This window comes from Prionailurus bengalensis, chromosome B3, assembly GCF_016509475.1.
Source record: "Prionailurus bengalensis isolate Pbe53 chromosome B3, Fcat_Pben_1.1_paternal_pri, whole genome shotgun sequence".
Taxonomy (NCBI): Eukaryota; Metazoa; Chordata; class Mammalia; order Carnivora; family Felidae; genus Prionailurus; species Prionailurus bengalensis.
The window spans coordinates 39,057,004-39,612,161 of NC_057355.1; the positions used below are offsets into that span (position 1 = coordinate 39,057,004).

Here is a 555,158-nt window from a genome sequence, read left to right on the forward strand (position 1 = left end):
TGGGTGGCGCAGTCGGTAAAGCGTCCGACTTCAGCCAGGTCACGATCTCGTAGTCCTGAGTTCGAGCCCTGCGTCAGGCTCTAGGCTGATGGCTCGGAGCCTGGAGCCTGTTTCCGATTCTGTGTCTCCCTCTCTCTCTGCCCCTCCCCCGTTCATGCTCTGTCCCTCTCTGTCCCAAAAATAAATTAAAAACGTTGAAAAAAAAATTAAAAAAAAATTTATATATATAAAGTGACATATTTTTGACATTTTTGTGCCTACATGACTCTAACACTCTATCACCTCTTTTCTCAGCTCATTATTCAATAAACAGTAAAACTCAGTGTTCAAGCAATTGTTACTAACTCTGAACAATCAGAAGTTTTTCATTAAATTCTTTTGCCTCTATTTTTTTCTACTCCATCCACAAGCCAGTTTTCTAGAAAACTGAGGCCTTTCTCCAAAGTCTAAAGTGCTTAGAGCATAACACAATGAGCTTTAGGCAAATAAATTTCATTTCCCGTGAGGAATTAAGGAGGGGCGGAAGCGGTGGAAGGGCGGGACCCAGGAAAGGCGGGGACGGCCATGGGTGGGCGGGGCCTGGAGGAGGTGGATCCCTTAGGCTCCGCCCGAACCCTGCGCAGATTTGGCGCCAAACGCCAAGGCCTCTTCTCGCGGGGGATCTTTAGAGTCTCGCGATCAACGCGGTTTGGCAGCTGCGCCAAGCACCGCGCCGTGGCCACAGCCGTGCGTTTGAGGTGAGAGCGGGCTTAAATGCGTGGGAAGGGCCTGGGGGAAGCGCGGCCTGGCGAGGCAGGTGGAGGAGCTGGGGTGCTTGGGGGGTCGCGGGGAGGGAGTGTGGAGGCTGTGATACGGACCTGGGCTGAGCGGGACTGAGAGCCCACGACCTGGTGGTGAGGAGGGCGGGCGCATTTACTTGTTTCCGTTTCGGGTCGGCTTGTGGTCAAACCCCGTTTTCTGGCGGGAGGGAACGTGCATCAGATCGATCTTTACGCCGCCAGCTACTTGTTGTCCAGGGGTTTCTAAACGTAGGATGCGTCCTGTGAAATGTGGAATGAATGCACAATGAATGCATGAATGGAACTGAAGTGAGACTAGCAGAGCGGGGATGGGAAGGATGGAGAAGAGGGGTGGGATGGAAAGTTTAGTGTTTTTAGGGTGGTTAGCAAAGGAGGACATTGAGTCGGTCTGGTGGGACTCCCTTTCGTCACGTTCTGCTGTTTTGATAACTTGGATGAAGTTAGACCATTGGAGCTCTAGGGGCCTGGGAACGAATTGTAGTTTGGATATTAATGAACAAGCAATTAACATTGCTTCTTGCTACACTTAGTATAGTTTGTGCCCTGCCATCAAACTCAGAGTTCCCTGTTGATCTCAAAGGTGTGAACCCCATTTCTTCCTAGAGAAAATTAACTAGAATTGAACTTGAATAGATTTATTGTAGGTAGGAAGCTACTTTAGATTACATGACCTCTAACTGCCTTTCCAGTTTTGAAAATCTGTGGTTATTGAACCTTATACGTTTTGTTTTTATGTGTTTGTGGTCATTGAAATTTAGAATTGGAGAGACTTTAGGGATCCTGTAGCTCCGCTGGTTTTACGGTTTGAGGGAAGCTTTGGAAACTTTATTCCTTCATTCAGTAAATATGGAGCACCTGCTGTATACCAGCTTTGGGGATACAATGGTGCAGCACGTGGCATGTGACATTTTGAGTGCTTATTATAGGAGGATTTAATTCCGGGAAATTGGGGTAGATTTATCTGAGGAGGTGATAATTGAGATCTGAAAGAGATAAGGAGTCTGGGAAGAGCCTTCTAGATAGGAAGCAGCCTTAGCAAAGGACTTGTGACCTGAGGGATATGGCTCTTTCAAGGGACTGAAAGAAAAGAGCATGCAGAGCAGTAAGAAGTGAGGCCGGAGAAGTAGGAAGGTGCCAACCCAGGGGCTTGGAGTTTTCTCATTAGCTTCAGCGCAGCAGGAAGCTATTTAAGTATTTAAGCCAAGCGATCATGTGACTGGCTTTACGTTTTTCAGAGCTTCAACCTAGGTGTATTAGGGAGAATGGTTTGAAAAAGGCCAAAGCGGTTATGAGTAATCGAATAACCCAAGCAAGAAATGTGGGAAGCAGTTGTGGAGGTAGGGAGAAATGGGAAGACTGAACGGATGTTTAGGAAGAAAAATGGACAGGATATGTAGGATGGGGGAAGGAAGTATCAAAGGTGACTTATAAGTTTCTTATTTGCATACCTGAATAGATGTCATTCCCTGAACTGGGAAGATTTAGAAGTTTGGTTTGTACATGGTAAGTTGTAGGCGCTTTTGAGAAATTTAAGAGCTGTAAAATGAGAAGTGGGGATCTGGAGCTCAGATTTGACGCCTCGGGTAGAGAGATAAGAAATTAGCCATCTAGGGGCGCCTGGGTGGCGCAGTTGGTTAAGCGTCCGACTTCAGCCAGGTCACGATCTCGCGGTCCGTGAGTTCCAGCCCTGCGTCAGGCTCTGGGCTGATGGCTCAGAGCCTGGAGCCTGTTGCCGATTCTGTGTCTCCCTCTCTCTCTCTGCCCCTCCCCCGTTCATGCTCTGTCTCTCTCTGTCCCAAAAATAAATAAACGTTGGAAAAAAAAATTAAAAAAAAAAAAAAAAGAAATTAGCCATCTAGGGCCCCTGGGTGGCTCAGTTGGTTAAGCGTCGGACTTCAGCTCAGGTCATGATCTCTCAGCCCTTGAGTTCAAGCCCTGCGTCAGGCTCTGTGCTGACAGCTCAGAGCCTGGAGCCTGCTTCAGATTCTGTGTCTCCCTCTCTCCCCGCCCTCCCCCCCCCCACTCGTGCTCGCTCATGCTCTCTCAAAAATAAATAAATGTTAAAAAAAATTAAAGAAAAATTAGCCATCTACAAATGATTATTAAAGCAATGTGCATAAATGAGTGAAGAGGCTTGGATGGAGCCTTGAATGCTTACTGACCAGGTTAGGGGAAGATGAATCTGCACAGAAGATCCAGGAGGACTGTCCAGAGAGGGAGGAAAACCAGGTGAGTACTGTGTTTCAGAAGTCAATGAAAACACTTTTCCAGAAAAAGGAACTGATCAAAAGTGTGAGATGTTGCTGAGGGGTCAAGTTAGATGGTACTGAAAAACATTCTTTCAAGTTATCAACCTGAGGATTATTTATTTCTCTTCTTTCAAAGGAAACCTTACCTAGAAGACCAGTATGCAAACAGGTTTTTTAAAAAGCTGCTCTGGTTGAAGTGGGGGCGAGGTATCTGAACCCTGCTGATTTCATATCCATTTGGACCACAGTTTGAAACCCTCTGAAAAGTCAAAATCATCTTTTTATGATAAGGGAGACTCAACAGTTGAGGTAAAATGATTTGCTGGAAACCATGCAGTTATTGAGCGGCAGGGTCTACATTAAAACTCAGTTTTGGGGCTCCTGGGTGCCTCAGTTGGTTAAGTGTCCGACTTTGGCTCAGGTCATGATCTCGCAGTTCGTGAGTTTGAGCCCCGCATCAGGCTTGCACTCTCTTTCAAAAATAAATGTTAAAAAAAAAATTTTTTTTTTTAGTTTTTATTTATTTATTTATTTATTAATGTTTATTCATTTTTGAGAGACAGAGATGGAGTGGGGGAGGGGCACAGAGAGAGGGAGACAGAATCTGAAGCAGGCTCTAGGCTCTGAGCCCTCAGCACAGAGCCCGACGCGGCGCTTGAACTCATGAACCATGAGATCCATGACCTGAGTGGAAGTCAGACATTTAACCGACTGAGCCACCCAGTGCCCCGGTTTTGATTTCTAACCCAGTTCTATTTTTCCTATAACCACTTTCTACTCTTTTCATGATACGAGTTTGAAATGTGATTTAACTGACTGAAACACGTGCATTTTGCTGCAGGTAGAACTTAACTGTATAATAGATTACTTGGATGAATAAACATGTTTATTTTTTCTTGTAGAAGAAAAGATGCTGGAACCACAGAATGGCTTGATTGACCTACCAGATTATGAGCATGTGGAAGATGAAACTTTTCCTCCTTTCCCACCTCCAGCGTCTCCACAGAGAGAAGATGGTGAGGGAGCTGAACCTGATGAAGGTCTGTATGGAGTTCCAAAAGAGTGCCCACGTTCTGTTCTCCATCTATCAGCATAGAAATGAGACATTTTGTAATTGAGACTTAAATTATTTAAGTAATATTAAATCTTAATATATTTCACCAGAGTTAGGGAGAGGAGCACCTGTTCCTGTACCTCCAAAGAGAACAGTTAAACGGAATATACCCAGGCTGGATGCTCAGAGGTACATTGACTATTTCCTTAAACATTTATACTTTTTCTTTACATTTTTTTTTCCCCTTATATTAAAAAGTTTTCGGGGGCACCTGGGTGGCTCAGTCAGTTGACTGTCTGACTTCGGCTCAGGTCGTGATCTCACAGTTTATGGGTTCAAGCCCTACATCAGGCTTGCTGCTGTCAGCCCAGAGCCTGCTTCTGATCCTCTGTCCCCCTCTCTCTCTGCCCCTCCCTGGCTCGCACTCTCCCTCAAAAACAAATAAACATTTGGAAAAAAGCACCAACTTTTAGTTGGGCTGATTGATTATTTCTAAAGACATATTTTTTCAGTTCAGCAGATAATATTTTTTCTTCTTACGGTTTTGCTTTCTCCTTGATGGCTCTAGCAAACTGGAAATTCAAAACCTATTTCTCTCTACAGATTAATTTCAGAGAGAGGGCTTCCGGCATTACGGCATGTGTTTGATAAGGCAAAATTCAAAGGTAAAGGCTATGAGGTAAGAAATGTCTGATTTTTGTTTTAGACCTTTGTTTTTTCAAATATTGGTAAAACTGTGGGCCCATTACCATGTTCTGAGGAGTCTTAGAATGTGCCACAGATACTATCATTCATTGTATCTCTTGGGAAACTGAGATGTAGTGGAAAGGGCACTGCTTGAAGAATCAGAAACCTGTCTTACAGTCTAATTTGTGCCCTTGTATGGCTTTAGGAAAATCATCTCTAAGTCTGTAAGCGCTAATTTTATACTGTATAATTTCTAGGAATATAATTTACTTAGTCTACATTAAAGAGCACTTTTAGGTTTCAGGAGAGCAAGGACTTTACCTGTGTCAATCACTTATGTGTCCTTAAGATATACTTATCTTGTCATGTGTCTGATTCATAGTAGGCATCAGTTAAGTTGTTGAAAAATGAAGACATTTAAGAACTGTCGATCACTGTCCAAACGTACGTTTAAAAAGTCTCCTGGGGTGCCTGGGTGGCTTGGTTGGTTAAGGGTCCGACTTTAGCTCAAGTCATGATCTCATGGTTTGTGGATTCAAGCCCCACACTGGGCTCTGTGCTGACAGATCAGAGCCTGGGGCCTGCTTCAGATTCTGTGTCTGCGCCCCCTCCCCCCCCCCCTTACGCTCACGCGCACTCTCTCTCAAATAAAATATTAAAAAATTAGAAAAAAGTCTCTTATTTTTTTTTTTAAGTATTTATTTTGAGAGAATCCCAAGCAGGCTCTGCACTGCCAGCACAGAGCCCAGTGTGGGGGTTGAATCCACAAACCATGAGATCATGACCTGAGCCAAAGTCGGATGCTTAACTGACTGAGCCACCCAGGTGCCCCAAAAGTCTTTTCTCTCTGAATCATGTACAGTATAGATAACGATTTTTTTGCAGATATCTTTGTAAAGCTTTGTAGTTTCTGAAGTATTTTCAAATATATTCTTTAATTCTCAACCTGTTGGGGTAGGTATTGGTTCTATTATCTAGTTATTAAGGAAATGGAGTTTTATTAGAGTTTTAAGTGTCCATTGTCAATAGTTAAAGGCAGAGCTTAGACTTCCCCTTTCATAGCCCAGCTACAGTAATGTTAATACAGCAGTGAGCACCGTCTTGGTGTGGTATGCAGGATAATCGGAAAGAGGAAGAGGCTGGAAGGAGGCAGCTGTTGCACTACCAAGTTGATGATGAATAAGGTAAAGATAGCCTGATAGGGCAGTAGTAGAGAGAGAAACAACATATGGTACTTAGACAATTGGATAGAAGGAGTTAAAAAAAAAAAAAAGGGAGTCAAAAATAGTCTCAGGGTGCCTGGGTGGCTCAGTTGGTTGAATAAGTGACTTCAGCTCAGGCCATGATCTCGTGGTCCATGAGTTCGAGGCCCTCATCGGGCTCTGTGCTGACAGCTCAGAGCGTGAAGACTGCTTCGGATTCTGTGTCTCCCTCTCTCTCTGCCCCTCCCCCCGCCCCAAAGTAAATAAACATTTAAAAAAACTTAAAATCCCAAGAAGGGTGTCTGACTGGTTCAGTCTGTAGAGAGTGTGACTCTTGATCTTGGGGTCATGAGTTCAAATTCCACCTTGAGCATAGAGCTCACTTTGAAAAATTAAATTCAGTTAAAAACAGGGCACCTGGGTGTCTCAATCAGTCAAGTATCCGACTCTTGATTTCCGCTTGGGTCATGATCTCTCATGTTCATGAGATCAAGCCCCACTTCTGGCTCTGCGCTGACAGCATGGAACGTGCTTGGGAGTCTCTCTCCCCCTCTCCTGCTCTTGTACTCTCTTGCTCTCTCTCTCAAAATAAATAAACAATGAAAAATAAATTCAATTAAAAATTAAAAATCCCAAGATTTCAAACCTGGGAGGCTGAAAAATTGTACCTTTGCTCAGCTTCAGTGGATAGGAAGAGAGAGTAGAAGTCTGTGTCCTATTTTGGCACAAAACTAAATGTAAATCAGGATATTTTATCTTTTTTAAATGTTTATTTCTGAGAGAGGGAGTGCCAGTGATGGAGGGGCAGAGAGAGAGGGAGACAGGATCCAGAGCTGGCTCTGCACCGACAGCAGAGAATCCAGTGTGGGGCTCTAACTCACAAGATGCACGGTCATGTTGTGAGCCCAAGACACACGCTTAACTGACTGAGCCACCCAGGCCCCCCTAAATCAGGATATTTTAAAACATACCCATCTCAAAGGATGGGGGTGCCTGGGTGTCTCAGTTGGTTAAGCTTCCAGTTCTTGATTTCGGCTCAGGTCATAATCTCATGGTTGGGGTATTGAGCCCTGCATAGGGCTCTGTGCTGGGCTTGGGGCCTGCTTAGGATTCTGTCTCTCTCTCACACCCTCTCCCTCCGTCCCTCTCCCACTCTGCCCCTCCCTCACCCTCATGAATGTGCGTGCAAACACTCTCAAAAAAAAAATGATAATAATAAAACCATACCCATCTCAAAAAAAAAAAAAAAAAAAAGAGAGAAGGACACCTGGCTGGCTGAGTCAGTGAAGCATGGGACGCGATCTTGGGGTTGTGAGTTAAAGTCTCACGTTTACTTAAAAAAAAAAAAGAAACCAAAAAAAATCCCACCAAAACCTTAAAACCATACCTATCATTGCCCTTGTTGAAATTTTTGGGTTGTAAGGATGAATTGGTGCTTTGAATTTAATGAAGTCTTCATCATTTTCATAATAAGTACTTTTTTAGCGTAAATGAGTATATGAAGGATAAAAATTTTGTGTTTTTTCACTGAGTGAGGGTAGGCTCTGAGAGTTCATGCTATTTAGTCTTCCGTACTTTGCCGTTGGAAATTCTTATTTTCTCACAAAGTTGAGTTCTTACTGCTTTTTTCTCCGTGTGAGACTTAGGACACCCTACTGTATTTGGGTGTTTCTCTTCTTGTGACCCTTCCGGCTAACATGACATTGTGAGGTGACTGACCAGCTACACCCAACAATTGGAAAATAATCTTAGGTGATTGGATTAAAAGAAACCTTTTATATTTATTATCAGAATGAGAAGGATAACACATGCTGTTAGTATTACATGTTTAGTGACTGGTAGGCTTGACCACTGGCTTCTTGGACAAGATCACATAACAACAATAATAGCCAGTATCTGAGTGCACACTTTATGTCAGGCACTTGACTTGTATCACTTATTCCTCATAACCCTACAAAGTGTATAATATTATTCTTATTTTATACATGAAGAAGAAGGCATAGAGGTAAAGTGATTTGTTTAAAGTCACACAGGTATTAGGTGGTAGAATTGAGATTTGAATCTATGCAGTCTGACCCGGAGCCTGTGCTTTTGACTACTCTTTGTTTTTTTTTTTATTAAAAAATTTTTTTGTGGGGGGCGCCTGGGTGGCTCAGTCGGTTAAGCAACCGACTTCAGCTTGGGTCATGATCTCACGGTTTGTGAGTTCAAGCCCAGAGCCTGGAGCCTGCTTCAGATCCTGTGTCTTCCCTCTCTCTCTGCTGCTTTCCCCGTTCACGCTCTGTCTCTCTCTTCTCTCAAAAATAAATATAAATAAATTATTTACAACAATTATTAATATAATTATAAATAAACGAATTATAATAAATATTAATAATGTTAAGATATATATAGTCTATACTGTAAATATATAATACAATTGTATATAATAATGTATAATATATAATGTAATTATATAAATGTATACATAATAATAATAAATTAGACATAATGAATAATAAAAATAAATAAACATTAAAAAAAAGCCCGATGCGGGGCTCAAACCCAGGAACTGTGAGATCATGACCCGAGCTGAAGTCAGACGCCTAACCGACGGAGCCACCCGGGCACCCCTGACTACTCTATTTTAAAATACTGTTGGATGGGGCATCTGGGTTTGTGAGTTTGAGCCCCGCATCGGGCTCTGTGCTGACAGCTCGGAGCCTGGAGCCTACTTCAGATTCTTTGTCTCTCCATCTCTCGGCCCCTTCCCTGCTCATGCTCTGTGTCTCTCTGTCTCTCAATAATAAATAAATGTTAAAAAAAATTAAAAAAAATATACTATCGGGGCACCTGGGTGGCTCAGTCGGTTAAGCATCTGACTCCAGCTTGGGTCATGGTTTTGTGAGTTCGAGCCCCGTGTTGGGCTGTGTGCTGACAGCTCAGAGCCTGGAGCCTGCTTCGGATTCTGTCTGTCTGTCTCTCTCTCAAAAATAAATAAATGTTAAAAAAAAAAAAATACGTTAAGAGAAGAAGTAAATATTTTATAGTAAAACCAGGAATTTAGAATTTTGTCATTCATTAGTTCAGCTTATTAAACTTTGTTTTTCATTTTCATTTAAAATTTTTAATGTTAAATTGAAATTTCATATATAGGTAGTGTGCTCTGAGAACATTTAAACTGTTGTTGCTAGTCTTTGTACTTTGCCCTTGGGATTCCTGAATATATTTTCACAGTGCTGAATTCTCAATACTTTGTTTTCTATATATGATTTAGGGACCTGTCATTTTGTTTAGTTATTCCTAAAAGATACCTTGACATATTTTATTAAAGCTTATTTTCATATGTTACTTTACAGTTCTGAAAAGACACATGATTATCTTTTAACTTTTAAGTTTTCGTACTGTTTTTTTTTTTTTAAAACATGTATCTAGTGCTCTTTCAGACTGCAGTTCTCTAAGCTCAATAAATATTTCTCTTAAAGTTTCTTCAAAAGTTTCTTAACCATATAAATATAAAATGACACCAGTGACTTTGGCATTACTATTCAATTCTAAAATCTGCTGACAAGGTCAGTTGTGAGAATGGATCTTCTATTTAGCATTTTTATTTTTATGTGCCAGGCTGAAGACTTGAAAACTCTAATCAGACACATGGAGCATTGGGCACATAGGCTATTCCCTAAACTGCAATTTGAGGATTTTATTGACAGAGTTGAATACCTGGGAAGTAAAAAGGAAGTTCAGGTAGGTGTTGAGATGATTATGAATATCATTCACAATGCTAAATCCTGCCAAGTATGGATTCAGTTGAGGCTAAGTAGCTGTTTGCATTTTCGTTTGCAAATCTCTCTTGGTGGAGAGAAAGGAAATTAATAGTACTTATTTGAAGAACACCCTTTTTGAAACTAAGAATTGAGTAAATTATCATTTTCCCCCAAATGTTACTGGTGAAAGTATAAAAATATCTTTTATTTTCAGACTTGTTTAAAACGAATTCGACTTGACCTTCCTATTTTACATGAAGATTTTATTAATAATAATGGTAAGAATATAGGTTTATTAATATATTGCTTTAGAAATAGATTTAGTTGGGGTATGGGTAAATTAAGCACTGAGTTCTTCGTCTATATTGTGTATATAATTACAGTAAATAGGAATGAATTAAGATGCCTTGGTATGTGTTGTTTAATACTTGTTTCTTAAAGACATGACTGCAGTGCCATTAAGAGATGTTGTAAAAATATATTTCGTCTCAGAACTTGAGCTTTTGAGAAGTCAGGTGGTGACCCGTCAGTCCTTTGTGGTGCTTGTTAATGAGAATAAATGACAAAATAGAGTGTTCATATACATATACACAACTAAGAAGGGGCTTTGGGGAATTAGAATAATTTGATGGTGAAATAGTTTACTTTTCTCTTAAGAGTACGGATCCTGTACATAGATGGTCCTTAACAATGGTTTGATTGAAATGATTTTTCAGCTGTATGATGGTACAGAAGTGATAGGCATTCAGTAGAAGCCGTACTTAGAATTTCAGATTTTGATTTTTTTCCTGGGCTAGTGGTGTGTGCTAGGACACTCTCTCGTGATGCTGAGCAACGGTGGCCGCACTGCCCGGTCAGTCACGTGATCATGAGGGTAAACAACCGATACACTGACAGGCATTCTGTTTTCTACTTTAGTACAGTATTCAATAAATTACATGATATATTCAGCACTTTATTATAAAATAGACTTTGTGTTACATGATTTTGCCTAACTGTAAGCTGGTGTGCATGTTCTGAGCATGTTTAAAGTAGGGTAGGTATATTGAATCTGTTTTGACTTTAAATATTGTCAACTTACAGTGGGCCCATCAGGATGTAATCCCATTGTAAGTTAAGGAGGATGTCTGTAGGATTTTAGTAAGACCTATGTGACTGTTCCTGGTATCGATTGCATTTGTTAGTTGTCCAATGCAATCATAGGCAGTCACACACATCAAAACATATGGTTCCTGCCGACAGGGTCTGTATAGTTATCAGATTTTCTGTGCGATGGCTCCATACATGTTTGTTTATTTTTGTCTTTTAAACTTTTTAATAGATGTAGAAAATACAGGCTGCATTTAGAATCCCGCAAAGTTATTTATAAACTGCCTTTAAAAATGTGAAGGACTGTGATTTAAATAATCCAAGATTTAAATATTTTGGTAAAACGGGGCACCTGGGTGGCTCAGTCGGTTAAGCGTCCAATTTCGGCTCAGGTCATGATCTCACAGTTGGTGAGTTCGAGCTCCACACCGGGCTCCGTGCTGACAGCTTAGAGCCTGGAGCCTGCTTCAAATTCTATGTCTCCCTCTCTCTGCTCCTCCCCCGCTCATGCTCTGTCTCTCTCTCCTTCAAAAATAAATAAAAACTATTAAAAAAATTTTTGGGGCGCCTGGGTGGCGCAGTCGGTTAAGCGTCCGACTTCAGCCAGGTCACGATCTCGCGGTCCGTGAGTTCGAGCCCCGCGTCGGGCTCTGGGCTGATGGCTCAGAGCCTGGAGCCTGTTTCCGATTCTGTGTCTCCCTCTCTCTCTGCCCCTCCCCCGTTCATGCTCTGTCTCTCTCTGTCCCAAAAATAAATAAACGTTAAAAAAAAAAAACATTTAAAAAAAAAAAAAAATTTTTTTTGTAAATATTTTGGTAACATATGGTATGTGTCACTGGCATGGGATTTGGTAAATAAAAAGGAATTAGTAACGACAGTATATTCCACAGCACATACCACTGGGGTAAATTGTTCAGCACTTTTTTGAGTTGCGTAGTGTGTGCTAAAGTTTCAGGGATAAAGATGAGTAAGTTCAGACCCCTTGGCTCATGGGCTGACAGACTAGTGAACGAGTGAGATATAACACTACCTCTGTTCTGATAGGTGCTAGAATTAGAAATATGAATAGGGCACAGGGTAGGGTGCGGAGGAGAGCATAGTTGATTTTACCTAGGGGAGGGGAAAGATTCACAGAGGACGTATCACAAGTCCTTTGAATGATACGGAGTAGAGTCCAGGCAAAGGTGATTTTGGAGAGAGGGACTCATGCAGAGGCATAAATTAACACAGGACTAGTCATGGAATTACAGGCAGGCTGAAATCCTGGGTACATAGAAGAGGCCTATGTCACACAGCCTTGTTGTATCTGTTTTCTTTGTATCCTAAGAGGATAGATTCCAAATCTTTTGGATAAGGGACTGTAACAGTACATGTTTTGAGCATTTTATTTGTTTTTATAATACATGTTAAATGGATATGGTAAATAGTGCACATTTTTATTTTCACCAAAACATCATTATGAGGTTTTAAAGTGAGAACAATATGATTGAGTATTCTGATTTTTTTTTTTTCTCCAAAAATCTTGGGCTGATACTTGATCGATGCTTTGAAGGTGAGGTGTAGATACAGTATTTTCCCACCCAATCTTGGTTTTACCTTATTAAGATGCATCCAAACGGAAATAGAGTATCACACACCGCACTTCACAACTCTCGGTATCCCTTTTCCAGTCCCATTTGCTAATGCAAGGATTTTTGGTCGAAGTTTACAAGTAAATTGTCATCTACCTTTTTTCAATCATTTTTCTTAAAAATTAACCAGGGGTTGGGGCGCCTATGTGGCTTAGTCGGTTGGGTGACCGACTTCGGCCCAGGTCATGATCTCACATTTAGTGAGGTTGGGCTCTGCTGACAGCTCAGAGCCTGGAGCCTGCTTCGGATTCTGTGTCTCCACCTCTCTCTGCCCCTCCCATGCTCATGCTCTGTCTCTCAATAATAAATAAAAAGTTAAAAAAAACTTTTTTTTAATCGGGTTATATTTTTATATTTTTGACAGACATATAGTCCTATCACTCCTGCTCAAAGCCCTATAGTGGCTCCTTATTTCATCCAAAGCAAAAGCCAAAATCCTTATAATGTCCTACTTGGCCCTACAGTATCTATTCCTTACCCTGCCTCGTTTGCCTCTCTGTATCATTTACAGTTCCCCACTCACACCGCTTCCACAACACTTGCCTCCTAGCTGTTCCTCCAACCTGCCAGGCACATTTTTGTCCTAAGGCTTTTGCACTCTTAGACTCTGCCTTGAACACGTCCTCTGTCTTTCCCGCCCCCCAGTCTGCATGGCGCTCTTACCTCCTTCAGACTGTGCTCAGATGTCAACTCAGTGAGGTCTCTGCAGCCACATTATTAAAGTCGTACTCCCACCCCCAGTCCTGATTCCTCTATCCTTTTTTTCCCATAGCACTACTTCCCTTTGATAATTATTGCATATTTGCTTATCTGGTAGTTGATGCGTACCGAAATGATGGCATCCTGTAGCACATTGAATATTTGTCTTTAGCTTCTTTGCCACAGTGGCTTGCCTATGAATGTTGCAGTGAGTGAATTTCATGTGTGGTTGTAATTTTTTTACTCCCATTTTTATCAGCTGAAGCTCCATCAGTGATCATGTTCCCGTTGTTTTTCCACATAACATTGTATTAAAGAGGCCATTTACTGTTGAAGAGATCTTTCCTTTCATGACCCACAAAACAGTAGTTTGATATGTATTTCATTATCATTAATTTGGAATCCTGTAAGCCCTGGATGGTGAAGCATATTAGATATCCCAAAATTGCATAGTTGGTTCTAATATTTGTTTCTTAACTTCTCTAGCAATGTTTTCTGTCTGTCTTCCATCAATATTTCCTGACAAAGGAATGGATTTTGGTTTCTGGCCACATTTTTTTTTCCATGTCTGGAAGGTCAAGTGTGCATTGCTTTTTGTCTTTCACTGTCAAGGAAGAAACCTCAAAAGGGATTTGGATTGTAAAATTAAATATCATATGATTTTAAACCACTGGAATAATTGTAAAGGTTTATCTTTGTCCTAAAATGTTTTGCTCGTTGTGATGGTTTTTACTACATTAGCTAATACCTCAAGGTACAATGTATGTAAATTCATATTTCAAATGGTCTTCTTGATAGAAATTTTTTTTGCCTACTTGTCAGATCAGAGGACGTTATTTTTTTTTTAACCCTGTGATGTGAATGATGTAGGGAGAAGGTGAAATGTCAGCTTTGCCGTTTTCTTAGTTTTTGCTTGTATCTCTATTATCTTCTGTCTACCTTCTCTTCTACATATTATTTTGCAGAAATATTTTTAAGCTATCACTTATGCATTTTGTATTAAATAAAACTAGACAGTTTACTTAACTGGGCAATCAGAATCAGCTGTATGTCACAATATGCTGAAATTCAAGACATGAGCAAGGGCCCAGCTCTCCTACCCTTCTACAGGTGGAACTAACTGCTTGTCATATGGATAAATGATAATTTGTCACTGCCTGTCTTTAATTCAGTACAATTTTTCTTAATTCTTAAATGAAATATAAATGGAAGATACAATATTTACTTTCCACCCCACTGTGGATCATTTCAGGGCCATCCTACTTTGAGGATTATTGGTGTACAGGGCTTTAAAGCTTTATTAAGACTAGGGGCACCTGGGTGGCTCAGTTGGTTAAGTGTCCAACTCATGATTTCAGCTCAGGTCATGATCTCATAGTTTGTGAGTTCGAGCCCCACATCAGACTTTGCACTGACAGCTTGGAGCCTGCTTGGGATTCTCTCCCTCTCTCTCTCTATCCCTCCCTCTCTTTCTTTCTCTGCCCCTCTCCCTTCCTCCTTCCCCCTTTCCAAAAAAATAGGTAAACTTAAAAAAAAAAAAAAAAAAGAGGGGCGCCTGGGTGGCGCAGTCGGTTAAGCGTCCGACTTCAGCCAGGTCACGATCTCGCGGCCCGTGAGTTCGAGCCCCGCGTCAAGCTCTGGGCTGATGGCTCAGAGCCTGGAGCCTGTTTCCGATTCTGTGTCTCCCTCTCTCTCTGCCCCTCCCCCGTTCATGCTCTGTCTCTCTCTGGCCCCCAAAAAATAAATAAACGTTGAAAAAAAAAAAAAAAGAATTTATTGAGACTAATACAGAGAGCACTGAATTATTAGTCGGGTGCTTAACAGACTGAGCCACCCAGGCACCCCTGAGTTATTTTTTAAATTCACGTGGAAATATGTTCATAGATCTCTAAATTTCTATTCCTTTTCATTTTTTTAAAAAAAGATTTTATTTTTTTTTCAAAGTTTATTTATTTTGAGAGAGAGAAAGCAAACAAGTACAAGTAGGGGAGGGGCAGAGAGAGAGGGAGAAAGAGAGAATCCCAAGCAGATTCCACATTCCATGCTGAGCCCAGTGTGGGGCTCAGTCCCACAATCATGAGATCATGACCTGAGCTGAAATCAAGAGTCAGACACTTAACTGACTGAGTCACCTAGGCACCCTTGGAAGATTTTATTTTATTAAAAAAAATTTTTTTTTAATATTTATTTATTTTAGGGAGAGAGAGGGACAGAGTACAAGCAGGGGAGAGGCAGAGAGAGCGGGGGAGACACAGAATCCGAAGCAGGCTCCAGGCTCTGAGCTGTCAGCACAGAGCCCTACATGGGGCTTGAACCCATGAGCTGTGAGATCATGACCTGAGCCAGAGTCAGATGCCCAACTGAGTGAGCCACCCAGGTGCCCCTGAAAGATTTTATTTTTAAGTAATCTCTACACCCGGTGTGGGTCTCAAACTCACAACCCTGAGATCAAGAGTTACACACTCCACTTACTAAGCCAGCCAGGCACCCCTCCCTTTTTACTTTGTGTCTGAGTTGTATTTACCCTATTAAAAATTAGCTTAGGGGCACCTGGGTGGCTCAGTTGGTTAAGTGCCTGGCTCTTGACTTCTATTCAGATCATGATTTCATGGTTTGTGGGATCCAGTCCCAGTTTGGGCTCTGCATGGACAGTGAGGAGCCTACTTGGGATTCTCTCTCTCCCTCTATCTGCCCCTCCCTCACACGCATGCTCTCTCTCTCTCACTCTCAAAATAAATAAATATTTTTAAAAAATTAGCCAACATAAAATTACTGTGTATCGTACAGGCATTATAGTAAGCTATTAAATTGTTTTTGTCGGATGTAAAACAAGAATATCCTTTGGATTCTTTTAAGTTCTTTTATTAGCCCAAGCAGAAAATCTTTTCTCATCATAACTAAGAACTTTTGCTTTGTCTTCTTGCATATTTTTAAACTAGTATTACCATTTGATTTAAAAGGTCTCTTTTTTAAAAATTTATTGTTCTTTTGTTGTAAAGATTTGTATCTCTTTTTTTTTTTTTTTTTTAAGTTTATTTATTTATATTGAGAGAGGGAGAGTGAGCACGAGCAGGGGAGGGGCAGTGAGAGAGAAAATCCCAAGCAGGCTCCTCACTGTCAGTGCAGAGTCCAATGCGGGGCTCAAACCCATGAATCGTGAGATCAGGACCTGAGCCACCCAGGTGCTCCCTCCTCTTACAGATTTTTTGTGGTTCAGTACTGTACATGTATTTTCTCTTGTTTATGCTTTCCTTTAATAACATTGTCTTTTCTCTAGCTTACTTTAAAAATTGAGTAATACATATAACATAGACAAGATGTGTTAATTGTTTATGTTATTGGTATTCAACAGTAGGCTATTAGCAGATAAGTTTTGGGGGAGGCAAAAGTTATATGTGGATTTTTGACTGTGCTGTCTATTGGCGCCCCTAACTATGTTGTTCAAGGGTAGTCTGTATTTGTAACATTCTCACACCTCAGAACCATTTGAAGAAAAAAATTTGTTTCTTCAGATCTGGCATCTTGTTACTTTAAACTGGTTTTCAACTAATAGCTGCATGAGCTCTTTTTCTAACTATGGATGTACTAACTTTGATTTCTACTCTAGATGAAGTAAGAGAAAATAATGTACATGATGTAACTGCTACCGAATCAGATCCCTTTTTGACAAGCTCATTGGAAAGTGAGAAGTTTGCTTCTGAGTCAAGTAGAAGCCTCACAGAAGAAGAACAACAGAGAATTGAGAGAAATAAACAACTGGCCTTGGAAAGGAGGCAGGCAAAGCTGCTGAGTAATAGTCAGTCCCTCGGAAATGGTAAATTTTATGCTGGGTTTTATGTGCTACCATTAATATATCAGGGACATGTTAGAAATTTTAACTTCTCTACTACCTCCAAAATAAAATACCTCTAGGAATAGAAAAATCTGATACAGTATATTAAGTTTATGTATATCTGAGAGAGAGGCAATGCGTGTGTGTATGTATGTGAGAGCTATTTGGAATCTTCAAAGAATAAATGGAGTCCAGGATGGTTTTCTGGATAGCTGAGTACCTCTTGAACAATTATTTTAATCACTTAAACTTGATTCTGAATCTTTCAAAAATATATTCTTCCCTGACTCCTTAAGGCATGTGACACATATTTTATCTGTAGGGTCATAATTACGAACGTTAATTATTATGGTACCTTCCTAAACATACAAAATGCCTTCTGTACCCTTTGAGGATTCAGAGCCATTTGCTCTGACGTAAATAGGTCCTTAATTGCTTTTTATTGCATTTTGTCACTTAGCTGTCGGTTTGCTTATCAGATGCATTCCCTTTTTTAAAACTGTCTTAAATTTTGCTGTTTTTAGTTTTTATTTTTATTTAATTTATTTTTTTAAGTTTATTCATTTTGCAGGGTGTCTGGGTGGCTCAATTGGTTAAGCGTCTGACTTTGGCTCAGGTCATGATCTTGCGGTTTGTGGGTTCAAGCCCCGCGTCCGGCTCTGTGCAGACAGCTCAGAGCCTGGAGCCTGCGTGGGATTCTGTGTCTCCCCCTCTCTCTGCCCATCCCATACTCTTGCTCTGTCTCTCTCTGCCTCTCAATGATAAATAAGTGTTTAAAAAAAAAAAAGTTTATTTTGAGAGAGACAGAGTGAGTGGGGGAGGGGCAGAGAGGGAGAGAAAGAATCCCAAGCAGGCTCCACACTGTCAGTGTGGACCCCGATGCGGGGCTTGAACTCACGAAATGTGAGATCATGACCTGAGCCAAAACCAAGAGTTGGACGCTTATTGACTGAGCCACCCAAACGCCCCAAAATTTGCTGTTTTTAAAATATACTGTGGATTTGGAAACTTAGACAACCAAGTTTGTCAAAACTATATTTAAAAATAATGAAAATTGGTTTTGAATGCACGAAGGAGGATCACATATATCTGTTTCAGTTTCCAATGTAGTTTTCCTTTTGAAATGGGAAAATAAGAATTACAGTTAAGTATTGAAGGCATTATGTTATAAAACAAGTTTCACCTAAGATAATAAAACTCTCAAGTGAAAATTTGTGTCACTACATTATCATTCTTTCCAATTAAAATGAATTTAATCTTCGGCTTTACAAATGGATATTTTATTCCTACCAGGCGAAAAATTACATGAAGATACAACTATCACTGATGGCAGTTCCTTGCTGTCATTATCAAAGATACCTGGCAATAAGCATTTTAAGGTTTATCTTCTATTTATAATATATGACTTTAAAATTTGGCCAAATAGATACAAGGATCCTAAATTTTCTTTGCTAGAGGTCACTTTGACATTTAGCTGTTTAGAGCATTCGGTTTTTATTTTTATTTATTTTTAATAGATTTTATTTTTAATGTCTACACCCAGCCTGAGGCTTGAACTCAACCCCAAGATCAAGAGTTGCAAGGAGCATTTGAATTTTTTTTTTTTTTTTTCAACGTTTATTTATTTTTTTTTTGGGACAGAGAGAGACAGAGCATGAACGGGGGAGGGGCAGAGAGAGAGGGAGACACAGAATCGGAAACAGGCTCCAGGCTCTGAGCCATCAGCCCAGAGCCCGACGCGGGGCTCGAACTCACGGACCGCGAGATCGTGACCTGGCTGAAGTCGGACGCTTAACCGACTACGCCACCCAGGCGCCCCTGAATTTTAAAAACGATTGTCTAGTAGTTATGATTTTTGAATGAAAATAGTTGCATTTGGCTGTGATGCAAGGTTTGAGTTCAAGACTTGCATTTTTGAGTGGACTTTGTACATGTATAAAAATGTCTGTTTTTAGGAAAATGATCATAGATTTCATTTCCACTGATGTAAGTTTGTGGAGAGATCTGTATTTATCAGGTAAGATTGGATCAGGTGCTTAGAGGGAGTAATTTCTCTTTCAGACTCATTAGCGAGCATACCCGGGGCAGAGACCATTGAAGAGGTTAATACAGGGGAAGATCAAGAGGAGGAGTCATCAAACAGATTTGACAAAGACATTCTCGACAGTCCACACAATGATGCTGCTGCCAATGCTGTAAATGAAGAGGAGGAATTAAAAATAGAGAAAACACAACTGGACCAATCCTTTTAAAATGTATAGTGGTAACTTTATGCTTTATCTGGGAATGTCACTGAGGTTGGACAGCCCTCAACTAAGAGAAAAGCTGTTAACTTGCTATCCTCTAAGTTTTAGATTACTATGTATTTTGTCTACTTGGTGTGAAAATCTTCATGTAGTAAGACTTTCACAGATTCCTGTTTAAAATCTGGTATTATAATTATACTCGTTTCTTATTTGAGTTGATTTATTCCCTTTAGTGTTTATATAGATATGACATGAAAACGATTAGGAGTTAATAAGCACCTTCTGCTGCTAGTGTGCCATTGAATGTTTCCTTTTCACACAATTGGGTGTTTTTAAGATGTAAATATATAATGAATATTAATGTCTTTTTTAAAAAGAAATACAAATCTTACAAATTGCCTCTAAAGGCTTTATGAAAGTTTCTCATTGCTGTTTAGTTCTGCAATGTACACTTCTGGTAAAATGTTTAAAGTTTTATATGTGCTTATGTATATTTTGAGGAGTCATTTTAATACTTAAAGCATCACATGAAAGGCTGACATATTGTCTGGCCTGCGTGGGTGCTAGGGAAGTTCCAGTGCTCCTTGGTACCTTAACAACTGGTGGGAGAGAAACTTGCCAAGTATCATGGGGAACACATAGCACCTAGGGAGGACTCACAGGACACCTTTGAGTTGGTGGATGAGAGTCCAAGGATTGAGAAGAACATGTCCAATAATGATACAGAAATGAAAATCTAGAAAATAAGGACGACTGAGGTATGGCAAATATGAGGCTACAAGTGTTAGGACCAGATGGTAGGTAGACCCAATTGGAGTTTTTCCTGCCTGAGTTTATCAGCTTGATAGAGGGGTAAGTTACAGATAAGGTACCATGTTAATAACCAAGTTTATGATTATTTTTAAGTTTATTTATTTTGAGAGAGCATGAGCTGGGGAGGGGCACAGAGAGGTGTGGGAGAGAATCCCAAGTAGGCCCCATGCTGTAAGGGCAGAGCCCCATGCAGGGCTCCTCCGTATAACAAACAGATCATGACCTGAGCTGAAATCAAGAGTCGGCCACTTAACTAACTGAGCCACCCAGGTACCCCTAAAAAAATTTTTTTTAATGTTTATTTTTGAGTTTGAGAGAGTTCAAGTGGGGAAGGGGCAGAGAGAAAGGGAGACATAGAATTCAAAGCAGGCTCCAGGCTCTGAGCTGTCAGCACAGAGCCCGGTACGCGGCTCCTGAACTGAGATCATGACCCAAACTGAAGTCAGACGCTTAACCGACTGAGCCACCCAGGCGCCCTTATGTATTTATATTTTTAAATGTTTTTTTTTTTAAACATTAATTTAAACTAGGTCTTATCTGAAGGCAACCGGAAAGTTAACCTGACAGATGTCAGAGGGGTCTATGACCCAAATGGCCCAGTGTGGCAGTTACTAGGAAAATGAACTTATTTTGAAAGAATGGATTTGAGACAAGCTAATCAAAAATCAATGCTGGGTTTATTAAAAAGAGACTGGCAATTGGACTTACAGAGCCACCATTCACGATGTGTTCATTTCTGAAAAATCCGTTTCCACAGGGACCTAATTGCACTTTAACGAAGCTGTAATTAATAATGATGAGAAAACGTTTTGTGCATTTGTGATCTACCCATTTCCAGTCGACTAGTACATTAGGTGACACAGAACATTGGATGTTAATGTTAAAAAGAAGGTAAAACATTCACAAAACAGCTCTTTTGATGAAGAAGAATATCTCACATTCCATAACTGTTTGAAACATCCAGAAGAGCTAGGTCCCTTATCTCTTCTAGAAGCATGTACAGGCTTCTTCCCTTTGTTTGGCAGTATTTTTGATAATCTTCCTGGATGACGTTTACTTTGACTTCTTGGGCAAGCTGAGCTTCCTCCACAGATCTGGTTACTTCTTTCACTAAATCACTCTTTAGCAAGAGGGAGCTCTGATGAAATAGTTCTGTATCTGGTGACATGTACGGTTTGTTGCTTATTATTTCGAGCCTGATTGTATCAGAATGGCAGCGGGAGGCCTGTACAGATATTCTCACCTATCACAGAGGAGAAAGATGCTTATCACCAGATCACATTCTTTATACTTTACATTCAAAGCAAGGCTTAATGTAGATACGGACTTACTGTTACGTGGTCAAACAAATGGAACGTAACAGATTCCCCTCCTGTCGTGGTAGAGGTGATTTTGTTTTGAAATCGCTGCAGGGATCCTGGTTTCCATTCAGAACGGCCATCTGGGCCGCAGGAGATCACCAAACCATCTTTATTTTTTAGGTAAGCAGCACCTTTAATCCCAAACCTGAATGAATCATGGCCAGAGTAAAAATCCAGAGATAATGTATTCTTAGTATACAAATCTTATATACTTAATCTAGAATGTTAGTTTCTCTTCTAGATTAAAAACAACTTTTCCTCTCATTTACCTCCAAATATTTCACTGAGCAGGTGGAGAAGTATTTTGCTCAATAAGAAAGTAAAATCCTATCTGCACACTGATAACAGATGTACTAGATTCTAATCTTTATACTTATGTAGTGCATTATTCTATTACATCATGTACATCTATTATATCATGTACCTATAAATAGTTCATATAGCTATTTTAATCATAACTAATGGACTGTTTGCGTTCTACATGATTTCTTAACAACTATTGTGTTAGATGTAACATACCTTGGTATAAATAGAAGCACGCCATTTGTTCTAATTGAATATATGACCCCATCAGATATGCAACGCTCCTCATTTTCTGGGTCTTTGTCTTTAAAATACATGCACTGGAAGAGCTCAGTGGACTGTTTCTGAGAATGCTGTGCTGCCTGGAAGAAGAAGCATAACCCAAAGCATGTTGACATTCCCGGGTGAAACATGGAATTTATACTCCCACAGCAAAGATGTCTCTAAAAAGGCTATATTCTAGAAAATTATTAATACAAATATTTTTCAGATATTTGGGGAAAATAACCTATCCTTAAATCTCCTAAACATACATTGTTATTTCAGAGCGTTCGTTTGTAAATGTATTGAGAGCTATGTAAGAAACTTTACAATTTTTCATGTTATTTCATTGGTTAGAATAATGCTAGCATTTAACTTGCTAGAATATATGGTACTTCATTCCACTACAAAATGAAGCTGATATTCCCTTAGTGAAAGAGATGATGGGTAAGAGAACTTAAAATCCTCTTACTCGGTTTCTGTTGTTGATATGTCTGCATAATTCCTCAAGATCTTTGTTGCTGAACAAATTGTCCTTAATTTCCATTTTCTTATCTTTTGCGATGGCCGCCATTAACAATCGGTGTACTACGATATCTGAGTATCTTCTTATTGGAGAAGTAAAGTGAGTATATTTATCCAATGCAAGGCCTTCAAAAGGAAACCAAAAGATGGAAATCAACAAAAAGACATACTTTTAAATGACTCGCTCAAGGTTATGGCCACACAAAAGAAAATGCTATCATTCACCATAATGATGGAACTCTTCCTCTGCACACGACCCAGTGGAGAAATACAGTGCATTAGACATCGCCTGCGTGGCCATCGATCGCAGCAACCTGTTTACAATGGGATCGTTGGGGTCATTTGCGTTATCCAGAGAATCAGCCAGTGTTTTATTGGACCTGACAAAAAAACGGAAAAACTTTTGTTTAGTCTCAAGTGATAATTTACAAGTCAATACTCTGTGGGACATCCTTCACTTGTCACGCAGAAGAAACTAAGTTTATTTTGGATACGTTTTAGAAGCAACTCTTTTCAATTATAGAAATCTAGTTTGCTTTTAAGGTTTAAACACAGCAAGTATATCAATTTAAATACACTTTTTAAGAGTAATGTACTGATACCTATGTGGTTAAGTTAATGCCCAGCACATTGGAGGTGATCAAATACTTCTTGAAATGAATTCCTAAGACCCTTAACCTTAAACATCCCTTACAGATCAAAGGGTGGACTTTTTGAAAATCAAGAATTATGGAGCCAGAGGGAGTTAGAAAACAAAACTAAACTAAACCTGAGGTGTACAAGTAAAAGAAACCTAAATTATTTTCCTTTTTTTAGAAAGAGAAAAAGAGACAGGAAGTACTCTATTTACCCAAATAATTTTTAAAACCCAGGAAATAAAGAATTATATTAAAAAATGCAATTCACAATGTAGCACATAATTCACTTCTGTAGGGTAGCCCACCAAGTACTGGAGGGAAGAAAGGCGGAAAATGGTAAACAGGAGCATCAAGAGAGTACAGGCTAGTGAGAGCCTTCAAGTAGGACAGATGTGGATTCAAAGCCAGATTCTTCCTTAAGTCACTGGTGATCTACAGGTAAGTCACTTACCCTCAGCAACGTAATTCCCTATCGGTAAACTACAAATGACACAAGATGTCCGAAAGCACTTACACCGAGTATGCCTGGCCCCCACACACAGCTCACCCATCCACCAAACAAACCAACAAAAGATACTATCACAGACATAGGTGCAAAAAAAAAAAAAAAATCATTTTGATAAATAAATGCTATTATAATTTTTTTTTTCAACGTTTATTTATTTTTTGGGACAGAGAGAGACAGAGCATGAACGGGGGAGGGGCAGAGAGAGAGGGAGACACAGAATCGGAAACAGGCTCCAGGCTCGGAGCCATCAGCCCAGAGCCTGACGCGGGGCTCAAACTCACGGACCGGGAGATGGTGACCTGGCTGAAGTCGGACGCTTAACCGACTGCGCCACCCAGGCGCCCCAATAAATGCTATTTTAATTAGCACTAATCTATTACTTGAAACAAAATATTGAAAAAAAAATCCTCTATACATCTTACATTTTTTTTTTTTTAATGTAGCGGTTAGCTATATTTGTTTTGAAGTAAACCCAGCATCGGGCTTAAACTCGTGACCTTGAGATCGAGAGTTGCATGCTCTACCGATTGGGCCCGGCAGGCGCCCCAATACATCATTTTCAAAAGGGAAAATCTTTTATCCTGGAGGGGGGCAGTAAAAATGTCTCATTCTATGAAGTGATGATATAAATTTACCATTGGTATGGTGTTTTAGGATATTGCCTCAAAGATCTGGTGCATTTTTAAAGTACCGAAATACATGGGATTGCTTCTTAGTATTTGCCTAAGGGGCAGATGAAATTAAACCAGGCTCCTTACTTCTGCATTATGAATTGTAGTGGGTCAACATTATGCCTAAATAAACTTGTTTTAATTTTAATCTCTATACCTACATTGTATAGTAAATGAAAAAAAGCTAACAAGTTTTCTATTTTGGGGCAAAGATCTGGCTGTCACATTTTAAGAACTACAGTAAAATCGGTGCACGGTACTCCCTTCCCTCTGCCCCCTCAAAAGAGGAATTACCGTGTATCTATGAAGAAGCCTTTTGCTTTAGCACATTCTCGCAGTTCAGAAAAAAACTCCTGGTGCGGAGGAGGGTGTTGGCGTAACAAGGCCTGATGCGGGAAGCTCTCCCAGATCTTCTTGGCTACCCAGTGGTTGGCCAGGATCATGCATTCAGCCACCGTCTCATGGACCTCCAGGGGCTGCTTGGGGATGAGGTCATGAATGTTCTTTTTCTCATCCAGCTGAACACGAACCTCTACCCCTTCCAGTTCCAGGGCGCCACAACCGTCTCGTTTAGCTCGGACGTGGCGTGCAATGTCAGTCAACTTTCCAATGGCCCACGCTAGCTCCTCTAGCTTGGCTTGTCTGGTCTTCTCATCCAGGTCTCTAAATTCTGGAATATCATCGACAATGTTGAAGTTTCCGTCCAGCAGTTCCTGGGCTGCTTCATAGAACAGTTTGTATGCTGATCGAATAATGGTTCTGCCATACCACACTTTCTTAATTTCATAGGAGGTTTTATCCAATTCCCATATGACACTTACAGCATACCTACAAAACCAGTAATGCTGACATCATTATTCAATTCTTCCATTTTTTTATAATAAAAAAATTTAATGTTTATTTTTTGAGAGACAGAGCGTGAACAGGGGAGGGGCAGAGAGAGGGAGACACGTAATCTGAAGCAGGCTCCAGGCTCCGATCTGTCAGCACAGAGCCAGACGCGGGGCTGGAACCCATGAACTGTGAGATCATGATCTGAGTAGAAGTCAGAGGCTTAACCGACGGAGCCACCCAGGTACCCTCAATTCTTCCATTTTTGGGGTAAGTAAAACTAGACTCTAAATGTATCTTGACAGGTTTAGTAAAGAACCGCTTTGCCACCAAATCACTCTACTTAAAAACCTATGCAATAGGGGCACCTGGGTGGCTCAATCAGTTAAGTGTCCGACTCTTGGTTTCCACTTAGGTCATAACCTCATGGTTTCTTGAGTTCAAGCCCCACTTGGGGCTCTGTGCTGACAGTGTGGAGCCTGCTTGGGATTCTTGGTCTTTCTCTCTTTGCCCCTCCCCCACTCACGCTGTCTCTCTCAAAATAAACTTAAAAAAAAAATCATGCAACATATAAAAAACAAAAGGCTAAATTTCCTAATATTTAAAGAATTCTTTTTAATTTTTTTTGATGTTTATTTTTGAGACAGAGTGTGAGGGGGGCAGGGGTAGAGAAAGAGGGAGACACAGAATCTGAAGCAGGTTCTGAGCTGTCAGCATAGAGCCCGACGTGGGGCTTGAACTCACGAACTGTGAGATCATAACCTGAGCTGAAGTCGGACACTTAACCGACTGAGCCACCCGGGGGCCCCTGTGAAGAATTCTTAGGGGCGCCTGGGTGGCGCAGTCGGTTAGGCGTCCGACTTCAGCCAGGTCATGATCTCGCGGTCCGGGAGTTCGAGCCCCGCGTCAGGCTCTGGGCTGATGGCTCAGAGCCTGGAGCCTGTTTCCGATTCTGTGTCTCCCTCTGTCTCTGCCCCTCCCCCATTCGTGCTCTGTCTCTCTCTGTCCCAAAAATAAATAAACGTTGAAAAAAAAATTAAAAAAAAAAAAAAAAGAATTCTTATAAATCAATTACTAATAGATAACTCAAAAAAAAATGGGAAAGGAACATTAAGTAGTTCATAGAAAAAAATACATAAATGACTTAAACATACACAAATATGTTTAACTGTACTCATAGGAAAAATGCAAGTTAAAACCACATATCATTTTCTTTCTTTTTCTTAAAAGTGTATTTACCTATTTTGAGAGAAAGAACCAGCAGTGGAGGGGCAGAGAGAAAGGGACAGAGGATCCAAAGTGGGCCCAGAGAGTCCAATGAGGGGCTCAAACTCACAAACCATGAGGTCATGACCTGAAGTCAGATGCTTAACCAACTGAGCCACCATGCACCCCTAAGATACCATTTTCATCTATTAAGATTGGCAAAGATAAAAAGATACAACATATTGTGTTGGCAAGGCTTTAGGGAAACAAGCATTCTCACACGGTCATGGTGGGAATATAATTGGTTTAACCTTTAAGGAGGGCAATTTGATTACATCTCTCTAAACACACATGCATATACCCTTTGACACAGAAATTCCACTTGTAGAAATTTATCTTCCTGATACTGTAATTTTAAAAATGTGAAATGACTTATGTTTCATGTAATTCAGTACAGTTTGTAATAGCAAGACTGAAAACAATCCAAATGTCCATAGATAAGCAATTGTTATTAATATGGAATGATCTATCTCCAAGATACATTTTTAAGAGAAAAAAAAGCAAGGTGCTGAACAGTGTATATATATCACACATACACACACACGATGTCACCCTTTGTGCATAGAAGAGAGACCACACGTCCACATTTGCATGTATGTGCATTATATCTAGAAAACCACAGAAGAAATTGGTAGCTGGGGGAAAATGGTAGAAGGGAGCCTTTCGTTAAATATCTTTTGGAACCTACGGATTTTGGTTTTATTACATATTCAAAGACATTATATTAACTATAAACATTAACTATAACAGATAAACAACTCCCTACAGTTCATGATCGTCATGCAAAATAGCCTCAACCAGGGAATATGTATGCACAAAGTCGTATGCGTTTCTTTTTTTTTTAACATTTATTTTTTGAGAGACAGAGCATGAGCGGGGAGGGGACAGAGAGAGAGGGAGTCACAGATTCCAAAGCAGGCTCCAGGCTCTGAGCTGTCAGCACAGAGCCCGACACGGGGCTCAAACTCACAAACTGCGAGATCATGACCTGAGCCGAAGTTGGACTCTTAACCGACTGAGCCATCCAGGTGCCCCAGTCGTATGCGTTTCTTCCCAGACTTTAGCTGAGTTTAAAAAGCCAACAACAGAAGTAGAAGCCGCCTCACAGCTAGATAAACGGAAAAGATGAGAGGAAGGGAAGGGAAGGCTAGAGAATAAATCTGCCTAAAACTAAGCAGGTGCGGGAGGGTACAGGGGGACAACAGGGGTGGGGAGCAGGGGGTAGAAAGAAGAGAAAGGCCAGAAGCAAGAGCACCGGGCATCACAGAAGAGCCAGGACAAACTCTGGAGATTAAAAAAACAAAAAAACCACAACAAACTATGAACAAACTCACCTATCAACGCCTCCCAGAAGAGAGCACAAATCGGCGCTGAGCGCGGAGGGCAGCATGTCATAGCGCCGGTCTGCTAAATAATAAGTGGTGGCCCTGTGAACGACACACGTGCGGGTGCGTGACCTTCAGCAGCGAGAGGCAGAAGTGCTGACTGCAGGGGCCGCGGGGAGGGAAATGGCCAAATCCTCAGTGCAAATCCCCCAAGGCTGTTGCTTTTTCATAAAGTGCAGCCGACTGGGTAATAAAGCTATTCCCATGCCCCCACTTTTCTAAGGGGTACTGCCTTGGGCTGAATGTTCTTCCACTGATAGGAAAAGGAAAAAGTGGCATGAATCTTACTTATCTAAGAAGAATTGGAGTGTAATGATCCAGTATTCATATAAAAGGGTATTCCTACCTGAAACATTTAGCTCATTGCAATTTAGGAGGAAAGTGTGTGAAAGGTTCTGTTGAAAAAAAGGAAAGGTAAATGGATCAAGGTACTATTTCTCTAAAGGGAAAGGGGAGCGGACCTCAATTTTTCTCCCCCTGCGAGGGATCTGCAGAATTGCACAGAATTGTGAAATGTTCGTTTTGAAAATCTGGGAGTGGAGAGGTACGAATATGTTACAGCCACACACAGTCATAGTGTTCATTTCAAACAGCATTACCTTGTTCTGGCTTCGATGTCAATATACGAATTTGGTGCCACAAAGTGTGTCACATCTGCAATGTGGACCCCAAGTTCCAAGTGGCCATTATCTAAGGTTCTGACGGAGAGTGTGTCATCCACATCTTCACAGCCTTTCGGGTCGATGCTGAATACAAGATGGGTTTTCCTCAAGTCTTGACGTTCTCGTTCCTCTTCAGGACTCACCTTCCAGGGATTTCCTGGTGTGTTTACTGGCATCTCACACATCTGTCCAACAAGAGTCAGATATTCGGCAGTTCACACACCCCGAGTTTCCTAGGAGATTCTGGGCTCTCGAAGAGTCTCACTGCCACCTCCTAGAAGTCCCATTCATTCCCCATTACCTTTTGCAATTAACCTGCATTCACTTCTTTGGATCAAGAATTATTTATCAGGTGCCTGATGTGTTGTCAGGAACTGTGCGAGGCTCTGGAAAGGGCAGGAGCCAAGAAGAAAGACACAGTCTCCTGCCCCTGCGGACCCTTAACAGTCTGTCAGGAAATGTGCCTGTTTCTGGCAGCTTCTTTAGTTATGGAGGTCAGATCGAGGATAAACAGAGGCTTATCAAGAGCACAACCTCTACCCATTTTCAGATGATTCATTTGTTTAAATGCAGTTGAGCTTTTAATTCAATTCAAGCCCTGAAAAAAAAGAATCAACGTGTCCCAAATACTAAAAGCCTATTCCTTAAAGATAATTTAAGCAGGACCAATCTAGGGCATTGTCTCTCCATTATTACTTGTTTAGGCCATCAATTTGCAGTTAAGTAGGCTAAATGAGAAGAGAAAATTCTAGTCCTATGAAGTCTAACCCGTGCTTTATTTTATTCTAACATTTTCACTAAGAGCTGTCAAAGCAAGTCAACAAATAATTTCAAGAAACTAATGTTAAACATAAAAATTTAATAATGTAAAATATTCCAAGATATTTTACTATTATAGCTACTGTTCTGTCAAAAACTGTAATGAAAATAAGAACACCCATCCACTCTTGATGGCAATGCAAACTGGTCCAATTTTTCTCGAGAACGATCTACTGATACATAAGAAAAGCCACTTAAATTTTTAATGCCCTTTGACTTGATAATCTTACTTTAAGGATTACATCTCAAGAAAAATGATGAAAAAGAAAAAAAAAAAAGCAATGTTTGTAAAATTGTTTGAAGTAGATTTTTTTTTATACTACTGAAAAATTAAACAGCCCAAGGCCCAGCAATTGAGGAAGACTTAAACAAACCAGAGTACATCAATACACAATCAAGTGCCATAACCTTTACTAAGAAGTAGCTATGGCAATACACAGAAATAATTTTAAGTGAAAGACACAGAACAGAAAATAGCATGGATGCACTATGAATATAGTTATGCAAAAATAATAAACAAGATTTATGAGGATTTTATGAGATCATAAAGTGATGGAAATAGCTAATGTTTAATGTTTATTGAATTTGTGTTTTCTGCCAAGGTTACAGAAACTGTTTCAGGAGCATGCTTTTTTGACCCACGGGTCAGAAATGTATAGAACACAAGAAGCCGCCTCCCGCAGCTCTGTGCAGGTCTCTGGTTGAATGATTAGGACAGGCAGTGGAGCCCAGTAGGATCTGTAACTGGGGACCCTCGTGACTGCTGGGGATAGATATGTACTGACAATATGATACTGACATACCATTTTTAAGCACAGTTGGAAAATGTAAAACTTTGAGAGCTGTGAGGCCCTAGGAAATGAACTATGCGCTTGAAACTGACTTCAGTCTGGTCCAAACACAGAATACAGAAGAGTGAGATTATTATCTGTGGCTTTCGTGAGTGGTTACCCAGTACAGCGATTTTTCTTCTTAATGACCAAACAACGAACAAATGCAAAAAGAAACTGTACGGAATGTCTTTCACCAGACCAAAGGACTCGGGGAAACCTGACCTGAGCTTCGGAGAAAGGGACCACCGAAATACTGTTTTCCACCAAGATGGTTGCAATTTCCCCTTCCAGATCCCCGATTCTTCCTAATACACGCACAAAATGTCCATTTGGATACACGGATGTTGACTCCCAGGAGTCGATGCGCACAACTACCCTGAAGTCCTGCACGAAAAAGAGAAAAAAAATCCACTAGCCCAGCACCGGGAATTAAGTGGGTCAATGAGAAGCACCAAACAAACAAGAGATAAACAGCACCCAGCTCCAAAAAGAGTGGCCGATTTAACAGTGGGTTTTGTGTTTTGTTTTCATTCTTGCTGTTTTACTAAATTGCCAGATGGTTATGTAAAGGCCTGGCCCCGATGCTTTGGAGGGAGGCAATACCTGTCTCCATCAAATAAGTAAGCTGGAAATTTTATTCTGTTAAAGAAAGCCAATTGTGGGGTGCCTGGGTGGCTCAGACACGAGTCTGACTCTTGGTTTTGGCTTAGGTCATGATCTCACAGTTCGTCGGATCGAGCCCCACGTTGGGCTCTGCACTGGCAGTGAGGAGCCTTCTTGGGATTCTCTCTCTCTGCCCCTCCCCTGCTCTCATGCAGGCTCTCTAAAAATATAATAAATAAACTTAAAAAAAAAAAAAAAAAGAAAGCCAATTGTAACACATTCTAGTCAACGTTCACAACACAGAGGAAAACCTCAGTATGCATAGTGCAAATTCAATTTCAAAACAAAATCTCAATTGTGGGAGCATGGGAGATACATCCTACTTTCTTTGAAGTTACTCTCTAATGTTTAAAGACATCTGTTAGTGGGGAAGGAGGTATCAGCGTGAACTGAACCCCACAAGCTCTCAAATTTCAGCAAACCCACGGGTCTGGAAAGCAGTGCTTACGCTTGATCTCAGAGAGCCCGTGGAAGGCTTCAAGAGATGCAAAAGGTACACAACGACCCAGTTACTGGCTGGGGACGTCCTGCTTCGGTGTCTCATTTACAAACTGCACATATCAAATTGCAGATATCAAATTGGACGATGCCTATACGCTTCGCCACAGTACAGGCTAATTTCTAACTTTCTCGTGTATGTCTTCTCCCCAGTGCTGTATTCCTTTATGGATAATCGATTCGGTGAAGTATCACTATATCATCCCTCCAGGGCAGAGTGATCGTATTTCTATATCACTGGCTGGAAGAAAGCTTGTTAGTGTTGGCAAAGCATATCTATTGAAAGTTTCTGTGTTGGACAGCTGGATAATGTATGCACTCTGTAGCTGTCCTCCACAGCTCTTTCTAGGGCAGTTTCTCTCTGGCCTTCATTTATTAACCAAGGACTATTTAATAGATGGTTCTATATATTTAGAATTAAAAAAAAAACACCAGGATCTCGAAATGCTAGATGCCACCAATAATTTATCCCTTCTTATGCAAAGGAATTGACAGGGTTTCCTGGGATAGCTCAAAAGCTGGCAAACACAAAAGCTGGGGAACAGAAGTACAATGTCAGCTACCTGGAGGGTTTCTGCTTGCTGAGTGCTAATTCGGATCTTGGGGATTCTGTAATCCCAAGGCGTAACTAGGATTTTCTGAGCATTTTTGCCCTGAGATTGGACCTCTTCTTTGGATGGAAATGTCACCACGTAATCCCGCCAGTTCTTCTGAAGGATGCCCACCACTCTGCCTTTGGGAAAACAAAACAAAAGAAGGCCTTAACTGGTGAGATGTCACCTATCTAGGCGCTGACTAGCTCGGCAGTGAGGAAGAAAACAGAAAACACCATGACCCGTTCGTATCAAGCACATACCCACACAAGTCGAGAAATGCTTAAACGTTTGCCTTAAGATGCCTGCTAATTTTTTTGAAAGATCACTTTTTTTTTTTTTATAACACTGTCAGGATGCCCTCCCTACTGTGGGGTCCAATGTGACATTTAGAATCCATCAGTCCCACTTTCTCCTTTGCCCTTCCCTTATCAACCTCAGGTTTAGGTATGTTGGGAAAAGCCAGTAATCTTCACTTTTTTCAACTCACGCCCTCTCCTGTGCGTTTTCCCTTTCTTGCATTTTCCCACCAGCCAACATCATTTGGGCCAACCTTATATACAGAAAACTATTCTAATCATAAGCCTGATTGATATACAGCACTTTCAATCATCATGGACTACGGTCAAGAAAAAAACAAATTTTAATAGTCAAAAGTGCTATCTTTCCACAAATATTTATTGAGCCCCTACCAGGTATGAGGCCCTGTTCTAGGTGTAGGGAATGTAGCAGCATCAGAACAGACAAAGTCCTTGATTTTCTGCAGTGGACACTCTAGTCTGGGTGTCTGTGGGGGTGGGAAACAGACAAGAAGAAGTAAATACAGGGAAGGGAATGATGTTTGCTCAGAAAGATATCAAGTAGGGTAAGGTGACCAACAGTAATACAGGGTCAGCAGTGACCGCTATTTTAAATAAAGTGACATCTGAGCAGAGACTTGAAGTGAGGGAGGTTGGCCTGAGGAGGTTTGGAGAAAGTTCATTTCCAGTGGTACAAAGCTGGAACAGAGTGATGACAAGGACAGTGACACAAGGCAGCCCAAGCTGGCAGGACCCTGTAGGCCATTGTATGGCCTTTGGATTTCATTTTGAGAGAAACAGGAAACGGCCACTGGAGAGCTTTGAGCAGAGACACAACAGGCCCCAAAGACTTTTAAAAGGATCTTTGTGGGGGTGCCTGGGTGGCTCAGTTGTTTAAGCATCCGACTTCAGCTCATGATCTCAGGGTTCATGGGTTCAAGCTCCGCGTCGGGCTCTGTGCTGACAGCTCAGAGCCTGGAGCCTGCTTCGGATTCTGTGTCTCCCTCTCTCTCTGCCCCTCCCCCACTCATGCTCTGTCTCTGTCTCTCTCTCTAAAAAATAAACATTAAAAAAAAAAATAATAATAATAAATAATTATTTAAGTAAAAGGATCCCCTGTGGCTGGCTCCCGTGTGGAGAAAAGGCCATTTGAGCGCCAGGGTGGGGGCAGGGAGACCAGTGAGGAGGCAGCTGGGAAAATCGCGTCAAGCGGTTCCAGTGGCCCAGTTAGGGGAGAAGAGGTGGAGTCTGGGAGTAGAGCTGCCAGGACTTGCTGACGTGTGAAAGAAAAACTCGAGGGTAATCCCAGGACCTCTGGGTTGACCAAGTGTAGAATGAAACTGCCGTTTGCGGAGACAGGAACACTCGGGGAGGAGCAGGTTTGGGGGCAGAAGTCAGGAGTCTGTTACTAGGCGCGTTACATGTGAGATGCCCATCGGACACCAGGGGAAGATGCCAAACAGACAACACTGGAGGCTGAGAAGGGGGTCTGGTCTCTAGGCTGGAAAAATAAAGCCAGAGGAGTGAAGGAGATCCCCAGGGAGAGGGGGCGGATGGAGATTCAGCGAGGAGCCCAGAGGTCGTAAGACGGAAAAGCTCCAGCAAAAGGACCAAGGAGGAGTGGCCAGCAGGAGAGGAGAAGAACCTAGAAGCCAAGGATGAGGCAGTGATCTGTTGGCCAAATGCTGCTGACGGTTACGGGTGCCGAGGGCTGTTGGCAATGAGGTCACTGGTGTCCTTGACCAGAGGTCAAGGTTTTTTGGGGGGTGGGGGCCCCTGAATGTAGTGGCTTCAGGAGAGAATGGGTGAAGAGGAAGCAGAGAGAACGCAGGACTAAGGGTTTCACTGAGTCTTGCCATAAACTGAAGCAGAGAAAAGGGCGGTAGCTGGAGGGGATCCGGACTTGAGAGGATTTTTGGTTTTGTTCTGTTCTAAGAGATAGTACAGCATATTTGGATGCCGAAGAGAATAAAATAAATCTGCAAAGAGGGGAAACTGGTACTGGGGGGGGAAAGAAACTATATTGTACCATAGTAACTGCACTATCTCTGGAACGATAAATGTTCGGCAGAAAGAATGGATAACTGGGAGACCAGCTGGTGGGCTCACCTGTGGGCATGGGCTCGCTCGGGGGGTCTCCCGAGGCCTTGTCATCACTGTCATTCTCACACAGGGCCGTGGTTCTTCCTTTCCATTCATTTTTAGGGAGCAGTTCTACGACTACCATGTCTCCATGAATTGAGCGGTTTCGAGCCTTCATGCCGTGGATTAGGATGTCACTGGCCAAACCTGTGATTGGGCGGGGACACAGAAACCCCATGAAGCCACAGGGGAGGCCACACCCGTGACGCCTTCCAAGCAAGGAAGCGTTCCTGCAAATCCAAGCTTTCTCCTCTCAAAGGTGCAGTCAAACCTTGCTCCACAAGTTAGGAATGAAGAAACACTGCCACTGTGCCATTTTATGTCACATGCTTTTCTAAGGTCTGACCATCTTTTCAGGTGGGTGACGGTGCCCTGCATGAGACTACATAAGCCTGGTCTGGAACTCTGTCACACAGCCGCAGGGGTCAGGCGAGGGGTCAGGCGGGTCAGGCGAGGGGTCAGGCTGTCACACAGCCACAGGGGTCAGGCCAGGGAGGGGTCAGGCGGCCGAGGAACCACGGCTACTGTCAAACTCTCGAGCATAAGCCAGAGAAAGGCACCGCTTCTCTTTCTCCTTCAACCCAGCCCCGCTCCCTTGACTACCGGGGTGCTTTCTACCCTGTCCCTGAAGACCTAGGAACTATACTCTGTTACGATACAACTTATTTACACGCCTTCTTCATTTTCATCACTTTTAAAAAATTACTCCAGGGGCGCCTGGGTGGCTCAGTCGGTTGAGCATCCGACTCTTAACTTCAGCTCAGGCCATGATGTCACAGTTCGTGAGTTCAAGCCCGCCTGGGACTCTGCGCTGACCATGCAGAGCCTGCTTGAGATTCCCTCTCCCTCTCTCTCTGCCCCTCCCCCGCTCATTCTGTTTCTCTCAAGATAAATAATTTTAAAATCAAACAATTCTAATAAGGCAGCACAGGACAGTGTCTTAACATCCCAGGCAAACTGCCTCAGCAGCAGACTCAGCCCCATCACTTCCTGGGTGTGTGATCTTGGGCAAGTTACTTTGCTTCTCTGTATTACAGGTTCCTCACTTGCAGCTTTGTGCATCCTGGCCAATAACAGGTGTCTCCGTTAAGTGCTTAGAACAGTACCTGATGTAGACTGAGCACTCAATAAAACTCAGCTATTCTCATTTTTTAAAACCGACTACAATAAAATCAGAAACTATAGATAAAACACGAGAGGACAGGTAAAACACACCCAGAGCAGGAATATCTAACATGGCAGGTAGGGTACGACAGTTTCAACCTTACTTTCTTTGTTGTGCAATATCAGAATAGAGACAGAGTGCGGAAGTTTATGTAAGGCGTGTACTGAACCTGAATCTTTGCAGCTGGCTCCTTGAAGTCGAACGAAAGCTTCTATCTGGGCCCTGTGTTTGTTGACATTCAGGATTCCCTAAAATCACAATAAAAATCAACTGAAAAATTTCTTTTCTGCTCGCTTTACCCCCTAAGGTACAGTTTTCAAAAAGTATATGAAAATATCCCCAAAATATGGGGCGGTTCAGTCAGTTAGTTAAGTGTCCGACTCTTGGCTTCGGCTCAGGTCATGGTCTCACGTTTTGTGAGTTCAAGCCCGCACACTGGGCTCCATGCTGACAGTGCGGAGCCTGCTTGGGATTCTCTCTCCCTCTCTCTCTCTCTGCCTCCCCCGCTCGCTCGGTCTCTCTCAAAATGAATAAATAAATTTAAAGAAAATCCCCAAAATATTCTTTTAAGGTCTGTGATCCCTTCCTTTAGGAAAAAATATTCATCACCAAGGTTTCTTTTCTCCAGGGAACATACCATCATTCTGAACTATTCTTGGCCGTACCAAGTGTTCGAAGTACCATGATCTATTTTACCTAAGTGATGAGTGGGTCTTTGAAAAATCTTCTTCCTCAAAACATCCTCCCTGGAATGCCATAAACTTTACTATCAAGTTGGAAGCATTAGCCACTCTAGTTATACTCATTTAAAATACTAGGGGCGCCTGGGTGGCCACTTGGTTAAGCGTCCAACTCTTGATTTTGGCTCAGGTCCTGATCTCAGGGTCCTGAGACTGAAGCCCATGTAGGGCTCTGGGCTGGGTGTGGAGCCTGCTTAGGATTCTCTCTCTCTCCTCTCTCTCTCTCTCTCTCTCTCTCTCTCTCTCCTCTCCTCCTCTCTCTCTCTCTCTCTCTCTCTCTCTCTCTTTCTCTCTCTTTCTCCTTTTTCTCTCTCCACAGCCCCCCCACCCCCACCCCTTCCCTGCTCAAGCACACACACTCTCTCAAAAGGAAAAAAAAAAAAAAAAAAAGAAACCCACAACTTTAGGGCGGGACTTCAGCATGGCATTCTCAAACTTCGGCCTGCATAAAAACTGAGCTGCTTGTTAAAAATGTAAAATTCATGATGGAACAATTTTGTATCTGGATAGTGGTGGCAGATACACAAATTGACCAATGTCATAACACCGCACACACACACACACACACACACACACACACACACACACACACGTAAAACTGTTGAAATCTGAATAATAATTTTATCTGATTCCTTCTCAAGACAGCTTAACAGCTTCTGGGGTCTGGGTCCTGGGGGACCACAAAAGGGCCCTTGAAAGAGGCAGGAATATTGCAAAGGGGCGAAGAAGCCAAATTTCACCAATTTCACCATTTTGCCCAATTTCCAGACCTTGATTGCAAAATATATGCTCTTTCCCAGAGACTGGAGGCACTTATAAGGCTACTTGTGTGATGCTCAATACGTAACCCAATTAAGAAGATTACAGAGTAGCACCAAACCAGACGGCAAGGTGTCCCCAGGAAGAACGACTCCGAAACCATCTTAAACAATGACAGCCCTGGCTTACTCATGCCCATTTTATTTACAGCCTTTGAAATTAAAGGCCTGTGGCAGGCCAGTAAAGGCGAGAAGAAAACAGACTGGCCCGTCCAGACGCCAACGTCGCATGACCACCCTCACCTGGATGTAGCGTCCCGATTTAATGCCGGCTTCCAAAACTTCCAGGGGAAGATGTTCTGCGTACTCCTTCCCGTGGCTCTCCTGACTCTCATTCTCTCTTTCCCGTCGAGACTGAAGGATGGAGTCACAAAGCTCGCGGGCGGCCTTTAAATCAGGCCAGAAATTGTCCAGGTAATTCTGTGTTCAATAAAGGCAAAAGAGAAACATGGTCAGAAGGTAACGGTTCTCCCTTCCGGTAGTATTACAAGCAGTCCCGGGCGGGAACCGCTGGCGTGTGGTTTTGAAGAGGTGGTGAATGAACATTACCTTCCCGAGTCTCACGTTACGGGCTAGTTTTCTACCATCTCACTAATCCCTGAAGCCTCGCCAAACGAACCCTAGGGAGGCCCTTCCTACCACGGAATGCTTGCTTTGCACTTTCGAATCTCCTCCTCTCTCTCTGCGCGTGTACACACACACACACACACACACACACACGCAAACACACACACACACGTGGCCTTCTGCCTATCTTTACGCATATCTCATTGCCACAGACAATGGCCTGCAGTAAATGCAGAGAAAAAACTCTCATGTGTGCATTCTTTTTTCTTTTCCCCATTCTGAAACATTTGAAACTTATAAGAAACTTAAACAAGCATGTAAATATGGGAAGGCGTAAAGTGCATACGGAAACGTCCCCTTTTCCCCCAACCCACTGGGTACGCCAAGTGAGCAGAGGGGGCAAAGCCGAGACGTTTCTATTCTTCTGGGGCTTCCCCGTCATGAGCTCCCAGACGATGGAGTCTTCCTTGGTGACCATCCAGAGATGCTGTAACGCTTCACAGAGACGTTGCTATTAGTGTGATGACTCAGTACGAGACTTCACTTTGACACAAGTGGTCAGGGTCCCTCCCCCCCATGTAGACTGTTACCGCACCTCTTGGTGTAAGTCTATCAGAGAGGACACCACCTGCAAGAGGACGGTGTGTTGATGCTGGCTGTGCTACGTCGAAAGCACACTCCCTTGAATGGCTGGCTCTCACTAAATAAAACCAAATTTACATGTTTTTAACTCAACTTTAAGTCTAAGGTAGAGTCTAGCACATTCGCTTTTCTCACATAAAAAAGAAAATGCAGGGGCGCCTGGGTGGCTCAGTCGGGTGAGTGTCTGACTTTGCCTCAGGTCATACCTCACGGTCTGTGAGTTCAAGCCCCACACTGGGCTCTGTGCTGACGGCTTGGAGCCTGGAGCCTGCTTCAGAGTCTGTCTGTCTCCCTCTCTCTCTTTCTCTCTCTCTGCCCCTCCCCCACTTGTGCTCTGTCTCTGTCTCTCTCAAAAATAAACATTTAAAAATCAAAAAAAAAAAAAAAGAAAATACATTATATTTATTGTCAAGGCTAATATTTCTCCCATGGACCTCAGGGTCCTGTTTGAATCGCCTCCTTTCTTTCCCCAGTCCTTCGAGAAGTTCTGTCTGTGCTAACGTCAGTACCCTAATTCTATGGTCACTTATTGCTTCTCACCACCCAGTTCCTGCCACTATGAACCGCCTCTTCATGAGGATTTACTGTCTTCGCTCCTCCCAGCTAACTTCACGTCCCCACAGAAACTTCTGGCCTTCTCGTCTGAACTCCACGGTATCTCTTTTTTTTCCTGCTATCTATCATTCGCCTCTATGAAGCCCTCGGTCACACAGTTTGCTTAGGAGACACTATACACAATAAACGGTACCACAGCACCGGACTGTGAAGAAAAGTAATTTGAACAAAAAGTAGAAAAATGTAATTTTAGGCAACTGTCCTCTGCGAGAACAAGACATGATGTATTGCAACAGAAAAAACAAGTGACACCGCCATTAATATCCAGCGCCCCCGGAACTCTCTGGCACGCCGGCACACTTTTTTATAGCAGGGCCAAGAAAATTCTATTGGCAAATCTTTAGCAATACGTGCACCTGGGAACTCTTATAGAATCTACAATTCAAAATCCAACTTGACTTTCCGTAAACTGACAGGGGCAACGGAGGGCCTCATTTGAGGTTCTGAATCAAAACCTGGTATTAACCGCTGGCACTTGATTGGCCAGCTGGGCAGACAGAAGAGCCCAGTAATCTGTTGAGAGATCAACAGCCATCCCACTTTCCCCAAGGGGTACCCCAGAAATAGAACTGGGTTGCCAACACAGCCCCCCAAAACGGCCACCAATAATGCTGCTCCCACCTGTGGTCTGTACACTCAGCCGATGGGACAGCCTTCACATAAATGATATCGCAGCTCGCCCCTTCCTGTATCCCTGCTAACCCCCATGTACATTCACAAGTGGGGAAGAGTGAGGAACAGTGCCAAAACAAGACTGGCCCTTAAAACTGCGCAGTGTGCGTAGGGGCGCCTGGGTGGCTCAGTTGGTTAAGTGTCTGACTCGGTTTTGGCTCAGGTCACGATCTCGCGGTTCGTGGGTTCGAGCCCTGTAACGGGCTCTGTGCTGACAGCATGGAGCCTGCTCGGGATTCTCTCTCTTGCTGTCTCTCTCTGGCCCTCCCCGACGTGTACTCTCTCTCTCAAAATAAATAAGTAAACTTAAAAACCAAAAAAAATTAAAACTGTGTTGTGTGTGCACGCAGAAAAATAACGTGGGGGGCAGCCGAGCACGGTGGTTAAGAGCTTTGGAGTCAGAGTGCCGGGGGTTCCTCCACTTTCTACCTGTGTGACCTTGGGTAAGTTACTTAGTCTTTCTGGGCTTTAGTTTCCTCACCCGCAAAACATGGACAATGGCACCTACCTCATGGGGGTAAGAATTCAATGAAACAATCCACTTAGAATACTGCCTGACATAGATAAATGTTGGCTATTACTATTAGGTGGGACCATATAAAACTGCCATTTTGGAGGCCAAAAATAATAGTATTGGCAATTTTATAACATCCAATCTATTCTTGCCATCATCATCACCACTATTGTTATTGCTGTAACTGTGCAATGGGTTTACTGTCAACAGGGGCTTCCTGGGCTGAACTCTCAGATGCTACGGGTCTTACAGTCACAGGGGGGTTGCCCAAATTTGCCAAAGCCAAGATTCCACGGTTGGGGAGAGACACAGACATGGAACTCGTTGGCTGGAGTCTTCCTTCAATCTGTTTTTCCTCTTCTGCCTCGCCACATGGATCGAGAGCATTGTGGGCGCCACTGAAGAAATGAACACACACAGACACACTTACGGACACACCAGATGCAGGTACCTTGAAAGAAATCACAAACACTCCTTCGGTTTCGCTTCCATACTGCTGAATAGCCTCTTCGTCTTCTGTCACCATAACGATTGGCATCCTATCCTGGCAGTGGTGATAATACCAAACGGCTGCATTGTATATGCTCCTAGAAAAGCAAGGGCACGTGAGCCCTCCCAAGGCAGACAAACACAAGCTACGGTCCAAAGCTTCACACCGGCCTTTTGATCTGCTATCCTTCGGTTTATGAGGACGACCACCCATTCATTCAACAAGTTATTTCCCGAACACTGGTCATAAACATGCCCTGGGTTGGGCAGTCTGGGGGATACAACACGAATCAGAGAGCACCCGACAAGCCTCTTCTTCCCTAAGACATCCAACCACCACGGCAACCTCTTTCATTTCTTGATATGGCCTAGAAACCACAAGGCTCTGCCGTCTTTTAATACCTTTTGGCTGGAAAGCCATTACCATAGCACCACACGGATGACAAGCGAGGCTACGTGAGGTTTCAGAGCTGGAGAGACAAGTCTGGCTAAGAGAAAAACTAGGCTGCGTCCAGCTCAAGGTCACAATCCAATAAGGTCTGCGATGGAGTCAACACAAAATGTCTGGAAATCTTCCTGAAAAGAATCGGAATTGGAAAACACAGCCTGGGGCTGGAGACATGTGTTCAAGGCTGGACTGTGTTTCCAATGAAGTGTGTAGACTTGGGACAGTTGGTTTCGTAGGCATCTGTTTCCCTTTCTGGAAATCACAACGCTACCTAAGGTTCCTTTAGTTTTAGATTAAAAAAAAAATTCAGCGGACAGATACTGAGTCTCTCCTATGTGCAAGCCTGTGTGGTTAGTAAGTAAGATCCTTCTAACTGCTCACATGTGACCTGGTCTAGAGAAAGATTGGCTTTCCTTTCTGGTACTGAGCCCTGTGGGAACTTAGGACTATAATTAAGGACTCAGTATGTATCAGTGTTTATTTTACTTTAGAGAATTTAAATATTTAGTGGCTACACAGATAAAGAATTACAAGGAAAAAGATGATTGAAATGTTTTGTATGGATAAGACAAACAAGGTCCCCGGCCCTCTGCAGAAGAGCAGAGCAGGGGCTGTGGGTGCCCAGCGCCTGTGCAAAAGGCCCACGGCTGACTCAGCTGCAGGTGGGTGGCCGTTCCGCCCCCACCCCAGGCCCACTGGGTTGAGTTAACACCGCTGCAGAATGACCCTCAGCTAAAGGCGGAAGTCTCCTTTATACGACACCCTGGCCTCTGCTCTTCCAGATGACTTCTGAGGCAAATACTACACGGCTTCTCAGAGGCTCCCAGTAGGACTGAGCCTCAGTTTCCCACAGCAGTAACGCATCCTTAACTGCTCTCCCTCCTTCCCTTCTGTCTCACTCCCCGCACTTCCTCACTGTTGTTTCAGGAAACTGCCTCCCGCATCAACCACCCACACCCAACCCCTTGCTTCAGGCTCTGCTTTTAGGTGGATCTAAACGGCTAAAACAGCCTGACCAGAGTTAACCTACCAGTTCCAGTTTAATAAGACCGGTTGGAATAGGAGAGCAACTTCTACCAGGAAAATTGGATAATCTTAGCTTAAAAGTAGATCCCTCCCCTCCCACACCCCCACATTCAAGTTATGACTTCTGGATCCCTGGAAGATTCCTACCAGCTGCTGAGATCTGGGGCAAACACACTCTGAGTATCTACAGCTCCCTAATGACAATTTCTAAAATATGTATGTATTCAAACGACATATCTACAACAGTGGCAAGTTAAGCATTTCAGTATTAATCACAGTTCCAGAATAACTACTGGTTTATTCTAGCACGCTATTTAGGTCAACTCCCAGATAAAGAAATTAAAGACAGTCCTGACCATTCACAGCCATTGGGGGGTGCCATACCTGGTCTGCCACTTTTCCATGGATTCTCCTCTCTCCCGAGGGAGGTAGCAGAACTGTTGGAATTCGTTAGCAAAGAGAATGCAATCATGACGGGCATCCCTCAGGAGGTTTCGCAATTTGTTATACTGTCTGGGACACAGAAGAGAAAGAGAAATCTGACACAGCAGGTACTCATCGACTGCCAGCTCTTGCTAAGGATCAAAGAAGATGAGGCATTTCAGGACAAAAGATTGATTATTTCGAACCCAAGAGACATTTCTATTGGCCTCGGCGTGGGTAGTACTATGGGGCTGTTGTTTCTCAATTTTGCCTGCCGGAATGTGCTCAATCACATTAATTAGCCTGTGGATCAATCACTCTGCCCTTTCCCCTTCTAGACGTGTGGCCATTTATTCAGTGATTACATGACCCTGCCCCGCACGGCCCCCTCTTCAGAGGCTCGCGGAGGATAGCAGGCAAAGCAGAGTTTGGCACTTTACTCTTGTACCTCGCTTTGTTCTAGAAAACGGCAGTAGGCACTGGTACATTTTACTTTGTGCTGGCAACCCCAGAAAAGTTCAGGTGGCGGAAAGAAGTCTGGGGATTTATCTGTGAATTTTATTTACGCAGCCACCTCATTTACATGAATGACGGCTAGCTGCCATCTGTCAGACAACTAACAAAGTTTTCAGGTTTCTTCCAAACGGAGATCCTTCCGATAGTGCTAGCTAAAGTCTCTCATCAAATCTGCACCTCATACGGGTCAGGATCTAAGATGGTGTTTTTCTCTTTTCTTTTTCAGAAGGTGCTTTTCAATAGTCGAGGTGATATGAAATACAGAAAATGTTCACAGTTATCTTAAAGGAAGCCAATTGTTTACTTAAAAATGGATTGATATTAAACTAGATGTTAAATTAACATATAAATCACCCAAGGGAGATGATTGGCATTTAACATGTGTTCTTTGTTAAATGTTTATTTATTTTCGGGAGGGACAGAGTGCAAGTGGGGGAGGCGCAGAGAGAGAGGGAGACACAGGATCCATAGCAGGCTCCAGGTTCTGAGCTGTCAGCATGGGGCTCATATTCACAAGGTATGAGATCATAACCTGAAGACGAAGTCGGACGCTTAACCGACTGAGCCACCCAGGCCCCCCAAGATGTGTTTTAACATAATAAAATTTATGCTTTCCCATTCCTACCCGCAGCCTGCTGCCATGTTTTTTTAAAAAAAATGAGTCTTTGGGCGCCTGGGTGGCTCAGTCGGTGGCTCAGTGGCATCCAACTTCGGCTCAGGTCATGATTTCGTGGTTCGTGGGTTCGAGCCCCATGTCAGGCTCTGTGCTGACAGCTCAGAGCCTGGAGCCTGCTTCGGATTCTGTGTCTCCCTCTCTCTCTGCCCCTCCCCCCCCCCCCCCTCACACTCTGTCTCTCTCCCTCTCTCAAAAATAAATAATAAACATTAAATTTTTTTTAAATGAGTCTTTATATTTAAGCAAAAGCAGAACTCTCCAACTTCTCTTCTTTAAGTAAATGCTAATCACCAATAGCTGTATCGTCTTAACACTTAATTAGAAAACAAGACACAGTGATTTTATTTTCTTAGTAATTCTAATTTTGAGCTATTTTAAAAAGAATCATCAAGTAATAGCACTTACACAATTTCTTAATCAACAAAAGGATTCGGTGTCGTTGCTGTGAATGGCAGCTGTCCTTGACAGGATCCCACTTGTGCAAAGAAAAGCTGCCCCCCACCCCATCTCAGAAATGCCTGGAACGTAACTAACTGGTAGTCTTCCCACCTTCACAAAGATATATTTGAAGTCATTTTTAAAACCTCTTAGGATATGCACAGAGGAGTCTACACCACCCTGTTCCCAGTGCCCGTCCCTGCACAGTAGTAAGGTGAAAACTTTTACCTTCTGCTGGACCCATTTCTGTAATGCACGAATTCTTCTAAAGGAGCGCTTATTTCTTACGCAATTAAGGATTTTAGAGGAGACTTCACAAACAACTGTAATTTATTATTTCAGAGACGACACTGAAAAAATATCGCCTATTTTTCCTGATCTTATCGTCCACAGTATTGGCGCCCTTTATCTATACCCCTAATAAAGCACCTGGACTTAGTGCACTTTTTTGTTTACCAATTACCTTCTATATTGAAGGTCCTTCATTTAGCAAATATTGGCTGCATTCCTTCCCTTTTGCTCCACTGAGCGCCCTCAGGGGACACCATCTAAGCATCTCCTTTCTGTCCTTTGCTTGCGGTGGCCATGGCAAAATTACCATTCCTCGAGAAAATTAAACCAAGAACTACCCTATGACCCAGCAACTGCACTTCTGGGTGTATGCCCCAAAGGACTGAAGACAGGGTGTCAAGGACACATCCCTGTATCAATGTTCGTGGCAGTATCATTCACAATAGCCAAAAGGAACCAAGGAAGCAACCCAAGTGTCCAACGACAGACGGATGCATAAACAAAATGCGGCATGTACACGCACGGGAATATTTTCCAGTCTTAAGAAAGGAAGTTCTGACGCAGGCTACAACATGGATGAACCGTGAAGACGTGATGCTAAGCGAAATAAGCCGGTCGCAAAAGGACGGACACTGTGTATGATTCCACTTGTATGAGGTAAGGTAGTCTCGTTTACAGATTCAGGACGTAGAATGGTTGTTGCCAGGGGGCTAGGGGGAGAGGGAGGTAGGGAGTTAGTATTTAATGGGTGTAGAGTTTCAGTTTAGGGAGATGGAAAAAAGTTCTGGAGAGGACGGTGGTGATAGCTGCACGAAATGTGAATGTATTCAAGGCCACTGACCTATACACTGAAAAGCGGTGGGCGACTGGATGGCTCAGTTGGCTAAGCATCTGACTCTTGACTGTGGCTCAGGTCATGATCTCAGAGTTTGTGGGTTCAAGTCCCACATTGGGCTTCACGCTGACAATGCGGAGATGCTTGGGGTTTTCTCTCTCTCTCTCAAAATAAATAAACTTTAAAAAAGTGTTTAAAATGGGAAATCTTATGCCAAATACATCTGCCACAATTTAAAAAAAACAGCTAGGCTAACTGGCAAAACAAAATAAAAACAAAAATCAGAACCACCCATTTCAGTGGGAGAAGTGCCATGACGGGGAGAGGTGCAGAGTGTGACAAGAACATGGGAGGGACGGGGGAGATGACATCTGAGATGAGAAAGGTGAGTGAGAGTTAGCCAGACAAAGGGCCAAGGGAGGAGAGAGGAGACAGAAAGTTCAGGATAGCAGACAGTGGTTCACATGCCCAAGAAATGTTTTCCAAATGCATAAATGAACTCTCATCTCTTTGTGACAACAGTGGTCCAAATACAAGACAATAATGTGTCAGAACAAACCCTGACATTTTCAGAACTCAGTTACAGTTTTGCTAGGCTCTGCACACATCCCCTGATTTGCTATCACACTTTATACATATATATATATATTTTTAAATGTTTATTTATTTTGAGAAAGAGAGTACGTGTGCAGGGGAGGGAGAGGGAGAGAGGACGGGGGGAGACAGAGAGAGCGAGAGCGAGAGCGAGAGCGAGAGAGAGAGAGAGAGAGAGAATCCCAAGCAGACTCTGTGCTGACAGCACCCCCGACATGGGTCTTGGGTCTTGAACTCACGAACCGTGAGATGGTGACCTGGGCGGAGATCAAGAGTTGGACGCTTAACTGACTGAGCCACCCAGGCGCCCCTGACACGTGCACTTAGGCCCGGGGATTCTCCAACCCTGTCCTCCTCAAAAACTGGTGTTCCACAAGCCAGACCCAGGTCGTTTACCAACAAATTAGAGGAATGACAATCCTTCCCCATATTTAGCAAAATATGTAACTTCGCAAAAAAGAATTTTCTCAATTTAAAGTTTCACTCCCATATATTTTCCTTAGACTTGTAGGGCACGCTTCCATTTGTCAGCTACCTATCAGCAGGGTAAGACAAATGAACAAATGGCCCAAGAGTATTAATGGGGAAAGCAGGAAATAGTGAATCACTCTGAGTGTGACAGTCAAGTTTTCTTACAGGCATGTGGGCTTATGGTTGTAATTTAATAGTGCATACACACAATATAGTCATATTTTTTTGCTAGTCAGGGCTGGTGGTGCATACGATAGGATTAGATATATGAGGATCCTGCACGGAGCCAGCAGATCACAGCGCCTTGAACAAGTTTAGCCTGAATGACAGGAGAACAGCAGTTTCAGAGAGTCAAGTACAGTAAAATGATCTGAAGTTTTAAAAATTCCAGTCTCACAGAAGAACCCTAGTTTCCCTAGACTGGCTTAAACACTTCCCCAAATCTCTATTATTTAAACATTTCCAACAATTTCTTAGGGATATGGCTACACTTGCCTTCTTAAGTTGGATTTTTGTACAGATGCAACGTCCCCTCCCCCAGACTATATTCTCAGGGGGTTAGGAGTGGGCATCCCACAACCAGTCCAGGGATGTACAATGTTGTGTTTCCTCAACCAGTTTTTGCAGAATCCTGCTAGGGTCTCAGAGGCTTACTTTCAGAGGTCCTTGAGTTTTTTTAAGTTTTATTTATTTAAGTAAACTCTACACCCAACGTGGGGCTCAAACTCACAACCCCAAGATAGAGAGAGAGAGAGAGAGAGAGAGAGAGAGGGAGAGAGAGATCAATGCTCTTCTGATTGAGTCAGCCAGGCGCCCCAGAGTTTTTACAAGTAAGCTCTATGCCCAATGTGGGGCTTGAACTCACAACCCCGAGATCAAGAGTCACATGTTCCACGGACTGAGCCAGTCAGATGCCCCTAGGTGGTAGTATTAAAACATTTTCAACGGAGTATATTTTGGACCATCTGATGTCCTCTAAACCGCACTGCCATTTGGAAGCCTCAAAGACAACCTCAAAGGAATGATACCCAGTCACACCCCTTTGGACCTCCCCCAGCACTCCCTCTTTCTATCTAGTTATGTAAACAGAAACTCGGTGTCCGCCTTAACACCATCTTCTCTCTGACCTCACATACCCAACTCCACTAATAAGTTTTGTAGGTTTTCTTCAGCTTTCCTGAGATACAATTCATATACCATAAAATTAACCCTTTTCTTTTTTCTTTTTTTTTTAATGTTTATTTATTTTTGAGAGAGACAGAGACAGAACGCGAGTGGGTTAGGGGCAGAGAGAGAGGGAGACACAGAATCCGAAGCAGGCTCCAGGCTCCGAGCTGCCAGCACAGAGCCCGATGCGGGGCTCGAACTCACGAGCTGTGAGATCATGACCTGAGCCGAAGTCAGACGCTCAACCGACTGAGCCACCCAGGTGCCCCTAAAATTAACCCTTTTAAAACATACAATTCAATTTAGTACAGTCACCGAGTTAGGCAACCATCACCACGAGGTCCAGACATTTTATTGCCCCAAAAAGAAACTGAGAGCCATTAAGCAATCATTCCCCATTCCCCTGCCCCTGGCAACCACTAGTCTATTTTCTGTCTCTTGGATTTACCGATTCCAGGCATTTCACATAAATGGAATCATAGAAAAATGAACTTTCATGTGGCTGGCTTCTTTTACTTAGTACAATATTTTCAAGGTTCATCCATGCTTGTAGCCTGTGTTGGTCCTTCATTCCTTTTATGGCTGAACAGTATTCCCTCGTATGGATAAACCATGCTTTGTGTAACCATTATCAGTTGATGGACATTTGAGCTGTTTCCACTTTTGGGGCTGTTATGAACACAGTTGCTATGAACATTTGTGCACAAATTTTGTGTGGAGAGAGTTTCGGTTCTCTTGGTTACATACTTAGAGACTTCTACAGACTTTTACCTACTAAGATGCTGTTGGATATTTCTATTTCTTTCCATCTCTAAGCTACCAGCACCTCTCATGTGAACTAAAGTAATAGCTTCTCCACTGGCCCAGTCATCGTTTCTTTCCCTTTTTTTAAGTTTAAAAAAAAATGATCTTTGAAAGAGAGAGAGACATACACAGAGAGAGAGAGAGAGAGAGAGAGAGAGAGAGAGAGAGAGAGCGAGCGCCCATGAGCAGGTCGGGGGCAGAGAGAGAGAGGGTGAGAGGGAGGGAATCCCTGCTGTCAGAGCAGGCCCCCCACGTGGGGCCTAAACCCGTGAAACTAGTGACCTGAGCCAAAATCAAGAGTCGGATGCTGAGACACCCAGGCACCCCCAGTCACTTTTTCAAAGTAGGAATCTGATCATATATATCGTCCCACCCTGCTTACAACCCTTCACCAACATCCCGGAGACTCATCCAAGCCAGGGCCTTTTTCAGTTCCTTGAGGGGGCCAAACCCCCCCCTCCCCACACCCTGCACAGCAGCCCCCTCACCTGGAAAGCTTTTCTCTTTTCTCTCTCTGGTTCACTCCTACCCATCCCCTAGAGCCCAGGGTAGGCATCTCCCTCAGGAGCCTTTCCTCTCCTCCCTAACTTAGGCTCTCCTGGGACCACGCACCTGTCTCTCGGGGCATCTGTCACAGCTGTAGTCCCCCATCTGCATGATTATCTGAGTAGCACCTGTCTCCCCCTCAAGGCTGTGTCTGCTTTTGTTCATCACTGCATCCTCAGCGCCAGCACAAGTTTCTGGCACACACGATCTCTCAGTATTTGTTGAATAAACGGATGGATGAATGCTGTGGACAAGACAGCCTCACAGAGTCATCACATGATCCCTCACTGGGACGCCTGGGTGGTTCAGTCTGTTAAACAACCAACTCTTGATTTTGGCTCGGGTCATGATCTCATGGTTCGTGGGTTCGAGCCCCACGGCGGGCTCCGGGCTCATGGTGCCTAGCCAGGTTGGGATTCTCTCTCCCCCTCCCTCTCTCTCTGCCCCTCCTGCGTGCGCGCGCACACACACACACACACACACTCTCTCTCTCTCTCTCTCTCTCAAAATAAATAAATAAGCTTAAAAAAAAGAGAAATCCATCACTGAATAAGCATTTGAGGATTGCTGGATGGCAGAACATGTGATTATCCTCAACAATCAAAAACTCAACACTTTTTGATAATGCTTTATGTATTATGCTTCTGAGAATGGCCACTTTCTGCACTGATATTACTGAAATCAAAATACAAGATCATATTAAATACAGAACCAGGTAAGACGCTATGTCTTTTTATGGTTAAACTCAACTCTGGTGATTTCATCTCAGTAAAACAATGTCTGTCATCTGCTGCATTAAATTAAAGTTCATTTGCAATCTTTCTATTTTGTAAATTTGTTTATTTAATATGAAGGTCTGGTTTGGGTTTAGGGCTGTAGCAAGTACTTAAGCGTGAGGACTTTACATCTAGATTTATGTTTAAACACGTTTAAGTAATAATACAATCGAATAAATTAACACTGGGTGTCCATGAGAAAAAAGCCTATAAAAAGCCTTTTAGAAACAAAGTCAATAACATTACTCATGTTGAGTAATACTTATATTGAATGGTGAATTAGATCATTTGACCTCTTAGATCTTTTCCAATTATAATATTCTATAATTTCAGTATTTGAAAATTTTTAAAGTTTATTTTTTTAATGTTTAATTATTTATTTATGTTGAGATTGTGTGAGCAGGGGAGGAGCCGAGAGAGAGAGAGAATTACAAGCAGGTTCTACTCTGTAAGCACAGAGCCCGATGTGAGGCTTGATCTCACAAACTGTGAGATCATGACCTGAGCTGAAATCAAGAGTTGAACGTTTAACTGACTGAACCACCCAGGCGCCCCTAAGTTTATTTTTTGAGAGAGAGAGAGAGAGAGAGACAGGCAGGGAGAGAATGCATGAGGGTACACAGGAGGTAGGGGCAGAGAGAGGAGGAGAGAGAGAGAATCCCTAGCAGGTTCAGGGCTGACAGCACAGAGCCCGATGTGGGGCTTGAACTCACAGAACTGTGAGATCACCACCTGAGCCGAAACCAACTGAGCCACCCAGGCACCCCTGTAATTCCAGTCTTATGTCATATACTGAGAAACTGTTGAGACTCTGAAGCTATAATGAAGGAATTCAGGAAGGGGCCCAAAAGAGAGAAAGCAAGGCATCCTTACACCAGACACTAGACCAACCAGGTATTTTTAATTGACAAAGCTTTTCTAAGCAATAATGTTGCTACAAGCATATCAAATAGAATGAATTATTTACTAGCATCTCAAAAACCTCCAAGGAAGAACTGAAAAACAGAACAAAACATTTTCCAACATTAAATGAAGCAAAACACCAGAGAGCCTCTGCTAGGCCACTTGCGATTAAATATAAAAAGTCCAAGGACAGGGCACCTGGGTGGCTCAGTCGTTTAAGCATCCGACTTCGGCTCAGGTCATGAAATCGTGGTCTGTGAGTTCAAGCCCCACGTCGGGCTCTGTGCTGACAGCTCGGAGCCTGGACCCTGCTTTGGATTCTGTGTCTCCCTCTCTCTCTGCTCCTCCTCCCCCACTCAAGCTCTCTCTCTCTATCTCAAAAATGAATAAACATTAAAAAAAACTTTTTTTAATATAAAAAATAAAAAGTCCAATTACTTCTACCTAACGCTTTTGAAATCTAAATTAATAAAGCAGATTCCCTGGCTCTTCCATATTCAATGGTTGGGATCAATTATAAAGTTAGCTTTCAATATATGACACTCTCTAGGGCTCAGGTAATTTTGGTCATTTAGCGGTTTCAACCTGAATACAAAGTGCCGGTTGCTTACCAGGGACACAAAGCACCAAGACCCAAACCTGCTGATTCCTTGTCCTGCCTCCTCTTTCTCTTCATCAGTTACGTCCAGCACCCTTGCTTTAGGACCAAGGTCAAACCTATTTCCTTCGGAGAGCTTTCGGGCTGAACCCTCACACCCTGTATTTACCTCTGCACTTTGTACAGTCTACATTAAAGACTGTACACTGGGTCTAAGGTGTATCACCATTACCTTCTTGCACCTAACCCAACAACCCTCCTCAACCCTCTCCCTGTTGAGAGAGGGACTAATACAGTTGACCTTTGAACAACCTGGGTTTGAACTGTGTGGGTCCACTTCTATGTGAGGTTTTGTTTTTTTTTTTTTTCAGTAAATATGGTACAGCACTGTTAAGGTATTTATTCTGAGAAAGAGAGCAAGCAGGAGCAGGGGAGGGGCAGGGGGAGAGAGAGAATCCCAAGCAGGCTCCATGCTGTCAGTGCAGAGCCCGATGCAGGGCTTGAACTCACGAACCATGAGATCATGACCTGAGCCGACATCAAGAGTTGGAGGCTTAACTGCCTGAGCCACCCAGGCACCCCGTCCTTACAGTTTTCTTAATGTTTTCTTTTCTCTAGCTTACTTTATTGCAAGAATACCGTATACAGGGGCGCCTGGGTGGCTCAGTCGGTTAAGTGTCCAACTTCGGCTCAGGTCATGATCTCACGGTCCGTGGGTTCGAGCCCCGCGTCGGGCTCTGTGCTGACAGCTCGGAGCCTGGAGCCCATTTCAGATTCTGTGTCTCCCTCTCTCTCTGCCCCTCCCCTGTTCATGTTCTGTCTCTGTCTCAAAAATAAACATTAAAAAAAAATTAAAAAAAAAAAAAAAAAGAATACCGTATACAATACAGAACATACCAAACATATGTTAATCGGCTGTTTATGTTACCAGGAAGGATTCTGGTCCACAGTAGGCTATTAGTTAAGTTTTGAGGGAATCAGAAATTATATATATATATGGATTTTTGCCTGTGTAGGGGTCCATGCCTCTAATCCCCATGTTGTTCAAGAGTCAACCGTACTTCTTTTTGTATTCTATAAGGCCTGGAACCATGAGCTCAAAATGTGCTTACCAAATGGGAAAACCAAGATGTTATCGTATCGGCCTATTTCACCACTCCTCATCCTTTGTTTTCGCATTTAGTATATTTAGAGACATGGTGGAAAAACAATAGTTTTTCATCAATTTAACGACTTTTGAAATGTCCAGGAGAAAAGACATTTAAATTCCAATTCTTTGCGTTTGCGTGTCCCAGGAATTGGTTTTTAAAACAACCCTTAATATTAAAAATACTTTTGAAAACAGAAGCTGAAAAGCCTCAGCAGAGTGCACGCAATCTGAATGATAGCCACAAATTGATTTTAGTAGCAGAAATTGAAATACGACACCTGGAGCAGCGTTCAAACCTGGATGTGTATAAACGTCTCTAGCTGTGTGTCTGAACAAAATCAAGTTCAGACTCATTTAAAAATATTCAACCTGAAAAATCTGCCATCTAGTTAATGCGCTTTTTTTTGAACAGAGCATATAATGACAACTCATCATTTTCATATACAAATAAACACACTTTATCTCTTACCATCAACGTCTGAAGAAGCCACAACACTTAAAAAAGGATAAACACACAGTTTCTGCTTTCTAAATAACGAGGGGTGTTAAGAGGTTGGATGCATAATTCTAATATGGTGGTTCTAAGCAGTCTTCACGTTGAAATCATAAATCCTTTCCCCATGTTAAATGAAGCAAAACCATTTTTCAGATAATTGTTTAAAAGGTGAACAAACAAGTCGTCTTCATTTAGGTACAAGGCAAGCCTTTTGGACTGATTTCAATCAGAGATCCTTTGTGTAGCAAATACAATTAGTATGGTTCGTAGTTTTACTAGTAATGTAAATATAAACCAAGTTACTTCTGGTTTCATTAAGTAAATCACTACAAGTGCAATTTGTATCACAATAAACAGTTTAAAATTTAAAAATACAGCAGTACTCTTTCCCCTTCCCCCCAAAGTGTTGGCTTCTGAAAAACAATGTATTGAGCAACTAAATGCAAACCAAAAGCCAAGAATCTTAAATACCCATATGCTGGGGACACTGCAGTTTATTGATCTACAGTCAGAGCTCCTGGCCAGGTGTTGAAGCCGAAATATAAAATAATGTTCCTGCCTTCCTCACCAGCAAAGAGAATACCAAACTAGTTCAAAAAGTCCCTTCAGACAAAATAATGAATTCCTCCAGCAAGGGACCTTTTCTAAAGGGGAAAAGAAAAATATGCCATATAAAAATGAATAAATAAATAAATAAATAAATAAATAATGTGAAATAGATACCTCCGGCCCCTTTGATGCTGCACAGTTTGACAAGCCGTTTGCATGAAAATAATTCCCTTCAACTCCGGAAACTCAAGGATCTCGAGGTAATCTTGGACAACTTTCCAATCTGGGATCATGTAATGAGTCACATCACTAGACAGGAGTTTCCCATCTAAAAACATAATTCAAAACGTAAGCGATTAGACGTTTGCAAGCCTGGCTTATTACTATTTCAAGGTCACGGTGCTCCGGTTTGCAAGATGACTTCCAGTCTTAACTACACCCTAAAGTTTTTGAAGGACATGACAAATCTACTTTGGTAGAGGCCCCAAGTTCAGGTAAATTCAGCATCTTCATTTTTCTGAAGCTGCGATGAGACTCAGCGTGCTGTGTGGTGTTGCCAGGGGTGCAGAAGATGACTAATTTTTTAAAAACCAGCAAATCCTCAGCACAACCTAAATATTTATTTATGTTAACTCACGGACATACTCGAATGGCATTCAAGTGGGGTCCTTCCAAATATACAAGTAAACCACTTGTTTACGCCTGGCAATTTCAAGCGGGTTCTGAATCAAGCTTGTGAACATCCTCGGAAGCCTCCAGGGGCCACAAAGCCAGAATCGACTGGCAAAGATGCTCAGTGCCAGCAAGGGCAGTGGTTAGGCTCTCCACCTGGCCCGCATCTCAGGGACCTGGTTCGCCAAGGTGGAAACGAAATGTTCACCTTAACCATAAACTGAGGATTCCAAATACTCGCTGGGAAGGACCCTCACGCCCCCCTCCCGCCAGAGGGAAGAGAACCAGTAATCTCCCTCGTTAAATCGGCCACCCTTGCAGCTGAGAAAACAAGTGGGGGAAGGTGTAGCGCACGGCAGCTCCAAATCCAGCTTTCCCGTGACCTTCCTGTACAACGAGGGCCCAGACAATTCGCAAACCCTAGTGCAGAGGACTCTCCACTGGCTGAAAGTCTGAGGCATCTGGGCTGGCAGGTCAGAAAATTTGTGGGGAGTAAAAAGTGTCAAATGAGCGGCAGCAGGAGCTCTGGGCGCCCGCGCCGCGGGATGGCGCCCCACCTCGCGCCGCGGGCCCCGCAGCTCAGCACCCTCGCCCCATTTCACGATCTCGCGATCCTGGGGGCGCAGAAGAGGCCGGTTCCGGCGCCCACGGGGCCCTCGGAAAGCGCCGATCGCCGGGCCGCTGGGCTCTGGGGCCGGAAGTGGAGAGCCCCAGAAGCAGCGCGCCGCGGCCGTCGGGGCGGCTCCGGGGCCGCCGGGCCTCTCGCTCCGCACCCGCAGCCCCGCCGCCCGCCGGGCCCGAGTGCTGCTGTCTGGGCGGGCGGAGACCCGGCGGCCTCGCGCTCCGCCTCCTGCCGCGGCCCGGCGCCTCCCGGCGGACGGACGGCCCCGCCACCCTCGCTCCCGCCGCCCGGGGCTCTCCGCGCCGAGGCCCGGCCGGGACTCTGACCGTTGCGGCAGGTGGCGGGCTGCGGGCAGAGCGGGCTGTTGCAGGGCACGCTGGGCCGCAGGTAGTGCTCTCGCACGATCCGCAGCGTCCGGCCCTGGAAGGTCCTCAGGAGCAGCACCTTCTCCCGCTTCTGCAGCATGCCGGCGGCGCTCGGCGGGGGCACGGCTCCGGGCCCTGCGAGGCCGCCCCGAGCGAGCGGCCGGGAGGCGGCAGGCGAGGCGCGGCGCGGGCGGAAGCGAGGCCGCGGCTCGGGGCCCGCCCCCTCGGCCGGGCGGCCTGGTCTACGCGGGCTCCCGGGCACCCCTAGATAGCCGCCGGAGCGCCCCGAGGGGCGCAGGAACCGCCCTAACGGCCGCGTCCGGGGCAGAGAGCTGGAGGAGCCCCGCGGCAGGCGTGCTCCAGCCCCGGCAGGCTACAGCAGCCCCGCCTCAGTTTCTCCCCTGCCTACCGTTGCCTGGGGGCTGGGAAAGGTGGAAACCGCCCAAAACACTTAGATATAAGATCTGTGGAATATCTGCAAGCTACTTTAGAGCCTGGTGAAGAAAGATTTGGTGCAACTCTGAAGGGTTATTAGACCCCCGGGGCCATACAGGAATGGGAGCTGCGGAGGGGGTAATTATTAGTGTTTTCTCTTGGTTGGTCTTGCTTTCCAAAAAGAGCTAAAAGATTGAGCGAATAAGCCAGCAACCCTGCCAGCCCAGCATTTTTTCCCCCTTAAAAAGTCGTATTTATTTTTAATTTCATGTATTTTTAATCCCCATAAAAATTCAAATAATGCAGATAAAATGAAAACCAATCCGTTTCCTTGAGGTAAACACTTATCTATTCAATCCCAGCTTTAGGGCATTTGCAGCCTCTGGCAAAGGAATTCTTTAAACTTGGAGATTCACAGTTTGTTCTGGGATCGCACACTCTTCGTTGGGTAGAAGCCACTGTTCTTCCACGCACTCAGCGAAGACTTATGAACTGTAACAAAAGCATGACATACAAGCGTCCCATGTAATTTCCACAAGTCAATGGAGTCAGGCATTATTACTCCCATTTTACAGATGATGAGACGGGAGTAGGAAGCTTAAGTGGCCAAAGTTACCCAGTTATTAAGTGGTAGAATCAATACTCAAGCCAAGAACTGGCTGAATCCAAAGCAGGCTCTTAACTCATTACTGTGTTATTCACAGATGAATAAAATATAGCTCTTGTATCTAAGGGCTTTACAGTCTCCTTGAGCTCTAGTTAAGGCAGTTTAACCAGCCGGCTGGGAACATTAGCGCTTCCTATTGTTAAAAAAAAAATTCAAGTAAATGTAAAGATCAAATTGGCTGTATTTAAGGATTTATGAATCACACAGCATCCCATCTAGCAAACAGAAAAGGAGCTCTGAGGAGCTGTACAAAATGGAAGGGTTTTTAGGAGGAAGGGAAGTGGAAAAGGAAGTTCTGAACAAAGAGTGGATTGTTTCCGGCAAGGTTACCTTCCCTTGGAGGAAGAGTTGGGGGGATCAATCATGCGGAACACCTCACTAGAGTGGATCAAATAATTCCAGAAAGACTGGCTAAGGGCACATTCCTGGGAGAGGCAGAGACCAATGAAGTCTTGGTTTGCTCTCCTGGGGGCAGTTTGGGGCCTATTGTTCCTTTCTTTTTTTTCCCCCTGTCCCCTCTCAAGTGAAACATGTGATCAAAATTGAAGCCATTAGCGCACGCTCTGTACTTCTCACAGCTTTTGCTGATCCTCTGTGTGATTTTCACAGGTTGGGATGTTTTTTTTTGCTGGATCTCCGTGGTAGTCACAGGTCATGACTCCAGGTTCACAGTTTTCTAGATGGTCGTTTCCTTCACTCCTTTTCTGGCATTCAGGTCTTAGGGAGATCATTTGCTTGGTGGTTAGTCGCTGTTACACCTGCATTTAAAGCTTTGGAGGGAACATAGTGTACTAGGGAGACCACTGTGATTATGAGCAGAATAATTCCCAGTGTTTGGAGTGCACTTTGGAGCCATGGTCCCCAAGACCCAACCCAGTCAAAATCAAGTAAGTCAAAGAAAAACCGATCGCATTGAAGCAGGCACCTTTTAAAGCCAAATGGCATGTATAGTGATCTTTAAAAAAATAATAATAATAATGTTTTATTTATTTTTGAAAGAGAGAGAGACAGAGTATGAGCAGGGGCAGGGGGTGGGCAGAGAGAGAGGGAGACACAGAATTCGAAGCAGCCTCCAGGCTCTGAGCTGTCAACACAGAGCCCAATGTGGGGCTTGAACTCATGAACCCTGAGATCATGACCTGAGCTGCAAGTCAGAGGCTTAACTGAGCCTCCCAGGTGCCCCAATTTATGTAACTGTTACTTATGTAACTGTTTCAACTTCTCCTCAAGCGTTAATCCAGTACAGCAGGTGGTCCTGGTGGCCACAGCACGGATTACTTCTTGCTCAGCTGAAAGAGTACTGAGGTCTATCTTATTATCAAAAACAACCTTGGCCACAGAGTCTAGGGATTTTTGTTGGGCAGCTTTTGTCTTAGCACATGCTGCAATATTTTCAAGAGTTAAGGAGAAGTCCCTGATCATACTCTTATTCACATTTATTCCTAGTCAAGGAAGTAGGACCCTGTGAAAGGAAGCAAATCCTGAATCTTGAAAGTTTCTTAGAAGGTCCTTTCTAGGGGCGCCTGGGTGGCTCAGTCGGTTAAGCGGCCGACTTCGGCTCAGGTCATGATCTCATGGTCCGTGAGTTCGAGCCCCGCGTCGGGCTCTGTGCTGACAGCTCAGAGCCTGGAGCCTGTTTCAGATTCTGTGTCTCCCTCTCTCTGACCCTTCCCTGTTCATGCTCTGTCTCTCTCTGTCTCAAAAATAAATAAACGTTGAAAAAAAAAAAAAAGGTCCTTTCTAAGTTGACAATGTAAATTCAGGGGAGTGAGGTGACTTAGTTTGAATGTAAATGGTTAGGGGCACAGTTAGGTACCCTAAGAGCTATTACCCAACTCTGTGTCAGCCATCTAGGAATTCATAGCCCCAAGGAGGGTGAGAACCACCACAGACAAAGATAAACCATGTTGGGGCACAAAGCATTCTTGTTAAGGTGATACCATCAATGGATTCACCCACAGGGATTGTTGCATTTGCCTGTTCAAGCCAGGACTCAGTTGGGTTTTCAGTGTATTTGGGAAGTAAATCTCCTAGCACAAAGCAGTTGTTCTAAATACCTCGTAAAGATGGGTGCTGCCGGTGAGGTCTTTTTGTGATTGGGGACAGATCTGAGTTAGGTAATCATGCGAGTGTGGGTGTGCAAATGTATTGAGATTTACATAGGTACTTGTGTCTACTTGGGTAAAACAGTTATCATTGGTGAAAAGTAAAAACAAGGCACTAGATTTCTGGCCATTTGAGTGGAACTTGATAAGAGACTTCTAAGGCGGGGGGTGGGGGGGGTGGCGTCTATCGTTGTAGTGACATTGGGAATAGAAGAGAAATTGGTCATAGGAATGACCATGGGGGTTTCTAGCATCATGGACAGATTGGAGTTTTTGATGAGAAATTCAACAGTTTGAAAGGTTACCCTCCTTAGGAATGGTCTGGGAGATACAGATGATGGCACAGGCAATGCCAGAGTAATGGAAATAAAAAGAAAGGAGTTCATGTTTATTTAAAATACGAAGTCTTTATCTGGCATCTTGGGTGAAAGCAGTCTACTCAATGGAAGCTACTTGTCTTTCTCACCAGTTTGATTTGGAAGTTTCCAGTATCTGCCTAGGATCAGATGTCACATGGAGCCTTCTTTACCTGTGAGATGTACACCCAACCCTCAGTGCCTTCTGGTTTCACATCAGTGTCAGGAGCACTTGGTAAGGTCCCTTCTTCTTTTTTTTTTTTTTAAGTTTATTTATTTATTTTTGAGAGAGAGAGAGTGCACACGGGGCAGACAGAGAGGGGGAGAGAGAATCCCAAGCAGTTTCTGTACTGCCAGTGTGGAACCTGATGCAGGGCTTGATGTGGGGCTCGATGTGGGGTTCAACGGGCTTGAACTCACCAACCGCGAGATCGTGACCTGAGCCGAAACCAAGTGTTGGATGCTTGATTGACTGAGCCACCCAGGCACCCCGGTAAGGTCCCTTCTCAGAATTCAAGAACTGTCTTCTAATTTCCAGAATACCTAGACAGCAAGCTCCAGACTGTGACGAGCAGGACCCTTTGAACTGGGAATGGGAAAGCTTCTTTAACCTGTTGATGACAGGCTTTAGCCTAAGACTTGAAAGATTTACAGTAACTGGTCATACTAGCGTGAGATAAGGGATCAGCAGAAAGTTGTATACCAATAAACGTTGGTTGACCGGTGACTGTCTTATGTGGGGTGAGTTTATGTTTCCCAAAGGCGGTCTGCAAGTACTCAGCAAGACCAGAGGCAATACTGAGGCCGACAGAATCCAGGAGTTTCAGCAAGTTTAGAGATTTTTTTTTTAATTTTTTTTTTTAATATTTATTTATTTTTGAGACAGAGAGAGACAGAGCATGAATGGGGGAGGGTCAGAGAAAGAGGGAGACACGGAATCTGAAACAGGCTCCAGGCTCCGAGCCATCAGCACAGAGCCCGACGCGGGGCTCGAACCCATGGACCGCGAGATCATGACCTGAGCTGAAGTCGGCCGCTTAACCGACTGAGCCACCCAGGCGCCCCAAGTTTAGAGATTTTTAAATTTGAAGATCCCATTCATTCTCTCGACCTTGCCTGATGATTGAGCGTGATAGGAACCGTGATACCCCAAGTGGGAAACATGTTTTCTAATTTCTTTGCCACTGTGAGGGGATCCGCCGTGCGGCAGGGTAGGGCTTCAACCCACCCGGAAAACGCACAGACAATAGCAATGACGCATTGATAACCTACACTAGGTGGCAGTTGAATGAAGTCCAGCTGTGGATGCTTAAAGGGTCTCAACAAAGGAGTTTTGAGGCCTCTGGGAATGAAAATAGTTTTTCCAGGATCAGGCTTTGGTGGTGAACCATTTTTGCAATTCTGTAGAAGTCTCGCCACACATGTTTGCTTGTAATATACATCCCTTTAGTTGCTCCTTGGTGGGTGAAGGAGTTCAAAAACCGAAAAACGGGATTTGCCAGGGAGCAAGGAAGAACCAAGTGGCTGTCTTGGGTGCCCCGTAGCCCCAACGGTGCATTTAATCTACAACCATTGTTTACCCATTCTGGTCTCTGATTCAGGAGCAGACGGTAGCCACGTTGTAGTTAAGACATCGAGATGGCAGAAGTCTGGCAATGGGGGGTCGGGAGCAGAATGGATCTTACACACACATGCCACAACCTCTATAGAGTCTGTTGCTACTGCCCTCGCGTGGAAATCAGCCAGGGCATTTCCGGATGCCCAGGGTCCGTCTTTTCATGCCTCAGTTTTGATGGCAGCAATTTCGGAGGATGAGAGACTAGCAGTCAGAAGTCATTTACTTGTTGCACACTTTTTGAAAAACAATGTTTATTTATTTCGTTTGGGAGAAAGCGTGTGCGGGGGGGGGGGGGGGGGAGGAGAAGAGAAAGGGAGAGAGAGAATCCCAAGCAGGCTGTGCGCTGTCAGTGCAGAACCTGACCTGAGACTTGATCCCGTGACCTGTGAGATCATGACCTGAGCCGAAACCAAGAGTCGGACACTTAACCTACTGAGCCACCCAGGCACCCCTCCTCCTTGTACATTTTTGGCTGGGGCCCCCCCGGAAGATGTAGGAAAACCCCTTTGTTTCCATAACATCTCCAAATCATGGATGACCCCCAAAGGCATACCGGCTATCAGTGTAAATGTTAACAATTCGTCCTTTTGATAACTGGCTTGCTCCGGTAAGGGCCTGGAGCCCTGCTGGATGCATTTAGCTTGTGGCAAATTCTCTCTTTCAAGGAGCTCACATTGGATAGTAACAGCACATCCAGCTTGGAAAATCCCTTTCTCATTTCGATAGTATGACTCAGCAGCAAACGAAATGAGATCAGGATTAGTCAAAGTGGTGTCTTCCGAAGCAGGAAGCGGTGTCACGGGATGGGATGTCCCTACCTCACAGTCACGGGGCTCACCTTCATCAGGCAGAGAGGTTGTAGATTAAGGACCTTGCAACATTTAAGATGTAAATTAGGTCGCGAAAGCGGAAGGATCGCGTAGGAGGAGTCCGCTTGGACAGCAAAGTTCAGTCAATCCAGAGCTAAGAAGATTTAGGGCAGCCTGTCAAGTATGTAAATAAATGTCATGTCCTAAGGCTTCTGTGAACTTTGTAGCTGAGGCTATAGCCTTAAGGCAGTCGGGATAGGTGGAGAGCCATGGAGTCCAGCTGTCTGCTACCCCAGGAAACGGGTCTGTTTATTGCCATGTTCTCGCATAAGCATTTCCAGGGCTTGCTTTTCTCTTTCATGCACAAAATAAGGTGAAGGGTTTTGAATAGACACGTAGATCGAAGACACATGGTTCTCGTAGTGCTTGTTTTGGTCCTATCAAGGCCTGCTCGTGTTTATCCTCCCAAGGCAGGGGTTCAGGGACTGACACTCCAGTAAGTTCCCAGTGTGGGGAAGCCAAGAGAGGGAAATTAGGCACCCATACTCTACCATAGCCAGCCAGGCCTGAGATCCAAGAACTGTAAACAGTAGGAGTAGGAGCCAATAGATATTGGCTCTTAGGGTCTGCAGGGCTGAACAAAAGTCTCCAGCAGAGAACCACCCTGAGGCAGCTGGAACTCGCGACAAAAGGGTGTTTGGGTTTGGAAACACTGGGAAACAGGGAATAACTGTCTTGTTTGTTTGTTTTAAAGATTCTATTTTTGGGGGCGCCTGGGTGGCGCAGTCCGTTAAGCGTCCGACTTCAGCCAGGTCACGATCTCGCGGTCCGGGAGTTCGAGCCCCGCGTCGGGCTCTGGGCTGATGATGGCTCAGAGCCTGGAGCCTGTTTCCGATTCTGTGTCTCCCTCTCTCTCTGCCCCTCCCCCGTTCATGCTCTGTCTCTCTCTGTCCCAAAAATAAATAAACGTTGAAAAAAAAAATTTAAAAGATTCTATTTTTTGAGTGATCTCTACGCCCACCGTGGTACTCAAACTCACGACCTTGAGATCAAGAGTCGCGTGCTCCACGGATTGAGCCAGCCAGGTGCCCTGAATAACTACCTTGTTAATACTTCTCAAGTCCCGGACAAATTGCCATCTTCCCTCTCAGGTTTCTGGACTGACAGGATTGGCACATTACAGGGGTTGGTCCAAGAAGTGAGTGTGAGGCCTTGGATGGCCTCAAATTTTAGTGGATATTGAGGCAATTTGGGCAGAGGTTTAGTTATATCTGAATTTTTATAGGCTCTGAACTTTTTATTCTCCTAATGTCAGTATTAGAAGTAGCCCGCAGATTTTGGGGCACCTTGATTCCATCAGGGGACTTTGTTGAAATTCTTCCTCATCAGTGTCAAGGACCTTGTAGGGAACATAAAAGATCAGGTTCAAGTTGGTCAGGAAATGCTAAGGTGAGGTCTCCAATGGAGGCACAATGTCTTATCCCTTTTAATTTAGAAAGGAGATCTCTACCTAATAGATTAACTGGGCCTGAATCACATAGAAAAAAGGGATGTTTTCAGTGAAAGGTCACAGAGTCATTTGTACTGCTTGAGATAGAAACTCTCTCTGAATTTTATTAGATACCCTTACTATGGAAACCTTCTTTTCACTCTGAGGGATTTATTGTCCTAGGAGAGTGGGGTTTAAAATAGAAAGTGTAGCACCAATAGCTACCAGAATTTGGCAAGACTTCCCATCAGTTTTAATTTTAGTTTCCCATAGGCTGCTTAAAGGGATTACTGGGAGCAGTTTATCGGAGGGGACCTTGGAGTCCCATCAACTCTGGGAAGGGACCATATGGGGGCCTTCTTTGGGGGCAGATATGGGGGCATTTGAGCTGATGTGGAAGAATTTGTATCAGGCCTTGGAGTCCCAGTTGGTTACAGTTGAGACATTGATTTCCGGCCCCGTGTTTTGCTAATGGAGGGTGTAATGCTGGAGGCCCGTGTTTTAGGTCTCTGCCCTTGGAGCTGTTGCGGCTGTAAGGCCCATGGTTTGGTGAACTTTTGTTTATGGTCTCACTTCAAAGTCCTTTTAAAGTGCTCAGCTGTGGTCATGACTGTCAGTCAAACTGCTGGCTCCCCATCCTGTTTCCTGTGTTTTTATCAATCTACCGATCTCAAGAGATAATCCATTTGTAAATAGGGCAGCAAGAGCGGGTTGTGTGACCTAGTTTATTGTTGGGAAGCTGGAAGCTGTAGGAAGAGAGCTGCCACATGGGCTTTAATGTCTGCCATAGGTGGGGTGCCTGGGTGGCTCGGTCGGTTAAGCATCCGACTTCCGCTCAGGTCACGATCTCGCGGTCTGATCTCGCGGTCTGTGGGTTCGAGCCCCGCATCAGGCTCTGCGCGGACAGCTCAGAGCCTGGAGCCTGCTTCGGATTCCGTGCCTCCCTCTCTCTCTGCCACTCCCCCATTTGCACTCTCTCTCTCAAAAATAAATAAATAAAATGAAAAAGTCTGCCATAGGTTCATCTTTCTTTTGTTTGCCTGTTTGAATGACAAACCAGTCAGTGGCCCGAGATGACGCGAGGAATGGCTTTTTGGGTTTTTTTCAGATTTTTTAATACTTTTAAGTAATCTCTATATCCAACGTGGGTCTCAAACTTACAACTCTGAGATCAGGAGTCGCGCGCTCCACCCACCGAACCAGTCGTGTGCCCCAAGGAATGGCTTTAAAGGGTCAGTTGCTACATTGCAGAAGCACTGCAAGCCTTTACTGGTCCTTGCTTCCTGCATCTATCTTTGGGCCTTCACCAGGTCCTGCCAACATGTGTAGAAGCTCACAAAGATCTGGCAGCCCGGATCATAGGCCCCAGCGATGACTCCAGATTTTCCAAAAGCCTTTTGGGGATCCTCCCTGCGGTTAGGAAATTTCTTTAACTACGGCCCTTAGTTTGGCGTTTGACCAAGGAGTGAGAGATACCTAAGGAGGACTGCTGCCATCTTGAGTGGCTTTGTCGTAAAAGGGAACTGTGTGATCTTTTTTTTATTATGTTTACTTATTTTGAGAGAGAGACAGAGCGTGAGTGGGGGAGGGGCAGAGAGAGAGGGAGACCCAGAATCAGAAGCAGGCTCCAGGCTCTGACCTGTCAGCACAGAGCCCGATGTGGGGCTCAAACTCATGACCCGGGAGCTCATGACCTGAGCGGAAGTGGGACGCCCAACCAACTGAGCCACCCAGGCGCCCTTTAAAAGGGAACTGTTTAATACCGTCTTCAGAATGGACAGGCAATTCAGATAGAAAATCAGTAGAACATTAGTACTCAGGTAAAGGAGAATGGAAGGGGACAGTAGGAGGCATGTCAATCTTATTGTCTTTTGTTTAAGGTACCTCTGTGTCTTTAATTTTTCATTATCCTTTTGCGATGAATTTTTTAATGAAGCGCTTTTGAAATCTTGAAGCCTTTGGAGGCTTCAAGATTTTAATTAATTAATTAATTTTAATTTACATCCAAGTTAGTTAGCATATAGTGCAATAATGATTTCAGGAGTAGAATCCAGGGATTCAACCCCTGTATATAACACCCAGTGCTCATCCCAACAAGGGCCCTCCTTAATGCCCCTTGCCCATTTAGCCATCTCCTCACCCACCACCCCTCCAGCAGCCATGTTTGTTCTCTGTATTTAAGAGCCTCTTATGGTTTGAACCCCTCCCTGTGTTTATATTATTTTTGCTTCCCTTCTGCTCATCTGTTGTGTATCTTAATACCACATATGAGTGGGGCGCCTGGGTGGCGCAGTCGGTTAAGCGTCCGACTTCAGCCAGGTCACGATCTCGCGGTCCGTGAGTTCGAGCCCCGCGTCGGGCTCTGGGCTGATGGCTCAGAGCCTGGAGCCTGTTTCCGATTCTGTGTCTCCCTCTCTCTCTGCCCCTCCCCCGTTCATGCTCTGTCTCTCTCTGTCTCAAAAATAAATAAACGTTGGAAAAAAAAAATTAAAAAAAAAATACCACATATGAGTGAAGTCATGTGATATTTGTGTTTCTCTGACTAATTTCGCTGATCAGAATACCCTCTAGTTCCATCCACGTAGCTGCAAATGTCAAGATTTCATTCTTTTTGATGACTGAGTAATATTCCATTATATATATATGCCACATCTTTATCCATTCATCCATCGATGGGCATTTGGGCTCTTTCCACACTTTAGCTATTGCCGATAGTGCTGCTATAAACCCCTTATGCTATAAACGTAAAGGGGTGTGTGTGCCCCTTCAAAACAGCACAACTGTATCCTTTGGATAAATTCCTAGTAGTGCAGTTGCTGGGTTGTAGGGTAGTTCTATTTTTAATTTTTTGAGGAACCTCCATACTGTTTTCCAGAGTGGCTGCACCAGCTTGCATTCCCACCAGCAACGCAAAAGAGATCCTCTCTCTCCGCATCCTCCCCAACATCTCTTGTTGCCTGAGTTGTTAATGTTAGCCATTGTGACAGGTTTGAGGTGGTATCTCATTGTGGTTTTGATTTGTATTTCCCTGATGATGAGTGATATTGAGGATTTTTTCATGTGTCGGTTGGCCATCTGGATATTTTCTTTGGAAAAGTGGCTATTCATGTCTTTGGCCCATTTCTTCACTGGATGATTTGTTTTTTGGGTGTTGAGTTTGAGAAGTTCTTTATAGATTTTGGATATTAACCCTTTATCTGATATGTCATTTGCAAATATCTGCTCCCATTCTGTCGGTTGCCTTTTAATTTTGCTGATTGTTTCCTTCCGTGCAGAAGGTTTTTATCTTGATGAGGTCCCAATAGTTGATTTTTGCTTTTGTTTCCCTTGCCTCCGGAGACATGTTGAGTGAGAAGCTGCTGCGGCTGAGGTCAAAGAGAGGTTTTTGCCTACCTTCTGCTCTAGGATTTTGATGGATTCCTGTCTTACGTTTAGGTGTTTCATCCATTTTGAGTTTATTTTCGTGTATGGTGTAATGGAAACTTCAAGATTTAAAATGGGTATCCTATTCATTATTTAATTCAGGGATCCTTGTTTTCAAGTGCACTTCTTAAATGAGCAGTCTTGTCTAATTGGAACATTCCTCATAATGGCTAGGTAATTCTAGTTTGTTTTTAGTAAGATTTTTTTGCCATTTTTGTAGATATCCACAGCTTCTGGAACTGTAGTTCTCAGACATAAAATCAACAGGTGTGCCGGAAGGTGGTGCGTTCAACTTTTTAGAATTTAAAGTTCTCCTTCTCCTTTTCCTCCTCCTCCTCCCCTCCCTTCCCCCTCCCTTCCCCACCCTTGCCCCCTCCTCCTTCTTCTTGCTAAGTTTTTGGGTCTCTCAGAACCAAGCCAGTATCTAAGAGGGATATGCCACTGGTTTGGAGATTGTGTGGTGTTTTACAATGTATTTTCACTGCACAGAGATTTTCTTGAGGTTGGCTGGTAACCTAGTGTCAATCTAACTCATTCCATGACCAATTTATCTTTTAATTAATTATTATTATTATTATTATTATTATTAACGACCAACTTAGCATAGAGTCTTTGGGTTAGCCGGCAAGTGCTTCAATAGCTTTTCAGTGCTCAGCCCGCCGTCTAGTCCCTGCTTGGACCTCTACTGCTCACCTCTTTTTATATCCTTACGCTCTTCCCCAGTAGCTAATGAGCCAAGCACCCACCCCCACGTCTTCTTTAATCATTATCACAACCCCTCAAAGGAAATATGTGATATAAAAAAATTTTTTTTTCTTTTTTTTTCTTTTCTTTTCTTTATTTATTTATTTTTTTTTTTTAATTTTTTTTTTCAACGTTTTTTATTTATTTTTGGGACAGAGAGAGACAGAGCATGAACGGGGGAGGGGCAGAGAGAGAGGGAGACACAGAATCGGAAACAGGCTCCAGGCTCTGAGCCATCAGCCCAGAGCCTGACGCGGGGCTCGAACTCCCGGACGGCGAGATCGTGACCTGGCTGAAGTCGGACGCTCAACCGACTGCGCCACCCAGGCGCCCCTAAAAAAATTTTTTTTAAATGTTTATATATTTTTTGAGACAGCGAGAGAGACAGAGTGTGAGTGGGGGAGGGGCAGAGAGGGAGACACAGAATTTGAAGTAGGCCCCAGACTTCACTCTGTCAGCACAGAGCCTGACACGGGACTCAAACTCACGAACTGCGAGATCATGACATGAGCCGAGGTCGGACCCTTAACCGACTGAACCTAAATATGTGATTTTTTTTTTAACTTTTTTTTTTTTTTAATGCTTATTTATTTTTGAGGGAGAGGGCGAGAGAGAGGCAGAGAGAACGGGGGGCAGAGGATGCAAAGTGGGCTCTGTGCTGAAAGCAGAGAGCCTGATGTGGGGCTCGAACTCACAACCCATGAGATCATGATCTGGGCAGAAGGCGGACCCTTAACCCACTGAGCCACCCACATGCCCCAAAATAAGTGATTTCTTAGCTAGACACTGGCTCTCTGTTCACCGAATCCATGTACTCTTTTCCTCTAGGCACACACATGAGCCACATTTCCCAACCTCCTTTGCACATAGATAGCTGTGGCCACAGAATGTAATGACACCATTTTCCAGGCCTAGTCCGGGAAAACCTTCCATGAACACACCTCCTTCCTGTTCCATCAGCTGGATGCCGAAGCCCAGGGGATCTTGGAAGCCATCGTTGAGGACAGAAGACCCTCTCCCTCCCCCATCAACTTGGGTCCTATAAGGGCTATACAGAGCAGAGTCCTGCTTCTCCAATCCAGGAGCATCCACAGGGGACTCTTGTAAGGGAGCAACAAACTTTTGTTATAGCAGCTAGCGTTACCCTAATACCCTCCAGCTTTACAAAGGATATTAAGAAATTTGCTGAAGAGTTGCCTATTTGTTACAGCACCTCTCACTGGACATGGAACGTCCTGGTGAAGCTGCTCAAGAATTCCACAGCAGTTCTGAATTGCACACTCCTCTAGGAGGTGCATGAGCCGCAGTGGTCTTCGGGGCTGTGGTTGGGTGTGGGCTATGGTGATGCCAAGCAGTGCCACACTGGGAAGGATGCTTGGCGGCTTGCTTCTCTTTTCCGTTTTCCCTTTCCTTGTCAGGCCAAGTGCTGATGGACAGCCTGGTGCCCAGATAGCAGAACGCTGTGACAGCTTTCAGCACCGGGTCGCTGATGGAAATCTCGGCTTATGGCTCGGTTTCCCTGGCGCATGACTGCGGTCTTCGTCGAGCTGAGCCCAGGGTGCTTGCACTGCAGAAGCTTTGCAGTATCGGCAAGCCTCTTTGCAGATGCAGTCCGGGAGTGCAGACATCAGCAACCACTGGATTATAATCAAAAGGTCTCATCAAAAGGTTAGCCTGGAGAGGATGGGGCATCTTTACAAGGGGCCAAGGGAATAGGGAGGTTAAATGTAAAAAAAAAAAAAGTCTGGAAGGTGAACTCCAAGGGCTCAGTGGGTCCGTGAAGCAGGCTTTGAAATATTCTGTCTTGATTTATTTGAAATGACAGTAGTACAACACGTTTGTTGCAACATCGTCAGTCCAACAATACTAAAGCACGCCAAGTCTACTCCTCCCAAGTAATTGCCATTGGTGGTAGCTGGTACGCATCTTAGAAGTCTGTCTGTCTGTCTATCTGTCTATATTTATTGATTTAAAGATTTTATTTTTGGGGTGCCTGGTGGCTCCGTCGGTTGGGCGTCCAACTCCGGCTTGGGTCATGATCTCGCAGTTCGTGAGTTCGAGCCCTGCGTAGGACTCTGTGCTGACAGCTCAGAGCCTGGAGCCGGCTTTGGGTTCTGTGTCTCCCCCTCTGTCTCTGCCCTTCCCCTACTCACGCATGTGTGCTCTCTCACTCTTTCTGTCTTAAAAATAAACACTAAAAAAAAAAAAAAAAAAAAAAAAAAAAAAGGATTTTATTTTTAATCTCTACACCCAAGGTGGGGCTCAAACTTAGAATCCTGAGATCAAGAATTGCACGCTCCACCGATGGAGCCAGCCAGGAAGCCCTTGAAGTCTTTAAATTTTACCCTAAGTCTGCAACTTCTTGAAGAGCTTGTCAATCTATGCAGTATCAGCTAATTACAGCTAATGTTTCTCAAGGTTTTACTAGGTGCCAGGCACCGCTCAAACCACTTTTCCTGTCTTCTCATTTAATCCCCCCCAAAAAATAAAAAAGAAAAGGCCTTGACTGTGATACTGTTACCAACTACATTTTATAAGCAAGGAAACTGAGGTACAGACGCGGTGAGTAATGCCCCAGGCTACACACTGGGTGAATGGTAAACCAGATTTGGAACCCACGCAGTAATGGCTCAGCCACGCCACCTTTCAGCTAGTAAGTGGGGAGAGTTACAGAATGGGGTACATTCTACATAATGGAGCATGGGTGAACCCAATTATTTTAGGTTTAGGAAATTGGAAACAAGGACATTCAAATATTGACCCTGCTGCTTTCCTGTCTTCCCTGGGCCTTAGTGATTTCAGCTATAAAATGTGGCTAGCAGGACAGATGTTTCTGGGTATTGGTATCAATGAGTCGACGATTCTAAAGGGTCAGGTAGGTGTCTAAAATTATCCCATTTACGGGGCGCCTGGGTGGCGCAGTCGGTTAAGCGTCCGACTTCAGCCAGGTCACGATCTCGCGGTCCGTGAGTTCGAGCCCCGCATCAGGCTCTGGGCTGATGGCTCAGAGCCTGGAGCCTGTTTCTGATTCTGTGTCTCCCTCTCTCTCTGCCCCTCCCCCGTTCATGCTCTGTCTCTCTCTGTCCCAAAAATAAATAAACGTTGAAAAATAAAATAAAATAAAATTATCCCATTTATCTGAAGAATCAGCTTACTTTCATTTGTGTTCCATCTCAGTGGAAGAGTCGTTGGAGGACAAACGGCTGGTGGGATAACTTTCCTGCTTGTATTCGGGATAATTTAATTCCCTGTATGTTAAAGGCTGTTAATCTTTGATTTTCACTTTTCCCAGCAGATACAATGGCTCCCTTTTGGCTTTCAAAACACCCTATGACTCCCCATAATCCACTTTGCAATGATTGCTCCCTGTTTAACTCTAATTTTTTTAACTCTAATTTTTAAAGAGAAAATTATTTTGTACTTGGCAATTTATATTGCAGTAAGATTTTTACTGTACTGTTAACCTACTGACAATTTAGTCCTACCACTAAGGGGCGCTGTTTCATTGATTTTTTTTTTTTTTTTTTTTTTTTGAGGGGGGCGGGGGTGGAGAGGGCATCAGCTGAAGTCCCTTCTGTGCTGGTATCTGAGTAATTGAAATTTGGCCTTTTACATACAACCACTAAAATGCATCCTATTATTTGAGACAGAAAAACACATAAACAAGAAGCCTGAGTATTAACATCTTTATCCAAGGAGCTCAAAAGTCTGGATGCTACAAAATTAATTACAAACTAAGCTTCATTGATTAATACAGAAAAGAAAAAGAAAATCCATTATGTCTTGAAGCAGACTAGAAAAAAAATTCAGTTATATGAATAGCCATTTATAATTCAAAAATAGAAACATTACTATTTGTCATTTATTTTTGTTTTGTATTGATGTTACTTGATGAAATTAAATTTTCCTCCATCTTGTAAGATTATTATTACTAGTGGAATACCAGTCATGGTATATAGTTATTTCACTGGATGAATGTATTACAAGGATTTTTACTATTTATTTTACTATTTTGTTACTGCATATATTTGAGTTTGGCAAAGTGAACTCCATTTTCTGTCTTACAAGGATGGACTATGAATTCTAGAGCCCTTTTTTTTCCTTTTAATTTTTAAGTTTATTTATTTATTTTGAGAGAAGGAGGGAGGGAGAGAATCCCAAGTGGGCACCGCACCGTCATTATGGAGCCTGCTGCAGGGCTCGAACTCACCAACTGTGAGGTCATGGCCTGAGCCAAAAATCAAGGGTCAGTCGCTTAACTGAACCACCCAGGTACCCCTCTAAAGCCTTCTCATTTCAATAGAAACATGGTGAAAACATGGAGAAGAGAATAAGACATTGTGAAAACATGGAGAAGACAATAAGAAGTACTTAGCAATGACCCTAACCTCTAGGAAACCTTTCAGGTTGGGGATAAATATAAATCAAGTGTTAAGTATTTCAATTTAACCATTATTACTTAATAAAAAAGCTACATGTTCACATCTGGTTCTAAAGGAAGAAGAACGAGGGCTAAAATTTTAAGTTCCATTTATTATGCTTAATTTCCTTTACGTTTTAGGTCAGAGCCAGCTCTCTCTGTCTGCTCGTAATCGATTTCTATTGCCACCTAACAAATTACCACAAACTCGGCAACTGAAAAAAAAACACTCATTTCTTGTCTCACAGTTTCTGCAGGTCAGAAGTCTGGGCACAGCTGAGTTAGGTTCTCCGCTCAGGGTCTCACCAGACTGACAAGAAGGTGCCAGCCGGGCTGATTCCTTTCTGGAGCCGGGGTCTTCTTTCCAGCTCACAGAGTTGTTGGCAGAATTCAGTTGCTTGCCGTTGGAGGGCTGAGGCCCTGCTCTTTTCTGGCTGTTAGGCGGAGACTGCTGTCAGCATCCGGAGGCCCACGCAGCTCCTTGCCACGTGGTCTCTCCACATGCCCTCTCAGACTTTGAACCTTCTCACCAAAAGAACCCAGTTCCTTTTAGGGCTCACCTGATTCTGTCAGGTCCAACCTGAGGATAGGCTTTTATGTTCAGGTCAGTTGATTCAGGAACTTAATGGCCTCTGCAAAACCCCTTAATAGCAGCATCTAGATTAGTATTTGAATAACCTGGAGAAGGTGTGAGTACATCAGGGCACGGGAATCATGGGAGCCATCATGGAATCCTGCCTGCTCGTCTTAGTCCATTTAGGCTGTTATATAGCAAAATACTACAGACTGAATGGCTTATAAGCAATAGGAATTTATTTCTCCCGGTTCTGGAGGCTGGAAGTCCGAGATCAGGGAGCCAGCATGGTCCCGTGAGGCCCCTCTTCTGGATTGCAGACTTCTCCTTGTATCCTCATAGGGCAGAAGGGGCTAGGGAACTCTCTGGAGTCTCTTTTATAAGGCATTAATCCCATTCATGAAGGGTCCACCCTCATGGTTGAAGCATCTCCCAAAGGCCTCACCTACGAGTATCATCACCCTTGGGGATCAGGATTTCAGCGTATGCCTTTTGGAAGGACACAAACATTCAGACCCTAGCTTTATCGTAACGATTTATAATAAACACTTGAGCTCAACAAATTATATTTAAAACTGTGGTATTAAGTATCTGAGAGCAGCATAGATGATGTTCTTATTTATTTATTTTTTTTAATTTTTTTTAACATTTATTTATTTTTGAGACAGAGAGAGACAGAGCATGAACAGGGGAGGGGCAGAGAGAGAGGGAGACACAGAATCTGAAACAGGCTCCAGGCTCTGGGCTGTCAGCACAGAGGCCGACGCGGGGCTCGAACTCACGGACGGCGAGATCGTGATTTGAGCCGAAGTCGGCCGCTTAACCGACTGAGCCACCCAGGCGCCCCAGATGATGTTCTTAAAAAAGAAATATGAGAACCAAGATGGTAATCCAGAGGCTATACAGAAGTTAATGAATGATATGGATAATGTAATGCCACCTTGGTTAATGCAGTATGAGGAGGAGAAAACTCCACCAGTACAAACCCACATTCTATTAATCTTAAGTAGCACCTATTTACAATGGGCCCAGAATCCCCTCAGGAATCACTGCATGGAGTCCAGCCCCTTCTGCTAACACAGGGCCAGTTTGCAGAGGGTGGTGTGTCTGGGGTGGGGGTGGGGGGGTCATGTGGGTAAGAACCATCTTCTTTTATTTCCCCCTTGGTTCCTATCTAAGAGAAGTGATGCTGTCTCCCCCAGATTAGGATCCTCTCTTAAAACCCCACTGTGACAGGTGATAGGAGGCTCTGGCATTTTTTGAAGATTTGGATTTTAAATGTAATATGTCGTCATCATGGGTGCCCTCCGCTGCCATCATCAAACCTGGGAGACGGGCTGCCGGTATTTGCTGTCTCGTCCTCACAGAATTGTGATGGGGTCAGACCCATGATTAAGGAAGCTTCTCTGATTGCAGTGTTTGGGTGGGGGAAAGCAAGAGGGTTTTCTTTCTTTCTTTTCTGTTAAATCTGATGTTTTAAGAGATATCATTAAAAAATATTCTTCTGCCCAGGAGAGAAAAGGCTTGGATCTTCAATATCTTTCATTGAAACTATAAGGCTCTTGTTATGTTTACCATTTCAGCCTTCAAGGCCTTATCTTTTCTGGCTTGGAGAACTGAAGGCGTTTTGATCCTCTTCCAGTTCTACAAACAATGTTCTTTAATCAGCTTGAGGCATCACTGTTGATCAGAGAAAAGCACTTCCTCCCTCCCTGAAGCCAGGCAGCACCTGCCAATCCCCCTTTCCAGAGGCAAGAGAGAAGGGCTGTTCTTTGAGCCCACAGAGCACTGTTATTTCAAATGTCCATGAAACCATAGAAAATAACCTGAAGCCCATTGCCTCCTAAGTAGACGCAGGGCATAGTGACATTTATAGCCCTAAAAGCAAGGCCACGGACCCACATATCCACCAAACAGATTTGTTAATTTATGGCTGGTGCGATATTCATGATATTGAAAACATGATGTTTCACTTCCACTGGCATTAAATTCATCATCTTCGTGAAAATAGAAAAAGGATAAATAACTAAACAGGAAGTAGAAGCATATTGTTAGTCAATATTGTTGGTTGCTACTGAGCAGGCTGTAATAAACCACACTCTCTTTCAAGCTACTGGTTTTAAGTTTTCTTCAATTTTAGCATAGGATATATATATACAAATATGTAGGATAAATACATCCCACATACGATGTGTATATCACATCTATGTATAATCAGTTACGATGATCTGGGTTCTGCTGCAGTGACAAATAGCCCTCACATCTCGGTGGTTTGAACGACAGAGGTTTATTTTTTGTTCACACCAGTATGACCCTCTGCTCTGTGTTGTCCTCACCAGGAGACCCAGGCTGAAGGAGGCTGCCTGTAGTGCTTCGGCAAGAGCTTGGCGCTTAAAGCTTCCAGTTGAAAACGATTCAAGTGACTTCTGCTAACACATCACTAGCCAAAGCAAGCCACTTGGTTGCTTGGTCAATTCCAATGGCAAGAGATATAGAGCCAGAATGGAGCTCATGACAGACAGACAGACAGACAGACAGATGCATTTTAAGGGAGGTCGTAAGTTGGGGAGGGGCTGGCGGATAACTTCTATGGTAGCCAAGTGAAGAGAGTCAGCTTTGATTCATCATTGTAATATAGTTACCTCAGTAAGTTTAGAATCAGTGAGAACAATGACATAGGCTATGATCAGAGAATATATTGCAGTCAGTGAGAAGGATAAGTCAGATCTTTCTGTACAGACATGCAAATATCCTTAAGAAATACCGAATTTACAAAACAGCAAGAAGCTGAATACTATGATCTCATTTATTTTAAAAGACACAAAATACATAAGTGTTTGTGTGTGTGTGTGTGTGTGTGTGTGTGTGTGTGTGTGTTAAGTGCATAGAAAAAAGCCTAGAAGGGTTGTTACTAAACAGTTACTATTCACAGGGAATACAGAGGGATTTGTGTGGCGTGTAGGGGGCTATCGCCCTTTTGGCTTTACATAATCCTGCATTGTCTGCATTAATTACATCCATTTATTCATGTATTACTTGTTGTATTAGTTTCCTAGGGCTGTCTTAACAAATTACCACACACTTGGCAAAACAGAAACGTACTCTTGGAGGCCAGCAGTCCGAAATCTGTCAAAACCATACTCCCTCTGAAGGCTGTCAGGAGAATCCGTCCAGCTGCTGATGGCTATTGGCCTTCCTTGACCGGTGGTCACCGTCGCTCTGGTCTTTGCCTCCACGGTCTCATTGCTTCCTCCTCCTCTGTGTGTCTCCTCTGTGTGTCTCTCATAAGGATGTTTGTCATTAGATTGAGAGGCCACCTGCCCCGAATGATCTCATCTCAAGATCGTGTTTGCAAACAGGGTCACATTCACTGGTTCCAGAGATTAGGACGTAGACATATTATTTTGGAGGGGAGGGTAGAGAGCATCATTCAATCCACTGTGCTTCTATAATGTGAAAAAAAATGAAAGGGAAAAGATTGAAAAAAAAAAAAAAGAAATCATTATTCGCAGTGATTACTTCTAGAAGGAAACACTTCCAAGTTTTCTAGAGTGAACTTCTATAACCTGTAGAGTCAGAAAAAAAGAAAAACAGTCAAAATGATAGAGCAATACTAGTAGCCACCATTGCAACAAAAGCAAAACGTGGTCCTAACTTGTACAGACCCTGTTGACAAATGACCCTGATAACATCAGAGAGGAGTAGAAAGGTCATATCCTTCAACTCAGTGATGGAGCCCACTGGGGGGCTTAGATTGAGGGCCAGGGGTCCTACATCAGCCACGGGTTCTTAGATCCCCAGACACATTAGCCTTCTCTCATGCAGGGTAGAGACTTAACCTGGGAATGCTGTCCACGAGGAGCCACCACCCACCTCGCCAGAAGAGGGGAACTACTTTCCCGGTGTTGGCTTGTACAAATAAAAAAAATATATATTTTTTCCCAAAGAAGCAAGGTTATTGAGTGGAGGTCATATGGGCCGGTTTCAGCTCACTGATACGTCTTTTTTTTTTTTTTTTTAAATATATAACTTCTATTTGAGAGAGGGAGAGAGAGAGAGAGAGAGAGAGAGAGAGAGCACATGAGTGGGGGAGAGGGGCAGAGGGAAAGAGAGAGGGAATCTTAAGCAGACTCCACACCCCGCACAGAGTACAATGCGGGGCTCGATCCCACCCCGGGATCGTGACCCGAGCAGGAATCAAGAGTCAGATGTATAACCGATTGAGCCACCCAGGCGCCCCCACACTAATGTCTTGTTTCATGTGCCCTGTGTCTACAATTTTTTCAAGTTAGTGGCCAACTATGTTCACATAAACTTTTGGGTTTTGGCTTCTCCTTATCTGCTGTGTGGATTAAGTACTCCTCCATGGCAGGCACCCCCTCTGGAGCCGGGGAGTGGCCGGTCCCTTTAGGTGGGACGTGCACCACCCAGTCTCTATCATTCTATATTTTCCTGACTCTCTTCGTCTCCGTGGTCCACTACAGGCATGTGAGTTTGCAAACCCCTGACGGATGGAATAAAAACTGTTTTGTAGTTCAGTACATCATGGGTTAAGTGGGCTGGTACACCCTCTTGCTTCTAGGGAAAAACGTGTTCTAAGTTCCAAATAGCCAACAAATGAAGTTGAAGCACACAACCTGTTCATAAATTGGCGACTCCTCTACTGTGATGTTTTATAGTCTGCCTAAACAAGTAATGGAAAATGCATATCCATATATGCGCTCAGATATCAGAAATTCAATTCCACGGGCTATTTGGGAACGAAGTTTCAAAATTCTGCAGAGAAGGATTATGTCTTCTGAGTCCGCATACAGGGGTGTACGTGTGTGCATCCGTGGGAGCTTGGACGTGCTTTCCCTGCACTTGGCCAGAGCCTGTCCCAACCCCAACTGTGGGGGTTACTAAGTCACGAGCCCAAACTAGCCTCGTTATTTTTGGGTTAGAACCCGGGACCTCTACAGAATCTCCTTGCTGGGATCTGCGTTGACTTGTGGCAGGTGTTTCCAGTGAAGCCTCTGAATTTTTCTTTTATTTATGTGTTTAACGTTTATTTATTTATTTTGAGAGTGAGAGCGGGGGAGGGGCAGAGAGACTAGAAGAGAGAGAATCCCAAGCAGGCTCCACACTGTCAATACACAGCCCAACCCAGGGCTTGAACTCACAGACCACGTGAGCTGAAACCAAGAGTCGGTCACTCAACTGGCTGAGCCGCCCAAGTGTCCCAAAGCTTCTGAATTAAAACAAAAAAATTAATCTTTATTTACTTTTGAGAGAGAGAGAGAGAGAGACAGAGTGAGAGTGGGGCAGGAACGGAGAGGGAGACATAGACTCAGAAGCAGGCTTTGGGCTCTGAGTTGTCAGCGTAGAGCCCGACGCAGGGCTCGAACTCATAACTGTGAGATCATGACCTGAGCTGAAGTTGCACTTAACCTACTGAGCCACCCAGGCACCCCTTCGAAGATTCTGAATTTTTAATTTGAATTGAGCCATTGAGGTGAGAGGAAGTGGGTCAGAGGGAGTGTTGCCTCATCTAGGGCTGGAGTCTTTTGGGGAAGTGGTCCTTTTTTGTGTGTGTTTATTTAGTTTATTTATTTATTTTGAGAGAGAGAGAGAGAGAGTGTGTGTGTGTGTGTGTGTGTGTGATCAGGGGAGGGGCAGAGAGAGAGAGAGAGAGAGAAAGAAAATTCCAAGTAGGCTCTGGGCCGTCAGCACAAAGCGCGACTCGGGGCTCGATCTCATGAACAGTGAGATCATGACCTGAGCCGAAATCAAGAGACGCGTGCTTAACTGACTGAACCACCCAGGTGCCCGGGAAGCAGTCCTTTTCTGTATTTTCCAGAACAGATTGCTAACTTTCCAGACCTCCACGGAGAGAATGTTCTTAAGGCTTTCCCCCCTTAAATTGGTGAGTAATCGGTGAGCACCTCCTCTGTCCGGAACACTAGATTAGGACAGCGAGAAAGTTGAGACCTGAACGGAGCATGCAGACCACAGAGCTTTCACCCTGGTCAGGAAGTGGAGACACAAAGAAGGGATGAAACATCAAATTAAAGCTCAGTGTCATGTGAAACAGATGAGATGCCACAGGTAACGAACCATAAATAGCCATGTGGATGGTGGAGACCCTGAGTGTATTGTATGTACCTTCAGAGAAGGGAAATATTGTTTTGGGCCAGGTGGTGGCCAAGCAGTGGAGCTGGTGACTGAACTGAGTCTAAGCAGGGCAGAAAGTGGAAACACCAAGCAGACGTGTGGCAGTGGGAACATGGAAGGTGGCTTGGGCCGTGGAGAGCTAGGCGAGAAAGGTTAAGACAGCGGGACTGTGGAGGGACTTGAATGACAGGATACTCAATCTTGGGCTTTGTTGCCTGGACAGTGGGGACCCTGGAAAGTTTTTGAGCAGAGGAATGGTGTGATCCAACGAGTACATCAGAGGATGAATCTGGAGGTGATACCAGGATGGTTTGGAGGTAGAAGGAAATGAGAGCAGGAGGGAGGCCAGGGGGGAAGCTCCTACAGAGGAGAAATGGCTTAACCTTGGCTAGGCCAGAGGGGCTTGAAGAGAAGGGATAGATGGGGAGAGTCTTAGAGGGCTTGGTGGCAGCCAGGTTGCAGTGAACGGGGAAGAGGAGAAGCAGCAACATCATGGTGGAGGGATGACCATAGGTTTGGAGCCAGAAACCAGGATGGGTGGGGTACCGTGGCCTAAAAGAGCCACGTGGGGTGGGAAGTCCCCTGGGAAGTGGCAAGAGGAGCAGACTGATGGGAGTCCTGCTCTGAGGCCCTGATGGGGCCCCCGGATGCGATGACCCAGCTCCGGTGCCACATTCTCGGCTGCTCGTTGGTGGTTTCCACTCGCATGCATTTCATCTCTTTACTCACGCTGGACGGGCTCACCAGCAATGGTCACAGAGGACCTGTTGTGGACCCTGAAACCCTTGGCAGACCTCCAAGCCCCTCATGCCTTCTCCAGCGGGTGGCCATCAGTCTCTGATCCAGCAGACCACCTATCACGTAGCCCTGCCTGGTTGAGTAGGTGTTTCGTATCTGAACGATCTGAAAGACGTGGAGTGGTTATTCCGGCCCACGTCTCCACCTCTGAAATTCGCCAAGCTCTTTTGACTGTTTCCAGGGTTCACCACTCCCCACTGTCAAAAAGTCTTATTTATTTATTTATTTATTTATTTATTTATTGGGCAGGCGAGGGGCAGAGAGAGGAGACACAGAATCCCAAAGCTGACAGTGCAGGGTCTGACACAGGGCTCGAACTCATGAACCGTGAGATCCTGACCTGAGCTGAGATCAAGACTCAGATGCTTAACCAACTGAGCCACCCAGGCACCCCCCAGAAAGTCATTTTTTTTTCTTAAAAAAATTTTTTTTAACATTTTTTCATTTTTGAGAGAGACAAACAGATAGAGTGTGAGTGGGAAGGGGCAGAGAGAGAGGGAGACACAGAATCCGAAGCAGGCTCCAGACTCTGAGCTGTCAGCACAGAGCCCGATGTGGGGCTCAAACTCACGAACCATGAGATCATGACCCAAGCTGGAGTCAGGCGCCCAACTGGCTGAGCCACCCAGGCGCCCCCAGAAAGTCCTTTCTTATGCTTACTTTCCATTGCTCACATGAAGCTTTGACCTTCACGATGGAGTTCCAGTGTGCCCCTCCTTTCGACTAGGCCTCCTTGAAGTCTATGAGTTCATGTGTTTATGGGGGAGGGGCGGAAAAGTCAATTAAAGGAAATACCAGCAGTGACATTATTATGTTTCTGCTGCATACTCACTGCAATGCCTTCCCCAGAATGTCGGAAAGCAAAGAAATGGCAGTTTGGGATTGTTGCTAAATGCAAAGACACCATCATCGAGCCACGCCTCTACTTTGGTACAATTGAGGATGTATTCAGAGTCGGCCAGTCCCCATTCCTTTTTATTCTTCTATTCCTTTGTCGTCTTCGCTATTCCCCTGTCGGGCATCAGGTCCCTTTTCTCTGCCCTTTGTGTCCTCTCCGCTTCGATCCACGTCTCCCCGCTTTGCCCCACAACCAGTCTGTACTGATATTCATTCCAGAAGAATTACCCAGCCCATTTTGTGGTGGAAGGACAAGACGGGTGACTGGTGCAGCTGTTGGAATATATAAACATGGCTCTTTCTCAGGTAGCCTCTGAGATGCCAGTCTTAGCAGCCTCATTTTAAAAACTATTTATATTCACAAAAGTCTATAATAGCATTTTTATTGTGTACGCCTGTGATTTGGGCGCATTTTTTTTCCCCATGCCAGTTTCTTATTATCGTTCAATACTGACTACAGCCTTAAATGATAATGAAAACAGAAACACTCTTTTTAAAAGGCGATGACTGCTTTCCATGTCCTTTAGTATGTATGTGCTCTCCTGCCTGAAGGGGCCGGTTTGGTGCTTAAACTGTCTGCACCTGACTCCCTCAGAGCCCGGGTTCGTATACTTGCAGCACAGACCCGTTCTTTTATGCTTCTGCGGAGAATAAATTGAATACCGGGCTATTTAGTGTGTGGGTGTCTTTCAGAGGAGACCTTAAAACCCAAAGGCGGCCTGTGGCCGCTGGGGATATTGGAATACATGTCTTCCCGTCTTTGCCTTGGGTTCCAGAACCCGGCGTGGCCCCGGATGTCACACACTCACCTTTGAAGAGAGATGTTTATTTGGGCCTTTCTTCCCTTGGTTCTCGTTTCTTTGCTTCCGTGATGTGACCTGCTGCTTCCACCCTTTAATTTTCCAGGGTATTACAAAAAAAAAAAAAAAGTAACAAAACAGTTGCCCTGAGAGTTGAAGTGCGACAAATATAAGCTTATTATCTGTATTCCATTATTATGAATAACTCACCAACTCTCATGCCATGTGTATGATTGACTTGCAATTATGGGTTACATTTTACAGCATTTCTGAATGGTATTCTCCCCTGGCTGTTCCTTAAGCCAAGTCTGGAACCCCCCTGGGTCCCATGAGAAAGGGTGGATTTTACCGACTCCACCCTGTCGTCATTGGTTTGTTTTTTTTTTCCCCCCAAGCCTAGATATTGGATCTGTAATTATGCCTTCCATTTGCCATTTTATGCCTTTTCAAAAAGGCTTTACATGTTTTTGTGCTGATTCTCATAAAAATGCCTTTGGCACAGGCAATGCAGATACTATGGCCTGATTTTACAAGGAAGCAGGCAAAGCGAGGTTCCATGACCTGCCCAGGTTCCGACAGCCAGGCAAAGATGGACCTGGGGCTGGAACTAGACTTCCTGATTTCAGGCTGTGTGGTCTTTCCGCGGCCACTGTATTTGTAACAAACCCAAGGCGGATTGGTCTCACATACAAGGGTGAGCAGGTTTTATGATCCTCATCTTTCGGATCAGAAAGTAGAAACTCAGAGCAGGGGGAGGGGGGATGGTGATAAATAAAAGAGGCAGGGGGCACCTGGGTGGTTTTATTTTTGAGAGAGAGTGCGAGCAGGGGGAGGGGCAGAGAGAGAGAGGGGGACAGGGGATCCGCAGCAGGCTCTGTGTTGACAGCACTGAACTCGAGGTGGGGCTCAAACTCATGAAGTCAAGATCATGACTTGAACTGATGTAGGACGCTTAACCGACGGAGCCACCCAGGCGCCCCAACGTATCTTTGAGCCCATATCTGAGCCATGAGCAAATCTTACTGATTCTACCTTCAAAACATATCCGAAATCAACCATTTCTCACCACCTCCGCTGCTGTCTTCCGGGGCTAAGCCTCTGTTTTCTCCCACCTGAATTGCTGCAACCACTTAGTGAGGCTACACGGATGGTCTCCAGGGAACCAGGCCTCCTGGGAGTCATGCCTGTCTGCATCTATAACATTGAATGCTGGCTGGCTCGTGACTCATTTTAATTAATGGAACATGGGACATGTGATTCGCTGCGTTTTTTTGGCCTGGGCGTCAAGAAGGCGTTTGTACTTATGAGAGCCCAGAGCCGCCTGGGAGGAGTCCAGTTACTCTGCTGGACAGACTCAGTGACGAGGCCCCGTGGAGAGGTCATATGAAAGGGAGAGGCCTGAGACTGTACCGAGTAAGAGAAAGGTCCAGCAGTCAGTGTCCCAGCTGAGCCCAGCCTTTTCACTGCCCACCCCCCCCAACAAAGGTGCCAGAAATATGAGTGAATATCATGGACATTTCAGCCAGTTGTGCCCTCATAGGACAGCAGCCTGATCCATTTCACCGGGAGCAGAAGATCCAGCCAGCTGAGCCTCAGTGACCCATGGAACCAAGAGAGACGATAACTTGGTGATTGTTCTATGGCAGCAAGTTTTGGCTTGGTTTGTTACAAGGCCGCAGTTAACTGGACATCTCAGGGGCCTCCCCACTTCCACTTTTTCTTGCCACCAGGTCTATTTGCCACACAGAAGATTTAAAAAAAATTTTTTTAACGTTTATTCATTTATTTCTTTGAGAGAGAGAGAGACAGAGCATGAGCTGGAGACGGGCAGAGAGAGAGGGAGACATAGAATCTGAAGCAGGCTCCAGGCTCCGAGCTGTCAGCACAGAGCCCGACGTGGGGCTCGAACTCACGAACCGTGAGATCATGACCTGAGCCAAAGTCGGATGCTTCACCAACTGAGCCACCCAGGTGCCCCATAGAAGATTTTTTTTTTTAATTTCAGTAAAATACACATACATAAAATTCATCCTCCTAACCACTTTTAAGTACACATAAAATTCATTGTTGTAACCATTTTTAGGTATACATTTCAGTAGTTAGGTACATTCACATTGTTGTGCAACCACCTCCAAACTGTTTTCATCTTGCAAAACTGAAACTCTGTATCCCTTAAACAATAATTCTATTCCCCCTTCCCTTGAGCCCTTGGTGCGTCCACCTTCCTACTTTCTGTTTCTACAAATCTGACTCTTCCAGATACCTCATGTGAGTGGAATCGTACAGGATTTTTTTGTTCTTGTGACTGGCTTGTTTCACTTAATGTGATGTTCTCAATGTTGCAACGTGTTGTCTGCATTTCCTTCCTTTGGTTGTCTCCACCGTTTAGCTATTGTGAATAGTGTTGCTATGAACACGGGCATACAAATGTCTCTTCAAGACCCTGCATTCAATTCTTTTCAACACATACCCACAAGTGGAACTGATGGATCATATGGTATTTCTGGTTTGAATTTGTTTTCAAGTGTATTTATTTATTTTGAGAGAAACAGCACACAAGCAGGGGAGGGGCAGAGAGAGAGGGAGGGAGAGAATCCCAAGCAGGCTCTGCACTGTCAACACAGAGCCCCGTGTGGGGCTTGAGCTCATGAACCGTGAGATCATGACCTGAGCCAAAGCCAAGAGCCGGCTGCTTAGCTGACTGAGCCACCCAGGGGCCCCAATTCTGTTTTGAATTTTTTGAGGCACCACCATACACAGAAGATTTTAAAATATAAATTTTGTCACGCCCTTGCTCAACACCTTCTGTTCACTTCTTGTTACTCTTAGAATAATATCAAAGACCCTACTATGGCCCACAGGGCCTGATAAAACCAGCCCGCGGCCGCCTCACCAGCCTCACATCCTGCCACTCGTCTCCCTCCCTCTGCTGTGGACAATTCCAGTGTCTCGCTGCTCCTTGTCACCCCAGCCATGGCCCCACGGCAGGGATTTAGCTCTTGTCATTCTCTGCCTCCGGTGCCCTTACCTGGTGACTGACATGGCTCATGCCCTTGCCTCATTCAGGTCTCAGTTCAGATGTCCCCTCCTTCTGACCCCCCAACTTCAAATAGCACCCCCCATCATCTCTATATCCTTATTTTTAATGTGCCATTTCATCTCTATCTGGCAAGCAGGCAATTTATATTACTGGCACTCACGTATGATACTAACGACTCGCCTCGTACTGTTCCAAACACTTTACGTAGACGGACACGACTGACCTTAACGGCAGCCTTACGAATTAGGTATTTTTCTTCTTCTTCTTCTCATCATCATCATCATCATCAGTATCTGCATTTTACAGATGAGAAAACTGAGACACCACAGGTTAAATAACTTCCCTAAGGTTCTACAGCTAGTAATTGACAGAGATGGGCTCAAACCAAGGCAGCTGGGGTCCAGAATCCACTCTACTGTACTGGGGAAACTATGTACGCGTCATGCATGTGTTTATTCATTGTCTGTCTTCTCCCATCAGTGTAACCTCCACCGGGATAGGCACCTTGTTTAGTTCACTGTTCTCCAAGGGCTTAGAAGAACATCTGGCACGTTTTCAAAAAAAATGCATTGAATGAAAGAGTGAGCGGGTTCTTTGTGTTAGGCAGACACTGACCCTTGTCGGTGCTTTCCTGATCCGAAGACTTGTGTGGGTGGAATTTTATGACGGTGTGGGTCTGATTTTTAAAGTATATACAAGGACGCAAGCCCTCCGTTGTTTCTTCCCACTGATTTGGTTATGGCTGAAAAGTCCAGCTAGGCAAACAGAGCAGGTAGAGACACTAGACGCCCAATAATCCTTTATTCAGTGAATGAGTTGTGAGCTTTTTGCGGATAGAGACTAGTGTCTGTTTGATCCCTCTATCCGTCGCAGCCCTCGGCCCGCTGCTGGGCTGCCCTACCTCTGTTGCTGTTCTGGAAGAGAAGACTGCCGAGCGGACCTAGACTACTCTGTGTGGCAGTGTTTGGCGCACTTGTTTGCCCAGAAGTAGCTCCAAGGAGACGAGTGCGCAAGTTCCCGGCCAAAGACGATGCGGAGGGGATGCGAGTTGCAGCGTCTTCTCTTTTCTTTTGATCCTCCACATTAAACACATCCCTCTTCATAGGATTTAGTGTCAGCTTGTTTGGGACGCAGAAACGAGTTTCTAAAACAGGGCTTTAGAAAATTCCCATGATTTCCTTCGTCCTTCACCTGAAGAGCTTCCATCGTGTAAAGCCTACCCCCCTCTCCTTGGCTTTTGGAAGAGCCAGGACTTCCGAGGTCTGCCTGGTGTTTTGCACAGAGAAACTGCTCTGTAAACAGATGCTGAATGAATGAATGAATGAATGAATGAATGAATTGTTCTCCTTAGAAGTAGCTACGAGGAACCCAGGTCCACAACTGGCTGGCTTTTGACGGGGATCCACACTTGTGCTTCGACTTAGTTTTTCTCTCTAGTTTCACAGACACTTAGGAGAGTCCTTCCAGTACCTTTTTCCATCAGATCGTCATCGAAATGTAGGTCAGAAGTAAAGAACACGAGCGTCTATTGAAGAGTGGCATCAATGCATTAAAAGGTACCCTGGTGGCCTTAAAGATTTAATGCAGCTTTTTAAAATGGCTAATTTATACACTGGGCTGGTCCGGCTCACCCTGGCACACTAGATCACATTATACAGAAAAGTAGATGGAACACACATATAATAGGCGGTAGCTGGGCTCAGTTATGACCTTATTTTCACTGATAAAGACAAATCTCATAATTCACTGGTAGCAGTCAGTCTTTTTTCTTTCCCTGGACTCATGAGGATACAAGTCACATCCACTGAGCCTGCTCTGTGTATGACAAGGAAACTCTGGCAGCCAATCATCACAAAGGTGATTCATTCATTTGCATTCAGATATCCTGTTGGTTAAAAAGCAATAAAAATGTTTGGGGCTTTTTTTTTCCCCCCCACACTATAAAAAGTGGCTTACTGGTAAAATATACGCCTTCACTCATCTTGCAGAGCTGCTATAAAAAATAACATTTGGCAGTGGGAAGTGGGACTTTGCTTGAGGAACTAATGTGTACAGATAATATTTATACATTTCTTAGATGGCCATGGACACTTGTCAAGGCTTTCGTGTTCCAAAGACGCATATGGATAAAATTTGCTGTGGTGTGGGTCTTGATTGTTAAAGAGTACACGTGGATTTCTAAAGTGCAAGGTTGCAGAATGAAGTGGTAAGAGAAACGAGGGGCCTGGAGCAGCGGGGGTGGCGGGTGACGTTAGGCAAAGTACTGAATCTGACTCTCACGCCAGTCGTGAGAAACGCCATGCTTTCTTGGCTTCACGCTTTCCCTGCCTGCGTTCGTTCCCTCTCAGATCGGCTTGCCCACGCCAGCTTCCACTTTCAGCCCTGTTCTGGGAGCCCTGACTTTGGCCAGAGAGGCCAGTTGAGGGCCAAGCAACCCGGTTGGGGCCTCAGAACGCTAGGCTGTTTCCAGGAGACGCGAAATGGCTCAAGGAAAACCAAGAGGCAGCGTCAGGGGAGTGGAGGATGGAGTGATCCAGAATTGCTGAAGCCTGGGTGCCCTGCTGGGGCAGAAATCCAGTAGGGAGCCTGGATGTTTATTTCCAAAGCCGGGGCTGCATCCTGCGTTATGCTCTGCGCTGTGCTGAGTACAATGTTGGATAAATGTTAACAACAGCAGCCGTAACGATGATGGCAATGGCAGCCGTGGTCGCTCCACCTCCTGCCTGCCAAGGGAATTTGAGAGATTTCACCATTTCTTGTGAGGGGCATCGGTGTACCCAGGATCCCGGCCCCCTGGTATTTTCCTGTTCTCCCATCTGTTTGGAAAGACCCTGGGGAGGTAGGAAAGAGGGCCCAGAGACTAGTGCTTTCTGCACATCCATCTTCAGAACAGTCACTCCGAGAATGAGCAAATGCCCTTCATGTGTCTTGTCTGCCAATTAGACCCCTCTGTCCGCCGAGACCCTTTCAAAAAACAATAATGAAACCTTCATTTTAATTATTCTCTTTCTTGGTCCCACTTCAGGACTATGCCTTTTAAATAAGTTACACCAGAGTTTCTTCCTTCTCATCTCGCTCCTAATTAAGGACGGTGGGGGGTATCCTTTGGTCTTATTTTCTTATAATTTTAATTACACCGATCTAGGCTTAAAACAGGACCCATTTAAGTGCTGAGAAGATATGTATTTTCTGGTTCAGTGAGTTTTTTCCTCCCACGCCTCTTCGAAGAGGACATAGTCGAGAAACGGAGCTTCTCCGAGCACCAAATCTCGCTAAGCCTGCCTTGCCCTGGACGAAGGACCGGGAGCCCTGGAGGGGACCCCAGCTGCTGCAGGAGGGCCTCGTATCTTCAGGAGGACTGACATCTTACCGTAAGGAGCAGCCAACGTGATGAAAAGTCAGAGTGCGGATGACAGCCCCAGGAAATACCCCAAGGGAGCTCAGGGGTGTCTCTCGCTAAACGGCTGAATGGTCTGCGAGTTTCTCTTCCCTGCCCTCCACAGCACTTGGCCTGGTCATGCTTAGAAGGGCGGTCATCATGCTGTTTCTCTTCCTCCTCTTCCTTCCAGATCCTGGTCTCGAGCATGGCCTTGACTTCCATGAGGAGTACTGCCACTCTGCTTCGTAGAGTCCACATGATTCAGTGGTAAGAGACTATGAGATCTAGGAGATCAAGGCCAAGGTTTGAATCCCAGACTGGCTGATACTTGTCATACAGTCGTTTTTAAAAATTTGTTTAATGTCTATTTATTTTTGAGAGAGAAAGAGAGAGAGAGAGAGAAAGAGAAAGAGAGAGAGAGAGAGAGAGAGAGAGAGAGAGCGAGAGCACAGGTAGGGGAGGGGCAGAGAGAGAGGGAGACACAGAGTCTGAAGCAGGCTCCAGGCTCCGAGCTGTCAGCACAGAGCCTGGCACGGGGCTCGAACTCATGAACCGTGAGATCATGACCTGAGCCGAAGTTGGATGCTTAACCATCTGAACCACCCAGGCACCCCAGATACTTGTCAGATAGTCTTGGGCAAATGATTTCCCTGTTGAGCTTTGAGGTCCTCTTCCAAAAAAAAGGGGGGGCTCATGATATCTACTTGGCAGGGTGGTTGGGCAGGACGCATATGACAATGAATGTTAAGGGAAATATGCCTCCCGGCACGAGGTAGGTGCCCCCTAAACCTTGTTGCCCCTTTCCTTTGTCAGATAAGTATGGGCAAGTACCTGGGAGGGTGGGCAGATATCTGAAGGACTTATAACTTATAACTGAAGGAATTATAAAGATAGTAACACACATAAACAATAAAGATTATAAAGATATAATGAAATAAAGGTAATAAAGATAACACACAATGAAGATAAACAAAGATAGTAACACACACACACACACACACACACACACACACACACACACACAATGTGTGTCTTGTCCTCTCTGCTTGGCCCATCCTTTTCTCTAGTTCCTTTTTCCTGCCTCCTCCTTCATAAGGTTTACTCTGATGGCTTCCACAGTCCACATCAATCTTGCCCAACCCTTTTGTACCTATTGCCTCAATCACACGGCTTAACATTACATCAGGTTTCACGAGGGTTTGTATGTTAAAACCTTCTCTCTCTCATCAGGTGAGCTCCTTGGGAAGGGACTAAGCGGGATTCTTTTTCCCGAGTTTTTGCAGTGCCCAGCGCTGGACCAGGCATGCAGTAAGTGTTTAATAATTGATTATTAAGTGAAGTGCCATTATTAGTCCCGCCTGAGGGTGGAGACTGTGTTTCATTTTATTATTATTATTTTTTAAATGTTTATTTTTTGGAGGAGAGAGAGAGCACACGAGCAGGGGAGGGGCAGAGAGAGGGGGACAGAGGATCCGAAGCAGGCTCTGTGCTGACAGCAGAGAGCCCGGTGTGGGGCTTGAACTCACGAACTACGAGATCATGACCGGAGATGAAGTCGAACGCTCAGCCGGCTGAGCCACCCAGACGCCCCTAGAGACTTTATTTCATATGTTTTTTTGTATCTCCATAGCAGTTGAGGCGCGAAGCAGCTAGACATTCAGGTACTCAGTTAAACACTTGTCAGGCTAAAATTACCTTTTGTTTGACAGAAGACTTTGAAGGGTGGTTAGCCGTTGATGGGAGAAGGGCAGCAAGAGATGGAGGAGGAAAAGCCGAATCTATAAATGGCTCTGAAATGCCTGGGATTTGGGACGGTTTGTAAATCGTGCTCGGGCAGGGCCGAAAGCGCATCATAAAGGGAGTTTGTGGAGACCTGGCTTCCGGTCTCAGCTGGGACAGACAATTGATCTGATATGGCTCCTCATAGGCCAGATCTGGAACCAGGTGGCCCTCTGGCTTTTGGTCAAAAGGCAAGTTTCTTCTGGACACAGGAGCCCTTTGGAAACTTGTCACCTCTCACTCACCCTATTGACGGCTCCTAGTTTCTTCTGATAGTTTGATCTTGGCCCATAATCCTTAAATAGACAAAACTTCCAAGGAAGCTGATTTGCATTGGATTGAAAGTCAATTGGGCTGCTGCAGGAACATGAGATTAGGCCTCAGGGGAAGGAAAGGCAGTTATTTTTCAGCTTTCTGCAGGTCAGAGGCAGCAGTGGGGCTGCTCCTCTTGGAATGGTCCTGAGAAGGTGACCCTCTGTGTTCCCTAAGTGTGACCAGGAAACTCAGCTGGCCCCTTATTCAGGCTGCTTTCCGCTTCTCCCCTGGCCTGTCACGAGGCTCACTGTCCTTCGACCTGTGTGCACCGCCCTGACTCCATCCTCTTCTGGGGCCCTGGCTGAAGGACCCCTGCAGCTGGTGGCCAATGTGGTCCCTGACCTTGGGAGCTCAGTTCTGTAAGCCTTTGTGCCTCCAGGTGTCCGCTCAACACAGCGGATGATACAGGAACTGTGGGATGCGGCCCCGTAGGCTACAAACGCCAGCAACAACAGAGCCCCGCAAAAAACCCAGGCCCCCAGTTTTGACCTTGAGCTGGTTGTCATGCTGTTCTGGCCACAACACGCCCGGGTGGCCTTAAATGCACAGAACCAGGGGGCAGGGTAAGTTTAGCTTTGTCACTGTCTCACACCGCCTTGTTTCTCTTTCACCCAGCCTGATTTCTTTCTCTCTTTTTGCACTACCCCAGATTACGAGGGGCAGGAATCTTTCCCAGCCGAGCTGGATGAGTGGTCCAGGGCGGCAACGGAGCCGTCCTGGAGGGGGCTCTCCAAGTGCACAGGCTGCTCGCTTCTATTAATTCACAAAGCGCTTTCCGTGAGGGAGCCAGACAAGCAGCATTATTATTATCATCAATCACGCCGCGCTGAAGAAACTGAGGCAGCCGAGGGAGTGGAGGGCCGCTAAGCTGGCTCCTTCAATGGGAGGAGGAGGAGGAGGCGGTGAAGGTGCGAGCAGCCTTCTCCCGCCAGCTGCCAGCTCGGAGGTGAAGAGGCAGAGGGATGACCAGCCTGTGGGAGCCGCATTTCAGACCAGGCGCCCCGCCCCGGCCAGCCGTTTTCTTTTTCGGGTCCCTAAATCGAATACATTTTGATTCAATTTGGATGTTCTGGATTAGTGGAAGGGAACGGGGTTTAAAAGAGGTCAGCTCCATTACTCAGCATTATTAATGATGTTGTCGACTGTTAAAATCTCAAAAAACTAGGAAACTAATAAATTTTACATATTGACAAATCACAGATGGGTCAGGCAAATGGATAAATTCTGAAAAGTATTTAATATCTGTTAAGAGGACAGAATGATAAATTCAATATTGAAAACCAATATCAGATTCACAATTACAGGCCATTTATCATAACCAACTGCATGGACAGCATCTTTTTGCAGGGAGCATGGTGTGATTCATAAGCAGAGACCCGGAACAAGTCCATATGAAACGAGAAATAAATCTGCTTTACATATTGGAAACTTATTTCCACTTCCTATCTTTATTGCCAACAATAATGTTAGCTTTCAAGAACAAATTGTTACACATTAAACCCATGCATAATGAGCCCAATTGAGTAAAAAACTTCCCTAAAAAGAGCTTTAAATTATTCCAAATTGGGTTATTAGCTTTAGCTCTAATTCCACGGAGAGGGCCCACCAGTCTCATAGTAAAGTTTCAGCGCTTAACCCGACAGTTGGTTTCCCAGATTGGGCCCCGAAGTTCTGGCTTTGTTCTTTCTTCTCCGACCCCAGCCCCCGAAAATTGAACACGGTCACGGTCACGCTAAGGAACAAACAGGGAGTGTTCGTGAAACAAATTGTAAGAACATTGCAATTTACATTTTTGATTTTAAGATGCATGATTCTGCATCCTTTGAATATTTGAGGACCTGTAAGCAAATGGAATGATTTGAATTCAGACCCTTGCTTGTCCTGGCCAGGACACCAGCTCTGTCAATGTTTTGATCTAACGACATCCGAGGATCAAGTGGCAGGGAGGTGACTTGGCTGTAGACATCTGTCATTTCTCTGGCTGCCCAGGCTGATCCAGCTGGCATGTCTTTAAAAAAGACAGAGGATGGTGTTAAAATTTTTTTTCCTTTATCTCAAGAATGAGGTGCTCAAGGGGTGCCTGGCTGGCTCAGTCAGTAGAGCCTTTGACTCTCGATCTCGGGGTTGCAAGTTCAAATTCCACATTGGGTGTAGAGATTACATAAAAGTAAAACCTTAAAAAAAAAAGAGAGAGAGAGAATGAGGTGCTCACATGTAGAAAATTTGGAATGTGTAGGACGAAAAAAGCTTCGTCCCCTCACGGAGGTCACCAATTACATTTGACATGTGTCTTTTGTGTCTTTGCTCTCTTTTTTTGCTGTGCGTTTTCTTTACATAGTTGAGGTTATGTATTTACAATTTTCTATCCCATGCAATCATAATTTTGATGCTTATGTAATAGTCCATCATTTCATAATGAACCCTTTCCCTACTACTGAGCACTTAGAGTGCCTCACAGCTTCTCTCTGTTATAAATGACATTGCAATGACCACCTTTGTGCACTCATCTTTGGGTGAATTTCTGATTATTAAGATTTATTCCCAGAAATCTCATTGTTGGGTTAAAAAGTGTGAACATTAAAAAAACCTGTGATATATACGAAGGCAGAAAAGAGAATTTTATGTAAACCCCTCATTCATGAGTTTCTTAATTGTTTGGGCAAGCTGCTGCCATGGTCCAGAGGTGATTGGAGTCAGATCCACCTAAGTTCAAGTGCTACAGACTAGCTGGGAGACTAGCAGGGAGACTTAACCACTTGGAACCTCCATGGTTACATCTGTAAAATGGGCCTCACGATACCTTCATCTCAGGGTTGATGTGACGATAACATGTGACAGTACCTATCAGGTGCTTCACACAGCGCCTCCTGACACACAGTAAACACTCCATAAAAGGCCAATAGTATTGGTCTTCATGCATTTTTCTGTGGCAGAATATTTTAACTATGTCCTTATAATATGCATAATACGTATAGTATAATACATGCATATATAGTATAATATAAAATATAATAGAGTATACTACAATAAATACTAATATACTAAAAACATATTATTAGTATATATTATGGTATATTAATATATATACCATATTAATATAAGTATATTACATAAGTATAATATACGTATATTAATTCTATACTTAATATAATATTTAATATTATTAATTTAAAATTATTAATATATTAATATTAATATAATAATTGATATAAGTATATTAATATATGTAGTGTATTAGCATATATAGTATAATAATATATAATATAATGCATATATAATACATATAACACATATACATAAAGGCATCATATCATCTTAAAACCTTTAAGCTTTGATGATATTCTCCATTACCTCCAGGATGAAATTCTAACCTATCAGTCAGTACCCTTCACCATCAGAGCCCGTTCGCCTTTCCAACCTTCTTCTCTTCACTGCATTTGCTCCAGCTGCAAATGTACCATTCTTGAATGTGTCGTATATCTCCCATCACTGTGCGCATGTCCCTTCTTTCTCCAGCGCTTCCTTTCCCTTCTTTTCACTGGTTGCCACACCAGACTTACGGATTCAGGTGTGGCTCAGGCATCACCATTTCCACCAAGCCTTCCCGATACCTCCCCAGGCAGGAGGAACATGTTTGTCCTCTGTGCTCCCACAGTGCCTGTGTATACCTGGGTTGCAGCTTTGCGAGGTCTCGTGTTATAGCGGGTAAGGTGCATTTCCGTCTCTCCCACTAAACTGGGGGCACTATAAAGGTTAAGATCATGTCCTATCAATCTTGGTTTTCCTTCATGCCTACTACAGTGCCTGACACCATAGAAGGACTCAATCAAAGCTTGTTAAATGTAACATAGGTAGCGGGTATGATCAAAGAAATCCATAAATGACACTTAAAGGCAAATTGAATTGCAACCGAATTGAAAGCTGATTGCACTTTAATTTTTTATTTATCATGGGATTTAAATTGTACTTTGGGCCATTGTGAAGTGTTTTCTAAGCCTTGGAATACTTAATGCTATTTGTAAAGTGTTTCTAGGCAAATTATTGAGATTTAAAAATGTGCAAGGAATTTCAGAGGACCCTGTGTAAACATATATCAACATATCTCTTGGGGCGCCTGGGTGGCGCAGTCAGTTAAGCGTCCGACTTCAGCCAGGTCACGATCTCGCGGTCCGTGAGTTCGAGCCCCGCGTCAGGCTCTGGGCTGATGGTTCGGAGCCTGGAGCCTGTTTCCGATTCTGTGTCTCCCTCTCTCTCTGCCCCTCCCCCTTTCATGCTCTGTCTCTCTCTGTCCCAAAAATAAATAAACGTTGGAAAAAAAAAAAACCATATGTCATGGGAAATTATAACATGTATTGGTTATATAGATGCAGATACTGGAACCCAAGAAAGAGAGACTGTGGAGTTATTGGGACCCTGAATTTCTTGCCTTACTTATATCATACTACGGTGAAAGCTGAAGTTCAAAACAGTTTCCATATTGACTCCATATACCATTTAACTACCCTGCTAAAATATCTGGGTCATGTCTAATTGACAAGTATTGCCATTATCGTTATTTTTGTGTGTTTGGCTCAGTGCTGGATCTCCAATACCTAGAACAGTCAGAGGCACTCAATCAATATTTGCCAAATGACCAAACGAATCGGCCATCACATTTGGTAGGGCCCAATCTGCATCCATTTGGGGTTGTTTAGTTCAACTTGACAAATCATTATAGAGTGCTTTCTGTGTTCCAGATGCCTTGCCAAGGAGGTGAGGGTATGAAGATGAATGGTATATGGTTCCTGTCTTCATGATCTCGACATCTGGTGTGGGAAGCAGACGTTGTAACAGAGAAGTGCAGCGCGCGGTGGTGAGTGAAAGAGAGGCCTGGGTACAGGGTTCCAGGAAACCCAGAGGAAGGGGGTTCAGTCCAGCCCGGGGGGCTTCAAGGAAGATTTCTGATAGGACAACATGCCCAAGCTGTCTTGCTGGGTGAGTAAGAAGAAAGCTGGAAGGGTGCTCCAAACAGAGGAGATATCACTAGTAAAGACAGGGGTATGACATCTCATTCGCTGATGCTTCTCAGAAACATTCTTGGTGGCCTACTGTGTGCCAGATATGTGGCAGCAAACCGAACGGAAGCCCCTTCCCTCGCTCGCGTTCCAGTAGACACAGGGCCTGCAAACCTGCAGCATCGCTGGAGAACCAAGAGCAGAGCGGGGAGCGGTGGCAGAAGGGACTGAACAGCAGGCTGGCGCTTCGTTTTATGTGAGAATTGAGTTGGTACCCTACCTACTTCCGCCGAGGACTTGAGGCATTTATAAAGAGCTAAGGGTTTGCCAAACGGAGCTGCCACCGGCCAGGAGTCTCAGACCCCCTCCTGAGGTGGGCGATTCTTCTGCTTCCTCCAAAGTCTCTCGGTCACTGCAGGGAACTGACTGCTAACAGGGCTGGAGAAGTGATGCTGCCCCCCGGGACCCTGGGCACTCCTCGAAATCCCCTGGGGTTGACTCAGTAATTTGGGTTGTGGCGCACGGCAGGGAGAGCCTGGCACACACGGTGAGAACATTGTAAATGCCCGTTGGATGAAAACATGAGGGATTGGACGTTATCTGTAAAACGAAGGGGTGGCCAATCCCTTGGAGCTTTGACTGGAGTCTAAGAATGAGTAACGGTAGGAGCTTCCCGGAAAGTAGGGATGGCCTCCTCAACCAACACTTCACTCCACTCAAGTCAGAGGATAAATAGCCAAGAAGAAAAGCTGTGTGCCATCCATCCATCCAACATTAGGCCGGGCGCTGTCTGAAACATTGGCGCCATTGAAATGCCTTTATGAAAGTCACCGTCCGACGGCGGCAGGTAGACCGGTGAAGAGATAATCAGATGGCAGTGAGAAAGTACTAACCAAGGCAGGTAGACAGGTAGGGTGAAGGGGCCAAGAAAGGCCTTGTCAATGAGCAGGGTTTTAAAGGACAAGACTGGAATTTACCAAGCTGGAGAGAGGAATGGGAAGGACATTCAGGCTCTGAGAACGGCAGAAATAAAGTCGGGGGCGGGGTGGGGCGGGCAGAATACTATGTCGAATTCAGGACGTGCAGATAGACTGGGGTGGCTCTCAGGTGTCAGGTAGGATGTAAAGGTCGGCACACGGATGCAGGTGAGGAGGAGGGAAGTACTTAGTGGTGTATTTTCCCCGATCATCTGTTGCAAATACAACGAGAATAGTTTCCAAGAAGCATGACCACACAGACTTGGTCAGAGGCTTACTATCCACCTAATGGTTTTTATTATCATTACTATTCCTTTTTTATAAATGTTTTATTTATTTTTGAGGGGGGGGAGGGGCAGAGAGAGAGGGAGACAGAATCTTTTTTTTTTTTTTAATTTTTTTTTCAACGTTTATTTATTTTTGGGACAGAGAGAGACAGAGCATGAACGGGGGAGGGGCAGAGAGAGAGGGAGACACAGAATCGGAAACAGGCTCCAGGCTCTGAGCCATCAGCCCAGAGCCCGACGCGGGGCTCGAACTCACGGACCGCGAGATCGTGACCTGGCTGAAGTCAGACGCTTAACCGACTGCGCCACCCAGGCGCCCCATGCGCCACCCAGGCGCCCCGAGAGGGAGACAGAATCTTAAGCAGGCTCCAGGCTCTGAGCCCTCAGCCCAGGGCCGGATGCGGGGCTCGAACCCACGAGCTGCGAGATCATGACCTGAGCCGAAGTCGGAGGCTTACCCAACTGAGCCACCCAGGTGCCCCTATCATTACTCTTCTTTGGACAGCATTCACTTACATTTGCTGCGGACCCCAAATCAAAGCAAATCAGAATATGACAAATGTGTGTCAGTGAGATGAGGTATTTGATGGGGAAGGCATTATCTCTCTGTGGTGAGTAAGCAGTTGACCCTGCTGGGCTGCAGCCTGCTATGGCACAAGGACCATTGCCAGCGATTTAACTCTGGCCCCTGACAAACCACATTTTGTAATTACTTTTTACCCATACGCCATCATCATTATTATAACCGTAACTTACGTAAAACCTGCATACGTGGGTATGCTAAGTTTGCTCATTGACTTCCAGAATCCCACATCCTCCAAGGACTTTCAGGAATCTCCATGATGCCTCTGAAAGCTGCACTTTGCATCTGATTCTCTCATTTCGGTAAAAAGAAGCTTCAGAAATTCATGTCGCTCGCCCGCAGTCTGCAGAGTTCCCTCGCTTGGACAAGTTGGTCTTGGACAATGTATACCACAGAAATCACTCCCAGATCATCTTGTGCCTGTGGGAGGACTAAGGGCTTAAGACGAGAGCATTTCACAGCATCATATTCGGTGCCTTTTCCTGGCAGACATGGAGGAGAGGGAACAAGAGACCCAATCCAAGTTTGCCCGGATGCAGGGAAATTCGGTGTCTAAATGCCACATTCCCTGGGACTGTGTAATAAATAATCTGTTATAATAGTGGAGCATCATAGCAAATAATAGTGTAATAATGTCATGATGATAACCTATAATTTAAGTAAATCTATGAAAAGCGTAGAATGGAGAGATTTTCAGCGCTGGCTTCTGGGAATGAGTCACAAACTCAATTCCTAGTTCAAAGCAATTGGCACTTCTGACGTTTAAATGTAAATGGGACTCTACCAAACTCATTAAATATTCAATCCATATTCAAAGTTATTAAATATTGAACACGATCTAATAAATACAACCAAGTTAATCAAGACTTCGATTGGTGGCTGCAGGTTCATAAAGAGCTTGTGAAAAAAGTTTCGCCACTCGGATTTTATTCAGATATCCCCCACCTCCCTCCCCTGTTTTTTAGGTGAGTGCAGGAATTGTATTATATGCACGTGCAGACGTTTTGCGTTGTGCTGGTGTTTACGTAGGTGTGCTGGGTTATCTTCCCTTGGTCATTTGCGTGCTGGGCAGGACGGCTGAGTGTGGGTATGTTGGAGGATGTGTCTGTGTGTGTTATGTGAGCGGGGGTAATAACACTGGTGAGTTACCTTGGATGCTGGCTGCTGTGTGGTTTCTCCTCGGGACCACGTCAAGGGCTAGGACACAGGGAGCCCACAGTCCCCTCTAATTCTTTGGAGGGTATGCGAAGGTTGCTTCTTCTCGGGGTTGTGTAAGTAAGAGTTGGTGCCTGAGAGCGAGTGCCTCCTTGAATTTTGGCCCCAGGGCCCTTGCTTGTGCCAGCCCTACGGTGCAAGAGCGGGTGAGCAGGCTTGAGTTCAACTGTGGGTTCTGTCACTTTTTTCTGGGACCCTTGGTTTCCCCTTCTGTGAAAGGGGATGTTAATGCCTGCTGGAGAGTATTGCTGGGCCAGTTAAATGAGACCACATGTATACCTTAGTAATAAATTGTAGATATTTTGCTTATTCTCTTACCAAGGCAGAGCCCTATGCAAGGGTTTGTGATAGACATGGAGGTAAGGAAGCCCCCAGATGCTTTTGGGTGTGGTGGGAAAACAGACATTTTCCTAACCCTGCTAATAAGGCAGGTTTCTCACCAGAGGAGCTGTAAGATCCTATGAGTTCTGAAATTTTTCTGTCATTCAACAAATTCCAGTCATCCCTGATGCATTTTCTGTGGATGTTCCTCCCCGGGGCTTTGAGCCAGGGCTCTGCAGAAAGCGGGAGGGGAAAAGGTGACCCCTCAGCAAAGAGAAGAGGGAGAGGGAAGGAGAACAAAGGGAATCCCCTGTACATCTACGCAGAGGGGAGGTGGGGAGCGTGCCGGTCTGAGTCCTGGACATTGTGTCTTGTGTCCTAGCCTTGTGATAATTTCTTTCTCTTTTAAAAATTGTAATGGCTTAAAAATTTTTTTTTTAATGTTTATTTATTTTTGAGACAGAGAGAGACAGAGCATGAACGGGGGAGGGGCAGAGAGAGAGGGAGACACAGAATTGGAAGCAGGCTCCAGGCTCTGCGCCATCAGCCCAGAGCCCGACGTGGGGCTCGAACTCGCGGACCGCGAGATCGTGACCTGAGCTGAAGTCGGACGCTTAACCGACTGAGCCACCCAGGCGCCCCCCAAATTTTTTAATGTTTATTCATTTTTGAGAGATGGAGAGAGACAGAGCATGAGTGGGGGGGGGGGGAGGGGCAGAGAGAAAGGGAGACACAGAATCCCAAGCAGGCTCCAGGCTCCGAGCTGTCAGCACAGAGCCCAACGTGGGGCTCGAAACCACAGACCGCGAGATCATGACCTGAGCCGAAGTCGGATGCTTAACTGACTGAGCCACCCAGGTGCCCCTGTTTTATTTTTTTAATTAACTAATTAATTTATTGTTTAATTTACATCCAAGTTAGTTAGCATATAGTGCAACAATGATTTCAGGAGTAGATTCCTTCATGCCCTCTACCCATTTAGCCCATCCCCCGTCCCACAACCCCTGCAGTAACCCTCTGTTTGTTCTCTATATAAAGAGCCTCTTCTGTTTTGTCCCCCTCCCTGTTTGTATATTATTTTGAGTGCAAGTTTTTTGACTTACAGGGTTGATAATTCAGAAGAGTGGACTTTCGTCTCAGATCATGCATTTAGAGGAGTACCCGCTCTTAAATGTTATCACATTTTCCAAATAAACCTGTCGCGGGGTTGAACATCTACACAGCAGTGGGATGTGCAGGGCAGGGCTCCCGTGAGCAGGCTCTCAGGGACTGGCAAACGAATGATGGATCATGGGTGCTAACCTGACCCCGAGCCGACCCTCAGAGATGCTTGCTAAAAGTGTTCCTGGCTCTGTTGGGACCTGTGTCCTTGGAGGCCTGCCATCTGGGCGGAGAAGGTGCGGCTTTATAGATCTGTGTGGCTTTTTAGAGTATGGCAGAAAACCAGGCAATCCCCAGCCCAGCGCAGAGGGGGCCAGTAACCCTCAGCTGCGAGATTCACGTCTGGCAGTGTGGCCGCGTGGGGGAGAGAGAGAGAGAGAAAGAGAGAGAGAGAGAGAGAGGTGGGGGAGCCGGCTGCTTCCTGTGCATTTGCTTGTTGAGATGGGGTGAAGGGTTATCCAGGGAGACCTGCCCACCTCCCAAACCTGGTCGAACCAGGGTTTGGGAATTATAAATGGGTGCCCACCACGTAGGTGTGAGGGTGAGAGGCATGGCGGGAGGTGGAACATATAATCCAAAAGGGAAGAGGAAGGAAAACTGTGCACATACCTACCTTGTATACTATAACTGCTAACAGTTATCAAGGGCGACAATGTGCATCATTTGGTTTAATCCTCAGGGCTCACGGCATCGTAGTCCTTCCCACCTTTACTGACGGGACAACCGAGGTTAGAGAAGCGACCGGCTGCCCGGTATCCCAGTTAGCAAGTGGTGGCGCAGGAGAGCAAACCCAGAAAGTTCGGCCCCCTTCTCTTAGCCTTTGGCAGCCCACAAAGTACAGCATCTCGGAGCTGGAGAAACCCTTGGAGAACCTGTCTTTCTGCTTCTTCATGGTCAGGTGGGGACACTGAAAGGCAGAGCGGCCTAGTGATGGACCAAGGTGACACGGCTGGTTAGGGACAGCCCTAAGATTTGACCAGGATTAGGGGGAAGCAGGAACCAGGCTGCAGAATTTTAGGAGGTGCTGCCTCTGCCCACGCACGGCCCTGAACGTGAGTGCCTCTTTAAATGCTGTGCCCTAGGGGCCTGACCTGCTTCACCCTAGTCCCAGCCCTGACCAGATGCTTCTGTTTTGGGGGGGGGGGGGGGGCGGTGAACTGCAGAGGCCCGGCATGGGTTTATTTATTGGATTTGATGTCCCAAGGCAGGAAACTTGATGGGATATTTGTGTGGGGTTTTGGGGTTTTGCCAATATCCCAAGGCTGGTCTCTACCCAGGGCTGGATGGAGGGTCTGCTTCCTGTTGGTACCATGTACTGAAGGGGTTAAACTCTGGCCCCAGCGACACTAGGAGAATCACGATCCCATCTTGACGAAGCAGGGCTGCACGATGGGATCCGTGGGAATCAGGGCCCTGCGGCTCTCCTCTGGGTCCCACTGGGCTGAAATGTGGGAATGCCAGGTAAGGCCTCTGTAGGTGGGACTTGCCCCATCAGACCCAGAATGACGACTCTCAGCGGTTGAGCTGAGAAGGCAAGGCGACCAGACACAGTTACAGACACACATTCCTCAAAGCTTTAGACAACCTGTGTGCTTCATTTGTGACAAATTCCCGGGGAGAGCTGTGTATAGCACCTTTGCCCCAGTCTGGGCCTTCCTGCTCTTGTCCGAGTTTGAGGAGAACAGACAAATCGCACAAGCAAAGCACCCGCTGCTACTCATCCCTGAGAAGCAGAAGTGTGCTGGTAAGTCCGGCATTGCTTAGAGAGGAGTGGGGTTGGGGAGGAGGGTTCCCTTCTCCACACCTGGGCCAAGTGTTCCTAGGGGCTCACTTCTCCCCCAGGAGTGCTGTGTGGGGCAGCCAGGTGGCCCAAGGTGGAGAAGGCTTCCTCCTACCGGCCCTGGGGGCCTGGGGCTTGGGATAGGCAGAGAGACTGGAGGCAGTGCATTGGCTTGGGGCACCCTCTCATTTCCCCATCATCAAAGGAGCAATGGTGCTCTAGGCCCTGCCTCTGGAGTAGACCTCTGTGAAGAGGCAAGTCCTTGCTCTATTCTTCGTGGGCCTCAGTTTCCTCATCTTACCAGGCTTGGCTCAACCTGGCCTGCTCAGGGGTTTGACATTATAGGAGCGCCCTCCGCCCAGAAATTTCTCAAGCCGGTGTCTGGAGTTCCAGTTTCCAGCTCTGGCCCATTCCTCTCTCTCCTCAGCCTGTTACCACCAAGCCTGGGGGCTCCCCGGCTTCCCTCCACATCCTAGGGGAGATCTCCCATCCGGAGGCAGCACGCAGGGCGGGCGTTACTGACCCACCAGGAGGGAGGGGGGAGTAGGGAGGGGAAAGGACAGTAGAGACGAAGTGGGGGGAGGGGGGGGAGGTTAAAAGGAAGAGAAAATACGAAGAGACACAGAAAAGGGTTAGAGAGAGAAAAGAGAGATGGGAGAGGAATGAGCAAAAGGGAGAAAAGGCGGGGTGGGGGCAGGGTGATGAGAAGGGATGTTGGAAAACCCAGAGCCAGAGAAAAAGAAACCCAGAGGAAAGCTGGAGAGGGACTGGGCGATCGGAAAAAGCGAGAGAGCGAGCAAGCGAAAGCAGGGTCTGAAAGGACCCAAGCGGGAGAAAGAAGGGGGGAGGGAGGGAGCCACGAGCAGGGAGGAGGGAGCTGAGAGGGGAGGGAGGGACCGAGGGACGCGGGGGGTGGGGGCTGGCTCGGCAGCAGCAGCCGCGGCTCCAGCCGCCCGCCGGCTCGCTCACTCGCTCGCTCGCTCGCCGAGCCCGCAGCTCCGGCTCCTGGCCCGGCGCTCCGGCGCGGCTCCGGCTCCGGAGGACAGGACCGCGCGACTGGCCGGCCGAGCCCGGGGCGGCCGCGAAAGCAGGTAGGTGGCGTAGCCGGGACTGCGAGGACGCGGAGCCTGGAAGCGTGGGGGGCACGGGGAGACGGGGGTGGGGTGGGGGGTTGGGGTCTGTGGTCCGGGGAGGGGGCTCTGCAGCCCCGCCACTAACTTTCCACCGGCTCCGCGGATCCCCGCTGCCCCGCTCGGCGCGGGCTGCGGGAGCCGAGTTTGGCGCGGGGAGGAGGAGAACGCCGGGGGGCCGGGGCAGGACGTGGGGCGCCCGGCGTGGGCAGGCGCGGGCCCTCCGGCCGCAGTCCGGGCGCGGCGCCCGCGGCGGGGAAGCCCCGAGCGCAGCGGCGCGGCGCGGTGGTCCGGGGAGGGCGCCAGCTCGTCCGCCGGCGTCTGGGGACTCCACCCCCGAGCCGCCCCGAGCCGCTCCGGGCGCGCCAACTGCGCGCAGGGCCTCGGGCGCCCTTCCGGCCGGGGGACGCGGCGCGGAGCCTGCGGGGCGCGGCCGGGCGCCTCTCTGCCGCCGAGCCCCAGCCCGAGCCTTGCGCGCCTTCGCGTTTTGGAGGTACGAAACGGACTGCATACTCCTTTCGTTTCTTTTTCATCCCGCCGCCCCGGTTCTCTTCGGGGTGGTCTGGGACACCGGACAGCCCCGCGGGTCGACTTCCCGGACGTCCCTCCAGCTCTCGGCGGCGACCCCCAACTCCCGAAGTTAAAAGAGAAGCGAGACACTCCCAGTGCGCGCCTGGAGCGCGGTCCCGAAGTTCCCAACTTCTCGCCCAGCCTTGGGTGGTTGTGTTGGAGGTGGGGAAATGGTGGTGGTTTGGGGCCCCTTGGAGTCACAGAGCGCAGCCCCCTTCCTCCCAGACTTGGTTTATTTTTCCTAATTTGTTAGGGAAAAAACCCCAACGATTTAAAAAGATGCAACATTGTTCCCCGCGGGCGTCAAGGTCCGTGAGTGGGATGGAGCCCTGACCCGTCGGGAACCTGGGAACGCAGAACCTGGGCCGAACAATTTCCGGAGTCCCGGAACCCCGGGCTGCTTTCTCCCGGACCTGGGCTCCCGAGCTGCATCCTCGGGTAGTCGGTCTCGGGATCCTTTCCCCTTAGCCCGCGCTGCGATGTTGGTCGGCCTCCTTCCCGCGTGGTCGTGTCCTCTAGAAAAATATTTCAAAGTGGCTCCGCTTCGGGATCTCCCACTTCGTCCGCCCGGGAGCGGATAAAGCCGGGTCTCTGGCAGGTTGGAGGAGGCCTTTGGGTGGTTTGGGATCCCGGCCGTCTCGATTCGCTCTGGCCAGGGTGTTCGTGCCCGGGAAATCAGTGCGCCCCACCATCCCCCGCGCCCTGCCAGGGAAGCAGGGGTTAATTCCCGGGCCAGGTGGCACCGGGCGGAGGTTGGCCGGGGCTATCGGAGCACGCGGGGGGCGTGGGTCCGCTGGCTTCCGGAGTCCGGGAGACCGGATTCGCCGCCTGTGCGGCTTCCTCGGAGCTAGCTGCCCCGGCTTCCCCCCTTTCTTTGTTGGAGCGCTGTTGGAGAGGTTGTCTTGAAAGGTTTCGAGCAGGTTAAGTGGGACCGAGAGCTGGGGGCTTTGCGGACAGGGTTCCTCCAGGCTGGCTGTCATTGCGTGTAGGTTGGGCGGAGTCCCCGGGGGTCGGTGAACCGACCACCCGGGAGTACTCAGTCCTCAGCTCCTTTGGCGGGTTTTCCCCGGTGCACACCGCCCACCACCTCAGTCGGTTGCGCACACGTTGTTGAAGCCTCTAGAAATTCAAGGACCTTGCAGTCTCCACCTCTTCCTCCCATCTCACAGACCTGCAAACGGACGCCCAGAGAAGTGAAAGGACTTGGTTAGAGCTGGTTAAGGGGTGCAAGGGAATGTAAGCCAGATCTTCTGACTCCTAGTTCAGGGTTTTTTTTTTTTTTTTTTTTCCTTTCTAGTACTCTGTGCCGTGGTCATCTCTTTCTTAGCACCCGGCAGGTGTGTCCAGTCAGACCACAGCGTGCCCTTGGCTGGTGTTGAGAACTGGATGTGTGTGAGGTTAGAGGCAGAGGACTGGTCTCTGGATTCTCTCGTTGGCTTCTGTGCTGTGATCACCTCCCAGGATAAATCACTGAGGTGACCGTTTGTTGCACACCTATCCTGTGCCTGCACCGAAGTCTGCAGGTAAAGGGAGCCCTGAGACCTGGCCCAGCCCCATAAAGTACCACCCAAAAGGAGGGCATTCGCTGTCTTTTATCCAAGGAATCCACTCTAGACGTTCTCAAGGGAAATCACTTTTGGAGGGGGCAGAATTACGGATAGTCCCTGGAGAAGGGAGGATTTGGAATTGAGCCTTGGGTAGATTTCTGGTTGGGGGCGGCAGGGAGGGGGGGAGGAGTGTGGGGCACAAGGCTTGAGCATAAGGAGAGTGGTAGGAGAGCTCAGGGCTTGTTCAGAGGCTGATGGAAGGACGGCAGAGTCAGGGCGGATGAGAATTTGGCTTTTAAGAGAGAAGCAGTAGGACAGCTGGGTGAGCCAGCTGCTCAGAACACAAACTCAGAACGTGTCCCCAGAGTCTTCTAGCGCTAGATCTAGGGTGAGCAATTGGATGGGAAGTCAGCACCCCATGACTTTTGCTTTCAGGGTTATATTCAGCCTTTTGCTTTTCCCTTTACCCTTTTCTCCTTGTTCCCTGGGCTTTCATATACAGTAGTTTCTTTGCCTCTTTCCATCCATGACTTAGAATTTAGATACTTGAGGGTTTGGGACCTACTGTTGTACCTCCTATGGGGAGGGCATTTACTGTGCTAGGAATATTTAGTCAACAGACCATTCTCAAGACCATACTTTTTGCCAAGCACTGGTCGAAGGCTTGGGGATATCCCAACGAATCAGACAGGCAGAGCCCCATACCTCATGATGCTGACATGCTAGGCTCCCGTTCTCCGTGACGTAAAGTCTAGATGTAGAGTGGAGGCAAATACACAAAAGATGTCTGAAGAAATGGGACAATATAACAGAGATTCCTGAGCCTCCCCACTCGTGGTTCAAGGCTCTGAGGACAAAGGCTTGAAGCTGTTGGCTGTGAGACTTGGGGATTCTGTGGTCTTCCATGACCCCAGCTTCTGGTTGCCAAGGGTAACCCAGAGGCAGCTGCATTGAAGACCTTAGATATGGCATTGGAGAACTGCTCCGTCAGAGTACGGGTGGGGGGAGAGAGCTGGTGAGTGTTGGCAACTGTGATCTTGCTACGTATCCATAGAGACTGGTGCCAGGAAACCATATGCCTCTTAAATTCCAGCATCCACAGCTCCTTTGTGAACTCTGTAGCCCCATTGTACAGATGGGTAAATGGAGCCCTGACTCTGCAGACTGGGACGGCTTTGCAGAAAGGAGCCCAGCACTATAGAGTCCAGGTATTCCTGATCTCCGATTCAATTTAAAATGATGCTCTTGCCTTCTTGTTTTGTAGACCAGTGGTTCTCAGACTTCAATATGGAAGGCTCCTGTAAACACAGATTGCTAGGCTCCACCCCCAAGGTTTCTGATTCAGTGGGCCCAGAATGGGCCGGTGATTTCGGTCTGTAATGAGTTCCCAGGTGGTGCTGATGCTCGTGGTCCGGGACCACACTTTGAGAACCACTGTGGTAAAACAAGGGAAAGTGAGAGATTTTTCTTGAGCTTATGCAGTAGAGGAACCTGGGACAAAGGCTGTGATTTAGCTGTAGGAACTCCCAGAATTTGCCTCTGTGTAATCCCCTCCCGCCCCCCCCCCCACCCCCCCACCCAGGAGGCCATAGAATTAAAAGAATATTTTATCTTCATCAGCACACACACAGAGGATATATTGCAATATAATTAGGGAATAAATAGGTATCATGTGTTGGATGTAGACTCCATGCCCCGTGGCTCTGTGGGGGTTTATTATAGCAGCGGTTATAATTGAAAAGGTGTCGTCTGCTTTGAGAACCCTTCATGAAACTTTCATGGCCTGGGTGGTCAGTGTCCAAAAAGGCACGTATTCTTTATTTAAAAGAAAGAAAGTCCGAGAGATTGCTTCTTCTGCTAATGGGACTGTCTGTGTTTCCTATGACGGTAACTATGCAATGTGTTCTTAGAGGAGAGAGAGAAAAAAAAATTGAATAGCCAGCGTGAGCAGGGAGGGGCTGGAGGAAGTCCACATCACAGGTTTACAGATCTGTTTGTTGAACATTTCAGAATGTTTTGAAACTGTTTCACCTATATTTCTGATGTGCAGCTATATCTCAGCGGGAGGAAAGGAGGGTTTATGTTTCAACTTAGCTTGGTTGGGTAAATGTAATAGCACATTTTATCCCCAATGTGTTAATTAGACTCCAAAGAAAAGAACCATAAAAGGGTTGTTTTCCTAAATGCTGGCATTTTTCATCTGGATCCTATTTATTGATTATTTTACAGTTGAGAAGGAGCAAAAAAAAAAAATCTATGTTTTTATAGCAAATAAAGCTGGCTGCAGTAATTATGCAGGCTCAACATGTCTGTTCTGGAGCAGGAAGTTGGAATTCAGCCTGACTCTCAAACATTTGGGTGAGATCTAATTGAGAAAGACATTTCAAAGAACAAATATTTAGGAATGCGGAGTTTCGCTGATGGTCTCTCTGGGCCAAGCGCAAGTACCTTGCTTTTAGCTTGATCATCAGAGGTGGGGGGACACTACAGGGAAGGACCTGGTCAGTGATGTTGAGACCGGAGTCAAATCATGAGGCTGAAACCTGCAGAGAATCAGTGGGGTTTGATAAAGGGAAGAAAGATGCTTTCAGGGAATATAGTCCCTGGCACTGGGGAGCAAAGGGAGAATTAATCAAATATAGATCGAACACTTATTGATTGTCCAATCTTGGGACAAGCACAATGAGGAGAGGGACCAGGACTGTTACTTGTTATATATCTCCCATAATGCTTGGCTCGGGTATCTGTAGGGACAAGAGCCCTCGATTAGCCTGGGTGTCACTCTGGGTTGTGAATAGCAGAAAACTTGAGCCCAACTGGCTGGAACAGTAAGGAACTTAGTATCTCCCATTATAAGAGGTATGGGCTCTGTTTGCCTGGAGCTTGTTTCTCTCCGTGCTTCAGCAGCAGCATCAAGGTCTAGATTCTTTTCATCTTTCCTTGTTTACGATGTCACAAGATGGTTGCAACAGCTCCAGATATTACACCCTTACAATAAGGAGCAGAGGCAGAAAAGGCAGGAGGGGAACCTTTCCCAAAAGCCCCTCCGAGACTTTCCGTCTCGTCTCATGTCTCATTGGCCGGAATTGCGAATCACATGACCATGTACACCAACCATAGGCAGGAGAAGAAGACCACCATAACCGGCCTAGAACAATCTTGATTTGTGTGTTGGGCCTCAGAGAGGGATGCTTTTGGAAAAAAGAAAGCAATCAACAGTGCCTGTTAGAGAGTTTAAGACCTGGGTTGAATTGTCTGTCTGCTTTTTAGCCTTGTGACCTTAGGCAAGGCCTTTGAGTTCTTTGTGCCTCAGTTTACTCCTCTGTGCAGTGGGGACTTATTGGGAATATAAATCTGAATCAACTCCATATTACGGTTAATTGGTATACAAGAAGTAGGTTATCTGAAGAGTTGAGCTCTGACATCAAAAGAATTGTAATCTAGTGCAGGAGACACGAGAGGACAAGGCTGTCAAATAATCAGAGAACAGACCAGAGAGTAGATAAATCACTATGACTTGCAGACCAACCATGGTAGGAGGAGCATGACATCAATGGGAGCCACAGTAGTTAGGGAAGGCTTCCTGGAGGCGGTGGTTCAGAATGCATACTGGAACTCTAACATTTAAGTATGGATGGGTTATAAGCTCCCTCTGCCTAACTTGCTCCCTCTTGCTTTTCTTTTTTTCAGTGGTAAAATGGGACCGTTTGGCCAACATGAGATCTTATCCCTACAATCATAGTGTCTTTGATCATCCAAATATGGTCGTGGTTATAGAACAGTTGTGGTTCTAGGAGGCAGGGCAGAGTGGCTTCCTCGCCAATCTTGGATTCCTGGTTTCCGATCCAGGATGACCCATCAGTCTCCACGTCTCCTACTACGTTTCAGGTGCCGATTAGACATTGTTGTCATTATTATTATTGGGTATCTGGCTGCCATTGTAAAATTTATATGCCCAAAATGAAATCCGATGTCCTCTCATGTCTCAAGCCATCTGCGCTTCTGGATTCTTCATTTATGCTGTTGGCACCACCACCTTCCCAGATGATGCTTGGGCTCAAAACCTCAGCAGCACTTTAGATGCCCACTCCCTTCCTCTATTTCCAATATTCACGCACCAACTTTCTTTCTTACGGTTCTTGGGTAGAAGTCCTCCTTTCTGACGTGAGACATCCCCTCTGTTCAAGGTCTTTCCATCTCACGCTGGGCAGCGGCCCTGGTCTCCTGCTCCGGCCTGCCATCCTCCGGGCATAGCGCATGGGAGGGCACAGGGACGTAGGTCTCAAGGAGCAGTCTGTGGACCTCTGCAAATAGTAGAGCTTACAATTCTAAGGCAGAGGTGGCAATGAGTCTGGAATCCAGGGCTGCAGACACACCAGTGTTCCTTGGGGGGTGCCATCTCTCAGCCTCCCTCCCTAAAACGTCCTAAAGTCATCCCGAAACACTGTTTACATTCCACACGTTACCTTCTATTTTTTTCTGTACTATTCACTGGATGCAGCCCAAAGTCCTCAAATAGACATTTGAAAGCTTCCACAAGCCGCTGCATCCTGTCTCGCCATCCTTACCTTCTAGGATTCACCAACTCCGGTGGACTCTGCTTCGAGTTCTGCCCATCTCTGTGTGCCAGCCGAGTCACCCTTTCCTTCAAGGCCGGTGTTAGAGCTGCTTCCTCATTAGACCTCCCCTGACCAACCGAAGCCCACAGTGATCTCGAAGCATTGGTCTTTCGTTTTCCTGAAACTGCGTGGCAATTATTGCCTATGGCGCAAATTCCGTCCTTAATATGCTGCTGGTGTCGATGTTCTCCACTTGCTTGGAACGTTCCTCACCTTCCCAATGGATGTAAGAGCATCGAGGTCTGAGATGGGGGGTGGGGGATGGACCCTGCTTTGCACCCAGCATTCTGGCCAGCGAGCATAGCGCACTTCCGTGACTATTTATTGAATTAGTAAATCACAGGAATGGGGGAAATAAGATGATTTACCCCAAAAGGCAGTTCATCTTTACTCTTTTTTCCTTAACTTCATTTTAGGGAAGAGGCTAAAGTTGATGAATGTCTGCTCTATGTTGGGTCCTACTTTAGGCGATTTTTTTTTTAAGGAACTGTTTTGAGTCAGCCTTGTAACCAACTCCCCCCCTGACCCCGCCGGGGTGTTGGGATTATTGTTGTCATTTTACTGATGAGAAAATGGAGGCTGGGAGAGGTGAAGTGTCTTGCCAAGCTTACTCAGCCAGCGGGAGGCAGAGAAAAGGTCAGGATCAAGCTCTTTCCTCTGTGCTCTATCTCATATATCTCCGTGAGGTTCTCCCGACCTTGCCGTGTGCTCTGTCCTCCCAGACTCTCTTCCCTCTTCGCTCTGTCCACCTGCCTCCTTCTGTCTCCTGTCTCTGATGAGACTCAGACCGTCTTTTGTCCCGAGCGTGTGTCTGGGGGCTTTTAAAACTCTGACGTCTCCTGTGACTCTTTTCCCGAGGACCTGCCCCTCCTGTTAGGTTGTGTTAGATTGATCGCACACCTTTTCCCCTTTAGTGTCTTTCCTGCCGCCTTCAAGCTTGGACTAGAGATTCCTTTAGAGCATAAAACATTCTGCTAGTGGGATCCAGCCGGGCCTGAGCCAGGTTTTGCTAACTCCTCTGCCCTTCCTTTCCCCCATCCGACCCTTTGGATCCATCCACCCTCACCTGCCACCACGCCCGCTGTGTGTCTCAGGTGTTACCTGTGGAAGGAAGACGCTGCCGATTTATCAGCAGCGGCGCGGTCTGCTGGAGGAGTGTGCCAGCCCCGGGAGTTAAGACGGGCATTCTTCCATCCTCTGTGCTCCCGTCCGTTCGTTCGTTCATTCATTCATTCATTCATTCATTCATTCATTCATTCATTCATTCTACAAATACCGAACGTTGACCACGTGCTCACCATAGCGGGGAGCAAAACAAAGTCTTTGTCTTCATGGTGCTTGTATGGAACTGAGGGGAGACAGATGGTTAAAAAAAGACAAACACGTTATATAATATACTTCGTGATGGTTATAATGGAGACAGATAGCAAAGTAAAGGGGTATGTCTGGCGATGAGACGCTGCTATTCTATGCAGTGTGGTCAGGGGAGACCCCTCCGATGGGGACATTGGAGCAGAGCCTGCGGGGAAGGATGCCATGTGGATATCGGGGGCAGAGGGCACGGGGCAGAACAGTGAGGACAAAGGCCCTGGGCGAGAACTCGGCTGGGACGTCTGAGGATCCGCAAGAAGGTGGCAGTGGAGACATGGAGGGGAGCTTGGGAGGAGGTGAGACTCCTCATCTTCAGCCTCTCCACTGCCTTAGAAACACTGTCGTCCTTCTCACGGCCGGTGCCACTGCTGAAATCACTGCTCAGTCAGGTCCCACCCAGCTGGCACAGTTCAGCTGTGGCCCCCCACCCTGTAGGGGGCTGCCGTCTCGGCCATCGCTCGTCCATCTGCCTCTGCTCTGGTTTCTTGCAACTCTCTTGTCTTCACTACATAACTGAGCCCTTGACTGCACGCTGGCCAGTTCCCTTCCCCTGGGCGGCTCTTGGGTCAGTCACACCTCCCTAATGAGCCAGCCCCTCGAAACTGGTTTATTTTGGAGCTGGGCTGGGCTCCGCGTCTCTACCCTTTGGTGATGCTGGCGTCTGAGGTGGCAAAGAGGTGGGTTCTGGAGAGATCTGTGGGTGGCAGCTTCTTTGCGCTAAGCCCAGTGTCCCTACATAATAGACAGGACATTTTTTATTCCACGCATTCTTGGAGCACTTTGAGCTGGGAGCCGCTGGTGCTGCTGGGAGCTGGGAGAAGGGACCTACCTTTCCCGTGACTTGGATGCAACTTTGGCCCTGAGTGGGGAGAGAGCGGAGCTGGGGTGCGGAGGAAGCCTGCTTCTCTATCAGCCTTTATGGCTTGTCCAGTGAAAAATAAGCTGTTTCAGGAGCAAACGAGTAAGGAGTTCATTCACGCAGGGTTCCGGAGACCTTCCTGCCATCCAGCGCAGGAATTCTGTGTGCCGTGGTTGACTTGTGAATGACCTTGAGCCAGTCTCTTAACCTTCACCTGTTCTGTTGCAGTTTCTTCTCAGCCAAGCTGCCCCTCTCCCCATCCATCATAGAAGGAAATGACCAATACACTTTATTTTTTTTTTATTTTTTTTTTCAACGTTTATTTTATTTTTGGGACAGAGAGAGACAGAGCATGAATGGGGGAGGGGCAGAGAGAGAGGGAGACACAGAATCGGAAACAGGCTCCAGGCTCTGAGCCGTCAGCCCAGAGCCTGACGCGGGGCTCGAACTCACGGACCGCGAGATCGTGACCTGGCTGAAGTCGGACGCTTAACCGACTGCGCCACCCAGGCGCCCCCAATACACTTTATTTTTTAAAAGATTATTTATTTTAGTTGGAGAGAGGCGGGGGTGTGGCAGGGACAGAGAGAATCCCAAGCAGGCTCTGCACTGTCAGCACAGAACCCAGCACAGGGCTCAATCCCACGAACCGTGAGATCATGACTTGAGCAGAAATCAAGAGTCAGACATCAACTGACTGAGCCACCCAGGCGCCTCCAATAAGTCTGATTTTTTAAAGACCTTAACTATTCCCCACGTTTGTTTCTGCATTAATTTTTAGGCCAGTGGTTTTAAAACCTGAGAAATGACAGATGGTTCCACTTTAAATGGGGAGAAGGCTTCCTACAGACCTCTAATATTGTCTTAAATTATTAATATAATAATATTTAAATATATATAAATATAAAACTAGGCATACATAACTTATGCTTATGACTTTATACAATATTAAACTCCAAACAAGTTTATAAATTAAAATGCAAACTACAAAGCCAATAACATTCAGATTAACAATATTAATTTGATGTGATAGATGCTGTTTTTCCATTAAGGTTAAATCACCCCTTGCTACAGATTGTGGTTTTGGCTGCATGGGGCATTTTGGCTGCTTCCTCCGCCATGTGCCCTGTGGTGACTCACCTGTCCCATTACATTTCTCAGCTGGAATGACAGTGAGACCTTTGTCCCTACAACCTGCCGAGGGGTCATTTGGCTGGCACTTGGCACAAAAGCATTTGTGTGTTAGGATGCTGCTTTTTTTCTCATTAAGGCTAATGGCACACTTAAAGGAGCTCTATTTAATTCTAGTGCAACAGCAGACCCTGGTGCAAAGCTGGGCGTAGAGACTGAGTGTCTCTGCTTGGTCTTTGAAGTGAAAACACAACACTGATTCTTACGATGCCTACGGAACCCCTGCTTGAGAACTGTTGAGCACTCTGCATAGCGCCCCCAGTGGTCTGAAAGAGTTCATGCGAGAGTTGTGGCTAGTTGGTCAGCAATCAACGTACTACAAACCATGTTCTGAACCTTTGTTATGTGCTGTTATTTCAAGAGGTTCGTAGAATAGAAGTAGGTATTATCCCCATCGTACAGGTGAGAAGGTTGAGGCTCAGAGAGACTGACCGGTCAGGGTCCCACCAGGCTGCACTGCCTCCCCACCTACAGACACCGTCCAGGTGGCAGGGTGCTTTGAGCGATTAGAGTACAAGGACTTTGGAGTAAGCGGGAGCCTCTGGATTCTCACAGTGGACTCGGAGCTTTCTGGTAGCAGTTAAGACATGTTATTTGTGCAAAAAAGAGGGGCGGAGCCAGTAAAGAGCAGGATAGAACTTAATAATGGCCCTCAGATCCTCAGGAGGCTTTAGATGGCAGTGCCAGGGGATAGAACCTTCCCTGAAGGCGCCTGGGAGGTGCATGCTTGTTACTGCAGGTGAGATACCTTAACCATTACCTTTTTTAGCATTTCACACTTGAGCAAGTAGGTTTTGGGTGCATTTATTTTCAACTTTCTGTTTTTTTTTTTTTTTTTAAATCATTTTTATTGCGGTAAGTGCACGTAACATAAAATTTACCATCTTGGGGCGCCTGGGTGGCTCAACTGGTTAAGTGGTAAGCGGCCGACTTCGGCTCAGGTCATGGTCTCGCAGTTTGTGAGTTCGAGCCCCGCGTTGGGCTCTGTGCTGACAGCTGGGAGCCTGGAACCTGCTTCGGATTCTGTGTCTCCTCTCTTTCTGCCCCTCCCCCGCTCGCACTCTGTCTCTGTCTCTTAAAAATAAACAAGCATTAAAAATATTTTTAAAAATTTACCATCTTAACCATCTTTAAGTGTAGAGTTCCGTGGAATTAAGTACATTCATGATAGTGCATGACCATTGCTACCACCCGTCTCCACAATTGTCTACTTTGTGTTTTACGACAACTTTGCAAAGCAAATTATTGTTGTCAGAAACCGGGGCTCAGAGACTTTGAGTGACTTGCCCAAAGTCATACCCTAAACCTGGTGTCTGCCTTGCAACAGTGACTTTGAGTGCTGGTGGCAGGCTTGGTATCCCCAGGGGCTTGTGTGGGTATGTGTGAGATGGTCAGGCTTCCTGAGGTAGGGGCTTAATGGGATGACCCCAGAGTGCTGTTCTGGGATTGATTCTGTGGGTCGGGGTAAGGGCGACTTACTCCTGTATATCTAGGTCCCACCTTTACTCGGAGCAAAAAGTAAAACCCACTTCTGCCCTTGGGACATGCCCTTCCCCTGCCTGACCTGCCTGGTTTAATCATCCAAGCTGAGAATAAGTACAATAATTAAAAACAACCCAAAACTTTTTATCCTGCTGTAGATGAGCAACAATCTACATATGCAAATAAATGGCATGCCAGTCTCCATGAATATTAATTTGGAAAGAGAGGCTGAGACCCTAAATACACTCAAAACCAACAATTTGGAATTTTGGCTCGCTCCGATAATCACGGCTTTATTGTATTTTAAGATTCCCTTGCTCCCAGCTGACCTTCCTTCTGAGACTCTCGAGGTTACCAGGGGGATGTAGAATGTCTCCGGTTGGGAGGCCAGAGGCCTGGGGATGGTGGGTAAATCCTGACCCTCGAGCTGTGTCTGATCCTTCCCTGGTGGAGGTCCAGGTCCTAGAGGCTCTTGGATCCCGGCATCAGCAGTGAGTCTCAAAGGCCGGTGGGGGACGGTTCTGGGGAACACTGAGGGACAACTGTCAGCTCCATACTCTTGTGCTATCAGGGAGATGGAAGGGGACTTGGGAATCAGCTTGTCCTATGTCTCCTAGGCAAGTTAGGACACTGGGACCGTGGGATGGGGGAGGGGGATGACTCGCCCAAGGGGGCACAGTGACTTAACGGCAGGAAGCGAGAAATCTTAGAAATCTTACTCATCCTGGCCCTGAAAAGCACATTTCTTTTTGAGTGTGTGTTTGTAGGAAGGGGTGGGCAGGGTGGCATTTAAAGTTTGTATACTTTGCAGGAGAGCATCATTCTTCTCGTGTGAGCGTTCTCTCAGACAGGCAGCTGCTGAAAACCCAGTCTTCTCTCTCATTTGGGTTGAAAGGAACGATTTCCTTGCACCCTCTGGTAGATTTCCAGAATCTGTTAGTTTTCCAGAATGAATGTGGGTTGTAGCGTGGGGCACACCCTAGCTGAAGTGAGGGAAGGGTGGGAGTGTCTCTGAGGGAGCTGGCTGGGTTAAGGCCGGGTTGGGGAGGACCAAGGGTGGGGGGTAGACTTCACAGCAACTTCTGTGTCCTATCCAGGGGAGGCTCCGCTGGGCGGGGAGGGGAGAATGTTGCAGCCTTGTGGGACTACAGGAGGTTGGGTCCCTCGGCTTCCTGGGGCTGCCGGTTCGCCTACGGGCTCTTTCTTCCTTGTCAGTAAGCACTGGGATAATCACCCCCCCCCCCCCGTTTCCTAATATTGCTTTGTGAAGATTAAATAAGGAATCACGTTCCCGCATCACGTCCGGCGCGAGAGCAGGCGCTCCGTACATCGAGGTCTCTTTCCTTTCCAGAAGGATTTGTCTGACTGGCTGCCCTGGGTCAGGCTGGATCTGTGTGTGTCTGTGCTTGCGTGTGGGTCTCTGCGTCTGTGTTGGTGCGTTTTCTGTGTGTGTTTGTAGGCGTCCGCGTTTCCACTCGGGTGTTTGAGTGTGTGGCACAGTGGGCAAGTACGTGAGGGAGTCCGTGTGCCTTTGTGTTTGCGAATGTCTGTGAGTCCGTGTGTCAGTGTTTCCGTGACCGTGTGCGTATCCGTGAGCGTGCGTGTTGTGCTCTAATGTGTGTGTCTGTGGTGACAGTGGTTGTGTGCGTGAGCGGGTGCGCGGGTGGGTATGTCGTGCCCGGCTGGTGGGACCGGAAGAGCTCTGTTGGGGTTGGGAAGGTTCACAGAGGACCTGGGGCTCTCTTTAAGATGCTCGCCCCCCAAAAACGCTCCCCCAGCCCCTGACTTCAGGCCCCTGGCCCCTTCCTAATTGCTCTCCCTGGGCTCCCTCTACTTCCCTCTAGAGGCTCCCTGGGTGCCCCCCTCCGGCCTGCTCTCGGGTCATTTGCATCCACGTTTGCATATTACATGCATATCATTTGCATTGGCTGCACAGACTGCTTTCGGTTCTGCGGTTTTCAAGGTAAAATGTAGTTGCTCTTCTTGAAGGTCATTATGTTAAGAATTGCGGCTTTTTTCTTTTATTCTTTCTGGTCCAGAACTCTCTCGCAGAATCGGGGACCGGGGGAGGACGGAAGCTGTTTTCCCCTCCGTTTGGAAGGGGGGCCGGTTCCATGGGGACAAGGCCCTGGGACCCTGGGAAGCGCAGCCTCGGGAAGAAGAAGACTTTCTTACTCCGTGGGTAATTGCTTCCCGCTCCCGGTCAACTGTGGCATCTCATACGAGGGACAGATAACAGTCCAGCTTGTGCCGTGTTGCCTGCCTCTCGGGCTCCCCCTGCTGTGCCCCTGGGGGCATGAAAAGGAAGGGCCAGCTTGGATGTTTCAGCACCTCTATACTCATCCTTGACTGGGGTTGGACCGGGAGGCCAGGGCTGGATGGACAACCAAGGAGCAAAGATGTCTCTTCTTTTCAAACACCTAATGCATAATTAATGGTATTTCTGATGTTGCACAGACTACCAACCCAAAAAGCTTCTCCACCGGGAAGCTGTGCCCCTCAAGCATCTTCTGTTGTGGGCCATCACCATACTTGACATTCCCTCTTTTAGATATGAGTTGGAGTCCTGGCTGCATGGTTTTGGGCAAGTTACCTACAAGTTCTAGGTTGTCTGAGAGCCCTTTTTCTTATCTGTGTAAAACTAACAATAGTACAAGGGGTTGCTGGGAAGATTAAATGACCAGCACAGGTAAAGGGCTTAGCTCGGTGCCTAGAACATAATAAAGACCCCGTGAATGTTAGCATCTCCAGTCCCCATGGGCTCCATTAGAAAACAGAGGTTCTTGGGTATGTCTTTTTTTTTTTAAATTTTTTTTTTAACGTTTATTTATTTTTGAGACAGAGAGAGACAGAGCATGAACGGGGGAGGGTCAGAGAGAGAGGGAGACACAGAATCTGAAACAGGCTCCAGGCTCTGAGCAGTCAGCACAGAGCCTGACGCGGGGCTCGAACTCACATACTGCGAGATCGTGACCTGAGCCGAAGTCGGCCGCTTAACCGACTGAGCCACCCAGGCGCCCCTCTTGGGTATGTCTTTTACACTCTAGTATAAATTGTTGGTCAGACGCTCTTTAGACCAGGAACAGGCAATAGGCAGCAGCCTTGAATCCCTTTAGCGTTTTTTAGGAGGTCAAGTCCCCAGGACACTTGGGTGGAAACATTTGCAGGGGCAGCACGGCAACAGGAGTATTCCTTGTCTGTGCCTCCAGGGATCCAGGTCCCTTCTTTCTCCTGATCAAAGGGTCAGCAGTATCTGGTTTCCTTCTCAAAGTCAAGTAATTCATCTTCTCTTGTATGTCTGTAAGCAGGGCCCCACTGGGCATCAAGGGACATCCGTGGCTGAGCAGCTCTGGGGTTCCAGAAAACAGAGTTTGAGGCAAAAATTGGTGCTAGTGCTTTCCAGGGCGGGGGGTGGGGTGGGGGGGCAGTGTCAGCGTGAGGTGAGCGAGAGGAAAAGGAAAGTGAGGCAAGGAAGGAGGAAGAGCGAATGTCAGCCGGCCACAGCTTCATGAGGCAAGAATGCCGGTTGCTTAGACATGAGGGTTGTCTGTGGCCAGGCTGAGTGGAGCCACTGACTCACCGTGGAGAAGGCTGGCGCTCCAGGAAGCAGGTGGGACCGAGCAGATCTGGGAAGGTGCCCAGACAGGGCCTGGCCCAGCTGCCGTTAGTCAATCGATTAGTCCACTATTGGGACCAGGTGCTGGAGCCTGGACAGTACCCTGCAGGGAGTGGGCAGCCACCAGCATTCTCGAGCAGGTGCGAGATCCACGCAGCTAGGACAGGCTGTATGAGTCTGCTTGGGCTGCCATAACAAAAGACCGTAGCTTGGCTGGCTTAAATGACAGAAATTCATTTTCTCTCCGCTCTGGAGGCTGGAGGTCCAAGATCAAGATTCTGGCTGCTTTGGTTTCTGGAGCTCTCTTCCTGGCTGCCTTCTCACGGTGTGCTCACTTTTCCTGGGTATATGCTTCCTGTCAGGGAGGGAGGGGGAAGGAGACCGGAAGAGACAGAAGGGGCAGGGGAGAGTGGGATGGGGAAGGAAAGTGACCAAAAGAGAGACAGAGAGAAAGGCTCACAAGCTTGTGCTGGCGTTTTTTCTTATAAGGACACTAATCCTACCAGGTTAGAGCCTCACCCTATGACCTTAGCTTCTTTCTTACTCCAAATATAGCCACACTGGGGGTTAGGGCTTTAACACGTGAAATTTGGGGGAACACAAACACTCAGTCCCTAACACAGATTATTTGGAGGGTGTCCGTTTTCAGGCCTACTTGTCATTAGGAACAAAGAGTCAGACGTGAGCTGTGCCCAGAGGCCCTGGAATTCCCAACTCAGAGCAGGGGAACAGAAAAGGCTCAGAGATCACTACTGCCCATGGCGTTTCATTCAGTGGTAGGGAGGCTGGGTCCCCCCAGGACAGCCATACATGTCTTAACCAGAAAGGAGAATGTTCTTCCTGGGTGAGGCATGGTGACTCAGAGCACTGGATCGGGACCGGAGTGCCTGGGATTTGAACCCCAGCTCTGCCATTTAAAATCTGGGTGAGCTTGGACAAGTGATGAAATGTTTACTGAACACATGATAGGTGCCTGGTTTGTTTTAGCTATTGAGGATGTAGCAGTAAGCGATACAAGACGAGCAGACCAAAATCTGCCCCTTGAGGGGCTTGCATTCTAGTGGAGGGAGCCAGACTAAAACCAAAATAAGGTAGCAGGCCGTGGAGCATGTTTGAAGGTGACAAGGGATGTGGAGAAAAGCGGGAAGGGGGAGGTGATGGGGTGGGTCGGGTGGCAGTTTATACTTTTTTTTCTTACATTTATTCATTTTTGAGAGACAGAGGGAGACAGAGCATGAGCAGGGGAAGGGCCGAGAGAGAGGGAGACACAGAATCTGAAGGAGGCTCCAGGCTCCAAGCTGTCAGCACAGAGCCCGACGCGGGGCTCAAACTCACAAACTGCGAGATCATGACCTGAGCCGAAGTCGGACGTCCCACCAACTGAGCCACCTAGGCGCCCCGGGGTGGCAGTTTAAAATAGAGTGGTTAGGGAGGTGACGTTTATATAATAGCCTGAAGGAGGTGCAGGAGTGAGCAATGCTCTCTGTGCCTCAGTTTACTCATCTGTACAATGGGTTATGATAGCACCTATTGCACAGAGCTGCTTTGGGGCATACGTGAGTTAATCCGTGCCGTGGGCTTAGACCTGGCCTGGCACAGCATAAGCTCTCATTACTGTTGCCTGTTACAGTCGTCACCGCGGCTCAGGTAGGAGCCTGTCCCTGCTGCCTCTGGGAGGCACACCTGCGCACCAGGCTACAGGGATTTTGGTGGCCTTCACCTCTCCAGGGGTGGGAGCGGCTCTCCTCCCACCCCCTCCCTATCTCCTCGTTAAAAGGGGACACACACAGCCTGCAGGTTGAGAAGCAACACTTGCATTTTCTTTCTACTCGAGCATCTAACTCCCAGAGGGAATTGCGGAAGAACCTTTAGCAAAACCCGGGTTTGGGAAGCAGCTTCGAGGCTTTCTCTGGAGTATGCGCAGACCGAGGTGGGCAGGTGTTTCTAGCCGAGCCTCGCTGGGGGGGAGGGGTCGCCCACCTGGATAACCGGACCCACAGCAGTTGGGACCCGGACCCTGCCCTGCTCCCCTTCTCCTTGCCGCGTGGCTGTGCGGCTCTCATCAGCAGGCAGGGAGAATCCCACCAGCAGTTGGGACGCCATTATTTACTATCGCAGAGATTTTTGTGGCTGTAATTTACCACCACCGCGAAGCCCCGGGACCTAAATCCCAGTAGCCCTCAGTATAGATATTGCATCTAATCAATCCTCTGTTACCATGCAAATACATCCTATAGGCTACTGATGTCGTTTCCTTTCAAACACTTAATACATAATTAATGATCCATCTAATGCCACGGAAGACACCTACCCCAAAAGCTTCCTGCTGTAATTTATACCCACCCGGACAAAAAGATTGGATCATTGGTTCTCTTAATCATTCAGGAGTGTGCCTCTCCCTGCTCCTGCTGTCCCCGGGAAGGGGCCATAGAGTGGCTGGAGGCAGGAAGCACTGGGCAGGCAGCCTGCCCTCCAGACAGCATTGAGCCATGCAGGGTGATGGCTGTGCGTGGCAGTGTGCTCTGTGCTGGCTTCTTTAAGGATCGTCTCGCTCAGTTCTCTACCCACCCAGTGAGGGAGGTCCTCCTGTTATCCCACTATCCAGATGAGGAAACTGAGGCCAGAGAGGTGACGTAACCCGGGGTCGCACTTGGGTCTCTCTGCACGCCGGTGCACTTTGCACGGGAGCTTGGGGTTCCAGACCCGGACTGTGAGTGGTGGAACTGGGCGAGTGGGTTAGCTGCTCTGGGGCCCAGTTTCTTAACCTATAAAATGTGAGCAACAGTTGCTACTCCGCAGGATTACCTGAGAATTGGAGATAGTGGCACATGTGAGGCACTGAAAACACACTTGCGAGTTTCCTTTTCCGGAGCTGCGGTGGAGAGAACATCACTCTTCAGAGTCTCGTTTGGGCAGCCAGGCGGTCTTCTCTGGCAGCGGGCGGGGGGTCGTGATTTGGAAGGAGACAAGGCTTCAGGCCCCCTGTTGTCAGGAGCGCACCTTCTCTGGGCAGACTGGGCACCACACTCGGGGAGTTTCCCCCACCAGGCTTTGAGGGGCACTAGGCAAGAACGAGGGAAACACGGTCCCTGTCCGCGAGGCACCGCGTCTGATGGGAACGAATGGACTCAATAACCAGTGTGATGAGAGGAATGGAGGTCAGCACACAGGTGCCAGGCCCCCCACAGCTGGGGGCACCCAGATAGTGTTGTCAGTGGGCAAAGGAAGTGGGAAGGGCCCCCATGGGGCCCCCAGGCTGCCTCCTGTCTACGTTGTCCTATCCAAACCCATCCGTGCTACTAAGGGCGACATAGCTTGTGCCCCAGACCGAAGAGCTGTTCCTCGCTCAGGAGCCCTCTGCCTTGCCTCGGACCATCTCCATCTTCTGCCTGTGACGGCCTGCCTCCCTCCTCCCTGTGGTCCCTCCCTGGTCCATACTCCACAAAGAGGGATCTTTCTAAAGTGCAAACTGGATCACGTACCTGTCCTATTGGAAACCCTTTAATGGTTCCCCACTGCCCTTGGGATAAAGTCAAAACTCGTCAGCCCAGCAGTCAAGGCCCTGCTGCCTCTCCGGATCTGCTCTCCATAATCCACCCTGTACTTTATGCTTTGGTAGTACCGATCTGCTTCTAGTCCTCCCCATCCCCAGAACACACAATGCTGCTCAACACCTCCATGCCTTGGCTCTTGCTGTTTTCTGATGCAGCCCCCTTCCCTATTTCCTTAGTCTGGCTGACTCTTACTCACCCTTCCAATTCAGCCCGGACACTGCCTCCTCCAGGAAGCCTTCCCTGAATCCCCCTCCCTCCTTTGGGCTAAGTGACCTGCGTTTGTTTCTGCTCCCCTGACACCCTGCTGATTATAGTCTTCTAACTTTAAAACCATGGCGAGAGCCTCAGGAGAAGGGACTTGGTCAGACAGGGACCCAGGACCCACTGGTGTCCCTGGCTTATCGTCTGGCTAGAGATATGTTGGTATACTGAGCTGGAATCGTCCTTGCCCTTGATAGGAGATCCTGACGACTGCTTGTGGTTGTCTCTGACCTCTAGGGAAGAGGTGGGATTTGGCAGACAATGTTGTTGGGGGGAGGGGGATACTATGAGATGTGGGAGTCTCAGCAGGCTTGAGACCCTTCCCAGGTTTTGTTACGAGGCTCAGGCTCTGATGGATTTTAGAGACCATCAGTGTTCTGAGCACCTGGATGGGTAAAGTCATTTAACACAAAGGGTCCACTTTCCCTCCGGGTGCTATCTCTGGATTTGTTACAGATTTTGGCACTTGAATTGTCTTAATCAGCTCCTACTTTTTGCCCCAGATCAATTCCCCACCCCCCTCACCCTCCCCCCCCACCACCCTGCATATATAGCAAAAGGGATTTAAGGAGAGGAAAACCCTCAAAAAGCAGGAGACTCTGAGATGGGTTTTTCAGGGAGACCGTGGTGCCTCCTGTCCTGCTTTGTGCCGGGTTGGGGCGGAGAGGTGTGTGAGTACAGAGCAGAGCCCCTTATGTCTTGGCTGGGTGGGAGGACAATGCAATGACATCACCACATCCTGAGCTCTGAAGGCGGGAAGGGCAGAGAGGGCCTGGTTCGGGGCCAGGAATTGCTCTGGGGCTCCCCAGCGGAGGCTCTGTGTCCTTCTGGGTAATTTCCACCTTTAATATCTCAGAGTTTTATGAACAGGGAGTAAATCAGGTTCCGGCACCAACTGCTTCATGTAAAGGATTAATAAACTGGAGATTTATGGGGCAGCGGCAGAGGAAGGCGGTAGGAGTGGAAAATGAAACGAGACTTGGTTCCCAAGGGGCAGGGGCTGGCTCCAGGATCTTTCCCCCATTATGAGGTGTCTGCTGAGCGCCCTTCCTGGGGTCCTCGTTCTTCACGGCTTGGAGTTTCGGTTGGGTGGCCAGGCTGGCCCTGGGCCCTGGCTTGTGTCTTCTACCTAGGACTGAACCAGGCAGGCCCAAGGTCAAGGGGGTGGAACCATCCTGGGTCTGTCTAGGTTGACGGCCTGATATTCAATCTTTAGAGCAGCTTACAGATACAAGCTCTGGGCTTAGACTCTATCTGGTTTTGAGTTTAGAGCCAGAGAGATGGACGTTCACATTCCCTTTGGCTGTGTCAGTTAGGGGGCAAGTAACAGAAAAGTGTAACATCAAGGGCTTAAACAAGAAGAAGCCAGGTCCTTTCTACCTCTCTGGCCGCTCTCCTAGGCGTGTCGACTCATTGTCGTGCTAGCGCCTCATGGTGGTGAGATGGCTGCCATAGTTCCAGTCATCACATTCAGAAATGACGACATCCAGTGGGAAAAGGGGTTGCCCATCTCTTACGGGGCATCTCCTTTTAAGAGCAAGGAAACTTTCCCCAGAAGCCCTCCAACAGGCTTTCCTCATGTCTGATTGGCAGAACTGGGTCACATGCTCCTTCCTAAACCAGTCACTGGCATGATGGCAGGGATTACCATGATTGGCGCAACTAATGCAAATTCACGTGGGTTATGCTTCCCTGAGTCATAAGGGGAGAGGGAGGGCACCTGGACAAAAGGGGGGCACCCTGGGAATGAAGAAGGGGGCATGGCTGCTGGGCAGGCATTTACCGCAGTGACTTTGGGGAGCTGGTTTTAGCTCAGTAAGCCTTAGTTTCCCCATCCGTAAAGAGAGTAGTCCTGATGGTACTTCTCTTACAGTGCGGTGAGGATTAAATACGATCATGCATGCTAAGTGCCTAGCAAGGTGCCTGGCACATCGAATGTCCTGAGCTGGTGTAAGTAACGGCTGGGTGAACTTGAGCGCGCGGTCTACCCCGTTGGGGCGTGAGTTCTGTGTGAAGTGGAGGTGGTGTTATCTCCTCCAGGGTCACACCTGCCTCTGCTGACCGCAAAGGTGGCATATTATGGTATCCTCTGGGAGCTTTCGAGCCAGGTTAGGGTCTTCAACTTGCCTGTCGTGCAGCGTTAGTGAAGCTACCGAACCATCCTGAGCCTCAGTTTCCTCATCTGTAAAATGGTGACACTGTTGCTTACCTCATAAGGTGGTTGGGTGGTTAAGTAAATAAGGCAGGAAGTGTGGCACGTGGCTGGCATAGGGGCTCGCAGACAACTGCCGTAAGTAAACTTCCTGTCCTTCCTTTCCCATCGCGGGTGCTCATTTCTTTTGGAGCAAGACCCTCACCGGAGACTGGAAGCGGAAAGGTCAGAATCCATTCCCTTGGGGGCAGTAAGGTGAAGTGGGCTTTAGTGGTCAGAGTTCAGACCATTACGGGACTGGGGTACCGGTCAGGTAGCCAGGCTTGAAACCTAGTATTTTATTTTATTATTTTTTATTATTTTTATATTTGTAATTTTTTAAATGCTTATTAACTTTTTGAAAGAGAGACAGATAGAGTATGAGTGGGGGAGGGGCAGGGAAAGGGGCAGACACAGAATCTGAAGCAGGTTCCGGGCTCTGGGCTGTCAGCACAGAGCCCGACACAGGGCTCGAACTCACGGACTATGAGATCATGACCTGAACTGAAGCTGGACGCTTAACCAACTGAGCCACCCAGGCGCCCCTGAAACCCAGTATTTTAGAGGGGGCCAACAGGCTGGGGTGAAGGGAAGGCCAGAGCTCGGATGGCACGAGGTTACCCAGGGCTCCCTGGGGACTTTATTTTTATTGTTATATTTTTACTTTTATCTGTGTGTGTATGTATGTGTGTGTGTGTGTGTGTGTGTATTAAAGTGTATTTATTTATTTTAAGAGCAAGAGAGAGAGTGAGCCTGAGCAGGGAAGGAGCTGAGAGGGAGGGAGAGACAATCCCAAGCAGACTCTGCCCTGTCAGCGCAGAGCCTGATGTGGGACTCGAACCCATAAACCGCGAGATCATGACCTGAGCTGAAATCAAGAGTCGGATGCTTAACCGATGAGCGAGCCCCCCAGGTGCCCCTCCCTGGGGACTTGAGATGCTAAGTCTGACAGCACAACTAATTCTAGCTCCCACGGCCTTGACCAGGCTGCTGCTGCTGCACACAGGTCAAGACCTCTTAATGGCAGGTGGCCAGGACGGGGCGTGGAGGGGTGGGCACAAAGGCACATGGATAGTCAGTGGCTCTGGGACATTGCTGGGGTTGCTAGAGATGGTCTCTACAGTCTAGGGGTCTTGGTGCTTCTGGGCCGGCTGCCCCCGGGCCATTCTTGCCTCTCAAGACCTGCCCCTCGGGGAGTTCCAGCTCTGCAGGCTCCTGACCCGGGACGCCTGTCACGGGGTGGGGGCAGCTTAGTGTAATGGTTCTGAGCAGGGTCTCTAGACTCGCCCTGCCTGGGTTCAAAGCTCGGTATCACTCCTCATTTAGGTGGTATGGGCCAAATCCCTTCCCCTGTGGGTGCCTCAGTTTGCCCGTCTGCAAAATGGGATGTAAAACAGGCCCTACCTCTTAGCGTTGCTGTGGAGTTTGTATGTGGGTGATTATCCAGCCCAGGGCCTGGCATACAGTAAGTGCTCAATGAGAAGTAGTTGCTATTTGAGGATAATAAACAGATGCATTTCCAGCTTTCACAAAGCAGGTCCTATTTTCTCTTACTTGCTCTTCTCTGGCCCAAAGCCTCACTACCGGGTGGGAGAAGGGTGGAGAGGGAGATGGAAAAAAACCTGTGCTTCATTAGTGATTAAGCATCAGTATAGACGCCCAAAGGGCCTGTGAAACTGCCAAAGAAGCACTAAAGGGTCCAGGGGTAGAGGACTGGCAAGGGAGGGAGAGAGAGAGAGAGCTTGAATCAGCAGCCCAGTTCATGGCTCGGGAGAGGGTTGGAGCATCTGTTCAGGCCCAGGGGCAGCCGGTGCAGGAAACACAAGCCCTCTCCCTCCTCCAAAGTGAAGTTTCACGGGACTCTGACATAATTTGGGAGCCTGGAGGGCCAGGACTGGGGAAGGCCTCGTATGTGTCTCTTGTCATTGGTGACCACTCATGATCTGGCCCAGTCATTGTCTGGCGGCCTTATAACCCCCATAGTTGTCCCCAGCTCCCTTGGCAGATTATGTTTGATCTCCTTCTGTCACCCAGCACCTTGCATATATTCGGTAGGGCTCATCTGCAGCACATCCTTTCACGTGGGCTACACTTGGCCAGGGTTCTGATCTCTGGAAAGCCCTGCTCTGGGGGCCAGAGGGGGGTTGGGGTGCATAATAGGGCTCCTCTGTACCTGTGGGCCTAACGCTCCTTGATGTTTCCCAAGCAGTGTTCTAGGGAATACTAGTTCTACAGAATGCCCTATAAAGGCTCTGACAAGTCCTGCAGGAAATGGACTCGCATGCTTTGTTTAACCCTTTGTTAAACTTATTTAACCATCTTTTCTTAGTCTCTGTAGAACTGTTAACATTCTGAGGAAACGGTGTTTGTTGGACCCACTTTGGGCAACAGTGAGGTAGGAAAGAGAGCACTTGACGGGGTGGAAATGTTACTTCTCTAACCTAGAACATGTGGGTCCACACAAACTGAGTGACTGAGCTTCAGTTTCTTTAGGTTAAAAAACAAACCTGGTGCTGATAATGCCTCTTACTTTGCTGACATACTAGAGTGTTTTTTTGAAAAACTGTTTTTTCTTAAAAATTTTTTCTTAACATTTATTTATTTTTGAGAGAGAGAGAGAGAGAGAGAGAGAGGAGAGAGAGACAGAGTGTGAGTGGGAGAGGGGCAGAGATACAAGGAGACACAGAATCCGAAGCAGGCTCCAGGCTCTGAGCTGTCAACACAGAGCCTGACGTGGGGCTCGAACCCACAAGCTGTGAGATCATGACCTGAGCCGAAGTTGGATGCTTAATGGGCTGAGCCACCCAGGGGCCCCTAAAAAACTGTAACAGAAAATTTCAAACAGATCCCCAAGTAGAGAGAGCAGCATAGTGTGCCCCCATGTCCATATTATCCTGCTTCACTGGTGATTTGCATTTCACCTGTCTTGTTTCATCTACTCCCCCCCCCCCAACTTTTTATAAGGAGGATTTTGAAGATGATATGAAATTTAGTCTGTGAAAGTGCTTTGCACACTTCAAAGTGCTATACAAATGTAAGACATCTATCATTACTATTGTTATGTTTATTATTTCTTCTTCCTAAAGTTCAAAGCGCGGCATAAATGTAAGGCATCTGTCATCATTAGTATTATAATTTCTTATTACTATCCAGTCTCGTCACCAAAAATGCCCAATCGTGTGGATATTAATGGAACTCCATTGGTAAGCTAGACCAAGCCCTGGCTGGGGCGGGGGGGCGGGGGGCGGGAAGTTTTTATTTTTGTTGCGGTAAGTGCACATAACATAAAATTTACCATCTTGGGGTGCCTGGGTGGCTCAGTCGGTTAAGCGTCCAACTTCGGCTCAGGTCATGGTCTCACAGCTCGTGGGTTCGTGCCCCGCCTCGGGCTCTGTGCTGACAGCTCAGAGCCTGGAGCCTGCTTCAGATTCTGTGTCTCCCTTTCTCTCTACCCCTCCTCCGCTCATGCTGTGTCTCTCTCTGTCTCAAATAAACATTAAAATAATAATAAAAAAAGAAAGCTGAGGAAGGTCTCACTGGAGGCTCTTCCTTACCGGAGAGGTTTTCTTCTCCTAAGCAAATTTGGGAGCTTGGCTGGTCCTGGAGGCAGCCGGAGGGATAAGACGCCCTTTCTGAGATACAGCCACCTGAGCACCCAGCGACTGGATGGCCCTGAAGGAGGACAGACACTGGGCCTTTGTGAGGACACCAATTTCCCCCTCTCCCAGGAGCTGCCGCCAGCTCCCTCGCCAGGATGGGGAGTATGGACCACTGCCACTTCCCCACGAACTTAGTGCGACCTCAAGACAGACAGAGCTTGGTAACTAACTAGTGGACAAATGAACCCACAAACCCCAAATAACCCGAAACTGTTAGAGGCCAGCTCATTGTCCCCGACCTGGGGCCGTGGACCTCACTGTCACCTGCTGCCTGCCTCTCCCCGTGGCCTGGGCTCTGCCAGGGGCCCTCTTCCCCAGAGGATCTTGTCGGCCCTCTTCCTTCCCCAGGGCAGAGACTCAGAGATTGGGAGTGTGCAGCCTTGCAGGGCCACCAAAGCTGTCGTCCCTCTGAACTGTCTTCCTAGAAGATAGGATTTCAGTCTTACAGCCTAACCAGTAGGGGGAACAAATAACTCTCTGTTGGCCGTAGATGTGTTTGGCTGACATTTTACTTTTAAAACATATGAACCAGGAGAAGATGTCACATAAAAGCATGTTATTTCCGATTTCCTTAGAATACTTAGAAGATTGGTAACTCCAGACCCGCGTTCCTGCCTGGCAACCTTGGTGGGAGCTGAATGGCAGCCTCCTGTTCTACTGGGTCACGTGCTGCCTGGGTTGCCATGGCCCCTGGGAATCTTGGGCTCATTCACGTTCCTGGCTGGGTCCCGCAGGGGCATTTGGGTTGGGGACTTCACCACAGAGGGCTCCACAGTACTGAGAAGCCACAAGGCCAGGCACCCCCAAAGCTGTTTCTGCCCGACTTTGTTGTTCCTGGTCGTGACAATTCTGTCATCGTGATTGGGCCAAGAACATTCTCCTTCCGTGATGTATTGGGGTCCTGGCAGGAAGCGGGGGGCACATTCAAGCTGGGTAATTGATTTGATGCGTGTTTAACAAAGGGACTGTTTACAAAGGTATGGGCAGAGTTTAGGAAAGCTGACAAAGGATAGGGCAGCACCCTGAGGCTAGCAACCGTGGGGAGCAGTTAGCATCCCTGGGCCACGTGCACTAGGGGAGGGTACTGCATAGAGAGGGCTGCCTGATAGGAATGTGGCTTTCCAGAAGAGATTCGGCCAAATCGCGGTGACCCTGCTCACTCTCCTCCTGCCCTGCTTTTACTTCTGGGCTGCCCTGTTGGCCAGACCCAACTGGAAGCCAGAGATCATGGGAACTTCTGCAGCAATCTATTTCAGGAGGGGCCCAGACAGAGCGGAGAAGTGTGGAAGAAAAATCTGCAAGAACATTGTATGAGGTTGATAAACCCTGATCCCTCAGCCGGCTGCGGTAGGAGATGGTTCAGTCTGTGGGGGGCGGCTGGCCTGATCACGGGGAGCGGTCCCCGCTTTGGTGTGGGGAGCTCGTATTTCTGGGGGCAGGCCTGCCTGGCCTGGTTCCCTGTCCTGTTGGGTCTGGCTCCTCTCTAGTGTGTATCTGTATGTGGGTGTCAGTGGGTGGGCTCTCCCACCACCGGGCTGCCCCTTTCTCTGGAGCTCCATAGTCTCCCCCAAGCAGCTCTAAAAGGATACCTAGGCTAGCAGGAGGAGCGGGTCTGTCTGTCTGTGAGGGCTCCTGTGGGGACAGCCTTGCAATGAGCCCGAGGGAAGGGCAGCATCTCTTTATTGACTTGTATTACTTGAACACCCTCTGCGTACAGCATCTTCTCAAGAGCCTTCCTGCTGTGATACGATTTCAGAGGCTCCTTCGTCCCAGATTATCTTCCCCACTAGCCTGCCTTGGATTTTGAGATCTTATGCAGCTTCCCAGCCTCAGAGGATGTCATAGCTTGAAGGACCTTTCTGGCCCCTCATTGGCCAGAGAGCAAACCGAGGCCCAGAGATAGGAAGTGACTGACCCCAAGGTCTCAGGGTGATCTGGGGCTAGAGCAGGAACAGGAACTTGTACGAGCCCCTGGGCTTGGGGTCTTGTGGCCTCCACCGCACCTCCCCTGGCAGGCGTTTTGGGGATAGAGTCTGACAGGGAGGAAGGGGCAATCCCGGAGGCTGGGTGGCTGGTCCACGTGGTCTTAAGAGAGGGGGATCTGGAGCATAAAAGGATTTGCTGTCTAACTGGGCCAGGGTTAGCTCTTCCTTGGGGGCTTTAGGGGATGGGGATGGGGATAAAGAAATAGAAAAGCCGCTTCCGAGCACATCCCGGACAGTAGGACACAGACCACGACCGTGGGATGAACTGGGAAGGAGGACGCCGTGGGGCCAGGCTGGGAGAAGCAGGTCCCAGGTGAGCGGTCGGCATGGAGCAGTGGCAGGTGCTCCGTAGAGGTGGAAGGCCTGAGTCCGGTTTTGCCACGCGGAGAAGCGATCTCGGGCATAAATCATCTTCTGTTTCCATTTGTACAGAGAGAAGACAGTAACACCTCACAGGATTGCTGTAGGATTTATTGATACTAATATCCAATATTAATAATACCGAGGATAAAAGCTATCACTTACTGAGGCTTACTATGTGGCAGGCGCTGGGCCCAGCAATTTCCATGCATTATCTCCTTGAGTCTTCACGGCAACTCCACGAGGAAACTGAGGCTCGCGATGCCTCGGCGGGTTAGTGGTAACAGCAGGGCTCGATGAGACGGTGCAGGAAGACATTCTCCATAAACCGCGAACCCCTTGTATGTTTTCTGACGACCTAAGAAAATGTTGCCTCCCCACCGCTGTCCATGTTTATTCCCCGCGGGCTGCGGACATCCTTGGAACCTTCTTCCAGCATGGCGGTTTTCAGAGCTCTCTCTGGACCCGGGTGTTTTCCACTCTTCGCGCCACCGCCCTGGGAATCCTGCCCAGGTACTAATTTTCTGAAGGGGGACAAGAGCCTGGCAAGTGGGAGAACAATCTTGTGACTGACCCGTTGGCCCCCTGTGCTGTCAGCAGAGCCCGGAGCCCTGGAGGGCCGAGGGGCTGCCTCCGGGTATGTGTGTGAGTGCACGTGTGTGCGAGTGTGAACAGTGTGTAAGTGTGTGTGTGAGCAGTGGTGTGCATGTGTGAGTGTGAGTATATGCCCGAGTGTTTATGTAAGCGTGAGGATGGGCGTCAGTGTGATGTGCGCATACCAGATGTGACCGGACGGGTCAAGCCCACTGGGCCTCTGCTTCCAAAGAGCAGTCATTAAGGAAGCATTTTAATGATCCAAACCTGGGGGGGGTGGGGGGGGGGGGGGCTGGCGCCTGGGTGGCTCAGTCGGCTAAGCGTCCGACGTCGGCTCAGGTCATGATCTTGCGGCTTGTGGGTTCGAGCCCCGCGTCGGGCTCTGTGCTGACAGCTCGGAGCCTGGAGCCTGCTTCGGATGCTGTGTCTCCCTCTCTCTCTGCCCCTCCCCCGCTCCTGCTCTGTCTGTCTGTCTGTCTCTCAAAAATAAGCATTACACAAAGTAATGATTACCCAAACCCGGTGGGGAGCCTGGTGGCGTGGAGGGCGATGTCACCCATCCAGCACTCGTCTCTCAGCTCCTCGCTGGGGCTTATCCAAGCCATGTTGCCTCCTGAACAGGCGCCTCGGCCACCACTTTCCTGGGGAGAGAGCTGGTTTTTATCGCCACTCTTAAACAGAATGGGAGTATGTCCATTGGGCCAGGGCCCTGCCAGGGCCAGAGGCCAGAGGCCTCTCCTTTGGGCAGGGCCGCTCCCCTCTCCCCTGTGACAGGAAATGGCTCCTGCGGGCTGGGCCTTCGAGCTGCTCCCTAACGGGCGCTTGGGAGAGGCTGGGCTGTGAGCAAGTGTGAATCCATGCCAGGCCACTCACTGCGACTGGGGGAGCAGATGGCAGGGCCGGGCCCTTCTGGCCGGCTGCTCCGCCATCCGGGGCCTCTCCCTGCTGCACACCTGCCTCCCTGTCCCAGGGTCCCCAGGACAGTCAGAGCACGCTGCCATGTTCTTCCTGGTGACCATGCCCTCTGGCACTGGAGGGAGCAAAGACCCTTTTCCGTGGGGAGCAGAGGGGCTGACATGTTCTGGCTAAAGGGAGAGAGGGCTGGGGAAAAATCACATAATTCCAGGAGAAATGGGTGTTTGGAGCTGTTGACTGAACTTTGTTAAGACCTGCCCATCGCTCACCCCATTCGTGAGAGTCACTCCCCGCTCTCGGGAAATAGTCTCGCCGACCCTTGTATAGAACTTGCACGATGTCAGGCACTTCATACGTATTGAGTCGTTGAATCTACCCAACAGCCTGAAGAGGTAGGTAGTGTTGGCGTCCCTTCATTTTACAGGTGACGAAACCGAGGCTCAGAGAGGTGAGGTAACTTGTCCAAGGTCACCCAGCTGGTAACAGGCAGAGCTGGGATTTGATACCAAGAGGTCTTGTTCTAGAGACTGCTTTTAACTGCTGTGTATACTAGGTAAAAGTGGTCCTGTTGTTGATTAAATTTACTCCGTGCTGACTGATTCAAGGAAGGAGGTCGTGGTCAGTGTTTTGTGGGCCAAGCAGGGAGCTGACATCTTGAGGGAGGTTGCGATAGTGGCAGGAAGGTGCTCCATGGTAAGCGAGCCTCAGTAGAGGGCTGCCCCGGGGCTCAGGCTACTGGGGTCAGCCGTTCTTATGCTGCTCCCTTCCCCACACAGTAAGTGCCCAGCAAGTGATTTTTAAAATGAAAATAATTTTGGTGATGGCTTTATTGAAATATAATACACATGCCATACAATTCACTATTTAAGCGTACAATTCAGTGGTTTTTAGTATCTTATTATAATCCAGTGGGATTTAGTATACTCACAGGGCTGTGCCACCATCACCACGATCGTCCCAGATAAGGAACGCCTTACCCCTGCAAAGTCACCCTTATTCTGTCTCCCCCAGCCCCTGGTGACCACGACTCTACCTTCTGTCTCGATGGATTTGCCTGTTCTGGACATTTCACATGCATGGGTTCATATCATATATGGGGGTTTTTTTTGGTGACTGGTTTCTTTCATTTAGCACAACATTTTCAAGGTCATGGCATGAACTAGTCCTTCGTTCCTTTTTGTTGCTGGGTAATACTCCACTGTATGGGTTTTTAAAAATCCGTTCATCAAGACGATGGGTGCTGGGGCTACTTCGGCCTTTTGACTCCAGGAATAATACAGCCTTGAAGTTTTTGCGCAAGTTTTTGCATGGAAATGTATTTTTATTTACGTGGAGTGCGTACTTAGGAGTAGAACTGCCGGGTCATACGGTAACTCTGTGGTTAACGTCGGAGGAACTGCCGGACTGTTTTCCAAAGCGGCTGCACCGTTTTCCATCGCTATCAGCCGTGTATGCAGGCTCTAATTTCTCCCCATCCTCAGCAACGCTTGTTTTTTTTTCTGTTTTTTCAGCAGCAGCCATCTTGATGGCTCAAGGTGGTATCTCATTGTGGTTTTGATTGATGTTTCCCCGATGATTAGCGATGCTGGGCCTCTTTTCATGTGCCTTTTAGCTATTTGTTTATCGTCCCTGGAGAAGCCTGTTCAGATCCTTTGCCCATTTTTAATTGGGTTCCAACAAGAAGAGCAAAGGAGTGAGTGGGTGAGCCGGCCTACCAGGTGTCAGACACTGGGGAAGAGGATGAAGAGGACCAGTCCTTGCCCTCAGAGAGCTCAAGGCCCAGAGCCGGGGACAAACACACGTGAGGAATCGGACAGATGCATGTGCTTGAGCAGCAGCAGGCGCAAGAGGCTGGGTCAAGTAAGGAAGGCTTCCTGGAGGTGGAGGCGTTTGAGTTGGATCTTTACGGAAGATGGGGAAGCGCAGGGCTGAGGAAAGGCCATTCAGGGGGAGAACTTGCTCTGGGGTGGGAAGGTACCGGCAGAGCTGGGGAGCCACCAGGAACTAAAGGGCAGGGGGAATGCGAGGCAGGGCGGCATCTAGAGGCTGTTTTTTTTTTTTAATTTTTTTTTTCAATGTTTATTTATTTGTGGGACAGAGAGAGACAGAGCATGAACGGGGGAGGGTCAGAGAGAGAGGGAGACACAGAATCAGAAACAGGCTCCAGGCTCCGAGCCATCAGCCCAGAGCCTGACGCGGGGCTCGAACTCACGGACCGCGAGATCGTGACCTGGCTGAAGTCGGACGCTTAACCGACTGCGCCACCCAGGCGCCCCTAGAGGCTGTTTTAAAAAATATGTATAAATACACACTTTTAAATGTATTTGTTTTGAGGTGGGGAGGGGCAGAGAGAGAGGGAGAGAGAGAGAATCCCAAGAGAGTCCCAGGACAGAGCCTGACACGGGGCGCGAACTCACGAGCCGTGAGATTATGACCTGAGCCGAAATCAAGAGTCAGACCCTTAACGGCTCACTCTTGGATCCAAGGAGAAAGTACCAGGAGAGGTGCCTGCACGGCTGAGAGGTATGGAGTGACGGCAGCCCCACCTGGCTTTAAATTTGCCATCCAGACTCTGCTTGTCCTCGAGCCCTCCTAACAGAACTGCTGAAGCTGCTGCTGTGGTACCGGGTGGGTCCTTTTATGTTGCAGTAATTATCCTGTCACCCACCAAAAATAATTTCATCCCGGGAAGAAGGAAGGTTCGGGGGTATTGAAAACTGCTGCCGCGTAAGTGCGAGTGGCCTAATTGGGATTCATAAATCCACTTTTTAACAAGCACAATTAGGAATACTTACTGCAGGCCAGCTTGAGGAAGTCGGGAAAGCGCTGTTAGCTGGTGCATCTTTTATGTGGCTTTATTTAATGGGATGGAACACTTAGTTTGATCCCGGCGTCTCAATTAGTCACGGGGGGAGGCAGTCTCAACTTCAAGGTGGGATTTTACCCTCAAGTTTAATCCTGCGTAGTTTATTAGGCAGTGTTACAGTGGGAAGAGAGGTCTTCTAGATTGTTCTTTGGGGGAGAGTGCCAACTCCCCCCAGGTTTGGGAAAAGATAGGAGAGATCCCCCCCAGATTGGACTGGTAGTCTGATAGTATGGACAAATACTCAAATAAAGAGGGTTCTATCTCCTCCCCGCTTTTTTTGTTTTATAGTCTCTCAGCTATGCCAACTGCTGTGAGGAGGGTGGTGGCCTGACCAGGAAGGTTGAACTCAGGCTCGGGATGGCTGTGAAATCATGTGAGATCCAGAGGCGTCAGGGGGAACGTGGTGGACACAGCCATGGTCCATGGAAGGAGAGTCTAGAATGGGTTAGAATGATCTGGGGAGCTTTCAAGGGAGAAGCAGGGTTGAGGTGGGGCTGAGGATGGGCAGGATTTAGGAATGTGGAAGGGAAGAGAGAGCGCTGGAACCGCCGTGGGCCCCCGACCCAGGCAGCCTTCTCCCCAGGAGGATGGCAGGCACGGCCATCAGCAGTGACGGAGCTCGGCTGTGCTGGGACCCACGCAGAGACGGCTGGACACGAGCTGGGAGGCCTGGGGGCTAGTCTTGCCCCTGCCTCCGTCTCACTGTGGGACTCGAGGCAGGTGTCTTCCCCTCTGTGGATCCCAGTGTCCTCTTGACTGCTCTCTAAGGATCCTTCCAGGCTTGACCCTGCACAATAGGGACAAGGGATGTTGGTGTTACTGCCTAAAGTAGGCAAAGGGTGGTCTAGGAAATTCCCAGCGTAGAAACACATGACACAGTATGAAAAGATTGAGCCTTTTGGGGATGTAAGGAGGGGCATCTGAAGATCTTCACAATGTGGGGCCAGAGCACTCATGGGTCTGGTCCGGTCTTCACGAGGCCCCCATAGATTTCCAATTGCTTCTTGTTAAAATGAATAAAGGATGGATGGAGGGGTGGATGGATGGATGGATGGATGGATGGGAGGAAGGATGAGAGCATGATGGGCTTTGTGCCTGGTGTGAAGGAAGGATCCCTGGTTTAGAGTCAGGAAGGCTTGGGTCTGATCCCCATTCTGCCGTTATTGGCCGTGTGTCACTGGATATGTTGCTTACCTTTCTGAACTGAGGAAGAGGAGGTTATTTTCATCTGAAAAAATGGAGATTTAATGCTACCTATGTCATAATCTTGTTGTAAGCATTAAATGAAAGGAGATGAAGTGCTTGGCACACAGTAGGTTGGTTTTCCCTTTCTCCTTCTTACTCCTCACCCACCTCCCTGATTGGAAAGTTGGGGTTTTACCTGCTCCGCCTCCAGCTAGGGTCTTGTTGGGGTGCTAGAGAGATATATAACATGTGCGAAAGGTACTTTGTACAATGTACTTTGCAATCATAAAGGTTGCAAGGCCATTTGGAATAGTACCTGGGCTAATGATGGGGGAGAAGACAGGGAGGGACAGTAAATGGGTCTCAGAGCAGGGGAGAGTTTGTGCTGTTCCCTATCATCACTGAGGGCTTAACGGCGGGGGAGCTTTGCAGACTTGGTTGGGGCTCCCAGAGGGGGTGTTTGTTTTCAAGGAGGGCTGAGTTTCCGGGGCAGCCCAGCCCGTATGTGGGCCCAGGTAGGGAGATCTGGAAGAACTGTATTCTAGAGGCACTTGGGTTCCCAGGAGAACACCGTTTGACCTTGAAGGGTCATTTGACCTCGAATCAAATGCAGTGGCGGGTCCAGAAAACAGATGGGAGGAGTCGCACTGGTTGGGATAAGATCAGAACTAAGGTTTACTCAGCACCATCCATGTTCTAGTGATGGCTTCAGTTGCTTTTACACACATCATCTCCATGGAATATAAAGGCAGCGTGCCATTATTCCGGTATGAGAATGTGCACACGAGGAGGCTGAGGCTCAGAGAAGTGAAGTAACTTGCCCAAAGCAGCAGAGTGAGTAAACGACAGGCCTGAATTGCAACCCGGGTTTGTCTGCCTCCAGAACTTGTGGAAGTCAACCTCAAAGAGTAACATCTTTTTTATTTTAATTTTTTTATACTTGTAAAACATAACGGAATCTCCCCAACGCTCCTTTCTAAAAAACCTTTTATTTTGAAATAATTGTCGGCAAAAATAGTAAAGAGTGCTCGGGTACCCTTCCCCTGGCTTCCCCCCGCCCCCATGCTAAATAGCATCTCAGGTAAACATAGCATAAATACAAAAACTGGGAATTGATGTTGACACCATACTGTTAACTATAGATCGTGTTTGGGATTTCACCAGTGTTTCCATGAACTCGCTTTGTGTGTGTATCTCTGTGAATTTTATCATATGTTCAGATTCGTGGAACCCTTACTGCAATCAGGGTACAGAGCTGTTCAGTCACTACCCCCCCCCCCCAAAAAAAACTCCCTTGTGCTACCCCTTTATAGTCCAGCCTTCTTTCCCCACTCCCCTGGTGACCACTGATCTGGTTTCCATCACTCTAATTTTGTCATTTTGAGAATGTCATATAAATGGAATCACAGAGTATGTAACCTTTTGAGGTTGGCTTTTTTCATTCTGCCTAATTCTCCGGAGGTTTGTCCAGGTTGTTGCATATCAATTTGTTCCTTTTTATTACCGAGTAGTTTCCCGTGGTGTATTAGCCTCCGAGGGCTGCTGTAACGAAGTACCCCAAGCCGGCTGGTTTAAAACAACAGAAATTTATTCTCTTGAGGTTCTTGAGGCCAGAAGTCTGAAATCAACGTGTCAGCAGGGTGGTGCTTCCTTGAAAGGCTCTGGGGAGGAATCTTCCCTTGCTTCTTCCTAGCCAGCGACCGTGGCTATTCCTGGCTTGCAGGGGCATTGCTCTAATCTCTGCCTCTGTTGCCACGTGACCTTCTCAGAAGGACACCAGTCACTGGATTGAGGGCTCACCTTAATCCACTATGGCCTCATCTTAGCTCGTTGTATCTGCAAAGACCCTGTTTCCAATTAAGCTCATATTTGGAGGTTCTGGGTGGACGTGAATTTCGGGGGACACTATTCAGCCTAGCATGGGCGTACTGTGTGTGTATAACCATTTGCCCACGGAGGATATTCTGGTTGTCTCCAGGTTTTGGCTGTTACAAATAAAGCTACGATAAACATTGTAGTGTAGGTTTTTGTGTGGACATAAGTTTTTATTTCTCTGGGTTAAGTGCCCAAGAGTGCAATTGCTGGGTCATATGGTAATTGCATGTGTAGTTTAAGGAAAAAAAAAATGCTGCCAAACTATTTTCCAGAGTAGCTGTATCATTTTAAATTCTTGGGGCGCCTGGGTGGCACAGTCGGTTAAGCGTCCGACTTCAGCCAGGTCACGATCTTGCGGTCCGTGAGTTCGAGTCCCGCGTCGGGCTCTGGGCTGATGGCTTGGAGCCTGGAGCCTGCTTCCGATTCTGTGTCTCCCTCTCTCTCTTCCCCTGCCCCGTTCATGCTCTGTCTCTCTCTGTCTCAAAAATTAAAAAAAAAAAAATGTTAAAAAAAATAAATTCCTGCGGTAATACAGGAGTGACCCAGTATCTCCACATCCTTGCCAAAATTGGGTGTTATCGTTAATTTTTATTTTAGCTCTTCTGAATGACATGACACTGTGGTTTTAACTTTCCTTCCCCTAATACCTAATGTACTTCTTTGCCATCTGTATATCCTCTTTGGTGAAGCATTTCAAGTTCAAGTATGTACCTATTTTTAACTTTTTTTTTTGCCAGTGGATATCACATTGTTCTGAAACTCTATGTTGAAGAGGCTGTCCTTTCTGTGCCAATACTTGTGGGCTTCCTTGTGGTGGAATAAACAGGCACTTAAGGCTGATTTTGCTGCTAAGGAAGCCGCAACCGAGGGAGGATTAAGGACTGGTTTGAAGTTTCGCGGCGTGTTCTCAACAGAGAGGGAGCTGACGTCCAGGTTTCCATGGTCCACGGACGCCCCATTTTAAGGATGAGAAAACTGAGGCAAGGTAGTGGCAAAACAGGCCCTGGCTTCCCACCAGGGGCCCATCTTTTATAAAGCAAGCAGATGGGCAAGCCAACAGGATAAAAAACAAGGGGTTCCATGCTTTAGAGCTAGAACCCGTGTTCCCTGTCTATACCCCAGCCCCGGTTGAGTCTCAGCCAGCCAGAGAAGGGTGATTGACTGTCAGCAGGGATCTGCGAAGTTGGTCCTAAATGGGAAAGGCAGGTTCAGGTGCAGATTCCGGGGATTCCCTCCCTGTTGGCTCTGAGAGCATCCTGACTCTTGCTGAGGAGCCCCGACTCCGATCTGACAGGCTGGCAGTGTTTGGGAACGACTGCTGTGGCCCCGAGAGCAGGCTTTTAGCTTAATTGAACCAAGTGTCTTAAAATGGCAACTCATCAGTCAGCTTTCATTTTGTTCCTGTCGTTTAATTGTATTCTCCTCTAGGGATTAGCCAAATCAATGTAAATGCTGGGTGATTCTGGGTTTTTTTTCCCTCCATTTAAAAATTGGGGGGGGGACACATAGGTAATTGTCAACTGTAATAACCCAGCTGAGACCGATGAAAGTACCTTTCCTTAGTTGAGCGAGGCTCTCAATAAACCTTGTAAACGGCAGCACTCAAACCCCATTCTGAGAAGGATGCCAGTTAGATGAGCCAAGAGATACTGAGCACCCACGGAGCATGTTTTGGGAGTGAGGGCCCCCAAAATGGCACAGTGGAAACCTGGGCCAGTGGGGACCGGGAAATGGTCTTTCTCAATCACTCATCTAAGGCCTTGCCTTTCGGGAGCGTTCCTGGGGAAGAGTGGAGTCAGGAGGCCTGAGTTCTAGGGGCACCTCTGCCAGGACCGGCCGCATACACAGGGGCAAGCCTCTTCCCCTCTCTGGGTCCCCTTGGCCCTGCCATGACGGACTACGCTAGACAAGGGATCTCATGTCACCTCAACTTCTGTGGCACGTGCCCTGGCATCAACACCTGTGGAAAGAGAGGGCGGTGAAGTGGGGTGGAGTGTGGAGCTGGACAGTGATGGGGTCACACTGGAGCCTCCCCTCCGTGGGGAGGGGTGGCCCGCAGAGCCGTCTCGCCACGAGGGAAGGGCCCGAGCCTTGGGAGCCACCCTCCCTTTGGCCAACTAACCAGTCATCGGATGCAGCTGCCCCTAGAGTTGGGGTGTGACCTTGACCCAAGTGGCTTTCTCTGGCCAAGGGTAATTCCCAGAGAGACTTGGAAATGAATGGCTCAGTCCTAAAGGGGGGATCTGAGTGGGCCGCCATAGCCTTCAACACATCCCCCCTCTGGCCTCCCTCTCCAGGTGCCCTGGCCTGAGACACATCAGTCTTTGGGGTGGAAAACCTCAATTTCCGCACTCCTGACGGTCAGCTGCCTCTGGCCTGGACCAGGGTCTGAGCAGAATAGAGTTCTAGGTACCTGTCCACCGCCTCCCCTCGTGGCTCATGTGGGACCTGGGCTGTGCCAGTGGAGAGGACAAGGTGGGGGTGAGTTGGCTCAGCAGGGCCCAGGAAGATGGCAGCATCTTGTCTGGTCTTCCGTAAACGTTGCTGAACACCGGCAAGGTGCCAGGCACTGGGCACCATGTTAGTGTGGCACACGCGAGGGTCTGAGTGTGACCCGGCTTTGCCGTGCCTCGGTGTCTCCTTCTTGGGGTGATGGGGTGTATTTTAGAGCCAAAACCATCCTCCTGGATATGGATCCCCTTACACGGGGCGGTGGGTAATTTTTAAGGGGAATCTAGAGTCCTTCCCCAAACACCCCAGCAGGCCAATGGCCGCCACCGAGCTATCACTCTTGCCTTAGCATCAGTGGAAGTTCCAATTTACAGACCGTGGTTTTGGAGAGACTTGGTGACAGAAGCCATCCATCTCTGCATTTCAAATTTATTTTATTTTATTTTTCCAGCCCGGGTGCCTGTTCTGCTGTGAACTCTATCTGTCTAATCAGCTTGCAGGCAGTTGAAGGAGAGTGGGCGTCCCCTTGATCTGGGGGGTTTATGTGCATAATTCCCTTTAATTCATCTCAGACAGGGCTTTGAGAGCCAGGTTTGAGAGTGGTTTTCAAAGTCTTTTGCTGGAGTTCAAAGATGCATCTCTCCAGCCGGGCCAGTAAATTATCGGAGCAATTCGCCATGAGTTTCCAATGTGGAGCAAATTCCTAGGACTTCTCGGGGGCGGTAGCCCTCTGCCGTTGTTCCCTTCCCTGGCACAGGTGGGGACCGTGGTTTAGTCTGTCTGGACGGCACTCTTCCCCACGCTGCCTGGACCCCATGCACCCCAACCCACCAGCCTCTGCTGGCTCCTGATCCCATAGACCCTCCTGCTCCCTGTTACAATCTTATTTTGGATCTGTGCTGTTGCCCCATTTTTTGCGGGGGGATGGGGCGGATCCCAGGTCAATTGTGCACTCCGGTGCCGACGAAACCTTTATTCTGAGTGTACGTCTTCACACTTTATTTGCCTGTATGATAAATGCAATTTCCACATCAAGACTATCAGTCATTTTCTGATGTGATCTGTACAGCTCTGCCCGGATTGAATCAGCTCCTGGATTATTGTGACAGTTTATTTGGTGAAAAAAATGAAAGAAGATGTGTAAATTAAAGTGGAGGTGTGCTCGGCGTAATATGGAGGTTCCAGGGGCGCAGGGGCCCCTGCCGGCTGGTTTCCGTCCTCCCTTACTCCCTGCATTGGGCTCCCAGCTCCACTGTCCTCTAAGCTCAGGACAGAGACCAAGGCAAGGGCACAAAGTGATGGTTGGGGGCGGTAATGATGCTGGGATATGTCAAGAGACAAGCAGACAAAGAGTCAAGATGCACAGAGACTGGAACTCAGGCTTAGCATTCTAGTGTTAATGCAAAGGGCTGGAGGTGGGGAGGGGGTGTGGAGAGGAACGCGCGTGCGCGCGCGCGCGCGCGCGCGCGCGCGAGCATTATAACTCCGAACTAGAGGTTAGTGGCAAACGGGACATCAGGACCCTCTCCCTGGATTCCCTGTGAGTCAGCCCTTTGCTGACTCAGGGGAGCAATCCCTTTCTCTTTCCTTCTCTTCCCCTCCCCTGCCCTCTCCATCGAGCTTCCAGGCACACTCACAGCGCCCCAGCTCCGCGCTGGGCCTTGGGAGGGAAAGGCAGCCTCTGCATGTGCCGAACGTGCAGGAAGGATGCCCACGGTGCCGTGAGCTCCTTTGAGGAGATGCCAGGCTTGGGGGTGATATGCCAAGGAAGCAGACCCAGCAGTGCGGCGAGGAGGAGGGTGTGTGGACGCCTGGAGGAGAAAGGAGGTCACTCTGCCCGAGGAGTCCTTGGCGGCAATGGGTTCTACCTGGCCGGCCTCACATGTAAGTCATCTCAATTAACCAAGCGGCCACTTCTCCCCTCCCTGAGGCCCGTCCCTTTCCCTTCTGCTGTCTCATTTCCAGCTGCTGTTGGCCAGGCCGAAGCCAACCTAGCAAAGCAAAGGCCTGCTCCCTGCACAAGACCCCCAGAATACATTTTGAGCATGCTTGCCCCCTGCAGTGTGAGGACCAGAACGGGGAGGGATCAGGCCACCCTGGTTTGGTGGGAGAACTTGCCTGAAGCAAGGACGGAGACAAAGTTTTGCTCTGGAAGTAGCCAACTCACGCTTAGTCTCTTGCCCCCTGGGTCTACCCAACCGCTCCGGAATCTCAGGAAGAGGGGTGGGTCAGGGTTCATTTTCTCCATCCCGGACGGTGACGGGGATGGTTCCCCCAGTCGGGGAACTTCCTTGGGGCCTCTGACTTCCATGGGATGGTCCCTGGTGGTGTTCCCCTGGGGGGAGGAGCTGGTCTGCTTAGCCACCGGCAGCACGGAGACAGAACGTGCGGAACTGAGCTCTCTACAACGGCATTGTCCAATACTGTAGCTATTTGCCACATGTGGTTATTTAAATGAATTAATTAAAAACAAATAAAATTAAAAATTCAGTTCCTGGTTGGAAAAAGATACACCGTGCAAGCATCGATCAGCAGAAAAAGCATGAGTGGTTTTATTAATATCAGGCAAAGTCCACTTCAGAGCAAAGAAAATTCCCAGGGAAGGGGAGGGACATTACATAATGACAAAACAGTCCATCCTTCACGAACACGGAGCAATCCTAAAATGCATGCAGCAAAGATTTTGTTCTCTGACCACACCAGCTACGTGGCCACTGTACTGGAGAGCAAGATGTGGAGCATTTCATCACGGCAGAAAGTTCTATGGGGCAGCATCGGTCTACATTTGCTAACCGCACGTCTGTTTTGTTCGCTGCTATAGCCCAGCGTCCAGAAGAGTCAGTCCCCAGCGCGTGATAGGCTCTTAACATTTTGGAGACCTCAGGAGCTCCTGCCCTGGTGCGGCCACCATCTTGCTGTGTGACCTTGGACATGTTGCTTCACCTCTCTGGGTCTCTTCATCCATCAGTCAAAGGATAGGCGTCATCTCTGAGATCCCTTTCAGCTTTAATAAGCTATGATCTGAAGTATCTAGTTGGCTTATTTCATTTATTTTATTCACAGGGAGGGATCAAAGAGAGCAGGAGAGGACAAAGGGACAAGTTTGATTTTTTAATTTCAGTCCTGAGTTATCTGTAGCTCACAGCACACCCCCCGCCCCCCAGCCCCGGCCAGTGTAGGGATTTATAAGCTCCTATGACTTGTCCTTCCTGCTCTCCCTTGTGCTATAATTTCCTGATCCCACCAAAGAGCTTCTTGGCTCTCCCCAGCTCTGCCTTAAACCCCAGGAAGGTCTGCAAAGCTGGGAAGCCAGCAAGGGCATAGAAAGGCTCACCCCACTCCGAGAACTTGACCCTCCCCCCAGCTGTCCAGAGCCTGTAGCTCTTTCTCCCTCTGGACACCCGCATTCCGTGGTTTGAGGTAGCCTGCCCGGCCTCCGTGGAGTCCCGACTGCTGGTGCTCCCCATGTGGGCTGAGGGAGTCCCCGGCAGTGGGGATTCTGTGCTGGCGGCTGCCTCAGTCCATCTGCCAGCAAGCCTCTGGGGGCCCGGGCTCCGCGGTGGGGATGCCGCTGCTTGTGCAGGTGGAGACCAGGCTAAGAGCTGGCAGTGGGGGTGGGGGGGAGGGCATCCCTGTGTTCCCGGGGGGCAATATGCCAAGCGGAGGAAAAGAAATGTAATTACCTTCAGTACTGGGCTCTTGGCAGAGTGAGAGGCCAGCCCAGCCTGGCTCTAGGACCCCGTGGCTGAGGGTTTGGCAGTGTTAGGAGGAGAAACCCTCCTTTGTCCTCTCCCTTTTCTGGGGACCTAAGGCAGAGGCGGGGCTGGGGGGGGGGCAGGGAAGGCACCCAGGCTTCCCCTTTGCAGGCAGTCCCCTCAGGACACGCCAAGCCAGTGCCGATGGGAGAGGCCGAGGACAGCTGCGAGACGGTGGGTGGGTGCCGAGTCCGGCAGCTGTGTGCCAGGCCTTGGTGCTTAAGGGACCATGTGTGATAGGTGTCCCCCATCGCTCTGGGCCTACGATGGTCTCTCTGTGCCCCTCGGGTTGCCGCTTGGGCCCCCACAGCCGTCTCTGCCATCACTGCCATGGAGGAGTTCACTTCTGCTTGGGCCCGTGCTTTCTGCCTCCTGGTTGGGTTTGGTCAATGGGGGGCACACGTGGGAGACTGGAGGGCAGGAGGAGAGAGGGGTTGGGGGGTTTCCTCCCTACTCCCTCCCTGTGCGGGGCTCTGGCAGGGGCTGCCCCCCGCCCCCACTATGGCGCCCCTCTTTCTCAGCTTCAGCTCTCGTCAAGCCCCTGCCACCACCACTCTTCACTGGGCCTGTTCAGGACTTCCCACCGTTGCAAATTCCAGAACGTCTTAACATTCTCTGCGGATTCCCTTAATCCTGTGCACGCCTCTGCAAATAGTCCCCTTTAGTAAACTCTGCTCCGTCCAGTGCCTTTGTGTGGAATTCTGATGGTCTCTGAGTCTATATATGTCTTAGGACGTCTGATTTTGTTTCATTAGGTCTATGCGGTTGGGTCCGTGTTAGTGATTTGGATCTTTAGGACAACAAATCAGTGTATTTTTCTCTGACTTCTCTGGCAGGAGGGGTTATGTAGGGAAGGGAACATACCCTGGCATTTTGAATATACCCAGAGGGGAGCAAGGAGCTGCTTCTAAGAGGCTCCCCCATGCACGGTGTCTTAGCCAACGTCATAGCCAAAATATTTGACAATTGGTACATTATAGAACCCGCCCATCAGAATGGGGGCATTGAGCGGTGGAAATGGGCTCCTGGCAGAGTCTAGAACAGATGCTGACCTTGACACAACTGTTGCGGCTGGATCAGTGTGAACTGGTGAGGACCAGTCCTGGAACGTGTCTCAGCTTTGCTTTCTTTCCTGTAAGATGGGGCTGAGTGGCACCCTTGGCAAGATGCTGCTTATATGGGTCTGGTTAGAAAGGCCCCAGGGCAGGGCATACCTGAGAGGATACACAGGGACAGAAGAAGGCACAGAAAGTTATCCCATCATCTCCACAGCCGCCCTGGGATCTAGAGCCCCCAGGATTTGGACACACAGAGAGAGGGTCCAAGGTTGCTCAGTGTGCCTCAAAGGATGATGGCTAAAGCAACCTTTCTTTTTCCTCTGTTTAATGTTTATTTTTGAGGGGGGGGGATGGGATTGGAGGAGGAGGGGCAGAGAGAAAGGGGGACTCAGAATCCGAAGCAGGCTCCAGGCTCTGAGCTGTCAGCACAGAGCCCGACACAGGGCTCGAACCCACGAACTGTGCCATCATGACCTGAGCCGAAGTCGGATGCTTAACCGGCTGAGCCACCCAGGCACCCTTCTTTTCTCTGTTTAGCTAGCATTTCTAATCCCCACCCTTCCCACCACCCCCCTCCCTACCCCCCCCCCCCCCCCCCCCCGCCACCCAAGAGGGTATCTTAATCTGGTCTCTAGAAAACAGAACCTGAGGCCAAAACGTGTTGATGCGTTATGGAGGAGTGTGGTCCGGGGGAAGCAGGAGTGAGGAAGAAAGACGTGGGACCAGGAACACTATGCTCCAGAGTCATCCTGGACTGCTACTTCTTTCTCACCACCTGTGACCTGTCTCTTTCCCCTGTCCTGCGGGTCCAAGTCCCGTTCTTCCTGGAGCTAGGGCCCTGGAGGTGCTTGTTGTCGGGACTTATCTGGAAGACAGAGATGTTGCCATATTCGTCTTTTGTTCTAATGTGCTTCCTGCTCACAGGAGGAAGATGTGGTGTTGCGGGGACGATCCCAGGCAGGAATCTATCTGTGTGGCTTTGGGAGAGTGATGTTTTCTTCTGGGCTTCGGTTTCTCCTTATATGAAGCTGGATGACCTTGAAAGTCCCTCCCTTAAAAATTTTTTAAAAAATGTTTATTTATTTTTGAGACAGAGAGAGACAGCATGAATGGGGGAGGGTCAGAAAGAGAGGGAGCCACAGAATCTGAAACAGGTTCCAGGCTCTGAGTTGTCAGCACAGAGCCCGACGCGGGGCTCGAACTCACGGACCGCGAGATCATGACCTGAGCCGAAGTCAGACGCTTAACCGACTGAGCCACCCAGGCGCCCCAAAAGTCCCTCCCCTTAAAATTCTATCTCTGCAGAATGCACTTGATTCCTCTCGAGTACAGCAGATCCTCCCACTCATGCCTCCTTGCCCGTCGTCCCCCATAGAGCCACGGTTCCACGTTGCGGGATAGTTGGACTGGGGTGTTTGGGACGTGGGTGGTATGGAACATCATGATGATTCCTGGCCCTTTAGGGGCCAAACTTTGGTCCTCTGGTTCTAGAATTCTCCACGTGGATCCGAGAAGGCATCCTTCCCAGGCAGGGCTGGGACCAGAGTGAGACAAGTGAGGTCCCTAAGGTAAACACGGACGGATACGCTCGCTCTCAGGTGTTAACCCTGCATTTGCATGACTCTGAGATCGAGTGCCTCCTTAATTTTTTGTGAATTAAATTCCTATCTTGAGATACATGTAGATGCACGTACAGTTGTCAGAAACAATATCTTTTATTCACTTACCTCCAGTGGTAATGTCTTGCAAAACCGCAGTACAGTATTACAACCAGGATACTGACGTTGGTAAAGTCAAGGTACAGAACATTCCATCGCCACAAGGATGTTGCTCTTTTATTCAGCCCTCATTAACCCCAGGCAATGACTAATCTGTTCTCCATTTCCATCATTTTCTCATTTCATAGAATCCTACAGTATGCAACATTTTGTGGTTGTTCCCCCCCCCCCCCCCCCCCCCCCCCCCCCCCCCCCCCCCCCCCCCCCCCCCCCCCCCCCACTTAGCATCATTCTCTGGAGATTATTCATTCAGGTTGTTGCATTCCATAGTTCGTTTCCTTGTGATTGCTTAGTAATACCCCACGGAATGGATGTACCAAAGTTTGTTTAACTCTTCACCCACTGAAGGACATCTGGGTTGTTTTCCAGTTACGGGCTATTACAAATAAAGCTGCTACTCTTGGGTGGATTTTGTGTGAACATTTCTTCATTTCTCTGCATGTTTAGTTCTTAAGGAAAATGCCAAACTATTTTCCAGAGTGACTGTACCCTTTTATTTTACCACAAGCAATACATTAGTGCTAGTTTCTTTACATCCTTGTCAGCATTTGGTGTTGTCACAGTTTTTTATTTTAGCCACTCTAGTGGGGGCATGTTTTTGTTTTTTTTCTTCTATTTTTTTATTTGAGAGAGAGAGGGAGAGAGAGCTCACTCAGGGGAGGGGGGGAAAGGGAGAGAGAGAGAGAGAGAGAGAGAGAGAGAATGAGAGAGACAGAGACAGAGACAGAGAATCTCAAGCAAGCACCACACTCAGCATGGTGCCCGACATGGGGCTTGATTCCATGACGCTGGGACCATGACCTGAGCTGAAATCAAGAGTTGGACACTCAACCAACTGAGCCACCCAGGCATGGGGCATATTTTTAAAACAATTTTGCCAATCTCAATCTCCCTGCCACCCTTTTTTTTTTCAATCTCTTTTTTAATTAGTGTATTTTGGCCATTTACATTCAACATAATTATTGATTTCTTAGGTCTTAAGCACCATTTTATTTTTGTTATTTGTTTGTTTCTGTTTCTCATTTCTCTGTTTTCTTTTTCCTGCCTTCTGGGGGGTTACTTAAGCATTTTTTTACAAACTGACTTTGATTTCCCTGTAGTATTTTTGTGTGTATATCTTTTTTTTTAATTTTTAATTTTTTTAATGTTTCTTTATTTTTGACTGAGAGAGAGAGACAGAGAGAGAGCATGAACAGGGGAGGGGCAGAGAGAGAGAGAGAGAGACACAGAATCGGAAGTAGGCTCCAGGCTCCGAGCTGTCAGCACAGAGCCCCATGTGGGGCTCAAACTCACAAACTGTGAGTTCATGCCCTGAGCCAAAGTCGGACGCTCAACCGACTGAGCCACCCAGGCACCCCTGTATAGCTTTTTTTTAGGAGTTGCTCAAGGTATTTCATTATGTATACATAACTTATGACAGTTTTATGGTGTCATTTTATCAGTTTGAGTACAGAAACCTTGCATTCTTTACATCTCTAAACCTTCTTATTTAAAATACAATATTTAATATCAAATTTATTTCAGTGGTATACAAAACTTTACTTTTTTTAAATTTTTTAATGTTCATTTATCTTTGAGGGAGAGAGAGACAGAGTGCTAGCAGGGGAGGGACAGAGAGAGGGAGACACAGAATCCGAAGCAGGATCCAGACTCTGAGCTGTCAGCGCAGAGCCTGTCCCAGGGCTTGAATCCACAAACCCTGAGATCATGACCTAAGTCCAAGTCGGATGCTTAACTGACTGACTAAGCCACCCAGGCACCCCCAAAACTTGACTTCTTTTAATTTTTTTTTTAATGTTTACATATTTTTGAGAGAGTGAGAGAGACAGAAAGACAGAGCATGAGAGGGGGAGGGGCAGAGAGAGAGGGAGACACAGAATCTGAAGCAGGCTCTGGGCTCTGAGCTCTCAGCACAGAGCCCGACGTGGGGCTCGAACTCATGAACCGTGAGATCATGACCTGAGCCGAAGTCGGATGCCTAACCGACTGAGGCACCCGGGCGCCCCCCCAAACTTTACTTCTATGTAAGTTCATTCCCTCTCTCTCTTTTGTGCTGTTACTTGTCATACGAATTACATTTTTATACATCGTGTGCCCATCAACACAGATTTATAATTATTGCCTCATGCAGAAGTTGCAAACAAAAATAGATTTAAATTGCCATTGAAAAACCCAGGGAACTCACCATCTGTGAGGACTTGAGGTTCCTAGTTGGCCTGCTTCTTCCTTCCACCTTCCTTCTTATAATTGTTTTACATAGAGCGTCCAGAGTTTTTCGTTGTACTTCGCAGCAGATACAGGGGACAGTGCATTTTCGTTATCTCCCGGGAAGTGGAAATCCTTAAATTTTGCATCTTGTCGCCTCACACTAGCCCGACCCTCTTACCAAGTAGGGGAGATGCAGAGAGAAGACAAGAATGAACGTTTATCGAGGACCCGCTGGACGTTTTTTTTGTGAAGAGTCTGCTTCAGATTCTGTGTGCGTGTGTGTGTGTGTGTGTATGTCTGCCCCTCCCCCTCTCATGCTCTTTCTGTCTCTCTCTGTCTTTCTCTCTCAAAAATAAGTAAACGTTAAAAAAAAATTTAAAAGTTAGCCACTTCCACGTGTAAAAATTCGTCAAGTTCTCACAACGTGGTGAGGATAGTTTTATTATTTCTGTGTTACAGATAAGGAAAACCTGAGGCTCAGAGAAGATTCATTCATGCAGGGAGGAGGGGGTGTGCCAGCCTTGAACCCAGGCTCCCCGACCCCAGAGCCCGTGCCCTTTCTACTAGAACTCGCTCAGCAGCTCAAATCTGGGTTTGCCCTTCACGCTGCAAGGCTGGGAAACATTCTTTGCCACTCTTTCTTCCTTTTCTAAAAAAAAAAAAGTGTTTGTTTTTTGATTTGTTTTGTTTTAGCTTTTTATTACGAAAATCCGCCAAGGCGTAGAAAAGTGGAAAGAATGGTGCAATTAAAGATCCATAGACCATGATCAACATTCTACAATCATTGACGTTTTTCTATATGTACTTCGTCCGTTATATTTTTGCGGAATCATTCTAAAGTAAATTACAACATCGTGATAGTCACTCCTAACCAGGTCAGCACGTCAGCGTGCGTCCATCTCCAAAAAATAAGCACATTTTCGTACGTGATCACAAGAACCTTATCCCAACTGGCAAAATCAATAATTTCCTAACATCTTTTTTTTTTTAAGTTTATTTACTTTAAGTGAGAGAGAGAGAAAGCTGGCAGAGGCAGAGAGAGAGAGAGAGAGAGAGAGAGAGAGATAATCCCAAGCAGGCTCCACACTGCCAGCGTGGCTTTGGATGTGGGGCTCAAACTCATGAACCACGAGATCATGACCTGAGCCGAAATCTAGAGTTGGATGCTTAACCGACTGAGCCACCCAGTCACCCCAGTTTTCCAACATCTCTTAATGCCCAATCCTTATTAAAATTTTCTCTGCTGTCCCCCAAAGGCCTCGTGTAGCTGTTTTTTCCCCAACCAAGCTCTAGTTCAGAATCACACATCACTGCATTGCTTGTTTGCTCTCCGTGTCCTGTTTGATTAGGGAGGTTGTTTCTCACCTCTGTAGAGTGTCATTTAGGTGAATTTGGGTGGGGCAAGGAGGAACTTGCAGAGGTGCTTGGGTCACAGCTGGGACTGCCTGACTCCATTTCCCTCTGAGGTCAGAGTTCTTGGGAACACATCCTTCTTATGAGCAGGCAGGCTGTGACCCAGGAGGGGTTCTGAAAGGTCACCCTGCCTGTACTCACAGTCTACATTGAAGACTACGTTGAAGACAACTTGGGTCCCCTGGGACCCCAGAGTCTGGCCTGGATGCCCTGCTTCCTACCCCGTTTATCGGTTCGATTGACAGAGCAAAAGTTGACGCGTGCAGCCTCTTGAGCGACCTGACAGCGGTAGGTCCAGTTCACAGTGCCTTCCGCCCTCTGCTGCGGAGGATTGATCATGTCGCAGAAATATGGTGCAGTGGCCTGCAGGAGAGGCAGACCCTTGGAACCAATGGATCGGTGCTCGGACCTCTGATCTCCGCCAAGGTCTCCGCTTCTGCCCCACCGGAGAGTTGGCGGAGTGCATAGGCTCGCGCTGGTGGGAGCTTTGCAGAAGGCAAAGGGGAAAAGTCGAAGTGCTTTGGGGTTGCTGGTGTGGGCGGAGAGGCTCCAGGAGCCCTTCTCCCTGAGGTGTGAACTGAGGACAGGGCTTTCTCCAGCCAAGAGAGGTGCTGGCTGGGTGGGGGTGGAGGCACAGGGTGGTTTCACATGGTCAAATGCCTCTGGTTAGTTCTTTCGAGCCCTGGAGGGTAGAAAGGCCAGGTTGGCAAGGCTGAAAGAGAGGGATGTGTTTCCGGTTACCATTCATATGCGTTCTTCTTATGTCTGCTTTGGTGCCGGTGGGGCCTGGCTGTCTCCCTCCGACGGGACACTCCCCTCCCGTTGGGGACCAGAGCGCCAGGAGCCGGGGGCACAGTCCCGCCAGGCAGTCAGCCCCAAAGGAAACCCAATCACAGGCCCAAAAGGAAGCTTCCAGAAAGGAAAGGACTCCCTCAATTCTGCGTTGGGTTGCCAGTCGGAGACTGAGGTGTTGCTGGTCAGGGACACAGAGAGAAGAGAGAGGGTGGGGTGGGCAGGATGTGGGGGAGCCAGAGGCAGGTGCAGTGGGGCTGGGACTGTCCTTGAGGGGGCCGGGCAGTGGGGGAGCAGTGTGCATGGCCGGCTGCAGGAGGAGGAGCCCTCCCCCACCCCGCCTCACTCTGGCTGAGTGGCTGTTCCCCGAGCAGATGGAACTTGACCTTAGCGAAGAGTACTGTAGTGCCCACTCACTTCGGACATGATCGCTCTTCATTGCTAATAAACGTTTCATTGTAAAAACAGCGGTCCAAATGGGCCGCCGCGTCGGCACTGGGTGTTGATTGCTCTAATGGCTGATGGCCGTATGGAGGGCCTGTGTGTGTGGGGGGGGGGTGCATGCACGTGTATGTGTACATCTGTGGTGTGTGCACGTGTGCATGCTTATGTGGTGTGGGTCTGTGATGCGTGAGGGTGCGCACGTGAGCGTGCACGTACGTTAGGGTCTCTGCACTTACAGTGGCCTTGGCCCCTATCTGTCATGCCTCTTTCTGGACAGTGGGGAAAGCCACCCCTCTCCCCTCACTGGGATAATGGCAAGGTCTGGATGCAGGTTTTTAGCCATAGGAAACATTTTAGGGCGTTAAAGACACCTTCTGGAAACCCAGCGTTTAGGCGGGAGCGTTCGCATACGTCGCAGGGTAACATTACTTCTTCTGTAGAACTTCCGCACCCCTTGTCTGTCTGTCCGTGGCTTTCCCAGCTGCCACGGCACCCTCACAGCCTGTGAATTGCCCTGCACACCTGTGTGCCTTCCCCTGCCCTTTTTCTGCTGTTTCCTGTTCTCAGTGGCTGTGGGCAGGGGCGCCCTCCTCAGTCTCCCCAGCCCCACATGCAGCCTGGAGGCAGAGAAGGGAGTAGGGGAGGTGGAATGGAGGAAGGGGACTGTGTTACTGAGGCTAAGGCCTGGAGAAAGAAGGGGTGAAGCGGTTTGGATGGACTGGGGTTGGGGTGGCTGAGTGAGGAGTGTGGACCTCACTGGGGTCCCAGGAGTTAGGAGTGCAGCTTCCCCAAGGTGTGAGGGCTTCTGTTCCAGCACTGTCATTGGGCATCAAGTGCTGCCCCTTCAGAGACCCTTCTGAGCCCGAGTGGCCTGGAGGCCATTTGGTCCTGACGAAAGCCCCCTCCCAGATGAGGTGTGCAGGGTCAGGTCCTCCAGCTGGCCTTGGGTTTGTGTCTAAACACTTCTGTTTGACAGTGGGGAAGTTGAGGGATGCTTTGGATCTCAGTGGCAGTAATCCCTAGGGAGCAGACCCCACCCAGGACTCTGAAGAGGCACACTGGGGTCTTAGGGCTGTAAGGAGGCCGTAAGGAGGCCTGCTGTTACCCTGCCCTTCCCTGGCTTCCCTGGAGAAAGAGTCTCACCACTCTGTGGTTGAACCACCATGCCAGAAGGAAAGTTCTGCCTTATGCCTAACTTCACTCCTTCCTGTTGGAGTTATAATGCCTTTCTATGTCTGGATGCAATTGGAGATGGGGGTTGGCTGCTGTGTCCCAGCCCCTTTGCTGGCTAACTCGGGCTCAGTCACTAATGTTCTGGATGGAACTAAGGGTGGGTGGGGGTAACCGATGATAAGAAGTAAGATCCCTGAATTCCCAGAGAGAGCAACCACCCAGGAAAAGTACCATTATTTCTCTAGAAGAAATAATACCAATTATCCCCTAGAGGTTTTTACAAGGAGTAAAACATGTAAGCAAGCAGGAATGAGTACATACAATTCAGATTTTCAAAACAGTCTTTAGATTCATGGTATATGCTTTCATAGAAAAACACTGTTTGATTGTGTTTTATTTTTTGTAAAAGTAAAACTCGCTCTTTAAAGAAAACTAGAAAAACCCAGAAATGTGTAAAGTAGAAAACCAAAATCCGGGGTGTCTGGGTGGCTCAGTCAGTTAAGCATCCAACTTCGGCTCAGGTCCTGATCTCACGGCTTGTGAGTTCAAGCCCTGCGTCGGGCTCTGTGCGGACAGCTCGGAGCCTGGAGCCTGTTTCAGATTGTGTGTCTCCCTCTCTCTCTGCCCCTCCCTGTCTCGTGCTCTCTCTCTCAAAAATAAATAAACATTAAAAAAAAAAAAAGAAAGAAAGAAAACCAAAACCAGCCATGATTCCATAAACGAGGACCCAGTTCAAGGCCAGAATACATAAGCAACATCAGTGAATACTTAACTGAATTGTGAATGAAGGCAGAGAAAGCTTCTAGCAATAGTATTTCCTGCCAGGCTTTTTTCCTTATGTATGTTTATATATTTATAGTTGAGATTATACTTACGTGATGTAAAATACGATGTGTCTGTTAGAACCTGACCCGCAGCAGGTACTTCTCTTTACAGAATTTATACTTTTCAATTCAGTGAGCAGAGGAGCAAATTTACATTCTGGAAAATCATGATTTTTGGGGTTTTTTTTGGCCATTGACTATATACCTGGAGATTAAGATTGTTTTGAAAAACTCAGTCTGCTAACCAGAGTTGGCATGTTCCTTATAGCCTAGCTGAAGAATGCCTTCTGATCTGGTTTTCTTCTATTTTTCAATCAGATATGATTGACACGTAGCACTCTATTGGTTTTAGGTATACAACATAATGATCTGATATATGTATACATGGCAAAATGATCACCACAATAAGTTTAGTTTAACGTCCATCACCTCTCATACTTACACTTGTTTTCTTGTGCTGAGTGCTTTTATGATCTACTCTCTTAGCGGCTTTCAAATATATAACACAGCGTGGTTAACTTGCAAACACACGATACCGCATTGTTAACTAGAGTCACTGTGCTCTGCGTGCATCTTCAGAACGCATCTTATAACTGTAAATTTGTGCCTTTTGACCACTTCACTCATTTTGCCCACCCCCATCCCCTGCTTCTGTCAACTACAAACCTGTTCTCTGTATCTATGATTTTTTTTTAAGATTCTACACATATGAGATGTCATATAATATTTGTCTTTCTCTGTCTGACTCCTTTCACTTAGCATAATGCCCCCAAGGTCCATCCACATTGTCACAAATGACAAGATTTGCTTTTTATTTTATGGCTGAATAATATTCCAGTGTGTGTGTGTGTGTGTGTGTGTGTGTGTGTGTGTGTGTATCTTTATCACATCTTTATTCATTCATCCATAGATGGATAATTAGATTGTTTCCATGCCGTGGCTATTGTAAATAATGCTGCAGTGAACATGGGGGTGCAGGTGTCTTTTTGAGTTAGTGTTGTCATTTCCTTTGGATAAATACCCGGAAGTGGGGAAATTGCTAGATCATATGGTGGTTCTTATTTTAAAATTTTTGAGGAAGCTCCCTATTGTTTTCCGTAGTGGCTGCACCAATTTCTATTTCCACTAAGTTCACAAGGGCTCCTTCTTCTCCGCGTCCTTGCCAACATTTGCTATTTCTTGTCTTTTTGATACTAGCCATTCTAACAGGTATGAGTTGGTATTTCATTGTGGTTCTGATTTGCATTTCCCTCACGGCTACTGATGGTGAGCACCTTTTCATGTACCTGTTGGCGATGTGTATGTTTTCTTTGCAGACATTTCACTTTGTAGAGATTCTGAGGACTGCTTTTGTAGTTGATTCTGTAGCTTGAGGCTTTCCCCATGTTATTAGAAATTTCTAGACAACATATTTTTTAATGGCTATGTAACAGGCCATTTTGCAGATAAACCGCAATTTTTTTCTTCAAAATCCTACTGGTAGGTATTTAGACTGTTTCTAGTTTGGACTACATGATGTAACATTTCAAGCGACATTTTTATATTGTTGGTTTGTTCTGACTCCACAAGTACCCATGTTAAGTAGAGACCCGGGGCTTTGAGCTGGGCTGTGGGCTCAGGAACTGGGTCTGGGTGTGGGGGCCTCTGGGGCTCGCCTGGGGAGCAGGATGTGGGCCCCGCTGAAGGCCAGTGAATATGCAAGGAGCTCTGAAACATTAAGTGCAGGAGACTGGGTGGAGAGCAAGCCAGAGGTCTGGAGCAGAGAGTAACAGAGTGGAGATTTGAGGGAGGTGACAGCTGGAAAAATACCCAGGGCCATAGGACTGGGGATAGAAAAATAGGAGGGATGGGGAAGGGGGTATGAAATGGAGACAATATGTTCAGCAATGACATCTACATTTTTTGGATTGTCCGCTGCTCTTCATAAAAAAAGGTTTGAGCTTCATTCCAGTATGCATAAATTTGTTAATAAACTATATACACGGACTGCTTACCAATAATGCACACTAAGTATTGAATAAACATTTTTCTCCTTTTCAATGAAGTAATAAAAATAGGAGATTTAATTTTTTCTCCTTGCATACCATGGATCTGTTTGTTCATTCGTCTCTGGCGAACAGCCACTCTAGACGGGTGGGAAGCTGAGCCGGGGTCCACGCAGAGGGTTGCTGAGGCCCAAAGCTATTAGGACATCCAGGGGGAGAGAAAGGGGCCCATGGGTGGGTCCTGAGATGGTTATTTACATTTTTACATGGGATTTGAAAATCGATATTCATGGTGAGCTTCAGGCTTGCTGCTGACATTAAAGATCACGCGGGTGGGGGAATACTAAAGGTGGAAGCAAGTAAACTGGCAAAAATCCAAGAGCTTTATGAACGGCCAGAGAAATGGCAGATGATGAACAAAGTGAATGAGAATAAAGGAGTATATATAGCGGTGGTTTCCAACCTGAGGTCCCTTTAAAAAGTATTTCCAGGGGCAGGGGCGCCTGGGTGGCTCATTCGGTTAAGTGACTGACTTCGGCTCAGGTCATGATCTCGCAGTTTGTAAGTTTGAGCCCCGCGTCGGGCTCTGTGCTGACAGCTCAGAGCCTGGAGCCTACTTCACATTCTGTGTCTCCCCCTTTCTCTACCCCTCCCCTGCTCATGCTCTGTGTCTCTCTGTCTCTCAAAAGTAAATAAACGTTAAAAAAAATTCTTTTTTTTTTAAAAAGTATTTCCAGGGGTGCCTGGGTGGCTCAGTCGGTTAAGCATCCGACTTCAGCTCAGGTCATGATCTTGAGGTCCGTGGGTTCAAGCCCCGTGTTGGTCTCTGTGCTGACAGCTCGGCGCCTGGAGCCTGCTTCGGAATCTATGTGTCTTCTCTCTCTCTGCTGCTCCCCTGCTTGCACTCTCTCTCTCAAAAATAAATAAAAATTAAAAAAAAAAGTATTTCCAAAATTTCAAAAGGAATCCCCCTCCCTCCTCCCATTCAACATTTATCCATGTTGAGACCACTTTCCTCTGCTTTCATCTGAAATGCTCTCAAGTTCACATGATAGGTAGCTTCACGCTGGTCAGAAGCTCTTGACTTGTCGTTACGAATGTGTTTGATTAATTTAAAGTTGGAAAAACTATTTTAATTATTTCTCGGTAAACGTAACTCATTCCATGGATAAGATTTCTTGAGACCTGGAAGCCTTGTGGAGGGGAGGGGCCCAGGGAGAATTAACAAAAGGCGTTCCTACCAGTGGAACCGTTGAACTCCTGCTGGGCTGTTAGGATGTGGGTCTCTGGGCTACCCACTAGGACGAGGTCAAGGACAAAGGAATTTTGGAGACTTTATAGATGTGGTTGGAACCTAAAAACATAAGCGCTGTGAGAGACAGTGGTCTGAAAGGCAGAGAACATGTGCATTTAGTGAACCTGGAGATGACACTGTATATATGGCCCCTACTGAGGTGACACAAAACATTGAATCGTCAAATCAGACTCTTAGGACTCAGCGACCTTACCCAGCATCAAGGTTTACAAAGGATGTCAAGAATACAGCAGGTACGGGGCGCCTGGGTGGCGCAGTCGGTTGAGCGTCTGACTTCAGCCAGGACACGATCTCGCGGTCCGGGAGTTCGAGCCCCGCGTCGGGCTCTGGGCTGATGGCTCGGAGCCTGGAGCCTGTTTCTGATTCTGTGTCTCCCTCTCTCTCTGCCCCTCCCCCGTTCATGCTCTGTCTCTCTCTGTCCCAAAAATAAATAAAAACGTTGAAAAAAAAAAAAAAAAAAAAAAAAAAAAAGAATACAGCAGGTACGAATGGAGCAGGGGGGAGGGGGGTGGTCCGGGACCACCGAGGCAGCCCATCAGTCCTTTCTCGCCACATGAGGATTACTCTGCCCAGATTTACGCATGAGGATTCCAAGAACTGTCTGTAACTACCTTGTTTCCACAGAAAGGAGCTGCTTTGGTTTTGAAACATCTCCATTGTATACTCAGATAGCGACATAGCTTACGTGACTTAAAGGGCTCCCTGTTCCATAAATTCATAGGTTTCCTTATTTATTTACTGTAAGGCAATTCTAGGCTCCCAGGTAAGCCTGGTACATCTGCTAAGAGCCTTCCATAGATGAAGACTGGCTGTTAGCAAACACCACCGCTGGTCGCCAGAGATCTCTCAGTAGCATGTGTGCTAGGAGATCTGACCAGTCCTCTTTCTTTCTCGGGGAGGTAACTCACCTCCCTCCTCCCGCTTAACCATTTCCTTCCCAGGAAACCGTTGCAAACCATGATACGTCTGCAGTGGCTGCAGGCAATAGTTTAGTAGTTTCTGGTCTTTGTCACCTTAATTCCTGATTGAAAGTAGGTGGGATACATGATGCTGCCCTTCAGGAAAGTTGCAAAATAGCTTCTTTCCACCCCACAGCTGTCTCTACCAAGTAGGTAAACTTTTAAACACAACCTTCTTTTTTCTAAAAAAAAAAATTTATTTATTTACTTGGAGAGAGAGAGAGAGAGAGAGCATGCGAGCGTGCATGTGTGGGGGAGGGGCACAGAGAGGGAAAGAGAGAGAGAATCCCAAGCAGGCTCCGTGCTGCCAGCACACAGCACTACCGTGAGATCATGACCTGAGCTGATATCACGAGTCAGATGCTTCACTGACTGAGCCACCCAGGTGCCCCAGGACTTTCCTGACACGGAGGTGAGAGACTCCAAGCGGAACCTATATAACCAATGTAGGATTGCAGGAGAAGTAACACCAGCATGGCTGTCTCTAGCCAACGCAGACAGTATTTCCCCATTGGGGATGGATAAATATTTCCCTGTTTCATTTCCTGGGCAGACACATCTGAGATGCTCCTTAGGAGCCCCAGCAGAATGAGCCCAGCTGCCTATAGTGTTGGCCAACTAGACAGTGAATCCTTGTGTCCCTTGTCTCTCCTCTAACTCCTCTTGTCCCTTTCTCCTGCCCTCTGGGATCACCTCTCGATTAGACTACCTGCACGCATGTCTTTGTCTCAGGCTCTGCCTTTGGGGAAACTCAGGGGACACCTACTTTGGAACTAATGTACCTCTTGTGCTTTATACAGTGTCATAGTAGGGGCTTAGCAGATTTTTTTTTTAAGTTTATTCATTTATTTTGAGAGAGAGAGTGCAAGAGAGTGTGAGCAAGGGAGGGGCAGAGATGGGGGGAGGGAGTGAAAATCCCAAGCAGGACTCGATCTCATAAACCTTGAGATCATGACCCGAGCCGAAATCAAGAGTCAGACACTTAACCGACTGGGCCACCCAGGCGCCCCCGTGCTTGACAGATTTTTGTTGCATAAATAAACGAATGAATGAATGGGAAACTTTTGAAAGGACTAAGGGAGTCATTGGATACAGAATAGGGGCAGCCATGTTAACACAAATATTTTAGTCTGGGACCGTAAACAGCTGAGGCTTGCAACATGTAGAATCAAATGGCTTTGGAGTGAAAGAACAGACTTTTTACTATAACCGAAAGTACCTAAGGGTCTTCATGAAATATTAAAATGGTATATATTTAACATGCCTGCCACCATTGTCTACTGACAAAATGTTAACATATGATACAAATCTGAAAATAGAAATGCATTTAAAGTCTTCTATTGATCTGGGGATTGATTGGTATGTTCTGGTGATCCAGGAGAAGTTGGAGTGTTTGGAGATGTCCTCACTATCGTTTTGGTACTGACCCATGGACCCAGTGACTCTGGCTGCAGGGTAATTAATAGGCCCTTGGTGGGGGGGATGGGTTTTGTGGATGGATTTCTATCCCTTGTCTTTCTTTGAGGACAGCGCTGTTCCAAAGACTGTAAGGACCACCACACCACAGTCTTGCTGACAGGGCTTTTTAGCAGGCCACAAACTACTTTGACTTATGTGATTTTATTGGACTCAATATCACTCCCATTTTAAAGATGAGGAGACTGAGGCTTGGAGAGGTTAAGTAACTTGCCTCACATCACATAGCTAGCAGGTTAAGGAGGTAGGGGTTGAAGCCAGGTCTTCGGACTTCACATTTTATTTCCTTGGTGTCTTAGGGCAGGTTCCATAGACGCAGAGCTGGAGGCTTGGATCCGTGTGCAGGTGATTCGCTGAGCGTGCTGTCAGGTGAAGGGGGCGAGCGGCGGTTTCACATGGAGTCTAATTCAGTCTGATCACGAGGGGAGCTGTGCGACGGGAATTGCACTGCAGTTTCCGCCTTGAAGCAAGGGGGCTGGGCTTTTGTGCCAGGGTCCTTGACAGTTGCTGGCCCACCGTGATCGGGTGGGGTAGGCTTCCAAGAGCCTCTGCTAACAAGAGCTCCCATCACCCGAGGTGGGGGGGATGGGCATATTAAACAGTAAAAGGGACTCTAGGGTCTGGGAAGAAAATACTTGTGATTTTAAAGGAGCTGGGGTAGGGGGGCACCTGGGTGGCTCAGTTGGTTGAGTGTCTGACTTCGGCTCAGGCCATGATCTTGCAGTTCATGAGTTCGAGCCCCACGTCAGGCTCTGTGCTGACAGCTTGGAGCCTGGAGCCTGCTTCAGAGTCTGTGTCTCCCTCTCTCTGCCCCTTCCCCACTCATGCTCTGTCTCTCTCTCTCTCTCTCTCAAAAGATGAATAAACTTAAAAAAGATTTTTTTAATGTTTATTCATCTTTTGAGAGAGAGAGAGAGAGAGAGAGAGAGAGAGAGACACACGGAGAGAGTGGGGGAGGGGCAGAAAGCGAGGGAGACACAGAATCTGAAGCCAGCTCCCGGCTCCCAGCTCTGAGCTGTCAGCACAGAGCCTGACGCAGGGCTCGAACCCATGAACCATGAGATCATGACCTGGCCAAAGTCGGACGCTCAACCGACTGAGCCACCCAGGTGCCCCTCAAAGATGAATAAACTTAAAAAAATATCAAATGAGCCTATAAATAAAGCGGTTGGGAAAATGGTGGGAAAGGCCCAGATGAGGTCCTCATGGGAGCACCTTGGTTGAGGTGAAATTTGAGGAGACTGAAGGGTACTAATACTCTCACATGGACCCGCCCCTCTCAACCCACCCCTTGAACTTCCAGGATGTCCCCCAGCAGGGCTGGTGCGTGTGCACCTATGAGTGTGTGTACCTGTGTGCAGTGTATCTTTGGGGTTAGGAACTTCCCTCAGACTGGGGATACCTCCAAAGGGGAAGTGGGGACTGAGGCTCCCGAATCAGGTTGGTAGCTCTTTGAGGGCAAGCGCTTGGGTCTTCCTGCCTGGCATTGGGCTTTCCTAGGGCAGTGAATACATGTCCTGCGTCAGAGAGGGAGATCCCTGGAGACAGGGTCCACATCTGCCTGTCGGGCTGGCATCTCTGGGAGGGCAAGGCTGTCTCCTCTGTGAAACAGAACCGGTTGGTTTTGCTGGGTGCAGGGTGCAGGATGAGGCCCGGGGTTCTGCACTGGCAGAGAAACGCATGGGGGTGTAGCACCGTGTTTTCCTGTTCCAAGGGGAGAGAGGTTAGGCGGGTGGTCACTCAGAGGAGTGGAAAATGGGCTTCTGATGAGGAACACTGCTGCCCCAGCAGGGGTGGGGGTTGAGGTGTCCACAGAGAGAGCCAGAGATGTTCTGATGGGCCTCGTGGGTAAGGGATGTCCCACGAGTCTTTCAACGTTTTCTCCGTGTCTAAACCTGTTTCTGTCCTGGCTCAGGGCTCCGCCTTGAACATCAAAATCCATTACACTCCTTATCCTCTGAGGTCAGTGGACAGGAGGTATCCCCCCCATTTTGCAGATGAGGAAACTGGGGGTCAGGGAGATGGAATAACTTGTTGTGTGGCACACACAGCTGGAAAGTGACAGAGCGGGGATCAGAACATAGGTCTTCCTGAACCAAAGCCTGTGCCCTTTCTCTGTCAACGCCACCTCCAAATGCCATCTTGCCCGATGACTCACGAGTGCCAAATCATAGGCTCATTTGATATTTGTAACATGTCAAGGGGCAGAGTGGTACAGGGAAAAGGGCCCACACTGAGATCAGAAGACTTTACGTCCCAGCCGGTGATCTTAGGTGAGACACTTAGGTCAATGAAACTCGTCCCTGTCAGTATTGGTCTTCCTTGCTTTACAGGACAGCTGAGAGGCTTACCTGATGTAATGCGGTGGTTACGAGCCTGGCAGGTGGATGGCAGATCCTAGCTCTGGTACCTTCTAGCCACGTGACCTTGGGCAAATCATGCAGCCTCTTCGGGGCCTCGGTCTTCTCTGTAAACTGGGATAGTTACAGAACCTACATCCTTACGATTGCTACGGAGATTTTAGCAGAATGCCTTTTCCAGAGGAAGCCCCCAACATTTGCTGAGCTACTGTTTAACAGGCTTCTTGTTAAGAGTGTAACCCAGGCATCAGCTGGAGTCTCCCAGCCCCTTGTGATCAGTGAAGAGATGTGCCAGTGCCACGCCCACGCTGTCCTCAAGATTTCCGGGACCTGACGGTGGTATAGAGTTCAGTGGGGCTGGGTTGATGGCTCAGTCTGAAGCCATCTTGACCTCAGGGCCTCTCCCCCTGCCCCGCCCCGGCCCCCATCATTCCTAGGCCTCATTCCATCTTGCCTTTCGCCGTTCTAGAAGGAGTACAGCAGACCATGGTCTTCCTGTGCTGCCCTCTCCGTGGTACCTGCTCCATGGCGTTCTCTCCATGGCACCCCCCTGAGGTTGCCTGGCTTCAGTGGTCTCAGACCCCCAAGGTCCAGGTCCCCCAAGCAGTCTTTCAAAGGCTTTTCTCCCCCTAGAGACAGTTCCCTCCCTAAGGAATGCTGGTGCCAGCTGTTAACATAATGGATTTTTCCACTCAACTATGTGACGCAAAGCATCAATTGAAACCCCTGTGTAAGAGCTTAGAGTCTGGAGGGACCTTACAAGTCAGCTGAATCCTTTGTGCTTTGGCCTTGACAGTGTGTCTGTAATAAATAAAATGACCGTTTTGAAGAGCAACCTTCCTCCAGCCTGGGCTCAGACAGGACTGTGGTCCCCACGGCAGGACAGGACAGCAAAAGAGGGTTTGATTTTTGGGGGGCTACAGTTAAAACCGTGAAACTGCTCTGGTCCTCCTTCTGAGGCCGCCCTCTGGCTTAGCCCTGGGCTGATTTGGGGAGGAGGGAACTACATTTTCTGTCTCCCTGGGAGTCCCCCCAGGCTGTTCACCCTCCTGGGCAGGTCCTCAGCAGGCTGCAGTGTTAAACGCTCCCCCAGGAACACTCGGAGATGTTAGGTTTGGAATACAATTGCAGCAGGAGGGACAATAAATAAGCCAATTTATTTTATCTCACCTGCTCGGAGTTGGGGTCTTTCTTAAATGGAAACAAGCAGGTTTATGCAAATCGCATGCAAATTAGACCCTTCGTGGATTAATCGAAAGGAAATTGAAGTTCTGGGGAGTGCCCAGGGCTTGGCACCTGCGTAGAGTGTATTGTGAATCTCAGTGTGCCATGCGGGGTGGTGGGAATGGAGTCACCCTGGCGATTCTGTGCTTGTCCTGAGGTCGAGTCAGGTGGCAACTGTCAGGCCATCTGGAGTGTCCCTCTGGGGGGGGCTCAGGTGGGCAAGGATTTCTGACAGGTCGATGTCTGGCATTTTGAACGGTGCTATGTAATCACCACAAGCGCTCGCTCGGTCCCTCACTGCTTGCCCATTCTACCTACCGGGGGCCTTGCTTGGTTTGTTTGGTTGCCTCCAGGCTGGAGGAAGGCCTCTGGAAGGCCCCCCACCCCATCCAGGCTCTTCCTGCTTTCTTCCTCCGTCACAAAGGGCTGCTCTTGCCAAGCCCCACAGAGGGACAGTGTACGTTATTCCTTGGATCTGCCTTCTAGAACCCTTTAGAAAAGCTCCACTTAGTGTCTACCCTGAATCCTACCAGCTGCAGAGTAATGTATGCTTTCATTGCTCATATCCTAAATGGAGTGTCACAGCGGTCCTTGACTGTGGCTTCACATTGGAATCACCCAGAGAGCCTTAAACACACCAAGATTCCGATTTGATTGCTCTGGGGCCCCACATGGGCTCTGGGAATTTTAAAAGCTTCGTGATGATTCCAGTGTGCAGTCTGGTTGAGAACTATTGGCCTAACATTCGTGGGCAGAGTGGACATTTAATGACCCTTGTTTTCCCCAGCTGCTCCTTGGAGCTATTAAGCACCCCATTCATCAAGCACCTACTAAGTGCCTCGTGCCTTAGATGCATCATCTCTTACAACTCTCTTAACAGTCTCAGGAAGCGAGTTTCCTCCTCCTCGTCCCCGTGAGGAAAAAGGCTCAGGGAGATGAGGTTTTTTTTTTTTTTTTCCCTGGGATCATTCAGTGGGAAGCGGCAGAGGCAGAATGAGATCTGGGGGCTGTCTGACCCGAGGCCCCCTGCTCCTGCCGTTCCCTCCCACGGTCCTCCTGGAAGGTGGTCCAGCAGAACAGGGAAGGAAAAGAGCCTCAGCACGTCTCCGTGCAGAGCACGGGGCTCCAGGCCGGGGGTTTGGGCTTACCGTTGGCTGGCTTTGGGACCCGAGGCCCAACCCTTCCTGGCCTCAGCTTCTGTATGCCTGCGATGGAAAATAGCAACAGGCGATGATGCGATGCGGAGCCCAGGGGTGGGTGTGAGGACTAAATAAAAACGAGACCGTGCTTTGTAAGCCATGAAATGTGATACCCGCATTAATTATGTTTCTTTTTTATTTTTATTTTTTATTTTTTATTTTTTTTCAACGTTTATTTATTTTTGGGACAGAGAGAGACAAAGCATGAACGGGGGAGGGGCAGAGAGAGAGGGAGACACAGAATCGGAAACAGGCTCCAGGCTCTGAGCCATCAGCCCAGAGCCCGATGTGGGGCTCGAAACCACGGAACGCGAGATCGTGACCTGGCTGAAGTCGGACGCTTAACCGACTGCGCCACCCAGGCGCCCCAATTATGTTTCTTGTACTTCCCCTTCTCACTGCTGGTTGCAGGTTGCGGGTCTCACCACTGCCTGCCTCTTGCGCAGCAGCCCAAACACACAGGTGTTTGGAAAATTCGACTCCCTTGGCCTTCCCTCTCTTGTGCCGCTGCCTCCGGAGGCTTCTGCTTTATCCTCTCCGCTCCACAGAACACACGCGGCTGTCTCCCTGGGAGAGTCGGGTGGGAATTAGGTTAAATAATTTAAAGGAACTTTTAATTTTTAAATAATTCCAATTTGCATGTGTGCCATTTACTTTCCTTCTCTCCCTACTCCTCCCCCCCCCCCCCGCCCTTCCCTGGCTTATTTGTTTGTTTATTTATTTATTTATTTAAAAAGTTTGGGGTATTTTTTTCCCCCTGGATAACCAATTTGCTCTGAATGGCAGTTAGCCAGCGTGATTCAGAATAACCACAGATTGTAAGGCAAAGGCAGGAGGCAAAATCTGCTGACTTGGAACTGTCTGAAAGGCAGCTCTGCCCAGCCCCCCTTGGGAAAGGAATATAAAAGATGCGCAGGCTGTGGTTAACCTTCGATGTGTGCAAGGGGGTCCATGCAGTGCTGCGTGGGGACTGGGAAAAGCCCAGTGCATAGACGTGCTGGTGGGGGCTGCAAGGGGGCAGGTCAGGAGGCTGGGCTCAAGGCCCCCCCGCCCATTGGAGCTGCAGCGCCTGGAGCCTCGTCCCTCCCGGCCTTGGGCTCCCCATTTGTAGAGTGGGCACACCAGCACTTCACACCCGGAGGCTTCTGTGAGCACACGTTTGTTTGGAAGGTCGAGGGGGTGCCGACACGCAGTGACCGCTCGCTTGTGGGATCCATGACCTGTGAACAAAGGGAATGCGGGCCTTTGGGGTGGAGAGCCGGTGACCTGGCAAGGTCTTCTCTTTCTTCCTTTTGGTTAGATTGCAAGTGCTCGTGGAATTTTATTTTTTAAAACTTTCTATGTGGAAATTATCTCCTATTTACAGGAAACTTACAAAACCGGAGGCTAACATTTTACCACCCTTTCTGTCTCTTTCGGCCGCAATAGGAAGTGATTTTGCCCCCGTTTGGTAGTGCCTGGAGACAGTTTTGTTGTCACACTTGAGTAGGGGGTGGGTGATACAGGCATCTAGTGGGTAGAGGCCAGGGATGCTGCTAAACTTCTTAGGATGCACAGAAACCACCCCGTCTTCTGCCCGACACAGAATTATCTGGCCCAGAATGTCCGCAGCGCCCAGGTTGAGAAACCCCGCATTGTGGGTGTGGATGTGTATCCAAACTGATAGTTGCAGAAGTGATGCTCCTTTATCCCTAAATATTTCAGTGTGTATTTCCTAAAAGCAAGGGCGTTCTCTTACGTAACCACAGCTCAGTTATCAAAATATCGTGGAGTTGACATTGACACAGGGAGGCTTAGGTTTGATACTTCCAGGAGTCCTCAGGGAGCAGGCGGGACTCCGTGTAAAAGGCACTGGAGTTGGACATGGAAGTGGACAGAAGCTTAGACTCTGGAACGCTGGGGTCAAGCCCCACTGCCCTGGACAATCTTTTGTCATTCCTCCCTGCAGAATGGGGCTGACAGTGTTTTCACTGCCCGCCTCCCAGGACTGTGGGTAAATAGATGGGAGAGGAAGTGCTTTCTTTGCACACGAGAACAGGAGACTGCTGTACTGTCCCCAGACAACACTTGGAGCCCTCTTTCCTGGATCAGAGATTGGGTGTGAGGGGCAGACTCCCTTGCGGCTGGTCCCTGGCCGTGAAATTCCAGCTGTCACCAGGCTTGGGGCTGCTGACAGACCTTCCGCCTTCAGGGGCACATCTGGGCTCACCACTGAACCATGCATAGCAGGTGGATGTGCCCCAGCAGGGAGTGAGCCGGCTTCCTTTCCTCTGGAAGGAGGTGACCTGACTTGGGGGTACTGCTCTATCTCCCCTGATATACAGAGGGAAGGGGGAAGGGAGCAGAAAGAAGGGGCTCCATGCCTGGGTGGCTGAAGACAGAGAAATGCTTGGCCACACGTGTTCCTAGATTCTACTTTCGAGAACGAGAACGTGCTTCGTTTTTCACTGAAAAGTCCTTTGTAACCTCCATGTTGGAATTGTCCCAAAACAATGTATTTTAAAGTTTGGAATTGGAGGGGCACCTGGGTGGCCCAGTCAGTTGAGCGTCCGACTTTGGCTCAGGTCATGATCTCACGGCCCTTGAGTTCGAACCCCGCGTCGGGCTCTGTGATGACAGCTCAGAGCCTGGAGTCTGCTTCGGATTCTGTGTCTCCCTCTCTCTCTGGCCCTCTTCCACTTATGCTCTGTGTCTCTCTCTCTCTGTTAAAAACAAATAAACATTAAAAAATTAAAAAAAATTGGAATTGGAAAGAAGAAACAAACATTTATTAACTGCTTTCCTTTGTATTGTATATTTCACCTTTTTTCATTCTCCCTCGTATCTTGTGAGATAGATAGTAATTAATACAGTTGTTAAGAAAGGCAACTCAGCCGGGGGGCACCTGGGTGGCTCAGTCAGTTAAGCATTTGACTTCGGCTCAGGTCATGATCTCATGGTTTGTGAATTCAAGCCTTGTGTCGGCTCTGTGCTGACAGCTCAGAGCCTGGAGACTTCTTCGAATTCTGTGACTCCCTCTCTCTCTATCCCTCCCCTGCTCATGCACTCTCTCTCTCTCTCTCTCTCTCTCTCAAAAATAAACATTAAAAAAAATTTTTTTTTTTAGAAAGAAAGGCACTGGGCTCAGAGAGGTTGAGTAACTCACCCCAGGTCACACAGCTGGTGGATGGCAGAGCTAGGATTAAAACGGAGATGGGATTTCCCTCAAAGCTGGTGTTGTTCCTGGTTTAAATCCTGGTGCAGCCATCACTAGCTCTGTGACCTTGGGCACAGAATGCCAGTTTCCCCATAGTAGGAAGGGTGATAATCATGTCTGTCCTAGCTGCTTTATAAACTGCCCATCAGTTAGTATTTTGTTATTGGCACGAGGGACGTTCACCTTTGGGCTTCATTTCTCGTGCGCCCTTTGTGTGAGTGGGTGGAGGCTCATCAAGGGAACTGGCTCAGCAGGGCCACGACCACTCAGTGACAGGGGGGTCCCCCGGTGATGGAGACAGAGAACGCACCCATAACTAGACGCATGTCAGGTGGTCCCTGCTTCTTCTCGAGGATGATCTCCCACTATGTGCAGCCTCCTGGCCCGCTCCCTGCCCCCCATCCTCCTTTCTGGAAGCCACCTGCGGTGACCTGTACGCCTTCAGAGAATGATGCCAGCTCCCTTACCGCAGAGGCAGAGGAGGGATTCCTATAGCATCACCACCCTTTGGGGCTTAGGATAGAAGCCACTGCAGGCAGTGCAGGTGCTGGCCGCCCCTCCTCCACAGACTCGGGCTCTGGGCCACAGCACAGCCCCCAAGGGCAGCTCAACATCGGTCCCCCTCCCCGCCTCCCAGAGGGTCTGTGCGTGAGATTCCTTCCCTTCCCCATCTCCAGTGGTGGAGGAGCCTGACAATTCCGGGGGGCCTGTCAGGGAGTGCGCTCAGCCTGGGTCTGGGTGTTCACCTCACTCTTTTCCATGTTCCCCTCTGGCTGGGCAGAACCGAGGAAGAGTCGAGAGGGCTGAGGGGGTCCTGACATCGGGACAGGGTTTGGGCAGGAAATGGCCAGATGCGCTGAGCGGAAATGGCAGAGAGAAGGGCAGGAATGGTGGCCGCTGAGGGCCGTTTGGCGTTCGTCTAGCCCTCCGGATCTCTGATGCCTGGCTGGCCAGCACTTTGAGCCCTGCCTCTTTAATTCCTGGGCCTCTACCGAGGGCACCGCTGCCTGGCTCTGCTTCCACTGAGCTGCTCCACCTGGTGCCTGCCGGCCGGCCGACTGGGCATCCAACCCATTGCCCCTGCCTTTGCTTCCTGGGAGGCACCCCTTCCTCTTCTGGCCTCTCTGCTGCCTGACCCCTCCCCTGCCAGCACCCCCTATTCAGGGTGGCTTCCCCTGGTCTCCGGAGTCTGCCCTGAGTTGGCAGTGAGTCCCAAGGCTTGGCTGCCTCGCCCGAGGGGACTTGTTTGGGTCCAGATCGTCCTCTGAAACTTATCTTCCGGCTCTCATCGGCACGGCCACAGTTTGGGATACGAGCCCAGAAAGGAGATAATTACATCCAAACACAGAGGTGTTGAAATTGTGGAAAGAAAAAAGCCTACAAAAGCAAAAGTGCCATTTACTTTATGCAAACGGTGTTTTGAAAGGAACGTTGGGGATCAGGTTGGACGTGAGGGAGAACTTTCCAGATTAGCCTGTATTCCTGGTGGATCTTCTCTGTAGAGCTCCTGGCAGCAGGGGCTGGCAGGGGCGGGGCAGTGCGGTGCCCCAGGGGGGTGCAGCGGAGGCAGTGTGTGTGTGTGTGTCTAAATCAGCTGCCGCCACCAAATCTGATAATGTCTTTGCCTAGCAATGGCCAAAGGCCTTTTGGAAGGTTCACCAAACACTCTTATACCAAATGAGTATTTATGGAGCATGTCCTGTGTGTCAGGCATTGCGTTAGGTGCAGGACGTAGAGGTGAGCAAAATAGGGCTCACGGTGCAGTGGGAGAGGCAGGTGTAAATCATGGTGATAAACTGGTGTCTCTACTTGGAAGGAAAGGAACATCGCTCTAGGAAAGTATAGAGCAAAGGAGCTTGGGCTGGGGGTGGTCTCTTGGGGAAGGGACACCTGAGCTTGGACTGGAGGATGTGTAGGAGTTCACCAGGCAAGAGGGATGGGGAAGAGGTGGGGTAGGTGAGCAGTGTAGACAGAGATCCAGAGTGGGTGGGAAGGTGGTGCTTCGGGAGAAGTAAAAGAAAGTCAGTGTGGCAGAGTGGGGGGAAGGACAGGGTGCAAGAGGGTTTGGGGGAAGTGTGTGGGAGGACAGGTAACAAGAGGAGAACAAGGGTAGCGTCAGCCTGGAATCCCAAGCAGGTGGGGGTTGGGGGGGGTGACATGGCGGTGGGCCTGAGGTGGGAGGGGTGGAGGCGACGGAGGGATGGAGTCCAGCCGTGGGTGCGTGGGCTAGCTATAAAACTCTTCCTTTCAGTTTGAAATGCAAAGGGGGCATCTCCAGTGTGGTAGGGGTGGGGAGGAAGGACACAGATCCTTTTGTTTGTTTTCAGCTTTGTTGAGGTGTGACTGATAAGCTACATGTTTGAACTGTACAATTCGATGCGTGTTGACCTATGTATACACCCGGAAAGCCATCACCATACTCAAGATAGTGAGCATATCCATTATCCCCAAAAGTTTCTTTTGTAATCCATCCATCCCCCCAGCCCCATGTCCAGGCGACTACTGATCTGCCTTTTGCCATCACAAGATTAGCATGTATGTTCTAGAAGCTTATATAAATGGAAGCACACATTATGATAATGTACTCTCGTTTGTCTCTCTTCTTCCGGGAAGCACAATTATTTTGAAACTTACCTGTATTGGACATGTAGTCTCTTCCTTGGACTTCGCTGCTCACTTTTTTTTTTTTATCTTGGGTAAATCTCTTAAGCCCTTGCCGCCCATGATGAGGTCTGTGGACCCAGCCGCCTCTGTATCACCCAAGGGGTTTGTGAGTGATGCAGACCTCAAGCCCCGTGGCAGCCCTGGGACTCAGAACCTGCATTTTTTACCAGATCTTTAGGACATTCGTTCGCACGTTAGGGTTTGAGGAGCACTGTCTTAAGCTCTCTGGACCTCCATTTGTTTCTTCCCGTGTTTGTGGACTGCAGGTGCAGGGAGTTGAGTCAATTACACTCAGTAGTTCATGGTCAACATCAGCCTTTCCTTTCATGGCATCCATTGTGTACTTTCTCCGTCCCCTATCCTCACTTTTTTACCGCCCCCCCACAGTCACCCCCTCTAATGTGTTTGGAATGTGTTCTAAAATATGCATGCACCATGGTAAAATACGTATTATCAATCTCTGCGGGCACGTGCTTTAAATTTACACACATTTAGTTGTGCTACAAATCTTCAGTTCCCAGCTTTTTTTCACTCAACACCTTGGTTCGGGGCCCACCCTATCGCTACAGGTATAGTCGGCCCATGGTTTCTTACTGATGCCGAGTTCTCTCTAGCGTGTTTCTATGACCTGCTTCCCCTCCATTCTCCCAGGGAAGGGCGAGGGACACCTGAGGACGCCTCCAGCTCCCCACTACTATACATAGCTTCATCCTTGTGGGCTGCACCTGAACCTCCATCTTTGCAAAGGAAGTGTCTTTGGCTCAATGACCCAAGTTGTCTGCAGCTCTGACTCCAGTCGCTTATTTTGCCAGTGGATAGACCTCAGCAAGTTTCAGGCCCCCAAGCTGTCAGGCAGAAGATCCGAATAGTTGTGTTTTCCTTTGAGTGAAGTTTCCGGCTCTGACACCGTGGATGGTCTGAAATCCTTTGATAGTCAGAGTCCCTGAGACCTTCTCTTTCCCCTGAGTGCACAAAGTGCCTTAACTTCTGAATTTTTCTTTTTAGTTTTTCCCTGTGAATAATACACCAGCTGCTCCAGGGAGCTGAGTGTTGCATCAGTTTGCTGCACTGTTTAAAATCCCGATTCTGCAAACTCCTCAGAAGGGAGCGACAGTTCCTACTCCTGTGTAATCATTTATGGATCAGGTAATGATTTCCCTCTTGGCTTAATGACAGTTCTATTCTCGGGAGAGCCGGTCAGCTTGTCAAATATTGCTGATGTTCCCTGGTAGATCAAGCACCGTGGCTCTGTCTGCCATTCCTTCTTACCCTTGGCACCTACAATGGGTGAGAAAAGTCACTTCTTTCAAAGGGATCTCAGGACCAGTGAGAGGGTCGGGGTATGAGGAATGGAAGACTTGATTTGCCTTTGTCTGAGGGCATTGGAAGATGTGCCTGCTTCCCTCCCTGTTCTACGTGCTGGGTGTCTTTAGAGGCAGAAGAGGAGGCTGGGAGGGGTTTTTCAGTGGCTGAGGGGGCCACACCGTGACTTTTCACTGGAATCCAGCAACTCTTACGACTCTACCACGTGCCAGGCACTGTGCTGATTTCGTGGGGCTCAGGCTAATAGGTTTGGCTGGTTGCCCCGGAGGACGTTCCTCTAGGAAGACTTTAGTGGGACTCCATCTTGTTCTGGAGCAAACTGGTCAGCGGTGGAAGAACCCAAAGGACGTGAGAGGTCAGTTCGTCTGGACCGTCATGAGAGCGAGCTGTGGGCTCAATTACCTGGGCTGGTGAGCAGGGGGCGGAGACAGCGACCCTCTGCCAGCAACGCTCCTAAATAAAAATTCAGTTAAGAAAAATCAGTCTATGCCGGCGGGGGGTGGGGGGTGGGGGGTGGGGAGTTGCCAAGGGTGGTCTGGGGACGTGTGCTAGACTGTGACCAAGTTGTCACGGATGAGATTAGGAAAATGAAAACAATGTGGTGAGTTCTTCATGAAGCTAAACTTATTGGCTATTAAGGACTCTACTTTGGGATTGTCATCCAGTGTCCCTGGTGTTCATGAAATTGAGATGATAGTAGAAATTACAGAAAATAGAAGATGACTGCGAAGTCCTTGTGTGGCTATAAGTTTTCCAATCTCTGCCAGGCTTTCTCGCGCGTGCGTGTGTGTAGGGTGTGTGTGTGTAGGGTGTGTGTGTGTATGTGTGTGTGCGTGCGCGCGCACACGTGCACACAACTGTGCATAAATTTGACTTGTTTGTGAAATTCCAAAGCCTGAACACCACCAGTGCAGCTCTGGGATCGGACGTACCTTGATTCTTAGCTTCTCCTCCAAATGAATATCTTAACACGTCATATCCAATTTGTGCCTAAGTAATGTTGCTTTTTTCTAATAATAACAATGTTTGTTAAGATCAAAATCTTACCTTTGGAGAAGGAGCATGCTCCACAAATTAGGTTAATTTAGCAATCATTAACATTTTAATGAATATATGCTGTTAAAACTTGCATAAGTAAAAATGCAAATGAGCAGCAGCCTGAGGTGCTGATGAGTGGTCAGCTGAAGGTAACTGAGTCACGTGGCTCTTCCGCTGTGGGTGTGGGGTCCCTATAGCCAGACCCCACAGCACAGGGGCTGGGTCCAGGGAGCCCCTAAGGTGCCCCTTTCCTCTACTGTATTTAAATGGAGATCATAATTAAATTGTGGTCGTAGAGGAAGACAACTAGAGCCCCCTCATGCTACACGCTCCAGAATTTAATTTTCCAAATAAACTGAGTGTGGCTTTGATGCCCAGGGAGGATCAATAGAATGGAAATTGCTTGCAGTTTCCCCTAAAGTGTTACAATGGATTACTGCTCTCACATTTCCCCTCCATGCTCCTTTTTTGCCGGCCAGAGAGAGCCTGGTGTTCATTCTAGACACATGCTATTTGAGGAAATAGGAAATTAAAAAAAAAATAAATGAATAAAAAAGGAAACTACGAGCCACGCTGAGGAGGCTCAGGAGGATGAGACCGTGTCCTCCTGCCTATGAGGTGAGTGAGGGCTCCCTTGTCCCTGTGAAGGAGAAAAGCATCTGTATCCCACTCTGTGAGGCACAGGGGTGGGGTTCAGGTGCTCTGAGAAGGGACGTGGAGGGCCTGCCTCCCATCAGGTCACCTTCTCAAGGAGGCCACACGGGAAGGTGAGCCAAGTGTCGGGTCCCAACTGAGGGTGCCGCTGCCTGGAACCTCACTGCCTGCTGATCCCCTCTGGAATCTTGGGGAATGTTCTAGCTCCTTCACATCCTCTCAGAACAGTCAGGTCAGGGAAGGGTCCTGGCTCACGCTGACTTGCTTGCTCCTTTGGGGCTCAGATTGTGGAAGATGTCTGCCCCACAGATGATCTGGGGTTTTAATCTGAAATTTTCAGCTGTGGGGCTAACTTCACAAGGTCGAGTCTCATGTCCTTTTTTGCTCCTGTGGGGAGACACCAGTGAGCTTGGACGGTTGGCAGGAAGAAGGAACTCTCAGGAGTGAGGTTCCTGGGTCATAGGCCCCCCCCCCAGTGAGGGCTTGGAAACCTTTTCCCGATCTGGTGATGGCAGATAGCCTGTGCCTGGGAGAGTCGAAGGCTGCAGTGCGATCAGGCAGACCTTTATTGGGCACGTTTGTGTGAAAGACAGTGTTAGACACTGTGCACTGGGCGGGACAGGGGCAGGGGGTGGGGCAGAAATGAAGACTCAATTCTTGCCCTCCAGGAGTTTACAAATTAGACAAATACCCTCATGGCTTTTTTTTTTTTGATGTTTTATTTATATTTGAGAAAGAATGCAAGCAGGGGAGGGGCAGAGAAAGAGAGAGAGAGAGAGAGAGAGAGAGAGAGAGAGAGGAGTCATACACAGAATCCGAAGCAGGCTCCAGGCTCCGAGCTGTCAGCACAGAGCCCGATGCTGGGCTTGAACTCACAAACCGCGAGATCATGACCTGAGCCGAAGTCAAATGCTTAACCGGCTGAGCCACCCAGGAGCCCATACGCTTACGGCTTGAATGTTTGGCAAAGTAACATGAATTCAGGAATCTGCAACCAGATTGAATATAATCTCCTTATTTTACATTTGGGGAAACGGAGGCAGGGAGGCAGTTTTTCCCTGTTGCACACACCGTTCTGCGCTCTAGCATGCTGTTTCTCTCAGCTGGAACAGGTGCAGGGATATGGCAGGAGGACAGGTCAGAATGGGGGAGCCTGAGCGTGCTGTGGGCTCCCCTCCTCCACTGTGTGACCGAGATTCCAGAACCAGCAACCTCCTACAGCGGGTGCTGGCAGTGCCTTCCCGGGGCTGACAGATTGACCATGTTTTGAGATATGTGGAGAGCGAAAGTTCTAGAAAATTAATTACTGGCAGTAGACACTGGCTACCCAAAGGCTGTAGAAATTTATGGGGTTTTTGTTTCCTTCTTGTCATGGAATAAGTTATCAGCATGTGTGTTGATTGATTTCTTGCTAAATTCCTGTCTTCAAAATAAATAAATAAATAAATAAATAAAACCAGAGAACACAACGCAACATTCTCACAGTTTGGAGTCCCTTAAAGCATTTTAATGAACTCCCTTCCCGAGTCGCTCTTTCTTCTTGGTGTTGAGTCCCCACCCCCTCCCCAAAGCTCCCATCTGGTTCTGACTCCCAGACCTACAAAGGGATGGTCCTTCTGGAGGGCCAGGACCCAGCTGACATTGGCAAAGTGCCTCGGGCTGAACAAGCGAAGGAGGCACTGGCTCTCAGGGTCTGTAAGGGCAGGGTTTGCACCCGAGAGCCAGTGCCCCCTTAAATTGGATGCCTTGGGTATCTCGCTTCCTCACTCAGGTCCCAGCCTTGCTTTCCTGGCTGCTGTCCACTCCTTCCCATCTGAGGGAGAAGCAAAGGCAGCACCTGAGAATGGGCGGTGACCTAAATGGACGAGGGTGGACCTCACCCCAAAGAGAGATTAATGGGAAGCATGTTATTTTCCTGTGGAGGTCTCTGTGTCCTCCATGGAGGAGGAGGATGGGACCGGATGGCTGCTCTGTGCTCCCTCCTCTGGCCTGTGTCTGAGGCACATCCTGTCCTCAGAGAAAAGCCCCTCAAAAAGGCCATTGAGTTGGGGACCAGGGCAGACAGGGTGCCCCGTGTTGCTTTTTGGAACTCACGATATTTACAAGCCATCAGTGGAGGTGAAATTGAAAAAAACAAAAACACAGCTGTTACTAATTTAAAATGTGACATTCCCCTCATCGCAAGCGCCCCGGAACCGGAGGATGGGGATTATTGACTATGTGACACAAGGGGAGAGGGATTACTGTGCATATTAAGAGAAGAGAAGAGTGATGGCGGAGTACATGATGTAAAAGGGGACAGTCGCCACAAAATTAAACACAAAAAAATTCAGTGGAAAATAATTATGGTCTATACATTATGGGCTTGACACATGCTAAGTTTTCTACTTTTAAAAGCCTCTTGTAAATTCCGGATAACTCGTTCAGCTGTCTGGTTCCCACTGCCCCACCCCACCCCTGCCAGGCTTCTGTGCTTGTCAGAGAAGCTATTTTCTTGGCTTTTAACCCCTTGGGGGGATTTCCCCAGCCCTATCTAAGAATAATTTCTGGGAAGAGGAGGACCCCAAAATGATCCCTGGGGTTTTGAGCTCCCGTGAATCATGTTGGTAGAAATCTCCCAAATCTTGAAATGTTCTCTGGCTCTTTCTCTTCTACCCCTTCTCAAGGTTTGACATCCTTGAACAGTGGCCAGATCAAATGGGGAGGGGAAGGGGGCTGGCTGAGGGATGGTCTGTGATCATTGTCATTGTTTGAAGCTCAATGTCTGTAACCTCTCAGGTGCCAGGGGATTGTTAACTTGACTGTGTCTTTCTCAGATTCTGGCGGGAGACTGAACTGTCCAGGGCCAGGCAGACAGGAAACCCCTACCCCATCATTACTTGTGGTGAATCCCCACTCAACACCACCCATGATCCTCCCCTAGAGCAAAAGACTGGAAAAAGTGGGCTGACCCTGTGGCAGGAAGGAATCAGGGACACTGGAGGAAGCACTTTGTAGAAATACCAAGGTTAGCTTCTCGAACTTTCTGCGGTGACGGCAATGCTCTGTATCTGCACTGTGCAATACGGAAGCCACTGCCCACGTGTGGCCACCGAGCGCTTGAAACGTGGCTGGTGTTGTGGAGGACCTGAGCTCTAAATTTAATTGGATTGTGATTAACTTCGGTTTAAATAGCCACATGTGGCTACTGGATTGGACGGTGCAGCTCTAGATAATTCGGGTTTGAAAGAGGATGGCCTAGAGAAGAGAGGGGAGGCTGGCCAAGGAGGCCCCTGTCAGGGGTTGAGGGCTTTGACTCCTTTTGGGATGAGCTGTGTGGTTCCAGCAGACCCAGGGTAAGGCTCTCCTCCCTGTGGCTCTATTTCAAGAAGGGCCTGATGGGGGCGCCTGGGTGGCTCAGTCAGTTAAGCGGCCGACTTCAGCTCAGGTCATGACCTCGCGGTCCATGAGTTCGAGCCCCGCGTCGGGCTCTGTGCTGACCGCTCAGAGCCTGGAGGCTGTTTCAGATTCTGTGTCTCCCTCTCTCTCTGACCCTCCCCCGTTCATGCTCTGTCTCTCTGTCTCAAAAATAAATAAATGTTAAAAAAAAAAAAAAAAAGAAGGGCCTGATGGAATTCTCGTTGTCCAGAGTGCAGCATCAGGACTGAGGCCACCACTCTTCCTTCCCCCCTGGAACCATGCACATCACATCACTTACCGGGGTCAGGCTGAACGGATCCTCCCCCTCCTCTTACGGAAGAGGCCAGGATGGGGAAGGGCTCTGTAGCAGGTTTGGCTAAAGATCCAGATTTCTGGATCTCCAGCCCGGAGTTTTCCTTACATATCCTGCCTCAATTCCCTGGGGCCAGTTTCCTCCTGATTAAATCCTGGGCACAGGCTTTATTCCCCTCTTAGAAGGGCTGAGATGGGGCAGTTCCCCGAGGTCCATAATAGAGTGATCCTACCCCTCTCCCTTCAGCCCCTTTCCAAGCTCTGGCCTCGTCTGACCTTTGGGGAGCCTTTTTGGGTGATTGCCTATTGCGTCTGAAGGTGGCAGTGGAATAGGATTTGCCGGTGACATTTGGATTTGGGCCAGGTAATGTGAATGTGGCAGATTCCTTGGGTTCCCCATCCCTGTGGAATAACAGACACCAAGCCAGAAGGAGGTGCCAAGAATAGACCACGAGGCCCTGAGCGGGAGACTTGGCACCAAACGCCCAGGGAGAGGACCCTGTCTCAGGGAGAGGGTGCACATGCGTACATGTGTCTTAAGCCTCGGGGAGGGCAGGTCAGCCCCTCGGAGGACTGTTCTGGAGGAGAGGCCCCTGGCAAATCAAAGGGAATACGGACTTCATTTGCTGGGATGGGCTGTTGGTTTGTGGCAAATTCTGCAGGGAGAGGTGGCTGGGGTCTTCTGCCTGTAGCGTGAGGGCTCCCGTGGGTCTCAGAAGGAAGGCGGGTCTTGGCGCCCCTGAACAAGTCCCAGGGCCTGGGGTTGTCCTTCTAGACCTCACTGGTCTCTGCTCTGTGAGGTGGGGAGGGGGGGGGGTCAGTCATTCCGCCTCAGATCTGTAGATCCTATTTTATTCTGTTAGCTGGCGTTGGCTCCTTGTGTCCCCTGCTAGACTAACTCCAGGCCTAGCCACGTCCCTGGCCTCTCAAGAAGATGGAATAGATATTCGTGGGCTAAGTAATTATCTTCTATCATGAAGGACTTCTGTAAAAAGAAAGGTCTTTGGTGGAAAGTTGGGTCTCCCAGTCTCTTGATTGGGTTGGGGTTGGATGTAGCCCAGGGCTTGGAATTTTCTTTTCCTTTCTTTTTTTTTTTCAATTTTTTAAATATTTATTTTTGAGAGAGATAGAGTGTGAGAGGGGGAGGGGCAGAGAGAGAGGGAGGGAGACACAGAATCCAAAGCAGTCTCCAGGCTCCAAGCTGTCAGCCCAGAGCCCGACGTGGGGCTTGAACTCCCCAACTGCAAGATGATGATCCGAGCCGAAGTCGGAGGCTTAACGGACTGAGCCACCCAGGCGCCCCAGGGCTTGGCATTTTCAATAGGAGGTGCCCTGTTGCCTGAGGAGGTAATAAAAACTGTAGGAAAAATGTCCCAGGCCACAGAACAACCTGGAGGTGGATGCCCCAACCTCTGGAAGGTGCCGCAGACAGGACCTTCTCATCCGCGTTGAGCTGATGTTACGGTCTCTGGCAGGAACAGGTTCTCTGAGCCCCAATGGCGCCTTGAATGTGTTTCTCCCAGTGTGACCCAAATGAAAAGAGGTGTGTCCAGTGGTTAGGCAGGGACAGAAATGAAATACTGAGTGGTCAGGTGGGCAGAATCTTATTAGGCAGTAGAAGACCTGAGTTCTGGAGCCAGCCCTGCCATAAACTGGTGTGAGCTAGGCCACGTCCTGGTCCTCCTCGAGCCTCTGTTTCCTCAATGGTAAGGTGAGGTATGTTGGGCAGGGTTCCAATAGGGTTCCAACAGGAAGCAGGTGCACACTCAAGAGGGGTGATGTGAGAACACGACTGCTGACAAAGCTGTGGTCAGAGCAGAGGAAAGGCACAAGGGGGTGCGGTGCCCTGGGCTGACTGGCACCGGCGTGTTTCCAGCCCTGGACCCAAAGGGGCAAGGAAGGGAGAGTGGAGGGAGAGACAGGGTGTGTGTGTGAGGGGACAGGATCACCCGCCAGGAGCTGCGACCTTTAGAACCCAGGCAGCCTGAGGCGGCCCTGCAGGGACCGGCCAGTCCAATGATCACCCAGTCTCATTCTCTTCCCTCCCATCTGCTGCTGGGGCTCCCCACTGGCTGAAGGCTGGCAGAGGCGGAGGACAAGGTTCCCCATGGATGCCATCCATGCAGGTCTGCCCCCTAGGCCCCAGAGCAGGCTGGAGAGTGATGGGCCGGCCGGGCGGTGGTGGGCGGGGACGGTGTAGAATGGGCAACATCCAGTCCAGCCCACGCGGGATGGACTATTCCGGCCCTGGGATAGACCGTGAGAGGGGGGCAGGCCCGGGGCAGGCACGCGTTGCTTCCTGCTGATATCCTGGGTCTCCGCTCTCACAAGGCAGGGCCTCCCCTGCTTGCTCAGAGGAAGGTGGCAGTCATTCTCCCGGGGAGCAAATTTCCAACCGAACCTGGTCCTGGAGGAGGCGGAGGACCATCTCCCTCCCAGCGCCGGCCAGCGCCGCCATCCGTCACTCTGCCAACCGCGTGAAGTAATGATAGATTAGTGCACATTAGGCCTCCCATCCTGCAGGCCTAAAAGCCGGGGCTTTACCAATCAGTGAGGGGGGAAGCAGTGCGAGGTGAGTGGGGCTCCGCGCAGGGAGCTGGAGGCGCCGGGAATTAATAAGCACTTGGAGACGGCAGGGATATTGAACTCATTCCTTAAATCAATCCTTAACCAAGAAGGATGAGGGAATGAGATTTGGGACAATTAGTGGGTAACGACGACCTTGTGAAAGGAGCTATTGACAAAAGGGTGTAAAGGGGGGGAGCAGGTGGGTGGCGGTAGGGGGATTGGAAGAAAGTGCCAATGGCAGTGAGTCCACAGGTCGTGACCCTCCTGGAGGGGAGGGGGGCTGGGTGGGGGTGCGGGTGCTCCCCGTGTGGCCTTCTTACTGGGTTAGAAAGAGAGACCTCGACCAGGTGGCCTTCTCCTCCTCCCACCTCTCCATCACCTTCTCCAGAGACCCCCAACATTGCAGAGCCCTTGACGGTGGAGGGTTAGGGTCCCTGCATTCGGGACAGACCCCAGCCTCGTTTCGGGTGACAGAGCCGCAGTCCTCTCTGTCCTCAGAGTCTCGGGAGACTTTGTGGCAAGGGGCTTTCTCACCACCTTCCATGAGCTCTGGTGGTCCGGGAGCGGGACCAGGGTCCCCGAGGCGAGGGCCTTGTCCCTCCCACATTGGTGGGAGCCCAATCCTCCTTCCAGCCCTGGCTTTTCTGCTCCTCTCATCTTTTTGGCCTCCTCTCACTGATCGGATATCTGTGCAGCCTGGCCTGAGGGGTCCGGCAGAAACACTGGCTGTCCTCCTTCCCCACTGAGCCTCTGCACTGCGGTCCCCCAGACTCTACCAGCAGCCGCAGCAGCACCAGAGGCTTTGAAGGAGGAACACCAATGCTTTGAAGGAGTCTTCCTTCAGTGGCTTCCTCAGAAAGCGGAGCCTGAGACCAGAATTCAGAACACATGATTTATCCTTAGGAGGGCTCTTCAGAAAGAAACCTGAGAGGGAGGAAGGGAAGCGGAGTAGGGAAGGGGGAGGAGCTAAGTCAGGACATGGCCTCAGGTAAAGCCTAGCTGTGGCCTGTCCCCCTGGGGATGGTTCTGGAGTCTGAACCAGGACTCAGAGTGATCCCCTGGTGGGAGTGGGCCAGCCTTTTATACTGATCATTGACGAAGAGGCATCAGGAAGGGGAACTCTCAAGCTCCCGGACAGGCAGGTGGCTCCAGTCAGCTGGGGACAGTTTTGGGGGTGGTGGGGGGTGGGATGGGGAGAGATGAGCTACAGCAGCCCACCCTCACAGCAGTGGGCAAGGGCACCAGAATGTTCGCTGTCAGGGCTTTTTACAGCCCCTGTGGCCACCGCCTCTCAGTCTATGAGGGATGATTATAATTTGGATCCCTTCTATTTGTACAGCATCTCAAAAGATAGTGGACACTTGTACAAAATCATCTCCTTTTATCCTTGCAACTTAATTCACTTTGCAAGAAAGTTTTCATCTCCATTCTGCAGACAGGAAGCTGAAGCCCAGGGAGGCCAAAGGAATGCCAAAAGACCGAGTGGGCGGGGAGGCTGGGACCTGAACCACTGGGGTCACTGTGTTGATTCAGTTCAGATGGTCTACCCCATTAGAGACACCGCTCTCTTAGCGGGAGGAAGAAATGACCCTCGGTAGAGCGTGTTATTAGTTGCATATACTTCCTCCACTTACTGCGCTCTTAGCTAGCTAGTCTCCTCTGCAAAACTTGGGCATCTGAGAACTTTCGTCTCTGGGCAGGACCCCTGCGGGTTGAGAGGCATCAGGAAGGAAGCGTCATCTTGGCGCCGTTGCCGTCCCCAGGTCTTCCTCCGTCTGCCCCGTCTCTCCCTATTGCCCACCCCGGCTCTTGACTCAAGCCTCATCCCCACTATTATTATTATTATTGTGATGCTAGGGGAGAGGCCTCTGCATCTTTAATGCAGACATTCAGATAGAAAGATAACCAAAAGGAGCCACACTTAATTTAAAATGACACGTTAGGTTTCCTTCTGGATTTTTTGGGGGGAAGACCGTCTCTTAGTAAATTACATCTGACAACCTAAAATAAATTGTGCACGAGATTTATGCTTTCTGTGGGCTTGCGAAGCCTAGCTCCCGAGAGAGCAGGGTGAAGGGAGCCTCTAGAAGGACCGGCTAATTGCAAAACTTATCTGTGTGTGACTTGCCCGGATGGGCCGGATGCTGCCTGTCCGGCTGCTGCGCTGCCTGCGGGCGGGAAGGTAGGGGACAGCACTGCCGGAGTCTCACCCAACGACCTGGCGTCAGGATGCAGATGTTCTGGTGTCTGGGATCCCTTCTTTTCAAACATCAACCATAAAAAATAAAATGAAACAAACGGGGCAGGGAAGCTTTAGATAAGGAACCAAGGACGTGGCATCTTTGAAAGTTTTCCCAACGGAGATGTCAGTGTTAGCTGAGACCGCCAGAATTTACTTTAGCTATTACTATGGATGAATAATTATGGGCAAGCCAGCAAGTACTGTGGGTTCACGGCAGGTTAATTGGGAATAATGGGTTTCATTCCAAACGGTGAGAAATGATATTTGAGGGGGGTGGGGGGAGAGAGAGAGAGAGAGACAGACGGGCTTTGCTTGCCCTCATTGATTGCTGGGATGTCCTTTCCTCACGCATTTGGCTCTGCTGGTTCTGGCCTCTGGAGTTGAGACATCTGGGCCTGGGTCTTTGTTGGGCAGAGGGTGGAGGGGGGTGTGGGATGGAGGCTGAAGCCAGCGAGATCGGGTGGCTTGTTTATATCGCTTCCCCTTCCTGAAAGTGGGATGGGCGACCTGGCATTTGATCATTTGGCACATGTGCGTCCCGTGCCTGGGATGAGCAAGATCTCGTGGGCCTGGGCATCTCCCCGCCAGTCTGCACAGTGGTGAGCGGGAGAGACACAGAGTGAGGGAGGCAGGCATTGACAAGATCACTCTAGTCAGATGAATATGTGATGCCAGCCACAAATGCCAGCTACATAGGTGATTTTAAATTTGCTTGCAACCTCATTAAAAAAGATAAAAAGAGGGGCACCTGGGTGGCTCGGTCGGTTAAGCGTCCGACTCTTGGTTTCGGCTCAGGTCGTGATCTCACCAGCTTTGTGGGATCGAGCCCCGCATCGGACTCTGTGCTGGCGGTGGGGAGCCTGCCTGGGATTCCCTCTCTCCCTTTCTCCCTCTGCCCCTCCCTCACTTGTGCCGTCTCTGTCTCTCTGAAAATAAACACACGGTAAAGATTTTTAAATAATTTAAAAAAAGATAAAGAGAACAAGCAACATTAATAATATATCTTATTTAACCCAGTATATCCAAAATATTGCCATTTCAACAAGGAATCAATATAGACATTACTAAGGAGGTATTTTATACTTCCGGTGCATCTGGATTCATATTAGTCACATTTCAAATGCTCAATAGCACATCTGGCCAGTGGCTACTGTATTGGACAGCGTAGGGTGGATCATCACTAATCTTGCACACGCGCGCACACACACGCACACAGTGCGGTGAGGGCTGCAGAGGAGAGGCTCACAGAGCGTCGAGCAGGGGCAGGGGCTAGAAGGGTCAGAGCCGCAGTCCGGAGGATGGTCAGCAGTTACCAAGGCCAGGGGTTTGAGGGAAAAGCATGCCCGGCGGTGAGAAGTACAAGTGCAAAGGCCATGGGGGCTGGGGGGTTGGAGGAACTGAGAAGGCCAAGTGGCCAGAACAGGGGAGCTATAGGGGAGGAGCAGTGGAGGTGACTGCTGGCAGGCGGGGAGCTTGCACGGCCTTTGGGGGCAGCCTGAAGATTTGGGTCTTATTGTCAGAAGGGAGCTGAGGAGGAGGCGTCCTCAGGAGCCATGGGATCAGGGCCGCTTTCTGAAGCCGGTTCTGGCTGCTGGGAGGAGCGTGGCTCAGGGGGAACGCAGGGGGCCCCTCAGGCAGCATTGCAGCATTTCACCTCCTGAGGGGGTGCTCCCTCTAGAGGGCTAGAGGCTGCATCTCCTGGAGGCCAGGGCCTGGTGGCTGCCCGCCCCCCCCCCCCCCCCCCCCCAGAAACCAGGCTGAGAGGCACCAATACAAGAAAAACTTGCCTGTGTTTAGAGTAGGTCAGTGCAATTTGCCCTGCCTGATGTTAGGGCTCCAGGGGGGTATTTCAGCTCCTCTTCCTTGCTGTGCAACCTTGGACAGATCTCTCCGCCTCCAAAGGCTTTCTTCTGCTGTAAAAACAAAGTGGGGGTGGGTGGTATGTAGGCCAGAGGTCTAAAACCTCTGGATAGGGTTCCCCTCTGGATTGTCTTGGGCACCACCTCCTTTGTTCTGGTTGGCCCTGGACTTGGAAAGTTTCCTTTTCTGATCCCAGGAATGGGAGTGGTGGTCCAGCACCCTGGAGCTGTTTGCCCCTGTCGAGAGGCCCAGCTCTGCTGTGACTCTGACCGCTGAAGCCGTGTGGCCATGACAGGCAGGGCCGGGACTGGGAGGCAGAGTCCATGTGAAGAGAGACGATGCCCCTTGGTGCTCTGTGCTGGCGGCAGCCACAGTGGCCGTGACCAAGTTCATTGTGTCCGGGGGAGGGAGGATGGGATGCATGGCAGGGAACCAGAAAGCCACATGCCATGTTCTCCACCCTGCAGCTGTAGGAGTCTACACCGTCTTTCGCTTACACATTCACTCAGCAGGTATCTATCCAGGGTTGCTCTGTGCCAGGCAGCATGCCAGGTGCTGGAGATGCCGGGGTGAGTGAGGACAGGATCAGGGAGAGCATCTTGGCGGAACGATGAGCAGGAGGCAGACAGGGGAAAATCTGGGGAAAGAGCTTTCCAGGCAGAAAGGACGGCCCGTGCAAAGGCCCTGAGGTGGGAAGGAGTCTGCCTTGCTGGAGGAACGGATAGAAGGGGCCTCAGAGTGGAGAAAGAGAACAGGAGGGGGTGGTGTGAGATGACCCCAGACAAACCAGGGGGCAGAGGAGGGCAAGGGAGAACCAAATTCTGTTTTGTTCGTGTTGAGTTTGAGAAGCCTGTTAGCCATCCGAGGGAAGGTGGTTATGGATCTGGAACTCTGGCCAGGGCCCCACTGCCATAGATGTGGTGTTGTTACCGTACTGACAGTATGTATAGCCTGCGATGGACCCGTTCGCCCAGGAGTGGATACCTGTTGATGTGGAAGGACGTCATGGCATTCTCTCGCTCTGCCAGGCAGGGCCACCGCCGGCACCCGCGGCAGCTTTCCCAAGGGCACCGTCCTGGGTCCCAGCCACGCCTCTTCCCCAGTCGCAGGAGTCTGTGGCCATTCCTGTGCAGAGCTGAGTCTGGGCAAGGTGCCTCTGGCCTGGCAGGACGTGGAGGGTGGAGGAAGAGAGGCCACTCCTTTGGTCTTCGGAGTCCTTCCCTGCACCCTGTCATTACTGCAGCATCCACAGGGGAGCTGGCGGCTTTTGTTTCTGGCTTTCCCCACAAGTCGCCTTCTGCTCAGCCTGGAAGATAGGGGACACGGAGAGAGGCAAGAGGAAGGGAAATAGAAAAGCAGAGACTGAGAGAAGGGCAGGAGGAAGCCCCGGCAGGACTGCTGAGAGATCAGGAAGGGCCCAGGGACACCTGGAGAGATCCGGGGAGGGCAGAGGTCAGAGGACACGGAAGGACAAAGAGAGAGTGTTTAAAAAAAATGTTCCTTTCTCTCTCTGGTGCTGGTGTTGGTGACTAGCTCCCTTTTCCTACCTGCCAAATAAACGCCATCCCTAATCTCATAAGTAAAGCCGTGTGAAGCTTTTAGACGAGGTCCGCTACCCTGTGGATACCCACCACACGCCAGGAACTTGACCTACTCTCTGAACTTCACGTTACCTTCAGACCAGTGGATCAGAAGGTCGATAGAATCTGCTGAAGAGCACGGGGATTTAGGGTGGCGGGGGTGGGATTCAAACCTGCCCCTGCCAGACGCTAAGTCGGGCCCCTGTGCCGTCCTCCTCTGCTTTTGGTTCATTTCTCTCAGCAGCTGAGCCCAAGTTCTTGAAAAAGTAGGGCTTTAGTAAATATCGTTTCCAAAGTGCTGTGAGGGTGTTACCCTAGTTTGGGAAGGTGAGTCCACCCGCACTCAGAGAAGGTGGCTGGCTCTCCTGAGTCTCCCAGCCACTTGGAGCCCGAGCTCTGGCAGGAAAGCTGGCTTGCGCTGTGCCATACCTCCTGCCCCAGACCTTCTCCCCGGTGGGCACAGCTGTTGGCAGCTGCAGTTACCTGCCTGGGATTGGCAAACAGATGGCCCCGGGTTTCTGGGACAGCGCCAGTGCCAAATGTTCTCTCCGGTTGTCAGACAAATGCACTGCTTTTTAGTTCAGAAATTATGGAGCACCCTGTGCATGGCTGTAAATCCTGTCAGCTCTTGTAGGCTCTGTCCCAGAGAGGTGTGGTCCCTAGAAAGGCAGGATGGTAATTTTTAAAGGCTGGTTGAGGCCCAGGTTTGGGGTCTGAATGGACTCTGGAAGGGCCATCTCTAGAAGTTGCCCACTGTCCCAAACTCCACAAAGCCCATAAGAGACATGTCAGACGTAGTGAGAAAGATCCAGTGGGTCAGGAATTATTGTCCCCATCTTATGAGCGTGGAAAATAAGGCTCAGAGAAAAGGTGTACTTGCCCGGGGCCCTTGGCAAGTTGGAAGTGAAGCTAGAACTTGAACCCAGGTCCCCTAACTCGTGGTTAAGAGGTCTCTCTACTACCCCATCCTCCAGGAGAAAGACCTTTCAGGTAGGTGCAGCAGGACTGCTGTGTACGGCCAACCAGGTTGTACACTGCATAATTTCATTCACATTGGCAATGATGTGAAAGGTGCCTGCAGAGTTGTGTGGTGCAATGACTCTGGGTCTAGGGCAGTCTGGCCCTTCTCTGTCCATTGGACTTCTACCTTCAGTCCTTCCTGGTACTACGATAGAAGATCTAGGAAGTTTGTCCACTCCCAGCCTCCAGAAGTAGGTGTGATGGGTCCACCTTGATGTTTCTAGTTTTGTTCAGGCCACACTGGGTCCCCCGGGTATATGGTCCTTTCTCCCCACCCTGCTCCCGGGCGTATGGTTCTTTCTCATCTGCTCACTCAGCACCATTTGCTTAGGGGTGGGACTTGAGGGAGGTGAGTTTGGGGGCTCCGGTTGGAGGTGAGTCCAGTTGAAGGCCATATTTAGGGCTGCTTTCTCTTTAGTCTCTTCCATCTCCCCCACTTGCATCCCTGGAATGAAACATGTGACACGAGCTCTTCTCTCCTCTCTCTCTCTCTCTGTCTCTCTCCCTCTTTCTTTCTTTTTTTTAATTTACATCCAAGTTAGTTAGCATATAGTACAATAATGATTTCAGGAGTAGATTCCATTGATTCATCCCCTACGTGTAACACCCAGTGGTCATCCCAACAAGTGCCCTCCTTAGTGCCCCTTACCCATTTAGCCCATCCTCCCACCCACAACCCCTCCAGCAACCCTCAGTTTGTTCTTTGTATTTAAGAGTCTCTTATGTTTTGTCTCCCTTCTTGTTTTTATATTATTTTTGCTTCCCTTCCCTTATGTTCACCTGTTCTGTATCTTAAATTCCACATATGAGTGAAGTCATACGATCTTTGTCTTTCTCTGACTTATTTCGCTTAGCATAATACTCTCTAGTTCCATCCACGTTGTTGCAAATGGCAAGATTTCATTCTTTTTGATTGCTGAGTAATACTCCATTGTGTATACATACATATACATATACCACATCTTTATCCATCGATGGGCATTTGGGCTCTTTCCATACTTTGACTATTGTCGATAGTGCTGCTATAAACTTTGGGGTGCATGTGCCCCTTCGAAACAGCACACCTGTGTCCCTTGGATAGATACCTAGTAGTGCAATTGCTGGGTCATAGGGTAGTTCTATTTTTAACTTTTTGAGGAACCTCCATACTGTTTTCCAAACTGGCTGCACCAGTTTGCATTCCCACCAGCAGTGCAAAAGAGATCCTCTTTCTCCACAATCTCACCAATATCTGTTGTTTCCCGAGTTGTTAATTTTAGCTATTCTGACAGATGTGAGGTGGTATCTCACTGTGGTTTTGGGTTGTATTTCCCTGATGATGAGTGACGTTGAGCATTTTTTCATGTTTCAGTTGGCCATCTGGATGTCTTCTTTGGAGAAGTGTCTGTTCATGTCTTTTGCCCATTTTTTCACTGGATGATTTGTTTTTTGGGTGTTGAGTTCAATAAGTTCTTCGTAGATTTTGGATACTAACCCTTTATCTGATATGTCATTTGCAAATATCTTCTCCCATTCCGTCAGTTGCCTTTTAATTTTGCTGATTGTTTCCTTCGCTGTGCAGAAGATTTTTATCTTGATGAGGTCCCAATAGTTCATTTTTGCTTTTGTTTCCCTTGCTTCCGGAGACAAGTTGAGTAAGATGTTGCTGCGGCTGAGGTCAAAGAGGTTTTTGCCTGCTTTCTCCTCGAGGATTTTGATGGCTTCCTATCTTACATTAAGGTCTTTCATCCATTTTGAGTTTATTTTTGTGCATGATGTAAGAAAGTGGTCCAGTTTCATTCTTCTGCGTGTTGCTGTCCAGTTTCCCCAGCACCACTTGCTGAAGAGACTGTCTTTATTCCATTGGCTATTCTTTCCAGCTTTGTTGAAGATTAGTTGCCCATACGTTTGTGTGTCCATTTCTGGGTTCTCTATTCTGTTCCACTGGTCTGAGTGTCTGTTTTTGTGCCAGTACCATACTGTCTTGATGATTACAGCTTTGTAGTATAGCTTGAAGTCTGGGATTGTGATGCCTCCTGCTTTGGTTTTCTTTTTCAAGATTGCTTTGGCTATTCAGGGTCTTTTCTGGTTCCGTGCAAATTTTAGGTTTGTTTTTTCTAGCTCTGTGAAGAATGCTGGTGTTACTTTGATAGGGATTGCATTGACTATGTAGATTGCTTTGGGTCGTGTCGACATTTTAACAATGTTTGTGCTTCCAATCCAGGGGCATGGAATCTTTTTCCATTTTTTTGTTATCTTCTTCAATTTCTTTCATAAGCTTTGTATAGTTTTCAGTGTATAGATTTTTCACTTCTTTGGTTAGGTTTATTCCCAGGTATTTTATGGGTTTTGGTGGCATGAGCTCTTCTTAAATATGACGCATCTGTTCCTCCTGTGCCAGGGTGGGGGGAAGAATTTATAGGTGAGAAACCAGCAGACTGATCTTCACTCTGCTCCAGTGGTCAGGCTGTCGCTGATTGATGCCCCGAGTACTGCACTGCCTGGACGGCTTCTTTTTATGGGCTCCGCCCGCCTTCCCATAACTCAGGAGGGAGGCTGTAAATCCTCAGGGGCGGCAAAGCAATCCTCTATTAGGACAGCCACCTGGAGTTCCTGGCAAGTCCCTCTAGCCAGCAACACATCTCACTGTCAGAGCAGTTGTGAGCAGAGGGGATGTGCCCAGAACAGGGAGCCAGGAGATCCGGCCAGCTCAGAAGCTCCAGGCTGACAGGGGCCGGTCAAAGTCACCTGGTGCAAGTGTTCAACCTGTGCATTCCCTCTGCTGATGGGGAGCTCACTGTTTACCAGCACATCTGTCTTCGGAGAGCCCCTCCACTTCAGCCCCTCCACCAGCACTTTAGAAAAGAGAAGAGCTTTTTCTTCTCTTAAGCTGGAATCCTCCTTCCTGTTATTTCTGTCTTATTTCTTTTAATATTTTTATTAAATATTTTTTCATGTTAATTTATTTTGAGAGACAGAGAATGAGAAGGCAACGGGCAGAGAGAGAAGGAGAGAGAGAATCCCAAGCAGGCTCAGCACTGTCAATGCAGAGCCGGATGCGGGGCTTGAATTCACAAACCATCAGATCATGATCTGAGCCGAGATCAAGAGTCAGACCCCTATCTGCTTGAGCCACCAAGGTGCCCCCTTCTTATTTCTCTTCCTTGGGGCCAAACAGAAGGAATTTAAAGATGGAGTGGTGGCTGTGTTTAACTTCTCTGCTAGCTTCAGAACCCAGTTCATTCAATTTTCACTACAACAAACTGATTTTTTTTAATGTTTGTTTATTGTTTTTGAGAGACAGAGACAGAGCATGAGTGGGGGAGGGGCAGAGAGAGGGAGAGAGGGAGACACAGAATTGGAAGCAGGCTCCAGGCTCTGAGCTGTCAGCGCAGAGCCTGATGTGGGGCTCGAACCCATGAACCATGAGAGCGTGACCTGAGCCAAAGTCAGATGCTCAACCAACTGACCTACCCAGGTGCCCCGCAATCTTTTTTTTTTTTTTTAATAACACATGTTATAGTAGCTTAATATTGAAGCAGAATGGAATAAGCCTGAATGGGCGGGCAGAGTCCCCTAGATTTTTCCTTCTTTCCCCTGCTCCCTAACATGATGTGATGGATGCAAAGATGGAAGGCTGTAGGACCTGGTATCCATGCCTCAGCATTTCCCTTTGTTCTAGCCTTTGTTGAACCTGGTGTTTTCCGACTTTAGAAAGCATACACATTATGTTACCGTGGTGTATTACATACTCCACTTCACGGGTGGTTTAAGAGATTTGCAAGGGTAATTCTGACTGTATGCAGTGTTTCCCTTACATGAGGACTTTTCAACTTAATTTCCACCCAAGAAGTGACTCAATCATGTTTCTTTTTCTTTTTTTTTTTTTTTCATTTCCTTTCCCTTAAACATTTTCCCCTTTATTTCCTCTCCTACTGAGGTATAACTTACAGGCAGTGAAGTGTATAAATCTTAAGTGCACAGCTCAATGAATTTTTCCAAATCGATACACCTGTGTGGCTCCCACTCAGCTCAAGACCTAGAACATTTTTCTTCTCACCCTGGATGGGTTGCTCATGCCCCTTCCCAGTCAATGCCACCTCCCCTCCCAGAGGTGACTGTCACTGCCTATTCTTGAACCTTATATAAATGGGATTGTATAGTCAGCCCGCTGTCTGACTTCTTGCGCTCAGTGAAACACCACATTGTCCTATGTGGCTGTAGTTCTTTGCATGGTGCCGTGTAGTATTCCAGAAGCTACACCACCCTACGTTACTTAAAGGCAGTGACTATGGGCTGTTCTCTCTAGGTCTAAATAATCTTTTAGTTGTGATAAAGCATGCATCGCATGCAATTTACTGTTTTCCAACCTTACTTCTCGGCACGGCCAGTCCTGACCCTGGCCTTTGCTCCCCTCACACGCCGTCTGTTCTGCCTTGTGGCGCTTATCCTGGTGTGGTTCTGTGTTTTCCACATTGCTGGCGACAAGCCAGCAGTGGGTCATTGCAGCCATTCAGTGGTCGCCAACTCGCCTTTTAACAATGGGAAAATATAGGGGCGCCTGGGTGGCGCAGTCGGTTAAGCGTCCGACTTCAGCCAGGTCATGATCTCGCGGTCCGTGAGTTCGAGCCCCGCGTCAGGCTCTGGGCTGATGGCTCGGAGCCTGGAGCCTGTTTCAGATTCTGTGTCTCCCTCTCTCTCTGCCCCTCCCCCATTCATGCTCTGTCTCTCTCTGTCCCAAAAATAAATAAACGTTGAAAAAAAAAAATTAAAAAAAAAAAAAAAACAATGGGAAAATACAAAATATTCGATCACCTCATGTGAAGTAAAGGCACATAGAGCTGTGTGGAGCCTTTGTTTGACACATATACGTGGATACGTGTATTCGTGTCCAGTGGTTCCCAGTATCAAGCGTACTTCTTTTTATGGGTTGTTTTCTGAAGCGCGGAAGCCACTGGTTTGGTGGTCTGTGAGGCATTTCCACGTTCCCAGAACCAGCAACAGTGATTGCCCAAGGTGGGTGCTCACTGAATGTGCCAGAGAATCGATACGTGTCCGTCCGAGTGTCCCTTCCTCCAGCTCCCTAGGTCTTTCTTCTTTTTCTTTTCTTCTTCTTCTTCTTCTTCTTCTTTTAAATGTTTATTTAATTTTGAGAGAGAAAGAGCGGGGAGGCAGGGGCAGAGAGAGAGGAAGACACAGAATCCGAAGCAGGCTCCAGGCTCTGAGCTGTCAGCACAGCGGGGCTCGAACTCACAGACGGCGAGATCATGACCTGAGCTGAAGTTGCACGCTTAACCGACTGAGCCACCCAGGCGCCCCGATCTGTGTCTTTTTGACTTGGATTCGGGCCTCCAGCAGCGTCTGGTGTGATCCAGACAGAGAGGGGCTGACACACTCATTTAAAACAGGTCCATGAAGACGTACATGGAGATTGTACTGTTAGCTTTTCAAGTGAACACATCCCTTTGTTGAATTTCCCACTATGGCACATTCCCGGGCTTCTTCACTCACGTGACTGCCCTGTGTCTCCTCGTGAAGGGCTGTGCTGTTGACATTTTGGATCTCAAGTGAAGCCCCTTGCATTTATCCCTGTTATGTTTCATCTTCTGCCATTCCATTCATTGCTCCGGGCCATCAAGAGCTTTTGAGATCCTCATCCTGTTCTGTCGGGTCTCATATTATTCAAGGATCTCGTGAGCCTGTGCTCTGGGTGTTTGTCCAAGTCACTGGGAAATACGCGGAAGACCTCATATCCTCATCCTGCAAGCCTGCCTTCAGGATGGCGGTGTCCTCCTGGTGGGCACGCCTTAGGCTGCCCTTCCGTCTGCCTGCAACACGCCTCCCCTTAATACCTGCTCGGCTGGCCCCCTCACCTCCTCCAAACCTGTGATCAAATATCACCTTTGTGGTGAGGTCTAGAACACTCTGTGTCAAGCGTAACCCCTTCGCCCAGCTCTGCCATCCCATGCCCCCTTCCTTGGTTGTGTTTTTGCCAGGGTGCTTATTACCATATAACATGTATGTCATTATTTCTTTTCTTTTAAAAATTTTTAAAAAATGTTTATTTATTTACTTTTGAGAGAGAGACAGAGAGAGGGAGGGAGAGAGCCCTGGCGGGGGAGGGAGAGAGAGTGAGGGAGATACTCAGAATCCAAATCTAAGCAGTCAGCACAGAGCCCGACATGGGGCTCGAACCCACGAACCATGAGATCATGACCTGAGCTGAAGCTGGACGCTTAACCAACTGCCACCCAGGTGCCCCTCACTTATTTATTTTCATAATCCCTTCCTTCTCCCCACTAGAATACAGGTGCTTCTTGGGCCCACGTGTGTGTGTGTGTGTGTGTGTGTGTGTGTGTGTACCCGTGTCTCCTTTTAGTGCCAAGGACATTACCTGGTATATAGTAGGCACTCAACAAATACTTGTTGAATGAATGAATGAATGAATGATTGAATGAATGACATTAGTAATTACCCCCACCAATTAGAGTATCTGAAATAAATAGAGGTATCTATTTCTCACGGAGCAAGTTTCCTGGAGGTTCAGTATCTGCAGCTGGCCAGGTGGTTCCACAGTGAGGAACTAGGCTTTATCATCTTTGACCACCAGCCTTGCACATTGGTGTGTGGCCTCATCGTTGCAAAGTGGCTGCTGCACCCTCAGGTATCATATCCATGTTCTAGTCAGGAGGTGGGGAGAGAGGGAAGGCTTTTCCTCACGAGGCTTTGTCCTTTTGTTTCGAACAGGAAGTTCTCCTAGCTGACTTCTTGGTACACGTTATTACCAGATCAGTGATGTGTGCCTACTCTTACACCAATCATTAGCCAAGGGGGATGAGATCACCAATCTTAACTCCTCCTTTGGGGCTGGTGCTCCTTCTGGGGTATAAGGGTCACCATCTATCATACAAGCAAATTGGAGTTCAATTAGCAAAGAAGAATGGGGACAGGGAACGACTACGTCGTGAGAGAGATCGAACATCTTTCAGAAGACTTATTGTGCTGTTTTCACCTTTTCCTAATTCAGAAGAATTACAGTTGGTCTGACCCGCCTTATCTGCAGGGAGCTGGCGTCGGGCCTTGGTGACCACTGCGTCCCCTTCTAGGGCCTCTCTGGCCTCCCTTGATTAGCCCGCTGGAACGCAGCCCAGGTGAGACCCCGGTAATCCTTCCCACCAAAGCTCGCCCCCATCTTCTCAGAAACTTGCCTCCCTCAAAGGACCCCCACAAGGTACGATGACATCAAGACCCATGTCCCAACGTCTGTTCTTGTGATCTGGTGAAGGCATCACTGTGTTCCCTCTGGCATCTGGGCTCAGGCCTGAATCTTCCCCTTCATCTTCCCATGTGCCACGAGGTCCCTGGGGGTCCAGCTGTGGTGGCGGATGGTGGCGGGGTCGTGTAGAAGGTGTATCTCGAGTGACCACAGTCGTGAGGGTGCTGAGGATTCCCCTCCACACTCCAAGTAATGGATTCAAAGCACCTACACGGCCCTAGACCTTAGGACTGGGGGGTTCTTGGTCTTTTCTCTGGGCTCTGGGGCTCCTGGGCACAGCTCTGGGGGAAGGAGGGGAAGAAACGTATTTCGGGAGGGGCACAGTGGATGCCAGCACAGCCTGGCATCGGCCGCCCGGTGGAAGACAGGACCCACTGGGCATTGCGTGAGTCACTGATTTACCAGCTCCCTGCTGCCCCCTTTACTGCCACCCGGTGTTGATGCTCTCCCAGGCTCCCTGCCACATGTATATCTATTTATCTCGCATTTTTAAAATCCATTCATCTGTCCCTGGACACTTCAGTTGTTTTCACGTGTTGGCTATTGTAGATAATGCTGCAAGGAACGCGGGGTGCGGATATCTCTTCGTGATAGTGGCTTTTCCTTTCTTTGGATAAATACCCACAGGCAGAATTGCCAGATCGTAGGGTAGTTCTGTGTTTAACTTTCTGAGGAACCTCCATACTATTTTCCAGAGTGGCTGCACCAATTCGCATTCCCACCAACAGCGCACGAGGGCTCCCTTTCCTCCACATCCTCGCCAACACTTGTTATCTCTTGTCTTTTTGATACTGGCCATTCTGACAGGTGTGAGATGATAGCTCATTGCGGTTTTGATTTGCTTTTCCCCGATGACTATTGACGTGGAACATCTTTTCCTGTCTCTGTTGGCCGTCTGTATGTCTTCTTTGGAAAGGTGTTTATTCTGGCCCTTGGCCCATTTTAAAACTGGATTCTTCTTTTGCTGTTGAGTTCAGTGAGCTCCTTGTATATTTTGGATATCACCCTCTTATCAAATATACGGTTTGCAACTTTTTTCTCCCATTCTTTTAAGTGAGATGCAATCTAGGCTTGTTGGGAAACGCAGAGTTCAGGAGCCACAGCATGGAGGACTTAGAAATATTTAAGTTGAAACCAGAGCCGGTCATCTGGACTGTTTTAAAATGTGGATTCATGGGGCGCCTGGGTGGCTCAGTCGGGTAGACGTCCGACTTCAGCCCAGGTCACGATCTCGCGGTCCGTGAGTTCGAGCCCCGCGTCGGGCTCTGGGCTGATGGCTCAGAGCCTGGAGCCTGCTTCTGATTCTGTGTCTCCCTCTCTCTCTGCCCCTCCCCTGTTCATGCTCTGTCTCTCTCTGTCTCAAAAATAAATAAACGTTAAAAAAAAATTTTAAATGTGGATTCATGCCTGAGTGGGGAGAGCTATTAGAAATGTGCCTGGGTGGCTCAGTTGGTTCGGGTCATGATCTCACGGGTTCGTGAGTTCGAGCCCCATATTGGGCTGGCTATCGTCAGTGCAGAACCCGCTTTGGATCCTCTGTCTCCCTCCCTCTCTGCCCCTCCCTCACTCTTTTTTTTTTTCAATATATGAAATTTATTGTCAAATTGGTTTCCAAACAACACCCAGTGCTCATCCCAAAAGGTGCCCTCCTCAATACCCATCACCCACCCTCCCCTCCCTCCCACCCCCCATCAACCCTCAGTTTGTTCTCAGTTTTTTTTTATTTTTTATTTTTATTTTTTTTTAAATTTTTTTCTTCTCATTTATTTTTTTATTTTTTATTTTTTTCAATATATGAAGTTTATTGTCAAATTGGTTTCCAAACAACACCCAGTGCTCATCCCAAAAGGTGTCCTCCTCACTACCCATCACCCACCCTCCCCTCCCTCCCACCCCCCATCAACCCTCAGTTTGTTCTCAGTTTTTAAGAGTCTCCTATGCTTTTGCTCTCTCCCACTCTAACCTCCTTTTTTTTTTTCCTTCCCCTCCCCCATGGGTTTCTGTTAAGTTTCTCAGGATCCACATAAGAGTGAAAACATATGGTGTCTGTCTTTCCCTGTATGGCTTATTTCACTTAGTATCACACTCTCCAGTTCCATCCACGTTGCTACAAAAGGCCATATTTCATTTTTTCTCATTGCCACGTAATATTCCATTGTGTATATAAACCACAATTTCTTTATCCATTCATCAGTTGATGGACATTTAGGCTCTTTCCATCATTTGGCTATTGTTGAGAGTGCTGCTATAAACATTGGGGTACAAGTGCCCCTATACATCAGTACTCCTGTATCCCTTGGGTAAATTCCTAGCAGTGCTATTGCTGGGTCATAAGGTAGGTCTATTTTTAATTTTTTGAGGAACCTCCACACTATTTTCCAGAGGGGCTGCACCAATTTGCATTCCCACCAACAGTGCAAGAGGGTTCCCATTTCTCCACATCCTCTCCAGCATCTATAGTCTCCTGATTTGTTCATTTTGGCCACTCTGACTGGTGTGAGGTGGTATCTGGGTGTGGTTTTGATTTGTATTTCCCTGATGAGGAGCATCTTTTCATGTGCCTGTTGGCCATCCGGATCTCTTCTTTAGAGAAGTGTCTATTCATATTTTCTGCCCATTTCTTCACTGGGTTATTTGTTTTTTGGGTGTGGAGTTTGGTGAGCTCTTTATAGATTTTGGATACTAGCCCTTTGTCCGATATGTCATTTGCAAATATCTTTTCCCATTCTGTTGGTTGCCTTTTAGTTTTGTTGGTTGTTTCCTTTGCTGTGCAGAAGCTTTTTATCTTCATAAGGTCCCAGTAGTTCATTGTTGCTTTTAATTCCCTTGCCTTTGGGGATGTGTCAAGTAAGAAATTGCTACGGCTGAGGTCAGAGAGGTCTTTTCCTGCTTTCTCCTCTAGGGTTTTGATGGTTTCCTGGCTCACATTCAGGTCCTTTATCCATTTTGAGTTTATTTTTGTGAATGGTGTGAGAAAGTGGTCTAGTTTCAACCTTCTGCATGTTGCTGTCCAGTTCTCCCAGCACCATTTGTTAAAGAGGCTGTCTTTTTTCCATTGGATGTTCTTTCTTGCTTTGTCAAAGATTAGTTGGCCATACGTTTGTGGGTCTAGTTCTGGGGTTTCTATTCTGTTCCATTGGTCTATGTGTCTGTTTTTATGCCAATACCATGCTGTCTTGATGATTACAGCTTTGTAGTAGAGGCTAAAGTCTGGGATTGTGATGCCTCCTGCTTTGGTCTTCTTCTTCGAAATTCCTTTGGCTATTCGGGGCCTTTTGTGGTTCCATATGAATTTTAGGATTGCTTGTTCTAGTTTCAAGAAGAATGCTGGTGCAATTTTGATTGGGATTGCATTGAATGTGTAGATAGCTTTCCCTCCCTCACTCTTAAAAATAAAAATGAGAAGTGGGCCTCTCCTTGAACGGGGTTTCAGGTGCCCAAAGATGAAGGATATATGTGAGGGGCAGTGACTTTTCTGCTGTTCACCTTATCAGAGCTGATGAGGCCCATGTTTCCCAAACTTGACTGCTCATTAGGACCCTGGAGAAACTTTTAAAAATCTGGCTTCCTGGGCTGCATCCTTAGAGATTCCTGAGACTCCTGAGATGCCCATTACTTGGGCTAAGTGGGAGCCCAGGAACCTGCATCTTCTAGATTTTTCTCCCATGCTACTGAGGTGCTTTTGGTGTGTATCCAGGTTTGGGACCTGACCCAGAGGTGGGATGCAAATGTGAGGACCTTTCCAGCAGCTGTTGCTGGAAGCTGGCACCCCAAGTCCTGTTCTTAGCCCAAGGGGCAAAGTGGGCAGACTCTGAGGATGCTGCTCTGAGGCTGAGTCCAGATGGTTCTATCTGACGGGAGGAGGGGACTGTATTTGTGTGAAGCCTGCCTTTGGAGAAAGAGAACTTTAAATGGTTGGCTGCAGTGAAACCAAATTTCATTAGCTTCCACACGAAGCTTCTGACTATTGACTCTGCACAGGAGAAGAGGGAGCCCCGTGGGTGACAGCAACTCTGGACTCTGGATGTTCCTGGCAGTCCTTCTGGCTAGGGGTCGGGGGAGCCGAAAACGAGGCAGGGCTTCAAAGAGACATTTTAAATATTTGGTCCCTTTTCCAGCAATGTGTCTCTCAAAGATGAATCTTTGGAGTCCGCGGCCACGTGTATTTCCAGACGATTTGCAGGTTATTCACACAAGCGAGCATTTCTTCAGACGAACGGGGACCAGGACCCGTGGAGCCTCACCCAGAGAGCAGAGCGTTTCAGCCGGGGCCCCTGCGGGAGGAGAGGCATCCGGGGATTCATTTAAGATCAAATCCTATTCCCCTGTTCCCGCTACTACCTGGGAGGTTGGTCTGTCTGCACAACCTCACACCCCTCTTGCATTTAAAGTAATAGGAAAAAAAGCCCCCTACTTTGCAGCGAAACTTTAACCTTCCCTTTGGAAATCAGTCCAAAAGGTCAGAGCTGTGCTCCTGTACGTTTCCTGGGCGCAGCTGGGAACCGATTAAAGCAAGCTGCCAGCTCCGGCTTGTCAGCTTTGTCAGAGACAACTATATAAATTCTTTGTTATTCACTTTGCTGTGTATTATAAATATATTTATCTTCCTCTGTCAGGCGTCTGCAGGACAGGTGCACGGGGGCTGAGAGGCCTGCTTAAGTGCTTCCGATGATGTCTTCTCTCGGGGACATTAGTGCGGGCGATGGGGGGAGAGATGGCAGGAGATTCCGGGCCCAGGGCTGCCACAGGGTATGCGGCGGGGGAGGGGGAGAGGGTGTTGCTGGTGGGGCTGGAGAGACTGGCGGGCGCTAAGCCTGTGTGTGGAAGGTGCCCCTTCCCCCGTCTCAGAGCTGATTTCCTGTAGCCAGATTGGTGTGAGGCAGTGGGGTGTGTGATCTAGCCTCTGCGACACACAGAGGCTGTGTGAGGTGACGTCGGTGGGGCAGGACACTTCTACTACTTCACTCGCTTTGACTGATTAAGGCAGAAGTGTTTGCTTTCTGTTTGCTCATTCAAGGATGAATACCCTTCTGCCAGTAGCCATCAGGAAAGTGAAGAATGGATAGGATGGCTCCCTTGGGGAGTGAGGAGAGGGTGGCGGGGTTCGGCCATGGAGATGTCATCATTTACATAGAGGTCCCTCACCCTTGTGTGACGTGTGAATGCCACGTACGTTCTGATTCGGAAGCTGTTAGCTGGCCTTCCATCCAGCTACTCCCCGCTAAGATCTGCAAGTGAGGCGTTGGCCTCATTTCTACGGATGGGGAGTCGTAAGGGTCTGAAAGGTAAAATGACTGTTCTACGGTCACTGGGTGTGGGAGGAGTGCGGGTCTGGCTCAGGGTCTGGGCTTCCCCTGGAAATACGGCATGGGGAGGAAGGGAGAGAGCCTTGAGGGGCAGGAGCTCATGCTAGAAGCCTCTAACTCATGGCTCTCAAGGCCTCAGGGGAAGGGATGGGGCTGAGGCTTAGGGCGTTTCGCCCTGGCTCAGTGACCTCAGGCAGGTCTTTTTCTCTCGATCAACTCTCTTCTCTGGGTACACAGGGAATTGAACTGGGATGGCGAGGTTCTCTCAGCTCAGCTACCACTCACGTCTGGGATGCCCTGACTTAGACAGGGGTGGGCTCAGGCTCAGGCCCTGGGGGCTGGTATGGCCCGCTGTGAGCTCCTTGGACCAGGGAAGACTTGAATTTCCTGTCTTATTCAATAGCAGGGGCTAATGAAGGCAGAAAGAACGAGAAGGGGACAGGGATAAGGGTGCACAGCCACAGAGGCCGAAAGACTCCCAAACAGAGGGGCCAGAAGGAGCCTTGACACAGGAAATGGTATTCTTCCCCTCGGGGACCAGGCTCTGCCCTGACCTGACACAGGGGCACAGCCCAGGCCACCAACTATGTCTATCTCTGTAAGGAACCTGGGACGTGCATAGGGAGGCTCCCTGAAGGGGGCAAGAGGAACCAATGATTCACAAGCTGCTAAGGTTTTGCTGGCCACTCTGAGTCTGCGGTTTGAAGCCCTGTACTGAGGCTGTGCTGGTGAGAAAGAGACTGATGTTTGTCACGAACATTCCATGGAGTACCGTGGAACCAGCCTGTGGGAGGGTGCTGGGAGCAGCCAGAACATTCCACGGAATACTGTGGAACCAGCCTGTTGGAAGGTGCTGGGAGCAGCCAGAACATTCCACGGAGTACTGTGGAACCAGTTTGTGGGAGGGTTCTGGGAGAAGCCAGAACATTCCATGGAGTACCGTGGAACCAGCCTGTGGGAGGGTGCTGGGAGCAGCCAGAACACTGCACGGAGTACCGTGGAACCAGCCTGTGGGAGGGTGCTGGGAGCAGCCAGAACATTCCACGGAATACTGTGGAACCAGCTTGTTGGAAGGTGCTGGGAGCAGCCAGAACATTCCACAGAATACTGTGGAGCCAGTTTGTGGGAGGGTTCTGGGAGAAGCCAGAACATTCCACGGAATACTGTGGAACCAGCCTGTGGGAGGGTGCTGGGAGCAGACAGAACATTCCACGGAATACTGTGGAACCAGCCTGTTGGAAGGTGCTGGGAGCAGCCAGAACATTCCACAGAATACTGTGGAACCAGTTTGTGGGAAGGTTCTGGGAGCAGCCAGAACTGGCAAGGGCATGGGAGATTCTGGCAGTGGAGGTGCTGAGCCAAGGGCCACTGTGAGAAGATCCACATGCTGAGCTCCCTTCCAACCGGGAGACTCTGGGAGTCTGGGCCACATTTGCTGAGGGGACCAGATATGACCCAAATGCAGACATAGGTAGGCATTAAGACCCCATGATGCATCCACACTTCCTTCCCTGACTACTGCCCCAGCGGCTTCCTCCCAGGTGGGAAAAAGTGAGTCCTGGCTCAGCTGGTGGGGGCCACTCTGGGGCCCCATCACCCTTTCCCACCCCTTGCTTGGAAGAGTGCATTCACCATGAAAGCAAGTCATAGAGTCAAGGGCAAGAATGGAAACAGGGAGGCCATGAGGGGGCTATTGCCAAGTGAGAGATGATGAGAAGAATCAAGGGTGACCTCTATGTAGGAGGGGCAGACTTTTCGGGGAGGGTCGGTTTTGGGCACGTTAAATTTGAGCTATCTGTTAGACATCCGTGTAGGGAGATTGAGTAGGAAGGTGGAAACCTGTCTGGAGTTCACAGGCACAGCCCAGGCTAAGATTATAAATGTGGGAATGATCGGTATGTAATAGATATTCCTTAAGGCCATGAGACCAGACCGGATCAGCCAGGGTATGAATATCTGACTCCTGGCCCCTTAACCAGTTTTTGTATCACATCCTAAATTCCGGGTGTGCTTTCTTCCAGTCTCACAATGCCCTTGTCTTAGGATTTGCCCAACCTCTTTCCTGCCCACTGTCCCTGTGCTCATCCCAAGACAGATATGGGCAAATTCTTCAGCCAAGGGGCTCTCTCTCTCTCTCTCTCTTTGTCTCCATCCATGGTCCTATGTCGGAGCTCTTACCCGGGAGGGTGGCCATCACTGCGTATGTTCCACCTGCCTAGTTACTGCACAGCACGGTGACCTGCGAGCCTGGAGCTCAGGTCTGGTGACAGAGCCGGCATAGTGTGCACTGAGCAGGCCCGGGGCCCAGATAGGCCCTGCCCTTAAGTCCCAGGGTGACCTTAAGCAGCCTCAGTTTACACATCTGTCAACCCAAGGGTTGGACAAGATCGTCTCAGTGACCCCTTCAGATCTGACATTGTGAGTCTGTGGTTCTAATTTGGTCCTTGGTTTCCCCTGAAGGGGATCTTGCTGGCTGTCAGTGAACTTGATGCTTCCCTGGGGAAAGAGAGTTTCCACTAGAGTAAACCAGGGAAGGAAGGTGTGTGTGTGTGTGTGTGTGTGTGTGTGTGTGTGTGTGTGTGTAATGGTTGTTAAAATATTGAACTACTTCCATACTGGTTGGTAAACAGCCGAGCTCCTACCCCAGGTCACCTGAAGGCTGCCTCTCTGACCCCAAACTCTCCCCTGGGAGCTACCTTCACTGAAATTACACCAAGATCCATCACCTGAAAGGAGTACTTCCTGTCCCAACCATCCCTCTGCCCCACCAGTCGTTACAGATTTTGACTTTCACCCCAGTGCGCGTGTGTCTTCCTCTGGCAGGTCCCCGACAGACAGGCAGCATTTCAGAGGTGCCTCTGTCTCTCACATACCTACAGCGCTTTGCTTCTCATTCTAGGAAAATAAACATGATCCCAGTAAGTACAGATTAATAACCACATCTTTATGACAGGGGGCCAGAAGGAGTCTAATGTTGGAATCCCTGTGAAACCCCTGGATTATTTATAACCCAGATGTTGACAGATGCTGGATCGGGTATTTGAGCTGGTGGGCTTTTCCTTTCCTCTCTTCTCTGAAGACCCCGGGGTGCTGGTTAATCCTGCGGCCCCTTGGCTCCTGAGGGCCAGTGCCGTCTGCCACGATTCTGGAAGAGATGGTTCCTGGCGGGGCTGGCTTCCGTGGGAGAGAAGGAGCGCGCACCAGCACCAGCCAGCAGAGGAGGGGGAGGAGGGAGTAGCAGCAGTTCAGGTGTTAAACTACTGAGGTGGAAAATTGCTCTGACAGTTATGATGTTGTTGTTTCGGGCGGCAAGGGTTACGCTATCATTTACTGCAGCCACGCCCGCTGGCGCTGCTGGGCTGCCTGTCTCATGCAAAGCTGCTCATTGCCGGTGTCAGAGTAGGCAAGGGTTTTCACCTGTCTGTGGAGCAGTGGGGCCGCTGGAGAGCTGGTGGGCAGCCCGGCCCCAGGGGTGGCCATCCTTGGGGTTGGCAGATCCCCGTGCATTGCTTCCCTGAGCTGCTGATGCCTGTCCCTGGGTCCTGGATCGGAACTCAGAGCCACCCAGTAGGAGGGGGTGGGGAGCTGGCATCTGGGGAGCACCTCTGTGGGCCAGGTGCTGAATATGCACGAGCTTCTGTGATTCTGTCTGCCATCCTGCCAGGTGAGGGTGACCGAGGCTTAGAGAGAAGCCGCAAATTGATCAGGGAGCACAGGAGGAAGACGGGAGCAGAGTTTGAGCCCAGGCTCCTGATTCCAAAGCCGCAGCCCCCTTACTTCTCCATTCTGCAGGTGCCTCCTGAAGAACCAGGTGGGAAGTGGCTCTTCTGTGCCTGGGCGAGCCCGGGCGTTGGGGTCCAATGGCCAAAGGGAGCAGGAAGTGCTTCTTGGGATCACACCATGAGTCGGAGCTGGTTTCTTCCATGAGCATTTCATCATGCCAAGGAGAACCTGCCTTACTCTCCCCACCAGCCCATCCACTAAAGAGCTTTTATCGATCACCTGTTCAGCTCCAAGTAAGACGTCAGTGCTCTGGGGAATGTGGAAGCCATGTAAACCTGGCCTTTTCCCCTGAAGAGTGGAGAGCCTGGGCAGGAAGTGACAAAGAATGAGTGTGGAAAGGCGAGCTTGTGTGGTAGAGGTTCTCCTTCAGAGGACTAGGAGGGGGCGTGAAGGGGACTGAGGGTCAGGGGGGCATCTTGGGGAAGGGAAGGAGAGGAGAGGTGGGAGTGCGGTTCATGCAGGCACAAAGAAGACACGCCTGTGAGCAGGTGGAGGCTCCAGCTGGGGGAAGCGGCTTCCTCTGAGGCCCGGGTCCCCCTGCCACAGCCTGGTCCGGAGGAGCTCATGCCCTGGGCTCTGGGTCACAGCTGCCAATCGTGAGTGCTGGTCGCCACTGCCGTCTAGAGTGGGGGCAGGCAGTCTGGGTTATGACCACTGGCTGCCCCCAGGGCCACGTGCATCCACAAGGCCACAGTGGGAAGACAGGGGTGGGGAGTCCGCTAATGACAAGATCGTGCCCCTGTGGGCTGCATTGTCCTATCAAGAGAAGGGAGATTTCCAGAAAGCAGTGGAGACGTCAAACATCCCTGGAGACAGGGATGGTCCAAAAAAAAAAAGCACAGTCAGGCCCCCACTGGACTGAGGAGCAAGGGTTTGGGGAGGATGAACCTTGCCTTGTCCTCAGAGAGTCCCAGGGCCCCTCACCGTGTCAGGGGTCGTTCCAGGCTCCTGTGTAACCAAGTGCAGAATAATTTCTGTTTTCTCTGCCTTGGAACATGGTGCCGGGAGGTGATTTACACCGCAGAGAAAAATCCAGAACCAGGTGGAGGTGGGGAAGCAAAGGAGGGGGATGTCTGAGCTCCAGTCCTAGCTGCTGTCCCTGCTTTTTGTGTCTTTATTTTGCCTCTGAGAAATAGGAGCCCTCTTTCTGGCCCTTTCTACCCCATGAGAGCACTAAAGATGCATTGAAGGGAAGGGTGTGACTTGAAACCGAAGTGGGTTTTTATTGAACAAACGGGGACTCTGAGACACAGGAGGGTGCTTACCAGTCACTACCTCGCCGTCCCTGGCAATAGGCCCATGTTTCCTAGGGAGCTGGAGGAGTGGGTGCATAAGGGGTTGGTGCTGTAGCACTGGGCCTCCCAGAGCAAAGATCCAGGCAAGGCAGGCGGCTGCCAAGGCTGAGTCTCGGAACCTGGAGCAGGCAGGTGGGAGGGTGAGGGGGGTCCTGCAGCAGCATCGGCCTGCACTCCCCTCACCTTGGCCCTGCGTAGGGACTCTCAGTGCCTGTGATGGCTTTCAGGATGAGAGCCAGGCACTGAAGAGCACCTGGGCAGCAATGGAGTTGGGAGGGGGCCCCACCCCTTGTTCTACCCTCCCAGAGCCTGCCCTCCTTTCTGCTGTGAATGGAGCTCAGAGCCCTGCCCCTGGCCCCCAGGGAGAAGGGCGAAAGGGGCTGGGGCTCCCCAAGCTGGGATGACTCTCCCTGGCTGCTAGGAGCTCTTCTCTACTGGAAACTGGGGGTCCACCAGACCTAATGACCCGTTCTGTCTGGGAGAGATGTTTGCTCTGGGAAGTAGGAACTCCTGGGGTAGAGGGGGTGGGAAACTGAGGACTCCTCAGAAGACTAGGAAGTCAAGATTTCTCCCATCATTTCAGAGTCCAGGGATATCAGCCTGGAAGGAAGTGATGATCTGCAGTGGTGAGCTCTTTTGACAGATGAAAAAACCCAGACCCAGAGAGAGGAGTGATCCGCCCATGACTGATGGCAGAACAGGATCTGAAGGCAGTGTCCTGATTTCTGCTCCAGGGCTGTCTGCCCCCGCATCCCTGCCTTCCCTCTGGTAGAGCTCCGTCTGGATAATGAGACCTTGGTTCTCCCAGGGGGCTCAGCTCCAGTGCAGAGAAGGCAGTGATGGCAGAGAGGTGCTGGCTTCTCCCTTCTGTCCTCCCTTCTGGACATGGGAGGAGTCTGAGGGCCAGAAGGTCTTTCTCTGGGGACTTTGGATGCAGTTCTGTGGTTTCCCAGCATGCACCCTATGTTTTGGGAGGTGTCTCAGCTGATTGGGACCTTTCATTCCCACACAGGGAATTCCGAGTAAGTCCAAGGTGTGAGGCTGGATACCCCTGAAATATTCCCAACGCATTTCAAGGCAAAAAGAGTACCTCCCCAAACCCTAAGACATTCCTTCCTTGTCCCTCGAATCTTTCCTAACATCCACCCAAATTAAGCAGGGTGAAGGTGGTGGAAAGCGGATGGGACTGATCATCTGACACCTGAGTTTTCTTCCCAACTTTGTCACTGATAAGGGCCTCTCTCTCTTTGAGTCTCAGTTGTCCTACTTGAAAAAAGAGTGACTAGATCATGATTCAAAGTGTTCTTGCCCTCATACCCTAAGACTCTAACAGATTTCCGGGTGAACCTCGTCATTCACTGATCCATTCTTTCATTCAGCTAAGTCTTTATAGCATGCCTACGATGCATAAGGCCCTCTCTTCATAAGGGACAGGTCTGCCTACCCAGGGACAAGGAGGGTGGGCTTCCTGAGGTTCCTAAGTCACCAAACTGGGGGGAAAAGCCCCTCTCACAGGCTCTGCGACTCCTCAAAGAATATTAATTATTCTCCAAGGAAGTCTTCATTCTGAGTCATTCCCTTTCTCCGGTAATTAACATTACATGTCATTAACAGTCAGAGAACACTGTATGATCAAAGACAGTATAATTCGTAGCAAGATTCTGAGGAATAGCACAATATTTGTTAATTATGTTATTGATTCTTATGGTCTGGAATGCCCTAATTATTCCCGATCCCTACTGGATCCCACCATGCCCGCCAGGCTGGCTTTGAACTGCTGTCCTCCCCTGGGTGGCCCGGCCCCCTGCTCTGGGGCTGGTGGGACCACAGCTTTCAAAGGGATCAGAGGAGCTCTGTGTCCCCAGAGCCACATGAAACGGGGAGCTGGTTGGGACGTGGGGGCTGCTTCTCCCACGCTCCCTCCGCAGCTCTGAGTCAACCAGCGAAATGCAACATCTCGCTTTAATTAGCCAGATGCTGTTAATTGACTTCTTGGGGCTCCAGCAGGCACCGCTTCAAGGGAACAGTGGGATGGGCATTCTTCTAGGCCCAAGGCCACTTGCCGCTTTTGAAGAACATGCAGGGCCCTGGGGGAATCTCTGGAGGCCTGGTGGGGATGGGGAAGCCCCTTAGGGGCGGGGCTTTAGTGGGTGTGTCTTGGGTGAAACCCTCCACCTGCTCTAAAGCTGCTGAGTGGGATGGTGGACTTCTTTCAGTGGCATCGTTACAAGATGATGCTGGTTTTTTTGATCAGCCGTGTTTATGAGGGGGGCAAACTCCCTCCCTCTTGTTGAATCCCGCAATTAACCTTTGTAAGTGTGTGACAGTTGGCTTCCCGCTGGGTGTTTTGTCTGAACCCCAGTGGGCTGCGCTCCGAGTGGTGCTGACGGGAGGTGTGGTCTGTCCAGCTCATGGAGGCCCCCCCGGGGGTGGGGACGGGGTTGGGAAGTTAGACTTACTTAGCCTGCGGAGACCCATGGACACCACCAGCGATAATGGTTCAAAACGACAACTCCGTAGGCTGCACCGACCCCTTTGGGCCTCACAGCGGCCTGTTGAAGTACGTCCTGTCATTATCCCCACTTTACAGATGGGGAAACCGAGGATCAGAGACATCAAGCGACTGTCAAGTTTTGCATCGCCAGGCAGAATCAGGAATCCAGCCTGTCTCGATCATGCCGTGGAGGGTTTTCCCAAAGCGGCTTTTGGAGCGTTGCTGAGCTCCGGTGTGCCTGCAGCTGTGGCTGTGGTTATTTGGAAAGGGAGATGAGGGGTAGGAAAGGGTCTGTGGGTGAGGGGTGCAGAGGGGGCAGAGGAAGCTACAGCCATAGGGCACAGACACTTGACTTTGTCCTGTCCTGCGTATCTACCTTTCCTCCTCTTGCCTGACCGGGCAAGGTCTTTTCCGCACCCCCTGACAGCTCTGGAGACTGAGACCCTGGGTGGTGCAGTGACTTGACCAAGGGCTTCCCACTACTCAACGGGGGAACCATGTCCAAGAACCAGCCATGATTTATCGAGCGCCCTTAGGGACTAGAGCGGTGGGAGAGAGGCTTCCTGCCTCAAGCAGCTCTGCTCTAACAAGGGGATGTCAGATCCTCGGATTCCCTCCCGTGGGGAGAGAAGGTGATCAGGGACCTGTCACTTGATCTGGCACCAGACCTGCCCACTCCCCCTCTACCCTCTAGTCCCACCCCCAGGAACAGCTGGGACAGCACAGAGTTGGAAGGACTGCCAGGCTGCTGGGGAAGGCGGTAGGGGACACAATGGCTGGAGGGCTGCCAGTCCCTGGTGGACGCGGAGTCAGCTAGTGCAGTCTGGAGGTTTGACCACAGAGGGACGTTGCGCCCCAGGCCCCCCGTACCAGCCCCACCGCCTGCCCTACCAGCACCATCCTGCCTGCCCCAGCCCCAACCCATCTGAGCCCTTCTCTGAACACGTCTCAGCAGTGGGAAATTGCCTACTTTTCTTTGAATATTCCGGAACCACTGCCAAGAGAGCCTGAGAAGGGGCACTGGTCAGAGGGGCAGATAAGCTAAGTCCCGAAGGCCTCCACATAAATAATTCCACATAAAAGCAAACATACTTGTTTTCTTTTCAGCTCGTTCTTAATTTTTTTCCCCTTGAACTTGCCTCCCTCCTCCCTTTCACCCTGCATCATGCTCTCACCCCTTGCCCACTCTGGGAATCCCCCCGCCCCCACAACCTGTTCTATATCCTTCCACATCCTAGAACTCTAACCATGTACAGCAGGTGTGTGTGTGTGTGTGTGCGTGTGTGTGTGTGTGTGTGTGTGTGTGTGTGCAGACTGTTTTCGAAAACAGGATGATGCCGTCTAGCCTCTGACGTTCTCCCTTCCCACTGCCTCCTGGCAATCCTTCCAATTCAACCACTGTTGCCCTCATTCATTCCTTTTCCTTTTAATGGCTGCCAACTATTCCATGGTGTAGATATCTATCTGTCATTTACAAAATGTTAATGTCCCTATTAATGAGCATTCACTTTTCTTCTACTTTTTTTTTTTTTTAATCAGAAAAGGATCCTTTGAAAATACAACCCTGACCAAATAGATCACTCACTTAAAACCTTCCAGTGGTTGCCCATTTATCTTGGGAGGAAATGTTCTGGGGCTGACCCTTCTGAAACTCTGCTCCAGCCAGAACGAGCCAGTTTTACTTCCTCCAATGAACTTCCTCTTTGTCTGTCCGGAGCACTCCTGCCTTACCTGGCTGACTCCTTGGCCTCCTTCACGTCTCCACATATATGCCCCTTCTTCTGGCCGGTGCCCCTCCTCAGATCCCTTGACAATGGCCCAAGTCTGGGTCTTTGGAGTCTCACAGGTATTGGAACTTTGTAGTTACAAGTTGTTCTCTCTCCCATTAGCATTTGACTTGACATGTTATGTATCCAGGTCCTTGCCTAATGTCTGGCACCTTCTAGGTGCTTCTGTGTTGTGTGAATGATTGATGAAGCATGAGGCTTCGGTCCTTGGGAGGAGGCTGGCAAGAACCCTGGGCTGGGCCATCATGTAATGTACCAGTTGGAGAAAGGCAATAAGTCAGAATTTTGGAGCACGGACCAGGGAAGAAACTAGATTTGTTTTTAAGTGTTTTTTTTTTTTTTAACGTTTATTTATTATTATTTTTTTTAATTCTTTTTAATGTTTTATTTATTTTTGAGACAGAGAGAGACAGAGCATGAATGGGGGAGGGTCAGAGAGACAGGGAGACACAGAATCTGAAGCAGGCTCCAGGCTCTGAGCTGTCAGCACAGAGCCTGACGCGGGGCTCGAACTCACGGACCGTGAGATCATGACCTGAGCCAAAGTCGGACGCCCAACCAACTGAGCCACCCAGGCGCCTTGGAAGAAGGCAGATTCTTAGAGCCTAGGTCACGGAGGCAGGGGCTTGGGGAAGACAAAGTTAGGCTGGGACTTTGGACCAGATGAGATGACTGAGGTTCCCTTTTGGGTCTCATTGGCTGTGGAAGAGGCTTAGGGGACAATCCTGGGACCTTGCAGCTCTGACCCAGCCACTGTCCATCCCTAGTCCCGGGTCAGTAAGAGTTTCCACATTATGCCTGTCTTGGAAAAATGGCTTCAGGAGCAGGACTTTACTGTGAGTTCTTAGGCAGGAGCATCATGGGAACCGTTAGGAAGTAGTTCTAGAAAGCAAAGGCAGAGGAAGTGGCAAGAGGGTGAGAGGAAAACATGAAATTCCTTGAGAAGGTGCTGATCTGTGTAAACAAAACAGGATCAGGGCAGAGAACTGTCTGCTTCCTCTGCTCCCACTGCCTTCCAGCTATTCAAAGTGTGCTCCGTGGACCGAGGCCAGCGCAGAAACTGTTGGGTCTCCAGGCAGATGAGTACAGATATTAAGAGAAAGCAACTTGAGAGCAACTTGACTTTGATACAGTCAGTAGATCCCTCTCATTGGATGTGGGGAGACCAGTGTGGCAGGTGGCAGTGACGAGTCACACTTGGCATGCGCCCCTTGGGGCCATGCACAGCATGGCCATTAGAAATTAATTATTGGAAATTAAAAACAAATTGTTCTAGACTGTGAGGAATTCCCATTGAAATGGTGACCACTGGCTTGTCACTTTCTCTCCTGAGGGCAGAGCAAGAAGACTTGCATTTCTCAACAGCCAGAAGGAGGAACTTCAGTTAGACATCTGTAGGAATTAAAAGCTATAATTTGCGGTCGCTGTTGTCTATAAGAAATGTAGACTTTTCCTCTGAGGTCTTGAGAAAGACTGTCCTTTGCTGCCTGGGGAGGGGAGGGCATTTAGAACAACCTTCCCCTTGGAGGCCAATAATTGATAATTCCCTGCACCTGTGTCGTTTATTATACCTTTCAAAGCACTTTCACTAGCATGATCTTCTCGGTCTTTACAACCACTCTACAGATAGATCAGAGCAGGAATCATCCCCCTCACTTTGTGGACTAGATAGTTCAGATCAGAGAGGTCCAGTCAGTTTCCCAAAGTTACTCAGCAAATTAGAAAAAAAAAAAAAAAAGGGATAAGAGACAACCCTTAGGTTTTTTGTGTGTTGTTGTTTCTTATTTTTTAAATCACTGGCAGTTAGAGGGGTACGGGGGAACTGAAGGAGACAGCAGTGTAGACAGTAGCTACTCTTTACGGGAGCCCAACAGTGACAGCAGCTGTGTTTGTTGAGTTTTTACAGGGTATCAGATACTGTGTATAATTACTTCATTTAGTTTTCACAATGGATACAATTACCGTCTCCATTTGCAGATGAGGAAACAGCCTCGGTGAGATTAAGTCGTTTGTCCGAAGTCACTCAGCTAGTGTTACCAGAACTGGTTCATGATTCAGACCGGCTGACTCCAGAGTGCGTTTTTTACCAAACTCCACCGTAAGCCAGTTAATACCCATGCCACATGTGATCCTCCCAGGGACCCAGCGTGGGATATGTGCTCTTACTAATCTCATAGATAAAAATCGAGGCTTGATCTCATTAGGGACTTGTCCCAGAGCCACACACCTGCTGGAATTTGACCCCACCTAGGCTGGGGTTTAAGATGGCCCTTGTGTATTCCCGAGCCTCCCTCTTCTGGCGCGTTCCACGGCCTCGCTCAGCCACGAGCTCCGCCCCAGCCAGGGCCCGCGGGTGGGCAGCCTGTGTGGATGGGTCGGCCCATGCTTTGGCCCTGGTTTGCATCTTCCCTTTCTTTTCCCGTAGAGAGGACTGGAAAGTCAAACGCATCCAGCACCTGGCAACTGCTAATTATTAACGCCCGAGCCGCTGGCAGCTCCCTGTTATGTCACATCACACAGAAGATTTATGGCCGCTTCGAAAGTGGCTTTGAAATGAGACAAAACTCAATATTGAATTTTTCATCTCCCTCTCCCTTTGGGGTTTCAGGGCATATGATATCAGCTTCCTCCCCATTAGCATATTTCTAACGAGCACTTATTAAGGTGAATTTCATTCCGGCTCTCAGAGTTTTCATTAGAGGAGGGAGTGGGGGGAAGGGCAAGACACAGGCGGATGCGGGGTGGTGGGGGGGACCTCAGGGCACAGGGACCGTACTTGGCTCCAGCCTCTCCCAAGTGAGTGCCGCTCTCCCATCCATGCAGGAGGATTCCTGCTGCTTTTCACTGTGGGATCAGGAAAAGGGACTTGGGTGGTTGTGCAGTGGGGCTCACCATACCGGAGGGCCTGGGTTGGCTTAGTCTGCCCAGTGACAGGCTGGCCATCATTCTTCTTTGAGCCTGTACAGTGGGGACTGTGGCATCTACCACGTGGCTATGCTCTGTGGGGAGAGATGGGGTCTACTTTGTTCGTTGCTGTAGTCTTGGTGCCTGGCACGTCAGAGGGGCCTGGAGTAGAGAGATGGGTGGAGAGAAGGGTGGCAGCGTTGTTCCACAAATGGGGTCGGCCTGTGGGGGTGCCGGTAAAGGCCTGCTCGTTGACCATCTATGATTGGGCTTGCATGAGGTTGGTTGGTGCCCAGGGCACTCATGCCAGCCCTGGGGGTGGGTGGGTGAGCCACGAGCCCCTCTGCCCTGTGTCTGTTGCCGTATAGATGCGCTAAGGGAGGGGTTGCTGGGCATTTCCCTTACAGCAGTTTTGCTCTTTTCTTTCACCTGGGCCTGACTGGCTTCTTGAACGTGACAGGCAACTTCACTAGTGGCTCAGCAGACCCCTGCCTCTGCCTCCCAAAGACACTTCGATAGGGAGGGGGTGCCCCGTGAGTCCAGGCAGAACCACAGTGCCTGCCGGAAGGAGGTACCCAGGTTAGATGCCTGTGCCCTCAAGCAGGTTCCACGCTTGAGCTCAAGTGTTCTGTCCCACGACCCTGGCATCATGACCTGAGCCGAAATCAAGAGTCAGATCCTCAACCCACTGAGCCACCCAGGTGCCCTGGTAGGCTTTAGTCATGACGAGGGCCTCAGCCTCTGCCCTCAGAGGGCCCTAGTGGGTGGTTCTCAACCCTGACAGCTCACTAGAATCATCTGAAGCATCTGAAGAGCTTAAAAAAAAAAAAAAACAAAACTGATGTCCAAGCTCCCGCCGCACAAATTTGGTTCTGATTGGCTTGGAGTGAGGTCCCAAGCTTGGATGTTTAAAATGTCCCTAGGTGATTCTAACATGTAGCCAGGGTGGGTACCACTGCTTAATGTGTGCATGTTTTGGAAGAGGGGTGCTAGATGTCCCTCCTGGAAGGAGTGAACCCCCCACCAGTCCCCCACCAGGGGAGCCTCAGCCCCTGAGCTCTGTGATGGGGGCAACCCCGATTTCTGCCTTTGCGGTTTCTCAAGGACAGAGGAAACATCAGAGGAAAGGGTGAGCTTGACACTTCCGGACAAATGTCAGCTTGCTGTCTCTGTGCTCCGCTCTGCTCCTGAACCTTTGGGCCTCTCCTCACCACCCACGACCCCAAGTCCCATCTCCGGGTCCTCATCTTTAAAGGCTCTTCTAGGAGCAAAGACAGTAGAGGAGGACGTGCTTTGTAAAACACCCACAGGACGGTGAGGATTTTTAAGATCAGGTGGCGCTACAGGAACTGTCTCCTGAGTCCTGGGGAGGGAGGGCAGGTGGAAATAATTTCTGAGAGCCCCGGGGAAAGCAGGGCAGGGAGGAAAGCTTTCCTGTAGCCCCCCGCTCTGCCTCTCTAGTTCATTGCCTCCTCTGTGCCCCATCGCTGGAGGAGAAAATGAAGTACCTGCAGGGAAGGCTGAAGGAGGTGGCAGGGAGAGATCCTGGCTGGCCACTGACCATCCTTCTCTCTGCATCCACGGACATGGGTTTGAATGGGCTGGAAAGTCAGCAGACGCTGAAGTTGACTGAGGGGCTGGTAGATTCGAGAGACCCAGAATCCAACATGCCTCCGGGGGAATCTCACCGTACGCTTGCCCCCAGGCTACCTGGGCCTTGCCCACCCCCAAGGAGCTCTGCTCAAGGGGCTGCCCTTCTCTTTCCCCGGGGAACAGTGGAGCGAGAGGAGCACCAGATCTGGGGTCCGAAGACCTGTGTTTGAGGTCAGCTCTGCCATTCGCTGTGGGGCCTTGGGCAAGTCTCTTTTCTTTTGGCCTCTGTTCTCTCACACAGAAAGAGACCTGTTCGTTGATTCATTGATCCAGTCATTGGCTAGTTATCAAACGTTTAGTGACACTGGCCCTGGGCCAGTGGCTGAGAGCACAGGAGGGAACCCCTCTTCCCCGTCATCTCTTGCCGCAGAGTCACTGTGGAACCTTGTAGAGCAGTAAGGGACCTTAGTGAGAGTCCAAGTTTGGCTCTAAAACAACAGAACTGTCACTCAGCCTCCCTTCATAAACAGGGAAACCGAGGTCCAGAGAAGCTGTTAAGGGTCTTTCCGTGGTCCCATAGCTGGTAAGTGACACTAGAAAGCTCAAACTCAGGCCTTTAAGCCCAGGTCCTCTCCTCAGGAAGAGACCGCGTACTTGAGAAGTGATTCTAGCTCCTTCCTATCAGGACATTGCCCAGAGGGGCACAGTGACTGATTCAGGGTCACACAGCAATTTTGCCAGACATAGGGAGAGACCTGGTTCTGGGTTTCTTTGTCTCTGGCCTGTTTGATCGGGCCCTTGGCTGGGTGCTCGGCTCAGACCATCTTCAGAGCCCACGGACACCTCGTCAGCAGATTCTGTCTTCTCACAGCTGTACTAGGCTGGCCGCAGTGCTGGCTTCCTTGCTTTTCCCACATTCATACGCTGCGACACAAATACACACAGCTCTAGCATTTGGCTTTAGCGATTGCTCCGCAGTGGGTGAAATTGGTTTGAAATAAATGTCTCCTCTGCCGTCTTCCCTCGGGGTGATTTTATCCTCAGCTCCACTTTGCGGAGTGATCCAGCGTCTGGCCTGCGTCTGTTCTGTCTAGATAGGTCCTTTTTGATGCAAAGATGTTGCCGTGGCTACTGCTGAGCCCAAAGTTTCTTGAGAGGCCTGCTGAGATGGCTGCTGAACTCCACAGGGCTCTGCCCCTTCTCAGCCGCCTGTGGGATGCTTCCCAGCGCCTGGGGGCGCCACAGGCAGAGCTGAGTGTGAAGAAGAGCTCACCGTGTTCTCACTTTTCAAGGTTATTAGAGTATTTCCCGGGTGGGCACCTCTCATTCCTGGGGCACAAAGCACTGCCCTGCCTTGCCCGGGGAACTGGCCCCTTCTGTAATCGAATAAACTCCGCATCGTATCCTCCGAGGGCTGGGGGGCGTCTTGTGCTCCATTGTGGATCCCATTCTGATGTCTTGCCAGTTGTAGCTGCCCCGTGCACCCAAACTGGCCCTAAGGGAAGAGAGCGAGCTGTCCCCAACCTCTTCCTTGAGTTCTCAAAGTGCAGCTGAGGCAAGATTCGTGCATTTAAAGAAGGTAGTTAGACTAAGGGATGACACAGGGGAAACACACACACAGGATATTGTAAAGCAAGATAATCTGGTCCAGGGGGTCTGGCTTCCTCATCTGCACCCTTGGTTGTGCTCAGGAACACACCCTGCAGGGTTCCTATAATGGAGGCACACAGCCTCCCCACTCATCTCCTGATGTCAGAGCCATAGGAACCTTAAAGACCATCTAGAACTTTCTCAGTTAGGTTCCAGAAAGAATTCAGCCGTAACACCCTATGACGTCCTCTGTCTTGTAATGGATCCTATGCATCTAGAATGGTACCTGTTATGTCCCATCCTTGGAAAAGCTGAGAAATAGTCACTGGAATCCTTTTCTGGGCTCGGCGGTTCAGATGAGGAACTCTGGCCAATAAAGCCTTCCTCTCAGCGAATAAGCATCAACGAGGCAGGAGACTTGCCCAAGGTCACACAGGTAGACCAGGCCATTCCTTCTCTCACCATAATGTAGTGCTGTCCCTTCCTCTGCTCAAATTTGGTGATCTCGGAGGAGGCTCTGATCCAGAGATGGCCCATCCCTCTCCCAGCACATCATACCTGGGACACATGTATATATGTGTACACACACACACACACACACACACACACACACAGGCTCTGAGTCTGAAGAGCAAAGCCATACTTGGAAGCATAGTGATGGACGAGCAGGTGGTCCTGAGTTCAGATCTAGTTCATCCACTTCTGCACTGTGAGCCTCTGCAAATGGAGACCACGACACCTGCTTCACGGAGCCACTGGGAAGGCTGAATGGGATCGGCCAGGTACCGGGCACAAGGCGGGCTCTCCAGAAACTTTCATTCCTGCTTTCCTCTGGTGCTCAGTTAGCTGCTCCCTGGTTCACTGTTTGACTCCGTCTACATCCAAATGCTCATCCAATAAAGGATATTAACAGAGTGTTCTTAGTCAGTGCTCTCCAGGCACCGAAAATGGTATTAGCATATAGTGCTCACTTGAGCTCACGCTGTCGGGCCCGGGCCCACAGACCCACCTCCCACCCACCCCACTCGCTTTTCTCTTTTCTCCCTCTCTTGGCCAAACATGCGTCCTGCGTCAGAGGCCTACCATGGTCATCAGGCTTCTGGCCTGCCCCGCGTTCTTCCTACACCATTGAGTCCCTGTACGTGCGGTGGCCAATTTAGAGATTTGTGGACATACCACAGAATCGGAAGCATAGTGGAGACTTGGCACAAGCTTCCTGTTTCCTGCGTATTGGCGATTCAGCACGCTGGAGGGGAGCACCTCACAGGCTGGGCCCGCGACCCGGAGAAGCCGGGGCCAGAGGGGAAACCTGTCCCCTCTCCCATTTTGCCTTGAGGAATGGGTTGTTCATATTTCTCAATGTCCCGTTGAGTTGGAAGTGAGACAGAGGAGGCCTTTATGCTGCTCCCAGTGCCTGCCACCCAAATCCTTTTGCAACGTGCCCTGTCCCCTTCTGGCCTTGGGAAGGGGATTATACCAAGTGGGAACAAATCTCTTTGGATTGATCGGGATTTTGCGTGATTTCAGGATCATCATTCCTAAAGACGTTGTCATTGTTCAGGAGTAGGTATGAAGTGAGGGAAAGGAAGCGAGTAGGTTACCAGCCCTGGAAACTGTTTTTCAGGAGGGCCCAGAGTGGGGTGAGCCCTGCTCATTTGTGGGGCAGAAACCGCTGCTCTGGGGTAGAAATGGACTGATGAGAACCCAGCCTGACAGGCGCCATTGGGTGCCACCAGCTGCATGGTGGCGTCCTGGTTAACTGAAGGTTTCACCTAATGGGGGTTTGGCTACATTTTCTCTTGGGCACTGGTGCTCGGGGTTGCCCAGGGTTGCTCAGGGTGCTCAGGGTTGCCCGTGCCCAGCCGGGCCTAAATCGGCGACACAGCTCCAATCCTCCTTCCTTCCTCCTCACGACCTGCCATGCCTCTCTCACACCTCTGTGCCTCAGTCGGCATCGTTCCATGGGGTGTTCAGGAGGAACCGCTCTGACATGTTAAGCTTTTTAATTTAGCACACACGGCGCGTATATGCCCCCAGACAAAACAGAATTGATTTATAATTCTCTTAATGGAAGCCCAGGCTTTCGTTGCTCTAGAAATAGATCGTTACCTCTGCCACCTTTTGTAATGTTTTCCCCTCCCATTTTTCCCCCCACACCACTGTGGTCTAAAAATATGATGTTTCATTTCAGCCTTCCATCGTAAGCCACTAAATGCCAGACATTTCTTTTTTAGACCTTTAATTTATAGCATGTTTGTTCAGTTTTACTTCATTAATTAATGTTCTTCCCAGGCCCCCGTGCCAGAGCCTTTGTGTAATGCTCTCTTACAGTAAGCAGGTGCTTTTATCCTTAATGAACAATTTCCTGGAAAATACTGAAATAAACAACGGTTAATCAGGCCAGGAACACAATGAATCTGGGAGCTGTGTGCTACTCTGCAGATTGAACCTGGAAGAAGAGGGACAGGTTTTCTACGTGCCGCACGTCTGTTTTAGTGGTTCCTTTCCTGCGGAGGGAGCACGGGGTGCTGAAGTTCTGGAAGGTGCGTGAACGTCTTGTTCCTCCAGGAAACCGGAGTTCGGAGGAACTGTAGTTTTTCACGCACGCATGCGGCTGTGGAGAGGATTGTCAGACGCAGCATAAGCCGGAAGCACAGCCAAATTGGCCTCTGGTTCCAGACTTGGAATCGTCTCTAGCTTAGGCTGTGGGTCAGCAGGGCCTGGGCTGGGCCAAGCTGCAGCCTTATTGAAATTCATCTTCGGTCCTTTGCTCTCCCTTGTGGCAAACTTGCTTCACCCCCAAGGAGGCAGTTCTTGGTCTCAGGATCCGAATAAACTCATTCTGTCTCTGTGCACGCCTCCCCCCCTCCCCAGGACTATTTTGCTGCATCCCCCACCCCCCCTCCCGCAAGGCCCCAGCAAGAGGGCAGTGACCATATTTTACCCAGTGTTTTACTGTTTACAGCCCTTCTTGTAACCCTAATCTCTTTGGTTTCTCACAACCCTGCGGGTAGGTTTTCTTACTATTCCCCCTGTACAGAGGAGGAAGCCGGAACTCCCAGAGGTTAAACGACCCACTGAAGGTCACACAATTGGTAAGAGATGCTGTGAGATTTGGACCCAGGGACTGAGATCCCAGGGCTCCGGGTTCTTGTTACCTTTGGAGGAGCAAGCCTGTGTGGGTGCGGAGGACTGAGCGGGCCCCGGAGTGGGGTGAAGTGCCCCAGGCTGACCTGACGAGGCTGTGAGCCAGAATTCATCAGTGTCATGAACAAAGGACTGCAATAAATTTCTTTTAAAATCTGAATACCTGATTCATTTATTATACTGGCTAGAGCTGACAGATTCGTACATTATCCATCCATTTTTCTGTGTCGTAAGATCATTTTGGGTCTTTGAGATGGCATAATGTTTTTAATCACGTCACAGATACAATCACAGCATGGACACATGCCATACAATTGTAATGGCAATTTTGCCCCAGCTTGATGGTTCCGAGCGCTGCCTGGGGAGCCCTGTAAAGTGGCCTGTGTCCCTAGGGGTAGCAGGCTCAGGGCTGATGAATCCCTGTTCTTTGGGAAAAGGGACCCCCAAGGAGCAGCAGAGAAGAATCTGGACCTGGAGGAAGGTAGGCTTGTTGAGGGCACTGTCCAAAGGGCCCTGGGTTCTTTGTTTCCCAAACGAAGATGGCTTTATTGTGGTTTTTCAAATTTTAAAATTGAAGCCAGCTCATCACAGAAAATGTAAATATACAAAAAAATATAAAGAAGAAAGTAAGTCACCTAAAATATTGTCATCTAGAGATTTTTGTTAACATTTTAAATATCCTTCTGGGGCACCTGAGTGGCTCAGTTGGCTGAGTGTCCGACTTTGGCTCAGGTCACGATTTCGTGGTCCGTGGGTTCGAGCCCCGCATCGGGCCCTGGGCTGATGGCTCAGAGCCTGGAGCCTGCTTCGGATTCTGTGTCTCCCTCTCTCTCTGCCCCTTCCCCACTCATGTACTTGTGCGCTCTCTCTCTCTCTCTCTCTCTCTCAAAAATAAACAAACATTAAAAAAATTAAAGTAAAATAAATATCCTTCTGGACATCTTTCTGTCTTGCTTGGTCTCAACACCACATACATGCACACCACATTTTATAGAAGTGTGATCATAATGTTCATGCTGTTTTGTAACCTGTGTTTTTCATATGATAATACATCAGAGTTATTTTTCCATGTTGCTGAACCTATGTACGTTATCTTAAAATATCTTTGCCTTTCTGATTATAGTGATACTGATGTTTATTATAGGAAACACTAATATAACAATAAAAATGTTGACTTAGAAGCACAAGTCCTATGATACCGTTTCCAGCTCCCATGAAAGATGATCACTATTAATGCTCTAGTGGATAGGCTTCCATATTTTTTCCACCCATCAATATTTTTAATGTTGGCATAATATTTTGTTATGTAGACATGGTGGAATTTATTTAGCAAGGGCCCTACTGATTTAGACATTTGGGTTGTTTTAACGCTACAACAAACATCTCTTTATTAAGAGATATTGCAGGAAACATTCTCGAACCTATCCTTGGTCCTGGTCAATTTCTACAAAACAAAAAAAATTGCAGATACTTCTGCAATTTAATTTGTGCTGCGTTATAGATATACATGAAAACGTGTTAGACATTGCCCAGTTGCTTTCCAGAACCCACTGATGCATGTTTCCACTACGAGTGCACAAGCATGAGCATCGTCGGGCTTTGGGACAGTAGGTATCTGGCTTCAGATCTTCTGGCCTAGGTTCATGTGGAAGGTTCCAGAAGGAAACCTGGAGTATCCTAGGCTGATGCCTGTGTCTGCGGGCTGACAGCCAGGCCCTCCTGTTTAGCTCCTGCCTGGGGAGAGGTGGCCCCCGTTATGTGAGGGGGCGGAATGTGCCTGATATGGGTGGGAAGGGAGCACAAGACAAGAGGGCAGTCTTTAATTAGAAGGGTGCTGAGGATTGAGCAGGGAGGAGGCAGGGACTAAGGCGCACAACCATCACAATGCTGCCGAGCCCTGCGTTCCCAGTACTGGACTGCAGTTTAATCCTCCTGAGAGTCTGTTGTTCTCTCATCCTGCCCACGTAGTCAAAGAGGAAAAGGAGGCTCGGAGCAGTGAAATGAGTTCTCCGAGATCCAGGATCAGACTCAAGTTCTCCTACCTCCTCTGTCTCTCCCCTTGCTGTGGGGAGATGCGGCAAACCCCGGGTTGGGAGTTGGGTAAGAGAGAGAAAAATGTGAGGAGAGGAAGGGCAGGAAAGGGAGACACACTATAGGTGAACTTGTAGAGCTCAAAGGGTCCAGGAGATGATGCAATCTGACCCCAGCCTTCGGGACAAGCAGAGAATGAAGCTCAGGGAGGGAAAGCAAGCTTTCTTGGGTCACACAGCAAGTCAGTGACCTTAGCAGGCAGGTGTGGGGGGGGGGGGCGGTGTGCAGGGAACGGGGCCTGTGGAAAGCTGAGTTGCTCCTGAGCAGAGCTGGCTTTCAGGAGGGAAGACCCAAGGAGAAGGGGTTGCCTTGCATCCTTGGCGGGGGTGGGGGGTGGGGGGGTTGGGCTGTTCTCTCTCCAGAGCGGGCAGTGCTAATCAAGAGTGGCTTCAGAGGCAGTGGGAACAGAGATGGGCCAGATTCAACGTGGGAGGCACCTGCGGGGTTGTTACGCATTGATCCCCGCAAAGGTCTCTGATATCCCATCACACTTGCCTGAGGCTTCCTGCCAGGGAAAGGCTTCAGTGCTTTGAATTAAGCCACATCCTGGGTCCATGGCCCTGTCACAGCCGTTCCCACACACCCTCCAGCAAGTATTTGGTGGTCTTGGGGCAGGGGGCTGCCTGAGTCATCTTTGTGTCCACAGTGACTGGCAAGTGTTCAATAAACGTGTGCTCGGTAGTTGAAAGATGAGATCCATCTTGACAATTGAACAGCAAAGACGGACCCAGTAGTCACCAAATACATACAGCCAAGCCTAGATTTTCCACCGAGGGTTTTTCCATCAGTGTCTTTTTTTTTTTTTTTCTCTCCAGCTCCTTAGAAATTCTAGAAGTCAGAATTCTAGAGTTGGACGGATCTTTGAGGTGGGGGAATATGGGTTGAGAGGAAACGAGTAACTTATTGGGTACCTTCCATGTGCCAGATACGGGGCCAAATGCTTTACCTGCTGACTCATTCATATCCTAACAGCGCCGTGAAGTTGACGGTGCCTGATGTGGTCCCTGTAAAACACTCAGCCCTAAGGCAGGTGAATGATTTTATCCAGGTTGCACAGCCAGTGACGTGGAGTCAGGATTCGAACAACGTCAGTCTGGCTTCGCTATCCCTTTCACGTGAGCTCTGCCCCCTGTGTGTCATGTGACCTTGAACCAGCCACCCGGTGACAGTTCCCCCTCCTGGGGGACGAGGCGTTGGACAGTTGAACTCCCAGGTCTCGGTGCCTGTTCTAATACCGTGTGGCTTGTTGTTTAGTCGGTCATCCTCACCTCAGCCTACGTGGGACCCTTGATTTTCCAATGGCGGTGATTCTCCAGGGCCCTATCCCCTAGTGCGCCTTCCTATCCAGGCACCTGTGCTTGCATCCTGTAGTCCGAGAAATGTTTTTTCAGAGCGGGCAAGGAATGGGATAGTCTCCTTGGGGCTGTATGGCCCTGAGGGACTGACTTATCTTTGGGGGTTGTGTGGACGGAGCCATGATTTCAAGCCAGGGCACGTGGGACTCGCACGGTTCCAAGAGAACCCCGTGGCCCTGGGAGGGGTTGGGGGAGAGAAGCAGAGCAGGCCTGGGGAGGGTGGGCTGGGAGGGGCAGGCGGCCTCGGGGCTGGCCAAGCCAGCTGAGTGCTCCCTGATTTGCAGAGAAATGGAAAGATGGAGATAATGGCTTTGTGAGAAATGGAATGGCCTAAGAACACAGATAAGTTTTCTCCCTTCATCTTTGGAGGGGCTGGAGGCTGGGGGAGCCTCTGCTGCCTGTTTGGGAATGGAAGGATTGAGGGCCCAGAACACAGAGGCTGCACCCAGTGGGGGAGGAAGGGGGGTGCTTTATCAGCTCGGCAGTTTCCACACCCACCCACTTCCCCCTCCCTGGGGATATGCTGTGATTTCTCTCCGAGCCTGGCTGATGCCACGGCCGCTTGGTCTATAGGGCTTAAGGGCGCAGGGGACAGGACCGTCTTTTTGACCCTGACGAATGGTAGGCCTCCGTGGTGCCATTTTCAGGATTTGCAGCCCGAGGCTTCCTGGGCAAGGAGAAAGTAGAATTTATCGGGGCAGTTGAGCCCATACTCCAAGGAGGACGTTTACCATGTCTTTGCAATCCTCTCTGATTTATCCCAGTGGGCAGGCACCTGGCAGGGTCTCCGTGTTGGCACTGGGAATTTCTGCTGCACTCCTAACTGTCAGGGAATCACTCTTTTGGAGATTAAGAGCTGTGGATTTATTTTGAAAACTTTTTTTCTTTTTAAGTGCAGAGAGATTAGAAAGCCTTCGGGCGTAAACCCGGCCCCTGGTGGGATTGCTGGAGGCCAGGAGGCCTCATCAAGGCAAAGGGTGAAGCCTCTTAATTACGGGCGGACCTCAGCTCTGCTTTTCATCTCACATTAATCAGACCCCAGCAAGGCCAGTAAATAGACAGGGGCCTGGGGACTGGGAACCAGCTCGGAGATCCGTGGGCAGATGAGGGGGAAGGCCTGCCAGACAGGATGATAACCTTGATATTTGCCCCTCTGAGTGCAAACTTGGCTTTTTGTTTTGTTTTATTCAGGAAAAAAAAAAAGAGAGAGAGATAGAGACGCGTGTGTATTTATGTGTGTGTGTGTGTTCTATAAATAGAAGATAGAAATCTCTCTTTCTATACCCACATGCTGGGAGGGATGTGAGGCGTTTGCTTTATCAGTTCCAGTTCGGGGGTTGCTTCTGCTGCTTCCCGAGTCTGAAAGCGCCTTTTCATGAGGCGCTCGGAATACGTCAGTCCCAAGTTGCAGCTTGAGCTATTGAGGAGGCTTCAATGCCCGCCTTGTGCTGGTCCCTGGAGCAGATGTACCCTCGCGCTGGTGGGGTGGCCCAGGCGGGAGGCTTTGAATCACTCTCAGGATGTCACCGTGCTCCCTGTATCCACTGCCAACAGATTGATGTCTCCGCGGTGCACTGTTAACGCAGTGTGGAATGCCCCGTGCCGTATATGACCTGCCATTGGGACAGATCTTTGGTGGCCTCTGTCGGGCCAGACACAAGCAATGTGCCCTGAGGCTTGGGCTGGCCGAGAGGCTGGGAGATGCGCTTAGCTGAAGAGTCAATAATGGGTTGACGAGGGGTATTGAGCCCTCTCCACGTGCGGGCAGGTGCTCTGGGTGCTGAGGACGACATGCACGCGCCAGACCCCAGCCTCTGTCCTCATGATGGGTGTCCTAAAAGTGTGCTATCAAGGGAGGGAAAACGGTGCGCAGGTTCTACGGCCCAGAGGGAAGAGTTGCGGCCACATCTGGATGGCTTAAATAGACAAAGAGCAATTTCCAAAGCTACTAATAACTGATCAGCAGTGTAGGACGGGGGCAAGTGCAAGGCACCTGTGTGTCCCTCTCCCACTCGGTGCCTATGACAGGCATTACTAATCGATCATGGCACGCTTTCCCACGCCACCCCCGTTTCTCAGTGTTGCATTCCAAGCAGCCACTACTGATCGATGCCCAGTGTTGTACAAGTGGAAACCTCTCAGGACCCACAGACTAGCGCCTAGCCACCGCCACCCCCGCCCCCACTGCAAATTTGTTGGGGACGAAGGGCTCCCTGGAAGAGACTGGGATGGACAGAGAGCAGGTTCCAGGTACATGGACCAGGCTTCTGTGTCCAAGATTTCGGCACAGTCAGGAGGACTAGGCAGGTGGTGGAAGCGAAGCAGGTGGGGGAGGATTTTTGCACAGATGGACTGTGAGGTCATAGCAACTGATCCCGGGGCAGAGGCCATCTGTTTGTCTGTCTGGCCTCTGCCCTAGTTTTATGCATCTTGGCTGATGTGAGCAGCTGGTGTCTGGCCAGAGATGCAGGCTGGACTCTAGGGGCGCCCGCGATGCCAGGACCCTGAGCAGGAGGCGCAGGCCTCCCGAGGACGCTGCCGTCTCTAAGGTCTGCCCAGCCTGCAGGGCTGACCCAGACTGGAACATAAGCCTGGCTGGGAGGAGGGGTCCTTTGCTACGATGTCAGTGTCTCTTAGGTTACCCAGTGGCAGGTCCCCTTAACACCACGTGCCAGGCACAGGGGGCCCTCAAGTGTTAGAATAAACAAATGAATACCAACTCTAAGGATGCAGGCTGATAGGAGCAGGGCTTCCTTCACACTTGCCCTTGATGGAGGGGAGCAGAGTTTTCCAAATGGATCTCTGAGGACCTCTGCTCCTAGCGCATTGACTAGAAGGGGTTGTAGGGAAAACACTGGATCAAACAAAGTAAAAGAAGGTCTCTTTACTCGGGGTCTTCTCAGGGCCTGAGATACACTGGGAGAGTTAAGATGCGGGCATAAGCGTGCAGCATTTCCTGAACTAACTCACTCGTGGAAAGCTCTGGGATATTTCTATCAGTGGCTCATGGGACTAGTGTTCCACAGAACCCTGGCTTGGGAAACACCTCCCAAAGCTGCCCCCACGGCCCCCACGGCTCCGCAACGTCATCTCTCTGCTGCCTCCAGCGCCACAGAACATGCCTGCCTCCCCGTGCGCTTGCTAATGCTGTGCCTGCCGCCGAAATGCCCTCTCTCTTCCCCGCCCTCTCTCCGTGTTCTGTCCATCTTAAGTCCCGGCCGCTCCACAGAGTCCCCCACGGGCCCCCCAGGGGGACTTCACTGCTTGCTGCTTTATCTCCTCAAAGAGATGGCAGCTGACGCGTGCGATTTCTTTGTGTCCACGGTGTAGCCCAGGTCCAGCCGGAGGGCGCGGTTGACCAGTTCAGGCGGGGGGCAGGTGTGCAGACTCATCTCCCAGCCGCCACCTCTCCCCTGCAGCCTCCTACCTGGCTCACTGGGTGCGAAGCAGCCGGACCCCACAGTCAGGGAGGCAATTTCTCCATCGCTGCGACCTCAACTCTCTTCCTCTGCTCCTTAATATGCAGGGAGCATGGACAAGAGGGAAGGGAACCAGCTGATCTATTTACATGTTCTCTTGCTCCCAAGTGAAACCAGGGGCATTTTCTTATTTAATTATGAATGCCCTAAATCAGATGGTGCCCGATATGTTAACCTCTGTCGCTCCGAATGGAGTCGGCCTAATAACCACTGCGGCAGCATTGATTTTCCCTCAGTCATCTTGTGAGCATATGTCTTTGGGATCCAGCCTCTTGAGAGAGAGAGCCCCGGGAAGCCCCGTTAACGTGCATGGCGAGGGGTTTGCCCGCATGTGGGGGTGGCTCCCTTCTGGCTTCTCTTCACTCTGCCTCAAGTGAAGTGTCTGAGATGAGTAGAAAGCTTCTTCTTCATCTTTTTTTTTTTTTTAAATACTTCTCAGAGAGAGAGAGAGACAGAGACAGAGACAGAGACAGAGACAGAGCAGGGGTAGGGGAGGGGCAGAGAGAGAGAGGGAGACACAGAATCCGAAGCAGGCTCCAGGCTCCGAGCTGTCAGCACAGAGCCCGACGCGGGGCTCAAACCCACAAACCGCTAGATCGTGACCTGAGCCGAGGTCGGCCGCCCAATCAACTGAGCCACCCAGGTGCCCCTAGAAATACTTCTTCTAAAACCAGTTACCAAGAGGAACTGACTGGACTGACCTAGGACTTGACCCCGCCTTTGAGGCGTTATGCGACACATGAAGAACACAGGCTGGAAAAGCTGTCCATGTGAGATGGGACTTGGTAAGCGCTGGGCCACAAGGCCCAGACTCTAAGCTCTGTGAGTGTAGCGTGCCTGGCACCCAGTAGGTGCTCAGGCCCTGAAGGGGAGGAGGGGCTGGGGCCTGAGCTGGACCTCGAGTTGACGGTACTTGCACGTGTAAAGTTGACAATGTCGGGGCGTTGAGGACGAGGGGGCCAGTGTGAACGAAGAAAAGAGCGGGAGAGACCAGTGTGGCCCAGGGCGGGAAGTGTGGGTGATAAGGTTGCATCTTGTAGATTGGGCCGGGTTCTGGGAGAAAGCGTGAGGGTGAGGGAACCTGAGGGGAGCCTTCCACGCTCAGGCTGGCCGTCCTTGGCCGTCCTTCTCAGCTCCCTTCCCACACTTCCACAGAGGCAGACTTGGCCTCAGATGGGGGACCACGTGGATGCTGGTGGCAGGGCCGTTCAAGGGTTGGGTGCGAATCCCCCCTGCTCTGCTGGCCTTCACGCCACAACACGGACAGAGGAGAGAGGCCGCTGAGCTGCCTGGGTCCTTGCCTCCTCTTCCTGGGTGCTTATCCAAACACCCGTTCCCGCCCCCACCCCCTCCTCGATGCCCCAATATCCGGTGGGAGGCAGCTAAACTGCCCTGCCCAGATCGGACTCAGGGAGGAGGTTTTCAGGAACATTTGGAAAGATGTCCCAAATTCTCCAGCTCCCTCCATCCCCCACTCCTCTCCTGTCACCATGGATCCAAAGGGGCCAGAGGGACACTCTCTTCTAATCCAGGTGGCTTTATCCTTTGATGTTCTAAGCTTCCTAAGTTTGAAGATGCGGTCGGGAAGTCCACTCAGGAGATCGCTCTAGATTACGGGAGTGACCAAATTAATGAGAACGAGGCATTCTCGGCCGCTGGCATCCTGACTCTGTGCCTTTGGGAGCACCGTGTCGCTTCCTTTGTTCCTTGGTTTAATTTATCTGATGGCTGATCAGCCCCCCTCGCCCTGGAAGATGATTCTTCTCCTACACGAGTCTCCCTAAACCATGATGCCACGTCCGGGCAGACTCTTTCCGGGATCGGCTGTGGTTCCTCTTCTCAGAGGGGAACGGGCTGAAACGCCCTGCGGCCTCAGTGCCGCGTGGGCTCCAGGCTGTGCCCAGCTCTCTGTGGAGAGGCCCCTTGGGGCCCCGAGGACGTAGGGGGGCAGTGTGAGTGGGGAGGGGAGAAGAGTGGCTGTGGCCTGCGTACTCCTGGACTTTGCAAATTGAGTGGGAACACCAGAATTGCTTTTCTCTTTCCTAACTGATTTCCAAAATACGTGTAGCCAGATTGTTTTCAGATCTCAAACAGAAAAGCCTCATTAATCATTAATTTGGACCCCCACAGTTGTACAGAACTTGTGACAATTTGTTTATCTTTGAAGGAGCTGCTAAGAAGGAGTTTAGTGAGGAAATTACTGGGGATGGGGAGGAGAGCATTTAACCTTTCACGAAGAAAGACAGGAGCTCTCTTTAGCTTCCCTCCGGGTACAGATGGGGGTGTGTGTGACATCCCTGTCACTCTTGTCTGTCCCTGAGTAGGGTGAGTACTTCCTCATCGGTGAGCTCAGGGCCAATGGACTGGATCCTCAACCACTTCAAGCCTGGGGACCCCTTTCCAACGTCAAAATATTTTCTATACCATCCCCGCCCCCAGTTATTAGCAACTGCGTTTTTTAGTGTCTCAGACGGAGAAGAAAAGCTACTCTGAATTCAGTAAAGCTTTTAAGCAAATCACGATAGCATCTGTGTACACATGAAAAATAGTGCTATCTTTCTGAGCCACAGTGTTCATTCATTTTAGAGCTGATGTTTGAGCACATATGAATTCCAGCTCCCCGGGGCGAGTTTCCCTCCCCCTTTGCCCCCAACCCCCCTGCCCCCGCCCCCCGAGGTGGGAGCCCTGGACAGTTCTCTAAGGCTGTAGGGTCGTGGGGTCCTGGAGCGCCAGGGCAGGAAGGAGCCTGGGGGGTTGACATCTGTGTAGGTACACTTGACACCTGCCACAGGCTGTCACTTCAGGGGCCTGGATCAAACTCTATGAGCTGCTTCCTCAAAGCCCCTCACCAGGCCTTCGTCCCTCGGTGGGAGTGATGTGTGCATCAGTGTGGGAGTCAGAGACTGATACCCCATAGCAGCAAGAGAAGCAAGGTCCAGCCTTCTGGGTGGTCTGGAAGGATTTTCCCAGCTCAGCTTCCCAGCTCTGGCCACAGTAGACACCTTTCTTCTCTTTCCTTTTTGCAGGAAGGAGTAGGGAGAGAATTGGATGCTCCAAGCATACCAGAGATGAGGGAGAACGGGCAGAGGGAGGACATTGCGTTTAAAGATCAGGGGTTCTTCGTCCGAGGATGGGCTCAGGGGCCTGAGGACACCCCGGTATCGCAGCCAAATATTGTGCATGTGGGCATTTTTCTGGGGAGAAGTTCTTGAACTTTCCGGAGATTCTCAAAGGAGTTCCACGAGCCAAAAAAACTTTCAGAAGCTCTGGCCTGGAATTTCAACTTTTCCCTGACTCAGGCTTCCCACTCCCCGGTTACTCAGAGCTGGTGAAGTGTTGCTGTGTAGTCAAAGCCCGCGAGTGTGAAATATCAAATGCTCATTACATGACGTCGGGGGGAAACTTAGTCTGCTTAGCAAGTCTATTTTGTTGTTTCGTGTGAGAAGTCTCCGTGCCAAACAGATGCCCGGGAAAACGGTCTGATTAATGACACTGCTTCCTTTGTCCCCTCCCCCAACCCCCCACAGGGCCCGGGATGGCACTCTCGGTGACAGGGCTCACTGTCTTCTCTCTCCTGCAAACCGCCCTCTCCCTGAACCCCGAGGACCCCAACGTGTGCAGCCACTGGGAGAGGTAAGATGTGGATCTCAGATGTCCAGGCACTCCCCGAGGGCCTCACCCTGGGCTTGGCACTGTTGGGACAAAAGCGGAGTCGGGAGGTACAGAAGCTGCCCACCGTGGGCCTGTGGTCCAGCTGGGGACACAGTACAGACGCTGGAAGACAGGACAAAGCAGTATGGATTCTGTCTGGGACTCAGGGCTGTGGGAAGGGGTTGACTTAGTGATGCAGTGTGATAGATGACAATGAACTCCGGTCCCTCCCCGCACTGGCCGTCCCTGACCATTTTCCAGAGGCCCAGCGGGGCTCAGTGCCTGTCCACAGGCAGGTGGGGTGCGGTGAGTGACTGCAATCCGGATGTGCTATTCTCCGATGCTGAGATGCCGTTGCTGCTGCTTCCCTCCTGGTGTGGGCAGGAGGGGACCAGGGGAAGAGCGGCCCGGGGCCTCTGCAGAAGAGCTGGCTGCATCCTGGCTGCAGCACTCAGCACTGGGTCCGTGGGGAATGGGCCAGGGCCCTGCAGACAGCCTGACTTTGAAGTACAAGGTTAAAGTATTGATTTTGGTGAGCAGAAAGATAGTGACCGGAGACCTAATCAGGAAAAACCGAATTAAACCCTGGAATTGATTGGCCGCGCTGACCAGGACGACTCTGCCACTTAGATGTTAATAAATCAAATGAATAAAATTAAGATGAGGGCCCGGTGGGGGAGGCAGATGGTAGAGGACGGGCGAGTGGGGCTGGCCGTGCTCCGTGCTTGCGAGGGTGAATGTCCCGGCCCCGTGACAGGGAAAGGCACCCCCCGCCCAGTCCACCCCAGGCCTTGGAGGGATGAGGGTCTGGGGGCGCAGAGGGAGTGCTCCTACGCCAGTATGCACATGTGCGGCAGTGACTGGGTGCTCTGTGGGGGTCCCCATAGAGTCCGCTGGAGCAAACCGACACCTGTTAGGTGCAGTTGGAAGAACACAAGGTCTGTAACGAGAAGAACTTGGTTTACTCCAGTCTGGATCCTGTCACCTGGCAGCTGTAGGACTTTGGGGCAGTGTCTGAACCAGCCTGAGGCTGCTTCCCCACTGTCAAGTGGGGGAGAATAATTACCCTGGCCTCACAGGCACGTTGGAGGATCGGGGTACCAGTGTCACGAAAGGGCTTTCGCGACCGCAAAAGTCGATTGTTGTCTTTTCTTGGTGACGCCTCTGGCTTTGCAGGAACCGGTTCTCACAGACTTTAAAGCACATCGGGCTCACCGGAGGTGGGCATGGAAAACGGAGTGTTCTGGGTCCTGGCCCCGGAGACTCTGATTCTACAGGTCTGGGGTAGAGCCTAGGGATATGCGTTTTTCATAAGCTTTCCACATGGCTCTGAGGTGACTCAGGCTTCTTGCCCTTCTGGTCTTGGTGAATTTAAACCTTTCTTTCCCAGAGGGTGAGAGAGCTGTCAGGTGAAGTTGCACACTAGCCTCCCTGGTTGACGGATCCCAGCCTCGACAGCCCCCTACTATCCACGTGATCCGAGGCTGAGACATAGTCGCTTCCTGAGGATGGCTGTGCTATGTCCCCACCTCCAGGATACCTCCTCCCTTCTGCCCTTCTCTGCCTTCCCCAGCTCCTCTAACTGGGCCCTCTCCTCCAGGGAGCCTTCCCTGATGGCAGGGCCCATCCTCACTTTCCTTCTTCTGAGTCCCAACTGTGGATCTGTTCAAACTGAAACCAAATTCTCTAATTTCCTAACCGCCCTCACCCCCCGCCCTCCCCGCGACGTTAATCAACTGGGAATAGGAAAACACTCTGAACTGAGCTTGCACTGAGCTGGCATTTCAGGCTGATTGGGCTATCAGCAGAGGTGATCATTTGATGGGAGGACAAGGACAGACCCTATGGCTAAAGTGAGGTCTGGGGGCCCCTGGTGCTTCTCCAACCCTTAAGGGGGAGGAGGCCTCGCAGACAGTGCCCCATGACACCGGGTGCCTTCTTCTTCTTGGCTTGCCCACCTGAGCTCCACTGCCTACTACATATGGACAGATTTAGTCTGCATCATTCCGGAAACACGCCCTGGTCCCCAGAGACCGCTTAGGGAGACTTTCTCAGCTGGATTAGTGCTTCTGGCGGGCTCCTTGTTAATTATGCCCTTCCACCATAAAACCCAGCGGAAAGACCTCCCCTGGCTGGTAAAGCCCAGTTCTACAAGATTAATCTGGTCCCTCATTAGCATATTGGCAAGCGAGCGTGTTAAACCGCCCAGCCATGAAACCAGGGGCACACTCTTCGCCCCGGAGACTTGGAATTGATTCAAGGTCTCACTGCCAGACTCATTCGGCCCAGGGGACCCCCTGCAGAGCTGGGACCGTTCCCCCCATGATACTCTCCCCACCCGTCTGTCGGGCTGATGCCTCTTCTCTGAGCACCCACTGTCTGTGTCGGGACGGGAAGGGGTGCCTGAGTCCCCGAGTGCGTAGCCAAGGTGGGGAGCCCATTCTTCGTGTGGTCTTGCTCCTCCTCTCCCCGCCACAGCCAGGGAGGAAATACCTCAATGTGTGGCACAGGAGGTGAACCATTGCAGTCGTGTAGCAATGGTGGCCAGCGTCTATTGGACGCTTACGGTGCAGCCGTTAAAAATTTTACGTGTGTTATCTTGTGCTGACAATTTTACTTGTTATCTTACTTTACCTTCCCACCACCCTGAGAGATGGACACTCTTGTTGCCTTTCTTAGTCCTCACAGTAACTGCGCCAAGTCCTTGGCAGTATTTGCCATGGATTTACAGGTGAGGAAACGGAGCCTTCCGTGAGTTACATAACATGTCTGAGGACGTGCGGCTAACGAGTGACAGGGTTCGAAGGTGACCCGGAGCCCACGCACGCTTATCCAGTCATTCTTCTGCCCTAAGTGAGGTAGTCAGTAGCCCTGTGGGAGCAGAGGATCGTGGAATTTCAGAGTTGGAAGGGGCCCGTGGGAGGTCAGGGGTAGGTGCCGAGCTGCCTCCGTGTCCCCGAGCCTGGAGATGAAAAAGGGTTTGTGGCCCATGTCTGTGCAGATGTGTGCCTCTGTCTCCGATTGCTGCTTGCCGGCTGATAGAGGCTCAGCAGGGGCCCTCATATCCTCAGTGCTTCAAAGAGCCAGAGAATTTCCCAGCACCCCGAGTCCCTGGGCCTTGCTGACTGCTCCTGGCCCCGCTTTCTGAATTTTAGATCTTTGACCTTTCGGGCATCAGAGAGCCTGCTGTGGACCCACTCGGGGAGCTGGCCTGCTCAGCCCCCTTGCAAGCAAACCAAGAGCTTCCTCAGGCAAAGCAGACGGGCTTTTATAGCCTGGATCTAGCCATCTGGCCCAGGTCAGTGAGCCGTCTGGGGGGAAGCGGTGAGGAATACCAACCTACATAAAAATGAATTCCTGAAGTCTCAGCTGGGGCCCTCTCCCAGCCTGCACAGCAAGCATGAATCTTCCCTTCAGCATCCCGGCTCGACCGCCTTTTCATACAACTCCCGGCAGGGGCGGGCAGGTAGAAAGACATATGGGTCAGGCTGAGATCCGCCCCCCTCTGTGACTTCTACCCACTGTTCGGGTTTACAGCCAGCAGGCAGGATAACGAGGTACTACTTGGATTAGGGGATCTGGGGCATGCCCTTGATGCTCCCCCAGCTATCCCGGAGACAAAAGAGAGCGGAAGGTAAGTGACCTTGGGGAGGTCACTCGGTCTCTGTGATGTTCATTGTCCCTGTTTGTAAAATGAGGCTAGCAGTGCCACCTGTCTTAGAAGATTGTGAGCATTAAAATGGACTCAAACACTTAACACAGGGCCTTTAATGAGTATTCGCAGTTATCGGTACCAGCTGCGTGGCCCGGGCAACCGGCCTCTCCCTGAGCCTTAGTCTTTTTCAGCTGTGAAATGGGACCACTTTGCTATAAGGATCGGCTTCCCTGTAGATGCTTGGAAAACCGTAAAGATCCACACAAAGTGTTTTGAAACTTGTTGGCTCTGCCTTCCAGAGCCACGTAGAATAAACCTCAACTCTGCTTCGTTCATTCTCTGATAAATGAACGGGAATTTCAGAAAATGAACGGGGCCCAAGGGCAATAAGGGATGGGCCTTGGATCCAGCCTGGGGTCGGGGAGGTTTGATTGCTGAGGGCATGCAGGGCAGGAGGAGGATAGCGGGGTGAGGGGAGGTTTGAGCCCCTGGACACGTGGCTGTGGGCCCGGCTCCCCTGGGGAAGGAGACCCCATACCAGCTCAGCCTCTCAAGTGCTGACCATAGCTTCTTCGTCCTCCCGCCTGACTTTCAGCTATGCGGTGACCGTCCAGGAGTCCTATGCACACCCCTTCGACCAGATCTACTACACGCGGTGCACAGATATCCTCAGCTGGTTCAAGTGCACCAGGCACCGGTGAGTACCTCTCTCGGGGGGTGGGCTGGGGAGGGGGTGCTGGGCCCTCAGAGTGTGGCTTTGTGCCGGGTAGTAAGAGTCTCCTGTAGCAGCCGTAGTCAATGCACTGCCGTCTGAGAGTCCCTGCTGAGGGCTTCTATCTGGCCAGAGAAGCTTATGGGCAGGGTAGGGCAGAAGTGCTAGAGAATTCCTGCCCTTGGGGCGTCTCTCACCCAACGAGAGATGGGGAGTTGGTGGATAAATCCCCTGGTTCCCTCACTGGAGGGGAGAGGGGAAAACTTTGAGGCGCATTCTACACATATCCCAGCATACCCTGAATTGGCTACCTTTTCCACCCTCTTTTTCCCTCTCCCCTCCCAGGGCTTCCTTACATTACCTCCCAAATAAACTCCTTGTCCTTGAATCTTTGCCTCAGGGTCAGCTTCAAGGGGAAATACAACCTAAGACAGAAACCTCAGAGCAGGGGTAGCCCCATGCCAGGGCATCTGGTTTGGAGAACTGAGCTCAGGATAGGACTTGGCACCCCCTCGGCACCTTGGCCAGGCTGCCCATGGGAAACACTCAGTCTAAATGACTGCACGGGGCTCCTGCTCCCTTGTCTGCAGCGCCCCCTGCAGGTCACGCCATTCTCTCATGTTGCTGGGGGAGAGAGGAGAGGAAGGAAGAGAACACGTTTTGTTGGATGACCCCGGGCATCTTTATTTTGGGATTCCCAGGGTACTCATCAAACATACAGTGATCCTTGCCCTGCCTACTCACAGGGTCCAGTGAGGTCAGGGATGTGAAAATACTGGGAAAAATACAGGGGAAGATGGAAAAAAGCGAGCTGTTAGATCCGTGCAAGGTGGCACTATTATCTGAGGGTAAGTGGGGGAATGAGGGGGACGCCATCCCTTAGGTTTCTTTCCTAGTTGCTCAGCATCTGTGTTGGTTTCAGATTCCTTTTGCTTCCTCCTCCTGGGCCTAGTCCCTCTTTGTGGTTTATGGCTAAATCACGGTGGGTAGCAATGTGGCTGGGGAAATTTGCTCTACGCTGAAAAGCCAAAGTCCTGGTTTTCATGTCTGAGCGTAGGACACGATAGCTGCTTTTAAAACCCTTACTGGCTTATTCCAACATCTGGGCCACTTCAGGGTTGGTCTTCATGGGTTGTCTTTTCTTTAATATAAGTGATATTTTCTAGTTTCCTTTTTCTTGAGAGAGTGAGAGAGAGAGAGAGTGAGAGACAGCGTAAGTGAGCATGTGTGAGCAGGGAAGGGGCAGAGGGAGAGAGAGAGAAAGAGAGAGACAGAGAGAGAGAGAATCTTAAGTAGGCTCCGTGCCTAGCATGGAGGCCGACACAGGGCTCTATTTCACAACCGTAAGTTCATGACCTGAGCCAAAACCAAGAGTCAGACACCTAACTGGCCGAGCCACCCCAGCGCCCCTCCAGTTTCTTCTTATGTCTAGTAATTTTGAATTATATTCTGGGCATTATAAACAGCAGAGACTGTAGAGACTGAGTTCTGTTATGTTCCACCCGAGAGTATTGATTTGTTGTTGTTGTTGTTGTTATTGTTTTGTTTTAGCTCTCAGTTAACCTGGCTACAATCAATTTCCCGTTCAGTATTTTTAGTCTTAGCTGGACTGTGTGGGACCTGTCCTCCACACACATAATTCAGGGGCCAGGAGTTTGGACAGAGACTTTTGTAACGAATATGGGGCTTCCTCTTTGCTGTTCTTTTTTCTGAGAGGGGTTTCAATTTTCACTTTTCAAGTTGCTGGACTTGTGGTGCTTCAAACCCGTAAGGCCGGGTGCCTTCTCTCTGAATTGTAGCCGTCCGGAGTCCTTGTTGACTGGGTCCTGAACTTGGGCTCACCTTGCCCAGTGTCATTTCCTTTTTCCCAAGTGGGTATTTCCCTCCAGTATCCACCTTTGTTCTCTCTCCAGCGCCTTCTGGTAGTTGTTTTTTTATATTCCCCCCAGATTTCATAGTTGTTTGCAGGAAGGTTGGCCCAATAGGAGCTAGTCAGCCATTATTACATCCCCTTCCCCTCGCCCTTGACTGTGAAATGAGGAGGTGGGGCCCAATGCCCCCTTCCAACTTCTTCGGCTGTGCCAAGGTAGCCGCGTGTGGCCCCAGCCAAAGGTGGAGGTGGAAATAGAAGCCCTGCTCCCTCCATGAGCCCTGTCAGGCCCTGTGCCAGTCAAGTTTGCTCTGAGGTGTGGCTCTGTTGGGTTCTTGGAGGCCAGGGCTACTATCCATCAGCGCCGGGGGGAGGTGAGTGAGTGGCTGCTTATTAAAATAGGCTGCATTCCTGGAACATGAATTATTTTGCTAAATCATTGAGTCGCCTTGCAGCTTTCCTGATGACCTAGAGTGTGCGTGCTGACAGCTGCACCATCAGTCTGCCTCAGTGCAGAATGGTTTGTTTAAAGGTAGCACCCTTCTCCCGACAGCCTGGGCCCTGGCCCCTTCCCTCTCCTGCTTCCCACCCCGGTGCTGGGAGCAAGCAAGGGTCTCCCAGACCAAAGCCATGGGAAACATCTCTGTCCCGGCAGGCTTTCACGGTGCTAAGACCACCCGCCCCCCGCCACTGGAAGAGCTGAGGGATAAGCCTGTGTGGTACGGCGACCGGGTTGGATGAAATCTAAGCCAGCCCTACCTCGTTCTTTATCTGAGAGGCCTACACCACCCCTGAAATTGCCAGGAGCTGCCTTCCTGTGCCACGGAAGTAGCCTCACTGTGAGGCCGGCTTACTTCCCATTATGGGCTTTTGACAAAGTAGAATGCCCTTAGTTTACGACATTCCCAAATATCATAGATTTCCCCAGAAGCCCTGTACTGTCATTTGTCATAAAGCGAGGGCTTTAAGGACTGGGAGGGCTGGCCCAGCCTGTGCCGTGGGACTCCCTTCCTACGTTGGCCTAACCCTCCATGGAAAGCAGGCTGTAGGCGACTCCCATGTCTGGTCCCTGATGCTCTGCCCACTGAGGAGGGGTCTGCAGGGAAGGCTCCCCTGGGGTGTTGGTGGGGGAAGTGAAGGGGCTCTGGCTTCAAGGCCCAAGGACTTGGGGTTGAGTCGTAGTCACATGTCATGACCTTGGGGAGTTACTTCCTCTCTCTGGCCTTTAATGGCCATTTCAGTCTCTTCCATTTTGACCCTGTGTGTGAGGAAGGGGCTTTGCCTGTCAGTACCTCATTTTGACTCCCTCTTAAGGACTCACTCCACCCACCATCCATTTACCTGGTCTTCCTCCTCACTCTGGCCTTCCTGTATGGCCAGCCAGCCGCCCTGTGGGAACTGGCACAGGACAATAAGGGAAACCTGGGGGCACTGAAATTAGACTGATCTGGGTTCGAATCTTGGCTCTGAAACTGATCCATTGACCTTGAGCGAGTCATTAACTTCTCTGAATACCAGTTTTCTCATCCATAAAACAGAAGAGGGATACATAAGACAAGAATAAAAAGCCCTAAAAAGGAAATAAAATAAAGGTGACATAGTAATGCTACCTGCCTCGGGCAGAGAATGGAATGAGATTTCGCCTATAAATCTCTGGCGCAGGAGGAAGTGTCAACATCTGTGTCAGCAGAAGAACGGGAATGCGAGTCTCTGACTTCCAGTCCAGAGTTCCTGCTCCCTGGGCCTTAGTTTCTTCCTCTGCAGAGCCAGCGGTCAGTTCTGAGCCTTCCGAGGGCCGAGGACATGTTATTTTGGGGTGACGGAGGTTAATCTGCTCCCTGGGACTGAGTCAGACTCGGGGGACCCTTTGCTGACCCCGTTTTGGTTCTCCAGGTGTGTGGACCAGTCCCTAGGAGGCCGTGAGCAGTCTGCTTGTTGGGACAGACACTCTCGGGTTCCACACCTCCGGTCTAGGTCACCCTATGAGCTCCTCTGGGGGTCTTTAGGAGAGCCCCTCCACCCCCCACCCCGGTCACCTTCCACAAGTACCCCAGAAAGTATCTTCCGAAACCCTGTTCAATATCACGCTGAAGAGACCTGGGAAAGTCAGCAGGTGTAGCAAACCCCGCGTCAGTAATACATTCTGCATCACAATGGCCCAGATGCAGCCATCGATTTTTCTTTATTGTGTTCCTTCATATTTGAAGCCGCCGTGCATTTTAAAGTAATTATTGAATGGCATCCTCCATGTGGCTTAACACAAATATCATTCTAACGGGAGTGATTGATTTTCAATACTTTCAAGTGGCTTTCTCCCTTGTGCCTTAGGATCAGTTACAAGACGGCGTATCGGCGTGGCCTCCGGACCATGTACCGGCGCAGGTCCCAGTGTTGCCCTGGCTACTACGAGAATGGAGACTTCTGCATACGTACGTAGGGGCTGCCTCTGTTCTGGCCTCGCTGGGGTTGGGAGGCGAGGGGAGAGGACAGAGAAGGGAGGTAAGCAGGCCTCAGCCGACCTGAGGGCTCCAGAAGTCCCTGCCTGCTGCTGGCTCTGAGGGGATCATGGGTCTGGTATAAACACATTGCGTGGGATCACATGGGAACATGTGGATCACATGGGATCAATGGAAGCAGGTCAGTTCCAGGCTTTGGTAGGGTCAGGAGAGAAGTGGACCCTTTCGGAGAGGGTGCTCTGAGGAGCAGTGGGGAAGAAGGGCTGAGTGGCTGGCACAGATCTGAAGGGCTCCAGAAGGCTTTGTCGGATGGAAGGAGACTTGAATGGATAAACGGTGACGAGATGGATGAGTGGATGGATGGATGGACGGATGGATAGAGATTGGAAGGGAGGAAGGAAGGCAATCTGGACCATTGGATAGCAAGACCATAGTACCTAGAAGGAGGATAGCAAGAGTGAGACAGATCACAGGGGGCCGGTTCCAGGAAGTGGGGGGGTTTCCAAAACTGATCGGGAGACACTGAAAACAAGGGGGGTGCATGAAAGACACATGGAACCTCTCCCCCTGTTTGTCTGCAGTGGCTCAGTGCTCTTCGTGTCCCCAGAGAGTCAAGGGCTGAGTTTCTGGCAGCTTCAGGCCCTCTGGGTGGGGGTGGGGGAGCAGTTCTGTGCAGTGGGAGATACCCAGGAACCTGCAGATCTGAGTTCTGGTCCCAGCTTCTGAGGCATGTGGCTTTGGGCAAGTCATTTAGCCTCTCAGGAAGAATGACTCCAGGGCCCTGTTGGAGTCTAATGGACTCTTTCCCACCACCTCTGACAGGTGTAATGGGGCCAGGATGGGGCTCTCCTGTGGGCAGTAGAGGGTTGCCACTGTGGGAGAGTGTCAGAGAAGCTGGGAGCCCCCCACTATTAATGACAGAGGGGAATCCACCCCCAAAACTTCTGCCTCTTCATTTGGAGGCAGATTTGGTGAGTGATGTTCCTTGTTAGCATTCTCCTTGCCCTTTGGGTGGGTAGAGTGAGCCAGCACCAGAGAGACAGTTTGGGCAGGGTGGGCGTGTTGGTGTTGGGAACGAAATGACAATTTTCCCCTGCTGATGTTACGTATCCCCTCTTGCTGGAGAAACTCGATTCTAATTGCATTACGGGAATGAAAAAAAATGCTCCCACAGGTGCGTTCACTGATGATGGTTTTGCAGGAAAAATACAAAGATACCCAAAGCCATCCCCAAAAGTCTGTTTCTCAGGAGCAGGGCAGAGGACCGGGCTGGGACAAGGCCTTGGCTGGCACGTCACCTGGGATGGGGTTCCTATGGGGACCTGGGTGTAGATGTGAGATCGAGACCAAGCTTTACTGCTGTTCTGTCTGCCTGGAGGAGAGCGAGAGCCAGGTATGGGTGGGGGGGGTGGGGGGTGAGGGGGGGGTGACACAGGACTCATAAAGCCTAAGCAGAATGGATGTGAGTGGCCCTTCGGGGCTCAGGGCACCAAGATGGACCCAGGGAAATGATAGAGGGAATTCAGATGTCAGCACGGGGCTCCAGGAACAGATGAGCACATTTCTTTTCTAATTTCCATTAGCGGGTGTTGGTAAAGCTCTTGGAAAATGAAGACCAGGGCAGAAACACTAAGTGTCCTGATTGCACAGGCCCGGTCTTGCTGACTGGGAACGGCAGCTTGTCACCTCCTACCTACTCCTTATGTAACGGCCAGGTACTGCCTGCTGAGCTGGTGGCCACAGGCCAGGCCACCTCCAGGAAGCCAGCGAGAAAAGCCAACTTGAGGACTGAAGGCTTTTTCTGAAGGGGGACAGGAGAGTTTCAGCAGTGGGATGGGGCACTGGGGCATGCGGGGTACTGGTAGTGCTGACCCGGAGGGGCAAGAGTCACACAGGCCTGGGTTTGAGTCTCAGCTCTGTCCCTCCCAGCTTCTTCCTCTTTATGCTCCTCCTCATCCTCTTCAGAGCACACCCCCTGCGCCAGGCGCCGTTCCGGTCACTTCATGTGCATTGATGGATCAGCGTCTCACAACAGCCCTCTGAAGTAGGTACTCTTACTTCTCCTATGTTATAGATGGAGAAACTGAGTCACAGAGTGAGTAAGTAACTTGACCAGGGTCGTACAGCTAGGAAGTGGCAGAACAGGGATTTGAACCTAGGTTGTCTGGCTCTGGAGGCTGCCGTGAACCTCTCAGGTGGGCTGCTGCCCTCTCTGTGAGCCTAGGCAAGACGTCACCTCTTGGAACCTCAGTTTCCACTCATGTGAAATGGGGATAGTAATAACCTCTACCGCCAGACACAGGGTAGGGGCTTAAAAAATGTCAGCTCCCTTACTCCATGGCTTTGGGTCTTAACATTTTCTCACTCTTGGCTTTTGTTTTAATTCTCCAGATCACCATGGACCCTCTCCCTGGGAAAATGCACATGACATATATAAACCTATGTGCATACACACAGCCCTTCCTTTGCACACACTGGCAGTGGGTTCATGGATCCCTCACATCCCTCAGAGTCTTTGAAACCCTGGTAAATCATTTCTGCCATGTGTTCATGTTTATCCACTCGATTGACACTGTCGCTTGTCGACTTGTTGCCTACGCACTTGGGTGCGCACGAGAGATGGTTGCTACCCCGAGGGGCTTGCAGCCCTAGCAGAAAGAGATGATCTGGCACACAGATACATGCCCCCAGAGTTGCAGATGCTTCAACGAGCATCTCGATAAAGTAGAACCGAGTGGAATGGAGAGACTGTCTTCTTCAGCCATGTCCACTTAGCGAGAGTTAATGAGACGTCAGCTCTTGACGGAAGCGTGACGGGAGAAGCCCTTGAAGGGTGTGCCACCAGCATTTATTAGACGCCTATCGTGGCCCACCCACGGTGCTGTGCCTTGGGATAGAAGAGGTGTGGTAGAAATAGCTCCTGCCCTCGTGGAACCTACAGTCTTGTTGGGAAGGCCAGGCCACATGCAGAAAAATCCGTGGACAACAGCCGGAGAAGAATGTGGGGAGAAACACACAGACCGGACACGCTAGGCGGGAGACCATGCTGTGACCTGCTGTCACTCGGGGGGCTTCGTGAGGGTTTGGGCTGGATGGAATGGTATCTTTGGGTGTGGATGGGAGAGAGGGAACCCCGTCAGCAAAGGCGTGGAGGCAGCTGGCCTGAGACCACGGGGGTGGGGGGGTGGGGGAGGCAGATCTGGCTGGGGGAGGGGTTGGGGGAGGCAGTCATTCATTTCCCAGGGCCGCCCTTGCAAAGCAGCACTGCCTGGCGGGCTTCCCCACCAGGAGCGTGCTGGCTCCCACCTCTGGAGGCTACAAGTCCAAATCTGGATGTCAGCAGGGTTGCTTCCTTCTGAGGGCTGTGACCGGAGATCTGTTCCAGGCCCCTCTCCTTGCTTCTGGTAACTCCATTCCCCACACAGCCTTCTCTGTGTGTGTGTGTGTGTGTGTGTGTGTGTCTCTCTCTAGGTTTCCCCTTTTTGTAAGGACACCAGTCAGATTGGCTGAGAGCCCACCCGAATGACCTTGTTTGAACTTGATTACCTCTATAAGACCCTATCTTCAAATAAGGTCACATTCTGAAGATTTGGGGGTTAGGCCTCCAATATACGAATTTTAGGGAGGGAGACAGTTGAACCCGTAAACAGGTGAGTGTTGGCCATTACTAGCATTCTCTTGTTCCCGCCTATTGCAATGGGAAGAAAGGAGGGGACCAGCCAGCCCTCACACAGGCTTTGCCAGCCGTCCGGGTGCGAGTGGAGACCCCAGGGGCAGGGAACTTGCATGAGGGAAAAATGGTAGCGGGCAAGTGAGGGATTGTGCCCAGGGTGCCAGATGAGAAGCTTTGCAAACCCAGAAGAAGCATTCAGGAGTCGATGCCCTGCGGCCCCCTCCCTCTCCAGTTCTCCTTCTCCACCCCTTGGGGACCAGAGAGACTCCCAAGTTCACCAGAACCTGGTGAGAACCCATCTAATGCCTCAGGACTGAGGCACGAGCATATTACCCATGCTCTGGGTAGGGGTAGGAGGGCATCATCTTGCCTCCAAAACGGCCTTTTTGGAGCCCGTTTCTTAGCAGGTAGTAGGACACCGGCCCGGGAGTAAAAGCCGTGGCTGACTCTGCCACCAGCTAGATGTGCAGTCTTGGGCGAGTCGCTTTGCCTCTCTGGCCCCCCGTGGCATAGGATGGATCATCCCTGTGGGTGGAAAGAGTAAAGATGAAACCGTGAGCGAACGCGTCCTGAAATGCGTAGAGCTTGATAACATGCGTGGTGGCACTACTTTTTCTCTTCTTTGTGCCATTTCCTCTGCCCCAGAACTGCCATCCATATCCCAGAGGCCTTGGCAGCCCTTCTAGAACCTTCTGCACCAGAACTGCCCACCCTGTCCCTTAGCTACAGGTACGGCTGAGTCCCATATTTCCTAAGGATCATTGGACCCAAATGGCACTTCTCTCTTTCTCCTTTCTCGTGAGATAGGCCAGAGGGCACCTTTGCCTCACAGAGCCGGTTTTGTCACGTAGGCGGTGGTGTTTGAGATATTTGGGGAAACTCTGCTCTTTGAAAACGTTAGGTTGTATCAGACTGGATGGGCTTGGCTATGATGCAGTAACACCCCGAATCCCAGTGGCTTAAAACAATAGACTTTTCTTCCTTGCTCATTTTGCATGACCACTGTTGGCTGGCTGGGGCCTGCTCGCCCCAGGACCCAGGCTGCTGGAGCACGAACTTTGCAGTGTTGCTGGTTGCCATGGCAGAGAGAAGAGGGCTCTGGCGGGTCAGAAATATTTAGTGAGCAGTATTAGGGCTTATCACCCTACAGATGCCGTGGTAATCACAATTCACTCACGTGTGTTCTCGAACACCTGATAACCTAGTAGAAGATTCCCCTGGAAGACACGTTTGAACACAGACTCACTGAGCCCCAGCCCCAGTCTCAGATTCAGAAGATTGGAGCTGGGCAGCTAGAGAATGTGCTTCTGTAACAAGTTCCCAGGTGACGCTCATTGGGAACCACACTTTGAAAACCGCCGAGGATGGTGGGAAAGCAGATTGCTTAGCAGGTGCATCCCATTGGTAGTCAGGCCCTCTCTTGATGGGCTAGAGGAGAGGGCCTGCTTCAGAGTAGCCAGCAAGGAGGGGGAACTGGTCTGCCTGATCCCTCCCTCCCTTCCTCCCCTTTTTCCTTTTCCTGGAGGAGGTAATGCCCCCAGACTTCCTAAGTGGTGTCCTCCGGCCCTCTCACTGGATGCTTGGAATCCCAGAGCCAGCCTCCCCGCAGTGTGGGTTTCGTCCTAATCAAGAAGTAGAGGAATGAAGCTCCAGGCAAGTGGCTGACGGGCCCCACACCAGCAGCCCTCCCCACTCCCACCATTGATTGGGGGCGGAGGAGGGGTGCAGGAGGCGTGCAGGAGGGGTGGGGGAGGGGGTTGCTAAGCCTCCTGGAAGGGAGACCGCTCCGGCTCAGTGTGCATGTCCTGGGATGGCTAAGGGGGAGCCGGCAGGGGACGATCTGGGATACTGGCTGCACTGAGGGCACCCGAGCCGTGCTGAAGATTTAACTAACTCCAGCAAACTCCTCACACCATTTTTGGGATTTAAGTACCCCTGCCTTATTATCGCAGTTGTTTTTACAGCGGATTGTTGTTTAACTGTGAATTCAGCTCCGGTTTACTGACTTCCTTGCTCTTCGTCTCTCCTCGGGTCTCACTCCTTGCTAGATTTGGCCTCATTCTTCTCGAAGGGCCATCTGTGTGCAGGAGTTTTTCCTGGGAGGGTCCATGAGCGAACGCCTCGCGTATGCTTTACTTGTCTGAAAACGCCTTTGTTTTACCCTGACTCCTGAGTGGTGCTTTAGCTGCCTGTGGAATTCTAGGTTCTCTGTGATCTTCCCTCAGGGTCTGAGGATGTTGTTCTGTCGTGTTCTGGACCTCGTCTTTGCGGGCTAGCGCTTGTGTGGGTGTGGAGTTGCTTTCGTCCACACCGTTTGCTCCTCAGACGTATGTATCCCTTGAAGCTAAATTTTCAGGTCCTTTATCCATTCTGGAAAATTCTCGGCCATAGCTCTTCAAATGTCCCCTGTCCTTCATTCGCTCAGTTTTCTCCCGTTGAAGTGCCAAAATGTTGGATACTTATTCCACTTCCTCTCTCTCTCCTAGGCTTTTTCCATCTCCTTATCTCTCCATGCTGTATCTTGGACATTTTCCTCAGATCCATTTTTCAAATCCTTTGGCTCTGCTAATTACCCTGTCTGTTGAGGTCTCCATTTCAACAACGGCATGTTTCATTCCTAGGAGTATTCTGTTTTCTTCAGATCTACAGGTTTGCTTTTTTTTTTTTTCTGTGGTGTCCTGTTCTTTTTTTTTTTTTTTTATGTTTTTATTTTTGAGAGAGAGAGAGAAAGTGAGCAGGGGAGGCGCAGAGAGAGAGGAGGACAGAGGATCCAAAGCGGGCTCTGTGCTGGCAGCAGTGAGCCCCGTGTGGGGCTCGAGCTCACGAACCGTGAGATCATGATCTGAGCTGAAGTTGGAGGCTTAACCAACTGAGCCGCCTAGGTCCTTTCATTATGAATTCTAATCCTTTGCTTACTGCTTTAACTATGTGAGTTGTATTGATGGTCCCTTTCAGATGGTTCTATCTTGAGCTATGCTATAGAGTCAAGATCGTCCCATCTTGGGTCCATGAGTTTGGTTAGCTCAGAGTATCCGTTCTGCTGTTTGTGGAGATAGCTGACTCTCCCTTGTGATGGATTGTTTCCCCATATAGGTTGTAGTTTCTTTTTTCTTGTTTTTCTTTTTTTTTTCCTTCTTTATCGCTGCGAACTCTTGAGCTTTTTTTCTCCTCCCCCACGCCCTGGGGTGTGCACGGGCCCCACCCATGAGTTCTGCGTTTTCTTAGTAGGCACACGACTGTTGTTCACTGGCTCACGACCAGTCTCTGCACTGATCTCTTGGTTTGGGATTTCATGCTGAGGCTGGAACTGTGGTGAAGGCGTGGGATTTTTGTTTTTGTTTTTTTTTTTTGGCTTTTTCCTTTAAAAAAAAGATGCGAAATTCACACATGACACAATGGCTAATGGTATTGACCATTTTGAAGCGTGCGTGAGAGTGGCACTTAGTGCATTGGTAACGTTGTGCATCTGACACTTCTGTCTTGTTCTAAAACCTTTTCATCACCCGTGAAGAAGACCCTGGTCCCATTAAACAGTCACTCTCCATCCCCCGCTCCTGGTTTCTTGTTTCCTGTGGAAGACTTTCTGCTCATCCAGAATCCCTTATTTCTCACGTGGCCGGTGGGCAGTATTTTCAAGTTTCCCCTACATGGAGCTGGTAAGTCCCAAGGCCATCTGTCCCTGTGTGGGTGTTAAACCCCAGGCTCCTAGCCGGGACTGGGGGCTGCGGGCTGCGGGCAGCGGCTAGCTAGGTCCCATGCTCCCTGGCCTACCTTAGCTTCAGTATCTGCCCTTTTGTCCCTCCTGTAGACTCACTGCTCTTTCTTACACTTGGCGGTTTACCTTTCTCTCCTTAGAGCTCAGATATCTACATTTTTGGTTTTTTAGTTGTAAATTATATTTTGGGGGCATTTTTGTAGCAGGAGGGGCCTACATCAGCCCTTTCTCCGTGTCACTAGAACTGCACCTGTTTTATAGTGAGCGGTGGAGTCGGGGGGCTTTATAACCAGACCCATTGACGTTTAGGGCAGTGCTTTCGTGGACTGAGGGCTAGCTTCGAACAACAATAATAAAACGGTGTAACGTCTGGTGGTTTACCCTTAACTTTCCCTTACGGTATATCACTCACTCCTGACAGACTGGAGGAGTGTTACCACGGCCCTTGCACAGCAGGGGAAACTGATGCCAGGGAGGCTAAGTGCCTTGTCCAGTGGATAAGTGCGGCCCAGGAATTGAGGTCTGTGCTACTTCTAGTCCTTCACTTCCCCTCCTGCAGAGGGTTTCCTCTCGGTGGGAGGGACCTGCGGCCAGAAGAGAGAAGTGGGGCCGGACAAGAGGGCAGGTGAAAAGGTTTGTAGGAAGAGGAAGGGACGGAAGACAAACTGATTTGATTTCAGAATTTTGCTAAGGTGGGTGCAAGGATGACCTGCTAGGATCAAAGTGTGTGTGTGTGTGTGTGCGCGTGCGCACGTGTGTACAGAGCTGTGGGTCCTGTCTGAAAGCCTCTCTACGTAGCTACTAGGAAAAATCATTCCCTGCTGACCTTCTAGGAGGCTCCCCAGAGAATGCAGCCTGCTGACAGGACCAGAACCAGTGCTGATGCTTCTCCCCCGGGTCACCAGCACCTGGTGCTGAGCTTTGCTGCCTAGAACAACATCCATTCTTCCATCTGTCCATCCATCCATCAACATTTATTACCTATCTATGCCGTGAATGCACTATGAAGTCCTGGGGATAGAGGGATGAATAAGAAGCATACAGTCTAGTGGGAAATATACACACTTAAATTCTAACACAGCATGATAAGCACACTTTAAATAAGTAGGCAAGGTGGGGCGCCTGGGTGGCGCAGTCGGTTAAGCGTCCGACTTCAGCCAGGTCATGATCTCACGGTCTGTGAGTTCGAGCCCCGTGTCGGGCTCTGGGCTGATGGCTCAGAGCCTGGAGCCTGTTTCCGATTCTGTGTCTCCCTCTCTCTCTGCCCCTCCCCCGTTCATGCTCTGTCTCTCTCTGTCCCAAAAATAAATAAACGTTGAAAAAAAATAAATAAGTAGGCAAGGAAACCAAGGGTTACCGGGCTGGTGTGTGTGTGTGTGTGTGTGTGTGTGTGTGTGTGTGTGTGTGTGTGTGGCGGGGGGCAGGGGGAGGAGTAATGGCTGTTTAGCTGCCCCAACACATCCTCACTGAGTGGCCAAAGTTGGTGCAGCCACTACGATCTCCTCCCCAGTCTTGTGGGCTTAGAACATTGATTTAGGATGCCTCAAGTGGCTGAGCTCCAGTTGATGATGCACACTAACCAAACTCCTAAGATACTGATGCTTAACCCTGCTGCAGATTCATTCATTGCCGGTGAGCAAAGAGAACATTTGCTCTCCATCACTTGCTAGTGCTTTTCAGGTCCTCATAAAGAATTGTTGAACAAGCGAATCCACGGTAGGGCACCAAGGCCCGGGGGGTTCTCTGGACACCGCTCCTGTTAGCACCTATTTCGGATTCCCCAACTGAACTCTAGAGCACCACCTGTCACTCTGTCCCACTGGTTGTGATGCTGCCTTGCATGTCTGTCCCACTGACAAGTGAGTTCCTGAAGGAGAGGGACCATGTGTCCTACACGGGTTACTCCCAGGGCCAGGCACAGTGCCTGGCACTTAGTGCTGAATAATTACTGAATGAGTGAGTAAGAAAGTGGGTGAATGAAATAGACCCTGAGCACTGAGAGACCTCTTTGGGAGAAGCAACTATAACTCTGGGGAATTGAAGGGGGAAGGGAGATCCAAAAAGACTCTTTGAAGGAGGTTAGTTTTGAGCAGAATCTCAAAGGTGAGTGGGAACTTGCCAGGAGAGCAGGAGATGGGCAATGTTTAAGACAGAATGAGTTTTATTATTTTTATTTATTTTTAATTTTTTAAATGTTTATTTTTTGAGAGAGAGAGAGAGAGAGAGAGAGAGAGAGACAGAGAGTGAGCAGGGGAGGGGCAGTAAGAGAAAGGGAGACACAGAATCTGAAGCAGGTTCCAGGCTCTGAGCTGTCAGCACAGAGCCCGACATGGGGCTTGAACTCACAAAACGCGAGGTCGACCTGAGCTGAAGCCGGACGCTTAACCGACTGACAGGCCCAGGTGCCCCAAGACAGAGCATGAGTTTTAAATCCCATTTCTTCTCCTGGGTGACTCTCTGAGCATGTTAGTTAGCTTCTCTCTGCCTCGGTTTTCCTCATCTGTAAAATAAGGTAGGGCTGTATTAAGTTCCTGCCCGTTTGGGCTGCCGTGAGGATTAAAGGAGTCCCCACCAGGAAAGCATTCAGGGCAGGACCTGGCACACAGTGAGGGCTCAGTAAATGGTAGCTACTGCTGTTTGTGTTCTTGTTTTATGTTTATTTATTTTTGAGAGAAAGCAAGAGAGCATGAGTGGGGGACAGGGCAGAGAGAGGGACAGAGGATCCCAAGTGGGCTTTGTGCTGATGGCAGTGAGCCCAATGTGGGGCTTGAGCTCATGAACCGTGAGATCATGATGTGAGCTGCAGTCGGACGCTCAACTGACTGAGCCACCCGGGTGCCCCTGCTGTCTGTGTTCTTGGTGTGAAGAGGGCACTTTGTGGCAGAGGCACTGGTGTGAGCAGAGGTGGGAAAGAGCAGACGGGATCAGGGCATCGTCAGCAGGCCTCCGGGGCCAGAGCGCAGGAGATGTGGGAGAAGTGGTACTCGAGAGGGCTGGGTGGGCTGGGGCTGGACCCTCAGCACCACACAGAAGATCCTGGACAATCTCATGAGGGCCCTGAAGGGTCACAGTGGCAATTGCTCTGGGGGCGGCAGCAAGGGGGAGTCAAGGGGGTGAAAGACAAATCAGGAGGTGCGTGGGGATGGGGGAGCTGTGTATGGCTGTGCTCAGGCACCTTGGTCAAGAGGACACAGGGGATCTGGGGTCTGTCCGACTGCATTTTGCTGGCCTGGCCCTAAAGTTCCCTGCTAGGCCTTTCCCCCACCTGCAGCGAGTGCCAGCAGAGTCCGGTGTGCTGACGCAGCCGTGGAAGGATCTAGGTGCTGCTTCTTAATTACCAGCTGCAGCTGTAATTAAACCTCTGCTATCCGGACTGGGCAGCCTCTGAGGGGAAGCCTTAATTAGTGTCAGAACAGCTGGGCATTTATGTAAAGTCCCCTTCTTGGGTGTCTCGGGCCAGGTAAAGCCTATGAAGTAGCTAACCTGTCCCCAACCTGACTTCACCATTTTTCTACGGGAACTTCCCAAGGGCCCCGCTTGCCATCTTCTAAATTCCCTCAACATCTATGGGATGCCAGCTCTGATTTCTGGTCCGTGCTGGCTGTTGGCTGGTTCTCTGATGTTCTCCCTGTGCCCGGCCCCAGCGGCCTCCGACCCATCTTCTCCCTCCCTCCTCTGTGCTGGCCACCTTGCTCTTTGTGTATGCCCCGTGTGCCGTCCCCTCTGTCCGAATGCTCTTCCCTTAGAGAGCCATGTGGTTCTCGCCCTTATTTCACCCCATCTCTTCTCAAAAGTCACATTATCGGAGTCTTTCCTGACCACCCTATCTGAAATAGCAGTCCCCCAACCATCTTTCTGTGTCCCCTTATCCTGTTTTGTTAATTAACACTACTGTTACCTGATAGATGTGGAACATATATATTTTTGTTTTCTGTCTCCCCAACTAGATCATGTGTTCAGTAGGGATAAGGGACCTAGCTGACCTCTCTACTCTTAGAACAGTACCTGCCATATAGTAGGTGCTCAATAAATGATGAATGAACGAATGGACAAGTGAACTATAAGCTCCTGTGGGCAGGAGCACCCTTTTAAAAACATACTGTTGTGTGGTCTACAGTGGCTCACGGCGTACCACACCCAGAGTAGGGGCTCAGAAAATAGTGATCAGGTACCACCGATCCGAGGTCTGCCCCGCCCCCTCCCCTATTTTTGATACTTCGCTCCTGTGCCGCCCCCCGCCCCCCACACTGCTGCTTGCTCTAAGTGCTATACCCCAGGCCCCTCCATGCTGGGACTTCTCATCCCATATCTTGCTTTCCCAGGTCCCCTTGTGGTCTGTGATCCTCTCTGCTCCAGCCAGACACCCGAATTCTCCACACTGTCTCTCCCTGGGACTTCATTCCAGCTGCCCCTGCTCCCAGAACCCCTGGTCCTGCTTTGTCTAGCGGCTCTTGGAGACTCGGTGCAGAGCTGCGTGGTCTCTGGGGAGCCCCACCTGACGCCTCCCTCTCCCCTCCCAGTCCTGATCTCGGCCCCTCTTCAGCCCCACCCGTCCTCACTTATTCTTTCTCTCCCCGCACAGTGAGCTCCTTAGAGCCATGGCCGTGGGACTCCTCTGTGTCCCTAGCATCCACCACAGGGCCCAGCAGAGACACAAGCTTTGACTAGAAGACACTAGCCTTGGCTAGAAGAAGGACGTGTGGGCTAGCTTTTCCTGGGGACCCTCAAAGGACACCCAGAGGAGTGGTCTCTGGGCGGGACCCCGAGATCCCAGAGAGGAGGGTGACCTGCCTCTGATAGGGTCCTTGTCCCCATTTTCCTTCCCTCGGCCTCCCAGAGCCCCTCCCAGAGTTCTGGTGTCTGCATCCAGTGTCATGCTCGTGTGCGAAGAGCCTGGGGATCCTGCTCTGAGGCTCCGTAGGGGGCATGACCCAGGAGGCTAACCCCCTGGGCTGGGACTGAGCCTCCAAGACATGAGGAAGAGAAATTGCTCACGCGGTGCCTCCTGGTTTGTCAAGCTGCTTCTTCCCTCCTGGCTCCTGGCCTTTGTAGCAGAGAGCTTTCAAAAAGTGGCCATTAATGGGCTTTGGGGGAGGACAGACAGGCCAGCCCCCAAGTCTCCTCTACTCTTTGCTCTTTAAGGGAAGCTGAATGGCCTCTGTGAAGGTGAAAATGACACCTCAGAGCCTCCCTTTGCTCCCAGTGGCCACTCAGTCCTCTTGTCTTTGAAGAGCCTTGATCAGCTGCCCATCAGTGGCTGGAGGGGGGACTAGCTGGGAGAGCTGGACGCCCCTCACGCCATGCTGGCTGGGCATTGGCCAAGGCTCACGGAAGGCCCAAGAACCAGGTCCCCCCCCCCCTCCCACCTTGTGGCAGGCAGACATCCCACTGTCTCCACCTTGTCCGTACCTGGGGGTAAGAATGAAAATATTTAACCACATGTGTGGCCCTCCCAGCAAGAGGTTAGAATGGAATAGGGACCTTGAGGCCTGTTGTGGTGCCAGGGTTAACTCTGTAGGTGCCGGACTATGGGTGGGGAGGGGCGGGGGTGGCAATACTTACCAACTAGAGCAGAAGTATTTAACTATGTTAATAATCACCACCCTTCTCCCCAGTCTAAGTCTAGGCCTGAACCTGAAGATGTGATACATCTGCGCCCCGTATGTGATGTGTGGATGCTTCGGCATCTGGCTGTGTGTACGTGTGTGCATAGGAAGTTGTGAGTCTGCCTGTGTGGACGCTACTGCCCACCCATGAAAGGGTGTCTCGGGGCGCCTGGCTGACTCAGTCCGTAGAGCATATGACTCTTGATCTTGGGATTGTGAGTTTGAGCCTCATGTTGGGTGTAGAGTTTACTTAAAAATGAAATCTTTGAGAAAATTTTAAAAAGGGGTATTGGTCTGGCATGTTCTTGACAGCGCGAAGGTCAAGAGCGCAGACCCTGGAACCAGACTGCCGCCTCCTGCCTCTGTGACTGGGGGGCAAGTTACGTGGCTGCTCTGTGCCTCAGTTTACTCAACTGGAAAGTGCTGTACCGTTCCTTATGGGCTTGCTATGAGCATTAAATAAGTGGATATATGTAAACCAAGCACATGGTAAGTGGTGTGGAAATGTTAGCTTTTATCATTACGTGTGCACTTGTCTATTCGTGAGCACTTGGCTTCGCCATGTGGGAGGAGCTCCCCTCTTCCCTGCTCGGTGTGCACACGCATGTTCGTGGTGTATACACTTGCTGTGTGTGTGTGTTGCATGTGTGCCAACGAAAAGGGCCCTGGAGCCCGTGTCTCGAGTGTAGGTCTGCGTGCTTGTGTGTTTAGATTTTTTTTTTTTAACGTTTATTTATTTTTGGGACAGAGAGAGACAGAGCATGAACGGGGGAGGGGCAGAGAGAGAGGGAGACACAGAATCGGAAGCAGGCTCCAGGCTCTGAGCTGTCAGCACAGAGCCCGACGCGGGGCTCGAACTCACGGACCGCGAGATCGTGACCTGAGCTGATCGGGACGCTTAACCGACTGAGCCACCCAGGTGCCCCCGTGCTTATGTGTTTAGACAGCGTGTGTGTTCTCGTCTCTCTCGGTTCTCCTGAGAGTCACCTTCCCCATCATGCTTTCCCACGTTCCTTTCTCCTTTTCAAGCAGCCAGTGTTGCTGAATTGTCACCAAGGGAGCCAGAACTGTGTCTTTGCTCGGGATGGGGTGGTAAGGGGGAGCCAAATGACACCATCAATCTCCTTCTGGGATGGAGCAGACCTGGATCCAAGGGCAAAAGCCAGGGAGGCCTCCTCCTGCCCCTGGCCAGACCAAGAACTGCCCCTCCGGCTGCCTTTACCCTGGGCTGAGCTGATGGCAGGGAAAGGGAACGTCTCAAATCTGGGAGCCAGGGGGGGTCTCCAGTGTAAAGGCAGGCCCTCATCCCGTTGGTCTGGTCAGGTGGAAGGACCGAGGCCTTGGCCTCTGTTTATCCACAAGGTTCCATCGCCAAACAAACTGCAGAGGCCTGATAGTAAATCAGCAGTGGGTGTGATTTAGAGGAATGTTTGTTTGCTCAGCTAAGCTTTTGGCAAGGTAAATGCATAAGCTGCAGAAAATCTCTTGGAAACAGCCGCGGGGCTCAAACGCCCTTCAGTCCTCCATAAAGGATTCTCAAAATTATATGGACTAGATTAGTATCTCTATTACATAAAACCATTTCAATGCCTGCTCTGGGCTTTGAGAATAAAGTCACTGGACAGACCTTTTGTTGCCGGGTCCCGCCAGCGCTTGGTAATTGAAGATTTTCCTTTAAAAGTGTGTCAGGTGGAAAGAGCTCCTAATTTACTAAGTGGAGGGGCCTTTGTTAGGGAGAGTGATGCTTTGTTCTGCCTGTCCCTTTTAATCTTGTTTTTGCACAATGGACTTCTCTAAAGCACTACCAGCCGAGATGATTCTGGGGAGGGAAGCAGGGCTTCCCTGCCCTGTTCGGTCTGCGTCTTCTCTTGCTTCTCCTTCTTCTGGGCTGGGACCTCTATCCACAAGCCCGGGGACAGACTTTGTGGCTTCGCGGCAGCGGCTGCCCTAGTCTCTTTCTAATCGGAGCACACCCTCCTTTTTTAATTGCCTCTCTGCATGAAGCCCCGGAGGCAAGATCCAGGTTTGGGGCCACATTTGCAGCCGGTGGCTGGGTCTGAATCTAGATGAGGTCTTCAGCCCTAAAGTCAAATGCCATCTGGTGCCTGATGGGATGGTTTCAGTTGGAGGTTTTGCCCCAGTCCCGGGGCACTAAAGTAGCATTTGTTGTCTGAGAGTCCTCCCCGATACTGGCTTCTGGCTCTGAGGAGGTCACTGACCCTGGCTAAGAGGGCTGGGGTTTTGCCTGTAAGTTGGAACCACCCCCTTGGGGCTTGAGGCCACCGCGCCGCTGTCAGATGTGGGTCCCGGCCTGGCTTTCAGAGCTGGGAGTTCTCCTCCCCCTGCTTGGCCATCATCTTGGCTGTGCTGGCTGGGTACAGGATTCTACCTCTCTGGGCCTTAGTTCCTCATGGGTAATTGGAAGACGCAGAGGCTTTGAACTTCTGTGACATAGGAGTTCCACTGATGGTGACTGTGGGGCAGAGGTTTTTCTCATTGCCAGGTCCGTGGGCAAAGTCAACATGAGGCCTAGGACCGAGTGGATAGTTTGAAACGGGAACCAAGCAACAGGAGGAAGAACCAAACACAGGCAACATGACTGGCCAAGAATCATGAAACCGAGTCAGGGAGATCCTCGGAAATGCTTCAAGGTGGTGGACATACACAGCCCTGGGATTATCTTGACAAGTTTCATGTGACCCAGAGGTTCATAAGCTTCCCAAGGGCAGGACCTTCCTGGCTTGCGTCCTGGACCTTCTGGGGCTGGCACAGGCCTTCCCAGTTTCCCCTAAAGATTGAACTACAAGGCAGGGTGCGGAGAGGGGAAGGAGGGGCTCACGGTGACACCGGTCAAGGTGGAGAAGCTTGTTCAGGTGCACCAAGCCCGTCGGGAACACATCCTCCGTAACGACCTCCTTTGGTGGAGCGTCACCTTCACAAAGTGAGGAGCTGAGCAAGGGGCTGACTTTTGGGGGTCAGGTGGTCACTTTTGTTATCTCATTTTATCCTCAAGATGACCTTGCAGGAACTGTTCCTCCCTTTGTGCATGTAAAACTGAGCTTCAGAGAACTTAAACGCTTTGCCTGGGGGCCGACAGCTAGTTAGTGGTGAGCCGGTTTCCAGGGGATCGGCTTAGAGGAAGCAGGGACTGTGAAGTCCCCGGGAAGCTGACCTGTAAGAGAACGGGGTCCCCGCCCCAGGCTGGAGGGCGTGCTGTCCTTAGCACTCAGGCTCTCCAGCAGAACATTCAGCTGTGGTTCAGGCTCAGGTGCCTGGGTTACAGCCTTACTGTCCACTCCAACTAGCCGAACAACTCAAGACACCTGGTTCCCCTCTCAGACTTTCTCTTGTATACAGAATAGGAGCGTCGACCTTGTCCTACAAGACTATGTGATGGGGCTTTGTCATCGCTAGCCCCTGAGGACACCCGCCTAACCCATCTGGCAGTAGGAATAACAGTCTTCCCCTCCCCCACCTCTCCCTCTTCCTGCTGCCTTATCATCATCAGACGATAACACAACACAACACAAACTAGATGCTAGGCCTCGCTTCTGTATTAACTCATTTAATCGCACAACGCCCCCGTGAAGTAGGTACTGGTAACGTTCTCATTTTACAGATGAGGAAATGGAGGCACAGAATGGTTACATAACTTCCCCAAGGTCACCCAGCAATGAAGCGATACAGCCGGAAGCCAAGCCCAGGCATCTGGTGTTGGCTCTGCGCTCTTACCCACGCTGTTCTAGCCAGGGGCCTGCAGGTTCAGCTGCTACCAGGCCACATTTGGAAGCTTCTGGTATCTCTGGAGGTTGAGGGTAGGTGGTATTTAGCGGATAGGACGGTGGCTTCCGCTGTTGGGCCCCTGCAGTGTGTGGTCACTCCAGTCCCCAACCTGGCCACCTGTCCCGCTCGTTCTCTATGCTAGTTCCCATTTCCTGCTGAGATAGAGCCTTGTTTAAGGAGCCCCGCCACGTAGCCTCTCTTTGCCTCACTTTCCTCATCTGTGTGATGGGTGATCACAGTACCTTCCACTTAGGCTTATGAGGATTAGGTGAGTAAATTCACGTGAAATGATTGGAATCCGTAAATGCTTCAGTGTCAGCTCTTATTACCTGGTATGGCAGGATAATGCCGAGAGAGCTTTCCCGCTAGGCTGAGGGCAAAAGGAGTCAGTTTTCAGATCTGGGAAGAAGCCCTGTATAAGCGTGGGGTTGGGAGGTGGGGCACATGGGCCCTTCCCCTGACTTCCTAAAGAAAATGCTCGAAACCGTCGGAAAGGATAGCAAATAAATATTAACAGGCTCCTGGTGAGTGTCCCAGAAATGGGGTGGAGCCATCAAGCGTGCGGATCAGCTGCCTAAAGGGTGAGGCCCCAGCCATGGCTATTTCCTCTAGGACAGCACACAGATGGCAACATTCCCTCCTAGGGAACAAAGAAAGTCTTTTTCTGCATGTCTGGGGTCCAGCTTGCCAGGGTGTCCTGGAGAGAAATGGTGACAGAGAGGGGGGTCCAAGGACCCAGCCTGCTGCGGACAACAGGCATTTCCATCCAGAAGTGCTCTTTCTTTTCCGAGGGGCTTGCTCAGTGCATTCCTAAATCAAAGCTAGTCTTAAAGGTCTCCGTGAATAACTTTATAACGCCGATGGTGAAAAGATGTGTCTAAGGCTTGTCTGTCTCCTCCTGCCTGTGCCGAAATGAGCCTCCGTCAAAGGGTGGACGGTAGATGACCTCCGAAGGTCACTGCCAGCCCGGAACTCCGGGACGCGCCTGGGTGAGGTGAGGGCACACCCTCACAGAGGGGTGGCGAGGCGATTTCCCGGCAGCCTCTCTGAGTCTGTGATGGTAGGTGCACCCCTTGAGTGGGAGGCTGGCGGGCCTCGCCCACCTGTATTTACCTTGATGGAGCTTTAAAACACTGCTCTGACATGTGTACAGACCACACGTGGAGAAACAGGGATGCCTCAGCCGGAGGTCTTAATTACCCGCGAAGAACAAGAGACGGCTCTAAGATCTGAGAAGCAGCCTGTGCAAAGTGGTTCATTTCCCAGAGCAGGGTGCAGACAAGGGGAGCCATATGGCCCAGCGGTGGAACAGCTGTCTCTTGAGGAGGAACAATTCGGGAGCCTCCACCATCTGGGTGAATTACGGGACTTGCAATTCTCGTGCGTACGTTGCAGCCGCCCACAAACCCAGCAGTCAAGCAGGTGGATGATGGAGGGCGATGGGATGTCTCCGTGCCCGCTGCATGGCCATCCATCCCCAGAAACCCTGCCTCAGCGTCTGCCCCCTTGCTGAACTGTCCTGGCCGGGGCCTGCGTCTGAGGTCCTGCGGGCCAGGGCCCTGCTAGCTCCCCGGGGATCTCTACCATCTCCACCGGGCAGGTGGGGCCTCCACGTCCTCCAGAAAATACACATGTCATTCCATTAACGGTGGCCACCGCTCGCCTCTTTGGCAGGGCTGGGAAAATCTAGTTGAAGAGTGCTTAGTGGTTTGGGGCTGTTATATTTTCTCTGCTCTATGATCCGTGTTAGGTTAAAAGGGCCAGAGCTGCTTTTCCTTCCCACAGAAGATAACTCAACCTGGACAGGCTCCCTCTGGGAGAGTTAAAGGTGATGAGGGGCTTCTGGTTGGCTGGAACGGTTAATATCCTTCCCCCAAAGTGGCTCTCTTCCATCCCCAGCCCCCCAGCTGGTTGGAATGATGAATATATTCCAGTGGGTTCTCATTCCAAATGACAGCTATCTTCTGCACGTCTGCGTATCTGGTGGGGTGGAGGGGGAATCACGGGGTGGGGCCCGCGGTGTGCCCGCGCCGTGACAGGTGTTCCTCCGATCTTCCGGCAGTGCTTTGTGGTGGGTTGCGTCCTCTCAGCTCACAGATGAGGGAGCAGAAGCACAGAGAGGCCGAGTAACTGGCCAGAGGTCCTTGGAGCTAGGGACCGGAAGATAAGACTCAAACTTAGGCCTGTCTGACTCCAAAGCCAGGGTTCTTTCCTAGAGACTGTGCCAGACCTGGACAGAGGCAGATCTTCCAAGGCCGTGTTAGCTGAGGGCGCGCTTCTTAGGAAAAAAAGCATCGTGCCGATTGCTGTGTCTCAGGGCTCCTCGGTATCTCTCCCACCAACGAGCCAGGAATTTTCGTGTTAGAGTCTCTCCTGGATGATTTCCTGGTCTCCAGAAGGTTCCTGCTAAAATGTAGCTTTGTTCCCTGAGGAGGTAATGTGTTAACCTCCACGCTCCCCGGGATGGAGAGAGGTTGGTGTAGAGCTGGGGACTGTGATAGGGGAGAGGAGACCTAGGTGGAGGACGGTAGTACCCTCTCCCCTTGAAGACTTGATCTGAATCCAGCTCTGTCCCCCACCCTGATCCCTCCATGCCTCTTACTATGAGACTCAACGGTCAAAACATCACAACCGATCTAAGCGGGTCAGCCTTAGATTGACTGCCCTAGTCCATTGCCAGGGCGTCCCAGCGTGGAGGGAGCATGGCCTGTGGCCCCCTCTACGTCCCTCATTCTCTCTGGCTTGTGGGGATGGGACATAGGCTTAAAGCACCCTGCCCTCTCCCCAGCCAGAAGAATACCCTCTCCCCAGAGGTCTAGGGCAGGCTCTGGGTGCCCTGCTGTTCTGCCTGCTGTGCTATGTTCATTATGTCATCGTCACCTGTCTTCCTCCCTTGGCCCCCTTGCGGAAGTTGCCTTGAAGGCCCAGAAAGCAGGGTTTGGGTCTGAATGTTTCTATGTCTCTGTGGGGCTAACAGGCAATTGGAAGGGTTTCTTGATCATTTCAGTGTCTGCCAGGAGGGGACTTCTGGGAAATCAAAATAGCCCCTCCCCAAAGAGGCTGGGGGCCTTGCTTCCGCAGCAGAAGGGCTAGACCCAGGCTTTAGGGGCCGCCTTTTTGGTTCTCCCTCCCCAGAGACAATGAGGCCTGGTGGGAATGGGCAAACCGATCTCAGCCCACTTGGCCTTGTGTTCTGGGGCGGCAATGGCTTCTGATCACTAAAGCCAAGGAGGCTGGAGGTGAGAACTTCTTTCCTGCTTGGCTTCCCCCTTCTCCTCCGCCTTCATGAATTTTTCCTTCCTTGTGTGGAGGCCATCGAGAGTTCTCTAGTTATACCCAATGAGAGGGGAGGGCTACAGGCAACAGCTGCATCCAATGACCTTCAGAGGCAGCCAGGAGCTGGCACCTTGTCCTAAGATGGCTGCCTGTCCTCCGCTTTGTCTCTGGGTCCAGCTGCACCTCGTTCTCCCCATGCAACGGTGCCTTTGTGCTGGGGGAGGTTGGGGCACATGGGAGATGGCTCTCAGGGAGGACTTTGGGGGGGCTGTGTGTGAGATTGTGCCAGGGAGATGCACCAAGGGGACAGTGGGCATCAGGGAACCCACACTAGAGGAGGAGTTTCGGTTTTCTGGTTCCCAGTGAAGGGAGTAGCTGAGGCTTGGAGCTGAGTTGTCGGACCCTCTGGTCCAGAACCCCAGGCTTCATGTGCCATAGAGCTGGGGACTGTGGATCTAGAGACATAGAAGTGGATCCTGATTCTTTTCTGTTCCTAGATCAGGGAATCATATATTCTCAGGATTAGGTGGAACTCTGCAGGCCACTGAATCTACCTGAGCCCCTGGGCCATCATTCATACTCTTGATATGTAAATGGAGCCCCAGGGTTCTCTGTAACATGGAAGCCCTGCTGCTGTTATAACCAGAGATGGTTATTCTGGCTCGGCTTGATTACCTTGGCTGACAGGGAACTCACTCCTTCCTAAGGAAGCCCAAGAGATATAGACTGCTCTCAGGGGGAGAGAGGTATTTCTTTTGGTGCTAGAACAGGTCTCTGTCTTCCATATAACAGCTTTTTAGATGTTTAAGAAACTCTCTCCCCTCTCGTTTATCCCCTCCTTCCCATTTTCTTTTCCAGGTCAAACATCATTTGTTGATTTAGCAGTTTATTTTCAAGCACCTGTAATGTGCCCCACTCGGGCTGGGTGATGGAGATACAGGAATTAATAAAACATAAATGGTCATTCACTTAGGGAGCTCACAGTCCAGCAAAGCATCATTTCTGGACTTCTGTACTTTCCTCTTGAAAGTAGGAAGGGGCTGCAGGTCTGCCTTGATCAGGGCAGAGGCGATTGCCCTGCTTCTCTGTCCATGTTTCCATTAACCTCTGTGTGAAGCTGGGGAAATCACTTAGCCTCCCTGGACACCATCCTGAGGAAAGCAGCGTTTGGCTACCTACCCTTGCAAGGTTAACGTGCGGGCTGTGACGCGAATTAGAATTTTATTTTGTTACACACAAATGCGAGGTGTTAGTTACATCCAATCCCATGGAGGCATGGAGCGGACGCAGGATGAGAAAAGTAATGTCTATATGGCAGTCATTACTGCATCTTTTCAGACAAAAGGGTCATTTGTTTAACACATTTGTTGAGTATCTGCTCTGGTGGCTGTGTAATGTGTTCATTTACTTTTTATATTCAGGCGACGTGTATTGAGTGAGTGTTTACTGTACTCAGGGCTAGGGCCAGGGAGGAAGGTCCGAGGGTCAACAAAAGACATAGGATATGTGTCCCCATGAAGCTAATAGCCTAGAGAGAGACAGGCTTTCAACTGTTGTTCCCCAGGTAGATGGAGAATGACATTTTCTGTGGGTGACTTGGAGGGAAAGAGCAGGGGATGCTGAGAACCACTACCAGGGGCCCCTCCCACAGATAGGAGGTTGGGGACATCAGGCAAGAGGGTATGGGGCTGGGATATGAAGGATGGGTAGTGAAGCCTGGGGATGGGGTGGGAGCTCTTGGCTGGGGGAACCGCACGGGAGAAGACCCTCAGGTGGGATTGAGATGTATGTATGTGCCCAAGAAACGAGAAATTGGTGGAGAGCAGAGGGCTGGGGAGGGCGTGGTGGGGGGTAGAATAGAAGAGGCCAGCAGGGCTGGAGCCCAGAGGGCTCCCATGGGAATAGCCCCTGACCTTGTTGTCACCTGCTAGACCAGTGCTAATGCAGGCAAGAGCCTGGAGCAAAGCTGGGGAGTGGGGGGGGGTCATTGTTGCTCCAGATAGGAAGGCTCTGCCCTGAGCCGCCCCCCCCCCCCCCCCCCCCGCCTCAAGGCCATCTGGGCTAGGCAGTGGCAGCCACTGCCTTGTGGAGTCTTACCCGGGCTCAGTTCTTCCCTTTGCGGGAACAGGACTTCCGCTATGAGGTAGGGATGCCCCGGGGACCTCTGGCTCTCCGTCTAGATGCGATTTTTCCGGGACAGTCTGGTACCCAGTGCCCAGCACAGTGTCCGGCCAAAACTCGCTTTGCTGGACTGGATTCCGGTTGTGGCTCTGCTGTTCATTTGTTGTGTTACCTGCCTCCTCTGAGCTGCTTGGGGTTCTCTTCCGTGTACGCCTGACAGTCCTGGCTCTAAGCTGCAAGTAGAGAGGGGAGCAGGAAAGCACGACCTTGGGAAAGAAGGGTCTCTGCACACTGTAAAGTGCTAGGAAGATGTACGGTTGCTCTGCTAACGGAGACCTGTCCTCAGGCTATCTTCCACACTGCTCTTTTCTCCCTTGGCCAAGGCCAAGGCCACCCCTACCTGTAGTGCCTGCCAGCTGCTTGCTCTTACGGGCATGAGGGGAAACACAGCAGCCAGCAGCTGAGTTGCCCTAGTAACTAGCTACTAGGGGCGGAATGGAAATGCAAACACAGGAACCCCAGCCCTAGGGCCCACCTCACCTCGTCTTTTCTGCAGAACACTTGTTATTCTATCTGTGTGCTTTCCAGCGAGGATGGTGTCATCCTCCCCATTTTTCCAGAAGAGAAAACTGGGGCATGGAGAAGCACTCACCCAAGTCCCAGAGCCTGGTCTCTTCCGGGAGGCCTTTGTGTGGCCCTGGAGGAACACGGAGCAGGTGCCGGGGGCTGTGTTTGCACGTGCGGGTGGAGGGAGCCACGGAAGCATGTGGGTTTCGGCCCTGACCGCTGCCTTCCGAAGGCTTGTCGGACTCCATGGCAACCCACACAGCACTACTCCGGGCCCGATTTTGTCTCTTGTTTCAGTAAAACAGTTGAGTGCCTGCCGTTCATGCCCTCTGTAGGTGGGTGCTCTGGGACGGGGGATAGAAGAAGCAACGTTATTTATGTGTTTAAAGGCTGAACGGTCACTTTTCCTGTACCTTTCTGCCCCCCCCCCCCGGGGGAAAAGAAATACCCTGCCTTTTCAGGCTTTCTGGTTTCTAGAATCGTGGGTGTTCACAGGAGCACTGTGGCTCACCCCGCAGCCTGAGGCATGGGCTTCTGGCCCCCTTCCCGGCACAACTCCTCGTCGCTGGGCCTTGAGCAAGGCCCGCCTTAGGGCCCTCAGCAACCAGCAACCGTCGCCTGGCCACTGGGCAAGGCCAGGCTCTGGGCTACGTGTTTGCACCGGAAGGAACAGCGGGCAGGGGTCTCTGCCCTCCAGCGGCTGATAACTTAGCTTGCAAGCTGAGCCCCCTACGGGAGGTGATACTTGATCATGCCGGCTGCTGTAAGAGAATGTTCCAGGCAAAGAGAGAGGCTGTGCCAGTGCCCAGGGGCATGGAGCAGGGAGATCGGGCTCTGAGCTAGCCCTGGTATGGGTGACCTTGGGCAAGTAACTTCATGTCTCTAAAGCCTTGCTGTCCCCCTCTGTAAAGTGAGTGAAATAACAGACCTGTCTTGCCTACTTCTCTCTCTCTCTCTTTTTTCTATATGTCTATTTTTCAGAGAGAGAGAGAGAGAGAGCGCGCTCACACGCTGGGTGAGGGAGGAGGGCGAGGGGCAGAGAGAGGAGACAGAGGATCTGAAGCAGGCTCCGCTGACAGCAGAGAGCCCTATGTGGGGCTTGAACTCACAAACCGTGAGATCATGACCTGATCCAAACTCAGATGCTTAACAGACTGAGTCACCCAGGCGCCCCATTCTTGGCTACTTCTTAGGGGAGTTGTGAAAGCAAATGAAATGGCGAACATAAATGTGCTTTAGAAGTGCTGAAGTGCCAGATGAATAATAACTATTACATGCTTGGAAAATTCAGAGGCAGAAATCTGTTCTGTCTTTCTTTAGTTTTTTCCTTCTCCTTTTCTCCTTCCTTTCTGCATATGCCTGCCAAGTTGCTTTCCTCTGCAAATACTGTGCTTGGTAACAGGTTGGGGTTGGGGGAGAGAGCAGGGCACAGATGAAGACCCGTTCCACTTTTGCATCTGCTGGTGGGAATGCCAACTGGTGGAGCCGTTCTGGAAAACTGTATGGGGGGGGGTTCCTCAAAAAACTAAAAATAACTCCCCTACGACCCAGCAATTGCACTACTAGGTATTTATCCAAGGGATACAGGTGTGCTGTTTCAAAGCTCCACAATGTTTATAGCAGCACTATCGACAGTAGCCGAAGTATGGAAAGAGCCCGAATGTCCATCGACTGATGAATGGGTAAAGGAGATGTGGTGTATATACCCAATGGAGTATTACTCGGCGATCAAAAAGAATGAAATCTTGCCATTCGCAGCTACGTGGATGGAACGAGAGGGTATCATGCTAAGCGAAATTAGAGAAAGACAAATATCATATGACGTCACACATATGTGGAATTTAAGATGCAAAACAGAGAAACATAAAGGAAGGGAAGCAAAAATAATATAAACGCAGGGAGGGAGACAGATCATAAGAGACTATTAAATACAGAGAACAAACTGAGGGTTGCTGGTGGGGTATTGGGACAGGGGATGGGCTAAATGGGCACTAGGCAATAAGGTGGGCCCTTGTTGGGATGAGCACTGGGTATTATCTGTAAATGATGAGTCCCTAAATTCTATTTCCGAAGTCGTTAATATGCTGTATGTTAACCAACTGGGATATAAATTTTTAAAAAATAATGAAAATAATAATTAAAAAAATGAAGAAGATCTGTCCCAACCTTTAAGGAGTTTGAGATATTTAGGAGCCGGGTGTCACCAGAACTGTGATACTAAGTAGGGCGTGCCACCTCCCTGCCGGCTGGGGTTCCCGGCCGGACGCCTCAAGAGCAGGGTCATGGGCTGACCCCTAAAGAAAAGGTGGAAAGGTGAGTGGGCAGCAAGTGGGAGAGGAAGTCCGACACTCCAAGGCAGAGCTTGCTGGAGGGTGGGGTGCAGAGAGGGAGGGGGACAGGGACCCGAAGAAGGTGATCGTGTGTGGGCTCGCTGCTCTGTGCTGGAAAGCAGAGTTCTCTCAAGGGCTGCAGCTGACCAGAGAGAGGGGGGTGCCCCTCAGCTTCCTTCCTGCAGGCCCCCCTGGGGAGGTGGGGGGACCATGCTGCAGCCCCTCCCTCTTTTCGCCCCACCCATCCCTGCCAAGGGCCGGGGTGACCGGGTCTGGATGAGCAGAGCATCACGGAGATGAAGGGGAGAAGGAAGCTTGTGAGCAGGGCTGTGAATTGATGAGTTAAGAAGGAGAGTGGAGATGGGAGAGTGAGGGGGTGGTGGTGGGGTGGGGGGGGGGGAGCGGGGTGGTGAGAAGGAGAGAACACAAAGAGGAAGGAAGACAGAAGGAGGCTGGAGAAGGGAGGCATCTCACCAGATTAGGCTGATAAAAGTTGGACTGAGGGAGGACCAGGGTCTCACTTGAAAGAACCAATAATGCTCTCAGCGTGATACAGAAGTAACCGCCACCTCAGGAATCCGTCGTGCCATCGTGTTTTATCGCGACTCCCGGTGCTGTGCTGAGGCCAGTGGCAGCCCTTGCCCCCCCTCCCAGGCACAGCAGGGGCCCCGGGGAACCTGCTGCCGTCCAGGCTGGGGGTGACAGAGACCCGGCTGTTGCTGCAAAGGTGACTTCCAGGCCCTAACTCGGCCGGAGCACCAAGCTGCACATGATTCCTGGCCCCTTGACTCAAATAAACCTTCTGCAAAACTCACTGGTCCTGAGTCCCACTGGCTCAGGGCTCCGTTGTGATAGCTGTCACTCTCACCTGGGGCTAGTAAGTGTGACAGTCACGTGTTTCCTCTCCCAGTGGATTCTTTTGCATGTTAACCAGAAGCTTTTGGCATGGGTGTGTCTTACTTTTTTTTACAGTTTTAATGGTATTTATTTTCTGCGCAGGTAACACGTTTCACCTGGTTCAATATTTAACAGCTACAAAAGGGCCTGCAGCAGAAAACCCTTCTCCCACGTCGCCTTCCTGGAAGGGACCACTGTTGCGAGTTTCTGTGCATCTTTTCAGAGCTATTTTATGCACATCTAGGGAAATGTATGCATGCCTTCTTTTCCAACGCGTTTTCATTTTTACACCGATGGCAGCATCTTCTAAACCCTGCTCTGCCTTTACTGTTGTCCCTTTGGCTCTAGCTTTGTGTATGTTATCAGTACACGAGGAGGGGTCTGGTGCCTTTTTTTTCCGGCTGTAAGGTATTCTGCGGCGTGGCTGTGCCGTCATTTCTTTGTCCTTGCCCTTGTGGATGGACATGTGGGTTATTTCCAAGTGTTTGCTACCCTAGACAGTATTGCAGTAAATGACCCTCACGTTTGTCATTTTCTCGGGTGCAAGGATATTGAGGTGATGCTTTTCCCCAGAGATACAGAGACAGGCCTATGGGTGAACTATTGAGGGGAGAACAGAGCTCCTCCCTGCCTGTTTGCATCTCAGCTGTTCCCCCCTCCACCTCAGCCCCCCCCCCCCCCAGCTGAGGGGTCTGCTGCAGGGCACGGGCAGGGGGGAGGGGGAGTGTGGGAAAGGGGGCGAAGGGCAGGGGCATCCTGCAGAGAGAGCCTGGGAGGGTCAGGGTGGGATGTGTGTTCCCTCCACCCAAGCCGCCAGGGCCAGAGTGATGGCAGGTCCTGCCCTGGAGCAGTGAGAGGCCCATGGCCCTGCTCTGACCACTGGAGTCAGAAGCGAGGGCAGGTGGGGGCTGTGTTTCTGAGACCTCAGTCTGCCCAGGCGAGGTGGTTCATGCCACCCTATGGGGAGTGGGGGGGGGGTGTTCTCTTCCTCTGGAAAGCCTTCCCTGCTCACCCAGCCCATGGGAGCATTGCCCCTTTACTCACCTGCTACGGGTTTGGCTCTGCTCAAGAGGCCGAATGGGGGAGCCGAGAGGAGGGCCAGCTACGGCCTGCAGGGCCCTTGGCTGGAATCCTGGCTTTGCCACTTAGAAGCTGTAGGACAGGCCATAGTGATTTCAAAAATAAAAAGGTCACTTAAAAATAACATTTTCTCCTCATTACTAAAGCATTAGATGTTCAAATAGACTCATTTAGAACGTAAGGAAACACTCTGGGCTTGGCGTTGGGTCCCAGTGGAAGTCTCTGTGCCTGGGTAGGGGTTGGGGGTGGGGAACACTGCAAACTCCCCGTTCCCCACCCCCACTCCCAGGACCTCAGTGGCACAGGCTCTGAACGGCTGCCTCACCCTGTCACCAGCCACCTTGCACAGGCAGAGGCTGTGAGTGGTGCTCGCAGTGAATCAGTCACAGAGCTGGGGCACATTCAGAGGCCTCTAGCCTCTCAGGCCAGGGTCTTTGTAGAGAGAAGGGTTAAGTTCCCGAGGTGGCAGGGAACCCCTACACAGCCCTGTGAGAAACAGATACAGCCTGGGCTGTAAAGGGATGTGGCTGTGATGAGGACTGATTTCATAAAAGCACCAATTCTCATTTGTGGGGTTGCAAGGGAATCGAGGGCTCTTCTGGCTGGGCAGAGACGCAGGCAGAGAAGGCAGGAGTCTGCTAGGAGGAGCTCTGACCGTGACCTGCACAGCTGCCTTTCCTATTCACTTTGCATTATTTTTATTAAAGCCCTAAATCAGTGGTGCTAAGTAGCTCCTGATTTAGCTTCTCGATTGCGAGGAGATGTGAAACCAGCAGGACCACGGGCTCCTCTCTGCCGGAGGCAGGGGCAGTGACAGTGCTCAGATGCTTTGGGTGGGCTTCATTGTGCTGGTCGGTGGTGGCAGCCAGGCTACAGTACCCAGGACAAAAGACTAACCCTGACAGAAAGAAGGACACTTCTCCATGGGCGGGCACCTTCGGTCCCAGCCACTCTGCTCTGTGGGGTCCTGTCACTCTATTTCCAATCTGCTTCCATTCCGATAGAGAAGAGCTCCCTTCTCTGGGGAATCGGGAGGAGACGTAGGTTGGGGGGCAGGGAAGGGCAAGATAGCAGTTGGGCAAGCTCCGAGGAGGCAGATTTCAGCCCAGTGAAGCAAAAAGCTTTCTAGTGATCAGAGTTGTTGGTGCATGGACGGGGCTTCATTGATTCATTCATTCGTAGGTTCAACAGATGTTTCTTTAGCTCCTGCTCCAGGCCACTACTGTGCTGGGCCCTGAGGACTTGCTTTCAGAGGCTCCTGGTCCAGTGCTGAAGACCATGAACAAGTGAAACAGCAACAAGGGACCTGTGCTTTGATGGGGAAGGGCAGGTGCTAGGGGAGCACAGATCAGGAGCACCTTATCTATCAAGGATGGCTTCCTAAAGTGGGCACCATTGAGCGTGAGACCTGAGAGATGTATTAGCCAGGCAAGGAGGAGTGGGAAGGGTGGCTACAGGAAGGAATCCAGCATGTGCAAAGGCCCGGAGGTTGGAGAGAGCCTTTCTCGCTTGCCGGTGTGGGTGCAATTGAATGAGGTTGGGGCAGAGTGACTGCATTCCCTGCTGGTAGAGGCATCTCAGCAGAAGTTTGGCATGAGATGTAGGAGAGAGGCTCCAAGCTCTGGATGAGGAGGTGAAAGGGGGGACTCTAATTCCCTGGCCCCTTCTGAGATGCTGTGGTTCAGAGTGTCTGCTGAAGTCCCCAGGTTCAACATGTTCAAGTGTCACATGTGGGCTGCCTCCTCTAAAACCAATCATGGTAGTAAGAGCTGGGATTTATGGGGCGCTTGCTAGAAGCCCACTCTGTCAACTGCTTGATTATTTCAGCGAGTCCCCCACAGCACCCTTTATTTAGGCAGTGCTGTTGGTCCAGTTTCACAGATAAAGAACCCAAGGCTTTGCGATGTTAGGTCATTTCACTTGACCCGAGATCACATAGCTAGTTAAGTGGAAGAATCAGGACTTGAACCCAAGTCTGTGCATCCAGAAGCCTGTGTGCTTAATCACATGCGTCTGCCCCGGGGCCTCTCTGTCCTCCATCTGCCCGTCCTCCAGCACCCCCACCTTTGGGACTGTGTCACGTGTGGCCATGAGAAGAGGCTGGCTCCTTCAGGAAAGGCAAGTTGCAAGACAGAACCAGGGGACTGATTTTTAAATCAGAACATTAAAAAAAAAAAATAACTCGACAAGCTTCATGTTTTGCTTTCCTCGTAGGTGATGAGGATCAATTTCTCAAAGAAAAAAATCAATCAGTTGGAATGTGTCTTTCTAGAGTAAGCCTGGCATCTGTCAAATGGGGAAAAAAAAAGACCCGGAGAAAGATTTTCTTGGGTTGTGCGCTGGGGGTTGCTGACTCAGGCCGTATGCTCCAACATCATTAACAAGTTGAAAAGCTGTTGCTGCATGTAAGAATGCAGTATTGGTGGTTTGAACAGCTCGGCCGGGAAAATCTTTTACAAAGCGAGGAGGGCTGAGAGCACCAGGAGCGTCCACCAGCAGGTGCCGGGCCCACAGGAGGGATTAAGGGAATTGACAGCCACACTGGGGCTTTTGTCAGGCCCAGTGTTTGGACAGGCTTGCTCTACGTGGAAACCCGCTAGGGACATCCTGACGAGTTGGCCAATTGATAACAATTATTAACGGTGAAGCCAAGGGCACCTGGGTGGCTCAGTCGGTTGAACGTCTAACTTTGGCTCAGGTCGTGATCTCGCAGTTTGTGGGTTCGGGCCCCACGTCGGGCTCTGTGCTGACAGCTCAGAGCCTGGAGCCTGCTTTGGATTCTGTGTCTCCCTCTCTCTTTGCCCCTTCCCTGCTTACACTCTGTCTCTCTCTGTCTCTCAAAATATGAATAAAAATGTTTAAAAAAAACCAGTTAAGCCATGTTGAGGCAAGCCATGAGAGGCAGGCTAATATCTTGGGGTGATTGGTAGATACAAGAAAGGTTCCCAGGGGAGTCTGCCGTCTGATACTGACGTTTAATGATTGATGGCCCTCAGGGCTCCAGGCTAGAAGGGGGAGGCCCAAACCCCAGACTGAAATCCTTCTCATTGGGTTTTGCTGAACAGTTCTTATCTATTAGCTGGAGAGTTACGGGAATCTTTGTAAAGAGCATTTCACTAGGCTACCATGAGATGATTTGGGACTTGGCATTCCCCTGGTCTCTTAGCTGAATTATGTATTCAACCCCAACCAGACTGGTGTGGCCCACATTGGAGACAGGTAGGGCTCAGGACGAAGGGAAAGGGGAGTGATCCTTTGTAGATTCAGACACCTATTCATTCAACATTGAGTTATTGAACACCTGCCGTGGGTCAGGCACCACGTGAGGTGAGGGGACATAAAGATGAACAACAGAGGGCCGTTCTTTCTGCCCTTGTGGAATTTATGGGAGACAGACCAGTGGCACAGAGTAGTCAGTTCTGTGCCCTATGGGGGCATACCAGATGCTGTAGGAGCAGGGAGGGGGGTGGGCAGTGCAGTCAGGGAGAGCTTCCTGCGGGAAGTGGCGTCCAAGTTAATGTGAAGGGTAAGCAGAAGTGGTAAGAGAGCTGCAGAGCTGGGTTACAGATGGGTTCCAGGCTCTAAGAAGGCCCCGGGGTAGAGAGGCTCATTCACAACCAGAAGATGCTCCACGTGCCAAAGAAGAGACGGCGGGAGCGAGGGTCGAGGCCGGAGAGGTGAGAGATGGGAAGAAGGAAGGTACAGGAAGTTTTCTTCTAACAGAAAACCCTACGAGGCAAAATCCTCATAGTCTGTAGGAATGGGGAAGGCAGATACAGTCTCTGGGACATGGTAGGTGCTCAGTGAAGGTGTTATGAATGAACGTCAAGTCGAACATCCCCTTTTCTGTGAAGCCTTTCCCCTGTCAACATACAGCATCGCCTCGCATTTGTTGGCACGCGTCCTGCACCCCGACCTGGCTATGGTTTCGGCACCAGAGACATTGTAGTGCCCCCACCTGCCTACCCAGCCACCCACCTGTCTGCTCGCCCTCGCGCTCAGGTGCTGGCTCCAGTATTGCACTGTGGAAGCGGGGACTGTGGCTTACTTGCTTACGGTATTCCCAGCACCCAGCAGGGGATCCGGCACAGCTCAGGAAATGCTTCCAGAGTAAGTGATTGCTCAGAGGCGGGGGAATGGAAGAGATGACCTTGAAGAAAAAATAATAGGTAGGTTCCCATGTGCCAGGCAGTGTTCTAAGCAGTTTCCTTGTATTGATGACTTGAGCTGGCAACCAAATTGTGAGGTAGAGGGCCATTGTCCCCATGTTATTTATTTGTTTTTAGTTTCTTAGTTTTATTTTTTGTCTCCACTTTAAAGATGAGAAAACTGAGGTCCAGAGAAGTAGAGTAACTTGCCTGAGGTCACAACTAGGAAGTGGCAGACCCAGGACTTGAATCCAGACAGCCTGGCTCCCAAGTCCGGTCTCTGCCTTTCCTTCCGGTCTTGGCCCCTGGGGGAATTTGAGTGCAGTCCCTCTGTGCACAACTCCCTGAGAGGACACCCCAGCTCCTAAGGGCCAGAGGAGCTCCTTGAGGGAAAGGGGTCAACAGCAGGCAGGAGGAATGTTCACTGCCTGGGAGTCCCGTGGGCAGGGCAGGGCCTGGCCATTTCTGCCTTTTGGACTCGTCTTGTAAATCCCTGCCCAGGGGGCCCAGCACCCAGCAGGTGCCGCATAAACGCTTGTCAAGTGAATGCACGTGTGGGTGGGTATGCGTATGAAGAGTAGAGGGTGCTCAGGAACAGGGAGCAGGCCAGGCGGCGGGTAGCACGCCCCTACCCAAGTTCACGTTTGCCTCCAGAAGCACCACCACAGTCCTCGAGGAGAGGAAGGGCCTGGCAGCCAGACTGTGGCCTCCTCTTGTTCCAGGCTTCTCTCCCCTGAAATCACAATTACAGTCACCAGTGAGCTGAGGCTGGACCTTGGGGCCTCCTTGCCTGCCCCCAGTGCCCACACTTGCCGTGCTCCCAGGGCTGTGTTCACCTCCCTGCCTCAGTGAATGAGGAAGCTGCTTCAGGTCTAACTCAGGCCCCTCTATCATTCTTTGAGCTGGAAATGAACCTAAGAATGCTCTGGGGCTGTGGCATCCCAGCTCCCCTGGCCAGCCCTGGGAAGAGGGGTGTTAATAACAACAGCATAAAAACAAGAAACAACCAGCAACCGTTATAACTAACCTCCGGTTCTAGGTGCTTTGCATGAATTAGCTCCCTTCTCCTCCTTCGTTTATTTTGAGGGAGAGAGCAAGAGAGCAATTACAAGTGGGGGAGGGGCAGAGAGAGGAGGAGAGAGAATCCCAAGCGGGCCCCACTCTGTCAGCACAGGGCCCGACAAGGGGCTCGCTCGATCTCACAACCGTGAGATCATGACCTGAGCTGAAATCAAGAGTTGGACGCTCAACTGACTGAGCCAGCCAGGTGCCCCTTAACTCATTTATTCTTTGCAGCAACTGTCTAAGTCCATAGCCATTTTATAGATGGGGAAACTCAGGACGAGACGTGTTGCTCAAGGACATGCAGCTAATAAGTGGCAGAACAAGGATCCAGGCTTTTAGGTAAATACTAGATTGCCAAAGAATAAAACTCAGCAAAGACACCACCAGATTAAGATGGGCCGGCTTGGCAGATTGGGTGGGGGCCGCAAACCGCTGGTTACCTGTCTGAGTCCTGTGTGAGCCTTCCCAGTGCCCCCTGCCCCCCACCAGTGGGAAGAAGGGGGACCAGCAGGCCTACGGACTCCAGACAAGAAGAGCTCTTGGCTCCCAATATCAGCCCTACAGGTGAAACGCTTCCTCCCTCCCTCCCTCCCTCCCTCCCCCCCCCCCTCTCTCTCTCTTTCTTTCTTTCTTTCTTTCTTTCTTTTTTAATTGACTATTTGTATCTTGGAGCCAGATGTGATCACAGCCAATCAAAGCTGACTCTAGATGTGCTTAGAGGAAGGACCAGCTGTTTGGACTCTTCCTGGCCATGCACCGGACTTGGTGCTGGTAGCTTTAAAGGAATGATGAATTGTTTTGGAACTCTCTTGGGTGGACTCCTTGATGTAGGCACCTGCACCTGCTCCCACATGCCACATGACCTTAGGTGTGGCAGAATCACTCATGCTAAGTGTGTCACTTTAGAGTTGGCATTTGGGCCCACTTGGATGTAGGTCGTTTTATTTCTAAGCAGAATCAAACGACAGCCTGATCTGTGGCTCCTCCTGCCAAGAATGTTGATGGAGGACGGATCAATGTGCCTGGGGGCACCAGGGACACTGGGTTTGGGGGAAGTTCCAGAAGCCATATGCTGCAGAATTCTGGGCGGCTACCACCTCCTTTCCCTGGCTCCCTAGCCCTCTTTTGTCCTAGCTGGGTATCAGCCTAGTTGGCCAGGGAACATGGAAGTTGTCTTTATTTATCTTGACCTTTTCATGTAAGTAATTTTTATAGTTCCATTAACTAGTAAGACCATTTGAAAACCACCAGGCAAAATATATTACCACGAACGCCTCAGGGACTTATGGGTTGTCTTGGGTGGAATGCTAATAGGAGTGAGAATTGATTCAGAGGGCTCACCGTGAGCGAGGGACAGCAGACCGGGAGCCTCGGCCAGGGAAGGGCCAGTGTTGTCTCGGCAATTTGTTTGCAGAAGAGACCCCACGTCTGCCTAGACCGCTTTGCTTGATGCCAAGACGCCTGTGCTGGCTCCTGGCTGCTCATACGGGCTCATCCCCTGCCCCAGGACGGGTGTTCTGGCCTTATATCTATGTCTCGATACATTTCTTTCGTGGCGAGCTCTGTGCCCGCATTTGTGGAATGGAGTCTTCTCCAGCTCGGTATAAATCACAGTATGCCAAAAAGCCAATCCCCAGTGCAGTGGAGCCCTAGATTCCCAAAGCTCGAAGGCACATTTGGATCCTGTCCTTCAACCCCTTCATTTCACGGAGAAACTGAGACCCAGAGGAGAAAGTGGACTGTATTAGTGATGGATCTGGTGTTGGAACTTACTTATGTCACCTGTGGTCCAGGCGGTGATGGAGCACGCGGATGAGAGCAGGCCTGTTAGCATCACGTAGATATGGGCTCAAACCTCGGCCTGGCCCCTGGATCACTGAGGGCTCTGGCAAGAAACAGATGGCATGTTAACCAAGGAGAGTTTAAGAAAGCGATTGCAGGTATCCCCCACTTATTGAAAGTGTGTGTTGAGCCATTTTGCTTTTACAGAAGACCTTTGCATTACTCCCTGTTTTTGTGAACACAGAGGAATCCATGGGGGATTTTTACTTTCATGAAAAAAAGGTGAAAGTGAAAATAGCACTCCTTGTTTGCTTTGCAGCAAGTGGTTATAAAGGGAGCACGCACCCCGAGCAGCAAGAGTGACCCCACCAGGATCCTTCCCCAGGAGCTACATTTAGCATCTCTGCATCAAGCCTGCATAGCTTTGAATTGTGTTGGAGCATCTGTGTTTTATCTCAATTTAATTTTGTGCTTCTGTTAGCAAGATGTGTCACAGGTATCTGAAGAGCCTAAGAGGTTATTTGGGGGGGGGGGGTGGCAAATTTTTTTCATATAAATTAATGGCAATTACTTTTTTGCTTTATGCTGTTTTGGCTTACAAAAGGTTTCATAGAAATGCTCTACTTTCAAGATGGAGGGAGGGATCTGTATTTGTAAGGGCACAGGGAGGGATAAGGAAACCAATAAGAAATGACAGAGCATTTAGGGCTAGCAGCCAAGAAGAGCCACTCCATGCTTGGACAGGAAGAACCCCACCCCCACCCCCGCCCAAGACCTTGAGCTGTAGAGCAAAGGCCCATCACTACTGCCAGTCCATTGCCCTCCCATCTCCTGCTGGTATTTCCCATTGGCCAAACCCATCCAGAAGCCAGAGGGCAAGGAAGCCCATGCAGTCCATGGAGATCTACTTCTCGGGACACAGAGGCACAGAAGGGCTGAGAGTGATCTGGAAGGGCAGATAGAGAACATGCATTCTCAGGGGGTAAACATTGGTTCTTAGTCTGTTTGCGTAGAAAACACAAATGCACTGTGTATCTGTGTATGTATTGCATGTATATCTGTTGTATGAAAAGTTCATGTCGGGAGAGTGATTAAGGACAAAATGTCGAAAATGATTCCTGGAGGGGAGTGGTTGATCATGAAAACAAGGTTGAGAAATACCGGTCTTACACCGTAGCTACGGGCATTGGCACAAATCGTTTAGCCCTTCCTGTGGTCTAGATTCCTAACTATGAATGGAGTAGTAATTATACCTGCCTCCAGGATGGAAATGGGCAACAGAAATTCAGCGCCTGGCAGAGAGAAAGGACTCATCACTTGGCTTTTTCTCACTGACTGCAGTTACTAGTGTCTACCTGAGCAAGACCATCAGTGGCAACACGAGGGGTCACTAAATCATCCATAGTCCTTGTCCCCAGCCCCGGGAGGGAAGAAAAGACTGCAGTAGAGTGCCAGCTGAGCATTTGTGGCTGCTGAAGGTTATGCCTCTCAGCTTGACGGGCCCTTGTTCCTTTGAGTGGACCCAGAGTACTACTTTAAAAAGGAGGCTTGGCATCATCGGGTGTGTCCTAAGCACATTTTGGGCTTTGTTTTACCATGTGATCATACCTGGGAGTGAGTAAATGATAGAAAAATAGAAGGGCAAAAGGCACCTTTAGAGTCCCATAGTCTGACTTCCCACCAGCCGGGAACCTTCTGGAGCAAAAGGGCCCTGTCCCCTCACAAAGTACCAGAGAGTAAGTATTTTAGGTTTTGCTGACCATCCATCTCTGCGGCAACAGCTCCACTCTGTCCCTGTAGTGCAAAATCAGCCGTGGTAATATGTATGTGAATGGGCATGGCTGTGCTCCAAGAGATCTCTATTCACAGAAATAGGCAGCCGGCTATAGGATTTGGCTCGAGGGCCAGCTTGCCTGCCGACCCCTCCCTTCTGTAGGGTCCTCTGTGCTCTGCTTGAATGTTCCCAGCGATAGGTTGCTCCCTACCTATAGAAACAGCCTTTCGAACTGCTGAACCCATTCAGGTGTTAGAAAGCCTTGCCTCGGGTTAGCCTGAAATCTGCCCCCTTGTCACATGTGCCCCTGGATCCCTCTTCTGTCTGGGACAGAACGGCTCCCGCTTCTCTTTAGCAGCATTTCAGCCTGCCCAGCGGATTGTGACCTGCCTCCCACCCTGTACTTTCTTCTCCAGGCTAGACAACACTGTACCCGCCCTCCCAACAAGTCCCAACCTTCACATGACCGTCACAGGTCCACACCCTCTACATCCTGATCCTTTTCTCCGGCCTTGTTAATGTCCCTTCCTCAGAAAGGACAGGTACTCAAAAGAGTCACCACCAGCCACGCATAGAGCATCTGTAAAGTATGACCCAACGGGAGGTCTGGGGATATTTAAGACTCTGGATTTAGTCTCAAGTAGCTCACAGTCTAGTTGGGGAGACCAAATGACCCCAAGCTAAGGGGGAAGTGGCAGGAGGCCAAGTGGACGATGAGCCACCTACTGCCTCCCCTGTCCCCCCCCCCCCCCCATACACACATAAAGCATGTCATGGGATTCGGTGGAAGAAGAGGCCTCTCTGGGCTGGGTCAGTCAGGGGAACCTTGTGTGGAGAGGGGGGTTCTGGTGGGAAAACATTTCGCCTTCCATAGATGTGCAGACTGGGTGTCTGAAGCCTCCCTCGCTTCTCGGTAGAGCTGGGTGATGGAGGCTATGCTTGGCCTTGGTGACCCTGGTGACCCAGGGCTAGGGAGCCCAGTGGAAGTGTTTTGAGCCTCCAGCTGCTGTGAGGTGACATGGTGGAGCCTGAATAGCCCTAGAAGCATCACAGGCTGTGAGCAGTAGAGGAACTTGAAGGGTGGTAAGTTGCAGTGTGCTTGGTTTTACAGACCAGAGAGAGGAAGCCACCTGCCTAGAGTCATATGGCAGGAGTACAGAGCCCGAACTCACGCTGTAGTCTCCTGCCTCCTAGTCCAGTGCCGTTTCCAAAGGCATGAAGGGCAGAAACCAGGCTCCCTGTGATGTTAAGGTTTACCAGGCCGTAGAAAGGGGATGGGGCTTGGGGGCCAGGAAGTGGGACTAGGGTAGTGGCAGTGATCCAGGCATTTCAAGGAGGGCGTGGGCAGAATGACAGCTGTGATGATTCATGGCTGAATGGGACTTCACAGACCTCATCTGGTCTTGTCTCAATTTAGGGGTAAAGCTGCGGGGCCCGGAGAGGAAAGTGAGATGTTTGATATCATTGAGATAGATGCGGATAGTCATAAACCCAGATCTCCTCACTCCTGGAGCTGTCCTGCAACCCCACACCATTGGTGCTCAAGACCCCCAGTCACCCTGGTCCCCTGTGGCCAGAAACAGCCAGAGCCAAGGGGCAGGGACTAGAGATTTGGTGTCTGTGTGCCAGCCGCTGGCCTTGGCACTTTCCATGGTTGTAATTCAGTCTTTGCCAACCGCTCACGAGTTAGGTACTATTATTATCCCCATTTTGCAGATGAAGGAACTGGGGCACGGAAGGTTAGATAATTGGCTTATCGTCCTGTAGTTGTAATTGACAGATAGGGACTTGAAACCTAGGTCGTCACATTACCTACCACCCTGGCCTCCCCACCAGGGGCGGAGACAGGGGTGCCCTCCAGCACACCATCCCCGATCAGGGGTTGTCAGCAGATCCCTGCAGCCCTCCCATGTGTCTTGGGACTCCGTGAAGGGTGAGAGTGAGGGGGACAGCTTGTGTGTGGAGGCCCCCGCCTTGGGTCTGAGGACACCTTACTAAATAACAATAGTAAGACTCATACCGTACTTACTGTACCCCAGGCACCGCTCTGGGAGCTTTGTCAACTCATATAATCCTCACACACAGCCTGAGGCCCGTCCTGTCACTGGCCCCCACTGGACAGATGGGGACTGACACGCAGATGGTACGCACTTGCCTGAGGTCTAGAGCTACTAAGTGGCATCCCTGGGCCCAGACCTGGCTTTCTGGCGCAGTCTTTGCTCTTAACCACTGTGCTGTGCTGCTTCTCGCTAAAGATGCCTCCAGTCCCCAGATGCTAGAGGCAGGACGGTAGGTGGTGGGAAGCTGAGGGAGCAGAGGCTCAAATTTCTCAGTAGGGCCAGGAGAGGGAGGGTGGCTGGCCCTCGGTCACACCGTGGACCTATGTCACGGCCAGCCTCTGCTTCCCTGTCCCCAACAGCAACGGAAAGAGGGGCTTAACAAAAGGCCCCTGTTTAGAGTCACAGGGCAGAGAAGAGGGAGGCCAGTGTGGCAGAAGCCTAACTCGGCCCCTCCCAGGGCCTAGACAGAGGCTGGCACGAGGGGCTGGGGTCGGAAAGAACTTCGGGCACCTGTTCACTCCAGGAGTGGCTGCTGTGTAAACCCCAGGCATCTGTAGAGGGGCTGTCCACCGCTGGGCCACAGTGGAGTCAAGGGTAGGAGTCAGGTGCCCCCGCCCCAGGAAGGAGCATGCGTCTCCCCTCCATTCTACTCAGGACACTGTCCTCTCGGCACCCACGCCCTGGGCCCTCTCCGCCAGGCCCATAAGCACACAGTGGCCCAATTGCCAAATATGGCTGTCTGAGCCTTGGATCTCTGCCATCAATGGTTCATGCTTCAAGCGACACCGTCTAAACGACACCTATGAAATATGAACGGATTGAGGTTTTGACACGCAGATAGCCCAGGCACAATACAAGGGTGATGAGGAGGGGCAGGGGATAATGAGGTATTGAGGGACCACAGGGACAGCAGCCACACCGGGAGTGGGGGGCTGGGGGGGCTCTTCCCCCCCAGTGGGGGTCACTGGGGGCCGGTGCTGGATACAGGGCTGAGATGGGGGAGGTGCTCGACAGATTTTCCTAGGGCTTCCTGGGGTTTTGGGGAGAGGCCAAGGGAAAAGGTGGCGTGGGGCTTGCCCAGAGTCCCCGAAGGCCTCACCCTTCCGGCGATGGGGAGGGTGCAGGAGGTAGGCCTGTGCTCAGGTCTCCAAAGGGAGAAGGGCCGGAGAGAGGCCAGGGTTAGCAGGACACTTGGTCTTTCCTCCCTCCGCCCTTGAGCTGCCCTGAGCCCCCTGCGCAGCACCCCCTGCGGGGGGCTCAGTGTGTTGGAAGCAGCTTCTCTGGCCTCTGCCTTCAGCTCTCACCCTCCTTGGGGTCAACCCCAGCACCCTGTGCTGTCCCTCTGGGCTGGCTTCCCCAGCCCCTGAGCTATCTGGGCAGAGGAAGACATCCAGCTGGGTGAGAGGTGAAGGTCCGTGGCCTTGGGCACCTCTCCCCTCCCTCTCAGGAGGCTCATCCTTGAGTCCTTCCTTCCCGGTCAAGAGACCACACGCTATCCATGAGGTCACAAACACTCGGGCCTCAGTTCCTCCGGGTCTAAAATGAAGGGGTTGGACATGATTTTCTCTGAGGTCTCTTCTAGCCCTGACGCTTGGAGGTTCGTTGTTCCCTGTCTGCCCTCGCCGCCCCCAGGCAGAGCCTGGGATCAAGGTGTTGCTCTGTGCAGTCAGCAAGCAGCTGGAGGGGTCTTGAGCTAATCTGACGAGCTGAAGGGAGGGTCTGCGGGAAGGCTGAGGGGCCCAGCAGTGGACCATGCTAGAGCCTCAACCTCTGGGGGTGCAGACGGGGGAAAGGAGCAGCTGAGGCCAGGGCTTGGAGCTGGCTGGGCTGGGTGCTGGCCAGCTTGGGGCTGGGTGCTGAGGGGGAGCCTGGGGATGGACATCTGGAGTGCAGTGTGTTCTGGGCACATTGACCCATTTGAGTTTGGAAAGGCTGGTGGAGGAGAGACAGCTAGGGTGGCAGGAGTGGCCAATGAAGTCTTGCTAGCTGCTGGGTGAGCAGCTCACTGTGACTCTAAGTGGAGCTGGTCACTGGGGCCAGGGGCCAGCCCAGTTCCCCAGTGAGAACTGGGTGAACTGGTCGGCCCTGGCCATCCTCTGGAGCTCCCAGCGAGGGCATGTGGAGATCTTCACAGACCAGAACCCTCCCTGAAGGCCACCTGTGCAAATGAGAAGGACTTGGGTGCCAGGGCCCTCCCCAGACATACCATAGCCGGGCTTGTAGAGGACAGGCTGACTGCAGACCACTGACCTGCGTGTGGGGCATCTGAAATGACTCCTCTGGGGGCTTGGGCAAAGCCAAGGCAACAGCTTCAGGGTCAGCATCCGTGTTGGGGAGGGGCCAGAGGGACCTCACACCAGCCCTAAAATGGACTTTATTGTCTAACCTGGCAGCGGCCTCTCGGTGGACCTCCAGGCCAGGCAGTGGACGTGGCAATAGAGGGGGTGTTTGGAGATCAGTGGTTGCTCCTCAGAGCTCCCCGTTGGGGCCCACCTGCTCCCCCAGCCCAGGCCAGTTCCAGGCAGAGAGGTCTCTCTCATTGCTTGTCAGAAAGAAGCAGTTCATCTAGATCCCGTCTAAGAAATTGACAGGGTCGATGGTAGCTGCTGATTTCCTGAGCTTACAAAATTGGCCTGGGTGGCAAATGGGGGTTTTCTGTAATCCTTCACTGATGGATTAGATGGTGGGGCAGATCTCGCAGGAGCAAAGGACGACCTTGAGAAAATGTGGATGTCAAAGGAAGAGAGAAATAATCCCCCTTCCTCAAACCGCTGCCAATAAGCCTTCTCGGCACTGGAGGAAGTTGATGGAAAGTTTGCTGCTGCTGCTGCTGCTGCTGCTGCTGCCTCCCGGCTCAGGAGGCTGTAGCATTTGACTGCATGATAAGAAATTGCCAGACACTTTCTAATTACAATTATCATCATCGTAGATGTCTCTCTTAATTACTTTCTTATAATTAGCTGTTGCTTTTTCCTTAGCATTTGTGTACTTTGCAGATTTGCTGACATTTGAGAGCCCCAAAATAGGGACATTTGGGGAGGAGAGCAGAAGGTGGGGGGAACCTGCTACCTTTCAGGCAACCTGATACAACACGGGGCCCTTGTGGAAAGAAACTGGGGAGAGCCGAAGATGGACGTGACCGGTCACTTCCTGAGCTTACGGGAAAGAGAGTAGGAGTGTGGGTTTAGGGCCGGGGTTTGTGGAGGGTCTCCAAGTGTTAAATCTTGGACATAATGTTCTTGAAAAGCTAGGGCTTCCATTTCTCAGGCTGGGGTTTCCTTTTAGGAAATGAGGCTGGGATGAAGCACACTCCTGTTGGATCCATTTCAGAGTTAATTAAATGACTGGGGTCAGGAGTAGCTTGATTTCCCCCAAAGCCAGTGATGCATTCTGAGCATCCTTGGGCCCCAGGGGATCATTATGCTCTTTGACCAGATGGTTGGTTTTCACTGTCTGTTCCTGTTCTTCCTCCCTCTCTCCCGGCCCCCTGCAGCCCTGTGTACGGAAGAGTGTGTGCACGGCCGCTGTGTTTCCCCGGACACCTGCCACTGTGAGCCCGGCTGGGGAGGGCCCGACTGTTCCAGCGGTGAGTCTGGGGCCTTTTGGGGCCAGGAGGGGTCCCTTGGCTCTGGTTTGGGAGGGGCCGTGCCATGTGTGTGGTGAATTCTTTGCGTTGGCCTGGGGCAGCCCAGGCGAGTGTGAGCATCAGGGAGGAGGGAAACCTGCAGTTTACATGATGACACTTGGGGCAGAAGTCTCCAGGGGCGTGGGGGTAATGGTTTGTGGGGTCTGGAGGGGCGTTGTGCATCACATTTGTATGGAACTGTGGGGTATTTGTACAGCTCTGGCTTGTTGAAACACTTCTAGATATGGTCTTTCAAGGGTTGGTGTGAGATTGAGATGCCACCCAAGGGTGCAGACCCAGGGGGTCAAGGATTGTGGTGAAGGCCTGGTCCTCAGCTTCATTGGTTTAAAGGCCAAGTTCTGTGGGTGCTCACAGAAGCTTGAGGGACCAATTCATGAGACTGGTGGGCACTGGGATATCTCTGTGTCCCCAGAAGTAGGAGGATGAGACTCTTAGGGCGTGGGTCACTGGATTCCTGCATTTCTCTGGGTAGAAAGTTCACATTCTCTGGAGAAGGCTTCCTAGAAAGGATGGGGTGAGACAGACACTCTTGGGACAGACCTACAGGGCATCGTCTCTGCTGTGGGACTGGCCACCGAGGGGGTGGGGCACACCCAGCAGCTGCTCTGGGAGTCCTCTGCCAAGACCCCAGCTGAAGACCGCTCCTGCTCTTCTGGCTCATTTCCCCTAAATTCTCACAGATGACCCTCTTTCCATTGGCACAGGTTGCAGTCAATGGTTGGTTCACATTATGGTCTTCTATGATTTTCAAACAGGCCTCGATGAGTGTCGAAGCCCAGTTTTCTTCCTGCTTGGAGCTGCGGTAGAGTGTCCTCTTTATTGTGACTTGAGACAATAGCATATCTAAGCAGATCCATTGGGGATCTAACCCCCAGTATTTGCCTGTCTTTGGGACCCACCTCCCCATTCCCCGTCCCATTACAGACAGCTGCAATGGTCATGAAAACTTGAAGAGGGGAAAGGCAGCTGCAATGGTCATGAAAACTTGAAGAGGGGAAAGGTGGGCCCATGTTGGCCCAATGTGGTGCTCTTTCCCTTTTCCACTGGCTCTGCTGGGGTGGAAATTTCTAGTTCTAGTTTTTTTCCAAAGGCTTTGACTGGAGCCTCTCTGTCTACCCAGTGCATGAGCATATACTCCACAGCAAGGCTATTAGATGTGGTTTTGTTTTGAGGCTGGGTGGTTATCTTGGCTTGGAGGGGCCAGAATCTGGGGTACTCAGGAGACTCTCTGCAATGCACTGGGCCTCCAGTGACCACAGTGGTCTCCTCCTGCCTCCTGTTTCCCTGCTTTGAGGTGGGCCAGATACTCCTCCAAACAACAGAAAGTAAACCTGAGAGTCTCCTGAGGTAAAGAAATGTGTCCAATTAGTCTTTCTGTGAACAAACAGGAAACATGTTGGCTAAAATGTTCAAGAGCTTCTTCCCCGCTTGTGCTCGTCCATGTTTTGTTTTATGTAACTTTGTTTACCATGAATCTTTGATGAAGAGCTAACGTGGATTAGGTGAACCCTGCTGGGACAGGTCTGCTTGCTGCTGCTGGATTACAATGTCAAGGGCAGCCTGTTGGCGGTTGAAATACAGCCTGAGTCTCAGGAGCCCTGAGTGCATATAAACCACCATCGGCAATCAGCCTAAGTGTGTTTGGTGTTTACTGTATGCTGGGCTGTGCTGGGCACGGGGTGGGCCCTGACCGGTCTTTCAGACATGGTCTGCCTCTCTCAGGGTTTCTGTCTGGTGAAAGAAATGGAAAGAAGGCGGCAGTCGATTTAACAGGACTGGGCAGGTTGGAGGTAACAGTGTACCAACATACAGTATGGTGTAACATACAGGGAAATGGCCTTGGTAGTTGCCAGTACAAAATTGGACTGCCCAATTTCCCCACCCCCGATTCAGTCATCAGACTTGGTGCCGAGCAACCCATAAGCTGTTTCCTCAATTAAACCCATGTTCGTGGGCTGAAGAGCCACCACCCCCTAAGTCTACTCGAAGGCACGTAGTACTGAGCCCGGAGGAGGCCCCGAAAGATGGGTTCCAACCCTCTGCTGGAACCAGCATTGAAGGACAGGAATTCACACACTCTGACTTTCAGAGTCACTCAGGGCATTGAATACTTGGATGTCACTAAGTGCCTTCTGACTCCTTCCTGAGTCCCTCCATTAACAAAGAGCTCCCTGCCTCCAGTGAAAGCACATGCTGACTATTGAAAGCACATGCTGAGTGGAAACCTGTCTCAAGCCTTCACCAGTCAGTTCTCACTCATGGTAAAGCCCAGGGCAGGGTGATGGATCGCCATGACTCTCCCAGCCGTGTCTGGAATTTCTCCCAAGGTGATCAGTGAACAAGGCCACAGACTGTGTATGGGAAGATGTTCTTCAAAAAAGTAGTTGATAATAGGGGGCACCTGGGTGGCTCAGTCGGTTCAGCATCCGACTTCGGCTCAGGTCATCATCTCATCATGAGTTTGAGCCCCGCCTTGGGCTCTGTGCTGGCAGCTCAGAGCCTGGAGCCTGTTTCAGGTTCTGTATCTCTGTCTCTCTCTCTCTGCCCCTTCCTTGCTCACACTCTTTCTCTCTTTCAAAAATAAATAAACATTAAAAAAATAAGTAGTTGATAACAGCCACTGGGGCTACATAGAAGAAACCAGAGTTCCCTTCCATGGGTCAGCCCTGTGGGTGTTAGAAATAGCAATCACTTCCTTCCCCAGGTTTTTATTCTCCAAACTCTTTTGTTTCTCCTGACATGGTCTGATCTGCCTTCCCCATCCATTGGCTGTGGCCTTTATTCCTCTTAAACTATCATTCCTGGGTCTGACCACACAACATAGGCTTGCCTGGAAAAAAGAATAATAGAAATAAGTTATTTGTTGAATTTTACTATGCACTAGGTACTCTTCTCACTTAATTTTCACAACCCTATGGAAGAGGAATGGTTATGAGCCCTATTTATGGATGAGAAAGTCGAAGCACAGAAAGGCTAAAGAACTTTCCACAGGCTCGCACCTGGTACGTGGTGAAACCGGGGCTGTGAAGCAAGCAAAAACCTGAGTCCCAAACTTGAACTCTTAATTTTTATGTTCTTCCTCTGGATCCTGAACCTCTGTTAATACAGCTTAGGGTTGAGATCGGTCTTTGATGAGAAAACAGTGCTGCTCACAGAGGAGAGAAGGGTCTGCTTGAAAGATGTGTCCCTGAGATAGTGTTGTGCAGACAGATGAATCCACTGCGGGTCACGAACTGTGACTAGGTGTACTGCAAGCAATTTGCACGTGCTTGCTAGTGTGCCGCTGGATGCCTGCCTGCGTGCCTTGGCGTCTCTGTGGGGCCCGGGCCCCTGCGGATGGGTGTCCCGGTCAGTGCAGTGTGTACCTCTGGAGATTTCTGCATGGGAGCTGCCTGTGTGCATGTCTGTATGTGTGGTACCCTTGCAGGGAAGTTTTTGTTTTTGTTTAATGGAAAGCATCATTCTTGTTTTTCTGATTATAAAATTATACCTGTTCACATTAAAAAGAAAATCCAGGGCATCTGGGGGGCTCAGTCGGCTAAGTGTCTGACTTCAGCTCACGGTTGGTGAGTCCGAGTCCCTCATGGGGTGAGCTCGAGCCCCACTTTGGGTGAGCCTCGCTTCTCTCTCTCTCCTTGCCCCTCATGGGATTCTCTCTCTCTCTCTCTCTCTCTGCCCCTTGCTCACTTGTGCCCTCTTTCTCTCTCAAAAAACACAAGAGAGGGGCGCCTGGGGGGCTCAGTTGGTTAAGCATCCGACTTCAGCTCAGGCCATGGTCTCGTGGTTTGTGAGTTCAAGCCCTGCGTCGGGCTCTGTGCTGACAGCTCAGAGCCTGGAGCCTGCTTCCGATTCTGTCCGTCCGTCCGTCTGTCTCTCTTCCCCTCCCCCACTCACACTCTGTCTCTCAAAAATAAACATTAAAAAATAAAAAGTAAAATACAATCAATACAATACAGTAAATAAAAAGAAAATCCAAACTGTACCAGAAGCGTACAGAAAGGTTAGACACACACACACCCAGAGCCAGACGCCTCCAGCATTGGGTGCTCGCCCTTCCTGTCATCTCTTTCCATACTTGCACGGAGAGCTAGATCTGGATCCAACTTTTATGAATGAGATCATGTGTATGTGCTGTTCTGGAACTTGCTTTTTAAATTTAACTTAGGTCATGCACTCATTTCCTGGTCAATAAACGTGAGTCTCCCTTTAAATTTTTTTTTTTCTAGGCTTTTTCAACGTTTTTTAATTTATTTTTGGGACAGAGCGAGACAGAGCATGAACGGGGGAGGGGCAGAGAGAGAGGGAGACACAGAATGGGAAACAGGCTCCAGGCTCCGAGCCATCAGCCCAGAGCCCGATGCGGGGCTCCAACTCACGGACCGCGAGATCGTGACCTGGCTGAAGTCGGACGCTTAACCGACTGCGCCACCCAGGCGCCCCGAGTCTCCCTTTAAATTTTTAATGGGCTTTATAGAGTGTCTTTCTATGGATTACCAGATTCATGTGACCAGTCTCTCACGGATGGGCATTTAAGTCATTTTGGGGTTTTCACTACTGCAGACCCCACCATCCTCTGTTCAGGATCCTTGGGGCCTGTCGATTTCAGAATTTTAGTTTTTTCAGAGGTTAGGAACATGGATGATGACTATACACATATGACCTATGGCCTCAGTGGTGTCCTGGCAGCACCCTGGGATGAAACATAGTAATATTTCTGAAGGGATATATGACTAATCGCATCTAGTGACACTGAGACAATATATAACCATAAATCATTTCCATGCACATCTGGCCTCTAAATGAATTTTGGTGCCGAACTTTTTTTTTTTTTTTTAATTAAATTTTTTTTTTCAACGTTTATTTATTTTTGGGACAGAGAGAGACAGAGCATGAACGGGGGAGGGGCAGAGAGAGAGGGAGACACAGAATCGGAGACAGGCTCCAGGCTCCGAGCCATCAGCCCAGAGCCTGACGCGGGGCTCGAACTCCCGGACCGCGAGATCGTGACCTGGCTGAAGTCGGACGCTTAACCGACTGCGCCACCCAGGCGCCCCAGGTGCCGAACTTTAAAAACAATTTTCTTTTGTTTTTAATCTTAGGGATTTTTGGATTGTGGGCAAGGGACTGTGGCCCTGTATAAAAAAGGCAACAGTGATTTTTCCGGTGCATTTATCTTTGCCCATTTGTCCCGATTTCTTCTTAGGATAAATTCCTGGAAGTGGCAGGGAGGGTTATAAAGATCCATCATCCTACTGCCTGCCCTGTCCTGCCCTTTGTGGCTGCCAAGGGATTTATGACTTTGACAGTTGCGAAGGGGACAGATCTATCTAGTACTGGGGTGGGGGTGGGAGGCTTTTTGTTCTTTTCTGGACTTCGAACCCCATAGCCCGATTTCTTTAAGGCCTGGACTGAATTCTCTCTGCTCCATAAAGAAAGCGAGGTGATGCTGATTTGCCTGGGGGGTGGACACGTGAGCTGTTGCGGAGAATTCCGAGGTGTTAGACAGACCGATATGGGGAAATGGAGTGGCTCCGTGCTTGGTCATAAACCTCCCTCCCCTGTAACAATGAAGAGTGAAAGGATGAAATGTCAGTTTACACTGAATAAAGACGAAGGAGCGACTGTTATTAAATTGTACTAATCTCACAAGTGGAGATAAAAAGAAAAAAAAAGTTTTCCTATATTGAATATCTAGCTTTTTAAAGTAATTAGGAATATTAAAGCGCTGACAATGATTGAGATGGAAACATTATTCATAACTTTTATTTCCGCACTGGGCAATGATCCAGTATATTTCATTTATGAGGTTTCAGCTGTAAGGAGAAGGACGTGAGCCAATTCCTAAATTAAATATGCCCTGTTAACTTTTACAAATGATACCCAAGAATCAGCTTGGAAACTTAAGCCTTCATTGCATTATTTAATTATTGTATTTCCCGGGCCCTGCCCCTCTGCCTCCCATCCCGTGATGCTTTGCAGTTCGGGTTCCGGGCTCTAGTGTGGTGGTTTTTTTTTTTTCTTTTCTTTTCTTTTTTTAACATTTATTCATTTTTGAGAGACAGAGACAGAGTGCAAGTGGGGGTTGGGGCAGAGAAAGAAGGAGACACAGAATCCAAAGCAGGCTCCAGGTTCTGAGCTGTCAGCACAGAGCCTGACACAGGGCTCGAACTCAAGAGCCGTGAGGTCATGACCTGAGCCGAAGTCGGACGCCCAACCCAACCAGGCGCCCTGCTAGCGTGGTGTTTTGGTCTCCGGCTTCCCCCAGAGGGGCTGGGGAGGACCTGAGAGACCTCTCCATTTCCCCACCATCTCCCCCATCCTTGGATTCTACTGAACTTGTTCCATTCGTGTGCGGGGACAGAGTGTAGGACAGTAAAAGCTCGCTTCACAGCATCTCACTGTCTGATGAGCCCTCCCCACCACCCCACACTGGGCGCGAGGCATTACTTTCATGGCCCACCATGTTGGGCCACCACTCGGGAGTACCTTGTTCTCTTGAATGGTGGGTGGGACCCCTGGCTGCCTTGGCTTTCCGTTATCCCTGCAGATTAAAATAAAACAGTTGCCAGTTCGGAAATATGCCCACGCTCCTAAAGTGGTCTGGGACCCTGGAGGGCAGTGCTTTTCAAACTAAGGTATGCGTTTGCTAGATTTGTGTGCGCATGTGTGATAAGATATACGTGGCGTGGAATTTACCATTTTAACCATTTTTAAGCGGACAGGTCTGTGGCATTAAGTGTGTTCACATTGTCGAACAGTTGTCATGACTATCCATCTCCGGAACTTTTTCATCTTCCCCACCTGAAGCTCCATACTCCTTAAACACTAGCTCCCATTCTCCCCTCCCCTTAGCCATAGCAACCACATTCTATTTTCTGTCCCTAAGAATGTGACTACTCTAGGCACCTTCTATAATATTTGACTTTCTGTGTCTGTCTTACGTCACTTAGCCTCCTATATTCAAGGTTCATCCGTACTGTAGCACGTATCAGAACTTGTTTGCTTTATAAGGCTGAATAATATTCCACTGTCTGTACATACCTCATTCTGTTGATCTGTTCATCAGTGGACCCTTGCGTTGCCTCCACTCTTTGACTATTGTGAATAATGCTGCTAGAAACACGGGTATGCAGATAGCTTTTCAAGTTTCTACTTTCGCTTCTTCGGGGCGTATAATCCAGAAGTGGATTGCTGGGTCATAGGATAAGTCTACGTCTAATTTTTTGAGGAATCGTCATACCTTATTCCACAATTATCTGTGCCATTTCACATTTCCCAGCAATGCCCAATGCCCAAGGGTTCTGCTTTCTCCAAACCCTTGCCAGTGCTTGTTATTTTCAGGATTTTTTTCTTCTTCTAATAACTGCCATCCCAGTGGGTATGAAGTGGTATTTCATTGTGGTTTTGATTTGCATTTCCCTACTGATTAGTGATGTCAAGCATCTTTTCATGTGCTTATTGACTGTGTGTAGAGCTTCTTTAGAAAAATGTCTACTCAAGTCCTTTGCCTGTTTTTTAATTGGGCTGTTTGTTGTTGCTGAGTCGTAGGAGTTCTTTATATATTCTGGATATTAATCCCTTATCGAATATATGATTTGAAAACATTTTCTCTCGTTCTGTGAGTTGCCTTTATGCTCTGTTAATTAGGGTCCTTTCATGCACAAAATATTTTGATTTTGATGAAGTCCAGTTTCTTAGTTTTTTTTTTTTGTTGCCTGTGCTGTTGGTCTCATATTCAAGAAATCATTGCCAAATCCAATGTCATGAAGTCTTCCTCTGTGTTTTGTATAAGAGTTTTATCTTGCATTAAGGTCTTTGATCCATTTTTAATTAATTTTTGTATATGGTATAAGGCAGGGGTCCAACTTAGGTTTTTTTACAGGTGGATATCAAGTTTTCTGAGCATTTTTTAAAAAAGACTTCTGCTAAAGGTTTTTGAAACTATGGAGTGTAATTTTTCACCATGTAATGGTACATTAGTTATCTGATAAGTAATTTAAATGTTGCTCCTTATATCAAAACAAATAAAGATTTATTATAGAATGAAATGCAGAATTGGCATTCATTAAAAAAAAAAATGTGATTATTTGAGCCTTTGGTGGACATTTTGGAGCTATGCCACCGGGCCTTCCTGGGGGCAGGGCCAGTTTAGAAGTAATGTTTGAAAGCAGTAGAAAAGGCAGAAAGACCGTAACCAGAATTGGATCTCCCAATGCTGCTGTGACTATTTGCAAGGATGGTTGAAAGAGAGATCAGGCCCTGAACCCCTTTCTCCACTGTGTTCTTGGGAACTCTGTCTTCCCTCCAGAATTCTGGGCTGTGTGCAGTATGCCCACTGTCTGTATCTGGGCTCCTTGGCTCTGGATCGGCATAAAGGCTCTGGCCCAGCCCCCACTGCCTGGTCCGGGGTGTTCTAGGGCCTCTTCATCTTTCCGTAGTGCTCAGTGCTGACCCTCATGGCTCTGAGTCATAGGAATCTCACATTGCTGTTTTCCTGAAGGTCTCTTCACATATCTTTCATAAAGCCACAAATTCCTGGAATAGAGTATTAGAAAGCATGGTCTGGGATCCCGGAACCATGTCTGAGATCTCATAATTTAACCTGAAGCCATTGAATCAAGAGCTGGGAGAGACCGTAGAAATTGTTGGGTCTACTTCCATTTTAAAGACGGGCAAACTGAGGTCTAGAGAAGGGAAACTGCTTCTGAGGTTACCCAGGGAGGTAGTGGCAGAGCTCCCAGGCCTCCTGTCTCCCACCAGCTGCTCTAGGAGTTCAGGGCTAGAGTTGTCGTAGAGGCACATGGATCTCATCATATCAAACCAAATAGACCAAGTTCTATAGACTTTTGTACAGATGACCCTAAAGGTTCCAGACCCTCCTGGTTCCTTAGCCCAGGCCTAGAGCACAGATTCATGACCGCAGGTCAGGCCAAGGCACTGAGATTGGGAATTTCCAGAGGGGCCACCCTGCCATCTGCCTGGCTTGAAAAGTACATCAGGGAAGAGTCCCCATCTCCGGGACCCCTGGGCACACTTCTCGCTGATGAATATGGAGACGTCACAGTCTTGCAGCACAGGGCATGGGGACAAAGCGCAAGTACACGATGCGGGCCAGGGTTCCTGCCTCTGCCCTGGGGCCGGTGAGGGGGCCCAGAAGGAGATGGGCAGGGCCTGATGGGGGAGTGAGTGGGCGCAGCCCCATAGGTCTGCTGGGAAGGGCCACTGCCAAAACTTTGGGGATCCCTCTCAGCGATGGGGTAAGGAGCCTGAGTGGGAGCAGTGGGAGAGAAGGAAGCGTGAGGGGCCACAGGGTCTATGGAGGAAGGTGAATGGGGATTCCTGCTTCCAGATGCTGCACATAGACCATCTCATCTCATCCCCCGACAGCTTGGAGAGGTCATGGGTGCTATCTCCATTTTATAAAGAAACCAAAGCTCCAGGAAGAAGAGTAGCTTCTGTTACTCACCCAGCTAACGAGTGGCAGAGCCGGGATTACAACCCAGAACTGTGTCCTTCCACAGCTTCCCACTGCCTCTAAAGAAATGGAGGTCCTGTGCCACAACACACAGGAAAGCTGGCTTCAGGTCCTACCGCTGCCTGGGCGACCCTAGCTAAGTCCTTCCCTCTCTGTGAGCCTCAGTTTTCTCATCCATAAAACGGGAGGGTTGGTGTGGCTAGTCCACTGTCAAATCCCGTGATGCTCTTTTTCTGGGAAGTCAAAATCTAGCATCTCCTTACTTAATCAAGGGCCCTGGTGACCTTCCCACCGACCTCTGGGGAGGGAGTCTCCTCTCCCCTGCCCCCCGTGCACGGCCTTCCTTCGATTCTCTCTCTACATTCTGGGGCCTGGAAGAGGAGTGGGGAGGAGGGCAGCCATGGGTGGAGGCAGCCTCATGACTCACATCCTTGCCTCCCCCGGGTGGGGGGGTCCTGTTGAGCCTTGGTCGCCTCATCAGGGAGGGGGCGTGTGGAGGGGCGTCATGCCAACAGGGAGGGCTGGTGCTCCCCGGTTGTTTTTTTTTCTCTACGCTGAGCTGGCTGTCAAGGTTAAAGCAACTTCAGATGAATCACCACAAAGCAATCACACTTGCTTTTTCTCGCGTGCTGCTCTGCCCAGCCCGCGGCCCCTCGCAGAACCGCCTGGGCTGCCTTCTGCCGGCATCTGGTGCGCCTGTGGGCCTCCCCGGGACAGTGGGCTCCGTGTCAACGCCGCACGCTGGGGCTCAGTCACCATGACGGGAACAGAAGGGAGAGGCGGATGCGGCAGCAAATGCTTTTTCAAGGTCTGTGCGTAAGAGAAGCTGCTATTCACCCCAGAATTCTAATTTCGAACAAAAAAGAAGTCAGTAGCAAGGGCCACCAGCCCCAACGGCTCAGTGGCTCCTGTCTCTTGAGTTCCACTTAATGCACATTATTGAGCTCCTCTCAGAGGACAGCACTGCCAGGGGTTCAGGGCTAAAGCGGGGTGGGGGGCAGATTTGGGGACGTGGAGGGCATAGCCCCCATCCTCGGGGAACTTTGAACTACTAGCACAGAGGAAGGGAGTTGGAGGAGTCCAGGGAGAGAGAAGGCCTCTGGCTTTCATGCGTGGGGGCACCTGGATGGCCCAGGAAAGTCACCGTGGGGAGGGTACAGGAAGGAAGGAAACAGGTGTGTGCTGTGCTCTCATTGTAGATGAAGAAACTGAGGCACAGGGAGGCTAAGTGGTGGCCTGAGGCCCCACATTTGGTGAATGTCAGAGTTGGGTCTGCCTGGTTTTTTCCACAGGCCACGGGGATAAGAAAGGGGACAACATACACACATGTGAGGAGCCTGTGGTGGAGGCTGAAAGAGACCTCAACCCAGAGACTGCCCAAGTCCTGGGGGTGGGGGGCGGGGATGGGGGCCGCAGGGGAGGGATGGCAAGAAGCTGGATTTGCCCTTGGCTGTCGCCTCCCTCCCCCCCAGCCCCTGCCTTCCCCCTTTTAAGACCACCCCCCCCCCAGCCTTGGGTATGTTCTGGAAGCTAGTGAAGAGGTTTGTTATCCCCCTTCCAGAGTTTCTTCCTCTCCTGAGGTGACTTTCAGGAGAAACAGGGAGTGAGAGGGAGCTGATGTGGGTGTGCTGTGCCCTCATGAGGCCCAGACCGTTGTGGGGGTGAGGATGAGGCTGGGGGGGGGGCAGCCTGTGGAGGCCCCAGAACATGGGACTGAGGACAGCTGGTCTCCCCACCTCATCTCTGCCCCAGGACTGTGTCTTGCTCCTGCAATGACACCCACCAGGAAAGGAGAGGAGACCTAAGGGCCTCCTTCCCAAGTCCAAGGGAGGCTGGCCATGGGGCAGAGGAGGCCTGGGGCTTCTGCCCTCCCCCCGCACCACCCCGGTTCCTTGAGGGAGGGCAGCCCCTCAGGGTTTCATCCCCTCCCACACTGTGCCTCTCAGACCAGAAGAGGTACTGGGACCAATGCCATCAAGCAGGATGGAGAGTCAGGCAAGGGCACGTGTGGCCTATCCTGAAAGTCAGTTTTTGTCTGGGAAATCCAGAAACTGGGTAGCCTGCAGCCTGCGTGAGCCGCGTGTTCAAGGGGGCTGTCACAGAGGGGGGGAGGGAGGCACATTCTGCCAGACTCAGCTCCGGCCATCTGCTCCCTGAGAACAAAATTAATAAATAAGTGACACACAGGGAGGCTCACGAACCGGGGAGAGGGAGGAGGGTGGGAGAGCCCGCGTAGAATGTGACAGAAACAGAACAGAATGACAGCAGCCAAGCCGGTGTCTTCGTGTGGGGCTGGCAGGCAGTGCTGCCGCCGCTCCCTGGCCCCGCCCAGGCATGAAAAGGACACCGTGCCCACCCCCGACACACACACACAGACGCGCACACGTAAGCGCACAGCCTCGTTCCCAGGAGGGGTGCGTGGGCTGGGTCTCCATGGGAAACACAGCCCTCTAGGAAGGGAATCTCGCACTGCTCCCATCTTGGCCCCACCAGCCTAGAGAACTGTCTGGAACTCTGGCAGGGAAGAGGAGGGGGGAGGTGCGTGCTCTCTGGGGCCGCTCTCTAAGCCCAGCCCGGGGACCCCAAGGGCTTTCAGCTCTGCCCCAGTCAGCCCAGACCCGCAGCATGCTGGGCAGCACTGGGGGTGGGAGTCCCATCTCCCTACAGGGGTGGGGATTCAACCCTTGTTCTGACATTGAGGAAGCCGAGGTCACTCACCTGCTCCAGAGTGTGTGCTGCCTTCACTCAGGACTGTTTCCACCAGAGAGTGCTGCTGGGGACGAGGTGGCATTTGATGCTGAAAGGGAGGGTGGTCTGGACTTTGGTCCCACTTAGACTTCTGTCCTATCAGCACATACTGTACATGCTGTCCTTTCATTAGACGTTACTATTCATTATTATCCCCATCTTTCAGATGAAGAAACTGAGGCTCAGAGAGGTTGAGTACCTGGCTGGAGGACACACAGCCAGTAAGTGGCAGTCAGGATTTGAACTCAGGCTGTCTGTTTCTGGAGACCACACTCAGCATTCTGGTTTACCCTTCCTTACAGGGCTCCCCGCTTTCCCTCTCCAGCCCGTCTCACACTTGGGAGGTAGGGAGAAGGCTCACATGCAGATTGGGCCATGTCACTTTCCTGCTCCCCTTTGCCCACCAGGAAGTACCCCAGCTCCTCGGCCAGGCCTGTAAGGCTTCTCTGACTCTGATGCCTGCCTAGGTTTTAGCCTTATTTTCCATCACTCTCTCCCCTCCCCACCCCCAACTTTCCCGTATCCACTGACCCGGGAAGCAAGCAAACCCGGAGAAGTCCCCCAGGTGGGAAATGGGTGACTCCTAATGTATTCACATCCCGTATCCATTGCCTTTAAAGCTCAGCTCAGCTGCCATCCCTACTGTGACACTTATTCCCCAGACCTTGACTGTATACACATGCCCACTGTGGCCCATGCCACGCTGGCCGATCGTTTGGTTGCGTGTTTGCTGTCCTCTCAGCTCCCATCGCCTGAGATCTTCTCCATGGCAGGGCCTGGGTCTGTCTGTCTTGTCTCTGTGACCCCCGGGGCCCTGCACCCTGTGTGCACACGGTGGACATTCAGCACAGTGCTAAGTGGGATCCAGTGGGTTTGCTCTCCCATTTTATCATGTTTTGGTTCCCCTGGATGACGATCTAGGGGTGGTGCTGGGACTAGGGGAGAGTGTGGGGCTCTGGGCTGGCAGCTCGGGAGAATTCAAAGCCATGTCTCTTGATCTTCCGAAAGTTCTCACCTACCAGTGTCACCCAGGCGCGTGTTCCCAAGGATTGTGATGTGAGGCCAGGAGTCAGGTTGGTCCTTCAGCAGAAGCAGAGGTCACATCCAGCTGGAGAAGTGGAAAAGATGCCGAGAAGGCGTTGGAACCAGAGCTCAAAGAAGGGTGGGATTTGAAGTTTCAATAGTCAGGTGTGGAAAGGGAGGGCATTCCAGGCAGACTGACCCACCGAAGCACAGGTACTGAATGGTGAACAGGTCTCTGTGGCTGAAGCAGAGGGCGTCTGGTGTGGAGGAGGCCAGGCCAGGCTAGCTGGTGTGCTGCTCTGACACCAACAGCCCAAGGAGCTTGGCCTTGTTCCGTGGGCCTCGGGGAGCCCCCGACGGCCCACTTTTCATCAACTGAGTCTGTATCGTTTGCTGGTGGGGCAACCTCTGTACTCTTCCTCTTCCCGACCAATCTGTGACCAACCTGTGACCTAGGTATGGGAACAGAGAGCATGCTGGAGCCTCTGGTCTGCCCCTCCAGTCCCGGCTAATCCCCCAGGCTAGCTGGGCCATGCTGTCCTCCCCCTGTCCCTGACTGGAGGCCACTGAAGAACATACGGCAGGCTAACTTGGCATCGTGTGGGGAGCGGATTGGATGGAGGGGAGACCGTCGTGATTAAGAGTTGGTGAAGGGATCTGGGCAGGGGGTGACCCACAGAGGCCAGGTTGGATGTGTTCTGACACCTTTCTGCCTCCGTGGCCAGGCCAGAGAAGGCAGATCTGATGGCCCCCTGGGATGTCCAGGCAGAGCACCTGAAACAGCCTTATTGGCCTCCGGGGTCTCTGACTCCCAGCCTGCCTATCAGGGACAGCCCTGCCCTCCCCTCCCGTCCTCAGACACCAGTGGGGCCCCGAGGCAGGCAGCAACTGCCCAACGGTGCTCCAGCAGCAGAGGAAGCAGACGAACTGGGGAATCCATCACCCTCTAATAAGGAAAGCCCATTTTGGCAGGCTGGGTAATAGGCCTCAAATTGAATAATTAATAAAGTTATAAAAATATGTCTAGTATATGGCCAGAATAATTCAGCCCAATTAGAAGCAATTATTTCTTGCAGTTATGCCACTTGGTATGTTTTACGAACAGCTGCAGCAGATTCCCAGATCTGGCTGCCTGCTTGAGAGGGTCTGTTGACACCGAGTCTTTCCCTGGGGCTCCTTCCAGATGAGGAACATCCGTCCATCCATTAACTGTGTATCCGTTTGTCTGTGTATCTGTCCATCGTTCCGTCCAGCCGTTCATCTCTCCATCCCTTCATCCATTCGTCCATGCATCCATCTACCCATTCCTTCAGCAGATACCTCTTGAGCCCCTTCCTTGTGCCAGACACTGTGCTGAGTCCTGGAAATGTGGAGACAGATAAGCCCCTGCCCCTGCCCAAGGAGCCCCCAGCCCAAGCAAGTGGGCCTTTGAGTAGTGCGAGCTGTCATTCCTATTCCTGTTCTGAGGTCCTGTCGAATATGAGTTTGTCCTTCATCTCTTTCTTGGTATCCCAGGGATACACATAGAGATATTCGGACTTGAACCTGGCTTGAGTTAGGTAATAGGTTCCTTCCCAATAAGGTCAGCTTGTTCCCCTACGTCTGAGAGCCTAGGGATCTGTTGGCTTCAAAATACCCATTGCTCTGGGTCCCAGCCTTTTATCAGGTGGAGATCAGGGTGTGTGGGATCCAGCTCCTCCCTGGCCCCTGCTTTCCATGTGATCTGGACAAGACGTTTACTTTTTGTTGGTTCATCTGTAAAGTACGAAGAATCACTTGGCTACTGTGAGCTCACAGGGATGACTGAAGTCAAGATGCTTGGGGTTCCCTGTTGGAGACGCAAATTTGCTTTCTGGAACTCTGGACGTAAGTTGAATTCTGAGTTAAATCGACTCCTAACTTCATAGACATCCTGCAGGAAATCCTTCCATAAAGCCAATGTTCTTTTTGCAGTGAAGATACCCTCTTTCTGATTTCTCTGCCTGGACACTGAGACTTTTCTTTCAGTGTAGCAAAACCACGACTCAATTCATTAAGTCTCCACAGAACCCTTGCTATAAGCCCAGCTCTCTGCCAGGCAAATCTGACAGACTTATTAAGCGAGTTCTATTATGGACACCAAACGTTTATTAGGGGTCTTCTCTGGGGATGCAGAAAGACCTGAGCTTTCACCCTGCTCTAGAGTCAACCTGGCAGGGGTCCCCTGTTGCCTCATGGTGAATCAGGATGTCAGAGCTGGCAAAACAAAGTAAAAAGGCAAGCCACAGACCGGGACGAGGCGCTCGTAACACGTACAGTCCACAGAGGATTGATATCCAGAATGTATATTGTTAAATCCTACAAATCAATAAGATTAACCATTCAAAGACTGGCAGAGAATATGAACATGCATGTCACAGGAAAAGGGTATTTTGATGGGCAATAAGCATAGGAAAAGATGCTCACCTCCCTGGTAGTCAAGAAAATGCAAATTCAAATGAAGAGATCTGCCACCCCGGGCGCCTGGGTGGCTCAGTTGGTTAAACATTTGACTCTTGGTTTTGGCTCAGGTCATGATCTCACGGCTTTGTGGGTTCAAGCCCCGTGTCGGGCTCTGTGCTGACAGCCCAGAGCCTGCTTGGGATCCTCTCGCCCTCTCCCTTTGCCCCTCCCCGACTTGTGCTTTCTCCCCGTCTCTCAAATAAATAAACTTTGAAAAATAAAATATCTTTAGTTAATTACAAAAAAGAAAAATCTCTTCCACTTAATTTTTTTCAATAGTACTTGGAACCTTTTGTATCAGTGTTGTGACTCTCTTCTGGGTTGCAACCTGCAGTTTGAAAAGCTTCTCCAGAGAGCTTCTCCAGCGTGTGCAAGCGGCATCCTTGTTGACAGTGGTGAAAAGCTGCCAGCAAACCCGGAGAAGTCCCCCAGGTGGGAAATGGGTGACTCCTATTGTATTCACACAATGGAATCTCCACAGCAGTTCAAAGGAATGAATGAGCGCTATACCTGTCTACTTGCATGAATCTCAAATCTATAATATTGAGTGAAAAATGCAAGTTGCAGAAGGCGACGTGCATACCATATAATATCATTTATATGAAGTTCAAAAGCATGCAAAATAATGAATATGTAGCGCCTAAGTATAAAAACAGACACGGCAATGGTAAATGCTGAAGTTGGGCTTAGGTCACCCCTGGGAGGGCAGAGGAAGGGACAGAGAGGTTTACACTAGGAATTTCGGCTGTGTGCTGTTTTATTTGAAAATAGCGTCTGGGGCATCTGGGTGGCTCGGTCAGTTCAATGTCCAACTCTTGGCTTCGACTCAGGTCATAATCTCATGGTTCGTGAGTTTGAACCCTACATCGGGCTCTGTGCTGGCAGTGCAGAGCCTGCTTGGGATTCTCTCTCTGTCTCTGTCTCTCTCTCTGCCCCTCCCCAACTCATGCTCTCTGTCTCTCTCTAAATAGATAAACAAAAAACATTTTTTTTAAAGAAAATAAAAACATCTATAGCAAAAATGGGGAATGATAAGATTTGTGTGATGAATATACGATGCTTTAATTTTCTCTAACCTTTACCGTATGCTTGAAATATTCCATATGCAAAAGGCCGTCACCTCTTTCTCTGGCAAACACCTGAGCTCATGTGAAGAAAAAGAATGTGATGGTTTGCATTAAACTTAGGTGTCCACTTCCTTCTATTTAGTTCAACAGATGTTGATTGAGCACCTACTAAGGGTCTGACAATGCCAGATGTGAGGTGTGGAGTAGGCAGGAAGGCAGGGAGTTTGGAGTTTGGCAACTTTAAAAATTTGGAGTTTGGCAGGGCGCCTGGGTGGCTCAGTTGGTTAAGCACCCGACTTCGGCTCAGGTCATGATCTCACGGTATGTGGGTTTGAGCCCCACATCGGGCTCTGTGCCGACAGCTCGGGGCGTGGAGCCTACTTTGGATGCTGTGTCTCCCTCTCTCTCGCTGCCCCTCCCCCACTCATGCTCTGTCTGTCTCTCTCAAAAGTGAATAAACGTTAAAAAAATTTTTTTAAAAACTTGGACTTTGGCAAGGGCACAGGCTGCCCATCATCTCTGCTACAGAAAGCAGATAAACACGCGTGCCACAAACATAGGCTCAGAGTTCACGAAGAAGAGCCTGGGTTGCCCTGGGGAATCAGGGAGGTCTCCCCGGAAGAGGTGAGGACTGAGCTCCTTCAAGGATGGACAGGGATTGATCAGTAGGAGACTCAGGAGACCAGAGGAACCTAGAGCTCCAGGAAGCTCAGGGTCTGCATGGGAAAGAAAGGTGACAGGGCAGCTAAGGCCTCTGAACTAAAGACGCTGCAGCTAGGATGGTGAGATGCACTTTTATCTGCAGCGCCCAGCAGGAGCCAGACAAATGGAGAGGAGAAGTGGGTCTCATTCATCATGGAGGGTGAGGAGCACTGGGCTCCTGGAGTCTGCAGGAGACTGTAGATAGCCTGCCCTCTGCGAAGGGGCACAGCCTCTCAGGGACAGCTCACTGCATGGCACATCCCCAGACAAGGGCCCCAGCAGGGAAGGTTCTGCTCACATCCCAGACTTCAAATTTATTTGACCAGCTCCCAATAAATTCCTCATGCCAGAGGCCTCCCCATCCATCTCAGGGTGGCGGGGCAAAGGCAGAGGTAGATGGCACAGGAAATGTCTGTCTTAGATTCCTCGGGGACCTGTCCACATGTCTTGCCAGGAGCCAAGCCCCTAAATCCTCCTCTGACTTGCTCCCCTCCTAATAAATCTGAATACCTTAAAATAACTCCCTCCGACCTTGAGGCTGGTGCCAACTTTGTGTCATCTATCAGCCCGGGCCGATTTCTTACTAAGGTTTTGCTGTCCCTTTGGAAAAGTCGCCACCTTAAATCAAAGGGCCGATGGGGTGGGGGGGGGGGGGATCAGAGGAGCTGGTGTGTCACACAGTGGTGTGACAGCAAGTCAGGAAGATGAGATTCTAGTCCTACCATGGGGATGAGCTGGGCGACCGTCCCAGGTCCTGGCTCTGCAGTGTCCCCTTGGGCCTATGGATATGAGTTGTCTGAGGTCTGTATGGCTTGGAAAGGCTGCCCGAGGAGAAGGTCATGGGTGAGCACCTTACACAAGGGGGCTCAGGTAAAGCGCGTTCACAGCACTGACTGCGCTCGCCTTCCTTAACTCACCCATCTAAGAGTGCATTTCTCTTAGTGCATTGGTGTTGGCCGCCCACCGTGTGCCTGTTTGGGTGCTGGAGAGACAGCAGCAAACAAGACAGAGCGTGTGCCTTCAGGGGGGCTTACCTTCTAGTGAGGGAGACAGCAGGCAGGGACGTGGGTGTGAAGAAAATGAAATAGAGGAGTAAGTTCAAGGGAATGAGGCAGGGTGGTCAGCGAAGGCTTCCCTGAGGAGGGACGTTGGAGCTGAGACTCGGATGATAAGGAAGAGCGAGGGTTCGTGAGTTTGTAAACCTTAGGACTCCGTCTATTTCTGGCTCAGCAGAACAGGACAACTGCTGAGCAGGCTCCGCTGAGGATTTATGGACAGGCAGGTCCCTGCCCACACAGTGCCTTCGATCTAGGGGGCATGTGATTATCTAACTACCCGAGGAACGTCAGGGCAGGGCGTTCCAGGCGGCACCACGCACTGTGCTAAAAGCTCAGAGGAGGCGCAGGGCCCTTCCGGTTGGGGTGAGCGGGGAAGGGCTCCTGGAGGGCAGAGCGCCTGCAGGCAGTTGCCTGGCAGGGTGCTGACTTGGCCAGTGGTGCTGGGTTTGGTAGTATTCATTTATTCTCTCAGATGTATGTCCCGGGTTGGGCGGTGGGTGTCCAGAGTGAGCCAGGACAGGAGGGCAGGAAGGAACTTGGCGTTGGAACCAGCTTTCTTTTGATAACTGGCAGCAGGATGAGGGGCGTGGATTGTTTCTTCCTTGCTATCACCGCCAAAGGAAATCCCCGAGGGTTCCCCTCTTTCCTGCACTGCATGTTTCTCGGCTCTGGGTCACAGCCCCGATGGGGACCCAGGAGCCGTGGATGGTCCAGATCACGGGAAATGCCAGATCTCCAATGTGGCTGCAGGGCTTCTCTGTGGAGAGAGCATAAACCACATAGGCAGGCCTGCTGTCGAAATGAGCAACCCTCTTTCATAAGCCAGGACAATTTGCTTAGCAAATAAAGATGAGCAGGACAGACCTCCCTGCCTTTGCTCTCAGCTCTGAGCGTCTCTCAACATCGGTCACAGCCAGAGCATCCAGAGAAAAACCAAGAAATGCAGTGACTTCCTGGGCAGCCTGGCTGATGACGTGAAGGGCTGGCCCAGCATCATCTCCCTGTGGGAACTCCCAGAGAGCAGGCTGTAGGTTAGGTGCTGGGGAGACAAGGCAGCCCCTTTCCTTAAGGAACATCGAGCCCCAGGGTGCCTGGGTGGCTCAGTCAGTTGAACATCTGACTTCGGCTCAGGTCATGATCTCACAGTTTGTGAGTTCAAGCCCCGTGTTGGGCTCTGTGCCGACGCCTCAGAGCCTGGAGCCTGCTTCGGATTCTGTGTCTCCCTCTCTCTCTCCCCCTCCCCCCAATCACACTCTCTCTCTTTCTCAAAAATAAATAAACCAAAAAAAATTTTTTTTAAAAAAAAGGAACATAGAGCCTCATAAAGGGAGCCAGGCCAGTGAATCACAGCCTGACAGCGTTGTGGGTGCTGATGCCTGTGTACGGGGCAGGTGGGCGGGGAGGGGGCAGTTCCACCAGGTGGGCCTTGGGTTGAGTTTTTATCTCCCCCATTCTATGCCCACGAATTCCTTGGAACAGAAAAGAAGAAACGGCGAGACAGCCTGGCCGCTAAATTATACCAGGAGAAGCCACCGCTGAAATGAATGACAGCTGTCTTTTTCTAGTTCTTGGTGGAGAGCTGGGGAGATCAAGCCAATGCATGGTTTGCTCTGTATGTCTTCCTTTGTAGAAATCTTCCTATAACCTTTGGTTTCAGTAGCCGCTGGACTACACACAAATCTAAGGGAGAGGGTGGAACGTTATTAAGCGCGCCTACTATGTGTCAGGTTCTGGGCGGGCCTGTGTCTGCGAGCGCAGACGTGGGTTTCATTTAAGCCTCCAGACAGCCTTGCAAATTATTCTCATTCAGCAGATGAGGGAACTGGAGAGGCAGAGCTGTCAAGGCCGCGTGGCTGCTGGGGGAGAGGCGGATTGATTTGAAAGAGCACGTCCGGGTAAGAGGATAGTCGCCATAGCTCAGAATTACCTAGTTAGCTCTGCAGCAACTTTATAAACGGGGTTCGGCAAAGACCCGCCCGCCACCACAGCCAGCCTCTTCGTGAACATGGGGTTACAAACCTGTGAGCCAGGGATGGTCGACCACCCGTTTTTGCACAGGGGCGATTCCAGAATGCTGAGCGTTCTTCCTTTCCTGCCACAGTGGATCTTGTCACATCAGACATCCTCAGCCCAGCCACGGCAGGTTTGGGCCGTTGAGGTTGGGTCCTAAATGAGTCACAAAACAGCAGGTAACAGCCAGGGCAGGTGTCCCTTTGAAGATTCTGGGGCCCAGCCCTCTGATTGCTCACTGCAAGACTCTGATGGGAGAGACAGCCAAGCCCGGGGCAGTACCCACAGCCTGCAGGCTCCACGGTCTTTCGCCCAAGCTTGGCTTCCCAATGCTTCGCTACCTGTGGCGGCAGCCTTGGGGCTGACCTTCCCATGAGCTGTCCCTTGCCCCAGAGCCCACACGTGTGACTTTTACTGCAGTCTTTCCTGAACGTTCTCCCCAGACCACTGGGCTCATTTCCCCTGGGCTGGAGAAAAGAGAGGGACCTAGGCACTCTTCCTAATTAAAGCAGTTCTCTTAAAACACCTTGGCAAACTAAGGCCCATGGGCCATGTCTGTTTCATAGCCTGCCTTTGTAAATAAAGTTTTATTGGAACACAGCTGTGCCCATTTGTTTCTGGATGCCTATGATAATTTTCTCACAATATTAGCAGGGTTGAATAGCTGTGACAGGGGTCTGTCTTGCCCACCAAGTAAAAAATATTTACCGGTTGGCCTTTTGTAGAAAATCTTTACCAATTCCTATTTTAGAACATTAGAATTTTTTGCCCCAATGTTTTCCCCCATGAAAAGCATTAAATGCCTTAAAGACAGGATCACCAAACCTTTTTATCATCTAGGATAATACTATCTCCATCATCATCATCACCATAGCAGCAGCAGTGGTCCTGGGGTAAATGCTTTAAATCCTTAGTCCTGGGAACCAGTGGGCACAGGTTAAGGAAGTAGACTGGCTCACATCCTGTTTTCACCACTTTCCCAACTGTGGGGTCTTGGACGGTTGTATGACCTCTCTGTGCCTCGATTTCTTCTTTTAAAAAATGGTGGCTGCTTTGGCGGCTTGTTGTGTGAGCTGAATAAGGTATGACGTGTGTAAGGTTCTTAGATGATGCCTTGACAAAGTGTCCAGGAAATGCTGGTTTACACATTTAATGCTCATGGCAAACCCCTTGTCATAGACAGGTACAGGACCCAGCCTATCCACACCCTTGCTATCCAATTCAGAAACAGAAAGGAGGGATATAAAGTCTTGGGTTAATCACTCACCGTGACAGCTTCCTCGGAACTCAATTAGCCTTGGATGCCGAGGGACACTTGCGCTTGTGGTCTTCAAGTTGGTGCCATTATCACTCCCATTTTACAGATGCAGAGACTGATGTTGAGGCAGGGTAAGTGTCCATGAGAGGCAGGATTCCCTCCAGGCTGTCTGACCCCCGACATACCTAGTAATTAAACACCTGTCCCTCTGGTGACTCTCAACCAACTGAGTCCCGGTCCCTAGTAGCTGCCCATGCTTGATGAGTGAATTCATGAATGAGAGACACTGGAAGAGCAGTCTGACCACAGAGGTGGCTGTGCCCCATGCACGGTCACCAGAGCAGGGGGACCTTGTACAACTGGCTGCCCAGGCCTCTCATGACCAGCACCCATGTTATAGGATAACTGAAGGGAGAGCACAGCGGCCTCTGGTTTAGAGCCCATGCCCGTGTCCTGATGGCAGGGCTATGACAATGAACCACCGAAGGCAGAGGTAAAGTGGAGGAAGCGCTTGACTTGGAGTCAGGACTACCGGGTGTGAATCCCAGCCCTGCCACTCAATTGCTGTGTGATTGCCGGAAGTCACTTTCTCTCTCTGAGCCTCAACGTCCTCATTTTTCAAACGAGGTCATCCGATTTCCTGAGATCAGGGGAGGCGTGGGTTGCCCCTCAGGGGACATTCTGTAGTGTCCGGAGACTTGTTTATTGTCACAGTTTGGGGGAAGGGTGCTACCAGTATCTAGTGACAGAGGCCACGCGTGCTACTCCCCATCCTACAGCATATAGGACAGCCCCATAGCAAACAATTGTCACAGCCCCAGTGCTGGTCGTGCCACTGCAGAGAAACCCTACAATCTACAAATCTGGCTTTACAATGGCCCCCCTTCATTTGTTCACCAAACGTGGATTTATCAGGTGCCTATTACGTGCCAGGCAGTGAACAGGACAGAGTCCCTGCCCTCCCAGGGCCCAGAGATTATGAAGATAATAATAAGAGTTCATATTGGCTGAGTGCTAACTGTATGCTGAGTTCTTCACATAAACCGGAACTCTCGATCCTTGAAAAGTACTAATGTTCCCATTTTACAGATGAGGAAATGGAAGCCCAGTGAAGCAGCTTGCCTAAGGCCACACAGCTGGTAAGTGGTGGCATTAGCATTTTTGCTCCAGAGCCCGGGCTCCTAACAAGGCCTCCCATCCATTGCCCCCAAATCAGAGAAAAGAGGACTGACAGGTCTCCACCAGCCAGCTCATCCCGGGGAGGAGTAGCAGCTCAGGAATGCTTAGCCCTGTGGTCTCTTTATCATGCAAACCGTTTGCGGACTGGAAAAAGGCCTCAGGACTATAAACCAGCCGGTAATGACCTGACAGGCAAAGGGGGCCCGAGAAGTGTTAGGGCCACGGAGACATTAATCTGCTTTCAGCCACTGCTGCTGGAAAGACATTTGTTAGAACGGTTATGGGAGCCATAAAAGCCTATTTGATGGCAGCCCTCCCTAGTCGGGTGCCTCAGTAAGTAGGAAAGCAACCCCTCAGGGCTTAGGTGTTACAGGCCCTGTTGGCCAGAGGCGAATGCTTCCTTGTGGGGGTAGGATGCTGGGAAGGTGATGGGAGAGTGTGGTATACCCCAGGAGAGCTGGGTTCTGGTCCCTTCTAGACCCTAAAATAGCCGCAAGGCCTTCATCAAGTCCCGTTGGTACTCTGGGCCTCCATTTCTCCATCTGTAAAGTGGAGACATTAATGTTTTTGCTCACAGGGCTATTTGCAGCCTTTAATATGGTGACGGATGTGACAGTGGATGTGGCCTATTTTGCAGAGATGTTAAGCCTCGTTTTTGCTGGTGGTGGTCGTAGCAGTGTTGGTCGCTGTAGCAGCCACGTACGGGGCTGTCTTTCGAGATTCAATCAAGCATCAGACCTGAGTGTAGCTTTATAGATTCATCTGGTTCACCTTCCCCACCGTGTAAGTAATCGCTTTCATTCATCACGCGCTGACTGTGTGCCAAACGTCGTTCTCAGCGCTTTCTCTGTATTAACCCGTTTAATCCTTATTTCCAACCTCTGAATTAGGGACGGGTGTTATCCACATTTTACAGATGAGGAAACTGCCGCCCAGAGAGGGACCAGAGTTGCCTAGCTGGTTGCAGGCAGATGGGCTCCACCGGTGACCACCGCTCCTCATACACAGATAAGAAATGGAGTCGGTTGGAGGGTGGCAGTCAGATGGCACTCGCCTCGCTGGGGGCCTCCACTGCCTCCTGACTGCTGGGGTCAGGGGATGCCCCACGCATCCCCTGACCTCAGCTTCTCTGCAGGGAAACAGAGGCACCCTGGTTGGTTTTTGTGGGGTTTGACTTTTCCTGGGAAGCGGGATGACCCCAAGCCTCGGCTCAAGGTGAGATGGGCTAACCCAGGGCAGTGCATTCAGGAGGCAGGGCTGAGCCCTCTGGCTGCTGCCACCCAGAGGAGACATTCCAGCCCCCCTAGGGGCCTGGCCAGGAGATGGCAGAACTTCACCTTCCGGGAGCCTAGAGGTCTGGGCAGTTTCTGTAATTGGAGCTTGGTGTGAGGACAGCACAGCAGGCTTCTCTTGGACTGGGACACACAGGGGATGGTGGTCTCCATTTGGGAGCAGGCCAGGAGCACAGCAGAGTGGGCCCTCACCCCGGACAGAGAGCAGGGAGCGCGGCTTGAGGCTCAGTTACGGTGTGGTCATCCAGGGTCTGTACAGCATGCTGATGTTTGGGTTTTTTAAATTATCATTGAAATAGACACATAAAAATTTTAAACTCCTGTACCTTCCTTCTGGGTTTCCAACAATACTATAGAAACATTAAGAAACATGACCCTGGGAGGAACGCAGCGCCCGCGTGGGTGAGGAGGCCTGGAGTGGGGAGGGAGGGTCAGTGACCAGGGAGATGGTCCTGCGGGCTCTGGTGCTGGGACCCTACGATCCACGCCCTCCTGACCCCAAGTCGCCAAGCTCACTGCGGCCTTTTTCTTCCCCTGCTTCTGTTCTCAGGAAAGTGTCCTCTGTACTTCTCTTGTGATCACATTCCTGAGCTGTCAGAAACCCCACTTTGCAGTCTCCCTCTATTAGGCACCTTCTTCCAGGGTTTGGGAAGTCCTTAGGCAGCGCCCCGCCCCTCCCCGCCCCGCTGGCTTCCCTTCAAGTTGACTGTCCTTTGGGATCCCTGTTCAGAACTGTCTGGAAAGATAGATGGACAGAATGGCCTTAGCAACCCCAAATCCTGTTAACCTGGGGTGTCTCTGTGCAGGATGCAAGGTCAAACTGCTCATCTCAATCCTGAAGTTTGTTCCTGAGCCCTGGGTACGGCCCCTCTGCAGCAGGACAGTTGGCCGGAGGTTTCCCATGTTCCTTGGAAGATGATGCAGGGAACCCCAACTGGCCCCCACCTCACTATGCCCTCCTCAAGCATCCTCAGCAGGGAAAAAGTCAGGAGAATCTTGGCGTTTGCCAAGTGGAAATCAATGGAGGGAAAAAAAAAATCTCATTTTCAAGCTTCTAAGCAGGTATTGTAATCAATAATGCAAAGAGCAGTGGGAGGCCATTAAGCCATACTTGGCTGTGTCCTCCCGGCCCAGGAAATGTTTGCTGAGGAGAGAATTTCTAGGGCATGTGGGCACCCATCTCTGCCTGCCCCAGGGTAGTGTCTCATAGGGAGCCAGTTTGAGGCTCCATGGGGGGAAATGCCACTTGGAAGTGAGCTAACCAATCCCCCTACCCCGCTGTGGACCCCAGTGCGGTGGGCCCGCAGATCCAGATGTGCAGAGCACAGGGAGACCAGAATAGGGAGGGGGACGAGGTCCAGGATGGCTTGGCAATAGTTGGTCCCACCAGGACGGGGCACTCGCCATTTTCCCCTTTGTTTTCCTTTTCAGTTCTGCTGATAAACTTGACTTTTTTTTTTTTTTTTTTACCCCCACAGAACAAATAGACTCATGGTTTATGTTCCATCATTTCCTAGTCTATTGATTATTCTGTAAAGTTTCAGTCTTAAATCTTATTTCTGACAACTGCCAAAGAAAACCGTTAGGTGCCATGGTGGGGTCTCTGGGCATGCGCTGATGGCAGACATGTCCTCTCCTGCCTCATCTGTGGTCAAGTTTGCTGCTTCTCCTCTTGCCTGTATCAGCTGTGACCATGCTTCTAAAACCTGTGGGGTCCGTATGGACACAGGACCCAGTGAATAGGGGCTGTGGATGGAGCCTAATAGGCAGGGCTGGTGGGGTCTAGGGGAAGCTCTCAGGTTGGTGCGGGGGCCCAAGGCTCTGACTCATAGAGGTCCCAAGATGAGGGAGGAGTCTAGACCATGTCTCTCAGACAGTGAAATAATAACACTTTAAGAAAACATAAATATATCGTGGAATAATAGCACTTAAATTAAACATCTAATTCACAAACCCGCACCCTCCTACGAGATTGTCCTAACTCATTAATTACCCTGGAATGTCATTGCACTAGCTATTTCTTGGAAAAGTGGGTTATTTGGTGGGATTTGGAGTTGTTGTTTTTTTTGTTTTGTTTTGTTTTTATAATTTAACTTTATTTTTTTATTTTTTAAAATTTACATCCAAATTAGTATATAGTGAAACAATGATTTCAGGAGTAGATTCCTTAATGTCCATTACCCATTTAGCCCATCCGCCCTCCCACAACCCCTCCAGCAACCCTCAGTTTGTTCTCCATATTTATGAGTCTCTTCTGTTTTGTCCCCCTCCCTGTTTTTATATTATTTTTGTTTCCCTTCCCATATGTTCATCTGTTTTGTCTCTTAAAGTCCTCGTATGAGTGAAGTCATATGATTTTTGTCTTTCTCTGATTGACTAATTTCACTTAGCATAATATCCTCCAGTTCCATCCACGTAGTTGCAAATGAGAAGATTTCATTCTTTTTGATTGCCGAGTAATACTCCATCGTATATATATACCACATCTTCTTTATCCATTCATCCATCGATGGACATTTGGGCTCTTTCCATACTTTGGCTATTGTTGATAGTGCTGCTATAAACATGGGGGTGCATGTGTCCCTTCGAAACAGCACAGCTGTATCCCGTGGATAAATGCCTAGTAGTGCAATTGCTGGGTCGTAGGTTAGTTCTATTTTTAGTTTTTTGAGGAACCTCCATACTGTTTTCCAGAGTGGCTGCACCAGCTTGCATTGCCACCAACAATGCAAAAGAGATCCTCTTTCTCCGCATCCTCCCCAACATCTGTTGTTGCCTGAGTTGTTCATGTTACCCATTCTTTTTTTTTTTTAAACTGAGTTGAATCCTCAGCAGCTTTTTTTTTTAAGTTTTTTAATTTATTTTTGAGACAGAGAGAGACAGAGCATGAACTGGGGAGGGGCAGAGAGAGAGGGAGACACAGAATCAGAAGCAGGCTCCAGGCTCTGAGCCATCAGCCCAGAACCCGACACGGGGCTCGAACTCACGGACCGCAAGATCGTGACCTGAGCTGAAGTCGGACGCTTAACCGACTGAGCCACCCAGGTGCCCCTATGTTAGCCATTCTGACAGGTGTAAGGTGGTATCTCATTGTGGTTTTGATTTGTATTTCCCTGATGATGAGTGATGTTGAGCATTTTTTCATGTGTCAGTTGGCCATCTGGATGTCTTCTTTGGAGAAGTGCCTATTCATGTCTTTTGCCCATTTCTCCACTGGATTATTTGTTTCTTGGGTGTTGAGTTTGATAAGTTCTTCGTAGATTTTGGATACTAACCCTTTATCTGATATGTCATTTGCAAATATCTTCTCCCATTCTGTTGGTTGCCTTTTAGTTTTGCTGATTGTTTCCTTCGCTGTGCAGAAGCTTTTTATTTTGATGAGATCCCAGTAGTTCATTTTTGCTTTTGTTTCCCTTGCCTCTGGAGACATATTGAGTAAGAAATTGCTGCGGGCAAGATCAAAGAGGTTTTTGCCTGCTTTCTCCTCAAGGATTTTGATGGCTTCCTGTTTTACATTGAGGTCTTTCATCCACTTTGAGTTTATTTTTGTGTATGGTGTAAGAAAGTGGTCCAGGTTCATTCTTCTGCATGTTGCCGTCCAGTTTTCCCAGCACCACTTGCTGAAGAGACTGTCTTTATTCCATTGTATATTCTTTTCTGCTTTGTCAAAGATTAGTTGGCCATACATTTGTGTGTCCATTTCTGGATTCTGTATTCTATTCCATTGATCTGAGTGTCTGTTCTTGTGCCAGTACCATACTGTCTCGATGATTACAGCTTTGTCGTATAGCTTGAAGTCTGGGATTGGGATGCCTCCTGCTTTGGTTTTCTTTTTCAAGATTGCTTTGGCTATTCGGGGTCTTTTCTGATTCCATAAAAATTTTAGGATTATTTGTTCTAGCTCTGTGAAGAATGCTGGTGTTACTTTGATAGGGATTGCGTTGAACATGTAGATTGCTTTGGGTAGTATCGACATTTTAACAATATTTGTTCTTCCTATCCAGGAGCATGGAATCTTTTTCCATTTCTTTGTGTCTTCTTCAGTTTCTTTCATAAGCTTTCTATAATTTTCAGTGTATAGATTTTTCACCTCTTTGGTTAGACTTATTCCTAGGTATTTTATGGTTTTTGGTGCAACTGTAAATGGGATCGATTTCTTGATTTCCCTTTCTGTTGCTTCATTGTTGGTGTATAGGAATGCAACCAATTTCTGTGCATTGATTTTATATCCTGCCACTTTGCTGAATTCATGAATCAGTTCTAGCAGTTTTTTGGTGGAATCTTTTGGGTTTTGCATATAGAGTATCATGTCATCTGTGAAGAGTGAAAGTTTGACCTCCTCCTGGCCGATTTGGATGCCTTTTATTTCTTCGTGTTGTCTGATTGCAGAGGCTAAGACTTCCAATACTATGTTGAATAACAGTGGTGAGAGTGGACATCCCTGTCTTGTTCCTGACCTTAGGGGGAAGCTCTCAGTTTTTCCCATTGAGGATGATATTAGCATTGGGTCGTTCGTATATGCCTTTTATCATCTCGAGGTGTGATCCTTCTATCCCTGCTTTCTTGAGGGTTTTCATCATTTTGTCAAATGCTTTCTCTACAGCTATTGAGAGGATCATATGGTTCTTGTCCTTTATTTTATTGATGTGATGAATCACGTTAATTGTTTTGCAGATATTGAACCAGCCATGCATCCCAGGTATAAATCCCACTTGGTCATGGTGAATAATTTTCTTAATGTATTGTTGGATCTGGCTAGCTAATATCTTGTTGAGGATTTTTGCATCCATGTTCATCAGGTGGAGTTGTTTTATTTGGTGTTTTATTTTGGTGTTTCATCAAAGTGCTAGGTAGCTGACATGGTGGTGGGTTCTGAACATGGGCTTTGGAGTCAGATGGACCGTTCAAATCCCAGCTGCTGAGTTGAGAATTTCTGTGTAACCTCAGGCCTGTCACTTGACTTTTCTGAGCTTGTCTCCTCATTAGAAAACAAAATGAAGGCAGTCAGGCCACTCACCTACTTCACTTAAGAAAGAAATGCTCCCAGGACACTGCCTGATAAGCAGTGAGTACTTAAGAAATTTTTGTTTTACTCCCTTTATTCCTTTCCTCTGTGGGTTTTAATCTGATGCAAAATTAATGGATAACTCCCAAGCGTGGAGAGCTTGAAGCACAAGGAATACTCCCAAGTCTGGGGGATTAATCAGGAAAAGCTCCCTAAAGAAAACTTAGCATCTCCCCTAAATGCAACCAGGGGTCTTCCTAACCCAGACAGAAAAGCCAGGAATGAGAATTGTGGCCTTGCACACAGTAGGTGCATGTGCAGTAGTAGTAAGGGCTTGTATCCTGGTCTGGGCCAAAGCTGTGGCCTGGAAGTTTTGCTGCCCGAGGATGGGGACCAGGGTGTGTCATTGGCCTCGCCTTGGCAGGCCACCCCAGGGGCCTGCGGGAGACCAGCCAGGCTGGTTGGTGGGCAGGGGTGAATGGCAGGGTCCCTCATCGTTCCCCGAGGCTGGTGTACCTGCCTCCCTCTCGCTGCCCTGCATCCGCCTTCGCCCCCCTGCAGCCCATTCTCTACCTGGCAGCCAGTGTGCACTCTCAGACTTGGGTCAGATCATGTCCCTCTTCTGTTCAGAACCCTCAGGAGCTCCTTAGAAATGATATTTAAAGCTTCAGGTATGTCCCAGAGTGTTGCCAAATAAAAGTACCAAACTATCTAGGTACAAAGCCATTGGTTTGTAATGATGTAACTTGTTGGCATTTGAATAAAAATGAAATTTGGGGGCAATGAATATATACCGTTTTGCCACTATAAATACGGTTCAGGAGACATCTTTTTTTTTTTTAAGTTTATTTTTATTTATTTTGAGAGAGAGATAGAGCGATAGGAGAGGGGCAGAGAGAGGGAGAGAATCCCAAGTGAGCCACCAGCACAGAGCCTAAGGCGGGGCTTGGACCCACGAACTGTGAGATCATGACCTGAGCCGAAATCAAGAATCTGATGCTTAACCAACTGAGCCACCCAGGGACCCCGGTTCCGGGGACATCTTAATTGTTCTGAATATGTATATTGGTCCTACTTTTTGTAGCTTGTATTTTTTAAGTTTTTATTTTTTATTTATTTACTTTCTCTCCATGCCCAACGTAGGGCTCAAACAACTCCAAGATCAAGAGCCATGTGCTCTATTGGACTGAGTCAGTCAGACACCCCAGTAGAGTGTATTTTTAAAATCCACATCTGAAATATACTTTTTTCATAATTCAAACGGGTTGCTTAACAAAATGTCCATCAGACTAAAAACGAAAAACCCTCCGTGTCGCTTGGCCAAGTCATTTAACCTCATCTTACAGTTGCCCTGCGTGTCTGCCATTCTGACCTCCGTGGGATCCCTCTCCTGCCTCAGGGCCTTTTCACTGGCTGCTCTTCTGCCTGCCATCGTTTCCCCCCAAATATCTGCATAGCTCACTCTCTCACCTTAGTTCTATGGCTGCACAACAAATTACCACAAACGATGTGAACTTACTACCTGACAGTTTCTGTGGACCAGCAGTTGGGCATGGTTTAGCTGGGTCTTGTACTGGGTCTCCTAAAGCTGCAACCAAGGTATCAGTGGGGTATAGTCTTACCAGTGGATCAATGGGGGAAATCTGCTTCCAAGCTCCCACCAGTAGCTGCAGAATGCAAAACTCTTTGCAGCCATAATATCGACGCCCCGTTCTCCTGCTGTTGAAGGCAAATACAGGGCAGCCAGTGGGGGAAGATAGAGATGGGGCAAATGAATTCGATGTCATCTCACCTGCTACAAATCCTCCAATGGCTTCCCATTGTCCTTAGGCAAAATCCAAAGTCTCCAAATTCTTGGCTGCACACCCTGGCCCTGGGCTGCCTCCTCCAGCCTCACCCCTGCAGGCTATGAATCAGTCACACTGGCCTCCTGCAAGCCTTTTTTTTCTGACTCAGGGGCCTTTGCACTTGCTGATCCCTTTGCCTGGAAGGAGTTTCCTCCAACCTTTGCAGGGCTCTCTCCTCTTCGTCCCTCATGTATCAAATGTCCCCTTCCCAGAGAGGCCTTCTCTGACCACCTGACCCTAAGGAGGCACCCCTACCCCATGCACTGTGCCCTCCACTCACCACACAGGCTCTGATGACAACCTGTGATCATTTTATTGACTGAGTTATGTGGCTACTGTCTGTCTCTCTGTGGACTGTAAGCTTACTGAGGGGTCTCCTCTTGTCTTCTTCACCAGTGTCATACCCAATAACAGTGCCCCATACTCAAGAAATACGGAATGAATGAATGAATGAATGAGTGAGTGAGTCTAAGGCTGAGATGTGGGTGGTGAGGCCTTCCCAGGTCTGGGCCAGGGAGGGGGATGGAGATATTAGGGGAAGGGGTCAGTGTGGTGGGAAAGCTGTCTCAGCCTGAATGCCCGGGGATGGCCTGGGATGGCTCCCTTCACCTCCTTGGGTCTCAGTCTCCTTGGCACTCAGTCTCCTTGGCACTCGGGATGGAGCTACAATTTCCCTGGTCCTCTGAGCAGAGTCAGGGCTTAACCCCTTGGCCCCACCCCCAGAAGGCCCCTGAGGTTTGAGGGGTGGGGGGGCAGCCTTCAGTTACCACTATTTGGTGACATGCCTGTAAGTCACACTTTCAGTCCCCCCTTGAGGCTCCGGTCTCCGCAGCCAGCACCCTCTTCTTTCTGGGCTTCCCATTTTCTGCTACTCTGGCCCTGACAGGGGGTTCCCTGCCTCCTCCAGTCCCCAGTCTGGCCTCTGCCTCCCCCAGAGGGACTGGGAGCCAGTGCTATAGGGACAGACATGCCCAGAGAACCAGATGGCCAAAGTGTTGGGCAGGCCAAATGTCTTGGGGGCCCTGGGGACAGGTGTAATAGAAAAGAGGAAGCCACATGGCAGGGGCGGGGGGGGGGTGGCGCTCTGCACAAGCAAAGGTGTGGAAGCTGGGATGCTTAGGGTCTTTCAGGAACAGGGGACAGTTTGGAGCAGCAGACACAATGGGGATCAGGATGGGTCTGCAAGGGAAGCGATTGTGCCGGATTGGGGACCTTAGTGTGTGCCCACACTCCCACTTGTCTCTTCCAAGGTGCCTGCTCAGATCCTTGCCTGTCCTTCCTCCCCCTCAGCCTCCCAAGAACCCAGGCAGGAAGGTGTGGCTGCCTTCTGAACAAGAGCACAGACCACCTTAGCTTCCAGCTTGTTTGTTTTACTATAATTAGGTAAATAAATCAGCACATTAGCTCTCTGCTTGGGAGCCTGGCTTCTAGAAGGAGCAGCTCCGTCTTACACACAGAGCGGGCAGGGGAGTCTCTGGGGGCCTGAGACATATCCCTAGCATTTCTCGAAGCTTGGCAAGCGTGCTGGCCCTCTCCCTGTCCTGACAGATGAGAATCGCTGGATCTCTGCGTGTCCCAAGCCTGCATGACTCACATTCCATCAGTTTAGGAGCCTAGTAGAGAGTGTGTGCTAGTCTTGTGGGGGGGGTCTTTGGGACTGAGCAGGGACAAGGTGGCTCGGGGCTCAGTGGAGTCAGAAGCAGGTGGTCAGGAGGGCTGCAGGCGTTGCTCATTAAGCCGCACCCCTACCTTTTCCCCCCTGGGTCCCCAGTTGGCCAGGGGCCAAACATGGCAGCCAAGCCCATCCCTCTGGCCAGGACCATTAAAACCCAATTAGCGGAAAAAGGACCTGCCCAGCGGGGTGCCCTCCTCCTCTGTGGGAATGCTGGGGGCTGGGAGAAGGGCAGTGAGGCCCTAATGAGGCTGGCAGGACTGAGCCAGAGAAAGATGTGCCTGGAAGCAGCAAAGACTTGGGTTAGAACTGGAGGAGGACTTCTGAGTGGTGAGAATGGTGGGGGTGGGGGGGTCCTGCACTGGCCGGGGTTCGCCCTGTCTGTGCCACTGGGTCACACCCACCCACCGGTCCTCCATGTGACCGAGGGGGCTTAGATGGTTTCTAAGTGGAACCAGGTCCAGAGCAGCTTCTCCAAGGTAACTAAGGGTGATGTTAGAAACAGGTGTCTGTGGTTGAGGGTACTGACCCGCCGGCCTCCAGGCGTCCAGCTGCCAAGCTGAGGCAGGAATGAATCCCTTAATTGCCGAGTGATTGGGAGTCCTGGGAGGGGAGGTGCCGGTGAGGGGGCTGGCGTGGCTGGGGCAGTGGGGAGAGGGACTTCATGGGCTCAGGGAAATGGGTCTTCACCAACTAGTCTGGAAATAGTTCAGGATTGTAGAAACCGGCACGGATGTGCCATGTGTCCCAGCTGCATAACAGGACTGCATGTCACCCAAGGAGGCAGCACCGTCTCCTCTTTCTGAAGGGGGGTGGGAGTTGCTGGGAGAGGGCCACCTGGAAGGAGGGGACGGGATGAGGTGACCACTTGATGCCTCCCTTCTGCAGAGAGGGGATATGGCTGGGGCGTCCTGAAGCCCTTTGCTTCCCTTCCTCTGGAGCTATGGAAGGAGTTGGGGGATTTAGGGAGGTACATATAACTGGGATGTCCCAGTCCTGCACACCCTGCCCCAAATCTGCGCCTGCCTCATGGCACGGGAGGCGCCCCCAGAGCCCAGCCCACAGCTGCCCCTCAACCCCCTGGAGGGATGTTTTTAACAGTTTCCAAAACCGCTTCCTCAGCTCCTGGCTTGTCTTAGCTTAAGTAGGCCTTTTGGATTTATTAGTTCTGAGGGTGGAAAGAAAACAGCTTCTCGAAGAAGTGTGTTTAGTGCCACATTTCAAACTTCCAGACTTGATTGAAATGGTAGTTAAAACATTTTAAGGCTCTTAGGTGAAGTTGCATTTGCCTTCTGAGTGGCCCGTATTCTGATATCAACCATTTATTGTGGTTGCCCCGTTATGTCACGGAGAGGCAGTGCTTTATCGAGAGCCCGTCTTGCAAGGATGTGGCCTCAGCTTCCATCTGTGAGCCCATCTCATTGAAGCCACCAAGAAGAAGAAAAAAAAAACATTGTACAATAATTGTGCATTTTAATTAAGCCTCAGTGTGCACCGTATCGTGGCGATGCTAATATTAAAGAATTCTTCCCACTTTGCAGGAAGCTGGAATATTTGTTCCCCGTGTCATTTTTATATTCCTTTTGTGTGGCAATTAATATTTAACTCCTGGGAAATAAAGCTGCCACCCGAGATCGTCTTTATGGCCTGGTATTAAAATAACCTGTTCCTGATAAACTATTGTAATAAAGTATTAGGGGGACCCTGCTGGAAGGGGGTTTAGCTCAGGTATTAATTCTATTCAAGGAGCTGGGCCCTGAACAAGCCTTTTTCTCCTAGTGCATTTCATTTTTCACCATGACATGTCAATGAGCCTAACCATAATCACAATAACCGAGGAGAAGAGAATATGGTGTATTTAAGGGATGGGGGACTTGGTCCGCCTTTCCTCCCTCCCATCAAGCTATTTCCAATTAGCGTGATCACTTGGTAACAGTGATGCCTGGAACCTGGTCTTCGTCCGCTCGGATCACCTCTAGCAGAGCATGTCCTTGATGTAAGAGAGAAGGTGAAAACAGGTGCATTTGTAGTCACTGGTCGGAGTCCGGCTCTACCTGATATCAACCGTATTTAACTGGGAGCCCTAATTTGAGTTTACAAGTGATTACAAGCTGTCCTGTGGGACTCTGCTTACCGATGAATTCTCAAATAAGTTGCAAAACAGTGACGAATTAACTTGTTATGCTGTCAAAATCAATTACGGCAGAAGACAGCTTAACTTCTTGGCCTGTTCTCGGGGGCCCCTGAGCCAGCACCACTACCCTGGGCCTTGTGAGGGTGATCAAGGGGATGGGCCCCACCCCGGCCTCCTGTCACAACAGGCACCCCCTCCCCTACTTCCCACCCTCGCTTTGCTTCACTCAAAGTCTCCAGCTTGGATTTGGGGCAGTAAATTCTCCAGAGCAGGGAATGGGGGAAAAGGAGGCAGGGAGTCAGCTTGACATATGGTTCCCCGCTCCCCAACTCCTGAAATGATGTTCTCTCCCATGAAGGCTGGGGGAGATTGATTCTAGCTGGGGCTTTAAGTAAGATAAACATCTGAAGGCCCCAAGATCTTTACTCTGCAGCATTGAATGGAAGATGCAATTTATAAATGTTCCCTTAATATTTCTGAAACAGATTGGTCGGTAATTTATAGACTGCAACATTGAGGACTGAATTAATTTTCCCAGGGAGAAAAGTCTGCCTGCAGCTTGGCGAGAGCTGTTCCCTGAATCTCCGAGCAGAATCAGAGAATGATAGGGTTAGAAGGGACCTTGGAGATACTGAATTCCATCCTCTCTGAGGCATAAGTGGGGAAACTGAGGCCCAGGATCACACAGTAAGTTTCTGGCTGAGTCACGTCTGGAACCCCAGTGTCCTAGGTCCTAGACAGGATCTTAACTTTGTGCCCCTTGTCACTCAGTGATACCTCCCTTGTGGAACTCCCCTTTCTATGTTACGGGTATCTGCAGTCTCATAACGTTGAGGGGTCCTGCGTATTCCTCTGGCTTTTGTTTCCTTTCTTCTGAGATGAAGGTTTCTTTGCCTGAATTAGGGGTTGTCGCCCTCATGCTCGTGATCGGGCCAGGTCTTGCCTGCATGGCTGTCTAGCTGGGTATGTGGAGTTCACGTGGGCAGGGAACTAACATCTATTGAGGATCTATTGTTTGTCAGGCACAGAGCTGGACGCTGGATCTACATTGCTTATAGCCATCACAACAACCCTGAGTGGGGCAGGTATTTTGATCTCCCATTTTACAGACGGGAAAAATGAGGCTCAGAAGGTTAAGTTCTGTTTAACTTGCTTAATCTTGTTTTTACCTCTTCTCACCACCCACCCTGCCCCATCCACAGCTCTTTCCTCTTCTCAGGCCCAGAACAGTAAAAAATGAAATGGGTCAGAGACTCCAGTAATTGGGAGGAATCACTGGGGCATTAACTAGCCATGGCTTCTCATATTATAATGTGCACGTGTGTCGCCTGGAGGTCTTGTTAAAATGCAGGGTCTGATTCGGTATGTAGGAAGGGGGTAAAATTTGGGGCCTGAAATTCTGTATTTCTAACTATTAGCTCACGTGTGATGCCCCTGCGGCTGGTCTGGGACCGTATTTTGAGTACTAAGGACTGGATCACCCTTTCAGAGCCAGCTGCCTCCCTGCTTTCCAGAAAAGCCTTTGACCCGTGTCATGCATTCACACACTCCTGCTGCTGGCAATGCCTCCCAGTGGTCATGAAGTCCATTCTCCTGCTGCTGGAATTTGGAGCAAAAATTTGGAATTTTTACTGTGAGCAATCTCCAGGAAAGAGATGGGAAACCCCCCTGAGAGATTCCCAAATCATATAGAGGCTGTTCTGTATTCAAAACCCAAGCAGTTGTGGCCATGTAAAGCTTCCCAGTATTATGATTTAATAACTAGTAATTGAACAACAAATTGGTGCCTTATATTTACTCCGTCCTGGAATACACAGAGCTTGCTTCGGGGGCAAGATATTTACTGCGAAAATTGAGTTGAGACCGGAATGTTACCAAACATTATAAATAGCATGGGGTTTATTTTCCAAATGCTACGTATTCTGAAATGTGGAAAGAAATTCACAGAGCCTGAGAATCAAAGAGACTGCTCCCTCCCTCCTCACACACCAGTGCAAACACACACCACTGAATGAGGCACCCTCACGCAATTATGTTGTGGATCACGTCTGAATGTCTCCTTGTACATGACATTTACGAAGAAAAACACTTGCAAACCAAATGTTTGATTAACATTACCTCTTTTACAGTTTAAAATGGGTGAGCATAATTGAAAGCTGCATTAGCTAACGCTTAGGAACTTCGTATGCGCTTTATCCTGGGCCTGTGAATCTCAATAGTCCTATTGAGTTCTTAGTGCCAACGGCCCAGAGCAATTATACTTCACGTTTCATGAAATAGTCTAAAAGTGCAGGAGTTTTCAGCCTATCAGAGGAAAATTCGCGCAGTTGAGTGTGCATCTTGTCCAGTGGCTGTGGCATTTCGGGTGTATTTTATCCAGACTGAGTTGGTGAAATTTACTCTGTCTTGTGTGGTTCAACATGGGCGGGTTGGCTATCCAATTACCCAGATTCTGTGTCTACACCCACCACTTATCCAGATTCTATGCCTGATTCAGTAATGCTACCTGCTTTTATTGCCTGCTTCTAGAGAATAGCCTCTTTTGTAATCTCAGGTTATAGACATACCCTCTCTGGATTCTTCCCTTCTGTGTCTCATCTTCTTTTCTTCTTTTTTCTTTTCCTTCCTTCCTCCCTAATTTATTCCCTTCCTTCCTTCCTTCCTTCCTTCCTTCTTTCCTTCCTTCCTTCCTTCCTTCCTTCCCCTGACCTCCCCTGTAAACCCAACTGTGCCTCACGTTTGAAGTTTGCATCAACTCTCCTAAGGTAGTTCCCTGTTCAAGGGCACCTCGCAATGACTGTGTGTTTTAAATGAAGGGTTTTATAAAGTAGAGTGAAGCCCTAATTACATTATTTGGACTTTCTCATGTTGAGATTTTAAAAGAACACACTGGAAGCCCATGTTCACACACTCACCGTTTGCCAAGACATTTATCCTGCCCAGGCCAATGGAGAGAATCCTCATCCAGATGGCCCCGGGGGTAAGGTTTAAAGGCTGAGTTGAAGTTGCTCAAGTGAAGAGGCTGGAGAGGAGAAGGGACATTCTAGGCAGTGGGAATAGCATATGCAAAGGCCTGGAGTTGGAAAAGCACCCAGTGTGTCTGAGAAATGTTGAAAAATCCATGTGTCAGGAGCACAGGCTTGGCGGAGGTAAGGGGCTGGAGCTGGAGAGGCTTGTTAGGATCAGGCTATATGGAGCCCTCACGAAAGAACCCACTGAGAATTTTAAAGCAGGAGGGGACCCGATCAGCTTTGCATTTTCAAGGTCCATGGATGGCTGGAGTGCAGGATGGACCACAGTCTGGTGGCAGGGACTGGATAGGAGCTGCTGCATCAGCCTAGCAGGCTGGCGTGTTAGAGTCAGGGCCCACGCTGGGCCGTACTGCCAGGGAACCTACTGGGAACGGAGCAGAGCTGGGAGCTGAGCGTCTGAGGGGAGCAGGCTGAGAGAGGGGAGCTGGTGAGAGAAAAGGCTAATGCCCCAGGTAGAGAGCAGAGATGCCAGACTGTAGAGTTGTGGCTGCTTGACTGGGAATGGAGAGGGGTCAGGGTTAGGGCCTCCGGAATGTCTGGGCCCATGTCTCCGCCAGTGGGGGACTCAGCCCTCAGGGTGGCAGCTAAAATGCCACCAAAGGCAGGATGGCCACTGACTACCAGCATCGCAAGGGAGGTTGGGGATGTGACTGCTGAGTTGGGTAACCAAATGTTAGAGATAATGATAACACCGTTCCTCCATGCATACGACACTTTAAAATTTATCTGAACCACTTGACCTTGACAAGTTGGCAGGGGTTATTATTACTATTGTTGTTGTTGCTAACACCATGAGAAACCTAAGGCAAGTTGACTGGATTAGAGTCACAGTAAATGAAGGATGCAGTGTTTAACCCCCTATCTTCTCCTGGTCTAGTGTTCTCACCATGCAAGGGTGTTAGAACTCCCCTGAGCACTAGTTTTCTCTGGCTCTATGCTGAGTGTTGTTGGGGAACATAAAGGATGTGAAAATTTTTTGCCCTAAGGAAGGTCATAGTCTTGATGAAAAGAGAAGATCAACCCAATGAAACTAGCAAACAGTGGCAAGGAAGTACCATTTTATCACCCACTCAGTCCACCTATCTACCCAGCATCCATGCACCCACCGACCCACTCATCTACACATCCATCTGTCCATGCACTCTCCTATCTGCCCACCTCTCCACCCATCTGTCCATCCAGTTAGCATTCGTTATAATCATAAATTAGGTTATCCAGATCCCAAGTGGGTTCTCCCAACTCTGGCTGGATATTGGAATAATAGAGACATTACAAAATGCTGATGCCCAGGCCCCACCCCAGAGATTCTGGTTTATTTGGTGAAGGGTGGAGCTAAACTTTGGTAATTTATTTTTCAGTTCCTTGGGGATCCTAATACGTAGCCAGAGATGAAAACCCTCAAAAGGGGTTTGGCACTTCAGAGGTGGGAGGGCTGGTGAAGATGAGGGCTGGGACGTTCAGTGAACTTCAGATCTGGAGAGGTCCTGAAGTCCTTAGTACCGCCTCCTATTTTAAAGGCGAGGAAACCGAGTCTCAGCAAGCGGAGACCTGGTCAATGCGGAGTCAGGCCTTGGCCGCTCTTCCTTGTCCTCACCCTCTCAGCTCAGGGTACCTTCTCCCCCTCCCTGCTAGCAGTCAGAGAAGGCATCTGGAAGGAGGCATGATCTGATGGGGCTTTGGTGACTGGGTAGGCCCGAGTTAGAGGAGGGAGAGAGGGATTTCGAGTAGGAGTGAGAGCCCAGCGAACGGTCTGGACCAGGAATGAGGATGCCGGGTGCGGTTTTGAGGGCTCTTTCAGTGCACAAAACAAACCTATGTGCAAACACCCCGGCCTCCCTTCTGTGGAGCACGCTGACTCCGACCCCACACCTTCCATGGGCTCTGCTGTTCTCTGAGAGCAGGCCAGCCTCCCAAGCCCCTCGGCACAGCCCCGCCCAGAGGGCAAGGAGGACAGCTGCTCTTGTTGCCGGGAGGAAGTTTCCACAATTACTTTGCTCCGATTAAGAAGGGTAATGGCTCTCTTTGAGAAGCGGCGTGAACGCCAGGGTGGGATGTATGATGGATACTGGCCCCCCCCCACCTCCGCCCACATAAATCTCACCTGTGGGCCTTTGTTGCCTCCTCATGATGCATGTATGAGATAAATTCTCCAAATCTATTTTTGTGCCGTTGCCAGCAGCCTGCTGATGGAGTAAATAAGAGTTATAGCCGCCATAATGGCATCACTTATGAGGGGCTAAAAAAAGCAAACATGTCCACACAGTTCTTATAAATCTATTATAAATGTGGGCTGAAGTTTCTGAGGAAGCCTCACCAGACTGCACAGCGCCCTCGCTGCCCCTGGAGTCCAATGAGTGACCAGGCAGGCAGAGCCCAGAGAAGGCCACGGGTGGCCTGAAATGACCAGTGATCACTTCCCTGTCGCTTCCTCCCTCCGTCTGAGTTCTGAGCCCTGGTCAGCCACAAGAGCACAAGCCACCCAGAGCCACCCCCCGCCAGCGGCTCCGTCCCCCCGTGGCCGAATGGCTGCCATCATACCTTCACTCAACACTGCGGAGCACAGAGAACCCGTGGGAGAAGCCTCACTTGGGCCGAGCCGACCCTCATCTTCCTCCTGCACCTTTTTCTCCTGGATGGAACTGAGCCAGGTTCCTCTGTGGGAAAGAGGGTCTTGGACCTTGTCGGTCTTGGCTAGACCGGGTGTCAGAGTCACCTCGTGGAGGAAAACTGCTCTCGCCATTCCCAGCCTTTAGGAGAAGGGGCTCGCTGGCCTGGGGGACAGGAGGCAATGAGACTCAGGACCCTCCCCACCCCAGGCTCACCCCTCCTCCCTGTCCTCACTCTCAGCTCCTCCAATGGAGGCCTCGGTGTCTCCACCTGCAAAGCAGAAACCATAATAATAAAAGGAGCTAACTTGGAGGATATTATTGTGAGATGCACGTGAGCTCATGCAGGTGAAAGGACTTTGCAAGTGTTAAAACGCTGGAAGGCATAGGGTTTGTTGCAGGGTGTATTCCTTGGGGCTCATATCTATCTGGGAAAGGTGCCTCTAACTGGAGACCCTCAGTGACTCTCTGGGGGAGAGCGCTTAGCAAATGGTGCGGTAAGGCTAATGATCTTTTAATGCAGGCTTCCTCTAAGATAGGCTTTAAGTCCCCAGGGGAAAGTGCCAGCCTCTGAAAGGGCTGGAAATCCCGGCAGAGCCATGTTCGAGAGAATTCCCGATGGTCAGGATGGGCCCCTGTCTGGGGAGTTTAAGGACTCACCTTCTCTGGGGAGGCGGAAAGGACCTCTCCCCTGGGTTACTGCCGTAGCTTCTTCACTGCTCTCTGCCTGTCTCTCTGAGCCCCTGAAATTTCTCCACAGAACTGCTCTGATCAGGGCATGCTATTTCTCCAGTGACTCCTCACAGCAGAGTCAGAGCCAAAGCCTGCCGGAGGCATGTGTAGCCCTGCTGGAGTCTGGCCTGCTTCTTCCAACCTTGTTCACTCCTCTCCAGCCGCACTGACCTCCTTGCTCTGCAGGTCTCTCTTGGAAACCTCAGGGCCTTTGCACTGGCTGTTCCCCTGGGCTCCGTGGCTCACTCCTTACTGCTCCAGGTCTTTGCTCCTCTTGGTAAGGCTGTTCCTGTCTACCATGCTAAAAGTGCAAGTCTTCCCTGCTGGAGTGGATGCCCTCTCCCCCTTCCATCCTTATTTTCTTCCAAGCCCATTGCACAATTGATGTCCTACATATTTATTTTGTTTATCTGTCCTCTTGACTAGAATGTAAGCTTCATGAGGACGGGGACCGAATCTATCTTATTCTCTGCTGCATCCACAGTGCCTAGAACCACAGTGCCTACAACAATGCCCGGCAATAATAAGCTCTTGGTAAATGTTAGTTGCTTGCATGGATAAATGGATGGACAGATAGATGGATGGACTAAAGAACCAGGCCCCTGGCTGGGTCGGAAGGAGGGCCACATTGCCTGGAGGCAGAAGGCTGGACCCAGCAACCATGGGAAGGCCCAATCTCCTCTGCAAGGAAGGTGGGTGGGTTTGGGCCAGAAGGCAGGGTGGGAAAAGAACCCCGATCTTTTAATTCCTTAGGTTGTGAGAATGAAGCCTCCAGGCCCACTCCAGACCCGAGCCATCCTGTCTGCCTCCTCTTCCTGGAGTGGACCAGAGCAGAGAGAGGGTATAAAGATGCGCAGTCAGCCATGTCTGGAACCCACGTGTATAAAACTTCCCACCGTCACTGACAGTCACTTTTCCAGCAAGCCCACAAACCTGTTAAAATGCAGCTCGACCCACACCCTGTAAAGTATGCAAATGGCACGGGCCGGGAGAGCACATCCAGAGGCTCTGAGTCCCCATTAAAAAAACATTGCCTCCCTCGCTGCAGCACTTGGCTTGCACATTCTAAATGTCAATAGTTCCCTCAGTGAAGGCAGGCAGAAGGTTGAAAGGTTAGCCGTCTTAGGAAGCTAATTGCCATCGGTAAATTAGAACCATGAACACACCATCCCTTTTCTTTGTCACCTCTACCCCCCACCCCGACCCTTCCGCTGGCCCAGGGGCCCCAGGATCAACACAGTTTGAAACCCAGAGTTGGAGCCTAGAGCACAGTCTTTCTGTGATGAGGGAGATAATGGGGAAGCAGTTCCCTCCTTCCTCAAAACAAGCGGATCCTGGTGCGGGTCCGCTCCAGGCTGGGGAACAGCAGCCAGTCCAGACGTCCACACTTCCTAGCTCCCAAAGACACATACCCTTGGAGGATGGGGCAAGCTGTTTGGGGCACCGGGGTTGCGTCCCCCAGAAATGCCCTGCCTCAGGCCCTTGGCTCCCTTCTGCAGCCCTGCCATCCTGTTACAAGAAACACCCCTGATGGTCTCTTCTGAGAGGAGAGCTGGACTGAGGATCATCAGAGAGCCTTGGTTTCCCTAACTGTAAAATGGGAATGATGAGAGGGAGCACTTCACAGGGCTGTTTTGACATCCAAAGGGGGTAAGGCCTGTACAGCACTCACTTGGCACAGGGCCCCTGGAAGTTTCCATAAATGATAGCGATGTGGATTCTGTCTTTTAGTTCTAGTGCCTTCTAGAAGTATTACAGTATGCTTTGTGGGGCATGTTAGCCTCCTGTGGTCTCACTTGCCCATCTGGGACCCTGGATGGCCAGGCCTTCCCCTGCTGTTTGCGACCCACCAGGGTAAGCAGGAGGCTCGATCAGCCAGCATAGGCCAGGCACTGGGTCTCAGTGGTCCAGTCCACAAGTATTTCCACGCATTGTCTCCTTTGAATGTCACAGTGAACTGAGAGGCAGGTGTTATAGGCTGGGGAGGTGGGTGCTGAGGCTCAGAAGTAGCCTTGCCCGTGGTCACATGGCTGCTAGGCCCAGCAGAGCCCTGGGCTGCAGAGAAGCCATCTTCCTATGTCAAAATCCACCCAGATGGCTCTCTCTCTCTTTTTCTTTGAACCTCCTGGAGAAGGGCACCTTCCAGGTACCCCCTTGATGGCATCACACAGCATCTAGAACCTCAGGCAGACCCATGGGCTCCCCCTGGGGCCCACCGATCCCCACTGCCCTGAGGCTGCCCCATGGTCAGCCGGGAAACAAACACTCCTCTAAGTGGGGGTTTCTTCATGTCCCCTCAGGCTCTAATCATCCCACCCTCAGCCCAGCGTGGCACCTTCTACTTCAAGCTACATTACTGACCCACTGCAGGGCATGTGGGCCGAGAGTTCTCTCAGCCTCAGTCCCGGAGGATGCCCTGTGTGGCAGGCAGCCTGGCATCTTGGGAGACCTGCTCTACCCAGCCTCTCCCAGGCTGACCGGAATCCTGCCTGCCGTCAGCACCTTTGTTCTCATCTTTCAAACAGTTTCACTAGGAGTTTGGGTGGAGCTTGTGGCCCAGGGATAAAGGGGTTCTGAGAGGAAGGACACGAATCGAAGAAGGTATGTATTCTAGACACTGTATATTAGTCTTTGTGGAGTGAAGCAGGCCAGTAATAAACAGGTCATTATAGAGCCAGGAGAGCCAGCATTTATTATAGCCCAGTGCTCTGTGTTGTGTGTGTGTGTGTGTGTGTGTGTGTGTGTGTGTGTGTGTGCGCGCGCGCGCAGATCTCATTTGATCCTTAAAATGAACCCCTGAGGAAAGCAGAATCCGTTCCATTTTGTACACGAGGACACCAAGGCTCAGAGAAGATAAATAACTGGCCTGGCTAGCAAATGATGGGAGAAACAGAGGTTCAGAGACGTGTAGTAACTGACTCAAGGTCACACAGCTGGTACAGGGCCGCGCTGGGATTCAAACCCAGTTCTGTCTGTCAGGAAAAAAAACACTCGTCACAAGGCCATGCTACAAGCAACCGCACAACGGCTTTTAAAACGCTTGTTCTGAATAGCAAGCATTTGGGCCTTCCTTCCTCTGTTAGGTAAGGTTTTTGTCTCCCGGGTCCCTCCCTTGGCGGGCTTAGGGAAGACACAACATCCTGTGCGGCTCCCTTGAGACCCAGAATTTTGGGTCTGCCGAGCTGAGAGTCCAATGAACTTCCTGAGATGCACTGAAGTCCACATTTATTCATTTAGTGCGTTCACCACTCTTATCACGGCACCTGCAACAGAGGGCACCCGGGGAGGGAGATGCTCTGTGCCTCCTTTTCCCCATTCCTGACAGGTGGTGGTGGGGAGTGAGGTATGGCATGACGTGGTTGATTGTACATACGTGAGCTGTGGGCAGAGTCGGCCAGGCAGAGGTGAGAGGAAGGTGTTTCTGGTAGAAGGAATAGTCTGGGCAAAGACTGTGGAGGTGAGCAAATGGCTGAGGCGTGTGTTGGCAAAGCCAGCCTGGGACAGGGGTGAGGGTGAGGGGCTGCCCATAAGCATTTCTCCTCACTGCTGCTCCAGACTTTCTCTGTGTTTATTTATTTTTAAATGTTTATTTACTTATTTTGAGAGAGAGAGCGCGCGCGTGCGTGAGTGGGGGAGGGACCGAGAGGGAGGGGGAGAGAGAGAATCCCGAGCAGGCTCCGTGCCGCCAGCGCAGAGCCCGACGCGGGGCTCGATCTCACGAATTGTGAGATCATGAGCTGAGCAGACATTCAGAGTCAGACGCTTAACAGACTGAGCCACCCGGGCGCCCCCGGGCTTTCTCTTTAGAAGTGGACACAGTATACACTACAAATGAACAAATCCCTTAAGAACAGAGCGAACCAGGAAGCCCCGCAATGTTGACGCTCAAACTAAAGCCTGTGTGAGAAGCCTCTTAGCCAAGAGCAGAGGCCCGCTGCTCATGATAGCTGCAATACTCTGCAGGATGCTTAGCAGCACTGGGCCAGAGCCCAGCTGTCCTCCTACATCTGCTTCAGCAAAACCGTCGAGACGGCCTGACCGCCAGGCCCCCTGTGAGACCCACACCCTGCAAGCTGAATGCCCACCTTCTGGAAGTAGGGCTTCCTGAGCCTGGGTGGACCACCCCGCCCCCCTCCAGTTAGATTAGAAACTTCCAAGGGTCATTTGGGGTGTCTGGTATTTGGGATAGTGGTGTGTGTGTAGGGGTGGGGAGATAGGAGATAAGCTGGAAGGATGGGAAAGAACAAAATAAGGCAAGAAAGAGAGTGGAGAGACCGCTCCCTGCCACATAGCTGCCCCGCGACCTGGAGGAGGTCGCTTCACCTCCCTGAGCCTCAGTTGCCATGACCGCAGAATGGGGCTATGATCACCCTTATTGCACATGGTTGTGGCGAGGCTCAGGTGAGATCATGGTGGGGCAGGGGCCGTGCAAACTGTAAAGCACTGTGCCCACACGAAGCTCTGCTGTTTTGGGAGAACAAGGGAGCCAGAGTATGGGCCAGAGTCACACCTCTTCTTCTGTGCTTCAGTCAGAGGGGACACATGTCACACCCCTCACATTCCACTGGCCAGGACTATTCTCGTGGCCCCTCCTGGCCACAAGGGACTGGTAATGTGGCAGAGCACATAGATATTGGGTGGGCATTAATAGCTCTGCTACAAATTGTTAAGTGGAGATGCCAAGCCACGGGGCCCTGAATCAGAGGAAGCTTATACAGAGGGAGGTTCAGGCCATGAAATAGGAAGGTGACCCTGGAACAGTGTCTTAAGTGGACAAGCAGGTGCCCCATCCTTCCACTCTCTCCTGCCGTGCCCGGAGTCCTGCAGCACAGGACCTTTATGCAAAAGCCCTGCTGGGTTCTATAGCTACAGGACTCTAGGCTCGGACATGAGAGGGAGAAAGTATGGCAGGGGTATATGCTGTCCCCTCCTGTGGAAGACATGGAAGCCTTGTGTTAAGGTGGTGGAGCCACAACATTGGAGCTGCCTGGATTGCTGACTCATTGCATGAAGGCCAGCTGCCCTGGAAAGCTGCCTGGACCTACAATAGACTTTGTATGAGCCAAACACAAATCTTTGTTGTGTTGATCCTCTTAGATTCGGGAATTGTTTGTTATAGCAGCATGACCCAGGCTTTCCTGACTATTGTACTTTCTCATCTTGCACCGTTTGGGTTTCGTAATTCAGAGTGTCCCCTCTGCAGGGCACTGGTGCTAAGTCTTTACTCCAGCTCCGCATCCTGTAGACACAGCCTCCCAATTAATACACCGCCCTTCCATTCTCCTTATCCTCTGGTTTAATTTCTAAGACTAAGTGGCCCCAAAGGCAGACATGAGAGAACTTTCCATCACACATTTGCTCTTGGGAAGAAAATCATGGGGCACTTTCTGGGACTTTGGTTCTGTGTGTGGCATCAGGAATATGAAGATGTACACTATTGCTTTCTACCTTAAAGGAATTCACAGTGTAGAGTGGAGCACAAAGAATACAGTGTGGTAATGGATGAATAAATAGATAATGGATGGGTGGGTGGGTGGGTGGATAGATGCATAGAAAGTTGGGTGGCAGGTGGCTGGAGGGATGGATGGGTGAATAGATGGATGTTGAGAGGGTAGGTGGATGAATAATGGATGAATGGGTGGGTGGATGATGGATGAGTAGAGGGGTAGATGGGTGGAGATGGACAGATAGTTGGATGATCAATGATGGAGGGGTGAATAGATGGTTGATGGATGGATGGATGGATAATGGAGGATGCATCCATAGAAAGATGAATGAAATAATCATTGATTCAGTGCCTACTGTGGGCAAGGCCCCCTTCTTGTCCATTACCTTCCTTAAGGCCAATAAATATTCTGTTGGGTAGGTGTTATTTTCCCACATTTATGGGTGGGATTTGAACTCATCTGGGTGATGCTGAATACTATCTTCTTCTACATCATCTTGCCATAACAGAGATGTCTGTTTGGTATAAGCTCCTTAAGTGTAGAAGCTTCCTCTCCTTTCTCAGATTAGACTCAGATTACTTCCTCCTCTGGAAAGTATTCCTCGACCCCACACCACTGCACCGTTTGCTTTTAATTTTGATTTCTGAAGCTTCTCCTATGGAATATTTAAAATATATACAAAAGTAGAAGAATAATATGAATCCCACATAACCATCACTCAGCTTCAGTAAGTATCATCGGCTGGTTAGTCTTGATTCACCTACATATCCACCTATTTTCCCCATGCCCCCGGATCAGGTTATCTGTAAATACTTCAGCACACAGTTACCTATTTCTGTGTATCTTTCCCCCTCTGGGGCTGGTATTGTGGTCTTTGTTATCCTTAAAATCCCAGTGCTTGGCTGACTAGAAGCAGCTCATGGTGTATTTGTTGAGTGAATAAGTGACTGAGTTCTGTGTGGGGGCCATTAGTAGGCGCCTGGTGCATCTTACTACCTCTAAATCAGCAGGGCCAGCCCTGCAGCCAACACTTCCGGAACACTCCTTAGATTACATGTGTATGCGAGAGCCTTTCCGTTGAAGTAATCTGGGACTTTTGGGGTGGCTGATAAGCCCTTCTCAAATATGGCTCCTTTTGTGTCAACATCTCGAGGGCATAATTATATTAACCAAGCAAACACACAGGCAAAGGCCCCTGCACTGCATGTTATCTGGCATTAGTATGGCCTCTGTCCAGACATCCCTCAGAAACCCTGCCAGGAGAACAGATGGGGCCAGTTCAGGGCCCTCCTACCCCAGGATGCCCCCAGCATCCCAGCTGGCCTGGCAATGCCCAGTTTCTTTGCATCTGATTTCAGACCAAGAGGAACCACAGAGCTGGTGAGCCCCATGGCCCTCTGGCCTCGCTACTTTTCCAACAGAGGCATCGAGGGGCAGTTTGACATGACCATCAGGTTGCCAGCTACTATTAAACACCTACTATGTGGAGACGAGGGAATAAGAGCCAGCCCCAGCCTTAAGGAGCTTTCAATCTATGGGGACAGGGAAAATTCTAGAAGATGACTTTTGAGATCAAAATAGCCATGAACTCACCCCACTCTGATTGTCAGAAGGGCTCTGTTCCCTCTCTCTGTCTCTGGCTGGCTCCCTTCCTGACTCAGAGAAGGGTTGGGACAGCCCCTTTAGAGTTTTGAGACATTCCTCTTTATGGCTTAATTTTGTCCCTCTCAAAAAAGATATGTTGGAGTCCTCACCCCCAGTACCTCAGAATATGACCTTACCTGGAAACAGGGTCATTGTGGACATCATTACTTAAATTAGGATGAGGTCCCACTGGAGTAGGGTGGGCCCCTTATCCAGCATGACCAGTGTCCTTATAAGAAGATGACCACACGAATGGGGTGCCTGGGTGGCTCAGTAAGTTAAGCATCTGACTTCAGCTCAGGTCATGATCCGATAGTTCGTGGGTTTGAGTCCCGCGTTGGGCTCTGTGCTGACAGCTCAGAGCCCGGAGCCTGCTTTGGATTCTGTCTCCTTCTCTCTGCCCCTCCCCAGCTCATGCTGTGTGTGTCTGTCTCTCAAAAATAAATAAACATTAAAAAAAATTTAAAAAAAAGAGAGAAGATGGCCACATCGAAACGGAGATGCTCAGTGAAGGCAGAAACTGACATGCTGCCCTCACCATGCCAAGGACTGCCAGCCAACCACTAGGACCAGGAAAAGGCAAGAAAGGATTCTGCTACAGGTTTCAGAGGGAACACAGCCCGGCCCACTAACACCTTAGTTTCAGACTCCTGGCCTCCAGCACTGGGAAAGAATTTACTTCCTTGTTTGGTGCTTTGTTATGGCAGCCCTAGGAAACAGATCTATTCCCCCAGGGCTCTTAGCTTCCCTGGAAAAAAGTCTGTTCCCCTGAAGCTTATCTGAACCTTTCTCGTTTCCCATTTCAGCCCTGACCGGCTCCCCTGGGTAACCGTATCAGTGCATTCTCTCCCTTGCGTGAGCAAGAACCACCTTCTGTTTGGCTTTAAGTTGTTTTTCTGGGGCATCCCCTTTGTTCTTGGGGTCCAGGACCTTCTAAACTGGCCCCTACCCACCCTGGGTTGATTCCCAGCTCTGCCACTTTCCCGGAAAGTGACTTAACTGCTCTGTGTCTGTTTTCTTCTCTGTAAATATTATTCTAAATAATTATTATTTAGAATATTAATATCTATATAATATTATCTATATAATATCTATATAATATCTAAATATTATTCTAAATAATAATTATTCTAAAATAATATTATTACTTAACACATAGGGCAGTTAGGAAGGTTAAATGAGTGGGGCGACTGGGTGGCTCAGTTGGTTAAGCATCTGACTTCAGCTCAGGTAATGATCTTGCGGTTTGTGAGTTCGAGCCCCACGTGGGGTTCTGTGCTGACAGCTTGGAGCCTGGAGCCTGCTTCGGATTCTGTGTCTCCTCCTCTCCTCTCTCTGCCCCTTCCCCACCTGTGCTCTGTCTCTCAAAAATAAATAAATGTAAAAAAAAAAAAAAACACCAAAAAGTTAAATGAGTTAATACAAGTGTTGGCATACTTTTTCTGGAAAGGACCAGAGAGTAAGTATTTTAGGATTTGTGTGCTCCCTGAAGACTTTCTGTCACAACGACTCAACTCTGCCCTCGTAGAGTGAAAGCAGTCTCAGACAATATACAAATGAATGGCTTGCCTGTGATTCAACTAAACTTTATTTACAAAGACAGGTGACAGGCCAAATGTGGCTCACAGGCCATAGCTGTGAATAACATGTCTGAAGCACCCAGTCTGGTGTATGCCTCAAAGCTTTCCTCAGTCCATGGGAGCTGTTATTGTGTAGCTCTTCAGAAGTTACAAAACCCTTTCTCATACGTAATTTCGTTTGCTCTCACAGAAACCCCATGAGATAGGAATTGTGGATATCCCCACTTTACAGACAAGAAAACTGAGGTCCAGAGAAGTTATCTGGAGTCGAGGTAGAGAGCTTGTGTCTTCTGCTCAATAGCAGGGGTTTGCTTACCTTCCCAGGTCACCGTGGGTCTTAACAGACACGGGTTTATCCCTTTCCCAGCTGATCAGTTTACTAAGGCTGTGTTGTATGCTCAGAGCTATGTTTGACTTAGAGAGGGAGAACTGGGGCAGTTGAGAAGTACTTAAGTGGGGCTCCTGGGTGGCTCAGTTGGTTAAGCATCTGACTCTTGATTTTGGCTCAGGATCTCATAGTTCATGAGTTCAAGCCCCACATCAGGCTCCACACTGGCAGTGCAGAGCCTGCTTGGGATTCTCTGCCTCCTTCTCTCTCTGCCCTGCCCCTGCTCACTCTCTATATCTCTCTTGCAAGATGAATAAATAAACATTAAAAAACTTGAAAAAAAACAGGAGAGAAATACTCAAAGTAAAAATCACAGTTCCTGCCCTAGTTTTCTGAAAGCAGGCTATTTATTTGTGAAATGGAATAACACACCTGCTCGTTTCAGAGTTGTTCTTTCTTCCATTTAGTCATTCTTGGATTCTCGCTTATTTTCATGCCTTTAGTAATGCAACAAACGTCTACTGACGACCTACTATGTGCCTAGTACTGTGCTGGGGGACAGGGATACAGCCAGGAACACACAGGCACAGGATCAGGCTGGGACACCCCCAAGCCTAAATGAACCCTTTGTGAAGACAGCAAAAGGCAGCCCTTCCTCTGAGTGGACACAGTCCCAGTGGCAAGCCGAGGGCAGACTGAATATCAGCCCTTTTCCCTTTAAGCCAGGCACCTTGTGCAATGCACAACTCACACAACCATACATGGTGTTCCTGTTCCCTTGTTCCCTGGAACAATATAGTCTAGTAGAGTTTTCAGGCATGGAAGTGAGTGATTACAGTAGCAATAGGAGTACTCCAAAAGAGGGGTGAGTACGATGCTCTAGGATACCCTCGACTTCCCTTCCCATCTGCCGACTTCTGATTCCCTATTTGGAGCTACAACCTCTATGCCCACATAACCGGCCCTCAGCCTAGACCTTCATCACCACCCCCACTGAAGAGTGCCTGCCTTACCTTGTAGTGCTGGGAGGGGGCACTACCTGGAGGACTGAGTGCACATTTGCTGTGAAATATACTTCCCGATGTACCCAATTTGCATTAATGTGTGCCATTAAAAGATAATTATTGTATGGGAAAGAGGCCGGGGAAACATCAGTGAAACATCTGGCATTATTTTAGAGGCTTGATGGAGAGCCATTCTGAGGTGCCAGACTTTCTGTAGCCACCACCACGGCCACCGGCCTTGATCCTGAGCACTGTTGACCCACCTGTACCCACCACTGCACCAGGAAGCCCTCCCAAACTGCTCAAGGGTACTCCCCTCTCTCTCCTGTCTCTGAATTGCTAAGCCACCCCTATTGGTCTTAAACCACTTACTATCTAGCATTAGGAAATGTTTCAGTTGGGTTATATTTGTCTCCCCGTTTGGGCTGTAAGCCTCTCTTTTGCCACATTTGGCATTATCATCTGTGAAGCCTTAGTGAACACGAAAAGACTACCAGCTCGGGGTGCCTGGGTGGCTCAATCAGTTAAGCGACTGATTGAGCGACTCATGATTTCAGCTGAGGTCATGATCTCACAGTTGGTGAGCTCGAGCCCCACACTGGGCTCTGTGCTCGCAGCACAGAGCCTGCTTGGGATTGTCTCTGTCTGTCTGCTTCTTCCCTGCTTGCGTGCACCCACTGTCTCTTTCTAAGAGGAAAGGAAAAACAACAACAACAAAAGACTACCAGCTCTGGCACCATACCTGAAACGTGGAAGGGTTTGCTAAGAGGTAGAGATCAGTGAGAGCTGGCTGTCACCTCACATCCACCTGACGCAGCTCGGAACCGTCAATCGATGGCTCCTGTCTGCCCTCTCTGGAGGTACAGGCTTTGGGGCAGGCATGGGTTCTTGGACGCTGTCATCCAGGGGAGAGAGCGGGGCTGGGGGTTTTGAAATAATCGAGACCTGGGTTTCAGCTCCCACCCTGGTGCGGCCACTTGGGCAGGCTATGCAAGCTCGCCGGGCCTGGTTCCATGTCCATAAGTGGGGATAATGCCGCCTGCCTTTCGTTCGCAAGAACTGCATGAGCTGGTGAAAGTCAAATGTCTAGCTCAGTGTACTCAGCTCATTAGATGGCCACAGCACACGTCCATCATTTCCCTCTTCCCTTAGCTGGGGGTTGGGCTCGGAGGCCAGCGTTAGGCTTAGTACCCAAAACATTGAACTTCCCCCTTCGGCTCTCAGTGCCCACTCTGAGCAAAACATCTCCACCATCTCTCGTCGCCGGTGGGTTGTGCAGTCTTGCTCAGGGCGTTTATCTCGCCAGCCTCCTCACCGTGGAATGAAAGCTTCTCTCCCTCTCCCTCTTCTAATTCTCCTCGTAGCTGCTCATGGGAGATGTTTGTCAGTGCAGTTATGAATCCTGGCATTCTGAACATTTTTATCACATAGGTAGCCTCCTCTTTATTTTGTCTCAAGTGGATCCATTTATCATTTGTTTCTGGTTCAATAGGTCTGAGGCGGAGCCTGAGACTTTGCATTTCCAACACGCTGGTGCTGCTGTCCAGGGACCACACTTCTAGAACCATTGCCCTAGGCTGACTGCACCAGAGGGATTGTGTGCCGTGAATGAGCTGGCAAGGCCCCCGGCTGCTGAAGGGTTAAGCCAAGACTTCCTTTCTACTCTTGTTTCTTCCCTGCCCCCATTCCTGCTTTGGATCCAGGTGCTGCTCAGCACAAGTGCCAGTGAGACCCAGGTGATTGGATTAGTGAACTTGGCTTGGTCCCCATCATCTGCTCTGAGAAACTACATCATATGGTGGAAAGAACATAGGCTGAGGGGCCAAACCTGGGTTCAGCCTGCTATCTGTTCCTTGACAGGGATGACCTTGAGCTGCTAGTAGTTGTAATGGAAACAATGGTGACCTCGCTCTTCTGGGCCTCAGTTTTCTCATCTGCAAAATGGAGATGATAATGTTCTTCCGGCACATCTCTCCTGTTCTTTTTTAATTTTTTTTTTTTCAACATTTATTTATTTTTGGGACAGAGAGAGACAGAGCATGAACAGGGGAGGGGCAGAGAGAGAGGGAGACACAGAATCGGAAACAGGCTCCAGGCTCTGAGCCATCAGCCCAGAGCCCGATGCGGGGCTCGAACTCACGGACCGCGAGATCGTGACCTGGCTGAAGTCGGACGCTTAACCGACTGCGCCACCCAGGCGCCCCCACATCTCTCCTGTTCTTGTAGAATGTGCTAAAAGGGCTTGGTTAGGCTAAAGTGCCAAACAAAACTACGATCTTCTTGTCCTAGTGTGAAAGATGAGGAAGGAGCGAACACTGAGTTTAACCACGCCAAGATGCCAAGCCTTAGCCACAGAGAACCCTTTGGGGGATCGTGTCCTTAAACATCTGCCCATTTTGCAGAGGAGAAAACAGAGGCCCAGACAGAGAAGCAGCGTGCTTATGGTTGAATAGCAAAACCAGGAGAAGAATCCAGCTTTCCCCTGAACCCTGCCCTTTCTTCTATACCAGAGTCTAAACATCCCCCTGAACCTGGACTCAGGAGTCCCACCTCTCCCTGTCACCCCATCTTTGAAGAGGAATGAGGTGCAGGCCTCGATTCATCATCCCTGACCCTTTTAGGAAGTTTGCATTCTTAATCTTGTTAATGACTCCTTTCTTTTCTCTCCCTGGTCTCCTTTTCTGCCTCTCAAAGCCAAGGCTGAGACAATGAAAAAATTTTATTTCATATCAAAACTGCTCTGGGAAGTGTTGCCGTTAGCGGATAATAAAAAGAATTTTTTGAGGGTTGCAACCAGGTGTTTTGACCTTTCCTATTCATTAATCTGTCAAACTTTAGGTCTGGTGTGGCCGTGGGGATGTCAGCTTGAGGGTGCCTCCTGTCTGTGTCCCCGACATCTGCTCCACCAGGGAAGAGCTGGCCCCAGGGAGGGAGGCCGGGGACAGACACAGCCAGCAGCATCTTGTCTACCCCTGGAGACCTTCAGTTTGCTAAGGGAGGTGAACTTGCTTCTTCCTCACCTTGGGGAAGAATCCAGTCCCTTGAGGAAATTAAAGCCTGCCTTCAGAGGGCCACCAGGATGGTGCGAGCGACCTGGAGGGAACTGGGGCACTTATCCACTCTTCTGATGGAAGAACTCTTTGCTGAAGCTGAGACCCCTCCTCTGCCCTGCCCCCCACCCATCATGGCGGAGAGAGAATGTCCAGGCTATAGGAGCTAATCCCCAAGGAGCGCTAACTATATGCCAGCCACTGTTCTAGGTACTTACACGTGAGAACTCATTTTGTCGTTACACAGACCTTACGAAGTTGGGGGCTGTTCTTATCCTTGAGGAAACTGAGGCCTGGCGAGGTTGGTTAGGTCACCTGCCTGGAGCCAGCCACCAAGAAAACAGCAAGCTCAGATATGAAAACTGGCAGGCGTCTTTTGGCAGATCATGAGTTCACTCAGGCCCTGACTAGAGTGGGTACTCAATAAATGTTATTGAGTCATTGACTCAGCAAGCATGAGATAGAAATGCTAAAAGCTGCAGGATTGTGGTGCCCGGGAGAGTCAGGAAGCCTTCCCAGAGCGTGTGGGTTTGATCAGAGGGCTGGATGTGGCAGAGAGAGTGTCTCGCTCACCTGCCCAGGATCACCCGGGCCAGACCAGTGGCAAGAACTCAGAACGCAGGTTAACGGGCCATGGAGCATCATTACCAGCATGGTGTTCTAAGAAATAGCTCAGGCTATCGCTGGTGATGCTGGCAGACCCAGTTCTAAGAAATAGCTCAGGCTATCGCTGGTGATGCTGGCAGACCCACGTCTGCCTCTGTACCTATTATGCAGGAAGTCCCTGGGGCCTGGGAGGATCCCTGGGGAGGTAGGACAGAAAGAAAGAGGAAGGAAGAAGGACGAAATGCAGGGAGGAATTAGAGGAGGAGGAAGCCATGTGCCGGGCACATCAGTACTTACTATGGGAATGAATGGGCGATCCTTTGAGTGGTACCCAGCTGGATCTGGCTGGGGTTGAAATCCACCAGATCTCTTTGAGTTTGTTTGGTGAATTAATTTCCTTCCCTCGCCTTCCTCTGCCTTCTGGGGCTTGCCTGTAGGAAGGGAGACGTGGACATCAAAGAGCTAAACGGCAGCGTGAGGCGAAGGTGACTTGGGGTCGGAGAGCCTGATGGAAAACTCAAGGGAAGCAGGAACCGGGCAGGAAGCTCACGGTGGCTCTGTTTGTCATAGCGACATGTTGGAAGCCGCATAAGTGTCCCCCAGCTGGAGAGGGGTATGGAGTCAGACTGTTCATGCTGGGCAGTACCTTGTGGCACTGAAGCTGAATGAAATAGAGCGGTATGTAAGAACGTGGATGATTCTTCAAAGCAGTGTTGAGGGCAAAAGCGATACTGCCTTAGCTGGGGTTCCCCAAAAGCAGAGCTGCGTGCAGGGAGCTCCTTTGGGAGCTGTCCCTGGGGAGAAGGAGGGAGGAGGAGGGGAGAACAGAGAAGGGGAAAGCCAGTCAAGGGGACTACTGAGCAGGTCACTGGGGGTGGGGGCAGCTTCGGGGGCCTCTGAGGAATCACACTCATGGGAAACGGCCTCTGACAGAGAGACCCGAGGTGGCTGTCTACTGGCTCCTCTCCCCCGTTGGTTGGGGGTTGACCCCAGAGGTGCTGGCTCTTGGCCCCCCTGGCTGTGCCTGCACAAGCTAAGCAGCCTTCTGGGACTGGGGAGTAAGCCCTGAGGCCGGCAAGCAGAGACTCCACGGGGCTGACATGGGAGGCTGGCGGGGTGCCCCGAGAGGTCCCCACGGCTGTGCCGAAGGCAGGAGGGCCGAGGGCACGTGGCACAGAGTACAAAGAGTGCCTGCTGCAGATTCCATATGTGTCTGTCAAGCTTCAAAACATGCGAAAGTACAACTGATATTGACAAGGAATTACACACGTGGTAAAAACCTGAAGACGGTCCTGACAGTGATAAACATCACACTCAGGATGCGGGTTACCTCTGGGAAGGGAGAGCGAAATGCAATCAGGAGTGAAGTGCGAGACCGCAGCGGCATCTGTGATTTGCCTTTTCTTTTTGAAGCTAAGTGGTGGGTACGTGGGCATTTGTTTCATCACTTCTTGTGTGTTTGAAACATTTCACGATCATGATAAACCCCATAGAAATGCATGGGGAGGGCCCTCCGCGTGTGTGGTGAGAGAGGACGGGTTCATGGTGGAAGCTGGTAAGAGCCTTGGCTCTGAAGGAGAAAGGTTTGGCTAGACAGAAGAGGGAGAAGGGCGTGCCGGGCCAGGGGACCTCGAGAGCAAAGGCACGGAAGTGGAAATGAGCTCCGGAGACCAGCGTAGTTGTGTTAGGGAGCTAAGGGTTGAACAGGCAGGGTGAGGCCCTACTGTGGAGGGCCTTCAGTGCTGTGCCGAGGAGTATAAACTCCCCAAAAGGAATGTCAGCGAGGCATGAGCAGTAGTGGCGATAGTAACGGTAACAATAATATACAACTAAGAAAACAACTCTGTACTACTAAGAATTAAGCTCTTAATCTGTGCCAGTCACTTCGCCACACACTGTGTGCACATCAGCTTTCTTTAAAGTGCACAGCAACCCCCATGAGGAACGTCCTATTGTTATCATCCCATTTTACGCCTTTGGAACCTGAGGCCCAGGGAAGATAAGTAGTTGCCTTATCACATCACATGCCTCATGGATGGCAGCATGTGGCTTTGAGTCCAGGTTGGCTTGATAAAGGTCAGCTTCTCCGCCACTCTCTCTTTACTGCCTTTCCATGGTTTGCATGTGGATACTCTCTCCCCCATCCCCCGAAAGTTGCTGAATGTGGTAGCGATACTCCTCTTGCAATGGCATGTTGTCCTCTCCCTGCACATCGCCTCTGGTCTGTTGGCGGGAGAGTGCTGGGTTGAAGGAGGACCCCAGCCCAGGCTCAGTGGGGGAGAGCGCGGTGATCCGCAAGCAGTGTTGGCCAAGAGGACCTTGTGTTTGCAGCGTTGGCCAAGGGGACCTCGTGTTTGCTAACCCTGTGCTCGGGCCCCCTCTCCCAAAGCAATCACCTTGCATATTCTGTGCTATAGCCCAGCAAAGGAAACCAGCCTCGGCACAGAAGGTCCTGACTGTGCACAGATGGATGAACCACACCCACACGTCGAGGAACAAGGAATACCAGCTGTTAATGGTTGCTGAGAAGGGCCTCTTTTCCATGCGGAGGTGAAGGGACCTTTACCTGGGTAGAGCACAGAACCTATCCAAAGATGCTCGTAAGACATTCTCGCTTTGGTTCTGATGCTGCAGAAAAGCAGTCAGAGAGGAGACCCAGCTTCCCTCCACTTGGACAAGGTCTGGTGTTCTCATATCAGGCTGATCACCCCAGGGGTTTGGGTTTGGGGACGTGATGGGCAAATGCAAGTGTGCCCTAGGTTCCACTAACCCTGCTAAAAGCGCACAAGCCCTTTTAGCTCTCTGCTTATTTTTCCCTGAATGGAAATCAGGCCCTGGGTCAGATCCTCAAACCAAGCCTGGGAATTAATTAGGCATGTAATGCTCGTTAGCAGTAATGAACATTCCTCGCCCAAGTCCTTTTGCAGCTTGGTGGGGGAATGTGGCCTCTGTGGGAAGAATCGAGCTTTTTTCCCTGAAGAGGATCTTGACACTGCGGAAGCCCCAAAGCCTTCATGTGAGGGTGTGTGTGAGTGTGTGTGTGTGTGTGTGTGTGTGTGTAGAATGTGTAATGGATGTGTGGTCTGAGGCATACCCACAACACGTGTGGGATTTGGGTCATGTGTGTTTGCATAGCATGAGTCTTTGGGGGTGGGTATTACATGCTAAGTTTTGGATATGTGTGTTGTGTGTGTGTGATGTGGAAACGTGTTGTCTGCTGAACATACAGTGGGAATGCCTGCAATTTTGCCTGTGGCACGTATGTAGTGTGGGCATGTGAAAAGTAGTGCCTGAATCTGTCGATGAGCGTGTGCTCAGGTATCTGAGCCTGAAGGGCTTTGTCACTGTCAGAAGCAAAGATTGCTGAGAATTCCCATGACATTGGGCAGAATTATTATCCCGCTTAGCGCTGAGATAACATTGGTTGGAGGAAGGACCGGTGAAAAATGTCCCCAGGAATAGAGAAAGGAATTCAACTGGCTCAGCAGAGGATGAGTTGGGGCTGGGGAGACAGGAAAGAATACCTGATTAAAGCGGAAAGTCTCCGTTAGCAGGAGGGGGAGGTCCAGAGGAAGGAAAGGGATAACTCAGGAGTGGAAGAGTGGAGGAGGAAGGGGTTAGGCCTTTGGAGGTGCAAAGCCCAGGGGGCCGTGAATGTTGAGGGCAGGTACAGAAAGAGGGCACTCCAGGAGGGGGGAATGAAGGCATGGATGTCCCCCCAGGAGGCCCCTGGGACAGACACAGCACACAGGAGCTGTGAAATGGAAGGGACAGGTGACCAAGGGTCCACCCAAAACACGTCTTGACATCTCTGGGTCTGGGTCCCCCCAGGAGAGAGATGCCCCTCCCCTCCCAGCCGTCAGCCACAGAGTAACTTTTCCTCTCTTTTCCTGCTGTGATACGGTTTGAATAATGTGACCATGTCCCAACTGGGACACTTGCAAGACTAAAAGGGGCTGTTCATAATTATGCCAGGACAGCAGGCGAGAACTGGGACTCTCCTAGGCACCAGACATGTAGTTTCTCAAAGCTCGAAGGTAAGGATGGGTGGGTGTAGAGCAAAAGCTTTCCCCCTCCTCCTCCAGGCTCAGCCTGTCTCCTGTGTGCGAGGCCCTGGCAGGGAAGACCTTGTGGGTCGTCAGCTACTTGAACTTGAGCATCCTCTGGACTCCTCCCTGGTCCAGCCCCCCACACTGCAGGGCAGCATGGGCTTCTGGGAGACTGAGAAAATCCAACCTTCCCCCAAAGGTACCCAAAATCATTTAGGAGCACCCAAAAAGGCAGAGTAATTCAGAGTCCCCCCGCACCCCCCCCCCCCCGCTACTACCCCAAACATCAATCACTCTTCTCCCTGATCTCTCTCTCCTTGCATTCATTTGACAAACATTTATTATTTGGGTAGTTAACTTCTGCATTGTGAAAATGGCATTATAACAATCTCACAGGCAATGTTTAAAAATAAAAATAAACCATCTCTAGTCCAACCACCTTAACACAATAATTAATTTCATTCTTGCCTAGCTCCTTCTGATCCTTGTCAGCATGCCTACGTTTTTATTACATAGTTATAATGTGCATATAATCTTACATTCTGAATTTTTTATTTTGCATTTTATCATAAGTATTTTTCCATGTTACATAGTTTTCATAAATATTTTAAATGGCTGCATAATAGTTTGTGGAGTTTATATACCATAATTTACTTAATAGTTCCCCTATTGTTGAGCACTGAGGTTGTTTCCCGTTTGGGGCTATTATAGATAATGTTGCAATGAATATCTTCATGCATATATAACACTTGTAATTCTTTTGAATGATTTCCATTGGATGCAGTATTAGGGGCGGGATTACTAGGTCAAAATGAATAAGCATTTTTATAACCCTTATTATATATTGCCATATTACTTTCCACATAATCATTCCAATTTCAGCATTATCAGTAATATGTGTACCAATTTCGACATAACATGGTCAGTGGTGCATGTTGTCATCCCCCCCCCCAAATTGCTAATTTAGGAAGTATAAAATAGGACCTCCTGGTTGCATTAATTTGCATTTATTGGCTTTCTAGCAAGGACAAACATTTTCTGTGTTACAAAAGACTTTTATTGGATACTTACTGTGTGCCAGGGTGTGTGGTAGGGGTCTGTGCCTTGGGGGCTAGAGAGATGCTAAGACAAGGACCCTCTCAGGCAGCTCACAGTCCAGTCCAGGCTTACAACCAAAGGGCTACCGGGAAGAGGAGACTGGGCACAGGAAGAGATGTCTCCCTGGAGCAGGTGCCACCGAAGTGGCTCTAGAAGGGTGGCTGAGCCCCGAATCTGGGGAGGGAGGAAGAGCAGCCCATGCACAGGTGACAGCTTAAGCAAAGGCACGGAGGTGGGACAGGGTGGGTGCTCAGCACCGGGATGGAAGTGGACAAGGAGAGACCCAGTTGCCAATGTGAGGTGCAGCCAGCAGGGGGAGCCTGCACCATCAGGCAAGGGACGCTTGGAGGGACCATGGGTGGCCCTGGCTGGCTGGCCCCTGTGAGGTACTGAGGGAGGGACTCCGGGGGAGGACGCCGGTGGGTAGCCCGGCACTACACTTCTCAGAGCACCTTGAGTTTATGTGTACGTCCTTCTTTTCAGGGTGTTTCCACACTCCTGATCTTTTTTGACCCTGTATATTCCTCCAAGATGATTGGCCTCACTAGCCTCATTTTGCAGATGAGGAAACTGAGGCCCAACTCTGTTAAGTGACGGATTGTAGGACATGGCTTAAGGTGAAGAGCCAGAACTTGAACCTGGGGTTTCTGATTCTGAACCCAGTGCTCTCGGACAGGCGTCCACATAGGGGTGAGGAGAGCATGGACGGCAGTGGTCCTCAGCCTTACTGTGGAACAGCACCATTGGGAACTTAAAAAAGAAAAAAAAAAAAAAGGTAGGGGCACCTGGATGGCTCATTCGGTTAAGCGTCCGACTTCGGCTCAGGATCTCGCGGTCTGTGAGTTCAAGCCCCCGCAACGGGCTCTGTGCTGACAGCTCAGAGCCTGGGGCCTGCTTCAGATTCTATGTCTCCCTCTCTCTCTCTACCCCTCTGCCACTCAGGCTTTGTCTCTCTGTCTCTGAAAAATGAATAAACCTTAAAAAAATTTTTTTTTAAAGTAGGTTATTCTGACCCCCACCCAAGACCTGCTCAGTCTGAATCTTGGTGCTGAGGCTGTGGCCCACTGAGATAAGGTGTGACAGGATGGGGGTGGACATGGGCTCCACAGAGCCTGCTTGGGATTCTCTCTCCCTCCCCCTCTCCCTCTACCCCTCCCCTGCTCGCACACGTGCTCTCTCTCTCTCAAAATAAATAAACATTAAAAAAAAAGAAGAAGAAGAAGAAAAGGGTGATTGGGAGGCCGGTTGTTTACAAGGGCTGCTGGGAGCCCAAATGTGGGCTCACCCCATGGCTGGAAGGGGCAAAGTTCAAATTCAAGCCCAGGGCCTGTGAGTCTTTGTGTGCTTATAAATCTGGAAGCATGCTTGTTTTTGAGGGACCGTTTTAGCCTGGCCGGGGCTCTGGAGCTGGGTGGGGGGGCCCAGGATGGTCTGCATAGCTAGCATGACCAGCACATGCTGGATTCCAGGGCTGTTGGGGTGCTGGTTCTGGAGGGTTACCAAAGATAGCCAGATTAGAGGCATGGAGAGGTCACTGAGGGCAGGCTCTGTGTCATATGTGCCCTTCAGTGGCAAGTGGAAGAAGAAAGAATATCAATTTACGTTTCATTAACTTGATGACATTTTCTTCTCCCACTGATCCTCCAAGGCCCTTGGGGGATTAATGGTGTACCTATTTTCCAGACACAGATACTGAGACCCCTGGTTGATAACGTGCCTTGCCCTAACCGACAGAGCTAGAACACTTAAACTAGGAATCAAACAGGCCACCGGGCTCCAGATCCATTGTTGTTTCAGTTACGGGTGCATTAAATTCCACAAGTGTTTCCTGAGGGGGGCACTGTGCAGAAACTTGTTAGGGCTGGCAAGGAACAGAGATGACCAAGTCAGGGTACCTTCATCAAGGCAGTGCTACTCAAAGCGCAGTCCCCCGGACCCGTAGCGTCAGTATCAGTCGGAGCTTGTTAGAAATACAGACCCTCTAGCTCCACCGCAGGCCACCTGAGCCCGAGACTGCATTGTAACAAGCCCTCCCAGGTGATTCTCACACACATTAAAGTCCAGAATGCCTTGTCTCTAGACAGACGTTCTGCACGCTGACTGCACATTAGAATTACCTGGGGAACCTGGGCAAGAGACATCTCCCCTTCCCGGGTTCCACCCTGGAGATCTGAACCAAGACCGGGGGCTGGACCTTGGCATGGACTTTTATATGTTCCCCAGGTAATTCTAATGTGCAACCAAGGTGAGAAAGCTGGTCCTGGATGCCCCAACCAATTCTGGGCAGGCCTGTCTCTGCTGACTCCCCCCTACACCCTGTTTTTCCTTCTAAGTGTTCAGTGCGATGTGCTAGGTGGTTGGAGGCATTGTTAATTATCATCTCGGGGGAATAGGTGGGCCAGGGATTCCCCAGCGTTGCAGGGCTTGGAGAGGTTGATCCTGAAGCCTAGGAAGCAGATGAGTGTTAGAAGTTCACAAAAGCTCAGGACTGCAAGCCCAGGCTGGGTCTCAGGCACAGGGCAAAGCCCCAAGGGCCGTGCAGGGCAAAAGGGGGTCTACCAATTAATTCATATAGCACCGCCCAGCATGGATCCAGGTGGCAGGTGTCTTTATCATTCCCATTTTATAGATTAAGAAATTGAGGCTTGGAGACTCGTAGGCGTTCGCTTGAGGTCACTTAAGCTTGTAAGAGCTAGACTTGAACTCAGGTCTGATTACTGCGCTACCATTGTTCTCAGGGTAAACACAGGAGACCCGGTGGACCCCCTGCCGCATCGAGCCCCTTCCCCCTCCTCCCTGCCCCCAGGCTGACTGAGGGACCCAGTATGAGTGTCCATAAGCCAAGCCACAGTGGGCCAGGAGGAGGCCCCACCCAGGAGTCAGCATGGAACCAGCCCCTCCCAGAGGTGGCTGCCGGTGGCCCGGGATGGGGGGACAGGATGAGTGTGTGTGGGCGTGGGCGTGTGCATTCCCCCTTTCTTGGACACTGGCCCCAGTGTTGCATCTACACGCTGGAAGAGAGAGTTCAATTTGGCCCTGATCCAAACTCCACAGTCACTGAACTGCCATCTTCATTTAGTTAACGCTCTTTCTGGGCAGACCTGGCCAGGATTCATCTTCATTATCCAGTGAGGGGGCTCATTCCGGGCCAGGCTTTGATCTAGCAGGAGCAGAAAATCACCTCTTGCAGATGATTTCCCCTGTAGGCTGTTAGCAGGGGTGGTGGGAGGCTGAACTATAGGGAGGAGCCAGTCATAGATGCCCCACCAAACACAAACTGAGCCCCACCCCTCCCAGAGAGGCACCCAGTCCCCGTCCAGCAAGACCCAGCTCTTCACTTAGCTAAGCTGAGAGGGACTGAGATCCTGGCTGCTTCCTCTCTCTGCTCCCCACAGTACCCCCTGCCCAGTCCCAGCAGTGATGACTGACCCCCACACAGCACTTTACAAATCCCCTTCATGTTTGATTTTCAGAAGCTCTGAAGCCAGATCCACCAGGGTTCAAATCCTGGCTTGACCACTGACAGGCTGTGTGATCTCGGGCAAGTTACTTCACTTCTCTGAGCCGTAGTTTCTACAGGTGCAAAACAGAGCGATCCACCAGGCTACAGCATTCTTGACGTGAATCCACAACACCATGCACATTTGGGGCTCAGCATGGCGCCCAGCCTGGAGTAAATGGCAGCAATCGTGATCATTTCCATGAGGCACACAGGCAGCATACCCGTTTCACAAACAAGGAAACGGGGGCTTGTGGCAGCATCCTTGACCAGCCGTGGGACTCTGGGGAAGTCACTTCTTTCTGGGCCTTGGTGTTCTCCTCTGTGAGATCTAGGGGCTAACAGCCCTGTCTTCTGAGCTTGCTGTGAGGGTCGGGTGAGATCATGTTGTGGGAAGGCCTAGGGGCCCCAGAGGGCTGGTGCAGGTTTAGAATTCTGGAGATTGTGGGGCTGCCCTCATGGGGGGTGTCTTTCTGGGCAACCATGCTCCCCAAAGCACTTGGACTATCAATAGAAGCCCAGGAGTTCAAGGGTGCCTGGGTGGCTCAGTCAGTTAAGTGTCTGACTTCAGCCCAGGTCATGATCTCACTGTCTGTGGGTTCGAGCCCCACGTTGGGCTCTGTGGCTGACCGCTCAGAGCGTGGCACGCCTGTTTCAGTTTCTGTGGCTCCCTCTCTCTGCCCCTCCCCCACTTGGCACTCTGTGTCTTTGTCTCTCAAAAATAAATAAACATTAAAAGAAAATATTTTTTTAAGAAGCCCAGGACTTCAGGAGACTTTAACATTTTTCCAGTGATTGGTTTAGACTCCAAGAATACAGACAGTGGGGAGTCAATGAGACTCAGAGTCTCGCTCTCAAGAATAATCTGGCCTCATCCTGAGCCTACACTGTCCCCTCGCTGTCCCTTCCCTCCTTGCTTTTGCTGGTGACCTCCGTGCCCTCTCTCCCAACCCTTCCCTGTCCTGGTCCCAACCCCCACCTCCTCCATCCTCGGCCCCCCAAGGCCGCCAGGCTGGCCCCCGCCGGCCCACCCCACCCTCCCCAGCCCCATTCTTGTCTGCTGGCTCAGCCTCAGGCCTTTCTCTTGGGGGTCGCTGCCCCTGGCTGGTTCTAATCCTTTGTGATTGACACTTTGTGACGTGCAGGGTAAGGATATTTGGTCTGAGCAACTGGTGCCTTGCTGCTATTACCTGCCCGCTGCGGCAGGGTCTCTAATCCAGCCCATTGATTGAGCCACTTTTCTTCTGCACACGCACAGGGGCACTCCGGCCCCACTTGGATTTCTGTGAACTCTCCAGCAGGCAAAGACAGAGGAGGCTTTTCGCAATTGGGGCTGTGAGTCTTTGGGAGGCTTCTCCATTCAGAAAGGCCAGCTAGGAGGGACTCATAAAGTGCCTCACAGACCCGAACAAATGCCTTGTGTTCCCCAGCGTGGCGCCTTGGCTAGCTTCCTCACACCTGACCACCCATTAATCTGCCTTTTAACTGGGTCTGCATGTGGCCAAGGCACATGGTTACATTCTCCAGCCCCAGCTGGGCCGCCTGTAAACTGGGTCACCCTGCAGGGTCAGGTCTAGTGGCTCTCGTGGATACAACCCTGCTTCTTCCAGGCAGGCTTCAGCCCCCGGGCCTGAGCTGATGGGCAGTTGACTGCTACCTGGAATTCAGGGCAAGTAGCAGCTGTCCCTGGAGTCCATCCAGAGGATGATGAAAGAATAGGATCTTCGTCTGGGCTTTCCTCTGAGCCCAGCGGCCCTAGAAATTCAAACAGAAGTTCAGAACCTGGAGTCTGTGGACCTGAGCCCCAGTTAGACCATGAAGTCCTTGAAATCATATGCAAATTGTATGTATGTGTGTGTGCACACGTGTATGCATTTTGTCAGGGACAGTCCGCAGCTTTCATCAGATTCTTAAAAATATCTGGGACCATGGGGCTCCTTGGTGGCTCAGTTAGTTGAGCATCCGACTCTCGATTTCAGCTCCGGTCATGATCCCACTGTGGGTTCGAGCCCCACGTTGGGCTCTGAGCTGACAGCATGGAGCCTGCTTGGGATTCTCTCTCTCTGCCCCTCCCCTGCTCATGCTCTCTTTCTAATAAATAAATAAAAACCTTAAAAAAAATTTAAAAAAAAATTTTTTTTTTCCAACGTTTATTTATTTTTGGGACAGAGAGAGACAGAGCATGAATGGGGGAGGGGGAGAGAGAGAGGGAGACACAGAATCGGAAACAGGCTCCAGGCTCTGAGCCATCAGCCCAGAGCCTGACGTGGGGCTCGAACTCACGGACCGCGAGATCGTGACCTGGCTGAAGTCGGACGCTTAACCGACTGCGCCACCCAGGCGCCCCAAAAAAAAATTTTTTTAAATGTCTGGGACCTAAGAGTGTGGTCCAAACACGGCTGCATTAGACCGTCAGTCATGACCAGCAGCACCAGATGGGAAATTAGAGGTCACCTAGATCAAGCCTCTTGCTTTACAGGTGAACCAAGTGGGCTGGAGATCAAGTCCAGGGAACCACCTGGAGGGCAGAGGCAGTGATCTAGTTGCGAAATAGCAGGGCCTGAACAAAGGCGAGTGGACGTGCAAAGGGGGCACCAAGGAGTTTGGGAAAAGTAGGATTGACAGAATTTGATGACCAATTAGTTCCAGAGGGTAGGAAACAGGAAGGTACCTACGATAGTTTCCAGTTTTCTTTTTTTGTTGTTGTTGTTTATTTATTTATTTTTGAGAGAGAAAGAAAGGGAGGGGCAGAGAGAGACAGAGACAGAGAATCTCAAGCAGGCTCCACGCTGTCAGCACAGAGCCTGACGTGGGGCTCGAACTCATGAACCGTGAGATCATGACCTGAGCAGAAACCAAGGGATGCTTAACTGACCGAACTACCCAGGCACCCCAGTTTCTCGGTTTCTAACTGGGATTTGGGAGTCAGGGGGATTAGGGAGAAGAGGAAGAAAGGGGAAGGAGGAGGAGATTTTGCAAATGGTATGGTCTTTTTAAATTTTTTTAAAGCTTGTCTCCAGCATGAGCAGTTGGTATTGTCAGTACTGGGGAATTGGCCCCGCCCGAGGCCAAACAGAATCTGGGCCATGCACGCTTCTCTTCCCCCTGGGTGAGTTTCCAGGTTGCAATGGGTCCAGGAGAGATTGTATTTGTGGGGCTGGTAAGAGGCAGGGGGACTGGCTCATGCTTTGCTCCTGAAAGAATGTGGTCCCTCTGTGTAGACATACAGGGAGAAGGGACCAGGGTGTGTGGTCAGGAGAGGACCACAGTTTAGCCCAGCCTCAGAGAAGTTGGAGGATTTGCCCATGGTCACAGTCAGGGAGGTCAAGTCAGGGCAAAGCCTCCTCATCTCTGCCCCAGCACTTTACTTCTGTCCTCAGGACTGTTTGCTTCTGTACCTCAAGAGAGAGCACAGGGCCCACCCTTGCAACACTTCTCCATGGGGACGGACCGAGCCCCATGCCAGGGCGCATGACCAGGCGAGTGGAGTACAAGCCAGGTCCATTCCCCGCCGGCCCCCTCCACGGGGCACCCATTTGCAGCAAACCTCCTGCATTACCTTACATGGTGGTCCAAGAGGGCACATGTCATAGAATAGCCAGCTGGCCTGAGACCCCAGCACCTGTCACCATGTCCACATCCCAAGCCACCAGGCCCTACCTGCAGGATGGAGCCCTGAGCTCAGCTAGCTGTGGTACAGGGCCTGGGTGGCTCTATGTTGCTTGCAGGGGTCTTTGTATCTGACCTCTTCCCTGTCCCTTATTCAGGACTCTGACAGAGACCCCAGACCCACACACCTGCCTGGCTAGCTCTAGTCTCCTCATTTGCCCCACACCCTAAATCCCCAGCTGACCCAGAAGCCCTGCCCTGTCTTTCTCTCTCTCTCTCTCTCTCTCTCTCTCTCTCTCTCTCTCTCCCCTCTCCCTCTCCCTCTCCCTCTTTCCCTCTCTCTCTCTCTCTCTCTCTCTCCCTCTTTCTCTCTCTCTCTCTCTCTCTCTCCCTCTCCCTCTCTCTCTCCCTCTCTCTCTCTCTCTCTCTCTCTCTCTCTCTCTGTCTTACCAGAAGCCACTTTGCAATTTGCAGACTTGCAAGGGAGGAAATAGTGAAGAGAAATGAGCTCCCCACAAGTGCCTGTCCTCTCTTCTCTACCCCCTCCTCCTCCTGAGTTTTCACCCCAGCCCACCTGGGTCTTAGTTGCACACTTGCCCAAACCAGCTTGGAAAGGCAGGGGCTTCTGGAAAACTCCTCCGATGCCTAGAGCCTTCCGTAGAAAACTGTTTGGGCTTCAGCCATCTGGCACTGGCTGCTGTTTCTGTCTCCCCAAGACGTAGCCTCTTTCCTTCTCACAGATTCAGAGAACCAGGAAAGAGCCTGCAGTCCACCCTGGTCAGTCCTCCTCTCCTTCAGGTTTTGCCTTTAGGACAGCATTACTGTTTTTTGTTTTGGGGTTTTTGTGGGTTTTTTTTTTTTGCTCTATTTTAATGTGTGTCTTCTAGTCCCAAAGAGATTGTGAGGTTAAGAATAGAGTCCTTTCTTTATTTCTATTTCTCCAACTGTCCAAAGCATAGTAAAGACTCATAAATATAGATGATGTCAGAGCTGGGCTTGAGTTCATCTTCTCCAATCCCCTCGTCTCAGTGACAGGGAAACTGAGGCACAGAGGGGCATCCAACCTGCCCAATCTTCCTGATCCTGAGCCCATTATTCCACTTTACCTTTGTTGTTGATTACCTGATTGATTGGTTGATTGATGACAATACCGAGAAGCAAGAGCCGCACGCAAGGTGGGTGGGGGTAGGGGTAACCCCTAGAGTTGTCCCTGCAGGACCCTACCCCAACTCCCTGAGGGATGCCGAGAGTTTCATGGCGGGGGGGCGGGGCACTACAACTGCTGACTGCATTTGAATTCTTCAAGGTACTTCCAGGGGTAAGGAGACTGGGATGAGCCAGCATGAAGCCCCCACCATGTCTTCCAGTTGGATGCCCCGCTTTCCCTAGACATTTCCCTGGGGACGAAGAAAGTTTTAATTAGTGAGATGAAAAGATATGCCTCGGGGCGCCTGGGTGGCGCAGTCGGTTAAGCGTCCGACTTCAGCCAGGTCACGATCTCACGGTCCGTGAGTTCGAGCCCCGCGTCGGGCTCTGGGCTGATGGCTCAGAGCCTGGAGCCTGTTTCCGATTCTGTGTCTCCCTCTCTCTCTGCCCCTCCCCCATTCATGCTCTGTCTCTCTCTGTCCCAAAAATAAATAAACGTTAGAAAAAAAAAAAAAAAGATATGCCTCAGATCCCAGGCATTAACCAGTACTGTTTCACTGCAAGTGACGGGAACCCAACCTAAGATGGCTTAGGCAGAGAAGGGGATTTGTTGTCTCTTGTAACTGGGAAGAACAGAGGTGGATATTTCTCTGGATATAGCTACCTCACAGGGCTCAGATGATGTCAGTAATCTGTCTCCACCTTGGAGCTATCTTCCTTTGTGTTGGCTTCATTCTCAAGTGTTCTCTTCCCAAGAAAAACCAGAAATGCTCATCAGCAGCTCCAGATCTGCAGTCTCCCAACTTCACATCCCCAACCGAGAGAGAGAGAGAGAGAGAGAGAGAGAGAGCGAGCCCTTTTTACCCAATTAGTCCAGTGAAAGTCCCAGGATTGTCACATTGGCCTGGCTGTGCCCATCCCAGGACTAATCACTATGACAGGGAATGGAGTGTTCTGATTGGCTGTGGAATCAGCCCCACCCATTACACATGACTCGGGCCCAGGAAAAGGGTAGTGCTTTTGTGCTATCAAAACAACAGAAGCCTACAATCCCCTTCCCAGTCTGACCCCTTCCAGCCCCACCTAGATTTACTTATGAGAGGTGGCATGGCCTGGTTTGGGATGGGGTAAGGAATGAGAGTGGGATAGTAAAGGAAATGGCTTAAAAGCATGGATCCAGAAAAGGGTAGGTTGTTGTGGGGATACAGTTTTTGGATAACTCTGCCTTGGCTCCCAATCCCAGGGAAGGATAATCACTGATGTACATAAAGTTGTCCATATCCATTGTGTCTTTTTTGATCTTCATAAGAATGTGGTAAGGCAGAGAGAAGGAGCAGGTGCAGGGTGAGGTCACGTGACTAAGGTTAACCAGCAAGTCAGTGTTTGAACCTAGTTCTCCACCCAAAGCTCTCAACGCTGCCCTATTCTTGAAACTGGGCCAGGCCCCTTGAGAAGCTGGTGATCGCTGGGAGGCCGGAGGGCCCTGCCATTCCCTGTCTACTGTCAGAGCTGCCCAGAGCACTGGAGCAGGGGACTGTGCTGCCCCAGAGGGAGGGAGGGCAAAATTGGCCTGAGACCAGGCAGGCTATAGGAGGGGGGCAGCCTCCTGCAAATGAAATATTCATGGTGGTTATTGAATCAAGTTTTATTGGAATAAAAATACACTTGCTGAATACATTTATTTCCCCTGGTTCCTTTCAACCCCTTCTTTCCCTGAGTGATTTGATTTGGGGGCCAGGGAAGTTTTCTTCCCCAAGTAAATTGGACTTAAGTCAGCAGAATACGCATGTCGTATCAGGATTGGTGCTTGGCAAGAGAGAAGCCCGCTGGGGGGATGTCAGTGGTCTCTGGGATGACTGAGGGCTGGGGGATGTGGAGAGAGGGGAGGGAGGAAGGTGGTCAGGGCCCTTCTGCAAGGCAGCTCCTGGTTGATAGGCATAGACCCTGCCCACCAAACCCATCCACGCATTCACAGACACACATGCTTTTTCCTCTCCCTTGGGCTCCGCCCTTCCCATTCCAAAGCTGACATTTGGAACCAGAAATAGCCCCACAGGTCTGGGGTTACAGTGATGCGTCTCACTACAGTGATGGGGTTACATTAGGCTGACCCTCCAATGCATCTCAGGGGGACCCTATCTAGGGGATGCATCACTGACAGCCCTCTCTGCTGAAAAGCTATCCTTGTCTTGCTTTCCTTCCTCAACTTACCTCTCTCTGTGTCTCTCTCTCCTCTCTGTCTCTCCAGATCTGCATTCCCTTCATCATAGCCTGTCTCTGGGGCCTCTGCCTCTCCAAATACTTCTCTTGATCTCAGCATGTCTTTGGCTCTGGGTCTGCCCGACTGTGTCTGTCAAGAGCTCTTTGTTGCTCTAACCTCGCGTTCAGAACTTTTCCACAGCCCCACACACGGCCTCACACCCACCCCACCCCCTTTGACACACTCTTCATATTCACACGCACGGTTCCACAAACATCTTTCCACACTCCTGCACGCACGCACACACATGCACACACTTACGTACTGTCACTCACCCCCTCTCTCGCACTGTCACACATGGTTTCGGGTCACACATGCAGCAGGTAGAACCGGGGTGAGTGGGCATCTGGGGTTCACCCACTTGTCTGTACCCACTCCGCTAAAGCCGTAGAGTGGCTCTGAGGCCAGCCCAGCCACCTGTCAGCCACCGTCTTATTCTACAGGGAGGGTCAGAGGTGAAAGCCAAGAGGATGGTGCCCAGACAGGGTTACCTGTCCTGCAGAGGCACAGCGGAATGAAGTGGGAGGCCCCTCCTGATTGGGCAGTGCCAGCTGGATGGTACATGCCCTTCCCGGTCACTGGAATCGCATGGGAGGGACAGACTCTGAACCACACTGGGGGCTTCACGTGACCCTGAGATGAGACTGTCAAGCACCCGAAGGAGACGGATGTGAGCGGAGCCTGGCTTCCCTCCCTGTCTGTCCCTCTGTGGCCCGCCTAGATTGTCCTATAGGCGACCCTGCCTACTGAGGCCTGGAGGACCCTATCAGGTCTGCAAGGCCTGCTGGGTACACATTGTATTTGGGTGCAGCTCCCCATTCCCAGGCTCATCCAGCGTCCCCGTCCCCTGTATCCTGGCACCCCTGACACCCTGCCTCTCACCTCCACCGACTCCACTGTTTCCTGTTTCAACCCCACCTGGCTCCTGTCCAAAGAAGTCTGAAAGGCAGGCTCTTTTCCTTCCCAGAAACCCTCTCAAGTCTTGTCTCTGGGAGCCTGTCTCCTCTCATCTCTGTCTTCCTGGTCTTTACGTCTGGCCACCCCGGGGTGGGCACCCGAATGTTTTCTCTGGGACACCAGTCAGCAGGAACCTGTCCGGCAGGCCTTAGAGGGTGGAGAGCCCAGGCTGGAGTCATTTCTGTGCCCGAGGCAAAGACAGCAACGAACGTGCTCCCTTAGGCTTCAGCTGCCTGGAGGAGCCTATGGGTACTGAGAAGGAGCACCCAAGAGCAAGCATCTTCTGGAGAAGCACTCTGAGAGGGGGAGGGAGGAGGGGGACAGCGAGCAGGGTCAGAGGACCCCAGGGTGGTGAAGGGAAGTAAAGCCAGCTTTTTCTGAAAGGGAACATGCCAGCTAGACAGACCTGGCCCTCATCCAGGTCTTTCACTTTACTGGCTGTGAGACCTTGAGTAAGTCAGTGGCTCTGAGGATGAGGTGTCCTCTTCTGGAAAATGGGCAGCGTAACACCCATTTAGGTGCTAACAACGTATGACATGCTTGGCCCACAGAAGGAGCTCGGTTAATGGCAGTCACCACTGTCACCATCATTAGCAGCCTCTCGAGAACTCGTGGGCGCCAACAGTTCCCCGAGGTGACACCGAGGGCTCCCGTCAGTCTGACCGTCTCTGCCAGGCTTGACATACGGCTGTCTGTCTACAGATGACAGCTCCATTGCGGTGGTAATAATGGCCCTGGCTTGTGAGACCTCCCCTCCTCCATCCCCCTGCTGCTTATGATAATTTAATTGATCCCGCTCACACCAGCTGTGCTTCTCCAGCAGCATTTCTTGGCTTAACTCAGGAAAGAAAAAAAAAATAACCCCTGTCCAACATCGCTGTAATTAGCAGGTTTGGCTCAGCCCAGATAGTCAGATGACCATGAGTAAACCAGAGGGAGCTGCAGAGTCTCCCCTGTGGGGAGGTTTTGGAGGAGGAGAGAAATCAGCCCCAGCCCAAGCCACCTTTGGGACAACTTCCTGTCTCCATAGGCATCCCCTTTCCCGCTCCCAGGGAGTAGATAATTAAACCGGAGTAATAAAGACTCATTCATTGCTAATTCCTGCAGTGTTGAAACAAATTTACATTCCTGTGCAATGGGGGAAGAAAAGAATTAAAAATTGAAAACAAATAGAACCTCAAATACTTGTATAGCGCTTACTATGTGCTAGACACCCTTCTAAGCCCTTTACAAATAATAACTCATTTAAACTTGTCGTTTTGAAGGTGATATTCGGCTGTCAGCTTGGATTTGTAGCTGGAAGCTTTGTAAAAGAAGGCAGTTTGGATCAGAGACAATTTGTCAATGTTGCAGGTTGTCAAGGGCGTTGCTAAGAGGAGTCACTGTGTTTAAATTTTATTTAACTCTTTGCTTCCAGAGAAAAATTGGGTGGATGGGAAGGAGATTCTTTTTTTTTTTTTTTAAGAAAAGAATGACAGATTGCTTTGTTTTTATTGGAAAATCAAGAGTTTTGATTCTGATCTTGGATGAAATTCTTTGAACCACAGGGATGAGGCAGCCTGCTGCCCTCTGGTGGCAGCATACAGGTATTGTAGGAAAAATAGGCAAGAGGAAGTTATTTTGCAAGCCTGGAGTGATGGGAGTAGCAGCAAAAACTCAACCAATCCTAACTGATCAGTGAAAGAGAAAAACCTGGGGGATGGTAGGAGAAGAGATGATAAGTTGAAGCAAGATTTGGCCATATGCAAATGACTACTGAAGCTGAGAAAAAAGGTTTTTTTTTTAATTAGTTAAAAAGAAGGAAAAAAATCGTATTAGTGAACTGTTTGCACTATCCCGTTCTATGACTTGAGGCCTAGAAATGTCAAAGGGTCAGGGTGCCTGGGTGGCTCAGTCAGCTACGCATCTGACTTCGGCTCAGGTCATCTTCTGGTTCGTGAGTTTGAACCTCGTGTCAGGCTCTGTGCTGACAGCTCAGAGCCTGGAGCCTGCTTCGGATTGTCTCCTTCTCTCCCCGCACCCCACCCCCACCCCCGACTCACGCTCTGTTTCTCCGTCTCAAAAATAAATAAACATTAAAAAAAAAAAAAAAGAAATGTCTAAGGGTCTGTCTCCTATAACAAAGAAAGCCTTATTGTGCCCAGCTACTCTGATTGGGTAGGCACTGAGGAATCTGCCAGAGGCTCCCCCAACCCTGACCTCCCACAGCGGCATGGCAAAAGAAGGTGACCACTGGATGAGCAGACAGGAAGGGGCAAGGGAAAGGGGCGACCTTCCCATCATCTTCCCAGACTGTAGCCCAGTGGTCATTTTTTGCAGTCCCCAGAGCTCTGAGCCCAGTACCTTGCCAGAGCAGGTGTGTGCCATATACTTGATGATTTCCTGCTGTAGATTTGCTTTCCTAGATTTAACAAACATTGGCTGAGCCCCTACTGTGTTCCACTTACTGTTGGGAGCTTTCTGTGTGTATTCTTATTCCATTTTCTGGAGTAGACTCCTCACTCCCATAGATGGGGAGACTGATACCTATGCCATGATATTATAATTTTTTTACGGCTCTCTTTTCACCAAATGGTGAGTTTCTTGACCCAGGGACTGTGTTTCATTTTTCATCTTTATTCCCCCATTGTCTATAACAGTGAAGCTTCAATAATTGTTGAGGGAAAGATTAATCATGCAACAAGAGGTTATGTGACTTACCCAGGTTATACAGCTGGTAAGTGACAGAATGTGGATTCACATCTGGCCCGGATCACCTTTGCAGCACCACACCTGCCCAAATGGTGCTCAGCCTCCCCCTAAGAGTTTTTGCCACTTCTAAACCCATATCCATTGGCTGATGACCACTGCAGAGTTGACCAATCCAGAAGGTGCTGGCTGGTGGAGAGGGGGAATCATGTGCACAGACCCTTCCTCGTGGCTCCCTGGCTCACAGATGACTGTGTGCAGTGGTGCTCTGAGCTGGCTCATACCAGCTCATGACAGCTGATGGTGTGCATTTATTCCCAATTCTGTGTTCTGTTACTTCATATTGGTAGCTTGAAATTGGCCATGCAGAAGTCTTTACACCATAGATATGAGCAAGTGCTACAAACCAGGGCTCCTTCCCCGCCCCCGCCCCCGCCCCCCACCGAAGACCTGGTTGTTAAACGTTCATAAGCACCCACTGATTAGGTTACACCTGGTAATTGGGAGCTTCTGGAGTACCATGCGAACATGAGTACCACGTCTCTATGTAGTTACTCTCTTTGAGGTGACCTGGTCTTCCTTGGTCGCCCTGTCCCTTGATGCAAGTTGATGCACGTGCTGTGATACCAATGGGAAGTCCATGGAGATGAAAGACTAGAACTTGAGGAGGGGGTGAGGGGGCCTCCCCGGGGCACCTGATGAGTAATGGGAAACCCCAGTTTGTGCACCTTAGGCACCCAGGGAATCTCAAGGCAGATTTTGGTGACAACCACTCTCCCTCCTGAATTTGTCCTTCATTTAGAAGGACTTAGTCTTTCTAAGTCTTCATGGCTGAAGATTCTGGAGCAACTCTGTATCTGAAAGAATAATGGAAGTCAGGTGGCTGTTTCTCATAATCATATCTCATCTAGCCCTAGGGAGGGGCCATCCTATGAGGCAGATGTATTATTCCCCTGTGTACTGTGTACACAGTCCTGTGTACTGGACTGAACAGTGACCCCCAAATTCATGTCTACCTGGAGCCTGTGAATGTGACCCCACTTGGGAGTAGGATCTTTGCAGATGTAATCAGTTGAAATGAGGTCATACTGCCTGCCAATGACCCAAACAGGAAATCCTGGAGACCCCACCTTCAATCATCTGCAGGTGCTATCAGCCCCCTCCCCCAATTCTTCTTGCTTTCTTCCCTGTGCCCACCGCCAATGCCTTGGTTCCAGGCTTCATTCATTCAAGACCATTGTGGTAACTTTCTAATGGTCTCTGCTTCATCTGGCCTCTCCCCCCTCAAACCCACCCTAATCAAATCAGGGCCCCTGAACCACCCTGACCATGGCCCTCCTCTGCTCAAAGCTCGAAGCTGCTCTCACGGGCCGCACAGAGGACATCCAGATTCTCCTCCATTCATTCACAAGTCTTGCATGATCTGGCTCCAATATACCCCTCCATCCTCAACCTTTCTTTGCCCCTTCACTTGTCTTCAGCCAACCTGTATCCAAATGAACTACTCTTGTTCTTTCCCATACTTCCCAGTCTTTGCCAGTTTCAAAGTGTCACTCTTCCGTTTATTAGCTGGGTGCCCTTCCCAGTGTTGTTATGAGGACCGCATGTATCCCATGGTCTCCACTATTAATATCCCTCTCCTGATTTCTTTCCTTTCTCCTCCTGTGAAGGAATCACGATGGGCTTTGGAGTAAGACAGTCCCAGACTCACATCTTTGCGCCTTATTCACAGTTAGGAATATGGCAAGCTACTTTATCTCCCTGAACCTCAGTTTCTTCATACATCTGTTTCTTCGGTGAGTTGTGGAGATTAAATTAGACCACGTGTGTGAGGTATCCAGCACAGGGAAGGCACAAAGGCCGTGGGGACTCATCTGGTTCCCCACGGACTCAGGAGTGCAGGCGTGGCACAGAAGTCACCATATTGATATCAAGACTAGGTGTGGAGTCTGGAGACCTGGGGCAGGGGGTGGGAGGCTGGAATTCTCAAGGCCCAGAAGGGTAATAGCAAGAAGCAAGCACAGAGCCAGTGTTGGAGGGTGAGGCCAAGAACACACAGAGCTGACTCACCAAGGCCACACTGGGTACCAAGCTTCTCTGCCTGATGGTCGACCCCATAGTAGAGGACAGAGACACAAGATAAGATCTGTCCCTGCCCTCCAGGCTCCTCCAGCTCAGCCAGGCATACTTTCTGCGCCATGTGAGTGGGATGGGACATGGAGGCCAAAGACTTAATTAAGTTCCAGCTGCAGCTGTTCAGTGACCCAGTGGGCTGTCTTGGGCAAGACCATGCTCTCCACGGGCCTTGGTTTCCTCATCTGTAACATGACAGGGCAAGAGAGGAGAGTCTTCAAGATTCTCTACTGCAGAAGGGACACTGAGATGGAAGTTAATCTCTGCTCATTGATACAGCAGCAGAATTCTGAACAGATTCTAAACAAAGCCCAGAACTGCTGTGACCCTTTCTGCAGAGCCCCCTGCTCCAGGGCAGGCCTGTTGTCACCTACCCTGCTACCTTGTGGAAACTAACAAGGGCTGGGATGGCCTCCCTGGGGCTCCTAAGGGAGGTGCTGCTGCCTGGTGGCTCTGACAGCAGGGGGTGTGGGGGAGCGGCAGGGGCAAGACTGGGATGACAGCCGCATCTGCCCTACCCGTGTTTTCTTATTTGTTCCCAACAGGAAATCGATGGTGTCAGAAACTGTGGGATAACTCTGCAGCCCCAATCAATAGACCCTGATTAATTCAGTCACGGCTGTTGGGTAAATTTGCTGCATCATAATTAGAATTATTAATTAAAAATAGGAAATCGATTGACACAAATTAAGCAAAGGAGGAGTCAGTTGGGCCACTTTGACATTGCTTGGGCAGGTGCATGAGGACTCTCCATGCTGGGCTCTAGCTTCAGGGTCCCACATCTCAGGGGGGTCGCACTGTGGGAGTTCAGCCTCCAGGCAGCAGCGAACCAGGGAGCAGAGACAGCCCCTAACCCTCGACATGCCAGGGCCAGAGACCCCCCGCCCCAGGAGCATATCCCCCTATACCCTGATTTTTTAACGTTGAGAAACAGAATTTGGGGAGAAAGAAATCTATATTTCTTCTCATTATTTTGCATTCTCTGTTCATATGCATACATTTTATGATCATAATGTGTACATACGGTATGTGATAGTATGTTCTTTTTTTCTGCCAACAGCATGGCATAATCACGCTTTAATTTGCCACATAATTGTCATTTGGAAGGGCTGCATAATATTCCATGGATGTACTAGAATTTGCCTAGTCCACTCCTTATGTTTAATAATAATAATACTAGCTCAATTCACCAGAGGTCTATTCTCACAGCTTGCATTCTGGGCTTTACATGCATTGCTTTATCCTCACCACAATCCTATGAACTATTTAAAAAAAAAATTTTTTTTAATATTTATTTATTTTTGAGAGAGAGAGAGACAGAGTGTGAGTGGGGGAGGGGCAGAGAGAGGGAGACACAGAATCCAAAGCAGGCACCAGGCCCTGAGCTGTCCACACAGAGCTCGATGCAGGGCTCGAACCCACAAACCGTGAGACCATGACCTGAGCCAAAGGCAGACACTTAACCGACTGAGCCACCCAGGCACCCCTCCCATGAACTATTATTATCCCTTTTTTATAGACGAGGAAACAGAGAAGTTAAGAGACTTGTCCAAGTGACTTGCAAAACGTCACATGAGGCTTGTTGGAGGTGGAGGTTTCTTACAAGAAACCAGGAGTTTTTTAGCACAGTGCTGTCTGCCTCCAGGTTCTCTATGTTCACATAAGCAGCCTCTCACATCTTCTATCTCCTGCAGATGTCATTTTTACAGACAAGGAAACTGAGTTCTGAAGTGATTTGGTCCGAGTCCCCCAGCTGGGCAATGGCATGTCCAGTAAGCGAGGAGGACTCCCTCCTCCTTCCACTCCCCCCACTCCATCCTATACTTCCTTCCTCCTCATTCTCACCCCTTGGGGTCTTCTAAAATCTTATGGTGGCCACATTTGGTCAGAGCAATCCCTGAGAACATCTGTGCTGATGCAGCGTCTGAAGCCACTGGAAGGACAGACAGGAAGGTTCCTGCAGCACCTGGGCATTTCTATACCAGCTATGAGAACGGCACCACATGTGGCTGCTCCTGCCAGCTCCCTTTAAGCACCCCCACAGCCCCACACCATGCCATATAGAGCTACTGGGGACCCCAGCACTCTAGCTGGGGGATTCCTCCTTCCACCTTCCACCCCACTCCCCTTGCCACATCTAATGGCTCCCCACCTGACCGTGTGTATCCTTAAAAATGGTTTTCTTGATCTTCGTTCCACTGAGACACAGTGACATATGCTGTTCCTGTGGGCCGGAGCCAGATAAGCTGGCCGTGGGTACGGACAATCTCAGTGGCTCCCACCCTCTCCCATTTAAGAACGTAACGTGAGTAATATAGAGCGAGGTTGTCGTGCACTTACAACCTTGATACTTCTGTTACTTAGTCTGAAAAATAAATTATTCACCAGTTTTGTCCATTAGTAGCAAATCAGTTGTGACAAACCTCACACTCTGTTGATTTGTCATGTGCGACACAACGGTAAGAACAGCTAGTCTAAGATACACAGATTATTCTTCACCGGTACCGAAAATTATCCTCTAAAATACCTGCAGCTTTGGGCAGTCTTTCAAGGCTTCCCCCACCCCAGCCCACTTTGTTTAGAAGACCAAATATGATCCAGCATTTTCACTCACTAGATTCTGCTCATCAGTCCCACTCTCTGCTTCTGAAATGCCCATACTCTGTCACTTTCTTTCACTGTGATGTCTCTCCTCCCTAGACAGAATCACTGGGTTTTAAGTCACAGATGTCAGCTAGGTCACTGGGTCTTGACTCAAAGCCTCACAGCCCAGTTCATATCTTTACTCCTTTCTCTGACCCTTTCTTCCCATCCCCACAATCTGCAGTCACCCAGCCCCTAGGAAGGGACCCCCAAGGACACTCCCCCCTCTCGGAATGAAGTGCATGGCCCACCATGTCTCCCAAGAAATACCATTAAGGGACTGGTCTTCCTTCTAAACTGGTAATTTACTGCACTTGTGTGCCATAAAAAAAAGTTAGTTTGAAGTGTTCTCTAACCAACTTAATTACCACGAGCCTCCTTCTGAAGATCGTTCCAGCTAGTTGAATATTAATCTGCAATTCAAAGAGTCCCCAGGCACAGATTGCAAGATCTCGTACACGCAAGTAATTAAGACCATAAGTAGACAGACTCCAAAGAACCAGAAATTTTCTCCCAGAACGCAAGAGCAGAAAGCTCTTATGAACTTCAGGTTACGTTGCTGTCCTTTTCATTAGCCTCCCAACTCACCTGGCAGGCCAGGCTGGGACAGGAATTCGGGTTTTGTTATTGCATGGGTTCTGGAACAGGCAATATTCTTAGGTAGAGGCAGCATGACTTAGTAGAAAGAGCACTGGACTTGGAGTCCAGGGATCTGGTTTATGGCCCCTGTGACTCTTTTACCTTGGGCAAGTCTCTGTCCCTCCCCGAATAAGAGCATCCTGATCTATAAAAGGAGGGAGTGTGGGGCACCTGGGTGGCTCATCCTGTTAAGTGCCTGACTTTTGATTTTGGCTCAGGTCATGATCTCACAGTTTTATGAGTTTTAGCCCCACGCCGGGCTCTGCCCCACTGACTGTGCAGAGCCTGCTTGGGATCCTCTGTCTCCTCTCTCTGCCCCTCCCCTACTCATACTCTCTCTGTCTCAAAATAACTAACTTTATAAAGAAAAGAAAAAAGAAGGGAGTTATACCATACTGTAAGTCCTGTGGGTCAGGAATCGTGTGTGTGTGTGTGTGTGTGTGTGTCTATGTGTGACTATATTTTCCTAAGATTGTCCCAAGTATGGGCTTGGCTCTTACTTGATGCTGAACTTTGCGTATGCCTCATGCTAATAATGCCACATGTCAACTCTACCATTAGTGTGAGGAGCTAGCCAGGGCTGGCAGAATACCTGGTGACTCACCTGTGCCGACCTATGAGTCTTCCTAACTTAACTCACTCAGTGCTGGCACCATGGACCCCTCAGCCCCAGGCAGGTCAGCAGTGTGAAGCCACATGAATCAGAACATGAATGAGGCTTAACTGATAGCGCCTGAGCCAAGAGAGAAAGAATTCAATCTGGGATAGTAGGAGGGTTGTAGTGAAATGCAGCCCCCGGGTGAAGGAGAATGGGGCGTTTGTGTTTGCTCCTAAGGTTGAATCAGCAGGCTCAAGGTCCCCTGCTTCCCGGGAAAAGCATGAAGGTCCCTTTCCCATTGTGTGTGCACATGTACAGATCCTACTTTCTTGAACACTGGCTAGGCTGCCAGTGGGGAGCTGTCCTTGGCTCTCTCCCAGCCCTGGAGCCCACCTCTCTGTGCTTACCATTCTGGCCTTTAGAAAGGACTTTTATATACAGGTTACTTAATGTCATTCAGATATCTTATTCATGGAATATAGACTGGAACAAAAAGCAGAGTGACAACAGCAATTTATTTTCCTGTCGAGGATGCCAGCAGTGGGGAGGAAGCCAGGCCAGAACCAGAGAGCTCAGCAAAACACCAAGATTTTGAATTCAAAACCCAGTCTCTGGGGCCCACTGTGTCTAAATCATGCCCGCTTTGGGGTTTGACCACAGGTGGAGGAGAGAAGGGACTGAGATGCTTGGCCCTTTCAATCAGAGAATGAAATGGAAATGAAAGTTGTTGGCTTAGCTCCCTCAGAGAACTCTAGGCCAGCATTGCTTTAGCTCTGTGGGCTCAGAGAACTCAGGGAGAAGCCCAGCGCTTGAGTATGTTTTATGTTGTAGCTGGCCGGGACCAACTCCCATCCTTCACTTTAGAGATGTGGAAGCTGAGGTCATGTGGTTGAGTAGGGTAGAGCAGAAACTGGAAACCCATCTTTTGACTTTCAGCTCAGCATGTCTCCTCTGCCCCATCTTCCTCCCCCTTCCCACTTCTCACAATGATAACAAAATGCCAGTGGCTGTGTGATTCTTCTCCTCATTCTTATCCAGCTTATAAGGTCAAGCCCTGTTGTCTCCATTTTATAGGTGATTAATACAGAGGCCCCCAAATGATGAATACAAACCATCATACAGTGCTACAGGTTAGCAAGCCCTTTGTCATCCAAGACTTCATTTTACTATTATAGCAATCCTTGTGGGTAGGCTTCAATATACCCATTTTCCACCAGACAAAACTGAGAGTTGGAGAAGTGAAATGACTTTCCCAAGGTGACACAGCTAGTCAGTGGGTACATTGGACTTGAGTCCAGCTGCTTTCCACTATGTGAATAGGTTAATGGCAGAGAGCCAGGACTAGAATGTGGGCCCTGACATTCCAACCTCAAACCCTTTTTGTTGTCCCAGGAAGACCCCATTTCCCTACCCATTGAGGCTGTCCCTCAGCTCAGTCAGTACAAATAACACCACATCACTTAGAGATGCTTCACTACCCACCTCCACTCTAAAATTCTGTGATGCTTGCAAATGTCACCAGACACTATCTGAAAAGGTTTTCATTTACCCACAGGGAAACCAACTAGACAGTTTTTCTCTAAACTTCCTCAAGAGTTTTCTCAGCTTAACTCAACCCCCAACACTCACTGCCTTCCCGCTCTGAGGGATAGTTTACTTCATACTTACTGGAGCAGGAATCATAATATTATTGCCAATTAATAATTATATTGCACTTAAGTGTTTTCACAAGCAAGCATGTTTTCAAGCATTTTATCAGCTGGTGCAATTATCTCCACTTAACAGATAAAGAATCAGAAGCTTACTATAGTGAAGGGATTTGCTGTGGGTCACACAGCCTGTCAGTGGCTGATCTAGAACTTATCCCCAAACATGCTGGTTCCCAGTTCTGTGCTGTTCCATATAAGGCTGGGAAAGAACAAGCAACCACCAGCAGTAGCTGGGGATCAGAGAAGAAATTTCAGGAAAGCAAATACCAGAAACCCCTTTAAGAAGGGCTTGTCCTTGGGGCGCCTGGGTGGCTCAGTCAGTTAAGCGTCTCACTCTTGATTTTGGCTCAGGTCGTGATCTCACGGTTCGTGAGTTCAAGCCCCATGTTGGTGTTCCATGTGAGAGCATTGAGCCTGCTTGGAACTCTCTCCCTCTCTCTCTGCCTCTCTTCTGCTCGTGCATACTTTCTCTTTCTCTCAAAATAAATAAATAAACTTAAGAAAAAAAGAGGGCTTTTCCCTGTCATTTTGGTCACCAGAATGTCCTGGAAATTGAAGCATTAGTTTGTATCTTAGAGTGACAAGAATGAAAGGAATTGTTCTCATTTCCATGGTCTGTGTTCGGAAGTTTACTGGTGTGGGATTCAGCACCAAGGACAGCACCTCTGCTGGCCCTGTAAGAACAGAGAATTAGAACGAAGAGTCTTCTGAGGTCACAGAGTCCAACCTTCACCCACTATACAAACCACTTCCATAATATTTAGAGCCCATCTGGCCTCTGCTTGAATATCTCCTGCAGTGTGGGATCTTACCACTCCCAAATTCAGTCTTTTCCACTGATATATGGTTTGCCCTTGGAGATGGTGCCTCCTATTGACATGGTAGAAGTCAGGCAAATAGATGGTTACTGCTGAGATCACAAAATTGTTTTTTAAATTGTTAAACATTTGTGACATAGAAAAAAATAGAGAAAATAATATGAAAATCACCCACCATCCAGACAGAAAAAAAAATTAAGATTCACTGTATTTGTGTCGTATCTTTTTTAAAAGTTTTTTTTAATGTTTATTTATTTTTGAGAGAGAGAGTGTGAGTGGGGGAGGAGCAGAGAGAGAGGGAGACAGAATCTGAAGTAGGCTCCAGGCTCTTAGGTGTCAGCACAGAGCCCGATGAGGGGCTCAAACTCATGAACCATGAGATCATGACCTGAGCTGAAGTCAGATGCAGGTGCCCCTATGTCATATCTTTTTTAAAGAAAGAAAATGTTACAAAAATATTTGAAGCCCCCTTTGTGCCCTGTCTGAGTGAATTCTTCTCCACCCCTCTCTCTTCAGTGGTTAAGTTAGATCAGAGCCAAAATGGTTCCTGGAGACCTCCTCTCCAACACCTCATTTAGCAGGTAAGGGAACCAAGACTTGGAGGGAAGTCTCTTTTTTTTTTTTTTTAATTTTAAGTTTGTTTATTTGTTTATTTTGAGAGAGACAGAGATGGTGTGATCAGGGTAGGGGCAGAGAGAGAAGGAGAGAGAGAGAGAATCCCAAGCAGCCTCCGTCAGTGCAGAGCCCAACACGGGTCTCAAACTCATGAAACCATGAGATAATGACCTGAGCTGAAACCAAGAGTCAGACCTGACTGAGCCACCCAGGCACCCAGGAAGTCTTGACTTAAGATCTCAGTGGCAGCCCTAAGCCCTTTCATGGCCACCATCTTCCCTTTAATTTCATCCTAGTCTTTGCTGTAAGGTGAAACATGGATTAGTATATCCATTTTACAGGTCTTGGGGTCGTCCATCTGCCTTTTTAGCTCTCCACCTCAACTCAAAGATATCAAGTAACCCTCTGTTGTATATGGAAATATCAGAGAAATCATAGTTGGAAGCATTTCTTGTCTCACACACTGTGTTCCCTATGAGATATTTGAGTGATAGTAAATATAACTGAATAATAAGGGAAATCAAATCAACTTGCCTTATGGGGGTTTAGAATGGGTTTGCGTGGAGCAGGACTCTGGGGCAGGGGAAATAGCTTCAGCAAAGTTGAGGCATACAAAGGCAGACTCTGCTGGGAACCTGAGTGGGAAGGGGTTGGGCAGTGGAAAGACTGGGCCTGGGTGTGGAGGACTTTGAATGCCAGGCCCCCATGCATCTGGACTTGAGTTTCAGATCACTGTGGAGCCATGGAAGGGCTCTACACAGGGCAGTCACCTCACCATATTGGACGTTTAGGAAGGTTACTCTGGAAGTTAGGCAGAGGTGGGATGGAGGAAGACGCTACAAGTTGGCCACTGGTTTGGACCCTTGTTACAATAATCTGTAGCCACCTGATGTTTCTCTTTCTCCTGGTGCTTTTGTGTTATTTGGCAGGTAACAGGCAACTCTCAGGCCCTGATGGCTTATCCTGGGCCAGCTTTACCTCCCACCCTCACTTCAGTCATTCCCAGGGATAGAAAATTTGTCTTCGTGAAACATGAGCCGAACATGGTAAATAAGGGAAACCACCATAACCCACTCTTAAATGGCAGGGAAAAGAACAAAGGGGACTGTTTTACACTCTTCATTTCTAACTCACATCTGTGGTTCAGCTCCAGTTCTGTTGAAGAAGCAGCCCGGGGCCTCTGAAGACCTGCTTCAGGCTCAGCATTGTTCCTAGTTCACCATGTGACCTTGGACAAATCACTTTCCCTTTCTGGGCCTCTGATTCTGCACCTGTGAAAGGGGTACACTGGACTAGCTCATTGTGAAGGTGTTTGCCATGCTCGTAATTTGTAATTACATCCTCCTCTCTTCTTGAGAATCATCTGTGGGATTCTTAACTCGGAAATCTGCAAATAGTCTACTCAGCCCTGATCCTTCATAATCATAACTTCTATAATTTATTCTCCATTTATCATGTGCTTGGCACTGTGCTAAGTCCTGTGTTATCACATTTAATTACTACAACTACTCTTCTAGGTAGGTGCTGTTATTACTTTCATTTTATAGATGAGGGAGATCGAGATACAGAACATTTTAGTAACTTGCCCAAGGTCACTCTATAGAACCAGAACTTGAACCCAAGTCTGTTAGCCTCACAGCCATGCTCTGAATTCCTGTGCCTTAATGCCCAGCCCCAAGCTTAGATCCAGGCCAGTCCCCATAGTAGTGCCTTCCAAGTTCTCCTTGGTCCACATCAAACCACAAGAGAAACACTTGTCTGGGACTCTCCTAGGCTTTGTGAGTGACCAATCCCTGCCCCTTCCCCCACCTGGAGGGCTGAGGAGCTTGTCTTCTGTTTGCTCATCTTAATAAGATAGTTCTCTCTCTAGAGCCTGAGTGATGACAGGTAGCCAGCTAGAACTAACTACAGTGTTAACTTTGCCTTGAAATCCTCCGCAAGCTCCCCAGCTGGAGACAGCCTGAGCCATGAGCTCATTAAGCAACAGAAGCCTGTCTCCCTACAACCTAGATGCAGGCAAGAAAACCCGTAATAGACCTGCTTTTACACTGAGTTGAAAAGAGCTGCGCTCACCCAATCCCCAGCAACTTGCTTTCAGCCCCGAATGCACTCTCCCCTCCCAGTATTCAATTAGCTGCCAATTAGACATCAGGGTTCCCCAGCCCCCTGCCAGCTCCTGACCGGAACAGGAGAGGACCACAGAGCTCTCAGCCCAGGTTCAAAGGCATTTTTGATTGTGCGCCTGAGTTTATCCCATCCCTTCACTTGGGCCTGGCTTCCTTTGAAAGTGAGATGTTTTAAAAGGAAAAGGAAAGAAAACCTCCACATGCTGGGGATGCCCACTGGGACCCCCTTTGGTTCAAACATCCAGTTCAGAGGGCTTCCTGACTACCCTCCCACACATCTCCCAGCACATCCTGGCCTCGGGTAGCCTCACCTCGTCCTCCCACCCCACCCTTTTGGATCCCAACCATGGCAGGAAGGGAGATGAGAGAGAAAGATGGGTAGGGCAGGGGAAAATTGGGTGAGAGTGTGGAGATAGGTAGCAAAGATGGAAATCAAGACAGGTAGAGAGAGGTAGAGGGATATCAGGACAGCTGCTGAGCCTATCCTAGAGGGACACTGAGATACAGAATGAGGGCCACCTTTGCTGTCTTTCAGTTTCCAGGGTATTTGATCCCTTCTCTTATGAGCTCTCTGAGGCCAAATTTCTGACCCCAAGCCCCAACTCTAACCCTGACAAAGGTAGAGAAGCTAAATGCTCCTACTAGCTCTCCTACCCTGTGGTCTCCCTACACACCTACTACCCTCACCCTCCACATTCCTGCCTCCGGGTCCTTGCCTGTGCTGTTCTTTCAAACCTCCTGACTCTTCTCCCTGATGCCTGAGTCCACTCTTCCTCCCAGCAAAGCAAGTCCCTCATTCTCCTGAAAGCCTTCCCAGCCCTGGAGACCACTCCTTTTCTGCACCTTATATTTGTAGTGTGCCTTCACTCTGCCTGGGCCTTAGCTCCTTGGCTTTTAATGAAATTCCTCCTTTGTCTTTTTTTCTAAGTTTATTTATTTATTTTGAGAGAGAATCCCAAGCGGGCTCCACGCTGTCAGGAGCCCATCCTTTGTCTTTTTCATGTGTCATTGTCCCACCCCTATCCCCATCCAGGTCTTGAGGGTCCCAGGGCAGGAGCCCTGGCTAGCTTTTTATCCTCAGCTCCTCTAGCCATGTCTTAGGTAGATTTGTTGATGAATTGGTCATTGAATCGATAAACATGAATATTGAGCGCCTAATGTGTACCAGACAGTGCTTTAGGCATGGTGCACACTGCAGGGAGCAAAACAGACTTGGTCCCTCACAACAGATGCTCCTGATTCCCCAGGCTGCTCAGGGTGCATTTCCCCACACCACAGGGTGCCTGTGACAAACTTCCATGAGCGGAGGTGCCAGAGAGCAAATGCCCACCCCAACAGCCTCAACCAGCACCAGGACCAGGAGGTTAATGGATAAACGCCCTGCCCTGCCTTCGTTGTTTCTTGGCTGGGGTCCTCTAAGCCCTGTTCTCCGTCACCTCCCAGAGGTGCTGGTGGCACTTCATCTCCGCCCCCTCCCCCCCGCCCCTTCCCCATGGAATCACCTCAAGGTCTGCTTCTGGGGAACCTCCAACCAAGTCCTTTCCCAGAGGAGTTTTAAGCCAGGCGATGACAATAATGACCCATTATTAATGATCCTAATAATTCAGCTACCTAATGAGTTTGCCCTTGCACATAGCATGATGCCTTGATCACTGGCGTTGTTTATGCATTTATTTATTTCCACGTTTTCTCAAAGGGTTTGTTGAGTAGTATCGAGCACCTCCTATTTGTGAGTCTTGAATAAGGTATGTCTGCACCATATCCTGGACACAGCCCTCTAAGGCATGGATGAACCCCTTTCTATAGTGAAGATGAGGAAGCCCAGCTTCAAGGAATAACATAGCTTGTCTGACATGGCACAGGTGAGAAGAGGGAACAGTGGGATTCGAACCCAGCTCTGTAGGATTCCAAAGTCCAGGGGCCTGATGGGTAAGCACCCACCTCAATGTGAGGCAAATAAGCAGTAAACACAATGAATTTAGAATGAGGTGGGGAGTAGGAAGTTTCCCAGAAACCTTCTCTAGGGAGGAGCATTTAATTGGAGCCTTAATGGATAAGAGAGTTTCAGGAGGTGAAGAAGCCCCTCCCCTGTGTGGGGTCTGCAGGGCCTGAGGAAGTGACTATCGTGTGGAGGACAAGTTTAGGTGCTCTGGAGGAGACTGAGCACCCCCCAAGACAGAATGAGGGGTGCTAAGGACCTGAGACACTTTTGCTAAGTTAAGCTCATTAGATTCTCTCTGAAGTCCCAGTCCCCTAGGAGCTCAAGGGATGTTCCAGAAGCATAGAATGTGGTTGTCCTGCTTAATGAAGCTTCTTGCTGCTGCCTGCTGTGGGCCACGCCTGTGGTCATCAGAAATCCTAAGGGTCATTAACCCCGTCTCCTTTGCTCATGTGCTGGCCATGTTCCTTGCCAGACAGCTGACTGAGAAATCAGCTCCCAGAGTGGCCCTGGCCTCTCCTGCAACCCTGGGCCTCCTCCTCACGGTCCTCAGCTGCACGGGGGGACCCATCCCCAACCCCCCTCTCCAACTTCTGGCAAACACAGCACCCGCAGTTAGTGATGGGTGAGACACGCTTCGGGAGTCCCTGCTTGGCACCCAGAGATATAAATAACAATAAGAGGAACTATATTTAGCACGGCCTCCGCCCCTCCTGGGGGAAAAGGGGGATATAATTTATGAGATCTCAGCTTGTGTACAACTGTCAGCACATTTTCTGAATCACCTGAATGCGAATGTACTGAGCTGCCCTGACCGATTCTCTTCCCTATTCTTCCCCCTCCCCAGCTGTCTCCTGCCTGGCACAGGAGTGGGTGGGTGGGGCATCTCATTGGCAACAGGCAGTGCTCTGAGCAAATCTCTCTTTCCCCCTCTCCCTCTTTTCGCCCTCTCCCTCTCCTCCTTCCCCTCCCTCTCCCTCTCTCGCTTCCCCTCCCTCCTCCCCCTCCCCCCCCTTCCTTTCTAAGCCGGGAAAGTCCTAGCCTACCCAGGATGATAATGGGATGCAAAGGGACCGTGTCCCTCCTGGTCCAGGGTTGTGATTCTTGCTCACAGGGAAGTCCTGCTTTATTACTTCATTGAGTCATGATAGAATGCTTCAGGAGTTTCCCATTGTTCTTAAAATCCCAGCTCCCTGCCATGGCCACATGTGACCTGGCCCCCTTGACCTCACCTAGAGCCCTTTCCCTCTATGATTGCTCTCATGGTGTCCCAGCTGTGCAGCACCCCCATCGGTGCATTGACTCTGCCCAGCCTTTCCCCACCTCAGGACATTTATCCACACTCTTGCTTTTACCTGGAAGGCTTTTACCTCCTGTTCCTCCCGCAACTGCCTCCTTCCCATCTTTCAGCTCTCAGCATAAATGACACCTCCTCAGAGAGGCCTTCTTTGATCTCCCAACTGAAAGGAAGCCCCTCCCTTTGTTTACCGTCAAGCCCTTATTTGGACCTTCATACCCTTACTGCAGCTTATTATTAATCCATTCACTTGTTCAGCAAGTATTTATTGAGCATGTACCGTAGATCAGACACTGTTCTAGGAATTGGGGGTACAACAGTCAATAAGACAGAGCCCTGCCCTCATGAGGCTGACATTCTGGAGGGAGTCCCAGATAATTAAAAAAAGAAGAAAATAAGTATATGATGCAGTGACTATATAATATCAGATCAAATAAGTTCTAGAAAAAAGAGAAAGCCAGGGCAGTTGGGGAGAGAGCTTAGAAATGAGGAAGTGCCATTTGAGCAAAGGCCAAAACAGAGGCCTTATTTGCTTATTGTCTCTCTATGCTGCTGGACCGGCAACTCCGGGAAGGTTCTATGGGTGTTCTGTTCCCCACTTGATCCCCAGTGTCTGGCACATAGTAGGCATTCGATAAAGTTTTATGGGGTGAATGGACAAATGGATGGCTCACCAGACCTACTGCAGCACAAGTGTCTTTTCCTGCTTTCATCCTTAGAGATCCCAGGAGCAGCCAGTCCCTGTCCTTGATTATAGCTCTCAATAGACGGGAAGGCCATTTGTCATTTGCCCTCAGGCCTCCTCTCTCCAGGGAAACCAGAGGTCCTTGCCCAGCGGTGATGAATAGAGTGTCCTCTGACTGGCAGGCCCAACTGGGAGCTGCCCTCAGTCTTTCCCTATAACAGGGACAAATGGACGATGACATGAATGACATAAATACCAAGACAGGGGTGGGCAGGAGACTCCAAACATCAAAGAGCCATGGCTTGCTGCTGATAGGTAGGCTGTGTTAAATGACCCCACTAGGGAAGAATTGCTGGGGAGAATGGCTGGGTGGGATCGGAGCCTGAAGACCTGGAGTCTTGAATTCTCCTGCTAACTAGACCAGTGGCCTCGGGCAAGCTGCTTCACTTCTGGGACTCAGTTAATCCATCTGAGCAATGGGAATGCCAATCTTTGCTTTGATGACCTATAAGCATAGAGGTAATTTGGAAGGCCAAAAGTATACAGATAAACAGGGTTATTCCAAACAGCAAATTAGTTGCACAGAGACTTGGAAGAATGGTTGTATAAAGGGAGGCAAACCTGCATTCGTTGTTCTTGTTTTGAAAATTCTATTTATGCCTGTAATCCAGTGAGTGTCCATGGGCAGAAATTCAGAGCACAGACCTGTGCTCCAAGATTCAACACTTTGCTTCCTCCCTTGGGTTTGCTGCTGTCCACGTTCCTGGGTCTTTGTCTCTTATAGTTCCTCGAGGTGACTCAGAGAGTTCAGCATGCCTGAAATGGAAGGAATCTTGGGGATCATCTAGTTCTCCTCTCTTGATTTTACAATGGGGAACGTAGAGGTCCAAAGAGAAGATGTGATCTGCCTAAATCCACACAGAATCTCAGCAGAGGGGCCTGGACTGGAACGTAGTGTCCATAACTCCCAGATGGGGCCAGAGACAGGAAGGGATTGGAGAGTAGCACTTCCTCACAACTGTGGCAACTCTGGACGCTCTGCTTCCGCAGGGTATCGTCTTTCTGTCTCTGTTTCCTTATCTGAAAATGGAGTTTAAACAAGATACTAATTGCAGAGAGCTCAGACAGTGCTTCACCTGCAGCAGGGCTCGCTGCCTGTTGGGTAGAACAGCATGGGTGTTCTGTTTCCCATGATAGAACAGCAGGCACCAATGCAGCCACGCGGCCTTTCTGATCAGTGGCTGTTAGTATTCTCGGTGTCCTCCTTGGTTACCTTCATCATTCCCAAGTTCCTGGTTTTTTTAGGCAGCTCCACAGCCTCTTGGGGTCCACAGGACTTCCCAAAGGAGATGGAAAGGACAGAAATCTCACGCAGCCGGATCTCTAGTAAAGCCAGCTTAACCCTGCCGTGGCTTGCTCCTCATCTGTCCTCTAAGCTGTGTGCTGGCCCGGTGCCACTCGGGGTGGTCCAGGAGTTGTTACTGAAATAAGTAAGAATTGCAATGAGTAAGAAACTGAGAGTAAGTGTTTAAAAACGTATAGCACTGTTGACATCGCTGTGACAGCCAGACCCATGGTTGATGGACCGCTCTGCTGAACAGGACATAGTCTGAGTGCTGTCACGGTGAGTGCACATGGTATGGCACAAGTCATGCTCAGTAAGGCCCGCGCATCTCTGATGGATTGGAAAACTGATAAAACAAAGCAAACAAAGCTGGTCCTTCCCTTTGAGAAGCAGTGGTCTGGTCTTCCTTCAATGAAACAAACTCGTCAGCCTGCTTCTCAGGGCCTCTGCTGTCAGGGCTATGTTCACCTGTCCTTTCCAGATGGCTCTCTACCCTGAAGTCTCCTTCCCTTGGCCTTCGCTGTCCTTCTAGGTCCTAAATCAGATCCCACTTCTTCCATGAGGCCTTCCTGGGCAGGTTAACCCCTCCCCAACCACACCCCCAAGCCTCCCAACTGTGCTGTCCCCTCCAGCAAGTGCTACAGCCTGTGAACCTGACTTTGATCACTCCGTGGCCCCTGGGGATGGACCAGGCCCTTTGTAAGCCCCCACCCCCCCACCCCTGGCTAGACCTTACATCTAACTGGTTTTCAATAAGTGTCAGCCCAGCTAATGCAAAGCCCAGGGTAAACCAGTCAGCCCTAGGTACTTTCCAGAATAAAAAGTGGCTCAGATGTGAATCTTTTTCACTAGGATGATTGCCGTGTAAGCCCTGCAGGACAGTTAGAGGAGCCAGGGCGTCTGCTGGTGAAAACAGCCTTCTGCCAGGCCTCTGGGTGTGCCATTACCTCCCAGGATGAGTAGCTGGGGTGGAGGTTTCTAGTCCGTCCTGCCTCTGGCCCACAGCTTTCTGACTTTCAACATGTCTCTCCAGGCTGCCCGGGCCCAGACTACCTCAATTTGCTTTACCTCTCCCTGGTGCCTGTGAACCGCTAATGAGCTACCGGAACAGCCCCAGTACATCCCCCCAGCCTCAATCTCTTCTCCCCCTTTCCACCTGATGAGAAAGACCCCCTTTCCCATCGTGAATAGGGCAACAGGTGAGCCAGGCCTTGGTTCAAAAGTGGTTTGTGGGCCCACAAGGGAGCCAGGCCTCTGCACGGCTTTTACTGCCTCTCTTTCTGCTTCCTATGTGTTCCCTAAGGTGGGGGTGGGGGCTGGCCACAGGGCCAGAAAGGAAGTTCCTTAAAGACAGAGACCTTGAGCACCACTCCGGCTGCTTCCCCGGGAGCATCCCTGGCTGCTCAGAAGTGAGCAGAAGAGCAAAAAGAAATTACTTGAGATTGCAGCAGGAAGTTTCTCAGACCTATGGAAGAACTTTCTGACCATGAGAGGAATTAAACACAGACTTTGCAAGGCAAAGAGGATCTTAGACCTTGGTTTTTTACCTCCCTTCACCAACCTTTAGCTTCTTAATCCTTTGTCCTTATATGAAAACCCAGCAAGGCACTCAGCAGCTCTGAAGCTGTGGAAATAGAGGGTCCAGAGCCCTTTTCATGGCCCCAACCCCTACCCCACACATGCACACGGAGGACCCCTTTGGCCTCCGTGGGTCGCAGCTTGGCACCCACTCATCTGGACTGATCCTGTGTCTTTGCCAAGGGAGATGCTGAGGCCTGGAAGGGTGGTACCTTACTTACCCACTGTGACAGCCAGAGAGAGGCTCTGTCTACCAGCCCAGACTTCACTGTTTGGAGAAAATGGAATGACATGGAATGATGGGAAAATGGTAGACAAGGTCGTGGAATTAGTTCACTTCTCCTGGGAAACCAGCCTGGACCCCATTCCCGCTTTCCCGCTCCAACTGTGAGTTCGTGTCCCTCCGAGCCCTTACCTGGGGCTCCCATCCCACACGCTGGATCTTCACCAAATTCCCTTTGATCCCCAACAGCTCCCCTCCCATCCCCAGCCCAGATTTTCCTCAGAGCTTTGAAAACCAGATGAGGGGCGGGCCATGCTAGGGAGGGTGCAGGGCCAAAGCGGTGGTCCCCCAGCAGGTCTGTGGTGCCTTTGCCGGCTGCCTTTGAAAGCTCCTCCAAAGAGGTAATTCCTTTGTGCACAGACATGATTTATGAGGCTTTCTAGGCAAATTGTGGAGATAAATGGTCTTTGGGGCCGGGAAGCTTCAAAGGCAGTGATGCAGACAGATCAGAGGGAGCCAGGCAGCTAGGAGCTGGGCCTCATTAAAAGCCTGTGGAGGTGGAGCGGGGGGTAGGTTTTAAGTAGAGCTGAGGACAGACCAGCTCTGAGCTGCCCCTGGATCCATTTGGGGGCAGCCCCCAGCTTACCTCTCACCCTGGGCCTCGCTGACCCCATCGTGGAAATGGACGAGCCAGAAGTGCTGAAGTCACAGAGGTACATTTATCCCAGAGCGCGGGGAGGCAGGGCGGTGCACGCATTCCAACTTGGGCTTTGGAAGAGAAGTGACTGGCATTGGCAGGAGCCCATGGAGTCCACACCAGCCTCTCTGCTAAGCACGGCCTAGAGAGCTCACGTGGGTCCTGAGTCTCCCCCTTTCCCACCTGTCACCAGTGACCTGGGCAGCTCCCTGCCTCTCGGGTCTGAAGACCTGCCTCTGTACAAGGCGGGCACAGGTGTAAAGGAACTCCAGTGTCCCAGCTCTGCCGTGCCTCACATCAGATATTCTGGGGCCTTGAACTCAAGGCATTATTGTTAAACGTCCCCTTTCAAGAAATGGGGCAGGGGGTCACTCTGGCTGTGAGGTCGTGTGCTAGTCACCTAACCACGCCTAACCTTCATTCCATCCTCTATAAAATGGGGATAATGATAGCTACCCTGAGGAGCTGTGGCTCGAAATGAACAAATTAGGCACTATAAACTACCTAATGCCTAGTTTTCTTTCTCATCACCCTGTCCACGTAATATGGTGGCATTCTGTATCCATAGCAGTCCCTGCGAAGTTGATAAATTTGACTTTTATACCTTCCCATCTCCTCTCTCCAAAAGCAGATACACACACGTGCGCACACACACACCCCCTTCCTAATCTGGCTCCCGGGTCTTCTGATTGCCTCCCAGATATTAACAGATAACTGGGATATTAATGTCTAATAATGTGTTGTGACTGTCACACACTCCTACACAAACATGGATGACGAGCATTCTTCTAGGGGATCCCTGCAGACCCTGAGGAGTGCAGTCCTAACGGTGGGATGCCAGGCAGACTTGGTGACATCTTGGAGCAAGGACCCAGTCCTGGCTTCCAGATGCATCTATCCACAGAGAGATTCAGGGCCCTGGCAGAATGGAGTTACTGAGTCTCTCGACTCCCTCCTGGTGTTTTGATGGCATGATGATATCTGGTTGAAATGTGCTTGGTTGCCCAGAACTGTCGTCGAGGCTGTGGTGTTGGAGATGAGGAAGGTAAATGGGCTGAAGTGACAGCCTTTGCTCGGGGCATTTTAATGTACCTTCTGGCTTCGTTCCCTCCTCCTGCCCGGCTACCTCAAGGCCCTTCTGGGTCTCCTGACCCCTGCCCTGACAGTGGGGCACCTTGCCCAGTTGTAGCTCCCCCAGCACAGCTCGCCCAGCATCTGCTAGTAACTCCATGTTCCAATGGGTCCATGTTTCCTATTTGCTTGTCTGCTTCTCCAACTAACTATGGGCTTCTAGAACATAGTAGGTGCTCAATAATTGTTTGACAAGCAATAAATGAGCCTAACTCCTCTCCCAAAAGCTAGTATGCTGGGATGGTGAGAGCCCTAGATCAATATGGCCACAACTGGTTTCCAGTCTAGCTCTTCATTGCATCAGCTGTGTGGGCACAGACAAGGCCCTCAGTCTCTCTGGTCCAGAGTTCCCTGACTGATAAGATGTGTTTATTTTTTTATTTTTAAAAAAAAATTTTTTTTTCAACGTTTATTTATTTTTGGGACAGAGAGAGACAGAGCATGAACGGGGGAGGGGCAGAGAGAGAGGGAGACACAGAATCGGAAACAGGCTCCAGGCTCTGAGCCATCAGCCCAGAGCCTGACGCGGGGCTCGAACTCACGGACCGCGAGATCGTGACCTGGCTGAAGTCGGACGCTTAACTGACTGCGCCACCCTGGCAAGATGTGTTTAGAGATGACCTCTAAAGCCTAGTAGTAATACAGGCAGACTCAGACTCTCAACTCTGCCTTTTGCAACCAGGGGTGATTTTGTCCTCCAGGGAACATTTGTCAATATGTGGAGACATTTTTGGTTGTGGCAATCGTGGAGGAGGGTCTGCTACTGGCATCCAGTGGGTAGAGGCCAGGGGTGCCGCTCAGCATCCTACAATGCACAGGACAGCCCCCACAGCAAAGAATTTTCTGACTCAACATTTCAATTGCGCCAAAGTTGATAAACCCCGGTTTAGTTATTTAATGTCTCGGAACCTCAGTTTTCTCAGTTGAGAAATGGGGTAATAATTTCACCTCACATGGTTTGCCTCCATCTTCTTTGGAACAAGGCAAGGAATAAATAAATGACACCCGGTTAGAAGAGGAATCAGTGGAATAACACAGGTGGGAAACCCAGCTGACCCATAGTAGGTGTGCAGGGTGAGGGGGTTTTCCTGCATGTGTGTGTTTATCCGTCCGCTCCTGTGCCCCGGGAAACAAGCGTGATGTGGAGGTCCACTCTGCATCCCAGGCAGCCACTGTGAGTCCCGCCTCCCTTCAGAGGCTTAAGGGAGATACAGATAATGTGGTTAAATAACAGAGTAAGTAACAAGTGTAATAAATAGATCACTAAGAGCTAATGATACATCATTATAATCCTGTGCTGTCAGCATCTTCTGGCTTAGGGACTGTGTCAGGAGATTTGGGTTTTAATCTATGGCACCTTGGTCTATTAATATTTAATTCCAACAATCTAAGTAGTGGAAAGATAGGGAGCTGAGCGATGGCTCAGCTCAGAGCCTGGGTAACCACCTCGAATTTTTCTTGTCTACACAAGGACAAACACACCTCTCACCCCGGTCCCCTCTGGCCTCTTTCTCAAGTGGGGACATTTAGCAATGGAGCGTAGAACCACACAAAATCAAGGCTGGAAGAGACCCCAGAATTTACCTGCTGGTGTCTTTTAATGAGAGCATCACTGGCATTGGAGAGCATAGTTCTTCATTGTGCGGAACTGTCTCTGTCCCTGATCGTCTGTGACAACCTAATTCCTCCCTCCCCCCTCCCATTTCCAGATGCCCTCTTGGGGAGGGTGACCTACTCCAAGCAAAAACCACTGATCCAAATATGTCATTCTACAGATGAGAAAACACAGGCCCAGAGAGGGGAGGGGGCTGCCCAAGATTGCACAGCGCTGGCTGTGACTCAGCCTCGGTGGGCCCCCAAAATTGCAGCTCGGGCCCGAAAAGAGTGGAGGCGCTCAGCCTTCGAGAATTTGCCTGTGCTTTTATTAGGGCAAGTCAGTTGACAAATGGCCTCGCTCACTGGGAAGTCACTTTATTTATCAGCTGGAATGGTTTGGGGCTGCTCCAGCCCCATCTCTGCCTGTGTGCCCACTGCTTTGTAAACTCAGGAGCAATTCTGTGTGTCAGCTCTCCCTACATCTTCTTGGGGTGGGCGGGGGCCTGGGGACCACCAGGGAGGTGCTCTGACTCTATCAAGTCTTCCCATTGCTAAATGGTGGGAGGTGTGGAGAGGCCTCGGCCCAGGCTCTCGTACAGGCCAGGGCAACTCAGGGTCAGTGGATCCCAGGTTTGTTTCTAACGCTTGACCTTCACTTCAGTGGCCAGTCTTCCTCCGTGCTGAGTCTCAGGACTCCCATCTGTGGAATGGGAAGAACCAAGCATCTGCTCCACTCCACCTCAGACCCAGCATCCTCCTGCCCATCTCTGAGGGGACCAGTGAGCACACAGGTCACCGGAAGGATGATAGTCCTTGCCAGCTGTGCTTTTAAAAGGATCTATGCTTGGACCCCACCACCCCAGAATAATTCAAATGTCCAGGGGTGAAGCCCAGGCATGAGTGTCTTTTTTAAAACCTCCTGGGGTGGGACGCCTGGGTGGCTCAGTCAGTTAAGCGTCCGACTTCGGCTCAGGTCACGATCTCGCGGTATGTGAGTTCGAGCCCCGCATCGGGCTCTGTGCTGACTGCTCAGAGCCTGGAGCCTGTTTCGGATTCTGTGTCTCCCTCTCTCTCTGCCCCTCCCCCGTTCATGCTCTGTCTCTCTCTGTCTCAAAAATAAATAAACGTTAAAAAAAAATTAAAAAAAAAAATAAAACCTCCTGGGGTAATGCTAACGTGCAGCCAGGCTGAGAACCACTGGCTGAGGAAGCAAATCCTCAAAAGCAGCTGAGAGAGGGCTCTTCGGTCGCTGGAAAAGCCTTGTCAGCTGGCTGACGGTTCTTCCTGTGTCCAGCTCTGGGCTGGACATGGGGGAGACTGTGCACCTGTGGGGGATGGGGTGGCTCAGGCAAGGGCACCCGCCCCCCAGCTCCCCCTGCAGCAATGCATGGACTCTCTAAGGCTAAGGGAAGAGATTGGACACAAGGCACGTAAACCTGCTTGTATATGGCAGTGGTGACAAAAAACAATGGTCAGCCAAGTTATTGTTCCTAAGAGAGAAAGTCAAGGGAGGCGTAAAAACATAGCTGTGCCTTTAATAAATGACCTTCAGGGACTCAAAAAGATGTTTGACACCAATGTTTATGACAGCATTTATTACCACAGCCAAAAAGTGGAAACAACCCAAGTGTCCATCAACAGATAAACAAAATGAGGCCTATTTACACAATAAAATACTCTTGAGCCTTAAAAAGGGAAATTCAGGGCGCCTGGGTGGCTCAGTCGATTAAGCGTCCGACTTTTGGTTTGGCTCAGGTCATGATCTCATACTTGTAAGGTTGAGCCCTGCATCAGGCTCAGCGCAGAGCGTGGAGCCTGCCTGGGATTCTCTCACTCACTCTCTCTCTCTGCCCCTCCCCCTCTCACGCACACATGCGTGTGCACACTCTCTCAAAGTAAATTAAAAAAAAAATAAAAATGACTAAAATGGCACAAGGTATGTTATGTGTATTTTACACAATATAAAAAGTTCTAAATAAATAATCTTAAGAGAATTATGAGAAATAGGGCCAACCGTGGGAAACCCGGGACCTACCACCACCATTCACACGTACGCCAGCCCTTGAATGAAGTGCACGTGAAAAATGAGCCTCTTCTTTCTCATCTCCTTGTGAATTATCCAAGGCGGCTGTTTTAGCCCAGGCTGGCTGCCAGTGTCCCGTGTCCCCTCTTCCATCAACACCGGACCACAGTCAGCAGGACAGCAGTGGTTAGGAGCTCAAGTGCCCAGTCACTCCCCAGCTGTGTGACTTTGGACAAGTTACATAACCTCTCTGGGCCTCAGTTTCCTGATCTACAAAATGGAGGCGCACCCCTTGCAGGTGGGTTGTTGTAAGAATTAAATGAGCCAGGAACACATTAGCCCTGGACCCTGAAGTAGGGAGATGTACTGGCTAGGAAAGGGGGGTGAGTGGGCCAGCCTAAGGGAACAGAACAAGCCAGGCCATATGCTAGCTGCCCGGAGAAGATACATCCACTTGAAACATCAGCCAAAGCCAAAAAATAATTAGAAAGGAATGTCTGTGACAGGGGAAAAAAAAAAAAAAGCATAAGGGGGTGACATTCCAAGGCCAAATTGGAAAGAGTTTGTATCTGTGAAAGAATGCAAAATCCTGTTGTAATTTTAATGACTGTAGTTTTTATTCACCTTCAACAGGAAAGATAATTGACTCACTGCAGCTCTGCCTCATTTCTCTGTCATTGCTGGGGAATGAGGTGTTTTTAAGTGGATTTTCTAGATAACTGAAGCTTATCCCTGTGAACCCTAACATTTTTTTTTCATTTAATCACTCTGAGGGGAAATTTATATGGAATGGATTACACACTTCCCTGCTCCCTTAATCAGAATATTCTAAATTGAATGTAACCTCTTCCTGTCAACTTGGACTTACAGGGCTATTTGCCCCTAGATTAACGGCTCCATTAATATGGCAAATGCTTTGCTTTTTTAGTCTACAGATGTTTACTGTTTGTTTCCATGGTTTCCTACTGTGATACGAAGCTCTTTCTATGTATTTTTAGGAACTCCATAAAACACACAGACACAAATTTGCACATGTGTGTATACACACGCACGCTGAGAACCCAGATTGTCAGACCTAATGGAACTGTGTTTGCCTGTGCTTCTCTGACACCCTTAATGTGGCATTTTACGGCACACCATATAGGCTGCCCCGGCATCTCTGTCCCCACTAGATTGTATGTTCCAAGAGGGCAGGACACTTTCTGGCATTACTTGGCACTTGGCCAATGTTTGTGGAACAGACAAGTGAAACAATGAAAGCACCTAAGTGTTAGGGCATCAGTTAGTGGTAAGTGCATGGCTTTGAATGCCTTCCTGGATGTCTCTTGGACACCTCAAATTCATTGGCCCACCATTCTCTTTCCCCCGACATGTGCTATTCCCCTTGTGTTGCCCATAAAGAATTAGGGTGATTGGCACCAATATCCACCCGGCAGCCGAAGCCAGAGCCGGGTCGACATCCTTCCTCCCTCGTCTTCCTTCTCCAGCACTCTGTCAATCAGCAAGTCCTTGTGGCTTGTACCTCATAAATACAGCTGGAGTCTGTCCCCTTCCCTCCATCCCCAGTGCTACTACCTTAGTCAAGGCCACCACCATCTCTTTCCTACTATATATATATAACAGCCAGTCCCCCTGACCCTGACCCCACTCTTGCTCTGTTTTTCCTGCCCACATATCTATTCTTACCAGAGCAGTCTTTCTACGGCCATACCTAATCATGTCTGTCCCCTACTTGGAACACATCTAGAGTTTCCCGGCTGCCCTTGTGGGAAGTCAACACCCCTGAACATGGCTCACAAAGCCCTTGGACCTGGGATCCTGCCCAGGAATCTTCCCCACCTCTACCTTGCTCTCCCTTAAAGTCTCTACTCCAGACACACATACGTTTTAAAATGTTCTCTCATGTCATGCTTTTTCCCAGCTCCGAGTTTTTACATACATTATTTCCTCTGCTTGGAACCATTCCCCACGCTCACCCCTCCTTCAGGTCTCTTCTTTGAGGATATAGTCCCTAACCCCTTAGTCTGGATTCAAACCCACCCGCGCCCTTCTATATTGTCCTGAACGACCCTTGCTGTGGCACTTCTGTGAGATACTTTAAATGCCGCTTTAGCATCTCCGTCCCCACTAGACAGTATGCTCTCCAGTTTGGGGCTTGGGTTGTGCCAGAGAGAATGGAGGTCACCTCTGATAAGCAAAGCATAACTACGCCCTGGGATGCACCAAGGACAAACTGGCTTTGGACTCTAGCAGTTTCCTTCAGAGTCAAGGTCCGAGGGCAGTGACTATGACCCTAACAATGAAGGGAATCCCTTGTTCTAGATCCTGGGGCTGTTCCCAGTGATGAGCAGAGAGGAAGTGGCTGGTTTACATGGCATCTCTACCCTTGTGTTCTGCAGCTGCCCCCTTATGCCCAGTGGCCCCCCTGAGTTTCTGTCCACAGAAGCATCCTTCAGAAAGTGTCCCATTTACCAGCAGTGGAGGTTGCTGGAGCCAGACCTGAGCCTGCCCTTGACTAGAACCTTGGGCAATCACTTAACCTCACTGACCCTTTAGTTTCCCCATCTGTAAAATGAAGAGTAATAAAACCTAACTTACAGGGTTTTAAATGTCACAAGTGAGCATTTGAAACGTGGTTGTCGTTATTATTACAATGGAGTCATGTCATACGTACGTTAAATTTATGGGAATTCAACTACGTGTGCTTGGCCACAAAAAGAGATTGAGAAATGGTATAGCAGTTAATTCGGCTAGTCTTTCCACTCGCTGATATATGTCCCAGAGAGAGGATGACGTGGGAGAAGCTGACTGCTGGATACTCGGTTATTCTCTGTCTTGTGAGCCTCTTCCATTGTGGGTGGAGTTTGTAACTATATCTGGACTTGATTTTTTTTTTTTTATTAAGAAATTAGTTTCAGAGGTGCCTGGATGGCTGTCGGTTAAGCGTCTGACTCCGGCGCAGGTCATGATCTCACAGTCTGTGAGCTCGAGCCCCACATCAGGCTCTGTGCTGACAGCTCGGAGCCTGGAGCCTGCTTCGGATTCTGCGTCTCCCTCTCTCTGTCCTTCCCCTCTCGAGCTCTGTCTCTCACTCTCTCTCAAAAAAATAAATAAACATTAAAAAATTAAAAAAAAATGTTTCCGGTATATAACATAATGATTCCACATTTGTATATATTGTGAAATGATCACCACAGGTCAACATATGTCACCATACATAGTTACATGGTTTTTTTCTTGCCATGGGAACCTTTAAGATCTGCTCTTACTAACTTTCACGTATTATTAACTATACAGTGTTATTAACTCTAGTCACCATGCTGGACATTACATCCCCATGACTTATTTATTTGGTAACTAGAACTTTGTACCTTTTGGCCACCTTCACCCATTTTCCCCACCTCCTACACCCCACCTCTGGTAACCACCAAATAGTTCTTTGCATCTATGAGTCCAGTTCTTGTCTGTTTCTTCATTTTTTTAGATTCCACATAAATCATACGGTGTTTGTCTTTCTCTGTTTGACTTATTTCATAAGTCTCTGTTTGACTTATCAGCATAATGCCCTCAAGGTCCATCCATGTTGTTACAAATTACAGGATTTCCTTCTTTTTTTGTGGCTGGATAACATTCCGTTGTCTATATATACCACATCTTCTTTATCCATTTATCTATTAATGGACACTTAAGTTGCTTGCATGTCTTGGCTGTTGTAGATAATGCTGCAGTGAACACGAGGGTGCATATATCTTTTCAAGTTTGTATTTTCATTTCCTTTGGATGAATACCCAGAACTGGAATTGCTGGATCATAGGAGAGTTCTATTTTTAATTTGGGAGTAGGGGGACCTCCATACTGTTTTCCACAATGGTTGCACCAGTTTGTATTCCCACCAACAGCGCACGAGGGTTCCCTTCTTTCCACATCTTTGCCAACACTTGTTATTTCTTGTCTTTTGATGCTAGCCGTTCTAACAGGTGTGAGGTGATATCTCATTGTGGTTCTGATTTGCATTTTCCTGATGACTAGTGATGTGTAGCACCTTTTCATGTACCTGTTGGCCCTCTGTATGCCTTCTTTGTAAAAATGACTATTCAGATCCTCTGCCCATTTTTTAATCGGATCGTTCGGGTTTTTTGTTTCGTTTTTGTTTGTTTGTTTGTTTGTTTGCTATTGAGTTGTATGAGTTCTTTATATACTTTGAATATTAACCCCTTGTCAGTTACATGATTTGCACATGTTTTCTCCCATTCAGTAAGTTGCCTTTCATTTTGCTGATGGTTTCCTTTCTTATGCAGAAGCTTTTTAGTTGAATGTAGTCCCACTTGTTTATATTTGGTTTTGTTGCCTTTGCTTTTCAGGTCAAATCCAGAAAATTATCACCTGCGTCAAGGAGATTACCACCTATGTTTTCTTCTAGGAGTTTCATAGTTTCAGGTCTTACATTTCAATCTTTAATCCATTTTGAGTTAATGTTTGTGTATGATGTAAGAGACTGTCCTTTCTCCATTGTATATTCTTGGCTCCTTGGTCATAAATTAACTGACCATATATTCCTGGGTTTATTTCTGGCCTCTTTGTTCTGTTCCATTGATCCATTGTTTTTATGCCCATATCATACTGTTTTGATTACTATAGCTTTGTAATATAGTTTGGAATCAGGAAGCATGATGCCTCCAGCTTTGTTCTTTGTCAAGATCATTTTGGCTCTTGGACTTGATTTTGCCTCACCGTAGTACCAGGTAGAAAATGTAGGGTGGGGCTTACTCATAAGCTGGCAGCTCAGTTTGTATATGTGAATATTTGGGGCAGAGATGAAGAAGGAATAAAGCAAGACAGGGATTTGGGCCCAGGCTGGTTCCATCTGTTAAAGGATGATGGACAGGCTCCATGACATTGACCATTTGACCTTGATCAGCAAGTGGGAGGTACATCCAGTGGAGTTTGTGGGGCTGATGGAGTGATTCCTCCATCACTGCCTTAGTCCCCAAAGATCCCATGTACTCACTGGCCTCACTAGAACCTTCTACTCTCGTGCATGCCCAACACTCGAGTGCCACTGCCTCTTTGTTCATACTGAGCCTGCCCCAGTGACACTTTCTCCGGTCACACTCACCTGCCGCCTTCCTTCTCTGAGTGTCTAAACCCTAGAATCACTGGAGCACAAAGATCATCTGATCGGCACCTTGTCTTCAGAAGGTAGGGTGTCCAGCCATTCCAGTTTGGCCAGGACTGAAGGATTTCTCAGAAGGTGAGATTTTAGTGCTGAAACCAGGACACTTGGTCACTCTGATAGGCAGACAAATGAGACTTTAGGAAGTCTTGCCTGATCTCCTTAGCTGGGAGTAGTCTTTTTCTCCATTGAACTTCTCGTAGAACATTATCTGTGCCTGTCTATGGCCATGCTTGAACCCCACATCCACCACACTCCAGGATTCAAGTGAATGAGCCTGTGGTTTGAGGACATCTTGGTATTGCGTGTCCTATCTGCACCAGCGGAAGGTCAGAGGGGGAGGTGGCAGCAGGCTGGGTGACCTACCTGGGGCTCTGCCATTCAGGTCCTTTCCGCAGCTGTGAAAGTTTCTGCAAAGCTGGCTCAGATATCATCACTCTTTGAAACATTTAATTACATATAAAGATCTTGAAGGCTGTCTGGCTCCTCCCAGGGAAACATTTCTTTTTCCTGCTCCTTCTGAAGTTGGCTACTTGGAAAGTAAAGAAATTGAACTGAAGATAAAGCAACCCAGGGGCGGGGGGTGGGGGTGCAGGGTGGGTAGACATTGCTGAAAAGGAGAAGCCTCGGAGAGACAGATGGGAAGGGTGACAGGGAGATGGGAGGGGGGTGGGGGGAGAGGGTGCAGGGAGCTAGAAGGCATTCTCACTGGAGAGTGAGGTACAAGAGGTGAGAAAACTAATGAGTTTCAGGAAGAGAGGGAAAGAGAGAGAGATGGGGGCTGGGCTGGGGAGGGACTGAGAAGGGGGAGCGAATAGTGTCACAGAGAAGAGCGGTAGCAAACCAGAAGAGAAAGCCTGGCTGAGAGGAACAGAGACAACCAACCAAGAAGAATTTAGCAAAGGCAGAGGGAGGTGAATAGCTTATGGTTCCAGAATTTCAATACGGGGGGGGGGGGGGGGGGGGGGGGGGGGGCTTCAGGGAAGCACTGGTTGGAATGGGATGGCCCAGACTGGGAGATACCTTGGAGAAATAATCTTCTTAGGGTGTATGATTAGTGGAGTGGCTTGGCGAAGAGCCCATGGAGGTTATGAGGTGCCAAAGCTTCCCCCCTAATGGCCCTTGCTGTCTCCTTATCCAGGGAAGAGCAACGCAGAGAGTGGCCTTTGGGGTATCGGTTCCGGCCCCCGTCCCAAGGACAGTCCCTCAGGGAATTCCCTCAGCCCTGACCGGCTCCTCTCTTGCAGGCTGTGACAGCGACCACTGGGGCCCCCATTGCAGCAATCGGTGCCAGTGCCAGAATGGAGCCCTGTGCAACCCCATCACGGGCGCCTGCGTGTGTGCCGCCGGCTTCCGCGGCTGGCGCTGCGAGGAGCTCTGTGCGCCGGGCACCCACGGCAAGGGCTGCCAGCTGCAGTGCCAGTGCCGCCACGGAGCCAGCTGCGACCCCCGCACCGGCCAGTGCCTCTGCGCACCGGGCTACACCGGAGTCTAGTGAGTACCGCCCCCAGGGCCCGAGGGGCGGGGCGGGGCGGGGCGGGGCTGGCTCCCTCCCCGCAGCTGCGCAGTCTGCCACTGGCTCCTAACTGAGCAGCAGGGTAGGGGGTACAGACAGAAGTTCAAGGCAGTCCTGGCTGGCAGATCTCCCGCGCTGTGACCCCAAACCCTACAGAGGTTAAATGCCCAGGCCTCACCCACGCAGGTCCCCGGTCCCTCTATCCAGGCCCCAGGGTGACAGGTGCAAGCTGAGACCAAGTACATCAGGAGTTCATGAAACTCCTCCCGGGAGGCCCTTCCTGTCCGGACCCCACCTCAGTTTGGCATTCTCCTCTGATCATAACCCAAACGCCCGCTGCTCACCTGGGTCCCGACCCTTCCAGGCCATTTGAGAAAGAGATGGGTGAGGGCCCTGGGCAGTAAGTACCATGAATAGATTCAGAGAATTTATTGTGCCTGTTCATATCCCCTGTCTTCTCCCCTCACACCCCAAACACCCCTCACTCCAGTTCTCTAGAGAGTCTGTACTGAGAGGGAACCTCCAAGACTGCTTAATTGAGACCCCCTCAGAGCAAGATTGAAGTTCTCCTCCCCACTCCCCACCCTGTTGAAGACTCAGTGGCCTCCCAACAGCCCTAGATCCTGAGAGGGTATCCAAGGACACTGGTCAGGGACACATCCTTGATTGAGGGTGTTTCCTGCCCCAAGGTCTGGCCAGCTCCAGGGCCAGCTCCAGCTAGAGGCCAGGGCCATTTCCCTGAGGCCCAAGGCCAAGATCCTGTGCAAAGCCTCCCTCATACCTCAGCAGTGCACGTGAACCCGTCATGATAGCTGAGACCTTTCCAGAGGCTAAAAGTGGGTCATGCTCCAGATACTTACTCTCCCTGAATCTAGGTAGATTCTTAAAAGCCAGATCAATAACCACATCTCAGTGCCTTTACTCATGCTGTTCCTTCTGCCTGGCATGCCCTTCCTTCCCTTCTCCCAGTGGAACTAACTTCACCTTCAGGACCCACATAAAATGTCTTCCTCTCACGGAAGCCTTCCCCAAAAAACACTCTTCTTGACATTAAGCACTTAAGTTACCCCATAGGCATGGGCCCAGTCACACAGCATTCCAGTTCATTATATCTGAGCCCTGTTTCCCCCTTCTGGCAGAAAGCAGGACTGCATCTCAGCTAACTGGCCCTAATACAGTTCACACTGGCTGTGCACTCTCGAATTCCTAGGGAGCCCTGGAGTACTGGGACACTGCCACTGACTGAATGCTGCCATGTCTAACACCTCTGCTTCCTCATGCAGCTGTGAGGAGCTGTGTCCACCTGGAAGCCACGGGGCTTACTGTGAGCTGCGCTGCCCCTGCCAGAATGGGGGCACCTGCCACCACATCACTGGAGAGTGTGCCTGCCCCCCAGGCTGGACGGTAGGTGGGCCCACAGGATGTGGGCGGGCCTCTGTAAGAGGTGTGAGCGTCCCTCACCCACACACACGTTGAGGGGCTGAATTCTTTTCCCACCCTGAAAACCCTCCCTCCTATCTGTGGTCACAGGCATCACTAGATAACCACCGGAGATCCCTTGGACACAACTTTGAATGACAGGCTACATCTAAGGGCTGTGTGAACTGATGGCAGGTTCCTTAACCTCTCTGAGCCTGTGGTCTCTCGTGCTCAAAGGAGTTGAAATCTAGATAAGCTCTTTCCTTGGACATAGGTACTCAGCTGAGCTGCCGTGGACTCTGGGCCCAGTGTGGCAGAAAGGGTGTGGTGTGAGGGCAGGGGAACAGGTGGGAGGAGGCGGGGAGACGGAAGAGTAGAGATCACCTGAAGTTCTAGAACTTCAGATTCCTAGCCTGTACCCCCCTGTTCTGTGGGCCCAGAATCTGTATTTCAATATGTGCTCCAGGTGATTCTGGTGCAGCCTCAACCAACCCAGCTCTTGTGTCTGGGAACCGCTATTATGGAAAGGAAAGGATGGGAATTATAACCTCACAGGCCTCAGTTCAGGTCCTGCAACCAGTGTTGACCCTGAAAAAAGTGCTCAGTCTCTGTTTCCCCATCTGGTCTCTGTTTCCCCATCTGTAAGCAGAACCCATACAACAATAGTAAGCCCTGCCCTTCATAACCGTCCTGGTGGGCAAAAGGCTCAGATGAGGCAGTGCACGTTCAAAGTGCCTTGCAGACTCTGTCCTCTATCATTGCTTGTTTTATATCCCTGGATCCTGCAGACAATCCACAAGCCTCGTTTTTTTAGCTAACACACTCTGTCAGTGCTCCCCCCACCAATGACCCAAGCTTCTCAGGAGCGCCGAGTCACTAAATCAGACTCTCCCAGGCTGCGCCCCCGCCTCTGACTCTCCAGTAACACACCCCATTTTGGGGGAAGCTCAGTGACACAGGGGGCTGCATCCCCCAAGGCCTGAAACTTCTTTGCAAAGCCAGAGAGGGCAGGGGTGCTGAGCAGGAGCAGGGTATTTCGGGAAGCTGTGAATGCAGAGGTCATGGGGAGCAGGCTGGAGGGATGCTGGCAGGGCCCATTGACACGGGCACAGATTGGCCGGGATTTTTTAGAGCAGGAAAGGACCAGGGGATGATCTGGCCCAGCAGTGTCCAAACGTGGCTGCACGCCAGAGTTTCTGGGTCTGGAGGTGGGTCTTAAAAACAGATTTCCGGGCCCCACCAGAGACTTTCTGGGGCTTGGATCTCTATCTTTAATAAGCTCCCCAGATGATTCTGAAGCAGCCAACCCCGTCCGCAGATCCATATTTGGAAATAATTGATCAAGACTGTAGGATTTCCTTCCGAGTTTCACAGAACCCTAAGGTTTCTTGGGGGTGAGGGTGGGTGGGGAGCCTAATAATTAGGGCTCTGGGTCCCACACACCCTCACTTCTCCATTTTAATCTTTCTATATTGAGGTTCTTGGTAAGATTTCACATAAAAACAGGGCCTCCCAGCTTTTAGAGGTCTGAACACCACTGGTCCATCAATCCCCTCCTTTCTCAGATGAGGAAGCTGAGGCCCAGAGAGGTTGAGTGACCTGCCTAAGGCTACACTGCTGGTTAAGAGGAAGGTGGGTTAGAATCTGGGTCTCTTGACTCTGGACTCCTGAACCTCAGCCCTTGGTGTCTGTCTGACTGTCTCTTCTGAGGACAAAGGGGCTGCTGCTGCCTCTCTCATTTCTCACCTGCCCATTTCTCCCGCCCTGAACCAGTCTCTGGAAAGACCCTCTTATCTCCCACCTGCTTCCAGAATTCCACCACCCACAGGCTGGGTTTTCAGAGGCCTAGCAGCAGGCATTGAGGTTGGGTCAGGGTGAGGGAGGAGGAGAATGGGCCACAGGCCTCTCTAGAGAGACTGATGGAAGCCAGTGGTCAAAGAAGGGGAAGGGAGGAAGCCTTGGAGGAATTTTTTTCTCCCCAACACAGTGAGAAGTTTGTTCTTCGAGACGACAGGAAACTGTCAATAGACACCTATGGATTTGGGGACTTTATATTTTTAATTTTTTTGTAGACAATTGCGTTTCTATTTTTTACACAGCATTTAACTTGCAGATTTGTATGAATTATTAATACCCCTCGTGCATGCAGAGTCACAGTGTAAGGATGCTGCAGCTCAGTCCTGAGGCCCCTCCCAGGGACGGCTGGGGCTGGGAAGAGGGTGCTGGGAAGAAGGGTCCTGCCTTTATCATCCTCCAAGCCCTCACTTTCTTGTTGGCCCCCAGCAGCTTCCACTACACTCACAGATCTAACGAGTACAATCTAGAGCGCCTGGGTGGCTCAGTCAGTTAAGCGTCCGACTTCAGCTCAGGTCATGATCTTGTGGCCACGTTGGGCTCTGTGCTGACAACTCAGCCTGGAGCCTGCTTCGGATTCTGTGTCTCCCTTTCTCTCTCTGCACCCCCCCCCCAATCTCTCTGTCTCTCTCAAAAATAAACAAACATTAAAAAAAAAATTAAAATCACTAGCTCACACAGTGCGGCTCCCCCAAAGGACTGAGGCACTGTGCAGAGCTAGAGAAGAGTCCCCAGTATCTCTGGACCTCCAGGCCCCTCCTCAGAGATTCCTGGCCACCAGGCTCTAAGTATGCCTGTAGGGCACTCCACTTGCCTAGCTGTCATTAGCCTGTTCCAGGAGGGGCCTTTGCAAAGAGCTTGGGAAAGTATTTACTCTCTTTCGCCTTCGAGAGAATTCGAGAAGCCAGGTGTGAGTGGTTGGATGAGAGTGGACACTGCAGACAAAGGGGAGGTAGGAGGTGTGTGATCGGCTCCCGTTAGGAGTTCCCAGTCTGATGGTGGAGGCTGGATATAGTGTGTGTATGGGCATGTAACACACGTGTGCACGCGCGTACACACACACACACACACACACACACACACACACACACACAACTACAGGCCTGAACAGAGATGGGGCTGAGGTGCTCAGAAGTAGGACCAGGCCAGGCATTGGTGTTTGGAGCTGAGGCTGTAAAATCATAGATGCTCACATCTAGGAAGGATGATTCATGGAGCCCCACGTCCTGGCCTGTGCCTGGACCGCTTTCTCAGCGCCCACACCAGCCACTCACTGTTCATTGAGAGCATCCATGCTACGTGGGCCAGTGGTGATAATTAGAAATGCCTTGAGATGCTTGGAGAGGCTGAGTTGTTCCTTGTCTGGGAGAATTGGTGTGGCCTGAGTCCTTTCATCGTTTATGCTCCCTTTAGCCATGATCCTCTTAAGGAGTGGCTGGTTTCCAGATCTTGACAAACCATTTGGTCGAACCAGTTCTGAGAGGAGCAGAACTGTTGCCTCACCTCACCTCCAACCTTCTAGATGCCACAGGGCCCAGGACCCCACTACTATTGGAGATGTGCACTCAGTTGACCACAGGGCAGGTGTGTTAGTCTGCTGGGGCTGTTGTAACAAAGTCGCACAGACAGGGTGGGTGGGGGGAGGGGGACGGGGCGCTTAAACCATAGAAATGCCTTTTCTTACCGTTCTTGAGGCCAGAAGTCCAGGATCAAAGTGTTGATGGGGTTGGCTCCTTCTAAGACCTCTCGCCTTAGGTTGTAGACAGCTGTTTTCTCCACGTGTCTTCACAAGGGCTTCCCTCTTTGTGTCTCTGTGTCCTCATCTCCCCTTTGTACAAGGATACCCATCAGATTAGATTAGGGCCCACCCTTATCACCTCATTTTAACCGTATTACCTCTATAAAGGCTGTATCTCCAAATACAGTCACAATCTGAGCTACCAGGGGTTAAGGTATATGAATTTGGGGAGACACAATTTAGCTCATAATAGCAGAAGAGAAACCCGAAGAGAAGCCACAGCCTTCTCCAAAGCTGACACTTCCCTGCCTGCTCTCCCCAAAGCCCATCCCCCCAAACCTATTCTTCAGCTATCAGTTAAGGTTCTCTCCCTCTTCCCAGGCCCTGTTCATGCTGGGCCCCTCCTCCTTGCGACCGCCAGATGTCTACTTGCGTGGAATCAATACTAATTAAGGGCCTGCTCTTTAGGGCACCGTACTAGCTTCCTTTGCATCTCCAACCTCACGTAACATTTACAACCACCTTGGAGACTGGGAGTTACTGCTCCCATTTTATAGGTGAGGAAACTGAGGCTTAGAGCAATCATGGGGCTTGTCCGAGCTCAGCCATCGGGGAGGAGGCAGAGCTGGGACCGGAGCCCAAGTGCTGACTTTGAGTCCAGTGTTCTGTCAGCCATACCAGGCAGCAGGCCTTCCAAGATACTGAATTCCTTCAGGCCCGAGAGGGAGCCCAGGGATTCAGGCATTTGGGGTGCCTGCAGTGGGGAACATTGCAGGGGCTTCAGGAGGTGATGGCCCACCTGTCTGAAAAGCCTCCAGGATGCTTGATTTTCCCAGGCAATTTCAGAAGGCAGCACTCTGTACACGAAGCTTCTCTGTGGGCCTCCTTGTGGAGTCCTGGTCATGTCTTAGAAGCTTCTGGGGTATAGTGAGAAAGGCAAGCCTCTATGGGGAACCCCTATCACCCCCAGGAGGAAAAGGGCCCCTTCCTCTGTGGCTTTTCCCTGCCCCTCTCCTCACATACACACTCATCTCACTGTCCCCTCAGCTGCTGCCTCTGCCTTCTCCATTCCCCCTTCCACTCCCCCCACACCAGCCCCTCACCTTCTGACAGGTGGGGAAGAGAAATCTGAGCTAAAAGGCCTCTCACCTAATTCATTACAATAAATTGGATGATATTGAAAAATGACCTGGGTCTGGCAGCATTTTCCTGAGTAAACCAGCTTCCTCTGGGCCAGCAGTTATTGGTGCTTAATAACTGTGTATTGAACTTATTGATGAATTAATTGTGGGAGAATCCTTGGTCTCCATAAGAGAAATGAAAGGGGGAGGCTGAAAGGGAAGCTTGTTCAGATTTCTCTTTTATAAAGACCTAAGATTCATAGATACAATTGTTTAAAGTTATCTAATCTCGGGGCACCTGGGTGACTCAGTCGGTTGGGCGTCCAACTTCCGTTCAGGTCATGATCTCACAGTTCACAAATTCAAGCCCCACATCGGGATCTGTGGTGACAGCTCAGAGCCTGGAGCCTGCTTCAGATTCTGTGTCTTCCTCTCTCTCTCTGCCCCTCCCCTGCTCATTCTCTCTCTCGCTCTTGCTCTCTCAGAAATAAACATTTAAAAAAATGTTTTAAGTTATCTAATCTCACAAGGCTAGTACTGGAGGGAGGGGAAAGTAGTCCCCTGACTCACTCGCAAATCCTACTCCTGAAAGGCAGGTGCATTCACCTCTTGTAGGTGTTTCTTCTGGCATTTCCTTCCGCATTTCTGCATCACATGCTTCACTGCCATTTCATTGCCATTTCTGTTGACTTCATACCATAGGATAAGATTCAGATCTGTCTTACACACACACACACACACACACACACACACACACACACACACACATACACACACATCACATGCAACCCTTCCCCAACCCTCTCAGTGCAACTTTATTATAATTTTTGGTTGAATCATTTTGATGACATTGATGACTTCATAATTTGACGACATAATGAATTCAAAATCAGTGTTTATGTTAATATGCTCACCTATGTATTGTTACTAATTTATCCCTAAAACTCTCTGTCAGAACTCAAAAAGGCCTCTCCAAAAGTTCAGACCCATTAGAAATCTCTCAATTTGGGTTTTGTTCCAATTTTTTTCTTGGAGGCCACACCCCCCAGAGCTTTGTGTACTTCAGTTCCTGCTGCCCTGGTGTCATTCTCAGACTTCCTTTCACTGCCACCCTGTGTTTCCCTCCACCTCTCTCTTCTGTTGAAGTCCCCATTTCTTTCTTTTTATCATATAATTCTTTTTAATGAAAAAAAATCCTTCAGTAGCTTTCTAGAAGAGAAGCTTAGGAAGTTAGTTTTTTGAGGCTACTCCCCACCTGAGTGTTAGTTTAGCTTGGTATAGAATTCTAGGTTGGAAATTATTTTCCTCTGAATTTCTGAGGCATTGCTCCATTATCATCTAGCTTTTAGTTAAGAAATCCAATACATTTTGATTCCTGTTCTTTTGTATGTGACTTTCTAAAAACTTTGAGGATAATTTCTTTATCCATGGAAGTATAAAAATATATAATTATAAGCCTTAATGTGGGTCTTTTTCTTTTTCATTTTTCATGCTGGAAACTCTCTAGACCTTTTCAATTCAGAGATCAGTGCTTTCCATTATTCCATTCTGGGAAATTTTTCTTGTATTATATTTGCCATTTAATTTAGGCACCTCAATTTTCTCTGTTCCACTGTCTGAAATCCTCTGTTAATTAGATGTCAGACCTCCTGGACTGATCCTCTAATTTTATTATATTTTGCCTACAGTTTCCTCCTTCAGTGCCTCCCCCCACCCCCGCACTTCTCCCTCTCTCTTGTCCTACTTTATGGGAAATTTATGCATTTTCCATCTCTTCTACTAAAAATTTTTAAATTTCTGCCATCTTATTTTTAAATTTCAAGAAATCTTTACTTTTCTCTGGGATATTTCCTTTTATAGCACTCTGCTCTTTCATAGATAAAAATAATTTCAAATAACTACCTACGGATACTCATTTTAATTATAACGGAGGTTTGTAATTCTCTTTTTAAAAGTTGTCTTTGCTTCCTGCATACTTCCTATATCCTCTGTGTTCCTTTTGTGTATTTTCTGCTTAGGTCTTCATCTGTTATTTCATTTGAAATATCTGGTGATCCTCCACTACCTGTTCAGGTTTTCTGGTGAGCCTCAGAAAAGCCGTTAGGAAGCTGAAAGGTAGGGGGAGTTTCCAGGCTTGTTGACTGATGGGACCCTCAAATACCAATATCTGTAGGTTTTTGCTTTTGAGCTTACCTGCATCCCTAGCAGGAATGGTAATCAGCAGTCTAGTTGCTGAGCAGGCAGAGTGCACAGGATCCCTGTTTCTCATGGCACCTCCCTCAGTTGTGCTTGGTATCCCTCTGTCCAAGCCTACGTGGGTCAGACTCTTCAAAAGTCAACTTCCAGGCTTCTGCCAGACTGGGGAAGTCACCTGGCTGTTTGAAGTGGGGGCAGAGGTCTGGGGTCTAATTCTATCTATTATAAACTTTTGAATAGCCCTCCTGTTCCTGCACACCTGCCCTTGGACCTTCAGATGTTCTTGGTGTCTTTGATTCCTGAGCTTTTCTGAGGTTACCATCTTCCAGCATATCTTGGAAGATGTTTGTGCCCTGCATGGTCTCCGCTTCCATTGCTTTTGTCTTTGCAGGCTCATACCTTTGCCCCTTTGCTTTCATGTTAGCAGGGTTTGGGAAAGAAATAGAAATAAAGTGTGTGTTTCCAGACCACTATGTTTAATTAGAGTGTCTGTTTTTCCTCAGCACTTTATTGTCTGCCAGTGTCACAGTGCTTAGCACATTGTACTTGAGTTATCTGCTTTGTTGCCTCTCTCCCCAGTAGATTGGGAGGTCACAAATCGAGTCTCCCTCATACTTTTGTATCCATAATATCTAACACAGAGCCTGGTATACAACAGGCACTTAATAAATGTGTGCTGAATAATTGGATGAGCAAATTGGCCTCAGTCTCCCTGTCTCTAAATTGGGGCTTCGGAAGCCACCATGTCCAGCTTCTTATGCTTTATGCCTGGGAAGAAAGTCCCACTGAGGAAATGGGGTGGTCCCTGGACTACAGCCGCTGTGCCACTTCTAGGAGAGAGTGGCCTCAGGATTGCACTACCTATGTGTGTCTTCCCTCCTCTGTTTCAGGGAGCAGTGTGTGCCCAGCCCTGCCCACCAGGGACATTCGGCCAGAACTGCAGCCAGGACTGTCCTTGCCACCATGGAGGGCAGTGTGATCATGTGACTGGACGGTGCCACTGCACAGCTGGCTACATGGGGGACAGGTAAGAGGGGGGCTAGCTATTGTCCTTGCTGTTCATATTGCTCATTTTCCCGGCAGCCTTGCAGAGAGCGGCTGGAGTTCACCAGCCCACAGCATCCCTCTGTGAGCCTTCCTGCTCCTTTCTCAGAAAGCATTCTGAGTCCTCCTGCCAGGAAGACTCATCAACTCATCCTTCCTGGCCCTTGGCCCGTTACACACACCACCCCGCCCCCAGCCCAGTGACCCAAGCCCTAAACTTGCACTGACTCACCCAGAGAAGGAAGTGAACACCTACTATCCACTCTCTGCTTTCTGCCTTACTGCAGGGAGACAATGGAACCAGTAATCCAAGGAAGCTGGGGGTGCAAACTAGTTAGTACGTTTTGCATAATTTCTTCTAGAACTAAATTTCTATGCTTAATTTGAGTTCTGCCAAAAGGATACAGGCATAAGTTTGCATCCTCTGAAGGCTAGAGGCCTGAGAGCAGACTGAACAAGGGCAGCAGGGTCCTGGAATCACTTCAGCCCTGCAGAGCGGATAACTCACAAAACACATAACTGAGGAATTACCGTATAAGCACATTTGCCATGGTAGGAAGAAGGATGCCATGATGATGGGCTTGGTGCTATGGAAGTGAGAGAAGCCACAGTCAGTGTGTTGGATGGTGAGTGAATTCAGAGCTGGAAGAGGACGTTTGCCCACAGGACCTGGGCCAAGTCTCAACTACAAGTGTCTCTTCGAGCAGAGAGAGGGGTGGTAGAAAGGAGGCTCTCACATGCTTTTTCTGCTTCTGTGGGATCTGTGTTTTATCTCTGACCTTGGGTTTTGTTACTCTGCCCAGACAAGGTGAGGCAAGAGGAACGTTTGTTCACCATCCCTCTGCTTCTCCTGCCCAGATAACATCAGCAAGCAGGGATCGAGGCTGAGTCAACTAATTGATCTTTCTGGTTGTGACAATATAACTGGGCCCCTCCAACTGTGACTGGAGTCAGCCTCAAATTCTTGGCGATGTCCAGAAAAGCGATTTTCCATTTTTTGCTTTACATTTATGTGCTTCTAGCCCAAAGTCTTTTGAGCCAGATCTAATCTCTTTGTGAGCCAGTATTCATCCCTTTGATCTTCCCAGCCTTAGAACATGGGGTGCGGTATCTGGAAATCCTCTCTGATCTCTGTCAGAGATGGGGGTCTCTGGGGGAAGGTGCAGAGGGGAAGGACTGAAGCACCAAGCCCAACTTCACATCCTCACCCTCTCCCCCAATAAGGAAATGCTCAGGATGAGCTACGAGGGTCAGGAGCTAGAAGACCCCAGAACCAGAACAGGACCCTTTGTTGCAGTCCACCTGCACATGAGAGGTAACACAGCTCACTTGTTGTTGGAGACAGGCAGGCCCAGACTTCCAGCTTGCTGGACGCAACACCAGACCTTACATCACTGACGCTCTCGATTTTCCAAGATGTGCCCAACAGAAAAGTAATTCTAATCCCTCTTCTTGTTGGGGCAGCCCTCAATCCTGGGGCAGAGAGAAATCCCACATCCTTGGGGTCTCCTGAGCAAGCTTCACCAATCAACTATAGAGAGTTCAGTGGGAGGGCCAGTTGCATTTGGGTTTCCCACCTAAACGGGCCACCTAGTGTTTAATATTTTGTAAAATTGCTTCCATTAATTTTGTAGGTGACAGCTGCATTAACCCTCCCCAAATCATTGCAAGCATATTAAAGTTGAGTGGGTGTTATAATGCAGGCCTCCCCGGATAGGCAGAATCCAGTGCAAATTAAACATGAAACGTAACGAGGGCTTTGCAGCTCATTTTGTAATTTAATTGAGCAATGGATCTGGTTGTTAATGGCAATATCAGACACATTAGATTGATATGTTGCAAAGGAAGGATGTTTAAGTAGAAAACTAATTCCTGCTGTGATTACCCTTCTGTTCCACAGGCCCCGTTATTAGCGTGCTTTGTGTAAAATTCATTAGCAGTCGTTGCTTGATCTCTAAATAAATAAGTTGTTTAAATTGTGAGTAAGAAAAAAAAAGAGGCTGATTATGTAAATGGATTAGGTTGTCAATATTTCATTTCCAGATTCTCTTTCTGGGACTGTGGAATAAGTCACTTCATAAATATGGCAGGGTAGGGGTGGTGCCCTTCACAAGGAGCTCACTGGCCAGGGCTCTGCCCACTCCTGCTGGATGGCAGGGAGCAGGAATGTTCCAGTAGAAGGGAGGAGGAGTCAGGAGGGTGTCCTCGCTTGGGTCTCTTGCCCTGACGTCTGAGACATCTGAGGAGAACCAAATTGAGTGGCACCTGGAAAAATCCATTCTGAGGCTGAACAGGGGCTGGCACTTTGGATAGTGATTTTCCAGCTCTTCATTGCTTTGTGTCCTGCCCTTCTGCCTCAGTTTCCCTCTTTTCCTCCCCCATCCTACTACTGTTTCTCCTTCCCGTCTTCCACCTTCTGTTTCTTCTTCACACAGCCTCTTCTTTCTTCTCTCTTCCTCCCTGTCTTTTCTCCCTCTCTTTCTTCTCTCTTCCTCCCTCTCTTTCATTTCCAGATTCTTTTTCTGGACCTTCCCTACATGGGACCCCAGACTGGCCAAAATGCCACAAGACCTGCAGGGGAGCAGTCCAGCGTCATCTTGGCCACCGGCAGGCTGTGTGAGCTTGGAACACACCTCACCTGTATGCGTCTCAGCCCCCTCAACTCCAAAGTGAGGGTGACGGGCATGCCTGCTGCTTTAGGGGCCTATGGCCGGACTTTGGGGTGTGCACAGCTGGAAGTCCCCTCTGACCACTGTCCAGGCTGTACCCATCATCATCCCCACTGCCCGTCCATTCTGCTCCATTCCTCCTTTTGTCACAGTAACTCTGTGAGGGGAGGATGGGTGGCATCTTCCTCGGGAAAGCCCGCAAAGTTAGACCTCCGTCACCTTCTTCCTTCTCCTATCATCATGGGCACAAGATGACAAAGAAAAGAGAGACAGAGACCCCCTATGCCAAGACTGACATCTGACACACCGGCCACTCTGGGCATGAGGCACTTGCCACCCAGTCCTGCAGCATCACCGGGGCCCCTCCCCATTGTGATCAGTACCCAAGGTTGCCCAGACATGGGCTCTCCCTGCCCTGTTGTGGAGAACACTGGTTACAACTCACAACTCTCCAAGATCTAATAAAGAACTTAGGGCTGTATTTTTTATACCCCCCCCCACCACCACCATTATTGTGGAAGGCATAGGAAAACTGGAAAATGGTTGTCTAGATGACAACTAGAACACTTTAGAATTCCTCAAGTCTACTCCATGGTTAACGTTTTGGAATTTTTCCCTTGAAGCCTTTTCATATCGGAACATGAGGCAGAAGGTCAGATGGGCTCTGAGAACTTTAGAAAACAATATTAATGGGAAAATTAATAACTCACGTTTCTTACTGAGCCCTTACTGTGCGTGGGGCACCTTTCTGAGGGTTTACACACATTACCTCATTTCATCCTCAAACAACCTGGGGAGCTTTTACTATCATCCCGTTCTATGATGAGAAAGCAGATGACAGAATCGACCTTCCAGCATCACAGAAGCAGACTGCCTCGTGGGTCATCCCAAATCCCAGAGGCCATTTCCTTTGTCTCTGGGATGCGGAAACCACCCACCTCTTTTACCCTCTATGTCCCCAGGTGTACCCCTGACCTTGTCAGGATCGCAGTGACAGTGACTTTGCCTCCCTGGGGAATAGCCCTGGCCTGGGGTGGGGAGTGTCAGGCACTCTGCAGCAGGGGTCTCACTCTACCACAGAGGATCCACACCCAGGGGCTGCAAGGCAATGATTTAAATAATGAAGGTTATTACTGGAAGCTCCAAGGAGCAGTCCAAACTACTGAACTTCTCCTCCTTGGCTCACCGGCATCCCCAGTCCGAGGAGGAGGAATTAGTCCCTGGTGTGGGGGATTCTCCCATCTGGTGAAGGAGGATGCCTCTTGTACTCAGGAAAATTCCACACTGGTGGAGGACACACGTTTCTAGTCTGACCAAGGGAGACTGTACCTCTGCCCAAAAGATAAAATCGGAAACAGTGATTAGAAATGAAATGACCACGTTTCATCAAACCCAAGATGCCACCGATGGTAAGATGCATCATTTTGTTGACTGCTAAGAATGAAAACATGGATAATTACCCTGTGACACGCCATCAGTTGTAAGACTGAACCGATGGCAGAGATGCTAAAACATAGCTTAAAAACATAAGGTTTATGGGACGCCTGGGTGGCTCAGTCGATTAAGCATCCATCTTCAACTCAGGTCACGATCTCCTGGTTTGTAGGTTCGAGCCCTGCGTCGGGCTCTGTGCTGACAGCCCGGAGCCTGGAGCCCGCTTTGGGTTCGTTCTCTCTCTCTCTCTCTCTCTCTCTCTCTCTCTCTCTCTGCCCCTTCCCTGCACATGCTCTGTCTTTGTGTCTCAACAATAAATAAATGTTAAAAAAATTTTTTAATTAAAAAAATACATAAGGTTTATTGTTTAACGGGTACAGACATTCCAGCTTGGGGAAGGTGAAAAGGTTCTGGAGCTGGATGGTGGAAACAGTTGCACAAAATGTGAATATACTTCATGCCACTGAACCCTAAAAATGGTTAAAATGTTCAATTTTATGTTACGTATATTTTACCGCAATCAAAAAAAGTGAAGTAAAACCCCATTTAAGGCCTCTAATCAATGAAATATGACCATACAAATTCCATGCCGGGGGGACTGAGGGGACCAGGCACCAAGCGGGGACCTGCCTGCAGGTGCTTTCTGGAGGATGAGAAGGGAGGGAGGGATGCTGGGATCAGGTGCCACACCCCAGGCTCAGGCCTAGAGGCACAGGGTGTGTGCTGGGCGGATCTGGAAGGGCAGGTGGGGGGGGCACAGCCTCAACCCCAGTCTCCTTCCCGCAGGTGCCAAGAGGAATGCCCGTTTGGTACCTTCGGCTTCCAGTGCTCACAGCGCTGTGACTGTCACAACGGAGGCCAGTGCTCGCCCACCACCGGCGCCTGCGAGTGTGATCCCGGCTACAAAGGCCCCCGCTGCCAGGAGCGGCTGTGCCCTGAGGGACTGTATGGCCTGGGCTGTGCCTTGCCCTGCCCCTGTGATGCCGACAACACCATCAGGTACGAGCTGGGGTCAGGTGAGCCGGGGGCTGGGTGGGCGGGTGAACACCGGTGGAGAGGGAGCTTCTCAGGGCACACACCCCTGCTTGGTCACCCGGGTGGGGCATTGAAAGAGCTCAGCTAACCACTTTGATGAAAAGGGGAAGCCAAAGCCACAAACAGCCAGGACCAGGACCCAGGTCACCTGCCTCTGTCTACCACACCCAGCTGCCAGCTTTGAAAATGGGCCCGCCTGAGACCCCACACACAGAAGTAAGGAGGGAGTTTGGTGACCCTCAGGGCAGCAGCGTGGAGTGTGGCCACATGGTCCTGGGGTGCTAGGGTGGCTCAGCTCACGTGCCACAGGCTCTGGGGCCATTGTCCTTGAGAAACTTCCCCTCCGCGTGCTCCACGCCTAACTAAGCCATCCGCCAGCCCCTAGAGGTTCAGGGACAAGACTGCCAGGGCAGAAGCCAGGGCCTTGGAGCTCAGAGGATCAATACTGGAAGGGGCCTTAGAGATCAGTGTGGCTCTCCTAGGACCTGGAGAGGGCTGTCCCAGCAGGCCCTGGCTAGAGTGGAGGAGTAGGAGGGACAGAGGTCAGGGCCAGCCTCTCCCTGCGGTCTGTGTCCTTTCGGGTTTGAGGGCACCTCGGGTGAAGCCGGCACCAACGGCTGCTTCCAGGGAAGACTGAATCTGGGAAGCGGAGAAGCCAGAGCTGCCCTGGGCCACCTCTTCCGTGTCTTCTTCACTTCCTGCTTCATGCACCAGCTGGCAGCACCCTCTGGTAATAAATGAGGCTGTCGGCCCCAGATAACACCTCCACAGCCCTCTATGTGGCTGCCTCTTATCTGGGTGGTGAAGGATGGGGGAGTCTCCCTTCTCTCCTCGGACCTGCAAGACAGCTCGGGAGGATTGCACACTCAGGGCAATGGGTATCGCTGCTGTTTGCAGGCCAGACAGAGATGCCTCTTCTTTGCAGCACAGTTGCTGGGACAGCCAGGACTTGGCCCCAGCCCCCTCTTCATTTCCAGCATTTGATTCTCCACAGATCACCCAAGAGCCTCTGGTCACTGCAAGCAGAGGCGTCTTAGCAGATATTATGGCTTAGAGGGGATCTGTCCTCGGTCCTCAATCCCTGGAGCTGAGCGGCTGGGATGATGCTGCCTGCAAGGCAGAGGGCTGAGAAGACACTGTAGAGAGGGCCCTAGCAGACCTATATATGACCCGAGTCATTCACTCAGTCATTCATTCAGCAAACACTGAGAGCATGCGGGGCTGGACCACAAGGAGGAAATCGAGTCCCTCAGCACCCGTCCAGCCCTCAGGAACTCAGGTCTGGAGCACTCACACACACTGAGCCCCTTCTACCATATGTCTTCCAATACGAGACAATACCAGTAGTGAGGCACAGCTCTGTTTTACGGACTACTAAGAAAGGAAAATGCTATCACCTGAACCATGACGTACCATTGATTGTATAGCGCGCCCAATATCTGAGAGGGGGGAATGCGGGGGAACGTGCATCTTGGAATCGGTAAGATGTATGTGGCTGGCCCCACTGGGTCCCAACACGTGCTCAAGTAACTGACCAGGGCTGTGCTTAGAAAGCGTCACAGGAAACTGCTCTGTTGGTCTGGAAAGTCTTGAGGAGGTGGCGTCCTTGCTGGGTCTGGAGGACAGGGTAAGAGCTCTGAGGCTCTAAAGATTCCATATGGCCGGTCAGGGGCCTGGACCTCTTGCACAGGTGGAACTGCACCAGGACCCCCCCCCCCCCCACCAACCCCAGCTGGAAGCCAAGGGAGGACCCTTTCGGGGACAGGAAGCAGGGCTGCTGCCGCTGAGGTCCAGTGCAGGGAGAATCCTTGCCACAGAGATTCAACCAACCCCCAGATTAAAGAGCTATTGTTTTCCTCCTGTGCCTGAGCAGCCGTGCCCTGCATAATTTATTTTTCCTCTGAAGGAGTCCTCCATGCATTATTAATCTGGAAGGACTCCCTCTTCTCCGTCGCTAATCTCAGCCCATCCAATATTGATGATTGTTTGCTTTCCTGTCTTTAACACGTGTCATGTTTCAGGGATTGGGAATCCATAGCATTTCTTAGAACTGGGGGTTCCGGGCCGGGCTCCTCCGTGTCTGCATGGTGGCCTCCTTTCAGGCCGCTGTGTCACACGTGGCCCAGGCTCCTTGAGGGCAGTTATGACCTGGCTTGCCCAGCATTGCACGGTGCCTGGCACAGGGCAGACCTTCAGTAAGAAGAATCACTGAATTCAACTCAGCCAATGCCTCTAGGTGGTTCTGCCACTGGGCTGATGTCTGCCTTACTATTTTTGTTCATATTTTACCCCGCTCTTTTGGGACACTGGCCCAATAACTGAACCCACAATACTCAACGTTTTCATTCAGTCTAACTCAGAGTTTCTCAACCTGGCCACTGTTGACATTTAGGGCCGGATAATTCTTGGTTGTGGGGGCTGTTCTGTGCATCGTAGGGGGTTTAGCAGCATCCGTGGCCTCTACCCACTAGACCCCACTGGCCACAACCCGCCCCCAAGTTCTGACAAGCAAAACTGTTTCCTGGATGGGGAATGTAGGGTACATTGCCCGTGGTTGAGAGCCTCTGGCCTGACTCAACTCTCTCAGGCTGTTTTTGACTTCATTTTTGTGACCACAGGGAACACCTCTCTTCCTCTGCATGGACACACGTCACTCCTCTCTCCCATGAGCTTTTGTCCCAATATAGAGCCTTCTCTTGGGATCCAAGAAAAGTAGAGGGAGAACTCTATGGCTTCTCATCTCGAGGGAGTTAAGTTATCCTGGGTGGGGTCTGGGACCCCTGAGTCCTGGCCTCAGGACATTTGCTCTGTCTGATCAAATGCCCTGCTATGTACACTTGTCCTCTCTAGGTCTGAGTTTCCCAGTCTGTCCATCGCCTTTCATCAGCCCAGTGGGGGCAAAAGTGCTCTTGTGGTCTTTGAAGGTGGAGTGTCCCCCCAACTCCCTGAGACATGGAGTGTGGGGTCCCCAGAAGCCTAGCCCCCAATTCCCCCTGGCTTCTGAGAGCTTATGGCAGAGCCCCGCCAAGAAGGCATACAAGGCCTTGAGTATCTTCCCAGGGAGACAGAGTACTCTCGACCCCCAACCCTCCGCATCTGGTCCCAGCCTCTCTCTGCCCGGTGCCCCTCTGGAGAGGCTGCTTCACAGAGGTTGAACTCATGTGCCCGAGGAGGGAAGAAGTGGCTGGTCAGACCCCCCACCGCTTCGTTCTCTTTATAAATGCTGTGTAGCACGCACAAAGAAATGATCCTCCCTCATAAAGGAATAACCTTGAGAAAGAGAGTGCCTGTGTGTCAGGCCTCTGCCGTGTCCCCTCCACAACTGGATTGTCACAGACGAATTCCAGCAGCCATGATCATGTATTACCTTTGAAAGATTGTATTTAGCCAACAGATGCAGCATTGATAGAAATCTCAGAGCCACCAAAATAAAAACGACAGAAAAATCCACCCGGAAAAGATTCCTGTATTGTTCAGCTTTCGGCTCCTATTAATTTGTGATTAATCTATGTCTGGGGAAAATGGCATAAAGACAAGGGGAAGAAAAAAAAAAAAACAACAACAGTGAACTGAGCCTGCCTAAACACCAATGTTTGTGACCTCTGCCTGAGCCTAACCAACAGTCACTTGTCCACCGTGTGACTGAGGGAATGGCTCTGCCACCACGAAACATAGGGGAGCAGGGAACAGGGAACGCCTGGGAGAGATCAGATGTGAGGAGGGTGCCCAGTTCTCAGCCATAAATCACACAGCCAGCAGTCATTCCCCCCAGCCCCTCTTGAAAGGTATTTGAGAGGTTTTATAATTAATGATAAGCAATCAAATTAAGAAGCTAGAGATCATGGGTTTTTTACCTAGAATTTTAGGGACATGAAAGGAGGGAGAAAGAAGTGATTTCAGATGCAGTTTTGAGCTTTTCCGGTGCTCAGAGTGAAAAGTGAAATTGGCACCAATGCACACACCAAACGCTGGTGGCTGAGACTACAGGCGGGCCCTGTGGGAGCACTTAGAAGTCAGGTTCACCAGGCAGTGTGTGCCCAGTCTGCTTCTCACGGGGTGGCGGTCCCACCAGAGCCAGGGTCTGCAGTGAGAGAACCCACTGATGGGAAGGGCACAAGCGTGCCTGAGACCCTTTGGCATCGCAGCAGCTGGGCTGAGTTGATGGCCACAGCCAAGGCTGCCAGGTCGTTTGTTAGATCCACCCGTATCCATCCCTGAGACTGTCACTAAGCTGGACCCTCCCACCCCAGGAGAGGCTCCTGGAAATGTGGAACCAAGAAGGGGCTTGCTCAGAGTATTGAGACAGGGAGGCGTGCCCCACATCTGTCTAGCTGAGGGTCAGGGTCACCACGTGGGGGCCACCGCCCCATGGCACCCACATAACTACCCATGTCCCCCTCATGGCGTGGGGCTCAGGGAAGAGTTTGTCTGGAGCCAGGAAGTCTTAAAACCCTCATCCCTTGCATGATTCTTCTTTTCCGCTTATTTACACTTTTTATTGATTTACGTCTGTGTATAAATAGAATTGATGCTCAGTTTGGGAAAATTCGACAGTACATTTTTAAAGAAAAAACTGCGAGTCATCATAATTTCTCAACCCCAAAGCCATTTTGTTGTCATTTTTTCGTGCTTCGTCCACGTCTATGTATATCTGTCTTACTTTTTCCATATTTTAGATCATGACTTATTTACAATTTGCTTATTTCACTTCACCTGGTATCAGTAAAGATTTTGGGAAGCATTTGGATATTTCTGCAACATCTCTTCATACAAATTGTCATAATTCATGTAACCAGCACTTTGTTGTCAGAGGCGGCATAAGACCATGGATAGAATATGGTCAGACAGACCTGGGTTTGAATCCCTGCTTCCCCTGACTTAGCCATGTGACTGTGAGCAAGTCACATTACTTCCAAGTGCCCTCTGTAAAATAGAGGCTCTAATGCCTAACTCACAGGCTTATCTGAAGATTAGAAATATATGTATAAAGTGCCTGGTGTTTTAATAGCCTGGTCACATTATTATTTAAATTGGTTTCATTTGCCCTCTATTATAAATAATGCTTCAGGGAACATCTCTGTGCATAAATCTTTCTCTGCCACTATGATTATTTCCTTAGGACAGATTCTTAGAAATGGAATTATAAGACCAAAGGGTCTGAATATTTTTAAAACTCCTGATACATAACCCCAAATAGTTTTCCAGAACCTTCTACCAGCATTGAGTATTGTCCCTTAAAAAAAAAAAAAATCTATTTTGATAGAGAAAAAGTGATATCTCGTTGTTATTTTGACTTGATAATTAATGAGACTAAACATTTTCCAAGATGATTATTAGCTACTTGCACTTATTATTCAGAAACTGTCTACTCTTGTCCATCCCTCATTTTCCATGAGAAAACCAGGGCTCCCGGAAGAGAAATAGCTTGGCTGGGCTTCACACAATTAGTGTGTTCATTAATTCATTTGCCAAATATGTATTGAGCATCTCTAGCATGCCAGGGACTCTGCGGGGCCCTGGGGTACAATACAGAGAGAGGTGAAATAGACAAAGGGCCCTCCCCAATGGAGCTGCCACCTGGGGGGAGAGACATATGATAAGTCAATAGACACAGAAAATAATTACTCATAGTGAAAGTATGACTCACTCCCAAATATTTAATTGGGCAGTGAATACAAGCTAGGTGCTGGGGATACAGCAATGACCTGGGGAGACAAAACCCATGTCCTCATGGAATTTAGCAGAATCAGGAATTGTACCCAGGCTCCCCTGCCAGGCCAGAGCATGCCTCTTTTGATCATATCCCTTCAGCTGGACTCTGGAGAAGAGAGGCAGGTGACACAGGGAATCCAGGAAGGTTGGCTTGTCTCTACCATTCAGCATCTTCCTTGGAGTGTTAGTCTGGGTTCTCCCCACATTCAAGAGATTTACTAGAGAAACATCTATGAGGGAAAAGGGGGTGGGGGCTGGGAGGCTAGGAAAACATCAGAGTGCAGTGCACGTCTGACCCATGTGAAGGAGAGGGAAGGAAGGAAGGCTGGGTGGAAAGTCCTAGATTATATAACAGTTCTAAGAAAGTCTGGCAAGATGGGGAGTCTCTAGACCAAATTGCCCATCAGAAGAATCTCCGGTCTCCCAGGAATGGGCCAACCTTTAATGTCTGTGCCATGCTCTAGTTGGGAGCAGCCCAGGGGAAGTGTGGGCTCTGAATGAATGTAGTGATTTCAGACACAGTAGCTGGGGTCATTGGTCAGTTACACTCCCCACAGAAGCTTTGAGAAGCACATGGTCACCACACCAGCATCCCCTCTGATCATGAATAGATATTGGCTGTTGGTTGGATCGGACTTCTGGTAGCCAGAGATTGCCCTATTCTCTAGAGGTCATGCCAGGCAGCCAGACAGATAAGGGGTAAAGATTATCACAGTCACTCTTAAGGAGCCCTAGCAAAGCCCAGATGGAAGATATCCTGTCCCATGCAGACACCGCCAGAGGAGAGAGACCACATCTGCCCTCAGGTCTCATTTTAACATAGCAAATGTCCATGGAGTACCTACAATATGCAGAGTCGCTGGGTCTCACTGCAACCCTCTCACGCCCTGCTGCCTCACCAGGCATCTGCCTTGAGTACAGGGTGAGTGAGGCTCTGGACATCACAGTCATAGGGAAGGGACTGAAGAAGGCTCCCTTCTTCTTTGGACTCTGTATTTGTATTATAAAGAGCACTTCTTTGGGAGTCAGAAGACCTGTGTTATAATCTTGATTTTGCTGCTTCCTTTGCAAACTATGTGACTTTAGGTAAATTATATAATTACCATGAGCCTCGCTTTCTTGGGGCCATAAAGACCATGTGACCTTGACCTTGGCACCTTCTGACAAACAAACGAGGCAGTAAGCATTTTAACCTGAGAGGCCTTTTGATCCTGCTACCCTGGCAGACCAGACTTAGGGTAGGCAGAGGGTGGGACGCGGCTGCCTCTCTGGCCAGACTGTCCCCTCATTCTTCTCTCATCTGCTCAGCTGCCACCCAGTAACTGGAGCGTGCACCTGCCAGCCAGGCTGGTCTGGCCACCACTGCAACGAGTCCTGCCCTGCTGGCTACTACGGCAATGGCTGCCAGCTGCCTTGCACCTGTCAGAACGGCGCCGACTGCCACAGCATCACTGGGAGCTGCACTTGTGCCCCAGGCTTCATGGTAAGATGGGAAGGGTCTCCCACGGCCTCATGCTCTCAGGCCTACACAGAAGAGGAGGCGTCGGCTCCTCCCACCCCTGAGTGGAATCTGGGAATCCCTTTGCCCAGGGACGAAGAGTGGAAGTGACTCCACACCCCCCTCAGAGAGCTCCTGACCAGAGAGCCCCCAGGCTGCTCTCAAAGGGTCAGTTATACTGAGGTCTGTAATTGTAGATTAAAAGGAGGGGGTCTTTCCATTGCCCCCTCAGCCCTGAGCACCGGTTGTCTTTGCCCAGCTCTTCCGTGTCCAAATCCTATGCACACGGTCTTTCTCCATCATAATAACCACAGTATGCACAGTTTTGTATTCTACTTGCTTTCACCTACATTTGCTGCTTGGGCTTCTTGATTATCATTTTAAATAGCTGCATAACACTGCAGGAGCTGATGTACCCCAGTTTACTCAGCCATTCCCTTACTGCTGAATATTGAGTTGTTTCCACTGTTCACGGCAAATGTTACAATAAGCATCTTCCTACAAACAGCTTTTCCTCTCCTATTGAATTATTTCCTTAGGGTGAATTCCCAGGGTCAGTGGGCATAATATATTTATGGCTTTTGATGGATGGTGCCATATTACTTTCCTCAAGGGTTATATAAATCTATACCGCCACCAGCCATGTACAAATGTACCTATTTCAAAACAACTTTGCTAACATCCTTTTTTTTTTTTTTTTTTTTTTTTGGCTAATTATATCGGTAGAAAATGGCTCCTTGATGTTGCTCTAATTTGCATTTCTCTTCTGATTACTGGGGAGAGTGAACCTTTCCCCCATGTGTTTACTATTTGTATTTGCTCATGAATTATGCTGGGTTTTATGAGGTGAGGGAACTTGACACTGGAAGTGGAATCCTGTTCGAAGGTGGGGCGTGCCCAGTGGGTCTGAGGACCCAAGCACTCTGGGGTCCCCCAGGGCCATATATTTGATTGTGCTGTAGGAAGTGGTCTGTGCAGCACAAAGTGTGGTCTTTGGAACCACACTGGGGTCACATCCTGGTTGTCCTAGAGCATCTCCGTGACCTTGGAGCAGTGAGTTAACCTCTCTCAGGATCGGTTTCCTCATCTCTGGAATGGAACACGTGCCTCGCAAAACCGCTGCCAGGTGTAGAGATGAAATACATCAAGTACCTCACCTCAGTGCTTCTCAGACTTCAGTGCACATATGAATCAGCGGTGGGCCCTATTGCATTGCACGTTCCGGTCCAGTAGATGCAGATGGGGCCTGAGGCTCTGCATTCTAACAAGATTCTAAGTGATGTCAGTGCTGCTGGTCAGTGGCCTCATTTTGAGTAGGAAGAGGTGGTCCTCAACTTGGGATGCCCATTGGAATCACCTGGAGAGCTTTATAAACACTGATGCCTCCAGAAACCACCCCCCCCCCCACAGAACACTGATATTTTTGGTCTAGTTGAGGCCAGTGTGCTGCCAAGGTGGAGATCCACTGATCTACAGGGAAGCACAACATGGGAGTGTGGGTTTGCCTGGTGTCTTTTGTGGGCAAGTTGCCCTGGTCTATTGAACAAAATTCTGTTTAATTCCTTCTTCCTCCTCCCTGGTGCAGATAAAACTGGGTGAAAATGAATTCCGGTGACATCTTTGAAAGAGAAAGAAGTCTGTTCCCCCTGTAGGTTTCCTTTCTTATTTACCTTCGTTGGTGTGAGCTTTGGCCATAATTTCCACAGAAAAATGTGAGTGCCCAAGGTTTTGGTTTGGGTAGGAGAGACTAGTTGTTTGGGAGACTGAGTGGAAGTGAACAGATCACACCAGACATTTAGTATGGGCATTCTGACCCCAGTTTCAGTTCCACTATGACTTTGGACAGATGGCTTCCTCCCTCAGAGCCCCCATCTGTAAATGGTAAGTGTGCAGGGGGAAATGAACCCACTGATTTCTAAGATGGTCCACTATGCATCGCTTCTCCACCTTTTGGCTAAGATCAAGTGTAAGATGGCCCATTGTGCAGACTCCAGGGACCATATCAGAAAGCACACCCTTATGGGGAAGATAAAGGAAAGTAGGAGCAAGGAGGGTTGTGTGTGTGTATATATGTGTGTGTGTGTGATGTATGTGTGTGTTAGCCAAGGGAGAGGGGCTCATTGAAGTTGTATACATTATCTGTGGGACTGCTGAGTGTCCCATGTTCCCCCTTCTTCACCCCCCAACTGCCTGCCTAGTCACTATTCCTCAATAGAAGGGGGAATCAAGGCCTTCAGATGGCTAGGGAGGCCAGAGTCTGTGTGCCTACTGCCCCCAGGCCAGGGCTCCTGCAGTCTGGAGGCCAGTCCCCTGCTTCTCTTCCTCCCATCTGGGATGCAAATGACTTCCTGCCCTTGAACTTTGGGAGACTTGGCACTTGCAGTAATCATCTCATTGTGGAGTCCTACCTGCCTGGGGCTCAGGGCTAAGACAGATTGTAAGCCAAACTGCCCTGGTGAGACCCTATGAATTCTCATCCATCTCCTCCTGCCCAGCCTCATTATACCTGGGAAGGCTCTTTGGGGCCCTGTTGGGTGTTGAGCAGGAGCTGCTGGAGGTGATTACAGAACAGTCAATTGTTCTCATCCAGTGTGACTCATTCCTGAATGCACCAGGCTCCAAGGGGGAACTCATTACTGTTGCTTTTACTCCAGCTTCTGAATGAATGCAACTTCCTGCAATTAGCCAGCTCTGGTCAGGGTTGGGGTTGGGGCAATCAGCAGAGCCGACTTGGCTGAGACCTTCACCAGAATGCCCTGCAGTCAATAATAATTAGGAATGCCTTTATTTGCTAGTTAATCTATAAATTTATGCAGCTGCCCTTTTCCTTGAAAGATTTTTAGGATGAGCAATTAATTAGATACTAATTAAAAGAGCCCTTTTCTGAGTGTTTGGAGACCTCTATCCTAGGCTCACTAACCTTGGACATGTTGCCTCACTTTGCTGGGCCTCAGTTTCCTCTTCTGTAAGATGGGAGTCACATCATTCCTGCCTGCTATTGGATGTGAGTAGCCAACATGGTAATAGATGTGAGGCCACACCCAGCAAAGCTGGGCCCCACCCAGCAAAGCTCTCCCTGCCAAGGGCTCTTTAGGGAGGATTTGGGGATAGCTTTATTAAAGCAGAGTCTCTGAGGCCTGAGAATGGCCTCAGACTCAACGTAGATGTGAAGAGTACTAATAAGGTAGCGAGAACCACCCTTGAGAGTCTAGTGGCCTGCCTGCTCCAGCCAGATGGTCCCCAACCCCTGCAGAGGCCATGAGAATATGGGGCAGAAGCAAGACCCACCTGGCAGCCTGGGTGTGTTGGCCTTCACGTTCTTCCTCCTTCCTTCTCAGAACACTAGATATTTACCCTGACAAACTTGGGAATCATCTGGTGGTATGGAAAGGCTAATCAGACATCCACTTAGCCTTCAAAGAGCTTGTGCTCAGTAACAATCATATTCACACTAGCAGCAAACACTTATTGAGTCCTTGCTGCATGCTTCATCTTTATTCCTCACAAGAGCCCTGTAGAGGTGCACTTTCACATTCTTCAATTTGAAAATGAGGAGCTGAAGTTCAAACAGGACAAGTGACTTGCCCAGGATCACAAAGCCAGTAGTGGTGGGAGCCGCTGAGCTCTCATATGTTAGATGATAGACTTTGACTGACAGATCACCATGGAACCACACAAATCTGAGTTCAGATCCTTGCCCTCCAATTCCCACTCTGCCTACTGGCAAGCCTAAGCCTAAGCCTGCCTAAGCCTGAATTTCCTCCGTTGTTAAGAGTAGACTTTGCCAAGAGAGTGAGAAGCTTCATATGGCAAGTTTGTGATTCAGTGCCTGGAATACAGTAAGCACCCAGTAAAATGGTAGTGATTATTGGTGCACTATGAGAGTATTGGGGAGGGGGCAGTGTTTCCTCCAAGTTCAGCACTCCTCCCATCAAAGAGAGTGTCAAGATGAGCTGTATATACCCAGGGGTTCCTTTTGGAACAAGCAGAGCCATGAATATGCACAGCCGTGGTTCCAAGCAGGTCCACCCAAGTACCTGTGGATCACCCTAAATGGTCAGTCTCAGGAAGCAGTCTCAGGAAGCAGTCTCAGGAACATGTTAGCTTGGCAATGCCAGTGTAATAATTACTTGAGGCATGGTTTGCTGAATTACATTGGGGCTGCTGGGTGGGGCAAAAGAGCCCTGGGCTAGAAGGTGAGAAACCAGGTTCATAGCTCTTGCTATGCTAGCTTTCAGGGCTTCTATTTCTTATCTGTAAAATGGGAATGAAATCGGCTCCGCAATAGGACAGTGGTATGGGAACTAATCATTAAAATGGGAGGGCTTAGGGGCGCCTGGGTGGCTTAGTCGGTTAAGCGTCCAACTTCGGCTCAGGTCATGATCTCACAGTCCGTGAGTTCGAGCCCCGCGTCAGGCTCTGTGCTGACAGCTCAGAGCCTGGAGCCTGTTTCAGATTCTGTGTCTCCCTCTCTCTCTGCCCCTCCCCTGTTCATGCTCTGTCTCTCTCTGTCTCAAAAATAAATAAACGTTAAAAAAAATTTTTTTTTTTAAATGGGAGGGCTTAAAATTGGGAGGCATATTGTTTCAGCACCTTGGACAGCCACCACAAGCCTCTCCTCTAAGGTTGTCTTGTCCTATCAGAACCTAGGGTCCCACCCAGTCAGAACACCAGGTTGAACAGAGGTGGGGGTGGGCAGAGTGAGGGTCGCATGACAGGAGGCTCAGGCCAGCAGAGTCCTAGGAGTGTCCACATGAGGGATGATTCAGGAAGTGAGGAACAGCCTAACTGTGGTGGAGGGGACTAAGTGGAGCTGTCTATCCACTTGGAGGCTGAAATCACATCATCCCTCTATATGGTTTCTCTTTACCCACCAAACAAAACTCAAACCCTAGTCCTTTGTATGCCCTTAAAACTAGTTAGTCCACCTTAACTTCATCTCCTGCTAAAGTCCTGCCACAAATCTCTGCTGTGGCCACACATGACTCACCTTTCCTTAAGCACAGTGTCTGCTTTGGAGCCTCTGACTGTGCCTTTTCTCAAGCTTTTCCCTCTTCCTAGAATGCCCTCCCCACTCTCCTTATCTCTATGAAAATCTTTCCCAGCCTTTCAGAGCTAAGATCAAAGGCTGCCTCTTCCATGAAGCCTTCCCTGAATATTCCTTCTTCAGAATTAAGCTCTCCTCTGTTCCCACAGCAGATGGCTCATACTCAGAGGCTGTCTACTCCTCCAGCTGCCTCCCCCTTGGCCCATGTCTAGCATGTGAACATCTTGCTCAACATACTCATTTTGAAATGGATGAAACTTTTGAGAAGAGCAATGAATGCCCTTAAAGCAGAAGTTTCCAGCACTGACTGCTATAGGAAGGAAACTCATGGCATTTCTTGAGAGACCATGCCAGCAGGGCTGAGGCTTGAAAACATCCATTGGTTTCTCTGCAGTTCAGATAAACAGGTAGCTGTAGTGGGACTAGAATAGCTATCACCCAACATCATCTCTGGGTTTGTTTTTTTTTGGGGGGGGGGGCGCGGGGAATGGTGTGAGCTTCCTACCTTACGTAATTTTACATAGCGGTTACCCAGAGACTATGGAGCCAGATTCCCTCATTTCAAATACCAGCTTTGCTGCTTACTAGCTGTGTGACCTTGGGCAGGATGTTTTACCTCTCTGTGCCTCTGTCTTCTCATGTATGAAAGGGAAATAATAATAAAGCCTATTGAATTACTGGGCTGATAGAACTAATTAATACATACACAATAACTAGAATACCTAGTATATCAGTACTCTTTTAACAAGAGTTAGCTTATTATTACCATTATTTTTTCATTAATACTGCTGCTGCTATTGTTGTTATTTACCCCAAGCAGTTCCCTACCTGAAGAGATTGACTGGTCCTGGCCTGAATGCCCTCTTTGGGGGTCCAGGCAGAAAGGGGAGCAAGAGGAAGAGAGTAATTAGTTGAAACTTCCTTCTGGCCAGGAGCTGCAAGGTTGACGGGGCCTCCTGGGTTCCCAAGGGCAGCCACAGAACTGAGAATAGACTTTCTCATCACAGGGGGAGAAGGCTAGCTTCTCAGCCCCTGCACACTTCTCTGCTGACCAGCTTTCCTTAATTAAGGCCTCACCTAAGTGGCCAGCCTGATGAAGCTTCCTCGCCTGCTCTCGGACTAATTGCTGCCACCTTGGCACCTGCAGCGAAAAGCCTGTGCGGTCACCAGAGCTGCAGCGATTGGATTTCCCAGACCTTCTCCCTGCATGGAACCCATGTGTCTGGGAGATAAGGGGCTCTCTGGTCATTGCTCAGTACAGATGCTCCCTTTCAGCTCTGGCTATAATGGGTGTGGGGAGCATGGGAGGCTGGGGAGAGGAACCTGATGTCCCCTCCCATGGGGTCCGGGGCCTATATTTCTCCCCTGGATGACAGAATTTCTATTACCTTAAAGGGCTCATCTATTTATGCTGCAATTTTTTGAAGTCCTGTCTGCTGTTATTGAACCCTGCATGCTGGCGAGGGGAGCGGGCACTCCATCACCCAAATGAACAAACTCGTTTCCACATTTTTCTGCCTTTTCTCTGGGCTGTCAGTAGGTCGTATGCAAACCTCAGCCGCTCTGGCCAGGGAAGGCAGGACAGGGGTGAGAGTTATGAAAATCCAGATCAGTGGAGCAGTGATTGAATTTTCCTCCAAGGTTTTTGGTGTCCTTTAAAGACGTCACTCTCCTCCAGCCCCCACCCCCAAGCTGGACAAAATGTGTGTCTGCCTTTTGTGCAGCTCCTGAGCTGGAACGAGGGAGTGAGGACAGCTGTGGGGCCAGAAGAGAATGTGGACTGAAAAATTACAGCCAGGTGACATGCGTACAATGTGTGTGCCTTTTCTTTTCCAACTGTTTGTTCTTTATCAAACCCAAGGTCTGCAGGCTATTAGCCCTAAGCTTTTCGTGTCCTCCCACCCCACCCCACCCCGCCATTGACTGGTTTCCTAATTATAGTACAAGATTTTCCTGGGTGCTGCACTGCAGATGAGGAATTCACCCTCTAGCTGCCCTGCCCGTGTGAGCAGAGGAACACAGGTAGCGCAAAGTAGCAAAAATGTAAAAATGTAAACGTATACACACCACACTCCAGGACTCAACTCCCAGCTCTGTCATTGCCTGCTGGGTGGCCTTGGCCCAGTTACTTATGCTTCTCAAGCCTTAGTTTTTCATCTATAAAACAGAATAAATAATGGAACTATGTTCTAGTGTTCTCAGGATTGGATTAGATAAATATGTACAGTGCTTAGAACAAAGGCTGGAATGTAGCGAATGCTTAGTAAAGTCAAGGTTTCTTATGTGGTTGTATAGAGTTGATACACTGGAGGCAAAGGCATGGACTTTGGGGTCAGACAAGCCTGAGATGGAGTCCCAAGCCTGTCCCTCAGCTCTGTGAACTTAGGTGACGTCCTCAGCCTCTCTGAGCCTCAGTTTCCCATCTGTGAAATGGGTTAATAGTGCTTGCCCTTCAGGGTCAGTGTGAGCACAAAACGGGAATTATTCTTCATCATGGCAGAGTGGGAAGAATGCTGAGCACTTCCCCACCGCACCTTCTCATTTTAAAAAGAAGGAAACAGGTTCAGAGAGGGAAAGTGACTTATCCCCGGTCACACAGCAAATCGTTAGCAGAACTGGGATGGAAGTCAGGTGACACAATTCCCAGTCCGATGCTTTTTCTGCCTTTACCTCCTTCTCCTGAGTTTGCTGTCCCCGGAGCAGACATCAACTGATTTTACCCAGGGCAGAGAGGGGGATAGCAGTTGGGGGAGTGGTCACCAGAGTATTAAACCATGTTGGCAATTAATCCACAGAGCAAAGTAGGGGAAATTGGTTTTATGTCACTAAGGCTGAGTCCAGCCTTCCCCCTCTGGGACCCCGTGGTTTGTGGCTTTATTAGGGAAAACTGCTGACTCTTCTGTTCTAAAAAATAGATGTCCCTCATGTGAGAGCACCCTCTCCCTGCTGGCTTCCTCATGTCTTTATCAGTGCCCTCGTTACTGGGGTCTGGAGCTGGGACTTTGGTCCAGAGCCTGGAGCTCTCTCCATGAAACAGAAGAGGGTGTTGGAGCTGAGGCATCCATGCTTTGAGCATCACCAGTTTTCTTTTCATCCAATTCTCTGGTGTTCCTGGGGTGTCTGCTCCCGCCGGCTCTCGGGCCTGGCCACCCCCCACAGACTCTGGAGAGTTGGCCCAGGCCACGAGTCAGGGATGCTGTCCTGAAAGGTCTAGAGGAAGCAGATGGGCGAGCGGAGCTCTGAGTGACCATGGCACGCCTTAGGCCAGGCCCCCTGCTCTTTGTTCGTCATTTTATGTCATCCTCACGATTACCCTGTAGGTGCAGACTATCAGTATCCCCACTTTGCAGATGAGGAAACCGAGGCTCAGAGAGGTGAAGTAACCTTCCCTAGTTTGTAAGTGGCCACCAGGAGCTGAGCCTCTAGCTGTGTGAACCCAGAGCCTGCACTTTGAGCCACAAACAAAAACTGGAGAGGAGAGGGCTGTGGCTCTGTGGTAAATAAGCAGCTTGGAGACTCCCTCAGGCCTTTTCCTGGGAAAGGGCACAGCCTTGGCAACCTCATTTCTCGTTTCTCGGTGGGAGCCTAGTGCCCTTCCTCGCTTTGTCTTTGAAGGGAGGTAGGCTAGGAGCCTCAGTCTCCCTCCCTTCCTCTGGGGCGGCCCTTCCCAGCTTACCCAGCCGCCTCACATAGCCCCCCTAATGAGGAAAGCAGGGTGGAAAGTGTTAGGGCTATTGCATAGAAGAGGAAACCAAAGTTTGGAGGCGTTCCAGGTCTGGTCCAGGGTGACGTGACCCGTGAGGACATTGAGCTGGACCCAAGGCTTATGGCTCGGGGGCTACACTCGCCTCCGGACAGCTGTGCGGTGAGCGCATCAGAGCTGAGGAGAAGGCCAGCCGGATGCTGACCTGGGCTCTGACCCTGGCTTTGCTGCCACCTCACTATTGGACCAAATCACTTTACCCGTCTGTGCCTTCACTTCATCTTCTACAAAGATAGGTGCTCCCTGCATCCTGGGGCTGCTGTAAAGCTCACAGGAAACACTTCTAGGAAGGACTGGAAGAAGTTCCAGGGTGTGTGTCCCCAGAGACGTGAGGGGGAGCAGTGGGCAGACTGACTCCCTACCAAGCTTACAGGTCTGGAACAAAGGAAGAACCCCCTCTCTTCCTTCCCGCTACCCCTGCCCTCTCTTCCAAGACCCCACCCAGCCTGGCCCCTCCCCGGCCATCTCCCCACTTAGTCATTAGCACCAATAGTCTCATCTGCAGCAGTAATTATGCACCCCAGGAGGGAAAGGGGTTCCTGGCAGAAGATGTGATTATGTCTGGAAAATGAAAGATGTTGCACGAAAAGGTCATGAATAAATTACTTCAAGGCGGGGCAAATAGGGAACTTAGCAATGGGGGTAAACACAAACAAAAACAAAAACTCAAAAGTTGTCTCCAAAAACACTACCAGATAATTGTTCTCACCTCACCTGAGCGGTCTGAGGAGGGGTGTTCATTCCTGAGACAGGCACAGGGGACCTGGGCAGGGGCACCCCAGCCTGATGGCCCGGATGAGCAGGGGTGGACGGAATGTGAGGGGAGAGAGTGGGAGCAGAGCCGGCGGGGCCCTGTGCACCAGGGCAGGGACATGAGATGAATTCAGCAGGCAAGAGGGAGCCACTGTAGTCTTGAGCAAGGGGAGTGACCAAAGCAGCCCCGTGCTTGACCTCTGCCGCCCCGTACCCTGTGTGAGGCGACAGGGACGTCACTGTCTAAGAGCTCAGCTTATAGTGAGTGCTCAGTGGAAGTTGGTTCCCATCACTCCCTGTGGCTCTTCGGCAGAGGCTGCTTGGTGTAGTGGGGAGGGCGTGGGCTTTGAGCCGAGGGAACCCGCGTTTGAATCTCGCCAACGTGGCAGTGTATAACAGGCCCGCCTCGTATACCTCACTTTGCTCACCTCCCACGGGGAGTACCTTGCAGGATGGTAGTGAGGGGAAACAGAGCATGAAAGTGGCCAGAGCAGGTAAATCTGTTCCTTTCCTTGCGGTCTGCAGTGGCCTGGGCTCTAATGGACCGTGTGTAACACTCAAAATGCCTAAAGCATTTATGGCCCTTCCTCTGGGCCTGGCACTCCTCTAAGAAGAGGACATATATTAACTTACTTGAGCTTCACCGCTACCCTTGGAGGAAGGTACTACCACAATCCCCATCTTGCAGACAGGAAGACTGAGATGCAGAGAGGTTAACAGCTTACCCCAGGTTGGTCAACTATACCCCATTAAAGCTGAAAAAGTAAAATGTCCAGGGTTCTGTAAGTGTCAGAGCCAGGACCTAAGCCCAACAGTCAGATTCCAGAGCCCACTGGAACCTCTGTGCCCTGCCTCTTCTTTGGGCAAACCCCAAAGGATCCTCAGCACCCCCCCCCCACCAGGCTAAAACCTTAACCACGGCCACAGGGGTGCTCCAGCCACGGGAGTCAAATTTGGAAGTAGCATCAAACTGGGGAGCAATCAGGCATCCGTCAGGTAGGACGGGAAGCATCAACGTGACAGGTGGTGGTGTGGATGGAGCCCCGGGTCCCTACCATGACCCCTGTCTGTACCACAGTTCTTCCACGCCAGAATGCTCTCCTGCCCAGCATCTCCTGTGTTCTCACAGCCCTATGGGTGACAAGTCACTGCTACCATTTTATACACATGGGAACAGGCTCAGCATGGTTACCCATCTTGGCCTTCCCCACTCTCAAGCCCAGCCCTGAGCCGCTCCCCAGGCCAGGGCTGCAGGACAAGCCCCTCCAGCCCGTCTCCCTCTGGGGCCTCGCTCCCCTCTTCTCCCTGGCCTGCACACCCAGACGGGCTGTGCCCCACGCTGGAAATTACCATCTCCCTTCCTACAGGGAGGCCACACCTACTCTAGGCTCCCTTCAACCCCGCCCCCAAGCCTCAGGGCCTTACACGGGAGCACCTTCTAGGCCCAAGTTATGTGTAGTGAAGCATTCTTTGAGAAGTTGGCTGAGAAAACCTCTGAGAGCCTGAAAAAATCCATAGGCACCTGCTTTAGAAAGGTGCAGAGAATTAGCAGTCGGGGGATGAGAGGAGTGGACGGTGTGGGTAAGGGCAGCCTCTTCTACCTCCACTCTGTGCCCCCAAAAAAGCTTCTTGAGTTTCAACTGCTGGGCCTTCTTTTTTTTTTTTTTATGTTTATTTATTTTGTGATAGAGAGGGCCCACGAACGCACACGTGAGCAGGAGAGAGGGACAGAGCGTCCAAAGCAGGTGCTGCACTGACAGCGGAGAGCCCGACACCGGGCTTGAACTCACAAACCATGAGATCATGACCAGAGCTGAAGTCAGACACTTAACAGAATGAGCCACCCAGGCGCCCCTGCTGGGCTTTCTTTGTAGTCAGGCCTATCACTGCTTTTCTTTAACGACTGACTCTACAGTCCGTAAGCGATTGAATTTGCCTGAGTCTGGGTTTTCAACCTCTCTCAACCAGAAAGGAGTGGCCCAGACCCCTGCCTTTGGGGGAGGAGGGTTCCTAAAATAGGCTGGAACACTAAATCGCTTACCTGCTGTTGGACCCACCTTCGTCTTCAGGGCACAGTTTGGAGCCTGGCACCCGAGGCCTTTCTGGGCTGGGCCGGTCTGACCGCCAGACGCCTGTCCTACCCACCGCCCCTCAGCCCCAGTGTTCCAGCAGATCCTAACAGATCACCTTGCCCTGGAGACCCCCTCAGCTACGTATGGCCCTGCCACTGTGCCTCTGTCCAATGTGCCACCTCCCCCGGATGCCCTTGCTGTCCATCCTCCTGGCCGAACCCGGCCTGTGCAGGAACCAGCCTCAGCTGGGTTTCTGACTCTTTGTACAGCCTCCTTGCTCGCTTCCCACTGGAACGAAACCACTCCATATTGTGGGCTGGCCCACCCGCTCTGGTGGCCCACTGTGGATGTTTCTGTCCTCTCTACTAGACAGCTGCCGGGGTAGGGGGCAGGTCTGTCCAATTCATCCCTGTGTCTCTGCCCTTTTCCCCACCCTGCTTCCTTCCTAACCCTGGCCCCTCCCGGGACTGGCACAGTCTCCTGCACAGAGTGGGAGCGGTAGCTATTCGTTGAATAAATGTATGGGTCATTTAGAAGCATCCCCTTGGGGCGCCTGGGTGGCTCAGTGGGTTGAGCCTCCAACTTCAGCTCAGGCCACGATCTCACAGTTTGCAGGTTAAGCCCCACATCCGGCTCTGTGCTGACTGCTCGGAGCCCGGAGCCTGCTTCAGATTCTGTGTCTCCCTCTCTCTCTGCCCCTCCCCTGCTCACGCTCTGCTCTCTCTCTCTCTCTCTCTCTCTCTATCAAAAATAAAAACAAAACATTAAAAAAAAAAAAAAAAGCATCCCCTAAGTCGTGAATAGTCCACATTTTCCTTGGACCCTGGTAAACACCCCCATCAGAATCTGTAGGATCCTCTGTTTCCCATAATCTGGTTCCCATCTGGGACATTATCACTATTGAGACTCTAGCTGTTCAGGCCACTGCCCTGGGCCCATACCACCCAGCCACCACCTCAGAGGATCTAGGCCCTGCAATACACACACACACACACACACACACACACACACACACACACACACCTCATGTGTCCAGTCCCTCACGTGGATCCAGCGTGTCCACACCATACAGTCCATACTCAGAGCTACCTGAACAAATCATCCTTGGGTCTCTAGGGCCAGGATTGGCCCAAATGTCCGACGTGCAGATGCTAAGCTTATACCGCAGCTGCCCCACCACTGGTACAGAGCACGCCGACACCAAACTCACGCACTGCACGGACCATGCATGGTGGCCCCGAGAAGCTACCATCCAAATCAGGACCCTGGGACAGCAGGCATAAATCCTGTCCCTCGCGGGCTCTTCAACACATGCAGAGCACATGTGCATCTAGTACATGCAGGGCCCACGTGTAATATTCACATGACATGCATCAGGAGTGTATACGCACACACGTGCACACACACACACACATACAGGCTCCCCAGAAACAGTCTGCAGAACATCTGAAGTAGGGTGGTGGCCCTCCGGTACTAGTCTCATCTTGGGCCCCCCGCCCCACTGTGTTCTGCAAACTCTTTCCTCGAAGCTCATGGAGACCTCTCCTTGATGCCCCACCGTAGGCTCTCCCCGCAGTTCAGAAGCAGTGTTCTCCTGGCGCTTTCTAAAACCACTAAGGAACTCCAAAAAATCTGATGCGGAGTGATTGGGGCCATAAGGCTGTCAGGGCTTGTCCAGGGACTCTCGAAGCTTCGGGCCCAGTCTTTGTAGGGAAGCCTTGTCCTGTTCTCAGGGGAGAACTGATCCTGTAGGGGAGGCCCTGATCCTCTGTGTCTAGAGTCATCCCCACCCCCAGACCCTCAGCACAGGACACAGGAGGAGGAGCAGGGACGGGGAGATGAGGCCAAGAGCAGGAAAGCGAAGCAGTCTTAGAAAGCGAGGCCTTCCCACTGAGGGCTGAGGCCCTCCGCGTGCGGCAGGCTGACGGCATGCTCAGTCGCCTGCAGTGCTGTCACCATCATCGTCACTGTAGCCAGCGCTGTCTCTTTCAGAGGATACACGCCATTTGATGGGTATCGCCTCACTCCCCAGGCTCTCTCGCTCATGGGGCCTGTTCTCTGTCTTTCCACCATCTTAGCTTTATTCCTCCAAGTTTTAAAGACTTTGGGGCTTTAAGAGTTTCCCGACACGAGATACAAATGCCCCCTAAGACCGCCCCCTGGAAGTTGCTAGTAGCCATCAGCATACATTTAATAACTAATGTGTAGGAAGGCACCAGCACGCAGTAGGTGCTCGGGACATTTGGGTCCCCAGTATCTCCAGCCTGTCTGCAGCCAAGGTGGCTGGGTCGAGGGGAGAGCTTGGTCCGAGGGATCTGTTGGCCCCTTTCCCACAGTGACTTAGGGCAGATTGACCCCTCCAGCCTTGGTTTGGCTTCTCTCTAGGGTGGTTCTCTCTCAAGGGAGGTAATTCCTTTCCTGCAGGGCTATTATAAGAACAGAAGGGGACAGAGGACATCAAGCACCTGCTATGGCCTGGCACCAAGGGAAGCAGTCTGTCCTGAGACAGTAGGTCAGCCCCATCTGTAGGGGTGCAGGGGTGTGGACAGTGGTGAGGACCAGAGTCCTGCCTGCACCTACTCCCCATCTCTGGGGGCTGCCCACTATGCTTGTAAGAACTCTGCAGGGCTCTTAGACTTGGGAGTCACCTGGCAAGATACAGAGACCTCTGATGAGGGCTCTATGAGCTCTTGTTAGCCTGTGATGCCTTCTCTGATCTCAGAAGAGACTCTTCAGGAGGAACCAGTTGGAGAAGGGGAGGGGACTTACTGATAGGACAAGGACAGCAATGCAGACCAGAAGAGAAACTTTGTTTTACCAAGACAGCAAGCAGCTGAATCTCCAGGAGGACCTCCTGGTCTTGCAGCCAGTAAGTGGCATGGCTTTAACTTGAGCCCAAATGTCCTTCCTTGACCACACTCACAACTGCTCAGGTCTCTGTAATATCTTGGTATCTGTTTGGGAACCATTAGAAGGTGTCTGTGCTCCTTCAGAGAAGACTTGTGAGGGGGTCAGAGTTATATAGCACATTTGTGCAGATGAGAAAAAGGCATCCCTTTCTCCAGACATTCTACTGACATCTGCCAGAAAATTGATGTAATATATACCCAAACTGATGACTGTCCTGTGAGTGGCACCTCTAGAGTTGTGCAGTGTGTTGCCTGCACAGCTGTACAGAGCAGCCTCAGGTCACTAACAGCTAACTCATTTTGGACAGACATAGGGCTTCCAGGCCTAATCTTCAGCCCTTTTCCACCCATCCCCCTTGGGAGCCAGACAGAATGACCCTGGGTGTTACCCCCTCAGCATGGGAAGGCAGGGATGGGAATGGATGTGATAAGTGACCTCCATCCCTCTCTCCCTCTCATCTCTTTGACCCTCTGCTCCTCATGCCTTATGCAGAGTTTCTTTTCCCCAACATGTATCCGCTGTCAGTTGCTGCTTTATCAGTGACACACTAATTAGGTCCAGTGAGGTTTGCTCTGCATTGGAGAGCCCTCCGTGGTTGGCGTTCGGTCCGAGCTGTTCTCTATTTGCCTTGTGAGCCACGTGTCATTCTTTCTCCCCAGAAAATTATAAATGAGGCTCCCTATCTGGGAGTCCCACTGCCTGAGCGTTGGAGCCGGGGGTGGTGATGACTGAGAAGGGTGGGCAGGGAGAGAGCCAGCAGCCCAGGTCTGGGACTTTGCTTGGCAAACGTGGCCACCCGCCTGGCAGGGGGCCTTGGAAAGAACCAAGCGGACTCCACATGTGTGCTGCTGGCATTGACATGACGTTAGACATCAAGATCAGCCTGCACTGGTGGCCGTGAACCTCCAGGGGTGGCAGGGGAGGGGGAGGAACAGGAGCAACCAGAAGATCGGGGAGACCACTAAAGGCTGCCTGCAGAACGTTGTGGGGATGTAGGAAGGGGACTAACCTCCACTCTTCTCATGCCACTGCCTCACCCCGTGCTGTACCCTGCTCCAGCCACTAGAGGGTAAATTCCATGAGCGGGGGACAATCTCTGTGCCACTCTTGGTGTGTCCCCCAGCCTAGCACAGTGTCTGACGCGTGCTCATGCTTGAAAACCATTTCCGGAACGACCGAACTAAGTCAGTACATGTGCACTGAGCATCGAGTGTGAGTGAGGGTCTGTGCTAAGGGCTGGGGCTGTAGGGCTGAATAAAGCAGACCCAGTCCCTACCTTCCTGGAACTTACAATCCAGTGAATGAGAGCTGATTTTTTTTTTTTAATTCATTACGATTGCAGCTAGTGCCACAAAGGAGCCGGTGACAGGGACCCCTGCTCTGAAGTAGGGGGTTGGGGGGAGGCTCAAGAATATGGTAGGGGCTGAATAGGACCTTAGGTCGCATCTAGTCCGGTGTCATCATTGATGAGACCCGGGGCCTGTCATGGTGCCCGGCCTGTATAGGAGGTGTTTGGCAAAGTTCTGTGGACTGGATGGATGGACGAATGAGGCCACGTTGCCATGAGCTGGTGCTTTTGCCTTACTTCGATCCATGCATTCTGACCCTAGATGCAAGGGCCGTCTCTTACCTAAACCATCTGTAGCTCTCCAACAAGAAGACATGTGGGTCAGGGTGGCTTCCCTGACTGGCTCTCCCAGAGTCCTCTCTGCTGAGCTCCCATAGGCTGGCAGGAGCATATACCCACCACCCTGGCCTGGATCTAGAGAGCCCAGCTCCACTCCGTTTACACTGCCTCCCACCCCCAGAACATATTTAAAGGGACCCAGAGATGAACTTGCAACATCGCCTCCCTCTTTTGTGGGAGGCAGAGTCAACCACTTTCCATCCCCCTCCTCCTCCCTCTCCAAAAAATACTCATTAACCTCTGGCCCATTGCAAGGAAAACGGATGAGCCACACCAGAAGCCCAGCTGCTGATTAATTTTCCCAAACAGGGCCAAACTACAAAGCAGCGTATTGCAGGGGAGAAAATTCAATAAAGAGCATTTGAAACAAATTTAATAGAACATGTAACTCATTACCCACCGGGGTCTGGGCCTGTGCCGCCACATTGTGCAAGAAGGCAGGTAGAAGGTGTAGGGGAGATTTGCATCTCTTCAGCAACCAGCTCCAGGGGTTCCATTCCACCGGTAGCTCTTTCAAATCAAGTTCAAGATGTTAATAGCCAATGCTGCATCTATAATTAACAGGCCTTTGGATGAGAGGAGGTGTTCACATCCATCGTCCATTCACAGAGTGGAGCCGCTGAGCAGGGCTGGCAGGCTTCCCCCAGCAGAAGCTGGAACCTCGGGGGGGTCTGTCCCTGTGGGAGGTGGAGGGCTCCCTTTCTGGGGCTGGGGGTGTGGGCTGTGCAGAGGGAAGATGGGGATGGGGAAGAATGTAAGAATGCTCAGGCATCAATTTCCAGGTGCTGAGAAAGACTCCAAGCATCTGGGCCTCAGCTGGCAGCCCTTCCTCAAGGTCAGGGCCATGTGTTCCGGATGCTCTGTGCTTCGGTGGTGAGTGTGCTGTCCGTATGAGCAGGGGCAGCGTAGGCTCTCCTAGAGTTTCACCACAGCTAGGCTATTAGCATCCTGTGCTTGTAATGGGTGCCAAGAGATTGAGTTTGAAACCCATCCCTGCTTCGCATTGGCTGTGTGGCCTTGGGCAAGTCATGTTCCCTCTCTTGGCTTCAGTTTCCTTAACCTGTAAAACAAGACAGCTGGACCAAGTGATTCCCAGAGTCCTTCCAACTCTGGTACGACGGGCTGTCCCCTCATTGTTATGAATGGTGTGTGGTCAGGCCCAGACCATGCATGAGCAGAGTAGGTGGCCACCTGGCCCGTGTGATTCTTAGAGCCCCAGGAGGACTCCCCAGCCCTGGGCCTCTGTTCCTACCATTCCTCCGTCCTTTGGGCTAAGACCCCTACTGCAGGCAAGAAAATGTTCAGAGAGTCAGAGCTGAAGGGCCCTTAGAGACAATTCAGCCGGTGGTTCCCCGCTAGATGTTTGAAAAGGCTGCAGCAGGTTGCCAAGAGGGGTTTTGAACATTTCACAGAGCCTACAGGCAATATTCCATTACCTGCGATGAAGCTAACTAAAACACCGAGGTTTTTCTTTTGCTTTTAATTAGAATTAAATTAACTCTATGTGATATCTCAGGTTACAGTGCGCTCATCAGAAGCTCTGATTGGTTGCAGGTGACATCACTGGAATTTCTGGGTCATGGTTGGTGGACAAGATGCTGCCACCAGAGTCACGTGGCATGTGGTCACTGGCCACATTCCACCTGCTCAATACGTGACTGGCCTTAGATACCAACCCAGAATATCGCCAGTGCCTTTCAAATTGAAGGGGCTTTGTAGGGGGAGGATACTAACAAGGGTCCTTGGTGGCAAGAAGTTGGGGAGACGGATTGATTTTAATAACGACATATAATTGATAGGGAAACCAAGACCTATATATGACCCAGCATGAACGTGGGTCGATCAGAAGAGAACACTGTCTTCTGGCAGTAAGAGATGTGCTGGATGGAGATCTTGGGGAACAGCCTCAATACAGGGCCTTAGGGTGCTCTTGATGAAGGAGTGAGGGTGTAAGTGCCAAGATCTGTGAGGCATGAGAGGTGCCAAACGCAGTCTCCCCAACTTTACCTCTGATGTGAGCTCACAAGCCTGGCCTCTTGTCCTCTCCTTTTCCCCGGAGTGTGAAAAGATCAACAGATGTGGATTCAGGGCTGGTCTAGACCAGGCACTGGGCCGGGGGACAGGGAGCAGAGAGGATGCAGTCTGGCAGCCAGTCCCCTGAGCATTGGCCCACAGGTCTCAGCTCCGCCTCATGGCCCTCTGGCTTATAGTCTCCTTTTCTTTTTTTTAAATTTTTTTTTCAACGTTTATTTATTTTTGGGACAGAGAGAGACAGAGCATGAACGGGGGAGGGGCAGAGAGAGAGGGAGACGCAGAATCGGAAGCAGGCTCCAGGCTCTGAGCCATCCACCCAGAGCCCGACGCGGGTCTCGAACTCACGGACCGCGAGATCGTGACCTGGCTGAAGTCAGACGCTTAACTGACTGTGCCACCCAGGCACCCCTATAGTCTCCTTTTCATGAGAGCCATGGGTTTGATCATCTTTACCATCCTGTTCAGGTCAGGGGGTCTTGTCTCCCTGAGCAGGTGCACTGGAGGCCAGCAGGGTAATTTTGTAGCTGCGCTTCTCACCCTCAGCCTGGCCGGGCAGGCTTTGGGCAGGGAGTGGCAGGGTATGGCTTGGAACCATAGACCAGGATCTGGCCTGGCTTTCCCTTTTCACAAGAGCCCCCAGAAAAGGCCAGCTTCGGCGTGGTAACGTGGCCAGCCTCAGACCAGACACTATTCTGCTTCGTGTGTGTGATGGGAGCCACAGAACCTGGGCCCAACAGGTCCCATCACTCATTTGTTCAACATGATAGATACCTGTACTCTATGCCAGGTGCTGAGCTACAGACACTGGGGCAGCCCAGACAGATAAGAGCCCTGTTGTCATGAAACTTTCAGTCTCACTGGGGGAGCAGACAGCAAATAAGTGGACAGGTAAACACATCTGCAGCCAAGAGTGTGCCTGTGTGGACGCTGCCTGGGAGTTGCCCAAAGGCAGACACTGGGTCTCAGCATCCTGAGGGCCCCTGGAGCCCACTGCCGGGCTGGCTTAGAGTTGTCCCCTCGTAGCGAACATTTGTTGAATTGCCTGGCATGAGAGAGAAAGCATATGGAAGGTGCCCAGTCCTTCTGGTTGTCCACAGTAGAAGCCAGCATGTACCCACAAACATCTCATTTCAATTAAACAACATTTATTGAGGGCTCATTATGTACCAACAGGCTCTCAAGCCCTGAGAATCTAAACATGAATAAAATCAGATCCCCGTCTCCCTGAGCTCACAGCCCAGGGCAGACGCAAGCACAGTGGCTGTGTATGTACCCATTCCCACTAGAGCAGGACTGGGGACGGAAGGTAGCAAGAGGAAAAGGATTTCTACCCAGACCCACCCAGGCAGGTAAACAGATACCCCTAGACATCCACACATGCACGCGCACATGCACACACACACACGCACACACTCACAGGTGTATGCACTGACTACCTAAGCACATATAGATACAGATACTGACCCTGTAGGCTCAGACCTGCCTCACAGGCCATCATGATTAAAGCCTGTTAGTGGTCCCCCAATCTGGGGAGGTGTGTGGGTGAGAGAATGGCCTGCGTGTTGGGAGGTCGTACCTGGGGCACCTTGGGAATCACCCCGCCTTAGCCAGCCTCCCCGGCCTGCCCGGAGGTGGGCGGGGCTGTTAGGGCTAAATCTGAGAAATTAGGCTGATGATTGGCTTGCAGTAAATGTCAATCCCCAGAGACAGCCAATCAATTCTAGAGCAGGCCTGACCCTCCGCTCACTGGCCGGAAGTAGGGAACTGGACGAAAACTTTAGTACGTGTGCTTCTGAAGGAGTTTGAGCCAAGTGGGGGTCAGGACAGAATGGGTGGAAGAAGGGGAATGCTCGGAGTTAGGCGTGCCAGGCTCACATCCCTTTGGTGCAGAACTCTGTACTTTAGAAACTGCTCGCTGCTCTGTTTGGACTTTTTGCCTTTACGAGCTAACAAATGCAAAGTGTTGGGAGGCGCTCCTGGCACATAGTAGCCCCTCCTCAGTGAGAGGTCAATCTGTCCGCCCAGACCATGCCCCTGGTGTGTCGTGATAAAATTTCTGGCCTGCTTCAGCCATGAGGAAGAGAACTGGGGACACAGCCTACAGGAGGAGGGAGAAGGTGAACCCGGGGGCATGAAGTCAGGATTCCTGCCCCTGTGAGCACCAGCCTTCTTTACTGCACAGGGCCCAGCATTGTTCACTGACTGAGAGATGATCCCTTTTCCATAGTTGCCTTCTGCCAAAACCTTGGAGGGTTTTGTGTATTCTTTCCACGGGAGAGATTCCTTTGCAGTAATAAGAGCTTTTATAGCGATTTCTACCTGCCAGCCGCTGTTCTACTTCAAATGTAACGAATTTGATCCTCTTGACAATCATTATGAGGTAGGGATATTATTTCTCCCATTTTACAGATGCAAGAACTGAGTCCCAGAGCGGTTTAGCAAATTGTGCGAGGTCACGCAGTAAGTGCTGGAAATAGGATGGCACCAGAGTCCATTCTCGAACCACCGGGCTCTGCCGCCTCTCTGGAAGGAACGTCTGATTCTCCTTCCTCCCTCCCTGCCTTCTCCTTCATCCTCACTAATACACCAGGGGTGGGGGGGTGCAGAATAAGTCACTGACCCTCTCTGAGTCTCCATTTCCTTCTCTGGGAAGAAGAAAGTCCTCTTGGCCCGGCAACCTCAAGCTGTCAATATCCCTGCATGGGTTTCACTGTGAGAAAATGGGTGCCCTGGTGCAGCCTTTTGGGGAGCAAACATTTCAAGCTGGGCATTCTGTATCTTGCCCCCTGGAATAGAGCCAGGATGGAAAGTCCTCTCTGAGCCCCATCAACAGACCCACAGCTGGGCTCACAGGCCCCTGGAGGCCTCTTGGGAGGACTGGGGCCGGGGACACTAATGAGGATACCAGGAGAGAAACCCCTCTCCCTTAAAGTAAATTCATGCAGAGAAACTCATAAGCTGTGCGTGCAATTTGCACATGGGCCAAGACCCTCAGAGCTTACATATATTCCTGGGGGCTATTTATAGTCTTGGAAAAATTAGAGCTTTCTGGGTAATGGGAGTGCTGCAGACTCCAGCTGGTCAGGGCCTGCCAGGGACTGGCAAGGGAAAATGTGGGAACCATGGAGACTTCTGGTGAAGGACTCCAACCTCTAATGAGCACATGCTCAGAGCAGACAGGCTCCTGAGTGTGGAAGGCATGTCCCAAAGAGCTCAGGGAAGAAAGCCCAAACCCCCTTACCTGCCGTTCAAGGCTCCCAGCTCCCCTTTAAATATCCCCCTCACCGCTCCCTACACAAACTCTTCCAGCAGTTACCCCTAGAAAATTCTCAGCTCTCACACTCCTCTGCACTCTTGTCCACACTCTTCCTGCCTGGATTGCCTGTACCTGGCTCTTCTCCGGCACATTGAATGCTCTCACCCCTCAAGGCCTGTGAAGTCCCCATTCCTGGTCGCCCCCTGCCCTGAACCCTTCACTGGAATGAATAGCCCACCCATGGAGGCCTGGTATAGTGGACGCTGTAGTGTGCCCCTCAGATTCAGCTTTCGGGTCTGAGGCACCCCTTCTTCCCCAGCTTCAGGAAACAGTGGCTCCCGACTGCGTCCCTCTCCAGAAACTGCCCTCAGTCAGAGGGTGCCGATTCCTATGAAATCATGCCTCCTTCCCCGGAGCAGTGGATGTCCAATGCTGGGGGGGGGGGGGGGGGGGATGTAAAGGCTCTCCCTCCCCTTCCCCTGCTTGGATATCTCTAAGGTCCATCCCAGCTCCAGAGCTGTCTGGCAGATCAGCAGAGATCATTGTTGACTGCAACTCAGGGCCGTTTCTCCCCTACCCAGTCCTGCTTCCCTTACTCCTCATGGGGACCCTTCTCAAGAGCTCACTAATTTCCATCTCGGAGGATGCTTTCTGGGGAAGCCAGTTTAGGATGCCTGGTAACAGAATGGTTAGGCAGCCAGCCCTGGTTCAAGTAGAGATCAGCTGTTGTTAGTACCATGGCTGGGGCAGAGTTACCTAACTTCTCCGTATGATTGCTGTATCTATAAAACAGGAATGACGCTGAGGCAATAAATAGTCTCCTGCGAGTCTTGTGAGGATCAAATGAGAGGATGTATGCATGTGCCTGATACTGAGAAAGCACTCAGTAAACATTAACTATTACTGTCTACATTTAACTTCTCTGAGGTTGAGGTAAATGGAGATTAGAGTACTATTATCTGTGTCATGGGGTTCTTGGCGAGACTCAACTAATATTGAAAGGCAAAGGGTTACATTCTGTCCTGCTGTGACCTCATACAGACTCAGGGGTCAAGTTCCATGGGGGCTTTCCCCATCTGGAGCTGTAGTCTGGAAGCCTGACCCCTCCCCCAACCAGTGACAATCCCTGTTACCTATCACTGCTGTAACAAATTACCACACATTTAGTGGCTTAAGACAACACAGATTTATTATCTTACAGTCCTGTAGGTCAGGTGTGGGTCTCATTGGATTAAAGTCAAGGTCTGCAGGCTGTGTTCCTTTTTGGAGGTTCTAGGGGAGAATCTGATTCCTGCTCATTCAGGAAAGTTGGTAGAATTCAGTTCCTAGGGTTGTAGGACTCAGGTCCCCATTTTCTTGCTGGCTCTAAAATGAGGGTTGATCCTGTCTTCCGGAGGCCAGTGCATTCCTTGGCTGTGTTCCCTTTCTTCCAACCAGGTGACAGGCAGGTGGGGGAGTTCCTATGGCATAGCTCTCTGATCTTCTTTAGTCATCTTCCACTTTTAAGGACTCATGTGATTAGTTGGGTCCACCTGCATAATCTAGAATATTCTCCTTACCTCAAGGTCCTTAATCACATCTGCAAAGTCCCCTTTACCAGGTAAAGTAACATTCACAGATTCCAGGGATTAGAACATGAACATCTTTTATGGGGGCAAGAGGGGAGGGCATTATTCTCCCTACCACAGCCAACCAGCACAGGACAACTCTGATCCAGAATTCACCTCCTCGTCTTCCAGGGAGAGGTCTGTGCAGTTCCATGTGCCACGGGGACCTACGGCCCCAACTGCTCGTCCGTCTGTACCTGTAACAACGGTGGTACCTGCTCCCCCGTGGATGGCTCCTGCACCTGCAAGGAAGGTGATGTGCCTTCTTTTCCAGTCCCACCCTCCTCAGATGTGCACACTGCCCGAGTGGGCTGCCAAGCTGAGGAGTCTGGGCTGTTCCTGCCCCATCCACCCACATGCAGAGTCAGGGAGTTTATTTGTCAGGTTCCAGCCAAGGAAACCCATGCCAGGGACTTCAATAGCAGGAATGTAATAGAGGGGATTAGTTACAGTGGTGTTACAATCGCTGGGGTAGCATACAAAGGAAGGCAGGCTGACCAGAGATGAGAAGCTGAGAGAGGAGTTTCCACCACTCCTGGAGGGGAAGGACAGATGGAGGAAGTGGAATTCTAGAGCCTGGGAGTGAGGGCCACTGGGTGGGAGCTGGCACGTGGATAGAGGGGTTGCGTGACAGTGCTGGAGCACGGTGGAGACCCAGCCATCATCAGAGGCCCTGCCTGCAGCAGAGAAAGGGGACAAGGTACGTGACGTCTCTCCTGCTCCCTTACTGCGGTCTGTGGGCCAGGTCACCCACTGTGAAGCCCATCTGGGAGCCAGCCGAGGGAGAACCTGGGGTATGTGGCAGCAGGGATCAGCCCCCTGTGACACAGATCAGAGCAGGGAGGGGGAAAAATGGATCTGAGAGCCAGCAGACCAGTGACCAGCCTCAGAATGGGAAACCAGCTTGTCCTGGAAAAAAAGGGCCCTAAAATAAGCTGCCGGATTCCACCCTGGGCAGAAAATAGCCCTCCCCATCTCAGCCGGTTCCCTGTCCCAGGGGGGATCAAGCACTTACAGCACGGGCAGTGAGAACTGGGAGGCGGGAGACCTGGGTTCTCCCCCCAGCTCTCCTAATAGCCGTGCTGTGTTTCTGAGTAGACTCCAGGTGGAATGTGTCTTCTCACCCAGCAATCAGAGAAACAAAGGGTTAGGTGGCAGGGGCCCGGCTGAGACAGGGGGCAGAAGGCCGTGCTGGGCCCAGATGGAGCGGTGACAGCCCTGTCCCTCCCCGCAGGGTGGCAAGGCCTGGACTGCACCCTGCCGTGTCCCAGCGGGACGTGGGGCCTGGACTGCAATGAGAGCTGTACATGTGCCAACGGGGCAGCCTGCAGCCCCGCCGATGGCTCCTGCTCCTGTGCCCCCGGCTGGCTCGGAGACACCTGCGAACTGCCCTGCCCGGTGAGCGCCCGGGGCCGGGAAGGACCGGGTGTGCCCAGCAGCCCCTCTCACCCTTTCCCTGCGGTCGTTCTGTCCACGGAGGTGTGCAGACAAGAGCCCTGGACTAGGTGGTGGGACACGTGGGTTCAGGGCTCAGCCCTAGTTCTAACCTCTGTGGCCACTTTCCTGCTTTGGGACCTCAGCCCTTTCCTCTAGAAAATGGCAGATCTTTGGCAGATGGAGTGCCGTGGCATCACTTCCCCCTTGCTGTGCTTGGTTAACATTATTAATTGTCTCTGGCACATTTCCCTGAGCCCATGCGCAGCCTCAGGATCCTTCATAACCCACTGCTACAGGACAGCCATTACTAACCCCTCGGGGTTGCTGTTCCTCAATAATTTTATGATCAGGGTATGGGAGGACAAAACCAAACACTCTTCAGCAATAACCACCCAGACTTAATCACTGGATCTTAGTCGAAGATACGAATAAGTTAAACCAACCACCATGTGATATTGTCGAATGAGGCCTACAGTCCTGGGTTCAGATGCTGACTTCGCCACATCCTAACTATGTGACCTCGAACACGTTACTTCGCCTTTCTGACCCTATTTCCCATCTTTCACTTGTGAATGTAATGGAACCATCCCAAAGGTATGCTGTGAGGATTGAGAGAAATGAGTGATAGAAGGCTCTTGACACCTAATGAACATGCAACAAAAGTCGGTTGGTACCTTCTTGCCTAGGAATAAATAATAGATCAGTCATTCTTCACATGGGATCGATGCATTGTGATCTGCAAAGCGCATTCTCATTTACAAATTTGTGTTAATGATCATTAACTACATCCTTTCGAGCTTGACCATCGAGAACCCCACATTTCTGTGAATGCAGCCAAAGAATGATTTGGAGTGACCTCGTGGCCATGTCGATCACCAGTTATAAAAAGGGCTCCCACTGCGCCCCGGCCACAGTCTCTTTGCATCCCCATGGGCAGTGGCTCAGTTTTGTCATCAAAATCCAACAGAAGTGTATGAACCTCTGGGAGTCTAGGTCTGGTCATTTCTCCCTCCCCTTCTCTCCACAGGATGGCACATTTGGGCTAAACTGCAGTGAGCGTTGTGACTGCAGCCATGCGGACGGCTGCGATCCTGTCACAGGCCACTGCTGCTGCCTGGCCGGATGGACAGGTAACTGCCCCCTGCCTCACCACCACCCAAGGCCTGTGAAACTAGGTCTTTGGGGTTCTACTTCTCTTGACGGTTCTTTTTCACTTCTTCTTGCTCCTTACATATGCACCTTTTCCTTATCTCCTCTGGGCCCCACTTCTCCATTCCATACAATTCAAGCAGACAAATTATTGAACATCTATTATGTGCAGGCTTCATTCTGAAGGTCAGGAACATACCAGTAAGAAATCAGACAAAGGTTGAACACATGGTGGGTGTAGGTGCTGAATCTGTATTCACAGAGGATATGGTAGGGAGGGGGACGGGGACCTTCCGCTTAGCTCCGGCTCATATTCCTGGTCCAAAATGTATCCTTCAGTCTGCTTCCCAGACACAGAGCAAATCCATCCCATTGCCATGATCCTGGTCCTCCAGGCACCATCTCCCAGCTGGCCCTGCCTTGGCCTTCTACTTGCTCTCTCTGGGCCACCCCTCTTGCCCAGCTGCATCCGTTATGCATATGGTGGCCCAAGTGAACTTCTTAAAACACAGCTGCATTCATACTAGCCCCTGCTCAAGAGTCCTCAGTGGCTTCGCCTGGCGCTTACATAAAATCCAAATTCCTTACAGTGGCCCAGGGTCCGTACGATCTGGCCCCCGCCCACCTCCGCCACCTCCCTTTTGCCTCCCCCCCCCCTCCCGTCTACTACCCTGGAGCATTTGGACCGACCACTCTCCTGACTCCAAGCCTTTGTACGCGCCTTCTTTCTGCCTGGGTCACTCTTTCCTTTTCTCTTCACCTGGTAACGGCCTTCCCCTTACAACAGGCCAAGACTACATCAGAGCCCCTTTTATTAATTCTCATAATATCCCACACTCTTCTTTTTGCCGTATTTGGCTCACTCGACACTGAACCTGTATCAGAGTATTTATTATTCAGCTCCCCAGCTAGACCATCAGCTCCCTGGAGGCAGGGCCTTGTTCATCACTGTATCCACCGCTTGCCACCCACTGAGAGACAGAGGCCATGTTGGTCAGGAACACAGACCTGGAGCCAGACTGCCTGGGTTTGTGACCTTGGGCAAGTCCTTTAACCTCTCGGGGTCCTGAATTCTCCATCTATGAAATGCAGATAATTCTAATCCTCCCGGTTGCAGGGTCATTTTGAAGTTTAAATGAGTGAATACTTGAAAGTGCTAAATGTGCATGGCACTGTGCTCAATAAACGTAACGCATGAATATAGGAAGTGCTTCATCATGCTGTGCTGCGGGAATGAAGTCGGTCCCAAGGTGGTGGACAGAGGAAGAAAGGCAGGCGTTGCTGGCAGTGTAGGCCTTCAGATAATAATTCATACCAGGTTGCTGACCAGCAGAAAGCCAAGGACATCGCTTCCTCTGCAGCATCTCTGACCTGGCTCCTCTGCCCTGCCCCTTGGTACGGAGTGAGACTCCACCCTAGTTACTGGCACCCCAGATGCCTAGCTGGAGCCAAGTGGAAATCCACTTTAATTTTTCATTGCCTTGATTTCAAGCGAGCTGGTAAGATTTTAATGATATCTAGTGCTTAAAAATTCTGTCTTTGATGGACAACTTTTCAGCAAGGCCTCTGCTGTTCTAAAGCTAATTTCTCCAAATGCGGCCCTGAAGTCATTTCAAAGGAGTGATTGATGTCCTGAGGTTTGTCATGGAAAAGGGGACCGAGGAAGGATAAGGAGGGGGATGGGGTGTAGGTCCCGGACACGCACTCAGTGAACCCTCCCCACCCACACCTGCCCCAAGAAGTCTCTCCCTGACTTCCCAGCTCCTGGCTCATTGCTCATGCTTGGACTCAATACCGGTTTTGCTCTGCCCTAAGTATGTGCATGTCTTCCCCCTGCCTGCATAAGCCCGACTCTTTTGGCAAGTGCCATCACATCTAGTTCCCCTTGGCCTGTACCTAGTCGGTGTTTATTAAATGCTTATTGAAGTAAGTTGAAAGAAGGTGGGCTATAACCATATATGGGTTTTCCCCTTGAAGCGAAGGAGACCTTCAAGATGATCTACTACTGTAACCTCTCAGATTACAGATGAGGAGAGGGAGTTGTCCAAGGTCTCAGAACGTTAGTGCCAATAGGATGGGGACACAGGATTGCATTGTAAGAAGGAATCATCTATTCATTCAATTAGCATTTATTGACTCAAGCAATCACCATAGTCCTTACTTGGCAACTACCATGTACCCAGCACTGTGTCAGGCCTAGCAATAAACAGCAAAATTCAATAAAGCAGTAGTTCCTGCATACCTGTTATGTACCTGACACTGTGCTGGGCACGGGAGAAGCAAAGATAACCAAGATGGCATCCTGTCCATTAGGAGCACCAAATAAGGAGGGTCAGAAGTGTCAATAAGCCATGCTCCCTTCACATTGCTGCCAGGGGAGACGAGCCTTATGTACGAAACATTCAAATAATAGGCAGGGACAAAGCTGTAGGCCACTGACTTTCAAAGAGATGCTTGAATCCCTGGGTAGACATCTAGGAAGGCTTCCTGCAGAAGGACCCTAAGCAGACCTTGAAGGGTGCGGGCTGCTGAGTCGCTGCTGGCCTCGTGGCATGAATTTGAGGTCACAGTACATGAATTGTTTGCCTGGCTTTACCCATCAGTATAGATGAAGAGGGGGGTCCCGAAAAATACAGCAGGGAAGGACCTCTAAGGGAGATTATTATCCCTATTCAACTACTGGGAACACAAGGCCTAGATAGCATAACTGATGAAGCTGTGCATTTTCAGACGCTGTAACTGGAGACCCTCCCACCAGGCCAAGGATCTGCTCCTTTGGCCCTCCAATAGAACTGGGGCACTCCACACAGGGGCAAACCCTGGGCCCTTCTCCCCACTCAGATCCCAGCGTCTCGAGCTCCAGAGAGTTCTTAGGACCTAGAAAAACCTCCAACAGGGGCCCCACTCCCACAGAACCAGGCTGTGATATCAAAGTTGCCAGATCCTGAAACCCAGTGGGCCCTTGCTGACACCTGCCGTCCGCATAATCACCTTGCACTGAGAGCCACCTCAGGCCCCAAGAAGGAGGACCCCTTCTTGACATGAAAACATGTTGAGGATCCCACACATGAGAGTAGCTGTACTTTTAATATCCATTGACTGGGAGAACGCACAATAGCCACAAGCTGCCACGGATTCAAGGGTGCTTTTGTGTTTATTAATCACAGCAGTATCCGCATACGGTTTCAGGAAAGAGCAGTGTTATGTGTGACCCGTGTGCCTTGGTCAGCCTACAAAAAGCCCTTGAGGCACCGATGGGATCAGAGGCCGCCGTCGGGCAGCAGAGCTCTGCCTTAGTCCCGGTGGGCCTCCCGGGAACAGCAGAGTCCCTCGGCCCACAGTCTGATCCTGGGTTTCCAACAGAAGATTCCTTGGAGCAGGTCACAGGTTTCGTGTGCCTCGAGAAGGGGAAACTTGAAGCAGTAGCCAAAGCTTTGAACAGCTTCGTGGCCCTGCCTTCCCCAGGCTCCCCTTCAGTCGGTCAATCCGTGGGGTTGGTCCAGGGTCAGCCTCTTGAGCCCTTGAAACCGCACCGGGAGAGGCCTCCATCAAGGGGTGGAGTGTGCTGGCCAGATTCCCCCGCACCATGAAGAGGCCTCATTTCCAGGAGAGCAGCATCGGAAACCCTTGCCCTGCTGGCAAATTGAGATGTCACAGGGAGGGGGGTGAAGGAGGGAGTGAATGCACTGGACTAGACAGGCACTGGAGGGTGAATAAGGCCTGTCATATCCCCTCACTCTCCGCTCTCTCTGGCTGTTCAGTCCTCCCTCCCTCCCTCCCTCCCCTTCCCATGGGCACAGGGGGGCCTCTGCAATTCCAGCCTGCCTCCAAATTGGTCCCACTGCTCTCCTCGTGCTAGGGCTGGCTCTCGTCACTGGGCCTGAGAGTCTTCCTCCCTCTCTCTTTCTCTTTCTCGCAACCCCCGTCCCTAGAACAAGGCAGACATGATCTTTAAGCTAATTCTGTTCTTCTCTGAGCCTCTGATACTCACCATCCAAAGCCACGCCAGTTTCCCGGGGCCCACACCCATCTGTTCACCTAATGCATGTCAGACTGGAAGTCTTTCTGCCTGAGAGGAAACCCCACCTCTCAGCTGGGGCCTCGGGCCTTTTAAAATTCATTCTTAGCCTTTGGGCTGCCATCATCTCAGTAACTTATTTGCTCTGTCTGCACTCAAGAAGACCAGGTAGGCCTTCCTCCTCTTTCTTTTTTTTTTTTTTTTAATTTTTTTTTTTTAACGTTTATTTATTTTTGAGACAGAGAGAGATAGAGCATGAACGGGGGAGGGTCAGAGAGAGAGAGGGAGACACAGAATCTGAAACAGGCTCCAGGCTCTGAGCTGTCAGCACAGAGCCCGACGCAGGGCTCGAACCCACGAACTGTGAGATTGTGACCTGAGCTGAGGTCGGACGCTTAGCCGACTGAGCCACCCAGGCACCCCTCCTCCTCTTTCTTAATAAAATACATCATAGCGTAGAGAAAACATCGGAGTGTGTCACATATAGTAAAACCTCATTTTGCAAAGTGTTGGTTTTTATTACAAACATGTGTGCACATATGTTATAAAATCCACTTTGCACCGAGGGCTATGGTCAAATGGATCTGAAAAGACCCCACCCACTGTCTGAGCCCTCACCCTAGGGCTGGTTGTCTGGGACCCAAAGGACCAGTGGCTCCTGGGCCGACATGGCCACTAGGCAGGGAGCTCACTCGTGGCTCGTGCAGCCCTGCCCCGTAACAGCATTCACCTGCCCCAGAGTTGGTTTCTCTCAAGCCTAACCTTGGATACCAGCTAAGATGTCAAAGATGAGGGTGGTCCTTCATGACCTGGTCCCTTCTTGGTCCCATAATCCCATCTCTTGCCATACCTCGTTTTGCACTTTATGGTCCAGCCACGTTATGCTGTGTTTTCTTTCAAGGCACGATTCTCTCTCCTGCCTCCTATGCTTTGCACAGAGGGTTTCCTTTACCTGGTAAATCCCTCCTTGGCCATTAGGACTTAGTTTGGGCATCTCCTCTTCCTGGATGCCCTCCCTAGACCAGCCAAGTCTAGATAGGAGTTTTCCTCTGCACTCCCAGATACACTGTGCTCACCTCCACCCCTTTATTCTGCATGGCGCCCCTTCCCATCATCCTTCCTTCTGCCTTCACTCCTCTTACCACTGACCTGAGTCTGCCTCTGGCCCACAGGCATCCGCTGTGACAGCATGTGTCCACCTGGTCGCTGGGGCCCCAACTGCTCCGTCTCCTGCAGCTGTGAGAACGGTGGCTCCTGCTCCCCAGAGGACGGGAGCTGCCAGTGTGCCCCTGGCTTCCGAGGACCCTTGTGCCAGAGAAGTAAGATGGCTCACCCTCTCCACCCCTTCCCTGTTGGAACTAGTCCTGGCCTGAGAGGGGCTAGGGTCTCAGAGTCAGCCCCCATCAAACCTCTCCCTCTAGTCCCCTCTCTCCCTGCACTGGCTTTTCTGTCCCTAAGTTCAGGGCCCAGCCTGGCTCCTCAGTGGCAACAGGACCAGACCACAGCTCCTCTCTGCAGAAGGGGGTGGGCCCTCGAAGGTGTGGGGTGGAGACAGCTCTCCGCATACCCCTGAGGAGCCTCTCTGCATCCCTGTGTGGAACCGGCCAGGTAGCCAAGCCGACTGGGGCCCCTGAGGCTGCTGACCATCCTCTCCCCTTCATCCCCAGTCTGCCCACCTGGCTTCTATGGCCATGGCTGCGCCCAGCCATGTCCCCTCTGCGTGCACAGCAGTGGTCCCTGCCACCACATCAGTGGCATCTGTGAGTGCCTCCCTGGATTCTCCGGAGCCCTCTGCAACCAAGGTAGTGTCTCCAGGGGAAGGTATGGGCCAGGGAGGCGAGGCATCTTGGGAGAGAAGGGGCTGGAAGGAGGGGTTTGGGGCTTCTCATCATGCTCTGTGGAGGCAGCTCCCTGCATCTTCAGGGCGCAGGCCCACCTTTGTGAGAACTGGTCACCGCCAGGCATGAGACAAAGCCATTGCGCAGTTAAAAGGAACAGGCTCAGAGAGGTTAAATGACTACTCCATGGTCTCACCACTAGAAAGTGGCAGAGCTGAGAAACAAATTCTGACTCCAAAGCTGAGGAAAAATGAAATAAGTGTAGATGAGTTCTGCATAAGAAGCGTCCCCGAATGGCTTCTGCTGAGTGCCAAGTGGTAAAGGCAGAGGATGCTGTGGGAACTCAGAGGAGACAGTTCTGGCATGGGCTGGAGATGGCAGCTTCCCAGCCCTGCTCCCCCCACACTCAGGCCAACGTCACTGATCCCTCACCGCAGTTTCCCATCTCCACAGCAGCATCCTTCACAAGGCCAACTCCAGCCAGCCTCCGCCACTCAACAGGACTTGAAAAGGGAGATAATAAAGCTTATTTGCATTGGCGTGCTGCTAAACTGGCTCTCTGTGGGGGGAAAGCCTCGCTTTGTAACATTTGCAAGCAAGTTCTGCGACCTCAGTGTCTCCGCCGTGGTTGATGCCACAGTCCCAGTGGCTCAACACGGTCACAAAATTCTTGAGTATTTAGCAACCAGCGCGAAAGTGGAAGGGGGCTCTGGCACTCCGCTGCCTACTGCCATCCCTGGCTCGGTTAGGCCAGTGCTCGGTGTGGATTTGGGGGACAGCAGCATGCTGTGCAGGTCTTCAGCTGGGTCTTAGCCTAAGAGGCAGAGAAGGAAGAAAGGTGTTGCGGGTAGAGCAAGCAGCTTGGGTGTGGACATGGGACTGTCTGGCATTAAGGGGTAGCTAAAGAACATGGGGGCCAGGGATGGCAGAGGGGGGACTGGGAAAGTGTGATCTGAGGCCTTCAGGACAGCTTTGAACACAGGGGTGCAGAATTTGTACTCTGACCCATAGAAGCAAAGAGATCTCAGACTAAGGTAAACTTAGAGCTTAAAGCAACTTCAAGGTCATCTGCTCGAGAATCTCATCTGGCCTCTGCTTAGATGCTTCCACTGAGAGCTCACTACCTCCCAGGGGAACAGATTCTTTTGATGAATAATCACCACTGAGCTGGGCTGGTTTTGTAAGGCTATGGGCTGTTAATATGTATGAGTGGAAAGTTCATTCCATGATGCTTTGAGGTCACGAGAAGTTTGGGCCCCAGGGAAGCATATGTGACAGTTTCATTTGCTTGCAGCCCTCCTAGGACAGTTTAATCATAACCCGACGCGTCGAGGTTTACTTATTAAACATCGGAGACCCAACCGTCAATACAGATAGGCTGGGTCTAAATTAGGACCTAAACAGCCCGCGGAGTAACTCTCAGATCCTGCGATGTCTGATTTATCGCCCGCTGGCCTAATGAGTATTTTCCACATATAGATCTAATAGAGTTTGCTATTAATGGCAACTGCCCTGGTTAAGTCTCAAACCTTGTAAAAAATTGAACTGACACTTTCTAATGACCGGCTTTCCAGCGAGTTACAAATTACAGACACTGCTTATGCAGAATCATTAAACATAGATTAAATATAACCAGATGTTTTCTTTTCACCAGCCCCCTTCTCCACCGCCCCTCTTCTTGCCTCACTCTTGATTCAGCTAAGAAGTCGACCAATTAATGTATTAGACTGATCGCATTAGCGGCTCTGTGGGTGAATTTGTCAGCCTGGAGCGTGTGAGAAAGACTTCAAAGATAAGACTGTCTTGTTAGAGAAGCCTAGAGCCGGTTTGGGGGGTATGGGAGGTGGAGCAGCTCACCCCCTTCCCCATACAGGGCCAGGACTGGGGAAACGGGCTCCCCAAATCAAGCACCTCCCAGAGGCGGGGAAGAAGCAGGAACCTGAGCTGCAGGTGGCGAGGTGCAAGCCATCCGCCCTGGAAGGAGCTAAGGTTTCGGCCAGGGGAAGCGCAGGGCCCCAGATCAGCCCCATAGCTGCGAACTACGGCCTGAGCCCAGTGAATGAGGGTCACTAGCCCCATTTCTGAGATGAGGAAACAGAGACTTAGAGGGGTCACGCAGTCTGTCCAAAAGTGCTCACCGAGTAAGTGGCAGACCTTTCTAGCTGTGTGACCTTGGGCAAATTACTTGACCTCAGTCCCTCAGTTTCCTCATCTGTAGAGTTGATAATAGGGAGTAGTAATGAAAATATCTAATATTGAAAGTATTACAAGGTTGACCGAACTAGTATTTGTGAAGCACTTCGAATGGTGTCTCGTGCATATAAGTGCCTAGAACTGTTTGCTGGATACATAAATAAAGACCCAAACCCAAGGCTTTACATTGGAGACCCTGGTGCACCATGCCGCCTTGATTATTTGTCCCAACCACTGGTCATGTCCAGGAAAGGCATGAGGTGGACACAGATCCCAAGCTCCAGCTGCCCACAATCTGGTTGGGGAAGGGCTTGAAGGTGAGGCAGTGTGGCATAAAGGAGAGGGTGCCAGCCCAAGGCGTGAGAGACCTGGGTCCTGGGTAAGTCGCTTCTCTTTAAGAATCAACACTTTCCCATGATCCTCTGAGTGACTTAGCTGAGGGCCTCGGACATTCAAGGGATTCCTCCCCCATAACAGGAATGCACGGAAGCCTTCTTGGAGGATTGTGGGGATGGCTACAACTGGGCTCTAAGGGGAGAAGGTTGCACCTGGAAGAGCTCAAAGGGAGAAGAGTCACTGGTCCCAGCAGAACCCACTGGAAGGTCACTGCTCCTGAGGCCTATTTTGGCCATGTTGGAATATTCTCTGAATGTTTCCTACACATCAGACACTGCGCTGAGCACTCAGACGCAATAAAGAACAGGAGAACCACATTCCCTGACCTCACAAAGCCTATAGTCTAGAGGGGGAAATTTGGAGCTCAGCCTTCCCCAGAAGAACTTGGGAGTTGAGGGGCAGCCAGTTTATTTCCACACATTCAACTACCCTGCCTGGTTTTTCCAGGTGTTGTGGAAGACAAAGACATGGGTAGAACTCAGGCCTGGCCTGAAATAGACTCAGAAGTTACAGTAACAGAAGACCGGGAAGAAGAAACTAACCGAGGGTCTGGAAGTTCAAACAAGGATATAGCACCCCAAAACCAGAGAAGATGGGTGAATCGGGATTTAGTTCAGCTATAAGTGACATAAAAAGCCAAAATAACTGACTTGAAAATGACAAACATTATTTCCGGAAGAGAGAAAGAAAGGGAAAAGGAAAACGAACGAACAAGAAAGAAACTATCCAGAAGTAAACCATTGGAGAATGGTAGGGTAGCTTACAAAGTTGTCAGGGACCAGTGACCTTCTGTCTTGTTGTTCAGCCATCCTCAGTACATGGCTTCCACCTCTGATGAAAGCTAGCTGCTTAAACTCAGCCACCTTATCCACAGTTCTTATCCATAATCCACATTATCCTTCAACAAGGATGAGGAATGGGCAACTAGAGACATGCATTTCCACTTACCATTGGCCAGAATGTAGTCACATGGCCATACCCAGCAGTGCAGAAGCCTAAGAAATGAAGTCTTTGTGGCCATAAGCCCAGCTAAAACTTCAGATTCTACTTCTAAGGAAGAAGACAATGAATTATTGAAAGATTAACAGTCTACTACAGAGAGATCATAGGGAAGGTAGCATTTAAAATGAGTCTTATAGGGGCATCTGGGTGGATCAGTCTGTTAAGCATCCAACTCTTGATATTGGCTCAGGCCATGATCTCACAATTGTGAGCTTGGGATTCTCTCTCTCCCTCTCTCTCTCCCTCTTCCCTGCTTGTGCTCGCTCTTGGTCTCGCTCTTTCTCTCTCTCAAACAAAGTTTAAGAACAAAATGAGTCTTACAGGCAGGGTAGGATTTCCACAGCTGGACATGAGGGTCAGGGAAACTCTAGAAGGGAACAGCTGGAGTGAAGGCATGTGGTGTATTTAGAAAGTGTTGTGTGGGCCAGTGGCTTATGTGTCTGGGAGAGACAGGTGGTCAAGGGTAACCCAGGTGAGGTAGCTATATTTTATTCTGGGGAAGTGGGGAGCCACTGAGGATGTTTGAGCAGGGCACAGGAGTGCCATGAAGAAGAGAGCTCTGCTTTAAAGAGCTCAAGTTGTAGGAAGCAGGTGGAGAATGAACTGCAGGGGAAATGAAAGATAGGTGCTCAATTAACACTCAGACTTAGTTCTATCAGAGCTTACAGCCTGGTTGAGGACACCAGCCCTTCCTTTAGGGACCAAGGAGTGACTCCTCCAGGAGAGGTGAGAATCACAACCCTACAAGTGACTCAAGGTGGAAATAACCACAGGAGCTCAGTGGAAGAGAGCTCCTTGTGGACTCAGGAGGGTTGTCCTGAGGCTGAGCTAAGGCTTGAAGAACAGGTGGGATTTGGAGAGACAGAGGAAACAGGTGGGCAGAGACAGTCCTCCAACAGTCTAACTGCAGGCCGACCCGCCACCCTGCACTCGCCCCTCTGCTTCCAGCTACAAACATCGTCCACCCTCGTGGCTGTGGGATAGTGATGCCGGCAAGAATGTGGTAATGGAAAGCAAAAGGCCGCGGAGCCGTGTAGACTGAGGGCAGAGGCCAGATTCCCAGCCTCACCGCTTCCATCTGTGAGGCCCAAGTCAAGGGCCTCTCCCTAGCCCTCTGGGCCTCAGTCTGGGCCTCTTTCGAAGGGGATCAGTAATAGAGCCTCCAGAAGAATGTAGCTGTGAGCACAAGAGGGGAACTCATTTCTGCGCACATGGAGAAGGGTGATGGGGCTGTGGAGGTGGGCAGTTCCCACCCAGATCTGTGAGCCCAGGGCCACAATGGCAATGGCCTGGGAACATCTAAGGGTGCAGCAGCTGCGGGTGGTGGTCTGAGGAGTGCAGGTGGGAGGGCAGGAGCCAGGCTGTCCTGTGCCCACAGTGTGTGCTGGAGGGCGCTTTGGACAGGATTGCGCCCAGCTCTGCTCCTGTGCCAACAACGGGACCTGCAGCCCCATCGATGGCTCCTGCCAGTGTTTCCCTGGATGGATTGGCAAGGACTGCTCACAGGGTAAGCAGCTGCCTCCTGGGAATGCCCCCCCCCCAACCGGAAGTCTGGCCCCCTAACCCACCCCTTCCTTGCCCAGAACCTTTGTGTCCCTGGTGCCTCCACCAAAATCTCCTTCTGTGGACAGGAATGTCCACCTGAGTCCCATTTAGCTCCATAGCTAACATGATGAGTCATTAGGATTGATCACTGGCATTATTAACTGTTGGTAATAGAGGTACTGACATTGTTGGGAGTACCATTGATACCAAGACTGAGAATTAATGCTCCGTGGGCACCTGAGCAAGGAGTAGCCCCTACGTTTGGTTGGGGAGGAGAAGGGGGCAGGGACTGGCTTGCTGGGGTTTGGGAGTGGGGAAGTGACGCGAGTCCAGGGCAGTCACCTCAGAGGGGTGAGGGGTCCCCTGAGTGACCCATGTGAATGATGTCCTGGGCACATAAGCCTGGACAAGGAATTGTAGAAGCTGTTCTTGTAAGGTGTACCCCAATCCGATATGGAAGTAACAGGGACCACACCAGGGTGAAGGCCTAACCTCTAGCCCCGCGGAGCTCCTGGTGCAATGGGTGAGATGTGGCCAGTACCCTGAGGGAGGTCCCAGTTGGATGGCCTGGCCTGAGGGAGTTTCCATTCTGGTGGAGGAGACACAGTACCGTCCTCGGGGAGCTCATCAGCCAAAAGAGGGGAGTCCCCACCCTGGGAAAGTCCCCGTCGTCACGGGAATGTTAAGTGTTCATGCTGTAAACTGCAGTGTTTAGTTCACACACCCCCACATGCTCCAAATCACAGCCGGTCCCCCGAGAAAGGAAGTTCAGGAGCCCTCGGAGCTGGGCAAGTGGGCAGAGGATCCTGGGTGAGTGGGTCAGGAGGTGAGTGGAGGAATTCCGGGAACAGCGTGTCAGGAAAGCCAGGAAATTCCACCCGGGTGTATCCTGGCATCTTGGCTGACGTGCAGTCCCCCTTCCTCTCCCTCCGATTCTGTCTGCCTCTGTCTCACCCTCTGCGTCCCACCCATCCCCCAGCTTGCCCACCAGGGTTCTGGGGCCCCGCCTGCTTCCACACGTGTAGCTGCCACAACGGGGGACGCTGTAGCGCCGAGGATGGGGCCTGCCACTGCACCCCTGGCTGGACTGGACTCTTCTGCACTCAGCGTAAGTCCTGCCTCCTGGCCTCCCAGCTATTGGGGATCCCGTGCTGCGGCCTGCTGGCTGCCTTGAGCATCGTCCGGGCCTGTGGAGGGAGGGAGGAGGGAGGCCCCCGGGGCCGGAGCTGTCCCCTACCCCACCCCAGGATTGCGAAGCCTGGATGGATTCAGGGGGTTGATGAGCCCCAAGTCCTGGAAAGTCAGGGCTGTAAGGTACCCAGGCAATCACCAAGACCCGACCCTCTGGACAGTAGGGCCCAGAGAGGGAGGAAGAGCCTGTGGCTACACAGCAAGGAGACCCTAGCCTGGTCTCAGGTTCCAACACACCTTTGTCTAAAGAACTCCTCACTCTCACCCCTACCCCTTCATGAAGCCTGGAGTCCAGAGTGTAGGGACAGCTGAGGTGCAGGGTTTCACAGGTCCCCACCCTGTGCTCAGAGAGAGGCAGCAGATGACAGCTTTGGTCCCAGCTGCATCTCCGTAGTTGTCCCCACCCTGTTTCTCCAGGCTGCCCCGCAGCGTTTTACGGGAAGGACTGTGGGCGTGTGTGCCAGTGTCAGAATGGCGCCAGCTGTGACCACATCAGCGGCAAGTGCACCTGCCGCACGGGCTTCACCGGGCGACACTGCGAGCAGAGTAAGCCGTCCCAACCCCTGACCCTGAGTGTTGGTGCCAGGCATCAGCCTCTTGCAGGGGAAGCCCCCCTGCCACCGCCCCTCAAAGTCCACTCATTGAGGGCTCTGCACCTCGTGTTCCCTGGACTTTTGGAGCAACTCCCAAGAAAAAAGGCTGAAGGTCATGCCTACATCGATGTGCCTGTAGAGCTTCTTCCTCCAGGAGCTGGGGGAGGAATGGAAGATGCTAAGGGCAGATCACAGAGGCCTGAGGGGGGACTGAGGGAATACAGGGAGACAGTCGTTTAATTCTTTGAAGCCTCCATGGCACCCAGCTCAGGGCCTGGCCTGTGAAAGATGCTGCATAAATGTGTCAGGTGAGGAGGAAGTAGGAGTGGGTGTCCCCCCACACTCAGGGCTAAGGTGCTCTGTCCACCGCTGAAGTGCTCCCACGGTCCAACCACAGTGGGAGATACAGGGAAATAGGTTTCACTCTGAGTTGGAACTGGCTAATCATAGCTGGCCACATATAGGATGGGAAGAGCGAGCGAGGATGTGTCTATCCGTCCCATTTCTTCTTCGTGCTACACAGGATGTGCCCCAGGAACCTTTGGCTACGGGTGTCAGCAGCTATGTGAGTGCATGAACAACGCCACCTGTGACCACGTCACTGGCACCTGTTATTGCAGCTCTGGATTCAAAGGAATACGGTGTGACCAAGGTAACAGGTGGCAGAGTCCCTAGGCAGGGGGCTCTGGAAGGGCCCCATGGAGACAGGATCGAAGGAGAGTCCAATGGAACAACTGGATTTTAGAAGGACAGTTTGTGATTTCGGTTTGTGCACTTTTGGAAGGAGAGCAGGAGTGGGGTGGGTGGCAGAGGCTCCAGGTACCGGGTACTGGAGGCAGATGGAGCAGGAACCTCTCAGTCATGGCTTCCCCATCCTTGGCCAGTTTGCTATGAGCCATACAAGGGTAAGCGCAAGCTAGTCCTCTGGAAAGGCCACCAGACAATCGAAGATATGCCAAATTCTGGTTCTGCCATTACCGGCTAGGTAGGCTGGACAGGTCATTTTATTTTACCGGGCTTATTTTTCCACATGCAAAGTAGGAAGGGTAGATTAATCCATCTTCCAACACAACACGAAGTTCTGTTGAGGGCCAAGGAGTCCAAAGGCGCTCAACCTTGGCTCCAGCTCTATAGTCAGAGGACACCCCGTAGTAATTATGAGGACCAGGTTGAGATGATAGTAGAGAACTCAGCACAGTGCCTGGCACATAAGCAAGCACTCAATAAATGATTTTGTATACATGAAAACCCCTCGTGAATTGGTGCAAATAAGGGATTACACTGTTGTTTGTGCGAGATGGGGAATGATAATGGGCTCTTAGTTATCCACCTAACAGAAAGGGGCCCAAAAGACATTTCTATTGCATTCTGATGATCACAGAGAATGATAATGCAGCACATTTCCCCGAGGATGTTGACTAGCTCCGTTCACCCAGTTGCTGATAGCCAAGGAAAGGTCTAGCCTCTGCTGGGCGGCAGGATGCCCCCACCATGGGCTTGGCAGCAGTGTGAAGAGTTGGCCCATTCGTGTATCATCAAGAGGGATGCTGTGGGCAGTCATCGGGCACAATGGCACGCTTTCTTGCCAGTCTGTCCTATGGTGCTCACAGTTCCCTGGGGAGGGTGAGATTATTGTCCCCATGTTACAAATGAACAAACTGAGGACTCAGAGTCACAAAGCTGGTAAGCAGGGAGATGCACTGAGTGCAATTCTTCCGAACTCCGGAGAAACCAGACTTTACCAGTTACTGGTTATATGATCTTGGGCAAGTTATCTAACCTTACCGTGAGTCAGTTTCTTCATCTGTGAAAGGGAAATAATTAAATAGTCCTTACTCATATGGCTGCTGGGAAGATAAAATGAGTTAGTATCTGTAACCCATTTTTCGAAGAAAGTACTCAGTACACATTTGTTGTTATTTTATTTGCCATCCGTGATCACATTTGTTCTTGGTCATGACCCTGGAAGTCCATCTGCTGTAGACAGTTGAAGAACACAGGCGCGGTGAGGGACAGGATCACACAGGGATTGAAGAATAGGGCTGAAGACCAGAACCCAGGTCTCCTAACATTAGAGGAGTCTAGGCCCTGGGCCAAGATCTGAAGAGCAAGCAGGCCTCCCCCAGACTCGTGTCCTCCCTCCCTTCACAGCTGCCCTCATGATGGAGGAGCTGAATCCCTACACCAAGATCAGCCCGGCGCTGGGTGCAGAGCGGCACTCGGTGGGTGCTGTCACAGGCATTGTCCTCCTGTTGTTCCTCATTGTGGTGCTGTTGGGCCTGTTCGCCTGGCGCCGGCGGCGACAGAAAGAGAAAGGCCGTGACCTGGCTCCCCGTGTCTCCTACACACCTGCCATGAGGATGACCAGCACGGACTACTCACTCTCAGGTAAAGACTATGCCCCCAGCCTCACCTCTCCTGCCCCTCCCCACACATACACACACACCCCCGAGTCACATGGTATCCTTGGGGACACCCAGGTTGATTGTTGGAGGTGGGTGGTCGTGCTTGCAGGATCTCCTGAAGGCGATGGATGGTCAGATGCTCCTGGAGACAATGAGTGTGGGGAGCAGGAACCTACTTAGGAAAAGTAGATGGGGTTTTATGGGAATGTCACTTCCTGGGTGCCCAGCTTGAAGCAGCTATGATTAGGAACCTCCTTCCATTTCCCCAGAGCTTCCCATCTTTCTCACCAGGCTTTGGCCACAGGAACACCCATACTAAACAGAAACTTTCCTAAACTCTCCAAGGGAACCCCTCTCCAGCCCAGTGCCTGAGCTGCCTCAAGAAACTGGCCTGGGGCTGTGTCCGAGCCCTGTTCCATTTTTGCTTCCTTGGTGAAGGCCTCAGAGCAACCCTCCCTCCCAGTTCCCAGAGTTAGGAGCGCCCTGTTAATCCAGTGGAAGGGGATGGTGCCTGGCTCAGGGTAGGGGGAGAGTCTGAAAGTTTGGGCAATGGCTCAGTAGGTCCACAAATGTGGTAGTATCCCCAGGGGGTATTCTATCTAGAGTCTGAATGGGGTGGAGGTGGGGCTATTGGGCCAGATCCTTCCCATCTCCTGAACCCTGGACTGCTGCCTTAAAATGAGGCTTTTGGCTTCGTATTTACTTAAAGAGTTGAGGTCAAAATGCTTTGACATTGCCCACAGCCCTGGGCCACAGGAGGCGGGGCCTGTCTAGGTAAACACAAGGATGACTGCTCCCTCCAGCTGGCTCCCAACTTATGGCTGACCTGCAGCCGCTTGCATCTCGGATTTAGAAAACCAAGATCACCTCACCCCTTTCCTGCTAAGGGCTGCCTACCACATGCCCACTCAATGCTAGGTGCTGCAGGGTAGACAGGGGTGGCCCAGGTGCAGACCCTGCCTTCAGGGAGCTCCTGGCCTGCACGCCTCCCTGAGTTTCAGCCAAAGCAAATATCCCCTGATGAAATCCCAAGCCCACAGCGATGATTTGGGGATTTTCTTCTATGACTATAATGAGTAAGTTTGGCTGGTTTTCCCACACCACTCCACTGGAGTTCCCCAACACCGTGGAGGGGTGCTGGAATCCACAAGCGGGCGGGGCTGGGGCTAAGAAGAGAGGGGTTCTCTTTATGGCCTCACTCCTGGGATGTAACACTGGAGGGAAGCGGGGGGGGGGGGGGTGGTCAGCACAGCGCTATGTAGCAACTGAGGGACATATGAAGCTGTGCGAGCCAGCACTCCTCATCCATGCTCTAGCTGCTGGGGCCACCCTCCACACTGGCGAGCCTGACCTGCATCCTACAGGGAGGGACACCATGAAGGAAGAGGCAAATCAGGCCCTACAGATTTCTGTGGGGGGAGTGGATGCCAGAAAGCTTGGGGGATGGGGGACTTAGCAGTCTCTCTTTGCAGAGCACTCTCAAAGCTGCCCAGCCCAAGTGTTAGTATTGGGGTGTTCTGACGCCAAGGGCAGGAGTATGATGGTATGGCACCTTGTTCTCTTCCCAGATTTGTCTCAAAGTAGCAGCCATGCCCAGTGCTTTTCCAATTCCAGCTACCACGCACTGGCGTGCGGGGGGCCTGCCACCAGCCAGGCCAGCACTCTGGACAGGAACAGCCCCACCAAGGTACCGGGCCCCTGACTCCCCAGACCCCACCCACTATCCTCCCAATGAGCCCTCACCTCTGTCCAAGGAAGGAACTGCACCCCACCTGGAGGGTCCATGTGGAACCAACTGCCAGTACATCAAACACAGCCCTGTGATCCATGGGACATGTAAACACTCTGTGAAGCATAGGACAGGAAGCCAGCAGGTTACACAGAACCAAGTGCCACGTAACCAGCAGACATCACATGAAACCAACCTACAGCAGCAATCGGATATGTACCCGCACACCTGTGTGTAATGAACAGGTACCAACCCATGTGATCACCATGTAATCACATGTAGCCTCCTTGTCACTTTTGCCATGTAAGACATGTAATCAAAACACTACATGCTACCCCACCTACCACCGATCACTACAGTCCATTTCCAGCACTATGCATACAACCAGCACCTTAGAGAGTAATCACTATTACTCAGGTACCCCTCACGTCCTAATATCTGGCATACATGTTACAACTACATACCCACAACCATTTGTTTTGCAATCAGAACCAACGCAAGGGACATGAAACCCAAACATCAGCCATAGCCAGTGTTCCCACTGACAGTGAGACCCACAGGCGTTCAAGGGCAGGTGTGCACCACCCTCGACAGGGCCCTCCCATCACAGCTCCCAGCATAACCCTGGCTAATGGCAAGACCTCCTCTTACAATCACAGGGCCTTGGGTAAGGATGTCTCAGCACCCATGTGTAGGGAGTCCCCCTGGTGTGCCAGGACCCATACTGGGCAGAGCGGGAGGTTCAGAAATGAAAAGGCTCATGCTGCACTCCTCCTGACACCCACCTAAGCATGTGCATGCGTGTGCACACACAACTACACATGTATACATACAGTAGGACCATTAGGAGGGCAATCCCAGGCCTCCTGGCTTCCTGCATCATCTTTCCTGTGCGAGGAACACAGACAGAAGCAGTTTTCATAGTCTAAGCCTCTGCCCTAGAGCTCTGGGAATCCTTTCTCCCAGTCTGGCCCACAGAAAATGTCCACCAGTCCTCAGACCTGGTAGAACACAGCTTGAACCCCTTAAAAATAACACACAGTTCAACCCCAGCAGCAACCACTGTCAAACCAGCACCAAGGCTACTTTCTTCCACAGGCTCTCAGCCTCAGTTTTCCTATGAAATGGGAGTGCTGTATGCAGGGTACCTTGAGGCCCATAAGCAAAGTCTGTAGCCATCAACCCCACGGCTTTGGCCCTTTCTTCCCCTCCTCAGCTCAGACTCTCATTCCCAGCTTCAGCTTTAGGCTTAACTGAGGAGCTGGAAGCTGAGGGCAAGGAATCTGGATTTCTTAGTACAAAGTCCTTGATTAACTAGAGCCACATCAAGGCTACAGCAGATTAGAGGCAAAAATGATGCCAAAGCTGAGGCTTTCCCTTGCTCATACAAAAGGAAGACTCACACACGGCCAGGTAGCAGAGGTGACAGTGATGTTGCAATCTCAGCACCTCTCTTTGTACTGAAAATGGCCTCGTGTTGCAGCTAAGACACTGGAGAGCCTGTTCTACAGCTCAGCCCCACCTACCTGACCTGCTTCCCCTGTCAGAGCCAGCTAGGCTCCGCCCCGTTCTTGGCTCTGTGTTCACCCTGCCCTACTTTGTCCTAAGGGCCACAAACCCTACAATTTCAGCCAGACAGCTTAGAAGGGGGCAGGTTCTGCTCCCACTGGTCTCGGCCATGCCATGCTACATGTAGCTCTTCCTTTCCCTCAACGATCTAAGACATAGGTGGGTCAGGATCGTCACAGGGTTGGGTGCACAAGGCTGGGCAAAGTGAAGGCTGGGAAGGGGCACCTTGGGAGCAAAGGGATTAACTTGCTCTCCTACTCTCCAAACAGCTCAGTAACAAGTCCCTTGACAGAGAAACAGCAGGCTGGACCCCATACAGCTTTGTGAACGTGTTAGGTCAGTAGTGCTTTGAGTCTGGTCTCCTGCCATCATGTCCCACCTGTTCTCCTCCTTCCACATGGAAAGGGGCCCTGTCCTAACTCCAAGGGAGGTTAAATGAATCCTGAGCATGGGTTCCCCATGGAGAAGTGGTACAGGGAGGAAACCCAAGCCTTGGTTTCAGCTCTTATAAGCAAAGGAAGCCCAGGATGCCCTTTATATCAGGGGAGAGGGTGGCTATGACCCAGGGACCACAAGGGAGACAGCTAGAGCCTGGATGTGGGACTTCCAGATGCAGGCAAAAGATGCACTCGCCATCTGAGAAAGGGACCCTTCCCTGAGCCAGGCCCTGCCAAAGTACTTCTTTTCAAGGACTGCTTCCTCTGCCCTGATGTCCTGGTAGGCACCAATTCCTGTAGGGGGGGTGGGGGTGAGGGAGGAAAGGTCTTTGGCCTCAACTCTAGCAGATCCCCCTGGCCCTAGCCCCTTTGGCTACTACCCATAGGGGCCCTAATTCCTTCTAACCTGCCCCACCCTGACCCTCACCCCCTCCATACTCCCCACCCTGCCATTCCAGGGCCCTGGGAATAATGGCTCCTCCCTGTCATTCCTCTCACTAGACTCCCATTTCCAGATCAGTGCCCTGGAGGCCAGGTACCCGCCCGAGGACTTCTACATTGAACTTAGACACCTCAGCCGCCCCGCTGAGCCACACTCACCAGGTTAGACCCCCTGCCCTACCCCGCATTCCTGCCCCAGACTTACCTGCCATGGTCCCAGATCTTTCCCTGTTGAGCCCTCTTCCCAACATGGTTAGTCTACAAACCCAAAACCCTATCTAAAGGAAGCCTGCCTGGATCCATCCCCCATCACCCCTTCTGTTCCCATCATGGTCACTGAATATAGACAAACTGTGGTATTAGGTGAAGGGGACACATCATAATTATATTCCCTATAGACCACAGATTACAGTCCCACACCATTGAGAACTTGAGGATGGAGCACCTCTGGGGTTCTCTGGGTCCTGTGGGTGTGGATGACAGAGAGTTGGCTCTCTGGTCTAAAAGCCCACTGTCCTACAGAGAGAGACCCCAGACCCACCAGTGGCTCAGGCCAAGCTCTCCGAGATCATAGGGTAGGGTTGTCGAGCAGGGATCTGGAGAGGTTGGGCAAGGAGGTGTCAACCGACATCCTCTCTGCTGTGTATTAGACTCAAAGCTGGTGGCTGGGGCAAGATGAAAAAAGGAGACTGGCAAAGTCAGTCCTGCTATGGGAGAAGGTGGGTAGGAGTTGCAGAAGTAGGTGCCATAGGAGTAAGCACAATGAATCAGCAGAGAATGTAGCCTCCCTGCAAAGTGGCCCCTCAAGGGCAGGGCCTTAGCATACTGGACAACCCTCAGGCTCTAGCTGGTTTCTAGAGCTCAAGGAAATGAAGCTCCACCAACCCCTGCAGGTCCCTGGGTGCAGTAGCACTAAGAAGAGAAAAGGTTCTGAATTCATCTGCCTATTGAGCAGTCGTGGGCTGCAAAGACTCAGAGTCTATACCTAGGAGGCTGTGCTCTTGGCTGTGGGCCCCCTCGGCCGTGTCTGGTTTCTCAGCAACCCCACCAAATATAATCCTTCTGCTCCCCACCCCCACCACCCTGCATCTCTTTCCACAGGGAGCATCCTCTGGGCTCAGCCCACATTTCTCCCCGCATTATAGATCTCACTCTTCAACCAGTGCAGCCAGAGCCACCACATGCTATCATTTTTTGGCTTACACTAAGGCAGGCTGGTGGCCAATGGGAGAAAATAGTTAGGGAGATCTAGGTCCTGGTTTTTGTGTTGGGTAAGTGACTGTCCCTCTGTGGGCCTCTGCTTCCTGCTCCAGAAAAGGGAAAAGTTAACAGCCTAGCCTAGCCTCCCTCCCAGAGGGTGAAGGAAGCCCTTGTCTGGTATAAAGAACTGAACTGAGGCCAGGGATACAGATTCTGAGTCATGTTTCTGAAGGACACAGGTACCTGCAGGCCCTTTAGAAGAACAGCAACCTAGGGGGAAACCTGGACTGGTTCTGCCCTATCACTCAGTAATGTGTGGAAGGCAGGCAGGTAAGAATAGATTCCTACAAATTCAACTTAGGAACTCTGTGGAGGAATTATGGTATAGGGATGTATCCAAATAGTAGTGGGTTGGTCTTGAGTGTCTGAAACAGGGAAGAGTCAAGCGGAGTCAAAATTGTATTTTAGTCATTGTGTGCTGCATGCCTTTTTGCCTGGTATTGTATCCTCAGTTAAGCGCTGAAAAATAATGACTCAGTTAAAGGCTGAAAATAATTACCAGAGTCATTACAGTCTCAACCTAAAAATGCCAGACAGCTTCTTCTCTGGTATCACCAGCAACAAAGAAGCTGAGTTTGGTCCCTGAAGTTTTATGTCCTGAATCTGGCTATGGCTAAGGACCATGCATTGCAGGAGCTGGATAAATTGTGACAGCCAAAAGGGAAAAAATCTTTCAGACTGAAAACAGTGGTAATACTTGTCAAAGGCACCTCTGTTTTGTGCAAATGGTCCACCCCCAAAAATGGGTAACTAAGAGAGACTATGAATAGAAATGACTGTACATCCTGGAAAGATAACTAATCAAGAATCTCAGCCACCAGTCCACCTCCCTCCCCGGCTCCCCTCAGTTGAGCATCAGATCCAGGAGAGGAGGCAGGACCAGAGCTGAGAGGTAAGAAACAGTCTTCAGCCCCATTCCAAAATCCAACAGAACTGGGATTTGGAATGTCATACACCCCTTCCCCAAGCTAGGAACTGGTACTGATTCATTCCTTATCCTGTAAGTCTGGAGCTTGGAACTTCACCTACAGTGACTGCGGGTGTCATGAGAACTGCCTCTGAGGACCTCACAGTTAAGGTTAAAGAGGAGAAGCAGTGCTGCATATGCCAGGGGGCGCTGTAGCTCACCGCTAATGCTTCTGATCCCTGTAAGAATTCCTGCCTGGTCAAAATGATTTAGAGGAGATTAAACCCAGAATAATTCTCCAGCAGTTTAGCTAATTTTATGGGTAGGGGAGGAAAAAAAGGCAAGAAAAAAATAAAGCAAAAATGTATGCAGTCCAAGTAAACCTCACTCACCCCATTTTTCTTTCTTTACACTATTTTAATGCAGGTGCTTGTGGAATGGACAGACGTCAGAACACATACATTATGGACAAAGGCTTCAAAGGTAGAGTATCCAATCCTGACGTCCCATTAGAAAGGGCTTAGCAAGATAAAGAGTGCAGATCTGACATGACCAGGAATTCTACCAGAGACACTGCGCACATCTCTTCCCCTCATTCCCCAAAAAAGTAAAAAGACCACAGGACCTGGGGCTGCTGGGTAGCTCTGCTCAGGAGGAGCAATCCTAATAATAATGAATTTATATTTCGATTTAAGTTGCACCTGCTTAGCAAGCGCTTGTGGGTTTTTTATAGATGCCAACTAAATGTCTTCGGAAATGTAGAATGTCATTATCCAACCAATTAGTATGAGTTAAATTGATTATAAAATCTGAAATAAAGTCAATCTACCCGCCCCAGAGGCCTGCTGTCGTTGTGCTGGTGAGGAATGCCACCCTGCACCTGCTGGCTTTCTGGAGCACAAGGAATGAAAATAATACCTAGTGTTAATACTGTACGGTACTCCACCCTTGACATCTGTGCCTCTGAAAGCAGGGAAAGTCAGGACGAATCCTTAGCACATGGGAAATGCGAGGTGGATCATCCTTCTAGGACATCTGTGGGTGAAGCCAAAGATAAAGGTCAGGTCCTGCCCTGGGCTTAGGCCCTACATTTAAGTAACAGAATGTGTGAAATAGAAACTGTGTCACTTATTACTCTGTCAAATATTAATGGTGACCTTAGACTGGGAGCTCTCCAAGGCCTTGTTTCCTCATCTGCAAAGTCAGGATACTTATACCTGTCCTGTTGTCTAATAAGGTTATCATGAGTAGCCAATAAAAAAAAAAAAAAAAACACATTATGCGAAGTGTTTTTTGCATACTGTAGAGAGTTGTACTAATGTAATAGGGCTGTCCTTTTGTCTCTTGAGGTCTATTTAGGAGTCTCAACCACACTGAGAGAGATGGCTGACAGCAAAGATTCCAATGGATATATCTAGCTGTGCACCAGAATCACCTGGAAAGCTTGTTAAACAGATAGTTGTCCACACCCCATCTTCCCAAGACTCTGAAGCAGATCTAGAGTGGAGCCCTGGAATCCGCATTTGTAATGAGTACTTCAGGATATTCTTATGCAGCACATCACCCAACTAACACTTAAGAACCACTGATCTAGATTGACCCAGATTCCTCAATTACTGGTTCTGGTCTTTCAGAGTGAGCCTTAGTTATACCTGAGACACAACTATTTCCTAAATAAGAAGAGCTAGTCATCTATAATCTATAGCCCTTGGTTATTAGAAGTGGGGTGAGCTAGGGGTAGGTGATACTAAAGCAGGGAGGGCAAGTCTCCATGAACACGTTAGGATGTGCACACCACAAGAGAACAATCTGAGGACAGAGGTCAACCCCTAGGCTCCTGGCCAGCCAAAGGACACTACTCCCCTAGGAGCATCAATTCTGGCCATTTTCTGCATATCAACTTAAACCATCCAAATGGAGGCAAGTACCATTACAGTAGTGAGGCTAAAAACAGAAAAGAAAGCTCTGCTGTTTTACCACTGTGACCTGGGACTTCAGTTTCTTTCTCAAAGATTTGGACAGCAAAGATCTCTTTAGAGACTTCCCAGTTCTCAAAATATGCATGACTCAGGCATGAATAAGCTCAGACAGGCCCAAACACCTCAATAAAATGAGCACCCAACTTTCCTATGCACTTTGTTTTATGATTAGGGTAACTGCTTTCAGACTCGCAACCATAAATGTCAAACAAAGCTAAGGAGGGCAGGGTCTCTGCCTCAGCGTCATTCATTCCTCATTTGTGGGATCATGTATCTGAGCCTGTAAGTGCAAGGAAGGCCAGATTTTGTTTTACCACTCTGGCTATAAACATCCTTTAAATTCGAGCAAAGAAGGCTGTCTAGGTAAATATGCCACCAGATGTTAGGAACCAACACATCAGAACAAGAGATTTCAAAAAGAGGAAAATGAAATGTCACAGTTTGGAACTTTACAGAACTATTTGCCAAAGTTAAACCCCACTAACTGGCTGAACTCCCAATAAACATTTAATAAACTAGTCTGTACCAGGAATGATTACTTTTTAAAACTATTGGGCCAAACCAAATGAGAACCCTAAGTAAGAGTCTGAGTGTTCTCTGAACTCAGTGGGAAAGAGCCTGGCCTGTAAGTTTTGGATTCTGTTCCTAGTTCTTACTGTGTGGCACTGACTAGGTCACACTGTTACTTCCTGAGTGTTGGTTTCTACCTCTGTTCCAAGGATGAGGTTGTAACTAGCCCCATCTCTAAGGCCCCCTCTAGGACCTTAATCCTTGTTACTGAAGACCTCCACTCACTGTCATCCTGGAGTTGCACACCACCACACACATTGCTGCACTAACCCCATTTTACCCCTAAACACCTGTCCATCTCTCCCCATTCTCCCCCTCAACACAATGATATTGTAACAAACTGCCTTGTGTTCAATTCCTTATCCGTCAGGCATTTAAAGGTGCTACAGAAGAAATCCTCCCCAGTACGCTCCATCACTTTTATGATCCTGAAATCCTGAATCCCACTGTTGCAGCCTCAGGGAAACTACCTGTATGCTCCTTACTAATCCAACCTCCACCTCTCTCCTTGCAGTTACCTTGGGCGGCAAGATTAGTTAGGAGTCCAGTGACCTCCTGAAAACTTTTTTCAGTCAGTGTGATTCTCCTTCTGACCCCGAAATCTCCCTTTTCCTCTCCCCATATCCTGGTCTCTCAGTGAAGAAAAGAATGCCAACTTAGGGCCCAGGAAGAAAAAAAGCAGTGTGACTAAATAATAATAATAAGCTGAGAAGAAACAGATGTTCAGTGTCTGGGTTTTCTAAGAGATACTGGCTTTACCTAGATGTTAGTGTGAACCTAAAAGCCTTCTAGGTTCCCACCCACAGTTCAGATCAGATCCTACTTACAGGATGGCCTCGGAAAGTCATTTCCCCTCTCTGGATTTGCTGCTTCCTTTATAAAATGAAGAGGTATAGGCTCATTTCCAAGGCCCTGAGAAAAAATGCTAAGGCATTATAAAGCTAAGTCTTTGGTCCAGATGCTAGTTATGGGCCGCCGAGGAGTGACTCTCCAAAGCTTAGGTGGCTTTGGTTGAGGCTTCCCCTTTCCTTGCAAAATGCCCTGAAGTGCAGGGACTGGCTAGTGTAGGGTGGGGCTGTTAAAGGATGGGGAAGTGCCTGAGAGAAGTTAGTTACTCTTCCTCTTACCCCACCCTCCCTGAGGGCAGGCAGGTAGATGACTCAGCTGGAGAAAAGAATAGCTTTCTAAAGTGTAAGTTTTTCAGCTAGCCTGGCCCTTTCCTCCCTCCAGTTCCCCAAAATAGAATCCAGATGATTTTATTATATCCAACACCCTCTCTCACCCACCTCAACATATACATGCTTCTCCATCCTTTCTTTCACTCTGGCCCCTTTATGAGATACAGCTTCTCCTTAAAACGAATCCCCTCCCCGAACCCCAACTTGTCTTTCATCCACTTAGGTGCATCCCCTGCTGCACAGCAAACTATTTACAGTAGTCCCCTTACCTGCAGTTTTGCTTTCCGTGGTTTCAGTTACCCGTAGTCAACAGTGATCCAGAAGCACATGATCAAGGCCAATCAATAGTGGCCTGTCACAATGCCTAGGTCATTCACCTCACCATCGCAAGAAGAAAGGTGAGTGCAGTACAGTATTTTGACAGAAACCCCATTCACATAACATCTATTACATTATATTGTTATAATTGTTCTATTACTGTTGTTAATCTCTTATTGTACCTGACTTATAAGTTAAACTCTATCATTGGTATGTTTGCAAAGGAAAAAACAACAGTATATAAAGGGTTCAGTACCATCTGTGGTTTCATGCATCCACTGGGGGTCGTGGACAAGTATCCCTGTGGATTGGGGAGGGCAGGAGACTACTGCATACCTCCAAATTTGAAGGCAGCCTTGATTTTTCTGGTGGAAATGAGAAGAGGGGCACTACTGGCTGACTGTGGCTCTTTTCAGCTTTGCGCTACAGCTTCAAGACTCCCCCACTGCCACAAATAAATTGATCATGGGATATCCACCAAAAGCTTAGAGCTTGGCCTTTTTCTCCCAGCAGGGCTTGGCCCCCATCGATAGAAGGTATTCCTCGTTGAGGGTAAAACAAAGCTGTTGCAGCTACAGTTTGCATTGAAAGATACAGAATAGGAGCACAAGTAACCAGATGCAAGGAGGAAAACACCATGACTAGATACCAGAGAAGATGGGTTGAGTCGTAACTTGACCACTTACGAGCATCAAGCAAACTTTATGAGCTTCGCTATCCTCATTTCTGAAGTAGTAATCCTAGTCCTTCGTGTCCAGCCCTCTTCACAGATGTAACAAGTTTCAAGTGACCTAAATGGAGTGAAGATAGTAGCTATAAGGGCTACCTTTTCTATTGCTATTCCTTAAGTTTTAGAAAACATGCAACTAAGGCACCCACCCATCAAAGTAAAAGGATGTGTCTGGGTGAGGAGGTAGGGGTGGGGTGTTAGGACTTTTCACTCAGGAGACAGCCTTTCTTTAAGCAATTCTAGTCTCAGCTTCCAACAAGCAGCTCTGAGTCCTGAGTACTGCCTTTGCTCCTTGGCTACCAAGTTCAGAGACCACAGAGTGGGACCGATGGACTATGCTGGGGTTCTTGGACATACTTCCAGCCCTTGTACTAAGAAACAAAGTAGTAAAAAGGAAGGAAGGGAAGGAAAGAGGGAAGAAAGGAAAGAAAAAAAAAGAGAGAAAACAACTCAGTAGAAGCAGCTTTATGTGGCTCTGGGCAGGTTGTGGCCCAGGACTCACAGGACCTGCATCCCCCTTTCTTCATGAGAGCCTCACCAACAGCGGGGCCTGCTCATTGTCTAGCAAGAATGTTTTCTCTTACTCCTCTCTTGGGTTCTATATGCTACAAAGAGGCCACAATCTGCAATGGGACCAAGGCCAACATCCTCTACCTGTGGGCCAGGGTGAGATGGAAAATGTTCTGAGCCTGGTTCTGGAGCATGCTCTACTACCGATGAGCAGTGTGACCCTGGGGAAGTCACTTCCTCACTCCAAGCTTCAGTTTCCTCATTAGCAATAAATAAGGGGAAGAGAGAAGAATTATTGTTCTAAGCTAGATCACAGGTATTGTGAACACTTGAATGAATTAATGGGTGAATGTACTTTTGTACAAGATTAAGGAAATGTTACCCTCTGAAACAAACATCGGTAACCCTGTACTAGCAGAAAAAGAGATCCCCTCCCACCCAGTCACCTGTTACAGGAGAAAAGACTGCCAGTGGTAGCAAACATCTCAACTTGCATCCACATGGAGTGTTCTGCTCTCCTTGGACCTAAGGGAACAGCTAGTCACCCCATGAGTTACAATGATCAATTTTTTTTTTTTTTTTTACATTTTCATTAATCTCACAAGCTGGAGGCAGAAAGCATGTGATGGTTCTAGTGGAAGACTGTCCAAGAATTTCACCATCTGCTACCACTTACAGAAATTTAAAGCTGAGAAATATAGAAATTTCACCATCTGCTACCACTTATAGAAATTTAGACCTCTGAAGACCACTCATGACTGACAAGTCATGCAACTCCATGCTTATTTCTGGACCCCCTGGCTGGCAGATCCTCACAGAATGAGGGCCTGAATTGCCAGATGAGAGAATCAACTGCTTTTTAAAGGCCATCAGAACAGTCTTGCCTCACTTGGGGTGATCTAGAAGCTGCACTGATAGTCTCAGGCTGAAGGAGGGGCTCCCCTTCCCTTTTGTGACTCCCGGTCCCAAAGAAAACACTTTCTTCCTCCAGTGAGCCACAGTTACTTTGCCTCATATTTGGAAATCAGTTTGCATCCTTTTGTACCCTAACATACCCTGAAGTCTTGGGGATGATGCACTAGACAGGCAGCAGGAGAGGAAGCAGTTCTCCTGGTATCAGAAAAAGATACTGTCAAAATAGGTTTCAGTTAGCATTCACAAGAACTAAGGTAAGTGACCCCAGGGATACGCTGTGAGGCTTACTTGAAAACAGGAACTTTCCAAAGGCTAACCTGAGACCCAGGTGCTTTTCACATCTCTATTACACTTCAGTCAGCCCCACCTCTGATCACAACCTTCTCAAGAGCAGGGATGCCGCCAGCCAAAGTTTGCTGCCTAAAAGTTGCCCACACCTGTGCCAAAACACACACCTACTTCTTTTTGAATCTAAGCTTCTTAGTCATCAAAAAGAATTCAGAGGAAGAATGATATCACAAAACAAACAGGCCAAGAAGTCCCAAGGCATGCATTCAAGTTTTGGCACTGCTATTTATGAGCTTATGACTTGACATCAGCCAAGTCACTTCATCTCTCTGGGCCTTCATCCTCTAAAATGCAAACTATCAACCATCTCTGAAGGATTTTGTAAAAAAGTAAATAGTAGATGTGAAAGCGCATTACAGATACCATAAAATAATCCTGTTCTGGTGCTAGAACTGACAGCCAAAAGCAAAAATGTTCCTGTCCCTCCAAAAATGTAGGTTTCTTTAAGAAAAGAACTCTCCCTACCTAGGAAACCACTCCAACATATTTAAGAAGGAAATCTTGGGTTATCATAGGCTTTGACAGCTCTAGGATCCTGAAGGCACATAAACTGCAATCTGTTTCTGGTACTGAAATTAAGTCTTATGTCCTCTCATGTCCTAAGAAATCTTTCTTGCCTTACAGATTACATGAAAGAATCCGTGTGCAGTTCTAGCACTTGTTCCTTGAATAGCAGTGAAAACCCTTACGCCACAATTAAGGACCCACCCATCCTCACCTGCAAGCTTCCAGAAAGCAGCTATGTAGAAATGAAGTCGCCTGTGCACAGAGGGTCTCCGTACACAGATATACCATCCTTGTCGACATCTAATAAAAATATATATGAAGTTGGTAGGTGTCTCAAATAAGTAACTTAGTGAAATCAGGGCAATAGTGCAGTATCCGAAGTCAAACAAGCCCTCTCCACTCACCCGGTCTTGAAAACACACCCTTCTTTTGTTGCTTTTTAAGGAATCCAAGGCGAACGGTCTTTCCCAGGACTACCCTCCTCTCTCACGCAGGAAATCAAATTCTCGTATTAACTGTGCTTTAAAAAAAACACCAGGACTAGTATGAATCAGAAATGCTGGGGGTGGGGAGTCAGTGGGTATATACACACGCGTGCACACACACACACACACACACACACACACACTTCAACTGATTGCTGATACAAATCCCAGTTTAAAAAAGAAAACAATCAGAACAGACATTTGGCAAGTTTCTAAATCACCGTTTCCTACCTTCTTCGTTTCACCTATGTCTCTGGGCTCGTGGATGACACTCCTACCTCTAGGATATTCTAAACCTCTTGGTTTTGACCCAGAGCCTGGGATTCTAATAGTATACTCACTTAGGTTTTCCATTTCATGAGCAAGCCTCAGTCATAACCCTCATCTATTTATCACAGATTTATAAATCCCTGGCTTCTCTCCCTATCGAGTTAAATAGAACTCTTTTCCCCCCAACAAGGCAACCAAAGCTAATCTGTTCTCTGAACTCATTTTTCACTATATTCCTTAGAGCCCACAATCAGTGTGGTCCAAGAAGGCCTCGGTCATAACTCCAGCTATATCCAGAATCCATACGACCTACCTAGGAACAGCCATATTCCTGGTCATTATGACCTCCTCCCAGTAAGACAAAGCCCTGCCAATGGGCCCTCCCAGGACAAGCAGTCTTAAGAGAGAAGCCTTTCTCTTGCAATATGCTCTGCTGAATATTCTGACTCTCTGAAAGAAGACAATCCCTTGACTTGAAATAATGACACAGACTGACTTCAGCTGCGTGTTAGTTATTACTTTCACCTGGAACTAAAGAAGAGCTTCCAAGTGGGACTGGGGTCATTGTTCAACAGGTCTGTTCACAAAGGCAAATCCTATCCACCCACCCACACCCAACCCAAAATGCCCAGGACTATATAGGATCTTTTAAAACATTTAAGATACAGCTACTGAACATCAGCTAAATATATATACTGACATACTTAATCATCTGAAAATGATGCTTAAGAAAACACGTAGCATAGGTTTCACAAACTTCCTAGGGGGAAGGGGAAACTGGGGAGGGGAATGGATTACTTTAAAGCACCTGAAATGTATATGTACTTTTGGTTGCTGTTACCTTCCACCTCTGTTTTATTACCTAAATAATACACAAACACAAACTGCTAATATCACCACTAAAGTACCTACACATGTATGTCTGATCCACCCATCACAATGGCCAAGATTACAGCGTACAGTCTAATACTGACAACTTCAATTTTTTAAAAGTAAGACTTTAATAAATACAGATGAACTTTCCCTCTTCTGCCCTTCGTGGTAGTAGGAGGGGGAAAGTTTTCCAAAGCGCAGCAGCAGCCTCTTTCAGTCTACAACAATGATTTCTAGGCCAGCTTTACCAAATCTTGCTGATTCAAGGTTCAACAACATTGCCCAGTCCTGGCCTTGTCATGTCTCCTTACTCCATCCAATACCTGAGTCATTCCAGGTGAACTAGAACTCTGAGATGATGCTTTAAGCAATCAGTCACAGACTGGTGTGAATTAAGCATCCCTAAAAACGGCTGTTTGGCCTCCCATATTTATTTGGTTGGCATTCCTCGAGTCAGACAAGTACTTGCTTTCAAGCATTTCTTTGTAAATCTTGAGCTTGATATAGTATAGGACCTAAAAGTGTAGAGGAAATTGGACAAAAGTGGATAGAGCAAGTTTAACAGTCTGCTTAAAGTACATTATGCTTCTTGATGGAAATGAAATGATCAAATAAAGACTGTAATCAGGTGCTGTAACATGATGTAAAACTTCACAGTAAACAGCATATAAGGGTATGAAGTGTTTCTACTGAAAACCACCACCTACTCAGAGGGCCAAAAACGTATCAAAACGAGCTCATGCTCCAGATCCCAGTATTTGGATGTGTCCATACCTCCCACTAGTAGTAAACACAGGTAGACGGGGGCTCAGGAGTCAAAATGGAGCCAATTCCCAAGCCCTAAAAAAGAGGACCTCCTCACAAGAATTCAAGACCATAAGGGCAAACCGAGGAAACTAAAGGCCACCTGTATACTACTCCATTCTGGTAAGAGTCCAGCCAGTAAAAATTCCTTCCAAAGAGGTATACAGAAGAGGGACTCAGCGGGTATAGAGCTGGCATATAGCTGCTACAGGAAGTGTGGGAGTTCTGAGGCCCTTGATACAACCTGGAAGTCTGCCATGGAACCCAATAGTTTGGGCAATAACCAGCAAAAGCAAGAAAAGAAATAAATGAGTAAATCCCCCTCCCTCACTTCACACAAGGCTTAAGCAAATTTTATCGTTAGGGGAAAATATAGAATACTTACATGAATGCTGCATGTGTGCATGGGAGCAAGTGATCAGCAATAGCAAATTTCCTTTCCACTGAAGCCTTACAAAATAGAAATACTAGAAAATTCCTTTGTAGACCCAAGTAAATATGTCTCATACATACATAGAAAGAAATAGAGATAAGAGACTTACCTCAGTATGTCAGGGCAGCAAAGTGCTCAATTATCTTTGTAAAGCAAGGATCAAGAAGCATGGCGAAGTCAGATCAGCCAGGAGAAACTTCATCTGAATCCCAGGTTTTATCTTCTTCCCCTACCCTGCATGTACAGTAACTGCTGCCTGGCAAACTGCAAACCAGCAGCAGCATTCAGGTTTCACCTCTTTTTTGCCAACTATCTCATGGGCAAAATTCGGCAAGAGGTAGTTAGCATGGTGGAATTGCTAAAGCCCTGGGTCAGGAGAGTTACTTGCCCTCTCTGGACTCCTTTTTTCCTTGTGTATTAAAAAGGAGAGAAGTAGAGAGTAAGGGAGCTCTCACAACCCCTCAGCTCTGGCATTCTATGATTTTTTAAAGAAATGTAATGCAATTCATATTAGGCAGCACAGAGAAGGGAAAGGCAGAGGGTGTGATTAATCTGTGGTGACAACAGCTGCCTTCACGTATCTAGGAGTTACTGGTAAGAGACATTTGAATCTTACAGAGCAACTGTTAGGAACTTCCGTCTAGCACTATCACACACAGGTTCGTGGTCAACCTATATATGAGCACTGTGCATTTTATTGGCAACTTGGAAAGATCTGTGTGATTATTTTACAGAAACTAGTTTTCACTCAAAGTGATGTGCATACAATTCAAACAAAGAAAACACTATTATTGTACAATAGCATAAGTGAAACTATGAAATGGCAATACTTTTTTAAATAACCCAGATTTGTAATATATTTGTTCACTGTGCAGAGGAATCGTTACCTTGTACAAAATAAAATGAATTTCTCGAACTAATTTAACAAGAATGCCTACTGTTGTCTTGCACATTGAAAATGTATCTATAATCTACAACTTAGGTTTAAAAGGCAGAACTAAACTATATTTTGTGTGGTCACTTTAGGCAGCCAGAAAAGTGAAAATTATCCCAACAGATACTTAAAAATAAAGTGAACAAGCCCTATCATATTTATAATGAGAGTCCCTTCCTTTAAAGTAATGAATAGGAGTAACATATTCTTATTTATGTCCAAAGATTGAAAAATCTCATACACGTCAAATATTCAAATAGAGAATTTCTCTGCTTTCACAAAGACTGAACTCAAAGGCCTGTGCTCAGCTCCAGAGGCACAAAGGTACTTCTATGGAATGGAATAAAAGCAAGTGAAAGGGCCACCTAATTTGCATAAGTGCAGTGAATAGCTTTCCACTAGTAGAAGTTATCACCCAGTACATTACAGTGGGTGCATGTTTTAGGACCTTTTCAAACAACCTTGTGACCTAACTGGTAAAGAGGCAGCAGGATTAATTTTGTAGTAAAACACAGATGCTAAAAAAATAGCTTACTGAATGCTTTCAAAAGTGTAAGTTTAAAATTCTTCCTTCATAGTTTCAAAGTTTGCACATAATCCTATTTAAGTCAAAGTAAAAGCTTTCAACTTATCAGTTCCCAAGGCTTACATGACACTCAGAAGTTATTCCCACTGAATAAAATGTTTAACCAAGAATAATACATTTTTGTTAGAGACTAAGACCATTCAGAAATGATCTTCCTAAGACAATTCTCAAGGGCTGGAGCTTGACTTCTCAGTGAAAGACAAAACATCAAGAGTTTTAAGGCTAACAAAGGTATTTACTGAGAACAGTAATATTAGATTATGACTTACAAGGCTCAGAATACTACCCAATACCATAAGTGATAACCAAAGGCTGCAGGTTGTACACTCAACACAGAAGATTCAAGAATGATACATTCTATGAGCCATTCATTTAACTGGACGGAAGGCAGAAGAGGCCCATTTAATTAGTATGTGACAACAGGAGATAGAAAAATCTTTCTCAGAAGGGATGGATGGGTACATAGGGATTCATTATACTATAATTTATACTTTATATAAATGCTGTATTATAATCATACCAATCATAATTTTACACAACTTTTAATTAAAACATTTTTAGCCTGAATGGTAACTTTCAAACTACAGCTCCCAAGCGAAACTAGAATGAATCCTAGGATTAGCCCCCTCACTCTTTTAGATGTTCCTTCTTGATTGTTCTGACATGGAGTAGTAGAAGGGACAGATATTAGGAATATAAGTATGAACAAAGTACATTCCCACACTTATGAATCTTATGCTTTTGCAACTAGAAAAGGGCAGAGATAAATGGAGGGCCCTAGGGATTAGTAGGGTACCGATTATACATTTTCTTCCCTGATTTGCAGAACTAGAAAGCAGTGGTCCAATCCAAACCCACAGCAGATGGAAGCTCTAGTGTGTAGCAACAAGTTGTGAGATTTCCTCCTCATTCCAACTTCTACCTCCCAAGCCATTGTCTAGCCCAGCAGATGGCCCTCCAGAACCTTGGATAAGAGAAAGCACAGGGACCTGAGATATTACAAAGTACTGTTATTTAGGCACCCACTTAAATGTAAACCAAAACCAGTAACTGATGATCCTAACAGCTCCTCCAGAGTTGGTCTCCTATCAAAGATAGCCTGCAGAAACAGTCTTGCTTCTTGGGGCTTTCCGGATGTCCCATGTCAGGCATGACCTTCTCCTATCATATTCTTAGGGCCGTGTGATGAAATGCTTTGGCATAGACTAAAACCATGGTCAGCAACTTAAAGATAAGACAAGGATCTGAGAAAATAGTATGCTGAGAATGGAAGTTGTCAAGGGAAATGGGCCTAGAAGCAATACTTACTCATTTTATGGGGATGGGAGTAAGAGGCAAGTCCCACTGACTCAAAGACAGAAAAGGAATCCTATTGGCTGGCTACTGATTTTCACCACTACTCTGTACTGGTAATAGAGTAGTTAGCAGCAAATATGACACCTGTGCTGGGACCTATCAATTCTATGCTTAATATTTGGACTATTAAACTAACAGCCAAATAATGCCATTCATGTTATGTGTATTTTGCCACAAAAACCTGTATCCTTGGACTTAATTATTGGTTTCTATTGGATAGCTAGTACTGTGGACTGCTCTACCTTCTTATAGATTCCTTCAAGAGATAATAGTAAAAAATTAAACACAAAATGTTTTTAAAAGTTCTCTCTCTCAGACCTGAATATATTTTAAAAGGTATATATTAAAAGCCAGCAGAACTTTAACAGTAAAAGCCAATATAAGCAGTTCTCAATTTACAAGTGACATAGCAGCCCATCGTGTGCTCCCCACCCCCATGCCCCTTAGCACATATGGTACTCTGACACTTATGGTAGAAAACCGCAGTCATTTTGCAAATGTTCTGAAAGTTTTCATCTCACTGAATGGGGTTAACGTGGAAATAATGATAACATTTTAATCAACTTATTGTAAGACCAAAAACATTTGGCAAAGTGATTTTTTACTTATCTATTAAATTTACGTTCCAATGTATAATACTTTGACTCTACCACCTGAAGAGTTCATTCATAAAAAAACTGAACTGAAGCTGGGATAAACCCCAGGAATAATCTAACCTATTCCTCTCACTAATGGGAAGAAGGTGAGGCTCAGAGATAAAAACTTAAAGAGCTGCGACTAGAATCCTAGTTTTTGTCCCTCAGTCCACTGCTCTAGTACACCTGCCACTTTTAGCATACTTTCTAATATACGCCCAATATCACATATATAAGTGTCCTTTCAGATGTTCCTTCTCTATCCTCCAATTCAATTTTCAGTGAAATTAACCCTTCAATTAAAATTATTTCTCAGCCTATGATCTCCTTTACAGAAGCTGTGATGATATTAGCATTTTATATTTCATTGTTACCCTCAGCCTCCTATAGCTTGAGGAAACACAACCATTCTTTAAAACATTAGCATGACAACTTCAGTTTATTTGGCATATCATTTAGGTGAGTGGAAAAGGTGGCCTGTCAAATCCCAGAAAGGGTGTGGCATCAGCACGGACCCAACAGGATAACAAAAATCAGCCCTCCTAATTTTAGCACTAGCCTATTATGCTAACCCATTAAAGCATGTGGTGGAAGACGGTCCTTTCAGGGTCTTTGTTCATTTTTTTTTTCCCCACACAAGTAATGCACGCCATGCACAGTTCTTATACAAAATTCAGATTTTGTTTTGAATTTTTTTCAGGCTTAAAATGTTTGTGAGACTTCAAACAACCAATCTCTATTTTCCTCCTGTGTTTAAGCGCGTGCACGCACACACAGGCGCACGTGCGCGCACACACACGCGCACACACACACACACACACACACACCACTCCATTAATTAAAACCTAACAGGCTAGATTAAGTTCTTAATTATCAACCCAGCCTTTGACTTATTCTGCTTCTGGTACTGGCCAAAACTGTCTAAAAAGTTTTGTTTTCCTCTTTAAGGTAGATGGAAGAAATCAGGACAACAATCAAACCACGGAGAGTATCTGTATTTTGAAAATACAAGTATCACTGAGGACAAAATTTAAGATGTTCATTTTCCCAATGATGAAATAAATATGACTAGCTCTGATGGGCAATCTAAACTCAAGAGGTCTAACTTTTCTGCATAACCTTTCAGAACTTAAAAGACCCCTGGCACAAATCACCAGCTAGCACCCCTTCTTAGAATTAGAATTTAGCATACACAATGCAATGGCTAAAGATACCGTTACAGAGTTACAACCACAATTAAAGAAAAATCATAGATAGCACAGATAGCACTTAAGAACAATGACATACAAGTTTAAATCAGGAGGGCTAACTGACTTTCCAGGAGAATAGGTTAAAAAAAAAAAGATTCCAAGTTAAAATAACTGAAAAGCAGGGTCAAGCAGCAAAATTCTTCTAAACTGCCTTGAGCCCTAAACTGTCATAGTAATTTAAAACTTAATGTTTCTTACTTGAGACAGTTTGTCTCCTGAGATACTATTCAGAATGAAGACACTGTTAAGATGCAAAGACATTTTCTACTACTACTTAAAGGGTTCTTGGAATTCTCCCAAGATCCAACCATGCCCAAGGCAACATTAAGTCTATACTTGATAAAATTCAGTTATTGATTTTCAATTCACTACCTACGGTTTCCTTCTCTTAAATAATTTTGTGAAAGATTTACTACCAATTTTGAGTAAATGCCTCTTCCTGGGTCTGGTGACACTGTTATAAATGAAAATAAAAGACTACCTCCCTAATGTTTTTGGTGATACCTTTTCCAAGAAAAGCATAATTGCATTCTATGTCTAAAATCAAAGCTGAATTCATACATTGATGCCTCCAATTCAGTGTTTACTCTGTAATGCAAGGACCTATGCTCTTACTCATCAGAATCAAATATTCCATGGCTGCATCCAAAGCACTCAAAGGAAAAATGTAATCTGACAACATAAAGAATAGTCCCCCTATAACTGTTTATTAGAATGTGAATATATTCCAAATCAATAACTAAAAAATAAAATAAAGATAAAAATAAATCAAGTTACAGAGCATGCATAAAATACAAAGTAGCAATTTACAAATAGATAATAGTATCTTCATAACCAACCAATACACTAAAATAAATGGCTACAGAAGAAAACCAAAAAGACTGACCACAGCAATGCCTTCCGTGTGCCCCACACATCATAAGCACTGCAAAAGACTGATTAACTATGAAACACAGTAATCTATGCAAGCCCACACACATACATATTTTTGTATTTGGGGGATATTCCACCATCCTGAATAGTATCACTTCAGTTGACACAACTTTCAGAACACTGCAGAGTAAGTGCTTAATATTATCCACAAGAAAGGAAAACTCAGCATTAGTGTGCACATTTCTAAATGGGAAACTAGTTGCTCCATTGATTTCAATAATGTAGTGGGAAAAAGTATTTCAGGTTGGTATAATGCCTAAATACATTCTATTTAAACTCAAGGTACTACGTACTAAAAGAATACATGCCTTTAAGTGGTACCACTTGAGCAGAAATTAACCTCTCACTGTATTCCTAGACATACTGAAACCAGAAATTTAACTGGACTGTATTCCATAATATATTGCAAACTCAACATCAGCATTGTTAAAATAATTATCCATGCCTGCTGATACATATGGTGATAAAACTACGTTGCGTTTCATTTACTGGAGGGTTTTAAGACAAAATTAACACTTCACAATTTGATACTAACAGCATTAAACCAGTTATTGCCTGAGCAATAAAAGGCCACATAACCTACTGCTGGGAGAACAGGTAGGCCCAGTGATTTGGGCTGCCTGATCACTGCAACAGAGGCATCTCAGATGGAACTCCACCAGTCTCTCGAGTTCCCAGCCTGCCAGGCAGCGTTGTTGAACATATGGCTCCATAACCACACTGCTACTGAAACCATAGAACAGTCTTTCATGTTTATTAAGATCATTCTTGTCCAGAAAAAAGTGCCCCCCTCTCTAATCAACTTTGATGCTTACAAAAATTAAAAAACAAAATTTACTAAACTACTTAACCCTATTAAGGCATTTTAGAAATTGACTTCCAGAATAATGGAAAATTTTCAAGCTCTCAAAATCTTGCTGTGTTTATAGGGCAATTCTTAGATTTGTGGAAATATACACTGCATTGAGAGAAGAGTGTATGAATTATAAGCTGCTCATTATTCGCTGCTCTGTGGCAAAATGATAGCTTATTTCTTCTAAGGTCTTCTTAGTTTGATTTGATCAAGACCAATAGGTCTGAGCTTCAAGCGATCAAGTTCTATTATGTCCTACAGTGACAGGCTTCCATGATGAAAAGTAAACAATAACTGAGGAATCCAAACATTCAGTTTATTAAACTAAGGCTAGTGAAGCCATAGCATGAAAAAAAAGCTGCAGTCATTTGGGACAAGTGGATGATTTTATAAAGCTAAAATCAAAAGACTTAAGACATGAAAAAATTCATAAGTATGAGGAAGTAATAAAACACAAAGTGACCACAAGAATTACAAATATATTTAAATCTCAGACCTGGGAAATGGACTATACACAGCCTTCTAGGGGAGAAGAGAAACGCCTTATATGTTCTGACAGCACTGCACCTTTGGCTTGTTTTCAGTGGTTGGTGGAACATGAATAGGAACCACGTTGTTGCTTGGAGACATGTCATTTTCACGTCTGTCTGACATTTGCTTCTGGGAAACAATGCGGTAGATCTCTGAAAAAAGAAGAAAATCCAGCAATACTCACTGCGAATAGATTCATTAATAGTTGATATAAAAGTAAGTACACAGAGGTAGAAAATACATTCGCAGAAAAAGACTGCAAACAAACTTGGCCAAAGAATATATAAATTTAAGTTTTATTTTCAAATAGCCACTGATTAGAGTCAATCCATTATTTTAACAATTTCTCAAAGAGTAAGAGAAAAACTGGTTTTCCCGTTCACCAGCCAATTAAATAAATCTTGTTTTAAAGAGATTACATAGTTTATGGGCTTAGATGTAAATTAAGCCATGAGAGAAAAAAAATAAATAATAAATATTAAACTATGAGAGTATTTTCAGTCTACCCTTATCAAGAAACCCGACTTAGCATCACACTGTACCACAGAAAAATAAAAATAAATCTGCACTATGAGACACATTAGCATTTTTCTTGGCTGTGTAGGGAAGAACACAACTTCACCAACATGCCAAAATCCCAAGGACTCTTGGAAAGGAGGGAAAGATGACGTTTATCACTGTCTCCTGAACTAAAGTTAAATTGTAATGAAGTAATTATTAACAAGCAACTTAAGATCTTATATGACACTTACCCAAACTGTTTAAAAAAAAATAATAACAAAAGAAAGAAAGAAAAGAAAATCTGTGTCTACCTCTTCCACTAAACATTAAACTCTGTATAGACACTGTGTCTACCTTATTCATTTCTGTATCTCCAGCATATGGTATATAGTAGGGGCTTAACAATTTAATAAGTAACTTTTTGGTCCAATAAATGTTATGAAATTCCTCTACACCAAGTATCTTTAACTCATTTTATTCGGTCATATATTGCACTGCCTAAAAGTATTTCACTCTAAATTATAAATTCCTTACAAACAGAGAATGTATCTTACTTATCTTTATTCTCTCAAGACAAAAACAAAAACCTCAAAAGGTAAGAGAATTCTAACAATGGGACAAACTGACATGATCTATCTCCTATTATGATGCACTACGAAAGACACAGTGCATTCCTATGAAGGATACCTGTGTATTCCTGCCAAAAATGTTTAAAATGAATTTATCCTGAGAAAACAATTAGATAAATCCAGACTAAGGGACATCCCACAAGTAAACTGGCCAAGAGTCTTCAAAAACTTTGTTGTTATAAAATACTTTAAAAGATGGGGATAAAAGTTCTGCATCTGTAGTGTCCAATACAGTAGTCACATATTTAAATAAAATCTGGGGCACATGGGTGGTTCAGTCAGTTAAGCTACGACTTTGGTTCAGATCACGATCTCATGGTTCATGAATTCGAGTTCCGAGTCTGGCTCTGTGCTGACAGCTAGGAACCTGTAAGCCTGCTTCAGATTCTGTGTCTCCCTCTCTCTCTACCCCACCCCCACTCGTTCTCTCTCTCTCTCTCTCTCTCTCTAATATTTTAAAAAAATTTTTTAATTGAATTAAATTTAAAAACCAATTTCTCAGTCCACTAGTCATATTTCAAGTGCTCAATAACAACCTGTGCCCAGTAGCTACTGTGTTTAATAATGCCCCAGATAGAAAAGAATTCCATCAATGTGCGACCTTTGACCAAAAAGACATTTAAAATGTAAAAACCAAATCTATAAAGGACATTATTAGTATACTTGAAGAAACAGGAATATGAACTGCACATAAGCTAACACCCTATCTCCCAAGCACAAGGCATTCTACATAGTCACAATACCATATATTATACTTGGCATTCTACATAATCAAAATACCATATACTCAAGGAATTATTCTACATAATCACAGTACCATATATTATATTCAAGAAATTTGTCACTTGAATATATCATACTGCTTATATAGAATGTCTTGTACTTAGAAGATAAAATGCTCCAGTATTTATTTACTTGTAAAGTGCCACAATGTCTACAATTTATTTTCCGAAGATTGAGCAAAGAGGAAAAAGAGTATATACACACATGTAGAAATAAGCCCAATGTGGCAAAGTGATTCAAGATGAAAGGTTTAAGGTTTTCACTGTATTATTTCTATAATACTTGAATATTTTTAAATTATAAAGTTATAGGGTAAAACAGATAGAAGTAGAATTATATTTTCAAAATGCTCCAAGACATGTCAACCAAATAGGAACATCATTTGATTGGATTCTAATTTGAACTGTAAAAAAAAAAAAAAAAAAAAAAAATTGAAACAGAATATTGTAATATTGTTTGGATAAAGATGATAATAAGACATACTGCCAATTTTTTACTAGTTTTGCTATTCTGAGCTTAAGTCCTAATCTTTTAGATATACACATCATGAAATGTTTACAAATGAAATGATATAATATCTGGGATTGGTTTCAAAATAATGAGGGAAGAGGTGGAAGAAAGACTGGTCATGAACGGATGGCTGTTGGTGACTACATGGGAATTCATGATACTGTCCTGATTTTGGTATATTGGAAACTTTCCATAACAAAAAGTTAAAGAGGAAGAAATGTGTTAAATGAGTAAGTTCCTCCAAATTAAGAACTAATTTCCCTAAAGTTGAAAAACAGCAAGCTGTAGTCAACTGAGTATGTAAACTAGCAAAAATGCTGACAGTTATAATGTACCTTTTCTTACTTTTTTTGTGGGGAGGGGAAGGCACTAAAATTTGTGTTTCAGAAAGTTGACAGTGGTTCAAAGCTGAAGAAGGATCAAGGGAAAAACACTGCAATAAAGAAAGCCTACTGACTAGAATTAAAAAACAAAAACAGGATATGTAGTCTAATTCATTTAGATTCTTTTCATTGCAAAGAGACGGAACTGGAGTGTGTCGAGGGCAAAGGGAAAGACACTCATCCAATCAGGCTAGTGCCTAAGGAATAAAAACAATCATCAACTTACTATAAAACTACACTACTCATTCATTCTTTCTTTGTTTTCTCTTATCCCAAACTGGATGGCTCTTCTTTCTCAAGTGCAAATTATTAAATGGGACCCTCTACAAATTTTAACTTCTTTACAAGTCGTTTGGAAGATTAAGTTAGAGGAACCAAAACAAAAAATCTTTTGCAGGCTCTTATATGAAAAGCCAACACTGTAAGAGAGGACAAGGCAGAGTTCTCAGAGAACATTAAGTTAAATATTAAAGAGGTCTCATTCCAAAGCAAGCAATTTGAGCAGTACTGTGTAACTGGTCTGCAAGTACTACTGTACAGTTTTGTAAAAATGGATAAGGGCTACATTTGTTCCAGTCACCAAAAAGACATCCACTAATGAAAATGCCAAAGCAATCAATAGGAAAGTGTGGATCAAAAAAGTAAAAGAAACGGGCACTAAGATGCTACTCAAGTAATGTATTTAACATCTCCTGTGGCTGGGTGTGTCACTTAAAAGAAACCTTGATAAGAAAATACGAAGCAGATACCTTCCACCTGGTATCTGATTAGAGGTTATTTAAGTGGAAACAGAAACAGGACTAATAACCTGCTAAACCAGATGCAAATATTTTCCTCTTTCAAGGGCATGTTCTCCTTTAGAACCAAATGTATGTGATACACCAATTCCTGGGCAGTCCCTTTTCAAGATGTCCAAAGGATAGGCAAAGTTAAAAAGAAAAGGAACTATTCTGTGTCATTCTTGTATTAGATCTCCCATAGATCTAAATAGAAAGATAAGATACTAATGTAACATAGTTTTAAATATAACCAGGTAAAGTTAAATTAAAAAGACACATGCTTGAGGCGCCTGGGTGGTTCAGTCGGTTGGGTGTCCGACTTTGGCTCAGGTCATGATCTCGTGGTCCATGAGTTCAAGCCCCACATGGGGCTGTGTGCTGACAGCTCAGAGCCTGGAGCCTGCTTGGATTCTGTGTTTCCCTCTCTGCCCCTCCCTTGCTCACACTCTCTCTCTCTCAAAAATAAACATAAATTTAAAAAAAGGACACATATTTATTTCTATCCTAATGAAAGTATGGAGCTAGTTGCCAAGTAAACTCTACCGAAGGTAAATGCAATTGTTCCAAATTAGGGAACAAAAAGAGTTAAAGTTCTCTGGGCCATCCAAAAATTGTGAAAATAACAGAAGCCTGAGTTGTTTCACTCACTATAGCCTTGGTCAGAATTTGTTAGGTCGTCTTCAAACCCAATGCTAACCATTAATTTTCTTGAACGTCAGAAAAGTGCTGATTTGATACAATGATGTATTTAAAAGGTTGCCACATGCCAAGAACAAAGATACTACACCTAATTAAATGATTCTCACTACTTTAACCATCTTTAATTAAAAAGATGACTTGGACTTACTAATTACTTGGAGAAACCTTGTAGTTATCACTTTAACCAAGTGATCAGAGTTAACATTACCAGTAATAAATACAACAAACCAGTATCATGACCTTCTGATGGACGCACTAAGAGCACTTTTGTGGTGTTCCTGCTGAAAGCACATAATCTGAGTTCAATTATGAGTGAACATGAGACAAACCCACAATGAGGGACACTACAAAATAAATGGCCTGTACCCTTCAAAAAAATGTCAATAAACAAAATAAAGACTAAGGATCTTTTCCTGATTAGAGGAGATGAAAGAGCTAGGACAGCTGAATGCAATGCATGATGTGATCCCAGAATTTCTTGTGCTAATTAAGGACATAATTGGAACAACTGGAAAAATCTGCATAAGGTCTGCAGTTAAACACTGATGTGGATTACTACCTACCTCTGATTTTTTACAAGTGCACTATGGTTATGAGAGAGAACATTCTTGTCTTTAAGAAATACACACTGATACAAGAAAAAAAAAAATGCATACAGCAAGAGAAAGAATAAACCAGATATGATAAAATACCAACATTTGGGAAACACGGGTGAAGGGTATCCGCAAATTCTTTGCACTATTACTGCAACTCTTCAGTCTCAAATTATCAAATTCAAAGTTGAAAGAAAAAATAAGAGTATGGAAAATATAAATTAAAAACATCCCTTAATAAACGTGAGGATGAAGGAAGAAAACTGCACTGCAATGCAAAGGCTAGGCAATCCATCAGGTTCACTCAAGTACTAGCTAACTACCTCTAAAAAATTCTATCAGTAAAATTGTCATGGAGTTACTGTCAAATCTGTGGATGTCAAAAATGCCATGAGTTTATTCTAAACAAGCAACACAATTAACTCTGGAGTATTAATGTAGATAAGTTTTCCAACATAATTAATTTTTCACCTTAAAAATGAAAAAAACTATTTTTTTCTTCCAGCAACATCAAAACACAATGTAAATGTTCCCTTAATGCTGTTAACATTCAAGGCAGAATTAAACCTAAGGAGATTACTGTGGTGTTTCCTGTTGTTTTTTTCCCCCCTCCCTGTCTTCTCTTATTAATACTCCTACTGGTATAAAGTGAAGAAAAGTTTAGAACAAACATCCTAACACATGCAAAACAAGAGATGTCTGCTGCCATATGCAGTGACCTCTGATCCCACAGATTAATACTTAAGATTTATGGAGGAAGCTGAGAAAATAGTGAATACAGAGAGAAAAAATGGTAGTAAGTGAAAGTCTTGTTTGCTTTCAAGCAACATTAATCAAGCAATAACAAATGTTAAATCTAGAGTGAACTTTAAGAAAAATAGCCAAATGTCCTTCATCTTTAAGGACAAAACGGTTCAATTTTAAGTATATACCATACTTACTGATTACTTAGCTCATGTTTGAGTGGATCATTAAATTAAACGTTGCAAAATGACACATAAAATAGTGAACTGAAGATGGTCTCATTTTCACTTAGTATCAGAATAGGCTAGAAACTGAGATCAGAATGGGCTAGAATGCAGAGATGTGATGGGACATAAAAACTATTTCAACAAGGACTAAAAAAAGTGAGGTTTTCAGAGGCCTTAAGAGACTCACAGACCCTCAAAATGATTTAACTCACTCATTATTTAAGACACTGTGAATCTGAGGACCAGGGAGGTCCAGTGACTAGTTCAGTGACTAGTTACACAGGGAGTGGGAACAAAGTGATAAAAAGTAAAAACCTGTAACTCCTGGGTCTAAATTTAGTACTCTACATATTGATTTAATAGAACCCACACAAGCGGTTGTAAGGTAAAGTGGGATTTGCAGACACACTGCATATTTAATCAATTCTTCCTTGGTTCTAACAGTCTGTAATGAAACTTGACACAAAGAAGATTCTAAAGGAAAGCTACTGTGGTCCAAAGACTATTTATCCAACCTTAGCACCAGTTCTGTTAGTTACTATTTTTCTGATAACAGAGAAGAATTCTAATAAGATAGGTATGTAAATTACCAATATCTAGTTTATTTTTAATTAAGTTTATTTTCATGCTTTAACTGCTATTAGCTACTAATTCATCAAATGTCCACTCTGTACCAGGGATAGCTAAGTATTTTAACATGTATGAAGTCATGTACTCATTTTTGGAGTCTACAGATGTCTCAAGTGACAGTGTCTTCTCTGTGGGTTATAGAGACAAAAACCTTTAAGTCACAACATAATAGCCAAGTCAAATCATATCACAAGGTATTTATTTATAAATATAAGCCCTCTCTCAAAAAAACAAAAACAAAATTCCCCAAAATTTAAGGCCTAGAAATGATTAAGTAACCTGCCTAAGCTTACAGAGCCATTGGTAAGTGAAGGAGCCAGGACTAAAACCCAAGTAAGGCTTCCAAGTCCATGCTCTTGAATTCTTGGGTTTATTCCCTACATATTTCCAATATAAAATAAGACATTTACAAGTTAAAATCTGTGAATCCCGGAGAGCCTGGGCGGCTCAATCAGTCAAGCATCTGACTTCAGCTCAGGTCATGATCTCAAGGTTCATGAGATCAAGCCCCACGTCGGGCTCTGTGCTGACAGCTCAGAGCCTGGAGCCTGCTTCAGATTCTGTGTCTCCCTCTCTCTCTGCCCCTCCCCTGCTCGCAGGCACCTGCATGCCTGCTTTCTCTCTCTCAACAAAAAATTTGAAAAAATAATAATGTTAATATATAATTTTAAAGTACTTTAAAACAACCAAAATACTTATTACAGGATTAAGATTAAACTTGCTGATAAATTTGGTCATTCTAATAAAGTCAGAGTAAATGTAAGTCAACACAAATACAATGCCTTCTTGAAATCCCTATGGTTGACCTGTCTGCACATCTACATTCTAGAACAGCATGAACTTTGTTCTTTTCCCACTACGTATTTAAACTTTTCCATATGCAGTCACTTGCTGATTTTCTCCACAAGGTGACACCTTGCTTCTTCTACAACAGGAGAATTTTACTGTTTTTTCATTTAAATTTTTAAGAATGTATTTTTCCCAGGGCACCTAGGTGGATCAGTCGGTTAAGCATCTGACTTTGGCTCAGGTCACAATCTCGTGGTTTGTGGGTCCGGGCCCTGCGTCAGGCTCTGTGCTGATAGCTCAGAGCCTGGAGCCTGCTTCAATTCTGAGTCTCCTTCTCTCTCTGCTCCTCCCCTGCTCACACTCAGTGTCTCTCTCTCTCCCCAAAATAAATAAATATGTAAAAAATGTTAAAAAAAAAAAAAAAGTATAGTTTTCCCTAGCTGCTTCTATAACATATTAGAACCAAGCAAGATTTTCTTTACTGAATTTCAAAGGGCATTTATAGCTTTCCATAGCCAGGATTTCAGGTTATTTATTTATTGATTTATTTGACAGAGAGAGAGAGAGTGAGAGCGAGCATGCACACGCCCATGTGCACAGGAACATGTGCACATGAGTGGGGGAGGGGCAGAGAAGGAGGCAGAGAGAGAGAATCCCAAGCAGAAGACTCACTGTCAGTGCTGAGTCTGACTCAGGGCTCAAACTCATGAAGCATAAGATCATGACCTGAGCCGAAACCAAAGAGTCCAACCTTTAACTGACTGAACCACCCAGGTGCCCCTCCATAGCCATGATTTCAATATTCATCTTATGAAAATTTAAGGATTACTTTAACCGTTACTTTGTGCTTGTGACCACAAAGTACAGAATATCTGGAATGAAGTAATAACAGAAGTGAACAAATTATTTTCAAAGTACTTTTCCCAATATAAACCAAATGAATTAGGATTAAAGCTCAGCAAGCAAGGGTTAACTAATTTTGTACTCTAAACAGTTCTTGCTATAGCAGCTCTTAAATGAGTCATTCTTAGATAGTGTGATATATAGTTTTCTAATTTGTTTACATTCATAAAACTTCCAATTCCCACTAGTGTACTGTAAAAATTCAAGTCTTACCTGTCAGAATTGTCTGAAAAGCAGCTTCTACATTTGTAGAGTCTAGAGCAGAAGTCTCAATGAATGACAAACCATTCTTTTCTGGGGGGCGGGGGAGGCAAGGAGCGGGGAGAGAGAAAAACTTCAGTCTTGTCAAATTTTACACAAGAGATGTAATACATTCAAACTTCAAAAAGGAAATAATAAAATTTTGTAAAACCCAAGACCTCCCCAACCCCTTAAGTCGTAAGGACACCATTCTACTTTACTTTAGCAGATTAAAATAACAGTGAGAAATTTTCACTGGCTCCTTAATTAAAATAAATACTTGTTACATCTATCTACTACCAATGAATGGCAATGAGTGACACTACTCAAAAGGTAGTAAACTTATCAAATACTCCATTATTTCCATCCCTTACGGTCCTTCTCCCCATCAACCACATAACTCTATCCATGGATAGGTATGTATTTATTCACTTAAAATTCTGGAACTATATTATTTGAAATAAAGCTTCTTGCCTGGAAAACTGAAAAACTATTACAAAAGCCTTTATTCACAGCCTAATCACTGGGAAACAGTCACGACCTTCACTAGCCAAGAGTGAATAATGTTGCCTTCCGATAGGCTGTCCCTACTGAAACAGAAGAAACAAGCAGATCCTCCACTAACGCCAGAAAAGTTATAACTCCTACTAAACAGCCGCATTCTCTATCGGTCCTTGACACTCCCTGGGCCACTACTTTTCACACCCATATAGAGCAGCTTTGGTAAAACACAGACATAATAGAAAAAAAACAAGAAGCATAAAATAAACTGACAGGTATCATCTATTCCTTCCAGGGTCAGGAAAAAAAATAGGATTTATATTCAACTTTTGGCAGCAAAACTCAAAATACAATGTTTTAATGACTCAAGGTTAAGCAAAAGAGCCATACGGTCATCATTAACTTTCAGAACAACAATCCTTGCTGAGCACTGATGTTTGCTTTCCTGAAACTATTGTAAGCGATCACCCACACTGGCAAAGTTTCAAAACTGCAAGACGTAACAGTAAGAAATACAGAATCACTATAATATCGTGAAATTCATATCACTAACCTGCAAAAGCTCTTGCTTCATCTGTAGGTACTGCCCTGAGATGACGCAAATCACTCTTATTGCCCACAAGCATGATAACAATGTTACTATCAGCATGATCTCTCAGTTCTTTCAGCCATCGTTCTACATTTTCATATGTGAGATGTTTAGCAATGTCATAAACCAATAAGGCACCTACAGCTCCACGATAGTATCTGAAAACAGAAACATGTATGTAACTATTAGAAAAAAACTGCAAGACGGAAGGGAACACCGTGAAGAACTAAATTTGTGGATTATATATTTTTAAAAGGACATTTATAAATAAATTTCAAAATCCTTATACTAGAATTCTTAAAAGAAGAAAAACAAAACAAAACAAAAAAAAAACCAGTTATCTTTTCCAATACCAAAAGTCAGCTAATTCAGTCTATTTCTCAGAACTTAAAAACTATGAGACTTACGCTGATGTTATAGCTCGGTATCGCTCTTGCCCTGCTGTGTCCCATATCTGTGCCTTGATTGTTTTCCCATCAACCTGGATGCTTCTTGTTGCAAACTCTACTCCAATGGTGCTCTTGCTTTCGAGATTAAACTCATTTCGAGTAAATCGAGACAAGAGGTTACTCTTTCCAACACCAGAATCTCCAATAAGGACAACTGATTAAAAAGACAAAGAACTTAGTGTCAGATAAATGAGGCAGACATATTCAAAATAACATCATGCTTTAAAGCAAAAAAGAGCATCAGATATTTTAAAACGAATGGGGGCGGGGGAGAGGGCAAAAGCCCATATTCCTGACCTGTTACCAATCAATAAAACCAATTTATTCTTTTTAACCTATTTCTACCTACATAATAACTTGCACACATCATCTGCTTAGCACAGATACAGTATCCTGCCTTACACATGCAATGTTTAATCATAAGTCTGCTAGGCATTGATTAATTACCATCAATGTGATACCAACCTTACTATTATAGGAGGTAGTAACTTGAAAGATAAATCCTACACCAAATAAACAATTTGTGATATTAAAGTGTATCATACAGGAAAGCAACAAAGGATGTTAGTAGAAAGGAGGGAAAGAATGAAAGTGTTCTAATTTCATCAAAGACTAGGTGTGACCTCAGGACTCACACCCAGGCAAAATGAAACACATTTACCATATGAGGTATGAGGTTTATATACTCTGCCACCCAGATTACAGAAACTACAAAGAATTTTTCATAGTTGCATTTATCACATGGGCCAGAAGCTAGAGACCCCTACAAATACAGACACTCCAATTAAGTTTAACAGGGGCCCTAGGAAGCTAAGAATTCTTGACTTCCTCTGAGTAAAAGCCAAAGCAATGGGGGCACACACTTACTCTTATGACTTAAGAATTTTTTAAAAACAAGTTTGGTTTAGATGAATTTATTTCCTATGATCACTATAGGAGACAGTTTATTTACTAACTAAATATATGGAGATTTTTTTTTTCACCCAAGGCAATGTTATACTTAAGAATTTCATAAAAAGGGGGCACCTGGGTGGCTCAGTCAGTGAAGTGTCTGACTGTTGATTCGGCTTAGGCCATGATCTTACGGTTCGTGAGTTCAAGCCCTGCATCTGGCTCTGCGCTAACAGCGCAGAGCCTGCTTGAGATTCTGTCTCCCCCTCTCTCTCTCTGCCCCTCCCCTCCTCCTGCTCTCTCACTCTCTCAAAATAAATAAATAAACTTACAAAAAAATTTTTTTTCATAAATAATAAAACAGGCAGTTAACCTGTTTTAAAGCATTTAAGAACAAAACACATTCACAGGTTTACAGAACATTAAGTGAAAATTTTTACAAAGGAAAAAAACATTATCAGCATTTCAAAAAAAACACTTATTTCTACTGTTGACTAGTAATGCTTCTTCTTACTACGTAACTGATTTATTTAGTCACCAAGACTAGAAAATCAAACATGAGAGAATAACACCAAGGAATAAGACCATATCTTCCTAAAGAGACTGAGATTGGGGGGCAGAGGAGTAGAGAGAGGGAGGTAAAAACTGTGAGAACTCACTGCACTCTGGTCAGAGGGCAAAGAGAGTCTATTACACATTCCTTCCTTGCCACAAGAAGGGATATAAGCTGGCCTCTGGACAGTCTTGGATGGAGTACATTATCAAATGCATATCTTTCTGACTTCCTCTATTAGCTGATTCAGCAAGAAATCATGCAGGTGGCAATAATTCCATGCAGTACAACCGGTAATTTCTAGCTATACAGTCAATTAGAGATGTCAAAGGTATTGTGACAAACACAGATATTATAGCAAACGCTCTAATTTCTAACACCAGGAAAGATGTTAAGGTCATGAACGTAACATATAAAAAAATGCACTTTCAGTTTTATAGGATGGCTGGTTATGTTAGTTTCCAAGGTGCACCTTTCTGGAGATGAGGTCAAATCCAGTTTCAGCGATGTACTCTACCCTATTAATTGGATACACTCAGTGTTGCCTCTTAGGGCAAGAGACCTAATGTTCTGCTGAGGAAACTCTTTCAATCATTTCTGGCCCCACACTAGCACAGAGGTGTAAAAGTCTCACTTGAGGTGGGAATAAGGAAGAAGGGAAAAACCAGAAAGTTAAAACATTTCTACTTTTATAGACACGCAGATGTCAATCAGTAATTCAGGAGCCAGCTTACAGCCAAAGAGCAAGACATCTAGCATGAAAAACTAGACAAAAGCATGACAAAGCCTTCGGAAAATTAAATACATAACTCGCTCAAAGAACACCTTCTCCCTCCCCCAAAACCTCTAGAACTTTCAAATTTTGGTTTCTTCCCTTTTGACCGCCATGTTAACTAATGATTATACTCATTATCTCCCCACCTCAGCATAAAGACAGTAAAGGCATTTCCCCCTCAATGTAACCCATTCATTTTAACATTATAAAAAATTGCACTCTTATCTAAAAATAATTCAAGACTCATGAAGAATGCTTTATACAGTATAAAATAATTACCTCCGCTAGACATGGACAGAGTTGCCAGATTTAAAAGACTAACAACTTGTTAAAGGACTGTATCTTGAATGACACCAGAAGATATTGGTTCTGTAATAACAGCACTGCCAAGAAGTGCTGAGAGATGACAAAATAAGGAAAGCTGGTTCTATTCAGTTACCAAATGAAAAATCAAACCAAGAAGGGTTACATATAAGGTCACTAAAAAAATAAACAAACCAGAATGGATTACATTACCTGAACAACCTAAGAGAATTTACAGGCTATGACTAAAAAAATAAACCAAAAATAAGTAAATTAATTAATTCATGGACTCAGTTTCTAATCAAAATAGCTTCTCTCATTAGGATGACAATATTTAATTGCTTTTAAAAATGTGAACTATATGATCACATCCTATAGTTCAAAGAAAGGAGTCTGCAGTGACTTTCCTGTTTTCCTTAACTAGTACCTTAGGTAAAAGTATATATGTGTGTATAATAATATAAACATAAATAACAGCATCTGTATATTAGAGACCTACAACATTTCTAAAATAACCTAGTGATATTTATTACCACTTGGTCAACCTCACCTGCTGAATTTTAAGTATCATTATAATACCTAATATTAAATTTGGCTCATAATATATCAAATATTAGGCTAAATGCCATAAAAGCAGAATATACATATTAATTATCCATTATTTAATAAAAAGTTCCACCTCTTCAACCACATTTAGTTTTACACACTCTTGCAAACTAATGTACTACACTAAGATTTAATTGGAAAAATCAATCACAGTGCATCAGATCTAAATGTTATCATCTAAAATGATTAACTGATAATTTTCATTCTGATTTTTATAAATAAACTTTGGAGACTTTTCTACTCTTTCAGCTATATTCATGGTCCTACTTCACTGAAAGAGTCTTGAAAATAAAATGCATTCAATAAGTCAATAAGGCTTTAGTCTAGACAAGTTTTTCCAGATTCAGCAGATTGTGAGTTGCTCAACCAAAAGTTGTGAAAGAAAAACTACCAAGATGCAAGACAGCAAAGTTCCTATGATCTTTTCCACTGACAATCAGCTGATGGTTAATTACTACTGACCTTCAACTAGATTGAAAAGAAAATGATGTATCTAAATATTTGCAAAATATGTGACTTTGAATTGGTGTCTTCAACACCAATAGGAACCATGATTGATGCTCACTTATGTGTCCCACAGGCCATAACCACATTGTATATAAATACCTGTACAATTAAATAAAGCTTTTAAAGTAAAATGTCAAGTTTTAAACAGTAAAATAACCCCCCCCACACCCAAAGTCTCATTGTTGAACTTAACTAATGTTCAAGAACGAAGACGTAATGTAGAGTAACTGCCCTGCTCTCCCCAATTTACATTCCCATTTGGACCACTACATCGTTTACTAATCAAAATATCCCTTCATTTTCAATTGGTCAGAGTTACGAACTTCTATTTCCCTCAAATATTAAGTGTGCTATGTATGCGATCTTCCAAGTGGAGAGCTGTAGCTCATCTTGGTGAATAATCTCTGTAGAATGATACCATTTTAAAGTGATATCGCTGCTTTGCTTTAAAATATAATTGTATAAATAAAAAAATTGGCTAAATAATCAGCACTAAAGTTTTTTTTTTAATGACTCATATCCTGTAAGAGCTTTAAAAAAAAGTGGAAATTCTTCTCAGCAAAATTTTTAAACACCCTATCTTAAACAGCAAAATGTACAAAAACGTACAACAAAATGAAAACATAACCCATGGAAACATAAAATACTTTAAAAAAAAAAAAAAAGGAACTTTTAAAGAGAGAAACAAACAGGGGAGAGGGACAGAGAAGGAGAATCTTAAGCAGGCTCCGCACTGAGCGTGGAACCTTGAAGCGGGACCCAGTCCCACAACCCTGGGATCATGACCTGCGCCAAAATCAAGAGTTGGACACTCAACCAACTGGGCCATCCAGGCACCTCAAATTCCTACTTTTCAGTTTCTTTAGTAATACTTAAATGCTGTTATAAAGAGTTAAAGTTCAAGAAGCTGACAAGAACCACAGTAATTTTCTTCACATTATTATCACTTACTGAGTCCTCATAACCAGTCTCATTGAATTCTGTAAAGAGTCCTGAGAGGTAGGTATTATTTCCTTTTTATAGAGGAAGGAACTGATGTTCAAAGGTCACAAAGGAAATTTAGGACCTGAATCAGAATTTGAATCCAGACCTGTAAGCCCTATACTCTCAATCACTGTTAACAAGAATGGTCTAATCTCAAAATTAAGTTAAAATCTCTTAAACCAATCCAGGATACTTAATATCCTTAGTGGGAAAAAAAAAAAAAATGGCTTCTATAAACAACACTCAAGCTCCAAACCAAACAGGAGAAATACTGTGTTGTTAGTCTATCTTGTTCTAAATTCATCACTTTAAAGGTACCTAGCTGCCTACCACCTTGTACCTTAAGAAATAAACCTGATAATGACTAAACACTAGTCTCTAAGGTCTCACCTACCTAAGTAATTTCACTTGACCTCAGATGCCTTCAGCTAACAGTATCCTAACATTTCCTTTTTGTATTTGTAAAATGCATTAAGTACTCTCTTCTCCGTTAATGACTTTCCCACCATGGGGTAGTGAGGGTGAACACTGAATGCAGTCACCCTATATAACAGAATATTCTGGCCCAGGAGTTAGCAGTGATAAGATTTGCAAAGTATTGGTAAAGCAAAGAAGGTTTCCGGCTCCCTTTAGTCAATCATTCTTAGCACCCAATGGCAAGGTCAGAAACAATCACCATGCTTAACACTCTTTTTAAACTCCACCCTCCACTGTAAAGCTTTAATAGCAATGGCTTCTTCCTCCCTGGTAATGATCTTTGTTCAGCATACTACTTGATGGCTGCCCTAATTCAGAGGCAGAGAAAGAGCATCTGAGTGGGAACGCATTCAATGAACAAAAATAAAGCATTTACAGTTGTGTTTCTCATTGAAAACCGTACCCTTTAGTTTTGCTGATTAAAAAAACCCAACAAACTACTGGGATTCTTTCTGGACTAACCAATAAGCAATTCTTTCCATCCACTCCCACCCTCCAATATGTTTTGTCCAAGGGCACTACACGTTTCCCTATCTTGTCTTACATACTTAATTTCACCAAAGAGCACACAACTTGCCCCTAGTCCCCACCTTTTGGGAAAGGTATGTGGCCAACTAAGACTCTTCCCTTCCTGTTCTAAAAACACCAAAAGGTTGGATCCTCCCAGTGTTGCAGCAGGAAGCAACCAGTCCATAGTGATAAAGCAAGCTAGTATTTGTGCAGCGCACAACCTTTCCTGCTCAGGAACTGGGCCTTCAGGTCTGGCAAGGATAACAGCCACCACCCATCCGCAACCCCTTCTCGCTAGCAGACTCTAGAGTTATCCCGGGCTGGCTGCCGCTGGGTAGGGAGGGTAGGAGGAAAAAAGCCTAGATGGGAAGTCACAACAGTCTGCCGGGTCACTGCGACAAGTGCGCGCGTGGGTGATGGACAATCCCTCTTGCCCTACCCCCCACCCTCGGGGTCGCACAGGAGACGTCGGAGAGCTCTAGATTATTTGCGGAGGAAAGGCAGAGAAAGAGCTACCGATCCCGGGGGCAGTGCGAGAAGGTTACTGACCACGAGACCTGTGGGGCGGGTGGGGGTGGGGGCCCCTGGCCCGTTCAGATTTTAACGAGGGCCTGGCCCAGGGATGGTAGAAAACTGCTCAGAGAGGCTTCGGTCCGAGGGGAGGGGCTGAGAGGAGACGCAGAGGAGAGGCTCGCCCGAGGGGAAAAGGGGGACAGATTAGAAAAAGACCTGTAGTGGGAGTCTGCGCCGAAAGAAAGGTGAGCGAGGGGAAGGGCCGGTCAGACGGGCTCGGGAAAGGAGCGAGCCGAGAAGGGTGTATACTGAGCGGGAGGGGCGCCAAACCCGAAAAGATAGATGGTGGGAGGGGCGGCCCCCTTCAAGGGGCCACCGAACCGGGGAAAGGAAGACGACTGGGGAGAAAGCTGCCTGCCACGAGAAGGACACAGGGTGAGGGGCGCTGAGGATAGTGAAGGCCTAAGGGGAGGTCGCTAAGAGCCCGGCGTGTGCCGAGGGCTCCCCGTCTGAGGGGAGAAGGACTGAGTTGGGAGACCGCAGAACAAATCGCACAGAGAGGAAGGGCTGAGGAAGGCCGATTTCAGGGCAGGGGCAGCCCGCACGCGGGTCCCCCGGGAGTGTCTCGGGCCCCCGAACGGGGGACTCGGTGAAGAGAGTGGGAGAGCCCATGGCCTCACCTTTGAAGAGATAGTCGTACTCGTCGTCGCGGGTGCCCATTGCGCGGCCGGGGAGCGAAGGGGCGGGAGCAGCAGTGGTATCGGTGGGACCAGGGGGCGTCGCTGCAGGGGTAACCCGAACGCCGAGCTTCAGCTGCCGGACAGGGTAAAGAACCCCTCCCTGCCGCTACGCCACTTCCGGCAGGCCCCAGCCCCTAAGGGGAAGTACTTCCGGGAGGTGGCGCTCCGCCCCTGTGCCCAGGAAGGGCGGTGCGCGGGAGCTCTGCGTCCGTCTTCAAATTCTGCCCCCTCCCAGACGCTTAGAGGGGAAACTGAGCACTGGACTCCCAGCTCCTAGCGGCAGCTTGCCACCCTTTTAATGGCCTCTCCCTCATTCCTCGCGCCGCCATGCGGGGAAGCGGGGTGTTGGGAAGAGCTTTAGCCCCGCTTGTTCGTGGTAGGTTTGTAGATGGGGGCGGGGTTGTGTAAGAATTAGAGAGCCCAAGGCGGCCCTTCTTCTGTGGCGGTTCCATGGTGTAATGGTTAGCACTCTGGACTCTGAATCCAGCGATCCGAGTTCAAATCTCGGTGGAACCTGCGCTGTTCTCCTTTTTCCTGACCACGTTTTTACTTCATTTACCTATTCACCAACTGATTGTTTTATAATTGCGGTATATATGGCCTTGAACTATTGAACTAAGTAGGGAAAGAATTTCTCTAAACATAATCTTTGCCTACGAGAGCTCACAAATTTCCCCCTTCGTTTCTGTAGTCACTGTCACCTGCGTGCCTCCTAAGGAGACTGTTCACTTCGCCTTCTTTTTAACTTGGGCTTTTCTGCTCAAAGCTTACTTCCAAAGCTTCAATGCAACTCGATTCCTTTTGCTAGAATTTCAACCTCCAACTTCATTCAAGGACAGGCGCTTTTCCCTCCTTTTCTCTGGAAATCTCAAACTATCTCCAGATGTCATTTAGAGAACTTCGCCCACCCTCCTCATCAAGATTCATCAGGAACTTCTTGAGCCGTATTTGTCATCCTCTAAGCTAAACCCGTTTACATAATTATTTCATTAAACAAGCAGAGACGAGAGTGGCAATTTTCATTTTAGCAGAAATGTGGATACTAAGACTTAAGTGACTTCCCGAAGATCGTGCAGCAGGGCCTCCCTGTATTTGGTAAGAGCTTTGTTATTACCAAACGTTTTTGCCGTTTGCTGCCATACCCCCTACCACCTATATGCAAACCTTCAATTTAGACTTTGGGGCAAGGATACCTGTGGTGAGCAGAATAATGGCTCCCTGAAGATGTCCACTTCCCAATTCCTGGGACCTGTGAATAGGTTAAATTACGTGGCAAAGGGAAATTAAGGTTATAGATGGAATTAAAATTGCAAATCAACTGACTTCAAAATAGGAAGAGAGCCTACATTCTCCAGGTGGGCCCAATTTGTAACAGGGATCCTTACAAGTGGAAAAGTGATGTGGTGTGAGAAGAGCTCAATCAGCCCTTGTGGCTTTGAGGATGGAAGAAGGGGACCAGGAGCCTAGAAATTTACAGGCTTCTAGAAGATGGAAAAGGGAAGGAAATGGATTCTTCCCCATGGCCCTCAGATGGAATACAGCCTTGCAAACATGTTAATTTTAGCCCAGTGAGACCACCATGCAGAATTCTGACCCACAGAACTAGAATAAATTTGTGTTGTTTGAAGTCATCAAGTTTGTGGTAATTTGTTACAACAGCAATAAGAAACTTATCCAGTGTCATTTTTAGTGCTTTCTGTGATAGTATGAGCAATAGAAGGTTTATCTAAGGTCTAGATACTGCCTTGTGCAAAGGTAAGTATTATCCGCATTGGGGGAAATGCACAATATTCTCAAGCAGCTAAATATTACATGTACCACAGATTGTAAGACACAGTCCTAGCTCTACTCAGATGAGTAAACAAAAGGGGCCCAAGAAAAGGGGATATCAATAACTAGGCAGTTGTGAAGATGTCATTAATGAGAGTTGTGGTGATAAGGGCCACAGTTCAGAGAGACTGAGATCATTAGGAAGGATTCCCTGGAGGAACTAGCATTGACCCCCTGAAGAAAAAAAGCAAGGAAGGAAACTCGTTTTGAACAGTGGAGGAAATCAGACGCTAAAAAACATGTTGAGCAAGGCCATTAATGCCAGAAGAATAATTATGAACTTTTCCGCTTAAGCTATTGTTTCTCAAAGTGTAGTCCTGAGAAGGTCAATAGTGTTACTTAGAAGAAGGATGGCATGGCCAAATAAATTGAGAAGAATTACACAGTCTCCTCCACTTTAGAAGTTCCCTTAGCACAGTGGCATTTTAAAGTCTAGGTATTTCACTCTGAAGAAAGCTTTTTTTAACTGTGTTAAACACAGAATTTCCCAGATTCACCAAGACCACAGACCTCTTTTTCCATGGAACACCTGTTAGAATCCCTCTGAACTCTTTGGGGGAATTCATAAAAGATTTGTGGACAGAGGGATTATTGAAGTCAACCTGGTCTTAGGAAAAGTAAGGTGTGTGTGGACTGCAGGATTGGGGTAACGAAAGAGGTGTGAGGGGGCGCCTGGGTGTCTCAGTCAGTTAAGCATCCGACCTCGCTCAGGTCATGATCTCGCGGGTCGTGATTTCGAGCCCTGAGCCCCGCATCGGGCTCTGTGCTGACAGCTTGGAGCCTGGAGCCTGTTTTGGATTCCGTGTCTCCCTCTCTCTCTAACCCTCCCCTGCTTGCTTCCTCTCTCTCTCTCTAATAAATAATAAACATTAAAAATTTTTTAAAAAGAGGTGTATCAGAAGGTTATTGCAATTAACCAGACACAAACCAATAGAAATGGAGTACATCTATTAGAATAGAGAAGAAAGAAAAACCAAAAGCTGTTATGGAAAGAACAGTGAATGGATCCCATGGACAAAGAAGAGAGGGTTTTATGTTCGTGTTTTGTTTTGTTTTTTGCAGGAGGGTTAGTAATTGCTTGATGTGTCTGTTTTAATCGCTCAAGAAATATAGGAATTTAATGTAAATGACTTAAATAATACGGAAATATAAAGTAAATCTTTTTTTTTAAGGATTCTATTTTTAAATAGTCTCTACACCCGACATGGGGCTCAAACGTACAACCCCAAGATCAAGAGTCACATGTTCTGCCAACTGAGCCAGCCAGGCACCCCCAGAAATATGGAGCAAACCTTTTAGGGCCTCCTCCACTTCAATAATTCCTCCAACCCCAGAGATAACTGCTACTTTTTTTTTTTTTTTTTTTTTTAGTATATATAAAATTAGGTTACGTGTACTGTTTTCCATCTTGGAAACTCTTTTCTTTCTTTCTTTCTTTCTTTCTTTCTTTCTTTCTTTCTTTCTTTCTTTTTTCCAGTCCATATAGATTTAACTCATGTGCTATATAGTTTTTACTTAGCAAGGATATACCATTATTGGTACAACCATTCCTATTCTCTTACCAGTGGATATAGCAGATATTGAAGGTTCACTAAATTAAAACCTATTCCTAGGGGTGCCTGGGTGGCTCAGTCGGTTAAGCGGCCGTCTTCGGCTCAGGTCATGATCTCGCAGTCTGTGAGTTTGAGCCCTGCGTTGGGCTCTGTGCTGACAGCTCAGAGCCTGGAGCCTGTTCCAGATTCTGTGTCTCCCTCTCTCTGACCCTCCCCTGTTCATGCTCTGTCTCTCCCTGTCTCAAAAATAAATAAATATTTAAAAAAAAAAACTATTCCTAAACCATTTCTTCCTTGCCTACTTCCCTAGAGACTAGGAAGTCAAATATTTATTTTCCCAGCTGCTTTGCAATATTTTATACGCTAGTATAAAAATATACTAACAGGGTGCCTGGGTGGCTCAGTCACTTAAGCGTCTGACTCTTGATTTCGGCACAGGTTGTGATCTCACAGTTTGTGAGTTTGAGCCCCACATCAGACTCTGTGCTGGCAGTGCGTAGCCTGCTTTGGATTCTCTCTCTGCCCCTCCCCTGCTTGCTCTCTCTCTCAAAATAAATTTAAAAAAAAATAAAAAACTTTGGGGTGAGTGGGTGGCTCAATTGGTTAAGCATCTGACTTCGGCTCAGGTCATGGTCTCACAGTTCGTGAGTTCGAGCCCCACATCGGGCTCTGTGCTGATAGCTCAGAGCCTGAAGCCTGCTTCGGATTCTGTGTCTCCCTCTCTGTTCCTCCCCCTCTCACTCTCTCCTCTCTCTCAAAAATCAGTGAACATAAAAAAAATAAAAATAAAAAAACTTAAACAAAAATACTAGCATGACTTAATTTTTGCCCATCTGGTTTGCTCAGTAATTTTCACCTCTCTGATAACCAGTTAGTGTAAATATTTTCTCCTATATATATTAGCCATTTATCTTTCTTCTGTGAATTGCCTGTCAATATCCTTTTGTTGGGTTATTTTTTCATATTGATGAGGAGGATCTCTTTATATATACTTACCTTTTAATCCTTTGCATGTTACATATGGCACAAATATTTTCTTCAAATCTATCACCTGACTTTTAATTTCATTAATGATGCTTTTTTTCCGTATGCCTCTTTTATGGCTCAAGGTATTACATGGTGCATAAGAAGGCTTCTCCACACCAAGATTATTTTTAAAAAATCTTTCCTTTGGGGCGCCTGGGTGGTGCAGTCGGTTAAGCGTCCGGCTTCAGCCAGGTCACGATCTCGCGGTCTGTGAGTTCGAGCCCCGCGTCGGGCTCTGGGCTGATGGCTCAGAGCCTGGAGCCTGTTTCCGATTCTGTGTCTCCCTCTCTCTCTGCCTCTCCCCCGTTCATGCTCTGTCTCTCTCTGTCCCCAAAATAAATAAATGTTGGAAAAAAATAAATAAATAAAAAATCTTTCCTTCAAATATTTTTATAATTTTTTTCTCCATCCAGCTTTCACTTATATTGTGGATGATGTGACATAAGACTCTACATTAATTCTTTCCAAATGGATAGCCAATTGTTTCAACATCATTGATTTGAACAGTCCATCTTTTCCCACTGATTCGAAATGCCTAGTTTATTATAAATGACGCTCCCACATACACATGAGTCTGTTCTTGAATCTTCACACCATACCTCTGGCAACTACAGAGGAACACTGCTCACGTGTCCCTTCAAGAGAGCCTGGTGTGAGAAGTGTTGTTGGCCGACAGTCTCTGGCTGCCACACCTCCAAGATCTACTATGATGTTTCCACTGAAACCACCCTCCCTCTGGACTGTTCCCAATGACTGAGCATGGCAGGGGTACTAGAGATAGAACAGTTCTGTCTAAAATGAGGCTCTTCTAATGGGCAGTCTTTGGAGCTCGCGATTGGCCTGGCTGAGATTTTCTTAGAATTGTATTATAGTCTGCGGCTCTTCCTACCCAATCCTCCTTCCTTCCCTCTCTCCTTGCATGGGTATTAGACCGAAATTGTGGTTTGAAGGCCCTATTCTCCCTTGTGTCTTTCACAGGCATTTCTCCCAAATGAATCTCTTACACATCTTTTTTTTTTTTAATGTTTATTTATTTTTGAAAGAGAGAGAGTGCGAACAGGGGAGGGGCAGAGAGAGGGAGAGAAAGAATCTCCGCGCTGTCAGCGCGGGGCCCGATGAGGAGCTGGAACTCACCAGTTGTGAGATCATGACCTGAACTGAAACCAAGAGTCAGACTCTTAACCGACTGAGCCACCCAGGCGCCCCAAATCTCTTACACTTCTTTTTTTTTTTTTAATTTTTTTTTCAACGTTTATTTATTTTTGGGACAGAGAGAGACAGAGCATGAACGGGCAAGGGGCCGAGAGAGAGGGAGACACAGAATCGGAAACAGGCTCCAGGCTCTGAGCCATCAGCCCAGAGCCCGACGCGGGGCTCGAACTCACGGTCTTACACTTCTAATTCCAGAGGACCTGACCTGATACAGTCCAATAAGTCAAGTTTTCTATTCCTATGCCAATATCACACTGCTTTATGCTTTATTTTATAGCTTTATGTCTATTTCATTGTCTCATACATGGTACTAAATGAGTAAATATTTGTGTAGTGCTCAGAATACTGCCTGACATAACTGGGTGGCTTAGTTGGTTGAGTTTCTGACTCATAGTTTCAGCTCAGGTCATGATTTCAGAGTCGTGGGATCCAGCCCTGTGTCACACTGAGCTTGGAGCCTGCTTGAGATTCTCTCTCTCTCTGCCCCCTCCTCCACCCTCCCTCTCCCTCTTTCTCTAAAACAAAAAGAATAGTGCCTGACATCTAATAAGAACCACATGTATTTGATAAATCAAAACAAATATAGAAATTCCTTCTCACTGCTTTTTTCTTTCTAAACGTTGGCTATATTTAGGGACGTTTTCAGATGAACCTTAGAGTAAACTTCTTAAGTTCCAAAAATATCCATATTGGGGTTTTGACTAGGATTGCATTACTAATCATTAAAAATATTTTTTTTAGAAATGAAATATAAAGTTTGGACAAGATGTACAAAAATATGAGATTCTGCTTCTGAAAATATAAAAAAGAGTCAAAGAGATCAGGTTTTGTTAAATATTTTTTAAATCTTTATTTATTTTTGAGAGAGAGAGAGACTCAGAGTGCAAGCAGGAGAGGAACAGAGAAAGGAGACACAGAATCTGAAGCAGGCTCCAGGCTCCGAGCCATCCAGCACAGAGCCTGATGTGGGGCAAAACTCACGAACCGTGAGTTCATGGCCCGAGCTGAAGTCAGACACTTAAATGACTGAGCCACTCTGGCTGCCCAAGATCAGGGGTTTAATATTGATTTGGAAGAATGATTAATAGGAGAAGGGAGGTGAGGGAAAAAGAAAACAGAAAAAAAGCAAAATGTTGACTTTAGTTTTAGGAATGTCCAATTTAAACAGCTGGTAGGAAAACCAAAAGAAAATATCCAGTAAAAAGCCTAGAAATATAGATATGAAATGTCTCTAAAAATTTTTTTTCTTATTTGATTGTTAATATTTATATATTCTAAGGGGAAGTGGCACTGGGCAGAGAGAGAGAGAGAATCCTAACCAGGCTCTGTGCTGAGCAGAGGCTCCATCTCACGACTGTGAGATCATGACCTGAGCTGAAATCAAGAGGCAGACGTTTAACCTACTGAGCCACCCATGTGCCCCAACTGTTGTTCTTATTTTTTTTATTAATTTTTTTTAAATTTACACCCAAATTAGCATATAGTGCAACAATGATTTCAGGAGTAGATTCCTTAATGCCCCTTACCCATTTAGCCCATCCCCCCCCCACAAAGCTTCCAGTAACCCTCTGTTTGTTCTACACACACACACACACACACACACACACCACATCTTCTTTATCCACTCACCCATCGATGGACATTTGGGCTCTTTCCATACTTTGGCTATTGTTGATAGTGCTGCTATAAACATGGGGGTGCATGTGTCCCTTCAAAACACCATACCTGTATCCCTTGGATAAATACCTAGTAGTGAGATTGCTGGGTCGTAGGGTAGTTCTATTTTTAGTTTTTTCAGGAACCTCCATACTGTTTTCTTTTTTTTTTTCAATATATGAAATTTATTGTCAAATTGGTTTCCATACAACACCCAGTGCTCATCCCAAAAGGTGCCCTCCTCAATACCCATCACCCACCCTCCCCTCCCTCCCACCCCCCATCAACCCTCAGTTTGTTCTCAGTTTTTAAGAGTCTCTTATGCTTTGGCTCTCTCCCACTCTAACCTCTTTTTTTTTTCTCCATACTGTTTTCCAGAGTGGCTGCATCAGCTTGCATTTCCCCCCAAATTTTTTAATTTATTTAATGTTTTTATTTATTTTGAGAGAGAGAGAGAGAGAGGGAGAGGGAGAGAGAGACAGGGTGCGAGGAGAGGACGGGCAGAAAAAGAGGGAGACACAGAATCTGAAGCAGCCTCCAGGCTCTGAGCTGTCAGCATAGAGCCCGATGCGGGGCTTGAACTCATGAGCCGGGAGATCGTGACCTGAGCTGAAGTTGGATGCTCAACTGACTGAGCCACCCAGGTGCCCCCAGATTTGAAATGTCTTAATGAAGGAAGCAAGATCTGGAATATATCCCATCCTCCACCACCTGGGAGGCAACTTTACATGGTTACTGAAAACAGAGTGGGGACTGATAGGTCTGTGTTTAAACTCCCACTCAGCCATTCACTTGCTGTGACACCTTTAATAATTCACCTAATCCTGCTGAAGCTCAGTTCCTTATCTGCAAAATGAGGACAAACATGAAGATTAAAATGATGTATGTATCGCTCTTGGCACCATGCCTGGCACGTTGATAATGCCTGGAGTGCACAACTGTGAGAGGCCCACCCGGCATCTAGGGGATGGAGACCAGGAATGCTGCTAAATATCCTGCAATACACCAGACAGCTCCCCCACAACCGAGGATTATCTGGCCCAACATATCACTAGTGCCAAGGTTGAGAACCATAAGTTAATAGCAAAGACTAGCTAGAGGCCCGGCCAGGGCCTATGGTGTGAAAAGGGAAGGATACCATGAGCATCACATCTCCATCCTTGCTTGTTTCGGAAAGGCTGAGCATACTCCCCAGGTCTCAGGAAAAGTGCCCAGAACACACATACTTCCTCCAGTATCTCACAAAATACTGAGATCCCACAGTATCCCTCAGGATCCCACAGGATCCTTCAGTATCCCACAAAATAGTCACAAAATCCCCTGGGTGGAGCCCAGGGATCCACTAGCCTGCCACAAAATACTTCCATACATGGTGCTATTTGTTAAGTAAACACAGCGTCGTATTTCTTGATCCAAAAGGATTTTTATAGTGTCATTCACTTTATAACAGTGTGTTAAACTCTACATATCAATTTCATGCTCCTTTTTGTAATGCTGGCTTTATTTCACAATAAGAATTTTTTGAGAGAAAAAAGTAAACAGACCTTATGACGTGGTGAGATTTGGTTTGGGGGCTTTTTATCTTTTCTATTGAGTATATTGTAAGGTAACAAATCATACACAAGATAAGAAACTTTCAACCTTGATTATCTGATGACAGTCACTAAAACACCAACTACTCTTAAAAAAGAAATGGTAAAATAAATGTATGTGTAAATATATTTAAGTCATAAACATACATGTTTAAAATAAATGTATAACTTATTTTTTATGCCAAAATGCTATGTAGTTCAACTATAGATATTTTTTTCCAGATTATGAAATCTGAATCACAATAACCTCTGACTTTTTTTTTTAGGTTTATTTATTTTGAGAGAGAGAGAGAGCAAGCAGAGGAGGGGCAGAGAGAAGGAAAGAGAGGATCCCAAGCAGGCTCCATGCTCCCAGCGCAGAGCCTGATGTAAGGCTCAAACTCAAGGACCATGAGATCATGACCTGAAGTGAAGCCAAGAGTCCAATACTTAACCGACTGAGCCACCCAGGTGCTCCCTTCTGACTTTTATTATAACACTTTACTCTTCACATATTCTTTTTTTTTTAATTTTTTAAATGTTTATTTATTTCTGAGACAGAGAGAGACAGAGCATGAGTGGGGGAGGGGCAGAGAGAGGGGGAGACACGGAATCCAAAGCAGGCTCCGGGCTCTGAGCTGTCAGCACAGAGCCTGATGCAGGGCTCGAACTCACAAATGGTGAGATCATGACCTGAGCAGAAGTCAGTCGCTCAACTGTCTGAGCCACCCAGGCGCCCCACACTCTTCACATATTCTTAGTCTTCTAGGTTCAGTACTCATAGATCATAAATCATATACCACAGTCGTCTTTCAAAAATTAAAAAGGACACTATCAAGAGGGCGAAAAGATACCACACAGAATGGAGAAAATACTTACAAATCAAATATCTGATAAGTGATTCATATCCAGAATCTATAAAGAACAATTACAACTCAACACTAGCACAACAACAACAAAAACAAAGAAAAACACCACCCAATTCAAAAATGGGCAAAGGACTTCATGAATAGACATATCTCCAAAGAAGATACACAAATGGCCCCTAAGCACATGAAAGGATGCTCAACATCGTCACTCATTAGAGAAATATAAATCAAAACCATATGAGATATCACTTTACACTCATTAGGATAGCTTTTATTAACAAGACAAAACAAGTGTGACAAGGATGCGAAGAAATTGTACCTTGTACATTGCTCACGAGAATGTAAAATGGTGCAGCCGCTGTGTTGCAGTTTGGTGGTTCTTTAAAAAGTTAAACAAGCTTTGCGCAGTGGCAGTATCGTAGCCAATGAGGTTTATCCGAGGCGCGATTATTGCTAATTGAAAACTTTTCCCTAAAAAGTTAAACATACAAGTACTGTATGGTACAGCAAATCAACTTCTAGGTATATACCTCCCCAAAAAGCAAAGACACACACTCAACCAGATAGATACATGTTCAGATACCAGATAGATACCAACGTTCATAGCAGCATTATTCACAATAGCCAAAAGGTGGAAATAAGACAGGTTCCACCAGCAGATGAATGGATAAACACAAGGTGGTATATATTAATAATGTCATGTTATTTAGCCTTAAAAAGGAGGGAAATTCTGCTACATGCTCCAACATGGGTGACTCTTGAACACGTTATGCTAAGTGAAATAAGCCAGGTACAAATGGACAAATAGTGTATGATTCCACTCCTATGAGGTACCTAGAGTGAGTACATTCTTACAGACAGAAGGTTGAAGCTATTGTTTGTTGGGTACAGACGTTCTGTTTGGGATGATGAAAAAGTTCTGGAAATGGATGGTGGTGATGTTTGTGCAAACATAATGAATGTACTTAATGCCACCCATCAACTTAAAACGGTTAAAATGGTAAATTTTATGTATATTTTAATACACAAAACCACAAGGAAATGGATTTCAGTTTTTAAACAAATGGAAAAATACAGGAAACAGAAGGTCAGGATAAAAAGGCAGATAGTGTCACAAGACTGGGACAGGACACTATGAGTTCCTCAGTCTTCCCAGGATCACTATCATTCTGGGGCTTTTTGCCTCTTTCCTGACAGCCTCCCAGAACTCCTGTGGACTGGCTGGCTTTTTGGACCAAAGTTAGCTTGTTCATCCTCATCCACATCCAGCCTGGAAATGACACCTGCTATGACCTCTGAAATTTCACCATTAATTTCTTTAGATGAGTACCAATTACCATCCTCTTCCTTCCCCACACTCTTACCCTGTGCCCCTGAGTCTCATTTTTGTTTTCGGTCATTTGTGGGGGCAAAAAGATCCTTTCATCCCTGAGAAATAAAAATGCCACAATTCTAAACTGGTTGTGGTGAGCAAAAAGAAGATAAAAGTGACACTTTTAGACATAGAGCCAAAGCTTAAAACAGAGGAACATTTACTGTGTGACCCAGTCCATCCACTCCTAACTATGTATTTGAAAGACATGAAAGCATATACCCATACAAAAACCTATATATGAGTGTTCATAGCAAACTTATTTGTAATAGCATGAAACTAGCAATAGCCTGAATTTCCATCAGAAGGTGAATGGATAAGTAAATTTTGGTGCATCGACACAAAGGAGTACTACTGAGCAACGTTGGATACACACAAGTGGACGAATCTCAAAATAATCATGCCGAGGGGCACCTGGGTGGCTCAGTCGGTTGAGCGTCCGACTTCGGCTCGGGTCATGACCTCACGGTTCGTGAGTTCGAGCCCCGCGTCAGGTTCTGTGTTGACAGCTCAGAGCCTGGAGCCTGCTTCACATTCTGTGTCTCCCTCTCTCTCTGTGACACACCCCCCACCCCCGCCCGCTCATGCTCTGTCTCTCTGTCAAAATAAATGAACGTTAAAAAATTTTTTTTTAAAATAGAAAAAAAAATCATGCCGAGTGAAAGAAGCCAGAGGGAAAAAAATAAATATCATATGATCCCATTCATGCAACATTCCCCAACATGCAAACTGACCTAGGGTGACAGAAAGCATATCAGTAGTCTCGAGACAAGAGTGGAGGGGGGGGCAGGTTAAAAGGTATGAGGACGTTTGTGGAGATGGTGAATATGTTCGTTGCCTTGGTTGTGGTGATAGTTTCACAGGTGTCTACACATATCAAAACTCAACAAATTCCACACTTCAAAAATGCAGCTTATTGTTTTTTAAAAAGAGAGTGAGAGAGAAACAGAGCACAAACCCAGACAAAAGGTCCTCCTTCCTCTTCAATATTCTTGAATGCAAGGCTGGAATGCACAGATGCAAAACAGACACAAAAGGCCCCGCTGCTCTCACTCACATACACACGCTAAGGCACGTTTCCTTTACAGTATTTCTGAGTCGTGTCCCTTTCCATTCCCACAGCCACTGGTCTGGTCTAAGCCCTCCTTCCCCACTGTCAGGGGAAGGACACCTAGCCTTACCCTCAATCCAACAGGGGCTGCCAGAATAACCTTGACAAAAGACACCTCCAACCACATGATCCCCCAAATCCAAATGTGGACACACATGCCTGAAAAACCAAAGGTTATAAAATGAAATGTTAGAGGTGAGAATAAGATCACAGGTGATTTCTTTTGCTTTTGCTTATCTGCTTTCCATATTTTACAGTAGTATTTCTGTTAAATGTTTATTTTTTTTGAGAGAGAGAGAGAGACAGAGTGTGAGCAGGGGAGGGGCAGAGAGAGAGGGAGACACAGAATCCAAAGCAGGCACCAGGCTCTGAGCTGTCAGCACAGAGCCCACGCGGGGCTCAAACCCACGAGCTGCGAGATCATGACCTGAGCCGAAGTCAGAGGCTTAGCCAACTAAGCCACCCAGGCGCCTCTGCAATAGTATTTTTTTTTTTTCAACATTTATTTATTTTTGGGACAGAGAGAGAGAGACAGAGCATGAATGGGGGAGGGGCAGAGAGAGAGGGAGACACAGAATCGGAAACAGGCTCCAGGCTCTGAGCCATCAGCCCAGAGCCTGACGCGGGGCTCGAACTCACGGACCGCGAGATCGTGACCTGGCTGAAGTCGGACGCTTAACCGACTGCGCCACCCAGGCGCCCCAATAGTATTTTAAATAAAAATATCCTTATTGGTTTTGCTTGTTCCAAAAGGAATGAATGCTCATTGTAAAATATTCAAAGAGTATGAACAATATGGGAATATAGTGAAGCTGGAAAAGGCAGTGTGTTTCCTCCTGGTTGCCAACGCTGTGGTGGCCTCCCCAACACCCACCCCACCCCTCCCATCCAGGAAGCAGCCAGGCAGTTTGCTGGGATTACCTCCACCCGAAGTTCCAGGAGTGGCCTTTGGAACAGTCTAAACCTGCAGTTCTCAACCTTAACATCCAAACCCTGATATTGTAACAAACGTTTCATAATACTACTTCACCATCCTGACTTAGCAAATCAATAGATCGTATAATACAACTTAGGATATGCTATAATTATAACAAGAGAGAGATAAGAGGAAAATAATTCACTATAAAATGATATCTATTTCACTGTGTAGATGCTTGGGCACAACAATAATAGGAGACATAATGAGATAGTTAGAGGCTTGTGCCTACTGGCAGAATCACCATTCATTCAACAAATAGTGTTTGAGCACTCTCCTAAATTTCCTGGCTATACAGACAGAAATCCCTACCTTATGAAATTTGCATTCTGACAGCAATCAACACAACACATAAGTAAATTATATATTATATTAGAAGTTAATAAGGATGATGGGGGAAAAAAGAAACAGTAAGGAAGTGAGTAGTGGGTTGCAGCTTAAAATAGAGCGGTCAAGGCAGACCTCACTAGAAAGTAACATCACAGCAAAGATTTGAAGGAGGTAAAGGAATGAATCATGCACCTGTCTAGGGGGACAGTGTCCAGGCAGAGGGAATAGACAGTGCAAAAGCCCTGAGGCAGAAGCTTGTCTGGTGAGTGTGTGCGCTTTAAGTGGCCAGTGAGGTGGACTGGAGTCAGTAATAGAAAAAGCAGAAGCAGATGTGTCAGAAAGGTAACAGAGCCAGATCTCGCAGGGCCTCATAGGACATTGCAAGGCTTGTACACTCCGTAAAATGGCGCGTTAGAAGGTTTGGAGCAGAGGAGTGACACGATCTCATCTACATTTTAAAAAGAAAAATCTGGCTGCTCTATTGAGAATAGACTGCTGGGTGGAAGCAGAGAGATCAGCCGGGAGGTTGTTACAAGAACTCAAGTGAGAAACGGCTCCGGCAATAGCTGCAAATGCATACTAATATTCAGTACCGTATTTCATAGAATCTAAGATGTCACTGATCATAGGATACATCCTGATTTCTGAGATAAAATATGCAGTGTGAATTGCATTATGCAGTGTGAACTGCAATATGCAGGGCTGAGCTGGTAACTCAAATACCGTCAGTGGTGTTGGTTGTTGAAAACATGATTTTCTGAAATAGTGAACAACTCTTGGTAAAGTTCCAAGTGAAACAAAGTACTATTTTCTCTCACTTTACCCATAATTCTCATATCTTCAAGTTCAGTATATATTAAGAACATGCAAAAATAGTTCATGTTATATACAAAATGGAGTTAGGGTCTAGGTTCAGATGATTATAAACAGGTTTTTTAAATGTATATTAAAGTCAAATAGGACATTAAAAGTCATGCAAGATGTAGGGAAATTCTGTGTTGGATTGGATTGTCCTATACATTATCAGAATCTAGTATCTCTGGCCCACAGTCTCTAAATGCCCAATCACTATAACAACCAAAATTTCTCCCTAAGTTTACAAATGGGTCCCTAGAAGGTTCATGATTCAGGAACAGGCATGTGCCCACGACTGCTGTGTGACAAGTAACAGAAGTCCACAGGCCTGAATGTGCTGGCAACCCTCCCACCACCAGGGGGAGCCAGCCTTGGGATAAGGCCTTTTTTTTTTTTTTTAATGTAATATATTTTTTTAAACCGTGGTACAAAATATACATACACTTTGCCATCTTAACCATTTGTAAGTACACATTCACATTATTGTGCAACCAATCTCCAGAAAACTTTTCATCTTGCAAAAAGAAACTCTATACCCATAAAACCACAACTCCCCTTTTCCCGCTCCCCACAAATCCTTGGCACCCACCCTTCTACTTCCGTCTCTATGAGTCTGGCCACTCTAACTACCTCATATAAGTGGAATCATACAGTGTTTGTCCTTTCATGTCTGGCTTATTTCACTTAACATAATGTCCTCAAGAAGCATTCACCTTTGAAGGCAGAGTTACAAGCCAGAGGAAAGCTAGCAGCTGAATGACATTGTTGAACCCTGGTGTCATTCCTTCAACAAAGCCCACTTTAAGGCTGGACATTTTGGTTACTTGGCCAATAGATACAACTTATTATTGAGGCATATTTGTGTGCAATTTTCTATTACGTGCAAAATGAAAACACAAAAGCTGATACCCTCCCCTTCTTTCCTTATATAGTAGTAACAGTTTGGTACATATTCTTTCAGACTCTTTAGTACACAAATAAAAATGAATATTGTATTTTTACATAAGAAATTCTATAATACTGTGAAGCAATCTAATTTTTTCACTGTTAATAAATACAAATCTAGCTAATTTTTTACATTTTTTTTAAATTTTAGAGAAAGTATGAGAGAGGGAGAGGAGCAGAGGGAAAGAGAATCCTAAGCAGGCTCCATGTTGCCAGGGCTGAGCCCAATGCAAGGTTTGATCTCACGACCACGAGATCACAAGGTCATGAAATCATGAGATCATGAGATCATGAGACCATGACCTGAGCCAAGATCAAGAGTCGGATGCTTAACCAACTGAGCCACCCAGGTGCCCCTAATACGAATCTAGTTTAAATTCTTCTAAAACTCTGTTGTATGGATGAACCAGAGTCCATTTAACCAATCTGCTACTGACATTTAGGACCTTCTCAGTGTTTTGGTAAGCATGCTGGAGTGAACACCCGTCCACCCATTTATTTCCTTTGAATACAATTCTAGAAGAAATATCTTCTTAAATGGCTGTATTAATTTCTATTCCCAATAATTTATGAGTTCCCGATTCTCCATATTCTTAAAAATATGATATACTGTCCATCACTTTCATCTTTACTAATATAGCATATAATATAATATCTAACTTTTATAACATATAATATCTAACTTTTATTATAATTAGGAGTTCTCTTTTGCAAAAAGAATTTTTTAAATGTTAATTGGTCATGTTTACTTCTTTTTTGTGTGACATGATTATTCGAATCCTTTGTCCATTTGCCTACCAGGGTATTCATCATTTACCTAATAACTCAAAAAATCTCTTTAAAAAAAATAAGCATATTAAATTCTTGCCAGTCAAATATGTCGCAAATATTTCTCCCAATTTATTATTTTAACTTTTTTAATGAAACCTTTTCCATATAAAAGTTCTATTTTTAGCATTATTTTGTTCTTACATGAATGTCCAGTTGTCCCAACATTTATTGAATAATCCATCTTTTCTCACTGTTTTGAAAGGTCACCTGAAATCTGCACACTAAAACTTCATATGTGAATCTGCTGTAGAACTTTCTAATTTATTCTATCAACTCTTTTTTCTGCCCAGATGTCACTGCTCCTTCTAACTCTTTCCTTTCTTTCAAAATTTTCTTGGCTTTATCACATTTCCAGTTTTCAGGTGAACATCACAAACAATTTGAGAAGTTCCAAAGAATCTATTGTGATTTTTTTGGAATTACACTGCAATTATAGATTAATTTGTGAAGAAATGACTTATATTTTTTTTACTTTAATTTTATTTTTTAAATTTACATCCAAATTAATTACCGTACAGTGCAACGATTTCAGAGTAGATTCCTTAACGTGCCTTACCCATTTAGCCCATCCCCCCCCAACCCCTCCAGTAACCCTCTGTTTCTTCTCCACATTTAAGAGTCTCTTATGTTTTGTCCCCCTCCCTGTTTTTATATTATTTTTGCTTCCCTTCCCTTATGTTCATCTGTTTTGTCTCTTAAAGTCATCATATGAGTGAAGTTATATGATATTTGTCTTTCTATGACTAATTTCACTTAGCATGATACCCTCTAGTTCCATCCACATAGTTGCAAATGGCAAGATTTCATTCTTTTTGATTGTCGAGTAATACTCCATTGTATATATACATACAACAAATCGTCTTTATCCATTCATCCATTGATGGACATGTGGGCTCTTTCCATACTTTGACTATTTTTGATAGTGTTGCTATAAACATTGGGGTACATGTGCCCCTTCAAAACAGCACACCTGTATCCCTTGGATAACTACCTGGTAGTGCGATTGCTGGGTCGTGGGGTAGTTCTATTTTTAATTTTTTGAGGAACCCCCATACGGTTTTCCAGAGTGGCCGCACCCGCTTGCATTCCCACCAGCATGCAAAAGAGATCCTCTTTCTCCGCATCCTCGCCAACATCTGTTGTTGCCTGAGTTGTTCATGTTAGCCATTCTGACAGGTGTGAGGTGGTGTCTCCTTGTGGTTTTGATTTGTCTTTCCCTGATGAGGAGTGATGTGGAGCATTTTTTCACGTGCCGGTTGGCCATCTGGTTGTCTTCTCTGGAGAAGTGTCTATTCATGTCTTTTGCCCATTTCTTCACTGGATTTAAATTGTACACTTTAACAGGGTGAATTTTATGGTATGTAAGTTATATCTCAATAAGATTGTTATTTAAAAAATGGAAGCAAGACAAAGATGCCAGTTACTATTTCTATTGTTAAATGTTTTTCTGGAAAACCTATAGAATGTGGAAGGTCAAGAAAAATAAATAAAAGGTACAACTTTTGAAAGAGATTTAAAAAAAATCATTATTTGGAGACCATTTTATTACATATTGAGGTAACTCCAAGAAGGAAGAAACAGTTTTTTAAAGAGTTCAAGAAGGTGGCTAAGGAGATGTATATACTCTATAGGTAGGTAAACACACACATACACACTCACACATACGTACAAAGACAACATATGTGAAGTTAGAAAAACATTTGAGTTACAGTAATAGCAAAAGTTATGACATACATCTGGATAAGCTTAATCTAAAGTATGTGGGAGCTTTCAGAGAAAATAATACAACTTTACTAAAATAGATCAAATAAAACCTGAATAATAGACATGTATGTTCACAGAAGGGAAACCCCAATATAAAAAACAAGTCATTTCTGGGAAAGAAAAGCAATAATGAACTATTGGGACCTCATCAAAATAAAAAGCTTCTGCACAGCGAAGGAAACTATCAGCAAAACTAAAAGGCAACCGAAGAAATGGGAGAAGATATTTGCAAACGACATATCAGTTAAAGGGTTAGTATCCAAAATCTATAAAGAACTTATCAAACTCAACACCCAAAAAACAAATCCAGTGAAGAAATGGGCAAAAGACATGAATAGACACTTCTCCAGAGAAGACAACCAGATGGCCAACCGGCACGTGAAAAAATGCTCCACATCACTCCTCATCAGGGAAAGACAAATCAAAACCACAAGGAGACACCACCTCACACCTGTCAGAATGGCTAACATGAACAACTCAGGCAACAACAGATGTTGGCGAGGATGCGGAGAAAGAGGATCTCTTTTGCATGCTGGTGGGAATGCAAGCTGGTGCGGCCACTCTGGAAAACCGTATGGGGGTTCCTCAAAAAATTAAAAATAGAACTACCCCACGACCCAGCAATTGCACTACCAGGTAGTTATCCAAGGGATACAGGTGTGCTGTTTTGAAGGGGCACATGTGCCCCAATGTTTATAGCAACACTATCAAAAATAGCCAAAGGATGGAAAGAGCCCACATGTCCATCGATGGATGAATGGATAAAGACGATTTGGTGTGTATATATATATACAAGGGAGTATTACTCGACAATCAAAAAGAATGAAATCTTGCCATTTGCAACTATGTGGATGGAACTAGAGGGTATCATGCTAAGTGAAATTAGTCATAGAAAGACAAATATCATATAACTTCACTCATATGATGACTTTAAGAGACAAAACAGATGAACATAAGGGAAGGGAAGCAAAAATAATATAAAAACAGGGAGCGGGACAAAACATAAGAGACTCTTAAATGTGGAGAAGAAACAGAGGGTTGCTGGAGGGGTTGTGGGAAGGGGGAGGGGCTAAATGGGTAAGGGGCACTAAGGAATCTACTCCTGAAATCATTGTTGCACTATACGCTAATTTGGATGTAAATTTAAAAAAAAAGTGTACAATTTAGTGTACACTTAGAAAGCTAGGGTTCGGGGACACCTGGGTGGCTCAGTCAGTTAAGCGTCCGACTTCAGCTCAGGTCATGATTCACAGCTTGTGAGTTCGAGCCCTGTGTCAGGCTCTCTGTGCTGACAGCTCAGAGCCTGGAAATGCTTTGGATTCTGGGTCTTCTCTCTCTCTGCCCCTCCCCTGCTCCCACTGTGTCTCTCTCTCTCACTTTCACAAAAATAAATAATAAAACATTACAAAAAAATTTTTTTTTAAAAGAAAGAAAGCTAGGGTTGGATCATAAAGGCACTTAGCTGGAGGCTGTCAGCTACCTTCAGTCCTTGCAGATGACTGAGCATCAACTTCCACAGTTGCCATATTTGTATTCTAATCTCTTAGGTATATATTATCTCACAAAGTTTAGAATATCTTCCTCTTCTTTAGATAATATTTTCTATCCCCCACAAAGTGCCTGGCATAACTCCTTGCCCATGGTAGGACCTCACTAAATATGCGTGGAATAAATTAGTAAGTACCTACCCATTAATTTCAGGATCTTTAGATAATTCTGGGCAGAAAAGCATTTGACACAGTTCTTACGGGTGGTATGCTGGTAAATGTTTAACAACTAGTTCTTGGGAGTACTTATTTCTAGTGTTTGCTTGATTTCTGAGGTAACAATATTCTCACCACGTCAGTTTTGGTACTTATAGGATATTAACCAGGATGCAAAATTCCTAAAAATTTAACAATGTTCTCTCAATCTGATACAAGCCAGCTCCGGCACAGCACGGATTCTTACCCTCACAGAGTTTTTTGGTGTGTTTTTTCTTTCCTTTGGATTTTTTTATTTATTGAAAAATAAAAATTGGAATAATATTCAATGAAATTTCAAAAATTAATTCGCCCATAATTCATCTACTCTAACAGCTAATATAACTCTTCATTGTTAGGCATTCTCTTCCAGTCTTTGCTTTATGCATACATATTTTAACTAACTATAATCATCCAATTCTTAAAGTGTTTTGTTGTAGCAAATTTTAAACAGATACAAAGTAGACAGAATAAAATAATGAGCCCTATGTACTATTATCCAGCCCCCAGAACATTAACCTGTAACTAACCCTGTCCTAACTATGCCAGCTATTTGCCTCCCACCCACATTTTCTGAAACAAATCCCAGACATCATATCCTTCCATCTGTAAATATTTCAATAGCAACCATTTAATTTTTCATTCAGCTTTTTTCACTTGTAGTCTAAAGAACACAAAGTCATAAATAATTCAACTAAGAAAACATTTGAATATTCTGATGTTGGCAGTGAGGGCTGATTTGAGGGGCAAGGGAGGAGTGTCTAAAAGCTGCAGCATCTGAAGAACTGAATTAGGGAATCTTTTCACTTTTTCCTCATCCTTCTTTTTGTGGCAAAGCACAACAGAACCCAGTTACAATCCCACACGGTATCTATACACACAGAAACACATGCATCATAGGTCAAATCAATCAGTGTCTCTACACATGAAAAATACCCATCAAAGCATATTTTACTCAATACAGTTAAATCCCAAGGCTGTTATTAGTCACCTTTTCCAATATAGCAATTTTTAAGGATATCGCTATCAACCGCCTTGGACATATATTTTTTAAACTTTCCATCTGATCACCCATTGGTCCAACACTTCTTGGAAGACAGATTACTTCCTCCTTCCTTCATCCTAATAATTTATGCTGCAGTGTCATGAATGCTGTCACCCCTCAAGGCCTTTGGGGAAGAGCCCTACAGAGCATGGAACGTCGAAGTCCAGTTCCAAATACAAATCTGGCAAACAAGAAGTCCTCATTATTCGCGCATTTTCCATATACAACATTTGATATTCTAGCAGAGTAGCTCACAGTGTAGACTGAGAGCAGGAAGCAGAAACTGTTTTTATTAATTTTATAACCTCTTTAGACTATTGGTTACAATTCTGGGCATACGCTGTCTCTTACCACAGCTCTACCCTGCAAGGTAGACTTTATTGTACCAAATTTGGAGATGAGAGAAAACAAGACCTACAGAGACTTACTCAAGATCAAACACTTAAATGTGGTGGGGCCAGGATCTGAACCCCAGTGCATCAATTGGGGTTATTTGGTTGCAAGCAAAAGAAATAGGCTAAGCTCAGCTGAAAAGAGGATATTAATTAGAGGGATATTGAACAGATCACAGACTGAATGGGAAGTTGTGTAACACAAGGCTGAATGGCCGCCTGAGTGGTTTGGTTGGTTAAGTGTATGACTTCTGATTTCAGTTCAGGTCTTGATCTCAGGGTCATGGGTTCAAGCCCTGTGTTGAGCTCTGTGCTGCGTGTGAAGACTTCTTTAAAAAAAGAGAGAGAGAGAGAGAGACAGGGCTAGAACCAGGGCAACAGAAATACCGCATCCTCTAGTCAGGAGAGTATGAACGTCAACCATTTTTCATCCTTCTGTCATTTTGTTCAGGATTCAAAGTTCATGGAAAGAGTCCTCAAATGGTCTTTCACTTCAGAAGGAGAGCAGGACATGTAATTTCCTATCCCATGAAGAAGCCCCATTCTGTAGAAATAATTTCTCAAAATTAATTCAGTGTGCAGACCCCCCCTTCAAAGAGGGACTTGTCACTCCAGCTGTGACAGTGTTGTTTACAGAGAGCTTTCAGCTGTCAACCCTCCAGGAACTTCCTTTGCTGCAGAGAACACTCCATTCATGGTTACACCCTTCCAGGGACAGCCCACATTATTGAAACTGGGGTATAAAGGCCTGACCATTTTAGCTTTATGGCACAACTCTGTAGGGCCATTTTCACTCCAGAGCTCCCTGTGAGCCTGAATGAGGCTGTTGGGAGAGCTTGTAGCACAACTGAATTTTTCCCTCTACCCACTCCTGCTTCCCATCTCTCCCTTCCATGGGTGTTGATTCCAAGAGCTTTTTTATTTTTCTTTTTTAAAAATGTTTATTTATTTTGAGAGAGGGAGAGAGAGAATGAAAGAGCAGGGGAGGGGCAGAGAGAGATGGAGAGAGAGAATCCCAAGCAGGCTCCATGCTATCAGCACAGAGCCTGACACAGGGTTCGATCCCATGAACTGTGAGATCATGACCTGAGCCAAAATCAAGAGTCAGCCGCTTAACTGACTGAACCACTCAGGTGCCCCTGAAAAGACTATTTAAAAATAAACATCCTGAACGCTTAATGCAGTCTCAGAGTTTGCTTTCTGGAGAACCCAACCTGTGACATCTCCACTCACCAATGTTGCCTGACTCCAAAGTCCCACCTTTTTACCCCACTAATTGTAATTATGCTTCATTATGACTTTTTACGACGGTAAGATATACATAACATAAAATAAACCATTTTAACCATTTTAAAGTTTAATGGCATTAAATATACTCACATGATTGTGCAATTTCATTTTGACTTTTTATAAACATTTAGAAACAGAGATACACAGAGTATTAGATCTGGAGAAGAGGGAGACCTTTACATGCTAAAATATGCAAATTCAACTATCACAACTTAGCAAATGTAAAAAAGAAACAGAAAGACTGGTAGGGGAAAAGAGAGAAACATAAATTAAGTAGGCATGTCCCCCTTCTACAGCAAGTGAACAAAAAGGATAAATGTCCTGCTTCCCTATGGACCTCAGTCCCTTCTGCTTCCCCCAAGAAGGCATCTCTCCATGCTGAGGGTGACTGTGGATTTAAGATTTGTATTTTGCTATAATATGGCACCAACATAAGCCAAATGCTTCATCTGGTCTCAATGAAGAAAGAGGGATCTGCCCTAATCTGCCGCAGAGAAAAATTTGCCTGGGTGGGACCTAAAAGGTGGCTTGACAGGGACAGTGTGAGGCCTTGGTAAGAGATTTTCAAGGATAATTTTGACTATATCCAGTTTTCGCCTTATATGCTGACCTTACAACTCCCCCCAAGTGAGATGCAACCCTTTTTACATTGTCCTGCATTGTGGTAGTACAGCATTAATTCATACCAAAAAATCAGGACGTTGTTGGGTTTCTTGGCCAGCTCAGTGGGTAGAGTATACAACTCTTGATCTGAGAGCTGTGAGTTCAAGCCCCATGTTGGGTGCAGAGATTGCTTAAAAATAAAATCTTAAAATGAGTAAATAAATAAGTAAAATATTTTTTTAAATGCATCACATGGTAAAAGCAATGGTGAATGGAAGTGCAGAGAGGAAATGACAAACCAAAAGTCGTTCTTATTAGAGTACTTACAGGTTTCCCTATTTGTCAGACGCTATGGCAGTGCTGTCCAGGAGAAATATAATGCTAGCCACAAAAGTGATTTAAAATTTTCTAGTAGCCACACATATAAAAGAGAAAAAAGAAACAAGTGAAATAACCCAATTATTTAACCCAGTGTATATCCCAGTCATTTCAACATGTAATCGATAATTATTAACACCATATTTTACATTTTTTTCATACTATGTATTTTGCATTTGCAATGCATCTCAGTTTGAACTGACCATATTTCAAGTGCTCAGGGGTCACATGTGACTGGTGACTCCCTTATTGGACAGTCCAGGTCTCAAACATATTCTCCAATAAAAGAGAAATCTCTCATTTCTCTAGGAAGTTTGGTTTAATTGGGTAACATCTGAGAGAAAGATGTGGAAATACAGTAAACTCTGTATCAAAACTTTACCTGCTAGAACTGAGAAAGACTTCCATGCATACTAGATTGAAAAGTGGGCAATACTCCGCCTGTTGGCAGAGTGGAAGCCCAAACCCAGCCTTATAATGTACCCTTAGCAGAGAGAAGTAACATCTCCCGGGGCAGAACATGAATCAATAGTTTCCAATTCCCCAACAAGCAGTGAATTATTAAGGCTTCACAAGGATAATTCACGGTGCATTCCAATCAAGTCTATAAATTATAGACAAGAAGTCTATTCTTCAAGCCTCATTGCCTTTCATCCCAGAGGATAAAACAGCAACAGCTAATAGAGAAGGCATTTAAAAAAAGGATCCAAGTATGGAAGCTCTGATTTAATTTAAAACAACAAACTCTACACTCTACAACATAAATGAGTGTAAGTGAGAGCTCAATTTTTACCACTTTGAAATAAAACTGAAATATGGAACTAAAAACATATTTGAAAACCTTGCGCTCTATTCTACTAATTCTATGTCTACATAATATCAAATAAAAGAAAGGATTAATTTATTCATATACCCTTAGAAAGATACCACACACACAAACACACAAATTTTTCATCTGACGCAGAATTCTTGAACTAAAAATTCAACATAAAAATTTGGTCATGATTCATGAAACCTGCAGGGTCTTGGCAGCAGTAAACTGTGCAACTGACCTATTAGAAACACTTTCAAAGTCCATGGCACACAGAACTCCATGGAAAACAACTCTGCTGCAGATGAGCTCAAAGTCAAAAATTACAAATCACATGAGGAAATATATCACTAAGAGGCAGATTAAAAGAGGGAGAAACAGGGGCACCTGAGTGGCTCAGTCGGTTAAGTGTTCAACTTTGGCTCAGGTCATGATCTTGTGGTTAATGAGATCGAGCCCCATGTCAGGTTCTCTGTTGATAGCTCAGAGCCTGGAGCCTGCTTCAGATTCTGTGTCTCCCTCTCTCTGTGCCCCTTCCCTGCTTGTGCTCTCTCTCTCTCAAAACAAATAGGGGCGCCTGGGTGGCTCAGTCGGTTGGGCGTCCGACTTTGGCTCAGGTCGTGATCTCGCAGTCTGTGAGTTCGAGCCCTGCGTCGGGCTCTGTGCTGACAGCTCAGAGCCTGGAGCCTGTTTCAGATTCTGTGTCTTCCTCTCTCTCTGACCTTTGCCCATTCATGCTCTGTCTCTCTCTGTCTCAAAAATGAATAAACGTTAAAAAAAAAGTTAAAAAAAAAAACGAATATAAGCACACACACAAAAAAAAAAAGAGAGAGAGAGAGGTAGAAACAAACAGGAAAATACCTCAAGATAATACAACAATCTAAAGAGATTTTAAATAATTTTTTCAGAATTTTAAGGAATAGATACTTTATGGCAAAAACAGGACATTATATAAAAAATTATCAATATGATAAAAGAACCGATTAGAAATTTCAGACACAAAACATATAATTGGGGAAAAAAAACACTTAACAGATAGATTACACAGTACATTAGACAGAGTTGAAAAGAAATTAATGAATTGGAAGTGGATATAAAGAAATCACCCCAAATGCAGCACAGATAAAGAGACAAAAAAAAAAAACCTTTAATAAATTGGAGACATGAAGGAAAAATGAGAAGATAATACAAATACATAAATACAGTAGGAGTTTCAAATAAATAAAATGCAGGAGAGACAATATTTGGAGAAATATGGGTGGAATTTTAAAGATTTGTTTTTTTTCACTGAAGAAGCCCACCAGCCAAGCAGAAAAAATAACAGTACACCATCACCTAGGCACAATGAAATAAAATTGTAGGACATCAAAGTCAAAGAGTAAAATCTTAAAACTACCAGACAGATGATAATCCTTATCTTTAAAGACATGACCAATGGGGCGCCTGGGTGGCTCAGTCGGTTGAGCGTCCGACTTCGGCTCAGGTCACGATCTCACTGTCCGTGAGTTCGAGCCCCGCGTTGGGCTCTGGGCTGATGGCTCGGAGGCTGGAGCCTGCTTCCGATTCTGTGTCTCCCTCTCTCTCTGCCCCTCCTCCATTCATGCTCTGTCTCTCTCTGTCCCAAAAATAAATAAACGTTAAAAAAAAAAATTAAGGGGCGCCTGGGTGGCGCAGTCGGTTAAGCGTCCGACTTCGGCTCAGGTCACGATCTCGCGGTCCGGGAGTTCGAGCCCCGAGTCGGGCTCTGGGCTGATGGCTCAGAGCCTGGAGCCTGTTTCCGATTCTGTGTCTCCCTCTCTCTCTGCCCCTCGCCCGTTCATGCTCTGTCTCTCTCTGTCCCAAAAATAAATAAAAAACGTTGAAAAAAATTTAAAAAAAAATTAAAAAAAAAAATAAAGACATGACCACTTATTAAACTTATACTAGATTTGTCATGGACAACAATCAGTGCCAGAAGACTGGAATGTCACCTTCAAAGTGCTGAGGGATAATGACCTAGAATATTAGATGCTCTTATACTCTCACTCAGGATACTTCCAGACATACAAAGACTGAGAGATTACTTTTTACAGGTTCTTGCTGAAAGAGTCATTAAAGGATATACTCAGGGAGAAAGAAACTGAAGTCTGAAGGAAGACGCAGGTACCAAAAGCAACTATAAGCAAAGGAAATAGTAAATATAGTCGTCAACCTTTCAGTAGCTTAAAGAAAGAATAACTAGGTGATCATATATTAGGAATTAAAGCTACTTAGTACCAGCCCAGATAGCATGACTAATGATCTCAATGACAGTATCTGGCTTTAAGTGTCTTTCTTAGGGATAGCCCTCAAGATAGGAATCATTTTCTGGACAATTCTCTCCCATGGAAAGTGGCATTCTCTATCTTCCAAGAATAACAGCAGAGATTTTTTTTCTCACCAAAATTTGGGAAGACATGATTTCAAGAACAGCTGTCCTTCCCAACTTGAAATAAAAAAACTTTTTAATTTACCTGATGATTTTAGTTACATTTGCTCTTGAGATTAGTAACTAAAAAAAAAAAAAAAATCCAGATTTTTAAACGAGGGATATCTTTTCATAAATATCAGCTTCTGTGTATCTGTCTCTGTGTGTGAAATTCTAGGACTTGTATTTAAATCGAAAACAAACCTATCTTCCTTCTTTGTGCAATTCTATGTCTCTATCTTAAAACAAACTCTTCTTTAGATTCTCTGCCTCTCTCTTTCTTCTTTTTTCTTTCCTTTTCTCCCAGTTTTTTTCTTTATCTTATCTTCCCTCTATTTCCCTCCTTTAACTTGTATTAGAAAGCATTTTATTTATTAATTTTTTAATGTTAATTTATTTTTGAGAGAGAGACAGAGAGCGAGTGGGGGAGGGACAGAGAGAAAGGGAGACACAGAATTCAAAGCAGCCTCCAGGCTCGGAGCTGTCAGCACAGAGCCCAACTCAGGGCTTTAACTTAGGAACCGTGAGATCATGACCTGAGCTGAAGCCAACCACTCAACTGACTGAGCCACCCAGGTGCCCCTAGAAAGCATTTTAAAATAATATGTTTAAAGGGTGCCTGGGTGGCTCAGTCAGTTGAGCGCTGACTTCAGTTCAAGTCATGATCTCGTGGTTTGTGAGTTTGAGTCCCATGTGAGGCTCTATGCTGACAGCTCAGAGCCTATAGCCTGCTTCAGATCCTATGTCTCCCTCTTCTCTGCCCCTCCCCTGCTTGTGCTCTGTCTCTCTCTCAAAAAGAAAATAAACATTAAAAAAACCTTTTTAATAATAAAATAAAATAATATGTTTAAGATAATAACATGTCAAGTCCTATTTCCTCACTTCCAAGCACTGTGGACCTCGAGCAAATTATTATCCCCTCTACCCTTTAGTTTCTTCATTTGTGAAGTGGGGAAATGTCTATCCTAGAGCTGTTGTCAGGATCACCTGAGATAAAGTATGTGAAACAGTCAACATAAAGTGTCCAGTTAATACTGATTTGCCTTCTCACTTGCATAGTTTTATGATCTTTGTTCTTTTTTTTTTAATTTTTGTAAAGTTTATTATTTATTTTTTTGAGAGAGAGGCAGAGACAGAGAGCTACAGAGGGGTAGAGACAGGGAGAGAGAGAATCCCAAGCAGGTTCCACGTTGTTAGCACGGAGCCTGACACAGGGCTCAATCCCACAAACTGTGAGATCATGACCTGAGCCAAGATCAAGAGTCAGACACTTAACTGACAGAGCCACCCAGGCACCACAAGACAAATAGATTTTTAAACAAAGACTGTAACAAGAGACAAAGAAGGGCATTACATAATGATAAAGGGATCATTCCAACAAGTGGATACAACAACTGTCAACATCTATGCACACAACATTGGTGTACCTAAAAACATACAGCAACAGACATAAAGGGAGAAGTTGACAGTAATACACTAAACATAGAGGACTTTAACACCCCACTTACACACATGTATAAATCATCCAGAAAGAAAATTAGTATGAAAACAGTGGCTTTGAATGACACATTACACTAGATGGATTTAACAGATACATTCCATCCGAAACAGCAAAATGTGCATTCTTTTCAAGTGAATATGGAACATTCTCCAGAATCAATCACATGTTAAGCCACAAAATAAGTCTCAGTAAATTTAAGAAGACTGAAACCAGATCAAGCCTCTTTTCTGACCACAACAGTAAGAAAACTTGAAATCAATTATAAGAAAAATAAACAAACACAGAAAAACACAAAAATATAGAGGCTAGACAATATGCTACTAAACAACTAATGGGTCCACTAAGAGATCAAAGGAGAAATCCAAAAAATACCTTGAAACAAATGAAAATGAAAACACAATGGTCCAAAATCTTTGTAACACAGCAAGAGCAGTTCTAAGCAGGAAGTTTATAGCCATACAGGCCTACATCAGGAAACAAACAAAAAATCCCAAAGAAACAATTTAACCTTACACCTAAAAGAACTAGAACAAGAAGAACAACCAAAGCCCAACGTTCGTAGAAGGAAGAAAATAATAAAGATCAGAGCAGAAATAAATGAAATAGAAACTAGAAATAATAGAGAAGGTCAATGAAACCAAGGGCTGAATCTTTGACAAGATAAATAAAACTGATAAACCTTTAGCAAGATTCACTAAAAAATAAAGAGAGAAGACTCAAATAAGTAAAATCAGAAATGAAAGAAGGGAAATAACAACCCAAACCGCAGAAATGCAAAGCATTGTAACAGACTACTATGAAAAATTATATGCCAACACATTGGACAACCTAGAATAAATGGATAAATTCCTAGAAACATGCAGCCTTCCAAAACTGAATCAGGAAGAAATAGAAAATCTGAACAGACCAATTACTAGTAACAAAATTAAATTGATAATCAAAAACTCCCAACAAACAAAAGTCCAGGACTGGATGGCTTCCCAGGTGAATTTCATAAAACATTTAAGGAATCCTTCTCAAACTTTCCAGAACACTGAAAAGGAAGGAATGCTTACAAGCTCATTCTATGAGGCCAGCATTACCCTGATACCAAAACCAGACAAAGTCACTATGAAAAAAGAAAACTATAGGCCATTATTCCTGATGAACAGAGATGTAAAAATTTTCCACCAAATATTTTTAAGCCAAATTCAACAGTACATTAAAAGGACCATTCGCCATGATCAAGTGGGATTATTCCATCCATATGTGAGGATGTTTCAATATCCACAAATCAAACATGATACACCATGTTAACAAAATAAAGGATAAAAACCATATGATCATCTCAATAGATGTAGAAAAAGCATTTGACCAAATTCAACATCGATTCATTATAAAAACTCTCCACAAGGTGGGTTTAGAGGGAAAACACTTCAACATATTAAAGGCCATAAATGAAAAACCCACAGTTAACATCATACTCAATGGGAAAGAGTTGAAAGCTTTCCTCAAAGATCAGGAAAAGGACAAGGATGTCTGTTCTCCCCACTTTTATTCTATGCAGTATTGGAAAGCCTAGCCACAGAAATCAGAGAAGAAAAAGAAATAAAAGCTATCCAAACTGGTAAAGAAGAAATAAAGCTGTCATTATTTGTAGATGACATGATATTATATATAGAAAACCTTAAAGACTCCACCAAAAAACTACTAGAAGTAATAAATGAAAGTCACAGTACACAAAAATCTGCTGCATTTTTGTACATTAATAAAGTAGTAGAAAGAGAAATTAATAAAATAATCCCATTTTCAATTACATCAAAAAGAATAAAATATTTAGGAATAAACTTAACCAAGAAGGTTAAAGATCTGTACTCTGGAAATTATAAAACACTGATGAAATAAATTAAAAATGACATAAATAGAAAGATATACCATGCTCATGGGTTGGAAGAATCAACATTGCTAAAATGTCCATACTACCCAAAGCAATCTACAGACTCAGTGCAATTCCTATCAAAATACCAATAAATATTTTTCAAAGAACTAGAACAAATAATTTATATGGAAGCAAAAAAGACCCTGAAGAGCCAAGGCAATCATGAGAAAGAAGAACAAAGTTGGAGGTATAACACTCCCTGATTTCAAACTATACTACAAAGCTATAATAATCAAAGCAACATAATATTGGCACAAAAACAGACACACAGATCAATAGAATAGGATAGAGAGCCCAGAAAAAACCCACACTCATCTGATCAATTCAACTTCGACAAAGGCAAGAATATACAACGGACAAAAGAGGTCTCCTCAATAAATGATGCTGGGAGGGGCGCCTGGGTGGCGCAGTCGGTTAAGCGTCCGACATCAGCCAGGTCACGATCTCGTGGTCTGTGAGTTCGAGCCCCGCGTCAGGCTCTGGGCTGATGGCTTGGAGCCTGTTTCCGATTCTGTGTCTCCCTCTTTCTCTGCCCCTCCCCCATTCATGCTCTGTCTCTCTCTGTCCCAAAAATAAATAAAAAACGTTGAAAAAAAATTTTTTTAAATAAATAAATAAAAAATAAATGATGCTGGGAAAAGTGGACTGCTACATGCAAAAGAATGAAACTGGACTACTTTCTTACACCATACACAAAAAAAGAAACTCAAACTGGATGAAAGACCTAAATGTGAAACCAGAAACCATAAAACTCCTAGAAGAAAACTATAGGCCATAATCTCTTAGACATCAGCCTTAGCAACATATTTATCAATAGGTCTTCTCAAGCAAAGAGAAACAAAAGCAAAAATAAACTATTGAGACTACCCCCAAAATAAAAAGCTTTTGCATAGCAAAGGAAACTACCAACAAAATGAAAAGGCAGCCTACTGAATGGGAAAAGATATTTTTAAACAATACATCCAATAAGCGATTAATATCAAAAGTATATTAAGAATTTATACAACTTGGGGCGCCTGGGTGGCTCAGTCAGTTGAGCGTCCAGCTTCGGCTTGGGTCATGATTTCATGGCTTGTGGGTTTGAGCCCTGTGTCGGGCTCTGTGCTGACAGCTCAGGGCCTGGAGCCTGCTTCGGATTCTGTGTCTCCCTCTCTCTCTGCCCCCAACCCACTCGCGTTCTGTCTCCGTCTTTCTCAAAAATAAATAAACATTAAAAAAAAAAAAAAAGAATTTATACAACTCAACACCAAAAAGATCAACAAATAATCCAATTTAAAAAGTGGACAGAGGAGCTAAGTAGACATTTTCCAAAGAAAGCATACAGATGGCAAACAGACACATGAAAAGATGTTCAATCACTAATCATCAGGGAAATGCAAATCAAAAACACAATGAAATATTACCTTAAACCTGTCAGAATGGCTGGTATCAAAAAGACAAGAAATAACAAGTGTTGGAGAGGATGTGGAGAAAAGGGAACCCTTTCACATTGTTGATGGGAATGCAAATTGGTGCAACCACTGTGGAAAACAGTATGGAGGTTTCTCAAAAAATTAAAAGCAGAAATACCATACAATCCGGTAGTTCCACTGCTGAGTATTTACCCAAAGAAAACAAAAATAATAATTGAAAAAGATATATGCACCCCTGTGTTTATTACTCAGCCATTAAAAAAAAAAAATGAGATCTTTCCATTTGCAACAAAATGGATGGGCCTAGAAGGTATTATTTCCTAAGTGAAATAAGTCAGAAAAAGAAAGACAAATACCATATGATTTCATTTATACGTGGCATCTAAAAAATACAACAAATGAACAAACAAAAAACAGAAATAGACCCATAAATACAGAGGACAAACTGGTAGTTGTCAGAGGGCAGGGCAAAATGGGTGAAGGGGAGTGGGAGACAGAGGCTTCCAGTTATGGAATGAATGAATATTCATGAGGATGAAAGGCACAGCATAGGGAATATAATCAATGGTATTATAATAGCGTTGTATGGTGAGAGATGGTAGCTATACTTGTGAGCATAGCATAACACAGAGTTGTCTAACCACTATGTTCTACACCTGAAACTATACAACATTGTATGTTAAAATTTTCTTTTAAATAAACAAAATTCAAACTGAAAGCCTGAAAGATGAGTGAGGAGCTCTCCAGGAGAAAAGGCAGGGAAAGAGAAAAACATAATTCAGAGAAAATTTGCAGATAATTTTAGCATTAATATTAGTCTAAAACAGGGGCACCTGGGTGGTTCAGTCGGTTAATTGTCTGACTTCAGCTCAGGTCATGATCTCACAGTTCGTGGGTTCAAGCCCTGCATCGGGCTCTGTGCTGACAGCTCGGAGCCTGGAGCTTGCTTCCGAATCTGTGTCTCCCTCCCTCTCTGCCCCTCTCCCCCTCACACTCTGTCTCTTTCTCTCAAAAATAAATAAACGTTAAAAAAAAAAAAAAGATGAGTTAATCATTGAAAAAAATATTAGTCTAAAACATCACTAATGTTAGTTCCTCAAAGGGAAAAATTATTTGCCTTCAAATTTTAATTGAGCAATTAGCGTTTAGAAAGGAATAAAGGGATGTGAAAGCTCTTTTCCTAGGGAGTTTCTCAGTTCAATAAATTCGCCTCTGTTCATGTAGGTTTGTTTGAAGTTATACATGTGTTAGGGTGTCTTTGGCACTAGGCTTCTCTTTGGAAAATGTAACTTTCAATTTTATTGATACCTACATTTATTTTCCAAATTACACACCAAAGCAAAATACAATCACAGTAGGATTTTGGGTAGCCATTTTGGGTTGGTGCCCATGGCTTTAACCTGCATTTGACTTCCCAGTTACTTGAAGGCCTAGGCCTTCTACTTCTTTCAAACATAGAGAGGGTGCTTGATAAATGCATTAGAAGTTTTAACCACCAATGTTTTCTGTATCTATGAGTTTGAGGGTTTTTCTTTTTTTAGATTTCACATATAAGTGAAATCATACAGTAGTTTTCTTTCTCTACCTGTCTTGTTTCAGTTAGCATAATGCCCTCACGGTCCACCCATGTTTTCACAAATGGTGGGCTTTCCTTCTTTTTTTATAATTGGTGAGTTTTGGGGGAGGGGGGAAACTATTTCCTACCTATCAGTATTTCCCAAATTGTGTTCCACAGAACACTAGTGCCTATTAGACATTAATAGAGATCAAATAAGTTTGCATATGGATATCTTCATCTTATAGATTCACGGTGTACATTAGCCTATTAAAGGCAATTCTTCGAGCAATTTCCATGAGCAACTTTGAGTTTTCTATCATTTGTTGTCCATACCCATTTTTCTTTCTTTTTTTTTAATGTTTATCTATTTTTGAGGGAGAGAGACAGAGACAGAGAGAAAGAGCAAGAGCAGGGGAGAGGCAGAGAGAGAGGGAGACACAGAATCTGAAACAAGCTCCAGGCTCTAAACTGTCAGCCCCAGCTGTCGTGGGGCTCGAACTCCCGAACCATGAGATCATGACCTGAGCTGAAGTTGGACGCTTAGCCGACTGAGACACCCAGGTGCCCCTCCATATCCATTCTTCATATAACACCTATTAACATCCTGCACAACAAACAAGCAACACTTTTTAGAAAATGCTAATCTAGAGAGATGGATGGGCTTCTATACACTTCAAGCAATATTCCATATATATACCAATTCTCTGTCTTGCAACAGAGAGATAAGAGTTAAATAGCATCCAAATACAAGTATATCCTTTGGCAAGGCCTAAAGAATGTTAATTTGATGTTCTGGCATTTGATTGTTTTCTTCTCACTCTCTTTTTTTTTTTTAAATGTGGCTATCAAAGTCAGAGGACACTAGCTGAGTGCACCAGAGTACTGATCACAAAGACAAATCACACACACGAGTGTGGGAGTTTAGGGATTTTTTAAGGCTTGCTGTGAGGACCCAATGAGATTACTCATGTGAAAGTGCAGTTTATACCAGAACAGCCTGGATTGGTTAAAAAATAATGCCCTTGGGGCGCCTGGGTGGCTGTTGGTTAAGTGTCCAACTTCAGCTCAGGTCATGATCTCACGGTTCAGGAGTTCGAGCCCCACCTCGGGCTCTGTGCTGCTGACAGTTCGGAGCCAGGAGTCTGCTCTGGATTCTGTGTCTCCCTCTCTCTCTGCCCCTCCCTCACTCGCATTCTGTTTTTCTCTTTCTCTCAAAAATAAATAAACATAAAGAAAATAATAATGCCCTTGGGATACTGTCAATTGTGGGAGTAGAAGTGAGAGAGGGACATTTAATTGCTCTAAGCAGAAATAATCATGGGGCGCCTGGGTGGCCCAGTTGGTTAAGTGTCCGACTTCGGCTCAGGTCAATATCTCGCGGTTTGTGAGTTCAAGTCCTGTGTCGGGCTCTCTGCTGACAGCTCAGAGCCTGGAGCCTGCTTCGGATTCTGTTGTCTCCCTCTCTCTCTGCCCCTCCCCCACTCATGCTCTGTCTCTGTCTCAAAAATAAATAAACATTAAAAAAAAGAAAGAAAGAAAGAAAGAAAGAAAGAAAGAAAGAAAGAAAGAAAGAAAGAAAGGAAGAAAGAATCATCACTGTCCAGTTGAGTAGGGAGAACTATTTCAGCTCTGATCCAACCAGGGTATGATTTTTGTTTCCCAAGGAATTTAAAGTACACAAAACACTCTTAGATATCCCAGGCCTGGAGATACGAACAAATTGGAGGAAGGAAAGAAAACATACCACCAGTGACCTCACAGGGTTGTTATGAGGGTACAGTAAATGTACAATAAGCATTAGCTATTATCAGAGAACTGTAAATACTCTGCTGTTTGAGAAAGATATACCTAAGTACATAATGAAAGGCACAATTCCCACTTACAGAACTAAAAGCAGGCAAACAACCCTCAAAATTACCAGAAGGAGAAAAACATATGCCAAGGAAGCCTAAAAATAGAAAACAAAATAAGATGACAGAACTAAAACTATACATAATAATTAATAAACATGAATGAGATTAGCTGAGAGAAAAATAAATACTCCAACTGATCAAAAAAAAAAAATCAGTGTACAAAAGCCACATCTAAAACCAGAAGTTGATAAAACCCAATGTTGGTGACAGTGGGGCAAAGAGGTCCTTTTTTTAAAGCTTTTTAAAAAATGTTTTCTTTATTTTGAGACAGGGAGAGACAGAGCAGAGTGGGGAAGGGGCAGAGAGAGAGGGAGACACAGACTCGGAAGCAGGCTCCAGGCCACAAACTGAGATCATGACCTGAGCCGAAGTCAAGACGCTTAACCGACTGAGCCACCCAGGCGCCCCCAAAGATGTCCTCAAATCCACTGTTGGTGAGAAAATAAATTGGTATAACATTCCTGGAAGGAATTTAGCCTAATTGCATCAACATGTAAAATGTATGCGCCCTTGTATCAAGCTGGTCCACTTCTAGAAATTAGCCTGAGGAGACAATTGCACAAAAGCAAAAAGCTAAAACAGGATGTTTATCGTTGTGTAATTTATGGCCTCAAAAAATGCAAACAACCTAAATGCCCAACAATAGAAGGCTGGTTGAGTAAACCATGGTTTATAAATATCCTGAATGGTTGGCAAGCACTAATAATCATGGTGTTAGTCTGTATTTATTGACTTGCAATCGCAAATGCTGAGGGAGACAGCAATTACAGAATAATTTGTGAATTATTACCCTGTGTATTTGGAACTTTAGAGATGTCTAAAGAATTTTTATGGCCGTTGTTCTGGGTTGTGGGATTGGGGGAATGATTTTTATTTCTTCCACTGTACCTTATCTTGGGTAAAAACACTGGTCATGGGAACTCCCATTTTTGTGTATGTGTCTAAAAATCGGTAAGCCTTTAAAGCCGCTAAGTCAGCCTCACAAGATCCCAGATGCCTATATGCTTCATTCCTATCATTCTCAACGATAAGTTTTAGGAAGGGGAAAACAACGGATTGCTATCAGGAAAGCCATACCCGGACAGGCTTCCTGCCTGGAGAGATCAACAGGGACTTGTCATGTAGACCCAGCCACCAAGTCACCTTTAGGGCGAGTATATAAAGCAACTGTTACTGGAGAGACCAACAGGGACTTGTCATGTAGACCCAGCCACCAAGTCACCTTTAGGGCGAGTATATAAAGCAACTGTTACGATCAGGGTTGAAAAGTTAGTGAATGTGAGCCCTTCTCTATTGTTTGTGTGTTTGTTTGCTTATAAAAATTTCTTGGCTTCTATGAACAACAAGGGATTTCCCCCAATTAGAAGGGTACAGTGACAGATTTCTGGGACTTCTGAAGGCTGCACAGGTGACTGTCTGTAGCAGTGAGGCAGGGTGAGACTAGAAGGAGCTTCCTACTACTTTCATCTATTGTCTGCCTCTTTTTTATTTTTATTATTATTTTTTTTACTGTTTATTCATGTTTGAGAGAGTGTGAGCGGGGGAGGGGCAGAGAGAGAGGGAGAACAGAAGGTCTGAGGTGGGCTCTATGCTGAGAGCAGCGAGCCCAATGTGGGGCTTGAACTCACGAGCTGTGAGATCATGATCTGAGCAGAATGAAGTCTGTCGCTCTACCAACTGAGCCACCCAGGCACCCCTGACTCTTTTTTTTTTTTTTTCCAACGTTTACCCCTCTTTTTTTTTTTTTTCCAACGTTTTTATTTACTTTTGGGACAGAGAGAGACAGAGCATGAACGGGGGAGGGGCAGAGAGAGAGGGAGACACAGAATCAGAAACAGGCTCCAGGCTCCGAGCCATCAGCCCAGAGCCTGATGCGGGGCTCGAACTCACGGACCGCGAGATCGTGATCTGGCTGAAGTCCGACGCTTAACCGACTGCGCCACCCAGGCGCCCCCCCTGACTCTTTTTTAAAGACAGCATCACTTTTGTAAACAAAAAACACAAAACACATACAACCAAGCTATTTTGCAAAGGATAGAGTGGCCACAGTTTCAGAATATGGTAACTTCTGAGAAAGGTTCACTGCTTAAAGCAACAGGGAGGTAGTGAGTGACCAGGTCAAGAACAGCATCTGTGTGATGGAAGGAGATGGGGGTGGCTTTAAGAGAGAGGGGGAGGACAGGAAGTAGAGTGAGTTTGGGCAACTATTTCTGAAAGTTTGGCCACGCCCAGGAGGCAGGAGATAGAGTAATAAGTGACTGAGGGGAGATATGGGGAGGCAGGAAGAGGTATTTAATTTTTTGTTTGCTTTTGTTTAAGATTGAAAAGGAGCTTGTAGATAAGAAATGGACGATTCAGCAGAGAAAGGGGATGCTCATCATGGGAGGGTCTGACAAAGAGGAAGGGAATGAAAACCAGAGCACCGGGAAAGGAGCTGGCCTTAAACACAATGATGAATGTAGTAGCCGTGGGGAGAGAGGAAAAGCCATGCCGAGATCAAAGGGAGAACTGCCTCTCCAATGATAATAGTGATTGAAATCAGGATGGCCCTGCAGGGGCCAGTGCCACTAGTTTTTAGGAGGATGGTATTGCTTTTACTATATAGTTTTGATCTGAGCACACTTACTCTGTTCCACTCCAAAATGAAAAAGCAGTCTGTGATGGAAATGTTCATTATCTTGACTAACATGGTTTCAGGGGCATATACACGTTTAAACTCACCAAGTTGTACCCTTTATCTTTTTAAATGTTTATTACTTAAAAAAATTTTTTTTTGTATTTATTCTGGAGAGAAAAAGAGAGACAGAGTGCGAATGGGGGAGGGACAGCGAGAGAGACACAGAATCCAAAGCAGGCTCCAGGCTCCAAGCTGTCAGGACAGAGCCCCACGCAGGGCTTGAACCCACAAACTGAGAGATCATGACCTGAGCCGAAGTTGGACACTTAACCGACTGAGCCAGCCAGGTGCCCCTAATGTTTGTTTTTGATGTATTTGTTTTGACAGAGACAAGGGGACAGAGGATCCATCCCAAGCAGGCTCTTCAATGACAGATGAGAGCCCTCCCTATGCAGGGCTTGAACTCACAAACCAGGAGATCATGACCTGAACAAAGTCAGACGCCCGACGGACTGAACCACCCAGGGGCTCCCAAATTGTACACTTTAAATAGTGCAATTTTGGGTACAGTAATTATACCTCAATAAAGCTGTAAAGAATTTTTTTGTTTTTTGATTTTTGTTTTTTGTTTCAAACTGGCATGCCTCTGTCAACAGGGGGTGTAGTTGTGTGTGACAAGACAGGAAATGGTTTTCCTGAGTTTTACTTCTATGGTTGTTTCTCCTGATCCGTTCTCAGATGGCAGGGTTCTTATTTTCAGGAACTAGAAGAAAACAGTTAAATAATTATAGGCATGGAGACAAAGGCAAATGGACGGGCAAAGTTTATTAAAACCTGGAACAGTGAGAATACTCTCAGCGCCTGAGGAGCAAGCATTTACAGACTGGGCCAGAGGAAAAATGAGACAGCGGGACTAAAGCATTTCTTCATAGTCATTTGTCAAAGATTACAGTTGCTGCTTTCCAGAGAGCAGAGTGTGGTTACCTGTCTTTGGAAGTGGGTCAATGCCAGGACAGATATCACACTGTTGGCCGACTGGAGAGGGGAAAGGAGCAGAATGGAGAAGAGACTCCTTTGGGCCACAGGCAGCTTTGAGGACTTTCCCACAGTTTGGGACAGAGTGAGCATTTGCCCCTGACCCATGGGGAGATTGTCTCCTGTGTTAACTCCTCGGTGTAACATCTTGGGGCAACTAGTTTTTTGTGGGTTTGTGTGTTTGTTTGTTTGTTTTCTGGGTCTCTGTGTTCGTTTGTTTGTTTTCTGGGTCTCTGTGTTCTCAACTGCAAAACTGAATAATCTTTGACTTGCCTGCTCCTCAGAGTAAACGTTTAAGATCCCAATGAAGACATCAAAAAGTAAAAGGAGCTGTATGAGATTTTTTTTAATGTTTATTTATTTATTTTGACAGAGAGCATTATGTGTGTGCACGTGGGTGCACACAAGCAGGGGAGGGGCAGAGAGACAGGGAGAGAGAGAATCCCAAGCCAGCTCCACACTGAGCTCAATTCCACAGCCCTGGGATCATGACCTGAGCTGAAATCAAGAGTCAGATGCTCAAAAGACAGAGCCTCCCAGGTGCCCCTGGGCCTCACTCCTCCCAGATCCTTGTGGCCAGTTTTGTTGATTGAGTCCCTTCTTCCACCAAAGACCCCATCCACCTTACCTATAATAACAACACCATAAGGTAGATATTATTAGCCTCATCTTACAGTTGTGCAAAAAGAGGTACAGAGAGGTTAAGGATCTTTCCTTGGGTTACAAGCTAATAACACAGAGGAGGTAGAATTAGAACCCAGGACTCAATGTCTGACCTACTTCTCTCTGCTGTTTTTAAAAAAATGCTAGTGCCTGTAGTATAGCAGTCATTAATCACATGGCTATTTAAATGTAAATCAATCAAAATTAAACAAAATAAAAACTTCAATTCCTCACAAACCCCCCCTCAAGTGCTCAATAGCCATGGGTCGCTACCACATCGGACGGCGCAGATGTAGAGCATTTACCATGGACCCAGAACATTCTAACGGACAATGCTGCCGATCTATCACCATCATGCATCAGGAAGGCACCTTTAAACAGATGAAATACTTACCTTTACCTGATTCTGCTCCTCTGTCATCTTTATTGTCTAGTTCTGAATAGTCTCTCTAATCCCCCCATCAATGTTCCACCTGAGTACCCAGAGGGCATGCCTGGGGCTGGCCTGCTGGCTCTGCAGGGCGCCCAGCCCCCAGGGCAGACCCAGCAATTGTGATGACAAAGACTGATGCCGACACTGCCCAAGTCCGGGAGGCAGCAGCTCAGCTCCGAAACAATCTGCAGCAACAGCACCAGGGTGGGAAGTGAACAGTCAGCTTCTGCGAGTCTACTGTATTTCTGCCAGATCCGTCAGAAGTAGACAGAAGCAGAAAGGATAAAGGGACAAAGTAAGAAGTGAAGTGTGGGGATGAGGGTAGTTAAGCCTACAGACCCTAAAAACGTGGTGATCAAATCGTCTTCTTCTAGTTCTTCTGGGCACAGAAGTGGATCCCGCAAATCCACGGAGGGGAGAGACTTCATGTGTCATTCCCACAGTGGGAGGAATTTAATAGTCACTCGCTCTCTTAAACCACCCACCAGGCATGAATTTATAATCCTGGATCGGATTATGTGTTAAAACTACATCCTCCTGATGACGAACACTCTAGAATAAAGTGGTGGAATCAGGTGTTGCTTTAAAAAGGAAGGAGAAAGAGAAGGAGAAGAAAAAGAGGAAGAAATGAGAAAAAAAAAAAAAAAGAAAAACGGCCATGGGTGACCCTCTCTTCACCTGTTCCTATGAATACCTCCTCCTTTGTCCTCATGCTGTCCTGGATATTCAGAAGCCCGTACTCTGGTACTTACCCTTCCCCAGGAGTCCTATGTACCCATGAGAGTTATCTGAGGACCTGTGAAGCTTCTGGCATTCTTTCTGACACCATACTCTCTAGGCCACAAACATTCCACCGCATCTAAATGTAACAAGTTTGACCCGCATGGCTTTTCTATGTTTCTCCAGCTCTTTGTGTAATTTAGGAAGTAGAATCTTCAGAACATTATAAAACACTCCTTAAGTAATCTAGAGGTTCTCTTTTGCAAGGCCTGGCCTCACTCCTGTGAGTGTTATTTTAAAATACTGCCTCGGAATTCTTGGTCTTTAATTTGAAACTTTTGTAGCCGCTTCAGCACTTCCTTCCCAGAAAGAGCCTGTGGCCTTGTTCCAAACAACACTACATGTCTTCTTCTAAGTATCCAGGGTTGTTTTAGTTTCCTACAACTGAGCTGTCACTCTGAACTGCTGTTGGCAAAGCCTGCTTGGAGGAAAACAAGAATCGGCCTCCGTGGTACCACACACAGGACCAAGGAGCTTGGAAACCACTTGGAGGAGTGGCTGGGTGAAAAGTGGCAGACCTCCTTGGGATTCCCGGTCCCTCCCTATTGGGACACAAATGACACTGGAAGCCTGTGCCTATAGTTTCTCAGGGGCCTGGCACTTTGCTCTGTTGTCCCAGTGACTCACATGATAATTTCCCAGGCCTTCAAACTGGGTCAACAGGCTTTGTTTGTCCAGAGAGCTCCCCTGGGAGGCCACTCCAAGAAAAGCAGGCTGAATTGGGGATATTTGGCCAGGTGATTCTTTTTGCTGGCTTTTCGCCTGAGGAAATATTACCAGTATTCAGGCCAGGAGCTTTGCAGAAGTAAGAGCTGCCCAGCAGCTGGGCTGGATCAGCATTCACCAGAGTTTTTGGTTAAGTGTTAACCACACTGCTAAAGGTGGCTCTCCACCATTACAGAACCTTAGGTCTGCCCTAAATGAAGATATCTACTTCTTACAGATAAAAAAAGACAGCAAGTTTGAGCTATGAATCTAGTCGGAGAAGCTTCTATTAACTCTGTGAATGGGACCTGATCAATTTCTTTCTTTAGGAAACAGTGGAGTCAGCCTGAGTCAGTACTTCTCAAATTTGAGAAGTTGCAGACCCCAGCAGTATATCTGAAGACTTAACGGACCTGAATTCTTATAACTTAGAAGTAAAAGTTTCTCATAGCAGCATTATTCATAATGGCCAGAAAGGGGGAATGAACCAAATGTCCATCAACTTATGAATGGATAAATAACGGAATACAATGAAAAAATATTCAGCCGTGATAAGGAATAAAATGCTGATAAATGCCACAACAGATGAATCTTGAAAACACGCTAAATGAAAGAAGGTAGACACAAGAGGCCACATATTGTATGATTCCATTTATATGAAATGTCCAGAGTAGGCAAATCCAAAGGGACAGAAAGTAAATTCATAATTGTCAGGGGCTGGAGGGAGAGGGAAATAGGTAACGACTGCTAATGTGGATGGGGATTTTTTGGGGGGGGGGGGACTTTGATAATTATTAAGTGCTAGAAAAATAATACGGTAATAATGTATCTCGATTATCCAATGTGAGAGAATCGTTGGTCTGATTCCTAGCTCTGGGTATTTCTCTAATAAGAATATTTTTGTAGAATGAAGCATTAAGGCAAGTACTTACTGGGTATCATTTACCTGGGTATTGGCTGAACTCACCATCTCCCATGGTGGGGGGTGGTGGTAATGAAAATCTTCTGGAATTATGTAGTGATAGTCATTGTACAACCTGTGAATCTATGAAAAATCAGTGAATTGCACAGTTTAAAAGGATGAATTTTATGATGTGTGAATTATATCTCAATAAAAAGTTAGAGTATTTTAGTTAACTACTGGGTACCAAGATAAATACCTCATGCGGGACAGTGAATCCTTGTGTCCAGATTCACTTATGAGGTAGCTACCAAGATGGTCCAGAAGGCATTTGCGTTAACTTTCGATGATTATAAAAGGACATCCAAACTTAAAATATTTACAGATACCTTCTAGACCCCGATAATTCATTGGTAGAAACTCCAAGGTTCTGTGAATCCTGGTTTTAGAAACACTGACCCAGATAATCTCACAGGATTTGTAGTAACAAATGAGTACATTTACATGGTGTGCGATGAGGATTTTTCATAAGGTGCTTTCCAAAGACAAAGCCTAACCAAGGGACACCTTGGGATTTGCTTGTGTCAGATTACTCCATCTACATGCCAAGTACTGATCAAATATGTGTTCTATGAGGATGGAAATGCATAAGCCCCAGCATGAGACAAAAATGGAGTTCAATACCAAGCAATCTAATGTAGAAAATCCTGTGAGGAAGGCCTCCCACTGGGGTCTCACTTGATTGACCATCCCTGATTTAAACACTACACCCTTCCAGGGGTGCGTGGGTGGCTGAGTCGGTTAAGTGTCCGACTTCAGCTCAGGTCATAATCTCACTGCTCATGAGTTCAAGCCCCACACTGGGCTCTGTGCTGACAGCTCAGAGCCTGGCGCCTGCTTCCAATTCTGTGTGTGTCTCCCTCTCTACCCCTCCCCTGCTCACACTCTGTCTCTCTCTCAAACATAAACATTAAAAATTTTTAAATAGATAAATAAATATCTAAACACTATGATTTTCCATACGGGGTCCCTAGTAATGGAATAAACACAAATGCTGCTAACTCATATTAGAGGGGAAGGCCAGAGGGCATTTATGAGAGCAAGGGGGCTTTCCTACGTAGTCTGTTTGGGCATGGGCAAAAGCAAAGGATTATAAGGTGTGGTTCATGTTCGGCTCTTCTACTTTTTTAGCTGGAGGGCAATTATCTTCACTCATTGACCTTTTGTTTCCTCACTTAGAAAAAAAGCAAACTGTCCCACCTCTCGTGTGGTTGTTCAGAGGAGTTCTGTTCGTCAAACCTTTACCCAGCACCTCTTCTCTACATATGAGATTGTGAGCTAGTGCTAGAAAGCAACCTGTGTGACCCCCGCCCTCAGGGAGTCCGAAGCCTAGTAGGGGAGACTATTATACTGAGTGTTATGGGAAGAAACTTTATGTTTAAAGGACTTTGATAACTATTAAGTGCTAGAAAAATAATATGGTAATAATGTATCTCAATTATCCAATGTGAGAGAATCGTCGGTCTGATTCCTAGCTCTGGGTATTTCTCTAATAAGAACATTTTTGTAGAATGAAGCATTAAGGCAAGTACTTATTGGATACCATTTACCTGAGTATTGGCTAAACTTACCATCTCCCATAAGGACATTTTCATGTTGTGCCCACTAGGTGTCTCATTATTTTGCAAGAACATGCAAAGCACAATGTTTCCACCTGTGTCAGGAGTCAGCTATAGTATAAATATCCAGTTCACTTGGCTAAAATCTCAGCCCCGTACTAACAACCCATAAAACGCCCATAGTGTAGTTGCCTTTCATGTGAGAGGAAGTAATGGAAGATGTCTTTGTAGATTCTCTTTCTCATAAGCCATGTACCCACAAACTGCTCTCCTTAAAAAGCCAGAACTAGGGAAGATGAAGTAGAAATTCTTCCACAGAGTGGATACTAAGAGCTACAGGCTGCAGCACTGCATCCTTACTGGTTTCCTGGGCTAGAGGTTAGCTGTCATCTGCATGTGAGCTGACATCCTCAAACCACACCATACTATCTGTGTGCCCAGGCAGACGTGTTTTCCCCCTTCAGTGGTATCAGTCAAAGAAGTTGTTTTCGCAATAAAACCCAGTGTCTCTTCTCACACTGGGAATTTCACATTTGTAAGTGATACACAAGTGCTTATCCCAGTATTTTCAACTTTGCTGCACATGACTTTTCTTTAGATGACCTATGGCAGAACACCTTGCCTATGAGTGACATCAGAGAGAGAGAGAGAGAGAGAGAGGCAAAAGATAACAAACAGGATACTGAATGCTTTCAAAAATCTATTGCAACTTAAAGAGTTCATCTCATCCAGCTATCTTACTCTACTAATGGGGGTGTAAATGTATATAACATTTTGGGAATGAAATTTGGCAATATCTACCAAGACTGCATTTTAAAAGTTTATATTCTTTTGCTCTATGCCTGTCAGGATCCCAAAAGGAAAGGGGTTCCACTCAGGATGGTTCAAATGAAGAAGCTTTAATAAAAAGACTACTTATAGATGGGGGCCAGATTAAAAGAGTAAAGAAGGGATGTTGAGGCACCCAGAGAAGAACAAGAGTGGGAAGCTGTTACCATTCCTAGAGCTAAAGAACAAGAGGAGAAAAAAATCTTGGAATAGAATCCAGTAATAAGAGCTGGAACAGTGGAGTAGGAACCTCCAAGAAAGTAGGCTGGTGTGGGGGAGTGGGAGGGGCATGCAGCCACCGCTCCAAAGCGGGAAGAGAGTGAGGAGGAAATATCCCTACTTCTCTCTTCTCACCCTCTGAACTCCTCTCCAAGGAAGCCAAAGGACAAGAAGTCCTGGAGATGCTATCTATAAGACAGAGAGCAGAATGAAGAAAGACAGAGAAGTAGGTGGGGTAGAAATGGAAAACAACCAGCACAGGCTAGGAATATACCCTAGGGACATAATCAAGGATGGAAGAAAAAATCATATGCAAGAATATTCCTCACAGAATTAAGTAGAATAGTGAAAAAATGAAAACAAGCTAAATTCCCTATAAATGGAGAAGAGGTATATAAATTATGATGTACCCATAATTTAGAGTATCACTGTGCCATTATAAACATGTTTTAAGCATCTGTGATGATATGCAGAAATGCTTACCATAAAATGTTAATTGAAAAAAAAGGAGACACAACACTGTATGAATAGTATTAACTCAAATCCTTGAACACCTATTGCAAAGAGAAAAATACTTTTAAAAAATGTCTTTTTGGGGCGCCTGGGTGACGCAGTTGGTTAAGCGTCCGACTTCAGCCAGGTCACGATCTCGCGGTCCGGGAGTTCGAGCCCCGCGTCGGGCTCTGGGCTGATGGCTCAGAGCCTGGAGCCTGTTTCCGATTCTGTGTCTCCCTCTCTCTCTGCCCCTCGCCCGTTCATGCTCTGTCTCTCTCTGTCCCAAAAATAAATAAACGTTGAAAAAAAAATAAAAAATGTCTTTTTGATGATGGGATTACATTTTCTTCTTTCCATAGCTTCCAACTTCCTTTTCTGTTCACAGCAAGCATATGATACTTTTGTGATCAGAGGAAAAAAAAAAATCAATGCCAAAAAGGAGAGGTGACCTCATTGAAATGGACTCTATTTAATTTAAAATATTAACGATGGACACAATAATTATTGAAGAAATTAAAACCAATGGCATGATGGGTGAACCTCAATCTGTGTCTATTTGCTATCTGGATGAAAAGTGAAAGAAAGATCAGTCAATTTCTACATGATATCAAAAAGCCAGATAAATTAGGTGGTTTTGACTTAAAAAATTTTTTTAAATGTTTATTTTCGAGACAGAGTGCGTATGTGTGTTGGGGGGGAGGGGGCAGTGCGCAGAGAGAGGGATACACAGAATCTGAAGCAGGTTATAGGCCCTGAGGTGTCAGCACACAGCCCAACGTGGGGCTTGACCTCACAAACAGTGAGATCATGTCCTGAGCCGAAGTTAGACGTTTAACTGATTGAGCCACCCAGGTGCCCCAGATGATTTTGATTTTTGACTACACTTTTTATCCTTCGCCTGAATGGCAGGTATCATATTAATTCAACTTTAGTTTAGGACTCTTATCTTGCAACTCTGGAAAATCCAAGAAATTTCTAGAACCCAAAAGTTGTTCCTTATCCGGAAATAATAATGTTCTCTCTTTTAACTTTCATTGTTTAGTATTCTGTATCATTTTAAACCATATTTTATTTTTTATCAATTAACCAATTAATACACAAATACATTCTTATTTGAAAGTCTCTAACAATTCAAAGAATACAGAAGTTTCCCTTGGCCACCCGCTCACTTGGTCTCCTTCCGCTCAGTAACCTGGTTTCAGTTTGTTATGTAACTCTCAAGACATTTGCTTATCATTTACATGCCTATATACGCATATAGAAATAAATGGTCTTATTTTCATTTTCTAAGTAAATGGTGTTCTGTTGCACATACTATTCTGCAACTTGCTTTTTTCCTCAGGTTGAAGGTCTACTTCATTCATTTCCAATGGTTACACAGTGTTCCATGGTTTGGACAGTCTATCCTTTATCTGACCACTTCACCTATTGATGGTTATGTTATTTAGGGTGTTTTTAGTTATCTGCCATTTCAGACAATGCTGCAGTGAAAAACTTTGTGCGTGCCTCTATTTGCATATATCTAAGCATTATTTCTCTAAGGGAGTGATTGAAAAATAGCAATTCTGGTTTGAAAGGAATATGCACTTAAATTTTTTCTTGGTACGGTCTAGTAGACTTCCATACAACTTTATCAATTTACACTTCCAATAAGAAGACGAAAAGATGCCAAGCCTTGCTAATAATCAGGAAAATGCAAATTAAAATAACAATGGGACACCACTTTTACCATCTTGGGCTCACAAACCGAAAAAGATAATACAAAGTATGAAGGAGGATAAAGACAGGTAGCCTCTCATAAAGGCTCTTTTTACAACCAGCATCTACACATTAGGGAAAGGTCCTTGGAGACTTATGAAAAGTGATTAGACTAGACTCTTGTGATAAATAAACAAAGGACATTTCTGTTACAGGATGATTGATTTTTATGTGCTAACAGTAGCCCTGCTGTTAACACACATTCGCCCAGAGCCTTTTTATCAGTTATTACTGTTTTGTAATTACTCATTTCTTAATTTACTAAGTACATTAAGAACTTCTCCATTTTAATAACCACATTTTGGGTTACAAATTATACAGCATTCTCTCATAGGTTACTTCAATGGTCCTCTGCCTTGGAGACAGTGTGAGGTGCTATTTTAGATGAGGAAATTCAGGCTTGGAGATTTCCCAAGGTCACACAGCCAGCTGTGAGTAGAAGGGCTAGAGTCTTCTAACGCCCAGGTGCATCAGCTTCTCGGATACTCAATTGCTTTTGATATGTTTTTTTAAATGTTCATTTATTTTTGAGAGATAGGGGAGCAGACGGGAGGAAGGGCAGCAAAACAGGGAGACAGAGAATCCCAAGCAGGTTCTGCGCTGTCAGCACAGAGCCTGATGTGGGGCTTGAACTCACAAATGGTGAGATCATGACCTGAGCCAAAACCTAGACCCTCAACCGACTGAGCCACCCAGATGCTCCTACGCAAGTGTTTTTAAAACAAAGGATAGTGTGAAGTCCTCCCTACTTTTTCTTTGGAGTTCAAGCCACCCAAAAGGAACCACAGGGGGCAGCCTGGTGCAGTGGAAGACATATAACTGGCTGGAAGCCTCAGAAATGTGTTCCTGGCTGTGTTCCTCCCAGCTGTGTGACCTTAGGCAAGTCCTTTAGCCTCACTGGGTCTCCGCTGCCTCTTTAGAAAAAAAGATGACACCACTGCAGTTCCTCCTAGTTGTGAGATTTTATTTAAGCCAAACTTAGACAAGTGTTCTTTCTCTGCTCATATAGTTTATGAAATATCATTTTCTGCAATGGAGTTTTTTCTCCCCAAATATGAACGCACAAAGAAAAAACTTACCCCACAATGCCTTCTTTGATTGAAGTCTGAAAATGTTCCCTTATCTCTCTATCTTTCTCTCTTTCCTTCTTTCTTTCTCTTTTTCTTTCTTTTAGCATTATTAAGTTAAACCCCTTGCTGAAGGCAAGGGAAATCCCCAGGGAACAACAGCAAATGGTTTCAGGTAGTAGCTGGCTGCATCTAAAAAGATGTTTTCTGCCTGGATCTCTTACTATTTGGCAGGACTCCAATTCCACCTACATTTTTTTGTTGCCTATTATTACAGATTCTTAAAGTGACTTACTTCCCTATATCTATTTCCAATAGTGTGAAAGCTTTAACCAGAGTTGTTCTTTATGGTTCCAACTTCCATAAACCAAGGATTTTAAGAGCTGGGATGAGCCTTAAGAGATCAATTGATTCTGTCCTCTGTCTTTGAACAGATAAAATATTTCTCCTTTTAACAGAAAAAGCATCTGATACCCAGGAAGCCTGTGACTTATTCAAGGTTTCACACAACTACCAAGTGTCCTCCTACAGTACTTATTCCATTTTAACTGCATGACAATTTATCGGTGATCCTGGCTCTTCCAGAAAATCACAATGAAAGTCAAAATGAGTAAACCATATGATCTCTGGTTGTTTTCATTTTATCACACATCACGAATTCTTACAGTTCTAGCCATATTTTGATGCATTATTTATGAGAGCCATCTGGCCACAGGTTTGCAGAGAAAACTCTGGAATTTTAAAAGTGTTTGTTCATTCTTCCAGGAAACACACTGCATAGCTCAGATCTATCTTCTACCTGCTCATCAGTGACGCATGGTACAACCAGAATTATTAACTACATTCTTGTTTTTTTTTTTTAATTGAGGTATAACTTACATACAGTCAAGTGCACGCATCTTAACTGTAAACCTCAAAACATTTTTACCTGTGCATATAAAATGTAACCATAACCCAGATCAAGATACAGAGCATTGCCAGCATGTCTAAACTTACTTTGTGCCCTGCACTAGTCACCCTCCTCCAAGGTAACCATATTTTAACCTCTATCACCAGAAATTAGTTTTAAAGTTCAAAACATTCTGTTTTTGAACTTCATATTAATGAAATCATATAGTATACTGGCTGTGTCTGCTTTCTTTCATTCAACATTCTGTCTCTGAGATTGTTAACTACACACTAAAATTGCAATTCACTTTCTGGCTCAAGTCCCCAGGGGATCTCTCAAAACTGGGTACAGAACATGCCAGCTATACACAGGTATGTGTAATCTTAAAAAGAAAAAAAAAGGCAGTGGAGAAAAGAACTTTTTTTTTTTTTTTTTAATTTTTTTTTTTCAACATTTTTTATTTATTTTTGGGACAGAGAGAGACAGAGCATGAATGGGGGAGGGGCAGAGAGAGAGGGAGACACAGAATCGGAAACAGGCTCCAGGCTCTGAGCCATCAGCTCAGAGCCTGACGCGGGGCTCGAACTCACGGACTGCGAGATCATGACCTGGCTGAAGTCGGAGGCTTAACCGACTGCGCCACCCAGGCGCCCCGAAAAGAACTTTTTTAAATGACTAGAATAATCTATACTGGTCTTGTTACTTCCTATTCTTACACCATTAATTTTCCTCTTCTTCTCTGCTTTTAAATAGGCTCTGATCCACCCAAGTATTCTCTTTTCTTGTCCCCATAATGGATACTTATCTATATCCAGCATTCCTCATCAGTGCTTCACAATCATTGGTCTAAAAGCTGGAAATGGCCTCAAGCCATCATCTGACACAGACCTCTCGCACTGACAAGAAAAGCATTATTATGCCCTATTTTCAGATTCAGCAGATATTTACTGAGCATATATAATCTTTGATGTATTTTTCTAGGTATTATGGGGAGGACTACAAAAATATAGCAGACATGAGCCTTACCCTTATGAGCTTCCAGCCTTGCAGAGAAGCAAAGAAGTACAGATATCTACATAAAAAAATCATAAATCATTTATAGGTATAAAACATTCAATGACACCACTAAGTTTAAAGTAAACTGTGCTGTGTGAGATCAGGGGAAAGGTAACTTCTAGCTGGGATGGTATCAAGTAAGCTTGGGGGCACCTGGGTGGCTCAGTCCATTAAGCAACTGACTTTGGCTCAGATCATGCTCTCGTGGTTTGTGGGTTCAAGCCCCGTGTTAGGCTCTGTGCTGACAGCTTGGAGCCTGGAGCCTGCTTTGGGTTCTGTGTCTCCCTCTCTCTCTCTGCCCCTCCTCTGCTTGTTTTCTCTCTTTCTCTCTCTCTCTCAAAAATAAATAAATAAACTTAAAAAAAAAAAAAAGAAGTAGGGGGATGCCTGGGTGGCTCAGTCGGTTAAGCATCTGACTTCGGCTCAGGTCATGATCTCACGGTTTGTGGGTTCAAGCCCCGCATCAGGCTCTGTGCTGACAGCTCAGAGCCTGGAGCCTGCTTTGGATTCTGTGTATCCCTCTCTGTCTGCCCCTCCCCTGCTCATGCTCTGTCTCTCCCTCTCTCAAGAATAAACATTTAAAAAAAAAAAAAAGAATTAGGATGCCACGTCTAGGTAGGCTTAGTCATGCAGTGATGGAGGAAGGCATTTTAGACACATAACTATAAGGACAAAGACACTGAATTGGGAAATCATGCCAGCATGTATAGGGAGCAGCAATGCAGTTTGACCCAAGATTAGAGCAAGTGATGAAGAAACTTGGGGCCCAAAGTGGTTGAGGATTACCCAAGGCCATAGCACTAAGGAGAACTAGAATGGGGATCGAATCCCAGGAATCTTCCTTCTTTAATGTTCTTTTCGTAACTTGATCAAGTCAACATTTTAGCTACCGCACACCTTCCTTACAACAGCCCACTATAGACTGTTCCTTAATTAATCGGTTCAACAAGCACTTGCTGAATATCTATTACATGCCAGGGACAAGTGGATACTGTTGTCTCCAAGGTTGATTTGGTATATGCTATAAAATAGTATCTTGCAAGTAGAGAAGCAGGGCTAATATTGGGCTAAGACAGATTTCCTTTCGCTTTAATTGTTAGAACTTTTTGAGCTATACTTCAGAGAAAATACTATAAATAACAGACAGAATTAAATAAACCACAGAAAATGATCTCTGCATCGTGTTTTCTACATGATATCAATACATCGACTCTTAGCATTGACTGCACATGTGGTTTTTACGTAACTACTTTTACGTGTGTTTGAGCCAGGGGTATTACAGGAGAATCTGAAACCTTCCATTCTTGAATGAAAGTTTAAAAACATTCCTAATATTCTAGTACAGCAAGGCTCACTTCCTTTTAGCTTATCAACCACCGAAAGACATTTCCCCTTTGTACTTGATATGTTTAATGTAACCATGGAGATGCAACACTTTATATGCGGCAAACACACATGATTCTGGCTTAATATACTCATTTTCTGAGAAACATTTAAAAAAATGTGGTCACTATTAAATCTTTGAGCTACTTTGTTATTTCAATGTAAATCCAGTACGTACGTCAGTAAAATTCATGAGGAAATATAGTTAAGAATTAGGGACTATGGGTTCTTTCTAATTCCATTGAACTCTTCCTAATTAAAGCATTGGTACCAGGAAAAAAAAAAAGGTAATTATTATTTGAACAAATTAGGCTATCAGATATTTTTATAAATTATAGAGTATATAAAGTTGAGTTTTTAGAGTTCTATTTCTAGGCATATGACAGATGAGATGTTCAGACTGCCCTTCCTGCTGAAAACATTTAAATTTTTAAAAAATCCTAAACTTTGGGGCTCCTGGGTGGCTCAGTTGGTTAGCATCCGACTCTTGATTTCAGCTCAGGTCATGATCTCACAATTCATGGGATCAAGCCCCATGTCAGGATTCTCTCTCCCTTTCTCTCTGCCCCTCCCCTGCTTGCACTCTTTCTCTCTTTCTCAAAATACACAAATAAACTTAAAAAAAAAAAACTAAACCTCTTTTTTTAAAATGTTTATTTGTGTATTTCGAGGGGGTTGGGGTAGAAAGAGACAGAGAGAGAGAGAGAGGGAGACAGAGAGAGAGAGAGAGAGAGAGAATCCCAAGCAGGCTCCCCTGAAGCATGAAGTAAAAAGCAGGGAATTATTGGCTCAAAGGGAAATAAAGTAGGAACCCAGACAGGTAATTGACATTGTCCAGGTATATAACACTAGGAGGCACCATTTATATGCTACTCACCTAAATGATATCACTCTAATTGCTCAATTCTATGACCCTGAAGTTGTTTTTGCCCAAAGTTGTATTTGTTCAAGCTGGTGAACTTCAGCTTTGGTTTGGGTAGGGGAAGCTGGGACAGAAACTAAAGCCTAAGGCTTGGAGAATCCTATAAATAAGTCATCTTACAATAAAATAAACCTATAATAAAGCTTGGACCCTTTAGCTGGGGATGAAAAACCTATACACCCATTCATCCTCAGAGGACTACAAGGAAAATTCCTGTGGTACTAAGCAGAATTGAGGACCAAAAAGTTATGTTCCTGAACTACTGTAGTAACCTCATGATAATCTACAGTCAAGATAGATCCAAAAATTCTCAATCCATTATTATAAGTTGAGTAGGCTCTGTGTGCATGGAAGAAACAATGCAGATCTTTTCTGAAGAGATGTATCTCAATAATCCATAAATTATTCTCTAAGGAAAATGAACAGCTCACAGTAATAAACATTAAGCACCCCAAAAAATAAGCTACATGGGTGAGAGCCAGCAGAAACAATATCCAATAGAATCAACATAAAATTCCCACAAAGACTTCAGATATTTGAATTATCAGACACAGGAAGTGAAATAACTCTTTCATTTCTTTAAAGAAATAAAATACAAAATGGAAAATACCTATTTAAAACAAGAAACCATAGAAAATACCCAAGTAGATTAAAAAATAACTTCTAGAAATGAAAAACACAGTACATAGTTATACAGTAACTGAAATCAGTAACACAATGGACAGGCTTAACAGCAATTAGAGACAAGTGAAGAGAAAATTAATGAACAGAAAGGTATGACAATAGAAATTATCTAGCATACACTAAAAAGAGACAAGGAAAAAGGAAACACGAGCTCAGTTAATAGATATGGAGAATAAAGTAAGATATCTTTAAATACATTAAATTGATTGGAGTTCTAGAAGGAGAGGAACAAGAAAATGGTACAGAGGCAATATCTGAAAGAATTTTCTAGGACCAGTCTGTTTCAAAACACAGATTTAAGGGGTACCTGGGTGGTTCAGTTGGTTGAGCATCCAACTCTTGATTTCAACTCAGATATTGATCCCAGCGTTGTGAGATCTAGACCCCTATCAGGCTCTGTGCTGAGAGTGCAACCTGTTTCAGATTCTCTCTCTCTCCCTCTGCCCCTCTCCCCTGCTCATGCTCTCTCTCTCTCTCTCTCTCTCTCTCTATCTCTCTTTAAAAAAACCCCTAAAAACCAAAAAACAACACAGATTTAAATGAAAATTTTTTGTTAAGAGAATGAAAAGACACTGTTGAGAGAGTGAAATGCATACACATTGCAAAGCATGTATTTGACAAATGACTTATGTCCAGAATAGATAAAGAACTCTCAAAATTCAACAATAAGAAAGCAAACCCCCTAGGAGCACCTGGATGGCTCAGTCAGTTGAGCACCTGACTCTTGATTTCAGCTCAGGTCATGATCCCAGGGTCATGGGATCAAGCCCCATGTTGGCTCCATGCTGAGCGTGGAGCTTGCTTGGGATTCTCTCTCTCTCTGTCTCTCTCTCTCTCTCTCTCTCTGCTCCTCTCCCCCATTTGTGTGCGCTCTCTCTCTCTCTCTCTCTCTCTCAAATTAAAAAAAAGAAAGAAAAGAAAAAAGAAAACCAACACCCTAGTAAAATAATGGGCAAAAGATTTAAATATTTATGTCACCAAAGAAGAAGTATGGATAGTAAATAAGCAATGAAAGGTTGCTCAACATCATTAGCCATTATGGAAATATAAATTAAACTACAATGAGATCCTACTACATACCTGTTAGAATAGCTAAAATAAAACAATCTGACCATACCAAGAGCTGGTAAGAACAGAAAGTAACTGTATTCTTTCAAACATCCCCATGCATTTGTTGGTGGCCAATGCATAACGGTACAGACACTCTAGAAAGCAGTTTGGCAGTTTTTACAAAGTTAAACATAGAATTACCACAGATGTAGCAATCTCAGTCCCACATATCTACCAGAGTGAAATTAAAACTTAAGTTCTTTCAAAAACCTGAGCACAAATATTAATAATAGCTTTATTTGTCACAGCCAACAATTGGAAACAGCCCAGATTTCCATTGACCGAGCAATAAATAAGCTATGGTATGTCCACAAAATGGAATATTACCTAGCAATAAAAAAAGGAATAAGCTTGGGGCACCTGGGTGGCTCAGCTGGTTAAGCATCTGACTCTTGGTTTCGGCTCAGGTCACGATTTCATGGTTCATGGGTTCAAGCCCTGCAATGGGCTCTTTGCTGATGATGCAGAGCCCACTTGGGATTCTCTCTCTCCCTCTCTCTCTGCCCCTCCCCCACTTGCACTGTCTCTCTCAAAATTAAATAAACTTAAAATTAAAAAAAAAAAAGGAATAAACTCTTCATACACATAAGACCATGGATGAACCTCAAAGTATTTTGCTAAGTGAAAGCAGCCAGGCTCAAAAGACTACATATTCTATGATTCCATTTACATGACACTCTAGAAAAACAATAGGAACAGATTAGTGGTTGCCTGAGGTTAAGTGTGGGGTGAGGGTCTGATCTCAAGGGGGTAGCATATAGGAATGTGGGGGGTTGTATTCCATATTTTGATTGTAGTGGTAGTTTTACCACTCTATGCACTTTCCAAAACTTATTTTTACTGTGTTAAATAATTTTTTTAAGAAAAAGATGGTCAGACTGGGTAGAAATACAATAGGGTCTCTGACCATCTCTGTTGGCCAAGGGCAAGCTATGCTCTACAAAAGTAAGTTCAGGGGCACCTGGGTGACTCAGTCAGTTAAGCGTCTGACTTTGGTTCAGGTCATGATCTCACAGTTCATGGGTTCAAGCTCCGCATAGGGCTCTGGGCTGATAGCTCAGAGCCTGGAGCCTGTTTTGGATTCTGTGTCTCCGTCTCTCTCTCTCTGCCCTTCCCCCCACTTGTGCTCTATCTCTCTCTGTTTCTCAAAAATAAATAAATGTTTAAAAAACATTAAAAAGAAAAAAGAAAAAGTGAGTTCAGAGTGCCTGGGTGGCTCAGTTGGTTGAGCATCCTGACCTGTCAGGATCCCAGGGTTGTGGGATTGAGCCCCATGTCGGGCTCATCACTGAGCATGGAGATTGCTTAAGGCACACTCTCTCTCTCTCCTCTCTCTCTCCCTCTGCCCCTCTCCCCTGCTCATGCTCTCTCTCTCTCAAAAACAAAACAAAACAAAACAAAACAAAACAAAACAAAACAAAAAAAACAAAAAGAGAGAGAGAAAGAAAGAAAAAGTGAGTTCAATTCTCATTGTGAAATGAGATTATGCACCAAACCTCATATAAAAGTGAACAGTATTTCTAATTTTAGATTTCTAACATACAGCAGGAAACAAAAAACCATACATATCAGACTTAAATGCACCAAATGTACCAAAGTTTAACGTACCAAAGTTTTGAGTATTTTCTAAAACTGCAAAACATAAGAATAAGAATCAAAGAGGTTGTTGAAATTACATGTTTGAAGTAGCAAGATGAGTCCTTGAATTTTTCACATTTCATCCAGCTGTTTTGCCATTAGAAAGCTAATTTTAGAGGGAGTAATCTTCTTATAAAATACAGTATAATTAAGAAAAGTAGGGTTTTGGGGTTTTTTGGTTTTTGGTGTGTGTGTGTGTGTGTGTGTGTGTGTGTGTGTGTGTGTGTTGAGACTTCTAATTCAGAGTTATACAGAGTGCTTGCTCTTCTGAACCAAGCCATCAGCCTGAGAATATTCTGAACTGTAAATCTAAGGCTAAGCCAAGAAGCTTTTAGCTAAAGAATCAGAGTTTGCTTCCATAAGAATTGAATTCTAGCTCTTTTATTTTAATGGACTTTCAAATAAAAATAAAATTACAGGGGTGCCTGGGTGTCTCAGTCAGTTGAGCATCTCACTTTGGCTCAGGTCATGATCTCACAGTTTGTGGGTTCAAGCCTCGCATTGGGCTCTGTGCTGACAGCTCAGAATCTGGAGCCTGCTTTGGATTCTGTGTCTCCCTCTCCCTCTGCTCCTCCTCCACTCCCACTGTCTCTCTCTCCCTCTGTCAAAAATAAACATTAAAAACATTTTTTTAATGAAAATACGATTACAAATATTTTTTTCCTCAATCTGTGGAAAACAACGTGAAAATCATAGTGTGTGACAGATTATTCTTCCCTGCAAGTTGAATGACTATATTTGCTTTGTAATGCATGTAAGAGAAATGTGCTTGCCTACTTTGCTGAAGACAGGAATAGCTGCTTTCTGAAAAGAATCATCAACAACTTGGAACACATTGCCACGTTTTTTGAGGAATGCTATTTAAAAAAAAAAAAAAAAAAGTAAGGAGTCAAACCCAAAGAGTCAAACCTAAACCAAGTAACTTAGACCACAAAGTCCGAACTAGTTTTCCCCATTTCTCAGAATAACTGAAACCGGGTGTTCACCAAATCTCCAATGTCATTGTACCACGTAGATGCTGCCACAAATGCAGAGATTCCTCGTTTTTCAGGCCAAAAGAGGACAGCCTTTTCATCCGGTTACAAAGGTGAACAATGACTTTTCACAATTAACTATTGAAACAAACTAGACTAAGAGAAACCAACTTTGTGTAACCCCTCACAGATTCAAGTGCTATACGAGGGAGGATTTAAGTGTGTTGACAATAGCTTATTCAGTGCATGAGTTTCTATTAAACTACATAATAAAAATCTTAATTTATAAATAATTCAACTAACTCCAGTCACAAAGGTAAGTTATTCCAACCATCCAAGAACCCAAGAAACTTCTATAGAAAAAAAAAAAAAATGACTGAAGGAAACTGGCATCTTCTATTACCCTGGAATCATGTTTTTTCTGAGGCTTTAGTGTCACCTAATTATCATAAAATAGGGCACCCAGTCACATGATTAAAGCCAGTAGATAGATCATGAGACCACTGACTAGTTGCACATACTTCTACGTGGTTAGGAAATCCATATTACTGATTTGTTGGCCACTGGCTTCTGACATTTATAAGAACTCTGGCAAATTTACCCACAATGACTTAAAAAAATAATTTTAAACCTTTCTCCAAGTTTCCACATTAAAAATGATCTCACGTGTGTAGGAATGGAGAAAAAAAAAAATGTGGAAAAGTCACTCCCATCGGGCTGGTGTTGAGTGGACACAACATGTTTACAAAATGTTTTGAGATGGTGGGACAAGCAGTTCTAATGACAGCATACTACACAGTTATCATGAGTCATGTGCTGCTCTAGAATTTTCAGTCTATCAGAGTGGCCCATATGTTGCTTTTTATCATTTCAATTTCATATCAGAATCAAAACTGAAAAAAAGAAAACTCTGAGACCCAAGTAAGTCATCTGTGGCCAGAGTAGGGCCTCTCACAAGAAAAAAGAAAGAAAGGGAAAAAGAAAGAAAGAAAGAAAGAAAGAAAGAAAGAAAGAAAGAAAGAAAGAAAGAAAGAAATGGAAGGAAGGAAGGAAGGAAGGAAGGAAGGAAGGAAGGAAGGAAGAAAATAGAAAAACAAAACAAAAAAACCCCATAGAGATTAACACATTTTTCAGAAAGAGGCTTTGGTTTCAGAGCATTATTGCAGCAGTTTAATTCATGTGCTGGAGCAGCTCAAGTAGGTAGACATTTATAGTTACATTTTTAAAGAGTTTATGTGCTCTCAGTGATTTTACCACTCTAAGAGAAATGAGAAACACTATTGTACTTACTAAGCGGTAGCACTTAACGTATTTTCAGAAGCTGCATTTTCGTGACTAAAGCAGCACTTGTAGATAATCAGGTAATGTCTTAGTTGCCGTGCCATGACTGAATGTTACAGCAATTGAGAACTCTCATATGGAGAAGGTATAGAGTCACTTAAAGAATAACATTCTCCTAAAAATGTGATAGCTTTCCTTCTAAGAAATGACACATGAAGGCTAGCAGGCACCATTTCATTTATTCCACTTTGATTGCCTAAGTTTTCAGCTGGGCAGTATTCTATTTCGAGGCCATTCTGTTGCAAAACTGCTTTGTGGCTGTAAAGTAGCTGTGTCTGTTGTAAACCAGAGAAGACAGGAAAAAAAAAAAAAAGGAAGAAGAAGAAAAGATCAGGGTAAAGAGTCCTCCATGTAATTTTTCACATGAAGATCTCATAGTCGGTAACCGATTTTTACTTATTTTTTTAAATTTTTAAAAATGTTTATCTTTCAGAGAGAGAGAGGGAGAGAGAGCACGTGCATGGATGGGGGAGAGGCAGTGACACAAGGAGATACAGACTCTGAAGCAGGCTCCAGGCTCTGAGCTGTCAGCACAGAGCCCAACGTGGGGCTTGCACCCACGAACTGCGAGTTCATGACCTGAGCCGAAGTCGGATGCTTAACCGTCTGAGCTACCCAGGTGCCCAGGTAACTGATTTTTAAAACCAAAATTTCTAAGTTCTCTCAGCTTGTACCCTAAATGAGCTCTGGTTTTATTAAAGATTATGGTGATTCCTGCAGAGATGCTAAAGTTTAGGACAAAAATGAATTAAGGACAATTGATTGTCTGAATCAATGACCACCATCTTTATAAAGCGAGAATTATGAAGACCAGTGCAATAGCAACAGTCGCTCATCATTTATTGAGTACCCATAAGGTATGTAGTTTTTTGTGGTTCCTTTTGAGGTTTCAGCGTTTGAAATGGGGTTCAGGAAGAAAAATGGGAGACCAAAAATTGATCATTTCAAATAACTGTCTGGTGTTGAGGTTATTTTTGGCTGATGGGAAAAAAAGGGAATATGTGGAATTTCTTTTGTAAATGCCTATTTGTGTGGGTCTATATAGACATCTGAATGTTTTTTTATAATGGTGATAGTTAATGATCATTCTATCAGATCAATACAGAGGTTGTATTAAGAACTGGGACAACAGAGGTGCTTAGGTGGCTCAGTTGGTTAAGCACTGACTTCTGCTCAGGTCATGATCTCATGGTTTGTGAGTTTGAGCCCTGCATAGGGCTCTGTGCTGACAGCTCAGAGACTGCAGCCTGCTTCAGATTCTGTGTCTCCCTCTCCCTCTCTCTCTGCTCCTTCCCCACTCATGCTCTGCCTCTCTGTCTCTCTGTCTCTCTGTCTCTCTCAAAAATAAAATAAAAACATTAAAAAATAAAAAAGAACTGCGACACCATACTTTCACAAAATGAATGATAGGTAATGTGATGAAAGATCTGAGAAATCCTTCAAACAATTGTAGCCTTGATCATAAAATACTCAAAAGTAGAGAATGGTTCAGATGTAGTTGGGGTTGTATTTGCAGCGGAAGGGAGGTAGTGAATTGAAAATAAAAGGTCAGGGCTTTCCCCCCAGTATCTCCAAATCTGGGCTAGGATTTGTGATCTTAATAGCTTCTCAATTGTGAATAAGACCAAACAAACAAAACTAACAAAAAAACCCAGTTCTTCCATGAGCTGTTTCACGTCTGGCTTTTAACTCTAGCCTTTTCTCTACAAAAATTCCCTTTCCTGTTCCTTCTAAATTATGGATTCTTTTAAGGACCTTATAAATTTCTCAGAAGTATCTGCGCAGTTCTTGAAAGTATTAGCGTCATAACTTCCCATTCCAAGGACTTTAACCACGACACAAAGAAAAAAAAAATTGAGCGAGGTTTCTTAGGCCCTGGATATGAAGTTTTCTCTGGAACTAGAAGCTAATAATCATGGTCCAAAGGTCTTTTCACCAACAAAACATGCATCACACACATCTTTCCTGTTCTAGTTTCAGAAATTGACAGATCTCGTTTTATGACTGGCTTAACATCTGGAACAAAACCTTGTTTCATAGACAGTGCACTTACTTAAGCCATAAATCTTTTTCTGACAAATCAAAGCAGCGGTAGTGACAAGAGCAAATTATTCTGGAAGATTTGGAAGATATTTTCTGACCCACTCTAGTTAGCAGCATTGATGTATTCAGTCTGGATGACATTTTTATTTATCCGACTCCGCTTCTGGTCCAGTTATTCAAATTCTTTCAGTAGGCATTAGCAATTCTTCCCCAAACTTTCATCTGCAACTATTTCTAATAAGCTCCACCCCCCAAATGTACTTGTTTCATCTTCCCCGTTGCTTTGGAAACCCTTATTTTTCATCATTTAGAGTCTATTTTGCATTATTATAGTTCCTTATAAATAGTTCACTGTGCTCTTATCTTTACATATGAAGATTTATTTTATGGTGATTGCTTTTATATGTAGGACTTACTAATATTCTAAAACTTTGCTTTTCCTTAAGTGTATGCCTTAGCAGAAGTATTAATAAAGCCTCTACATTAGGTCTTGTAGGTCATATTAAATCTATATAGGCAAAGTGTTTCACTTTGCACATGTTCTGTAGAAAAATGAAACCAAACCTAAGTAAGTAAAATAAAAGGTCAAGTAAACAATCTAGCAGAGACTTTCCCAAAGCCACAACCACTTCTTACCCTAATTTATAGTTTCATTACTGGCCACGCTTTTATTCTGGTTACTTTTTTTAGTTTCTTCCTTAGATCTATCTCTTATATATGCTTTTGGGCAATAACACTAACCTCTATTGAATTCCTCCTTCCAAAGCAACTTGGCCAGTGTCCCTTGAACTCTAGATAGCCCATATGATACAAAAGGCAATGTCCTAAAGACCCAGGAAAGTAATAGTAATGATATTTCTATTGCCTTTTCTCTCCTCTATTCTTTTATCTATCACCATGAATACGAAGCTACTATTAAAGTAAACTATATGACCATACCTACATAGTCAACTAAATACCTCTGCTTGCTTTGCTTTAATATCCCTTTTTTTTTGGCATCATAGAGTACAACTGATTTAGAGCTGAGAAGCTGAGAGAATCTTTCTTCAATCATTTTCAGGGTAGGAAAGGTGATTTAGTAATAGTCCAATCTTTGACAAGTGTTCTTATTTAAAATGTTATGAAAGCTTACTTAACAGCATTAGTCATTAGAGAAATGCAAACTAAAAGTACAATAAGATACCATCATACCATTTTAAGTCAATTAGAACAGATTACAAAACAAAACAAAACAAAACAAAACCCAAACAACCAAATAAACCAAAACCTGAAAATACCAAGTGGAGCAAATGGAACTCTCATACTGCATCACTGGTGGGAATGCAATATGGTACAGTCACAATGAGAAACAGTTCAGGAGTTTCTTGTAAACAAACTCTTATCGTAAGACCCAGCAAGCCCCCTTCCTAGGTATTTACCTAAGGAAAATGAAGACATAGGTCTACATAAAAATGTGTACAAACATTTATAGAGGACTTACTTATAATCACCAAAAAACAGAAATATCCCAAATGTCCCTCAACTGGAGAATGGATAAACAGTCCAACAGTTGTTGGACTATACTCAGCAATGCAAAGAAACAGACTACTGATGTAGGCAACGTGCAACATGACAAATTTCAAATGCATTATGCTAAGTAAACAAACAAACAAACGAAAGGAAGGGGGCACCTGGGTGGCTCATTCAGTTGAGTATGGGACTCACGATTTCAGCTCAGGTCATGATCTCATCATTGTGGGATAGAGCCCTGGTTGGGCTCCTCACTGAGTGTGGAGCCTGCTTGGGATTCTCTCTCTCCTTCTGCCCCTCCCTCCTGCCAAACAAAACCAAAATGTCACATATTGTTTGATTCTATTTATTTGCCTTCATGGAAAAGGCATTATCATGGGAATAAAAATCCAATTAGTGGTCGCCAAGGGCTATGATGGAGAAACTGGCTGTAAAGGAACAGAAGGAACTTTAAGGGATGATGGAAATATTCTGTAACTTTATTGTGGTGCTGGTTCACAGATGTATACATTTGCCCAAACTCAACAAACTGTACACTTTAGAAGAATGAATTTTACTATATGTACGTTTTACCTCAATAAATCTTAAAAAAAATTACACATTATGAAAATGATAAAAAATGATGAAGACTATCCTTGCCTGTTGCACCTAGGGATTTGTATTCCCTCATATTTAATTATTGCAAAAATCTTCAAAGAGAATGTCAGTAGAATTCAATGAACTTCTAGAAGATTCCACTATCATTCTCATTACATGGAATTTAGTAATAATAAAAATAGGAAAAGAAAAAAAATAATGTACAATAAATCAGCCAACAGTACATTTGGACCAAATTTCAGAGGAAATGACCTTGTTAGCTGTCCTTTCACTATTTCCTGATAGTAAGATAAAGTTAAAAATGCTTTGTTTTTGCATGTAGATTTTCTGCAGTATAATTCATTAGATAAAATTTAATTTCAAAATATGTTCAATATATAGAATAGTGAAAAAAACCTGTGTCCATATAAATGTAATAAATGCCATACTTTTGCTATATTTGTTTAGATGTTTGTTTAAAAAAAGCAATACAATGCTACAGTTGAGGCCCCAATTTCATCCCCTCTCCTACACTTCTTCTCTAGACGTAGCTATTATCCTGAATATATCCTTGTATTTCAGAGATTTATCCATGTTGATAGAGGTTAGGAGATTTCACTAACTTTAATTATTGTATAGTGTTACACTGCATGGTTATAGACATTTAGTTTTTGTCCAATCATCATTACTGCAAACAATACCCCAGTGAACATCCTCATAGCATCTCTTGGGGCATATGTGCAAAAGTTTCTCCAGGTGCAGGGCTTATCAAGCTTCTATGGCCAGTATGTGTATGGTGAGAAATAATTTTACATCCTATCCTGTACATACATATATGCATAGTATATCGTCACAGGTCGAGTTGCCTAGAAGTAGAAGGCCGGTGACAGAAATCTGTGTGCAGAACATTTATTGGGGGGTGTCCCAGGATCAGCACCTGTGGCAGAGTGAAGGAAGCAAGAATGTGCAGAGAACATTTTGGACTTTAATGAAGTGGCAACAGCCTCGGCTGATCCCATGTGGGCTGCAGTGATGCTTCAGAATACTTTCGAACTGGGACAAGGGAATTGGACCTTTATACAACTGCATTGACCAGTTACTGGATACCGCTGCACCCAGGAAGAGGGCGTGACCTTGGGCAAGGAGCTCTCTTCCTGGAAAGAGTTCCCAAGAGGGACTCAGCTAAAGCTGTTGACTGCCAATCCTCCCAGTGGCTGCATGAACTAATGAACTAATGCTTCAGTCCAGAGAGGGAGAATCTAGGTGGCACACAAAAATTCACAAACCATCCTTACCCTAATATTTTCTAGTCTATTTCTTTTGTAAAAAAGGTTTATTGTAACCCTTAAATTGATTTCACAATCCGCTAATGGATCATAAATCACAGCTTGAAAACAACAACAACAAAAAACTGCTTTAGAGTATATATCCAGAAATGATATTGCTGGATTGTAGGGCATATGCATTTTCAATTTTACTAGATATTGCCAAACTACTTTCCAAAAGGGTTGAGCCATTTAAGTTCCCAGCAATACAGCATGAGAGTTCCAGTTTTCCTACAGCCTCAAGAGCCCTTGGTGTTGTCAGATTTTTAAATGTTTGCCCATCTGATAGACGTATTACTGGGATAATATAGTAGAGAATCTGAAACCCATCCTTTGATGAAAGGGAAAACATTCCCAATACTGTAGTACACCAAGACTTACTTCCTGCTAGTTTATCAACCACAAAAAGGCACATGCGTTTGCCTGATAATTGGGTAACGTTCAATTTTTAGTCCTGCAAAATAGAAATCTAGTCTTGCAAAATCAATCTTTTAGTCTCATAATTTTTTTCAATAGCACCTGGAAAAAAGCACAGCCTATAACTTCACAAAATAAAATACCTGTAGGTCGAAGGAGGAAATTCTATGCCATGGCACATGGCACAGAAGATTTCACTTTCAGGTCGCCTGGGTGGTTCAGTTGGTTAAGCAACTAACTGACTTTGGCTCAGGTCGTGATCTCACAGTTCTTAGTACAAGCCCTGCATCAGGCTCTCTGCTGTCAGTACAGAACCCGCTTCAAACCCTCTGTCTCTATGTCCCCCACCTCCCTGCTTGCTTGCTCTTTCTCTCTCTCAAAAATAAATAAACATTAAAAAAAAAAAAAGATTTCACTTTTTTTTGAATCTCCTAGGCAGTGTGGTTTGGTAGAAGTTTATTGGCTCAGGAATTGTGAGGCCTGGGCTCTGGTCCAGGCCAGCTATGTAATTTGGTAGGTTGACTCCACCTTCCTGATCGACAGTTTCTTCATCTCTAAAATAAGGATTTTCCTATGTATTCACCGGGATTTTGAAATACTGAGTTCTCATAACTGATTGATATTATGCAACAGAGAAATCTAAGAACTGGAGATCTGGATTGTATTCCTATCTCTCTTCCCACAACTGGATGTATATGACTTTAGACAAGTCACAACTTGGCAAACGGTCACTTTGGGGAAAATGAAACGGTTACTGGATGATCTCTAAGGTTCCTTCCTGCTCAAAGCTCCTATGTTCTAGGTCAGAGAAACATGAAGTCAATTTATGAAAGCTGACATCCTCATAAACCCATCATGATGTGGGTCAGATGATACGTTTTAAATCCATTTCTAATTGCCTGTCCCACCCCAGTTGCACTATAACCCAATCCATTTAGCCCTACCCTTATCCAATTGCTCTAGTTACCTGAACTCCACCCTTGAGATTTTCCTTGGCAACCAACAACCCATTTTTATTACCTTTAGTATTTCAATTATTTCTTCTAACCTTGTGGCAAACAGAGCCTAATGGTGTGTGATCACTGGGAGAATATGAAATGGAAGAATATTTTTCTTGTCTCTTTATAACTCCATAATTCCCTATCCCCTTTTAGCATAGAGTTTGTTAAAAATGAGCTGTATCATCATACACTCTCTTCACCTGAATCAAGGATTCTATGGCTCTCCTTTCTTCACTGTGCCACCCACTACCTTCCAGGCTGCACTGCACAGGCCAGAAGAGGTTTGCCAGCCCCACCCTATTGTGCCATCTCTAAAAGCCTTTCTTCCATTTCAATTCCACTACATTCAAATAAAAGCTTCATACCAACTTCTTTCAGTTCCCCTTTCAGTATAATTTAAAACTCTGTAAGTTACTATTACAACACCTAAATTCTATTAAATCAATTAGGTGATGTTTATTATATTTAAAGTGCTATTAAAATAATTACAAGCAAATATGAACATGAAAACATGCAGCGTTATAAGCAGAGAATATAGAAGAAGGATATCCATTTCTAGGAGAGAGTAAAGTGATGCTGACTTTAGAGAGCCTAAAATAGCCTCAGGAGCAGTTTGGAGATCTTTTTTGTTTTTAACTTAAGTCTTTATTATTAAAAGCCTATTTTTTTCTCCAAACTCCAAGTAAGGTAATTGTTAGGGTTTTTCGCTTCTGGATTAACTTTGCCCTTCATATAAGTACTGTGGTTTGATATAACTAATCAACCCATCTCTCTTTCTGTGCACAGTTGTAGGGGAGCCCAATTCTTACGGACTGCAGAGGCCTAAATTCTCTCCATTAAGAACCACTTGTCCTGAATCCGAAAGTGTTCCCACTGAGAGACTGTCACCACCATACTGAAGAGAGGCACGGGAGAACAACGCATAGGCCCTAATGCCTTGCTCCTCTTAGATAACATCAAGATTGGACAGTGACGAGCTTTTCCACCAGAATAGAAAGAAAGGGGAGGAGGAAGCTAGCAACCTCAAACTGTGTCTGGAACTGACCATATTTCTTCTTTAGAAAGATTAGCCTGGCAACAAAGGGAAGGTAGGGTTGTAGAGGGAAAGACAGGAGATAGGGAATCCAATGAGTTGATTCCCACAAAATTTCAGGTAAAACAGCAACAAACAAACACATAAACAACAACAACAAAACCAGAGATACAGTTTGAACTAGGTCAGTGGGAATGGAGGTTGAGAGGAGGAACGACAGAACAATACAATTAATGTTAAAAAAGGTGGTATCAGTTGGTTTTGATGATTAAATGTTAGAGAATGAGGGTGAGGAAGAGGAGTTGATTATTCACAGGCTTTGACTTTGGTGATTGGCGCATGGTGGGCACCATTCAAGAAATTAAAGAAGGTAGGAGAAACAGGTTTGGAGTAAAGATAATGAGTTTCCCTTCAAAAACATGGAGTTTCAGGTGTGCTTGGGACGGAGCTGTCTAGAGGCAACTGAATATACATTCCTGAAGCACAGAAGAGAGGATGGACGAAAGATGTGTCTGTCTCCTAGTCTGATGAATAACAGGGAAAACAGAAGTACTTTATGTTTAAGTGTATTTTTTTCAATTGCAGGGGTTTCCCCTCACTAATAAAAAGGGCATCCCTATTGTCTCCCCTTGCAGGATGCATGTCTGAGCCTATCAAGAAAAAGAAAAGACTTACACTGTCTGATTTGTTCAGCTTCATGTTTCCCAAATATCCTAGCTGTGACAACAGTGCTGAGTCCGTGAGAAAAGCTGACTCATATTTCCTACAAGTTAGCACAGATATCCATCCTTCCAAATTATTTGAACCTTTGGCCACTCCCAAAGAGAGTCAAAGTGTTGGAACAATTTATGAGCATCCCTTTCATTTGTTGAGAACAATTCTAGCACATCTGTTATTTTTTTCAGCATGGGGGGGGGGGGGAAGCTTTTCCCCCATGCCCCAAACAGGGACACCCTTACCTTTCATAGAAAGTCTAGATTCTCTCAGGATTGGCTCAAATGTTATCTATTTGTCATTTTTCATTCCCACAATCAGAATGAATCACTCTACTCTCCCAGTCTGCACAGCAATAATCCCACCATCTAGTGCAGGACTTCTCAGAATGTGATTTTTATTAAAGTGACATGCCTGGGAATATACCTTGGGCCTCAGAGGTACAAGGTGCTTATGTATCTTTCTTTGTTTTCCTTCTGTTCCCAGCATAGCATTCTGTATATAAAACCTGACTGATGTGATTTGTTAAAAGTTATAAAAATACTGCCTTACCATTTAAAGAAAGTTCAGGAGGCATAATTGGCTGTGGACATTGACAGGTAAAAAAACACACTACATACGAATACCTTTCTTTTGCAGATCGTTTGAAAACTAAAAACTGAAATCAGAAGGACTTGTTGAAAGAGGTGAAAGCATTCACTTGATAAAGATGTTGAGAGGTGATAATTTTCAAATTTGAAAAAAGTGCTGAGTCAAAGATATGACTCCTCAGTTGGCCACCAAGAGGCTAGAGACAGCAGTGGCCCAGCCTATTGCAGCCTTCCTGTCCCTGGACACTGCTCTCAAGTATCACGTTTAGAATTTGTCATTGACAGCATGACATTCCTCGCTATTCTTGTGAGTTGTTCAGATAATTTGTCGTTCAAAAGTATTTCATCAGATTTGTGTTTTTAAGACATTAAGGTAATTTGACCACATTGCTAATAAATTTCAGTTGGTGGATTAAATACACTAGAATGTCATTCTAACACTGTTGCACAATGAATAGAATTTGGCAACATGTGTTCTGCTTTGGGAAACATCCAAAGAGTTTCTAAAGGGCCATAAATCCCTGGTGGAAGGCTTTGGCACCCATAAGGAGGCCCTGTGGCATAGCTATCAAGACCGCTTTATAGAAGGCTCCACGTTTTCATTTAAAGACGTGGGAAACTTCTGGTAGAACAATTAAAGGTGAATATGTTTAACAGGTGGAGAGGATTAGGCTGTTCAGCAGCTTGAGCTGCCAGTGCTTTCAACTGTTACTGTTTTCAAAGTCTTCCTTCATGCATCGTTCAAACCACAGTATTTATTTAAAAGAACTTTAAGAAATAACCAGATACTGTTCCAGGTGTAAAAAAATGACATGATTTCAGAAAAGGCATGAGGCTCAAACGTCTAAGCCACATTTTTCTATGTGGCCCATGTCTGCATTGTTAGACTCCCTTGCCCAAATCACATTTAGGGTTTACGTTTGTTTAACTGTGACTATAGTGACATGCGTGGGATGTTGAGACAACTCAAGATACGACTGTTAAGGGCTCTGAAGTATTTAAAGGCACTTCCTGAGCATACAAATACTGCTTATTGGTTTTCTGCTTTTTAATATGTTCTTTCAGAAAGTGTGATTAAAAAAAACCCCACAACTTCAAACATTTTCAACTTTTGACACTTGTTAGAATCCCATTCTATAAAATGTGCTTGTATGTCCATAATATTTCAATTAGTAAATGTAGATAAAATATATATATGTATATATATATATATATATATATATATATATAGCCAATTAAAAGAGTGCTTCCTGTTGCTGCCCAAAGAGGAATTGATTAAATAGGTTTCACAACAATTAAAACTGATAAAAGGCTAAATCTGCATGCAACAGGGAAAGAATGGGAGGTTTGCAATTGGACTTCCTTTTTTTTTTTTTTTTTACAGTTTTATTGAAATATAATTGACATACAGGGGACTACACTTATTTATTTATTTACTTCTGAGAGAGAGTAAGCACATGCAAGCATAGGGGAAGGGGCAGGAGAGGGAGAGAGAATCTTAAGCAGACTCTATTTTTCAGCATGGAGCCTGACAGGGAGGGTTGGGTGGGCTCATCCCACAACCCTAGGATCATGACCTGAGCCGAAATCAAGAGTTGGACGCTTAACTGACTGAGCCACCCAGGCACCCCTATACATATTTAAAGTGTGCAACTTGGTAAGTATGACATAGGTATACTCCTGTGAAACCATCCTCATAGTGGACATAGATGGACATATCCATCATCCCCCAAAATTCCCTTTATACCATAAATGGTACTTTTATGGCCCATACCATATATGGCCCTTCATACCATAATCTCTCCTTTGCAATCACTGACTGGCCTATGTTGGGGATAAAAACACTGTGGGTACATGGGCAGCAGGAGGAAGGGTCCAGCCTGGAAAAGATATTTAGGTTTTGGTTTAATGGAGTTAAAATGCTGCATGTAGAATGTGCTTAAAAAATAAAGTTATTGACTTACAGTATTTTCAGGTCAAAAATAATCTTGATCTTTGGATCTTCATAACTTTATCAAATGTTTGATTATTTGAAATGTGGCAAAGACTTGCTTCCTTCTCTCTTGCCCTTTTCTAAACCATTCCTCACAGAAGAGTGATTTTTAAAATTAAATTTACCCAGAGCTGGAATCACTTCTATTTTAATGAAAATTAATGGCATCAATTAGACATGCATTTAGAGAAGTTGTACATAAAAGGAAGGGCACGTTGTCTGGGCCACTTTGGAGCGAACATTTACAAGGCCATAGAACATATTTTATGGTCAGAGAACACAACTTTTCAATGCTAAAAATTAATTAATCAGTACTTCTCATTATTATGTGTTAGCCATCTGAGCTAAAAACTTACACTAATCCTTATTTCTTGGGTGGTGGTTTCTAAATTTACATGGAATGGTCCATTGAACCCTTCCATGGGAACAAACCATCCTATTGATCACCAGGACCATTTTCCATTTTGGGGGGAGAACTCACCAGATACCTTTAAAAAAACATACATATTTTAAAAGGTAGAATAAGAATTATTGTTTACTGGGTAGAGTTTCAGTTGGGGATGATGAAAAAGTTCTGGAGACGGATGGTGGTCACGGGTGCACAGCAGTGTGAATGTACTTCATGCCAATGAACTGTACACTTAGAAATAGTTAAAATAGTTAATTTTATGTTATGTATAGTTTGCCCAAATAAAAAGGCAATAATTCATGTCTCGATAGCAAATTTCATTAGAAAGTGCACAGCTAAGTACTTAAAAATACATTTGGAACTACAATATCAAGAAACCACACACTTATGGGGTATCTGGCTGGCTCGGTCAGTGGAACATGAGACTTCTGATCTCAAGGTTGTAAGTTTGAGCCCCATCTTGGGGGTAGGGATTATTTACAAATAAAATGTTAAGAAAAAAAGGAACTACACACTTTTAACAGTACATATTCTTTTCCTTAGTAGCACACTGTACAAAAACAGTTAAGAATGACTGCTATGGATTATTACTTGCAATAAAAACAAACACCACTAAACGCACTTCTCAAATAGCACTGATTAGGCAACTTTAAGTGACATTAACGTGACATACAAAACACTTAGAAACAACTTACATTATTTAACAATTGTCAGTGAAAGTAGTATTTTTCTGTATAGAGGCTTATGTGATGCTCACACATTTTTAATAAGGAAACTGAAGATGAGAACATATAATTTGTCCAACTTAGTGTTGAACAGGTTCAACCTCAGGTTCTTTTCGTTTTGTTTTACTTGAAACCCAGTTCTTTGACATATGTCACCTGAAATATAGACATGCCTAAAATATAGACATGGATGTCATACCATAAACATCACTGTTTCTGATTTCCTTGCTCTAATGGTTTTCAGTTGCAATTACAATAAAATCTGATATCATTTCTGTATTTTCCTAGGAACTGGGGGAATGGGCCGACAATCACCTCTCCAGGCTCATTCCAGGCTCCTCTCTATATTTTGGATTCCCCAGCACCAAAGACACTACTCATTTCTAATACCTTATTACCACAGATCCTTTGTACATCCATTCCCTCTGTCTCAAACAGTTTTCCAGGACATTTCTCACATTACTGACTCCTCATCCCTCAGATGAGCCTTTCCTGACCACTCTGTTGATGTTGTTTTTTTAATCTATCCTACTATTTGCTCTCCCAGATTTCTGTTCATAACCTTTATACATGTTTTCCCCCAAAATGTGTGAATTATTTATTGTCCCTCCTTTCCCCACTAGTCTGTCAGTTCCATGAAAGCGGGCCTTTTTCTGTTTCCCTCTAAGCTTTGTCGCTCAGCATTTGTTTGCATTTCAATGAATGTTTGTTGACTGAATGAATGAATACAATGGAAGAAATGGAGATAGGAAATACAGCGGTAAACTTGGTTAGTAAAAGGAATTAATGCCTAATCTGCACAATTTAGAAAGTTGATTTGAAACCAAAGGGATTTTTAGGGTCCTACTTCTGCCTTCATTTGACCATGGAATACTCGTTGAGTACTTACTTTCAGGCACTACGCTAGGCCTGACATGTATTATACCATTTAACCCTCAGAGCAACCCTGTGGCGGTAATCAAACTTCATTACTCTCATTTCTTAGAGGCAATTTGCCAACACCCACTAATGGTGGAGCCATAGCCAGGTTTAAGTAGGCCATATCCCATTAATCCAATGTAATCGACACCCCTTCAGTCAACAATAGATGTTTTATCAACGTACTTTTCAGAGAACCCCCTAGAATTCCCCATTTTACCTGACCTTCAGTATCTTGGGACCGAAACCTACTAGGTGGTTGCTAAACCCTCGGGGGTTTTCCT

General features: G+C 47.8%; 4 protein-coding genes and 3 non-coding genes across 12 annotated transcripts; 5 read left to right on the plus strand and 2 right to left on the minus strand.

The window, feature by feature from the left end:
- Nucleotides 1-621: 621 nt before the first annotated feature.
- On the plus strand, nucleotides 622-19,449 carry TIPIN (TIMELESS interacting protein). Of its 2 annotated transcripts, none has more exons than XM_043555115.1 (8): nucleotides 622-737; nucleotides 3,952-4,089; nucleotides 4,214-4,292; nucleotides 4,707-4,782; nucleotides 9,596-9,718; nucleotides 9,953-10,016; nucleotides 16,765-16,971; nucleotides 19,051-19,449. In XM_043555115.1, the coding sequence occupies exons 2-8, from the start codon at nucleotides 3,960-3,962 to the stop codon at nucleotides 19,239-19,241; spliced, it is 870 nt and encodes a 289-aa protein (XP_043411050.1). In that variant the 5' UTR covers nucleotides 622-737; nucleotides 3,952-3,959; the 3' UTR covers nucleotides 19,242-19,449. The 2 variants fall into 2 exon arrangements, with proteins under 2 accessions (XP_043411050.1, XP_043411051.1); XM_043555116.1 differs by lacking the exon at nucleotides 622-737 and adding an exon at nucleotides 2,820-3,029.
- On the plus strand, nucleotides 10,890-11,025 carry LOC122469886. Its single transcript, XR_006293765.1, has one exon.
- Nucleotides 19,450-20,706: 1,257 nt separating the features above from the next.
- On the minus strand, nucleotides 20,707-55,100 carry DIS3L (DIS3 like exosome 3'-5' exoribonuclease). Of its 2 annotated transcripts, XM_043555113.1 has the most exons (17): nucleotides 54,856-55,100; nucleotides 53,410-53,563; nucleotides 42,387-42,515; nucleotides 40,491-40,626; nucleotides 37,273-37,449; nucleotides 35,641-35,719; nucleotides 34,274-34,453; nucleotides 31,836-32,005; nucleotides 30,334-30,495; nucleotides 28,397-28,644; nucleotides 27,747-27,839; nucleotides 24,610-25,143; nucleotides 22,724-22,878; nucleotides 22,446-22,624; nucleotides 21,929-22,074; nucleotides 21,380-21,554; nucleotides 20,707-21,291 (listed from the first exon to the last, which is right to left on the minus strand). In XM_043555113.1, the coding sequence occupies exons 1-17, from the start codon at nucleotides 54,992-54,994 to the stop codon at nucleotides 20,983-20,985; spliced, it is 3,165 nt and encodes a 1,054-aa protein (XP_043411048.1). In that variant the 5' UTR covers nucleotides 54,995-55,100; the 3' UTR covers nucleotides 20,707-20,982. The 2 variants fall into 2 exon arrangements, with proteins under 2 accessions (XP_043411048.1, XP_043411049.1); XM_043555114.1 differs by lacking the exons at nucleotides 31,836-32,005; nucleotides 35,641-35,719; nucleotides 37,273-37,449; ... (2 more) ...; nucleotides 53,410-53,563; nucleotides 54,856-55,100 and having other exon boundaries at nucleotides 34,274-34,327.
- Nucleotides 55,101-100,916: 45,816 nt separating this feature from the next.
- On the plus strand, nucleotides 100,917-460,628 carry MEGF11 (multiple EGF like domains 11). 4 transcript variants are annotated; one of them, XM_043555118.1, is made up of 26 exons: nucleotides 100,948-101,104; nucleotides 225,720-225,825; nucleotides 230,094-230,195; nucleotides 234,409-234,509; nucleotides 275,907-275,999; nucleotides 380,561-380,807; nucleotides 382,113-382,233; nucleotides 390,048-390,184; nucleotides 395,091-395,303; nucleotides 402,360-402,534; nucleotides 425,811-425,931; nucleotides 426,913-427,076; nucleotides 428,143-428,245; nucleotides 433,455-433,601; nucleotides 433,950-434,084; nucleotides 439,090-439,218; nucleotides 440,236-440,364; nucleotides 440,865-440,993; nucleotides 441,564-441,692; nucleotides 443,192-443,428; nucleotides 445,014-445,132; nucleotides 447,013-447,079; nucleotides 447,682-447,783; nucleotides 450,215-450,271; nucleotides 456,961-457,167; nucleotides 457,840-460,628. In XM_043555118.1, the coding sequence occupies exons 2-26, from the start codon at nucleotides 225,728-225,730 to the stop codon at nucleotides 457,998-458,000; spliced, it is 3,423 nt and encodes a 1,140-aa protein (XP_043411053.1). In that variant the 5' UTR covers nucleotides 100,948-101,104; nucleotides 225,720-225,727; the 3' UTR covers nucleotides 458,001-460,628. The 4 variants fall into 4 exon arrangements, 3 of the variants coding, with proteins under 3 accessions (XP_043411054.1, XP_043411055.1, XP_043411053.1); XR_006293259.1 differs by lacking the exon at nucleotides 457,840-460,628 and having other exon boundaries at nucleotides 100,951-101,104; nucleotides 447,696-447,783; nucleotides 456,961-457,020; XM_043555119.1 differs by lacking the exons at nucleotides 445,014-445,132; nucleotides 447,013-447,079; nucleotides 447,682-447,783 and having other exon boundaries at nucleotides 100,917-101,104.
- A 4,527-nt stretch (nucleotides 460,629-465,155) lies between these two features.
- RAB11A (RAB11A, member RAS oncogene family) lies at nucleotides 465,156-483,724 on the minus strand. Its single transcript, XM_043555121.1, has 5 exons — nucleotides 483,535-483,724; nucleotides 476,694-476,889; nucleotides 476,251-476,444; nucleotides 475,170-475,250; nucleotides 465,156-466,938 (listed from the first exon to the last, which is right to left on the minus strand). Exons 1-5 carry the CDS (start codon nucleotides 483,572-483,574, stop codon nucleotides 466,799-466,801), a joined length of 651 nt encoding a protein of 216 aa, XP_043411056.1. The 5' UTR covers nucleotides 483,575-483,724; the 3' UTR covers nucleotides 465,156-466,798.
- Nucleotides 483,725-484,038: 314 nt separating this feature from the next.
- On the plus strand, nucleotides 484,039-484,110 carry TRNAQ-CUG. Its single transcript has one exon. It is a non-coding gene; the product is annotated as a tRNA-Gln (tRNA).
- Nucleotides 484,111-493,707: 9,597 nt separating this feature from the next.
- Nucleotides 493,708-493,843, plus strand: LOC122469647. Its single transcript, XR_006293557.1, has one exon. It is a non-coding gene; the product is annotated as a U4 spliceosomal RNA (small nuclear RNA).
- Nucleotides 493,844-555,158: the final 61,315 nt, after the last annotated feature.

Excerpts from the sequence above, each read along its gene's own strand:
- RAB11A (XM_043555121.1), bottom strand. The coding sequence starts at position 483,574 with ATGGGCACCCGCGACGACGAGTACGACTATCTCTTCAAAG. Across the intron at positions 476,890-483,534 it reads GTACGACTATCTCTTCAAAG|TTGTCCTTATTGGAGATTCT; the intron begins GTGAGGCCATGG and ends CTTTTTAATCAG. Across the intron at positions 466,939-475,169 it reads TTTTCAGACAATTCTGACAG|AGATCTACCGCATTGTTTCC; the intron begins GTAAGACTTGAA and ends TTCTTTTTTCAG.
- DIS3L (XM_043555113.1), bottom strand. The coding sequence starts at position 54,994 with ATGCTGCAGAAGCGGGAGAAGGTGCTGCTCCTGAGGACCTTCCAGGGC. Across the intron at positions 30,496-31,835 it reads AGCAAGCAGAAACCCTCCAG|GACTTCAGGGTAGTTGTGCG; the intron begins GTAGCTGACATT and ends TTTTTCGTGCAG. Across the intron at positions 27,840-28,396 it reads GACATCGAAGCCAGAACAAG|GGCCACCACTTATTATTTAG; the intron begins GTAATGCTGTTT and ends TGTCGTTCACAG.
- MEGF11 (XM_043555118.1), top strand. The coding sequence starts at position 225,728 with ATGGCACTCTCGGTGACAGGGCTCACTGTCTTCTCTCTCCTGCAAACC. Across the intron at positions 230,196-234,408 it reads TTCAAGTGCACCAGGCACCG|GATCAGTTACAAGACGGCGT; the intron begins GTGAGTACCTCT and ends CTTGTGCCTTAG. Across the intron at positions 427,077-428,142 it reads CCTGCGAACTGCCCTGCCCG|GATGGCACATTTGGGCTAAA; the intron begins GTGAGCGCCCGG and ends TTCTCTCCACAG.
- TIPIN (XM_043555115.1), top strand. The coding sequence starts at position 3,960 with ATGCTGGAACCACAGAATGGCTTGATTGACCTACCAGATTATGAGCAT. Across the intron at positions 4,293-4,706 it reads CCCAGGCTGGATGCTCAGAG|ATTAATTTCAGAGAGAGGGC; the intron begins GTACATTGACTA and ends TTCTCTCTACAG. Across the intron at positions 9,719-9,952 it reads GAAGTAAAAAGGAAGTTCAG|ACTTGTTTAAAACGAATTCG; the intron begins GTAGGTGTTGAG and ends TTTTATTTTCAG.